The 576,716-nt window shown below is 43.4% G+C and overlaps 14 protein-coding genes across 36 annotated transcripts; 8 read left to right on the forward strand and 6 right to left on the reverse strand.

Moving 5' to 3' along the window:
* Window positions 1-108,802: 108,802 nt before the first annotated feature.
* Window positions 108,803-143,899, reverse strand: PDGFA (platelet derived growth factor subunit A). Of its 6 annotated transcripts, XR_009275436.1 has the most exons (8): window positions 143,074-143,894; window positions 141,827-141,923; window positions 134,473-134,577; window positions 132,246-132,433; window positions 125,549-125,675; window positions 123,850-123,932; window positions 122,743-122,856; window positions 119,406-122,636 (listed from the first exon to the last, which is right to left on the reverse strand). XR_009275436.1 is itself a non-coding variant. In XM_058815964.1 (7 exons), the coding sequence occupies exons 1-6, from the start codon at window positions 143,134-143,136 to the stop codon at window positions 117,606-117,608; spliced, it is 714 nt and encodes a 237-aa protein (XP_058671947.1). In that variant the 5' UTR covers window positions 143,137-143,899; the 3' UTR covers window positions 108,803-108,938; window positions 117,566-117,605. The 6 variants fall into 6 exon arrangements, 4 of the variants coding, with proteins under 4 accessions (XP_058671947.1, XP_058671946.1, XP_058671949.1 ...); XM_058815964.1 differs by lacking the exons at window positions 119,406-122,636; window positions 122,743-122,856; window positions 123,850-123,932 and adding exons at window positions 108,803-108,938; window positions 117,566-117,739 and having other exon boundaries at window positions 143,074-143,899; XM_058815963.1 differs by lacking the exons at window positions 119,406-122,636; window positions 122,743-122,856; window positions 123,850-123,932 and adding exons at window positions 109,772-111,981; window positions 117,566-117,739 and having other exon boundaries at window positions 143,074-143,898.
* A 23,366-nt stretch (window positions 143,900-167,265) lies between these two features.
* On the reverse strand, window positions 167,266-260,681 carry PRKAR1B (protein kinase cAMP-dependent type I regulatory subunit beta). 2 transcript variants are annotated; one of them, XM_058815732.1, is made up of 11 exons: window positions 260,489-260,681; window positions 258,885-259,089; window positions 249,441-249,611; window positions 245,553-245,644; window positions 208,253-208,314; window positions 207,474-207,520; window positions 199,047-199,205; window positions 190,263-190,323; window positions 186,723-186,844; window positions 170,195-170,276; window positions 167,266-169,777 (listed from the first exon to the last, which is right to left on the reverse strand). In XM_058815732.1, exons 2-11 carry the CDS (start codon window positions 259,059-259,061, stop codon window positions 169,605-169,607), a joined length of 1,146 nt encoding a protein of 381 aa, XP_058671715.1. In that variant the 5' UTR covers window positions 259,062-259,089; window positions 260,489-260,681; the 3' UTR covers window positions 167,266-169,604. The 2 variants fall into 2 exon arrangements, with proteins under 2 accessions (XP_058671715.1, XP_058671717.1); XM_058815734.1 differs by having other exon boundaries at window positions 258,885-259,068; window positions 260,489-260,661.
* A 2,102-nt stretch (window positions 260,682-262,783) lies between these two features.
* On the forward strand, window positions 262,784-289,618 carry DNAAF5 (dynein axonemal assembly factor 5). The gene is made up of 13 exons (XM_058816049.1): window positions 262,784-263,321; window positions 264,044-264,228; window positions 265,216-265,340; window positions 265,786-265,901; window positions 269,796-270,028; window positions 272,439-272,651; window positions 274,769-274,912; window positions 278,771-278,939; window positions 281,545-281,692; window positions 285,125-285,275; window positions 286,606-286,762; window positions 288,018-288,209; window positions 288,691-289,618. Exons 1-13 carry the CDS (start codon window positions 262,784-262,786, stop codon window positions 288,828-288,830), a joined length of 2,511 nt encoding a protein of 836 aa, XP_058672032.1. The 3' UTR covers window positions 288,831-289,618.
* Window positions 289,619-291,743: 2,125 nt separating this feature from the next.
* Window positions 291,744-324,706, forward strand: SUN1 (Sad1 and UNC84 domain containing 1). Of its 10 annotated transcripts, none has more exons than XM_058815990.1 (23): window positions 291,744-291,832; window positions 302,431-302,527; window positions 308,146-308,337; window positions 308,666-308,856; window positions 309,972-309,998; window positions 310,088-310,282; window positions 311,954-312,076; window positions 313,043-313,126; window positions 313,432-313,542; window positions 314,918-315,016; window positions 315,644-315,737; window positions 315,853-315,911; window positions 316,760-316,905; window positions 317,056-317,280; window positions 317,781-317,867; window positions 318,241-318,284; window positions 318,970-319,105; window positions 319,642-319,896; window positions 320,422-320,506; window positions 320,914-321,029; window positions 321,487-321,654; window positions 322,474-322,566; window positions 322,978-324,706. In XM_058815990.1, exons 2-23 carry the CDS (start codon window positions 302,451-302,453, stop codon window positions 323,089-323,091), a joined length of 2,721 nt encoding a protein of 906 aa, XP_058671973.1. In that variant the 5' UTR covers window positions 291,744-291,832; window positions 302,431-302,450; the 3' UTR covers window positions 323,092-324,706. The 10 variants fall into 10 exon arrangements, with proteins under 10 accessions (XP_058671973.1, XP_058671974.1, XP_058671980.1 ...); XM_058815991.1 differs by lacking the exon at window positions 291,744-291,832 and adding an exon at window positions 295,900-295,980; XM_058815989.1 differs by lacking the exon at window positions 291,744-291,832 and adding an exon at window positions 296,339-296,545.
* Window positions 324,707-325,308: 602 nt separating this feature from the next.
* Window positions 325,309-336,828, forward strand: GET4 (guided entry of tail-anchored proteins factor 4). 2 transcript variants are annotated; one of them, XM_058815797.1, is made up of 9 exons: window positions 325,309-325,476; window positions 329,434-329,512; window positions 329,920-330,001; window positions 330,277-330,426; window positions 332,040-332,178; window positions 333,938-334,078; window positions 334,163-334,238; window positions 334,397-334,469; window positions 335,518-336,828. In XM_058815797.1, the coding sequence occupies exons 1-9, from the start codon at window positions 325,319-325,321 to the stop codon at window positions 335,604-335,606; spliced, it is 987 nt and encodes a 328-aa protein (XP_058671780.1). In that variant the 5' UTR covers window positions 325,309-325,318; the 3' UTR covers window positions 335,607-336,828. The 2 variants fall into 2 exon arrangements, with proteins under 2 accessions (XP_058671780.1, XP_058671781.1); XM_058815798.1 differs by lacking the exon at window positions 325,309-325,476 and adding an exon at window positions 325,757-326,161.
* Window positions 336,829-338,242: 1,414 nt separating this feature from the next.
* ADAP1 (ArfGAP with dual PH domains 1) lies at window positions 338,243-387,846 on the reverse strand. The gene is made up of 11 exons (XM_058815944.1): window positions 387,615-387,846; window positions 377,499-377,629; window positions 375,788-375,879; window positions 367,015-367,097; window positions 345,832-345,944; window positions 344,849-344,995; window positions 341,877-341,960; window positions 340,958-341,020; window positions 340,511-340,582; window positions 339,878-340,106; window positions 338,243-339,506 (listed from the first exon to the last, which is right to left on the reverse strand). Exons 1-11 carry the CDS (start codon window positions 387,697-387,699, stop codon window positions 339,478-339,480), a joined length of 1,128 nt encoding a protein of 375 aa, XP_058671927.1. The 5' UTR covers window positions 387,700-387,846; the 3' UTR covers window positions 338,243-339,477.
* Window positions 387,847-398,860: 11,014 nt separating this feature from the next.
* LOC131565255 (cytochrome c oxidase assembly protein COX19) lies at window positions 398,861-403,129 on the reverse strand. Its single transcript, XM_058816052.1, has 3 exons — window positions 402,940-403,129; window positions 401,897-402,008; window positions 398,861-400,192 (listed from the first exon to the last, which is right to left on the reverse strand). Exons 1-3 carry the CDS (start codon window positions 403,019-403,021, stop codon window positions 400,105-400,107), a joined length of 282 nt encoding a protein of 93 aa, XP_058672035.1. The 5' UTR covers window positions 403,022-403,129; the 3' UTR covers window positions 398,861-400,104.
* Window positions 403,130-410,221: 7,092 nt separating this feature from the next.
* On the forward strand, window positions 410,222-416,828 carry LOC131565465 (cytochrome P450 2K4-like). Its single transcript, XM_058816358.1, has 9 exons — window positions 410,222-410,419; window positions 412,546-412,708; window positions 412,873-413,022; window positions 413,307-413,467; window positions 413,904-414,077; window positions 414,596-414,737; window positions 415,284-415,471; window positions 415,960-416,101; window positions 416,485-416,828. The coding sequence occupies exons 1-9, from the start codon at window positions 410,222-410,224 to the stop codon at window positions 416,670-416,672; spliced, it is 1,506 nt and encodes a 501-aa protein (XP_058672341.1). The 3' UTR covers window positions 416,673-416,828.
* A 3,869-nt stretch (window positions 416,829-420,697) lies between these two features.
* LOC131565134 (cytochrome P450 2W1-like) lies at window positions 420,698-429,111 on the forward strand. Its single transcript, XM_058815839.1, has 9 exons — window positions 420,698-420,895; window positions 422,617-422,779; window positions 424,583-424,732; window positions 424,815-424,972; window positions 425,400-425,573; window positions 426,381-426,522; window positions 426,900-427,084; window positions 427,550-427,691; window positions 428,297-429,111. The coding sequence occupies exons 1-9, from the start codon at window positions 420,698-420,700 to the stop codon at window positions 428,485-428,487; spliced, it is 1,503 nt and encodes a 500-aa protein (XP_058671822.1). The 3' UTR covers window positions 428,488-429,111.
* A 20,329-nt stretch (window positions 429,112-449,440) lies between these two features.
* C17H7orf50 (chromosome 17 C7orf50 homolog) lies at window positions 449,441-570,065 on the reverse strand. Its single transcript, XM_058815894.1, has 5 exons — window positions 570,016-570,065; window positions 568,657-568,809; window positions 474,707-474,906; window positions 455,223-455,304; window positions 449,441-450,887 (listed from the first exon to the last, which is right to left on the reverse strand). The coding sequence occupies exons 2-5, from the start codon at window positions 568,786-568,788 to the stop codon at window positions 450,705-450,707; spliced, it is 597 nt and encodes a 198-aa protein (XP_058671877.1). The 5' UTR covers window positions 568,789-568,809; window positions 570,016-570,065; the 3' UTR covers window positions 449,441-450,704.
* Window positions 481,138-529,760, forward strand: GPR146 (G protein-coupled receptor 146). 4 transcript variants are annotated; one of them, XM_058815888.1, is made up of 3 exons: window positions 481,138-481,653; window positions 503,006-503,047; window positions 525,064-529,760. In XM_058815888.1, the coding sequence occupies exon 3, from the start codon at window positions 525,108-525,110 to the stop codon at window positions 526,110-526,112; it is 1,005 nt and encodes a 334-aa protein (XP_058671871.1). In that variant the 5' UTR covers window positions 481,138-481,653; window positions 503,006-503,047; window positions 525,064-525,107; the 3' UTR covers window positions 526,113-529,760. The 4 variants fall into 4 exon arrangements, with proteins under 4 accessions (XP_058671871.1, XP_058671872.1, XP_058671874.1 ...); XM_058815889.1 differs by lacking the exons at window positions 481,138-481,653; window positions 503,006-503,047 and adding an exon at window positions 522,293-522,448; XM_058815891.1 differs by lacking the exons at window positions 481,138-481,653; window positions 503,006-503,047 and adding an exon at window positions 522,629-522,781.
* On the forward strand, window positions 537,922-547,111 carry LOC131565159 (uncharacterized). The gene is made up of 2 exons (XM_058815887.1): window positions 537,922-538,092; window positions 543,968-547,111. The coding sequence occupies exon 2, from the start codon at window positions 544,019-544,021 to the stop codon at window positions 545,030-545,032; it is 1,014 nt and encodes a 337-aa protein (XP_058671870.1). The 5' UTR covers window positions 537,922-538,092; window positions 543,968-544,018; the 3' UTR covers window positions 545,033-547,111.
* Window positions 554,188-555,261, forward strand: GPER1 (G protein-coupled estrogen receptor 1). The gene has a single exon (XM_058815886.1). It carries the CDS (start codon window positions 554,188-554,190, stop codon window positions 555,259-555,261), a length of 1,074 nt encoding a protein of 357 aa, XP_058671869.1.
* A 2,353-nt stretch (window positions 570,066-572,418) lies between the features above and the next one.
* On the reverse strand, window positions 572,419-575,630 carry ZFAND2A (zinc finger AN1-type containing 2A). Of its 4 annotated transcripts, XM_058816035.1 has the most exons (6): window positions 575,492-575,628; window positions 574,917-575,011; window positions 574,072-574,203; window positions 573,818-573,969; window positions 573,207-573,296; window positions 572,419-572,804 (listed from the first exon to the last, which is right to left on the reverse strand). In XM_058816035.1, exons 1-6 carry the CDS (start codon window positions 575,544-575,546, stop codon window positions 572,795-572,797), a joined length of 534 nt encoding a protein of 177 aa, XP_058672018.1. In that variant the 5' UTR covers window positions 575,547-575,628; the 3' UTR covers window positions 572,419-572,794. The 4 variants fall into 4 exon arrangements, with proteins under 4 accessions (XP_058672018.1, XP_058672017.1, XP_058672019.1 ...); XM_058816034.1 differs by lacking the exon at window positions 572,419-572,804 and having other exon boundaries at window positions 572,813-573,296; window positions 575,492-575,629; XM_058816036.1 differs by lacking the exon at window positions 572,419-572,804 and having other exon boundaries at window positions 573,197-573,426; window positions 575,492-575,630.
* Between the last annotated feature and the right edge of the window lie 1,086 nt (window positions 575,631-576,716).

Consider the following 576,716-nt stretch of genomic DNA (forward strand, 5'->3'; position numbering starts at 1 on the left):
TCATTAAAGAGAGAGGAAAAATGGGATCTGCAGCACTTACAGGTACAGATATTCATACTGCCCCCTCCAACCCTGAGCAGGGAAGGTGTTGTGGGGCTAACAGATCACTGGACTGAGTACAACAATATCTAATCTATGTAATCCTCTGCTCACACAGCTCTTAACAACCATCTCAGAGCTCACTTCTAGACCAGACCATTTTATAAATGGAAGTGTACCACAAGATGCCATTGCAGGTGTCTCAGTTGCTCTGAAAAAATGTCCACCAGGAGAGAAACAAGTGTAGCTCAGCATCTAAACAGCCCAGACACGCAGTAACAGCCAGAAAAATGCATAAAATTCCACTTGTAGCGGCTGCCAAAAAAATAAAATAAATAAAAGCAGGCTTACTTCACCCATTAAATCCATCAACCCCTGGGAGACCCATTAAGAAACCTACACTCAACACCCCAAGGGTCCCACTCCCCAGGACGCTATGCACTGTGGCCAGAGCTGCCCTGCCCAGGGAACACGCAGAGGTGTCTCCTCTTCCTCCCTCTGTGGGAACTGAGCCTCTTCCCCATGAATTTCTCTCTTTTCCCTTGCTGTACCCTGGCCAGACGTCCTGCAGGCTGCATCTTCTCCCCACACTTCATCAGAGGGGAGGTGGCCGTGCTGTGCCACCCCTCCCTGTGTGCTCACATCCAGAGCTGGAGCTGGGGCTGGAGGTGTCAGAGCTGGCGGGGAGCAGGGCTGGCAGCCTGCTCTGCTCTGCTTGGCTCACAGGAGAGAAAAGCTCCGTGGGTTTGGAGCCCTTTTACAGGAATCCTGCAGGCTGCAGCCCCCCAGGGACAGCAGTGTTAGAAGTACCTGGGAAATGAGACCCATGAGTGGGACGGCTGTAGGACTTGCTGTGAAAGCAATTTTCCACAGTTCTGGGATATTTTGGGGTGGGATAACCTTTAATGAGCTGATGCTGACACAGGAGGTGCCAGACACCCCTGCACCCAGGCATCCTTCACTATTCAAGGACAGTGTGGCCGCTCCAGCCCCAGGTGACACCACTTGGATTCCTCAAGCCTGTGCCATGCAGACATCTCCAGTTCCTGGAGAACACCTTCTCTGTGTGCACACAAACCCCTGTGTTCACCCAGATCCACACTGCAGGACACAGGTTGTGAGCCTGGCTCTTGATGTTTTCATTACACTCTGTATAAGAGTGGTGGATTCCTGGTTGCTATCATGTTTTCATTAGGTACCTAGAGATAAACGCATAAATCAAAGCAATGTTTCCCATGGTACAGGCAAATCAAACCAGCAATTATTTTCCCATTTCATTTTAAACCACTGAACTCCTGTTTTATCTCCAGATAATGATGAATGTGGTTCTGACACCAGAGATCCACATGCTCCTGCTCTATTTCTTCACCACGGAGCACAAATAAGTTCCTTGTTAATGTATGAACTGTCATGTAAGAAGCCACAATTATGCATGATTCACCCCTACAAGCTATGTAAATCTGTGGTGTGTGTATATGATAACAAATGAGTGTTACTTGATGGGAGAACACAGGTGCCAAGAGCTGGGACTGTGTGTGCTGCAGATGTCAGATATGGCATCGGTGTTAACACCTCCACTAACCCTCACCTTCAGGTAGACTCATTTCCAAAGGCTTATCAAGCATCCTCTATCACTGCAGCCTGTCAGAGCTCTGGCAGGGAGCCAGGGCAGATCCAAACCATGCAGGGTTGTTTGGTGGGGAGTTGGGAGGGCAGAGACAGCACGTGCCTCCTTCCAGAGACCAAATATTCCAGCACCTCACTGCTCCCAGGGTTATATGGCCAAAATCTGGCCCCGTGCCTGTTGTTGCCACAGCATCAAATGGTGGTGACAGCCAGAAAGGACTTGCACCAGTGGAGCAGCAGGTCCAGGAGCCTCGCTGGGGACAGCCAGGGCAGGGAAGGTTGGAAGCAGAGCCCATAAAGAGATCTCCAACCCAACATGCTGCCCCATGGAGCTCTGACAAAAATTTTGGGGTGCTGTTCCCCTGATGGAGGACATCTCTGTGGGTATCAGGTGAAGGCACATGGGAGAATGATTATTTTTTCTTAACAGCTCTTCCAGCATCCAAATAGGTCATTATAGCTCTTAGTGCTTTCCTCTACCCTTCTTCATTTTCAGCAGAAGCTATCATTAATGTCACCCTGGTTTTTTAAGATTTTCTAAGCCTTCTGATGCTGACATTCTTGTAGTGAACTTTCTCTCACACTTCCTGTAAATAACTCATTGTTTTGCATTCCTTTATGGAGGAGGAGAGAGTTGATGGACTGTTGGTTTGTCCAGTGTCATTGGAGAGGTGGCACTGTCACCCTCCAATCCACTGTCACTCTTGGAAAACTATGAATGTTAGAGTCAGAAAATAAACTTCCCTTTTTCTTCACCTTGAGAGCAGCAGTGTGAGCTTGTGCTCTTTCATGTCCTATAGTGACACACCAAAGTAGCCTTGGCCACTGATTGTGTTTTTGGCTAAGTAAACTGAGGGGTTGAAGTCTCCTCTATCCCCTTCCACCTCCTCCAGTCCTCAAGCTCCAGCCAAGTCCTCAGGCACATTTTCAGCATCACCCTGCAGCCCTGGGGGAAGTTAACAGGTTAATGCCTCGAGCAGCTTTTGCTCTCATGATGCCCCTCAAAGGCCACAGAGGTGAGTCTGAGTTATGGACAGAGCAAGAATACCAAATTATATGTTTCATTCCAGAGGATAAATATGCAAACCCACAAGTTTCAGGACACATCCTGACCACTTCAAAGTGAAATTAAAGGTTACAGTGGTGGAGACCTTCGTATCAGCACAATTTTTCACATTTCAGATCCTTGATGAAGCAACTATTAGAAAGAATGTTTTGTACTATTTGGCTGTGATTTATTAAAGTTATAAATTACAGTATAGAGTACCCTGTAATCAAGTGCTTGTGAACCTTGTATGCAGCACCTTGAAAATTAGCAAGTTGGTGGGTAACAGATGCGGTTTCTTTCTTTAGATAAAAAAGTAGATATTTGAAATAAAAACCTGAGCAGTCCAAGAGTCAGAGTGAAAAAAGCCACTTTTGCTCACAGGTTTAGCATTCTTCTTCATTCTGTTAGTTCTGGTATGGCATAATGCCTGTGGTGTTTTCTCAGCCACACACAAATCCAAGCCCCACAAAACTGGAATAATCTGTGTGTTTGGGGAGCACAGGGCTCCACCATCCACACGTGTCAGCAGGAGCAGGCAGAATGCCACCCAAACAGGGGAGATGTTCTGATACCTGCCCTTGATTCTCACCCACACAGAAGGAAAAAGAACATTTTTCCTGCTCCTTGCTACAATGCTTCATGCTGTGAGGGCTAAAAAGGAAATTAAAAAAAAAAAAAAAAAAAAAAAGAGAGAGAGAAAGAAAAAAGAATCACTGGTTTCTTTCCTTTGAAAAAGGAATCAAATTATTCTAATTGGTGATCCCTGTAGGGGAAGAAACCAGTGGGCAGCAGGAGTGAGGCAGTGATTAGGATGGGAGTGCAAACACAGAGTGAGGAACTGGGCATAGCTATGCCAGACACTTTGTGTCCATTGTAAGGTGCTGCTCACAGGAATTCTTCTGAAAATTTTGTCTGAAAATTACTTGAGTACATCCAGGTGGTACCTGACAAGACTGGTCCCTCATGTGTTCCTGTATTGTCAATCACCATGGCATGCAGACGCCATAACTTGCCTTAATTCATCTTTATCCTCTTTTTCTCCTTCCCTCCCTCTCACCCTGCATGACCAGGTGTGCAGGGCTGCTAAAGCTGCTCTCCCTCTGACAGTTCCTGGTGCCCTTCCTTGGCACTTGATTTACAGCTGAAAGATGAATATATATGGCCACGTTCACCAAAAGGAAGAGCAGATCTTTTGCCTTTTTTTTTTTTTTTGCAGGGAATCTCTTGTCAATCACATTCCATTCTTGTTCGTGTCCCTGAGGTGCAGTTTTGAGAGAGGGCAACACAATGTGCTTTGCTCCACACCCTGGGGAACAGCTTGTGCATCAGCTATCTCTCCATCTCTGCACTCACAGTGCCTCCTCTTACAGCTTCAGAGTTGCTCACAAATTCTTGAGGATGCTTCTCCCTGCAGAACAGTATTACCAGTTATTAACAGCTTCTCCCTGCAGCACATTATTGCAGTTATTAATAGTTATCAACAGCATCTTAGATTTACAGATTTGCAGCTAAGGCTCAAAAAATGAATGGAGTTTCGAGAGTCTCCAGATTTATACACTGCATTTTCTGGTTAACTTTTGAAAACACTGCAGGTCCAGGTCTTAATGGCCTGAGGTCACATTATGAGTGAGGAAGAGCCAAGATCTGAATAGCAACTTCTGAAAAATTTGGAGGAAAGGACAGTCAATCCTTCCATAAAATGTACATGAAATGTCCAACCAAATAGGCTGAGGAACCTCCAACTCTCCAGACTGCAGAAACAGAGCACTAAGGACCAGGTAAACCCTTCTTAAAGTGGCTTCAGAGAGTCCCTCTCATAATTAGCCCACATATTTGTTCTTCCACAGAATGTTCCCTAAATAATATCTGACTTTTCCAATGGTTTTGGATGACTTTAAAGGTTTTTAAGAAGACAAACAACTATCAGAAACACAGAGAACAATCAAACCAAATAGATCAGACAAAATGAGACCTGAAAGAGGTCTAAGGTCCTGATCTCCTTTCTAAGCTGATGAAGATGTTTTCTCTGTATTTATCATGGCAAGGTGGGAGCATGGTAGAAACCTTCCTGGGGTTAATGCTTCTTCCTTGCCTGTTTTTCCTCTCAAGCCTGGATTCATGTTTTTGTTTGGGGGCCTTCCTAAGCAGCTCTGGTTTTCATCTTAGCAGGTTTGCTAATAGAACAGGACGTTCCCCTGGATTTGTGATTTCAATGCAGGGTTTTCTTTAGAGGGTGAGGAATTTTTTATTAGAACCAGCCAGTCTAGAGAACTGAGCTGTACCTAAAAATAGAAGAGATGGCTTTTTTTAATGTCTTAAAAATAGAAGTGTGCAGAAAGGGTCATGTATAGCCTGATTTTTGCAAGACAGAGGTGCTCTGAATGGAAATATTAGATATCAGCCATCTAGCTGAGAAACGTCACATTTATAGTTCCATGATCTGCTTCTTGTGAAGCATGAAATTATAGAGTAAGCCTGTATGGCCTGAAAATTGAATGATACCATGCTGAAATAGACACAATTTTCCAGGGAAAAAATGAGACTTTTGGTTTTGTGAAGCATGAACACATCCAGCACTTCAAAGCTGGGAGGTGCAATGGGATGGATGAAGAGAAATCCTCCCATGTTGCCTGTCTGATTCTCCTGTTGGTGGAGCCTACCTTGGCCCTTGCTCCAAGCATTGTGGAAAGGTGGATTCCTTCCAGTTCTGCTGGAAAAAAAAATTACCAAAATCTCTATTTTTTCCCCTACAGAATCTCTCATGTCACCCACCACAGCTCATAGTGGGGAGAAAGGCACCCAGAGAAGGTTTCAAAGGCAATCAAATCTCACACTGACTTAAAGTCACATCCCCAGTTAAGCCCTGTCTTTTTGGGTGACCCACTGGGGTAAGAATCCTATAAAGACAGGTCAATTTTGTTTGCTGTGCCCTTCTTATCCTCACAGTTAAATCATGACCGTATTAATCTGCCTTTGAGATAGTCAAAACTGTTAAAGCAATTTATATAAAATGTTACCAATAACTGGAATTGGAATTTGGCATTTATATCTGTTAAAAGGGGAAAAAAACCTCAGCGTTGTAGACTATATGCCATTTGAAATCTGCAGCATTCCTAGATCTGTTAAATAGTAATGGGTTATTCCAGATGAAAAACAAAACTCCAACTTCGTTTTAAACAGGTATTTTCACCAACTGACTGCCCCACGAAGCCTCAAGGGGGATTTCACATGACATGGCTCAGACAGCACAAAACACTGTAATGTGCCACTCCGACTCATCTAACTGAAAAATTTTATATTTTATTTTATTTTATTTATTTTATTTTATTTTATTTTATTTTACTACTTATTTTATTTTTTTCCCCTTGAACATTCCAAATGGTTCACCAAGCTCTTGAGATACATTAACCATCACCTCCCCACCTCCACCACCACATAAATCCCACCCTGCAGAGCCAGCTGTGTCCCAGCAATGCCAGGTCAAGCATTCATGACATTTTACAAGTCATCATCACCATGTGTGTCAAATTCAGTCCTCAATTGCCTCCAGTTTAGACACATTCATATTTCCATCAAAGGGTCTGATATCCCTTGATTTGGTGGCTGGGGTCGTTAAGTTTTTATTGCCATGTAGAAGTTCAGTCCTTTCTAAAAAAGAAAGGAAAAGAAAATAAAGTGGCCAAAGGCAGCTTGGTGCCAGTGGTCAGTGGATCTCAGCTTGATGCTCAACCTCCTGGCCCACAAGGATTGAGATGCAGAGTAAGAGCTCCCTTCCAAGAGAGAGCAGCAAAGGAGCTTAGAAAACCACCCTGGGATTTAGAAAACAGGGAATGCCTTGTGTCTGGTTGGAGTCTTTTCCCTTGCAAGACTATTCCCTGTAGAGGTAAAAGGAGGGATGGGTGTACAAAAAAAGAAAATAGACTTGGGTTGAAAATGTAGCCAAATGCAGCAGGTTTTTCATATGTTCATCAGTTATTCAGAGTTATTCATCAGTTATTTTGACTAGGACCTCTGACTAGGGACTCTGAAGTGTAACTCAGCACAAATCCCAGGAGCTGGGCAGAACAGCTGTGGATGGATTTGCTGAAGCAGGAGGTCCCATCACTTGGGTTTCTATTCCCATAGCTAAATGTGAGTTGTTTTAGCAGTCATGCCAAAATGCTCATCTGAACAAGTGCTTGTTGTGTCCATGCTCTGTGGAGTTAAATCCTCTTGCTATTTTGAAGTTAAATGTAAGACTCATATTGACTTCCAGGTAAAAAATAGATTATTACACTCTTTATGCATAGATGTACCATATTTTTATAGCCTCATATATGGTCCGAAAAAAAGATGAGGTTTTAAATAACTTTAGATAGGTTTGGGAGTGGATTTAGTTGATGATGTTCCTTTTGAAATGGCAGTGGTGCACAGAACAGAAAAATAAAACTAAACTACTCTTTTATGAAGGAATGAAGGAAAGGGGCCACTGAATGAGCAGCAGGTTGTGAGTAGCAAGAAAGAAGCTCTGCAAGAGAGGAGATGGGAGCTCTGAGTCCTCTGATACAATGTGTTTGCCTCTGAAAACTTAAAAAAGGAAGGAGAAGCTTGCCCTGTGCCCTAAACAATCCCTTTGTGCCTACCACATGCATAATTGATTGTAAGCAAACCATCCATGCCCAACTCAAAGCTGCTTCACACACACGACCACATCAGAGGAGCTGCAGACCATGGGAAGACCAGAGCTGATTTAGTCATCAATTATGGATGGGAAACTTCCTCAGTATAAATAAACTTGCTGGTTCCCCACCGTGCACAGAAATCTCTGAATAAAATAATCGATTATTCAGAGGCAGAATTCTTGCAGTTTGTGTCAAGGACATATTTTCTGTTTGAGTGCATGAAGGCATGCGTGTGACCAGGAACACATTTGGTGAAACTCCCAAACCTCAACCAAGCTGAAACCAGACCTTAATCTACTGATAGACCCCTCTTTCTTGAGTGGCTCTAGTCCAGGAAAGCCCTTCCCTGGACTCAGTCTTTTGCCATATTTACAACCCTTCATGTTCCACTTAATCCCTTCAGGGCTCTTCATGAAGGACAAATCTGGAGTTCTTCCTTGAATGTAACTTTTCCACTCCTTTGTTCGACTTCAGGGCACATCCACACACATATGTGTGCACAAATATACAGCTTTGAAGGTGACCTATTTTCTATTTTCCAGCTGCAAAACACTGTCTCTATCAGAGGGTTTTGCCAGCTAGGGAAGGAAGTCTGTGAACCAGAGAGGTGCAGAGGGAACTGCTGTGTGTGCATTATTTAGAGGCTCAGCATGCCAGGCTCACAGGTGTTCAAACTACCCAGGAACCATTTGGCCCCCTGTTATGGAAAATATGATTTTAGAGATTGAAATCAGCCAGCAAGAAAAGGTGCTTAACCAACTAGCTACTGCAGGACAAAGCAAAACCTCAGGGTTTTCTTTGAGTTTCTTTTCATTGTTTTTGCTGTTTTTCTCCCCAGCACCTGCAATACTGTTTGCCTGACATCCTTGGGAACTACTAGCAGTGGAGGAATTTATTATCTAGAAAATTCCCAATGTGTATCTAGGAATTATTCAGAGTTGCAACGTTTCAGACAGAAAATAACTTGCAGGAGAGAAAAGGACTAAAAATCAGGTTCTGAGTGTCCATTTTGTATGGAGACACCATGTAAATAAAAAAATACAGAACATTTTATCTGCAGCTTTGCCAAGGCAGCCGCAGCCCAGTGTTGCAGGAGAAAACAGGCAGAAGGTCTTGTTCCTTTTCCATCTCCTGCTTGAAAACCATGGATCAGATTGCTGGGGTAGCAGCATCTGCTCAAAGTCTGTTTTCCCCCATTTTTCCATGCTGGACTGGGCACAGGGGGAGAGCAGAATTATTCTCCAGCAGAGACTGAAGCCCACAAGCATCAGTCCACAACAGGATCACACCTGCAGCTGGGTGGCCAGAGAACCTGCAAGCACAAAGCAGAATTTCTTTCCTAAATGTCTGGGACCTGTCTGACCTGCCTGGGAGGTACCAGGACTGCTCAAACCAAACACACTCTCTGCCTTCATCACTGCTTCCCAGCAGCTAAAAATAAAGAAATATCTCTCCTGAGTTAGATGTCAGAGCCACCATCCAAAGCTGCACCCAGCCACCTCTTCCTGCCCTTACAAGTCTGTTATTATCAAGCAGAAAGAGAAATATTATTGTAAATATCTTTCTGGTTATGCAGAGGCATCTAAAAAAATCTCTTCTCACTCTCTGTTCCTTCAGTTCCAAGACACTGCTAAATATACACCAGAAGTATGGGACGAAAGTGCATAAAATTGCCTCACTGATTGAATTCTAAATCCAATTTCTGAAGGATTTTGGGACCTGATTTATAATAAAATTTAAATGCCTGAAGTTGCAGTCAAGAAAATTCCCAAATATTCAGACATTGTCAAGCCTCAAAATCCACTGATTTAAAAAGACCTTCTCAATCACCTTGGAGAATTGTAAGTCTGTTTCTGCATTACTTAGACATTGGAAAATACAACCATATATTTTTGTCCACAGATCCCACTTTGCAAAAACCAACTTATTTTCTTTCCTCTAAATATATATTTATAAATACATATGCACACACTGTAGTTCTGCATTAATTGGTATTTGCAATGTAAGCATTGGCCTTTCCTTCCTTTTGCTCAGTGAAAGCAAACATGATCAGGGTCTGCCAGCTTTTAATGATGAAAATGCACCGTGTCTCTACAGCCTTAATGTCATTGAAAAGAACTTGAAGATAGGTTTACAACAAAAATAATTTTAAAAGGTTTTCATAACAAATTCGGGGGGGGGGGGGGGGAAAGCACTGTATTTAGCTTTTCTTTCCTTAGCATTTTTATTTTGTCTGAGGGGGAAAAGGAATAAACAAAGATGTTTTTAAATGACCTGTGAGGGGCAAAATAAATGCATAGAGATTTTATCCAGCACTTCTAAGGATCTTGGAAGTGCTACAACTACACTGTAGTTTCTTTGTTATAGCTCTGTATACATTTATACAAAAGAAAGATGAAAGGGGGGAGAGAGTGGCTGATATGGGTTGTGAGAAGTTGCTGGAATTAGATGGCAAGGGGTCAGATTACAGACAATGTAAGCTAAAATGCATCAAAGGATATGAAGCAAAGGACTAGATCAAAGTCTAAGAAGCCAAGTACAAGAATAAAGGAGTGATAATTGTAGGCAGGAGAGAAAGCACTGGAATAGAAATGTGATAATGGTGTGACCTCATGACTCCTTCTTTTTTCCCCCCCAAGCCACCATTTCCCTGCACAAGCACAAGGGCTGGAGAGGGCAGGAGTGTGTGTGCCAGGAGGGAGCAGCAAAGGGCGGGAGGGAGAGGAGTTCTGGGGCCGATAACCTCCCTGGGCTAAACGGAAAAATTCACTTTGTGCTTTGCAATAGGTTTTGCACAGGACCACAGGGCTGTTCAGGGAGCCTGGGAGGATGAAAAGCTGCAGTCGGATCCTGCTGTCCTGCAGACCAGCAGAACACAGCAGACACTTTTAAAAATCATCAATTGGGCCCTATTTTAGAGAAATTATTGGGTGCTGATTCCTCTGAGACCTCATGGGTGGGACAGCTGCCACCACCCAAAGAGTTCCTAAATTATGCTCACCTTCAACCATAGGTTGGTTCTGATGATGACTTTGCATTAGACACCCACTTTTCCAGGAAGCAAATGCATTTTATTGCCAAGGAGAAGCTTCCCTTTCACATCTAGTGAGGTCACTCACTCCTGCAGGGCACAGAGCACAACCCCTGTACATCCAAAGGAGCCTGGGGATTTCCCACCCTGGCTTCCTGGACTGACGATGCAGAATTTCCCCTGGCCTCACCATGCCCCAGTGACATCACCTGAGGTGACTGCACCAGCCAAGGCTGGGTTTGCTCTGTGATCCCTGACACAGGTGTTAATTTGGGACAGGGCAATGTCCCTCATCACCCCTCATGACCAGCCCACACGGATGTTTCCTGGTGGTTTTGAAGGCTGAGGCCAAGGCTGCACAGGGTGAAAGCTCTCCTCGTGAACTTTGCTGCCCTTTGCTCTGTGGCTGATCTTTGGGAATGGATGACAAATGGGGACAGTCATCACATGCAAGGCTCCTTCCACTGACCACAGGGCTGAGCTGGGGCCAAGATCCTCCCCTGCTCCAGCAGCTTTGGAAAATCAAACTGTTGATAGAGACAGAAAAATCAAACTGTTGATGCCAGAGAATAGCAGCTCCTCTCTTGCCTCCTCAGCAACACAGACACCTATTTCTGTTTTATCTGGAACACAAAGGAAGAACCACTACACCACTGTCTTTCCTCCCTCCAGCCTTTTTTTCCTTGCAGGCTGCCTTCCCTTCTCCAGTGAAGCTTCAGGACATCCATTCTCTCTTAAGTGGGTGAACAAATCAAAGTAAAGCACTTACTGCTGTCTCAGACATCCATTTGCTGCCCGAGGTGTATACATCATTTATCTCTTCACCTCCTTCCCTGCTCAGAGCCATTTGGTGATGTGTTTATTTATTTTTCAGATTTAGTGGTTGAGCTCCATCTCTGGACAATGTTATAAGGTGGAGGAATCAATCAGGGAGTCCTGAAATAGATTCTGAAGAAGCAGAAAATCTTCACGAAATTCAGTGTATATTAAAGCCTCTCCTTGCTAGGCCACAGGTGCATGCTCAAGTATTTCTTCCTCAAAAAATAAGCTATTGAAACATAAAAGTGGCAAAAAGGCAAACAGCACTCTCTCTGCCTCACTGCCCTATGTCTGTGCCAGTGCAGACCCTTTATCCCATCTTTGTGCACCTTTGCTTTGCTGACAAGTGCTCAGGTAACTCCAGCTCTTCACTGAAATATCTGCATCAGTCATATGGACATGCTTAGCCAGAATCACTCTGGAATCTGTTGAACTTTAGTTTGTACCTGAGTGAAAGGGCCTGACAGACCTTCCAGACAAACATCCACACACAAAAATCTTTGGCTGGACTCTTGGGACATTGAAGGCCATTGGTGTGTTGACTGACCTGAGTCAGAAATGTCCTTTCCTTCCCAAGTAATTTTATTTCTCTGTGTATTTCATTTCTTGCATTTTCAGCTTAAATAGAATACAAACACTGAGAGACACATCAATGAACTGTTTCTTTCCAGCTCAGATGCCCACCAATATTTCCAAAGTTTATAGGCCCTGGCACATTATCCCCAGGAACTGGGCTGGCAGAATTGCTGGAGGGAAAACTCAGGAACTTTGAGGACAAGAGAGGGGGTGGGAGAACAGATAGGAGTGTGATAGCTTGAGATGTGACATTTTTGTCACAAAGCACACGAGAAATTCACGGGAGAGTGGGAATTCTCAGTGCTGGATCGTCTCTGGCTCCCCCCAGGCTTTGCTGCTCAGGTGGGCAGCTGATGCTCCTGGACAGCAGGTCATGTTTGGAGCCTGGCTTTGCCATTGCTTGGCCCCAGCACACCTGTGGGGCAGCAGCAGCAGGTTTGTAGCCAGAGCTGCAGAGGCTGGAGCTGCTGAGTAGTGCTGTGGCTCACAGCCAAGCTGCCTTGCAGATCTGCTGATGCTGACACGGAGCAGAGGGATCTGTGGAGTGTGGCTATGTGCTGCTCTCTGCCCTCACTAAACCCTGCTGCCCTGTGCTGATAAAACAGCTCAGAAAACACTTCCAGGACCGATCATGGTTCAGCTGTGCCAGGCCTGGTACAACTGATGTGAGTCACGCAAGATAAAGAGAGTAAACATGTAGGAACTTTTGCCTTGAAACTTGCTTAATGCCATCAACTGCTCAAAATGACTACAGGAGCTGCAGCCACAAGGTCTAAAATGTCTTCTAAGCCTTGAAAGAGACACTGGCCACTGCTTTACCCACTCTTGGGTAGCCACATTGACATCATCAATACCCATATCTGCCCAAAAATCATCCCATTGGGACTGAACCAACTATGGCCCCACTCTGAAGCCTTGGGGCCATGCAAGACTCTGGAGGAAGCCACACAGGGTTTAGAAGGAAGTGTGACAATGATCTGGAAATTGTCATGCACATCAAGGAAGGACCAGTCAGCAGGAAGAACAGAGTAAAACCCATTTACATGATTTTTGATTTAGGTCAATTCACGACCTGTGAATTCTGACCCTTACAGTTGTACTGGAAACACAAAACTTTGTTCCCAATGATCATCATAAACCATTATTTTGATGCTGTGTATGTGACCCAAAGGGTGTAGAAGGATTAAGGAACAGTGGTTCAAAGATATTTAAAGAACTCTGAAGGTATGCACAAGAAGTTTGTCTGAAAGGCTCCATTTTATTGGGCAATAATTTGTTTTTAGACACCTGTAGAGGTCCTGCACCCAAAATTGATGTCATTCAGAGTCTTGTGGTTGTCTGCTCCGGAAAAGTAAAATAAACTTCCCTAAAACCAGTTCCTGTTTTTCTTTTCCATTTCCATTCTTCTTAGAGTTCTGCAAAACATGTGACTTTCATTGACTCATATCATGATGAAACAGCAAGTTCAGACACCCATTTCCCAGAGTACTGCCCATTTCACTCACTTGGCTTGGGTTTGACACCATGAATTACACTCCAAAATATCAATAGTTATCAATCCCTGACCCTAGGGGACAGCAGGGCACACAGGATGACCCAACAGCCTCTGTGCAGTCACCACCCTACACATGGCCAAGGAACTGTCACACAGAAACACTGACACTCCTCGTTACCCAAAAAGAGAAAGCAACAAAGCCCTAAGCGTGGGGTCAAGAGGACAAGGAAGCCTTATGGTTTTGACACTAGAGCCATGGGCTTTGCAAAGAAGCAGAAGGGAAAGGTTCCTCTGTTCCCTCAGCCAGGAAGTCCCCATTTGTTGTTGCATCCCACAGTTTTGACGTAAATCTGGAAATTTTCTACTCCTTTTTGCCCAGTTGTTTCCCACTGACACATCTGGTCATGTGTGATAAACCTCAAAGGGAGGAGGGCAGTCAGTAATGGGTGTTGGGTGGGCACAGGGGTGTGGAGCATTTGAAAGATCTTCCTAAAACAGTGGAAAGAGAAAGAACCTCATACATAAATCACATCACACATTGTCTCTTTAAAGGCTGGGCACAAGGAGCTCTGGCTTGCTCACCATTGGCTCTCTAAGCAAGAGTGTCTAAATTCATGAGAAATCACAGCCAAAGTCTTCAATAAAATCTCTGCTGTGAGAAAATTGCCAGGTAGTTATTGTCAATCCAGAAAGACAAATCAGACAGTGATGGGGAAAGTTTCCTTGACTGAATAGAGCTGGAAGGTCAAACAGCTCCTTAAATTTCTCCTTGTCAAAGTTGATCTTTTTTTCTGTGTATTTTCAGTTACTTAAGAAATTTTATAGTTTGATCTTGCTTCAATGTTTTTGTTAATTTGAATTTTTTGACCCTAGTTAGAAAGCAGAACCATGTCTACCTGGCTTTGACATTAGTGTACCACTTTCAGCATCAAGGCTCTTAAGGGCAGACCCCATACAGTTTCCTCCCAGGATATTGTCAGTCCCACACAGCTTTTGGGCAGCCCAGCAATAAATAATTTATCTAGCAAGATATCCTCAAAATACTCTAAGCTCCCTTAAAAAAAGGTATATTCTTCTACTGATAAAAATCAACAGAATTAGTCATCTCTCCTGCAATTCCATTGAGTTAAAGATAATTCAGAGGGATGGGGAAAATTGATAAAATCAGGAAAGAGTTGGAAGTTTTAATCTTATTGACCTTGGTTAAAGGATGCTACTGATCCCTTTAAAACTGGTGGGCTTTTTTTGATGTTTGGTGGGGTTTTTTTTTTGTTTTGGGGTTTTTTTGATTGTTTGTTTGATTGTTTGGGGGGGTTTTTTGTGGGTTTTTTGGTTTTTTGTTTGTTTGTTTGGGTTTTTTTAAATTTGGTTGGAGCAGTTTTAGTCCAGAAGAAAAATCTTCAGCCCACAGCTATTTCAGATTTTCTGCTGCAAGAGGAAAGGCAAGCCAGGAAGGGCATCTGCTGTGGGCACAGTCCTCCTGCAAAGGAGCTGGCAGGTGCTCCTGGGAAGTCTTTGGAGGAGAGATGTGAGCAAACTCCTGACAGCCCCAGACACCTTCCAGCAGTGCATTGGGGTCTGTGACCCAGAGTTTTATATTCTTCCTTTTTACACATTCTTCCTTTCTGTTGCATGGCCGTGGTGACACGTCCCCTCTTCCTGGAGACGCCTCTGCTTCCCACCACAGCTGTGCATTTATTACACACCCTGTGCCCTGCACAGCTTTCCAGTTACTGCTCTTGTTTTAGGGTCTTTTAGTGCTCTTGTTTTTGGGTCTCCTTCCCCCTCACTCACTCCCCTTTGCTCCTGAGCAACCCCTTCAGCTCAGAATCCCCTCCCAGTACAGACACCCCAAATGGGAACCCGCAATCACAAACTTTGCTGAATGATTCAAGGTGTTCTCCTCTCTCCCTTTATCTTCCAGTCCTGGGGGTTTCATTCCCTTGCACACTGATTTGCTGTCACACCCCACTCTCCCACCCCAGCTGTGATAATGGCTCACCCTGGTGACGCTGAATTTCAGACCTGAGCTCAGTCCAAGCTCACAATTTCTTCCATTTTGCAAAATGGTAGAAAGCACAAATCCCACAACGGCTTGTGACTGTGAGTTAGGTTCAACACAGCTGGCAGCTTCTCTCAGGCAGATCTGCAGCAGGACTGACCTCACTGAGTGAATGAATCACTTGTCCCCCAGGGGCAGGAATGTTTCTTCCAGGACAGGATTGAAGCTGCTTTCTTACAAAGGCACTATGAGTCCCAAGCAGGGAGTTGGAAGCTGCCTGAGCCACACACCTGTCTTGTAGATAGTTCCTAGGCCTGCCAGGCATTTACCATTCAAAAAATACACATTCTTCATCAACTTGAGCTGAACTTTGGTGAAGGGTGTAGGGGGGAGAAAGGAGAGGAAAGGAGGAGGGGAGGGACTCAAGGGGTTCAAGTGGAAGTTTTTGTTCAATCCTTGACAGAAATAAATAACCAAATCTGTCTGGTTTGGCTCCAGTGCATTTTTTAAATGTGCCAAGGCTAGAATTGTTATCCCATACCATTTTTCCAATGATTGGATTGAAAAATGATAATTGGTTTCTTGTTAAATGAGAGTATCACAGTAGCTTCAAGAGGAAGAAGTACCAGGAAGGGAGGAAAAAGTGACATGAACTGGTGTGATTTAATGGAGAGTCACCATCCTATCCCAAATTGTCCTGTGGGTGTCACAGAGGAGAACCTGTGTTTGCAATGGGACACAGGCCACCACCACCATCCCAAAAGGATTTGCCCACTCCATCAGACCAGGAGTACTCAGGGAGCAAACTGGGCATTTAGAACAAACAGCAAAGCAAACATGCATGAGACACAGTATATTCAATATATTGTCCTGTTAAAGGTCAAGGCTGCACCCCAAAGTGTGACACACTGCCCAGGCTGGCACTGGACACATCAGAGCAGACACATGGTGGGGCCCTTGGTCTGTGCTGATCACCACAATATCAGCAGGGTTAGGGCTGGGGGAGATGAAAGTCCAGGAGAGCTCAGTGCACCCCAAACTGCAGCAGGCTTTTAGCTGCAGACATATCAAGGAACTCTCCATGTATTTCCAGCTAGAAATGGGCTTCATTTAGCTATTTATGCCTTAATTATGCTGAATAAAGACATGAAGAAGCAGCACCTATTTCTGTGGCTATGGCTAAGAGATGCTGCATCCAAGACTAAAATATTTTTGCATGCCTGATCCATACCTCCCGTGTGCTAAGAAGCCTTTAAGCTCTTTTTTAGCTGATGAGACATGAGCAGGTGGTCCAATTGTGAACAAAATGTCAGAATCCCTTCCCAGGTACAAAACCCCACTTAGAGAGACAGTCAAGCTATGCTGATAAACGTCAACTAGCCCCAGGCACCACCAACCCCCAAATCTCTGCTTTCAGTGCTAACATTAACTCTAATTATGCTCATCCTAAATCTGCTTCCAGTCTGTTTTCATTACCTTCATTCACGTTGCTTTGCTATCACTTGTCCCTGCTTGCTGGCCTGATCTGTGATCAGATCTATTAGCAGAGCTGGTGCGGTGGGTTTGTGCTCCTCATCAGCCTGAATCTGGCATTTCTTGCTTTCCTTGACCTGCAGAGTGGCTGGTACACTGTGGGTGCAGATTTCTGACACTGAGCAGCTCCATGGCAGATTTTCAGGGTGTCCCCAAGAGCCTCTTCTTTCACTGGGGTCAGCAGCCAGGATCAGCTTTGGTGGGTCACAAGCTGCTCTTTACACCCCACAAAAAAGTGGCACTGTGACGGCGTTCACAGGGTCTTAGGATGAGGGAAGAGACGAAGATCTGACTCTATATTTAAGAAGGCTTGATTTATTATTTTATTATATATATTACATTAAAACAACACTAAAAGGATAGAAGAAAAGATTTCATCTCAGAAGGCTGGCTAAGCTAAGAATAGAAAGGAATGAATAACAAAGGTTTGTGGCTTGGACAGAGAGTCTGAGCCAGCTGGGCTGTGATTGACTATGAATTCTAAACATCTACATGAGACCAATCACAGACCCACCCGTTGCATGCCACAGCAGCAGATAACCATTTTTTACATTTTGTTCCTGAGGCCTCACAGCTTTTCAAGAGGAAAAAATCTTAAGGAAAAGATTTTCATGAAAAGATGTCTGCAAGAAGTGGGGTGGGTGTTGGACAAGGCATGGAAATAAAGGATTCTCTTGGACTTCCAGCAGCCCTGATGGCTTGCATGCATAAATACAGTTTGTTTTTCCAGGATGGTCCCTCTCCAACTGAGAACTAGGGAAAACACTGATGTGAGCATGCTGTGGAAGGAAACTTTCTGTACCATGGTCAGACACAAATGATGAGATAGCCTGGAGACAAGAGGGATCCAGGACGACCTTCTAGCCCCTTCCAGTGCCTGAAGGGGCTACAAAGGGGCTGGACAGGGACTTCAGACAAGGGTCTGGAGCCACAGGACAAGGGGGAATGGCTTTAAACTGACAGAGGGCAGGGTTAGGTTGGATATTAAGATTAAATTCTTCCCTGTGAGGGTGGGCAGCCCCTGGCACAGGCTGCCCAGAGCAGCTGTGGCTGCCCCTGGATCCCTGGAAGTGTTCAGGCCAGGTTGGATGGAGCTCTAAGCAGCCTGGTCTAGTGAAAGATGTCCCTGCCCACAGCAGGGTTTAGAATTAGATTAGTTCCAAGGCTACTTTCAAACCATTCTATGATTCTATGATTACAAAAGCCTTTTGCAATTTCCCTGTTTCTGTTGCTGTGTTCTAGAAGGCAGTGCTGTCTGCAGGTCACTTCAGGGAATGCTGCATCCCAAAGGCCTGGATTTTCAGATGCACTGAGCACTCAAGGCTCCAGCTGCTCTCAGTGGGATGTGTAGGTGCTCCGTGTTTCCGAAAACAGCATTTACAATTTATATCAACATTTTATATCTGCATGAATAAAATCCCTGAAGATTATCTCAGTGTTTCTGGAAGGGCTCCAGGCACTGACAGTTTCCCTTGTGCCCACTGAGTGTGGCAGGCTCAGCTCTGAAAACAGACAAAAGTCCAATGATAACCTTAGGATAAGTGAACTGTTCCCAGTGCAGCTGCCAAAAGGACACATCTCGATCAGAAAAATGTTATTTCTTCTTCAGGCAGTAGTTAAGGTTCTGCAAATTATTGTAATGAGTTGTGAGACCTTGACAGGAAGGTGCTATTGAACAGTAGATCATTGTGTCTGGGTGGATTTTATAGACATTTCTATAGTGCTCATGAAAAAGATAAGGAATATTATCTTTTGAGCACATTCTCAAATGTGTGTGTCATTTCTGTGTGCTTTCACACAGCTGGTAAAAGAACAGATTTTTAAAGGATACTCAGTGAGGTGTTACTATTCCATCATAACATACAAGTTTGTTCATAAAATTTTTAAGTAGAATATTTATTAAACCACAATTATTCTCAAGCATTTTTATATTCAGGAAGTTATTTTCTAGTGTTTACCATTTATTGTCATACTTTTAATGTTTTTGATCAACAAAACCAAGGATTAACCATCCGTCACAAGAGTTCCTTTTCTTCCATTATCAACTTTGATACTGTCACTTAAGTATGATATTACTATATCCATTCAGAAAAAAAGTCTACTACCCACAGTGATGGGCAATGAGACAGGCTTTCACCACATTCTTTGCTTTATAACTTCATTAGAATTACCAGCATCATTGAAAAAATAATATTTCAACTGACAAAGCGGAAAAGTAGAAAGTTCCTGAAAAATTAAAAAAGACTCAGTAAGTTCTTTCCTCTGCATTAATTAAATCAAGGCCCTCCTTGATCTGTGCTGCTGAAAGAAAAGGGAAAAGCATTGCAATTTGGGTTCCTTCAGAACAGTAATTCCTGACATTTCTAATGATGAGTGGAATAATTGCAGAACACCCTTTAGAACATGACGTGGTAAGATGTTCCTTATGGAAGTGTTTCCTGGAACAAACTGCCTCCTTTACAGCCAAGGACAGGAGACATGTGAGGAGCAGTAATTTGGAGAGGTGCACAACATAAGCAGTGGTTTTAATGCTTTAATGACCTACGGGCATGCCAAGGTTTCTCCTTCCGTGTCTGAACCCTCTACAGACTTTAATAACCTTTGGATGTTTGAGCAGCAGGTCAAGCAACTGCTGTATTTCTGTATTTTAACTATTTTTTCCGTGTGTTGTTGTTGTGGTGGTTTTGGTTTTGTTTTGTTTTTTTTTGTGGTCTGTATTGCCAATCCATCTAAATTTTGGAGTTTGGGGTATTTTTCAAACTTTTCTGTAGGAATAGGAGCATGTCCTTCATTACCGCCCAGTCAAGTCAATGCTTGTTTGGGATAAGGGAGGAAGCCTTTTAGGAGAAAGAAGTATTTTAAATTCCTGCCTTCCTCAGTCACTTTCTGAGCTTCAGACAAGCGTTCTGCTCCTGCTGGTTTACTGTTTCACACTTAGGCAAGAGGTGACTGAAGCAATAAGTCTCAGGCCCAACCCTGAATGGCTGCACATTGCCACTGATGTGTGGATTCCCCATTCTGTAAAGCTCAGCACTTCCCTGGGCTGGACCCTCAGAAAGCCAGTAAAGAGGAGTGTCATTTGGGCTTACCTTTGTGAGAGGATTACTCCCTTAATCAAATTACTTGCTCAGAAGAAAAATTAGCAGATGCTGCAGTGTTTCACCTTTGAAACACCAGTAAAAATTTCCTATGCTCCCTAAGAACAGATACGTGTGTGACAGTCCCTATTCAGGCTGTGTTTGCAGTTTGCATATTTCTGTGTAAATGTGTGTCTTACAATTAGCTTGAGGATGTGCTTACAGTTGCTTTTACAAGTCCTCATTCTTGACAGTTTTACGGATGTTTGCACTAAGTAGCTTTTAGTGGCATACTGGTGAAACTAGGCACCTTGTTTTCCTTTCTTAAAGGCCCTTGGTTCTAATACCTACAAAGACTAATCCATTTGCCTCAGCTAATCCAGTCTAAAAGTACTCCAGTGCACTTGAAAGGATGTCCTGTGAGCAAAACATCTCACCTTGAGAATGGGGAAAAACTTGTTTTGGAGGTTGTTTCCCTCTGAAGCAGCAACTCCAATTGGCTAATCTATTTAGCAAAATTAATGAGAGGGCCCATGGATTGAGTTTCATGGCAGACTAAAGCCCAGCTTTCTCAAAGAAAGGAATTCATTGTTGAACCTTTGATGGTCTAAAGGAAGAGAGATGCATTCATATGTTTTGGGTAACACCCTCATCATTACTAAGATAAAATAAAAAGGCTTTAAGGTTTCTTTCACCAATCACCCCACAAGTTGGCAATTATATAGGATTACTAGTATCCCATAGACCTGAGCTACCAACAGCTATTTTATTCACTTGTGTAATGCATTTATGGTAATAACAAAAGAGCCCTTCAGGCTATTTTGTGGTCCATACAGATTTTGAAGGAGGGGGAACTCTTATTTTTGTTTGTGTTTTGAGTGGGGGAGATGGGCAAAAAAGGGTTTTTTTCTGCCAAGAGATTAGTGTGAAAGAATGAAATGAAATGTTTCGGTCTTGTTCAGTTCTAGTCTAATCAAGCCTACTCTCAAATTAATGAGCTCTTACCAGGGGGAACATCCCTTGATGCTGGAAGGCAGCAGTAAAGCTATGCACTTCTATTTCGAAAAAATGTAAAGCAATATCCTTTTTGGCTTCAGATAAAACAGTGAAAGAAGCATTTTTCATCTTTTAAGGTTTGATTTAATGCTACTCTGACTTGCAGGGTTTGTGTTTATTGGAGGCATTTTTCTAGAGAGATGAACAAATTGCCAATAATTTGAGGGTTAGTATTCTGGTCTCTTTTGGCTCATGGTGAATGAAAAGTGCGGGACAAGGAAGTCTAGCAAGAGAAAGTAAATTGCATTTATTCTGTGAAAAGGTCTTCCTAAACCCTGTTCAGGTCATACCAATTCATCTTTAGTCCCATCTCTAAAAATGGGACTCCACTGCCCTGGGTAGTGGAGCCCCTCAGCTTTGCAGGGATATTTCTTCCACAAAGGGAGGAAACTTTCTTTAAAATGTATCATGCCTCAATGGCTCACAAGACCACAGCTGAGGGGCTCCTCCGGGGCTGGAATAAAGCACAGGCACAGGCCTGTCGTGCCTGAGGGCTGTAGATGCTGGAGCTGTGGAACAGCATCACACGGGAGCCCTCTGTGTGCCAACACATTCAGGTCACCTTGAGGCACTCCACGGTGCTTGCAGCAAAATCCCTGCGTTTTCTGCAATATCCACCTCCACAGCTCTGTACCTCCAAAATCCAAGGCTGGCAGCTCTCACACTTGCACAGTAGGAAATGCCCATTGGAGTCTCATGTCCAATTGTTTGCCCTTCTTTGTGCCCATTATGGAACTTTAACACTTGCTATTTTTCTCACTTTATCACAAAGTGGCTGGGGCTCACTGAACCCATGTGTGGTTTGTATTTTCTTGTAACCTTGTAATTTCAACTGTGTTTTCAAGCTTTATCTACTGTTCTCTATAACCAAGCATTGCACTGAACTAAGGTGTGTTCTTATATTCTGTGAGTTTCCTATTATATTGCTGCTCTAGTCTGACAATATTCCACAGCCATCAGTTAGTTTTCACAACAGCCCTGGGAGATAAGACCTAGAAGGATTAAGCCCAAACTTGTCATATTTTCTAATGTGAACCATGTAGGTGTTGATTAAATATCCTGTACTTTGATAGGACAAAAGTGGAAAAGTACAAATACAAACCTTTGTAGCTCCAAGTCTAGGTGAAATTGTTGTGGGGTGTTTTGGGGGGTTTTTTGGGTTTTTTGGTTTGGTTTTTTTTTTGACAGGCTGAATCATTCCATGTGTCAGGGTTGTTTAGTAAAGGAGAGATTTACCAAGATTAAGTAATATGGAAAGGTTCCTCTAAGCCATTTTTCTAGCATCACATTAGAGGTCCCTGCTACACTCCAGGACAAAGTCAATGATTCTGGTCAGTCAGGGATTAAGGTTCCTCAACCTCACCATCCTCTGTGCTACTCACCATGGTCCCTGCCCCATTTACTGTCTGTATTTCATCTCCCAGGACGTGTGAGGCAATGGTCTGGCTAACAGCAGCCTCCTTCAGCACAAACCATGATTCATTTCCTCAATACCATTCTCAAATAGTGCTAGAGGCCAAAATGCCAGACACTACAATTCAGTTCTTCTAATGCCTGCTAACAAAATACCCTTGGTTTTGTTTTGTTATCTTTTTTTAAGAAGAAAAATTTTAAAAACAGGGCTTCCCACTGGTGGAAAGGTACTGGGTTCCACCTACCCAACCAGTAAGACTGGACTTGGAGAGAAATGAGGTACATCTCTACCTTTGGAGCTAAGAGAGGAGCTGATATCAGAATATAAGCAGCATTTTCCTCTCTTGGCAAGTATCAGAATATAAGCAGCATTTTCATCTCCCTTAATGGGGGATGAGGAAAATGAGCTGTTGGTAGTCTGCAAGGTGACAGACACCAGTGGAAAAAATTCAGAGAGGGACATAATAGCACCTCAAAAGCCTATTAACCCACCCAATCCTTATCTTCTGCTGTTGCTGCTGTACTCCAGCCCATTTTTTTCTTCTCCTGGTTTCTCACCAGCATCTTCAGCAGTGAGAAAGACTGTTGGATGAGAGAAATATTCGCTGTTCCTTACCCTGTATTGAATGGTCCTGGTCAGCCTGAAGAGCAGTTCCAAATGATTGCTGAAGCCTTGTCTTCAGGAGAGTTTAACAGCTTGAGAAGGTACAGGCAGCAAAAGGTGTCTTTTGAAAAGCCATAACCTGGCCCCCAGGTGACATGGCCAGCTCATTTTCAAGCTCCTGCTCCAAAGAAAAACAGCACTGCAAGCTTATGGATGAAATAGCTGCAAAAAAAAAAACTGTTTTAAAGTTGTTCATATTAGTTTTTCATCATGTTTTAGGCCTTCAAAATAAAGGAGTTATTTTTGCTAGAACATTCCTCAAAATAGTCAGGCAGAGGAATACACCCAGCATGGAAAATTCCAGAAGAGACCATTACAAGGCCTAGTTACCAACTCCTTGTAATTTTGCCAAACATGAAGAGGAAGACACATGCTGCTGTAGAGATCTCTGCTGGTGTCAGCTCCACCAGGAGTTGATACTGTGGAGTGGTGCCACACTCCATGTAATTTCTGCCAATGCTCAGAAAACAGAACTTTTCTCAGTAAATGGCAATGGAACAGGCCACAGTTTTATTTTAAATAAGTGGTTTTGCACTTGTAATGAGCTGTGAAGATGGGGCTGAACAGGGAAATCTGTGTGACAGTCACAGAGGGTTATTTCCCAGAATGGATTGCCATGCTCCAGCAATCCTTGCTTCCTGCAGACCAAGGTCAACAAATAGTGCCTGAAAGCTCAAGGTGAACTGTCTCCATCGTGGGCGACAAAGCAGGGACTGATCACAGGCAAGGCATGCTGAGGAGAAGCAGATTTTAAGTTTATAAAACATAAACAGGAGTGGAGCAAGACAGACCCCGTGTCAGAAATGGCTGGGAGCAGGAATCAGTGCAGCCTGTATGCAGGCCAGCACAGAGGTGCAAACATCTGTGGGATGTGGCAAATCAAAATATCTTTCAGGTAAAAGCCTCACAAAATGCAGCAAGTGTTCTTTTCAAATAAAACCTTCCCTTATTTATCTACCTCAGCCACATAAGCTTTTAATTAGACCATAAGCATGGCTTCATAGGAAGCTCCCTGAAAGTGGAAATCTCCCAAGAAAGCCTTTCCAAAGTGAAAGCCATATCAAGTTGCTCTTGTTCACAGCATGCCCTTCTCTAGAGAAAGAAGCAAAATCAAGAGTTCAAAGCAGGTGACAAATACCAACACACCTGAAATGGATTAAGGTGGTATTATTATTATTATTATTATTATTATTATTATTATTATTATTATTATTATTATTATTATTATTATTACTACTGTGTCACTCAGCAGCCAAATGCATTTCAGCTTAGAGACTCCAAAGTCCAAGAGAGCAAATCCAGCTGGAAGTTCTGTCACATCTTTCTCCTTATCTACCTTCCCTTCACGTTCAGTGCTTGCTTTCACAACAGATGTGAATCATTCACACATAACAGTGCCACCCAGACCAGCAAACATCGCTGGCTCAGCTCACCCTGTGGCCTTTTTGTGAGTCTGTCTGTGACTCCACAGAGCTGGCAGTGACATGTGCACTGCCACCGCAGATCTGATTCTGATCAAATCTTCCAATGGTTCTGCAGATGAGAACTCCTAATATGGGGCTATCAGCAGACAAATTGCTAAAGCCTAACAATGCCACAAGAAGTGTAAACAATGGGAATCTGCTCCATTTAAGCAGTGCACAATGCTTGCGTTGTCTGCCCAAAAACAACAACTGGAAGGATCGGGTCTCAATTTTTAAGCGGGTCCGCTGCCAAAGCAGGATGGGAAAGCACACAAAAAAGGGAATGTTTTAATGCATCCACTGACACCACTTCAAACTGGAGCAGGATCACAGAAAACTCCAGTACTTGGAAAAATCAAACGCTTTGCCCTTGAAATTCTGCCTGTGAAGTAGTTTTGGGAAGGTGGGGAGGACCGGGAACAAACAGTAAACAGAAAAACAAGTCACCCTTCAGAGAGTGGGTTTGTTGGCACAGCCCAAGAAGGTGCAGTGTCCTCCTGGGCAGGTTGGCTTCCCCCAGCTGCCAGGGCTGAGAGGAGCAGAGAGGCCAGCAGTGCAGACTGGCAGTCCCATCCTCAGAGTCTTGCTGTTGGCTCTCTCCCACAGCTCTGATGCTTCCCTGGCTGTAGTGTTTTTCCTAGACCAAATGTGTAGACTTGTCCATTTTTTTTTATTTCTCTCTCTGTTAATCTCAAAACATGGGCAAAGAAAACTGGCTCACTCTCAGGTGAGAAGCTGTGAAGCTCCATCCTCTCTCAGCTTATTTAGGTGAGTTCTGGGCGCAGAAGAAGAGGACATGCATGGAAGGAACCTGTTGGAAGCTGCTGATTGCAGCTCCAAGGACTGAGAAAGGCAAATAACATCAAGTCACTCAGATGGCACCAGCAGAGGCTCCATTTGATGCAAGCTGGCCGTGATACTTGGACTTGTCTTTCACCACAGAGCCCTCATTTGTGAGCTGTCTTTCCCTGAAGTGTGGTTCTTTGCACGAAATGAGGGAAAAACTGAAGATTTAGAGATAACTCTTCCACACCTACCTACAGAGGAGAATTGGAGGCTGAGATACTTTTAAACCAGCTCCTTATTTGGCTCCAGGAGGAGGCTGCCTGTTTATTTACATTTAAGGAAGACTAATATCATTCCATAAGATCAGCACTCCAAAACAGAGAAAAATCCACAGTCACAGGACATGGAGCTTGAAGGACCTGTCAAGAGACAGAAGAGAAACATCTCAAGGCTTTTTTACAACTTTCTTATTTGGGTTTGGGTTTTTTGGTGTTTTTTTGGTGGTTTTTTGTTTGTTTTTTTTGTTGTTGTTGGTTGGGCGTGTTTTTGGTGGGTTTTTGTGGTTGTTGTTGTTGTTTGTTTGGTGGTTTCTTTGTTGATGTTGTTGTTGTTTGTTTGGTGTTTTTTTTGTTCTTGGTGTTGTTGGTTTTGTTTGGTTTTTTTCTTTATGACCAGGTGAAAGTCTTGTCCCATCAATCAGACACTGACCTGTATCTCCCATTTATTAATCCTTCCTGTTGTCGTGTTGTTTGTACAAACTCAGCTTTGAAACAAAGCACTGCATCTTCCTCTCAAAAGTCATTTGTCGTTTTTGGATGAAAATGTCCCAGTTTTGTTCCCTCCAAGAGATCATCCCCTCAGAGAAGACAAAAGCTGGTATCTCACACAGTGGCTGATGTTTATTTCTTCTTGCCAATGGAGGAACCATTGGGGATCCACAATTTTGTGCTCACACCAGTTTTCTGTAGATGGAAGAAATGTCCTCCAGATTTTCTCCTGCAGTGGATCTCTCCAAGAACATTGCTTTTGACAGAATTTGCTTGGGGATGTTTTGCTTGTGATCCACCATTCTTTACTCACTACACAGCACAGAGCAAATTCTTGCAAAGCAACACGAACAAAAACATTCTTAATTGTGGCTGAGAACCACAGGCTGTGACCGCAGGAGGAAATGTCGCACCTGCAATGAGTATTTTTACTTTTATAAAATTTAGAAAGCCTTATAGATTTATCTATCACCAGGGCAATTTCTTGCTGATTAACCACACACACAATTTTCATACGGCAGTCCTCAAGAGAAAACATGTTGAGGTCAAGAGAGGGAAATGGACTGGTGCATTCTCTGAAATTTCAGACACCAGACCTTGAACCTGGAAGAGGAAAGCTTTCCATAAAATACTAACTGAGGCATTTGAAACAAAACAAAGCAAGCAAAGTCAAAACCCAAAAGACAGCAGGAAAAAAAAATGTGTTTCTTGATGAATCAATGCATTGTTTTCTTTTTAGGGATCTTTTTCACGCTGATAATTTTGCTCAAGAACAAAAGGAAATAGTGAATTTCATTTCACAGAGATTCAGGGATTGCAGAAATTATATTATTGCCTTTCAGAGCAAAATCTGTTTTCTTTCACATGGAAAATTTTTGATTTGGCAGAAACTGAAAGTTGCATTTCCCCCATGGTTCTATAATTTAATATGTAATATAGTATCAATTTTTAGGAACAAATTACACAAGTTTAAAAGAAAATAATATATCTCACTTTTTTCAGTAATGGAGCTAATTTAGGATGTTTCAACATTATTGGAACCTTTTTCATCACTTTTTTTGAAATTAAAATTCCCCAAAAGCAACATGAGCTCACAAACTTCTCTTTTTATTATTATTTTAGCGCTACCATATTTTACTGATGGGGGAAAAAACCCTTTCCATCAAAGTTTTTTTCCAATAAACACTACTTCTGAGTCAAGTAGGAGCGTGTCTGAAAATCCCTCAGATGGAAGATTTATTATGTATCATTGAGGGGAAAAAAAAGCTTTTCAGGGCCAAATTCTGATACTAGCTGGTTTGTGCAAATATACACCAAGCTCCAGCCAGTGAAAATTTACTTTTTCCAGCCCTTTCAATTTACTTTGTGCTCCTAAAAGAGAAGGTACCCTGTGAAAGGGTCAGAAACATTGGTGTGTACACATGTGTACAAACACAGGCACTCTGCTGCTGCTCTTGGCACTCAAGAACAGCTTTCTTTAAAAAATAGATCACTTTAAAAATATATATCTTACATTTTTAATGCAATTTTATTGTCTTCCACTTCTTTAATTTTTTAAAACAACTTTTTTATTATTTTAGGAGAAATCACTTTACAATCTATGACCAGACATACCAACTAAATTTTGATATTAATTAGCAAGTCCCTGTTTGCCAAAAAATCAACGTATGCAGCTTGCCCATCACTCAGAGCTTATGTTTTAAAAAAAATACTCACTCTATAGAAACACAACAATTTTTGGGTTACAGAAGTGCACAAACAGCAAAAGGGGCAAGGAAGTAGTGGTAAAACCAGTGTGTTTCTCAAGTATGATCAATTATCCTCCCTACAATCGCTTGTATTTTTAGGAAGGTGGTAAATAGGAAGATGCCTGTGCTGCCTAGCTCCAGAAACCCACTCAGCCCAAAGGTTGTCTGAGACTGTCAGCCTGATAACATGGCTTTGCAGACAAAAACATTTTGATGTGTATCAAAATACTGCAAAAGGGTGAGTGCTCTGCCAAAATGAAAGCCAGCCCTGAGAGATGTGAGGCACAGCAAGCAGGGGTGATTCAGTCCATTCTTATAAACAAGATGCAGTGGAAAGAGGTTGCATGATTAACCCTCTGCCCTAAGAAACAGTATTTAATATGCCATCTATTTAAAATTAAACTGCTGTCAGAAGCAGTGTTTTTATTTCTCATTTCAATTCTGTTCAAAGCAAGTAAAGCTGTGTCTGCAGTGCTGCCCCAGGCAATGACATTTAACTGTTCCAAACCCAAACACGAGGGTTTGCAGCCTGATTTTACAGTGCTGTGGCATGGCCAAAGTTGTGTTGCTGTTTGAGTGACCTGATGAGAAACACCAGTGGGAGCAACCCAAACCCAACGCTCTCCTTTGGCCACCTGGATCCTGTTAATGCAGGCAGAAATCAAAGCAAACTTCACATGACAGAGGCTTGTCCAGGCTGGGACTGGGTCAGACCCAATCCTTGCAGCAAAGTAAAACTGAACTGTAAAAAGTTGTGGTGTTATTATTTGCTTTGTATTGGCACCCAGTATTGTAATAGGACATGAAATGAATGACAAGCAGAAGCTGTGATGTCTGAGGTAAAAAGAGGGTAGTTTATTTCTGACTCTAATATTTATAGATTTTTAAAAGTGATTATGGATTGGAGGATGAAATTGCTACTTCTCCAGCTACACTGGTCAAATTAACAGTCCATCAAATTTCTCTTCCTCTAGAAGGGAATGCAAAACAATCATTATTTCCATTAAAAGCGTGTGAGAAACTCCATTACAAAAACGTAAACATTAGAAGGCTTAGAAGAACTTAGAACGGGGTGACAACCTGGGGTCGTTTCACTGCAAAAATGGAGGAAGTCACAGTCCAGAAGAGTCAAACTTGTCTCCTTTCCTGTGCTTTGGTCCCCTCTGCACCTACACCCAAATCTCATGGACAAGTTTGGTCCTGAGCAAAGGCTTGGCTGGCACTTCAGATGTAATGTTGGCACTACCACAGAGGACAAACAGTTCCCCTGTTTTCACCCCACAGACTGGTGGCAAAGGCAAGGACAGGACTTTGGGTTCATCAGTTATTAGGGAATGGACCCCAGTGCCAGCAGGGTGAGCAATGTCCCCAGTTAGACAAACTGGAACTTTTCTGAAGAATTCTGAAGATGGTAAAATGTTAAAATAGCACCTGTCTGCTCAAAGGAAAGTTTTTAGTTCAAGGACCACGTGACAACTACACAATTTTTACTCTTCCTTAATCTATCCTAGACAGACTGCAACAAACACTTGTATGACTTAAATATTTCATTTAGAGTAGCAAATATTTATCCTTAGAAGTCCAGACTCAGCAGCACTGGATCATTGAAGTTACTCCTGTGTGTACTGGCAGTCTCCACCTACCCCAATGCTACCAGGTGTTTACTTCAGCTCTGACATGAAAAACCACCCTTCCATATTTACCTTCCTTTGTGGCCACCATGTGAGTGCAGAATGCCAAACAGTGTGATCCGTGTGGAGCTTGTGGCAGGGCTTGTGTTATGGTGACAGCTGTCCTAAAAGGACAGTTGTCCCATATTTTTTGTGGTAGGTAGAAGTATGCTTGGTTTTGTTTTTTGTATTCAAATAGAAAGAAATGGGGTTGATTTTGTATCAAAACATGGCAAAGCAAAAGGTAGGAGCGCCAGGTAAAACTACTGAAAAGTAAAGAAGTGTAAGTGTCCATTAACACATTATGTATCTTCATTGTTGGTGGAAAAGGCTAAGAATTATCTGAAGAAAACCCATTAAAAATCCATCTCCTGCTGTGGAATTCTGCTTTATGTTTTACTGGCTCCTATGAAGTCCTTATCACCAGAGTATAAACCATTTCATTTCTGAAGCATCATAAAATTGCTGCCATTGCATCCCTGGTAATTAAAGCCTGTTTAAGACCACAGAGTTTGTAAGCTGCATGAGAAAATTCCTAAAGCTGTTTTTTACAGGGCTCTGATTAGAAACTCTTTCCAGATAGGGGCAGATGAAATGTTCTAGAGAAAAAAAATCTCAAGGCAATCTTAATTCATGTAACATTGATTTACTGGGGAGCTCGCAGCTCAGAATAGGCTTTGATGGCAATATCTTATCTCCTTGGATCTGATAAACTCTGAGGACAGATGTATTGCTCCAATTAACATAAATATACACTGCAGATAGCAGGGAGGAAAATAACAAGTCTGAGAAAACAGGTCCTCCTTAATGCCACCTCCAGTACACTGTGCACTGCAGGGCCCAGGCTCCGTGCTAATTGTAGGACCAACAGGCAAGTTCCAAGGAAATAAATGTATCCTGGGAGGCCCCATGACATGTCTGAGCTCTTTCCAGAGGTGATTTTAACACTCTAATTAACATCTGTCACCAGTCTCTTCTCTCATCTCTTCTTGGGGAAGAAAACTCCACTGTGGCCTTGTGTTTGGTGAGGCATGGGGCAAACTGCAAGCATTAAGCTGGATTTCTGAATTTCTGGATTGGAGTGGTCTTGCTGTGTATTTACATGTTAAAGGTCCATGCATTTGGAGAAGAAACTGAAGATATCTGTAACTTCTTTACTGTGCAGGTGGCTGAGCACAGGGACAGTGCTCACAGAGGTTGTGGAGTCTCCTTCCCTGGGATATCCCAAAGGTATCTGGACACAGTCCTGAGCAGTGGGCTCTGGGGAATTCTGTCTGAGCAGGGAGGCTGCACTGGGTGACCCCAGTGGTCCTTGCACCCTGACCCACTCTGTGGTGAGGCTGCATTCCTGCACAGGCCCATGCCATCCTTCCAGGCCATCCTGAGGACAACTCACCCATGCCATCCTTCCAGGCCATCCTGAGGACAACTCACCCATGCCATCCTTCCAGGCCATCCTGAAGAGAACTCACCCATGCCATCCTTCCAGGCCATCCTGAAGAGAACTCACCCATGCCATCCTTCCAGGCCATTCCAAAGAGAACTCACCCATGCCATCCTTCCAGGCCATCCTGAGGGAAACTCACCCATGCCATCCTTCCAGGCCATCCTGAGGGAAACTCACCCATGCCATCCTTCCAGGCCATTCCAAAGAGAACTCACCCATGCCATCCTTCCAGGCCATCCTGAGGGAAACTCACCCATGCCATCCTTCCAGGCCATCCTGAAGAGAACTCACCCGTCCCATCCTTCCAGGCCATCCTGAGGAAAACTCACCCATGCCATCCTTCCAGGCCATCCTGAGGGTAACTCACCCTGCTCTGACAGAGCATGTGTCCCATGGTGTGGGAGTTGTCACTCTTGATTTTCATATATTGAGTATCCCAAGCACAGGGTAGTGGTCTAGGTCTTGGATTTGGGGGGAAAAGGAGGGAAAGGGGAGGTTGGGAGCTGCCCTGAGAGCAACAATCTGACCAAGGCAAATCAATAAAGGCCAGTCCAGTCTCTGCAAGCCTCCAGTAAAACACCACCTGAAAAACAATTGCTGATGTCTTCTCTAACACCAAAACCCTTTAAAAAGTCTTTTTAGAGCAGACAGCAATGGTCAGAAGATGCTTCTTGGAGCTGTCCCTCAAACACATGCAAAAACAATCAGGCCAGAAGTTGCTCTGTCCAGCTCATTTGACAACAATAACATGAGGATGAAGAGCAAAGCATTTCCAGGTGACTGGTCAAAGGTTGCCTATGCCATGCTGTGTCATGGGGCAGGACAAAGACAAGAGGTCCTGATTCTCACGTGTCTTTCTGTCACCTGGCAAAATGTGTGCTCTCTGTAAGGAAATGTGGGAGAAGGGGTGATGAAGAAACATGGTAATTCCATAAAATTATTCAGGTGCCTAGCTTGGCACTGGCCTATTCCCAGTCAAGAGTAGAGGGAGATTTAGTAAAGCTGATTGAAACCTGGAATTTCCCTTTGAAGCCAGGGATATTACAATCTTCTGATTATTTCTTTTTCATACCTTGCCGGAAGAAGAAAAAGAAAGGTTGAAATTTCCTATGAAACTGAAATCGTGAATGATTTTGCCCCGATAACATCAGAACATCCTCTTTGCAAAGATTTGTTTCAACGTGCCTGCAGTCCTCACAAAGTGACAATGCTTCATGTCTGTGGGATTGTTTAGAGCTTTACAGAAACAAATTCAACAGGAATCTTTTGTTTTCATCAAAATGATGGTTCTTGGTAAGTCCACCCCTAAAAAACCAGTCTGTTTCCTTTCTAAACATAACTTTCCTCCAGTGAGGAAGCACACTACTGGAAAATGTCCACAATCCCAAGTCCATTTCCAGCTAAGCCTGTGCAGAGAAGCCTTGCAAGCTCTCGCATGTTTGCAGGAGCCTCACCATGGACATGGCATGGCAGTTCCAAGTCGTTTAATCTTTTGTCTAAATATAAATAGATGAGTGAATATCAGTAATTTCCTCTGTCCCTCTGGCTGTAGGGAGTTTATCTGTGTGAGGGAAGGCTTTGGGATTAGGGCCAGTCATTGGGGCTCTCTCCAGGCTATCTGCTCAGGAAGGCTCATGAGCTGCTCGGAGATAACACCCTGCTCACTCTTGGCCTGATCAGCCGTGCTCCAAAGGGCATCCCACACCAAACCAAACTGATTTAAAGGAATAACAGCTCAGCTGCTCCCTGCCTGCTGCTGCTGGGGCAAAATGGGAGGTTTCCCATGAGGCTGAACTGACTGCAAGGGCCTTTTTCTTCCATTTGGCAGCTTGGGCCAAACTTCCATGTCTGCCATTCCCTGGTGATTTGGGACCTGCAGATGAGTAGAAAGCAGAGACCTGACTAATCCAGTAAAACTGGACGTTGTGGGTGGTTTCTTCAAGAGAGATCTCCTGTGCCAGTTTACAGGAGTTTTCACTCTTGTTGGCCATGGTCATTGCCCTTATCTTTTCCCATAAGCTTTATCAGTGTTTTCCTTTTCATCAGAAATGTCTTCTCTCTCTCCCTCTTGATCTGTGGCGTGTCACTTGCCTACCAAATATTCAGCAAAAAGGGGTGAGCATTCACCCTGATGAACTTGGATCCACATTTCTTCCCAGTCCCAACACTCTCCTCACATGACCCCAGTTTCTTCTTTCCCTGTCCAAGTGCTACAGCTAAAATAAACAACCCCATCAGAGGGGCTGGCTGACACAACCAGATAAAGACGACACAGCTCATAAGGGAAACTTGGAAGGGAAGCCCTAAAGATTGATTGCACTACACAGGGAACTAAACTTTATCAAAACAAAATGCACCCCTCCAAAAAAAAGGTTCTTATGGAATCCCATTACCCCATAAGGATTAAGACATGTGCTTAAGCTCGGCAGTTCCCTGGCTTGGTAATGTCATAATTTAAAAGTTCACTGAGTTACAGCTATTTGCAGTTGTTAGACTGAACCCTCCTTTCATCTCTGCAATCTCATTCAGTCCCTTAGCATTGTGGGGATGCAGACAAACCACTATAAATAACTGAGCCTTTGCATGTCAGGTGATACAAATACCAGCCACTTCAAACAATCTGACATTTCTTAGGGATTCTGACCAAACTGCAGTGGAAGACAGCTAATATCTTCCAGGATTTTCCATGATTAAGGTATATATATATAAATTTCTGGCTGTTTGTGTGCACTCCAAATGCTTTCTGGCTTGTTTAATCTGGCTGTGACACTTTGTTCTGTGGTTAAAAAATGAAAGTAATGTCCCAGTTAATGATTTTTGATGAAGCCCATTATTCTCACAGCTATTTTTAAACACCATGGAAGGCAAATCAATCTAACACACCTACAAGACTAATATTTTAATAAACTAATAGAGACAGTGGGCTAAAGCCATGGTATTTTTCCTCTGAATTCTTGTTTTTAAATGAAACCCTGTGAGGTTTCCTTGGCATTCCTTTGCACGAAGAAAGCAAAACCTAGAAAATAAATTGCTGTTGCTGTCACCTGAATTTTGTCTTTGGCTTTAAATGGGAAACAAAATAGCAAATGGCTTCATCTTCATAATTAGCAAAAGCTGACGAAGGATGTTCCTGCAGAAGGTATTAAATGATTATGAGATTTCCCCTTCTTCTACACACCTGTTAAATGGAATCTGATAATGTCTCCCTCTCATTAATATCTTATGAGAAAAGTCAGAGGGGATGCATCCTTGATCAAGAGATATCCATTTTATGCTTACTGCTTTAGTTCATTCTGGAACACAGACTGAATGATGCTTCTGTGAGAAACTGGAGACATTGAGCCCAGGTCCAGCCATTGTAGTCAGAAAAATACTGAGAAAAGGTAATAAAATATGGAAAATCATCTAGACTGTGGCTTGCTTCCTAGCTTTGCCAGAATTTGCACTGAAATTTCAAGAGGATCTTTTTATATCTGCCATCCCGCATTCATTTACACAGTACCTGAGTGCCTTACCGGGGCTGCCCCATTCAAGGAATCAGAGCAAAAATCTGTTTTCACCCACTGGGAGAAACTGAGAAAAAATTAGATTGTTCTCAGAGTAAGGCCCTATCCAACGGGAGCAAGAGTGGCTGTCTGTAGCTCACCAGATTTGTTTGGTTTCTTCAGCTACCTTGCAATCCCTCATGAGCATTGTGCATCTCAACTAGAGACATGCATTCGTTTCAAGACAAAAAAAATCCAAAATATAATCAGAGAGCAGAAATGTGTCTTGGTCGAAAATACGTTTTAGACTTTCACCATGTCTGTCACAGGGGGTTTGCTCTCCTCTTTATTTTGCCCTTTTGCAGATATAGACACATTTCCTGCTGCTATAGTGAGTGGAGAGACGCTCAAGAGCACAAATCCTCATTCTGCAGGATCAATATGTCTGGTCTGAGCCTGCAAGATGGATTTCCTATCATGTCCTTATATCAACTCTTAAGCTGCCCACAAGTAAGCAAAGCAGTGTGATGGCAGAAGAGTATTTGGTGATTTGCTGTTGCAGAGTAAGGCTGGAGCACATGAAATTATTATAAAATTATCAAGAGTCTCCAAAAGTGTATTGGCTTCAAAGAAGGAAATGCTGATAGGAAATTTGAAAAGCCTTTCACAAGTGTAAAAATGCAATAGGTGTGAAGGACATCAATGGGGAAAAGTGAGGAAGCACGCGAGGGACAGGAGATCAGCTGGAATACCTCCCCACCTCCCTGCATTGCTTTCCCTGCTCCTTTCCCCATCTTCCAGAGAAAACTCACAGAGAGCCTCAACTCACCCTGAGCTGAACAGCCCACAGCCAATGTGGACACTTATTTCTTATTTCTTAACCTAGCTCTTCCCACCAAGCTGCTCTTGCTCACAGCCTGTGCTGTGTTGAGGCTGTGCACTTACATTTGCCCTTTGCAGTGAAAAAATTGATATTTTCAGCTGCATTTCTCCTGCAGCTCTGGCAGGAGCTGTGGTGGAGAGCACAGAGCAGCCCCATGAGTGGCATCAGCAGGGCTCACTCTGTTAAAGGCAGCTGTTAGAAAAGGAGAGTTTCTGAATGTCAATTAAAATGCTTCAGTGATTTAAGTGGGCGACTTGCAAGCACTGCTCTGTAATGCTACACCCTCCATGTCCAGTTAACAGCTCTGCTCTCACAGAAGCCCCTAGTAGGTCAATTCATGCAACAGCATTGAGAGTGACCTTAAGGAGGGATCATTAAACCATCCTCCTCTCCTGGGATCTGAAACTCTATCTGCTCTCTGCAGGAGAGAGGGTGAGACGAGGCAGGGAGGGAAGGAGCCACTCTTTGACCACCCAGAAATGGCTTTGTTGGCCCTGATTTTTCCTGGTGCACAGCCTAAGGAGAAAAGTGAGAGGAGCCAAACAAAGCTGGCACTGTGGTACCTGCAGGGGGTATGATTTTCCCAGAGTCTGACAGCAGAACCAGAGGGATTTATTCCAGATGGAGCAGCAGAGTGGATAAGGACTGGGAGCAAGGGATGTTTGCACCACTGCTCCCCTGGCCCCAGCAGCAGCACCTGGCAGGGAAACACAGCCAAAGGCTGGGAGAGGATGTGCTGGGGCCAGCTGTGCCTGGGAGCTTGCAGCAAAGGAGGACTTTTGTCACTTGTCTCATCTCAGGCACGCTGCAAAGCTGAGCTGAAAGCCTTTAATGGTCCCTTGACTCCGAGCCTGCAGATACAGGGAGATAGAGAGCATAATAAACTTTCAAAATATGATCTAACTGCGTAACACATCAAATGTGTATCTTAAGTGTATCCAGAGGAGCTGAATGGAAACAAACACACCATTTCAAACCAGACCACACACAGCAAGATAGTGCACATGACTAATTTTGATGACTGATTTCATATAAATAATGCACCAAGATTAGTAGATGCACTGTAATATCTTTTCATTCCACTCCTTTAATTAACTTTTCATTGAGAATCCAATTGAAAGAGGCTAATAAAATGTTTGCTTTTTGCTCCTTAGATTAAAAATGCATCCTGTCCTTACCAGAAACAGGAAGAAATTGCATGAAATTTGGGGAAATGGCCTGCTTGACACCATTGAGAATAGTGCCAGTGTTATAGCTCTTAGCAGTGTGGCAAAGGAAGGCATAACAGGTGTAGATAAGGAGTGGGAAGAGTACAGTATTATGGTCTCTGCACATTGTAAATTGCTATGGGAACCAAACAGTTTTGTTCTAGATCAGTTTTGCCACCTACACAAAAGGGGAATAAGACACAGATAACCCACAGCTGAGTTCTGTTCTTCTGATGCCTGGCAATGTTTAAATGAACTCATGAAGAAAGTGTTGAGTAGTGAAAGACAAATGACCTTTTCCATCTGGGAAAGGTCTTAAAATCTTAAAGCTGCAATGCCTATGTTTATCAAAGGAGAAAGAAGGGAAAATGTAGGTGAGGGAGAGAGAAGCCAAATCCCTGCTGTCTGAATTCAAAGAGGATGGCAGGATTTAAAAGAGCTGGTGACCTTCAGGAAATTGATCCTGGTGTTGATGGATCACTATATGTAGGATGCAAACTAATAGGTCATCTGCTGCCTCTTCACATTGTAAGAGGTGAGATTTCCTACCCCTCCAAAGACAGAAACTTTAAATGGTTTTGGGTGAAGCAATTTTAACACTTATTACACCATCTCCAGGGGTTTTCAATCTATTTTGCAAATAAGGCAGGCAGGTAGGGCAGATAAATCCTCCCATCCTGTCATTACTGATGATAACGCTGATACAGAAGGATGTGACATGACTTGTCCCAAAAACCCTCTCTGAGAGAGACCCTCACTAATGGTGTCTCAGGTGTGTGATTTACCACCAACCACCTTTACCTTCTAACAAGTTTCATCAGCTTTCACACTGGAGCTCTGCAGAACCACAGATTTCACATGTTTCTTTAACACTAAGCCATCAATAAGTCCAGGTTTACTCAAAACACTGCCCAGGGTCTCTTTATAAGTCTATAAAACAGGGAGGACCAATTTGTGACCTTGGGCTGAGATTCAAGTTTTAAAGGAACAGTGAAACTGAGGCAGTTTTTTCATAACTTTTATTTTCATAGTCATATTCTACATTTGAATGTGCCTGAAGGGCTTGAGTGGAAGGGAACTTGCAGATTTCCAAAGCCTTTTTCTGTTTCAGCCCTGAACCCAATTTTTGACTCTTCTAAGTCTGGCAGCGTCTCCATGGAGCAATTGCAATATCCACATCTTGGATATTATTTGGATTGGACCTTCCAAGGCACATTAGCACCCAAAATCACATTTACAAGCTCCATCTGTGATGGGTACAGCCCCTCTGTCACGCCATGGTGTGGGACAGCAAAATCCTGCTACAACAGTGTCAAACCTGGGTAGAGGAAGTTAATAACAGCCAACAGGAAAAGAAAAAATAAATAATCAAAGGATTACCTGCTGCATGGAAAGCTTCCCAAGGTTCAGCATGACGTGGGAAAGAATTCATAATCCCAGATTTCGTTCAGACCATTTCTGGGAACAAAGGCACCTGTATTAAACTCAGTGGTGTTGATTTTGGCAAACCATGATCAAATAGAATAGGAAAGATTAGAAAAAGATGGCACAAATCTGATTGTCCCTGGGCATATAATCTTGGTGCTCCACACATTCTTTCTACCCTTCCCAAATACATCTTGGCATGACCCAGTACCTTTGGTTTTGCAGCACATCTCCTTTGACTGAATGGAATGACTAAGATGGCAACAGGGTGAGTATTAAAGTGAGAGAGAGCAGTCTAGCTGGAGCAAGCAGGCTTCACAGGGGCAGCCCTCCTACCTGCCAAGTCTCACCACAGTCTCCTGCCCCCTGGATCCTTCTGGAACCCACTCTGAGAAAAACTCAGTCAGACACTTTCTTAATTTTAAGCCAAAATCCAATGAGAAGACAAGCAGAGTTAATAGCACTCATTGAAATTAGAAGTTTTCCTGTATATGGGAAAAGCCCTTGGCTGGGTTTCTCTCAGCTGGAAGTGCACAGAGCTCTGAGCTCTCCGTCCATTTCACAGCAGCTGAGCACCTTCCCCAGCACCTCCTGCAAAAGGCAGCAAGGAAAGAAAGATGGGAAACAGAATAAACACTGGAATCATTCCATAAAATGCTATTAAGATAAGAATAGCTAGAGATAATGATAGCTAGTGAGGAGAAATGGGGGGTTGGCACAGGATCCTTCCACAGCAAGGCATGGAACAACTGGAGACCATTCCTGGAAATCAAACTGTGGCACCTCCACATGCCCCCAGGACCTAGAGCAGAAAAGAAAATCCTGCCAGCTCAAAGTGCCACTGAGTGCTGAGCTGTGGCACAGAGTGAAAAACAGCACAGAGTGAAAAACAGCATCCACTGTTTGGGACAAAAAGTGAGGAACAGCATGGCCATTGGAGGAATTTCTGGTAGACAGGGTGTAAAAAGCCAGGCCAGGCCATGGAGGTTAGTCATGTCCTTTTGTCAAAAGTGCCATCAGATCCTCAGTGGCTGGGAGCATTCAGGGTTTATGTCCAAGCCAGAAATGGATAACAATGCTAACAAGGAAACATCAGAGGTGAGTGTGATCATAAACAGGGAGGATATGCAAGATATCTTCCAGATAGAGGGGGGAAATGGAGCTCTGGGGACTGTCCAAAACAAACAGGAGTCACCATGAGTGGATGGGGGTCATTCCAGGCTACTGGTGAATGACATCAGAGCCAGTGCTGCCCTCCACGTGGATTCACAAAGTTTGCCTTCAACACTTGAATGTCAGTGGCAGAACAGCACAAAAATGCTGCACCCACAGAGAAAGCCAAGAAGGAAACTCAAGGAGGTAGAAGTTAGGAGTCCAATTTCACCTGAGGGAACAATTAAGAATTATTTATCCAGGATGAACTAATGGATCTTTATTTTTAGAGAAGGGCGTTGGGGAATTTTAAGAGTTTCCCGCTCTTAGCTTGTATTTAAATAATAAATAACTATTTGAGTTCTGGGGAATGTTCAAGACACCAATCCATGCAGTTGCAGGCAGGCCACAAGGAAGAGTTTTCAAAATCAAAATAGCAAGCAGCCTTCCTGGAGCCAGTTCAGATGTTCTGACATCTCTTCAGAAAACAGTCAGGTAAATAATTTCACCTATTGTTGTTAATGGGGTCTGTCCAGTTAAGTTTGGGGACATTTTTAATGGTACAGCATTGATCTGTAGTGCATCATTCAGCAAGAAAGTCTGCAACTGTGAAAAATAAATCCTACAAAAATGATCCTGATGGATTTTCAGCCATCGACAGACTGAAGAAGCCTGGTTATAAATGCACCTGTATTGAAGACTCCCTATGGCTGAAAGAAGGGTTGAAAATCAAATTTCATGCCTTTCATCTGCTTGAAACTACTAAGTAAAATGCAGACCCACAAAGCTAGCCCTAATTATTGACTTTAAAAACAACATGCACTTTGTATTGAGCACAGCCTCTAACTCAGCCTGTGAGCTATTTCTGGGGACTGTGTCTTGGCTCTGCTCTCCACACACAGAGCAGCAAAAGGTCAGTCATGAGTTAACATCAGAGCTGAAGGCAGTGAAGAGCCCTGCTAATCAGGCTTGCTCCTGACTCCTCAAAGAGCAGAGTGGGGCTGGATGTTAAAGCATTTGACTCTTTAAAAGCCTGGTAGCCAATTAGCTTCCCAAAGGCTGTGATGAGCTGGGCTCATTTGCTCTGCATGCCCACACTCCTGTGGGGGGTTTAACAAGCAGCAGGACCACCAAGAGCTGCCCAACAGGGCCCTCTGCACACTCAGCACTGAGGCATGTATCTAGCCCCTGGAGAGAAGAAGAGATATTTTTGGGGTGACTTCTAGAAAATATTTTTTGGGGTGACTCAGATCTTGGGGTGACTTCCTCAGAAAAAGCAATGTCATTTGCAATACTGCATGATTCCAGTCAGTTCCATAATTTTCCAAAGTTATCCTTGAATTCTCAGGAACGGTTCCAGAGCATCAATTCACTTTGCAGCATGAAAGGCTGGCCTTACGTTCTCTTCCAGAGCATCAAAGTCATAAATTCCTGGAAAACTCATGGTGATTCTTGTTGTCTCCATTGGAAAGGTGCTCACTGAAATCCAGACCTTGTCTGAAGATGTTCACACCTTTGTTTGACACATCCAGCTCATGTTTCTCTGCCTCACCACAGCATTCTTGGCCAGTACTGGAGTCCATCCTGACAGAACACTCCATTTCCATCTGTAACTCACAAACTGGCAGGGTGACTGATTTTCTTTTCAGATATCAAAGTAAGTTAAAAAAAAAAAAAATAAAATCTAGGTAGATAAATGCAGAGACACACTATCAGAGACTTCTATCCCTCAGTGTCCCTCAATCAATGCCAGCCTTGAAGATCAGCAGGGTTGATAGCACAGCCACCAAACCATGCAGTGAACACTCTTTATCTGAGAAATAACTGCACATACTTAGTCAGCTACTTGTGAAGGGCATTTATTGGGCTGGTACCAAAGCACTGAAACACTTAGCATATTCCTAACTCACAGTTGTCCCACAAGTGAAGTGTGTCCTTGGCAGGAAGCTGAATCTGAGCAGACTTAAACACTTGCTTAAGTATAAGCACATACGTAAGTGTCTCACTGAATTGTGGCTGTGCTGACATTTGTATTGCTAGCCCTGGTGTCAAGCAGAATCATTTATTAGTTCCTTCTCTCTCTCCCCATTTACCTTTTCTTTTGCACTGGTGCCTTCATAAAGAGAAGCTGTGCTTCATACCAAGTAGGCAAAACTAATCAGTCTATTTTAATAAAGAGAGAGATTAGGTGAGAAGGACAATGGTGAGTGTGAAACTGGAGGGAGATGTCAATGTGCTATTTTCAAAGCCCCTAAGTGTTGTATTTTAGCACTTGGCACCAGTGATTAAGCAAAAATGAGACATTAGGCGCAGCAGCTTTGAGTTAGAATTTTTGTTTAAAATTTCCAGTAAGTTAAACTTAATGGAAAGTCAGGGTTATTTATTTCATGCATTAAAAGGAATGTTTCCCCTTTTAAGCAGAAAAGCCAGAGATGAGGAATGTCACTCTTTTTTCTCAATATATACCAGTGATGCTGTTGTACTCTCAAAACTTCATATGCTTTTTATTCCTCTTGGTTGAGCTGCCACAATCCACCAAACACTTCAGCCCAGTGTCAGTTTGAGGGCTCCAGCTCCAGCCACAATTCATCAGGATCAGATGGCAGCCAGTCCCCAGTGCCCCTCCTGAGCCTGGACACTGCTCACCCATCATGGAGCAAAAACAATCATCTGAAGCTGCCCACCTGCTCCAGGGCCACTCCGTCAAACACGATATTCAGGAGGTGACACCTCCCTGTCATTCTGATTTTTTGGATGCTGGCACAGTGCTTTGAGTGAACATCTGTTGCTGCTACTCCGCTGTGGTCTCATTCAGAGTGTGCAGAAGCAAATATGAAAACATGTTTTGGTGCCTCCCTGCTGCCTGCCCCACCTGAGAGCCCTCTGCATTTCCTCTGTGCTGCTGAGCAGCTGTGCCCAAAGGACCTCCTGCCCTCCTCTCTCTGAAACATCAGTTTAATTCCCTTGGTCTCTGAATCCCCACCACCAGTGGCATTCCTCTGGATTTCTAGCTGTGCATATGGCCATTTCCATCCTTTCATATAAAAATCCCAAATCAAAGGAAAATTACATTATTTGCTTTGCAACTTATGGAAATGGTGAAGAAACAAGCAAACTAATTAATTAGTCTGGCTGTGGATCACAGAGAGAAGCTCTAAGGTTGGGTGTTCCAATGAATTGGAGTGTGCTGAGACACTCAGACTGGATAAGGGTCCTGATCAGTTAAAGCAAGGTATTTGAAGCAGTGAATTGCAGCCTTCTCTCCTCCCTGTTTTATCTGTGTGCCTCCTGCAAACCCTTCAGAGCCATGAACACTGTTTCATATTTCTAGCATTTTCTCATTATTCCAGTTTTGAGCTTTTGGTTGTTTTGTTGGTTTTTTTTTACTCTTCCTATCTTGTCCAAGTCCTGCAAGTAAAAAACTTTTCCTTTCTAAACAGCTTCAGTGGGCCTGAGTGACTTGAAAAGTGACACAGAAAGCTCCACCACTGTGTGAGGCTACTGTAAAAGAGAGGTGGGCAGGGTCAGGAAGGAGGGTTAGGCTGGGAAATGTAGGAAGGACAGTCTATTTGCGTTCTTGCTCACAGTGAACCTGTGGGAAGTTGCCAGGGTCAGTTCTCACTCTGGATCTCAGCCTTTTTTGACTGCAAATGTGAAAACTCAAACCAAAAGAGCAGTCCCCTTGGGTTTCACACTCAGATATGGTATCAGCCCCTCTCTTCCAGAGATGACAGCAATTAGAGGGCTGTGGCTGATTCTTTCTCCCAACAGCCTCCTGCTTTAATGAGCAGGTTCTCTGCAGCTGAGACGCAGCTGCCCCTCTGGACTGGTGACACTGAGGCTCATGCACAGAGCTCACACACACTGTCACTCTAAATGGTGACAGCAATACCATCACAGATACCTGCAGGATAGATCTTTCCTCAGTGTGACAGCTTCCAGGAGTTCAAAGCTGTGCAGGAGCAGAGCACACCAAGGCTCTGTGTGCTCACTAATCAGCGTTTCCATCTCTGTGTGATCATTTGCTAAATTGCCATCAACGTGGCACCACCAGCACTGAGGATGACACTCTTCTGTTTGGGTGCTGTAATCACACTGGATGCCTCTGAGCAGACTGCACAGCAAAGGGGCACTGGAGATTTTAAATATCTCAGTTTTCATCATCAAACATCAAGAGTTAGTTCCTGTTTCCTTCTCAGTCACCTCTCCTGACGCCACCAGGCTGTTGATGCAATGCTGAGTGATATGTGGCAGCATGTTGCTCTCAGTGGAGATTAATTATTTCTTTTTTAAGACTCCGACAACCCCCATCCCCTCTGGGTCTCTCAGTTGGTAAAGTAGCATGTCAAAAACTAATGGGAAGGTGTGAGACGTGACATGACTTTATGAGAAAATAAAATTAGGGACAAGGGAGATGGAATTTGAATTTTGACAACGAACTTTGTTTTTCTGTTTGTTTCTTCCCCTTAAGAATATGTTTCTATTTTTATAACTGAATTCATTGCTGTGATTCATTCTGCAATTACTACAGGAAATTGGGAGGGACTGCACCTGTGTTGGACCACGAGGGAGCCCAAAGAGTCTCTGGTTCCTCCCCACACTGACTAATCCCCTTTGTCTGCTGTGCACAAACACCAGTACCTGCCTGAAACCCCTTCAGCCCTCACATTTCCACTCACAGCTGTCTCCAGAGTGTCACAAGGAAAGATGATGGATGGGCAGACTTTTATTTCCATTAGAATGGAGCCAACTGAATATTTCCAACAGCTTTATTAAAAATACTCGTTCTTGCTTTGCTTAATCTTGAAAAATGTGACATGTTCCTGCAGCTGAGCTTGCATTTTGTCTGGGAAATGAATGCCTGAGGTGGAATGACTTTCTGGAGGAGCAGAACATGGAGCAATTTAGTGCCTTCCCTTCCCCAGGCAGAGAGGGTCCAGCTTGGGAGAGAGGAGCTGACAGCCCACAGCTGCCACCTCCCCAAGGGGCTGTGTTTGGTTTGGATTTTGGGAACCTGAGCCCTGAAACCCAGCAGCAAATGCAGCCAGGCTGATCACACTGGAGGTGTCTCTGCCATCTCAGCCTCTCTGCTCCACTCCCTGAGCATCCCCAGCTCTGAGCATTGCTCTCCCTCCTCAGGGTTTGTCACCCCTGCTGCTGGCCCATGGTTGGCATCAGAAGAGTTTTGGGTGCGTCCTCCAAAATTCTCCTGAAGTGTTTGGGTTCAATGGTATGGGGTGGCAAGGAGGGAAACAAATTAGAGGCACAGATTTGTCAGTTTGGGGTGAATAACTTCTTCATCATCATCACAGTGTCTGTGCAACCAAAACTCTGTCAAATATTTGAGTTTGTCCAAGGTTTTTCTTCTCTTGCATTGCTTTTCCTACTTCCCTCTTGTTTTCCCAGAAATAGAACAGGACATTTATTTTTATGGACAGCAGGATCTTATGGCTATTCCCCTGCGATGGAGTAATCTGAACACAATTATGTTCTGTTGACAAAAAGTGATAAAAGTGTATTGTGTCAACACTCTGAACTAACAGATTTGTCATCTGCTCTACTCCCAAATAATAGAAACAGAATTAGAAAATGCTCTGACAGACTCTACCTTTTTCTATGGTTAAATAAACGCCAGCTCTGTGCTTGGTTACTATACTCACAGTTCTCCCTCTTCCAGAAGAATCTGCCTGGCTGTGCTTTCAATTCAAGAGTAAATTTTGCTTTGATGGACTTCTTTTGGCAGCTTATTGCTCATATGCTCTGAAGTAATTTGACCTAAGTTCTCCATTTCATTTCAGTCTCACTACTCCCATTTCTATCCATGGCTTTGAAAAATCCAAGCTTTTTTTTCTGTACCTTTGTTTTTTCCCATAGAAAATGTATTTGACAATAGTACCTTCATTATATCCTCCCTACATCTGATTTCTTCTTGAGTTCATGGACAGAAATCTACCTGGAGTGTTGTTTTCCTGAGATAGGGACCCAACATTTATGGTCAGCCCTAAACACATGCAAATTTTCAGTGCAACGATGTGCACATCCCATAACACAAAAATCCATCCCCTGCTAGGTTTGAAGACAAGTCTGCACTTCCAGCTCTTGCTTAGTTGGATGACAATTACTCCTTAAAAGCTAAAAGAATAATGATGTCACTCAAGATAAATAGAAAAAGCTTTTTCATAGCCAAAAAAAAGAAGCAATTACCAAAATTTCTGTGAAACATTTTGTTTTCCAGCTGTGGCTCTTTCACTGTTAAACGCCATTGAATAGCATGTCCATTCAAAAGGGGCATGTGCAACATATATCAAGGCTTTCCAAAATTAGGAAACAGTAGCCACCAGGTGCAAGTGTGTAATGAGTCAAGCACGACAGCATTTGGGTGCTGAATTGTGCCTGTCCAAAAAGACCATGAGCACTGAGCTCCTCAGGTCAGGAGAGCTGATGGTGCCCTGAGGATGCTCTTAGCTCACACCACTGGTTCCTCCCAAGCTCATTCCCCCAGCTTTCAGGTTAAGCACTCTGTCAGGCTGCAACTCCCTAAAATCAGCTCTTTTAGGACCACCAACCCCAGAGCAATTGAAATTCTCCTCTAATGTGAGGAGCATTCTGGACAGTCCCTTCCTGAGCCCACCCAGCAGAGCCCCCTCTGCTCCCCAGCTCTGCTATACTCCAGCACAACCAGGAGCTTGTCCCCATGCAAACAGCATTTTTCACAGACTCTTCCTCTGGTCTGGTGCATTTGTTGTTTGAAGAGGAAAACGCAATCAGTTTTGACAGCAGAGTGAAATGAACTGAGTGTGTGCACATGAAGAGAGACTGTTTATTCCCCTGATCCAGCTCCTGCCAGTGGGATTTTTACTGTGGGGGTGGAATCAAGGCATTTACATCCAGAAATGAGAATAATTGTCTGGAATAGTGTTTTAGGGTATTTTGGCACCATATTCTGATACCCATAGCAACCTTAACAGAAAATTGAGCTGGACATTGCGATGGAAACATAACACCATCTACAGCTTAATTCACAACCCAAATTTCCCAGAAGAAGCCACAGCTCATTACCACACCTACAGAACCCCTCTTGAAAGAGAGCACAGATCTGACTCTTGTTCTTCCTCCTCCTCTCTCACTGACAGCCAGACTTGGTGCTCAACAAAAGGATGCTGCTGTGAGAAAACAGCTAAGGGGGAAAAAAAAGGTGTTAAAATTCTTTTCAGAATTGACTTAGAGCAGTAAATATCTTGAGTAACGAAAAAGTTTGGATAAAATGAAGAAATATCTCTGCAAAGATTTTTCCTTACCCACCAAGTTAATGATCTCTATGTCACTTAAGGCTTAGCAAATATATCTTATTTAATAATTAATATTTACCCTGTTTAATCAATAAGTGTCTTTTTATCCTAATGTTCTATACAAGATGCAGATACTTAATGTGATTTATTTTTACCAAAAACACTTGGTCCTAACTATAATAATTTTGTGCAGTTACCTTAGAGATTAATTTTTGGTACAATTTTTTGGTCAAGATTTTAACATTAATCCAAAGCATTTTAAAATCCAACACACTGGCTTGTAGAACTTGAGTTTTGCACTGGAGTAAACGAGGCCATTATTCACATGCTTAAAATTGGGCATTTGCTCAAGTGCTTTGCCTTTGGGATAAAGAGCCCATTTGGGACTCTTCAGTACTTAGCTCTGATAAAATCCATCAGTCTTGCTTAGATGATTAAAACAAAAGCATCTTTCTCAGAACTTCCAACAGATGTTTTCATAAATTTTAACATACTTCTTTTCCCTGTCTTGTTCATTTCCAGTACAAGTATTCCCTTAAAAGCTGCATGAGGAAATCTGTAAACTTAATGGAGGAAATTTATTTGGATAGAAAGACATCTAAGGAAGCAGAACAGCACTTGCAATGATCTCTGGCCAAACTCTGCACCCGTTAACTTTCTTTATGCCTTTCCCCACTGCCAGATGTGTCTGTGCAAATGAAATTTTCCAAAGTAACCATTGTCTTATCTGAATCCCACAAAATTCTTTCTGATAGACTCTGAGCAGGGTTTTTTAACAAACCAAGAGAGTGTGTAACTGTTTGCTCCATATGTCTGAAGTATATTCTTTCCTCCTCCCGCCCCATTTCATTCTGTCGACAACATGCATTTTGTCAAACCTCTTACTGCAAATCATTCACTCAATGAAACCAAAAGACATTTCGGCACATTTTTATCAACAGAATGTAATTTTGTGCAAATCATGCTGTCAACAGGAAGGAATGCCAAAAGAAAAGTGAAAGAACCCAAACCCATTTTGTCCACAAAAAATAAATTACAGTTTGCTTTTACTTTGTAGACAAAATGGAAATAGCAAAATTTCTCCATGTGGGGACAAAATTGAGATTGATCTCTTAATTTAGGAGACCAAATGATAATTGACAGAAAAATACCAACATCATGAAGGACAGCTGAGATGCTAAGTCAGAACAATTTTTCCAGCACTGGACACCTCTCACAGTTTATGTTGCATCAGTGAAACGCCACCTGAGATATTTCATCCACTGCAGCAAAATACTCAGTGATGGGCTCGAATACAAGGAGGCAATCTGAGCTGAAGGAAAAAAACACAGATGCTGTTCCATTTTGCAGCTGATGAATGGCTTGGTTTGCTCTGCAGGTGCATGTCCAACGCTGTGTGGTCACCAAGGCTCCTCACAGCTTTGTGCCATACCTGCAGCCACCTTCTATATTTCACCGTTGTGACGCTTTCCTCCCTTCTGTTGCTTTGAGTTTTGCTGCTTTTATTACAAAACCTGATCTTTCAGCCATTGTCTCTGCCCCTCAGGTCCCAGACTGCCTGGCAGGATGATGGTTGGCACCTCATGGCACAGCCTGGTGGGCACTAAAACTCTGCAGGACAAAGCAAAGTCTGGTCTCTCTGCCTTGCAATCCCTCTCCATCACAGCACTGGAACCAGTTTCTACCTCCCAACAACTAAAGGGCCTTTTTTTGCTTGTCCACACTGGATTCCTGCCTGGACCTCTGTTAATGGCCAGCAAAACCCAGCTAGGCAAAACGCCTGGCTTCTCTAAAGATGGAGTGAAAATTGGCATCTGGGAGAAGGAGGTTACAGGAGGACATTAAAACATTTGTGTTCCTACACCTACTCAGGTTTAATTCAAGGTGTGCTCAGCTGATTATGATTATAAGGTTGTTTTTTATATGGACAGGTCTTCAATTCTCTTTAATGCTTTGATACTATTTTTCTATGGACTAGAGTTATTGCTTAATATGGTAAAAAACCACAATAACCTTCCTGGGGTTTTTGGAGAATTTCACTGTGTTTTCAGATCACCTTATCCATTCCAGTTCTTCAGTGAATTGTTCAAATAAGGGCTTGGAGAACTGACAGTCCCAAAGAGTTTGTATGGGGCTGGAGGAGCAGAGACGCTGGCTGCTATCCAGCATTTCAGAAATCAGAATGAGAATTACCACATGCCATTTTGGTGCACACTGTGGGGGACCACAGATCATTTTCTCCATCAGTCCCCAGTCTTTACTGGGGAAAACGATGCTGCAGCCAAATTCCCCAAGCCCTGCTCATCCACTAGAGAGGGATGCAGGGAGAGAAGGTACGCATTGTGCAGCACGAAAAATGGAACTGCTTTGAGCCGCGGGCCAACGCACTGACACCGAGAGCTGGCAGCAAATATGTCAGAGGGATCACGAAGTTGGCATGGGAGGGTTTCAGCTAATACAAGAGATTATTTTCAGGGCCTCACAGCGTGCCAAGCACAACACAAAGCTGGCCTCAGAGAGAGAGCACTCCTGCTGGAGCCCTGGGAGGCGGCAGCGGAGCGGAGCAGGCGCTCGGGGACGAACCTGGCCCAGGGTTTTATCTGGGACAGCACTGGGGCTCAGCAGGGTACAGCTACTTCTTGGCTGTGTGTCACTGCTGTGTGTCCAAGGCAGTGTCTATTTGCAGTGCCTCTGGGATGGGTCACTTTCCTGAGCTTTCTTCTTCCCTTCACTCGGCGCTAAGAGACGGAGCCAGTGCATCCCTTCGGATGCTCAAGTGGATTTCAGATTTGAAAGCCATCATTTTTATCAACATCAAGGACATCTCCCTGTTTAATCCTTACCTGCCTTTCTACCCAAAGCAGCCCCAAAGGCAAGAAAGCATTCATTAAAGTCATAGTGTCACTTTAAAGGTGATAGATAGCTTCAGTGGGAAGAAGTATCCTGAGGAATGAAAAATTAATTTCATGCTATTTTTCTGTGCACTTCTCACGATATCTCCTTGACATTTTGGTTATGCTGACGGTGCTGCATATTGAAGGTAGGGTTCTTATCTCTGAGGAAGAGATATTTACTCAGTCTGGATGGACAGAAATTTTCCTTCTTTTAAAAGCTGTTATGTCAAACTTTTCTGGTATGAAATGGCCTCACCCTGATCAGTTCTGCTGGTGTGTGTTAGAGAGTTTTTGCATAAGCATGGGGAGCAGAAAGAGACTGAAAATTGTGCATCCTTCTTCCCCCAAGACTTTGTACTTTGGCACTCAGAATCAACCTCTTGCAATTAACCTGGTTTTAATTTGTATGTTGGCTTCAGCTTGCACAAATCCACATTGGACACATTGTCCCAGCCGTGTCCAACCAACCCCACCTTTCCAATAGAACTTTGAACAAAAGAGAGGAAATGAAGACCTGGGAATTTCCATGTTTTCATGGCTGATTTCTTGTTTGCATGTTACACAATTAACTCCCAAGGAAAGATGAAAATCTTACTTGAATGTGAAATGAGAGTACTCAGCTGCAGGACACCTGGAAATCAAATCAGTAATTACTAACACAGAGGTAGATTGTAAACTCCCTGCTGGAATTCACCCACATCTTCATTCAACAGCAACAATGAAGGGATGGCAGTGGGGATCAGAATCAAATATTTAGATCGCAACCTGTTGCTTGCTTATTACTCTGTCAAATGCAGCCCATCAGCATGCTTAATTCAGAGTGAAAAATCGAGCAGAAAACGGGAAAAAATAGGGAGAGGATTTGAGTGGCTCCACCATGGCTCAGCAGCAGCTACTGCAAAGGCCTTGTGCATATTGAAGGGAGTCCGAGCATCACCTGCAGTGGTTCCCCCTTTGTATCAGGAGACTACAGATGCGTGGTGGAGAACAAGCTCTGCTCAGTCTGCTGACCTCCCCACCCTTGGTGAGGGTCACCCTGGTCCCCCTGCTGTCCGTGGAGTCAAGGAGGTGCCTGCAACACTCCTGAGACAAACTTGGGCGTGGGATAAACACACAGAGCTGACCTGCTCCAGGTTAACCCACTACCAAAAGTTGTGAGTTCAAAAGGAGTGACAGAGCTGTGCAGAGGCATCCATGAGTACCCTGAGCATCACCCAGTGAACATTGGCTGCCACTCCTTCTGCCAAAAATGGTGATTTGTTTAGAAATGCTGAGCCCCTGCTAATAGAAACCCAAAAACTTGGTCATTTGTTTTAAAATGGCAAAAGCCGGCTCATGACAGTTTCTCACAGAAGGACAGAGCAGTTCCGATTGAAGGGACATCAGGAGATTTCTGGTCCAGCCTCCTGCTCAGAGCAGGAAAATCACTAAATTCAGCTCAGATTGCCCAAGGCTTTGTCCAGCCCAACACTCCAAATGCTCTCTGTGAAAATCCTGATATGGACAGGAGTTATGATGAATCATTATCTTTTTTATTTTGTAACTTTTTTGTTAGTTGGAATCTTCCCTCCTTCAATTTATCACCGTTATCGCTCATGCTCCCCCACTAACCTCTCTCTCACTTAGGGCTGATTTTCTTGCATATATATTTTAAGTGATAGAAGTTTTCAGTAAAGGGAGTCACTCAGTATGCCTCAGTAATTCTAAGTGCATTTCAGGGAAGCAAAAATACAACTTTCAGGCAGAGGTATTGGTTATGCAGCCAATTAATTTACAGTGGCATTATGGGGGAGTGTGGTCCCAGGAATCCAAAGAAATTCTCTGTGTTCTGCTCTATATCAAGAATATACAAACCCTTTAAATGTCTAACATTTAAAAATATATATAACTTCCAACATGCAAAAGTAGAAAATGTTCACAGGCTTTGATGCTGGCACTTCACATTGCCATGTTTGGGGGATTTTTGCCATAATAAAATCAGTTCTGCTAATCACTGTTCCCAATATGGAACTTTCTTCATTTGAGCTGCAGTTCAGAGGAAAAGAGCCCTTGGTTTAATTCCTGTCCCAAAATACCTGTGCCTGAATTCAGAGATGAACTTCACACCTTTTTGCTGAAAGGGGAGTTCAGTTCCCTCATGCTCACTGGATCCAGACCTGATGTCGCATCAGTCTTGGCAATCTGAAGAATAAAACAGTGACTTTCAACCCAAAAACCACCTGTATGTTAAATTATTTCTTAAAAAAACAAATCTGGAGCAGGTATCTGCAAGGCTATGGAAATCAGCAGAGCCTGGCCTCTCTGCTTCTCTGGAACAGCTGGCATTCCAGGAAAGATGCCAGCAGAGGACTCTGGGGTGATTCCTGCCAAGCTGAGTTTTTAATTTGAGTAGTTACACGACTGAATGCAATGTAAATCTTTACGGTTCAAAAAATGAGTAAAGAAAACTAAATTTTACCAAAATCCACAAGATTCAGATGGGGTGCTTTGGCTCCCACTTCCCCTTGCTTGAACATGTTCAAGCCAAGCTGCAGGGCAGCAGAAGCAAATTGAAAAGCGAGGTATTTTACCCTTAAGAGTATTAACAGGGACTGATAATGTTCCCACATCATTTGTGGCCAGTATAAAATCCTGGGACTCTGCTTTCCCAGGTGAGAAGTCCTGAGAAACTGGAGTGAGGGCTGTGGAAAGGGATGGGGCCTTCCAGCTCAGCAGCCACAATGGGTTATTCCTTAGAAAGACATTGACAACATGAATGTCAATGATGAAATGAAAGACATTTTGACAACAGGGACCCTGCCCAAGTTTCTCATCACCTCTGTTTCATGCTTTCCTCAGGGTCCTTTCACTCCGTGATGCTGATCCCTGCCAGTGCCCAGGATGGCTTGTGCCTGTTTGGGGTGTGCTCTGAGCTGCACATCTGCTTTCAGAGGATGGTGCCCACCTTTCCCTGCAGGAAGCACTGCCAGTTCTCCTCCAGGGCCAGCAGAATCCCAGGCACAGCTATTTTAATGAGCGGGAGTCAGGCTCTCCTCCAACCCAGGCTGTCTCCTCCAGGACTCCTCAAAGGCTCCCACTTTGCATCTGAATTGCACTGGCTTTTAATGCATCCAGCAGATTTACACCTGCTCGTGAAGCCAGCCAGGAACATTCTGAAAGTACCTGGCCTGTAATTTTGGCCACTCTGCCCGCTGTGCATTTCCCTGGTACATAGAATGAATTCATTCACTTCAGCTGTTTGGACACACACCTCTATTTTCCAAAACTGCCTGGTCTATTTTAGCACAGCTTTCAAGAACATCCCTGAGCACAGAGAGTCATTGAGAGCGCAGCACCTGACACCCAGCTGCATTGCTCCAAAACTGATTTGCAGCACGGGGATTTGTGGGAAAAGGGATTTGACATGCCTGCTCTTCCAGTATAAATGACAGTGCAAAGCTGGTCTGCTTTCTGGTTTGTTTGCCTCACACATTTTACATGGCACATGCCCCTGCAGGAATTGATTCAAGCACACCAACAATTACAGCATGGACAGAGATGTTGTGGCTTGCTGCCTTCAGCCAGGCTTTGGGGGAGCTCCAGGGATAACGGCGCCACACATTTGACATGTCTAGAAGTCATTTGGCCTCCAGGATGGATTTACCCAGGTGAAAAGTGGCCTCAGCCCCCTCTCCTCTCCCCAGCAGCCCAGAACTGCCCGCACACTCAGCTAGGTCAGGAACAATCCTTGTCCCAGGGGCACAGCATTAATTAATTTGCCTGGACAATGGCATTTTGGAGATGCTGCACTCTGTCTAATTGCCAGGGGCTGTAATAGGTCCCAAGTGCATCTTATTCACTACAAGAGCAATGCTGCACAGGCAAAACCATCTCTGAGCTCTCAGATTACTGCATTATTACTGTGGCAAAATCTTGTGTGATGGCAGGAGCCCTTAGAAAGCATCAGCTGGATCAGCCCTCAGATATCAAAGCTTTGCTCTGGTTGCTGCAATGTGCAAAGCTTTCTGCTGCAGCATCTCTGAGTTAACCTCTGCCTTACATTAAAGGTGGCAGCAGAAATGTCAAGGCCCTGATGGTGAAAGGGAATTTTTGATAAACTCATCACTGTGTGTCCAGAAATACTCCAAGCAGAATCCTGATGCTCAGGAACATCTGAGGATGGAGATGTGAGACAGATTCTTTCTGGGGCTGTTCCTCCAGCTCAGCCTGCATTATAATTTCAGAGACTGTCTGAAAGAGACTGGAGAGCACACACCCCGAGCAAAACTGAAATTCAGAAGATAAGAAAGAGGGGGATGCAGGTCAGTGTTCCTTTGAGGAGCAGGCAGAAAGGAGCAGGCACCACCTGCTGCAGCTGCTTTGAGACAAGGGCTTGTCTCTCCACACAAAAATCCATCTCTCAGATCTCTTGGAGCACCACTCTCACCTTTTCAGTGCTGCAGCCACCCAGCTCGCACTCTGTCCATGTCTCTGTGCAGAAAGGTACAAAACACAATAACCCCAAAAGCACAGTGGAAACTGCCAGGGCAAACCAGCAGGGAGTGTCTGCTGTAGGATGGGAAGGATGAAAATGTGGGGAAAAGGGAACTGCAGTGGCATATGGAGAGCTGTGACAGGGTGGGAAATGGGGCTTGGGGAAGGCTGCTCAAGTAGCAGAGGGTGGAAGGGTGTGCAGGGGGAGGTGTTTGGGACAGGCTGCTGAGAGGCAGAGCTGGGGGGCTGTAAGAGAAGGGCCATGGCAGGACCCACAGCAATGAAAAGTGTCACCTGAGCCCTTCTGCAGGAGCCAAGAACCAGAGCAAAGCCCAGAGCAGCACCTGAGCTTGCCTGGAGGTGGTGACACCCCTTCCATCAGTCAGGCTGATTTGCCACATACAGGCAATTCCCTGTGTGCTCCAAAGGGCTTTGGTGACACTGGTGACATTGTGCAGCCTGAGGGAGCTGTGCAGGTGTCCCTTCAGTCCTCACCCAAACGTGTCCCACTCCTCACAGCTGCCTTAGCTGGGCACCTGTGCTAAGCTCCCTTGGATGTCTGACATCCCTGGTCCCCACCCAACTCATCCCACTGCTCCTATGGAGAGCAAGCCATGGGGTTCTGTACAAAAGAAACCCCTAGAGAAGCAGAGGTGTGGGGCTGGAGTCTTAGATGCAATGTAGAGATACGAAATAAAAAAATAAAGCAAAGTCTGCAGTGCTGTCTCCATTCTTTCTGCCGTTCTCATTTCCTGTTGCTATGCCATTCCCCAGGCAAGCACAAAAGGAACAGCTTCCTCAGCCACAAAAAATGGGATTATTCAAAGAGCCCCTCTGTCTTCTCATATTTATTGTGATAGGCAGTGTTGGAAGTGTTTGACAACAACTCAATTATTCGCAATGAATAGAGGCAGGATAGGCAGGCAATTATCCACTTTACCCATGTGAGAGACACCCATATTCAAAATCCACATTCAGAGAGATTCACATCATTTCCAAAGCCTTTTGCATATTTTTAATTACCAGCTTCCATTTAGCCGGATGGTTATGACTCCAATCAGTGTTCTTTGGAAGGGCTGAGCACTTGGGCTGGAGCCAGGCTTGCTTTGTCTCCTTCACATCAGCACTCTAATGTGAGCATTTTGGGCTAGATTTTGAGAAGCAGCCTTCAGAATGCTGCGCATCAGTAGAAAGACATGATTAAAAATTTGAATCAAAGTGCAAGAAATGAGAAGCGTTTCCATAAATACAGATTTCAACAAGGTGAAAAGATTGTATCCAAAAAGATCAAATTATATGGAAAATTTCTATCAGATGAGATTTTCATGAATATTTAGATTTTTTTCAGAGCTTAATTTCTAATCCAATATTTTAATGTAAATGCTTTACTTAATATTTGGAATATTTCTCTTCATATTTTGATAAACCTGAACTTTTCTTTCTGAAGGAAATATTTCTATGGGTTTGATTATATTTACAGAGTGGGAGCATTTCACAACTACTGAAAATCTAGATTCTATCCCTTTGGAGTACACATATGTCATTCTGTATTATTTGCTCCCAAACATGATGGCAGCCAAAAAAAAAGGTGAAATACAGCCTAGGCCATGGGACTGTTCACTTTTAAGATTTGAAATTGGACTTTTGCATTCACTGTTGTGTGTCTTACCAGAGTATTCTGGCTAGAGGAATCCATATTTCCCTGAGTGAAGTTTTCCAAGCTTCACAGCCTCAGGATTATTCTTAACTCTTCAGCTGCTGGAAGCATGGAACTAGATAGGATTCACACTTCTTAAATCATTGAATTAAGCATCATTAAACTATTACTTAAGTGCCCTTGTACCTTCACTCATCATTTTTAAGGTACAACTTTTCAATGCCAGTGCCATTATTTGAATAGAGTTATTCCTGAGGAATAACAAGGATCTGTGGTATTTTTCACAGTTTTTTAAAGATTTTCCTGTACCCAGTTCAAACTCAGAGCACTTCCAAGTGCTCACAGACCCCAGAGCAGCCAGGCCTCCAGCACACAGGCTGGGGCCTGGATGCACCAATCCAGCTGGGAAGATTGGGATAAAGGAGAAAAAGGACCAAGAGCAAAGGCTTCCCATGGCTGCCTCTCCAGAATAAGATATGAGGTTCTACACAAACTGATCAATTCAGGGAACTCTCAGTTTCCATCCTCCTCCTCCTTTTCAATTTTATTTCATGCACCTTATCAATAGTCCTCAAAATGCTGACTGTGAGCTGGACAAAGAGTTCACCATGCCTGGACCTCACCAAGGTCCCAGAACAAGGACATGTCCCACATTCTTGTAGGATCCCCCATATTTCCCATCACCACCACTTGTCCAAGGTGCAAACCCCAATGCCTGGCTGGGCTGAGCTGCAGAAATTGGGAGCCTGGAGTAAAACTATGCAAGACAATGCCAGTAAATAAAAAATGAGCAGAACTGCTCCAAATTCTTCTTTTTCATTCCTACAGCAATATGTCCTTAAGGACACATCTGCTGTCAAATGTGACATTGCCTTGTCTGTGTGGCACCACGTTGTGATTTCCCTGTGTGTGCTTCAGGTTCTGCAGCACTGCAGCTCTTTAAGGCAACAGAGGCAAAGCTGCCTTGAGCCAACAAGCGTCAGATCAGCTCTTAAAAGTTTCAGGGCTGTGACTATTATTTAATTTTTATATTTTCCTTCTCGTTCTCCCAGAACATCAATAAGAAAACTTGTTCAGGAAAATCGGGGTCTGTATTTGCATATTTATGCAGTAACATTAAGGGGAAGGTTGGCTCATGTTTTACAGTGTGTTTGTTTTCATTGTGCAGATTTCATCTGCTCAGGGGGATCAGCTATTTGACCTATATTAATATTTAATGGTACAAATACTTAAAATAAAAGTCCAGGCACAGCCAAGGCTTTTGGCAACTCTGCTTTAAACAGCCACCCTTCGTTAAAATCTGGCTCTGCTTAAAAGGTTTTGATTTCTTGCAGGGATTGAAAAAAGGAGCAGCACTTTTGATGGCTGTTTCATGACTGTTGGAATATTTTCTTGCTTAATATTGTTGTACATCAAGTCTGCATTGTAAAGGACTTTTGTACAGTTCCTTATTTACTGACCAGAGGAGATCTGCAGAAAAATGAAAGAGAAAAATCTAAGCTGGAATAATAAAATCGATCATTGTATCAAAGCAATGTCTGTTTTTGCTTTGCAGTCAGGCTAGACCAGTTTTCAGCATGGGCACTTACTGACAATGCAATAAAATGTTGCTTCTCTCTTTCTTGTTTCCCCAAACTAGTATCTTCTTAAGATTTTCAGTAAAGACTGTAAAAAAAATATTATTCAATTCTGTCCTCTTCCAAAACAAGATTCTTCTGTGTTACCATAATCTCAACTTGAAGCAAAAAGCAATCTCTTCTGGCATGCCTGTAAAAAAAATTAACCTATGAAAAGGATAGGAGACTCCTGGTGTTATTATAAATTATCTGTATAGTACAGTCCAGACTATATTTTTTTGTGGGGTTTGTTTTTGGTTTTGTTTTGGTTTGGTTTTGGGGGTGGTATTTTGTTGTTTTGTTGTTTTTTTGTTTTGGTTTTTTTTGCTATAAAACAGCATAAAAGCAAGTGAATGGCTCACTCTGGATCAACCAGCTGCTTCTCAGTACCTCTCTCAGTAACCCAGCATATCTCAGCTTGCCTTTCCCTCCACGCACAGGGAAGAATATCCCTGTGTCTACCTTTCATGAACAAAATGCACACTTTTGCCTCAGGCTAGGGATGTGTCGAGAAGCAGAGGAAAAAACATAAACCAAGCCTCTCAAGAAAGAAAAATAATCTTTAGAAACACACTCAAAGTCTCTATATATAAAAATTCTGAAAGCTGACGACATAAAGAAAGGAAAAAAGCCAAACTCAGAGCAAATGTGCAATCAACTTGGATATGATGCAGTTAAAAAGCAGACAAAGGCTTTATACAAACTAATGAATTGATTTAAGGCTCCACTGGGTGATATACAATGACACATTATTTATGTAACCTGTAGTTTACTGTTCACATAATAATTTCCACCTCCCACCCTGTCAAATGGAAGAAACTTTTTCACCTTAAATCTTAGATGATGATGAGACCAAATAGCAGGAGAGGATGTATAAATGAAAGTAATTTAGTGAAGAAGGCTTGACTGACATGAAAACATAATAAAAGTTATGATAATGTTAGGGATATCAAAGTGAAAGCCAGGTGGGCAGACGAGAATAGGCAAGTTCCCAAGTCAATCTGAAAGGAGCTCTTCAACACTGGGGAAAATCCAGCCATTTATTTTCCAGCTTATCACTCCATGGGTCAAAAACTATGTATTAAATTTGGAGCACAAAGACCTGCCTTGTCTAACAATTGTACTTATTGTAGAGACGGGCAGGGAGGAGGGGGAAGATCTTCAAAAGCTCAACACATACTTTAGAGAAGATGATTTGGGGTTTTCTCTCTGAAAAGAAAACCAGTTGAATCTCACCTCTCCTGCTTTTCAGGAAGTTGTATATTTAAATGCCTTTTTCCAGTGTTTGTGGATATTTCTTGTTGGATTTCTAATATTTCTCAGTAGTCACAATCTCTGCTGAGGAAACAGCCTGGCTCCCTGAAAGTGTTCCACACATGGGACTGCTAGACCTGGATTGTCAGAATAACTGAAGACATGAAGCTCTGAAAATTATCTGAAGCTGTGAAAATTATCTCTGAAGTTATCAGTCTGCCTACCCAGCACTTGGAGAGGGCACAGCTTAGCCCAGCAGCCCGGTCTGTGTTCAGCTGCAGAGATGCAGTTTGGATAAGGCCCTTGCTGACAGTGAGTGACTAAAATCCAGCAGATCAGCTCCCAAAATCAGGATGCTGCCGGCCTGCAGAGGAGCCAGGCTCTCTGTATGAGTGATGGGTGCCAGGAGCAGAAGGCTGACAGGTTGGGGTGCCAGTGCTGTTCCCTGAGGATTCCCTCACAGCCCAACAAGAACTGAGCTCCACGGGGACCACCAGCAGCTGCCAACCCACGGAGATTTGGCTGCTGGCTTTGTAAAGCACTGACACACAGTTATACATAGAAGGGTCTTGCTCTTTCTCAGATGGGCTTGGCAGATGTTTAGGCATTTTTAAAATAATAACAGAAAATAAGCAAACAGTCCAAAAATCCTTGGGCACTTCAGTTGTTTGGAGGATTCTGCACTTCATTAACATTCCTTGTCCTTCCTGTTGGATTCATTGAGTGTTCTGTCTGGTTTCTGCCCTGCAGAAAGATAAAAAAACCCAGGCTGTGAAGAGGGGTGTTTGCTTGACTCTCTCTCCATTTTAAGTCTCTATCTCCCCAGACAAAAAACAGAAAACCCCGATGAAAATGAAATAAATAATGTCCCTGCTGAGAATTAAGTAAATAACAGCCCCAGTGATTAACTCCTCTCCTTGAAAGCACAGTCAGGTGCTCTGAGCACTGAACCAAGCCCTTCCATCTTATCCCTGCCAAGCTGGAAGCACAAAGGGGATTTATTTCATACTTAGGGAGGAAAAAATTGTTCAAGACATTGTTCTCTGGGACAGAAAGGGCACGGAGGTTTCTATTCTGAAGCTGCTATTTTTGGGAGCAGTCCAGTGAGTCAGAGGAGAGCCCCTCTGTGAGCTGACACAGAGGAAATCCCTGCTCTGAGTGCTGCTTCCGAGCTGCTCCAGCTCTGAGAACAATGTAGGAACCAGGGATGGATGGATGGATGGATGGATGGATGGATGGATGGATGGATGGATGAGGGATGGATGGATGGATGGATGGATGGATGGATGGATGGATGGATGGATGGATGGACGGATGGACGGATGGATGGACAGACGGACGGATGGATGGATGGATGGATGGATGGATGGATGGATGGATGGATGGATGGATAGATGGATGGATGGATGGATGAGGGATGGATGGATGGATGGATGGATGGATGGATGGATGGATGGACGGATGGATGGATGGATGGATGGATGGATGGATGGATGGATGGACAGACGGACGGATGGATGGATGGATGGATGGATGGATGGATGGATGGATGGATAGATGGATGGATGAGGGATGGATGGATGATGGATGGACGGATGGACAGTAGGGCAGTGCAGCTGATGGAGCAGCAAGGCACATGGCAGGACCAGAGGGGGCATCACCCTGTGAATCATCTGACACTGCCACCAAAGTGTAAATCCACCAGGTTTCCTTCCGGGTACCAGTAAGAAGGGGAAATATCATCATGACAGAGAGGTTTCACTTTCCAGCATCCACTTCCTCAAGAGGGTACTGGGTAGCTAAGGATAAGGCCAAGTTTGCCAACAGGTTGGCAGCATTCACAGTCTCTAGCTTTGGACATCTAATTTTGTCTCTCAGACTGAGCTCTGTAAGCAACCCTTTCTGAGGATGTCCATTTAGGTATTCTGAATTGCCCCCAAAAAATGCTATTACCTGATGAACAGACCTGTGACTATATTCACATTTATTTATACCAGCTTCTTCAGTCTTATTTTGAATATTTTCAATGCCTTCTGGCTCCTGGGCAATATTCTCTGTTGTGCTGATGAATGGGTCCATTTTCTCATTTGTTTATTCATTTTCAGCACCTCAACCAGCTGATCTTCATCTTGACTTAAGAAACACAAGCTCTGGGGACCAGACTGGTCTGTGGACCAGCAGGTTCTGACACCACTGGCTTCTCATCCACAGCTTAATGAGGCTGAGATCAATCAGTAATTCACAAACCTCTTTATGGGCTGAGAAAAAGAGCCACGGTACATAAACACCAGCAATTCCCCAGTCCCATGAAAGAAGGCACAAACACAACTCTTTCTGATGTTTCTGCTCTGTGTTTGTCAATACAAACTATCAGACCAATATCCATGGAAAGCAGAGGCAGCAAAAATAGAAGCGATTCATTTTCAGATGCAAATAAATATTTTTAGGGGAAAAAAACCCTCCAACATTATATATCCATCCAGCTCAGCTTGAATCCATAAAATCAAAATGACATTATGGGAATGTTGAGGGGAAATAGCACAAGGTAAAAAAGAGATACTTTGTTGAGGCTATTTAATTGAAAAGCAGGTTTCACCTGCATCCTTATAGCTAAAATGAGTTTATTCTTGCTTTTTCACCAACTGATGGAGCTCTTTACCGAGTAGTGCCTAGCAGGGATCAAGGTGATACTGCACCTCTTTAGAGAGGCAGCCCTCTCCAAGGATCTGTTAGTGTCATGACTTGCCAATGATGTATTGCTCTAAAAATGGTGTCTTCTACAAAAGAACAGGTCCCGGAGCAGATTTACCCCTAATTACAGGAAGGAAGGAACAGGAGAGGTATGCAGATACCAGCAGATTCATCTTGCCAAAATAGAAAGTGTGTTGCTGCAAGCTGGAGAATTTAAATGGTGATACTTTGGGAAGAGTCCCATGCTAAACAAATACCTCCTCTGCAATAATCAGGAATTAGGCTGGAAAAATGCAGATATCCGAAACCATAATGTATGTGGTTTTTTAGATAAGACATTTACTTCCAGCCAGAGAGAGACTCAAAATACCTTTTTACTTCATCTTCTAATATAGCACAGTGTCTCACATTGAATCCATGACTCAGTATCATACAATCACATCCTGGTTTTATTAGCTAATTAGTCCTAAGGAGCAACTAGAGAAGTCCCACTACCCTCTGGTACTTCTCAGGTTTCCTGCATTTGTCACCTGAAGATGATTATTTGCCATCCTGTGCTGCTGTTAATTCTCATTATTTTTTATACCAGACATTTGCATTAGGTTGCTAGGTCAGGTTAACAACCATGGTGTCCCCATGCAGTGATACACAAGGGTGCACAACTGAGAGGGGTTTATGCCTTTTCTCCATTTCACAGCATAAGATTTATAAAATGGTTGAAATCATTCTACATCCTTAGAAAAGACATTTAAATTAGTAGCAAGCCCAAGGGGAAAAAAAAATCAAAAACAAATAGCCTAAATCTCAGCTCCCACTCTAACCAGAGACCAAATGTACTGTACTGGTTCATTATTGTGTATCACATAACCAGCAGTACATTGTCTTTGAGAGCTGAGCATAGTAGGGATTAAGTTACTAAAATGCTCTTATCATAAAACAGATATTGCAGTCCTCAGGTTTCCTCTGTTAATCTGTTTGTTTTGCTGTACCTGGAGAATAAAAAATGTGGGAGTATGAAACATTTATCTGTTAATTAGCAATTATAAAACAGTAATGGAACTTGTGTGTTTTAAAATATGTAAGACAATGTTTGATTTTATGATTCGTGTGGAAATATCGTAAGGATTGAGGTATATTCTGTAAATAATTTAAAACAATAGAGGAAGAGATAGGTGTAACCAAATGAAAGAGACAAAAGTCTATGCCTTAAGTTACAACTTTTTAGCAAAGCTGGGTGTGTTTGTATGAGCACAAATGTCTGGGTGCCAACTTCAGCATTAGGACTTGCCTAATTCATTTAAACATATACAAATGAATATAGGGTATCGGGCTATGCCAGTTAATTGCACAATGAGTTGCATTCGTCAGCAGAATTTCCTTGCACTACCCTTTCCCTGCTCCACTGATAACAGATATTTTTGTTCTTTCTGTACATAGGGGAGTTGGAGAACATGAGGTGTCTCAGTGCTTATTTGATGGGGTGCAACCATTGTCATCATGGGGGGAAAATGCAGAATAAATCAGTGTACAGAGTGACTTTGACTGACACGTGGTGGGATCATACATCTGAAGTTTAACCTGGCAGAGTTTCTGTCCCTTCTGAGCCATAAACCCCTGTCAGCTTCACGCTGCAAAGCAACACCAGACAGAAATCCCCACGCTGAAAAATTTACACTGAGCCAGCAGGAAATTGAGCCATTTGCAAGTGTGCACGCCAGGGAGGGGCTGAAAGGAGAGGCCAAGTTGAGAGGAGGATTTCTGTGTCCTGATTCCATTGAGAGCAGGATTGCAGTGGTAGGGGAAAGGCAAGTCCTGTAAGCTTCCATCTGAGGCTGGAGCAGAAGGAGACAGGGCTGCAGAGGATAAAACAGCAACAGAAAATCCCTTTCTTGTTGAAGGGATATCCCCTGGCCTTTGCCATCAAGGTGCATCTGTGGTTTTATTTATTACTGTCAGGTGGTAGCTTATATCTGAGAATAGCCTTTAAGATTCTCTTCCCAAACACTCACAGAGCACGAGTAAATATGGAATAGAACTGTAGCAGGACATTTTCTGAATCTGAGGAGAGAAATGCCCAAGTGCAACTGGGCTTTTCAGCCTGGAAAAGAAAAAACTGGGGACACAAAGATGATTCAAGAGAGCCATGGGTGGCCTGGCCCTCCAAAGTGACCACAAACCCTCTTAACCTCACTCAGCCTGGCTCGCTTGGGCTTGCTGACACGGGCAGCTCTGAGGTTCTTGTTTTCTCTGTAATCTCATCTCTATTTGTTGTGAGATAGGACTCCTGCAATGCTTTCTTCCACATTGTCTCTATTCCATTTTTTGGGAGTTTATGAAGGGCCAAGGGCTTTGTGTCTAAGAAGGGTTCCAGTGAATTGCTTTGAATCACAGAAAAGCTCCCTCATGGAAGGCTGGGAAAGATGTCAGTGGTCTGTGAGAGGATGAGCTTACTCAAGAGCTTAAAGGGCATGGTGAAGATGCTGAGCTGGCACAAGCAGTGACCTTGGGAGGGAGCAGAGAGACTCTGAGGAAGTGAGGTGTCCATTATTTCTGAAGCTTCCTTCTTTGCTATTTCCTTCATTTCCAGATCCAGCTATCAGTGCACAGGGTAGCTTTGATGAATTTCCCTAGGGCATGGCCAGACACTCTCCTACAGAGAAACAGCAGGCTTTAATGGCAAGCCAGAATGAGCTGCCTTCCTTGCCATTGATGCCACCTGAGGATTGCAAACCCTGGGAGTAAGTCTAGAGGGATGCCAGCCAAAGCATCCTATTGTTTCAGAAAAATTGTGCCTGTCATTAAAGCATGGCAGGGCAGTGCTTCCATTATCTCCTGGAGATATTCCTCCCTTCCCATCACCACTTCCTTCCTATCACCACCCTCCCAAGTTCCTGCAGGAGCAGACACTCCTTATAACACCCACTGTGCTCTCAGGCTTGCTGCTATTTATATTAATCCCAATATTAATTGTCACTATTAACCTCAGGGGACTTGGGAGGGCAGTTCTCAAGCCAAAGCAATGCCAATTACATCTCCCTTCTGCAGAGAGCTTCATGTCCATCCATCAAGGGCAGCACAAAGAGAGAGACTTCAGGAGGTCAGATGTTGAAAAACCATGAAAAGCTCACATTTCCCTGGAGTGCTCTGAGTTCTATTCACCTCCTTACTCTGCACCTCCTCTCAACTGCCCTGTATCATGGCAACCAGCTAATGGGACTGTGCATTAATAAAAATAAGCTCTGCAACCAGAAATATTTTCCCTCATTTGTGACTCTCAACCTTGCAGATCTTTAGGCTGTTTTTTTTTTTTCTGTTCCTGCACCTTTTCTCTTGAGGCTCTACAGGGGTTCAGACCCAAGCAAGCTGGATACAATTTTCAAATAAAAATAGACAGCTTATTTCTCCAATGGAGTCAAACAGATGATTTTTATATTTTTTTTTTATAAATTGTATGTTTGGGGAAGTTCTTTGTATGCTGGATCTGAAGTCCGGATTCCCCATTTCATGAATCTTGTGTCCCAATGACATCCTAACTATTCTGAGTGTTTCACCTTGGAGTTTTTGAGGGGAAGTTTGTCTGCTTGCTCATTTGAGAGACCCACCAGGGCACATGGGACATCACTCCTACTTCACTGTCAACAAAACTGTGTGTTGCTAGAAACAAAACAAAAAGAGAGACTAAAAGAATAAAGTTAGTCTTGTGGAAGGAAGTTGCTAGTTAAGAACGTGGTTGTTGGAAACAGGTGTTAATCTTTACTGGCTTGGTCCCTGCAGGAGTCATACAGGGTGCCAAAATGTCCCTGAGCTCCTTGTAATGTCATTGCCAGCTGCACAGAGAGTGCAGTGACTTCTCCTCCCTTCCCTGCCCTGAGAGACACGGGAGAAATAAAGGGGGAATATTTTGGAAGCCCTGCCTTGGGAAGTGCTGGCTCTATCTGCATTGCCCACTGCACACAGGAACAGCAGAGGCTGCAGCTCAGCTCCAGATTAACCCCAGCACAAACTGCTAACACCAGTTCTAACCAAGGCAGGATTTTCTGAGACCTGACCACGTTACCCATGTCAAAGATGAGCCCTCTCCTTCCTCTGCTCTATCACACCCGTGGGCTCAGCAGTGCTGCCCCAGGGTCCTGCAATGCCCAGGGAAGTTCCTGCTGCTGGAGGAGTCTCAGAGAGCTGAAATGCACCCCAGGCAAAACAACCAAAGGCTCATGGAGCAATAGTGGGATTGGAGAGAGATTTCAAACAATGTCTCTGTATCGTGCACTGAGCTCATTGAATTGTACCATACAGAGGGAACCTCTGGCTCCATACCAGACACTTCCACTCTTTCTATGCAGCTATTAATAATAATGGCAAAAACTGCACTCCTTTCCCTGTTACCCTGCTGTACCAGCTGAGTCTGTTTTTTAGGCAGAATGACATCTCTCTATTCACAGTTACCTTGTGAACAGACCCAGAGTGCAGCTGTAGCTGTGACACGGCAGCTTGAGCATGCAGCACACACAGCTGTGACAGGTACAGCAGCCATGTGTTATCCTGCTTCTGGGCTTGGGCAATTAAACATCTGCTTTCCACAGGGAAATAATCTTTGTTGTGTAAGCCTGAGGGAGAAGAAGCTGGTTTGTTTCATTTTTTCACACTGAGCATTTACTCTTCATTAAGACAGATGACAGTTAAGGCAGCCCAGCATTGCCCAAGCCATTCCTTTCCACCAATAATGAGAGGGGGCAACTTTTGATCACTGCCCACTTTGATTGCCAAACCATCAACCTTTTTGCTTGTTCATTCAAAGAGCCTTTGGGGAGCTACCAGCTCACATGCAAGCTCCAAACACTCCCATGGTACAACTCACATCCCAGCTTCTTTGACCCACTTCTAATCATTACATTCAAATCATTATTTTTAGATTAAGCACTTTTGAAAAATAACCTCTGTGCGAGGCAGAAAAGCCAAGCTGAAGTCAGCTTGCAAATTCAAACCATCTCACACTGCAGCAATGTCCAAGAGAGAGGCCATAGAATCAAAGAACAGCTGAGGTTGGATGGCACCCCTGGGTACCAGCCAGTCCAATTTGAATGCCTGTGGACACCTTGACTAATGGATACCATAAATACAAATCTGCAAGGACAGAGCAGAGAGATATTGCCTGGAATCTTAACATTGCAATAGGATTTTAAAACTTAAATGTGATGTGCACTTAGCTACAGACTCCCAGAAAAAAACCAGAGTACTCTTTGTAATAATTTGTCCATACAGTAAATTTGGGTACCCACAGATGAGCCCCATCCAGCCAGGACAGAGGAATCAAGTGCACACAGATATTTATTCCCTGTTATTCATGTTTACTGCTGCAGCAAACCAAATGCAATTTCCCATGTGTTTACCCAACATGAACACAAATCTGGCCTCTGAACTTCCCTGTTCCATTTTGACCCTTTTTAAACTGCAGTGTCTGTCTCAGACAGGCTCCCCCACTCCCCCCATGTTTTCCACATTTCACACATTTAGCACATTTCCTCTTGCCATTTTCCCAGTTCAACCAAGTGTGTTTTCAAGCAGCTCACTGGTACACACGTGCATTTTACACGTTTTGAGGCTTCTGAGCCAAGTGACGAGAAGCAGCAGTTTGGCTCCCCCTGAGCCATCACAGAGGGCTGGAGCTGACCCAAGAGGGTGTGTGTGCATGTGTGAAATGGAGAGAGAGAGCACTAACCAGCTCAGGTTGCATCCAAGACAAAACAGTTACTCATTGCCAGAAGCCAGTGGCTTTGCCTGCTTGAGGAATTCCCATCTCTAACCTTTACAGATTAAAACAAAACCAAAACCCTGTTGCATTTAGCCAGCCCCAGATCATCCTCTCCTTTATCAAGCACAAACATCTCTAACAAGTCAGCTAGAGCATACAGGGAAATGCAGCATTCCCAGCTCTCAAACCTATCAGTTACAAGCCAAGAGCCAGTGGCTAAACAAATAGAGGAGTAATCTTTCAGAGGAATTGGCTTCCTATCTATTCTGAGAGTGCCTGCAAATCCAACAGTGATTTATTAACCTCTATTGAAGGACAGAGCTGTTAATAAAAGTTCACCTACAAATACCTCAGAAAATGTCAATATCCACAAATGACAATTTCCTGAGATTCCCATTTAGCCCAAATCAGCACAGCACAGTGCATAAGCAATTACTTCCATTCATATAATGTGCTTAAGTCCCATTGGTTTATTTTATTTAAGATAAAGACAGATCCAGACTAAAACAACAGCACTTCTCATGACCTAAGTTTTTAGATCTGGCAAATTCATACCGTTAAAATCATGCTCAATGTTACTGGATTAGGAGCAAATTCAAAAAGAAGAGGTCAAGAAGTATTAAACACAATTGCAAAGATCACTCACATATTATGGCTTATTTGCATTTGCATAAAAACCCAGGTTTGGGGTATTTTTCATGTCTACTGGCCTAAATTTGATGTAGTTCATATGAGAGCAGAATCTGGCTTCCTTTCAGGGAAAGTGGTAAGTGTATGATCTCTTAGGATTCAATATTCTGTGTGATTATGCTTTTGTGGAGAGCAGGATGTTGCATCAAAGGCCTTCTTCATTATTTTACAGACTTGTTTTTTCAGGCCTGAAACACTTTAATAGGGCTGAGGACGATAGAGCTGTTGTGGCAATTAAAAGAAAATAGATTACATTTTTAAGTAAGGTACCAAAGATCATACTGTTCATGCCTGCCAAAAATAGCAGCTTTGGATTTCTCATAAGAATTTCAGTACTGAAAGGAGGGAAAAAATGTCAGAGCAATCATTCCTCACTCTGGGAATCAGTGAAAAAGCTTAGTGGTCCAGACTGTGCAAGATCCACAGTCCAGATTCCCACCACTGTGTCCCTCCTGTGCTCATTTAGACATGTGCATAGAAGACATAAATTTCTATTGCAGCACAGAAATATTCCTGCTTTCCCAGTTTCCAAAAGTTTAAGTGACAAAAATTCCAAAAGGAGAGGGGAGAATCAGCCCCATAACAGTACTTGTTTAACTGGAACTCCTCAGATCTTTTGCTTTTTCCCAGGAAGAAATGATCACTGAGATTAGATTTTCTTGTTTTATTTCTCATAAATTCTATTCAGCAACACACTGAAAGTGTGCTGACAAAAAGGTTTTGTTAGACTTGTCCACAAGATTAAGAAAAAGGATCAAACTAGAAAAATTAATTGAAATTTTAAGAATTTGCTATCAAAAATTATTTCAGGTGTATAAAGGAGGTTTAATTAAGGATGAAGCTTTGGTAGAGATTTGTAGAGTTAAATTTTCTGGTTGTGACATACAGATCTACAAGTATTCTCATTGTGTTGTATTTGTTCCATATGAGAGCCTATTAGACTGTTAAATCTATTTTCAATAAAACACATGAAGCTTTAACTGTGCATACTTTAACAAATGTCTGTGCAATAATGACATGAACTCTATCCAATATTTGTGCTGTTTGCAGCATATTGGTAAATATCAGGCAGAATTTAAGTCATTTGTCCTAAAGAATCCCATAATTTAAGACACCTAAAGAATTCCAGGGCTTTGCAAGGCAGTACACGAAGTAACATGCAACTCCTGCTGTCATTATGGCTTATTTGAGGGGTTTAGGTAAAGGGGAAAAATGCCAAAAGCAAACTAACACTTCAGAGGCACAGTTAAGAAATGACATGCTTTATTGGGGGGTGGGGGGGAGTGTAACTTTTCCCTAGCTGATTTTATTATTTTTTTTTTCCCCAAATCTGAATAATTATGGCATTCCATTTCTTGCACAGCTTAATGCCTGGATGTACTGCCCAGACTGTGCTGCTCAAACACATTGTCAGGACACAAACTTTTCTTTCCTAGGGCACAGACTGAGTGATCCAATCCTCCACTGTTGAATTACCCTGCCTGTGTCTGGGGCAGGTCCCTGTGGAGAGCACACAGGAATCCTGCAGATCAGCCAGGAAGCACTCCAGCCCAGGAGAGACTTTCCCAATTCCCTTCTGAGGCACCAGTGCCAGCATAACGTTCTTGGCTTGGAAAAGTGTGAGCTTCTGATTAATTTTTATTTTTAAATGGACCACTGCAGGGTGGAAACCCCAAGACTTTCCACTCCAAGGGCTGCCATTATTATTAGTGACATTTAGCTGGGGAACACTGGCTATCACATAAGAGCAGCAGAGTTTCCTGGAGGTCAAAATGCTCAGATCCAAGATGAGGATGCTGTTGTGTTCTGTGGGGGTAACCAGCCAGAGATGTGGGGAGGTTCTCTGCCCAGGATGAGCAGGGTGGAGAGCATCCTCTCTAGATTTGGGATGCTGCTGCTGCTCCTGTTTGGAGCCTGCTTTGTTTAGAGCCTCCTGGTTTGGAGGACAAATGTGGGCAGTGAATACAAAGAGCAGAGGCACACAGACAGGAGGGAATGAGTGAAGGAAAGGGGAAAAGAGACTTAAAAGTTCTGGGAACTCCAATGACAGACTTTGCACACAGGGCATGTGTAGCACAGAAGCTGCCATGCAGCAAGGGCTCCTCCTCTGTCCCTGTGTCAGACAAATTTGGATTTGGCCCTTCTCAGCATGGCTGGAAAGCCTTGGCTTTGGTTCTGTGCCTGGTGGTAGCCCAGGGATTCACAGTCCTGCTGAAAGGTGAGCTGGTCAGCAGCCCCAGATGAAGGAATTGTCCACATCACTGCAAGCTTTAAAAGATATGTTATTCCTCAAAAAGTAACTCAGCAGAATAATGGCAATATTTTCAGAAATGTCTCTTTCTTCACACCAGAATTAGCTTCTTGTGCTCATGGTCAAGCAGACCACGCTAGGCAAAATTAGGCAATCAAGGCTTGAGCTACAATAAATTTCCCAAGGAAAATGGTATCAAAATGACAGAAGCCAGGTAGGGAGACACACACCATGTATTGGTTTGGGTTTGGATTTTTTTTTTTAAATTTCCTTTTATCTCATGAAATGGGGAAAAAATAAAAGCAGCAGACACCAATTCATCAGCATCATGAGCTTAATGGGCAGATATGGTCATAACATTTCCACCAGCTACTCCAGACCCTCAGCCTGGACCTCAAGGTGCAAACCTTGTTTACTGTGCAGCCAGGCTATTGCACACAGGGACATTTTAGTATGCAGCTGACAGCTCTCACTTGCACTTCACATTAGGAACAGGGCAGCTCTGCAGGCACATGAGCATTTCCAGCACTCCTGGGTTACTGTGTACGGAATGGCTCAAGTGTTCGTGCCACTGGCAGGCCTGGCAGAAACCCAATCTCACTCCTGACTATGTGGCAACCCCGAGTTTAATGATCAAAACTGAAACAAAAAGCCCAGATAACGTTAAAGTCACGTTTCAGCTCAATCTCTGTAACTTTGAACCACCAGGTCAAGGCTGAAGGTTTCCTGGGGAATTTTTCAGCAGGACAGCCACGTAGCTCACTTCAAAGCACACGGACTTCAACATCTCATCTTTGACAAGGGATCATTTAAAACCTGCCCAGTTGTTGTTGTTGCAGGGCAGAATTCAGGTCTGAGAGTGAAATAATCCATTAACTTTCCACCTTGCTGCTCCTTGGTGCTGCTGTGCTGGAGGCAGGGACCCAGAAATTCCCTCCCATCACCTTTTGGGGCCATCCCCAATTTTGGTTCTCATTAATTGCCTCTCAATAGAATGGAGGGCCCCCAACAGAGATCAGTGCCTGACACCACAGATAGGTACAGAGGGTGGGATTCCTCTCACCTCATTTCAGCTGCCTAAAGATTAGCTATCTAGTTTAAACTAGTCATCTAGTCTCCCTTAATAGTCCATGGAGAGAGGCACCTTTGTGGCAAAATTTGTCAAGGGTCCTAGCTGATGAATTTAATGTGTGTGTTTAGGCCTGAATTCAGCAAAGTACTTAAGCAAATGCTTATCTTTGAGCACATGAATGATGTGATCTCTGTTAAGTGGAGCACTTCAGCATGTCCTGGGTTTAAAGATTACCATGGGCCTAAGTGCTTTGGAGTTGGGCTTGACACATGAATCATGGCAGAGCACAAACCCAAAGCACAGAATTAAGCCTGGGAGAAAGAGGGATTTGGGGAAGGGAGGTGGGAGGGAGGACAATGCTCAAAGGAAAACAATGTTCAAGGGATGGCTGAAAATCCCAGGTGAATGAAGGAGACTGGGGGGATTAGGAACAATCCTGGTGGGTATCTCTGGTATCTGTGAAATTCCCAGGGCTCAAGGCAGGTGTTCTGCCCTCTGTGCTGCTGCCACTGAGCAAGGTGACATTAAGTGCAGTGGAAATGCAACAAAACCAATAAAAGGGAACAAGGATTAAATGCAGGTGCAATTAATTTATAAGGACATCGCCTCCACAGAAAGCCACCCAGGGCTTAGCACTATCAAACAAGAGGCTGAATATTTCCTAGGATATCCAGAGAGTGACAGAAATGATACCAAGAGGGAAAATTATGTGTGCTGACTCAGCACCCTTCTCTAGGTCTTGAGCCAATTTCTAATGGCTAGAAATAAAGGTGAAACACACAAGGAAATTATGAGGGAGCAGCCTCTGTTTGGGTCCCTCACATCACTCTGAAGCTTTTTCTACCAACCACTGTCAGATTCACACTGAGCTGATGTGAGCATCCATCCCTGTGGTTCTTCTTTTGAACCTTTGTAAGTAAAATATCCTATAACAGTTTCAGCACTTAAATAAATGCCCTGAATTTATTTCAATCTCCTGAAATTAATGGGTGCTGGTTGGAGCACAGTGCTGCATTAGGAAAGGTTGGCTTGATATGGTGAAATTAGGAAACACCCATGTCTATAATACACTCTGAACTATCTCATGCTTTCTAAATACTCTGTTCCACTTCATGCAGATTAAAGTGAGATCTTAACTATGTCCTGAACTAGAGAGCAAAAACATCAGCTCAGGGGGGGTCTGTATATTTATGTGTGGTCCAGGTTTCACATCTCTATCTGTACCCAAACATCTCCTGGATCTGTTGAGATGTCTCTCAGTTCTTTTTCTAATCTTGGCATCATTCTCCCTACAAATTTCTGACAGACAGATGTCATGCAGGTCCCATGGAAGAGACCAGGACAGAGGAGGCTGCAGACACCAAACCCCTTGTAGAGAAAAAAATACCAAAGAGGCAACAAGACAACAGGCACCCAAAGAAAATGCAGAAATTCAAATCCCACAGCAAAAAATCACCTTCAATGGCACTGTACAGCCCTAGAATCTTTGTGCAAGAATGGATTTTTTACCAGTTTGGTACCTTGCTTTTTAACCATGTCCTTTGCACAGAGCCCTGCCCTTGGAGACGTCTCTCTGTCCCTTGCAGGAAGGACAAGTGATGCAAACATCTGCCAGGTGACCCTGCCTGCAGCCCACATTGCAAAATGTCGCAACAGAAGCACAAGAAATTGCTGCTGCACTTCAAATCAGGTGTCACTGATGCCAGGGGCTGGGACAGCACAGAGGCTGGAGAAATCTGAACTCTGAGGAATAAATTCCCTTATTTTCCTACAGGAAATCTTTGTATGACAGAGTAATTTGCCCATGAGGCTCCAAGTGGGAAACAAGCCTGAAAAACATCAGCATCTGGGGATTTTAGTTGTCTTGGTCTAACTGGGAAAGCAGACAGGAAGACAAAGGTGATTTACTTTTTTCATGGAAAAAAAAGGACACCCAAGCAGAAAGTCACAGGAACCACCTTCCCAATAATTTTTTTTTTATCTTCTCATTATACATTCCTTTTCATTTCCTATGTGTGTGATAGTTACAGGAAGCTAATTGAAGATGTTTTATAGTGCATGTCAGGAAATATTAATATCACCTTTTAATTACCATGTAACACCCTGAGTGCTTTTACAGGATGTGTTGAGGGGGAGAGCTTTATAGATAAAATGAGTAATAGAGCACCTTTCAGTACCTAAGGCCTTTGCAGTGCTGAGCAGAAAATTAAATTCCAAAAACACCAATCAATATTTCTAATGCAAACACATTGCTTCTAACTATTCTGAATCGTCCCTCATCTCTTGGTATTTTGTTCTTTCTTAAATGGTCTCCCTGGAGACAAGTGATTGCATGAGGTTCAGGGCTTTTCCTTAAAATAGAAGAAATTGTAAGTTTTTAAGTCCTGGTGCCTATGAAGAATCACCTGAACAATATTTCTAACAACTCAGACGATGATTTTTCAAAACCCCATACTTTGCACCCTGTTTTTATTGTCTCCATTCTCCCAGCTCATCTCATGTATTCGCACACCTGCCAGATGAGATATGAATATTCATTGCAAATTACCAAAATGCAAAATAAAATAAGTGTTTGGGCATTAGACTGGCAGATTTGGAAGAGTATTTTGAGGGTTTTTTGAGTATATGAGGTTTTTTGAGCAGCCACACCCGCAGCACACAGGTCAACCCATGGTCACTGATTTCCAAGGACTTTTCAGCCACAGCTACCAAACTCCTTGGTGCTGACTGTGCCTTTAAACTTTATTCCTACTGCAGAAGGAATTGCCATTGATTGATTAAAATCTTGGATCAGGGGCCCAGGCTGACTGCACTGCCCCCGGGCAATGGCTGTGATATTGCCTGCCTCAGCTCCCCACAAAGAAATGTGTATTTATCTCTGTGAGGAGGGGAGAAAATCATTTTCCCCATTGATTTTCCCCAGTGATCAATCCACACAGATTTCCAATAATCAGAGGGTTTTCTCTGGTCCAGCAGCATGTTGTAAACTAAAGTTCATAATGTTGCAACAGCAATTGCTGGCAGATTTCTTCCTAATTTCTTGCCTAAGTGAAGTGCAGAGACCAATTTCCCATTTTACTGTTACCTTCAATAAAAATTAGCATTTAACTTGTCACAAGGAGCTATCTCTCATGCCAAGCATTGTCACAATGTTGAAAACTCTGCACTGGTATGTTTCTGTTAGCTTTTTTCCAGCAGCAGGGCAGTTCCCAGAAAAGGAGAGCCAAGATTCAATTCCTTCTAATTATTGACAGACCAAGCACATGTGCTTAACAAAAAGGCAGACACAGAAGTACAGCCCAGGGCCAAGTTTAATGGTCTGTTGGTGATAGTGAGCAACAAATGGACATTTGAGAGATCAGTGCAATGAATGAAAATGGCTTTTTAATTATGCATCAGCTGTAGAAGTTGTTTGCAGCCAAGCCACTTTTAAGAAGGGTGTTGGGAAGATCAAGACGAGAGCTTTTGTCCTGGGAGCTCTTGGGTTTGGTGAAACTGTCCTGCCACTAAGGCAAAGCCTTTTCTGGTGGTTACAGCTGAGGGGTTTGGCTCTGCTGCCACTGTCCCCTCCATGTGGATGAGCTTTTTGCTCCTCTCCTCCATGGCTGTGAGGAATGTTCCCTCCACAACTCCTGCTCAGGTGGCTGTGTTGACTTTGAGGAAGGTCACCTGGACATTCTCACTATGGCCCACAACATCAACTGCTGTCTTCAGGCACCCAAACCTGCCCCCCACATCACAGTGGGGACCACCCTGCAGTGCCAGAAGTGGCTATTTTAAATATCTGTGTTTTTAAATACGCACAAGATCTCCCGACAGTGCAATTAGCAGTGTGTGAGCGATGTGGGTGGGATCCACCTCACCCGATTTCAGCTTCTCAACACAAGAATGGGTGTCACCCATCTGGGCTTTCCCTGTCATCAGCAGAGAGAGGCGAGCACAGCCGGAGGGTGATTCATGCAGGTTGGATGGGTGAGCTGGCTCCGGGGAGCAGGGATAACTCCACAGGTTGAGATGGAGTCTAGACACCCACCTGCAGCCAGACAGCCAATTCTGAGACAGGAGAGGGAGGGCAAGCCCACCCCATGGACCTGCTGCTGTGCAGGCAGTGATCTCAGTGAGAGGTCCTTCAATTAGCAAGATTCATGAATGTTGACAAGCACAACTGTCTGAGGGAATTTTTTGGCTCCTTGATGTCTCAGAATTGCATCTCCTTGCATCCCATTCCCGTGCTCACTCCACAGCACTTGAACCAAATAAAACCAAGGGTAAGAAACATTTGAATTGGTGGGTACTGTGTTTCTGGATATTGCCTGACCACCTCAGAAGGCTGGGCTTGCTAAAATATGGACTTTGAAAACAATGATGGGTTGGTTGATAACAAGTTTCCTCCTTCATTTTCAACTCTTTCCTTTTTTACAATCCTCAATATCAAATGGTTCTGAAAGCATGATTTAATTTATCTTCAATGGGAAGATCAGGAATCAGAAATTGATCATATCCTGGGACCATTACTTTCTTTGACCTGACCAAACTGAATTCCCGACCTCAAGATTTGGTTCTTGTGAATAAACTGCAATGGAAACAACTGTGGTTGAACTAATGAGATAAAGATCACCCTCTCAGAGGGCTTTAAATCAAAGAGAATGACTTGGTTTCTGTACAAGTGGGGCTTCTTTGTATAAGCCCATTGACTTTTTGAGTGATTTTGAGGGATTCTGTAGGTTTCTGAAGGATTTTCTCATGCAAAAACCCCCCAAATCTCTGACAGCAAACTATTTAATCACTTTTCATCTGAAATGCTCAGTAAACCTCTATTTCAGGGGGGAAAATGCAGGGAAAAAACCCAAACCACCAATCAAACAGGTATAACTATATCTTCTAAATGAAGTGACACCTTGTGTAGACTTCTCCTCTCAACTTGTTTGAAAAATTTGTCAAAACTGTAAGGTTTTGAGAAGTGCTCAGGTTTGACTGACATCCACACCACTGAAAGAGTGGTAAAACTCCAACTGGCATTAAGAGGAACAGGAATAGCCAAACCTGAGTATTTCTGAAAATCCCACACCACTACTCTTACCAGTACTATCTGAAGGGAATGTGGCAGATGCTCACAATTCAAATTCACTTCAGATGTAGATCCCAAACTTAACATAATGAACTTGATTAATTCCAAGAAAATATAATTAGGACATGTTTATAGGCATTAAGCCGTTCTGATGAAAGAAATATTTTTCAGCCTTATGAAGAACAAGTCGTAACAGACTAGTGCAGGTTTAAAAATCTCGATATGATTAATGTATTGGATTGTACTTCTATCCGTAAGCAGAACAGTAAATTAATTCACTGATGAATAGTAAGAGGACAAAAATTACCCAAACATCTTGTACCTTCAAGTGCAGTAAAACTTAGCAGCCCTACAGCACTTGAAGCAGTTTTCCATTTAAGCCATGTTTAAATGTATATAACTTAAAAACGGAAGAGATCCCTTTAAGCTGAATTAATTATATTGATAGAACTATGTTTATAGCCTTCAGACCTCAAGGATGAAAATCCTATTTCTGTATTAGAAAATTATCTGGACTCTCCAGATGTTATTTTGCAAGTTTTAGCCTTACCTCTGATAGTCTTAAGAAACAGACAGGCTGCTTAAGGCATTCTTCCTTGAAATCAGAGACAGCACAGCAGCCCATCCAACACGGCAAGTGAAAAGCTCTGTAAAGTCATTCCTGGGGTTAAAGCATTGCTTTGCATCTGGCCATTCAAAGGAAGCAATGGGACTTAGGGGTTTTAAAGCTGGTGACTACAAAACCCAGCGAACGTCGCTTTCTGCAGTTGGCAGTGGGGAACAAAAGGAGAGCTACACTCCAACTGGCCCCAGGAATTCAGCACAGACTTTGACAGACTTTCAAGGGCTTAAAAGAGAGGAATGAGAAGGGAGAGCAGTTGGATGTGAGACATCCAAAGGACTTTCTGACCCGGAAGGATTTCTTTAAACTGGAATAACCATTCTGCGGTAGGCTTTGACAAATGTGCTTAAATAAACAAGATGGGTAAAAGGAGTTACACTTTATACCATTTTCTGGAGACAAAAGGACAGCCCAGCTGGAAGAAAGACTATCTGTTAGTTTGTCATGGCTGATTCCCTTCATCTCACAAAGTCTTTGGTAATTGGGTGGGATTAAGAAAAGTTCAGTACATTCCTGATTTTTGTATACCAGTGATAACGATGCTTATGATATACTCAGAAGCTCTCACCATTTTGCATGTTCAAAGCATTTTATAAACATCACTTAATTAATAGTTGCTAAACAGGGCTTTTTTCAGGTGCTTCTGATATGCCTTTTAAAGGTACATAAGTACTTAGATTGTATATAGATTATATACTTTGATACATTTGTTCATTTTAATCAAGCTTTTCCGTGTTTACATACATGATACAAGGTCACAAAACATGACTGCAAAGGTGCTGGAATGGAGAGGAACCACAGGGGCCCAAGGGGATACAGAGAGCTGGAATGAGATGAAGCTGGGAAGGAAAATTAGGCGGGTATCAGACAGTGTTTGCTACTGACTGAAAACTGGAGGACTCCTGAGCGTGCTGTATTTATGGCAGGAGATGTGTTGGCCAGAATGATGCATGAGAAAGAGCGAGGGAAGCAAGTGAATTTCAGACACACGTCCCAGAAATGCCATGGAAACATAAGTTCTAGTCCAAAGGACATCAAAGTCAATGGAAAGATTCTTACTGAATGCAGAGAGCTCTGGATCCCAGGTTTCCCAGGGGAAATTGTGAAGGTGTCATTTCTGGCTCACTTTAAAGTTAAAAAAAAAAAAAAAAAACCAAAAAAAAAGTGGAAGAGTAGTCTGCACTTAGAGGGGTCACAACCAGTGTCTGAATTCTGCTCTTGCACAGCCCAGTGATCCAGAGCTGGTCCATCTCAGCCTTCCTTCTTTATTTTTTCTATTTTCATTAAAACTGATAAATGCGCCAAAGTCCAACCAGAGCTACTAACATAGTAACAACCTAGTAACAGCTGATGAAATCAGTTATTTCCAAAAATTGGTCATAAAAGGCTATTACAGCAGACAGAGCAAATGGCCTGAGAACAATGAGGATTGCCTATAAGTGTAGTCCTTAAATAATGATACCAAGGCCACATCTGTCACAAAGAGGACAATTCTACTGCTGCCTTTTGTCTGCCTTTGTCTTCTGCATTTGCTTCACTGAACGAGAGAGAGAAGTTTACATGGTTGTGAGAAATGATTGGAAATGCCCAGGGGCTGTGGTCTTTACTCTAGATTTTAGTTCTTCCCATAACATATTTTTCAGAGATAGTGTGATTTAGGGAGGAGGCATAGTTGTGTCTCCAGTGCTTCCCCAGAGATTTTGACCTCTTCAGCTCCTGGATTCCACCCCTCTGACCACCATAAATATGAAGACTATCCACTGAATGTGGTGGTATATTCAGCCACACTCATTTACAAAGCTTTTTTCCACTCTGTTCCCAGTTTCCAGCATTCCCTCTGATCTTTTTCCTACACTGAAATATCTTCCTGGGGTTGTTTTTTTTTTTTCCTCCTGTCTGTCCAGCAATCCCCCAAAGTCTGCCCTCATACACTTACCACGGGAGCTCCAGTAGGACACTCAACCTGCTAAAATGCGTGGAATTTCTTGGTCCTACTAGTTAGAACATGATTTGGTCTTCATTCAAAGTGAAAGGCAAATATTTGTCTGGCAAGGTGACTCTGAGCATTTACTGCGTGTTACTTATCCAGTTGAGTCTTGGCAGCTCTCCCTACCTCGCACAGGCTGCCTCTCCTCCCTCTGGTTTTTCATGCTCAACTAAAGCTCCTCCTGACTCGCTCTGCTGCTGAGACAAGCAGGGCTAATTTCCATTCTCTCAGTGTGGGGTGGAACACTGCATTGCCACTCATGCCTTCCCCAAATATCAGCCCTTCCTCTACCAGCAAAAATAAATGTGTTAAAGACCACGGCTGGCCCAGGCAGGACAGCATGGAGCCCATATAAGTGCTTTGCTGGACAGACAAAACCAAGTCCTAAAATGGGATAAACTTTCATCTTGCTCTTCACGAGGGTAGAGCAGCCATTTCTCTCTGTGGGATCTCACATGAAGAAATTAGTTCTTGTGAACGTTTCACTCCCTCCAGCCTGGTGAAGGACACTTGCTGGCGTGTTTCCAACCATGCTAGAAGATTACTGAAGGCTCCTGGAGGGGAGCCAAGCCATGTCACATCCATGGGGCCCACTTTGCATTTTTGGCTTGTATGTGATTTTTGGTTTCAGCTGTAATGGATAAAGTTTTCAAGTATATGATTCATTGGTGCTGTGTCAAGCCTACAAATCTTTGTTTCTGAAATCTTTCCCTTGCTCTTTAAGTTATATGCCAGCCAAGGCTAGAAAGGCAGAATTGTCATTCAGAGGCTTGCATATGGCTCAAGTGAAAATTGCTTAGTAGGGGGTGATGTGACTTTATGATACCTATGCTGTCAGCTGAGGAGGGTTTTTTATAGTTAAATGTGATGACAACTGCACCCTATTTATACCAATGAACTTAGGCATATCAAAATAGTAACATCAAGAGGAATATCCTGGGCAAAGAAATTCCCACTGCTCAGTTTACGCTTCAGAATAAATATTTCTGTAGCTTACAATTGATCACTGGCTACAAACATTGCAGAAGTATTTTGTGGCTTTGACTCCACCCTGCAAACAAGAGGAGGTTTGGGGCTTGGCTCATTCAGGTTTATGGGACTAACAAGGCACATGAGGATATAGGTTGCCATCCCTACAACCAAACATCCACAGTACCACTGGACATTTCACTCTGTCTCCAGGGCAATTTGAGCAGCAAACAACCAGAAAGGGAAGAAAACTTGTAATTTTGTGGTTTGCATGGCTCTTACCATGATTTTTATTATTGTCATTACTATGAAGGGGGGTTCAGTGCCCTTGTCCTCCAAAATTTTGGAGTGCCCTTTCTAAGCCAGGACAAACCTGTTTTCCCCAGCTGAGTGCAGGGTGGAGGAGTGTAGCTGGAAGCCAGGCATCCCCTTTGTACCATGGAATTTTTGGGGGGTGTCTTTAGGCCACACTGAGAGGAGAAGCAGCATTCCCAGCTCTCAGCTTTCACCTTCCTCCCGAGAGGCTCCCGAGCAGCTGAGCACAGCAGAGCAGTGCAGGGGATTCAGACACAATTTATTTAATGGAGTGGGCAGGCTGGCAGCACCAGCACACTGCTGCCCATGCTCCCAGAGGAGTTATCCACTGCTCAGCCCACTTAGCTCCATGCTGTGGGAAGATTCACCTTCAGAGGGTAGGCTAGGCTTGCCTGCGCTGCTGAAACAAAATTCAAATTTTAATGGTCACATTTACTCTTTTGCACCCTGTGGTATGATTACCAGAATTCAGTCTGCTCCCAAATCCCCCTTCCCACCAGTTCCCACAGCTTTGGAACAGTTTAGAGGTCACTCTGCATTTTGCTCCATAGCTCTAATTACTACTCAGCACTATAATTGATACGTTAAAGCCTATTAAAGTATGGAGCTGAGCCACTGCTTTACAGTCAGTGCACTTGTAATGCCAAAAATCACTTACAGTTTGTTTCTGTGCTTCATTTCAGCTACTTTTAAATAAATGTCTCTCCCCAGGACCTGGACGATGCGAAAGGGATTTAGTCTCAGAGTGTGAAAGTTGCAGCCTGCAGCACCAGAAAAATAAAGCCTTCTTACAAAGCCATTCAAATGGATTTCCCTCACTGATTGCTTCAGCCAAAAGTAAATTATAAGCCAGACATTATCAAAGAAAATCACTGTAGCACATTCCAGTTCATTTCACTGTACAGCAAGGATTTGAATGCAGAGGTGCAGGCCCTGGGTCACATTTTCATATTTGCTAGGCAAACTCACACACCAGAGCAAACTTTATTTATACATGTATACTTTAACTATCACTTCTGTTATTTATTATGGCAGAGGATGCCTTCAGGACATTCTTGAGGGGATGAGCTGTCCGGCATGCATATAAAAATGAAGCAGCAAAATCAAGCACAATTAAACTTAGCAGAACTATTAAAAGCCTTAGACACCCAGCAGCCAGGCAGGGCTACTGCAGGACATTTCTAAAAGCTCATGAATAGAAGATAAGAGGGGAAGGGGCTGCCAAATGCCAAGGTGGAATGTGTGCTCTTGCATATAATTTCAAAAGAAACACTGGGAAACAGAGGGAAAGCAAGAGAGCTCAAACTGTGCCTTGTGTCAGGACAGCTTGTGTCAGAGCAAAGAATAACAAGGAGAAAATACAAGTGCTGAGATAAATATAGCCACAGTTTATTAGAGAACAGCATTCTCAAAATCTAGAAAACAGAGGGATTTCTCCAGGAAAATTCCACAAATACAGATGGATTTAAATAAACTCTACCTGTTTCAAGAGAATTAAATACTCTGCAGCTAAGACCATGCTGGGAAAACCGAGTCAAACTGAACTCTTTATAAGGCATTTTAAGAAACAGTTTGGCCAAAGTTTCAAAGGCATCTCAAAAGTCACTGGGCACTTCTATTCAGGCATAGAAATAGGCACACACTGGCTCACAGGGCTTGTTCCATCTGAGTCCTTTAAGGAGACATTACAGACATGGAAATTAATCCCATCCATGTGCCCCACAACAAGACTGCCAGATGCTGCAGGTAACACGTGGATTTGTCTTCCCAGCCTTCCCAAAGGACCCAGAGCTTCAGAGGAGCTCACCTTCCTGCCTTGTAACAGCATCTGCTTGGATTTCTCCAGTGCCACACTCAAGACAGACAGAGACAGAGGGGACAGATGGAAATTAATATCTAAAATCAGTGGGGGACTAAGGGGTCTGATACCTGTGACAGCAGGAGCCTGGACTTCTCAGCACTGTGTGCCTCAATCCCTGTAGCTCTGCAGCTCCCACAGGGTTCAGCACATGGGAATCTGCTGCATCTTTCAACCAGGACCTGGATTTGGCTGTCATGGAGGAGAACCTGGGAAGGGCAAAAGTTCTACATCAGCTGCACCTTGTAGAGCAGAGGGAACTGCCCCACTTGGAGCCAGCAGTGACATCAAGGTGGCAGCCACCAAGGAAAGACCATTTTCAGAAAGAGAAGGCATGTGAGGGATGTGTGGAGCCAGGGTGGTTGTGTCCTGTTTAGGGGGTCACTTGGGTGAGGACACAACAGCTGGACACCATCCTCCTCCATCCTCCTCCATCCTCCTCCATGCTCCTTCATCCTCTTCCATCCTCCTCCACACTCCTCCATGCTCCTCCATGCTCCTCCATGCTCCTCCATGCTCCTCCATCCTCCTCCATGCTCCTCCATGCTCCTCCATCCTCCTCCATGCTCCTCCATGCTCTTCCATCCTCGCTCCTTCATCCTCCTCCATCCTCCTCCATCCTCCTCCATGCTCCTTCATCCTCCTCCATCCTCCTCCATCCTCCTCCATCCTCCTCCATCCTCCTCATGCCCAGCCCTCAGCAGACTTCCCCCATTTACCACTTCTTTCCTCTGTCTTTGCAGCTGCAGTGTGAGACCCCATGCCTGGATTTAACCTGACAGGACATTCCCAGTGGCAAAATGATGCCCAAACGGTGTCTTCAGATCTGAGTCCATTCCAGATGTGATCATCTACAGCTGTGCTATATATCCAAACTCTGCATATCAGATTCACATCTCTGATAAGGAACCAGCAGCTTCTGCAGCTCCTGCCTTTGGCAGGAACCAGGACATTATGAGAGTTTGATTCTCACTAAATTCTCCCTACCCCTGGCACACCTGGGACAGGGTCTGGGTGCTCTCACAGCTCCTGAAAGAAGAGGATTTTATTCTGGATCCATGTGAAGGAGAGGTAGGGATGGTAGATCAGCTGGTGGGATGCAGCCCAGCTTTCTGAAGATGAATGTTAAAAGTGTTTGAATACTCAACTCTCAGCTCACTGGGAGGTGCCATCACAGCTCTGGGAGAGCCCTGGACTGACAAACTGCAGCAAGTGCCTCATCCATCACCCTGCTGCACGGGAGCTCTGAGCCACCCTCAGCCAAAGTCAATAAAGTGCCACAAAGATTCAGGATAAATTTAAGCTGGAACAGCAGTAATTGGGTCTGTCACCCTCTGGAGATGTAGGGAAAAAAACTCTCTGGCACTGCTCAAGGACCTTTAAGCTCCAGGGCAGAGTGGCCATGGAAAATCCTCGAGCTGGATGAGATTGTCCCAAGGAGCAGTAGCAGAGCCAGTGGGCAGGAGCTCCAAACAATCTGTTCCATTTGAGATAGAATAAGAGACTTTTCCATGATTACTTCCAAGCCGGACAAGAACAAGTCTTTTCCTGCCATCTGAAATACATCCTACTAGTGTAATACTGGTTTAAGGAAAGAAAGGGAAAAAAGAAACCTATTTAAAAATTACTGCAGTTAAGCCATGCCCACAGGAAACATAGTGGAAAACAAATTTTGTCATGTGAGCACTGGAGCATAGATGGGTCCTTTTAACCAAGAAGATGATTGTTGTGCTAAGCTGGCTCTCTTTGTGCTCCTCCAATGGGAGCAAAATGGATTGCAAAATTAGTAGTTAATAATAAAATGTCAAAGGGTGAAGGAAGTGCAGGTTCCCCCACATAGCTGGGTCCCTGTTTGGGAGTTTCCGAGCAGTTTTCCACATCCCTTTGCTATTCAGCCATGCTGCCAAAAGGGCCAATAAATGGAGCAGTCATAGTTGTGCTTTTTGCGCACAAAATTCATGCTATTCATGCCGGGCCCTCCACGTCAGACAGATGCAGCTCATTCATCTCATGAGGCCATCAGACAGAATCTGGGTGCTGAAGGCATCCTGCCCCCCTAATTTGGCTCAGGTCTTCCCCACCACGAGGGTCTCCCCACCCCACTGCTGGCCCTTGGAGCTGCTCACTGGCTGAATTTTGGGCTCCTTTCTTCCCATTAATGAAACAGAACCGCAATTGTCAAGGAAATGCTGGCAGTGATCTAATAGGTCATTCCTATCTTTAACTTCTATCATTCAAAATAGAAGGAAATAATTTTCCAATCCGTTTGAAAGTTCGCATTGTGAGCAAAATAAAGCAAAGTTCACCAACCTTTCGTTTGCTTTGTGAGTTTTTTTCCTCTTATGGGTATTTAAAGAAATCAGATGTGACAATTCTGGGTAATTAAATTCTTTAAGAAAGGTCAAAAAGCTCCCCAAAATAGAGAAATTATAATGTTTCCAAAAGGCTGTTAAATCATTTCCAGTAGATTTTGAAATAATAATAATTTTTTTTAAGCCCTCTGTTTCTCTGCCAAGTGCCACCAAACAAATCCATGTTAAAGCCAGAATCCTCTCATACAGACTAGTGCTGCACACTAGAAAGATAAGTTTCCTGATCTGAAAATTAATCTGAGTCATGTCTGTATTTTAGCATTTGTGAGGAGCACTTTTGTAATACTGCTAATTCCCTGATTAGTCTGACAGGAGTTTTTTTCCCCCAGATAAAGGGATTCTGTAACGCAGCAGACATTACCACATTGTCTTTGTGCTGTTGTAACTGCAGAGGGGAGGAATTGCAGGCTGGGATTTTCAAGGGCACATCAGGCATTTGGTTCCAGCTGCAACTCCACAGAACTGGGCACCTACCCCGGGCTGTAACCATCAGGCTCCAGCTCTCCAAAACGTCCAGCAGGGATTTCAGCCCCTTCTGGCACGGGTTCCTGAGCTAACCTCACCTCTTACGTTAATAATATCAAGATTTTCCTTCTCCAGCAGAGAGTGGGGCTGGATGAAGTTCAGCTCTGGCTTGCTAAAGCCTATTTTGAGAGCTCACATGAGACTCTCCTCCTAGAAGAACGAAGAGAGTCTTTTCAGCCTCTGGCTATTGTGCACATCACAGCAGGTGAAAGCATTGTCTACAGCTCCTTCCTTGTTTTCTGTGCAAACTTTCGCTGCATCATTTCTCTGGAGGGTTAAGGAGTGGTGAGGGGTGGGAGAAGGGAGGAGGACAAAAGGACTGACAGATGCTTTGGAAAAGTTTCAGTGTCGGCACCTCGAAACTTGATGTTCTTGTGTGTGTGAGCACCTCCATGAGAAATAGATAAAGCCTGCCTGAAGAACTCACTGGGAATGCAGTGAACCAGTGGCATGACTTTGCTTCATGCTGACTTCTTACAGTGTCAGTCCTGGAAAAATAAAATAAAATCAGAAATGTCTGGCCCTGAGTCAAAAGCAGTTCTGTCCTTAGGACCACATGGTCAAGTTTTGTCCTGGTCATCCAAGTGTGGCTGATATTATCAGAGAAAAACGAAGAATTAGAACAAAAGACACAGGCAGACCTATCCCCACACATGGGAAGGGTAAATCAGCTCTCAACCCAGCTGCCTGCAAACACTGATTATTGCTACAGCCTTCTGAAAGCTGACGGTCACCAAGGACGTTGAGCAACGTGGTGTGTCCTTTGCAACACAGCATCTCTGGGGCAAGGGCTGCATTCTGGGCTGCAACCATCTGAAGTCTGCTCGTTGCTCTTACCATTATCTACTCATTGCTCTCACTAGTAACTACTCACTGCTCTCACCATTACCCACTCACTGCTCTCACCATTATCTACTCACTGCTCTCACCATTATCTACTCACTGCTCTCCCTATTATCTACTCAGTGCTCTCACCTTTACCCACTCACTCCTCTCACCTTTACCTACTCACTGCTCTCACCGTTACCCACTCACTCCTCTCACCATTACCCACTCACTGCTCTCAACATTACCTGCTCACTGCTCTCACCTTTACCCACTCACTGCTCCCACTAGTACCTACTCACTTCTCTCACCATTACCACTCACTGCTCTCACCATTATCTACTCAATTCTCTCATCATTATCTACTCACTTCTCTCACCATTACCCACTCAGTGCTCCCACTAGTACCTACTCACTTCTCTCACCATTACCCACTCACTGCTCTCACCATTACCCACTCACTACTCTCACTAGTAACTACTCATGTCAGGGCAGCTCACAGGCACAAAAGGCAGGGACCCACAGCTCCTCACCCCAATAACAGTTCTGAATGACAAGTGGGACAGAGAGAATTTATCAGTGTCCTAATGAATTACCCTGCAATGGAAAACTGATACCTGCTCCCCACCTAGGCATTTTCCAAAGGTTCTTTTCCCAGCTCCCTCTAATCCCACTCAGGTTATCAGCAGCAAACCAGCTTGGCAGCACCTACAGCCACCCAGTAAACATGTGATGCAGTCACTGAAGCCAAAGTTTGTCTCTGAGTACCCTCCCACGAGGAATTCAGTTGTGGCAAATTGGTTTAGACCAACATCTGCATGGCCAAGATCAGCTCCTGCTGGCCCTGGGGAGGCCAAAGGGGACACACACTGCTGAGCAGTGACTCAGCAATAATTCCATCACAGATATTTATTAACTGCATGCTGGGCAGTGGCTGGTGATGTCAGGGGTGCTCACAGTGATTGTCACTATGGGCACAGCACAGCGCTGCTGCTCTTTGGTTTCCTGCTCCTCCACCTGCCTGTCCCAGGAGGTTTCTGGGTGTGATTTGTGCTCTCTGCCCCAGACATTGCAGGAGAACAATTGCAGAGGTTTCAGCATCTTTTTTCTTATTTTTTTTTTTTTCAAATGATGTGAGCTTTCCTACTGTGAGGGGATAATAAAAATACAGACAAGCTCTTACTTAGTAGGACACCTACAAATTCGCCCTCTGCCTAAGTATTTTTGGAAATATTATTGGCTCAGCAGGGAATTAGAAATGCATTGAAACATCCACAATACCTGATAGACAAATAGGCCACACAAACCCAGTTCAATTGGTTAATTTTGTCTTTTCATTAAACAAAAAGCTTATGTAATAATCCATTCTTTTCCTAATCCTATAAATATATATTTTTCTTGATATAACTTATTTTTAATGGGTCAAGAGGAATTTAGCCATGGATTTTAAATAAAGAACAATTAGACCTAAATACAACAAAGTCCTAGGAAATGTAGCAATATCTTGCTTTTAAAAAGTCAGTTTTATATAAAACAAAATTAAAAGGTTTGTGTCCAATCAGATTATCTCAGTACAAAAATGCAAAGAAGAAAAAAAATAAGAAAATATTTAAAAGGAAGTATCCCCTTGGGAAGACAAAACTGCAGTATATTAAAAGAGTAATAACAGGATTGGCGCAAAATAGGAAATTTTAAATATAGACCAGTGGTTCTCAGCCTCTTCTGTGCCATGATCCCATACTTCAAGGGGGAAAAATTTGGGACCTTATCTATGGAAAGATGGATGTTGCCTGTTCCTTAGGGATGGAGAACCACAGATCCCACACAGAGGATGAGGAACCAAAACCTCAAGGAAATTCAGAAGTAGTTCCAAACAGCCTTTTGGAGGATTTACCTAGGTAATTTCTTAATCATGAACAATAATCTATCACCCAATCTACAACTGTTGTTGCTAAAATACATTAATACCAGAAAATAGGCCCCTCAACCATTTGTGTATCTTGGGAAATTCTAATCTCAGATCTCAAGACCTATTTTCCAAAGAGGGCTGGAAATCAGGACTGCCTTGCTGAAAAGATGATCAGCAGCTGAGAGCAGCCCAAGCCTTTGTGGCTCAGGTTTCAAAGTCCATGAGAACCTGGCTGATGACTCGCTGTGCCTCTCCAAGGCACACAGCAGCTACAGCAATGGGGACCCTGCAGGCCAGTTTATCACCAAAGCAACCTCAGCAACCAAGATTTATCTCAGCAGCATCATCTCTCACTCCCTTGCCTTGGTCTCATCCTGGCCCCAGCAGCAGAGGCAGCTGTTGACCTGCACCCTCTGGGGAAATTTTTCCTTTTCCCCCTGTGGAGTTCAGTGAGCCATCCCACTTTTTCTCTTTCTTTTGGAAGAGGTGTTGGTGGTTTTAGCCAGACTGGGAACCAAATCCCTTGCTAGCAAGAGACCTTCTGCAAAGACTCTCCTTGTGAAGAAGAATCTTTGTGCGCCTGGCCATGCTGCAGGAAGTGAATGTGACTGTCTCCGTGTGAGGCTTCTCAGAAGTGTCCCAGCTTATCAATTGTGCATGGCACAGGAATGAGAACTTCAGTAAGAAAACAGAAAAGATCATCAAAATGTCAGGAAGCCCCCCCCCCCCCCCCCCCCACATGCACAGACAAGACAAAAAGGACTTTCATGCACACAATGATTTTTTTTCATCTCTGACTCAGATGGCCAAACACAGAGCAGAGTCTGGCCAGACTTGGGTGGGCTCTGTCTCCTCCCAAAGGGGGAAATGTTTGCTGAGGAACAGAATGATGTCTCTGTGTGGTGTTGGACTGAACCTGAATGGGGACAGCTGGAGAGAGATCAAACAACTTTCCAGGTAGTGCTGGTGAAACTCAGGGCTGCTTCTTTCTCCATAAACTGTTTCAGGCAGATAGCAGAGACCAGGTGTTCCTGTTCCTGGCATTTCTGCTCCCTCCTGCAGGCTGGGTATGCAGGAAGCACCCCCTGTACCCTGTCCAAATGAGGCCTGGGATGAGGCCTCACTACACCACTGCTGGGAAAGTCTTCCCAGGCTGCCCTGTGTTGCCAGGGGATGAAGATCTGGGCCCTGACTTCTAGGCTGCAAGCAGTCCTGGTATACCATGTGAGGGTCTTCCCCTCTCTGTCTTTTCTTCCTCACTCCACTGTTCCCCTGTGTCCAAGACATACCAGGATGAACAAGTTGGTGAAGGAGGCCTCTGGAGGTTCTGCCTGATCTTGGGTTTTACCTTCTGCTACCACAGAGGTGGTGACATCTCACACCACCTGGATATGACTCACCAAAGATGCCTGTGACCCTCCTGAACACAGTGAGGATTGATGAAAATAAGGCATTTCTGCCATCAACTTCTAAGCTACACTTCTCCCTGAGATGATGATATGGCTGACCAGGTTTCCTAATTTATGTCTCATCAGAATCAGAAGAGAAATCTAAGCAAATCCGAATAAATTATGGTCAGCACTCCTAGCTGGCCTGTGAACTGTTAATGATTTTCTGTTTTCTGTTACAGTCATTCATCCATGAGGTGCTTTTGTGGTGTTACAGTAGAGCCTCCCTGTTCTGTGCTGCTGCTGAGCGGCCTCTCCAGTGCATTTATATAATTCATATCAGTAAAATTTTCATGTGTGCTAATACATGAGACAGCCAGAGATAAGAAAGAAAGTTTGCTCAGTGGGAGGAAAAATACCATCAGCACCAGACTTAGCTGTTTCACTTAATAGCTTTCCTGGAGTATACCCATCTTGCCAATAGGAGATAGTGGCTCCAGTAAAGCCATCTCCTTCACACAACATATGGGACCACAGAGTGTGGGGAAGATGAATTCCTAGAGCTACCTTTTGAAATGTAATAGCCTGGCTCGCTCAGCCTGTTACCCATTTAACAGCAGAAGAATGAAATGCATCTCTGTGGATCTATTTCCACTGGGGTAAATGCTTTTTCTGCAGCTACCAGCTTAATCACATCATGCACGGGACTCTGCTCCCCACTGAGAGCTCCCAACCACCCCGTGGCTGATCTGTCACCAGAGCAAAAGCCCTGCAATCAGATGGTTGGGTGAAAAGCCACAGAATCACAGAATGGTTTGTGTTGGAAGGGACCTTAAAGCTCATCCCATCCCCTGCCATGGGCAGGGACACCTTCCACTAGACCAGGTTGCTCCAAGCCCCATCCAAACTGGCCTTGAACTCCTCCAGACATCCCCACCTCTTTGGGCAACCTGTGCCATGGCCTCACCACCCTCACAGGGGAGAACTTCTTCCTGACATCTAATCTACCCTCTCTCAGTTTAAAGCCATCACTCCTTGTACAGCCTTCTGGTTCCCACCTTCCCTTCTTTCCTGGAGAAATCTGGCCAAAACTGGGTGATGCCCCCCAAAGAAAAGCAGCAGCCACGGAGGCACAACTGGTTCTGGGCCCCTGCCCCCTGTCAGCTCTGAAACTCCAGGCTTTGCTCTCCTCACTCACAGTGACCCTGGATGTGGGGTCCCCTCTGTCCTGCTCCTTCCCCTCTGTTCAAGCCCCCCACCAACCAACCATCACTCTCCTCTCATGTGAGTTATTTCCCCCCCCTTTTCTGATCTCTTCCCTCTCTTTATCACTTTTCTCCCCCTTCATGCATTTCCTTCTCTCCTTTCCACTGTTATTTTTCCACCATTCTTCCCCCCTACCTCACCCCTAACATCCCCTTCCGAAATTCACCCCAAGGCACTTTGTCTCACTGGAACTCTTCTGGAGGAAAGAATGACTGGGCTCATAAAACCCAGCTAAATCTCTGCTTAGGCACATCTTTCCTCTTTCCCTTTCCTCTCTTCCCCGCACACTGCAGGCTGGGGGGGACAGAGAAATTATTTTCCTGCCTATCTGCTGGCACACACTGCACACTGTTGTTCTGCTGAGCTATGAACCTCCCCAGTGCTGTAGTAAAATCAAGTGGCTCAGGCAAGGGATACATGGATATATTTGCCTTGTTTCTTGGAAACCTGAAAGCCAAAAACCTGTTTAGTAGAAAATGGTTGGACATTTTTTGCACTGGGAGCCAGAGGAGGGAAGAACTTTCAGCCAAAAAAATATCAGTTTTCTACTTGAAAATGGAAATGTAACTACAGCAAATACTAATAAAATTGTTCAACTCACAGTACAGTTTCCATCTCAATGGAAGAATTTCCAGCAGTCTTAGCACAGTATTTTCTAAAACTTATCATGCATCATGCTTATTCTGTGAGAATTATTTATGAACAAAAAGAAAATCTTTTGTGGCTTTCTCTCGGTATGAAAGATTTTTTCAAGATTAGTCACCACTGTCAGTCTTCCTGATTAAAAATATTTATCAGAAATCAGTAAAAGATCAAAACATTAAATGTAAAGTCCTAATAGTTCATAAGATTTCCAGTAATGAATTCTTCCAGAATGTATGATTTTCACTAAGTAATAAAGCTTCATATAGTTGTTTTAAATTCTTTATATCCCACACTCAACCCCCCAAAATCTTGAGAAAATCTCATTTCACAGTTTCCCATAAAACCAGGTGCAAAACAGCTGCTTTGGGCATGGAGGGATTCCTGAAGCACTTCATTGGTATCAGTAGCCAGTGAAAAACCATGAAATTGCAGGGATTTTGATAGGTACATTCCCAATGCTCCAAGAAGGTGCCATGGAGGATAGTATGGCTGAGCATTTCCCACATTTGCAGGAAGGACATTCACACAGTCAAGTTTTCCAAGCTGGGTGGAATATTGCAGTAATGGCTTGGTTTGTCTCTGTTCCACTGTTGAAAACAGCCTCAGCTTGCTCTGCAGTGCTGATATGGGTCACTGACACCCCCAAAGCTCACTGAGAGCATCCACGGGGAAAGGAACTTCCCAGACTTCCTTAATGACCCTCACACCTCAAAGATAAATGGCTTTGGCCATTTTGTGAGGCTTTCCTGGGTGGCTGCTGCCTTCCCCACACACCTTCCCCAGAATAATTTGGTTTCTATGGCCATTAAGGCCATGGTAAGAGGGAGATTTTACCCATAACTCTGTCCAAAGCAAATTAAAAACAAAATCTCTCCATAATTCATCTTCTTCAGCATTACTTTGATTGATCCCTAGGTTTCTTTCTGCTCAGTACCTGCCTTACTATAAGCCTTGCTTTAAAATGGTTCTCTCCAGACAGGTTCTGTAGAGCTGTAATTTAATTTAGGTGATTCAGCCCTAGAAACATTTACCACCTATGTCCCATTCTTCCTCCACCAAACTGAGTTCTGCAGCTCCATAGGAATGTCATTTCAATGACCATGTTTTCATCCACCTGGAGAAGGAAAAGGGTGAGATCATGTAATGTAATAATGCCTGTAAAATTAAACCTAAACCACTGAGAAAGCAAAAGAAGCAGCTGCAGGTTCTAGTTGCTAGATGTTGGGGGTTTTGTTTTGGGGTTTGGTTTTTTATTAGAACTCCATTGAACTTCTCACTGTTCAGCATTGATTTAAAAATATGCTGTTCTTAAGTACAGGTTATGCATTTCACTCACTATGTATGGCATCTGAGAAAGACATAATGATATGTGCTTAAAAGAGTCAAAACAGTGAATCAAACATTGATACTGGAAGAATGACAGTTCTTTTTTCCACCTCTACTTTAAATGATTACTTTAAAGAAGAGCACTGTGCAAATTGCAACAGCTTCAGCAAGACTCACCTACTGGGACAGAGTCTGACTGCACTGCATTGTAAAGGATGTTTTCTAGGGCCAGGGGGTAGGTGGTCATTCTGGCTATAAGGCTGATACCAGTGATATTCCTACTGTGAAGAAAGTATTCAATTTTCATCATTTGCTTAAAAAAGTACCGTTTTGTTTTAACAAATGGGAACATAAATGAAGGATATTTCTGTGTGCTTCGCTTACATGAATATTTCCCAGTGTTTTTATTATTCTCCAAGGAATAATGTTTTCAATTTCCTTCTGAAATGTAAAATAAGACCTCTGGGCTTAAAGACTCCATAAACGATAGTTCTTACTTGCTTTCTATTTAATTAGCATGAAACAGATCATGTAATCACTCAGGGATAAATCCTGACCTCTCTGGAGAGAGAGGAGGGAAAAGAATAAAGGAATTTTCTTCTTTTGTCAGTAGCAAACAAACAAATGCATAAAATATATAAGAGTGAACTGGCATTTGCTGTTCTATTAAAAAGTCACACTCTGATCAGAGGGGCAGGCTGGCTGGTGACAGAACCGATCAGCAGCAGAAGAAGGCATTTCAAATGCTGCTCCACATGCTTTATGCCATTGCAAATCACAGAACCATTAAATGGTTTGGGTTGGAAGGGACCTGAAATGTCATCTAGTTCAGTCTTCCTGAAAGTAAACCAGCTTTCAAGTAAACCAGAGGCATTTCCTTTCCACTGTCTGCATCACCGGCATATTCCAGGACAGCTTTTGGTTAAGAGAAGTCCACAGATGGTGAAGAGCCATTATATAACTGTGTCCATAGGCAAGAGGAAACCTTGGCCTAGTGCTCTCAAAACTGTCACTATTTATTGATACTTCTCACATTTTTCCACTAAGAGACCTGCCTCTGGAAAAGCAAGCTGCAGGGCTAGCACAGCCCATAATTGGTTAGAGTCACAGAGCTGAGCCTTGGAGCTCGCAGGCTCTGGAGACCAGAGCACAGGGAATAAACCCAGGACCATTTTCCATCAGCAATTCTCACAGCCCAAAGTCCCCTCCTTTCCCAAGGAAATTCGATGGCAACAAGAGGATTTCTTCACAGCCTGGGTCAGCCCTGAGCAGGTGGGGTTGGAAAGCAGCTTTGAGGTGCTGCTGTGAGTTGAAGGGAATTCTTTAAATCCCATTATTTCCCTGCCTGGGTATCTTTTGCTTGATCCAGAGCTCTCTGGATACAGAACAGGTTTAGCACTGACCACAAATAGGAGGCTGCTCCTCAGCCCCTGCCTTTGCAAGAGCTGCATACTGTTTTTGGCCCGGGGATTTTGGATGTTACAACCCTGACCTGCCGTTCTCCTGACTCCAAATAGCTGTTTGTGCCTGTGAGGTGCAAGGCAGGTACAGAGCCAGCCCTGTCTGCTAGCAGGCTGCATTTATTTCTCCCTGGAAAGGTTTCCAGACTATAGATGCAGCAATAAACATCTGAAATGCCAGGAGAGATGGTCTACTAAATGCATGAGGCTAAGGACATAAATGAGTGGAATAAGCAGGTACTGGAGGAGCAAATTAGACACTTGGCTTCCTGTAGCTAATTTAAATGGGAAATGGGAGTTGTTCCAGGTATTCAGTAAACAGGCTTGCAAATTAGCTTCCCACAGTTTCCTTATGCTGCTGTACGTGTATAAAAAAACACGTACTGTGGTTCATTGCTTTAACTCACTTTGTTTCCCAAATCAGTGCATTCTCCCATTATTTTTATTTTTTAGAGTGAATGTTTTCATACCTGGTTTTGAGCAAATAGAGTAGGAGATAAGTAAGCACTGGGCTGTTAATAACCAGGTAGCCAGATTCCTTATTGGTGAAATGTTCCTTGAGCCTGGTGTTACCAGGGGATACAAAACTGCTTTTCAGTAGCTGCTATCTCCCTGTATGAGAGAGAGAGAGGCTCAGAACAGCTTCACATCCTCACCCCTTTTTCAATTCCTTATGAATTAACTGGAGGCCAGTTCAGGCTCCAGAGGAGAAGCACAGAGGGAAGGAAACTGCTTCCCAGAGCAAAATCAGCTCCTGCTCATGGGGAAAAAGGGGTCTGGAAGGACACCTATTATTTAATAAAGGAAAAAATCGTTTAAAACAATCAGTTCCTTCAAACTCCAATGTTAGCTCCAGATTAGCTTCAAACATTACCCCAAGATTAATCTATATGACAACAGATCTAACTGCCTGTACTTGCCATCACAATATCCCTTCCCTGGCTAAAGGCAGCAGTGAAGATGGTGTTACTGAGCTCATGACAGTCTCTGGCAAGTACCTACATGTCCCATGAGCTTCTACAAACAGTCCTTTCCTGTGTGCTCCCTACCCATACACAGGATGGAACACAAGAGTAGGGCAGCCCCTTCCTTTCAAACTGGTCAGAGACCATTATGCTTTAGGAATATAATGTCAAACTTCTGATTCCTGGCTGGTGAATCATCAGCAAAGGGGCCAGCAAAGCTCAGAGCAGAGCACAAGAACACCAGAACTACCCACAAACCATTTTCACTGGGAATATTCAGTTTGCTACATTGTCCATTTCATTTGAATGCTAAAGGCAAAAAAGAAATCAGCATTTCCACTTCTGCTCATTCCTTATATGGTGAAATGTTAGATAACTTGTGTTATTTATAACTTGCACATTTGGTATTTTTTCATAAAGGGGGGAGGAGGAGGACATAGTGGGCAAGAAAACTCTGGATCTTTTCCTGTCTGACTGAAGAGTTAAGAATTAAACTGTATCATAAGAGCAGTCAACTTTATGCCTATGCCATGTAGAGGGGGAAATTTTGACCTGGACAATCACAATTGATGTATTTTATAACTTTAAAAAGGGATCTACACACATACCACATACAGCATGGTAAAAAGTGATGGACATCAATCCTAAAGCTTAGAGCTGTAAGGTAGCCTTTAAATGTTTGTATTTCAAAACCTTTATACATCCCAACTCTGTAGCACTATAAAACAATAGGAAAAAGGTTTTGGACTTACAGAGATAGATGGCTCATATAAGCTCCTGGCTTCCCTCCTGCCACAGCTGAGGTGCATTTTCAGTCATGATGAGCTGCATAACACGGCTGTGCCACTGCTCATTCCCAGGTAAAGTGCTCTCCATCCCTCTTGTCACTGCCATCCAGCTGTGTTGTCTCATCTGCTCATTTTGTTTTTCAGCAGTGTTATTGTTCTGAAGGTAAATCCTGCCAAACCTCACTAAATGACTGTTCTCCCTCCATGGTGCTCATGCCATGTGCAGTGTGGAGCCTTCCCATTGCCCAGCCCAGGTTTCACAGACATCACTCACCAACCCTTCTTCCACACCCCAGGAGATTTATTTCAGACGTGAAGGGAAGGCCACACCATCACCCTGCCACTTACCCTGATCAGCATGTAGTGACATTTCTCTGCCATATTCATGAACCAGACCTCTTTTTAAAACTGTCAAACAGGCAATTTTATTTCACAGAAATCATTTTTGGACAAATGACCTTTACCTGAATCCGTGTGGCAGCTCTGTCAAGCATTCTGCAGGGCTACAGCACAGGACTCTGAAGCACATAATGCTGCCCAAAATGTCAGTTATTTTCTCCATAGTGGCATTTAACTTGGGGAAACCTCTTTGCATGCAGCAGTCTTTGTCCTAACTCTTCACTCAGCAACAGCAATGATATAAACAAGATCACAGGTTATTTCTAAACTGAGCCTAAAACAAAGGTTAGAATGGCATGACATATGTGAATTTAAGGGCAGCCATTAGCTGTGCTTGAAGATTGCTTGCAGATGCTGACTACTGATTTTTTTTTAAAGTTTTTTTGCCTTGCTCTGCCTCTCAAAATATTGTTTTCAATGTCCTCATTGTCTTATTAGCCTTCCCTTCCCCCTGGACCCAGCGACATGCAAAAGGAATGACGGTAGATGTTACTTTTTCCTGCTCCGTGGCAGAGAGGAGTGTAGGGTTTCAGAGATTGTAAACTATTTCTTCTGCACTGAGAGACTGACTGCATGGGTAGAGCCCATTAAATATAGCCATGCTGACAGTATTGCTTCAGAGAGTTCTGTGGGAAAAAATCTGTCTGCACTATGTTGGTACCTCCAGCCAGGCAGAGAGCTGTCTTGATAACTCATTCAGATAATGAATAAAATGTGGAATGAATTCCATGCAGGATCAGCACTCTGCTGATGTGAGAACCGGTTGCAAAACGTAGGACAGGATCCTCCTGTGGCTGTTGTTTTAAGCTTGGCAAATACCGTGGATTGTATATGCTAAAGTCAGGATATTATTAAAATAAACCTCTCAAAACTCCAGAGAGTTGAGATATGATGCGGCTTCCTTTGAGCTCAGGTCCCCTTATCACCCAGAAATGTTGTGTGTGAGTGCAATTTATATGAAGTTCTTTAAGACCAGGACAGCCTGTTATTTCTGCCATGTCCAGGAAAATCAGGGAAGGTATGTAACAGTAATAAATCAATTATTTCTTGTAAATTAGACAAAGATAGCATTGCTTAACAGCAGTTTTCCAGATGGCTGGGATGAAAGGTGGACTGGGCTGGAGGGGAAGGGAGGATTTCTAGATAATCAGAAAAAATGGGATATACTTTAGCAGTAGAACTGGAAAGATCCAGAGGGATGACACCTGTGTATAGAGATATCTGGCAGCTCGGGTTATGTCACTGCGTTGGCAGAGCAGGCTGAAACAAAGACTTTTTCTTGACATCATCAAGGGGGCAAAGCTTTTGTGGTGTTGAATTAGGAGTAACCAAGGGGAAAGGAAATGACAGATTTAAATAAATGTGGCGTGTTTGTACTCACCCAGTAACCTTCAAGTGACACAAGACACATTCCAGTTCTTCTAGAAGAGATCATTCCAATACTCTTCAGATGGGGATGTTGAAAGCAATAGTAATTACAGTTTTAAAAATTGTAATTTTTAAATTACAATTTTTAAATTAATTTAATTAATTTTTACCATTAATTTCAACTGCAAGGCTTTTATCACACCTAACCGCCAGAAGCTGTAAAGTGGTCAACTGAGCAAAGAATATGATCAAAGAAACTTGATGCTAATTAGCCAGAAATTGCCATTAACTCATTAATATGCATATCTTGAGATAATAAAATATAACATCTAGTAATATTAATATATTAACATTAATTATTTTAATATTAAGAGGCAAAACCCTGAAAGCTATTGAAGAATATCTACACGTTGGTCCCCAAAAGACAATCTTGATTGTCAGCAGAATGGGTGATTCCATGAATCCTTCAAGGAGAAGGATTCAAACCCCAAAAAAGTCCCTGACTACCCAGCTGGGGTGGCCAAGAGGGAGCCCAAGTAACTGAATCCAGCCTGTGAGGCTGCTCCCTGTGGCCCTGTGACAAGGCAAACCAAACAAATTAAAAGCATTTTTGCAGGTATTTGTCAGTGAGGAGCCAGAGGGTCTGGTGAGGCACTGCCCAGATGCTGGGCCCTCCTCTGAACATCTGGCTGGGAATAAGAGTGGCTCTGGAGTGTAGGAAAACTGATGTGATAAACCAAGTAATCCCTGCTAAGTCTGTGTAACAGACCAACATGTCTTCCCTGCTAGCTCTGAGAGGGAATTAGTCACTCAGAGGATTTGGGATGAACCTAAAGGAACAGCTTTGCACTTTGTGGGAAGCAAGAAACACTCAACATCATTTTGTGCCTACGCCTAAAATGCTGGTGAAGAAGTACATGTTTTACCAGAGGCGTTTTTCCCAGTGTCTCTCAAATTGCTGCCACTTTCACAGCACTCCTAAGACAATTCCTCAGCATAATTCCTTCCCCCATGGCTGAGTTTGCTCAGGCCTAATCACACTTGGGCAGCTGATGAGAGCACGTGGTGCAAAGGCTGTGGAGCTCGTGCTCTGAAAGAACAGGGCAAAGACAGACCTATGTCCCTCCTACCCTGTGCAGATTCTGGGCTGAACTTGAACCTATGGCAACATGGAATAGCCCCATGTTCTGCTATGAATTAGTTACAGACTCCTCACAGCTGCCCCTATGATGATGTGGAGATGAAAATCAGCCCAAGGCTCACACCAGGCACCAGGTCTCACTCTGTGTTTTGCATCAGTCCCACTGTCTTCATCAAAATGACTATTTTTCTCCTTCCAAAGACAGAAAACATCCACATCTGCTATATTTGGATGCTGGACATCTGAAAAAAGAATCACCCATGCAAACAGCCTGAATGAACCTGCTGAATGGCAAACCACTGCCAAAGAGTCTCAATGATTTCTCTAGCAGAGATGTTTTTGCTGGTTTTGCCTCTGAGAAAAATAGAAAAGGATGGGGGAAGAGCTGGTTTCTTTTCTCACATATGCACACATCATCAACAGCTTTGCTAAGGCAGGAAAATGATTTCTGGGTTGTTTTTCTTGTTCTTAAAACTTGTAAATTCAACAAAGTGTTTTGGCTGTTATTGCTGTTATTGTGAGGTAATAAATACAGAAACTCAGAGTACAGAAATTCCAGGGACAGAAGCATTTAACCCAGACACAATGAAACAGAAACATGAATCTCTTTGAGAATGAGGCAAGGGAAAACCAAAAAGCAAAGGAAGAGGATGAGGGTTTGTTCCAAGGTCTTCTTTGTAAGTGAAGAGGGTGGGTGGTTCAAGATAAAATCAGGAATTTGACTTCTCAGGACAGATGGATTTGAAAAAGAAAAAAAATACATCTACAGGCCAAACTAAAAATGGTTATCATGGTGAAGTTATGGGCTGTTTCAGGCTGCCAAGACAAATAGCTTGCATCCCAAAGCAGCAAAGGTTACATGCATGGAAAATGGAGCTATCCCTGAGGACTAACTAATATACTACAATTATTATTATAATTTTATCAAAGCGTTTTGACAAAACCAGGGCATGCTGAGCTACCTAGTCTGACTACATCTGCAAGAGTCTTCACAAGAGACATTCCAGCCTAAAATGTTTTCATCTTCTGATCTTCATATTCTAGCTAATATCAGCTAATGCTGTTTGAGATGTGAGGGCAGTGTCACTCCAGCAATTAACCAGAGCTGTTTGAGGTTACTGATGCACTGAAAATGCTTTGAATTTCAGTAAGTTGGAAGTTATTTCCTAATAGGCCTCATGCCACTGCTGTAGGAGACATACCCAAGGAAAATGTAATCACGTGTGGAATTTCAGCTAAGTGCAGGTATTGCAGAGGGAAAAAAGTATCCACACTTCTGACAAGGTTGTATCAATCTCCACTTATCTGCTGTTTTAGTAAAACTGCCAAGGTATGCTGAAAGGCACTGTGTCCAGCCTGGCACTTATTCTGATGCACTGATAATATACATTATTATGTAATTATTCTAGATTTATGCTTCTAATTGTATAAGAATATTGCTTCTTTTTGGAACAACCTTCATGCTTGAAAGACAGTGTAAATTCCCCCATGTCCCATATTTCTCCAAGTGTAGCCTAATGGTTAGAGGAAAGGACAGGACGCTGGGATCTCCCAGGCTTCTTTCCCAGCTGTGCAAACCATGAGGGTCACACAAATCAATGAAACTCTGCACTGAACTTTCCTGGGAACGCGATAAAATCCTTAATCTTCCCTATCCTGCAAGACATCAAGAACACCAGCCCAGCAAAGCCCTCCAGCAAATGCCTGGAGCTCTGTAGCCAAATCCAGAGCTTGTGGTAAGCAGAGCTCAGGGTGTGCTGCTGCTTCCAGAGCCAGGAATGAGTGGGGGGCGACCACATCCATCTATCCTCCAAAAGGATGTTTCAAACATTAAGTAACAGGATTCCTGGAGACTGGGCACAGGATGCAACAGAGGGAGATTATCATTTCTATCCCTATTCTTAATATCTATTAATGGAAATGGGTGATAGAGTATCTCTAGCTACACATATACAACATCTCTCTCATCCTGTCAAGGTAGAGCATTACCCTGTAAAAAAACAAAAACAAAACCTGGGGTTCAGGGTGGGGAAGGGGCAAAAGAAAAAGCTGTTTATAACACATAAAGCACAGTTTGGAAGTTTGTTCTCTAATTCTCCCTGGGAAGCCAGAACCTGCCTACAGGGTGTGTTAAGTTAGTTCCTCATTCTTTCATTGCTTTATTTTTTTATTTTTTTTAAAACTTCTTTTGAAATCACGGTGTGTGGAGCATACCTTGCCCCGGGGGAAGGTATTGCTGAGCCATTACTCACACTGTAAAAGGGTGCTAGCTCTCACTCCTCCCTTGCTTTGAGGCCCCTTTGGAGGTGAGGAAAGGGCTGCCTGGCCAAAGCACCAGAGCCCAGGGTTCAGCAGCCCTGGGGCACAGAGCAGGGGGGTTTGGGGGGCTCATCCATGGTGCCTGGCTCTGGGGAGCTCCAGCCTGGGGTCATGGTAGGCTCCAGGAGCACAGCCTGGAGGCCTGGTGTACCTCTTAAGGCTGGGTTTGGCTTAACAGCTGTCTTTGGGGGGAATATCTCCCTATGAAAGTCCAGTTTCTGTCTTCTGAATGAGTGGAGATTAGGAGGCAGTGGAAAAAGGGGGTGTTCTCTGAAATTTAAAGGTAAAATCCCTCACTCCCAGTTCCAGTGGACTCTGCCCCTTTTCTGTTTGCTTTTCCCTCTGCATGTGCTGGCAGTTGGCCCCAGCTGAGGCTCATGTGGGGTCACGTTGATGCCCAAGATCAGCAACTCTTGGAGCTTTCCCCTTCCCCTCAGCACAGCACACAGCCAGGGCTCCTCACAGGTGTCAGAAAAAAGGAGAAATTTCTCATGGTTTATAAACTTCTCTGACTTCATAGACCCCCATGAACCTGCAGCCTTCCAGCTCCCTACCACACTGCAACCCAAGCTACGTGAATGAGGAGAAAATCATCAATGTAGTTAGCAATGTACCATAAAATCCACTGATTAAATTACTGGATAAATATTTGAGTGGATCTAGCTGACAGGTATGTCATGCATGCAGTCTTAAAATAGGAAGGCAAAGGGAAATGAGGGAGAAATGAGCCAAGGAGCAGGAACAGGAATGTGATTTCTGGTAACACAGCTCATGTTCATCAGTGCCTTTTTGGCAATAGAGAGGATGTGTGTGGTGAAACTGAGAGCAAGGCACCATGTTAAAAGAAACTGAGAGAAATTGCAGCTATGAAGAAACAGAGCATTAAGCAGCAGCTCTCAGGGAATAAGGCTGGTGAATGAATTTATGAGGATTTACATCAGCTGAACCTGGCAGGTAGTTTTTAACATGCTTGCAAGAAACAGAGGCAGGTATTTCCAGCAAAATTTTGGGAAGCTGGGGCAAATGTGAGCTCAGTGGAGAGGACAATGCTCTCACCAGCCTCTGGTGGTGCTGGGCTGTGCCTCCACACTGGCTCCTCCACCTGCCATCCCCACCAGGGGCTGGCTGCTCCTCCTGCAGCCCCAGGATCTTGTGTTTAATATAAAAAGATGAAAGAAAGAGCTTGCCCTGTTGCACAAAGGCATCAGGGCAGTGTGTGGCGGCAAGCAGGGCCCTGCTGATGAGCTGTTGAGGCACACACAGCCCAACTCTGGGCAGCAGCCATCAGGGCAGGATTAGGCATCACCACATCCATCAGGTCAGGCCTGGGAAGGTCTCTAAGGACAGGCTGATCATACTTGTGCCGTTCCAAGTAAACAGTCTGCACAGGAATTACTTTAAAACACATTTAATCCATTTCTGACCGATTTTGCAAATGTTTCCCCTTTCCTCAATGCAGCATTGACTGGCCCTGCAGAGCCTTTGGCAGTGGCCTGGGTGGTGTGTGCAGTCACTCTGCTCCTTGATGTTACCTCATCAAAGAGCAGCTGAAAATGATATTTCCAGCCAGACGGTTCTTGAGAGTGGCCAGTGAACTCGCTCTGCCCTGTGCCCTCCAACTGGAGATTAGAGCAGCTTCCTGTATGCCAATTCAGTGATAAATTTAGGATTGCGACACGCTGACCAAAAAAAAAAAAAAAAAATCAGTAAAATCATGACAGGCTATTTTTGGATTCAAAAGAAATTCCTCTTGTTGGGTCTTTCTGAGCTCTCACCTCCACGTACAGCTGCAGAGGAGAAGGAAAACAGGATGCAGGTTTGCAGAGCTGGAGGAATAGAGCATAAATCAAAGGAGACAAGCTGGTCGCTGTGTGGTGCCTGGGTTGGACCCCAACCTTTGGGCAAGGTGAGCATTTGTCCTCACTGGGGACTCTCCCATGAACAGCTTTGCCCAGCTGCCTGAACGTTTATACTGGGCCATAGCCCCGTCTCACTTTTTCCTCCCACTGTGTCACCTCCTTCCCCTGTGCTGACAAGTGATTTAGACAGCCTGCCCTGCTGGCCCTGCATTTGAAATGTAAATCAAACATGGCACATAAAGCTGGGTTTCAAAGTTGACTATTAACTAGGGCGGAAGGGGTGGCGTAGCAAAAACAAACAGTTCCAAGTTCAAGTCTAAACCATGAGAGCAGGCTGCAAACCCTTCCTGCTCTCCCATCGCCAGCCAGCACGAGGCTGAGCACTCTCCTTGGGGCAGAACGTGCTTAGGGGCTGTCTGAGCTCCTATCCCATGTGCCTGGACTCCAAATCAAGTCTGACAAGTGACTTCAAAGGGAGGAGGATGCTGGGATGCTGGCATTGCACATCAATGTGCAGTGGTCACAGAATCACAGAATGTTTTGGGTCAAAAGGAACTTTTAAATGTTGCCTAGTGCAGATCCTGATGTCCTGGAAGCTTTTGACATTGAGCTCTGCAGTGGGCTGGTCCAATAGCTCACACCCCAGAACACTTCACAGGCCCTGCCTTGGAAAAGCTGGTGTTTGAAAGCAGCATCTCCTCAGCTTCCTCCAGGAGAGCTAATGGCCAGCTGTACCTCACAAGATGGGAGGTAATAAATACAGTACCCTGGAGGCACCTCTGCTGCCCCACTGCTTTCAAAACCAGTGGAAGTTTTGTTCCAAAACTATTGGAGGCCCAAAGCAAATCAGTGTGAACGTGGTTTTTAGCAAGTAGAGTGTACTTTTACCATTACAGAATGTAGTTTAATATTTATTTACTTGTCACCTCAAATAATTCTGGTGGGTGGGACCAGCAGCAGCACTTATTTTCTCTGAAAAGATTTGTACTATGACTTAGAAATTTGTCTCTGATAATTCTGTAGTGTCACCATTAAGGTCTAACTTGGAGCTCAGAGATATGAGTAACTGATAATGCAGAGAGGTGTGAGCAGTGCTGCTAAGTACACCCATCCTGGTACACAGCAGTTCCCTGGGCTTGGCCTGGTCAGCATCAAATCCTGCCTGGATAGGGAGTGAGATTTCTTTGCTCTCAAGGGCAACCTAGCAAGAAAGAAATCCTCACCTTTTTCTGAATGCAGAATTAAGGCAGTATTTTTAGTGCAAATTTTCTGCCACTGAGAGATGGTGAGAAGAGCAGCTGTGAGAAGTGCTGATCTCCAGCGAGCAGGGATGGTCCCAGTGATGCTGGGCACCAAGCTGGCTGAGCAGGGGACAGATTTGTGATAGATCCAGCCTTCAAACACCCTGCTCTGATAGATGGGTCACATCCCCTGGTAGACAGGATGGTGTCCTGGACTCCAGGGAGCACCTCTGCCTGTCAGATGCCTTGGGCACATCATTGCATCTTTCTGCCCTCAGTGATCCTATTGGTGGAATGACAACACTTAATTGCTATTGAAGACTCCTTTTGGGGAGGGAAGCAGTGCTGTGTGATGTTTCCCCATCTCAATCCTGCATTTCTGTCCCCAGGGCTGTGCTAGCACCTCTGTGTGCACAGGAGGCTGTTTCACCCCGGGGAGCAGCTCCACCCCAGGGCTCTCTGAAGGCAGAGAGCACCAAGGGCAGTTTCACACGAGCTGCTAACCAACATCCCCGTTAGTAACACTCCTTTGTTGATAGTTTGGACTGTTTTCAAACAGGCTTTGTCAGCTCCTCCAATATGGGAAAGCGTTGTCTGAAGCCATATAGGATTATAACTGTCCTAGCCTTCCTGTAAATAATGTGTCACTGCAGTGAAGGGAACTGCTCTGCTCCTCATTAGGCAGCATTGCAGAGCTCATTGAAGCCAATTTACCAGAGCAGCAGTGAGGATATCATCTCACCATCTCTATTTCCATTAAACAACTGGATCTAACTCTCTTTTATTTTTAGGCTAACCATGCTGAGCTTTCAAATTGCCTTGATGATAATGTAGCTTTTAACTGATTTGTCGTGGCTGCTTGTTTTGCGCATGAAAGTTGCTACTAGCTGATTAGGAAGAAAAAAAAAATCCACCATCGCTTCTTCTATTGCTCAGGAAATTGCAATCCCCAATCTGCAGCTTGAAAAGCATGTTGCCATGGAAATGATGCTTATGCTGTCGTAAATAAAAGTATTCCAGGGTCACCAGGGTCTGCAGCATAAACAGGGGCACAAACACTGCCTGGAAAAGTGCCAGAGTGCTTTAAACATATAGGAAGATAATTTTAATGGTATTTTGCTTTCACTGTTATCATCAGAAGGACTGATGAAGGTTAACACATAGCTGTGACCTTGGCACAAAAGCGAAGCAGAAAAAGTCTTGGCTCCTGGTATTAATAAGAGTAGAGAAAACTGTATCACAGCTCTCCTGGCCAGCGTTCCCCAGCTCAGTCAGAGCACTGTTCTTTTCCCACTGTATCTCTCATACATTCAGCAGGGAAATTTCATTGTATGTTCAGGGCACTTTGTTGGATTCATGAGCACAGGAAAACCAGTTGATCCTGTGAAATGCTGTGTCATGGACTACCTGCTGATGCAGTGAATATTCCCTGATTCTCTGGCTACATCCCACCTACAGCCCAGGAAAACATGGGAAATTGCTCTTTTCCTTGGAGGGGAGACACTTCTGAACAAGATGCCAGCTGAGGGAAGGAGCCCATGTGCCTTTCACTGCTCCTGAGCGAGGGCAGTGGGAAACAACTCCCTGCAGAGCATGGACACAGCTCTAAAGGAGAAATCCAGAGGCCAGCAACACAGAGGGTTTGGATGTGTTGGCTCTTGTGAGTGTTCATGAGGAAAGCAGGCAGTTACTGTTTCTGGTGGGTTCTTAACTGTTCAATGGATTGCTCAATGGCATTAAATGGGCCATACCCTGAAGCTGCCTTGGGCAGTATCAGATCAAGGATACACGCTTTTCTCTCTGTGTTTTTAATACCCACACAAGCATTTCCAGCACAGGCAGTCACTTTAAATAAAACTACAAGAGATTGCAAATGCCACAGCTTGCTTATTTACTTACTGTCTCTTAGTCTGCCCAAAATGTGGAAATAATGTTTCCAGAGATGCTCGAATTCATGTGCCTGTTGAGAATCCTGGCTTCTGTCCTGGATGATATTGCATATTCAAGGGATGATTCACTCACTCCTGAGAGGGAGGAAGGACTGTACCAGCTGTATCACCTCCCCGTGGCTGACTGACAGCCTGGTGATGTTTCCTCAAGGAAGCCTCATGCCTCCAGGTTAAGCCAGCAATTATGGAACAAACAAAAGAGAAGTGAAATGGAGAGATGAATCACTGAGAGACCAAACAAAAGAGAACTGGAAAGGTGATGCCAAAGCCAGAATCACAAAACAAAAACAAAGTCTTCATTTGTCTCAGCCCAAAATGTCTAGAGTGGATTCTGCATTTCTTTTTTGTGTAAATCAACAATGTTCTTTGCCATCTGCAAAGGGAGGATTTGGGAAGGACCAGCTCAGTTTTTAGGGCTTTCTCACCTCACCCCTGTGAGAGGCTGGTAAAACCTACAATCAGCAGCCCTCGGTTAAAACCAAGAGGACCCAACCCTAACACTCTTGACTGCTCCATAAACTGACTCAAAAGTCCAAGAAGTAGGTTTTCCCCTTTTGTACTCCAGTTTTTAAAAAAGCTTTTATCCCTGTTGGGACAGGAACTGTGTGGGATCTGGGGCTGATACCATGTGCATTACACACCTCAGCATGGATTTATCACAGCAGGGCTGGCCAGGGCTTTGAAGGCAGCTGACAGCTCCCAGCTGGCCAGGAACTCACTCGCGTGGCCTCTGCAGCTTCCTAATGGGAACAGGGTGGTAAACCTGGGCTCAAAGGTTGTCCAGAATGACTAAGAGAGGAAAAATCCCTCCTGCCACTCCTGTGCTAATCAAAGGGGTGTGGAGAAGAAGTTTCAATTCCTCACTGCCAAAGAGGAAAATAAGATAAATATATATGTGTATATATGTAGAAATTACACAGCCAATTCCTGTATTAAGGAAGAAGCCTTCGTGCCATTAAAATCAGTCTTGAAATAATCATGCTGGTGGTGTGGGGAAGCTGAGCCAGATAGCCCAAGCTCCCTTGAAATGTCTTTCAAACACATCTAATCTGTTTACTCCTGGGTTTTACTGCTGGCAGTACCTGGGACTTCGCCTCTGAGATTTCCTACAGTTTGTGATCCCAGCAGGTCAAAGTTCCCAAAGGTGGGGAGAAAAGGCAATCCCTTCCCTGCCTGTAGCAAAGGTATGTGCCTTGGGGCTACTAATTTAGGACCAATGAATCAGGAATAAGTCACATAAAACCCATCCAGCAGTGGTGTTTACAGAGCAGCTCCTCCAAGCAGACAAAGGCGTGTGCCAACAGGGAAAGTGCCCTGTAGTTTGTGTGGCTATTCCAACAGCTTTTGCAGAGATTGAGAACATGTTGCCAGGGAAGCAGGAGCCTGCACAGATAGAGGTGCCCTCCTGCTCTGTACAATGGGAAAATGGAGCTGCCCCTGCACTCCTCGCTTTTTGTTTTCATCTTTGCAGCTTAAAAATAGGCAGAAAAGGCAGTTCTTCCAGAGGCTGATTAATGGCCCTTCTGCACTAACTGCATTTTGCACATATTTAAAAATCTTGAGCTAGATAACTCTTTGACCTAAAATATAATAGGTTCCTTTTTTTTTCCCCCTGATAATGTCCAACATTTGTACATTTTCATACCTTATTTTTGAAGCAAGTCCTTCCTAACGTGAAGAACAAAGTGGCCAGGCTGTGGGTCTGGACGTGTGTGCCCCCCCTGCACCTGTGTGGCTGCTGGCTGCTCTGAGACATCACTAGCCCAGCTCTGGGGCTCACCAACACATCTCAGACCAGTGGGAGAGATGTCCCAGCCTGGCACCAAGAGGCCCAGGAAATGTGCCCAGCACAACTCCCATTCCCATGGGGCTGGAGTGATCAATGCCATGCCCTGCCTGTGAACCATTCCCCAAATTTTCTGTGTGTGTGATGTGAGACCAGGTTATATTAAGCCCATTGCTGAAAGGAGCAGGGACCATGGCTCCCATGGGCACATAGCAACTATGCTACAGAAAGAGTGAAAAATTCAGGGAACAAGTGGCACTGTAATCCATCTTACCTACCCGGAATAGATGTATCCATGTACTGATCTCTATAAACACACCCTTTTCTCCATATGGGTGGGTATATATTTATATGCACCAGCCTCAAAATACCAGTAAGTTTTTATTAGCCCCATTTGCAGATGGGGTGATGATGACAGACAAAGTGCTTTGATCCCTCTAGGCTGCTCCTCCTTGGGAGGGGAGAGCTGGAGCCTTCTCTCCCCAGGAGAGGTAACAGAGGGAGGTGAGTTCTCCCAAACCCCCAAGGAGCTCCTTGGTGTGGAGATCTTGCTCAGCTCTCACTTGGAATCGTGCTGGCAAATAAACATGAAAGTGAAATCAGCATTGTGAGATAGTTATGCAAGAGCGGGCGGATCCCAGGACTCAGCCATTGTTCCAAAAGTTTAATTAACATTATGAAAGCTGATTAAAGGAAAATCTTTAACCTCCAGGGAAATCCCATTTTCCCTCACTTCCCATACTGCTGTAATTTTCACAATGTAAGAAGGAAAGTGTTATTTCAAGGCATGATTCATATCAGCTACAACCTGATCTTTGCCACAGTCATGTCCTGCATCTTAAATAATCACCAGCAGTGACACCAGACGGGGACACTTCTGAGACAGCATTTTTCCCCCTTTATCCCATGACCTGAATTGCCATCATAATTTCTAGACTTTGTGTCATCCTGGCACGACGACAAGCGTTCACCCACGCTCCAGAAGTAAAAGTTGGTTTCACAAGGACAGTGATACCTACCCAGACACAGCATCTCAGATACAAAGTGCGAGTGACATGCCACAGTCCAGCGTGGTAACAGCAGGGGCTGTTTGCTTTGGTCACCACAGCAAATTCCTTTGAAGGCAGGAGTGTGGAGCACCATCCCCAGTGACTCCCACCTAACCTTGAGCCAACTACTTACCCTTGCTGCTCTTTTGGAATTGGGGGCAAAGGCAGTGTTACCTCTCAGGGCACTGCAAACTCATGAATATAACCAGGCACTGGAGATGTTTACGTGGAAATTGCTGTTGTAAATTAATGTTAGTGGAGAGATTTACTTTCAGCTGCAGTGGGTCTGTGAGCAAGCACAGCCCCCTGGTATTCAGCTGTATATGGATGGCACATTGCCTCTCTGCTCCTCCAGGACTATTTTAATTATATGGCATGGCCCATCAGAGTCCTAATCCCAGGATCTAATCCTGGAGGCAACAGACAGCTGCCTGTCTGCCCTGTGTGCTCAGAGAAGTGCCCTTGGGGCTGCAGTGAGGGTGATGCAGATGATGGGACAGCAAGACAAGCACTCACCCCACACACAGAGTAGGCACCAGCCCTGGTCACCCCCTGGCCAGGGCACCACCAGCTCCTTGACCTCTCTGACATGTGAGTGGCACTGGGCAGACTTCAGAGCCCTGGGTCCTCCCTTGGTTAACAAGAATCTGGGTGGATGCTGCATCTACAGACCTCCAAATCTAATTAAGAACGCACACGGCTCCAGTCCTTTCCGAGCATCAGGCTTATATAAATACATACACATATAAATACATGGTACAAATACAGCCTCTGGCAGCAGGAACAGTCTCGTACTCAGATCTTCAACAGCTCTTTCCATCTGTAGATCCTGCAGGTCAAAGACATGGCAGAGCTTCAGGAACCATTCTGAAAAGGGGAAAGATTATTTTTTCCCACTGTTGTCTGCATGTACGTGATGCAAAATCCATTTTAATTATGATACAACAGGGTCATCCTCACTACTCTGACTCTGAAGAACAGGCACCACTTTTGTGCACACAGAGACATTAGTAAAGCAGAAGCTCTATTTGTAGGATGAAATTTCTCCTTCAAAAAGCACTAGAAGTAAATCAAATTCACACCATGAATACCAAATGCATGAAATTCTGACTCAATAAAAGGCAGACAGCTGTATTTTCTGATAAAAATGTGCCTTTATTTTTTTAATATTTCTTTTCATTACCTGGATTCTGTGTTTGTCAGAGCAACAAAAACAAAACATAGTTCTCTTTGATACGCGGCAAATCTGAAAACAATCCTGCAAACAGCACAACACAAAAACTCCCACAAAAAGGGAAAGCTATAAAATTTGAGAGGCGACGAGGCTTTCAGAAGTGCCAGTTTCCCAGTGCAATGGCTGGAAGGGTGGCCTGGCCTGGCGGCAGTTCAATCATTTTGTAACGAAGGACAAATACTTTCAACATCCTGAGAAAGAGGGCGGGGGGACGGGGCCACGACTCCCTTGCTTTCCCTCCTCCTGCTATTCTTTCTCCTCCCTCCCCCCACCCCTTGGATTTTCAATAGCTCTTTAGTGTTTCCATCAAAGGCTTTTACCATTCATCCTCCCTTCTGGTGCCTGCCTTCCACCTGTCTATCCATCACAGCCCTAACCCAGGTCCCTTCCCCCCCCCCCCTTTTGCTATTTTTCACTCGGTGGGATTTGTTTATAAGCTTCTGTATTACCTAAACTGCAGGGGAAGAGGCTGCTGGGAGGAAAGTGAGAAAGCAGGATTAAGGAGGAATAATTCAGCTCCATTGCATTTCCATCTGAACGGTCATAAAATGTGCAAATCCTGTTCCTGGGAATTTCGTGTCAAAGGCCTTCCCTGCCACTGCCCTTCCCGTAGCCCTTCTCTCTTTCCCCCTCATGGAAAAACAAATGTTGGGAAGGATGACTGTGACTCCACAGACCCCAAAAGCCATGACGTGTGTGCCAGCAGGGAGGAGGCTCCTACCAGCACGTGGGCAGGGAGACACTCCAGATGTGGCCAGAAACTACAGACAGTGGGGTGGGAGGCTGCAGGGATTGAATCCAGCAGGACAACAGGAGTGAGCAGGGAAAGGCTGCTCAATATGACAGCTCCCAACACTCCCCAGCTAATTAATGAGCCTGGGTAAAACACAAAAATAACCTCCCAGGCTCGTTGGCTCTCTAAGTAAATCGTACAGAAATATGTGATTCAGACCCCAGCAGCTTGAAGAGTTTCTACTCTCTCATTTTTAGCTCATCGCCATCAAAAGGCACCAAAATAGGCACAGATCACATTTCCAGACCCCAGAGAGCCACCAGCAATCCACCTGTCTGCAAACTGGGAGACAGAAGAAGGGCCACTGCTCTGTACAGGTCAATGGAGATTTGTCACCGATTCAAGCAGAAGTCACTGTGACCCCTGGACTACCTGACCAAACACTCTCAGGCGAGCAAAATTTTAAATTTTAAATTTTTAATGTTAAAAAAGGAGGTGGCCCTTAATCTGTCCCCAACCCTTTTGAGCCCACAAACCTTTTCTTGGTGGAACTTCATGTCATATCTACTGGACCTGGCAACAGCTAGCAGCTATCTTCCACTTACAGACACATCCTGGAGATACTGCAGATCACCCAGCAGGTAGTACATGTCAAAATAAGTTCCTTTGATTGACAGTTATTTATTATTTTTAAATAAAATGAGAATAGATTGAATGGGTTGCTCAGCAGCAGCCCAGTTCTGTTTGGAAACTTCTTGGACAGTTTGACCATACATATGACAACACAAAATAAATTTCACTTGCTTGCAGTAGCAGTTGGCTATAAATTCAGTCCATCGATGATTTATAGCTCTAGCAGCAGTGGGATATATGAAATGAGAAGCCCTTTCATCCTTGAACTGCTCTGCAGTCTGGTAGAGATGATGAAAGCCATTGTTCCTAAGGCCAGAGGAGAGCAGGAGTTCATTCAGCTGTGGTAGGAGGAGGTGTGCAAATAGGGTCCAAAGGTGAGAGGAAGCCCAGAGACAGAGCAGCCCTTGGTTTCGAAGAGCAGCCAGAAAGAAATCCTTAATGATGCTCCAGCTTTGCAGGCTGGAGGGGAGCAGTATTTCCATCAACTAAATCATCTCAACTCTTTGGCTTCCCTGAGGGCACTGCACCACGACAGACTGGGATTGCTCAGCAGAGCCACTCTCAGATGTTTGTGTTCTTCCCACCCACCAGCAGCCCCGACCTGAGCGTGTCTTTGGCACAGCAGGTGGGATCCTTAATCCTGCCCAGGGCCAGCCCCAAGCAAAGATTAGCAGAAGAATCTGTTTTCATTAAAATCCAACCTTCCATCACCATCCTGCCTATGGTTCAGTTTAAAATGCACATGTCCAGCTCTTGTAGCAGCTCTGCTTCTGCAGGGAAAGGGCAGTTCAGCAACCTGCCTCTTCCCTGGCTAATGTCTCTCTTTCTTTTCATCAACAAGTAACTAAGACAGACACTCTGAGGAATGTTAAATGCACCTCTTCCTGGAGAATTTTGCCAGCAGGATCAATGGAATTGGGATTTTGCCTTTATTATGTTTCTTTTGACTGTGGAACTGGTCTGATTTTCCTCCCAGTGAATTTTTTTTTTTTTTAAACCCCACAAAACAACAAAACAGGAGAAGACATACAAATAAACACTAATACGTACAGGAAAAATACAAAACTTAGCACCATGCACTCCCCTCATTATTAGACAAAGGTTGGGAAGGGTTCACAAGTGTAAAACACCCATGTGAATTATGAGATTACTGCTCAGTTTTCTTTCAAGTCGTGGGCTGGAAACAGATGGTGGCTGTAGCATTTATGATGGCACAACATGTTACTGCAAGCCTAGCCATCTCTCTCTCTCTCTCTCCTCTCAAAAATGCAGCTGCAAGGAAAGTTGTGGAAAATCACATTAATAGTCTCTTCCACCACACAGTTTTCCAGCCCTTCATCCCTGGCCAGCACATGGACAGAGCCATCTTGTATGCCAGCAAGAATACTCTCCTAATCCCTGTCCTGAATAGTTACCACTGACTGGCTTATTTAACAGCTAGTTAAAATGTGAGGTTTGTTAGCATTGTAAAAAAGCCTCCAGAAAGCAGGTTCTTAAGGTCAGGGCAGATGCCATGTGATCCCAAGGGCTCCCTAAGGGAAACACTCAGAAAGAAGCCATCAGAGAGTCTTTTAGCTGTTTATTATTTAAACATTCAGTTCAGACCAAGCAGGTTGATTTATAAAGAAGCAGAAAGACAGATAAAACAATTGCTAAAGCATCTTTGTAACTCAGGAGTCCAAATCTCACTTCCAAGCAAGAGTAGAAACTTTTACAAGGGCAAAGGCCTCTGGATTTTCAGTCAGAGAGCCTTCCAGTGACCATAGGCTAAGAAGGATCTGGGGCCCTGAAGATACAAAGAGCAACTAAACCCATATTTAAATGTCTTGCCTGAAGACAAGAAAAAAATGTCCATGTACTTCAGTCCTGATGGAAATGCCTTGCTGCCTAAAATATGTTCATACTTGGGCTTAAACACTTGAGCTGAGCCTGGGGCACAAACCCTCCACTCTCAAGGCACCACAGAGGACTCTGCTGACACCAGAGAACTCTTCAAACAGTACAAAACTGTTAACCTGTGACTTCTGTGTGCTTTACAAATGTGAAGCAATCCTGTATCACATCTTTTCTGAGAGCATTAACTCTCTGGGATTCCAAAATTGGGATTTTAGAATTACTTCTTCACTTGAGTTAATTAAGACTCTGTCAAGTAATCATTTTTCCAGACAAGTGTCACTGGTGTATTGGAGTATCCATGCTGCTATTTTCACTTTTCTGGCCTCACTACCTGGTTGGGAACATCAGCACCAACTTCATGTGTTCATCCTTAGCCACTCCAGCGTGTTCCTGCCAAGCTTCCTGCACCCAGCTGCACACAGGGCAGCATTTCTGTCCTCTGGGGTGTAGAACAGGGCAACTGAAAGCAAGATAGACTTTTACCATTTCCTTTATCACTTTTCACAGCTAGACCAGGAAGTTGCCACAGAAATTCAATAGTGTACACACTTGAAACTCCAAATAGCCTTTTGCCAGAGATAGACTCTCTCCAGGTGATATGACCATACATATCCACTGCATATCTGTCATAACTGCAAAAGCCCTCAGACCTTTTCTCTAAGATAGAGAAGGTGCCATTTCATTTTTCTTTTGGAAACCTCCTCCTGCAGAATTCATTAGTATCCTATGCAACAATGTACTTCCTGTAAGTACTGAAATATAAAGTGTATTAGAAGTTTCCACTTCTGTTTTTATCTTTTCCTGATCTAGCCTGAAAATTCTTTTGAAGTTTCTCAAAGTGTTCTTCATATATGCTTGTTTTAGGAAATACCAGATCACTATTGGCAAACTTCTCCTTAATTAAGTGAGATAAAGGAATCAAGATTATATGATCTGCTTAATTCCCCACTTTTTTTAGGTCCCATTTTAGGATTTTCTTTTTCCCACTTGCCTTTGAAAAGAAACATTCTGAAGAAACTAAGGAAGGGGAAGGCCCAGAGAGGGCAAGCTTAGCTCTGGGCTCTCCAGTATACCTGAGCTTACTGGTAGAAAACCACGGAATAAAGCTCTCCCTCATTACTATGGAATGGTTTATTGAAAGGTTTCAGACCCTTCTGAAACTCACATCTCTCTGGACAATGCTTAAGACGAAAAGACTAAACTGCACTGTGTTAGCACAGTGTGCTCCTTCAGGCCTCAGCTCAGCAAGCTAACTCAGATCATGCCTAACTTTAAGCACAAGTAACTTCAAAGAAACATTTCACAGGCCTCAAGTTCAGCTCTGCACTGTCTCCCTTGATGAATCACAACTTAGGGTATGCAGGGAGCTAATGGGAAACATTTGCACTCCCTAACCCCAGCTGCAAGGTCCCAAAACCCTTTAGCTAAGCAGGCATGGCCCAACCACTCTGGATGAGCCAGAGGCTCATCACAACAAATGGGTACAAGCTAGTCAAGCTCTTCTGAAGCACTTCTACAAGAAACATATCCCAGAGCAACTAAACTTTGATTTAAAGGCAGTATTTGGGGCAATCAGTGAAGTACAGCAGCTGAGCATCAACCTGTCCGACTCCTGTGCGGCCTGTTGGAGAAACCACTCTGTGGGATAAATGTTTCTGTCACTTTTGCTGTGGAAACCCCTTGCAGTCAAGGGGAATTCAGATCTTGAGCAGGTTTCTGATGAGCTTCTTGGCTCCAAGGAGACCTCTGAGCAGAATGCTTTACAGTGGGTGAGTTTGGGCCAAGAAATGTCTGAGGGGTGAGCCCTCAGGCCTCACCCACACTGGAAGTGCTGGAGCATCTCTTCTCCCTCTCTCCCTCCTCCTCTGGCCCCACACAGACTCCACCAGCAGCTGAGCAGGGCCCAGAGGTGAAATCTGGCCTTTTGAAACTTCCCTGGTTTTCAGATTAAACCAGCACCACCTTTACACAGAAAATGCATGTAAAGCCAAAGTGCTAAGCAAAGGTGAAGCATGGCTGAAGTGAAGGGGCTCCGCATCTGAAATGTCTGAAAACCAAGGTTTGAGTGCTGTTGCCTGCACATGGAAGGCAGAAGTCACAATAACATCATTGGGTCAAATTAGTCTCTCTTCAGAACAAAGACAGAGATGTTCTGAAGCCAACAAGTGTTTCATGAAAGTTACGTAAAAATGAATTAAAAGTGGATGCCTAAGTCTCTTAGACTGATGAAAAAATTCCAGCTAGGGATATCCAGCAAGTCTGGAGGGGTCCTTCATACTTCATTGAGGTCTAAAAGTTTGAGTTCATCCCCAAAGGGAGCTAAGGCCACACAGCACTTTACCCACGGGCCCTCTGTGAACAGAGTCTTTCTTGTGGTCAGAGGGGCTATCTTGAATTTATGTCTTACTTCTCCCCTTGTAAGCAAACAAAACAATTTCTATGAGTAATTCTACCCACTAATTGCCAAGGAAAAGTCTGGTAAGAAATGCTCTGCATTTTTGACAGGTCAGAGGCTTCCCTAAACAAAGTTGCTGTTTTATGTTTTCTATCAGCACATGTTCACATCCGGGGTCCTCGCTGAATTCCAGCGTGGATGAGTCTCTGTGGGAAATTGCTTTTCCCTATTTTCTTTTTCTAACTGCTCCAGGAAATGAGTCTATTTTTACAACAACACTAAACAGCAAAATATGAAACCATTATCTGCTTCATGGCAAGAGTTTCGGGTCAGTTCTCAGGTAAGTGTCACCTCCAGAGAAGTCAATGGAGTTGTATCTGCTCCTGCAAGGCAGAGACCTGACCAATTATGTAATTGGTTGATCAGTTACCAGAGCACAGAGCTACCACAGGCCTAAGGAGTGTCTTGTTTTCATGCGTCTCAAAGTTCATCCAAGCCCTGATGCATTGATAAGTGAAGTATTCTAGTATTATGGTCTGTAAAGATGATAATTAACTGCTGAAAGATTTAAGCATGAGCCTTCTCTGCGAACACATACTTTGTCACTGAATGATCCTTATAAGTAGTAACTCTTCTGGATCCTTTTTTCACCTGCCAAATAAACCAGGGTGGGATTTTCAGAAGTGTTTAAAATGCTTTTCTCCTACTTATTTGTGATTGCTTTCAAGAATTAAGATGTTTTCAAAATCCCTGGGGATTTCAAGCCCTGTAGGCTCGACTGCATCTCTGTGTACTTCTGCTTTTTGCACACTTGATTTAACAGCTACTTTGAATTCAAAGCTGGACAGTAAACCCAGTTTCCTTCATTACCAAGATCAAAGATAGTACATAGAGGCCCAAACACCAAGTCTGATCTGAAGATGAGTGTGTAACACTTGTCACAAACTTGGCCTCCTTATTTACTGGTTTCAGGGACTACTGCAGCCTTCACATGTGAACTTCTTTTCTGTTGAAGCACTCAAGTGAGCCTTTTTTGTATATTTTATCTAAGAACTTGGGAGACATCTGGCATACACAAGTATCAGTCCAAACAGAAATTCTTGAGCTGCTCAAAACTCAAACCAATTCAGATTTGGTGGCCTGCTAGTAAGTCAAACAAATAAATTATCTGATTCCTCTCTACAGGAAGAAGTAACCCTGGAAAAATGTGAGATTAAATCTTCAAGTGGCAGAAATTCTATCACCAGGATGCTCCCAGAATTTCATCCATTGATGATGAGCTAGACTAAGAGTTAGCACTTTCTTACCTTCAGGCTGGGAAAGAGGTACTCATGACTTTCCACCTAATTGGAAAGCTCACCAAACGTCACTCGAGACCAGCATACAGAAAACAAACTTAGAGACAATATCTAAGGAAAACAGAACCTAACCTATGACTTGTTCTTTGATTTACAACTGTGATTGTGGGCCCCACCTCAGAGTCATATGCTGTGGCAATAGGCAGCAGTTCAACAAGAACCAGTCCTAACTTTTCACATGTTGCAGTGATTCTGAGCTACTTCAGCACATACTTTAGCCTGATGCAGCAAGTAATTAGAATGACTAAAAGGACAGGTGGCATGCCACAACTGAAAAAAAAGAGTGATCGAGCCTTTGGTCTTGTTTATTCTACCTTTCTAATTCTTTTTTTTTGAAACCAAGTTGCCAGATTTCACATGAAATTTGCTCTCAAAAATTTCTCAAAATTTGTCTGTTATCAGCACAACTTGTGAGTTTTCAAACTATATCCTGAGGTACCCAAACAGATCATCTGAAATGGGCTCACTGGCATTAGCAACTGCAGTCCTGAATCCACCCATGCTAAGAAAATATTTTCCCCAAAAATAACAAGTATGTAATTCAAAATGGCAACCTCCATGGGAGCAGGAGTGGCACATCCCAGCTGTTTTCCTAGTTGTATATACAAGTTTTGTTACTTCATCTTTGAGGTTGCTTACGAAATACTTCAACGCTCTGAGAGCACAAAGACCCCCAGCCCACAACTGGGATCCTGTGTCAGGAAGGCACACACTAATTAAAAAATAAAGCATCAACTCTGCTCCATTTGCCGGAGGTCAATGAGATGTTTGTCCAAACCTAGGAGCATGCTCAGGCACCAGTTTGAACATGAGCAAACACAGGCATCTCTTTAAGTGTTTTTCCATGTTAGGGCCTGGGAAAAAAATTCAGATTGAGCCCATGATAAAAACAGTTCCCCATGGAAAAGTTACCCACACCATAAAAGGAAGGAATGACACTGAACTGAAAGAGAATGAAAATTGTCTACTGAATTTTTGTAAATTCCCATAAAATCTAAGTCTTGTTCTATGTGCATAATTTTGACTGTAAGTCATGAAAGGCTGACTCCTAAGAGAAGCAGGAAATGACTGGCTCATGATAGGATAAAAGGCTGCATAATTGCATGGGCAGAAAGATGGATTTTCATCAATCATTACATTCTCTGACAATATGGCAGTGGCTTTTGATCACGTATCCAATGCACAGTAATTAGGCAAAATGACTTACCCTCAATCTTTTCAGTATTTAGCTCTAAGGGTGCAAGGATTCATTCTTGGAAAGGGAAGATGGTCGTGTGATTTAGGGCACTGGATGAGCACTCAGATCTGAGTCCTCTCCCTGGTTCTGCCACAGCCTTGCTGTATGACCTTGCACAGGCTTTTCTCCATGCCTCGGCCTCGCCTAAAATGGGATAACAATAGTTCTTTATTTCAGAGGACATAGGGATACAAACCAGCTCAAGGCTGTGCCACAGAGATGCTACAGCAAAGAGCAGCACAGAAAAGCTCAGACACGGAATAATGCCTTGCTAATAAAATGTGGGAACACAGACAGTAATTAAATTGAGTAATAAACACAAAACATAGGTTCATTTTTGAGGAATGCAACACTGATAGGCTTTGTACCTGGAATTAAAGGAAATTTAAATGGGATTCGTATGAGCTGACCTGACTCTGAGATCTGCTAGCAGCACAAACTGTGTATTAGAAACACCAAGGAAATAACTTCATTCAAAACCTCTACATGATGCCTGTTTTAGAGCAACCATGATTTCCAGCCCAAGTGAGGGTCAGATAACTACCCAGAACATTTTCAAAGCCATGAGAGGGGCCTACAAACATGATTTCCTTCGCTTTACAGTAAAATATGAGCATGCAAATCTGAGGTAGTTTTGAAACTTCAAAATAAAGTCTGAAACATTCAAATTAAAACATAAACGGGGCCGCTGATCCCAGTCAAAGTGTCAGATGTCTGGAACAGCCTCAATGCCAATATTCCAGCATCACACTGCTGCTGGAATTGGACAGCGCTTTAGCAAAGAGTCTTCAGTAGTATTTTTTCCAAATGCAAAGATGAATCTTTTTCTCTAAAGCATTTGCCTTTCATGTCAGGGGTCAGTTATGGGCCTGTGGGTCTGGGAGAGAGGATCTCAGGGCACATGCCCAGATAAACCAACTGATTTGGAGTCTACCAGATCAAAGGCTGGTATGTCAGGCAGGAGGAGAGAAAACAGACATGAGACACATCTTAGGAAGGGAAAATCATTTCCCTTCCTCAGACAGAAACAAGAGGGATGGAAAAGTCAGAGAATGGCTGGAAAACAGCCCACAGAAAGGCAATATGGACCTAAGGAGGACAGGCAAGTGGAATGTTGAAGCCCATTGGAAGATGCTGTTTCAAGTAAGAGCAAAAAGCCTAAAGCCAAAGTGCTGGAGCTACCTCGGAACCTGGGAGAGCAGCAACTGCCTGCAGTCACCATGCACTGCTTAACAAAGCAGATGCCAGGCAGGACAGAGGACAGGAGAAAAGGAAAGCAAACTGGCACACAGTCCCTGGTTTCACTCAACAAAATCAACTGAAGGACAGGTCTGGAAAGATGAAGCACTGAATTAAATGTAATGAACTGACTAAAGAATCAGTGACCATTCACCATATTGTAATGCTGAGATTGGGCTTGGACAGTCCTCTCTGAATGTCCTTTCTGATCTGGCAAGACCTCAGAAAAAGACATAATCAGACCAAGAAGTTTGGATCCCTGGACAGAGGAAATGAGTGCAGAACGTAAAACAGAAAAACATTTCATCCCCAAACTGCTGCCTACAATGTGGAAGGACAAAACCAACAAGGTGTTAAAGCATTGCACGGAAGTGCAACTTTTGACAACCACCACCCTTGGCTCCATTAAGCCCCCTACTCACCCCCCACCCCACAAATCACAGAGCTGTCCATCAGATATCTTGTGGCTCCAACTGCTCACACCTTTCCCTGCAACACTCCAAATGTAGCACATGAGAAGTCCAGAGGGAGTCCACCTCTAGCAGACAGCAGAAGAAGATATGACACGGCATTCACGAATGCACAGAGAACTGTTTAATTTACAGCCACAATGGTGAAACAAACCATTTCAGAGCTTGGACATTCAAAGTTAAGTCTGACACTCATTCTTATATTCACTTATTGTGCTTAAGTATTAGAGAACACAGGATTACATTAACCATACACAACAATCTGAGATCCCTGCGGGACCGAGGAGCGGAAGGGATGAGCAAGAATGAGGGACCAGCCCCTCAAGTGGTGTAAGCTGGTACAGCTCCATTGCAGGCAAGGGAGCCACGGTGATTTACACCAGCTGAGGATATGGCCCTTGAAATGTCCAACTTAACTTTGAATTAACGACTCCCGTGTCACAACCTTTAGTGTCACTGTTCCTTCTGGTTGTATCTGCCATTTGGAAGGAGGACTAATCCCACAACCCGCCACAGCCCCCAGGCTGGTGGGTGAGAGCTCAGCTGGACTACAGGAAGTGATGCTCGTGTCGTGACACTACTCCTCACAAGTTAACAGCCATGGACTGCATCCTCATCTGATGTAAATTAGCTTGGGGCCATCTGAAGTCAGAAACATTTGCCAATTTATAGTAGCTGAGAACATAGCCCTGAGAATTTTGTGTTTTCTGCTGCATGCTGTATGAACACTGTGCTTGACAACAAAGACTCATGTGCGTTTCATTCCTCGTAACAAAATTAACTCAAGACTACAAGTCTCAAACAAACGGCTATTGGAAAAGTCCCCATTCAGTCTTCACTCTCTCCTGGTGTGCTGAATTTGGCATAACACGTTTATTTGCTGGCACCAACAAAACCTCTTGGTTTGCTTTGTTTTCAAGGCTTTGCTACAAGGCCAGACTCCCTCGTGATGTAAATCAGAGCTCCAGGATACCCAGGGGAGTCACTCCCAAAGAGCTGGCCCACAAACCCAAACACAACCTTCTCATGCAAGTCTAACCACAGGACTCTTTCCAAGAGTTGTTTTGCAAACTATTCCACTTAAGTGACTTTGACATCCTTTCACACCTGCACAGTGTCTGAGTGGGTCACATAATGCTTTTCATCTACATGATTTTAATGGATATATGTTTGGCTTTTTTTCTTTCATTAGATATCTTTTAGACAAAAAAAAAAAAAATAAGGAACGGAGCAACATTATTGGCATCCCACTGAAACATAAATATATAAATTACATTTTATACACTTTTTTAAACGCAGACACATACATTCATGTGCATAACATCGTGAACAGTACACTTAGTGGAAAACAAGCACAGACAATCTTAGTTAAATGTATTTCCAGTTTTGGTGCTCAACAAATACACTGGGAAAATGATCACAAAATAGAACGGTGACTAACTCTATCTCTGCATTAGCATCTGAAGCCAATAATGCCTGTTAGCTAACATTGCTTTGTTTGGTTGAATTTGGACATAGCTACAGGAACAGGAGGGGAATGTTTGAACTATATTTAGAGAAATGGAAAGGTTAAAAATCTCTCTCTTTTGTTGTTTGAAGGTTCTGCAGTTCATTCACATTTGAATATATTTTTATTTGAGTGGAAACACTGTCTTCAAGACAAACTTTTTTGTTGTTCCAAACTAAGAAAACTCTTTCATCTCTTTGTAGATGTTTCACAAATAAAAGAATCCAGTAGTTCATTTTACATATCCAATGTAATAATCCAAATAAAACAAAGGGTACATAATCCAAACTACTGGGGTGGGGCAGTGATTTTGGCCAAGTGAGTAGCCATGTCATATCTGGCACAGCCCTAAATTTCCAAAGCAGTACAGAAGGATTTATCCATGTGGCTCCCACTGCAATCTGTGGGGAACTGAACATTTAATCCTTTGGCACTTTGAAAATAAAGGAGCTGGTGCCAGAGTATTTTATCTGCCCTGCTATAGTTAAAATAGGTTTTGATGTTATTTGGGCTATTCTACTACAAAAATATGACCACAAAATGCTTTTTTTTCTTTTTTTCTTCTTTTTTTTTTTTTTTTTTTGGTTCAAGAAAACATAGCAGGCTTTCTCAGGTATATAAAACTGTTAATTTTTAGATAAAAATACAAACTTCACCTTTACAAAAACACATATTTCTGTTGAATACACATAAAGCATAACATTTTACCAAAAATAAAGAATTTTAAGTTTTGTTCAAATATTTGCAGCAAGGTAGTTCCCATGCCACCATGACATTATACAATGCAGATACAAGAATTTGTACATTTCACACAGCTCCAACATGTGAAATAAAAGTATCTGTATACTGATAAGAATGACAATTGCTAACACAATATCACTAGTAGGCAACTGGCATGTCTTAAAGAAAAAAAAAGGATTTTTGCATGGATATCCTATGATTTGTTTACGCACATCTCTCTTTTTTTTCTCTTTTTATTTTTTTTCTTTTATGTAATGCTTTAAATTACGGGGGAGGTTGGGGAACATAAACCAAGAAACGTCTAGAAAATTATGCATAGGTATACCATTTTTATTTTAATACATCTCATTAGTTTGCATCCCACTAGGAGAAATACCATAATGTTTTGTGTTCTGCTTATTGTTATACCAGTCTTTTATATGTGTTATTGGCAAATGTAGTCCAAGAGATAATAAAAAGCTAGGCAAAGAGTAAAAAGAAAACTTAATAATCACTTTATGGTGTAAAAAAAAAATCCACTTAAGGCTCCCCAGAAGGTTTTTTTGTATAGACTTTTAAAACACCACCAAGCAAGGATGTATTGTTCTATAGTGTTTGCGTGGCATTTGATCATTTCATACATTCCTGCTTTTTTTGTGCCTGAAGTCCACCAGTGTCCATCCATCTTCATCAAGAACGCAGGCACATTTCTTGACGTAAAGCACCGTTGACTGCTCTGACAGAAATCCACTATTCACTTAGATTTGTGTCATGTTTTTTAGTTCTTTTGGTATCCTCCATTCATTCAACTGTCTTTTTTTCTTTTCTGTTTTTCTTTCTTTCACTTTTTTTTCTTTTTTGGACAGGGAAGCTTCCTATTGTTTCACAGAGTGCTACAATACTTGCTTTGATGTCACATTAAACAAATGTACATTGTCTCTTTGTTCTCATTAAGTGTTCTTTTGAGCCAGTTTTTTTCACACAGGAGAACAAATAAAGTATACAGTCAATAAGCACCATACATAGTAGGTTCAGGAATGTAACAAACCATGTACATCCATGTCCCAGAGAGAAGTTTTTTTTCTAGCTTATTTTCACCTTACATCTGCAGGAGAGAAAAAAGATACAATAACTCTATGATTAGAATCAAAGGTCCTGTCCTTGAAGTAGATGACTTAAAAAAAAACTGTTCTGCATGAAGCGTCACTAACCTGGGACAAGAAGTTCTAAATGCTGTTTTGATTGAGTTTACATGCTCACTTTTAAAGTTGAATTTTAGAAAATCTTTGCTTCTATCATACTACTCCCAATAAATACCTGTTAATCTGAAACAGGATATCAAGTTTAGCATTCTTTAGAAATTATACATATGTATAAATGAAAATTGCCACTGGGAGTTCATGTGCAAAAACAGGGGCTTGAAATTAAATTCACCATCATCCAGGCGTTAGGCACAGACACTGCAAAATCCAAATCATTCCCACTCCAAATACCAGAATCAATTGCAAGTGCTGCAGTTTACATACTTTCAAGTCATTAAGAAATGGAAATTACATATTTAATTTGGAATGTGTGTCGCCATCATCATACATTGCTAATATGTTGGCCAAAGGATTTCAGTCATTTTTGCATTGAGAGGGTGTTAGTTTCTCACTACACTGAAAACCTCATGAATTTTGATGACTGACTATCATCATCCTACTGAGACTGAACAGACCAAAAATAAAGATCTTAATTTTCTGGTGTAAGTAACACAGGACTCTGCAACACACACAAAAAAGGCATTTCTTAGCATCTTTCTGGTCAAGTAAGCAGATCATCAGACTGTGTCAGGTGCATGTGCAATCAACCCCAGTTCATGCCAGAACGTGGGTTTGATGGTCACACGAATAATATTTGCTGTATGTGCACTGAATGTTTCACAGCCAAGGACTGGGAACACAATGATTTGTAACCTGGAAATTCATTCATGCATTATCACGTGATGTTTTGACCTCAGAAATCAATAATAATGAAACACAAGCAGAGGCAATGGAACTTGAGATTTCAGAAGCTGAAGTATTAGCACCCTCCAATAAAAAAGAAATCAAAAAGGCAAGAAAAGGAAGTAGCTCAAGAATGCAAGATGCTGATGGTGATGTGGAGCTTAAAGGGAAAATACCAGCAGGTAGAATTATCAAAGCCAATCAAATCTAATCTCTTTGCAGCCTTGAGGTAGCAAGTGTCAAGATTTTGAACAGTGATTAAGTTGAAGTGATGATATTTGATTAAGTTTTCCAGTACTTGTGCTATTAGGGTGTTCAGCATATAGGTCCTACCTGAATATCAAATAGTTCCAGTAGGTTTTATGTTGGTTTTAACTTTTTTCGTTTCCGTTTTTTACCTGATTCCCTAGGCCTTCCTGTTAACATAAGGGCAGGGCTGGTGAAAAGCCCTAAGGTAATGCATTTCGTGTAACACTGAAGTCATAAATACTCAAACCGTTTACATTTCCAAGAAATCTCATTATCCTTTGCATTAAAGTAATAACTTTATAACGTCTGATTTGACATTGAGTTTACAAAGTAATTACACAAAAGTAAAGAAATAATAAACGAAGTTGGCATTGCCCACGTCATTCCCAGGATCCATCTATAATTGCTGTTACCATGCAGTACTCAACATTTGCCTTCAGTTCTGGAGTTGAGCTATTTTCAGCTCACCATCCACTTGCTGGGTGCAAGTTTTGCTCCTATCAGCAATTAAATCCTAGAAATATGCATTTTTCCATGACAATTCTGCCCCAGTTTTTACACATATCAAAACCAAAAATTTTGATCTTAAAATCATAGCTGCTTAGTCTATGGCAATTAAAGACAATGTGAAAAACTGAAATTGATCTAATGGAACTTTTTTTCCCAAATGGGAGACATAGAAAATGTCTCGAACCATACCCACATTTAAAAATAGCCACTTTATATGTGGTTTTGTCTAATAACTCCACCTGGTTTCAGCTAAACACTCAGCTCTGATGATAAATTGATGTCCAGTAAAATTGCTTTCATAGAAATTCTAACTCCTCTGCTCTGTACATAGCAACTAAAGTTTACATTTGCTTGGACCAGGTTTATGTCTCCCTGCTGGATGGAGCCAGTACAGAAAACCCTTCCTCACCCAGCCACCTACAAAACCTATCACCTTTGGGCAGCTTTCCTCCTATGTTTAGCTGCTCTTCACTGACTTTTTAATTTTGGGCTGGTTCTACTGCACCCTTAAATTCCCTGCAGAGGTGCAAAACAACCTTTTACAGCAACCTTCAACCAGTATCAGGAGAAAAGGAAATGTCTTTTCTACCATAGTGGGTTTCCTGAATAAGTGTGCTGAGCTCTGCATTGATTGCACTGTGGTAAGTAGATCAGAGCCAATGATTTTTAGATTAATTTAGAATGATTTTATGAAAGCCAGATTGGAAGTAATTTTTCCCCACAAATCTTTCCCTGTTGTAACTCAAGGGTTGTCTTGACAAGGCAAATTTAGGTTTAATGCCACAACTGACAAATTCTTGAGTATACATCTGTAAAGAAACAACAGGAATGAGCAATGTTGTTTCCAAACTAACTCCTTAGCCCTGAATCCTGAATTCATTCCCAAGTGCTTTACATTAATTTCATTCATATTTTCCCCAAGGTCAAGTAAATCTCAGTGTTATCCACAAAGTCTAAAGAAATTAGGCAACAGAGTTCATCCACGAGCTGCAACATGACAACCTTTAACTTAGTGAAGCAAGACCTGAACACTACTGGGCATTTGTATTTATTTAAAGGCCAACCTAATGAGAAGTGATACACATTAAATTTTAAATCCATGCTCCTTATACAGCACAAACTGGCCCTCATTTGGCATCTTCAACACAGAAAAGTAGCTGGGAACTTCTCTACTCAGTTCACTGTAAGCAACGTTTGTTTTACGTTCTTTACTAATATAAAAATGAGGTCCATATGAAATCAGCATTAATGCAAAAATAAAAGGAAAACATACCAGTTTCTTCTTCTCTATAATCTGAATTAGTATTTGATGATGTACAGGTGCATTCCATATGCTCTTCTAATCTCACCAGAACTTCTTTTAATTTTGGCTTTTTTCTAACATACTCCACTTTTGCCACCTATAAAATACGATGAGGTATGTACTGAGACACATCAACAAGGTTACAGTTCAGAACTGAAGACAGATAACTATATACCTCTATTTTTAATGTAGCCAAACCCATATAAAATATTAGCATACTAATCATCTTTTATCTTAATTGTGCATCGTGTAACTATTTATTGCACAGACTATTTGTTTATTCAAGTTCAGTAGTTTGAAACAATTTTCCCCCAAGAGATAAAACAATTTCCCATTCATTTTGGTTTGATGTTTTAAGCAACTCAGTTTCCACATGTATCACAATAAACTTCTATACAGATTGAAATCAGTGGTTTTTCTTGTAAACTGCCACTTTTAGCACAATCTTCTGTAGGTGTTGTTAAAGGCTGACAGTGAAGGCATTAAATTGCTTTGTAATACATTTTATTATTTACAAATTGGTGTCTCCAGAGTCCTCTGAATGTGAAGTGCTCAACCCTACATGACCAGGATCTGGACATCACCTTAAAAAGCAGTTTCATTCCTACTCACCCCCTGCAATAACCTGGGGCTTGTTCACAAGAGCTCTCAAGCACAGTTTTTAAGTCCAAGGAACTACCACTCCTGAACTGGGTCCAGCCTTTGGCTTTATTGTGGAAAGCTGGCAGACAGAATATTTCTCCCCAGTCCTTCCAAGTGTTCACAACTGCACTGTTCCACTTATGGCATCCTTAAATAAAAATGTCTGGAGGGCAAGTTGAGGTTGGAGGAAGGATCATGCTGGAGCAGCTCCGGCTACATGCAGATCTCTCATCTTAAGGAAACCAAGGCAGAACAGAAGGATGTTGGGGTGGGGGATTCTGAACATCCTGACTCACAGGTTGGCAGCCAGGAGAGGAGGAATGGCAGAGGGGGCAGAGCACTGATGTTCTGAGGTACTGAAATGGCTCATGGGATGCTGGGCACTGACTTGTGCTAAGTGTAGTGCGCATGATGGTCAGGGCCATGCAAGGGAATATGACCTGATGTGGGCAAGGAGAATACTAGAGACTTTGTAAGGGGTCCTGTGTTCAGCTCTCAACTGTGTTGGACGCTGCAGAATAGGTGCTGAGCATTTCCTTGCAATGGAAATCACTACAATTAAATCATGGCTTCTCAGACCTACCCATCTGACAATTGGGCACAGCAGTGTGGCTGTCCCAGCAAACAAGAAGACCACAAGTCACAGGGATGCTGTATAAATGAGGTGAGGGAGCAGAAGGACAGGGCAGGCTGGTTGTCTCTACAGAAGTTACATGACAAAGCCATAAAGGCTGGTCCATCCAAAAGCTGCAGTCACTACCAAATAAAGCATCCACAGTGACACTCCCAGCCATGACCTCCTTGTGTGTTTGGTGGGGATTCAATGCTCCAAATCAATCTTCACACTGCGAAAATCATTCCCCTGCCCTTTCAAAACTGGAACAACACTGTCACAAAATGAGAGTGGTGGCTGGAAAAACACATTCTATGGCCAGCTCCCAGAAAAACTCTTCTGGCTCTGGGGTCACAACTGTCAAGGGCCTCTGAATGCCAGTGAGAGAAGCTAGAGCGAAATCCTGGCCTTTCTAAAGCCAATAGGAGATCTAAGCTTTCACAGAGCAAGGAGTTCAGATCCATGTTTTAGTCACCACCCCTTGTGTCAACAGGATCTGGAGATGATTTTCATTTCATCCAGCAAACCAAAGTTACAGAGCCAGATGCAATAACTAAAGTACCCACATTAAAAGGTATATTCTGAAACTGTCAGCTCTCCATGTAAACAGATTAGGAGCTGGCCATGACATACCAGAACACTTTATCTGAAACACTAACTATGGGTTGAAACAGTTTCAAAATTTCCTATCAGAACCCAACTCCATCAAGCCTTTGAACACCATGATTGGAAAATGTATGGTACAACTGAGTCATCTGGTGTCAAAGGATGACTAATCCTTAAAATTTATGAAAACAAACAGTAATTAAGACACCTCCATCATCAGAGACAAAGAAAGGGACCCAGCAATCACAAAACAGCTCTCAGATCTGTCATGCTTATTACAGCTGTTAGAATAAACCAGTCTCATTGAAAATTACACACAACAAAAATAAACTGTAATCAAGCTTTTAAAAGTCTGTCCTTGTTTCGCCTGTTTTACAAACTGAAAGATATATGCAGTTCCTGTGGCTATTTGGTATTAAACAACAGTTAAAAAAACAGAAACTTTGTGGGGGATCATAATGAATTTATGCAGCAATTTGAAGCTGGCTTTTAGCGTTGTAGTTAAAATACAATCCAGCACACGTTCCACTGCCCTACTTCACGCTACACAAGTTAAAGGAATTTCATTTTGTAGATGTTGCAAATACTGGAAGTGAAGCAGCACAAACCAGATAAACTGCTGTGTCTGTGTCACCTGTTAACACCTGCTGCCACACACAGTGCTGATCTACAGCGATGAAGGCTGCAGGTCACATTTTCAGTGGGTATAAACAGGGCTAGCTGTGCCAACAGCATGGGATTTGGCCTTGTGTGCAAATTCAAAGTTTTTTTCTTCTTTGTATTTTTCTCCCTGGCATTCATATTGTAAAGTTGCTCAAGTGTATTACACAGAACTTTGAGTTGGTCAGTCCTCGACAAATCAACAAGCTCCTTTTACTTGTCTCTAATGTAACAAAAATAAAAATCCTCAAGCCCTCCAGATCCAGAAAATATCACTACATAAAAACTCTTTGAGAGCAAGACAGTGAAATAAGTGATTAGCTTCTCAAATAGTATATAATCAGTGACACCACACTTGCATCAGTGTAGATTCTAGATCTACATCCTGCAGTACAGTGTGGTGGCTAAGTAAAAACGAAAATACAATCTGATAAAAATATGCGGGCTAATGGAAACATCATGGGAACACTTTTTTTTACTGATTCTCCAGGAGAGATGAAATCAGGGATTAATAGCAGGGGGGGGAAAAAAGCAAGACTGTAAGTAGAAATGTCCAGAACACCTCCAGCATGAAGCTAAAATTTATCATGGGCAGGAGCTCGCAAAAGAAGTGTCAGCAGAGACAATTCCTCATAACAGCAGAACTCATGTGCTGATACTTAAATACTGGATGGAAACAAGCCCAAAAAGCAACTGAATGAGGATACTTCTTGGAATCATCTATTGCTTCCATATTAAAATAATTGTGTGCTGATACAATGGAGGGAAAGCCTGTCTGTGAGGAAGATGTGAGTCAAGAGAGACTAAAGGACTGGGAAGGCATCAGGAGCCTTCAGGGCCTGGCAAGTCAGTGCTGCAGGGACAGGAGGGCAGGAATGGCTCTGTGAGGTCCCTGTGTCCCTGAGCAGAGCAGCCAGACCCTGCCAGGCTGACAGGGCTTCCCATGCTCCAAGGGCACCTCGCTGCTTTTCCGCCTTCACCTCTGTCAGGGTTCCCTTTGTTTCTCCTTTTCCTAAACTGACCTTTGATACCTGGTCCTGCCTGCAATTGCAGTTAAGCCACAGCTCAATCCAAGTGCTGCTTATCCCAATGGCAGAAGAAAAAGGTTATTGAACCTGCAAATGTGACATACAGCCATTTCACCTGTACACCCCATGTGTTCTGCAAGGCCTTTTCAACCCTCTCTGAGGCTGGGTAGCTCTGCTGAACAGCTCATCCTGAACTACTAATTCAAAATTAGTAGTATAGGCAGGATTTGCTCCAGAATACTAATGATTTTCTGCTTCTCTGACCAAACTCACCAAGAACAACACCATGCTGAAAAAGCCTCTTGGGAAGACTCTTGTTCAGAACCCCCCAAATAAATTATAGTCTGGTACTTGGTAAGTACTGAACTCACTGGACAGAGGCAACAGGATCTGCAGATATTACTGAAATGCTTTTGAACACAGAGGAGAAAATCTCTCTGAAACAGACACCAACACCCCTAACCACCCCTAACTCCCCCATCCTTGTCAGCATTGCTCTATGAGGAGAGAAATGGAATCCTTTCCCTCCCATCAAAGAGCAGCTCCCATCCAGCCTCTCCATCCCAGTCTGAGTTCTGCAAGGCTGTGCATGTGCAGTTTGCTGAACAGAGATGTCTTTAGGACCAGAGCTCTCATGGGCTCACTGTCACCAGGCAGGGCAAACCCACCTTGCACTAATGAAACCCACCCTGTGAAAGGGAAACCTCACAAGAGCCATTTCAGGGAAGCTGATCCACCAAACTCCCTGGCTTGGAGCCTCCCCACAGCTTCAGTTCCACATAAATGGTATTTCACTGATGAGAGCTCAGTGAAGACGAAAAAAGGAAATCCCTGAACCCTCCAGCCTTTGAATCATGTCCCAGGAATGAAATGCCCCAACACAAGCACCTCCACTGCTCCTCCCACCCTGCCCCAGCTGTCTCTTAACCTTGACTACAGTGGCCCTCAGTGAGACAAAGAAAACACCCTTTGCTTTGGCCTGTTGGATGATGCAAACCCACTTGCTGACCTTTCTGGATGAACATTTTTCTAGTGTGAATGGGCCAGCTATGATCTCACTACCTTGTCAATGAGGAGGAAGCGGGGAAAGCCTTTTCAATGTTCCATCAAAAGAGAGCTTTTATGCAGTCTGACATCAGGGGAAAACACAAGCTGGCTTTCCAATGCACTGCAGCTGAGAAGGCTCTCCAAAACCGCTCCCACCTTTCCAGGGACCCTCGCTCTGAGCCAGCTACTTAATGGCATGAGCAGACATTCAGCTCTAAACTTAGGATTGGCAAAAGGCTCAGAAAACCATCAATTACATCAAAGCTACAAGGGGATCTGACTCTGGAGGGCATAAATATGGATTCTGTTCTAAGAGTTCTGGTGTTACAGTGGGGTCAGCCTACAACCTTTACAATGAACATCCTGTTCCTGCTTGACCTCTTGTCCTTTTTCCCCCTGCTACTTAATGACTGTTTGGAGCAGTCTTGGAGCTTGGAAAAAAAAATGTCCTCCAAAGCTGGCTGACGTATATTGATATTGCTGGTGGCAATATATTTACACAGCCACGAAAAGCAGCTGCTCAGCTGAGCCTACTTTTAGCTTGTGCCCTACTAAAATGAATGCAAATCTAAAAGCACTACAAGGGGCTGAGAGACTAAAATTCCTTCAACATGGTGGTGTGCTGGAGAAGCAGCCCCAGCAGTGCCATCCTGCAAAACTGCTGCCAGGAGTTTGAGTCTCTATCTCATCTGTCATCTGCCCCATCCCTCAGGGCCAGGAGAGAAGCACAATCTCACAATATTGTTCAATATCACACACAGGTACAAACAGCAAGTTCATCACACGTCTCAGCTCATTGCTGAGCACATCCAGCTGCTCTGTACATGTTTGCTGCTACACAAAATCAAGGGGAAGCTGCATCAAACCCAAAGGCAACAGCACTAAATATCACAGCCCTGAGGCACTTTGCTGTTTAGCTCCTATTCAGAGAGGTTTACAATTGTAGTTCTTCAATCTCCCCACTTTGTTCTCAGCCCTCAAGTAATTATTGACCCCAATTTTTATATAATTTTTAATTGTTTCTGCAAAGCGTATCCCACAAAGGCAAGGCAGCAAGCAAGTGTAAAGCATGATTATTTTTGGGAACACTGAGGGAATCTCATATGTTTCTCCAGCGTATTTGGATACAAAAACATTGCTCTCAGATGTTCAGAAACAGAAAAGAAAAAGAAATCCTGCCCAGACACGTCTGCATGTATGAAAAACAGTGTATGAAAAACAATGAAATGGCTTAGGTGCCTTATTTTTGTTTTAGGATGTACAGCACTAAGTGAACAGCACTTTTCTCAAGAAATCCATTGCAAGTGCAGCAATCAGTGTGTTGTGCTGAGCAATTTTACATTCAAGAATGTGGTGGGGTTTATTTTAATTCTGCTTTTAAGAAATTCAGGGCAACAACAACTCAGAGTCTTCACAATATGAATGCTAAGTGTAAGTCTAATCTCCTACACACAGATGTAGATCAACAGCACTTGTTTAAATACTGATAAAAATTAGAACACAGTGAAGCCAAATGAACATAAATATTTCACGTAATATTTACTGGAAAGTTGCAATAGGGATTTTGTCTAATGAGTAAATACAGCATGAAGCTGTTGAGTCTTCTATCCCTGGGGTAAGATAATTTGAAACACATTTTTTCAGATCAAAAGTGTTATGTTGTCAAATATAAAAGCCCAATTTAGGCTGCATAATATTTAATTAAGAAAACAGCATTCCATACTGTGATTTATTTATTTTTTTAAGTCCAATGCCCCTTGAGTCATTTTATCTTCTTAACTTTAAGATCTGTACTGCGCGAGATCATGGGAAAGGCACAATCAACTTTATTTTCATTGCCAAAAAAAAAAAAAAAAAACCAAGGAAAAAAGACAAAACCTAAAGGGAATCCTGTGAAAACCAAATCCAAACCCAAGATTTCCAAATGACCATGTAACTTGAAAAGGCCATAAGCGGAGAGGGGCGTTCTATGCAAGGATGGACAGCAGAGATTTGGGTCACACAGGCAGAGGGGTAAGGGGAGTTTCCAGGCTGCAGAGGAGCCAGGGAGGGCCCTGCAGCCCCTGCTCACCTTGACACTCCTGTGGTGTATCCGGGAGGGCTGGCACTTGACGCTGCTGGTGTTGCAGCAGCCGGTGCAGCGCTTCACCTCCACGCAGGGCGGCCATATCAGGAAGTTGGCCGAGGTGGGGTCGATCTGGCTCCGAGGTATCTCGTAGATCACCGTCCGCGTCTTGCACACCGCCGGGATGGCCTCCTCTGCGGGCACAGGAGAGTCAGAGCCCCAGGTGAGCGCCCATGGGGATGAGGTACACGTGGGGTCACTGCTCCCAGTCCCCACTGGTGACTGGTGAGCCAGCGCTGAGCGCTGTGTGCTCACAGCTGAGCTGTGCTCTTACCCTGGGGACAAGCCTGACTCGCTCCCAAAGCCCAGCCCTGCAATGAGGGTTTGCAGTGGCCTGGCTCCCGACACAGCTTGGAGCACATGCCATGAGATAAGGCAATCCTGGCTCTGGAAGTGACAGAAAGCCAGAAGCTCCTCCACATTCAATGACCCCCTAGTGCAGAGTGACTGTGACCCCTCAGAGTCACTGTGCAACAGCAGCTGTTGCTTTCCAGCACCTCTTCACACAAATACCATCACACCTAGCAAACACCAGCTCAGAAGTCAAACTGAGGATTATCTGTATCATACCCAATTTGCACAGCTGGGAAACAACCTGCACCAGCTTGAAACTTTCAAGACTTGGGTTTCCACTTCCAGAACTTTAACATCCCCACATCAGGGAGTCTGGTTTATCCACCATTCCAAAGGGCAACTACTATTTTTCCTGCAATCATCAAAGCTTTGTAGATGGTGGGTTTTATTTAATTTGTTATTTCTTGAATGATGCAAAACCACCAGAGCAGCATGATGGGAAAACCTGCAGCTAAACCAATATCCTGGAGGGCTCAGGTAAGGTGAGCTTGTTCAGGATTATAGAGAGTAGCTCTGTACTACTGTGTGATGTTGCCATGATCCAAACCATTTATCATCATCAACCTAGGAACTGTTTAAGAAGTCACACTGATATTTCAAAACAGTCCAGAAAAAAATAGCAATTTCAGGGACAAGTTGTTTGCTGATAAGTTCTCCAAAGACAGCTGGGATTTTTTTTTTTTTTTGCCTTACAGTGGAAGCTTGTGATAGCTTTGGGTTAGATGTGTCAGGGAACTGGAACACTGCCTGCACTTCTTCACTTAGTTCTTAAGTACAAGAAGCTCAGGCCTAGCCTGTGCCTGCAACATGGAAATCTAGGCTTAGCTTTGAAAGATGCATCTCAATAGACTAAACAGCGTGAAAATCCTTACACTCAGCCCCCAGTGCCATGAACTCAAGAAAATTAACAGATGCAATCCTGCAAGATAGCTGGCAACTCCCACAAGGTACTGAGCACACCCAGTTCCCAGTGCCTGTGGTGGGGAGGCACCCAGCACCTTGCAGGGTGAGGCGCCAACGTCGCCGGCTGCTCCAGCACCGCTGCTCTCCCCAGGCAGCCAAGGCGCTGCCAACTCACACTGCAAATCCCTGCTGACAGCAAGCTGGGCTGGCTCTGCCTGCCACCACAGCTCCAAGGACAAACACGCTGAATTACCCACCAGGGATAGCACCAGCGATGTTTTCCACAGGCCAGTGGAATGGTGGAACACTCACAGCTAATCAGATGAACAAGCACTGCACCTAAATCCTATTCTCATGCCCCTTTTTTAATTTATATTTGGGATTTTTTGCATCCTCATCACCATTAATAAGGATAAAATCCCCTGTAAACATGCCTGCTGCCCTACACAGTGATGGAAATCAATGCCCCAGCGTTTCCATCAATGGCTTTTAATTTTTGGGATAAACTGTATTTTTCTTGTGAATAAAGAGTCAAGCTGTTTCCTTTTGTGGAGCTTCTGTACTGAAAACTCTACCAACTGTTGATGTTTTTTAAAGCACACTGCTGTAGTTGTTCCCCACACTATGAATTATACATTGAATATCACAACATTTTCTAACCAAGGTCTAGCTTTCCAACATGCTGCAACAAGAAAGTGAATGTAAAGAATTTGTGCATGTCTGTCTCCTACGGACATCCTCCAGAAGACAGCTTCTCAGGCAATGGCTCGTTTTGTGCAAAAAGAAAAGCAGAAGCTAGAAATGGCCCTTTTTTCCCTTTGTGCATGTCACATTTTTCCAGTGAAATGTCCTGCTTGGCTGACCAAAGGCACCCCCTCTGCTTTCACTCCCAAAGTACAAATAGCTTGTTTCTTACCAATGCTTCTTTTTCTGCGAATGGGCACAGGACGGTTCTCTTGCACATGTTTAGCAGAATGAACACTGTAAGATCTCAAGTTTGTTTCTGAAACATCATCATATCCTAGAACAGGAAACAAAATGTTAAACCTCAGGTATGTTATGCGCACCAATGTCACTACAGTGCTGTTCCACAGGTACAAACCTGTGCTGTTCACAGGCACAAGACCAAATCCTGCTACAATCACTCTAATGTAACCCCTGTTAATGCAATTGCAAGGGCATAAGGCAGGGAGTAAAGACACAGACATTGAATATCATGTATAAGCATGCACAATTTAATTCCAATATCCATTTTACTGAAAGCCCCCAGAAAGAGTGCACACACTGTGGCACAGAACCATATCTAAAGTAAAACAGTTGCATTTTTATGTGAAAAGCATAATACAGCTTTTCTTACTGGAAAGGTGTAGAAATAGGAACAATATTCCTGCATGTGTAATGTTTCTTACAAACATTTTGAAGTTCTGGTATGAGGCAACAGTAGAAAATATGGTAGTAGACCCAACAGCAACAATGCTGCCTCTGTAAATTTTCTGTTGCTTGGTTTTTCAGGGCAGTACTAGGGCAGAATCAAAAGCAAAAAGTAACTAGCATGGGTTTCCTTTTAGCCTCTCTGTTGCAGAACAAATCCCCTGTGAAGTATCCTAACCTTTGGAGGGGCATCTGAAGCTACTGCAAACTCTGGGACTGCATCCAGGCTTGTCTTGTTCCCTAAATAAGCCTACCACATGGGTTAAAGGGCCATGAGAAAAAGCAAAGATGGAAAACTTGGCATTTCATTTATCATAAAAAACAACAAAATAACTGCTCCAACTATTTGGGTTTGTTAAGTGAAGCAGTTCAGGTCGTGTCCCATGCCGTGGGGTCTGAAAACCACAAGCACAGTCTGCAAATGGGGGATGAGGAAGAAGGAACCAAACAGAGAACTGCACACAGACCCCAGGACACCCAAACTAAGGGGTTTAGCACTCTGCTGCTTGGAGTGTCCTCTGGAACATCACTGCAGAGTTTCAAGGTTTCACTGCTGGCTCCTAAGAAAACTGTGACATGCTCTAAAAAAAAGCAAAAGGGTATTACACAGTACTCAATTACCCTCTCTGCAAGCTACCAACACCCTACACTCCCATCTTCTGCACTGTCACACTCCCTGCTTCCAGTTTGTTCTGTACACACAGCTGTCTGTCTCTGGAACGTGTTTTAATCTCAGCTTTATTAGTAACCCACATCATAAGGCTCTGCTCCACAAAACAACCAACTCCTTTTCTCCTCCCTCCAAGAAATTGTGCCCTAAGGAACATGCAGCTTGTGAAATCACCTGTACAGCCAGGTGAGGCAGGAAGACAGATGGATCTTCAGCACCTTAGAAAAAGTTCTGCATCCCAGGGTTTATCATTACTTCTTGGAAAATACTACTGTAAGTAGCTGAGAGAAAATAAAATCGGACGTCCAAGAGGTAGTGCCAAGATCACCCACTGGTTCTGCCTATTCTCCTTTATCAGCTGAACAGATCCTTGTATGAAATTAGTCATTAGTCTCAATTTATCCAAAGAAATTGGCTCCTAGTTCCTATCTATGGTACTTGTTTCCCCTAGATTTCAATGGGAAATTTTGGAACCTGACTAATTAGCTGGTACTGGGCCTTATTTGCAGTCCCAGTCCAGTAATGTAACACAGCAATGACTAAAGGGTATTATTTCTGCTTTTATTGCACCCCATACTCCAGAAAACTCATCAGTGGTATAAATAAAATGGCTTGCCAGAGATCCCACAGGAAGTTTGCAACTGAGCTGGGGAGCGGAGCCAGGTCTCCCACATCCCATTCCAATGGCACCAGGCCATCCACCTGATCCCAAATGGTGTTATGCAAAATGAGGATCCGTTCTGATGTGCCTCCAGCCCTCTTCTGTTTCCTAGCACTCAGCCACCCAACACCTTAATACTGACCTCCTTTTTGGCAGCTTCAAGTTGTCACAACCTCTCCCTCAATTTGAGGCAATGAAGTGATACTTGAAAGCAGCATGAATTCTGCTCAGCCTGAGATCCAAACTAGTCTGGGAGCAAGAAGCATGTCCGTGCACAAGCAAACAGTGTTTAAAAGGAGATTAAACACAAAAGTAATGCCTCTAATCCCAACTGCTTGGTGGGCACAGGCATCAGGCTGGAAAGGGAAGCTGGCAGGGCTGCCAGCACTACAGCAGGGCTGGGCCATGGCTCCTAATCCCACACTCAGCAGTGCTGGCACAGCTCCCTCCTAGCATGAAGGATCCTCCTTGAAAGAAGCTGGTAAGAACCAAAGGACTGGTATGATCAGCTAACCAGTGTGTTAAGTCATGTGCTTACACATAACTGCTCAACTCAGCTGCTATCAGCCTTTTTCCATCACATATTTTAAAGCAAAATGACACCTCAAAGGGTTGTGTTGCTTATAAGATGATTTCTAAGGTGATGAAGGCCTCTGGCCTATGCTGTACCTCACTGTCTCACTACATATCTTAAGCATGTACAGCAGTTCCTAAGTTCATGTCTCTCTGTGAGGGTTGCAAAAAGAAATCAACACAGCTAGCTCAGCAGAACAAGCTCCAGTCAAACCTCAATGTGTTATCTAACACAAATTGTATTATTATTTCTACCAACACATGATCCAAGTTTGGTTTAATAAACAGAATCATGGGGCATGGCTGGAGCCAGAAGACACTACAATGCTGAAGGCATTTAAGTGTCCCCCCTGATTCCCACAGGCATTTGGAAGGAATTCCATTTCCCAGTGGAGTCAATGGGAAAATCAATGCACTTCAAGCAATGTTTAAGTCAACAGGAGTCTTGCCCAAGCAGGAGTGAAAAATCACCAAGTCAGGTTTGAAACTCACACTTGGCTCTGAATGTGTGGCCAGAAGACTTCCTTTTCCTTTATTAAAACCATGATGCTACATTAAGGAAGAATGATACTTAATTTGTATCAGTCTTTCCCCCAATGTAATGAATTAGGTGCAGAGTAGCTCTTAGCAAAGGAAATGTGAGTTTATGGGTTAGCACCTCACAAAATGAGGCTTGGAGCAGAAAGCCTAGAAATGGGTGGTTCTTAGTTTAGAACTCAAACACTGCTCATCACCAAGTGAAGATGGAGGATGCTGCACAGAGCCAGATTAGTGCAGCTTTCTTTTAATGTTTTAATAATAAAAAAATGTTTTCATGGCAGCCGATCAAGAAATTTCTCTGTAATCTTTTATGTACTGACAACATATCAATGATGGGCATAAAAACTCTTGCAATTAGCCTTGGTCAATCCATTAGTGTAGCTGAAATTGTTCTTTTTTGTCAGATTGGCAATTTTCCACTGGGTCATGGAATATAAATCACAGAGTTCCTGTGACATTCTGCCAATACATGATTACTCTTTTTACTCAAGAAGCATGTGGAAAGCATCCTAAGTTTACTGCTATTTTCTATTTATCAATTTATACTTTTGAATTTCCATCTTCTTACCGAACTATTTTAAGTGAGTACAACCCCCAACATATCCAGTCTTAATGCAAACCCTTCTAGATTGCACTTTGATACAAAGTACAGATCCAAGATTTCTAGAACCAACAGCAGCCGTTTAGGAAATTCTTATAATCTCATTTTTTTCAGGAATTCAATGTAAGGTACAATAAGCTGAAATGGTCTGTCTCACAATCATTCCTAGAGCCAGAAAGCCCACGGCAACATCAGTTTGGTTTTTTGATCTTCTTTTTGGCTGATGCAAAATTTGCCCTTCTGACATCCAACTGCAGAGATAGATGTCTTTAAATTTTCAACTTTGATCTGTTAAAGGAAATATAAGTAGCAGCTCGCAAGATCCTGTTTTGTTTAGCTTGGTTTTGTTTTTTCCTTTACCTAGGTGTGATCAACCAGCTATAAGGAAGGAGGAATATTCCCTCATCTGTCTACAGGCCACACATGGAAGATGCCTCTCTCTCTCTCTCTCATGATGCGTAAGAGGTGCAAGAGAAGCCAACACACTGCACTGTACCATCCTTCATGGAGCACCACACCAAAACCCACCAAGTCAAGAGCTCATTTTCCAAAAGACTGAGCTCTGCAGCAACCCAACACTTTCTCCATGGAAGTATAGAGTTAATTTAGAACGTTTCTCCACTTAACAAAAGCTGCTCTGCTAGTTCTTAATCACAGGCCGTAAAATTCACATGGCCTAAGGTGACCCTGGTGGATGCCCTTAACCCGTGCAAAGAGAGAGGCACACTCAGCCCTGCCTCTCCCCAAGCAGGCAGATGACTTGGGGAAAAATCTGTTCCCAGCGGGAGGCAAGCATAATAGGTGATGAAATGAACTCTACCTCCCACAGGACAGATGGGAGAGGTGAAGCACGAGGAGGAAAAGCACGCTGCTGAGCCACAGAGAGCTGCACAAGCAGAGCAGAGGAAATGCCCCCGTTTGGGGGGTTTAGTCTGCTCGTAGTAAAACTGTACTCTGCACACTAGAGCTGCCTACTTCCTGGGACTGTGCATGCTTTCTCCTTTAAACGGGGTCAGACTCTGCTCTCCTTCATGCCAAGGCAATTCTGTCACTGCCTCTGGATCCCAATTGCAGCAAATTAATACAAGACCCTGTTTCCTGATAGGAATAGAGAATTTTCATGCTGCCTTTACCCTCTGAGTCGGACATGCAGAACTGGGCTCTCACAAACTGGCCTGGATTTTCTTTTTTGAATACAATGATAAGTTCCATGTTGGGTAGTGTTTTTCTTTAAGTAATATGCCAGATGGTCTGGGGGTGTGGTTTCTAATTTTATGAAGGGGGTTATCAGTCATCTCTGCGCTACAATATAGAGACCAAATCTGTCAGAATAGAAGAAAAACCTGCCCACTCTGACTTACAAAACTTACTTTTCCAATTAAAAATATATGTTTTGCATTGCAGGAGTGAAAATTACTGTTCTTCCTTCATTTTCCACAGATTCCGCCTTGTTACTCAGGAATATCAGACACTTTCTTCATGCATGCCTGATCCTGCAAACTCTTAGCCTACAAGATCATTCTTAATTCTCAAGTCCACCCACTGAGTTTAAACAGGGCTACTCACATGCAGAAGGACTGGCAATACCATGCACTAAAACGAGGGAGAGGATAGTCACTGGAGTGATTTTGTTCTAAGCCTCAGTTGAAACTGAGTACATGCTATAAAAGTGAAATATACCTACTGTACAAGCCCTCACTGAACTGGCTGTTCCCTAAAGGCAATTACAGCCCTAAGGAAATAAATTTCAGAAATATCACCTTACCAGGGACGACGAGAAAACATTTGATTTGCTAATTCAAGCTAATACTAAATATAGTAAACAGGCCTGATCCTGTTTACTGAGGAAAGCACAGCAATTTCAATACTCGATTAGTCACCCTGATAAGCCTTTAGTAAGAATTACTCACGACAGTAAAGTCTGCAGGACTGTGCCCAGGAAAAGCAACTGTGGGTAGTAAAGCAGGGTTACTCCATGAGAACCCAACCATGAGTAGCTCAGAGCACAGCTTAGCACACAGGCAAAAGCAGCACTCACATAAGCAAGAGCCGGGTGAAAGGCTGAATATTTTGGTTTTATTTTTTAATATTGTTTGAGTTCATGTCTTAAGGAATTACTGTTTCACAGTGAAATAGTAAAATATTTATGTCTCTTGTTTCTCTAATGGTCTCTAAACTGACAAATTGCAAGAAAACAGCAAAATGAAATGGGTAAACTTGTGGCTGACCTTCTCCATTTTTGGTCTTGCATCCTCCAGTTAATATTTGCCATGAGATAAATAATTATTTTCTGAAATAAATTTCTTTGCTACATCTACCCATTTATTCAGCTCCTGCCGTTGCCCCACTTGTCTGCCTGATTCACTTGCAACGGAGCCACGTGAACTTTTGCTCTCCTTCTAAGTGGTATTTAAAAATGAAGCATGTGCTTGTTACGCTGAGGTATTTGCAAAAATAACGTATTCTGGTAGCTACAGAACCCTGACTCAAAGGCAGGAGCAGTATGCACTATTTTAAAATGCTAGCACTCAGATCCAGCCCTTCTGCAACAGCAGCCAACTCCACCAAGTTCACTGGGAAAAAGATTTTAGCAGTAGTGCACTTGTCTGGTCCAAAACAGCCTTCAGTGAGGAAATATGAACTGCACACCCCTTCCCAGTTGTGAAAGTTTCTTTAATTTTGGTGATAAACAACTGTGATGAAGCACTGCTCTCCAAAAATAGTAAACCAATGCCAATCTGGTAATTACTAATTAGCCTCTATGGTAAAGTGTTGTGCAAGACAGAAATACTCCCATTTTCAGTGTAATGGGAAAATATTTGCTCTCTAATCACGTGAAAATTGAAAGCTATGACTGTAAAATACGTTCCTAGTGCATTCCTGCTCGTTAATAGAGCACTGCACAAAAAGCAGAGAGTTAAACTCTAGAAGGATCCCACAACTCTGAATGAAGGTGATTGAACCTGGCACAGACTTTACAAAAATACACAGCATATGGTTTAAAAGGAGATGGCCCAGTACCAATGCAAGCAAGAACTCATTCATTTTTCTCCATGCTTGTGCTTCAGCAAGATGCAGGCTTCCCCAGGGCACATCAAAGGTGCCGGGGTTTATTCTTGCTCTCTACTGAGAGAAGAAATCACCAGGAACAAAGTGCATCAAGTGAAACCAAATGATAAGGAACCCGGCAATACCATGCTTCTAGATCAGATTTACTGCTGCAACGATCAGTTAAACTGCACGTTCTCACTACACCCATTTGCATGCCTAATGATGCAGAAAATAACCCTGCACTATTTTATTTTGAAAAAAAGAGGAAAAAAGTGTATTTTTGAGGGTAAGCTTCATATGCAAGTTTCTGTTTAAAATCAGTGCGGACCGTTTTATTTTCCTTTTAATAAAGCCCAGCACTTGAAGAGACATTACTTCATTCATAAATATTGTTTCAAATATTTTAAATACCTCTAGGACAGTAGTTTAAAGATAACACAGCAACGCAAGACCAACAACAAACCTTACGGCAATTCTTCTCCGCTGCGAGACGGAGAGAGCTCTAAAAACACGGGGGGGGTCACAAGGTCCCTCTCCACCCTGAACCCCAGGAAGTTTCAATCCCCGATGGGCCCCTTGGCCGCCGCCTCGCTGTGACTCGCACCCGGGGCCGCCCGGCTCTCGGTGCGGTGCCCGCACGGGGGTCTCGGGCGAGGCGTGCGGGGAGCGCGGGGCGAGCGGGGCCTCCCCCCGGGGCGGCGGCGGCCGACGGCGCGGAAGGAAGGAGGACGGGACTAATTTACCTACGGAGTCAATCTCCAGGAGGCGCTGCAAGTCGCGGATGCTGTGGATCTCGCTGTGCGCCAGCCGCTCGATGAGCTCCTGCGGGATCTCGGCCTCCTTCAAAGACACACACACCGCGGGTCACCGCGCAGTCCCGCCCGCAGTGCCGGGCATCCGGCGCGCCGCGCCTCTGGGCTCGCTGGGGAGGGTGCGGGGTGTTTGCGAGACATGCGGGGATGAAGCAGGGGGAAAATCCACGCGCGCATCCCCCCACAGCGCTCCGCGGGGCGCCGGAGCGCTCCCGCCGCCCCCGCCTGCGCGCCCGCGGGGGCTGCGCGCCGCCCGCCCGACTGCGCCACGGCTCAGCGGGGCGGCAGCTCCGCACGGCCCCGCCTGGCAGCGTGTGCCCGGCAGCGCCGAGCGCCGAGCCCCGCCGGGCGGCTGGAGCACACCCCGGGCAGCCGCTGCCGGAGTTCGCCCGGGCGGGTGCCAAGTCCCCCGCGGGCGCGGGCTCCCCCGAGCCGGGCGGCAGGAGGAGGAGGAGGAGGAGAACCGCGTCCCACGGGGCGCCGCCATCCTACCAGCGCCCACGTCGCGGCTGCCGGTGCCAAGCAGACCGGGTCCCGGGAAAAGTTAGAGCCGCTGTGCAGCGCCGAGCACCGCGCTCGCCCCGGCCGGGACCACCTGTAGCAACCCCGGGACGCGGCTCCGCGCCCCCTCCGTCCCCTGCGGGCAGGCGGGCGGGAGAGCTCCCGACTGCTCCGGGGAAGATTCACAGAGCGGGGAGCGGCGTTTTGGGGCGCGGGGGATTCAGCCAAGTTCTGCCCGCGGCACTAGCGGTGCCCGCGGCCGCCGTGTGCAGCGCTGGGCGCCGCGGGGGCGGCCCGGCTCCGCGCACCCTCGGCTTCCGCACAGCCGCAGCCCGCTGGCACCCGCGGGGCGTGGATATTTTATCATATATTTATTATATATATATAATATATATTATATACATATTAATTCTTAAGGGCGGCCAGCAGCCCGGGCGCGGAATGCACGGTCATTCCCCTTCGCTTCTGCCATGCATGAAATGGCAACTTGCTGCCAGGCTCGGCCGCGCAGGGCTCGGGGCAGGGCAGCGCTCCCGGCGGGGCCGGGGCGCGGGGATGCCCGCGGAGCCCAGGTGGGCAGCCCGCTCCCTCCCCGCTGCCCTCCGCCGCGGATCGCCCCGACCCCCGGCTGCGCGGTGCCCCGGGGACCGGCAGCGCAGGAAGCCGCTCTCACCTACCTCGCAGAAGGTAAAGGACAGGTACCCAAAACCTATCAGCAAAACGCAAGCCCAGGTCCTCATCGCGGTCTAGTGCACTTTAGACACGGAGGGAAGGCAACGCTGATGGAGAGGGGCTGCAGGCCGGCTCCTGCCGCGCAGGAATTCAGTACCATCCCTCAGGGGAAAGGCAGCGGGGTGGCTCGGGGGTCCTCCGCATCCAGGGTAGGTCGGGGCTGCCCGGGGCGGCGGTGGCTTAATGACGGCGCGGCCGCTGTTTGTACGTTCCCCTCGCTACGGGAGCGTGGCTGCTCTCCCTTCTGCCGCTCTCGCTCGCTCCTCTTGGCTCTTAGGACTAGACCAGCCGGTACTTCTGCATATTTGCTTAGATCAGACCAAAGTGAAACCCAAGGAGTCGATCCGGAGCGCAGCCGAAACGCCCATCACCTGTCTGGGGCGGCTGCCCCCCTCGCGCGGGCGGCGCTGGGGCCGCCTCCCCCCGCCGCGGCCGCCGCTCCGCGCCGCGCCGGGACCGCGGGGCTGCGCTCTCCGCCGAGGGCCGGCCCCCCCCGCCGTGCCTGCCCTCCACACCCGGCCCCTCCGCGGAGAGGGGAAAAATCAAAAATCTTTATTGATAAGGAGAGAAATGTTTCTCTTGCCGAGAATGGTCCCGCTTCCCTCCCCGGCTGGGGCGAGGTCAAAAAATAATAATTAATTAGGAATAATAGCAGGGACAAATCGGAGCGGTATTGCAGGATCTCGCGGGCTGCCTTGGTGCAGTTCCTGCTCCACTTTGCACGGGAGAAAAAGACGGGAGGAGGAGGAGGAAGGAGGGGAAAAAAAAAATATATATATATGCAAGAAGGTTTAAATCCCAAGGGGATCGGAGACGAACTGCAACTCCAGGCAGAGGGAGGGTCGGGGCTCGCTCCGGAGCGGTGGCCGGTCTGGAGCGTGGCCCCGGCGAGGAGCAGCATATACCGCTCCCGCCCTGCCGTGCGCCGCCCCCGCCCCTCCTCCCGGGTACTCCCGGCACCAGACCCACCAACAACAAGTCGTGGGGGTGCCGGCAGCTGCGGCGCCTGCTCCGGGGCCAGGGGCTCTGCCCACTGAGAGGGGAAAACAAGGAGTCGGCGGCGGGCAGGGGTCGGGGGGAGCGGGGCAGCCCCTGCCGCCGGCCCTCTGCGGCACCGGGCGGAGGGGCGGGCGCTGCTGCGCAGCAGCCGCCGTGTAACCTGGCGGGCTCGGCCGTGTGCTTTGCCTTTACATAAGGCAGAGCGGATCGCCATGGCCACGGCGCGATCGTGTGTGCGTGTGTGTGTGTGCTTTCTTATCGTTGTTATTCTATTTTAGCGGGGGGGGCCTTGCCTTTTGCAGAAGGGGAGGGGCAGAGCGGCGGAGGGTTGTGGTGTGCGGCTTTTAACGTTGCTGTTGCGGCGCAGCCTTCATTGCGAAGGACAACACACACGCGCAGCCTTGAGGAATACAAAAGCACCCCCAAACTGCACGAGAGGCAGGGGGGGCGGTGCGGGCGGGGGGCAGCGGAGCCCTCCGCCCTGCGGCACCCGGCTGCGGCATGCGCGGGCGCGGGGCTCCCCGCCGCGGCCGCGGGCACGCCGCGCCCCGGGGCTCCGCCGCAGCCGGACCCAGCCTCCGCAACTGCCCGGGCACCCCGCAACTGCCCCGGATCCCCGCAACTGCTTCAGCACCCCGCAACTGCGCAACTCCCACAGCCCCCCGCAATTGCCCCAGACCCCCGCCCTGGATCCCCGCAACTGCCCCGGCCCCGCACTCCGAACCGATCCTCCGCAACCGCAGCCGGCCCGGGCCCCCCGCAGCTCGTCCCGAACCCCGCAGCCGGCCCGGGCCCCCCGCAGCCCGTCCCGAACCCCGCAGCCGGCCCCGAGCCGGCCCAGCTCGCGTTCCCTTCGCGTCCTCCCTCCTCGCCGCCCCGGAGAGAAATTGCCCCCGTTCCCCCGGCGCGGATTGGCACAAGGTGCCTGCTGCACCCTGACATCTCCCTGAACTCATTGTGATTTAAATAACAGCCCTTTCTCATCTAAACAAAGGTTCTTAATAGCAGATGCAAAGAATTCAGCTCATCTGAAAATCCAATAGCATTTAAGTGGATTAACTGCAATAACACAACTGAGGAGTGATACTATCCTTCATGGAAGACAATAGACTGTAAATGCACAGCCAGGGAGACTTATCCTTTCATCTCTGAATTTCCTTCAGCATTTCAAAAGCGAATGCTTTCTAGAAGCCCTGAAGGGGTTTGCACGCTACTGGCTTGGACATGCTTCTAGGAAACAACCTGTGCTTTAATGGGCACTTTGCAATTGCATAGAAGTTCCCACCAAAACAGAAGTGGCCTTTCAAGTACGTTTAATTCTCTCTCATGATGTCATGTAGGCTTACAGGGTGGTCTCCAGGACCACAAGGGGGGAAAAAAAAGGTGGGGGTTGAAAAGAGAGAGAAAAGGAAAAGAGATGTAAAAGATTTGGAAGCACTTTAAAAAGGAGAATGCTGCTGCTTTTTTTTTTTTAAGACAGAAAATGCTGAGCCAGTGTGGAGCCATTCTCAAATGCCTCCTGATATAAAAAAAATGACCCGAGTGCCACACTGCAGCAGAACTATCCATGCAGGGCAGGAGGAGGCAGAGCAGGGCAGGACACTCTGGTAGTGCCTTCACTTTCTTACATGCCAGAAGTAAAAAGCAATTACTTCAGTTAAGAAAAAAGTCTCATCTGCACAGTCTCATTTGCTGGGGTTAAAGAAGCAATTCTTATGGTCCGTGTTGTCATAGTAATAAAAAAAATAATTACTAAACAGTGAAATAGATTCTGACAGTACCGGCTGGCTGAGCATTTAGTCCTCTCCTTCCTTTCTTGGTTGGCTAGTGCATTTGGGATCAGAAGTGCTGTATATTTGTAGCTCTTGCTAGTGGTATTTCATTGCAAAAGCCAGCAGAGATAACTCTTGTTTTATCTTATGGTAAAAAAAAAAAAAAATCTATGCAGTTTTGATTTTTCTTATATTCCCCTTATTTTACAAGAGACATACTGCATCAGCATCTTTTTTTAATCTGTCATTGTGGAGCTCAGATAAGCATCTTTCCTCTGGGTCAAGTTACACTTGGAGTAGCTTTTAACATTAGACTGTTTATAGGGATCATTACAAATATTTGATAATAATGCAAAATATGTAAGATCCCAGAGGAGAGCAAAGACCAGGAAACATAAATAAAATTCACACAGATTCTGCAAACAACTTCATACTTAGGTTGTCTGTCTGGTTACAAAACACATTTTGTCCTTGTCTATTGTTTGATCTAAAATTGCATTTGTTGCCTCTAAGTCCCTACATACAGCTGTGTGAAAAACAAAACACCAGTGCATGTTTGCTTCAGCACGGCACCTTCCTGCACATCTATTGCACATGTGTGCACCAAACATGAAATACCACCTTTTATGTAATACCCACAAGCCACACATGAGGAAGGAGTGAAGCATGGCAGTTCCAGGTTTAAAAGGAAATCAGTACCAAGAACAGAGTCAGAAAATTAGATTTTACACTTTTTTATTTATCTGAGAGCAGCGAGCAAGATATTGCTTGTCTAATTTAAAGCACGCACTGTTAGAAGTCTCTCAAATGTCAGGAATTATAATAGAATTACACCATGACAGAGTGTTGAGAGGGAGGATTCCCAGGGTTTGCACAGAACTTGGCATGGGGGAAGGGATGCAGAAGCTGACACGAAATGAGACCACGTCAGTGTCACCAGAGCTGCTTTCTGAGGGTGGAGTCACTGAAGCCAGGGTGCCCCAAATCAGGCTTCCAGCACCCACTACAGAGCTCATTTAAATCTCTGCTGGCTCAGCTCTTAGGAACACAGGCCAGGCCATGCAACAGCACCAAGTGATGTTTCACAGATGCACACTGGGGCTGGGGGAAGGTCCCTGGGAGAGGTGCAGCCAGGAACGACCGGCAAGGTGGGCATGGTGGTGCTCAGAGGAGGCTGAAACCATGGACAGCACTGGGCTGGTTCTGAGATGGTACCTGAGGCGTCTATTTCAGAGCTCAGGCTGGAATGATGCTTGTTTGACCCTCCTGACAAGTCTTGAGGTTGCAAGAGGAATCATTTCATTGCAATGACATTCCTTGGGAAACCTGAGTTTTTTCAGATTTGATTTTAGTGGGGTTTTTGCCTCACAGATAATCCAGTTAAAATTAACAAAACAATGGGTTTGGGTAAGGGTTTTTGTTGGAAGAGTGGCCTGCTTTTATTGCAGTGTGTGTTTGGGGCTGGCCAAAGCTGCTCAGTGTGTTCTGCAGGGTACATCCTGCCACCACATCTGTCCTGGCTCTGGAAAGGAACCATAGGAAATACTCTCAGCAGTTTGGACCTGCACCATTCTGTCAGTGCCCCACGGTGTATAACACAGGATAAAAGTGCAGAACATAAAATCCAGAAAGCTGGACGGGAAGATCACCAACTTTGGGTGGTTCCTCTCTGGTTTTGAACATTTTTTTTTGGCCTGTAGCTTCAGAGGGGCATGTGGCCATGGTGGGGGGAGGTCATTTTCCTGCTCTGCAGCTCAGTTGCTGCCTGCCTGTGGAAAGGCATGAGGCTGGCGCAGGTGCAGGTGCAGTGCAGGCAAGGATTACAAATGCAGTAGGCACTGGTGGCAGACACACCATTCCCCTTCCTGAATCTCAGCCCATAAAGAGCAGCAAGGAAAGCTGCAAGGAGAACAAGCAAGGCTGTTATTATTCCAGCTAGTGCACCTACAAACATTATTTCCTTCTTTTCCAGCTCTTCCTTTTGGGTCCTTGCACTGGCTCAGTCCTTTTGGCTGAGTTTTGTTGTCTTTGTAACTTTTGTTGGTGCAGCTTTCCAGATGCTTTCACAGTTGATAATTTTCTGAAATAGTCATGAAATGCAAATCTGCTACAAGGTTTCAGCTAAGAGGAGTGATCAGGAGTGGTGTGGAAAGATGTTATGATGTCTCTGCCCCAAACACAGAGGGTGGCCGTGGCCAGCATCCACTTATGTGGGTTGACACTTAAACCTACAATATTTCTGGAAATATTTTGCTCTGCTATGAATGGGGCAGGGTCCCTGTTGAGCTGATCCTCCACCCAAAACTGCCCTTTTGACTTCAGTGGGGTAAGACCCAATTGTCTCTGGAGTCATTACTTGGTTTAATAGCCAAGACACAGTTAGTAATGCTCTTGCTAACGTGCTCCTCTCTCCCCCAGTGCCCAGCTGCTCCTTGCCCAGCAGCTTCAGCAGCACGGCTGAAAGTGAGGGACTGTTTGACCTTCCCTGCTGCCACAGCCACTGCTGAGTGACACACACTTCACCTTCAGGGCTGGAGCACGAACTGGCAGCCCTGCCAGCCTGGGTAGCAAGATACCATGTTTAGGCATTAAACTAGGCCACTTGCATACCAGCACTGGCCGCTATTTTAGTGGGTATATGAAGCTGATCCCTGCTCCCCACCCCTGTGGGACAAGGGAGCTGCTGTGAGTGAGGGATATCCTCTGCCTGGTGGATAAAGCTATTAAAAATGGACTGTGTTTTGTCAGGAGTATGTAGTTCATCCAGCTGAATGACTGTAAAAGTACCAGCCCAGCTTAAGGTATGCTGATACATGCTGTAAATGAGAGCACTGCACACAGGGCTCGGCCCCTGGGGTCCTGTGCGTGGTGTGCTCATGTCTCCTCAGCAATGGGGGTGTAAAGCTCTTCTCCTCTGACTCAAATCAACACCACTTGCAGTGATTCTGTGGAGACCATCCAGGATGTAACTCAGCCACGCTAAGTACCATAAAATTGTGATATTATTCTCCATTGTTTGTAGCTTGGAGGCCTGTAGAGGCCTAGCTTGGAGCAGTCAGTTTTATTAAGCTCCATCCAAACACAGTGAGATAGTTGTTCTTCCTGAAGAATTTGTGTTCTCAAAGTGTGAGCCGCCCCGTTTGTGTTCTTGTATCCATGCAACCTTGTTGCTCTTACATTACACATTTGTCCTGTGAGATTCCCTCCCTTACAATAAAAACTCACGAGAATCATACACACATTTTCAACTCCAAGCACTCCAGAGACTGCAGGATCCAGCAGTACCTAAAGGACACAGGGGATATGGAGGCTGCTGTAGTGGAATTGCTAGCTTTGAACTGCAAGTGTTTGTAATGGCTGTGAAGCTTCCTAATTGAATTTCTGACCCTTTTTGTCACAGAAACCTAGTTAATATAAGGGAAGAAGAGCAAGTAAAGGATTGGTGATTGGTTTGCTTTTTTTTTTTTTTTTTTTTTTAACAGAAACTCCAGTGTAGGATTTTTTTCATTTTTCTTTAAATTTTCTTAAACCTACAGCAGCCTGATCCTCACATGGTCTCAGTGACTGTACATCATTCAAGGATCATACCTGAAGTCACCAGCCCAGAGTAGTATCTTTACAGAAAGGCTTCATGGAGCCCATGCTGAGTCTCCAAACTCATCCTCCCTGACCATTTCCATCCTTTCAAGACACACTGGTATCCACAGACCCACTGATGGTGGTGGTCAGACCAGAGCAGGCAACCCATGTTGTGGCATCTGCTCCTCAGCAGAAATTCCCAGGGAATTCAGTGCTTTCCATCTCCTTATTCTCAACACTTTGTACTTAGGTGATTTCTTCCTGAGAGCTGATAAAGATCTTTCATAGCCATGAGGCACATCAGTAATCAGAAATGCAGGGAGGATGGAGAGAACCTGCCATGGGGCCATGGCCAATCTTCAGGTGAGAAGCTGGTAGCAACCATTCCTGAAGCCCTTTTCTCACCATCTTGGGACAAGTTTTATCATTGCTCTGCTAAATTTCAGATCCAGAAGACCTCTGAGAAGCACCTCTGGTCACATCATTTGGCTGTGTCACATGGAGATGTCTTAATGTGGTCTGTCACCTGCTAGCCACCATCACATGGTCCCTGTGAACATGTTCCTGATACACTGCTGGGCTAGAAAGGGACTATGCACCCACATTTACACCAGAGCTGGTGTAAATTGTTCTTGCAAGAAGTGAAGTACAAAACCATAGATTTGTAGAATCATTTAGCTTGGAAAATACCTCTAAGATCACCAAGTCCAACCATCTTCTCCATCCTATTGAACCTAGCATTTGTTTACCTTTCAGCAGTGGCTTGTGATGCCATTCCCATCAGTTGGGATACAGAACTCCCTCTTTCTTGGAAGTCAGTGAGGAGTACAGTGTTAAAGCTGAGAGCAGGCAATGGCCCTTTAAGCATTGTCTGTTTAACTGTAGCACGATCTCTCCTGCACTCCAGTGCTTTCCATAAACAGCAAGCCATCCTGGAAGGGGAGGGAGAGGATGATAAATAATCCTGTTATTCATGCGACTGCGTTCTTTCATGAAACTGAGAAAAGGCAAAATGAAGTGGCGACTGCGAGGCTGAGAATGAAACGTGAGGCAGTGGGTTGTGTTGCTGCATTTATTTGGGGCTGGAAGAAAATCTGGAAAGAGAAAGGTGAGCAGAAAAGCTTTAAAATGCCAAGAAGAAAGGCAAGAGACAGGACATAAAAGAGCAGCTTTCCCTGCATTTGTGTCTGGGCTCACTGCTGGGGCTGGCTGTGGTTCTGTCTGTCCAGCAGCAGCTCCCACAGAGTGGCTACCTTTGCCAGAGGTTTCCCTGTGTGTGCACCTTGTGAAAATTGGGAAGTGGGAGATGACAGAGCTCCAGTAAGAACAGCTGGGCAAGGAGAGATGCAAAAGTGAGCAAACCCTGGGAAAGAATCTCATAGAACAACGAGGAAGCAGAGAATAAACCTGTTTGCTGAGGGTCCTAGCAAATGAGCTATAATTATTTTTTGTGGGGCAGTTATGGTATTGCCTTCGTCACCCTTTGCATGTGTGCCAGAGGTGCCTCCCCAGTTTGTGCTGGAGGTGCCCACGCTGCAGCCGCTCCAGTTCTCCATCTGTGCTCTCTGTGCATCCCCTGGGCCCTGAGCTGGGACAGCTGAGGCACAGGCATCCCTCATCCCATCAGCCCTGCTCGTGGGCAGCCTCCCACCGAGAGCAGGGACACACAGCTGTGGGGAACGTCTTAAACCACTGCAGCTGTCTGCTCTCTGCATGTGAGCCACAGCCCTCCATCCCTGGGATGCTCCTGGAAGCAGCCAGGCCCTGTACCAGCCCCTTCTTTGGTTTGTAAGAGAAACTCCTCCTGGGACAGTGTGCCAGCCATTCTAACACTTCAGTAATGGCACACATCCACCTCAGCAGCATCAAGGCTTGGGATAACCCAGCCACATTGTTATAATCTTCCAAAAGTGCCTCTTCCCCTTGCATGGCATCAGTGCAATTCCTTCAGGGTTATAAAAGCTTAAGCCTTTGTAAACAAGGCAGCCCTGGGGCCTAGGTATTGTAGAGAGAGAATTCCTCTCCATGTCCTAAATATTTTGGATGGGAAAAAAAATAGGAGAAGAAAAAAAAGAACACTTAAGACGTCAGCTTCCCTTCTAATGTAAATGGGACCAGCTCCACCCAGCTTCAGCCTGGAGTCTCTAACACTGTCACAGTGCAAAGCTCCCAGTAAGGCAAATGGGAATTGCACATGATGTGATGGGAAAGCAGCAGATACCTCTGTAAATACTGCACCCTCACACGAGCCACAAGTATCTTTCCTGAGACACCCTGCCAAACTAGCAGGTGTTTTTTACATCAGGCCTTATATTAACACACTCCTACGTATGTCTGGCTGCATCTGCTGCATTAACGATCCCTCGGTGCATAATGGCTGGGTTAGTTTGTGAAGTTAAATACCACGGGCAAGAGCCCAGCCACAATGCATACAAACCTCAAACTGCTTCTGTTTCTATCACAGGAGTTACTGCTCTGCTTCTTTACTGTGACTTTTTCTTTCTTTTTCCTTTCACTGAGTTTTTCCCTTCTTCCTGCCCATCCTTTGCCCAGTTTGTGGTGTCCAGATTCCCTCCATGTCTTTATTTTCTCCATCTTTTGCTATGTCTTTCCTGTCTGATTTCAGTTTCTGCAGATGCCAGAGAGAATGAAAGCTGCAGCCAGCCAACCCCAACTACTGCAACACTCCAACAGCCCCAGAGTGGTCAGATACTCCTCCAGCCAGTGCATGTCTGGAGTCTGGGGGCAGTGCCATGGGGCTGCTGGGTGGGGATGCCACCATTTCAACTCTGGGTGCTTATAGTGGCTGCTGTGGAAGTGAAAAAGGCCAGCTCAGGCCTGCTCAACTTCTACTCTCAGTGCAGACAACAAGTCCAAAGCCACTGGGGAAAATCCATGCTTGTAGTGTAAAAGCCTGTTTTTACAGTAGCCAGTGGTAGGAGTCTTTGGGGATTAGTCTTGTGTTGTAATTATCAATGATTTTAAAATGCATTGTGGCCAGGCATAAAAGCTGCTCAGAAACATGGCAGGGCTGAATCTGAAGCCAGCTATCACAGACTTCTACAAAAACCCCCACCTGCCTTTGTAGAGCTGACACTAAAGTTAGGTTGAAATTTTCAAGGGCACCAAAGATGTGTGTGTATGTTTAACTTCCACTGAAATAGGAGTTTGGGGCATTACTTAATGAGAAGGATTTGACAAATACTCTTCTATCCTCCTTTGTTTAAAATTAAGATGCCAAATTCAAACATCCATGCCAGCGCGGTGTCTGTTTCCATTGCTCATGCTTTTAGTCGTGCAGTTGTTGTCATGGTCCTTCATGGAGGTCTCACCTTTGGTCCCAGGCTCTCTTGGCCCTAGGTTTAGCTTTTTGCAGTAGTTCCATGGTGTGTGCACACACACAAAGCACAACAGCTGGTGGATCTCTTATTCATGGCTTAATCACTTCCCTCCGGAGGTGTGCGGTGTGATGTGTGGTCTTGCTCAATCCTGGCTTCCTCAGGGATGGAGCAGGAGGGTCAAACACAGCCCAGATTCCCTAACCCAGCACTTAGGAACATGACTAACCCGGGGCATGGAGTATTCTCTCGACATCATTAGGCTGGACCTGCTTCTTTTCCTGGCTTGAGCAAACATTTAGCCCTTTGGAGTTTGTCTTACCACACCCTTCCCATCTCATGCTTATCTCTGTATCACACTTTGAGCTGCCCACTGGTTTTCCACACATCTCCTCTGACTTTCCGCAGGCCATCCATCTGATCTCATAACCACAGCTCCTCTGGTGGTTCACCACATGCCCCAATCCCGCCCTTTGTAAAGGCTGGCTGTATCACTGCTACTTTCCTATCCATCTGGAATTTCCCCTGAAGGCTCTGAGCCACCTACTCCATAAGTGTCATCAGACACCTTTTGCTGGGAGGGACTTTTATTTCTTTGTTTCATGGTTTCGTAATCCAAATTGGCTGTCGATTTAATTCAAAATGCCATCACACCAGAGCAGGGCCTCTGCATTTGAAGCAGTGGAGAAAAATAAAACACTGATAAGGAGCCAGATGGCTCAAGAGATTGGGAACCAGCAATGGAGTCAATAACCTTGACATCACTGCTCCAAAATGCAGCTCTGATCCACAGTGAAATTCCTGGGCTCAGTCCAATTTCTAGTGTATGTAGGGTCATACCAGAAAAACTTCCCTTATAAACACCCCCTGCTTTAGCTAGGAGGCCTGAAGAGATGTGTGAGGGTCCTTCAAACAGAGGAAATGTCACCTACTGCATATGGATGATGCAGTCCCTAGCAGTGCTTGCGCACCTTCTGCAGCCAGGGAAATTCATATTGCAGCATTGCCCACCTGGCCACTTTCCACAGGGAAGACATTTCCTTCTCTTCCAAATTACCTTTCAAGCCAGTTTTAAAATTGCGTCATGCCTAAGTCTCATGAAAACTGTAACTCTGCAGTCCCAGTGGTCTGACTGATCCCATGTGTACCTGGTGAGAGGCTCCTCAGAGGTGAAGGAATATTGTGTCAATAAAGAATAAAGTGTCAATAAAAGAATAAGAAGCAAGGAAGAATTTGTGTCTGGAGCATCCCTAAGATTAAAACAGTGTGAGAACAAAATCTGGCCATGCACACAGAAGCCAAAAGCCTTACTAAACTAAGCTACAGTTTCTTGCAGCACAGCCTTCCTTCCTGCTGCTGGTTATTTTCTAACCTCGCTGTGCAGGAATTGGAAAGAAGCAGGTGCCAGAGAAGAGGCGACTCTGAGATGGCACAAGGTCATTACACAGAGAGCAGAAGAGCAATCCAGCCTCCCAGGTTTCCTTCACTAAAGCCATAATAGTCTGATAGGGCATCAGACCCCTTAGTGGTAGTCTTCAACTGTATGTGAAGGCAACAGAGAAAACAACTGCTTTTCCCTGCAAGGCTTCCTGGTGTGGATGCTGTCTGTCCTCAGCCCATGTTCCCTCAGCTGCTCTCTCCCAGATTCCCCTTGCCCCCACTGGAAAGCTGCCCAGGAACTCCCTCCACAGCTTCAGGGCCAAGACCAAATCAGCTCAGTCAGGCTTGTTAGAATCATAGAGTCATTAAGGCTGGAAAATATCTCTAAGATCATCAAGTCTAACTACTAACCCAGCTAAGTGGTGTCCCCAGAGGCCACACCTACATGTCTTTTAAATCCCCCCAGGGACAGTGATTCCACCACTGCCCTGGGCAGCCTGTTCTAATGCTTAACAACCCTTTTGCTGAAGAAATGTATCCTAATATTCAATCTAAACCTCCCCTGGCAGAGCTTGAGGCCATTTCCTCTTGTCCTATTGCTTGTTGGAGAAAAGACTGACCCTCCTGGTACAAGCTCCTTTCAAGAAGTTGTATAGAGTGAGCAGGTCTCCACTGAGCCTCCTTTTCTCCAGCTCCCTCAGGTCTGTCAGACCCGTGCGCCAAAGGGACTCCTTGTTATGTGGGTTCCTGCCCTGCCTTGACACCCTGTGCAGGTTGTTCTCATTCTGTGGTCCTTGTTTTGGCTACCCAGGCATCCCCCAGTGCTCCTGGCTGTGAGATGCCAGTGCTGCTCTCTGCACCCCTGAGAGCTGGTCCCATCCCACACGTCCACAGCCCTGTGTCAGCCCCAGGGAGCTGCTTCGTACCATCCACAACTGTTTGGTTTATATTCGCGTATCGGGCCGTGACCCTGAACTGGCTTCTCCCTTTAAATTCCTTCCACATGGCTCTGCCCACACTGTCCACAAAGCCTCTGAAAGAAATGCAGCTTGGAAAAAAAAAAAATCTGAGAAGAAGAAAAACCCCTTCACAACAAAATGTCCTTCTCTCTCCGCAGCTCCGCTTGGGTGCGGTTTTCCCAACACTCCCCCACAACTGAGGCGCGGAGTCTGTTCAGCTCTGCTCCTGCCTGCACTGCAGGGACAGGGTCACCCCAGGCTGGGCACAAACACCCCCACTGCAGGGACAGGGTCACCCCAGGCTGGGCACAAACACCCCCACTGCAGGGACAGGGTCACCCCAGGCTGGGCACAAACACCCCCACTGCAGGGACAGGGACACCCCAGGCTTGACACAAACATCCACACTGCAGGGACAGGGACAGCCCAGGCTGGGCACAAACACCCCCACTGCAGGGACAGGGACAGCCCAGGCTGGGCACAAACACCCCCACTGCAGGGACAGGGACAGCCCAGACTGAGCACAAAGCACCCGCACACAGTCCCCATGCATAGGGGCTGGGCACCTTCCCGGGGTTGCCACATTGCTGTAAAATAGTGCTTTTATCCAGCTTTCCTCCCAAGAGCCTTGATGCCCTTTAGCCTCTGCTGTGCCCAGCCCTGGGGTTGTGCAGCAGGGCCAGGATCCTTCTCCCCTGGGTGAGCAGCCCATGAGAGCCCCTCTCCATTCTCTCCCCTCTATATAAACATATATATAGGACTGTCCCCATATAGTGGCAGCTCCACACATGTGCTGGTGGGCGGGTAGCTCTGCATTTGCCCTCATGATTTCATGCCAGAAACATTTGCAAGTTCAGCTCGCTGCTCGGTTTCCCCTCTCTCTCTCCTGCTCACTTTCAGGGTTACTCCCCAAGTCTGCAAAGGCATCCCACATTCCCCCCCCAGGCCCTGGGCTCCTGCCTGCCAGCATCCCTCCAGCTTCATCATTGCCTCATCCTGCCCCAGCCTCTTAAACATTTCCTTAAAGGATTTCAGTAAGATCAAAACACATTTTGCCATACGCACTGCTGTTATCAAGCCTTCCCTTTTTGCCTCTTTTCTCAGCAGCTATTTTGGGGATGATTAATAATTCACAGTGAGGCTTGGCACAGCAATGGTTAAAGGGACAAAGCTGAGCTGACGCAGGAGCCTTCTGGACAGAAGCAGTTTTATAAAGTCTTATAAGTGCTATTTTTTTCTTTAGGAAAGGAGTGGATTTTTTTTTTTTTTTAAGTTTTGTGAGAACAGGAATGTTTCTCTTTTAGCCAATTCCACATACTTTTTGTTATAGGAGAAGATGTGGTCTGAGGGTTTTAGCAGAGGCTAAAGCAGGGGAGAACTGGATCTATTTTGGTGGTGTATCAAGTGGATAGGAAATAATCGAAAATGCTGTGTTAAAAAATGAGTTTAGCCGCAGCTCCAGGCGAACCCTGTTCTGCAGAGAGCCCTCCCTCCCCTCACCTGCCCAGCACCCAGCAGACCTGGCGAATGTGCAGATTTGATCCATTTCCACCCTTTGGCCAAAAGACATTCCTTTAATCATGCCCTCCTGGGAGCTGAGGTTGTGAGTGTTTTTCTGTTGGTAAAACGAAGCACACTGGCTGCCAGAGGCTGTTCCAAGGCTGTTCAGGGGGTGTGGTGCATGGTGGACAGACAGGTCTCTCCCGGGGCTCCACTGGGATGCTCCCACACATCCTGGCTGATGGGCAGCCTGTGGCTTTGCTCAGGCTGAAGCACATCAAACATTCCTTTCTGGGTACGGTGGTGCAGCAGCCTCCTGACTTGTACCAACTATTTTTCCTTCCCCACCTGCTGCCTGGGCTGAAATCAGAGCTCAGACCCATCCCCTCTCATCCCAGCACCCTGGTTCCATCACACCCTGCTCAGTGGAAAGGTGATGGAGTTTTTCCAGGACCCCACATGACACACATCCCTTCTGAGGGCACTCACTGGTCCCATCGCTTCAGACACACCTCCAGGTCTGCCAACAGCCTCACCTGTAGTGATGGGTGGGATGTAAAATGGATTAAAAAGCAGAGGCCAGAACTTTTTCAAGTTAATCTCCTAATGCAAAAGGATCATATTTGGCAGCAACATAAGGCAAGCTCTCATCAGTTTATATTTCTGTTTTTCTTCCCTTTAACAATCTAATTTTGTACATCACTGTGTGGAATCCAGATACAGATAATCCTCCCCCAGTTAACACCACTGTGGCTGTGCCCTGTGGAAATCTGTATGCTGCCTGTGGGAGCTGGAGACATGGGGGTGCCGTGCTGGTCTAGAGACTGTCTGGAGGGGTTTCAGCAGGTAATAGATAGCTCAGGGCCACAAGAAGAGCTGCTGGAAACACTTTTCATGAGCATTTTTGGAGAAAGTGGTCTTTTGTGTTTGCATCTCACCTTACTCTTTGGTGCAGGGGACAGTTGGTAGCTGTTGAAAACTGAAATATTCTGATTGTCACAGAGGAGAAGCTCACAATTTTCCATTAAACACTTTCACACCAAATGTAAAATTTCTGACAAACTATTCAGCCAGAATGACCTTTTGTGCTGCAGAACAAACTGTGATGAACATTTTTTCTACCAGGTTTTTCTCCTGACATTATGAATCCTGATGGGGGATTAGCTAACACAGCTCGTTATCAGCACATGCAGCATCAGAGAGGACTTGGAGCTATGTGAGATCTCAAAAACAACCATCTGATGCCAATATGCAATTTGAGATGCTGCCTCAACCAAAAAGAAGATCCACGGGCTAAAGTTGGCGCTGATGTTAACCCCAGCTATGGGTGAAGTTGCCCCAAGGCTGAATTTGCCTCAAGAGAGTCAAGCTAGGGAGTGGATTAACTTCTAAGAAACTCTGAGTGAATGAATTAGCGGAATTACTGGGTAGGGTCAGCAATGAAATTATGAGTCTACAGCAGAGGAAACAGGATGCATTTCTAAAGGGCTAAGAATGGCCCCTTTGCTAGATTTATGGGGCTGAGGTGATGAGCCCAGGGTCAGATAATAACCTTTCAAACCACCAAGGCAGACCAAATATGCTTTGCAATGGCCCGCTTGCTTTTCAATGCATGTGTGTCATGTTTGGAAAACAAGGCCCCATCTGTCCAGGCTGAAACAGCAGCAACAAAATAACGCTGCTTGTTAGGGAAATGCCACCGCAGAAGAAGATAATTGAAACATTCAGGCTGGCAGTACAGGGGGATAAAGGCAATAAATCCTGAAAGCACGCTGCCTTATCTCGGGCGGGAGCTGCCGGCGCTGCTCCTTGGCCCGGATCCGCCAGGCTGGGGAGGCCTCGTCCGGGCCCGGTTATCCTAAGGGCCAGCCTTCGGCCAAGGCCACCAGCCCACCATAAAACGGGGATGCTGAATCTGACAGAAACCTGTCCCTCCTCGTACTGCAGCTGTTTTCCCTCCCTGACACATGGGGAAGCATCTGCAGTGGGTTGGGGTGTGTGAATTAACCCAGGCTGCAAAGCGGTACAAAGCTGTGTCAGGGGGGTTTGGGGTGGATATGAGGACAAAGTTCTTCACCGATTTGTGTCAGGGAGGTTTGGGGTGGATATGAGGAAAAGGTTCTTCATCCAGCTGTGTCAGGGAGATTTAGGGTAGATATGAGGAAAAGGTTCTTTCTTCACGTAGAGGGTGGTTGAACACTGGGACCTCCAGGGAAGTGGTCACAGCACCAAGCCTGACCAAGTTCAAGTGTTTGGAGAACATTCCTGGGAGTAGGGTGGAATTTTTGGGTTGTTTAGTGTGGGGTCAGGAGCTGGGCTCAGTGATCCCTGTGTGCCCATGATTTTGTGAAAACAGAGGTGGGGCTGGAAGGGACACACAGCCCCTTATGGAGCCACTCCAGGCTGTCCAGCACAGCCCTGGTGAGTGTTCAGCACCCCCAAAAGAGCTCAGTGAGCTGGAGCTGCTGCTCTGGTGCTCACAGCCTTCTAGGGCTTTCCTGATGCCTCCACTATTCACTGCTCCAGGGACTCTGAATTTATCTTAACATTACAGAGAGTAAGTGGGCAAGGAACCCCCATAATTCACCTACAGATCTGATATAACAATGATGCAAACTTTTCCTCTGGATTTGTGTACAGCTGAAACATGAGCAATAAAAGGGGAAAGCCTGCAAACAAAACTAGTATCCTCAAGTCTTCTGCTTATTACGTGGCAACAAAGGTATGTGATGCTGCAAAACTCTTGGCTTGTGGCCTCACCCTGCTCTCACACAAGTCCTGAAGAAGTTACACAAGTGCAACGGGAATCCATGAATTTTGATGAGGAGTATCTCTGCTTCTCACCATTCATGCCCCTGTGCCAGGAGGCAGCACAGAGATGTGCTTCAACTGCCCTGACTTTGTCCATTCAATTTTCCATGCTCCTAGAAAGTTTCCATGGTCTGCTGTTGTGGCACTGAGATTCTTCTGGGAGTGGTTTTTCAGCTGGCAGCCTGGGCAGCAGCAAGGCCCAGCCCCAGCCAGGCAAAGAGAGTCCATGATGGGACTTGGGCTCCAGGGAGCACATTTGGGCTTCAGGGCAGCTCCCCTTTGAGGTTTTTCAGAGCCCACCCTCTGCCCCTTTACTTGCTTGATGTTCTTCAGATGGAGACAGGATTTACAAATGCTTGACTGTAGGAAATAAATGTAAAGGAGAGTGGTATTTCTCCCCCTGCTTCTTTCCCCCATCTACTCAAGGTCTTGATCCTGCAAGTACTGCTGAGACAAAGCCACAGTCAGGGGGGAAATGATGTTTTCCAAGACCACTCCAAGGTGGGCAGCACAGAGCAATCAGTTCGGGTCTGTGTTGCTTTGTGCTTGACAAGCAGCAGCCAGAGAGTCTCCAGGGAGACCTGCTTTTCCTAAGGTGCCAGTACAACTCCTTACACGGAGCACAGCAGTTTGAGGTCCTGAGGCATCACTGTCAGACCCCAGCTTGCTATGGAAATGTTGCTCTGGGAAGAATTACCTCTCTCTGCAAAACACAAACCTTTCTTCTTTGCTGCAGTAATTTTTCTGCAATTATAACTTACACTGAGCAGCCCAAACTGCAGGCATTAACACAGCACAGGCTGCAGTCTCCCTTTACCTTCGGGTGGACAGCATGGATCAGACAGCACTCGAATGGTTTCAGCATGAATCACTCACTGCCTCTGTAACCAACATTCCCATAACCTAAATCTATCAAAAAGAACATAAACCACATCAGAAGCCAGTTCTCAGATACTCATTTGCTAAGACTTTGGAAACCTCTTATATTAAACAGATCATCTCTTTACAGGAGCCTGAAGCTGCCCTAATTATACAAAGGGTGGAAAGGGACAATCTTCCTTCTGGGAAGGCTGTTTAACTTCTTCTGGCTTCCTAAAAAGCTGTTGTCTTATAAACTGAGCATTCCTTCACTGGCCTGGTAGACACAACATTCCCCATGTCCCAACCAAGTGCTGTGCAAGGAGCAGCAGGACCTGAGCCAGTCAGCCTGAGCAGCCCCGGGCACAGCCCCACAGGGGCTGCTGCTGGCTGCCCCTGGAACGCCCCATTCAGAGCATGATGTGCTGCCAAGCACAGCTCTGCCTTGGCTTTTGCCTGGGGCTCTTCAGCGGTGGCCTCTGGCCTGGATTTTTTTGGAAGGAAGAGGTGCTCTGGGCAGCCCCCTCCTTCACACCAGCAGTCACTGTGATTGTAGGAACCTCACTGGGTGAGCAGCAGCTCTGCAGCATTGATCTGGTGGCTCTGAGGTTCTTCCACATGGCTGGAGACACAATGAGAACCCCAGATCTTCAGGAAGAGGAGCAGATTCATCACAAAGGCTGTGTGGTTTCTCAGCAGCCATCAGGGCCAGGTCCACCCACAGGAGAGTGATGTCTCAGGATGCAAACAACACCCCTCAAACCCCCTTTGCTTGCAAACCTTGTTCAGCTCTTTTCTGCAGCTGGAAAACAAACTGTGAGTAGCACTGAGGTGTCAGCTACTAACACCAAGTCACATCTTCTAGGAAGGACATTACTTCCATGTTATGATAAACCCAGGTGTTTTTATTTGGAACCAGTAGCTTTTGTTATTCTCCTCCTTCATCTGTCATCAACACTGTGCTCAGTTTCTGCTTGTGTACATGCCATTGTACATCTGACAGGCCTTAAATTCACAACTTGTGGGAGGCATATTTATTTCCTAAGGTTTTACATCACTGAAGGTAGCAAGCCACAAAATAAAACCATTGTTGCAAATATCATTTGAAGCTAATCTTCGTATAATCCACAGTAAATATTTATGTGCAATGCAATAGTGGATGGATTTGTTTACAGTTTGAAATTGTTAGAGAGGATTCCATATAGATTAGTCAGCTAATCTGCTGTAATCTGCTTAAAAAGCAACTGAAATGGGTTTTCTTTCACTGAATCATGTTAGCCCTGTCTGTGCAGTGACTTCAGATAGGGAAGGGATTCAGGCACAAAAGGGCATTTACCTTGTGGGTGCTCACAGCATTGCTCACATTGCAGAAGAGCCATAAATTTCCCCTCCTGCCTTAGAGAATGGGACAGCTGCCGTGACTGAATTTAAGCTGAGTGTCAGGCCCTTCTATCCCATTTCCTTGCTGCAGCTTTTGAACTCTATTGCCTGGGGATAAACTGATCTTTGATGAGGCACCTGCACGGTGTCTGCACAGAAGTCATCCTTTCTGAATTTATTCTGTTTTATTTCACTCTCTCCTAAGGAGATCTACAGGAGGTGCCTTTACTTAGCATGCTCCTGGGTTAATAAGGAAAGCATCCCATATCCTTTACTCCCAACTCACCTTTGTTCACAGGGGAGTTGCAGCTCAGGGTGGAAAAAGATTTTAGATACTCACTGTACTTCACAGAAGGTCTCTGGGTGATGTGGGCATCCATGGGACAGGTGTGTCTTCTCTGGGCTTTAAATGTCCAGGCTTGGACCTCTGATAGCCCAGTGAGTGAAGAGCAAAGCCTGGGCAGCAGAGAACTTCCTCCAACCAACCAAGAAACAAGCTTGTCTGGGACACTCAGCTAGCACATGGCAGAGAGGATGTGAATAGTGATGAAATCCCATTCTGTGGCTTTCAGCAATATTCAGAGGCTGGAGAATGTCTCCAAGACCTTGTTCCTGGTGTAGGGATGCTCACACAGAGGTGGCCTCATGGATACCAGGTGATGGCTGCAGCATGGGTGAGTCCTGAGCTCTCTGCATCCTGTCTCTCCAGGACACAGGCAGGAGCCAGGCAGGGAACAGCCCTGCTGGGAGAAAATGGGGCTGAAACAAGACACCCTGTGGGTATGAGGCCAATTTATTTCCCATTTACCCACCACACCTGGGACAAGCCAGGTGGAGGATGGGGTTACCTGGGGGGGTCCCTGCCCACCACTAGTTTTATATCCCATCTCCTGCCCCCTTGCACTGGGAAGGTTGGGCACCTTCTGCCTTCAACCAGGTTTGAGCAGCGGCTGCAGCCCAGCTCCACTTCTGGAGGCTGAGACCTGGAACATCCCCAGAGAAACCTGGGGAAGGCAAAACACACCTTGTGTCCCCCCCATAAACAGCAACACTGGCAGGTCTGTGGCTCCCAGTCTTGGAGGGGACCTGGCCCATCACCTGAGTGACCCTCTGGCAAACACATCAGCCTTTGGTGTGGGGGCAGTCACTTTTCTCCCCTTTCACACATCCCCAGTGCCGGTAGATCATTTCAGAGTGGGTGCCTCTGAATAATACATTCATCCACAGTCCTTCCCCCACCCCGTCCTCAGCAAGGCCTTCACGAGTTGAATACGGTGGCTCGGCTCCAGCACACACAGCTGCCATCACTGCTGCAATTCTTTTGCCTTGAGAAAAAGCATATACAATTTAATATGCTCCTGGCACAACAGCTTTTCTGTAGCAGAGGAGGCGGGTTTGTTTATGGCTATTTTGATAGGGCAGCTTTCATCTGGACACAGGTTCTGCTGCATCTCCCCGCCCACACAAGGGTGCCTTTGTTGGGCTGGTTCTCGTGTTCTTCTGCCCATTTTGGTACCTTCTCCTGCTCCCTACAAACCCAAGGTTTAAAAAGCCCTTCTTGCTGGTCATGTTATTCTTTAAAAGCTAGATCCTGGGCTAGGAGCCAGACATGCAAGGCAATGGGAGAGGGTGTGATGCTTTACTGGATATGTGTCAGGGATATGAACCATCCTGCCATCTCATGGAAATTTGGCCCATGGAGCAGAGTTCTTGGTGCTTGTGGTGGCCGTTAGCAGTGATTTACAGGCTTTCCAGGCTGGGGAGCAGCTCTGTTGCTTTCTCAGACACCTTCTGTCTCACCAACAGCCATATGAACCATGCTCAGGGGCACAACTCCTTCCTCCAGGCAGGGCCAACACAGAGCTTTTCCATCTCTGCAGGAGCTGACACTGAGAGATGCAGATTCCCTTCCGGCAGCAATTTCCAGAGTCACCCTTACGCAAGATCAACTGTGAACAGTGACACATCTCCCTGCTCCCATGGCACTCAGCTCCCCAGGCAGGGTGGGGTGTGCAGGAGATGTACCTGGGGCAGGGAAGTCTCAATCAAACAACCCAGAGTCTGCAAGCTCAGCCAACTCCTTCTATTTGGCGAGCAGCTTGAGCTGCCTCTAGTTGATGAGGAGAAACAATCTCTTGTGTTCTTCAGCTGCTGAGTCTGCTCCCTCTCACTACCACAGTGGAAATAAATGGTGGGAGGGTTTAGCCAGCACTAATTCATTGCCGCATTCAATCTGAAGCCGCTGTGACTTTGTGCTTGGCCCACAAACACAACAGAGAAAATGAAACCGGATAGAAAATACAACGGATCATCCGATCATCGTAAGCACATGGGAAAGAAACAGAGTCACTCTGTAGTGCACATGAATTCCACACATGTGGAGGAATGCAAAGCAGCTATTGTACCCCCACTTTGCAGATCCATTTCACTGTTTTCCCAGTTTATCTGGAAAATACATACTGCATGGTACTGTACGTCGTATTTCACTGCTATGCACCATGATGTCTTCTAATGGAACAATCGCCATGCTTGTAGTCTAAGGGCAATACAAAAGTGCTTTCAAATAATAACAATACATTTTCTGTATAAAGAGGATAGGGAGTAGCCATTTCCCAGAAAGGCTTGATTTCCCTGGAGCCAGCAGTATGAACATCCAGAGCGCCAGTAACAGCAGGCAGTGGTGAGAAATTCTCTACCTCATCATCAGTCTATACATCCTGTTTCCAACTGCCAGCTCTGGGAAGAGTGGAGGCTGTCAGCACCCACCAAGGGTAAGGTGAATGCACCCAGTGAGTCTTGGCAGCACAAGGCTCCATTTATCCCATCAGGGCTTGGGTGGGGGGCACTTTGTTGGCAAAACAGCTCTCTCAGCTTTGAACCAAAGCTGTGAGCAGAGGAGCAGCATTCTCACAGCCCAGCTCCCAGAGATCACACAGCAGCACAGCATCTGCCAATTCATTCAGCACCGCTGGCCCATGCAGCAACATGGCACGCCACTGTTACACGTTTGGAGGCAGTTTATACTGGAATAGGAGCACTCTTCTAGGGTAAAATGATGATTTTTTTCCTCCATAGGATCTCACGACTTTTTAAAGGGAACACTGGACACTTCAAATTGCTGAAGTACAGGAGCATGGGAAGTATGCTGCAGCTGGTCTGGGCTGTGGAGGCTGTCTGTGATACTTGTGCAGGGAATGACTTGAAAACAAGAATTAAAGCACAGCTGGGGAGGAGCTGACACACTCAGAAGGGAAAAGTTACCCTCGTACATCTGAGATAGGAGTCAGAGCAGCCTAAGGAGACACTCATGCTTTGCTTTCCTTGCCTAGGCAAAGTGCAGCCTCTTTTCTACAAACTCAATCCAGATTTTTAGACATCAGAAGAATCACTCTGGTATTGGAGCCTGATCAAGCACAAAAAACATCCTCAGCCTTCAGAAAAATACCAGATGGCTGCAGATGCCAGCTCCTTCGGCCAGGCAGTGCTTTGAGAGAAAAGGCCAGCTTGTTGTGGTGTGCTGCATCCCAGATACAACTCTGCAGAGCAGCAAAGAGCCACAGAGAAATCCCTGGAGGAGGAGGAGCATCCAAGCCAACGTATTCCCGTAACATCAGATTTTCAAGGCTGTACATATGCTCCCATCCAAATATGCTCTCTTCCTCTGGAGGGAAGAGGGACCTACAGAAGTGACTCTGGCTGGAAATGCTCTTATGAGTTTCTGAGCAGTCGTGTGCACTTTAAGCTCCAGTCAGAGTTGCCAAATCATTGGAAACAAGTTACAAAAACATGTCTGGCAATGTGAGAGGGAATAATTTGGTCTCCACATAGTGAACTGGTCTTTGGAATATCAACTATGAGACTTTAAGCTGGTTGGTTCTCAATCACCTACTCTTTAAGGAGGTCATCATGGTGTTGCTGCTGCACAGGATAATATTTTCTTTGTTCTACAGAAGTGAGAGCAAAGAATGGACACTTCTCTCATAGATAGCACAGTGAAAGGATTTTTGCACCATTTAAGACTTAAAACTTTATGTGGTGACTCCACTTCCAAAGACCACTGACTACAAGAAAAACAGCCCAGCAGCCAATAACCAGCTGGGGTTACTTGGTTCTCCAACAGCTCTTGTGTCCCACCAACACCTGAACAGGTAACATGGTGTCAACCTGTGGTTTCTTGATGATCAAGGAAGGATTCACAGGGTTCACAGTGACTCCATGACTTTGGCACCACTTTAGCACCACTTTAGTGCCACGAAGCAGTGGGAGTGCCTGAGCCAGCCAGAGTAATGTGATACACACACCAAAGCCTGGTCAGCCACATGGCCTTGTAAAAACCTGAGATGCAATTAGTTTCTATTGAAAAAAAAAAAAAAAAAAAGAAGAATTTTCTTTTGTTTCAGGAGTCCTGAAATGGCTGTGATACAATTAAAACCAACGAAAAAAGGAATGTCAATGAGGGTGAGATGTTCATTTCTGGGGAGCGTGGGCTGGTAATGTCTGTCTGGAAGGACCTCAGAGAGAGTGGTCACTTTTGATTACTGCATAATGTGAGTAATTCTCTGGAAAGACCAATCCTTCCCTCCTGAATCGTAGGAAATGGGGGAAAAATAACACACTCCAAAAACGGAAAGCTGCACAGCCCTTGGATGTCGGGAGCCACCCAAGATTTCTGTGCAGGGGCCACCACACAGAAGCTGCAAGGAGTGAGCCACTGGCCCTGCCCTCTGCTCTGGGGTGGCAGCTCTAGCTCTGGAGCCAAACTTGGACCATAACACACCTACTGAAGTGGCCACCCAGAGCTCTGGTAGGTGGGGTGACACTAACAGCACATGGAACACCTCATCACCCAGAAGCCATGCTCTCCAGTTCTAACCCATGTCTGCACCTTGATGCATGAGGTGCAGGTGGTTCCTTTGGAGGTTCTCAAACTCCAAAAGAAGTTTGTCCTCAGTGCAGTTCCTAGCCAGCCCATGGCATGAACACAAGCCATGGAAGCAGAGCAGTACATCCCTGGTGCCAAAAATGGGGCTGTGCTCCAGGACAGCCACGATTCTAAAAATCCATGTGTGTGTCCATAAGTTGAGAGAAAAAACTGGGACAGATCCCTGGTGTGGTTGTGACCATGGGCTTTGCCTGTGATACTGGGGGAAAGGAGCAGCAGTGGTATTTGAGAAGGAAAGAGCCTGTTTTTCCCCAGGTGTACCCCAGCCCAAACGACAGCCTCAGCATCAGTCCTGAGGGTTTCACAGCTGGCACCTGCACAACAACAGGAAGGCCCAAGAGACACATCGGACCCCTATTTCTTTATATAGACATATATGGTTACATTTAAACAGACGATTTTTTTCCTTCATGCTAATCCTCCACAAAACCAGTTTGGTTTCCATTACTATATATAGCACTGGGAATCTTGGTCTATTTTTTGTCCCTTTGCATCTGATTATTTTCAGTAGAGCTCAAAGTCTTGATGATATACAGATTTTAACTGGAACATGACATCTACTCACACAAACTTCCATTAGCAATAAACCCACAATGGCCACTTATAACGTAGAAGAATTTTATTCATACCATAATCCTGTCCCATCATCCACTGCAAATATTACAATTATCTTCAAAATGTCACTGAATATCATTTTGTTCCACTTAAAGCACAGGAATCCTGGTGTTAGACAGTTACATTTCTCTTGAGATTGCTTATAACAGAACCATAATTCAAATGTATTTTCCATGAGCTGTAAAGGTTTAAAGCAAAGAATCTGCAGTGTGTCTGTGTGCTCAAGTAACTTCTAAACAATGAGGCTAATACTTGGTATTTGACAAGAGATGTGTCCTGCATATTATGTGAAACACTCACAATTTTTTTACCAACACAACAGAAATGCAACAGGTAAAAGAACATACTTGAGTGACTGGTAACATTTAAAAAATATTTCTTTTAAAAATTGCACAAGAGAATACAAAAACAGTGCAGCAGATAACCAAATGCGTATACATTGACATATCTATATAGAATAGGTCTGCCTATATAAATGTACGTGATAAAAATTGCAAGGTTGGAAACTGTGAATGGTCATATTTAATAACACGTGCAAGAAGCATAACGTAACCATAATAAATAGCAACAACGAATATACACTAACAGGACCACTGAAATTATGCTAAAATAAATTAAGCACCTTTAAGTGATGAGAAGAGCATGAAGCTGAGAAGCTTTTTAGCTCTGTGAGAACCACTGCAGGCAGCTACTGGAATATTGGGCCCTTAGTGGGAGTCAACAGGAACGTGTCCAATTAGCATTTGTTAATTCCAAAGAAGAAAGCAATTGTGTGTCAGTAGGACTCATTTTAGCCATATAGCCAAGTTCAGCTACATCTCTACTTTCAAAAGGGAGACTGATGTCGTATTTCACTGCTTAACCTTTGGCATGTCAAAGGTACAGAAAGCTTGTATTTACTGAGAAGAATGTTATTGTAAAGAAGAAATGGAGTTTTTGGCCTAGCTGAAGGGCAGGCAGCGCTGTTTAGCATGGCTGAGATGCAGAGCTTTGCTGCTGCTGGCAACGACAAGTTTACCTGCAAAGGTAAAGCTTTGCACATCATAGTCCCAGTGATCCCATCCTTGAGGGCTGTGCAGATCCCCAGCCTTGAGAGATCTGCAAAAAGCTCCATTCAGGAGGAGCCCCATGAGTAGGCAGGGCAGCAATGACTGCCAGCAAGGCCATGAGGCCCCTGGAGAGACCTGGGCTCCAGGATCCTGGTGCTCTTTGTTACACAATACCTGTCTTTTGGAGGAGAAGCAGCATTTTGAAGCACTTATTTGGCTTTCAGAAAATTTTTAAAAAATCTAAAATTTAGTCATATACTAGAAGAAAGGCATTTGAATTTCATTAAGTGGACCTTATTAAAAACAAGCTGCTGTATTTTTCCCTGAAGTGCACCTGGCACCATCTCTTCAGCATTTTATGTAATGCTCAGAGAAGTGGCTGAGGACATTCTGCTGAGTTTTGAAGCCAACTTAATTCAGCAGAGAAGCCCCCACTGGACTCCTAAGGACTCTAATGTAAACCCCCATTTTTAAAAAGCTGAGGACAAGTAACTTAGGTCCTAAAGGCTCCATTTGAATTCTTACAAAACATTGTCCCTTGACCTCTTCACCCAGAAGACTGGAGCAGGCTGTTTGCCTGAGCATATCCTACAAAGCAGACCCAAAAGGGGTTGTGACATGGAGGAATATGGACCCTATATTTAAGCCACAAACAAAATCACTCAAAAGCTTTACTTTTCCCTGGCTTGCTGGAATGATCAAAAGCTTCCTCCAATCTTCCCCTTTAAATTGCATCTCATCAATGAGACTGCCACTTATTCCATGGGATTTTGGAACCCCCCAGTCTGTAACCAGTGAAAAGTCTTTTAGAAGTGACAGGCAGAGATATCAAGGAATCACAGACTGGTTTGGGTTGGAAGGGACCTGAAAGGCCACTGACTTCCAATCCCCTGCCAAGAGCAGGGACATCTTTCACATCACTTGATCAAAGAACCTTGACAAAAGGTAAGACCAGCTTTAAAGATAATAAAGAAAACAGAAATTCATAAGTATTTCAAATAGTTGAACCCACAGTTTTAACCAATATGAACCAACAATAAGTAAAAATCTTGTCTTCAAGCCATGAGCTCAAAAGAGCCCCAATCTTCCCCAAAGCTAGTCTTACCCAAATAGTTATCCTTCCATTTCCATGATACATGAGATTTGAGCTAACATCCACTAGGTGACATAAACAGAAAAAAAAACCACATAAAATGCACACTTCTTTTTTTTTTTCTTCATAAAGCTGTGGAGCTGCACAGAGCAAATTTTAAGTGCGCAAGGTCACATGAAGGCAGCTTTCCAGAGGAATCATTTAGACAGTGAGCGAAATGAAGCTGTTGTATCTCTGAATGTTTCTCTTGAGGATCTCGGAGCAGGGGCCGAGCACTCGCTCGAAGCGGGGCCGGTCCAGCTTCACACACTTGAGGGGTCCTCGTGCCACCACCGTGGCTGCCCGGGGCCGGTTGAGCAGCAAGGCTATCTCACCTGGAAACAGAGACAGCACACTGCCACACACCCTCCTCTCTTTCACAGCGTGCATATTCCACCATCCCGTTGCTCAGCTGGTAGAACATCTCCCTTTATGTATCTCTTGATAGACACTTTACATAATTCTGCTGACAGTACAAATGCATTACACATGCATAATGCATGTGTGTAAAATGCCTTTGAAAACAAATGCTTTCAGACTGTTTTGCTGATTCTGGATCTGTCTCCTGTCAGCTACACTGGTGTAAACCATGGAATGGATTCAGCTTCCCTGAAATCTCTGAGCATCGCTGAGAGCAGCGGCTGACCTGCCCATAACCCTTCGCATGTAAGAGTGGAACACTAATTAAGACAATAAGTACTTGACCCAGACGTGCCTGTCTTTCTGAACCATGCTCAGCTGAATTTTCTTACCAAAATAATCTGAGGGACCGAGTCTTCCAACTTCGACGTACTCCTCATTGTCAGACCTGCGCTGCAGGACAGAGGCTGTGCCCTGGGAAGAGAAGGGCAGGGAGTCAGCTGGCTTTGCTCAAACCTGTTCTCATTTAAAAAGTACCCAGGCCTGAGTATTTCCTTTTGCATATCACACTCCTTCCTGATATATGAATGAAAGGAATTAAAGGATTAAAAAAAAAAATCCATCAAACGATTTCTCTGTTATGAGTTGTTAGGATGCAGACATATTCCGCTCATAAAAAGAAGAGGAACAGGACAGAACCCAGGAATAAAGTACATCATGCTTTAATATAAATGTATGCTTTAATATAATTTTGAAATATGTTCTGTGTGAATGCAGAACCTTAGAGAGAGAGACACAGAAAAGATTTACATTAAAAGAAATAAAAAGGCAATTTTCCCAGTAATAATCCTGGGACACAATTTTGTGAGAGCAACTAGAGCTTATTCCTCACCTGACCTATTGCTGAAATGGGTGGCAAAAGACATTTTTAATGCTTGTTGTAACAAAGGGTGATTTTTTTTTTAGGGGCTTTGCCTGCTTGTGGCCTGTAGTGATCTGGACACCTGCGAGTCAGTCTCTGGAGAGATGGAATGTGCCTTGTCTCCACTACCCTTAATAACTGCTGTACCTGACACGTGCTAATACATGTCAAAACTCAGTTACAATCTATTTAAACCTTCAAAGAGTTTTACATGCAGAAATATTCTGACCTGGAGGAAATCTTAAATTATTGTGGCATAAAGCTTTTGTAGAGGAAGAGAGAAGGTATCTGCTTTTCTGGAAAAAAATTACAGCAACTAGTAGAATATCTTCTGAGTCCAAACCAAAGGAATAGGAAAAGGCCAAATGTTAACAGATTTTGATTTTAACTAAATAAAATAAACCTCCCTCCAGTGCAGAGTGTTCAGTGAACGTTCACTGGCTGCAAATATCCTGCAGCCTCCTTCCACCAAAAGAAACTTGTGCACCTCCAGTAGGTAAATTTTATTTCATCTGTCAAGTTTCAAAAAAAATTCCTTTTCCTTGATTTAACTAAATTGTTCCACCAACACTGCAGTTTCCCAAGATCTTCCAGTAAATCTGCAAGGGCATAAAAATGCAGAGATAGTGTGATGAGCGTTGCTATTCACACTTGCAGCAGCTTTCAGGGCAGACCCAAATTCACAAGCAGCATTCTCAGAAATACCCCACACAGGGAACGATGCCTGCATCCATCCCTCTCTTGCCAAACTTTGGATCAGGTGCAGCTCAGTAAATTGATGCTGTTCTCATGGCTTGTACAATGTAGATGGATTCAGCTTCAGAGTCACTTCCAGCCCTTGTCCTCCTCTCATCTCCATCTGCAGCCTGGCAAAAACTGAACCCCTTGACCCAAATAGCTGCCTGCAATCCATGTCTCCAGTTCCTTTCCCAAAACTCATCTTTTAAAAAATCTTTTATTACAGATGTTTTATTACATAAAACAAAAAGAAGTCCCTGAAGTAATCACAGTGACCACCCAGGTCAAATGAAGAAAGGACTCAATTCCCCACTGCTCACCTTCAGCACATTGCTATAAAGGTAATCACAGTATCAAGCAATATTGCTTTCATCTCCCTGAGTGTCAGCCTTTATTGTGGCTAATATTTTTCTGACAGGGTCCATGTGATATAGGACTCCAATAAGTCAGCCTTCTGAAGCAATTTCTTCCACTGTTCCACTACAGTCAGCCTTTTTAATCCAAGAAACACCATATCTGCTGGAGAAGGACAGATGTGTCTGGCCTCCACAATAAACACTTGGCTTGGCAGGATAAAGCAATGCATATTCCAGATCCATCTTTTTTCCACTCTTGTTTTAACAGTCACACAGGCTTTTCCCCTTGCCCAGTGAGAGCAGGTCTATCTCAGAGCAAAACAAGCTTCCTGAAGCCCTGACAGAGAGCACCCAGATGTCAGCTCTGATTACACTGCTTGGCCCCTGCTGCAGCAGCCACCAGCTCCACAAGTACATCCTGGAACATTGTCAGAGTGACCTTCAGGGGAAGGCTGCCCACCCCAGGAAACAAAGAAGATGTTTTTATAATTGCCTGTCTGTATCACCTTCACTTTGTGTCTCTTATCTCTGGAATCAGCACTATTCTGACTGTAGTAGAGGAGGAGTCCAGTTGTAGGCAAACAGTGGAAATGGGGCAAAAATAACACAGAAATAAAATAATAAAGAACAAAATAAAATATTACAGAATAAAATAAAGAACAAAATAAAATATTACAAAATAAAATAATGCAGAATAAAATATTACAGAATAAAATACTACAGAAGCAGTCCTTCATTACCCATATATCTGATAAAGTTTTCATGAATTCAGTTTTGACCCCTACCCTTGCCCTCATCCCAAGTTTTGTGGCTTTTTTTAACTTCATTTTACTTGTCACATACTTGTGATAGAGTTTTTGGGTGTTTTGTCCTTCTTGTGCTTTAGGATCTCCTACCTCCCACAAATGATAGGACTGAATAAATTCTCTGGGCCCTGTCCCAGGAGGTAAGGGCATTATCTAACAAGGGTTCAGGAGCTCATCACTGTCACTCCCAAATGCATTTTTGCTCTATGGGAAAGACTTCTCCTTAAATGACACACAAAACTTGGCAAGATGAATCTCTGAAACAAGCTGCATGATCCTAGATTTGCAGGATCAGGCTGCTTAGTGCTGCTCAACTTAAAATGCTGCCTGGTACACTGATACCCATTCAGCCTACACCACCAAGCAAACCCTACAGAGCACAAGCTCGAAGGCTGTCAGGAGGGTTAACACCATAAAATAAATCAGCCCTCTGTGATGATATTAAACTGAAGGCAGACAGGCATGTCTTTCTGCTAGCAGACACTTGGGAGTGAAATTATGGTCTTTGGGGGATCCAGGAATATTCCCTTTCAGTCACTGGGGAGTGCCTGTATTCCCAGAAACTGATAGCATTAACCTTCTCTCCTCTCCTCTGAGTAAATACAAGCCTCCAATTGCAAAAACAACAAGAGTGGGAGTTCCCAAAGCACTGTGCCATCAGCACCTCTCTGCCATCCTCACCCCACGCACCTGCCTGCTCCCTCTGGCACTGCTCCACAGCACTGCTGGGAGTGTTTATTCAACTCCTTCCAAATGCTTCAGCAGTTTGTTTTGCAAAAATTTATGCCTTAGATATGGCACCATGATTTAAGATATAAAAAATAAATTAAGGTTTATAATCCATGAGTTCCCATCGTCTCCAAAGTAATGAGATTTTGATAGATGTTTCACTTTTAAACTCTCAGATTCTACAGATAGATGAGGGAGACATTCTAGTGTGGCCCATCTGGATCAACACTGGGATTCCCAGGCTTATCCTGCAGGTACTTACAAACACTAATAGCTTCAGGAGCCCTGGTTTTATATTTAACCATGAATCCTGTAGCCAGCAGTTGGCCTAAAGAGCCTGGCTACAAAAGGCAAGTATGATTCATGGTGCTAAAAACTGAAATCCTGTATTTTTTTTCCTCTATTCCAGCTCAGTGGATCAGATGGGATCACTCCCAGGCAGCACTAGGCAAAATGTGTTCCCCCTGGGCTGGACAGGCAGTACAGGATGGGCTTCACCAGGGGCAGGGGGTGGGATGAGAAACTCCACTAATTTAGAAACTTTTTTGGTTTAAAAGTCAGTCATACTGATTGTTTGGTTTTGTTGGTCTAACCACCTATTTTAAAGATATAGCCATCAATAAAAAATATAGTGAGGCTCCATCTGGGATAAAGGATAATTATAAAAAAGAAGACATTATTAAAATTATAAGAAAATAACTTCAATTTTCATAATCAGAAAGTTACTACTTAATATCTCCAGTTTTATTTCATAATTTTTTTACTCACTGCTTTTGCTAAAAAAGCACATGCAACGTTTTTCCCCCATGGCCTCCAAATGTGCCATTTTTATCCTAGTTTTGAGCTTAGAAAGTTTTTCTAGCCTATTTTATTTTCCTCTGCACCACCCAGCACAAAGGGCAGTGCAGTGTATGGAGTGAGAGATGGAAAGGTCAGGCTGATCATCTGCAATTGCCATTACCTCCATCAACGGCAGCTCTGAACACACCTTTGCTCTTTCTCACTATGTTAACCCGCACACTCCATAATTCACACGTTCAAAAGATAAGTTTCCCCTCACTCCACAGCCACACAAATCCTCATTAATGTGTTGCTATTAAATCATTGCAGAGTTACTACAAAAGGAGAAGGAAGGGGCTGTGCTGTGGCACAACACGCTGCTGCTCCCATGGCGGAGCAGAGGCACTGGATGGAGGTGCAGTGGGTCTGAAATGAATGAAAAGATCTGTCAAACAGCATGATTCTGGGAGGATTTCATTTAATTGCAGGCAAGATGGAGTTTGTAGAAGTAATATATTTTATTAGATCAACAAGCAGAGCTAGAAAAAGGGATGAGAGCTCTCGGGCACATGTCTATCTTCAGGTTGCCTATTTCCCCAGGTAAATCTAAAAAAATCCACCATTCACCTGTCTACAAACACCGTCTGGGCCATGTTCTCATATTATAACAGCTACAACCATATTAAGTTGCATCTTATTCAATCATATCTGCTTCCTAGAGCATCTCCAAATCATTAACTTAAGGAGAGCCAAAAGCTCAAAATTTCCTGGAAATTCCTGGGAGCTGGAACATTCTATGTTTCTATGAAACAGTGATTGCCTGGTGAATCTGGGAGACCTGTCAGCCAATGCTTCACCCTCCACTTCAAAAAAGGATCATATAAATCAGTTCAGTTGTCTGATGTGAAACCTAAAGCAAATTTGGTCCAGTTTGGACAACTCTCCCTTCTTGGCTATCCCTCCTGATGAGCCAGTTTTGATGGTGGGAACAGGCTGCCAGAGCAGCCCCAGGTTTTCACTGACAGGAGAAGTGGTGGCAGTTTGCTTTGCTTATCTCAAGCAAGTCAGTTCTTTTCTGCTTCCATTAGAACTCACTATAAGTACAGCACAAGGCAATGCCCAAAGTAATGAGCTGCTGAGAGCTTTTGAGAACAAATGTGCAACATTTTACACATCCAGCTTTTTTAATTTGATTGTGATTTAGTACATTTGGAGTTGCACTGATTTCATGAGATTTTTAGGAAGCCAGCACATTGGGAATGGGGTTAGGATTATTAATGCAAGGTCAAAGGAGCTCTAAAGGCAATGTTAAAGTTACAAGCTCTGCACCCTGATACTCAGTTGGTCTCCTTAAGAGAGCAGTGCTGCCAAAATCACTTTTACACTGTCAGTGATCATCACCAAATTGTCAATACAACATTCATCTTATTGGCCATCATTCTCAACAGCACATCAAATTTTAGCAGAGATGGAAAGCACCTGTCACTGCCCAGCTGGCAGAGGTCCTGGACATCATCTCTGCAGCCACCACTGATATCAAACAACCTGCAGGCTGCTGTGTGTTTAATATCACACCTGCACCAAACTGCCCTACATGTGCCTGGAGTTTTCCCAGCTCTCTGCTATTCAGACATGTTTATATTAGTTTGGGACTATGGGTTTAGGAATAACACCCAGACCCGGCAGAGAGGAACAAAGCTGTCTAGAGCAGTCACCAAAATAGCCACAAACATTTAGGTACTTTTAAAGACGACAATCAATCATAAGCCAAGTGTAGCTTAAAACAGCAGAAAGAACTAAGCCACAGGGCATTTCCTAGGGATATACAGGAGGCCAGGGTTAAGGCCCAGACATGACTACACCCAGCCCATCATTAATCACCAGGAAATGCCTTTGTCTTGATCGTTCAGTATTTAAAATCATAGATGTCTGACACGGGAAGACCTTTTCAGTCGTTTTGTTCATCCTCCTACTGCATTACCTCAGACAATCTTTCCCTTCAGTGTTTCTTTGATGCAGCCTGCATTAAACCTGTGCTGTACCTTTGTATTCCTCTTGAGATAAAAGAAATGCTGTTATTAAATGGAAGAAGTCAAGATTCAGACAGAAAGAGACCAGTAAGCACAGTGACAAGCCAAAAGAAATTGTACAAGCTGCAATTTGCTTTGTGCATGGAGACCTCTGCAATACTCAGGTGAAATAAAATAAGTTTTGCACAAAGTAAAAAATGGGATTTCTTGTTTTGTTAAGCTTTTCCTGTTGAAAGACTTTACAGGAGCAAAACTTTAAGTTTTGTAGTATATATTGACTTTAGATTCTTGCCTTTGAGCCACAGCAGCCAAGCTACCATCAAGCTAGACCACACAGGTGTCCAGTAGAGGCATATCCACATGCTGGGGGACTCATGACTTCATCATCATCATCATCCCCCATCATCAGACAGAGGGACACCACAGCAGCTCTGCCACAGTAGTGCCACACTTCTTCAAACCACCAGTTGCCAATGGGACTGGGAAGCCTGAGAGCGAAGGGATGGTGACAGAGGAATAAGGATACCAGCTCTGAGACATGGGAGGAGCCCCTTGCCTGGGGTGTGATCCCCCTTGGCTAGTTGTCCTGGCTCCATGCCCACAAAGCTGGGAAGCCATTGCACCACAGCCCTTGGGGCTCCTCTGCATTTTTATCTTTATTCTGTTCTGGGATTTTGGTCGCGCCTTCCATTACACATTCAGTCACCTGTTGAAGGGGTGACAAGAAGCAGAGCTACTCAGTAAAGGTGGGCTCAGATGTTGGTTTTAATGAATCATCTCAGGGATACTTGGCCTTGACTAATCAGTAGCTTCTGTGGGAAAACAACTGAATTAATATTCATCCCAGTGCCAGATTTTTAAGACCGTCTGTGCCAAGCACTGTGGATTATTGGCAACAAGGCCCTGTTTTCCTCCCTCAGACATGTCAGTGTACAAAGCAATAAAAGTCACAAAGGGAAAAAAATGTTGCATTTTAGAGATTCTTTCTTTCTACAAAGCTAGCCATTATCTTGCCTCTCTCTGAAGCCAGGAAACGTCCACTGAGTCAACATAAAAGTGACTTTATAATGGGTTATTCATCAACTGTTCATATTTGTGACTGACCTGACAGGGCTCATCTCCTGCAAGCAGAGAGCTACCACCTACAGCCAGGGCAGGGGTGAATGTATGGGAGAGAAAACACGAAAACAGAGCTGAACCTCCCTCACCCTGCCCGCAGAATCCTTTCTGGTGAAAATCGTTTTTAGCTGTTAATGCTGTTTTACGGCCCAATTACTCCTACCACCATCTGCTTCTTTGTGAAAACATTCTGTAGATGCTGAAGTAACCAGACCAAGCAAAAGGCTGAGGCAGACATTGTCATTAAAGTCTCATAACTAATGCTGTGACCAGGGTTGGGAGAGCAGCTGTGGCCAGCAAGGGCAGCAGCTTCTGAGCAAGAAATAAAACTTGGAGTAAACTGGAGGAAGGAGAGAAGAGAGTTTATCACAGAGATCTGTAAAATCCCCCATGGAAAAATCTCTTTGAGTCCTTTCAGTTAGTGAATCTTGTGTGTTCAAAGGACCAAATTCTGAAATTCAGAAGAAAAAGCCTCACAAACTCAAAATTGGCTCATCCTGGAGCACACTGAGAAGTGTCTTGCATGCTCCAGAAAATCCACACTGCACAGCTAATGAAGGAGCCCTAAGGGCTATATTCTTGCAGCAAATCTGCAGTCAACTCAATGATATCTTTGCAGAGCAGGGACTAAGGAACATATTTAACATGATCCAGAGAAAGGGATGAACTCCAGCAGGGACTGGGAAGTTCTCCATTTCTCTTCCTCTAGGCTGAGCACCACCATATTTCAGGTCTTGTTTACACTGCAGTGTTTTTGCTTGAAGACAGAGAAGCTCCCAGCTCCTGACACAGCAGATGTCTTTAATGTCAGTTCAGATTTAAGATGCCTGGGGCCATAAAGTTCTTGTTCACCTTGACTAAGTGCTTTGAATCAGGGCTTGTGAGCTCAGGCTCCAGCGCCAAAGGAGCTTACAGGGATCCTGAAAACCTTGAGGGGTAAACATCCTGTGCTGCTCTCCTTACTCCAATGGAGAGGCTTTTCATCCCCTGTGAACCTCCAATGCTTTTGCAGACTGTAGGAAAACACTTCTGGACAGGATGAAGAGCACCAACCATACCCTAAAGTTGGTATTAGCTCAGGGAGAAGTCACAGGCTGCTTTGAATACAGAGAAAATCTTGCACTCTGATTTTTATGCAAATTCAAATGGGGCATGCATATATTAAGAATGAAACTGCCAATTACTAACTTTGGGGTTTCCTTCTCTGCCCACCAAATAATTTCCCTGATTTCCCTGATTTCCACATATCCCATAGTGGTACAGGGCCAGGGTGTGTCTGTCATTCCAGCATAAACTTCAGTTTTATGGGTTTACAAATCAGATGTTTTAAATTACAGCTGAATGAGACTGGAGACTCCTACACAAGTTGTCATGTCAAAAGTGAACCGGGGAAACATTCATACATTTTATTTTATGCTGGGTATAGCATGTGCAAAAAGAGGCTGGGAAAACGACTTTTAAGCCTTTGGGAGCAGTATGGCTGCACTGCATCCTCCTGGGAATTGTGCTTCAAGATGTAGATTTATCAATATCCCAAAGACAGAGTAACACAGCAGGTCCTGTGTGTACACAGGGGTGCTGGCATAAGCAATGTCCTCACTCCCAGTGTCCTGGAAGACCACCAGCACATCACTCCTCAGCTGCCATTTCAGCCCTCAGGGACTGCTGATAGCATCATTCCTGGGACAGCTTTCATGTTAGAGCTAAGGATCAGCAGTTCTAGGGCTACTTTCCAAAAGAAGACAAATCCTTTGAACTATGTAGCCAAAGACACTGCAAATATTCCTTTAGCCAGTAAACAATCTTGGATTCTTATTATTTGCCAGCCTTTGATTTATGAAAGAGACCTTTCTATAAAAACAAGGGAAGAAATCAACATGTTTCTGCCAATATAAAGTGCAAGGGACTTCCACAGAACCTGCAGTACAAAATAATACCCATCATTTTTGGGTGGTAAGGTTTAACCTAAAGGAATAAGGATGGCCCATTAATGATGGGGTGCTGTCCACAGCTCCCACTGTTTCTCTGCCTTAGACCTTACATCAACAAAATCATGAAGGTCCTTCAAGGTGCGTAATTCCCATCAATTGATTTTTCAGGAATGAAGAACTATCCCAATTTTTGTGCCCTCTGCTTTAGATCAGGCAACATGGAGGTTGGTTCACACAGCTCATCAGAAGATGTGGTGAGAATAAAAACCCTGTGACCTTCATGAGGTAAAGAGGAATGAGTTGGTTAAAAGCTTACATGTAATATAGACCATAACTATTAAAACCCTTAAAATTATTTAATTATAAAATTATTTATCTCATAGCATATGGAGGGGCCAAATCCAGGTGAAAACTCTTTTCCATCACAAACTATTGCCTGTGCACGTTGCTTTTACACTGTTTTCATTTCCATCAGACCTCTTTTCCAAAAGTAATCATTTTCTTAATATAAAAGCTATATGACATTAATGGTCTTAAGCATTAAGCAAGAGGACTTAATTCTGGTTGTGGACTCAAGATTGAGTCATGACTGGGTTTGACAGTATTTTTTAACTGTACATTTTTAAACTATTATATATTATTCTCCACTCTCCGGGTTCATAGCAACTCAAGGCATTTACATACAGTTGTCCTGGTTTCTGCCACAAATGAGGAACGAAATCTGCAAAGCTTTAAAATAGACTAGAAATAGTGGCTAATGTGAAATTTCACAAAGTTGTTAGGAAAATGCTCCCTCGTACATCACTTCTGAGGTTCTGCAGAATTCACCAGAGGTGACTGCACTGCAGTGGTTATTGGTGGGGCTGGAGAAAGGGTTGGAAGGAAAGGCCAAAAGCTGCAGTCACTGACAGGTCCTCCATGGCTGGGAAGAAGAAAGGGAGCAGCCATTTGCTTCCTATGAAACATTATCCCATGGATATGCAGCCTGACCCACTGCCCATGGAAGTTAAACTGAGTTTAACAAGAGCAGGACTTAGCTGACATTTAAGTCTCTTTGACTCAGCAAAACACTTCACCTCCATCCCTGTCAGCATGGGACCCAATCACACACCCAACTTTCCATCTTTGATGGCAGCTGGCCATTAAAAATGGATCCTGAGCACAGAGGAACTCTGTAGCAGGGCCAGTGGAAATGCTGCTGCCCCAGCACAACTGGGTGCTGTCAAGAAAATCGAGCGTCCCCTTCCTGTAAGAGCTCTGTGGGAAACAATGTCTGTGCAGTTAAAAATAAGCAGAGTACAGAGCCCTGGTGCCTGCTGGCTCTGTTTATTCAGGATATTTTGTTTATTGGGTACATTAGGAGTCGCTGCAGACTGCCTTTGACAAACATTTTCGGTATCAACAAAATCCTGGTAACACTAAGCAGTTCAGATTTGTAGCCTTTGAAACTCCTTTTCTAGACAACATTCATCTTCCTAATTAATAATTAATCGTACTGTGTTTTAAAGAGATTATCAGGTGTGATAGCAGAGTGTGCCTAAGGCAGTGACTTCATTATCCCTATGGAAGGAGTTTACTTTGTAGTTCCCCTGCCTGTCGCAGGGGTAGGTGCCAAAGGGGTCTCTCTTAGGTTAGAATGTCAAAGAGCAACGATTTAGGGCAGGAAACAATTGGGCTATTATTTTTCTTTTTTCTTTTTTTTTTTTCTTTTCCTTCTTAAGGAGCTTTTAAATCATAAATCTTCAGATGCTCGTTGTGTAATTTAAGACTCGAGTCGAGTTTTCCTACAGAAAGGCCCAATTCTGTGTAGGACCAGGTGCCCTTCCGAGGTTACCATGGCAGGAAGAGTTTACAAACACTGTTCCACCTACAGGCTTTGAACTGCATCTGTGCAGAGACGCTCCAGAGCGTGCCAGGAGTGTCAGCAGGGCTGGAAACACTGATTTCACCTACAGGACACTATCTCAAGTACACTCTCATCAAGAACTCACAGCGGATCCTGCCCAGACCGGAGCCAGTTTGTGGCCCTGACTTGAAATGTCAACAGCAGCACGGAAGGAACAGCCCCCACTGAGGGCTACTGGGCTGTTTCCAATGTGATCAGCCAAGGATAGTGCTGGAAAAATGATCATTACCAATTAATCTCAATCATTTATTTCAATAAGGCAGCCTTCTGCACTATCAGTGGGGTTTTTTCTTTTATTTGTCAATTCTGGTATTCCCATTGCCTGGTTTCAGTAGCGACAGGTATTTATGCCTTTTCCCATTAAACTTTTCCTCACCTTTAAGAAGTGTCATTAGGATTGTTCCCACTGATGGAGAAACAGGGAGGGCAATGTTCTGCCCAAAGACTGGACAGGTGACACTGAAAATCAGATGCCCTGACCATGCCCCTCCTCTCTAACCAGCAGGATAATAAGGAAGAATATAAATCCCAGATTTTTATAAGTGCTTTCCACAAAGGAATTGCAGAGGAGTACCCGCTGTAACTTACCACAAATTTGCAATTAAATATATTGGGTTTTAAAGCTAAAAACAAAAATCCAATGCCAAACTCCTTGATACCATGGGTCCATTTCTCCTTGAATTGTCTCCTGTGAATTATCTTCTATTTTTAGGTCTTTTATTTTTAGACTGCTGCATGCGATTGCTGGGCAGCTCAACCAGCTATTAATTGCAAATGTTTTACTTCTCATGCAGATTTATTTCCACGCTTTCTTTTTAAACCAACCTGTCCTGGGAGCAGATGACAGGCTGTACACTTAAAGGGCAGCCACAAGCTGTGCTCCTCAGGCTCACCCTGGCCCTGTCAGAACCCTTTTGCTGCTCTCTCCTCCTCCACCTCCACACGTTTGTGTGCCTGTGCACACATTTTTCTTGAACCATGTCAAACTTTATGAGTATCAGGGCCATATGGCAGCAGCTCAGCAAGCTCTGAGAGTGCAGCTGAGACTCAGAGAGTCCCTGGGCGCGGGGGGTGAGTCCCGTGACAGGCTGGGTGCGCCGGACACGGCGCTGGCTCGTGACAAGCCATGCCAGGGATGGGACAGGGCAGGGCTGGCAGCTGGAAACCCCAGCAGGCTGCAGGTCCCTTTGGTGATTTATGGAACGGTGGTTTTGGCAGCTGCCTCACAGACTTCGAGGTACTGTGCCACCCAGCCAAGCTGGAAGCTGAACTTGAGAGAGTGGTACATGATCAGAACCGCTACTTTTAATGCTATTGTCGCTACCTTTCCCAGTAACCTAGACAACAGCAAAAATCTCTTTTCTTTCCAGTTTCACAGCACTACTACACTGGTTTGAACTACTGTTTGAGCTGGAGTCAGAGGCAAAGCACAAGTTGGGAATAAAACCAGCCCCTGTTCAACTGGCGTTTCATTTAAAGGGGCTTTTAACTCCACAAAGCTCACATGCCTTTGCATCCACCACTTTAAAATGCTGGCTAAAAATATTTGCATTATCTGAAGTCAGATGAATAAATCCTCCCCACTGCTGGGTACACAGTGTGGCAGGGCACGACACAACTGCAAATTTATTTGTTAGAAACCGTACATCTGTTATGATTTACGCTTGCCAAAGTATAATTCTTTATGGCAACAATTGTTTCATGGTGCTTAAAGTTTTTCACCTCTGTGCCAGGAATCTCATATGGGATAATTCCATGACCTTGGAATCCAGCAGATACATTCCACATCTGTCTGGTCTGGGAAAGCCTGAGTTTGTTGTGTGAAAACCATAGTGGGAAAGTAAGACCTGGAAATATCTGAAAATACAGAAAATGCAGGGCTGCTTCTTTTTTTATGTTTTTATTTTTAATTACTAGTTTCAAGTGCAGTAAATCAATCTCACAGAAGTCGTTACTTTGCTTTTATAAGCAGACATTAACTTCTGATTCTATCTTCACATTAGGGAATCTGGTATAAACATCACAATAATTCTATCTCTGGGAAAAAAGACCCCACAATCTTTAAATATTAGAACTAAATCTTTTTGAAGGCTGCTTGATATTTAAACAGAAAAGAACCCAAACTACTGCAAGTAAACATCTTACTGGTGCCTGTGAAGATTTACGATGGCAGAAAAACTGTAGCTGTCCTGGAATCTCAGGGTATACACTTTTCTCATTAGATTTTTTAGCAAAAAATGAAGCATAAACAGCTTTGTGAGCAGTGAACTTAAAAAGTTCTGGTTTCCTGTGATTCTTCCCTGTGCACATTTTCTGTTATTATAATAATTTGGCTAAGCTCCTGCTGCAGCCTTGCTTTCCAAGAGGTACTGTAGCATTTCCATGCTCACAGCCTGCACCTCAAATAACCTGCACCCCAAATAAACTGTGCAACACTGGAGGTAGGAAGGTGGACAGAAAGCCATAACAAAAAGGTTATAGTAAGAAATGGAGAGAAAAGGTGAATGTGTTTTCTTGATAGAAGGGGGAGACTAACTCGACTTATCCACACTAACTAGGATGATATTCCTGGTTTAAAGCAGGAATTGCTCTTCTGATCATCACTGGGGCTATCTGTCTCCCTTTCCAAAGGTTTCAGTGGTTTCTCTTCAGTCTGCAAATCCTGAAGGTGCCAATCCACTCACAGGCTGTGTCCTTGGGCAGGACCAATGTCCTTACAATGCCCCAAAGGGATGGCACAGAGCAAGGCAGCAGGGCAGGCTAACCAGAAATTAATGACTAATTGATGAAGTTCAACAATTTTAAATCCATATGTGAGTCCTAGGTGCCTCGAGAAGCTTTTATGGTAGGATTCACAAGATTCCACTTGGAACCAGTATCTGGGATGCACCAAAGCTTTATAAAGTGATAATTGGTTTGTCTAAGGCATGATATGAATGATCATGGTTATGATAAATCATAGAATGGTTTGGGTTGGAAGGGACATTAAAGCTCATCTTGTTCCACCTTCTGCCATGGGCAGGGACACCTTCCAGCAGTTCAGCTTGCTCCAAACCCCATCCAACCTGGCCTTGAACACCTCCAGGGATGGGGCAGACTCAGTTTCTCTGGGCAACCTGCGCCAGGGCCTCACCACCCTCACAGGGGAGAATTTCTTCCTGATATCTAATCTAAAGCTGCTCCTTCTCTTTTGAAGCCATTCCCCTGTCCTGCCACTCCAGGCTCTGGCAAATATTCTCTCCATCTTTCCTGCAGGCTCCCTTCATGTGCTGGAAGGGCACAGTTGGGTTACCCTGGAGCCTTCTCCTCTGCAGGCTGAGCAATCCCAATCCTCTCTGCCTTTCCTCCCAGGACAGGGGCTCCATCCCTGTGATCATCTCAGGGAGGGGACCCCAGAGCTGGACACAGACAGCAGAGCAGAGCAGCAGCATCCCCTCCCCTGACTTTCTGCCACGCTGCTTTTGAAGCAGCCCAGGACACAACTGGGGCTGCATGGAATGTAAAATGAGTAAATAAAAAGGTAAATGAGTACCTTGTCCAAAAATCATGTGGCCAAGTTAGCTTTGTAGTACTGGACACGCTGTGCTCCAAAGGAGGCTGCATTTTAGTGATATATGAAATGGTTTTCTGCATACACAGCAGCCAAACAACTTGGCTGCATTTCTAGTGGTTTGGATTAGAAGACCACAAACATCAAAAAGCATATGAAAGAAGCTAATGGCTTTTCAACATATTGTGACAACAAACCAGCCAAAACTACTTTCAAGCAGGTTGTAGAATAATGTGTTCCTGGTGACTTCCAGCAATTTTTCCTACAGAAAAGCTTAAAATCAAAGATGTGAACTCCTGTAAAAATCATGTTTAAAATACGAAGCTTAAACTCTGTGTGAGAAGGCAGAAATACTGCTGCAGCACAAGAAATATTTGAAACTGGATGTTCATTCTTTAAAGTAAAAAATATAGGCAATTTCCAAAGTAAGAAACTAAGTCAGATTTGCAGTGAAGGGTGAGGTGAGCAGGTACTTTCTACAGAATGCAGTGTTAATGCTTTTCTACCCATTCAAGACTTAACAGCTGTTTCAGCAAGAGGGGGAAAATAAAGGCCCTTGGTAACTCTTAAGCAAGCTGCCAATTTTCCACATGGGATTCAATGGCTAAGAAAATTAAATTTTCCTAGTCTCCTGCTGCTGCAAGGAATAACAGCACATTCAGAAACACTAGGAGCAATAAAAACTCCGTATTTCTGAAAAACTTCTGTTTCCTAAATTTTTCTCATATACTAAACATCTTCTTAATGAAAAAGATTCCCTATCTAATATCTAGTCTCATTTATTCTAACATTGTTGTTTTGATGGGAGACTGCTTGTCAGATATTTAAAGTTCCTGAATTGTCTCCCTGTATGATAGACAGATGCAGTTACTTGCACTGACAATTTTGTGAGCATTGTAGAAAAACTATGTTCACAAATAAAATACATATTTCCAACACTCAAGAGGAAGGAAGGATGGAATTTTAAATGTCAGATATTGATTATCAACCAAATTCTGGCTGCTTTGTATAGAGGCACCTGTCCAAAAATCCACAGATAAAGAGCAAGCAAAGCAAAGCCTGGGCTGCATTCTGTGTGCATACAGCTGGATCCCAAGGCTGCACCATGACAGCTTCTGACCCCTCTGACCCAACTTCTCCCGCTCTGAGGGGTTCCAGTTCCCTCCCAGTTCCTGTGCCACCACTGGAACTCACTGCTGGTCATGTAACACCTGGCAGGTGTGTGCACTGGAGCTGTCACCACAGCCATATGCTGGTTATTTGGTTTATTTTATTATATTGGCTATTTCTGCTCTGTATATTTGCACAGGAACACTCACAATCCATAGACAATCATATCCTAATGCTCTCCTGTTATTCAGTCTGAGTGTCTCTAATTCCTCTTTATAGCTTGTTATATCACAGTGCCTTGGTGCTTGTGTGAGATAGCAGGGATCCAAATATTTATGTCAGAGAGGGGGGAAACCCTGCCAGCATCTGTTTGCAGAAGTGAGATGGTGGAACTGAAGTGTCAGATAATCTCCCCAAAAGATGTCAGCATTTCCAGCTGCCTGACAGATCTGTCTGCCTGTGTCAGAGTAAACAAAAAGATGGCTCAGCCATTAGGAATGAGTTTAAGGCAAAACAAAGAACAAATAATCCGTTTTCTGATCAGGTCTCCTGCTCCAGTTTTCAGATGTCCATTTGTGATATTCCCTGTAAGCCCCTTTGGGAACAATGATCAATGCACTCTGTGGCTGACCAGCCCTGCTGAAGTATCAGAAATTTGGAACTAGAAAAGTCTCCCACAGTAAACAAACCTTCAAACAGTAAAGGCACCAGACACACCTCAAAATTATTCTGCATTTTCAGTTTACTGGAAAGGAGATTGTCTCACTTAAGACAATTCCATGGAACTGGTCTCTGAATTCATTTGAATTTTGAGTAGGTCTCCTGGTTTAAGTGGAGTTAGATTTATGCTGAAGTAAGAGACTGAACTGAACCCAAATGTCTTTAATACAAAGCCTTGATCTTTACCAGGAAATGACAGAGCTTATCATGTTGCCAATCTTACCTCTGTAATAATGAAGAAGTCATCACCAGGCTCTCCCTGCACAACAATTTTTTCTCCATCTTCAAACTGGACAGGTTCCAGTGCATCAGCCACTGTCAGCCTCTCCCATTTGTCCAGGGACTCTAAAATATTGAAGATCATAAAGCTATATTATAAAAACACTCCAACTTTGGCTGAAGATTCATATCTAAACTGACAGCTCTGCCGTGCCTGGTTCTGTTATAAAAGAAACATTTCTTTCATCCAGGCACTTTGCACGAACCTTCAGTTGGGAAACATGAATGTATTTATTCATTGTGTCTTAGCCATCAGTAATCACCCAGATAGCAATCTGAAGAGTTGGACAGGGGAAGTTGGCTCTGGTTCCTCACTGCTGAGATCTGATCCGTGCTGCCCTGGCACTGCCAAGGCCTGGAGCAGCTGAGGAGCTGCCTGGAGATATGGGAGCACCTGAGATTCCCTCACCAGACGTCAGGACAAGTCCTGCAGTGTTTTCATTGAGCTGCTCCCATTTCTGGGGTGAGTGATCCATCTCAAGGATGGGTGATACCACCACAGCCAATGGCCAGACCCTGGTGGCACCAGCAGCAGGAGGCCAGAGGCATCCAGGTTTATGGATTTTGAAATGGCACCTCTTCTTCATTTGCCAGAAGGATGGCCTGCAAAATGTTTTCCTTTTCATTCCCCCGCTTAAAGGATAAATGTTATAAAACTTTTAAAAATTCTGTAATTAAAAATGATGGGTCTGGTTTAGGGTTAACAGAGCAAAAGCAGCCTGTGATAGGGGTCCTCACCACCCACCTGCACCTGTCCCAGATCCCCACCATGAAAAGGGACAGCCTGCACATTCAAATCTTAAATCCAGGGCTGCTCAGGGTTCCAGTGCCCTCCCCTGCCTTGGCTGAGGGATGGATTCCACCTGTCCTGCCCTCAGGGAGGAGGTGCCACCTGGGTCTCTCTCCAACACACATTTGCATGAGAATTCTAGAGAGTGAATTGTACTTGAACTTTTGTACTTTGATCAGATTTGACTGAAAAATTACAGGTTTAAGAGTTATTAAAAGCAACAGATAATACGATGATTTAACCTTCACTGCCTCAAAAAGCTGGGCTGAAATTGATGTCCCAGAGCTCTGCTGATTCCTACTTACTATGAATTATTGAACTAATGTATGTCAAGATACAGTTTCTGACACCAGGATTAGATGTGTGCCATTCCATCAGACTCTGGTTTCCCAATTTTTTTCCAAAATATTGCTTAGAAGGACTGTGTGAAGGTAAAAGGAAGTTCATTAGAGTTAAAATGCCTTTTGGCTGAGCTCAAAAGAACACCCTGAGCCTGGTAACAAAACCAGACCAAAGTGCTCAAAGCACCAAAGGTAATTTTGGGGCTGACTGACACAGCTTCATGTTTTTATGCCACTTTCTTGTTGCTGCTTGGGAAATTAATTGTTTCTAACATTTTCCCCACCTAAAGCACTTTCCTGGTGTGTTTGTGACCTTTGCTACAGAAGAACTAATGTCAAAGACCAAGCCCATATTGTCAATGCACCATTCAAAAACTGCTCTGTTTGATTAAAAATAAGCATAAAACTCTTTCATACAGACTAGAGAAGACTTTTTCTTTTCTTTTTTTTTTTTTTTAAGGAACTCAGTAAGTAACAATGAAAAGAAAGAGCCTCTTGAAACTTCTTCTTCAGTTGCCTTTATAAAAAATTCAAAGCTAATTGTAGCTCCAGTCACGAAGTGTCTCTCTTTTGTCTAAGGGAACTGTACCACTACCAATACATTGGTTAATAAATCTTGCAAACAGATCATTATATAGAATATTCTACAAGTTTTAGTTGCAGAGTTGAAGCATCAGATAAATTAGACTACATCAATGCCTAAATTGTACATATCAATTCAAGACTTTATATTTAATTAAACTCCAGAAGAAAAATTTAAAAGTATCATTTCTTTCATAAGCAACTACTAATAATCTAAAAAAATCCTTAGATTTAAAAAAAAAAAAAGTGACTCTTGCAATTATACAGCTAATTCCAGACACTGGACAGACCCTGGAAAAAAGAAACATAAGAAGCAGGTAGGGGTTTTTCCACCAGGAAATCACTGAGTTCTGACCACAGCAAGGGATAAAGTGAAGTTGACTTTTCAGTGCCGTTTTGAGATTTCTAAAATATCTTTCTGCTTTGCAGGTGTCATCCACTTTTTAGACATGTCAAAGGGATCCTTACACATTTCACCTAAATTTCCACGTTCCTGCAATGATGTGTTATTTTGTTCACTGCTTTTCTGTACTTAAAAAAAGTTCAAATCTTAAAGTTCTTCCTCTTTTTTTGAACCAAGATTCAAAAGCCACACTACAAATTAGGCTCTAATTACAATGCAAACCACAATGAAGGAATGTGTTTAAGGAAGCACATCTCTGAATAACCTTTCTACTCTGAAATTGTTTTGAGATGTCTCATTGTTGTAATTGCTCCTCATTAGTGCAGGTGCACAGATTCCTTTTTTTCTTTAAATATTCATTGTAATTTGGTATAATTTGTGCTCTTAATTTAGGAAGATTTAAATTAAGCATAAAAGAAGGATTTTAAATTATGAAAACTTCATTAATAAGCAAGAACATACTTGGCCTCACTTTAAGCATACAAATATAATTGAAAATCTCATGGATAGCACCTCTCAGAAGTTCAAGTATACTCTCACTGAGACACTCTCATATTTCAGGTACCTCGGTTTGAATGGTAGGTGAATATCATAAACAAAAAAAGAACTGGAAAAATTTTAAGCAGAAATAGAAATGCTTCAATTATATAGCAAATAAATCCTGAACTGTTTTTTTCCAAACAGTCCCAGCAAAAACATGATGTTTCTCCTACAGAATCAACAACTCATTGTACTGTCTAACACTGTCCTCCTTATTAGAGGCTTTTGTTCTCCTAATGGTGATTGATTGGTCAGGCATTATGGGTTTGTTGTTTTTCCTACTGAAGGCCATCAAGAACATGTCCAAATTTCGTGGCTATCACATTAATCAAAGGGAAACAAAATCCAAGGACAAGAAGCTAAACAGATGTTTTAAGAATGTGAGACAGGGCCTGTAAAATGCACAGAAGAAAAAAGATCAGTCCAGTTTGCTTTGTAAGGTTGGTTTGTTTCGTGCACACAAACACTGTATTCTTGCAGGAAAAAGCTTCTCACCTGCTCCCTGGGAGGATGTGACTGGACTTTATGACAAATTCATATCTCTGCACTGCTTTCTGCTCTATCCACATGATCTTTACTCAGCAGCAGCTACTGAAAGTACCAGTGTGTGCCTGCTCCACCTTTAGTGCTGCAAACACAGGGGCAGCGCACAGGAAAGAACGAGAAAAACAAAAAGGGCCCTTTACACTTTCACTCCTTCAGAAACAGCACAGTGTGAGACCTTCTGCCTGAGCACTGCTCCTTTCATTGTGCCATCAAAGATCAGAACTCATCCTGCCAACGCGAACAACAGAGAAACCAACAGCCAAGTTCCAGAGGGCAACTGACCCAAAATGGAGACCTTGCTCAGGAACTCTTCGTACATCTTCCGCTTCCTCAGAGTGCTGCCCTGTTATTACAGGAGAGAGAAAAAGGAGAAGAACATTACACACAAGTATTTTTGTGATTTCTTCCTACAGCTGCTCCTTCTTTTTTTTTCCCCCCTCCCTTTCCAAATCTTAAGCATAGCCAGTGTAAACAGCCTCAGGCAAACGTTTCCCCATAAAATGTCTGGGCAAGTTGCATTGCTGATAAGCAAAGACAGAAGGACTCAAATTCAATCCTGCTGTAATTTCACTGACTTCACTGGTGTTACTGGACACTGCAGATGAATTGTATCCATTCACAGGCATTCTTTTTAAAGCCTGAACTTCATCAATTAACTGTTTAGCTAATTCAACACATATATAGTTGCCAATGAGGCTCTTTGTAATTACAAAGTAGGATAAAACTTAAAATATGCCCCTTGTAGAGCCCATCCTTTTAGCTTAAAAACTCTTTATTGCCAAATGTTTATCTGTAAACCAGATTAGTGTTGTATCTACTGTACAACCTGTACAGTGTTGTGTCTATTGTTATGCTGAGCAATCCATTCATATTATTATTTTAACAAGATTTAAGCATTTGGGAGCAGACAATCCATCAATGTATGTGCAGCCACCAGCACAGTCATTCCCATTCTACTAAGATTTTGTTGTGTGATAAATTTCTAAGACACCTTCTCCTTACATGGTGTTTGATCAGCAAGACAGAAACCACAAGCAGCTGCTCCAGCATGCTTTTTTGAAGGTGATTCATGTTGGAATAATTATGATGAAATTTTACCAATAGAAAAACAAAAATAATGAATGCATCCTTATTTCCTTTTGCAGTGACATGAAAGTCTTGTAAAGAAATTCTTCCCAGTTACCAAAGAGGAACTCCAGGGCCTGCCTTGTCCAGTGCAGTTGGTTCCACACTGGTGATACCCCAAATCCCTCCTGCCTGGGCAGATTTCCTGGGGATGTCAAAGGCTGCCTGGTGCCTCCGACTCAAATCTACAAGGCACAACACAAGGATGATACATTGATCCCCTCAATAAAAGGAAAACAAAGATGCCATTTATTCATAGACTGGGCAGAGAGGATGGAAGCAAATGTCAGTGTCTGCCATAGAAAAAGTAATTTCTTTATTTCTCCTCCTCCTCTGAGTGACCACATGTGGATGCTGGGAATAGAGAAGGTGAAAGAAGAAACATTTTGCCCTCCGGTGTGAGAGCATTCAGAAGTGATTTGGGTATGAAAATGGGATTAGGTGATGTATTCAAGAATTAAATATCATCCCTATTCCTACAAATGTGGTGCAGGTGGGGCTGCAACAACTCCATCCCCAGAGCACCACGAATCCTTCCAGCAGCATCTCCAAAGTACCGCGAATCCTTCCAGCAGCATCAATGCGCTCCGGCTCCAACTAGGAGCCACCAGGTGCTCTCCCCTGGGGGCATCTCCCATTTGTGCCCCTGTCCTGGGGTAGCCCTGCCCCCAAAGAGCCCCAGCAGCAGCAGGAGCTGCCCCTGTTCCCAGGTGGATCAGCAGCAGCTCCCGAGGCTCCCCTGCGCAGCCCGGCCGTAACTCGGGGCTGGTGCTGACAGTTGTGCTCAGCGATAGCATCGCTCACCCTGCTCTGACCCCTCTGTCTGACTGACTTGGTGCTCAACCTCGGGGGGCCCCGGCAGCATTTGAAGTGCCAGGAAGAAAAAAAAAAAGTGGAGGACTTCAAACACAGGAGGCTCTGCGAGCCACGCCAGCTTCTGACAGCTCGCTGGGAGACAAAGAATGGAAAACTGGACACTGTGCAGTTGTTGCTTTCCTCCCTGCAATCGGGTGGAAATGAGAGCAGCAAAATTGACAGCTGTGGAAAACCAGATTGGTGGTTTAGTTTGATGGGCTGGGACACCCACGGACAGATGTGGAAAATGCTTTTTAAATGACTTGCGGACACAGATGAATTTTAAGAAGCAGTAATCAGCAGCCATAAATGATGCCTGACGACGGCTTTGAGTATTTAGAGATGCAGACAAGACCCAGGAAGGTGGGAATTGCAGCCATCCCACCTGGCCCAGGCAGAAAGAGCCCACCACTTCCTACAGGAACACAGGTGTGCTATGCCTTGGCTAAACTAAGCCAGGGCAGCAGTACAGAATCCACAGTGAAGACCTGTGCAAGAGCAAAACTGAAGTGGAAATAGTTAATTAAAGGTGCTGTTACCATTTTTTGTATTGCCATATTATCTAGAACCCCTCTTAATGCATAGCTACACTGCCTTAAATATCCCATCAGAATGATCCCACAGGGCTGAGGGAGAACATGGGAAGAACAAGTGACTGGGGCTTGGGGCTGCTGTTTGCCAGCACATGCACTGAACCCCAAGGTGACCCAGCTGATGGCTCCTGACTCATCCTGCAGGATGGCTCCATCCATCCCTCCCTCCCTCTCTCCTCAAGGACACAAACAGCAGCCCCTGGGGTGGTACAGCTTCACCTCAGGGTGCCCAGGCAGGCACAGGAGCTTCCTCTGCTTTTTCAGAGCATCTGAGGCTGGATCCAGGTTGGCACAACCAAATCCCAAATTCAGTTCCAGGTAGGAGAAGCCTGGCTCAACCTTATGCACATTGTCTTTATTTGAGTGTGTTTTCCTGCTGCAGCTCTCACAAGCAGAGTGAGGGGAAGGATTTGGAGAGATCAGTACTGTAGTGCAAGCTGAAAACAACCCAGCAGTGGAATTACAGCCAACCAACCATGTGTTTATTTCCTTTGGTATTAAGCATCTTTTCTCCCATGAAACAGAGAGAGAACACAGGATCATAGAATGGCTTGGGTTGGAAGAGACCTTAAAGATCATCTTTAGTTCCTTCCAACCTACTTTGGCCAGCCTGATATTCCTCTCTCATCCCCTCAAAAGCATAGCATCACCTCTGACTTCTGATGCCCTTTTTACACTTTTCTTTAGTTGCTTTACCCAAATTACTGAGGCCAGAGCTATGAACAGCATCACAATCTCCTCTCCTACCCTTCAGGTGCCCTCTGCAGAGTTGCCAACCTCTGCATTCCCTGGTACATGTGCTGGGTCTGTCCTCATGCAATATTTTCATGGAGCTCCCAGAAGCAGCAGCAATTAAGACAGTACCAACATTTACAGACTATGAGATGCTGAAAGTTCACCAGAGCAGGAAAATAACAAAAAAGGGATCTGGAGACATTAGAAATAGGGCTAAAAAATAATAGAATGTTCATCCATTCGGAAAATATACCTAATAAAAAAAATCCAAAGATGTTTGACATAGAGAAGACCTGCAAGTTGTAAAGCTGAAAGAGATTCAAGACAGGAGGTGAGACCTGCATCAGACTGCAACAAGAACACAGCCAAGGCTATTTTGGTCTGCACAGGCAAAGATATCATCCAGGAATGAAGTTTAGAGGCTCCATCTCCGTGGCTCAGATGTGACGGCGCCTGGTGTGCCACATTCTGTCTCGGTACCTCTCCTCCAGAAACGTGCTCCCAAATCCAACAGAGCCTGAAGAAATGCTGAAACACTCAGGGAGAGCTGATAAGGAAGGAGCAAAACAAATCCAGCCTGTATTTGTTGGCTCAGCACTGGGATCATAGGTATGTCATCCTCATAGCTAGCATGCACTGTGGCAGGGGCTTTAAGTAGACAGTGATAATTATCTACAGATATGTGACAGAAAGAGAGGGCAATTCAGTACAGCAGAACTTGACATAACTCAAAGTAATGGGAGAAAATCAAGGAAATCTAATTTAAGATCAATATCAAAAAAGTTTTCCAATGAAGGAATTATTCTCTTGCAGAAAAGTTTCCCAAGGGAAGTGGTAGAAATCTTACAGCTTAAGCCAGATAAAAACAATAGTAAATGTACATGAATAATTCTGCACTGGCAAGGTTCTTGATGGCATGTTTTAAAAAGTCTTTATTAATTCTGCTTTTTTCGATCCTATTAATAACTTATTTCAATAGTTGCTGCTTCTCCCTCTCCCCCTTCTCCTTTGTTCACTTTCTCCCTGGCTCTGAGCTGTCAGGCACAAGCTCATCTCCTCAAAGGCAGTGGCTCCCATTAACTACAAAGCCTTGTTAATATTCTAAGCTGCAGTGCTCCTCCCTGAGACAGGCCCAAGGAGAAACAAGATCTCTCTCATTCCTCAAATCCACACAGAAAAGGCCTCAAAGCTTTTTTTAGTACCATTTAATGTTGCAAGGCCTAGGCTTAGCTTAAGCAATACACAGGCTGGGGAAGATGAATACCCCAGAGACTGTAACAGGTCCTTGAGTTCCTATTCAGCATCTGTTTCATCTCATTTCCAGCTGCCCTTTCCCTGCTTTCTCCCATTTTTTCTTCTCATTCCTCCAGTCCAATCTTTCTTTCTTTGTGCCTTGTTTCCAATTCATTTTTTTCAGGTGGAGCTGATTGAGTCCTTCCTGGAAATCCCCACCTTCAGTAAGAAGCCAAACAAATGTCTACTGAGAGGCAAAGCACGACTCAAGTTTCAAAGAGAGAGTTATCCTGGCAGGAGGTGCCAGAATGGACTTCAGGACTGCACAGCCCCATTTAATCCCTGGTTAAGCTGTTCCTAAATGATGCTTTGGGTGTCCATTCCCGCTAATGAAAGAAAGAGCCCCTGTGCATTCTGGCCAAACAGCTCACACAGTCCTGGTGCTCTGTGCCACAGATGTCAGGTGGATTGCAGCCCTTGGAGTTGCTTTATGCTTTGGCCACCACACAACCTACATTTTATGGCAACCCAAAATCCCCCTGACTTTATTTTATCTCAGCTGAAAAAAAAAACCCTGCTTGTTAAAGAATTTATTCTTGGGTTCAAAGCTGTAAAAACACAGTAGAAGAAACCCAAACAGCATGAATAAAATGAAGTATAACATTAGGAACTGACTATCCTTGATTTGTCACAACTTACAAACCAATGTTATAACTCACTTTCTGTGAGCAGTTTGCCAAATAGGCCAAAGGTATTGAATCCCACACAGCTCCACTCTCAGAGCCAGGTACCTTGGGCCATGGAAACTAGAGGGTAGTTAAATTATCCTGGATCAAGTCCTCCTCAAGAAGAAATTGCAAGAAATTAATACTTCAGATTTTCTCAGTCTGGGAACTGAATTGTCTAGGGGATCAATCTGATGTTGGGATAGAGACATTTGCTTCTCTGGTATTTGTGGTATTTGCTATATTTAGAATACAAATATTGTACTACCCTGGGATGTTCCCCATTCCATGATGCTCTCGAATCCAAATTGCAAAGAAGAGGGCAGCAACTGAATTCCATGAGAAGCCCATGGCAGGAAAAAATCCTCTGCTCTCTCCCAGAAGAATGTAAGTAAATAAATGTTGAATATATCCACAAGTGTGTGTGTCTGTGCCCGTGTGCACACACACAGAGAACATATACATAAAAGAATTTGCAGCAGAGTGAAAAGTATGTAGCCCAGCAGAGATGATTCTATGAAATGAATGGAGCACACAGATGGACAGATAATTTGTGAGTGCACCACAGAGGGAATGTGTTGAAGTGGTTTTTTGTACCCCACCTAATACAATGAATTTCATGGTGTAATACTTTGTCAAGGACTGCAGTTTCACTGCACATTCTGACAAAAAGACCCATCCCAACATTTACAATCATTACAGCTGCTAAAACAAACTTGAATGTGGCCTTGAAGCCATCAGGGTACCTAAGCTGAGACAATGAAATATAAAGAAATGTATCTGTTTCAACAAACTTCCTCTGGGACGGGCTAAGTAATAAATGGATGACAAGTGTAACAAAAAGCCAGCAGGAACCTTCTGCATCAGGCTTTGTCCATCCATAAAAAGGAAACGCCAAACTGCAAACCTCCTGAGATGCATTTTATTCATATCATAAACCAGTCAGGTCAATGAGACACGTAAGTGGGGAAAATGGCACTAAGCAGAAATAAAACCAAGAAATTATTAAAAGCAAAGCAAAGGACAAAAATAGAGCCTGCAAGGAGAAAGGAAGTGGAGAGTCAAGTGTCTCATGACAGGATAAAATCTTTTTGGCAAGTGTGGATCTGAAGGCATGATTTGCAAATAAATATTTACAACTTGAATAAAATTTCAACACTTGACTGAGAAAACACGGGGCTGGTCATGGCAGGGAAGGAATGCAGACAAGAGAAATAACTATCTGGGGTTATGGAGGGGCTTTATCTGACTACAGCAAAAATCTTTGGCAGAAAAAGGTCACTTATTCCTTGGACAAAAGGATTTGAAACCAGAAAATAAGAAAAAAGAAACCCACTCACTCCCAAATTTTGAAACCATCTTAAATGATACACTTTGAAAGATACCCTAAGAATTACTACTCCTTATTTAAAGGCAGAAGTATTTATACATTCAAAACACCCAGTTAGAGGCTGAATGGCAGGAAAACATGTATTTGGGAGTTGAGAGGCAGCCACTATTACACTTGAACTAGAACAGCAAAAGCAGCCCCATAATGGTGGGGTCAGCTCCAGGTATGAGATGCAGCCACTGAAACATGATGTAATTAATTCTTAGGCTTGAGGAAATGTGCAGAGAGCCACTGCAACCTGCCCTCACACGACTGCACAAGGACAGGTGTCTCATTTCACCTACAGCAACAAAGTTATCCACCCTGCACTTACAAATAAATGGGAAGGTGACAGTATTCATTCAGTGTGGATGGGTAAATTGCATTCACCATGGGCTGCATTTAAAATTGGACATTTTCTACACCTGCAGAAAATCATTTACCAGGAAATATTTCCTATCTCAGCACTAATAATGCTGTCTGGGTATCTAACACAGTGCAGCAGAACATCAATTTTTAGTGGGCTCAACTGTGAAAAAAACACAAGAAGCAAGAGAGGGAGTGAAATATATCCATGTTAATCAAAAGGTCTCATTGACTGCAGAAACTGAGCTTGCTAGCTAAGGTACAGCAGGCAATGGTCCAGAGAACATGTAAATTAATTGGAAAAGCACTTAGCACTACTAGAATCAAACAGAAGTGCAACCATAATATTCAGCTTGTATGTACGACCCAACTAGCATTAAAAACACAGTCTTTTCCACTTGGGACTTTAAATCTTTTAGCAGAGTCCTGTCTCTGCATCAAATATTCATCTTCTGAAGTGTGCTATCAGGTGATAATGGACACATGACCAACCTTGACAGCTCACAGGGCTGGGTGGTTTTAGGTATCTCTAGTTGCATCAACACCAGCACTGAAATCACCTCCAGGCTGCAAAGCCTGTGAACCTGTCCCTTCAATTCCTTACACAAACTCACAGGCAGCTGCAGAAAGCTCTGCTTAAAGAGCCAAAGAATATGAGCCTTGTCCTGACATTTATTTCCCTCCTACATTCCTTCGCTTTTGAATTTTGGATTCTTCCTTGTAGCTTGCAGGTTCATCACACCAGTTACTCCAAACCTCTCCACTGCATCCTTGTAGGACATGGGACAAATAAGATGTGTGTGCCTCTCACATCTCTTCAGAAATTCTCCTGCTCTGAGTTTTAGAAGTAACTCTGCCTTCTTGCCTGCACTGGGAGCCTTTCAGAACTATTCATCCTGCTTACCCAAAAGAGAGAAGGCAAAGCACTTTTCATAATTATTCCTCAATTTTTCTTGGGACCATCAGGCTGAATATTTTGGGGTAGAATAAAGTTCCATCAGCTGTACTCTCCTACATGCCAGTGTGATGTTTGTTTATGTGACACTGAACTCAGCCCATGAAATAGGGAGTGAAAAGCAGCAGTGCTCATGCAGACACCCAACAGCCATCACACAGGGTAAACAAAGATCACTTTTACCCTGCTGCTTAAGAATTAATCATTTAAGGGTAAAAACTACTCAGTTGCTTTGCTGGCTTTTCTGTTTTCTGTAACACCCACTAGAAATACAGATGATCTCAAAATTGTTAGTCTGAGAGCACAGTGTCACTTCCTTCAGATCAGAATGGAACAATGCAGCTTTGAGAGACAAGTCCTATTGAGAAATAAGCTTTACACAGAGTAATGTCTGTTAATTATCAAAAAGAAAGGAATATTTTATAGAGAAGGAAGATATGCACATGGACATTGGAAACAAACTCATAAAAGAGTTATGACTTTGCTGAAGTTAATTATCTGTCAAAGTTTCCATTATAAACTCACCACAGAAGAACCAACAGCAAATCCATAAGCTAGCACACGCCCCAGGTGCCACAAAGGTCTGCAGAGCTCTGCTGCAGGGATGAGGGAGTTTGAAAGGAGCAGAGCAATGAATCATTAGCAGCTACAACGCCATGGTATGTGTGGCTGGGTGCTGGCTAACAAAGATGGCACAGTCCAAGCAAGCCTTTTTATTATTTTAGTGGAGCTGGATTTACTTTCTATCACCTGCCTTGAGGAATGTAATACAAGATCAGACAAGGACTTCACAGGCAAGGGGTGCTGCTGAGAGATATTTCCAGGCTCACGATAAGGAGAGGATTTGCATAGCTTTGGTGGGTAACAGAGGCCTCCTGAGGTTTTCATTCACAGAACAGTTATGCATAATGTTTCTCAATTGCATTTCTGACTCAGCTCCTTTCTGCTGAATCCTGTCCCCTTTTCTTTCAGCTCACTTCATTCAGCTACTCTGCGATTTCGCCATGTCCGCTCCCTTTCACATGGAAGCACCGGAGCACTCTGAACACAGAGCTGCAAAAGAAACTAGAAAATACCCACCCACAAGGAATCCCTTGCCCACGAGCTCACCATTAGGATGCGTCTGTAGCTGTCTCTGTCGATGCCCCAGAGCTTCAGGTCTGTCTTTGCCTTGACGGTGGCAGCGCGGGGGGTTCCGTAGATGAGCGCCAGCTCCCCGAAGCTGCCTCCTTCCCCAATGCTGGTCACCCACTCCCCGTTGACATAAACCTACCACAGCACAAGACAAAAGAATCAAAAGCAGAGCTGGAGTTCTCCTCCTCACTGCCTAAAAGGCTGTTAGCAATTTCCTTTCTAATTGTCAATGTTGGGGACACAGAAGGAAAACAAGAGCGCGACGCTTCCGACAGTTGGTCCCCAAAGAGGGGAACAACCTGCTCTGTGGACAGAATTTCAAGTTGTCTCACTTCAGTACAATGACTTTATTTACTCTCTGGGTTTTCAGCTCCCATGGTTAGCTGGCATCATGTTTTCCCCCTTGTGTTCAAGGCTCAGGCAGTCAGCAAGCAGAACTGTCACAACTTTGGCTTTTTATTAACACTGTCAGACTTGAAAGAAAGGAGGTTTGTTGATATGTGTAATGAGGATTACTGAAATGTGCCATGGCCATGAAATGAAAAACAGTCAAACCAAGGAAATATCTTTTGAAAAGGAACTTTTTTTTTCTTTTCTTCCCTAAGCCTAGTGCCTCCAAAACCCATTTAAATGTAACTATACAAATCTCCCTTAGTGAAGATGACCAAGGGCTTTGGACTTGAGAAGCTCCAAGCAGAATGACCCTTTAACATCAGCTCTAGAGAATTCAGGAAGCAGAATTTGACCCACATCCTATTTAGGTACTATATCCTCTTGGAACATGGTATGGATTGATACCACTATTGCTATATTTGTCCTGGATGATGTTTAATTTAAGAATTCCTGCACTTGAGTGCTATGTGACATCTTCCCTGGAGGAAGGGGACTCATGCAGGTGTTTTCTGCTGGGCAGCTTTTTCCTCACTATTTATTCATGAACAATGCTGCTCAAGAGCCAAAAGAGTGCATGCAAAGGCTGCTGTGGGCTGTGCGTTCTGCAGCTTGCTATAAACTACACAAAAACCCTTTCAATTCTGTCACTGTGCCTGTGAGTTTGGAGGGGAGGGCAGGAAAGGCTGGGTGCATTTACTTAAATGTACCCCAACCTGTTATAGATCAGTAACATCAGAAACCAACCAGTATTCATTTCATTTGCTTGGAAGTTCTGTGAAGAAAAATAATATGAAAAAAAGAGGCAGGTATTCTCATCTTAAGCAGAAAAGTTTTGCAGAGGCAAAGACCATAACCTGACACCAATTAGTGAGTAATAAACTCGCAGTTTTTAAAAAATGCATGAATTAGAGCTGTGCTCAAGCTGGGCATGAAAAAAGATGGTGACCAAAATAAATGAACTGGGGTCAAAACTCAACAACCTGTCAGTATTAATTTTAATTCCATCTTCGTTTCATGATGAAAAGGCATAATACAAAATACAGCTGGAATCAATCCCAATTTATCCTCACAATATTCAATTAAGATTTGCTCCAGCTCCCACTGAGGCCAGTGAAATGCTGGTTCAGTGGGAGATGGATGGGGCCACGAAGCAGTTCAGCTGATCAAGAGACCTCTTGGGCATCAGCTGAAAAGGAGCAGCTGAACTCCAGGCAATGTGGTGGCTCCTGGTGCTCCTGGAACATCAAGGGGCTTAAAAATAAAGGGTAAAAATAATCCCAAACAGGCAGGTGGTTGCAGACTGCCAAGAAAAAGCTGAAGCCACAAAAGCTAAAGCTTCATTTCATCACCATGACAGGATGAATGTCACCCAGGAGAATATCACACAAGAGAACAGCAACAGCCTTCCCTTTCAAACTTTCACACTCGCCGCAGAAAGAAAATCTCACAGAACATCGAATCTACTTTTGATTCTCCCCGTGATGAAAAAATGAAAGCAAAAAAAAGAAGTTTTAAAAAAGTCAGGCAAACCCAAGCAGTTTCCTGGTGAAATGAGAGGGTAATTCTGTGGTTTCTTTCTTTTTTTTTTGTGAGACAAGCAGGAGAAATGGATGAATAAAATGAGGATTCTGAAAGGCTTGTAACATAGTGAGAATGTATGAACATTTCTAAACTCTATTGGTTCATTGCAAAATTGCCCAGATGCATATTTGACTGTAGGGACACCCTCCTTCTGTGGGAACTTCACTGGATGGGGTCACTGGGTTTGCCACACTACAGTAATCCATGTGTTCTCAGTAAAAATCTCAGGGATGGTGGGGAAAATCTAAATTCCAATGGGTTTTGGATCACATCCTGAGTGCCAACTGACATGGTACCCTTGACTCTTTTTCAGCACACCAGAAATAGATGTGTATGTGTAGAGTACGTGCTCTTCTGAACAACACAGATTTTGTTGCTGCAGAAGGGTCTGAATTATAAGCAGGAAAATAAACTTATTCCAACACATATTTTTTAAGCAACATGGTGACATTTCTTGCTAAAGCAGTGTGCAGGATGTGACTTCAGCCCAGAGAGGGAAATTATAGTAAAACTCAAGACTGAGCAAGTGAAGGATGGACATTAAATGTTGCACAGTTTTTATTTAGAGAGGCTGCTATTGAACTGCTCTAAAACTCCTTTAATTTTGATGTCCTGCTTGACAAGACTGTACAAAACATGTTTGACATCTCGCCTTAAACTGTTTATGCAAATGGTCATTCCTCCACCCTGAGGGTGTCAGGTTTAAAGTGCTCTGAGGTGAAACAAAATCACCGATCTGACAGTCATTGGGCCCAGCACTCACTGCCCCAATAAAATGTCATTTCAAATATCAGTCTCTGAACAAGAAAACAGTTTGAGAATAAGTTGTTTTCTAGAAGCAAAACCATTTGACTTCATTCTCTGCAAAGGCCTAAGTCAACACTCAACTGTGTTTGTGATGAAGTTAAAGTGCATTGATGGCACACTACAAAGCCATCCTGGCCTTTAACAGAGTTCAGCTGCACTATAAATCCCTTTAAAATAGATTTTTTTTTTAAGGAGTGGAAAGGAAAGAAGTTCTGTTTGTAAGGTGTGGGAAGCAGAGCTATTTTAGGCTCAGAACAGCTTATGAAAGTCGATTTTATATGGCAGCAGCTCAGATGATCTCCCTATTTATCCTAAAAAAATGCTGGGCTGAGGTTTTGGCTAAGCCAGTTTTAGGCATTTGTGAACTCTCACCAAAGTGGTGAGTGCATAAATGAATTATTCCTAATTGTCACTTGACCTGCAAGTCACAGATCCATAACAGCTGGAACCTTCTTTCATGTAGCTGAAAAGTGGAAGTGCAGATGACCAAATATGACCAAGCCATCAGGGACCATCTACTTTTCACAGAGCAAAAGCACTTTATTTCTATACTATATTTCTACTTTGTTTCTATTGATTTCCATCATCTAATACGAACACTGCAGTTTCTGGGGGCTTGAGAATCACACAATTTGGTTCATTTCATTATATTTTTAGGAGGCAAATGGGCTGTGGTATCCCTGGGCACCAACTGTGGGAGAATTTGCAGAGTCATACAACGTTCAGTGCCACAGGAATTAATCTGGGCCTCCCTCACCTTCATGTTCTATCTCTGGAGATGCAGAAAAGGCCCTTGCCATGAGCATTTTACCTTGCAGGCAGGATAGGAACATCTACCTCTGAGCTTCACTGTAGTGAATTTAGCTTTCCTTTCATTTTGTATTGCTGATTTCAAGTTAACTTCTAGCATTTTTTAAATTTTTTTTTGTGCTGCCACTTTGTGATCTGTGTGCACAATCTAATTTGTTCCAGGCATGGTAATTCTTGTCTTAAATCCTCTCCCTTGTATCTGTTTGTAATAATTTGTGCTTTGTGTCTTGTCAAGCCTCACTATTTGTCCTCTAAAAATGAAGATGGGTTTTATTTATTCTTGGAAAAATGAACAAGCCTTAGACATGAAGGGTATTTTTATGTGGGTAGTTTTCTCAAAGAGAGTGTTTTATTTCTAAGTTTGAATTTGAACACATGAACTTGGAGATTGCCTTAAGAATCCTTAAAAGTTCAAGTTGAAAAACTCCAAACATGAAAATGTTCTGCTTCAAATTTCAAAAGGCAACCTCCCAATATTAGAAAAATCATTGATGATGAAAGAATTTAAACTAGAGGCAATCTATGGAATCTAACCATTAAATATGGCTAGTTTTAAAATCCAACAGTATTCTCACATAAAACACTGTGTAATTTTCATCTTTTTATACACAAATTAGACAGTTTGTATATACAAATAATGGGTCCAGGAAGATTTGATCTACAATCAAGAAATAATTTTATCTATTGTCCACAATATTCGTGTATAGCTTCACATAGAGATTTATACAGTAAATACAGAAATGAAAGAGCAAAACACTGAAAAGTTTTTTCATTTTGATTTTCACCAATAGTACAGCTTGACTGCTGTTGTCTTACAAGAAGAAAACCTGAGAAAGTTGCTGTGACATTAAATAGAATAGGAAGTTGCTGAGTCTAAAAAAAAAATACATCTGTTCGAAAAGGGCAGCCTATGGTTCTTTTTAAAGTAAAAAAATGTGAGGTTGTGAGATTAAAATAACAAACAGGAAGTCACTTTATACTTAGAAATATGGATTAGAGATTTTTGCAAGTCATATTTTAGCAGATACTTTCAACATCTTTACTGGAAACTATAATTTAAGTTCTGCCAGATCCTTTTTGGCGCTCGTTCCCACTTGTCTGAGCAGGAAAGCTTCCAGCAGACAAGTGACCTCTAAGACTTCAAAGTTTGTGCCACCATCTGCCTTGTACCCATCTGCAGGGACAGTCAGGAGATTAAATTCTCCTCAACCTTGATGTGCTAAGGAGGAAAACTGTGAAAATGCAATAATGCAGCTTTGGTGAAAGTGTACCTGGTTTGTAGGATACAGCAGAAGAGAGGAAACCCCAATGTTTTCCAAGCCGACCTCTTCCTCATTATAAAATCTTCTTTTACCCATGAAAATTTGTGCCCTTCCCTTGGCCCACAGAGGAAAATGTACAGATATTTTGTTCTGTGACAACAGGGCCTATTTATACTCTAAGAAAATGAAGGAGTTGAGAATGAAGCGCTATTCTATTAAAAAATATTTTATGATGCTTCTAATTTGACTCAGATTATTTTGTAAGGGAAAATTTTAGAAAGTTCTTGCTTAGTCTGTGAGGTGCCTGTGCCAAAACTCAAACAAAAATTACTTTTACATGCGGCAGCTTTTTAAACTCAAAACACCACACATTGATTTTGTTATTCTCACTTTGTTGGTGGTGTCTGTTTGGTTTTGGTTGCTTGGTTGATAGATTTTATTGGGGTTTTTTTTCCGTTTTGTCATGACTTTCTTCCATGGATAGGGATTTAATGATGACACCTGCAACCTCCTTTATGTCTGTGCAAGGAAAACCAGGGTGCCTATCAAACATAATGATTCCAGAGTATATTTCTCCTTGAATCCACCATTCCTGCCACTCCCAAGCAGATCAGGGAATGGCAGCAGAGACCCTCGCCAGGAGTTAAACCTCTGTGCACGTGCCAGCACCAGCTGAACCAGGCAGAAAATGGCTCGAGGCTCCGAGTCCCAGGGTCAATTGTCTCCACTCCAAGTCACTTTTCTTTCTTGGAGAAGCATGGAAGCACGCCAAAAAAGTCTCTGGCAAGGCTTAAATGAACAGCAGCTCTCTTACTCGTGGCCTGGGGTTTCCTCAGACAGCAAGGATTCCTGCAGTTCTGCCCAGAAAGTGGCAGAACTCTACTGGGGAGCACCAGTACAGGGTGATGGTGCCTGCCCAGGGGCTCTGGGAGATGCTGCCCTACACAGGAGCAGCTCATCCTGCCCTGGTGCTCTGGAACAGACTTTGCTCTCAGGGGGAAACTGGGATCACCTTCCTGCAGCCTCCCAGTTGAAACTGGGATCACCTCCCTGCAGCTTCCCAGTTGGAGCTGGGATCACCTCCCTGCAGCTTCCCAGCTGGAGCTGGGATCACCTCCTTGCAGCTTCCCCACTGAAACTGGGATTACCCACCTGCAGCTTCCCAGCTGGAGCTGGGATCTCCTCCCTGCAGCTTCCCAGCTGGAGCTGGGATTGATAGTAAAAGGTTTTAAAATCATAAAATTCGGGGAATTAGAAAGAAGCTAGGCTTAGTGGGGTCCTGGATAAATGTTAAAAATGGACCCTGAAAATGTTAGGCTTTGTGTTTGTCAGATCATGTGAAATTGCACCTGCGTTAAGGAGTATATGATCAATGATATGATTGTTGGATGTGATGATTGTTTAGTAATTAAATATAATTATTGTTTTATGGTAGGAAGAATCATGAGAAACTATGTTAGAAGTTTAAGGGGGGGTCACGAGGAGCCCATGCTTGAATGAAGTCTATGCATACAATAGAACAATATAAGTTTAATAGTTAACATGAAAGTTCTATAACGATAGAATATAAAAACATGTTCATCCCGAACCCATGTCAGAGTCAGATTTGGGTTTGTACCCCTGACACCCAGAGCTCTTCAATAAAAGCACCAGCATATAATCATTCTCATGATTATGTGTTTCTGAAGGCTAGCAGGATCCCCTCCCTGCAGCTTCCCAGGTAATGCAGGGAACTTCCAGCCTGTGGCTCCTGCCCTGCACAGCACCTTGCACTGGAATCCTGGGAGTGTTTTGGCTGAAGTTTTAGGAGAAGCTCAGGAAGGAGAAAGAACCAAGCTGAGCAGATGGGGAGCAGTGGGAAGGTGCATCAGGAGGCTCCTTGGGGAGGGCTGAGGTGGGGCAGCGTGAGAGATGGTCACAGAAGAGTTTGGCACAGATGGTCAGGGGCTGCACTGGTCTCTGGACAAGCACAGTCCAAATTACATATTTAGGTCTTGTTAGGAAGTATTTGTCCCACAGGTGGTGTCTGTACCTGTCTCTGGTAAATGTCAGGATGACATTGTGGTGGATATGTCCATTTTAATCTGTCCTAGCACCTATAGGCTGATTTCAGGGGAACAGGGAATGATAATGCTCATGAAATCAAAGTTGCAATCTACTCAGTGAAACCCTTCCTTGTCACTGTTCTTTAAGAGCACTATGTGCATATAGAATATTAACTCTTTTTGCAATATTAACTCTTTTGCAATTAATTGCAAGGCTTTTGCAAACTGTTATCTGATGCCATTCAGCCTCTCACTGTCCCTGAGCTGAACACTGAAGAAAGCTTTCCTAAAGATGTTGAGAGAGGACAAATGATTTTTAGAGAGGATTAATCTGTAACTCCAACATGAGCATTTGTGTGTTTGCGGGTCTGGTTCAAAGCCAGTGAACTCATTTAGCTCTCTATCGGTCCCAAGCCAATTATTTTAAAACTAAATTTTAACACTGTTCTATAAATATTGCCCTTTTATTTTCTGGCCCCGTGGATGTGGCAGTGTTTGCTGTTGAGAGGGCTGTCTGATAGGAACAGTGAGTCAGACGGATTTCCTGAGGAGCAACTTCCAGAGGCAGAGGCAGCTTGTGAGGTTTCTCAATTCCCAACAATACCAATTAGATGGTCTCCTGACACAAACAGAGTGCTAAAAGAAAATAACTTTCACTAAAATAACTCCGTGCCTCCTGCCTGGATTTAAAATAAATCACCTTCTTCTTTAAATATGCCAAACCAAACTCATGTGGGCATCGGAAGAGTAAAGTTGCTAATGAGAAAGTCTGTCCTACCCAGCTACTGTGGATACATGCTTGCAGCAAAACTGCAAAAGGGTGAGTTTCATACAGGAGAGAAATGATAGGAGGTGAATAATTTATGATTTGGAAGGCAGGTTCAGAAAGAAGCTTCTTTTCAAAGACTTGCTGATTAAACCACTGCATACTCCTGTAAACCTTTTGTGGTCTAACAGATCACTTTACACTTATAATAATCCTTGCTTTATTAATATGCTTCATTGTTCTTATATTTGGACCTAATTTTAAAAGCAAATTAAGGTTTCTAAGATGAAACTCACTGCCTGAGGCTGTATCTCAATTTCTGGAAAAAAAAAAAAAAACAAAACAAAACAAAAACAAACAACACATGAGCTAAGCTAACTGATTAAAGAAAATATTTTCATTATGAACCCTCAGGTGCATTCCAGCATGGTGGCCTACTCTGCCAAACACTGCACACCTCCAGGTGTGGTTAGGGCTCTGAAGATAATGTCATTTGTTTGGTTTTGATTTCCTGCTTGGAATGGACAAATAAGCTAGGATGTAACACATGCCAAATTTAAAACTATGAACAAATAACTTAGCACAACAAAAGCAAAGTAATGAAACCCATCCTGTGAAATCTAGTTCAAGAAGAAAGGAGACAGACCCACAGCACGTGGCTGGCTCAAGCCCTCTGCCAAAGCACACAATTTTATTCTGCAGCTTCAAAATAAATATTATACTGCAAGAGCATACTTACATCCACCTCGCCTTGGTCAATCACATAGAAGTTGTCTCCCTCATCACCTGGAAGCAAAATACAAAAGGTGATTGTTTCCTGAAGGACTGCCAAGCTATTCAATAACTTCCTGTCCCTGCATTTAATCCTGTACATATTTGCACAGGTTTGTACACCAGATTACTTAGAGAGAGATTAATTTTCTGAAACATCTTTGCTTATTTGCCTTCACAAAGCAAAGTATCGCTATGGTTTCTTGCTATTAATACCTTTCAATTGCATTAATTTATCTCTTTTGATTGATTCAATATTCATTCAGGATAAACACTCAAGAGGTTTTAATATAGCCTAAGGGTAATGAAGTCCTCCCTGACATGCTGCAGGCACGCAGGTAAGTTGCCAAGTGTGATAGCTCTGATACAGCACAATGAGGTGTTGAATATTCCCAACAACCATAAAAATATTTTTCCATCTCTAATTACTCTCAGCTTGCCTGTGCCACCCTTATGCATCCTGAGCTGGGGTTTACTTCCTGACTATCTTCAGTTAAGGAATGAACATTTAAATCTGCAGTGCTGTTTATCTACATTTAACTGTAGCACTTGGAAACCCTGGAGATCCACCAGAGTGGGGTTCTCTGCATGTGTAGCAAGAGACTTGCATCCATGAACTTATCATATAGCTGCACATCTGGAGGCCTTTGGAATATGGCTGATCTTCCCATTAAGCAAAGAGGGTGAAATCTCAAATGGAGAGATGTGAGCTAAAAGGCTATACAAACAAATGACAGGAAGAATTACCCTGTTGTATGACTGTTTCTCCTGCGATGTGTGTGACAGGGAACATGGCATCGAATATGTCACTGCAAAAAGAAAAGAAACACTTATTAATAAATCAGACCTATTTCTTATCTTGCCAGTAGACCTACCTTCACTGTTTATTTAGCCTTTGTTAACAGATTTTGCAGAAAAAGGAAAGGAAAACACTAGCTATAACTGGAAAATGAACCCCGGCTCAGCAAGAAATCAAAATAACTTGTTAGGCACAAGCTGTGGTTTAAAACTGAGACTGTGCCTTGGTGTGTGCTGTTTTGAAAGAGCTCCTGAATTAAAAGGAGAAAGGCACCTCTTAGAGCAGTGCACAAACTGGCCAGCCTGAGTTCTGTGTTGCCTAAGCAGAGAGATTTCAGATTTTCAGCTGTGATGGGTTTGTGGCCCAGCAGTGACTGCCAGATGCCCAAACGGGAGCTCTCCTCTTCTGAACATCTGGCCTTGCATTTACAAGCAAAACCTGTTCCACAGAGCAGAGCACATTTGGAAAGGTAGTTGGCTCTAAATTAATGCAGCATAAGAGCTGGCAGGAGATTGCACTCACAGTGCAGAAGGGGCCAAACTCTGAAAATCTCAGCGAGTTACTGGTGAGAAGGAATCCAAGCGATGCTGCAGAAAGAGGGAAGCTGCAGAAGAGCCTCGTGCTCATTAATCACAGCTGAATTACACACAATTACACACCTTTCCACGTCTTCAGCTCGCTGTCACATCGCCTTAAAAGGCCAGGCAGAGCAGTGGGGATGGGAACACACCCTGCACCAACACTTCGGGCAACATGCCCAAAGCCAGTCCTTTGTTTATTGAGGGAGACAGCAGGCTCTGTGGAGCCAGGGCTTCCTTTCCCCACATCAGATTTTGGGGAACTTATTTTCAGAAGCGTGAACCACACTGAGACGGGCGCTCCCCACCTCTCTTCCCCTTCCTATGCCTCAGCCTCAAGGGCTAAAGGAAATAGCTCCCCAACAAAAACAAAGGGCAGCAAGAGGGGATTGTTAACTGCTCTCTTCCCTGGTCTGGCCTAGAATGGCCCATCCAGGGACCACTGACGACAGTGGAGAGATGAAACACTTCAGTCTGGAGAGGAGAAAGGATCTCACACACACAGCTACACAAACAGGGAAGAAACCTAAGATCTTCACCAAAACAGGCAGAAGATCAGCCACCAAATCCATAAACCTATGCTACATTTCAATGCCTTATATGGGAAATGCATATTGTAAAATCCCATTATTAGCTTATTTCCTGTTCAGCTGTTCCAGACTTTATTCAGGCTCAGTTCTAGGAAATGTTTCACTCCTAAGTTCAAATTGCTCATGTCTTTCCTCTTCATCAACCTGAATGTTTTTGCTCAGGATCACAGCTCTGTGTCAGCACCATCCCAGCAGGAGAACTGGAGATTTCAAACCAGGCACCTCCTGCAGCACCTGCAAGGGATGCTCAGCCCATGGCCTATATACAACAAAATTATATATTTTACTCCTGTTGTTTTCATCAAGTCCAAGCACAAGAGACTTGAATCCTTGAACTTATCATATGGCTGCACACTTGGAGGCCTTTGGAATATGGTTAATCTTCCCATTAAGCAAAGAGGGTGAAATCTCAAATGGAGAGATGTGAATTAAAGGACCCTAGCAAACACACAGGAGGCCATGTTCTCTGCTGCTCACAATCATGCAGAGCCCATGGATTCCAGTCTCTGTGCTATTCCTACTCACATCCAGGAAACACCTCCACCATGGACACAAAGCCTGCTCTGAGGCATCCTGGAGAAACTTCCTCCTCACTTAATTCTGAGCACCACTGCAAACACGTACAACAGATTATTTTGAAGAGTCTATGGATCTTATTCTTAAATCTATTAAGCTCATTTTTGTGATCTTACTTAGGTTCAGCATTTCTCCACTTCAAGGGATTTCTCAGCTGGCAGGAACCATCTGCCTGGTACAGACAGATCCCTGGTCCCTGTGCCAATGCTCCAGCTGGAACTGGGAGCTGAGGATCCAGTGGGATGGAGAAACAGCCACACAGGTGGGTGCCAAGCTGGAACAGCCCCAGGGGACTTTGTGTCCATGAGGGGAGTCCAGTTGTTGTTCAGCAGCTCTGGGACTGGGAATTCAGTGTGGCAGAGGCTCCTTTGCCTGCCTCTGGTTTCACCTTGGCCGTGCTGGGGCTCCTCACTGAGCTCTGAGAATGGTTCTGCAGCCTGCAGAACATTTACTGAGGAAAAGGCACTCTGTGAGACAGAAAGTCTCCAATGTGATACAGCCAAAAATAGGTACAACACAGTGAATATCAATAACCAAACCAAAATGTGCTGTTTGAGCGAACTTGGAAACTTTTCCTTTTTTTTAATAGAAATACAGAGGAAATAATACCCGCAGTTTGACCCTTTCATCCTTGTGTTAATCCTCTATTTTATTTATAACTCAACAATTGACTGTACAAACAGTGCCCAATAAATTATGTATAGCACTGCACCCTTCTCCAAAATGTTCCACATTTTATTTCTACATAACCTTTTAATTTTATCAGGAAAAAAAACTTCTTTGAAACTCACAGACTAAAAGTTTCATCTAATAGTGTAATGCACCCAACGTCTATTAGCAGAAACAGCATATTTACCCCAATACTCTTTACTCCCAAAAATATGATGAGATGAAATCTTACTCTTAATTCAGTGAAGTCTTAATCTTATTAGGCCAAGACTTGGATTTTTGAATAGCCCTTTGAAGGACATGTCATCAAAAATTATTCTGAAGTACATATGAACACAGAGACATGCAAGGCACCCAAAGTTATGGTGGTGTTGATTTACAACTCCAAAGTAAATCCAGGGCATGTCTTTGATATAAATGTAAGCAATCAGCAATATCACAACTGTCACTGAAAACACACCACCATGTTCCTTTTCTGCTGGAGAATTGCTGCTCTTAATTGATATGGTTTGGCCAAGATCTCTCACAGTGATTAATGAGTTGAAGTGTTTCTGCTTTTGGATGCTCAATTTGAGATTCATTAAACACCCTCAGATCTCCAATGATATGGATCAGCAGGCAGCCCCAAAGTTTCTCAGCCAAGAACTGGGTCTTTCAGAATGGCACCAAAGAAAACCACCCTTCTGGAAATTATCACCTCCTAAAACACTAAATGCTTAAGATCCCTGTAGGAAATCTGGCTTTTGAATCAGTTCAGACTAAGTGTATAATGGGTTTAGAAATTTTTATTCCCTCTATCTTCAGTGTCTGAAATAAACACAAAAATGTCACAAGCATCAATATACCAAAATACTTCAAAAATTTGAAGTATTTGTTCCTGAACCAAGCCAAAATCTGAAACTGAAAAAAACCAGACCTATTTTCCATCCCCCCCAATAAAGGTCTGATGCTGGCATATTTAGTTCAAGCCATGTGTTCCTGGGCCTGTACTATGTAGAGAAAACAAGCTTTAAATACTGAATAAGTTGAGTAAGTGGTGCTTGCTAAAGGCATAAACAATACAGCCAAGGCCAAAAATATGGTCTGTTGTTTTTCCCTGTACCACACACTTGTTTATAAGACATCCAAAATCATTCTTTGACCATTACAGCAAAAAACAGCCTTTACAAACACAGTGCTGCAACCATCCCACCACCAATCAGAGACTGGAACTACAGCTCTGCTAAAGTAGGTGCATTTCTACTGTTTGAAGGTTTTTTAAAATAATTATGGCCAAACACATGCAAATACATTCCTAACAATCAATTATTTTCTTTTTCAAGCACAAGCAGGTTTTCTTCCAGCACAAACAGAAAGCCAGAAAATCAGTAGTTAAGTCTCCAAACGTTGAACTACCATGATTTCATCTTCTGTCTGAGCTGCAGCACCAAGAACACAGCAGCCTCTGTCTCCTGCCCCTGCACTGTTGACACTGACCGTGCTGGCAATGCTGTGTGCGCAACTGATATGGAAATGGTTTGATTTTCTGCCAGGATTTTTATGATTGTGCTGTAAATGAGAACCGCTCAGAGGGATTTCTTCATTTTGTTGACCACGTATCATTTGCCCTCTTTCCAGATGACTTATTCAGGTGGCAGATGAAGAAAATAGGGCACCAGTTCTGGTATCTGAGCTGTTGTTTTGTGAGGCTGCAACCAAGAGAGCTGTGCTGCACCCAGCACTTGGAGGGCCCTTTTTCACCCTCTCCACAGCCAAAGATTTTGACAGGCTTTGCAGTTTTTTCAAGCCTTCCCCACCTCCTCCCAGAAGATCTGTGTCTGGTTGCTCGTGGCTCTTGGGAGCCAAGCCTTTGTTCCAACCAGAAGGGATCAGGGGCAATTTTTTGTGCAGCTGCAGGTGGGACTGTATGCACCCAAATATCCATGCTTAGATCCAAAGGGAGACACTGGCAGGACATTTTTCCAGGGATATTTCTGCCCCTTGAATTCTTTGCAACCTTTTCGATGGTATCACTCAAAAACAAATCACAAGAGAAGATTGTGAGCAGCAGAGAACATACAGGGAGCAGTGAACTAATCCAGCAAAGTGAAACCAAGAAATGCGTTTAGACATGAAATCTCTATCTATTCAATCAAAAAATACCAGCTGTCTGCTTAGGGAATATCAAAATTTAGAAGGCTTTTTTTATAAAGGTCAAAGATATCAAAGGCTTGCAGCAAGTTTTAACACATAAAGTGTCTTCCATGAGTGTACATGGAATTGCAAACAACTGCAATCAGATCTGGAATCACAGGGGCTGATCCTCTGCTCTCTGGTATCTCTGATGACTCCTGGCCACCTGGCCAGGTTGAGCAAATTCCCTTCTGATGCCAAGAAGGCAAACTGCACTCAAACCAGTGAGACTGCACCTATTTAGATCAGAAAAGGATCTATCACAGTGATTGCAGAGTAAATATAATGAAACACTTTGCTGGTTTAATTCAGTAGCATTTTATGGACCCCATTTGCCAAGAAGTAAATGCCTGTGCTAGGAGGAAGCCAGTGGAGAAGGCAGGGCCAAGGGGTTCTCTTTCTCACGAGAAAAAGTGAGTGATAAAAATAAATCATCTCATCTGCTTTTACACCGAGGCCTCTTGGAGTTGACGTAGAATAGGAGATAGAAAAAAAAAATAAAAATGATGTGCACTGTGGGTAATATAGCACAGGCAATAGGCAACTGAGAAGAAGCTTGTTAAAACAAAACGAGAGAAAGATAATTCCAAGCACTTTCAGAACCAGACCATGGCAATGGCCAAAATAGGGAAACTATGTAAGACAATTTATCAGTTTCACAATCAGATTTCTTTCCAGCCCTTGCTGTGCTGAATGCATTGCAGGGAAGGAAAAATGGAAGAGACAAAATGTATACGTGTTAGGCAAAAATGGAAAATCCTCACTGTACCTGCAGGTTATAATTTGTCAAGAGTTCAATCAGAAAAATTTCATTGTGCAGGCAGCCTCAGAAAGCCTTCAGTGTTTGTGCTATGCAGTTTTTCCTTCTTTCCCTACGTCTTTAACAAAACAAAGCCAGCCCTGTGTTGTTGAGGACAGCTTTAAAAGATATGGAGCTGTTCTGGCATAATTCAACAAAAGACATGCAACATTTTCTCGGAATGAGGCTGCCCTAGAAGCACGATTCAAGTATTTTAAACCTTTCCTACTTACATACCTTTAAAGTTTAGTAAACACAGTTCATAGTAACCCCACCTCCCTTTAGCTGGAGCTTTGGGTACTATTTTAAGATTTCTAAACTGGGGGGGAGGATAGGAGGTGGGGCTGTATGGGGTCTTCTTATGTACTTCTGAGATTTTCATATGATTCATTTCCTGAAAAGACAACATCTTTCTAGCAATTGTTCTAACAACAGCTCCTCCTACTCTGTAAGGATGAAGAGCACAAAATTTAAACCAGACTGGCTTCAATAAACATCTGTACAGTGAGGGAATAAACACAGTACTTTACCACTGAATTAATTGCAAGGGTCTCTGCTATGTGTAAGTACAAGGTTCCAAATCCATACTCCTTCTTCCTAGGAATGCTGCAAGTCCTTGCTAATGTACAATACTGGAACCACCAGGAGTCATTACTATGATTTACTGACTACTGAGAATAAAAGCATTGCAACCAGGTAAAAGAAAAGAATTCCTTTTTAGAGGTATTTAAAATTAACAGCCCTGAGGTTACAATTGCTATAATCAAATATGTGGTGTGGCAGGCTTGTACCTAAGAAAGAGTCAGTACTGAAGCCTTAACAAAAACATTACCCATCTGCTTCTGTTAATTTCTTTTCCTGTTAGGGCAGCAACAAATTAATTATAGCAGCATCCAAAGTTATTAACAATTTAGAGTATTTAATTACTTCATTATAATGGCTGATGATTAGTTACTATTACAATTAAGACATGCATTGATTTTACCATAATGATCATAAAAATTGGACATGAGAGGACATTGTGAATGGTAGGTTAACACTAAAGTCCATGTCTAATTCCATAACATGCACTGAGTCACAGGTCTACATAACTAACAGACATATGAAACAGAAAGAAATAAAAATTTATCATCTTCTATTTCTGTGAAGTATTTCCATTTTTACTGTTTTATGAAGTCCCTTTATAGGTTCATTAATTATGACACCAAATGAACAGAGTACAGCTTTATGGGCAGAGCATCAATTCATTTTACAGGCCCTGCACATCTACGTGCCAATGGGTCACATCATCCTCCACATGTTAGCAGCAGCTTCCAGAGAGAGCTTCTGCAGGGATCTTCATCTGGAAAGCTCTCTGCCATGGACTACTGCAATGAGAGGTAAAAAAGGGGGACAAACAACATGGCTCAAGGACAGGCCCTGCTTTGGCCTCTTTTCCTCTTACCCACCCCTAGAATTATCACCTCATTGAGATCTCACTGCCAAGCCTTGCTTGTACCACACTTGTCCCAGAGGCAGGGCTTGGTGGGAATATAACTCAGGTCCCCTTCTTGCCATCAGCTCCCCCTAAGCTTTCCCAAAGCTGAGGGAAGACCCAGGGCTCCCTCAGCACCCCCAGGCCCATCCCCACCTGCCCAAGGAGCCCTGTGGCAGAGCAGCACTGGGGGCTGGGGCAGAGGAGGAGCCTTGCACTGTGTGGATGCTCAGCCCCATCCCAGCTGTGCCCAAAGCCAGGCTCAGGCACAGGGCAGCCATTTGGGCAGCCCCAGCTCCCCAGAGTCCTTCACAGTAGACCAGATCCATAGGTTTCAATAATCTGCACTTCAAGAGCAACTGCAGGCTGGGCTGTACCTCCAGGACTGCAGCCAGCAGCTGAAGGAATTGATTTTCTCCCTCTTGGACAGCCTGGAGTACCATTTTGGGTACCACTTTTGGGCTCCCCCACACCAGAAAGACACTGACAAACTGGAATACCATTTTGGGTACCAGTTTTGGGCTCCTCCACACCCAAAGACACTGAAAACTGGAGCAAATCCACAGAGGCCATCAAAATGGCCTGGAGCATGGAGCATGTCCAGGGCATGGAGCATAGAGCATATGAAGAGAAGGGGGAGAGCTGTGTTTGGTCTCTCTGACAACAGGACCAGGGAGATCTCACTGCTCTTAGGACAACAGGCACAAATGGGAACGGAGGAAATTACCACCTGATCAAGAGGGGGAAAAAAACCTCCCGATGAGGGTGGTCAGGGCCTGAAGAGGGGCCCAGGGAAGGGGATTGTTTCCAAGCCGGGCGAGGCCCTGGGTGAGAGCAGCCAGCTCCGAGCAGCCTGGCTGTGAGCAGGAGCAGGGAGCAGCAGCGATGTCTGTCTGTCTGTCTGTCTGTCTGTCCACCTGCCGGGAGCCGGGCCTGGCGCGGAGCTGCTCCCAGAGGGAGGGATGAGGTGGTCCCAGCTCCCAGCCCGGCCGCAGACACGGGGGAGGCAGGGCAGAGTGAGTCAGGGGCCAGCTGGAGCAAATCCCATGCATAATGCACGGAAAATATGCTCTCTGTGCACTGGAGGAGGAATATCTGCCCTTCTGCGTGAATAATTGCACAGAGGCCGGGTCCCAGCTTCCCATCACCAACAGCACTGCTCACCAACAAAGCCTGTGCATACCAGGAGGCCTGCAGGAGGAATTGGGCAACACAATTTTTCTCAGGAAAAAAAAACAGTTTGGTGAAACTGAATATTCCTGTCAAAAATGGCTGATGCCATTTTCCCATTTAAAATGCTTCAAAAGTTTAGAAACTGTCTAATTGTCCTACTGTGATAACTCCAGATCTACTTTTCACAATGAAATTACTTCAAAATAGCATTTCTTAGTGAAAAGCTAAAATCAAAAGAAGACATTGTTGATTTCAGTTGAATATAATCACATTTGTTCTCTTGTTTTCTGTGTGTGAGCATTCTCAAGATTTTCATCTTGGAACTAGGATTCAAAATGAGGGATGAATTTAAATGCCAAAAGGAAAACCAAAAAGCAAAAAAACAAAAGTCTAGAGGAGCTTGGGTCAATAAAATACACTTTATAGCTAATAAAATGTACAAGTATTTTTATATATATATATATGGAGGTATAAAGAAACACAAATACTAAACTGCACAGGCTTCTTTCTATTTTAGTAGGTACAGTGCAGTGCTTAGGAACTCTTTCCTTAGCCTGCAGGTACTGGATCTAATGCAAAGACAGAGACATTTATGGAGATTATACACTGTAAAAACACAGCACTGCTGCAAGCACACTCTGCTGAAAGTTTTATCTTGAGAAGTCCCCAAATGCGTCATTATTTGAAGCAGAAAAGGGCGCAGTAACAAATTCAAAGTTGTTATTTGTGTGCATGGGCATCATAGAAGTGACCCAGGGAAAGGCTCAGCACAACAACAAACCATGGACTTCAGACCAAATTCATGGTCTGGTGTCACTGAAATGAGATTGGAGTGTTTGAGCTGACTGAACACAAGAATGGACCTTTAAGTCTCACACAAGTTTATGGTTTTTCATTTTCCCCACAATTAATTACTTTCTCAAAATTCTGGAAAAGCAATGGATGATACCATGCTGAAAATATAAATATTTTTACTTAATACTTGAACAAATAAGTGTTTTAACTTAGTAACTGAAAAAAAATTGCTGCTGGTTGGACTGGAACACCCCACCACAAGAGTAACCATCACCCCCAAAACAAGGCTCTGTTGTTAATATGAAGCAAATTCCACCAGTGATAAAGGGCAACCACAACAAAGCCCCCATATCTGAACAATTTATTTCCTTCTGGTGCTTTTAAATCCCTTCACTCTTTAATTTCAAGCTCCCTCTTCTGGACTATCCCAATGAAGCTGGAGAGTCACTGTGCACTCCCATCCTGGCTCCAGCAGCCAGGTGACACAGCTGAGGAAGCCCTGGGCAGGTGGCACTGACAGAGGTGATCCCTGTGGCCAAATCATGGCTGCTACAGCTGAAGTGATCTGAAAATATAACAGAATATGCTGAGATTTCAAAGGCTGCCAGAGGGCTGCAATTGGAAATGCACTATTATGTGACCTCTTGGAGCAGATGATGGTGGAGATGTCCCTCAACACAGGTACATGGAAAATGTATCCCTGAGGATATCCCTGCATAGGGATATAGACATTATTCTCAATAAGAAACTGTAACAAATCCTATTTCACATGTACATAAGTAAATATGAACAAAATCATGCTATGCATATGACCTTACAGTTCACATTTTCCAGTGAAGAGGAACATAAGAGGAACATCTTCCCCCCCAACAGTAATAGCTTTTTTTGTTTTGCCTTTAATACTGAGGACATTAATGAAAATGAAGTTATATATACATTTGTGTATGTATATATATATACACACATATATATGTATATATATATATATATATTTATGTATGTATATATGTATATATATGCATTTACAGTTTTTTACATCCCTATGATTAGAAAATTGTTGCCAGAGAAAGTTTTATTCTAATAATTCACCCAATTTTTCTATTCAGAACATGGTTACACACAAACCACACAAACTGGCGTGGTTGTGGAACTTGGACATGAACATGATATCAATCTACTTACTTTTCTTCCCCCCCATTTTCTGAAGGAATCACTTTTAACAGTTTTCTATAAATATAGGAAAATTAAATTGTATTTGATAATTGCAATTGTTCCTTCAAATTATATACTTACTGCTCCTACACACTATTTTTATGACTATAGCTTGTGAGCCTTGAGTGTCACAAGACAGCACCTCTGCCTGGCAACTGTATCAGCACAAAAATAGATAAGAACTATCAGGTATTAGGCTAAAATCTTTCTGCTTCCACACCTGGTGGTCCTTGTCATTAACACAAAAATCAGAATACTGCAAGGATGCTAAAGATGTTAAAGAATAACACAATGCTAAAAAAGGATAAGGTGCTCAATATAAGTGCGGTGAGAGGGGGTTTGTTCATGCACAGTAATTTAGTTGGAATTAATCAGGAAATATATTAATAATAAAAATAAATAATAATAAATTGTAATAAATTATAAATAATAATATTATTAATAATAGTAGTAATAATAATAGTAATAATAATAAATTCCTTTGTAATTCTGATAATATCAATATATGGGGCCACTGGAACAGCTTGGGAGCAGTGAGAGAGCAAAGCCAAGCTCTGCATGTAGCTCTGAGTCCCTGAGTGGTGCCTGCTGCCAGTCAGGAACGTGTCCTGTAACTAATCACAGAGTGTTTGACACGTGTCTGCCCTGGCTGACAAGCTCAGAGCACTGGGCTGCAGCCATCTCCCACATCTTGCTTAATTAATTTCCATCCCTGTTGTGTGCTCCCACACCTGCAGATATCAAACAGCTGCCTAGAATAAAAACATTTTAACCTGTGTTAGCAGATAGGGTTCAATTTAGTTTATAATTGGATTGGTAAATGAAATCATTATAAAATAGCTGATAAAGGTTCTCGGGAATGAGTCAGAATGGTTTTTTGAAAGTGTGTAAATCTAGTGTTAAAGAGCTGATGAATAAAATTCACATCTAACGAAAAACCACATGTCCACAAGCACTTGCTTTTCTATTTGCATATCTATTATAGCTTACAGACATGTGCAAACTCATACACCCACACATTTTCCTTATGTTTTCCTGAAGTTCATCATTACTCCCCTTCATCTCTGATTCACAGCATTTCCGAGATAGAATCTTCTACAATAAAACGAACTGGAGATAAAATTTCCTCAGACAACAAATGCTTCTTTTGTAGGAGTTCTGAGTGAACTATAGCAATTAAGCAGTTCCATTTTTTACAGCTCCACTATAATTCAAAGAAGGAGAAAACAGAGGTTGATTAGATCAGACAAAACATGCATGTTTCCTTAAGTGGTCTGTGTTTGCAGGGCTCCAAAGGAAAAGGAGATTTTTAAGCATGAAAAGCTTAAATCTGTAGATGCACAAACACAGACCTAAGGGCACACTTTCCTCATACCTATGGAAATAAATTCAGACCTTACATTGCTTCATTCCATCTTTCTCAGTAATTTTCTTCCCAAGTCTTCACTAACCACTGCAATGTACATCAAAGACATCTTGAAGAGTCCCAGCAATATCCCTGGCAGCAACACCTGCTCCTTCCAGCCTCCCAGCACCCATTTCCCAGCAGTTCACGGTGCTTTTCAAACCTGCCCAGCAGACTCTGCACTCACCTCCTTATTCTGCACTCTGCCACAACCATCACAAAAATCACGAGTGCCCAGTGCTCAATTCTGCAATGTGCACAACCCTGCTTCCATCTCTCCACAGTGAGAGCAGATCTGGAAATCTCAGCCGTGCTGGGCTTTCATTAGCATAGCTGGGATGGGAGAGGGGGAAAAGCAATATATGGCTTCCTGCATATCTGCAGGACATTTTTTAAATGCCTGGTTGAAAGGGGACATGAAGAATTCGCTGGGCAGTCACTGGGTCAGAATTAACCCAAACCTTTGTGGTCGCTCTTAGCCCAAACCTTCAAACACCTTTCCTTACCTCTGCTAATTCCATGTTTGCTCTCATGCTGGTATAGTTTTGAAGCAATTTCTCAGCAGAAAGAATTCCATTTTATGGCATTAAATAAACCTAGCCTTGAAACAATTTGTGAAAAAATAAACCTGCAGGAGTACATTATCACACAACTCATGTTGCTTCCTCCCAACTAAACAACCCTCCCAGTTTACAGATTTCTGTTTAATTTGGCCTCTGGCATGACAGAAAGGATTTTTTTGCCCATTTACACAACTCTATGAATCAAAGGTTGACAACAGTGAGCAGCTCCTCAGTCTGAGGAGGCATGCACCCAACACAAGCCAAGTGCTGTACTTGCTCCATCAGCTCTCCTGCACACACATCCCCCCCAAAGACCTGATGGATCAGCAGCTCTAATTGCTCTGAATCTTGAATCCTGGCTCTGTTTGCTGCTCTGAACTGCTCCAAGCACCTTAAAATACTCTGAGAACTGATTTAGGTTAGGTTTAAAAAATAGTTTTAAAATAAATAGATTTTGCTGTTTAAGGAACATACCTCCGCTGGTTTAAATAGATTTTTTTAATGTAGGGCAAGCAGGCTTTATCTCTGTTGATAAGAAATTCCAATATACAATAAAGAAATGAAGCAGAAATTTCTATACTAAAGCCCACTTAAAAATAAATCCAATTAAAGGGAATAAATAGGACAAGAGAACAACTAATTCCTTGTCTTTGCTTCCCTTCAAGGAATATTCATATAAATCCCTGGTCTGACATTTATGCTGTTTCATGTGACAGGGATCAGAATTCTCCATAGCACAATGTTTTTAAACCATTTACTGCAGCAGCACCTTTATAACTAATAATAAAAACCTCTCCACATGCACAGAACATTTTCTATAGGCTCACAAAGGGTTTAACCCTGCAAGCTTTTATCTGTGTGAACAGTCAGCACTCTAAGTTGGAATAAAAGGAGTAATTTAATGAAAAGGGGGTGGCAGGATCAGGGATTGGGGGTGAGAATGTTCTGGGATGAGCATCTCTCTTATCTGTGCTGGTGAAGTGGTTTGTGATCACGAGCATTTTATGTGTGCTTTGTGGTGCAGTAACAATAATAACAAGGAAAATCTTGAGCTTGGTGCCTGAATTAAGTTAATGCCCTGGAGCCTTCAGAGTGCTTTATTTTAAAGAGAGGATTTCACAACTCAGGGGCCAAATCATTGCCTTCTCTACCTGTTCCTGTGGCCAGAGGAGGTGGGAAGAGGTCATAAACATTTAGACTCCACTTTGAATCTCACTTTTATGGGAAGGACATCAGGTGGGACCCAGCCACGCCTGAATGGCTCAAGGTAACATTTGTATGCAGTGTTCCTGCTCAAATATCCAGGCAAAAAAAGGTCAATGCCTGCATGTGCTGAGGGACACAGCCCAGAGAGATCCAGAGAGCAACACTCCTTTGGGACATTCAGTGTGAATCTAGACTGAGATGTTATCACAAATCAAATCAAATGCAATTAAAAAGGAAACATTTAATAAGGACACTGCAGAGAAATTTCACTCGTCGAGGGTCAAAAGAGAGGGGAGGTGGAAGGAGGCAAAAAGCACTTCTTAAATGGAGGAGATAAAGATGGTAGGAGATAAAAAGGTCAGACTAGGTGGTCTAAAGGTCCCTGTTAACCCCAAACTCAGTGACAGATACAGAAAAGCAAACACTTGATCTCAGAAAGATTTGCTCATGCAAAGAATGTCTTGAAAATCTCCCAGAAGAGAGGCAGCAATCAAAGCAATGCTTGGACCCTGGTAGTGGGTAAATATGTGATGAACCACACAGATATACAGGGATCATCCCTCCCCACTGGAAACAGCAACTTGCACTCACATTCCTGAGATTCTCCTCAAAAAACACTCTCTGCAACACCTCATCAGGAATATCAGACATTATTATAAAAATCTTACAGGAATAAGCAACTGATAAATAAACTGCTGATGTGCTATAGGATTGGTAACACTAGGTTGACTTTAAAAAATAGACTAATACATGCAAAGGTCACTAAAATATTTATATTAATGATGGAGCTGAACACTAAGCAGATATTGACTTCTGTTAAGGTGAACCTCAAGATTTATTGGCCTAAGAGGTAAACATTGACTGGGATAAATCCAAGGTCAATATTTACTACAAAGGACAATAAATCTTGGTGGCCCATGAAACATGAAATAAATACATATATATGTATATATACACATTCATAGACACAAGCATACCTACTGATATTTACACAAATGATCATCAATTTCATCTTTTACATCTTGTTCCCCTAATTATTCCAGAGAGAACCAATGAGCAATTATGAAACAGTGCTAAGAGGCATCTATTTGTGTACGTTTGCACTGGTGATATCTTGGGGTGACATTTCTGCTTCTCCAAGTGACTCCTTTGCCCACTGAGCCAGGTGAAAGAAAAGCCACAAAGGGAAATCAAATTAACTCTCCTATTTCCATCTTAGCCTGAGAACCCTTGCTTGTAACTCCAGAAGCAGAGCAGCAAAGCAGCCTGAATAATTGTCAAGCTCTGGATTTATCAGCCAGAAAGATTTCTGATGGAGCTGCTCTGAATTCAGTGTACCTGCAGCTAAGGTCAAGTTTCTTCCCACCCAGGACAAGCACAGGAGGGGAACACGTGGATATTCTGGAAGTGTTTTAACAAGAGGCACTTTTACTGGAGCTGTGGTCAATTTTGTGTAAGCTCAGAACAAAGATGTATCAATCAAATGGAGCAAAATAAATAAATAAGAGCATTGGATGACTTTCAGAGTTATAGGCTTTTTCCTTGAACTAGAAAAGCAAATAAATTTAACAGGGGTGCTGACAAAAGTAGACCTTCTTCCTCCAAACATTATACAAGATCTAAGCCAAAAGGAAACAGATGACTTTGTGTGTTTGTAGGAAGTGATTAGAGAAGATAGAACTTAATTTATTAAGATGGGAGATGGTGATTCTTTTGTTGACTTTTCAGGTCAAGTGTTAAAACCTCCTGCAAATAAGGCAGTAGACACACTACAACTGAGCCTTAGTGGGTCAGGGGATCAGGCTCTTTGATACTCGGGGTTTTTCTTGTTCTTTGAGCAATTGTTTTGGGAAGCCAAGTGAGAGAAATCTGCACTCCTTGCCTGGGCTTTCCTGGTGGCCCCTTCTCTGCCCATTGCACCAGTTTGGGCAGCTAGGGGCTGGTCTGGTCCAGCCTACACCTAAAGTGCCAATGCTGGGCACTGCCCAAAGCCAAGGGCTGACAGAGCAGGCTAAAAAGAATATAGAAAAAAAGGAAAAATAGGGTAAAATAATACATTAAAAAAAAAAAAAAAAAAAGGAAGAAAAGACAGAAGAAAGTGCTTGAAAATAAGTATTTCATTTATCTACCAGCCTGACAAGTCCCAGGCCGGAATGTGGTGCTGCACAGGCAATGCTGGCCACTGGGTTTGCAGGAAGGAAGGGCAATTAGAAGCTCTGGGCAGGAAAAGGCCTGTTAGCACTCTTACCTTTAACTTAATCTTTAATCTCCTCCTATGCCTCCAACTTGTCACCACAGGCATTAATCACCTTGCAGGTCTTATAGGCAGCTCAGGCTCATTTATATTATTTGTTTTAATGGGCTCTCTCATGCCATCAGTGCTGAGCAGTGAGTGGATGGTTCTGCCCTTATTTCCTGCTGGCTGCTTTGGTCCATCAAAGCCATGTGGTTTATTTTCCCACAGGTTTCCTAAGGCTACAGCACAGCCACAGGTTTCAGTGATCATATCACAGTTGACCTCTTAGAGACAGTCCTCCAGCATAACCCATGAAATATTATTGCTCTGAATATTTTAGAAGCCTCTGAACTCTCATTAATGTGAACACTTTGTATTTCACTGAATTTTATTAATGTTCTTAGTAATTCAAGGAATGGCAGAACGGCTGCACTCTTAAGAAGGATTTATTTGTTAGCTTGCAAAGAAAGGAAAAGCCATTTTCAACTATAGCAAAATTGGAACATGAAAAATAATAAACTGACAAGAAAAAGACAAAATGTCTTTGTACTCTGTCTTCTAAATCCAGATGAGATCTCAGGCTAAGTGTTCTCTCGACAGACAGAATCACTATATAAAACTTATAGCCAAGATTTTTAAAATTAGAAGCCAAAAATCCACATTTATGGGTTTTCAGAAGAACTGATAATTTCAGAATAGTCCTGTTCAGGAAAAATATGATGCCAAAATGGGCTCAATTAGTTAAGCACAACAGCTCTCTCCTTTGAGGAGAATCTGTGTCCAGAACAGGGAGATTTTGTTTCTTGCAAACTATTTACCCCTCTAAGGATGCTCTAAAAGGGGCTTTCAGTGAATGGTGATAGCAATTACAATATTCAGAATATTTACATTTAATGTCACTTTCCCTTTGAAGTAGTGCCAAAAAATTCCCTTAAAAATTGTGGTCTGAAAGCTACTGAGAAGATCCAACTAGGAATTCTTAATGTAATACCATATATATTTTATATGGTGAACTCATGTATATGCCAAAACATTTTATATGGTAATTATTTCACAGCATGCAAAATTGTGAGGAAATAACGAGGAAAGTTTCGGAGGAGATTTTAAGAGAAGTGGTGACTCAGTGACCTGCTGGGGGAAAAAATGGAAAAGCATAAACCGCTTTCAGTTTCATTTGTTTTAATTAGAAATAGAAATTTCTCAAAAATACTGTGTATTCCACTGGGACTTTGAGGGGAAGACAGCCTAGTTTTTAATTTTCATGCAATTGAAAATTAAATTTTTCAGACATTCCCACAATCTGAAATTCTCATTGTGAAAGGCTCAGGAAGGTATATTTTTCCTGATGTGAAATGAGGAGTGCAGCACAAATGTCTGACCTTTTTTTAATCAACTCAGAAAAGACTGCATTAAAAGGCACTTGGCTCCTCATCTTTGATGTCTGCACATTGATGTCACCTCAAGGTAACCTGGGCAGCTGTAGATTCACCATTAGTCCAACCTCGACCATGCAAGGTTTGAAAACAAATTTTTAAGTCAGGAATAATGAAAGTCAGAGAGGTAATTGGAAAATGAAATGAGGCACACTGGAATATCTGCTTTATTTGATAACTGATATTCTACAGCAAATCAATCAATCAATTCTTTAAGCAAGCAGGTTCAGTGCTAAGAGGCAAGCTGCTGGTTAAAATGGGAAAGTTGATTAGGAAGAAGAACCATAACGTGTTTAAGGCAATAATTTAAGGTAGATTAACAACAGTTGATATTGGAAGTGGAAGAACAAACCCAGAGGACATTTTATTAAGGATATTTCAAGGCCCAGTCCTGACCGGTGGAGATGCTGTGTTCAGATGGATTGCACAGAGGATGCTTTTGATGACTGAAGTAATAAAGTTAGAATGAAATTCAGTAATCTAACATGAAAGGCCATGCATGTTGGAGTTACAGCAACAATTTCTGCTTTAATCTGAATTCATTAAACCACTGGGTAGCTGCAAGCCACCCTTTTTAGCCCTGGCTGGGAAGAAGGCAAACTCACCCTACATCAGTTCAAAGTGGTGAGCAAGGAAGGGTTAATGCCATTGTAAAAAGCTCTTCTGTAAATTATCTCACTTCAATACTGGGCACAATTATCACCAACCATGTGCAAAAGAAATGGAGAAACAAGATGCATTTGATTCAAAAAAGATGCAGAAAAAGGTATTCTGGGGTGATATGGGTAATGAAGAGTCTATAATTTATAAAAGAAGAAAAGAGAATCAATCATTTACTGCAGTAAAATAAGTAAAGACCAGATATAATTTTAATTTATGAATACATAGCGATGAAAGGGAAGGGTTAGGCTGAACAAGAGTTGAAAAGGAGTTACTTTAACTGATGGGCAATGAGGCCATGAAAAATCAACACATATAAACATTTAGGCTGGAAGTGAGATGCTCTCTTGCCATGGGAGAAGTAATATGCAGCAGCTTTCCAGCAACTGCAGCCCAATAAACAGGAGAAAACAGAAACATCTCCATTTGGGTTATATGAGGGATCATATGACTGGGCTTTTATGCAGTTATCAGATGGCTGAACTCAGTGACTCAAGAGAACCCTTTCAGATTGCATTTCCAAGGACAAGCAGGAAGATGTTTCCTAGCAGGACAACGAAGAGTAAAACAAGTGCAGGATGACAGTCAGAGAAACCACACTGATTCCTGACTGAAGCCCATCCTTGTAACCCAGACAAAATAGCTGGGAACCTCATCAGACTCGTTCCTCCCGACTTTTTAAAGGATGAGAGGCAGTGCCAAACACTGCAAACAATAAGGTCTTGCCTTTATAAACAAGCTTTGGTATCAGTGGATATAAAGCAGAGCCTTGGCCATGTGCTGAGCATTCCTGCTGGACTGGCACCAGCGCTCTGCCCTGGCTCAGGGGAAGGTGACGGGGTCAGCAATGAGACATCTCCTGCTCCAAAAACACCCTCCCAACCCTGCCACTGGTGCCTTTCAGAAACCACCTCCTCCACAGCCTCAATCTGCCTTGTTTTGGAGGTTTTCAGGCATCCTCTAGTTCCAGTTAGAGCTGATGATCTGTCTCAGTGCGTGTGCTGAGGAGAATTAGGGACTCTGAGGAGCTGTGCGGAGTTCAGGCTCTTGGCACAGCCATGGGTAATGCTCTGTGTCCTGGTACATACTGGGAACAGATTGTCTGAGTCTGCTGCAAGAATTTCATTGTTAAAGATGTAGCCTGGGACTGCCTTTCCCCCAAACATCCTTCTTCAGCCTTTAATCTCTCTGCTAATAAATGTTATTTTTACACTGCTCTAGTCTTCTCCATATTTTGCACGTTCTCACCAGAGATACAGCCAGCCTTTATCCAGACAAACATGCTGGATAGACAGGGGATAATTGGAAAACATCAGTACCAGTGGGACAGCAAGAAAAAAACATGCCATCCCCAAATAATGCTATCACCCCCATAACTTCTGAATTTTCCCCCTAAAATTGGCACACCCAAGGTGGCACAGCCCAGCACCATGCTGGCTGAAATGCAGAACAAACCAGAGCCACTTGCCACAAAGTGTTTCCTCAGCTTCAGCTAATGGGATGATTAAACCAAAACAGAGCTGCAGATGAACACAGCAACTGGTGAAGGCACTGGGTGACCCAAGCGAGCCCAGAGGGAAGGCAGATGTTTGGGTACTGGAATGAGCAGTGTGAGATCATTAACACCCAGCTGAGGGATCACAAGAAAGGCAGAGGAAGTCTCTGAGCTCTCCTGTTTCTTCCTTTCACCAGCCTGAAAGCCGGACAGAAACACGGGCATGTGTGAGGGAGTGTGAGCTATTTTAACAAAAACATTTCATCCATCCCTAAATATGGTCACAAGATTTTAGATACTTGGCTTACTCTTAAACAGTAAGATTCTGAATTATCTCCAACTGTGTAGGCTGTAAAAGAAAATGCATAAACCAGCAATCCTGCAAACTCCCTAGAAACGTATTCCCTGCCAGTTTCTTCTCTGTAGCTGTTATATTAATCAGTGTCTTAAGGAATTAGAATGCCCTGTGATTATATCTCTTTCAAACCTAATGAGCACTGCTTTGCAATTAACTTCAACTCACTCTCCTTAATGTCATTATCTATCATCTAGAGCTTTGAAACACACCAGAGAAAAATGCCAGAATTATGGCTCCGTGTGTATGGGCTGCACTTTCCTTCCAGTGAGCAAACATCAGTATTTCAGTGGCATCTTGGTTACTCTCTAAAGATTTCTAACCCAAATGGAAAAAATGTGAAAAGATCAGCTGTTCTCAAAAATATTGCCAGAAAAACACATTCAGGGGATTTTGCCTGAATCAGAACTCAAATCATTTTCCAGAATCTGACCCTTAACAAAAACTCAAGACATCAGATTTCAGGCCTCAGTTTTGTATCTTACCAGATAATCACATACAAGTTCATCTTTCAAAGCAACTTAGATGCACAAGTGTGTGAGTGTGAATGTACACACAGCAAGTGTGACACTGGGGTGTAGTCAATGGATTTTATTTCTGCACTTGTAAATTTATATAGTCTCACAGAAACACCTCTCCCCATCTGCCATATGAAAGTGTTATATATATGGCATGAATGGTGTGAGGTATTATCAACATAAATTTGGAATAGTCAAGTTATTTATAAACAGGCTTTGCAGTATTGGATTTTAATTGACGAATGTTGATAAAAATGGAATTTATATTTCCTTTCAAGACTCACGGGCTATAATTTTTTTTTTTCTGAAATTGAACAGATGCCAGAAATAAATCAGAAATTGCAAAGTGGAAGAGAGCTGTGAGGCAATGCGCCGAGGGCCGGGAGGAGAAGAAAAGTGGAAAATTACCAGAATGTAAACCCAATGGATTTAAGAGAAAAAGGCAGAGTGGCATCACTGTGAACTCCATGGCAATAGAAATAGGGAGAGAATAAAAGTTGACCAGAAATTATGATCAGCATTGTGAGTCAGGAACTAAGAGTGTTGTCTGAGTTAAACCTCGAGTTTTCAATAAAAATAACTGCAATATCATACCAGCACCATGTTTCCAAGTGCAGTAGATGGATTTTTTTTCAAGCAAGACACAGACCAAACACGGGTGAGTCTTCTCTTATCTCTCATTCGCATTTCAGAAAAGAAAACTGTTATAAAGTTGCTTTAATATATGATTTTTAATTATGCTGATTTTTCATGCCTCTGTGACTGGAAAGCTGGGTCACTACCAAGAGGCTGAATCTGGGAGCAATGAACTAAAAAAAACCAAGAAAACTAGAAGGAAAGATGGAAATTTTCAAAAATAACTGTTAGGAAAATTTCTGGGTTTTAAGTCATATGCTTGCAATCTATGCAAGATTGCATTGATGCAATATTATACTCCTGCATTTTAAATCAATAAAAATAAGGAAAGAAAAAAGAAGACTCCAGCAAAGGGAAAACATTAATTCAATCACGTTAGAAAACTACTTGACTTTATGTGAAACTTCTAGTAACTGTGCAAGGCAGCCAAGTTTAAACAACTCCCAGAATTTGTAAAAACTAATTAGCAATTTTCTGATTTAGTTCCACAAAAGAGCCATCTAATAGCACAATTTAATTCTCTCCCACCAATATTTTCTGTTGTTTTGCTCCCTGTCGACAGCTCCTTTACTTTGGCCACCAATTTAATTCTGATTAATCCTCCTTCCTCCAGCAGCTCTCACTGACGTCCACAGAGCTCCTCCAGTTTATAAAACTTTGTTTGCAGAGATCAACTTTTGGGATCAAAAACTCACTTTGTAATTTTATTCATCAGCCACAATAGCAAGGGATATCCAAAAATCATTCAACATAGATAATGGTTGCTTATCCTTCTTAATAAAAAGCCCACAGCACAATAGGCAAAGAGCACCTTTAAGAGCCAACTAATATTAAACAAATATAATTCACAAAGCTTTCCATGGCTTGCTTTTTGCTGCCATTCATCCTTTCTGCTTCTCTGGTGCACAGAGTTTCTATCAAGCTGCAGATCAGATCCTATAGCTGGATTCTCCATTGCCCTGAGAGCTGACACAGTTAGATGTCATTGATAAATTGATATTAATTGATAGATGCCATTGATAAATATTGATTTAAAAGATCTGTAAGGATCTTTTGTTTCTGCCTAAATCTTCTCTCTGACCCATTAACTGTGGACTGACCATGAGCATCTGAGGGACAGCTCAAGCTCTACAGTGCTTGAAACCATTCAGACCTTAGAGAAGAAGTGCAGTGGCATCTGCACCAGCAATCAGAATTTATCTGGACCCCAACCAGCCAGGAGAGAGCCCACCCTGCAGTGAGCCCCAGAGTGATGCTGCCCCTGCATCCCTGCACCCCAGTGGTGCCCCGAGCCCTCCTCTGCTCCCAGCCTGGTGCCTCAGCACTGAACCTCGTGTTCTCTCACCCAAAGGGCTGCAAATTCTCTTCCTTACTTCACATTCCACACATTTCCACATGTGTAAAGGCAAAGCAGCTGTGCAGTATTTTTAGCTTAACCGGTTGAAAGGAAAAGCAAAGGAAGCTAAAATCAGAAGTATTATTCTGCACTGTGCAGCGTATTAATGACGCCTTTCCAACCTCATCAACATTCCCATCGAAACTAACATGTTAATTTATATTCTTCATATAGCACTAATTATGTGTACAGCAGCATGATAGCCTGCACGAGGAGATATCTCACTACAAGAGATGAAAACATAATGTTCTGATTCTGACCTCGTGATGGGATACATAATTAATTACTCCAAAGAACACTGATTATAATAGCACTGAAATCTGCTTCTGAGAGATGCTTTGAATATCATGGAACTACAAAAGATGCTAAGTAGTTTTATTTAGAGGTGGCGCCAGTGATGCAAAGATGCAAAGATGAAAAGGCACAGGAGTAAGGCAGTTCTGACTATAAAATCCTCCAGTATTGCAAGAAATACATGATTTCCACTTGCAAAGAGCTGTGAAGGAACACTACTCTGAACACTGCCACTGTTTTCCACCCTGCTCTCCTTCAGTTATACCTGTAACTGAAGTACTTCTTATCTAATCAAATGCACAGATATGTCAACAAAAGCATTAAGAAAATTGCACACATTATAAGCAAATTATACAGGAATTCTTTTCTATGAGGGTTTTGAGGCACTGGCACAGGTTTCCCCATCCCTGGAAGTGTCCAGGGCCAGGTTGGATGGAGCTTGGTGCAATCTAGGATAGAGGAAGGTGCCCTTGCCCATGGCAGAGGGTTGGAACAAAATTGTATTTAAGACTCCTTCCAACCTAAACCATTCTGTGATTCTATGATACACTTTTCATTTAGTAAGGACAAAAAAGGTTAAAAAAACCAATTTACCAATTTTTCCTACTAAAGAGCAGATTGAATTCCATGCAATGTCTTGTACATCCCCATTGTCTAGAAGTTCCAGCAATATTTAGCTAAAAGATGCAGTCCGCAGATGTGCATTAACTCCTTCAGCTCCAGTGGCGGCCACCCACTGCAGGTACAGCAGGAGAATTCTGTTCTCTGGGTACCTACAGGCCTTTATAAAAGGATTTGTGAACAGAAGAGAGTGTAAAAAGGATTTCTATGCCTTTCTGCTTTAGCTTAGACTTTCAGAGCACAAGGCAGCAATTTTTCAGCTGTGTTAGAGCCAGCTCAGAGGGCAGCAGGGATGCCCAGCTTTGAGCAGCTCCCACACTGCAGGGCTGTTCTGACACCAGATGGGCCTGGAAGTTGAATTTGCATCATCTGGGTTTTCCTCTTTTGCCAGCGCACAAACAGCCCTTCCTCTCTCACCTCCACAGAAAGATTTACATCCCCACAGCATTTGGGGGAGTTTTAACATAAATACCTATTTTGACAACTTTAAGCCTAGCCAGCTTGAGGATTCGGCCAAAGTGCTCTTAAGAAGTACTGCTGGGACATAATATATCATGGGGGGTTAGCTGAGACAAAGCTTTCATTAATAGCACACTTGAGAAATTCTGTAAGATGGGTGCAGATTTAAAATATCCCTTAGACTCCCCTATAATCTCACATGTGTAAATAACAGGAACAGCCACTGGGATTTTGAAGCAGTTCAGGGATTAAACCAGATCAGCTTCAAGAGCACAGAAGATTTCTCAGCCACAAAACTACACGGCTCCGAGGACCTTCCAAGTCAGTTGTAACACCCCGTAGGAGCCAACAGGTAGAAGAGACAAGATGCAGTAAGAAAAGGGTACAAGAGGCAACACTTTCCTTGTGATAGTCCATGCTTGCTTTATACAAATCCTTGACCTGCTTAAGTAGAGTTGTTTACACACTTCGTTTTCTCACTCACAATAAAAATTTCAGCTAATTTGTATACTTGTGGTAATCTCAATTTTAGCCTCCAGGGGTTAGGGTTGGGAAGCAGCATGTTTTTGCTGCTTCTATTTTCTTTGTTACTTCGTACCTCTCGTTTTTAATAACCTTGATCACAGTGACCCCAGGTGGCAGAGACAACCACGGCTGCTCTCAGAGGCTGAGCCAGACCTCCACATCTCATCCCGGCGCTGAGAAATCCTTGTGTCCCAGCCTAGAGTCCCCAGCATCCATCCAGGACAGCTCAGATGCTGCCTGGGACTGGAGAGGGCTCATTCCAAGCAGGTCAATACAAATCCCTGTGGGACAGAGCAACAAAGGTTTTCAACCCAGCACCTCCCCTCCTTGTTTATCCATGGAGCTCTCCCTAATAACTCTTTAATTTTTCTGGAGCCCAGCAGCACATATTTCTGTATCTGGACTAATTCAGGTTGCTGAGAGGCCCAGTGAGGGACCTGGCACAGTTTTGCCCCAACTCATAATTCTGTATCACCAGCTTGCTCTGCAGATGCACAAGGCTACTTATCAAAACGAGACACAGACCTAGATGTGACAAAAAACATTAAGTATTTTCCAAAACCTTGATTTTAATAGAACTTAGGCACCTTAATGCCTTTTTCCAAGCCTCATCCACCCCACCTTGCTGTTCTAATTGCCTCAAAAGCTCGCTGGTATTTCTTTTTACAGCTGCAGGAAGTTTGTATTTTGTGACCCATCATGTAAGACAGCAGAATTAAAAGCAATTCCAATGCAATATACAAAATTAACAGTGAGTAGACAACTCTAGGCTTTCCATCTTTAAAAATGTGTGTTATTTCCCAGCAGAAGGGATCAGTGAGTCTCAGCTCTGGTGAGAGCCACACCACAGCCAGAGCATGGCTAAGGCTTGGCTCAGAGCCTGTGCTCCAGAAGAGAAGAGTGTGCTTTAGAGTTGATGTAAACAAATTAATTTAAGCACAAAGGGAAACTTTTCAAGCTGCTCACCAGAAGAAAATCCAACTCACCAGAACAAAATGTCCAACACTGTTTATTGCACGGTCCTTGGATTTTGTATCAATTAGCCATCATGTACAATGCTAACTTTATTTTCACATGTGGGAATTTCAATCTGGAGCCAAACCAGCTCTGAGGGAAGGCAGGACAGGGCACACCAATGCCTTTCCCATGAGGTTGCTCACAGACTGCGGCTGAAGAGCCCCTAATGGCAATGGAGCTATCCTGCCATTGCCAGAGGGTGTCACTACGGCACTGGGACAAAGCAACCAAACAAATAAAACAGATAAACAAGAGATGTGGAGAAACCTTTCAGAAATAAGCTCTATGTAACCTTCACATGTTCATCAGCACACCCGTGGGCTTTCAGAACATGGATCTGGAGTCTGGATACAACATCACTCTGTATTTTCTTTTTTTTTTTTTTCTGTATCTCTGCTGCTCAAATCTGATTTTAACACTAAGCCTTTGAAGGAAGAAAGGAACTACCTAGGAGAATTGTTTGCAGAATCTCCATTGTTCCCACATAATCTTACCTTGTTTTCCATGAAAGCATCCTTTGAAAATGAACCTGTTCTAAAAGCACACAGTTCACAGAAACAATGACTGTATTTGTGAGGTAGATGTTTTCACAGCAAATTGCTGCAAAAGAAATCTAAATCTTCTCACACAATGACACATAGCTCAGGTAATTAAAAAGAGCCAAAGTGAGCATGTTCAAGTGATCTTGAGTGTTTGGTTAAAATCCTAAACCAGAAGAGGAAGGAAGCCAAGAAGCCAGAGAGCACAGTAAATGAAAACACTCAGAAGGCTGAGAAAAATAACCCTGCAGGACAAGGAAGATTCCAAGGTGCACCAAATTAGTACATTTATTGTCTTTGTAGTCTAGATGCCCATTCTAAATACTTATTACTAGGAAATGGCAGGAGACACATGGCCATGAGCCTGTATTAATGTGGTATTTGATGGCCAAGAAACCTGACAGATGCTGGAATGTCTGAGCAGCCCAACCAGGACGTGTGTGCAGGGGATCAGGACCTGCAGGGTGTTGGTGGCTGCTGCTCTGAATGTGGCTGTCAGTGGAGAGGGTGGGGTGACTGTGAAAAAGAGAGAATTAATCCCAGATTCCCTGCTGGAGCAACTGAGCAGCTTCATTTCAATCATATTTTGCTACCAGGGCAAAGTGACTGATGCTGCTGAGGACAGTTTTGATTAGGAAGGGCTGCTCCTGCAAAGTGTTCCAGAGCTCTTGTCAACCTGTCAAGGAATCAAACCTCGTGCTCTAATAATAGAACAATAATTTAATATTCTTGGAAATACCTTCTAGTCAAAGCACAGGATTTAATAAATAAGAGAAGAAATATGACACATTTCATAGCATTAAGGAACAGTAGGTAAACTTGGACGAAACAAGTTCACTATTCTAAACCAGGTTTCTAAAAGCAAAGGAAAATCTGCATGGATGTTGTAACCACATTGCAGAAAGCAGCTCCATGAGGAACATGGGTCAACTGCAGTGATTAAACTGTCAGGACTTGAAATCAGGGCACTGCTACAATATTTTAATATAGCAAATCCAGTCTATCATGGTGAAGGTTCAGTTGGCTGTTCTGGGAATTATTAGGATGTCAAGAGGCCAAAGTCTATTTCTGGATACTGAAAGTAATTCCCATTCACCTCATACAATAATGATGTGCCTCTGTTAGGGAAAAGAAGAGCAAGCAATCCAAAGGTAGCAGCAAAGTCTCCTTAAAAATCTTTTCAACAATGAATAACATAAGAAGAAATTAAATTCAGAATATATGTAAATCTGTTGGTTTGTTTCTCTTGTTTTTCCCTGACTTTCATGACAAACAGATCTCTCAGACTGTCAGACATGAAAAATACAGAGATGTGGAAAACAGAGCTGGAATTTGGCTTAATGACAGCAGACTTGGTCTTTCATTGCAAATGCAGAGAGGGATGGCAGGAGGTCTGGCCTTTATGTGGACCTTGCAGTAACTGTAAATATGTAACAGGCTATCAACTGTTGTCCTATTGATTAGAATGAAAGCTCTAGACTGAGCAGTTTATTCTGCTTACCTCAATTATCACATCTGGAAAATTATTCCTTTGTGTGTCAGCCTTTATTCTAGGACATTCACTCACATGAGCAAAGAACTTTCAGATCCTCTGGGGTCATGGTGCAAATCTACTTTTTTCACATAGTTATATCCACAAACAGAATGAATTAAGCTTGATCCTGCAAACAGTGATGATAATTGCCGATCTTTTAGTTATTCAGATGGTGCAGGACACATGGAGATAGGTTAGACGTGATCAGGAAGAGTTTTTGGAAGAAGCTTGGGAATACTTTTGGAAGTATTTCCCAAGCTGGGAAATACTGAAGAAAATGGCTTAGGAAGAAGCTTGAGGCAGTATGGCTGCTCAGTGCTGAGCACTGCACCCCTGCCCTGGGCAGCAGAGCTCCTCTGGGCCCCTCTCCCTGGGTGCCTCACCCTCTCCATCACCAACCAGAGGAGCTCATGTGCTGTGCACAGCTTCCCTGCCACCATCCAACACCAGCTACAGGATCTCTCCCAAATCAAACCCCATCCTTTGTAGCTGAGCTGGAACAATAGCCTAGCAAGAGTCCCAGTGTGTGCCTGTTTCAGACATCCCAAAACCAGCTGGGCTCCAAGTTGTGAGAGCTTGGCTTTCAGGAGGGCCGATGTCATACAAGTGTTTTGTTAGCAAGAGATGGCTGCTGACTCTTCTTTAAGTGAAATCAATTTTCATGTCATCACATTTTGCCATCTTTGAAAAAAAACAAAAAAACAAAAAAACAAAAAAACAAACCCTCACAATATTCTGGAGCACTTCAGAACATACTGTGAGGACCAGCACGAGCAGAGAGCCAAGTTTGATCTGAAGGTTTCAAGCAATGGAAAAATCTGCCACATCCCAAGCTAATTTAAATTATGGATCAGTTCCCTGATTGCTCTAAAAAGAGAAACTAAATTTTTCCAGTCTGAATGTGCCCAACTTCAGCCACCAGCTTTTGGATCTCACATGGATCTAACATGTGTCTTTTAAAGAGGTTGTTGCTATCACTTACCTTTCCCTCCCACATATGATAAATTCACCTTCATTCTGCTTCAATTAACTAAATACTGTCTCCACATACAAAACTGGGAAGATGCTGAGTGCCTAAAAATAGCATCTGATGCTGTTTTTTGGATATGCACTATTATATTTTCGTTTTAGTGCACCACACAGAGAAGCACATTATACTTTTCTAATGCAAATTTCAGCTGTCAACAAGCATGTCTTTGGAAGATTTATAAATCAGAACTTGAATAAATACAAAAAAGACAAACTCCCTACAAAGAAAGTGATAGTTTGGGGAATTTTGTTTTGTTTTTTAGTTTCTGAAAGCAAAAAGCAGATTGAAAACCCAATTTCTTTTTCTGCTTTAAAGAAAAAAAAAAGGAAAAAAGAGAGAAAAGGAATCTGGTGGTGCCCAAGGGTTAAAGTATCCCATTTCGGGCAGTCTGAACATCTGAATTTAGCAGCTGACAGTGCATGGTGTGTCAGTCCCTTACAGCTGTTCCAGTTGATTCAAAGACCATCTTTGTTTCTCCAAATCTTAGCAACTGTTGCTTTTTTCCGAAGACAATGATGGACCAGCTGTTACCTCACAAGACGCCATGTACTTCAGGTCAAAGTCTTTAGTAAGGAACTTGTAAAACAAGAACTAAATCATTGTTTGGGTTTGTCAGGGCTTTTTTTTTTTTTTTTTTCATTAAAAGAGAGTTAGCAGCCTAACAGTCAAATAACTTACACTTGGTATTCCCATTAAGTGCACCGGAATGACAGAGAAATTTCATCTGGTTGTTGAGTTGAATTCTCTCTTTCTATACAGAAGAAAAATCCCACTACTAAATCTTGCAGTATTATAGGATATTTTTTTTGTTCCTGCCTTCCCAAACACGGTGTTACTGAGCAGATGTCACCTCATCATGGAAACACACAGAATGCAAGGTGGGGATTTTCAAGAGAACCTTACAGGAGTTAAACATTCACTTCCCACTATATATCAATCAGTGGGAGTATCCAGTTCCTTTAAGCTCTTTGAAGACCCTCCTCTAAATGCATAACAAAGCAATGGAATCACAGAGCTGATCCTCCAGGAGCATCCCACCCCACTTGAAAGCTCTCAGAGCCCTGCAAGGCTGCAGAATCAGTCACCTCATGAAGTCAGCAGTAACTGGTGATGGGTTACCTGCAACCCTTCTGGGGGGGTGAAAGAAAGGAAGCAGCATTTTAAAGAGCTTTGGTTGAAATAAACCCTCGTTCATCCCAGCACAAAGACAAATCACTGCTTCCATCTGCTCTGATGCAAAGACAAAGACTTGCTGAGAAGAGTGGACGTTCTTTTATTTAACCTTTGTGTTTAATTCTGGAAAGCCTTAGCATTGAGCAATGTATTTGCAGAGCCACTGCCAGCTAATTGTTGTGTAAAGAAGCACACAAAGGCACAGTCATGTGTACTGCAGTGGTAGAAAAATTTTACAAGCCCTGTTAAATTCAAGCAGTAGTCATAATTTTTCTGTTTTATATATAGAGAGATAAGTTTAGACTCAAGATTGTTTCACGAGCATGCATGAATACTATTTGCCTCAGGCTATTTTTTCTAGATCTAAAAAGGATTTATGTAAATAACTTCTCTGCTTTAACTCTGTTTTTCAGAATGGGTGACATGCTGCCCATATGTAAACCAGTGCTTTATGCAGAATTAAAAATAACCCCCATTAGGCATGGCGCCGCCAGTATTTGTGATGAAGAATATAAACTGTCTAACAAAACACTGAGGGTGAATCACAACCCCTAAAAAGCTACAAACTGACACTATTTGTTTCTAGAGATAAAAATATCCATAAATACCAAATGTGTGTGCTTTTAGTTTTGTTTAAGAGAGCAGCTTACCTACCAGGCCAAATCCTGACATCACAAAAAGTACATTCTGCTGATGCTGTCAGGCTGTTGTAAGGGGATTGGTACCAAAGCAGATACAATCTCTGGGTGACTGCTGAGAGCACAACTTTGCATAACTAATTTAAAGTCTGCTGCCTGCAGACACCACAATGGTAATTAAAGACAATAATTCTTGGTCAAATTAGATGGATGTACTGGAAAATAAAGTCAGTGCTAAATTCACAGCTAATCCTTCAATGGAGAATTGGATCATTTATTTTCCAGACTGCTGGGCAACTCTACCTGGTTTCATTTCCATCTCTGCTGCCAGATGATTCTTGTCTCCAAAATCTGTAATTTTTTCTAGTTTAAGTAGTATTCCTCATTGGCAAGCTCCAATTCAGCAAAGACTGAGTGTGCTTCCATTTAAACACATGAATAGATCCTTTGACATCCACAGCCAGCCAATGGAACAACTCACAGTTAAACAGAACACTTTTAAACCCCATGAGGAATCAAGGCCATAAATAAGGTACAAAAGGCACAGAGAAAAGCTGGATTGCAAGGCAGTTTACCTGGAAAATCGCTTGGTGTCACCCAAAGAAGAAAAGCTTTGTTTAGCGTGCCTTGGTAAATCTGAGTTCCCTCTTTTTACAAGTAGAATTCACAGGACGGGCCAATCATCCAATACCACTGATGGTCAGGAAAAAATCTCCCATACAGTGAGGAGATTTGCACCAGTTTCTTCAGTACCAGACCTGTTACACATGCATAATATATCTTGAATATATATTCACACTTCCTCTGACCCCAAGCCACCACTGTCTGCTGAATCTCCTGAAGTTCCAGCACAGCTGGGGCGTTCACACCTTTACAAATCCTCATGGGATGTATCTGCACAACACTGGGATTATGCTGCATCTCCTCTCTCTTCTGCTACCCCCAAAAAAGAGGATGAAGGATCCCATCCAAGTCTGGTCACCAAAAAAATCCTAATGTAACTCAAGAAACCCATCTTATGGATCAGTAATGCCCTTCAGCCCCTGCTGCCATGCCTCACTGTGCAATTTCCCTCTCATCTCTTATTCTTTCTTTTCATCTCTCATCTTCCCAGTGGTTTAGCTCAAGGTCTTGGGTATTCTTGGCAAAGCTTACACACATCTATTTCCATCCTTAGCCTTGTCCAGTGACCAGAATGGAAATTGGGGTGCAGTTTTGCCAGCCGTTAGTTTGATTTGAGCCCCTGCTGCTGCTGCCAAGAGGGGAGATCCTGCCCTGCCCACTCCATCCCTCCCCTTGCCAAAGCATTCTGCAGCCAGGCACAGGGGGACAGGAAGGACCTGGTCTGGCTGAAAATAACCCTGCAGGGCAGGATCCCTTTTCAGAGAGCTGCTCTGGCCCACCTGGCCATGAGAGCAGCAGGAACATGCAACCAAGGTCTGGCACTCACTGCTACTTCATCCTTTGGTACCAGCTCAGAATTCAGCTTAAATATACCCTGAGTTTTCTGTCTAAGGTGGAATTTTTCTTGCACTGTTCTGCACACTGTAGGCATATATGAAGCACAGGCAGAAGCTAAATCTGTGTTTGTTTTTTGACAAAAGACTTAAGTTACAAATGCAAGGCAAACACAGGATGTGTAATGAATATGTCATGGCTGTGGCATCCTGTTTCTAAAATATCTTGCTCCTGAATGGTGCAGTCTTAGGTTTCCTCCACATGCATGAGGCTTTCCAGCTGGCCTGCAGCCAGTGCTTTAATAAAACATGGTATTATGCAGAAGTGAATAAAGCTGATGGCAATAATAATGTCCTTGAAATTCACTAATCACCAGAAGTTTCAAGAAGATTTCAGTATGAGATCAACAGGAGAACAACTAAAATTCATTTGTTAGCTATGGAAAGCCCCTTTTCTCGTGATAATTTATGCCTGGATTGAAAGAAACCCCAAGTCATTAGTGACCCAGATGAAAAGTGTGTTTTCCGAATTTGAAGACAATACCTTGCTGCAAAGGAGCTGCAAACACTTTAAAAAACTTTAAGATGTAAAATGATTGCAAATTGAAGAAATAGTCTGAGAAAATAAATATACTGAAAGTCAAGACACAACAGCTATGAATATTAAGGGCGGGGTGACCAACAGCATAAATCCATGGTAAAGATTCATGGCCAAAGTATCACATTTACAGGAAAGGAACCACTGATTGCACTGGTCTCATCCTAAATAGGACTCAAAAATATCCCATTGCTGTGAAAAATTTAAAGAAACAAGCAAGACATGGAGCAGCTAGGGAAAGGTGAGAACAACAAAAATGGTAGATAAGGTAAGGCTGAGGAACCTGGTCTGCAAAGGGCCAACATCCATCTTGGTCCCAACAAGCACAGGAATTAAAAATGCTCTTTATCCTCCCACCTTTGCCATGCAGGGAACACACAAAAGTAAACACAACACTGTGTACTGCTAAAATAAATACAGAGTCTTCAAGTTCATTTCTTGGTAGTTTTCTTGTGTCTTCAAAAGCGCTCAACATTTTAGTAAAAACATTAAATACTATTTTGTGCCTCTTGCTTTCAAAGCTGTTTCACACCATTATACTGTTCAAAGAAACCAATTTATTAATAATGCAAGTAATAAAATCCACCAAAATATTCTAAAAGCTGTTGCAAGCCTTACAGCTGCCTGCGCATTAGTAACAAATGCTTCCAAAAATTACATTAGCTAAACATTGATCCACTCTCTTCACTCCCTGATGAACAAGTTTGACACAGCATTTACACACAGATATGGTGAACATTTAACCTTTCCACTTCTTTATGTGGTCAGGAGGCCACTGAGCTTCTGCACAGGGACTGGCAGATGTGGCTCATGGCTCAGCAGGGCAGCCTGGCACTGGTGACAGCCTGGAAGCAGGAGTGACACTCCTGCTGCTCCCAGCCCTGCTCTGTAGCCATGATATGTTATGAAAAATCCTGAGAAGCTGACAGGCCTCAAAAACAAAATGTAAACAATGGTTATCTGCTGCTGTGGGATGCAACAGGTGCATCTGTGATTGGTCTCATTGGTTGTTTCTAATTAATGGCCAATCACAGTCCAGCTGGCTCGGACTCTGGTCAGTCACAAGATTTTATTATCATTCCATTCCACTTCTTTTCCTTTCAAGCCTTCTGATGAAATCCTTTCTTCAATTCTTTTAGTATAGTTTTTATATAATATATATTATATATATACATATATATATATATATATATATATATATATATATATATATCTCCTTTCTTCTATTCTTTTAGTATAGTTTTTATATAATATATATAATATATATAATATATATCATAAAATAATAAATCAGCCTTCTGAAACATGGAGCCAACATTCTCATTTCTTCCCTCATCCTGGGACCCTGTGGACACCACCACACTGCTCTCTCCCCTACTGGTTATTTCAGCTCTATTTCCTTCTCCTCCTTGGCAATCATTAGCCTTGGGTCCAGCCTCCATTCCCACAGCAGCTCACCCCTGAACTTCCCCACTGCCCCTGTGCAGTAGAGACACAACATCCTGTCAATGAAATGATGAAAAGTGACTTTTTTATTTTTATCCACAGCAGAAAAATGAATAATTTCTCTCTCTTGTTTCCCTTTACTACTCAACATCACGGCAGAGCCAAGTGGGTGTGCTGGTATTCCAGCATTACGTGATGAACAATGAAAAATCTTCACAGCCATGCTGCTGGGTTAGAAGAGATTAATCACGAGAGGTCAGAAAAAGGTCACTCAGGCTGGCCCCTTGTCACCAATTCTGACTTTATACACCATTTCACAACTAGGAGGATGTTGGAGGATGTTAATCTGCTGGATATCCAGGAGTGGGAGAGGAAACAGAGCGCTGCCAAGTTCTAGGTGTAATTCTATCTGTGCACAGACAGGAATCCTCAGAGGCTGCAGAGGCAGAGCAGTGGCACAGCACTGGCCTCACCAGCCTCCCCCACGTGCAAAACTGCCACACAGACTGGCCAAAGAAGGGGGGATGTTGGTGCAAACCCTGAATGATCCTCAGAGCGGGTCTGAAGCGTGAGATCGCCTCAGAGCCAGAAGGGAGAAGATCAGCAAGGAAATTCCCCCCCAAGACAAGCCATATTATATAAATTCAAATAAGAACAACAGCTCCTCACATCTAAAACCACATTCCCACTTCACGTAGGGGGCATTTTGCTACTGGCTTTGGGAGAACCAGGACCTCACTCCGGAGTTCAACCAAGTGCCATGAGAAAAGAGTGGAGTGCCAGGTCACTGCACAGAGCTGCACTGCTCCCTGCAATGTGAGCAGCTCTTGAACATCCTGGCAAAAGCCGCTGATAACTAGCTCTGCTGCTCTTGGTACTGTCGCAGTTACATTTCCCTTTCACTGCGCTTTTCAGTGTAATTTTACACCAGGGACTCTGTGTGTGTGTAGGACATGGATGGCAGCCCTGTCTGAAGCACGGCACAGGGAGAGATGTGCTCTAAAATAAGACTTGAACAAAAGTATTTCCAACACAAGTGCAAAAAGATACCTGTTTACCTTAACTGCAGCATGACTTCTCATGCAACCAACCCTTCATATGGGATATCTGACACAGAGATTGTATGCTACACTCTGCCTTTATAAATAAGGGTTTAAGTTTCACAGCTGCCAAGCAGCAAGTGCAACACAAGTCAGAGCAGGCTAACACAAATATCCTTTTGAAGAAAGAAAAAATGCAAGAGTCATCCATTGTAAATGAGAAATTGCTAGTCCATCCTTCCCCACCTAAACACCCCCTAGATTTTGGTCAAACATGAAATTAGATAAAACAATGATAATATCTTCAGTGTAGAAAGCACAAACACAAGCTAATAAACACCACCACTGCAGCACAGAAAATAAAATAACCTTACCCAGCTTTCCACTATTCCAAGAGCCCAAATGAAGTAATTTACCACTTACTTCCCTGAACTACATATTTGCATTAAGGAGATGCAGACTGGAAGTGATGGCAATGGTATGCTCTGACTTGCTGACTTCTCCACACTTGACAAATGCAACCAGACAAGGGCAAGAGCACGATGTCAGTTTATTCCTTCATTTCAATCTTGTCTGCAGAGCAGAATATGCACCCCTCTGTGGGCTCCTTTTATTTTTCCTGATGTCAGCAATAGCCTGCTGTGCTCATCACGAGGCTCAAAGGAGGCCTCTGGACACATCCCTGAGCATCGAAATGGTCTGAACCTGAGCATGCTCCAGTGCACAGCCCAGCAGCTCCTGAATCTTCTGACAGCAGAGGCAGAATACACCTGGCCAAGCCTAAGTTTGCAAAAGCAAAGACTCCACAATGCACCTGCAGCACACACAAGGGAGCCTGTCAGGTCTGTTCTCACTCCTACCACAAATCCATGACAGGACAGAGGAAAATGGGACACAGGGAACAGACAGGAGAGACCATGATCATGGTGTGCAATCAGCACAGTGTAAGAAAAAGCATTTGTCCTTCAGATTTTGTCTCTCACCCTATTTGGTAACAAATTACTGAAATATTCTTTTTTCCAGCCCTAAAACCTATCCTTCAGTGCCTGGCACATCAGCATGCTGACAGCATAATCAGGATTTACAGCAGTTCTGTACAGGGATTCTCCTCTGTGGGTGAAAAAGCTACAAGAAATGTGCAAACTTCATCCTCTTCTAATTACTCCAGAAATCTGCATGTTAACAGGATATCATTAAGATTGCAAAGTAATTAAACTGTGTCAACATCTGCAAGAGGGAGCAAAATTTGCACTCTTGGAATGTGCTTTGAGTGCATTTGAGCAGCCCCACTGAGGGACTGTGCTGCTGATGTTCTGCCAGAACTGAAACCACCCGTGTAGAGAAAGTTTTTGTCTTTTCTGACCATGGAAGCACAGAAAAGTGGGGTTGGTGAGGAGTTCCTGACTCAGTGAGCCTTATCTGCTGCCAGGCAGGGCTGATCTTGTCATTCCTGGCAGCCTAATCTGTCCTTAATGGCCTAAAGTGGTGGAGGCTCCACAACCGACCCAAGCAATCAGAGACCTCCTCTTGGATCTGGCTTGAATCTCTCCCACTGGAGAAAACAATTTTTAAAAATTATTTTCTTTACCCTCTGGCCCACAGAGCAGTTTATCACTCATATAGCATAATTCACATGCAACTATAAGCTATTATTGCATCCCTCTGCCCCAACTTTTATTCTGCAGGCCAAGCCATCCCATTGTCCCCTCAGAAGTGATGTTATCTAGGTCTGGATCATTCCCACCACTCCTCCATGAATTTCCTCCAACTGTTTTTCCTTGAAGTGCAGTGCCCAAACTGTGTTCCAGCTGAAATATTTCCAACACTGGGACATCTTGTATGTTCTGTTTAGTTACCCCAGAAAAACATTAGTATTTTCAAAAAAAAAGAGGGTTTACATTAGTGACAGTTATTCAGACCATGAGGCACAATAAGTTCCACATAGTTTTTCAAGGAACTACCAGAACTGTCTTATAGTCATAAAGGTGTTTTTCCTGCCTAAGGAATACTTCTCTGCACTTGGCTCAGTGTCAACCCATCCTGCTTTTACTAGAACATTCCTTCAAGCTGGCAGCATAATTCTGAATGCTACCCTTGTCTCCCAGTGTTTTAGCAGCCCTTCCCATCTTCATGTCAGCTAAAAATTCAACACTCATCACCTGTCCCACTGAGGCCACTAATGACAATAATGGTGAAAAGCAGAACAACCCTTTCAATGCACCTTTCTATTGGAATGATGGACCAGTGATACCTGCTATTTGTACAATTCCATCAGTTTTGCACAGTAGTTTCACTAAAGACAGACTTCTCTGTTTTTTTTAATGAATCCATCATAAACATTAATGTCAAAATCATTACTGGAAGTTGAGCTGTTTGGCCTCCTTTGTGCCTCCCCCAGCTGTACAGCTTGTTATCAGTTCTTGAAAGACATTTTCAAGCCTTTAAAAGTCACATTGGCTTTTACTGAACTCCTTGGTCTCCTTCAGGTGCTTATACATAATTTGTTTGCTCCAGTTTTTCCAAGAACAAAACAATTTACGGTCATTCCCTTTTATCTCTTTACAGACTTTATGTTTTTTCTTTCCCACTCATTCAGCACTTGACCTGTCTTGCCTGAGTTTCAGAAGTAATGACAAATGCTTCTGAGATTGCTTTAGCTAATTAAGTAATCTAGAATAAAGTTTATCAGGCCTATCTGTTCTGAAAGCATTAAATATGTCTGAATACACTCTAACCTGTTCTTGTCCTTTTTTACCTTGTGGTTTTACCCTCTGTCAGAATACCATGAGCATATTTGAGGGTGTGACTCAAATGCGTCAGTGAGAGCAGTTCTGGACCTTGAGATGAAATTTAATCTAATTTAATCTAATTTAATTTAATCTTTTTTGTCCTCACACCAAGCTGAGAATTCCCTTGAGTCATAAAGCCCCTCATACCTCCGTTCATTGTCATCAAGATGAGCAAAGAGCACGTTCTTGGAGATGGCCTTGGCCAGAGCAGTCATAGTTTTATAGTCCTTTGGAATAACCTGTAGAGAAAAGAATGACAGGTAATTACATGCCTGAATGTATCCACTCACAAATCATGAAATCTACAGAAAATTCCACTATTCCAGAAAATGGATGTGATTTGATTTCAGGCACTGAGACAGGATTAGGCTATAATATAAAGCCACTAAGAAAGTAATAAATTACAGTTTTGATAATGTGTGGATAAGAAATTTTGTTCTCAAAATGACACTCAGAAAGGCAATATAAGATCAGAGATGACTGAGGAGAAGCATATCCATAAAATACTGTAATTAGGAGATAGTGGCAGCTGTGTAATCTCCTTTCAACTATCTTGGACTGAGGAAAATGTATTTTATGTTCCTCTTCCTTCCAACCAATATCAGAAGCAACCTACTTTTAAAACTGTGAAAATAGCAACATTTCTTTAGGAAAAAGGTAAAAATGTGTTGAATACATCACATTTTTCAGTACTGCCTGTGGTATAAGGAACCAAGCTCCTGATAGGCCCACTTGAGTCAAAATTCTGTGCTTGGGTTCATGGCAAACAAGCAGAATTTCCATTTGAGAATGAAGAGGTCTTTATTTGTTAACTGGAGAGATGTCAAAAGTCCTGTTGTGCATGAATTTGCTTAAAATAAAAGTTGAAATTCGTGAGTATTTCCACTTTGGAAAGCTAGGCTTTCCATTTTTGGTAACCATTTAGGTAAGATACCAGTAGATAAAGTATCTCTCTATTTGCCAAGTATCTTCTCCTATCAGTCAGAGGCTCCAAAAGTAGGAGAGACACAAGAAATTTGTAACAAAATTATGACCTGTCAAAGATATCCATTGTCTTTGATAATGTGATTTTCCTTAATAGTTTAATTATAAAAGGACAGAATCAAGCATAGCAAAAGTTTTAAGTGTTAAATTAACCTTACTGCAATCTGAAAATCAGAATCTGTTTGTCAGTCTCAATTACTGCACAGTAAAGGTCTGATAAGGGGCATTTATCTCTCACATTTTCTTATGATAGAAGTAGTATATCTGTCTGTTGCAAGTTACTACCTGTGTTGATGTGCAGGTATTTTCCTTCTTTCATCCTGGAAAGGCAGGAAATACCCATCCAACCAAAAGAAGGACGCCTCAAAGGGTAAAACTGATGTAGAACCAGTTCCCACAAAGAATTATCAAGATTTACCTCACAGGTAAATGCTGCACTGTGAAAATCTAGAGTTAAACTGGCTTCAGACCTCTCTTGTATTGACTGCTGCAGGAATCAGATTACTCCAATTAAGTCCAGAGAAGTACACATGCACAAACTGCATGTTTGTATCAGAGTAAAATCTGACCTAATTATCTAAAAGTTTAAATTTCTCAATGTTAAATTCAGCCAGTATCTTATTCTTGGTTTTTACCCTATCAGAGGAACACTGGATTGAATTGCAGACCTGAACCCTTGCTCTATTAAGAATACACCAGCTCAGCTTACTGCTGATGAGCCAAAGGGGTAAATAATCAGATCACTGAGACACTCAACTCCAGCCTTTCTGTCTGATAATGAAATAGCACTGAGTAGCTTTCCTCAGTGTAAATTTGCAGCAGTGAAGGCCACAAGGCTTTGTGGGTTTGTTGGGGCATGTTCTGTTTAGTTTTCTCCAGAAAACACAGGAGAGGCTCTCTAGGAGTGACCAGGCATCTGACCAGAGTCAAATGCTGTAAGAATCACTTGGCCATTTCTTACCTCACTCTTCCAAATAATCACTGGATGTTCTCTTCAAGCTGATCACCCTCTTTAGAGCAAGATTCCTGTTCTCTTAGTTGCTAGCTGTGTTGTCAGATGTGTTGACAAATATTGCTTTCTCTGGTTCAAGGCTGAACTAACCCTCCACAGAGATCTTCCCCGGAATGAAGCCATGCCATGTGCTTGCTCAAATCACAGAGCTAAATCTCTTTTGATTTTCTCTCCAGGGACATAATTCATTTCACTGCCTCTAGCACTACTCATGCTATAGCTCACCCCTTCAAGGGATCCTTCAAACTGGCTTATAACCCAGATGTGCTTCCATCCAACACCTGAATTCAAGCCAGCAGTTCCTCCTGACTACTATCTAAAATTCCATCTGTTTGCAATAGTCTAACACAACCTTTGCCTTGCTTTTTACTCTCTTAAATTTGTTCCATAATTTGTCCTTTCAGTGTCTCCTTTTATTTCTGTGTTCTAGAAATCACACACCCATGGGTTTCACCATGGGATTCCTTTGCTTATGGCAGAAGACAAAGCACTGACACAAATCCTCCCAGTGCTAGTTCTGCATTCCTTCCAGCATCCGTACAAGAGACCATCCGCTAAATTATTATTATTATTTAGGATCAGTCAGTTCCTAGGAAATTGAAATCATAACAGGACTAGTCAAAGAACACAGAATATGATCTGTATTGCTGCTTCTGGTTCTTGCCTACTCATGCTACTGTCAGGGCTCACTGACATCACTGTTGAGAAATGAAGAAAACAAAGTTTAGTCCAGGTTCCATTACAAACATAAAAGAATTGCTCAGGGGGGTGGGAAGGGATGTTTCCTTTGATTTTCAGAAGAGTCAGATGGAACCCATAATAAGCAGAAACAAATAGGATCTCTTCATGGAAGTTTTTTAGGGGGATATTGCAAAATGCACAGAAAGAAAAGTGTTTTAAAGTGGCTTCTGAAGTATCACACAAGTTTTTTAACAGTGCAGGGCATTCATTAACAACTTGACCACAGTGCTGTTAAAATTTGCAAATTACACTTGCAAACATTATTTAACTGCCACAAGAGTACTTTTACACGCTTCTTTTTAGGATTAATGGCTCTCCTAATTTTTTTTTCCTTGGGAAAGAAATCCCCAGAGCATCCAGTGAACTTGTATCATAAGCAGATGACAAAAGCACATCTGACTGCAAAGGCAAAAAGCATTCTGCCAAAAAAACAGTGACTGACAAAATGCATTCCCATAAAGAAAAAGCTCTTTGAGTTAAAGCTACTCCAGGCGTGCACAAAAGCACATTAGCAGCATCTGTCAACCTTATGAAATACATTTTCAGCCTGGCTCCCTAAACAAACATGACATATGCTATTGTAATGTCTCTCTTTCAATAATCTTTGAAAACTTTAGCCAGTGTCAAAAAAAAAATGCAGAGTTATTAAGAGATATCAAAGATATAACATAGCTAGCTAGTTTTATGAAAAAAGGCAGTTAAAAAGAGGGAAGACCAAAACAGAGCTCCTAGTGGAGAAATTATCTAATTTGGGATTGGCATTTCTTCAAAGACAATGGTCACACAAAATCACCCAAGTATGGTCAAGAGACTTCCAAAATTCAGTGGGTTAAGTGGTACCTAATCAACAGGGGAAATACGTGCCTGAGTGGTCTAGGAAACCTAAATTACTTAGATTAAAGAAAACTTGAGGCAGATCTGACTTTTGGAAACAAAAAACAAAATGAACAGGAAATGCAGCAATGGAAAAGCTGTCCTGAATAATGAGATTTTCCGATCAAACTCAGACGATGCTGAAGCCAGTGACTATCAAGAAAATGGCTGCGAATTACTGACCCTGTTAGATAAGCAGCACATCTTAAAAAAGAAGGAACAGTGAATACTGAAATCTCATTGTTGGGGAAAATCCTCAGTCAAGGAGAGAGAAAAAGACCTTGAGTGTGAAGATGGTCAGGCTCTGCTTATGCCAGCGTGGGGACACCACCCTCCAGGCTGGCCCAGGAGTCCAAATCAGGGACAGAACACGAGTCACTGGATTGCCTTGCACATCTGGGAGGCAGCGGGAGGGTGCAGGGTACCTTTCTGACATAGGACACAGCATCCTCCTCCGTGTACACCTCTGCACTGACGCCGCCGCGCCGGCGCCGCGCCTTCACCACCGGGTTGGGCGGCGGCGGCGAAACCTCATCGTCGTGGGAATCCGACTGGGAGCTGGACTTCTGCCGGGCCAGGATCTGCTTGCATTCCTCCTGCAAGGAAAAAGGGACAGTGAAGCAGCTCTTACTCGTGGGTACAGTCGATTTGACCTTCTTTTATAGATATCAGCAGCCCGTTCATGTCTGTGTTTGGGTGACGGTCGGTTTGCACTGCTGAACGAAAATTACAGATTTAATGAGAATGGCATTAATGTGTGTACAGGCATTTCTCCTGTTCAACTCTTTCTTACACATCATGGCAACAAATGTAAATAAAGTGCAGGCATATCTTTGCATCTACTCCTGGTTGAGACAGCAAAACTTCCACTGCTTACTCTCCAACATCACAGTGTTATTTTCTCAGTTGGATTGTACACGTCATTGTCTCTAATACAAACAATTTGTCAAAAGTCACACATTGATAAATTAGATTGGTTTCTTCATCTTGCTCTGTTTTGGAAGCCTACTATCACCACAAACAACAAAGATGCTCCCTACTCCAGAATTTCTGCCATAAAACTGATTTATAATCAATGGGACTCTTTCCAAGCAAATGGGATCCAAGGTAGGCTCCAGAGGACTATGAGAGATGGTGGCTGGCCTAGCACCAGCTGGCCAATGGGGAGGTTATTCTCCAAATTTCATGCTTGTGGAACAGAGAATAAAATAGGAAGGGAATCCCTGAAGAGAGAGTAACAGGAGTAGAGAACAGTACAGAAAACCTTCAAGAAAGGAGGTCAGAGTTGCAAGACTGTCAATTCATACAGTGGATTTGACTTCCAAAGGACAGACACAAACCAGATTACCCACAATTACAGCATTTTCCCAGACCCCTATGTTCTATCCCTCAGCTTCCTCGGATCCAAGGGAAAGCAAAAAGGAGTAAAAATTCCCTTTGCATCATCCATGTCTGTCAGTCAGGAGCTGTCTGCTCAGACCCAGCCCTCCTCCTCAGCCCTGGCACTGCTCAGCCACAGCACACTCACTGCCTCTTGGGGCTGGCTCATCCCAATCTCCACTAAAGGCAGGGAAAACTGGAGATGGGGTGGACCATAAATTCTGTTCCCTGGTACAGGAACCAGAGGGCAGGAGCACTGCACTGCAAGGAGGCAAGCTGGCTGCTGCAGCAGTAGTTTCATGTGCTGCCACCTGCTCTGTGCAGGCAAACCCCAGAGCCTGGCAGCCCCAGAGCCATGCTGAGGGACGTGCACACTCCAGGGTTTTTCAGATAACTCAGCTCAGCAGCACTGCAGGCTCCCCAAAAAGAAAGCACAGCAATGCTGAGCTCCCTGCACGCACCATAAACCAACATTCCACCAGCAGGGACGAACTGCCAGGACCTGGCCTCTGTCCTACAGGAAATCTCCAGTGAGATTTTTCATTCAGAGCCAGGATGGGAGTGAGGAGGGAGGGAGATTCTGGGAGCACCAGCACGAGCGGCAGATCCCCAGCATCACCAGCTGGTCCCCCTGACAGAGGAAGTGAGTGATGCACAGCTCATCGGGTATGGATGGCACCAGGAAAGGGCAGCACAGAAAACTGGCACAGGCTCACAACTTTCGAGCTTGCAAGAAAAAGGGATGATTAATATATGTTTTGCCATTGATGTTTGCATCAAATGCATCATGCCACCTGTCTTTTCTGGTCTTATTCCAGTCAATTCCTGCACCACCACTGACACTGACCTCTCATTAACCTCTGACCAGTCTTTGATGCACTACTGTTACTTGAAATAAATAACTGAGCAGTATTTCCCATGCTGCATGACTCAAAGCAACAAGTCACACATTCTTGTTTTGAAGAAGGCATTAGTGAAATAGAGGGGACAAGCTCAGATATAAAATGTAGAGGGCTGGCTAAAGATCTGACTTTTCAAGACCTCGATCTGCCTCAAAAAGTGCCAAGTTCTTTCTGAGATCAATTGGGGTTTGAATTTAGCTTACAACCCCAAAACTCCCAGTGCTGTAACTGAAAAACCAGAATTTCAGATGTATTAAATCCTTACTGAAACTTTTTAATTTTACATTCAAATAGCAGGACTAGATATTTTAAAAAATTACTAAATTAGATTTGCCTATACTGTAAGAACTGCAAATCCTATTTCAGCATTCTCATCAACCTCTTCCTTACTCCTCTCTGTCTCTAGATTCCTAAACTACAATCAAGCAAAATATTTCAAGTACAAATGTGTGCTATATATTACAATTATATTTAATATCTAGTGTTTAAAAACAAAAGCTGTGACTGAAGAATTTCAAATAGCATTACTGACTGCCTATCTCCGATAGTGTTAATGGTCTCTGACTATAATAAATCAACACAACCAAATTCACCTTCTTCATGAGTTTAACTGAAAGGCAGTAAAGACCTTTCTGAAGAATAGCAGCTAAAATTTAACTAAAAGGTAAGTACAACAAGAGGGCAGTTGGGTAATTAATGGTGTGCAGCACTTACACAGTTCTTTTTATCCAGAGCATATTTACTCAGAGAGAAGAGTTGTAGTTTGCCACATTTGAATATAAAATACACTCTTCTCTCTTCAGTACACATTGCATAAAAGCCACTTCCAAGGAATTAATAAATAATATCTCCCCCACCCCAGCAGAGATTTATATACAAAAGGAAGCTCAGTGAGATAAAATTAATACTACAAAGCATGCTCTTAAACTCAAATACTTTTAGAAGCCAAGAAGATTTGAAAGGATTATAAAAGTGAGTTACTGTGTGATTCATTTTAAAAGGAAGTCTCTTCACTACAAACTCCTTCTGTACAAACAGCAGGCACTGGACTGGCTGGTTCTCCATAGCTGCAGGCTGGGAAGGATCCCCATTCCTGAACTACAGCCTGCCTTCTGCAAATAAAGCCTTTGCTCTGTCCTGGGCTGCGCTTTCAGAGAGATGTCTTCCACATATCCTGGGGTAAAGCTGCACAAATGCAGCCAATGTTTGGAAGGAGGAATGAGCTGTCTCGAGAGGAGTTCTCCAAACCCCAATCCTCAGATGCAGCTTGATGTGAATCCTTGTGCAGAACTCAGCTCCAAGTAAACACCTCATCATCTTTTGTTGTCATGACAACAAGTGATATCTCTCTCCCTCTCTCTCTCTTTGGATGGCACTGATAAGTCATAATCATACTGCCCAATTGTGTCCACCTCCAAATGAGAAAACACATGGAAGGCACAACAGCAAGGCAGCGGAACTGCCTTTGATCATTGCTTCAAATTGAAAGAACCAATAAATACAACTGCAGGAACCAATTTACCTTTTGAATGTCCACTTTCAACAAGAAGAGGCTGAGGTATAAACCACAGGAATTTAGCATATTGTCCTCAGCATCTCCCCCAGATAATGCTTCCATGAAGATTTAATGAGTTTAAGCATTGCAAGTGAAGCAGCCACAATGCTGAGGCAGTTTTTAGGTTTCCTTCCCTTCCTTTCAGACCACTGCTTAAGAGCACACACACCTCCTGACCTAGAAGCTTTCTTCCCTATCATCTGGAGCATTTCCAAACAGAAATTCCCTTCCTGTCCCAGTCTCTCCTTTCAGACTTTGTCATTACCTGAAAACCCAGATGAGCTGAAGGAAGGAAAGCACCAAATTACTGTGCAGCCTTACAACAACATCCCCAAAAGACTTAAAAGCAAGTCAGACATTTGATATCAAAGCTCAGCACCTCTGCTCTGCTTCCTACAATGTATACATTGCATTCAAAAACCACACCACCAAGTACACTCTAAATGGTTGGGGGTTTTTTCCCCCTCAAGCACATTCATAAACTTTTCTGCCTGACAGACCTGGATTGTTCACAGAAAATGTGCAGGAAGGTTCATGCACAGGTAACTAATCTCTCTCTGCACTGGAATTGACCCAGAGGAGATGCTCTGAGTGCAGGAGGGTTTCTGACACCCCTCACCACTCCTTGGGCTGATGATTTACAGCAACCAATAAAGGCCAAAGGCAAAGCACTTCATTTTGCTGAAGCATGGGACTGCCTGATGCCATCATTAAAAGCAGGAAAATCTGGGAGATCTTAATGTTCTTTCCAGTCTTATCTTTGCCAGGACAGACAATCTTTGTGATCAATTCAGCCTTGTTATTCTCACAATCCCAATTATTGTTCTACTGCCTTCCCCCTGCTCCATTTTACTTTTCTTCTACAGCACTTCTAAGAAATATGTTTAAATGCACTCCCTACCATCCTGCCAAGGTATTTACCCCCTCCATAGTTACCCTCCACTTTGATTACTATTCCTGCATCCTCCGTGGTCTCTCTCTGCATCTCTGCTCATTCCCAATTTCCAATCTAGGCAAAAATCTCCTGCCTAAAATCCACCTGCCCTGGTGACACTCCAGCTGCATGGCTGACCTTCCCCAGACCCCTCACTGCTATTGTTTCACCTTCTGCAGCTCATTCACACTTCTTGTCTTCCCCCCACCAGCGTCTTCAGCATCCCAACCCATCACCACCTCTTCCCCACTTTCTTTGCCTCACAGCAAAGTGAGAGGTTATGTTACAAAACACAGACCCTATTTTTGATACTTGAAAGCTTATATAATCAAAGAGAATCATGGCCAACACTTCTGATTCTTAAAATCCAGCCAAATAACAATGTATGCACACATAGCTTGTGTAAGAGGAGACAAGCCCACATAAAAGTGGATTAAGTAACCTGATGAATGTAAAACAGGGCAGCTTGAGATGTGAAACAAAGAAGTCTTCCAGGCAGAATTCCCTCCATGTTCACTGCATTCTGGTTTTGTCAGGTTTTGGCTATCAGAGTGGGAAAGCCACTCATACTTGTGGACACACAAAGGAAAGCTCATATGAGCATGGGTTTGCTTATAACTAATTTTATTTCTTATGGAAAAAACTTTTTTTTCTCTTTCTGCTCTTATTCCCTTCATCCTCCACCCTTCCCTTCATGGAGGAAATTTGCCCGGGGATGGCTTTAAAAATTCACCTTGTTTTCCTTTACCTCTCCCAAGAAAAGTGTCACCTCTCACAGCACTGCCTGGGGCTGGCTCTGGCAGTCCCAGAGGTGCCACCTGAGCTGCTTTTCCTCCAGCCAGTGCAAGTTCCTCTTGCCAGTGCTGATCCCAGGGGAGAGGCAGGACAGAGGCTGCCCCAGCCTGCTCAGCCACACGGCCAGGGCAGCTGCTGCTCCCACTGCTGTGCTTCTATCAGCACCTCAGGTACGTTCCTGCACGCTTTTCTGACCACCACGGAGATACCACCCAACTGCTTGGCAAACTTTGAACAACATTATTATTATTAGGCTTTCTAAAACTGCTTGTTTAATGCTTTTTTTCCTATGGTTTTTTTCTCTGTGTGATTTTGCTTCAAATCCGTAACCTCTCCCCAGTTTATCTGAAAGCAGTGAGTTATACTTTGCATAATTATAACCTGTACTGTTAAGAATTAGTTTCATCAGTTTAGACAGGTTCTGGTGGAAATTACTGATTGAAGGACTCTTTTTTGTGATAAAATACAAATACTGGGAGCGAATACTGCCACAGAAGAAGAGCCTGGTGCTCCAGCTTTGATGCCCGGGTACCTTTGGTTGTAAAAGTCCCCGTGGTAAGTAAATAAAGAATATTTTGCTAACAGAAATAAATATTTTTGCATTTTGTTTTATCGCTCGGGGCCGGTCCCGGCACGCCCGGGTGCAGTTCCGCCAGGCACCGCCAGGGGGCGCCACGCGGGCAGCGCTGTTGGCTCCAAATTTGGATTTTCCCAATTTTGCCGAAAATTCCCTTTCCTTCGCCACCGTGAGGATGCGGCATCAGCCTGCATCCCAAACAACCCTGCCGAGCCGCTGGCCGTGGTTTATTAGAGTAAAATATTGTTTCCTGCTCGTGCTGAGGGCGACAGAAGGGCCTGGAGAGAGCTCAGCTCCGGGAGGTACCAGCAAAGCCCAGCTCAGCCCTGCTCTAAAATACCCCACATTAAAATGGCTTCAGCAAAGCCATTTTAAACACATCCTGCGGTTTACTGCTGCTTCCTCTTCGGTGCCATTTTCTTCATTAGTTCTATTCTTCATTCGAATTCTTTGCTGTGGAACAGCTGAGCTTAGCCTGGCAAGACAACTCCACCTTTGATCACAGAATCATGGCACTAAACAGCCTGACACTATGAAATTTTTGCAGTCTCAGTATGGCTAAAAATACAAAGCATTGCCTGTCATTTCTCAGTAATTGACTTTTTCACATAAAGTAAGAACCAGAGATAAAATATGGGTTCCCTGTTTTTTTCTGCTATGCCTCCTTTAGTCCTCAAGTAAACAGGACTAAATTACAGCTGTTAAAATAATGCCACAGTTTCTTAGCTAACATCTATTCCCTCACTCCAAAAAAAACCAACTACAATCCCTAAGGGAAAGACTTTCCTCACTCCATCCACCAAGACCTACGCAGTCAGAGGGAAATGTAAAATAAATTGTTCAAAGGAAATATCACAGGTTTTAAAATCTAAAGTCTCTAAACTGTTTTCAACTATTTTTTGTGCTCAAGGGCATGTTGTAGATTTTTACAAAGTAACTGTTAATGTGATCAGAGTAGATGTCATCTTGAAGTCCATAGGGTCACAGCATATAAAAGTGACTTGCAAATTTTAGAATATAGAAACATAGGCTGATTCCCAGCAATTACTGGCAACTTAAGCGGGTCCTGCCAGTATTAAATGAACAGAAAAATGTGCATTAAAGTTTTCCCACAATTATTTTCAGAGTAATGGTTTTTGACATTGTACTTGATACAAATAAGGTGCAGTTGAAAGACTTTGGGGGAGTGTTCTTTGTAACACTGGCACTCCTTCAGAATCAAACATCAAACCTCAGTCTGCAGTACTTTATTCAGAATTATTTATTGATGTTCTCCCTTTACAGCCCTCTCAGGCCACGTCCATGCTGTGAATAAAGAGTGGCCCAGGCTCAGAGCAGAGCCCACATCCCCTGGGCATTACCTCACTGCTGGCTCTGCTCTCAGCGCTGCAAACAGCAATTCCTGCCACGACAAACCTGCTCCTGGTGTGGGACACCTGGGAGTGACACCTGGGGACACTGGGTGTGCTGGGGTCAGGGTTATTGCCTGATCCATTCTCATTTAGCAACAGGCTGAAGGAAATGGACCCAACTCTGATGTCACCAGAAGGTGAGAAGCATTTATGATCCTCTCTAATCTTGCATATCATAATAAATCTTGCTTTTCTGAGTTGATTTCATGAAATTGAGTTAAAAATTAGCAAAATTAAACATAATCTTCTATTTTTCTATTCACTTCTGTGGTAGCTCCAGTACATTGATGAAGCTCTTCTTGTTTTCCACAAGCTCATTTTTTAACCACTTGAAAAATATCCTACACTTCATCTCTGAACTTCCCACATGTGTTTTTGACAGATAAACTGTTCTTCTCCTGCTCTCTTCAGTGGAATGTGTTGTTTATCCTAATGAGTTTGGAAAATAGCCGCACAATACCACACTTAGGTGGAAAAATGCATGACTTTGTTTAGAAAATCATTATTAAACCCAAATATTTTCACTCCTCTCCCTCCACAGGACCAAATGAAAGGAGCTAATAGCAAATGTGCCACGTCAGTATTGCACATTTACAAAAATCTAATGAACAATTGCTAAATTCACAATTCCATTAGGATTCTTCAAACTACCTGTATATGACAAGTGTATAAAAACTGGATAAAACTTATTGAAAGATCTTTCTATCTTTAGAAGTCTTCCTTTCAACTGTTCTCACACAACCAGCTAAGTCAAAATATTATTCTACAGCAGAAAATCCTTCAGAGTACAGTTTATCCCAAGGAAGTCCTCAGAGATGTTTGGGCAACAAGGGAGTCAAACTGCTGTAGGAGCAAGAATTACAGTGCTGGAAACCTCCAGAAGGAGCCTAAATCCTGCAGGCTCAGCAGGCTCAGCCCCCAGGCTGCTCTGGAGAGGCAGTGCCAAGATTGTGTCCTCCCACAGCAAGCACAATATTCCCTGCAGTTGATGCCTTGATGTTTCTAAATCATCTTCCATTTTGAGACAAGTGATATCCATCAGCTCCTGTGCTGGCATCCTGATTGATGTCCTACACAATCCTGGCATCTGCTGCTCTTTGGGAAATAATGGAGATTACATGAGAGAAAATGGCATTTCTCAAGGATGCCCTCCTGTCTCAGGTGTGTGTGCTGTGTAAACACCAACAAATGATGATGACCAAACTCCCCCAGTACAGCTCCTCAAGAAATCCCTCCAGCAATGCAGCATATTCCATAATACCACAGCATATTTTAATGGGTTTTCTTCAAGAATGGTGTTTATCCTTCTTTTCAAGAAGCCCAAAATTCCACCTGTTATGATGGATAATAATTCACAACACAGCGATGAAATTCAACAATTTTGATTCTCTCAAAATAGGTCTTGGCTGTCAGAAGTTCAGAATATACAGAATTAAGAGACTGTTTCTTTTTCACAATAATCAAATACAATTACAAATCACCTTGTACTTTCTCTGATGTCCCAGGCTGCCACCAAAACGCAATGTTTGCATTTTTTAAAACTACACCAATTTGGCATATACTCACCTATATAAAAATTAATCTGAAAAGCAGAAAGTGAGATGCATTAAATGTTTTACATCACTGGTGATATATCAGCCTCGTGTATTATCCACTCCTGAAGGAAGAAACTACTGAGCCTTATCTCTCAAGCCTACAACAACACTTGCTCACACAATGTGCTCTTCCTGCAAAGACACCCCTGGGCTTTAAAAAGAATTTGTCTGGGAATGCTCTGAAATGTTTCCCCCTCTCTAGACTCTTTTTGAAGGCACTCACAGTAAGTGAGGTCTCCCTTAATGCATCCCCTGTCAGAGGATCCTGGGACAGGCACTACAGACAGGAGAGAGCAGTGAAATTCAATAGCAAAATGTTCAAGGATTTTGAGAATTTCTGCCTCCCTGATTTTGGTCAGTTTTAGGGGAAGGCCACCTGACACTGGAATAAACATCATCTTTTGCACCCACAGGCAGGTTCTTCCAAGAGATGAAAGCTCAGGGTACCATGCCTCACAAACCATTTGAGTCATTGTTAACAAATTCAATTTCCTGAGATATTATAATCTTGGTGTTATGCACAAAAATTTCTAAACTATAGCTAGTGTTATAGTAGTCATCCACAAATGAAGGGTTGGGGCTTTTTCTCTTAACAGTTTACATTTTCACAGTTGTGTGATCATTAAAAAAAAAAAGAAAAAAAAGTACCAAAACATTTGAAATCTTTAAACAATCATTTTCATTTTATAAATGGAAAAAGACACCTGAAAATCACTGACCTTTTCTAATTTTTCAAAGTGTTCTCTGAGGAACTTCATGGGTCGGTCTGGCTTTGCTATACAGAGGTTTACAATGCATTCTTTTAGAATCTGTTGGATGTTGTGTTTCTGAACATAGAGTTCACATCCCTTCAGGCTCTCGTCTTCTTCCACATTGCAGGAAGCAGCAGCAGCCATCTTCAGGCTTGTAAACAGAAAACACAACCTAGGTAAGAAAATGGTGCAAGAAAGAGATGAGAGACAGACCTCAAATCCTTTGTCAGAGAGATCTGAAGAGCAAAGACATTTTAATATTGCCTGTTGCCTATTGAAGACCTATTCAATTTTAACATTTTCATGTCCTGGGGTTGTACAGGGAAATGCTGAACTGTGTCATCTCTGTATCATCAACATCCCACCAAGTGCACAAACAGGATTTAAACTCATAGATTGTGATCAATTTTTGAAAAAAACCACACAAACCGGTGAAATTAACCTACGAGGGAAGGAGTTTCAAAAGCACTCTTAAATGACGGCATGATGCCTTGCTTTGCTGTCCCCGTGGGGACTCGCTCCTGTCACCAGAAGCCCAGCTTCCTGCTACAGAGATTTTCGGGCAATTTTAGCATCTCTCCCTTTCCCATTCACCGACCCTTGGCTGCCTTGGGAAAGCAGGGGGGGAGTAGGCAGAGCCCCCTGAAGTGAAGTGAATTCCCCAAGGAGAACTTTGGTGACCTGCGGGGAGAACAGCCCCAAACCCTCTTTATTTCCCCCAGCGGGGTTATGACCGCTCCGTTACGAGCCCAGAACGCCGGGACAGCTTTACCCCGGGGTTTGCGGGTGAGGGGGGCGGCTGGGGCTGTGCGGACAGTGCGGGGCTGTGGGTGCGGGGCAGTGCGGGCAGTGCGGGGCAGTGCGGGGCAGTATGGAGCTGTGCGGGCAGTGCGGGCAGTGCGGGGCAGTGCGGGGCAGTGCGGGCAGTGCGGGGCAATGCGGGGCAGTGCAGGCAGTGTGAGGCAGTGCGGGGCAGTACGGGCAGTGCGGGGCAGTGCGGGGCAATGCGGGGCAGTGCGGGGCAGTGCCGGGCAGTGCGGGGCAGTGCGGGGCAGTACGGGCAGTGCGGGGCAGTGCGGGCAGTGCGGGGCAGTGCGGGGCAGTACGGGCAGTGCGGGGCAGTGCGGGGCAGTGCGGGGCAGTACGGGCAGTGCGGGGCAGTGCAGGGCAGTGCGGGGCAGTACGGGCAGTGCGGGGCAGTGCGGGGCAGTGCGGGGCAGTACGGGCAGTGCGGGGCAGTGCGGGGCAGTGCGGGGCAGTGCGGGGCAATGCGGAGCTGTGCGGGGCAGTGCGGGGCAGTACGGGCAGTGCGGGGCAGTGCGGGGCAATGCGGAGCTGTGCGGGGCAGTGCGGGGCAGTGCAGGGCAGTGCGGGGCAGTACGGGCAGTGCGGGCAGTGCGGGGGAAGTGTCCCGGGCCCGGCCGGGCGGCACCGCATCCCCCGGGCCCGGCCGGGCGGATCTGCGGCCGCTGTCCCTGTCCCTGCCCCCTGCCCCTGTCCGTGTCCCTGTCCCTGCCCCCATCCCTGTCCCCGTCCCTGTCCCTGCCCCGCCGCACGGGCCCGGTAAATACCTGGTGGCCGGAGCCGGCTGAGCGGCGGCGCCTCCGGTGTCCTGGCCGGCGCTGGAGGCGGGGGCAGCGGCTCGCCCCCGCCGGTATCCGCAGTGCAGCCGCCGCCGCCTGCGCTGCTGCCCGCCCGCCCGGGGCCGCGGGGCGCCGCGGGGACCCTGCTGCCGCTGCCGCACAAAGGCTCCGGCTCCGCCGCCGCCGCTCGCCCGCAGGAAGTGCGGCCGCCGTCACTCCCCAGCGGGCGCGGCCTCCACCGCCGCCTCCGCCGAGAGGCGGCACGGAACCCTCCGCTCCGAACAGAGCGGCACGGAACCCCGCTCCGGGAGGCACCGAACCCTCCGCTCCGAACCGGGATGCACCGACCCCGCTGCTTCGAACAGCTCCGCACCGACCGCTCCGCTTCCGCCCGCACGGACCCCTCTGCTCCGATACGCTCCGGGCAGCTCCGACCCCTCCGCTTCGAAGCGCACCGCACGGACTCGCTCGGCACCGCACGGACCCGCAGGGTACGGCAGGACCTGGCCCGGCTGCCAGCCCGAGGACAGGCTAAGGAGAACCAGCCTGACCACCATGGACAATGGCCTGGCCGTTCAGAACAGGCCTGGCCACGAAGGACAGTCTGGATGTGTGCAGTGGCCACACCATGGCCATGAAGGATGGGCATGGCCATGAAGGACAGCAGCCTGGCTGTGACACATGGCCCGGCTTGGGCACAGACGACAGGCTGGCCATGGAACCTGTCCTGACTATCACGGGTGATGAGCTGGCCGTGCAGGACAGGCTGCCGAGCCAAGGCATGTGCTGCCAGCCCTGCTGAGCACCCACAGCCCGGGAAGGGCTGGGAAAGGCTGGGAAGGGCTGGAAAGGACTGAGAAGGGCTAAAAAGGGCTGAGAAGGGCAACTCACCAGCTCTGCCCAGGGGTTTTTAGAGCAAAGCCATCACAGGCAGCAGCACCTCTGTGGCAGGCCGTGAGGAGTGTGGTCCCAGCTGGCACTCAGCCATGGGCCAGCACAAGCTGCCAGGAATACTCCAGTGCACGCTTGTGTTCCTTCTGTTGCCAGGAAATTCACATCCACGGTTCCCATAGAATAAAGGGTGAAACAGGACTCCAAAGGATCACAGTCAAGCTAGGAGAAGCGCAAGAATGGAATAAACTCTGCTGGTAAACACAGGGCTATTTTAAAACAATTTGAATTAGTTCTGTGGTTTATTGCACTTTGGATTTGGTGTGATCACTCAAGAAAAGGACCCTGAAAATCTTTTGGTTTGGTGTCTGTTCCTTGGAGTCACCAGAGGAGAACACAAAACATGAGGTTGTGTAAAGTATCCATAAGTACAACATAAACACAAAGTACATACACATTAGCTAATACAAATAAACACTAAAAAGCATACAACGCTGTTACAGAAACTGACAGCTTCCTGCCCGTGCTGTTTGGTCCTCAGAGCAGGGACAGCGGGGAGGTGGCACATGTGAGTGCGGCCGGGCACGGAGCCCCCGGTGCATTCCCGTTCTCGCAGCCCTGGCACCACCCGCGGGCTGTCCCGGGCTGGCACCGCTCGATCCCCGGGACCCAGCAGCGGCTCCGTCCTGCCGGTACCGGCCCGGCTCCGGACCCGTGTGCCTGCCCGAGGGCCCGGGGAGCGCCCGCAGCGCTGTAACCCTGCCCTGGCCCTGTCCCCTCGCTCTCTCCTTGTCCCCCGCTCTGTTTGTTTTCCCCCGGCTCTATCCCTGTCACAGTCTCTGTCCCTCCACCCCGCTCTATCCTTGTTCCCCTCTCTGTCCTCGTTCCTGTCCTGTTCTCTGTCTCTGTCCCTATCCCTGTCTCTGTCCCCGTGTCTCTGTCCCTGTCCCGCTCTCTATCCCTGTCTCTATCCCAATCCCTGTCTCTATCCCTGTCCCCGTGTCCCTGTCCCTGTCCCGCTCTCCGTGCTGTCCCTGTCCCTATCCCTGTCCCCGTCCCTCTCCCCTTGTCCCTCTTCCTGTCCCCGTGTCCATGTCCCCCTCTCCGCATTGTCCCTATCCCTGTCCCTATCCCCGTGTCCCCCTATCCCTGTCCCTCTCTTGTGTCCCTGTCCCCGTGTCCCTGTCCCTCTGTCTGTCCCTCTCCCTCAGTCTCTCTCCCTCAGTCCCTGTCTCTCAGTCCCTGTCCCTCTGTCTGTCCCTGTCCCTCAGTCCCTGTCCCTCTCCCCGCGCTGTCCCGCGCACTGCCGGGCCCGGCCGTAAAGCAGCGCGCTCCCTCCGTCGCAAACGCCCCGCGCGTCCCTGGCGACGCGGCCGCCCCGGTGCCGGGATCATGGCGGCGGCGGCCGAGGCGGCGGCCGAGCTGTCTCAGGCTCTGTCCCGGCCCCTCAGCCTCCTCCAGCAGCCGGACTGCAGCCGGGCGGCGCGGCTGCGGGCTCTGGAGGACATCCGCACGCAGCTGCAGGGCCGGCCGGTGCCGGGCGCGGTGCTGCAGGAGGTGTTCGCGGCGCGGCTGCTGCGGCCGCTGTCGCGCTGCCTGGCGGGGGACGCGGCGGAGCGGTGCCGGGAGCTCGCCCTGCAGCTGCTCCGCCACGGGCTCAGCCAGGGCGAGCGGCCCTGCGAGGCGCTGCCCGTGCTGCTGCCGGCCCTGGCGCAGCGGCTGTGCCCGCCGCAGGGCGCGGAGCCCAGCGAGGAGCTGCGGCTCGGCCTGGTGCAGCTGCTGGGCCTGCTGCTGCAGCGCTGCGGCGCCTCCATGGCCCCCTACCTCGGCGACATCGCCCGCGTTCTCCAGGCCACCCTGCTCGACCACTACGCCGAGGTCAGGCGGGAGAGCTGCGCCTGTGCCGGGGCCTGCGCCAGGGCCATGCCAGGTGCGGCTGAGGGACGGGCAGCGCTGCGGGGATGTGATGGGGATGAGGAGGGCACGGGGATGCAGGCAAGAGAGAGAGGAGGGGTCGCACACACCCTCACAGGTGTGCTCTGCAGGGTTTCGATGGAGAAAAACTATGCCAGGAGTGCGGGCTGAGCTGTTAGGTGTGGTAGTAGCAGCAGGAGGGGCTTGGGGAGAGTTTGCAGGCAGCGTTCAGCTCTGATACTGTATAAAGTTATTGCTACATAAACACGGCAACATTAGTCAGGCTGCTGTTCATAGTGGTACAGAAATCGTGTTGCTCCAGGTCTGTCACCCACGTAGAGAAAGAAATAGAATTACAGAACAGCATTAAGCCCCCCCCCCCCCCCCCCCCAAATGCATATGTCCATCCAAAATCATCTCATACTGCTGGCCCCAACAACTGCTGGGTGTCATGGATATATCCATGCTACATACTGTAACCCACGTAGAGAAAGAAATAGAATTACAGAACAGCATTAAGCCCCTCCCCAAATGCATTAGTCCATCCAAAATCATCTTGCACTGCTGGCCCCAACAACTGTTGGGTGTCATGGATATGTCCATGCTACACAGAATCAGAGTGGTTTGGGTTTGAAGGGACCTTAAAGATCAGCTAGTTCCAGCCCTCTACCATGGACAGGGATCCTGCCCACAGTGGGAGCTCACATGGTTGATGTTTCTGTCTTTCTGCCCTAACAGAGCACTTCCATCTGCAATCAGAGTCTCTGATAAAACCCCTGATGCAGACAATCTCCCACCAACACTACAGAGTTCGTGTTGATGTGATTCAGGCTACTGGAGCAGTGATACAGTTTGGGAATGGAAAGTCTGTGGATGATGTCCTGTCTCATCTGGCCCAGAGGTTATTTGATGAGATTCCCAAGGTGTGCTTTTCTTCCTTCTTTTCTTGGCATTTATTTTAAATCTGTTTCAAACCCATCCCCATGGCGTGGGTTTCTTGGTGTTTCTCTCCCTGCTCAGCCCGTTTTCAGCTGTCTTGCATTCAGCTGAGATCTGTAAATACATCTATCATGGTTTAATCCCAGATGGAATTGAGGACCACACAGCCCCTTGGTCACCCCCAGCTCGTGTCACCTGTCCTGGCATTGCTGCCTCAGCTGTTTGTGCAGAGCTTGAGACACCCAAAATTCCTTGACTTAGGGTAAACTCTGCTTAGCAACAGGTAAACATCAGTGTGTTATCAGCATTGCTCTCACAATAAATCCAAAAAATAGCACCCTACCAGCTGCTGAGATGAGCTCTGTCCCAGCTGAAGGCAGGACAATGTCCCACCCAGCCTGTATCAGTTGTAATGTGTCCCAAACCAATGCTGGTGACTGCTGTCCAGTTCAGCAGGGTGGTGAGGATTTTGTTCTGTCTTTAATTCTCTGTCACATCTCTCTGGCTCTTTGTTCTCTGGCCTTTTCAGATGCTTAACAAACATGAAATGGGTCCCTTTATAAGATGCAACTGAAGCAGTAATTTTAAAATTAATCTTTCCTTAGTAGTGAACAGAGAAATTTTTCTTCTGGAGATGTGCTTGGAAAACCACAAATTCTAGAGAAATGTACATTTTTTAAATTCTCAGGAAGGAATTAACAATGAAAATTTCTGAGTTAGGTTTGTGTCTTGTCTTCCTCTCAGAGCTGTGCTTTTGTGCAGCACTAAGCCAGAGAGAAAAATGAGAATGTGATTCCTTGTGTGTTCCTCAAGATGCTTCCTGCAAATGAGGAAATGCTGGGTTCCTGTAATTTCTTCTGAGAGTATTGATGTGCTTCACCATGTCCTATATACAGAAAGCAAATATCGTTTTTATTATATTTCTGTTATTTTCCTGACACCTTTAACATAGTTTTTTTGTCTCCCTGCAGGTACGGCACGCTGTAACAGCTGTCATTGGAGAATGGTTGTTGCACCTACGAGACAGATACTCATATTTTCACAAGCTGATCCCTCTGTTACTTGGCAGCTTTACTGATGAAATTCCTGAAAATGCGTATGTGGAACATTTAGTCTTTCCCCTCACCCTTAAATAGATATCAGAGAAGTGTTCCTAAGCTCACAGATTTTGTCCTCTTGTTTGGAGGACAAAACCCCCATTTCTGTTTGTTAGTTAGTTAGTTTGTTTTTCCTTAGACTGAAAATATTAGCATTATCTTCAGTAACTTTTGTTATACTGTCCTTTCATGCTACATTCAATTAAATGTGAGAGAGGCAAAAACAGGGGTGGACAGAGACAGAGAATTATCCCTTGGGAGAAGAGGGCTCTGTCCACTGAGTACAAAAGAAATACAAACTCTCAACTTAATGTGCCTAGGTTAAGTGGCAGGAATGCTTCTCATCCTTCCAGCTGAATTCAAGTAGTCAGTTTTTTCAGAGGTCTCATTTTAAAGTGTTTTTCTTTGGGGCATTGTGGTATAAAACTCTTATTTTATTTCTAGGAAACTGGCTTGCACCTACTGGGAAAAGATAGGCTTGCAATGGGAGAAGGAGAATGAAGAAGATTTGAAGGATAAGATGGATTTTAGTGTTTCACCATCTCATTATCCCAAAGGAGGTAAATGTTGTGCTGAAAGTGGTTTTTGCTTTGTGAATAATCTCCAAGAGCTGCAGTGCAGTACTGACAGCAGAGCAGGATGTGTAATATTCATTACAATATGTAATATTAATGTAGAGAGGTAGCACGTATAAAATATATATAAAATTATTTAAATTATTAAATTTAAATTTTAAAAAGTGATTGTTCAGGACCTCATTCTTTTTTTTTTTTTTTTGTTAATCCAAAAATTCATTTTGGAGAAAGTAAATGAGGCTACCTATGCTGAAAAAAAGGTAAAGCAGTGGTGCAGAAACAGCAGTAAGTTCTACATCAACCAGCAGCCAGGTGCACAGGGGCACAGAAATGACTGGAAAGAAAGGCAGGAGAAAAGAAGCCATGAGCTAAGTCCTTGAGTAATGAGTGCAGGTCACAGCATTAATGATCCATATAATTGGTGCTGAAGAAAAATTTACAATGAAATTATTTCAGGCTTCTCTGTGAGACACAGGGATGCTACCTAAAATCTGCCAGTGCACATGAAGAATGTGGGAACAGAGTAATTTCCTTTATTATGCACAAAAGCCCCAAGATGTGCAGAATGGGTAGTTTACTTTTTAGTACCATATGATTTATAGGTGGCTTTCAAACACTGTGTTTGCAGTAGCTTGAAGCTTGTTTCCTGTCTTGGGTTCACAAAGTTAATGTTTAAAAATATGTATATGGGAGTTGGGGGAAGACAGAGTTTAACTGGCTCATTTATTGATTTCTATACTCATATTTAACTGAAGAAAAACTCTTCTGGTGTGAAAGAACAGGTTCATGCTTGACTTGTGCCTACATGACAATCACATCACAGAATACCCAGCAGCAAAATCCTTTTCATGACAGTGGGTTCCGGAGCTCTTTCTTCTTTGAATTACACTTCTTTTTTTTTTTTTTTTCTTTAAAGTTGTTTTACTCAGTAATGCTTCAATGAAAGGGGAAGCACTTCATAATGGTGACTGGTTTGACAGAACTGTTTAGCTTTGAAGGCAGGCAAGTTGATCTGTCATCCTTCCCAATCTTTTTTCTTTCCTCCTTATTTTCTGTATAATTTTACCTCAGGGGTTTGGAAATGCTAAAGAACTTCCACTAGTCATGGCAGAAACATATTTCTTCTCCTGGCAGTCAGAGAATCTTTTAACAGACACAAAGTGATGAAGTTGAGTGTCTAAGCTCCAGTCACTTATTTTGCAGTGACCATGATATAGTGAAGGTCATAAAAGGTTTAATTTCATTATCTTGGAACAGTGATTACCATTTGTACAGCTGATGGGGTTACCCTGGTTAGTTTTGTCAGGGTGTGTGTTGGGGTTTGTGTCTGTAAGCTGTTGTGGAGAGGCTTTTTAGAAAGTGACATCTACCAATTACTTCATAATTCAATGATATGTGATCTCCTAAATAATCTCCATACCACAATAAGTATGCTTCATGAATTTGGGCAACATTCCAGCTCCACATTAAATTGAATTTTCATGCATTTTTCTTGGTAGAATGATGCAGTTAAGGCTTGAATGTGACATATATGGGTATATTTATATATATGTGCACATACTAAAGAATATTTTAAAGAAATGGCCTGATAATTTTGGACTTGAGTCTCAAGTTAATGGTGACTTTTACGTATCATTTCTTGTTGTTTATCTTTACATCCAAGTTGTATGTCTTATTAATACAATATACAGGCTTGATGTGACAAATAGAAGAAAAGTCAGAGGAAAGGATGATTGGCTGCTTAATCCTACAGACACAGAACTTTATCAGGGACACTGATATACCTTATGTGGTGTCCTACCACAGCTTCTGTATGGATGATTGTTATTATCTGTGTCCTTTCTCTTTGCTCTCCATGAACATTTGGTTGGTTTGGTTTTTTGGGAGGGGAGTTTGTGTTGGGATATTTTAGTATTTTGTTGCCATTTCTTGTGACTTTCGTGGAATATTTTTTTCTCCAACTGTGAGTCTGTAGTACATTTTACTTAAGTAGCTTTGTCCAGCTGTCAGACTAATGGAGCTGCCCCAGGAGCCCTGCTTTGATCTCCCAGTGACAGATCCTGCAGGTCAGAGGGGAGCAGAGGGAGCCCTGGTGTCATCAGGCACTGCACAGCCTGCACTGAGCCCCAGCACTCATTGCCTCAGGATACAGGTGCAGACAGTTTATAGCAGGGAAGTCTTTGACAGGAGTAGCTACAGGGATAAATGCCTGCATTTGAACATCTGAAATGAAGGAATTGCTGATAAAGAATGGGCTAAATTCTTCAAACAAAATTCTGCCTCAGGTTCAATAGGATGCCAGTCTGTATTTGCTGTCTCAAGCTGATTTCTTTATTTGACCTTTTGCTACTCATTGTCAGCTTTCATAATCCAAAATGTTTCCTCCATTGACAAAAGAGGCAGCAATTCATGTCCTGATGCTTGAATTTTATTTTTTTCCCTAGTTAGGTATTTCAGAGGTATTTATAAGCCTTTTGTATCCTCAGACCATTTACTTTAGTCAGCTTTCCTTTTAGCATTTGTAGTTACACAGGCCAGTGCAGGAAAATATCCTGAGACAGCTCAGTCATTTTCTTCCTGAGCATTTACAGAACTCGGTTTCAGAAATAAAAAATGCACTCACACATTCAGTGTATTTTGACACCTCATAATGGATGATGTCTCTTTCCTAAAACAGCATGTGAACATTGTGAGTGGCAATTATGAAATCTTGCTTATCAAAGAACAACTTTTCAGATTTTGTTTGTATAAACATATACATTGTTAAGAAAAGAAAATAGACTGGAGGAAAAAATCTCTAAAAAAGTTTATTGCTGTTTTTTGGAAAGAGCTGTCACAGCTTTATCTGTAAAGTACAGAACAGGACATTTGTTAGATGCTTGTGATATTGGTCAAGTTGCTCTTCTGAATCTCAGTGATTTATAAATTAACTAATGAGTAAATTTGATGATTACCAAGGCAGTATAGTAGGCATTTGTTGGGAAAGGTAAGTTTGTTAATTATCCAGAAATCTGCATCATTTGTTGAGGCGGGGAATATATATTTGTTACTTTCCACAAAGTCATTACAAATTAAATTCAGTCTTAAGAAAAAAAATTATATCCCCCCTAAACTCGTGTATCATAATTTTAAATTTATTCTTCCATTTTTGAAACATTGAAGAGGCACTTTAGTGAGCTGCTTCTCCTGGAAAAGCCTTAGCAAGGAGATTATACAATAGCTGTGATTTTTAAAACACTATCAGTTTGTTGGCCTGATCTATTACACAGCACCTGTACAAGCCATAGCTCGTGCCCTTTCTGCCTTCAATTTGCCTGATACACTTTTAACCTTTTCCTTTAGAGGGCACAATTGACATTGTCTGTTTTACTGCAGCTTAGGTCTTCTGTACAGTTTGTGCCTTCTACCTTCTTTCCTCCTCCAAATTATATTGACCTCAGCATTTGCATGCAAAGGTCTTTATTCTCTTTATCTGTGTGTGTTTCAGTTTATTTTTCTTGGGATTTGTGTTGCTATCAAAATTAAAAGGGAATTATTAAGCTATGTTTTCCAAAGTGGGTAAAAACATGCATTCATTTCAATTCTCTTTCTCCTCCTTCTGTAAACATTTTAAAACATAAGTCTAAATCACCATCCAATAATAAATAGATAAGTATTCAAAGAACTGTGTGGAGTTTTGATTCTGCAATATTTAACTTTGCAATATATATTGCAAGGAAATGCAACTTGCACAGGTAAATTCCTCAGCAGCATTTGGAATATTTTGTTCTATGCTGAAGCAGACACCCAGAGCTCTTACCTTGCAGCTTTTAAACTTTTCTGAGATTGTTATGCATGGGATTTTCCTTTGATATTTCTTTTTGTTTTTGTTTTTTCTAGAGACTCGACCAGGACTGGGTTGTCGGGAACTTGTGTCAAGAAACCTCTACAAAATTCTCCCAGGTCTCTGTCATGATATCACAGACTGGCTTGGAAGCACAAGAATCAAAGCATCCCAGCTCCTGTACACATTACTGCTGCATGCAGAGGATCACACCACCCAACACATGGAGCTGCTGCTGAGAACTTTGTACCAAGCATGCTCAGATGAAGAAAGTGAAGTGGTTAAAAATGTAAGTTTGATCTATTAAAGTAGCTGTTGTACACTGAATAAAGGCTTTATAGAAGGTTGACTTTACCTTAGGTCACTGGGAATTGCCCATGACTGAAGGATCGGGCTCAGCTTTATATGGATGTTAAAAACATGTGCACATTATACATTCCTAATCTGTTAAAATAAATGTATTCCTCTGTTACTGGTATGAAAACCAACAGTAAAGTTATTTAAATACTGTTTAGTTTGTATGCCAACCCCATGAAGCATTGATAATAATCTCTCTGAAAATTATAAGCAATGGATTAAAGTGTAAATGCCTTGGGGCAACAAATTCAATGTAAAAAAATGTGCAGGTCATGCCCTTTCAAGTTAATTTCACTTACCTCTCCCGGCTCCATAATCCAACCATATATTGAGGAATGTTTATTCCATGTGATACCCATATTCAGTGTTTGAATCCTTGACTTAATGCTTGGAGAATGCAGGTTGAGGGGGGTTGTGAGGAATAATTAGTTTGATTTTTACTAAAAGTTGATTCTTTCAACACTTTGATCAACAAACCAGTAAAACAGATGCAGTTGAAGACATGAGATAATTTTAGCAAAAGAAAGACAGGTGGTACAAATGCTTTTACAATTTTAAGATAAAATCTTCTGTTCCTGTTTCTACTCAAGGAAGAGAACATATGTATAACAAAAATATATCTGTGTAACTTACTCTAAAGTTACAAGTTTTACTGCTTTGGGAAATTGGAAGAATGTGTTCTGCCTACTGGATGCAGATAGTCCAGCCCTAAATCAGGCTTTCTTTAGGTTCCTGCTCTCAGCTGGGCTGAAAGAAAACATAAAAAATTAGGACAATCAGGCCATGTAGCCCTGCTGTCCTGTCAAATTTCCTATCAAGTACTTATTGCTATAAATCTAAATTCAAAATATGTGTTCAAGCAGCACATAGCTATTCCTTGTCTTTTATTTGCCATACTTGTCTCTTTCTTGGAATTCCACCCCTGCTCTTCTCACAGGTGCTTCCAGGGATTTATTCCTGGTTGGGAGATGATTTCAGTATTTAATTGTACTTTTCCTTGTGTCAAACATAAGAGTCACCAAATTATGGTTTGGGATGCCTTTTATCTCTTAGTGATGCAGCTTCCCAGGGTACTGAGATAACCTCCTCTAGTTTGTCACTGTAGGAACCCATTGCAGAGCAGCCCCCAACTTGGAGAATGTCCATGTCTTTCTCCACTCTAGTAATACCAAATGAGACCCTTTCAATTTTTTGCCCTATTAAAGTGAGTAAATGGATCAGTACAAATGTATGAAATCATATTTTTTAACTATTTAACTGTATTGTCCAGTTTTCAGAGCATTAAGAGTCTTTTTCCTTCTCTGTGGGAAATATGGAGGAGAATAGAGTTCACATCTACACAGAGGGTGTTACAACTCCTTTGAGTCCTATCTTTGTGAAAAGAAACAGCTCTATATAGTGCAGATTTAAAGTGTGTAACTCATTACTGTGTGCTTCTATTGTGACTAAAAAACCAGCATTATTCAAGTATTAATTAGGTGAAAAAAAAAAAAAAAAGTCATAGTTAAATCACTAGACTATAAATAATAGAGAAAGCTTTCATCTTTGGGGAAATGACCCAACCATGAAATCTGTGAGACTGGAAGAAGTGTTCCTGTTGCACAGGTAGTGCTGCAGTAGTTGATTCTTTATTCATGCACATGATTGTAAACATTGGGCATCAGTCAGGCAGTAAGCCCTGGTGTTGGTGTGGTGGTATTTCATGTGGAATACAACATCCTGATACATCTGCAAGGCAGCAATGGGATCAAAGGGTGTCACTGTCACACTGTCATGGGGAATACACAGTAATTTAAACCTTTCAGTTAAAGAAATAAGATGGAAAGCAGTGGGCAGTTCCCCCATGGCATTGCTTCCACACTTAACCTGATCTGTAACGTCAGCTTCAAGGTATAGTACAATAACAAAAATTTCCTCCTTCCTTTATTTGTAGTTAGTTTTAAATCAGTTTTTAACAAACGGGGGTGATGCATTAAGGGCAAGCCTCAGAACAGCATTTGAGGAACAAAGTGCTAAACCACTAAATGTGCAACATCTGGTTACTCTAAATTGGAAACTTTATTACAGTGAAGTTGTACACTTTGTTTCTGTGCACTGCTTTCTCCTGGAAGTTTGTGTGATGTGGGGAAGGCTGCTTGCAATGCCTTATTATGTGCTTACTGAACATGTCAAGAAAATCTCTTCATGCATCTAATCATTACTGAGCGAGTGGAAAAGGCCTACAAGGCAACTGCTGAAGCATTTAAAGTAACAGCTGGAGTCATAAAAAGAAAAAGACCGTGATACCTTGAACAGTCTGTGTTTTCAGGAAAATCCTCAAGTTATTCCTGTTCTTTTTTCAGAGTGTGAAAGCAGCAGAACTGATTGGAACGTTTGTCAGCCCTAAGGTGTCTTTGAAATTAATCACCCCAGCCTTTGAGCAGACCCCCAAAGCCTCCTGTGTGATGGTTCTGGCTGCAGTGATTCGAGGCAGCCCAAGAGAAATCTTACAGCCTCATGTGGCCCAGCTTGGCAACACACTGGCACAGGCTGGAGTCTGTCAGAGGTCTGAGGAGGTAAGGGAAGCTGAAAAACACACAGCAGGATACATGAACAAACTACTTTTACACTTATTCTCCCTAAATGCTCCCATTCCTGTCCTTCCCTTGCACACCTGTCTCAGCATACAGTTGTGGACATGTGTCTGAGACAAAACAGGAGCTTCCCATCCTTCCTGGGCCATGTTGTGGTCTCCTGGGCAAAACTGCTGCTTTCAAAGACTTACCAACAGTCCATCCTCTCAGCAGATGTAGGTTCAGGTTTGAGAACAGCTCTAAAAGACTTTATATAGGGATAAGAAAATGAAGAGGCAAGGCAGGGAGAGAAGCAGTTGTTTAGTAAGTACTGTACTAACAAAGGACTGCCCTGGCTGGTCCTGAGGCACAGCTTAACCCATGGTTTGAAATTCTTTGTGTTCACAATCCAAACAAGATCATGCATTTCAATCCTCATCAGTAAAAATCACTGACAATTTTTTATAGTCTGTTATAATTGGTGTGTCAGGTTTCCCAAGACTCCCTCTTAATGTTATCTGATTTTTTTTTCCATTCTTACTTTGCATTTTAAAAGGCAGGTGCCAGCACTTTATGTGTATATTTAGGAGAATGTTTTGCAAACTTTTGGGCTTGGTTTCTTCTCTTTAAGTGAAAGTCTAGAAGGAAGACTTTTATCAATTAGAAATTTACTTCCAAGTGTATCCTTAGGTAATAGCTGAGCCCAAAGACCATTTTTATTTTAGCATTTGAAGAATATTCATCAATTGCTATATAAGGGCATGAGAGATTCTCTTGAACACGGAATTGGTATTTTTTAACCTGCAGGAATTTTTTTCCTTCCCATGTTCAAATGTAGAAATAGATCTGTTGGAGATGCACAAGAGGAATCCCTGTAGTTTTCCCCACAAATGAAATCCTGGCTTTCATTCCACCAGCAGTTTGTTAGACCTCTGCTGTTAAGATGACCAAAAAAGGGCCAATGCTGTGCCTTGAGGAGCTCTGACTTCATGTCAGATGTAGGCTTCCCTTAAAACAGTTATTCATGTGTGCAGACTGAATCTGGTCTAATTGTCTTTCTGAGCCAATGTAAGAAATACATTTCAAGTTCTTCCCTCATTAGGTTTCTTCTCTAATGGAATATGTACCAGTGATGCAGGAATTAACCTTAATCTCCATGAAGCCTGTGATGATTAGGAGCTCATATAAGTGGAAGCACTATAACCTGATTGTTCAAATAACAATTCCCTGAGGTATAGCTGCAAAATTGCTGTGAGGTTTAGGCTTACCACTTCCATTTGGCATTGGCTCCAGGAGTCAGATCCATCTGCAGCTGAAAGTTTGGCAGAATTGTTCCAGCCTTTAGTCTTGGAAAACAATCTCTCTCTATTTTAGCCAGCAAATGCTGCACAGACTCTGTTTAGCTAAGGATTGACCATGTCCATGAGATTAATAACACTTATGGCTAACCTATTCCTAGACTTGATTTATTTTTTGGGAGTAAATTTGTAACAATGGCCCCTTCTGTTCCCTGACAGCTTCATGGATATCTGATGCACTTTGTCATAGAAGTCATGGCAAACCAACTGACAACAGTATTGACTTGAACTGGTATCAGTTGGATCAAGATAACATGAGTGATATGGCATCAAATGAGATAAATTGGCTGAGATAAAAGCAAAGGCTCAGGGGTTTTTTTGTTTATGTATTTAGCTGTCATTGTTCATCCAAGACAGTCAAACATGGAATAATATTTCAAAGAGTTGTAACAAATATGTTATTAATTAACAAATTGCACTTGAGAAAGAGAAAGTACTATCAGCAAGCACTCCAAAATGCTTTGATGTTTTTATTCACCATTCACCAGTGGAACCATTGTGTGATTAAGAGCAGGGTCGTTTATTTTGTTAACAGGACAAGGTAAACACAAACAAACAGTGGGAGGAAGATTATATTGTATTCTCTAAAAAGTAGAATATAGGTAATTAGAAAAACTAACATGAAATTACCAATATGTTACCAATGTAAGGGATTATACAGTGCTCAGATTTAATTACTGTCATTTCCCATATCTCTCCTTTAAAGAAAACCTTATATTTGCTAAGAAAACGTAATAAACATGTGCTTTTATTAATAAATAGGTCTTTTATATGGAGCAGCTGCTTTATTGTGTACAAGCATTGATTGAAGTGTGCCAGGAAGACTGCAAAGAAATTAGCTTGCAGCTAATGAAAGTTTTGGTGACCATAATGGCAACACCATCTTCTCAGGACCTTAAAGAAAAGGTAAACTATGAGCTGGTTTAATATTTTGTTGTGTTCTTGTCTTTTCATTTTGATAAGACACTTTGTGGAAACAGAGCCATAATTATTTGTGGGGAGTATTTGTGGCTAGTCTGAGATTGTGCATCTCTGACAGTACAGACTGTACATGGTTAGTACCAGAATTAAATCTGGAGTTTGGGACAGCAGAGCCTGGAGAATTATGTTTCTTCATAACTTTGAATAAAAGCTCCTAGAGTTAAAATACATTCTGGTTCCAGAAAAGGAATTCAGTTTTATTTTGTGATCAGAAGCATCTAGCATGGGTCTGCAGCTGCAGTTACAACTATAATTTTCTGTTTCTGTGTGTTTAGGTTAAGTTTCAGAATAGATGGCTTGAGGTGCATTACTGGAGCATGGGAATCTTGGAGCTGGATGGGGGCAGCCATGGGCCTCATAGAGCACTTTTTTTGGGTGGGTGTTAACCACCTGTCCACAGTTAGGTAAAGTTTCAGAACAAGAAGTGTCCAAGATTTTATGTTTGCACTGGATCCTTGGGCCTTGGGCATGCTGGTGGTGCTGGTTGAACTGCTGATGTTTACCTCTTTGTGGATATAAATCACTGGGAATGTTTGGTTATATTCAGGAAAAAACCTGACATTTATTTTCTGACTGTTAAACAACAATTCACTTAGAGGTCAAGAGTACTACTGGCCTTAAAAATGTGATGTGATTTTTTCATCTTTAGCCAAATATCAGACTGATTTTACAGTAGTTGACCTTTTTACCTCCCCACAAGAAACAAAAGTTTGAATGTCACAGGAATGCTTTAAAATCAAGGACAGCTGTACATGCCCAGATAATAGATGAGCTTTTTGGCTCAGCATTATCTCACCCCCTTATTTTTCTCTTCCTCTTTCTTCCTGGAGCTAAATATCATATAAATCAGCGAGCCATCCTCATGCAGTACAATTATGACCTATCCCAGTTGTCTTTTTTCAAACACACACCTTAAGTGCAGTGGCTATTCTGCTTCCTTTGCTCTTGCTCCCAGGCATGGTGTTCCAAAGGCCTGTGCAGGATCAGTATTTATGGCCCCAGAGCTGACAGGCTGCCTCCAAGGAGAGCTCAGAGAGCTCTTCAGGAAGAAATAAAGTGGAACAAAGCTTGAAACAAGTACTGAAAAGACTTTGCAGGTCAAAGAGGGGTGGGATGATGATCTGTCTTATGGGAGTGGGATTTGGAGGTTTTGTTTGTTTGCTTGGGGGTTTTTTTAAACAAAATTCAGCCTTAGACAGATGGATCTGGAATGTTTTGTGGTATCTTGCCTGTTTATCCCTGCAGTGGTCTATAAAGTCAGCAATGTCCACTTAAAACCTTACAACTTCATACTCCTAAGAAGAAAGCAGTTTCATGGAGATAAATCCTGATTTTCATAAATGGAAAACTTAATCTCCTGAGATTATTAAAGGTTTAAGATGTTCCTGCAGTTCCAGATGATTTTTTAAGTTGACAGAACTTTGGATGAGAATCCTTTTTCTCATTAGCCTTTCTTTCAGCTAGACACATACAAAATCTGGCAGTGAGATTACATAATTGCAATATATCAAAATTGTCAAAAAGACAAATATGGCTTGAATTTTATTTTTTTTTCTCCAGTTACTGATTATTCCAAAACTTCAAAGTGAGTTTGGAGAAGGCAAGAAGTCCCTGTTAAAATAACTTAGGAACATGTAGAACAAAAGTATGACAGCTGCTGTATGAATATGAGTTTTTTTGTTCAGAAAAGAAATCTGTATTCAGACTCAAAAGATATTGAGTATAAACATAAATTATTCAAAAATTTGCATTATAAAACTTTAATTCAGGCTTTATTGTAAGAGGATAGAAGACCACTGAGACAGCGGAGACCACAACTGCTGTGACCTGGTGGTGAACACTCAGGTCTGGCCTGAATTTTGGCTTTGTGTCCTGAATTTTGGCTTTGTGGCCTGATTTTTGGCTTTGTGTCCATCGTGTTTGTGGTTGCTGGAGGCTGAGGGAATGGACCAAGAGCACGAGCTGAGCCCAGCAGAGGCACAAGGAGCAGGGTGGGCCACAGCCCCAAAGGGAGTGAAGCTGTATCAGTTGGTGGAGTCTGTTTTGAGCTTGTCAGGGATTTAACTGGTGACCTAAAAATAAGGTTTTGTTTCATTACCAGTGCCCTGTGCCATCCTGGCTCTTCTTTCAGCACACTGATTATTAGCAGGAAAATATTGTGTCATTAAACTTGTTGGCTTTCAAATAGAGGAAAGAAAAATCACCTTAATTTTTATTTAACTGTGAGACACTGCTTAATGAGAAAACATGCATCAGCCTGCTGGCATATTTAATTTATTCTCTCTTTTTTTGTTTTTAATTGCATTCTTGAAACCATAAAATTTACTTTACATCACATGTGAACAATGTATTATTTTGTAAATCCTGTTCAATGGAAAACAATCTTGTGTGTTATGTGTTTTGATGGGACTAAAAGTGAGGAATAGTTTCTGTCCTGACACATTCTGTTTAATGCTGCAATTAATTTACAAGTAACTTATATGTAAAATATTCATTTATCTGAGTTTTTTTGGCTGTCTGGCAGAATGCTTCCATAAGGAGAAATCTACTGTGCTTGAGGCAGGCAAACCTGCTTCAAGAGTAACCTTTGTCCTTAGCAAATCCTGATTTATTTATTTTCTTCTTCAAATTCTCATTTATTTTCTCCACATCTGGTACTTCCATAAAAACATCTTTGTCTGGCAAGTGATTAGTCTGGAAGAGTCGAAAGGTCCTAGACATGTTTGAGCTAACTTGTGTGGTTGAGTTCAGCTTAAAAATATTAAAAATATGAGTACAATTTGTAGTTCTACTGCAGCACTTGAAGTCAAATGATGTCACTGCCAGCACTGCACTCCATCTTCCCCTGCTGGAACTGGCCCTGCTGGCAGCACTTGCTATTCCTCAGTGAGGTTCCCAACAGGGCCCTGCTCCCCATTCCTGATTCACAGTCTACTGAAATCACCAAGGCTACAGCTCCTGCTTCCAGCATGCTTTTAATCTCCTCCTTGGAGAAGTTTTATACTTCTGGTAGGAGCCTTCAGGAACTGTAAAAGCAAATTTTCGTTTGCTTTGAAACACTTCTGCTGCAAGTGATTAGGAAGATCTACAGGCATCCTTGCCAAGCATGCTCATGTCTGGAATTCATTTAGTACTTCTTACATATTTCATTTGTACATGTTTTATTTGCATGTCTCATAGGATAGTCTTAGCTCTAAACATGAAGAAGGTATTTCTGATGTAACAGTGAGTTTTGGTACTTCTAGGCAACAGAAGTTGTGAATTTCAAAATGAGCTTGCCCAGCTACTACAAAGAGAGAAATCTTTCATTATTAAAACTGGGGGGCAGAAAGGGAAGAGGGGAAATTCCATATTTTCTCTTACCTGCAACAGCAATACTTTCTGGAAGCTACCATGGCTTGGGATTGTGAGAAATTTCCCCTGTCTTTATGTTTTAAAGCATTCTTAAATTAAGGAGAAAAATCACTACATCTTTAAAACCACTAAGAGCCTTTTTTATGATGTGGTTAGTTTTTGGATAGGTCTGCACATGGGTTAGAGACTCTCTCATTTTGCTGTTAGGTTCCTGTGTTCTTGATGATTTCATTTTGAAATCAGGACAAATGTTTCACTTCAAATAAAAGTTAATGGATGTAGTATAGACAGACATTAAATATCAGCCTTGATTGTTTAATAGAAGCTATGAAAATCTTCCCATGTCCCTTCTTTTCTTACAGAATGAGTTTTAAAAGTTTGGGGTTTTTTTAATGGTTTCAGTTAAATATTCTGTCTCTGTTCTAACAGGTGGAGAAAACAATGTCTTCCTTAGCTGCAGTGCAGCAATTGGAAAGTTTTCATGGTCTCTACAAGCAGCACATAATTCAGCTGCTGGAGTGGCTTGCAGTGTCCTGTGAAGGGTGGAGCTGCTATTCCCCTGAAGTGTTGCAGTTCGAGGTCATCACAACCCATTCAGGTATGACTTATTTAGTTCTAAAAAAGATCCAGTCAGGATCTCCACAGCCTGCAGACAGCTTGTGTTTTGTAATGAACAGTGTGACATTCAGAACCTTCACAAGAACATGATGGAAAATAAAAGAAATGTTGAAGCAGCTCATATTCCCAGAGATTCTGTGGCTGCAGGGAGAATGCTAAAAGCACTTAAGGAAAATGCACCTTCAGGTAAATTAAATAAGTGAGGATTAAGGGCAGACTAATTGATGTAGATTGTGTCCAAAACTCCATCTTTTTATCCCATCTATTCACAAGTCTTTCAGAGGACAAACAGTTCCTCACTGTGGCTGTCCAGCACGTGGCTGTGCAAGGTGAGTGACACACTCTGGTGTACATCTCACACTCCTTCAGTCCTGCACAGTGAGCACTCCTCTGCCACAGCCCCCAGCTGGCATCTGCAGCAAGGGACATGGGGACAGGCAGTGCTTTCCACCTGGACACCCATTTTAGGATTATTAAAATGAAAAGTCCTGGTTATTTGTTTGTTCCTTTTTGTTGGTTGTAAGGGAGATGGGAACAGTCACTTCATGAAGTATCACTGTGGCTACTGCACAGGTATATTTTAAAGGAATGTATTTTCTGCATTTAATCTTTGAATCTCAAAGAAAGCCTCCTTAAACCTATGTGAAACACCCTCTTGTTGGTTTGTGCAGCATAAGTACTTTTTTTGGTTTTCATCTGTGGAAAGAACAAAAAGTTACTTCAGTGTGAGATTTGAGAGGCCAACTCCTCTGTATATTTGTGCTCCCATTTCCATGACTGAGGGACTTCTAGACAGTTGTCTCTGTTTTCCTTAATGCTAAATAAATCATCAAATGTCTGGGCAAACATTTTGGCTTGCACCCAACACTGGTAATATGCTATTGTCTGTGTTTTCTGTCTGACACAGCAGCTCCTAGAGCTATTTTTTTTCTTTCTTTTCATTCCCACACATAATGTTGTTTTTAATCAATTTAATCAGCTTCACTTAATTCATATTTCGAGGTTTTTATGTTTTTCAGGAGCATATGCTTAAGCTGAATTTAGCAGTGTAGTTTATTTTGTTTATTTTCCATGTGTTGAATTTGCTGTTATCAGTTTGATATAGTAGTAGTATCTTGTGAATGTCTCAGAACTCACATGAAGCAATGTATCTTGAATAAATGCTGTGAAAATAAAGACCTATTTGTTGGCACAGACATTTAGCAAACTGCAGTTCAACACCCTGTATTGCTTCAGTCTAGACAGTGAAATTTGGGGTTTTTTCATTATTGTTTTAAACATTAAATTTCCAGATATTATTAAATGCTATTGAGCTTGTTTTGGAATCTTGAATACTTCAATCTGTCCATCCCGTGTGTGAGGAATATTCTTGTCATCATGAATACCAGTGTTGTGTCTCCTCTGGAAGGGTTTTCTGAGTTAGTGGAGTTGGATAGAATGTGGATCTTAAGGATGCAAAGCTGAAGAAGTTCCTAAAGGAAAGTAGTTTATTGCAAAAATAGAGCAAAAAGAGCATTCTACAGCAAAAAGTTTGCAGAATAAAGCATGCATACAGTCTTATGCAGTCTTCCTCCTTAAAAGCAGGCAGATGTTAGTCATTATCAAGGAGAAAGGCACAAATTTCCCTCAGTTGTGGGAAAAGAACTTCTTAAAATGTTGGGATAACAGCTTAGAGTTTTGTTTGTTTGTTTATTGTTTAAATTTTTCACAGGGTGTGAAAATATTGACAAACTAAAGAGTTAATTTAGAAGATATTTTTATTTCAAGTAGCTTCTAAAGTACATCATATTTTGGATTGTCTTATAAGCTGAAAATAAGCATTATTTAAAGGAAGAAGGAATGCTGCTGCAGTAATTGTATTATCCAAGTTTTGAAGCTGATCCTTTCAAACAGGCCCTTTCCTATGCCTCTGGGAGTCATGAACATTTCAAATGCTGCATGTGGAAAAACTTGAAAGAAGAAAGTGTAGCTAATGCTGCTGTGTCCAGAGGTGTGAGGGTCATGCCAGATCCATTGTAGTTTTTCATTAAGTTTAAGACAACCAAAGCTTTGTGCATAGTCTCAGACATTAATCCTCCAGCCAAAATGCCCTCAGGTACTGATGGTCCCAGCAACTCTGGGGTGTCATGGATAGATCCATTCCAGAGTCATGAAATGATGGAATGGTTTAGGCTGGAAGGAGCTTTAAAGACCAAGTTTCAACTCCCTGCCATGGGCAGGAGCACCTTCACTATCCCAGGATGCTCTGAGCTCCATCCAGCCTGGCTTTGGACACTTCCAGGGATGGGGCAGCCACAGCTCCTGTGGGTAAATGTGGTACAGCCATGCCAGGCTGACTAAATGAGACATGGGGAATGGATCTTCAGGCTGCCCTGGCCAAAACTGGGGTACCTGAGCCTGTGGGGAGTCAGCCTGGGGATTTGTGCACCACCAATATGGTGTCACATGGACCCCTCAACAGCTGAGTGGGAGGCTAAGGACTGTTCTAACACCACTTGTATTAGGAATTTTAATGCACTCACATATGAAACATCTAAATAGAACTTACTAGTATTCTGAAAAAAGCCTTTGTGTTTGTTTGCTAGGTGCTGTCATAGGTGAAGCTCTGGATGACTTTGTTCTGGTTCTGAGGACGTGTCTGCAGCCAAACAGGGATCCCCAGATGAGGTTAAAGCTCTTCACTGTTTTATCCCAGTTGTTGCAGAAAGCAAGTGAGACCATCAATTCTCAGGGGTAAGTGCAGCTCTGATTTCACACAGCTATTTGAAAACTCCAGTGGCACTAAGAAATAATGGCCTTGGGAGTTATTTAACCCCTATAACCATCTCCATGTGACTGTGGCTGGAAGAAGAAAGACTTTCCCACCATCTCCTACAGCCTGTTTTTCTTGCTGTAATTTTTAATAATGATTAGCAGGCTAGAATGCAGTAATTAAAAAAATATATATAAATAAATGGAAGTCTTGGCTTCCTCCACTGTAGTCTTCCTACCTGTGCCATTACTGGGAATTAAAAGGAATGCCATGCAGATCTGGATAGTTTTCAAAAAGAAAATGAAGAGTTGTGGTTGAAAATAATACTTTTTGAAAGCTAAAAGGGGGATTCTTAGGAAAAGAATTGGGGAGGGGGGATGTTACTTGTTTAAATACTGTAAAAACTGTAGTCAGTTACTTGTTCAAATAATCATGTAACTGAGTGATAGTTATAAGATTAATCTAGATATTCTACAATCCAGAAAAAAAGAAAAACACTTTGAAAACTGTTTGAAGTGTTCCAGGATCTGACTATTCGTTTTAAACCAGTTTGTATCATTTAACTGAGAATGCAAAGCCCTTGGAACCAAGAAACCCAACCCAGTGAGCTGCCAGCTTCATTAATATTCTCAGGAAAGGGAAATTATCAGTGTGCAAAAAACAGAAGAATGTTCCAAAGTAATCCAGTGAGTATGGCCACACAGCACCCCAGCTCTGCAGACAGCATGATGGAAGTTGTTTTGCTCAGGGCAGTGTGAGTGAATGGCCTTTTGTCAGGATGAGATACACCCAGGGAGGGTCACAGACCTGTTTGTATGAGGGATGGTCCAGCTCATAATGAGGCTCTGTGCTCTGACAGCAAAAGCAAAGCCACAAATTTTACCAGCAGGTTTATCTTCAAGACTCAAAAGCAGTGGAAGCAGCTAAATGCCTCTGAAGTTTTGATCCTGCTTACCATGGACACAGCAAATTTTTGCATGTAGGAGGTAACATGTGGAGTTTTTGTGTTTGAAACATTGTTTGCAAAACATTTCTGGAGGTTTTGTTTTGTAAATGCCAAATCAATTTTGTTTCAAATTATCTGGGTTTAGGATGTTACATTTTAAAAAACAAAACAACAAAAGCATACACAGAAAACCCCAAGACACAGCAATCCATAAACATATAAGGCAGTGTCATAAAAGCAGAAAAGGAACCAATGCCAAACAAAAATGTATAAAAATTAATTAACATGGAATGAAAGTTTAAGTATGCAAGTTCATAAAACCAATTTTAAAGGAAACCCAAGCTGTGCTTTGAAACATCTGCATAAGAGCAGGGTATTGGTGTCTCTGCAGATCACATTTTAGTGCTCTTGTATCCAGCTGAGAATGAAGTATCAACTCTAAATACAAACAGCACAGAGAGAGTATGTCCTTTCCTGGAAATTACTGACTTTTAGAATTAAGTTACACAGATTTACAGCAATAAGATCTGAAAATGGAAAGAGGGAGCATTTAATTGCATCAGCAACAGCAAAAATGAAATGTTAATGGTTATGAGAGATAGTGTTGGGGAGCAGTAGTAAATTCCAGTTGCACTCTCACATTCACTGCTGTCAGTAATTTGTTTAGCTCCTTGAAATGGTTCTCAGAGTTTGGATAGGGAGGCTTTTGGTTATTATGCTAAACACAGTTGTGTGGTCACCTAATTGTGTTTGAGCCTGACATGACTGAGTGAGATAATTGCCAGATATTGTTTTACTGATTCTGTTTCAAGGCACTAGAATAAACATTCTCACAAATAGCACAGCACCATGGTTAACATAATGCTGATGGAATTTACCTTTGTGTTTTGACAGATTGTTTTCTCACTGCAGTTTAACAGAAAGTTTTATTAAAAACAGAAGCAGCTACTGATCAGATAGCACAGACAGCACAGAGCTGCTTTTGCTTTGGAGCTGAAAGGAGATTTGGAATGATGTTGATCATTAGTTTTATTTTTTTCCAACAACTTTTTTAACAGGAAATTATTAATGCTTAAAAATCTGTTTAAACTACCACTTCTAAAGGGTTTTACAGATTTAGATGTGTCTAATGGGATGTCAGATTTCTTGTTATTCCTTAAGTGCCATCTGCTGACAAGAAGCAGCAGTGGATGGATCTCTGACTTCTTCAGAGCCCAAGGGCTCCCTTGCCAAGGGGAAGCAGCAGCCAGTTGGATCTATTTCCCCAATGCTGCAGGTGTTTGTCAGCACACAGCTGAGGCCTGGCAGTGCAGCTGCTGGTGCTTTAATAATACCTGGATAACAGGGACTACCTGCAGCATGGATTCTTTTTAAAGCACTCCCTGGTAATTGTTAGTTGTTAACATGGACCTGTTATGTTCCTCCTGTGTCTTGGCACATCACTAAAGGGGCCACTCATTCACCCTGGCAGTGTGGGACTCTCAGAAAAGTCAACAAGAGCTTGTTCCCTTTGTATCAAGCAGCAGGGTGGGGATGTGCTGTTGGGCTCTCAGGGGCTGCAATTTGAACAGAGCTCAGAGGGACAGTCGGGGAGGTTCAGTCTGTTTGTGCACTGCCAGCTGCTCTCTAAGGCACAGGCACAGTGGATAACCTGAGCCTCAGTTACCAGCCACAGCCAGCCACTAATGCAGCCAAACATTAATTAACTTGTGAGATCTGTATTTTTTTTCCTCTTGATTTGAGATTGAGCTGTAGCTAAACAAGTGTGAGGGAATCCTGCCTATTGTAATTGCTGACTCTCACAGCAATTTTTAGCATTATAACAACCCATTGAATGGAGGAGAAGGAAAAAGCATCAGCAAAAACATCACAGATTTATGTGTTTATAATAAAAAACCTTGCTATGGGGACTGGCACCATCAGAAAATCCGACAGACCTCTCATCTTTGGGGGAGACAAGTTTCTAAGCCAAGAGAGAGCTGAAATATTCTGTGTAGGCTCCCAGCTGTATCAGTGTCATCAACAGCATTCATACTTTTCACATTATAAATACTTTTGCCTGGCCAGTCTCAAAGGGCCTCACAGATATTAATGAATCCTCACAGCACTGCACAGGCTGTTATCTCCACTGCACAGAAGGGAAGGTGAGACACAGAGAAGGTAAGAAGTTTACCAAGATAACACTGAGTCATGGTCGTTGCCTGAAGTGGGAGAAAGTCTAGCCTCTCCTTTCTATGAATGTTAGGTAATTGTTTAAATATTATCTAGAAAAAATAAGTTGTGAAAAGCTTATAACATACATTACAATAACATTGCCTTAGAAGATGTTATTTATTTTTTTTACAAAGTCCCTTTTTTCCCCTTTTCTGCCTATGTTTCTATGTCAGAAAATTCTCTTTTACACCCTGTCAGTCTCTTTATCACTTTCTCAAGAACCTTTATTTTGCTTTCTTATTTTTGGCTTCAGGCTGTTCCCTAGCTACCTTGAGACTGTGATAAAAGACATCCTGGCTCCTAATCTGCAGTGGCATGCTGGAAGAACAGCAGCTGCCATCCGTGCTACAGCTGTATTGTGCCTTTGGGCTCTCATCCACTGTGAAATGCTTTCACCAAAAGAGGTAAATTCTCTCTTTCTCATCCTTTGAAATCTTAGGCAGGAAAACAAAATAAATGCAAAGGGGAAAAAAAGAATAAATCCTTAGGGTAAGTAATGTTTTCAGAAGGACATACAGTCTTCATAATAAAATTCATTAATTGGAATTGAATGTTAATGACTGAAACAATCACTAGTGGAGGGATGATGACATCCTAATAAGAAATCTGAAGCCAGCAAAATGCTGAGGTGTAAAACTGAGTAGCATCACATTCTGTAGATTTTTTTTTCTAACAGATCATCAATTCTGTAGTGCAAGGCACTGACCATTGTGAACACAACAATCTGGGTGTTGTTAACACAACAATCTGGGTGCTGGACATTCCTGGACCCACAGCAGAGCCTGTGCAGCAGCACTGGAGCCAGCCAGGATGAGCTGTGCTGTCACGTGGCAAAGACAAGTTGTCTGGTTGCCTTGGAGCCCACAGGTCCATTTAGAGAAAATAAAAAAACCATCTAAAGATTCTGAGAAAGGACAGGAGGACTTGTAAAGGAACATGAAGAATATGAATAGAGACTGGAGTGCTGGCACTTGAAGAGTTGTTACCCATCTCTAATAAAGGATTAATTGAATCTGGGGCTGTTTTTGAAGTTTCTTTGCTAACAAAATTAGCATTTGGAAATTATGCACTGGAAATATGTTAAATACAAGGTCATTTAAAAAAAAAATAAATTTAATTTAAATGTTATTAAATGTTCACAGTCTTTAGTGTCTTTATACCAGACCTTAATTGAACAAAGTGCTTAAACACACATAACTGGTTGAGTTCACATATACAAAAACGTTGATATCAGAAGCTGTTGTAGCTGAACATTTTTCTCTGTATCGGTGCCTTAATGCCCATTTCTCATTAATGGCTGATGTGAAACACTCGGCATTAATTCCAGTTCCGAGCCTGCCAGGCCCCCAGCCCGGCGCGTCCCGTTGGGCTCGGGGCGCCACCTGCTGCTCCCTGTGCGCAACGCTCGCTCCGAGCCGCCACTATTCGGCTTTTTGGTTTTGTTTTTTTTTTTAAGGAGAGTAAGTTTTAAAGCTTTTACAACCTTGAACATACATATGAGTTACATAAAACTCATCTGCTTGTATACTGAGTGATCATGAGCTGGGTGACTGACTGGTGGATTTTCATTTTCCAAGCTAATGTAGAGGCAAAATTAGAGCTCTGTAACCTCAGGGATTTTCAGGGTAATATTTATAGCAAATTTTTTAACTAAGCAAACAAGTATCTTCCACAACTAATGGTAAGTGCTGTAACACTAAGCATATTTTTTAATTATTTTCCTATTAACTGTAGATCTTAAGAGTGAAAGATGAGCTGATGCCCCAAATTATTGCTTCCATGGATGAAGACTCTAAAATTACTCGACTGATGGCCTGTCGTATTGTTGATGTTTTTCTGAAAGTCTGTGGGAGGCAATTCGATGCAGATAAATTTAAGAACACTTACACAGGTATGTGTAAAGCTTTAGTAGACTTGGGGTGAGAGCATTGTTGGTTTGTTTGTGTGTTTTAATCAAGATTGCAATGTTAACTTTTGCTTTTTTACCCAAATGCCACAGTTTGCTCGACTTTTAAGGGTTTGGCAGAACTGAGCAGTATTCCCAACGTCATTATCCATCAGACCACTAGGTGGAACTTCACTCAATACTTTGGTTTGTGCAGGGCTTGCCAGCAGCTCATCTGCATTGCTTCAGAGTTTGGACTATGTGAAATAATGTGCTAAGTATAGTGAGAGCAGAACAGTACTGCAGTGTATAAATGGAAGTCACATTGTTCTCCCTGCTGTGTGTGAGAGCCAAGAGCAAACCATTTCAGTGTACCATAAATAGACCTGAATAGGTAGTGGGTTGGGTTTTTATCTAAAAAAAAAAAGCAAAGAAGAAAACTCTAATCTAGAGTTTTGTATTGCCAATTAGAGCTAGGAGCTGTAATGCCTCTTAGGATGAAGTGCTAAACCATTATTCAGAAGTACAAACTATGCTTTGAGCCAGGTTTTATGTTCTTGTACAGACAAATAAATTTGGCTTTCCCTAACTCAGCGTCTTAGCAACTGATATTTTTTTCTTACATGGCACAGTAGAAATCTCACTACAAACATTTTTATTTTGGAGAAATACATGACCAGATAATTCTGAAAGTATATATGTCTTTGCATCTTGCATATTCATGTAGTCTGCCATGCAGTAATTCACTGAAACAGTAATATTTAACTTAATAATTTAATTAATATTATTTATTAATTAAATTGATATCAAATTAATAGAAATTATGTTCTTTATTAAACGTATAGATACTTAAATTCTGTAGTTCTGTAATGCATAAATAGACATCTATAGTCCTTTGTTAGAGGAAGTGCTAGATAATGTTCAATTAATTAAATACTTCTGTATATGCCTTTTATAAATGTTTGGACAATAACATCCAATATTTAATATAATATATTAAATATAATATCATTTATTATATAACATCCAATATTTAATATTATATAATAAATATAATAACATTTATTAATGTTTGGACAAATCATCCACTAACAATGAATGAGGAGCTTTTAGGAGCAGTGTATACATGTATTTATTATGCTCACAATAGAAAAATACATCAGAAATGTAACAATAATTTGAATGTTGACAGAAAACATTTGTTCTTTTCAAATGCCAAAGCCAAGTGCAGTGTTGCCAGAGCATTTTGGTTCCTTTTCAGAGGTGTTGAAGCGTCTGGACGATGCCTCGTGCGAGGTGCGCCTGGCAGCTGCTCACACCTTGGCTAATTGGTTTAAGTGCTTAAAGGACAGTGATGTGAAATCCTCAATGGAAAATCATGTTGAGTTTCTGTACCAAGAGCTCTTGGTACATCTTGATGACCCAGATGAAAATCTCCAAAAAGCAGTCCTAGGTAAGAATTTCAGCCATGTATATTTTTAACAATGTTTTTTAAATCATCATTTTGAGTGTTCATGAAGTAGCACCTACAGGTAGAGGATAACCCTGCCAGGCTGGAGCTTTCCTGTGGGTTTCAGTGGATGAGCTCTGACCTTTTACCTGTGTGCAGAATGAATGCTTTGCCCAGTGTTCCCCAGGGAGGCAGCAGGGCAGCTGAACCTCCAGAGACTTTAGAGATGGTAAACAGGATATGGAGCACTGCAGGGTGTCACCATATCCCAGCTGCAGGAGGGGCTCTCTGGAATTTATTAGTGTAGCAGCCTCTGTTGATGAACATAAATATCAAAATACAGACCTCAGCAAATGGGGGAGGGAGGAATTGTGTTGTCATCACTGCATCACTTGTAGAACAATTTCCTCGTTTGCTTTCAGGGAACTTGGGCAGAGAAACACAAACAGCTACTGATTTATAAAACATTATTTTTGTCTTACAGAAGTTTTAAAGGAAGGAAGCATTTTATATCCAGATCTGCTGGTGAGAGAAATTGAAGGGGTTGTACACAAGCATCAAACACCAGTCTATTGTAATCAGCTGCTACATCACATTCAGTCAGCCAAGGAATCAGCTTTATGAGTCACTGCTCAGATTCTGTGTAGGAAACTGATGTGAAATCTGTATGACTTGGATTATTTTTGTAATTTTGTTTGCTTAAGAAAGGCTGAGCTGGAAATACATTGTTTTTTCTTTGTAAATTCACTGTTGGTTCATTTGAAAGTGAAATTAGCACAATTCAATGTTCTCTGCAGTTTGAACAGTTCTTTGTATTTTGTAGCAATAAAACAATGTTTTAATTCACTTTGCATTGGTTTTTCAGATACAAGGTTTAAAGAAGGGATTTTTTTCAGGAATTTAATTTTTAGATTATTTGACAATGGAATAATTTAATGTCAGAGTTACTAATGTCATGCAGCAAGGATTCAGTCTTTCAAAAAGCATTTCACACTGGAAAAAATCACACTTCACAGTCAGGTATGTGGTGACCAGTTTTGTTAGGGAAAAAAAACAGCCAGACTTCTCTTTCATAATGCAGCAAAGAGTATAATGTTTTGAATATTCATATTTATGCTGATATAATAGGGAAATGGGTAGCACTAAAAGAATAGTTTTTATTTTTATTGTATTACATTTCATGAATGAGTAAAGCTGAATTTTTAAAGAAGGTTTATACATGGAAAAAATGTGCTGTTTTGTCATTTAGATTAACAGTATTTATATTTTTGTACTAAATATATGTCATTTGCAGTTTTTATGTTTACACCACTGTGCCTTGGAAAGCAAGCAACATTTGTTTGCATATTGTTTTGAAATTAAATTCTGTGACTTTAGGTTAAAGCTTGGTTTGTTTGGGGTTTTCTTCAGTAGCTTTGTAGTGTGTAAGTTTTGGTGTCATCTTCTATTTTCAGCTGTGTAATAAAAAAAGGGAGGTCCTGGATGTTGTGTACACCATTGTGGGGTAGAGTGCTGGGGTTTTTTTGCACACACAAATCATGGAAAATCAGGATTCTGATGTGGGTATTTTAAATTATCTGTATTACAGACAGAAAGTGCTCTTTGGCTTCTAATTCCCAAGTGCCTTGGCTTTGTGTCAAGTCTAAAAACAGACTCAGTGGGGGTTGTTCGTGCTCCTTATGCTGTAGGAAGTGCTCATGTTTGTTGTCCATCTGACCTAACTTTACCTTTTCAGGCCTGTGACATAGTTGTTAACCAAGCCATGATCTGTTTACAGCAATGTCTACTTGCCTTCCCAGAGAAACATTTGAGACAGATTACACACACAAGACAAGTTTTATTCCTAGCTTAAAGGCACAGTCAAACTTCTGGCCACTTCTCCACAAAACACTGGCTTGCTTTGAAAATTCTCCAAAAAGGGACAATAACACTAATGATGCAGAATAGTTGAGTTTCTTATGGATCCAAAAGCTATTGTGCATTCCTGTAGAATAGGACACTCATTTTAGTCCCTTTGTACTGTCTTTGAAGTTCAGCTTTCTTTTAATGAAAAGCTGAAGTACAGCTGTTCCTGTACTGAGCAGCATTTTAATTGACTAAAAGCTATTAACTATTTAATTCACTAAATGGAGGGACAGCTAAAATTCTTACACGGCAATATATATAGAAAATATAAATTTATATAATAAGGCAATGTGAGTGAAGTAAAGAATCCCTAGAAAGCATTAAATAGAGTGAAGAGGTGGAGTCTCCAGCTTTGGATATATTCAAAATCTGACTTAATGCAGCCCTGAGAGACCTGTTCTGCCTGAGCCTGTTGGGCAGGAATGGGACTACAAACAGCATCTCCAGAGGCCTCTTCCAGCCTGACTATTCTGTGGTTCCATGAAATTGTTTCCTTAGTCTAATCAATTATTAAAAAGCCAATTAAATTAGACTGGAAATAGACTGTGGTACCATAGACCTTGTTCTCAAAATAGCCTTTCAAAGCACTGCAAAGCAGCAGGTTCCTGCAATACAACCTAAAGTTTGACTTCAGCAGCAAGCACTCAGTTCTTATGGTAAAGTTCCCTTGAAAGTCCCCTAATTAAATCCTACTTAATGATACTACTACAGGCATGATATTTTTAGCTTTTTATGTTGACAAAATGTAGATTCTTTACCACTGATTAACAGCCTCATGATAGCTGCAGTACAAATGTTGGTCAAGTGCTTTTAATTACTCTTGTGATCTAAAGCAGAGATGTTTGCAAACCCAACTTCAAATGTGGGATGAGAGAAGAGAACATTCATGGTTGACATGGAATCTGGTCAAAGTTTTTCAAGATGTTCTAAAGCTGGCACACAAATAGTAAGAACTGAAGTATTCATCAACCTTGATATCTTCAGCAGGCTGGGAATAATTTTTTCCTCCATATGTTGAACATTTTGTTATCTTTCAGAGCAGTCCGTTGTGGAATGCCTCACAAAGAAAAATCTCCACATATCCAACAAACCAGCTTTTTCTTCAGAGCCAGGAGAGCTTGTTAAAATGAAAATTCTAATAGTCCTTCTAGAAACATGCTAAACATCAGCTTGATCTTGTTTGTGTGTGTGTGACAAACTGGGGATCTGCCACTACATCCTTTTATTAGGTCTTCTGGGTGTAGGACTTGACAATGTGCTAACCTTGCTTGTAATTTACTGTATTTCAACTTATATAACCCAAATTTCTTAAATCCCTTTACAAAAATTTACTGAGTCTCCTGTGAATGGTTTATGAGTCTGGATTTTAAAGTCATTTTCTTTGAGACTCAACTTTCATCTTCAATCTTTTACTGGACCAGTAGGAACGCAACTAAAATGTTTTAGGTTTTTTTTCCTAGATCAGCTCTTATATTTTCTAGATTTAATTAGTGCACATTACAGAATGTCACTGGCACTATATGCATTACGTCACTTTTAAGCTAAGGCAATTTTGGGGAGCAGAGCTGTTATCTCAAACTTTCAGGCACTTTAGATAAGCAGCCTTTAGCCCTGCCCTTCCTGTGACGAGCAGTTGGGCCTCTGTCTTCGTCCCTGTAAGCCAGAAGATCTGCTGTGCAGGATCCTGGGACTTGGATTCTCAGCAAAACAGAGGTTTTTAGGTAAGTGCATGCATTTGTCTAACTGAATATAGAATCTTCTATATATTTGTTAACTACCTTACATAGATTGAATTAATTAGACATTGAGAGGGCACTGACAAATGAGATAACCAAACTTTGAGACAGGGTCTACATCAGAGAGCATTTTAGGAGAGGCTGGTGGTTAGGTGTGTTCCAGATCCATCCACTTCTCCTCCATGTGAGTCCATCCAGGCAATGTGCAGATTTCCAGGAACTCTCTGGCAGATTGCAGACTCTCTGCAGGTGTCCAGCCCTGCAGGGTCATGTGAGCCCACAGGAAGGTGCCCTAATGCACCTCTCTGCTTGTGTCAGCAGCCTGCTCCCAGACACTGACCTCCAGCTCCAACTGCAAAGTTATTATAGGCTGTAATAACAGATCACAGCTCTAATCTAATCTCTACACAGAGAAATTTAGCTATTAAGGTATAATAAGTTAAAACCAATAGAAACCAGAAAGAATTAGTATAGTCCATAGTACTGTTTTACTACATAAGACTATGATAAAACTATCCAGTTATACTACAGTATAACCATAGCAGGTATTTATGTCATTATGGTAGAAGTTATTTATTTATTTATTTATTTATTATAAGTAAATTGTACTATAATAGTTCTATATAGAAAGGTAAGAGTTCTGATGGGCTACTGCACAGGCTTTATCTTGCTGGGGGAAGCCCCTTGTCTGCACCACACAAACACACCAGAGCACTGCCCCAGAAATAAAGGAACATCTTGGCTTTGGAAAGCCAACTGGTGGCTTGAGAGCAGTCAAGCCTCTGTTTCATCTGCAGAATCTGTGCTAGGATCCCTGCAAGGGAAGGTGAGCAACTGTTTGCTAGAAGAGTGGATCAGAGCTGGTCCTGCTGGATACATCATGGACTGCTCTGTCTCAGCCCTCCATGTGAATATCTAACCATGTTTTAAAAAGAGAGAAAGAAAAATAAATGAAAAAATCTTCATTATTAGGCGTCTGAAGGATCAACAAAAATTACAGTTAACAAGCTTGTGTCCATTTACTGGGATCAATCCCCCAGAGAAGCAGGAGCTGAGCTGAAGCAGCAGATGAGAGCTGTGAGGAGAGCGGCTGCTCTGCCTGCCTGCCTTGGGTGTAATCAGCTTTTCTTGTTAATGTCTGAAATCCCTGTAAGGCAGGACCACGGAGATCCAGGGACAAAACTGATCTGAAGTGCTCTGCACCCCCTTCACCTGATAACCCAACTGCTCTGGATGCAGCACCCACTGCCTTTGGCTGGGGGGTGTGGGGAAAAGGCCCCGCTGAGCTTAACCATAGAGGGATGCAGGTGGTGAGAAACCTTTTCTTTAATGAGCAGGAAATCAGATTTACAGATATCTCAGGTGATTTTCATACTACTGCATATATATGATGATCTGCCCAGCCAAGGTCACCAGTCCCATCCTGTGCAGCAGCATGCCATGCCCAGTACCACCAGTCAGAAACACCTGGCTGCACTGGTTTCTGCCACATTTGGCAGAATGAGGATTTGCCCCTTTTGATAGCAAGGAGCAGAATGTGGAGCACAAGAGATTTGCTGGGTGTGACTGCAGGAGAGCACTGGGAATGGGAATCATAGTGGGAAGGGAGAAATAATGTGGGAAAAAGGGAAGGGAAGGGAAGGGAAGGGAAGGGAAGGGAAGGGAAGGGAAGGGAAGGGAAGGGAAGGGAAGGGAAGGGAAGGGAAGGGAAGGGAAGGGAAGGGAAGGGAAGGGAAGGGAAGGGAAGGGAAGGGAAGGGAAGGGAAGGGAAGGGAAGGGAAGGGAAGGGAAGGGAAGGGAAGGGAAAACTAGAGAAATATCGTCCTTGGATTGGTTTGGCCCTGTATTGCAGTTTCCCCATACCTGGTGTCAGTTAGGAAAGCTCTTTTTCTCTAAATTCTTAACTGCCCTCTACAATGTTAAAAATTGAACATTTTTAATATGGTCTAATTTTCTTCTTACTGACCATTTTTCTCTATACACTTCAACTTAGCCAATTAAATTGTCAGCCCACTTTACATTCAGAATTTGTTTGAGGCTGAGAAATCTTGAAGTAATTTTTGTTTGCCTCAGAGCAGTTTCTTCTGAAATGTGGAAAAATTAACTCCCTGTACACAGCTTGTTTTAACAAAACCAGGACATCTGACCAAGTTTCCCTTAAATCCTGGAAACTTAAAACAAGTTCTATTGTCTCTTATAGCTGTGAAATGGAGGGAAAACTGAGCTTCAGCCATCATCCTCCATCCAGCCTTTTGGCCTGGTTGTGATGGAAAAACAACTGCTCAGGACAAGTCAGAGCAGCCTGGGAAGCTGGCAGTGCCCTGGGAGAATGACATGCCTTGTCCTGCCAGAGCTGAGTCCTGCCAGCCCTGCCTGGGCTCCAGGGAACAGGGTGGGAATCACCCCTCAGAGGGCCTGGCCTCACACCACCAAGGAATTTCAAGGAGATTTAAACTAAGAGGTGATTTTGCCCTGAGTATCTTAAGCTTTTAAATATTATCTACTCTTAAGACAGGAAAACAGGTGTGGAGCAAGTACAGAAAGAGAAGGAGTGGCCAGAAAACTGATTCTGCAAACCACTCATATATGCAGGGAGGAGGAGACTGGTGCAGGGCTGCACATCTGACCAAACCAGACACTGGCTTCCAAGTGTCACTGGGGTCAGCTCAGCTTTGGCTGCAGCGTCTTAAAACTGACACATAGCTGGAGCAAAGCACTTCTAAAAGAAACAGGAATTGCCCAAAATCAGTGCTACAATAATATCAGCTAATACCTTAAGTGAATGTGTTTATCTTGCATTTTCTGTTTCTTAGGGATTAGCTGCCTTCTCTCATTTTGTATCCAAACATTTGGATTATTTGATAATTACATATTTATTAGCCAGTCTTTCACAACAAGCTGAGTCATTTCTCTCACATACAAGTAAATAACAACTTATGGCCTGGTTAGCCTTTCCCAAGTGACAAATTCTTTATTCTATTCACTGACATTGCACCATCCCTGCCAGCTGGGCCCACAAGAGAACTGTGGAGACTGAAGGCTTAAAAAAAGTCACTCAGGCACAGGTTTACATGGAATGTATTTGCATACGTTCCCCGAGTGTTTGAACAATGGGGCTTGTTTCTTCTCTGCCAAGAACCAGCCCCATTCCTGGAAAAGTTCAAGGCCAGGCTGGACAGGGCTTGGAGGAACCTGGTGTAGTGGGAGGTGTCCCTGCTCAGTGCAGGGGAGTTGGAACTAGATAGGCTTAAAGGTCAGCTCCAAGCCGAAGCATTCTCTGATTTCTTTTCCGTGTGGCTGTCCGGAGGTATCTGTGGCCCGATGGTGACATTGGGTCGGGCACCACACGGAGCCGAGGCGCTTCAGTCCCACCGGGTGTGCTGTGCCAAAGTCTTAGCGGAGGAGGGAGACTCAAAGAGAAAGAAAATCCCAAAAAGGCCGGGTAGGAAGGAAACAGTGGAAACACTGGGAGGGAAAGTCAGTGAGTCAAGCAACAGAGTGAAAATCTGAGTTAACTCCTCGCCTCTCCACTGCTCGCTCCAGAAACTCCCACAGCTCCATTTTGCGGAGGGGGGAGGCGAGGCAGGAGGCGGCCAGGCAGGAGGCGGCCGTGGCGGGGGCAGCGCCCGAGCGGGGTCTGAGGAGGAGGAGGAGGAGGAGGCAGAGGCGGAGCGGAGCCCCGTGCCCGTGTGTGAGGGGCCCGAGGAGGAGGAGCCCCGTGCCCGTGTGTGAGGGGCCCGAGGAGGAGGAGCCCCGTGCCCGTGTGTGAGGGGCCCGAGGAGGAGGAGGAGCCCCGTGCCCGAGTGTGAGGGGCCCGAGGCGGAGCGGAGCCCCGTGCCCGTGTGTGAGGGGCCCGAGGAGGAGGAGCCCCGTGCCCGTGTGTGAGGGGCCCGAGGAGGAGGAGGAGCCCCGTGCCCGTGTGTGAGGGGCCCGAGGAGGAGGAGCCCCGTGCGCGTGTGTGAGGGGCCACGCGGGGCGGGCGCTGAGGGGGCGCTGCCGGCACGCGCCGCGCGGGCGGGGCGGGGGCTCCCGGCGGCCCCGGCAAAGCGGGCGGGGCCCGGGCAATCTCAGCTGCCGCCGCCGCTGCTGCCGCCGCCGCCGGCTCTGCCTTTCCCTCGCTGCACCGGCACCAGGTAACCCCCGCCGCGGCTCTCCTCGTCGCGCAGGGCCGGGCCGCGCTCCCCCGGCCGCCCCCGGAGCGCGGGGCTGAAGGCGGCGCGGCTCAGCCCGCCCCGGCCGTTTCCAACCGCCCCCCGCCCGCGCTCACCCGTCCCCCGCCCGCCCCCGCCCCGGCCCGCCCGCCGTCGCTTCCCGCCGGGCCGGGGCCGCGTGTGGCGGCCGCTCGCCCGCGTGGGAGCCCCCGGGGCGCGGTGTCTCGGGTGTGCGGCCTCCCCCGAGCGGGGGATCGGTGTCCCTGGCTCGGGCAGCGGCGCTGAGCAGGCAGCCGGCGTGAGGCGCCGCGGGCTGGAGTCGTGGGGCGGGCGCTGACCCCTGGGTAGCCCGGAGTTCTGTCGGTCGGCGCTGTTGGCTGGGAGGAGAGAGGAACATCAGCTACCACGGTCCCTCTGGGCCTGGCACCTGGAGGGTTTCCTTGTTAGAAGAAGCTCTAACCTGCAGCTTTCTGCCCTGATTGTGAAAGAGCTGATAAGTGCGCGGTGGTGCCGGCGCTCGCCGCTGCTGCCGAGCCTTGGTGCAAAGGTAACGTGCTGTGATGGGTGTCGTGCTCTGCTCTGGCTAGCACAGGTAGACAGACCTGCCCTCGCTGCCCCCCGGCTGTCACCTCAGGGCAGCTGCTTCTGTGAGGAAAGTGTAGTTTAACAGACGGGTTTACTGTGGAAGAGTTTGGCATCGCTCGCCGAGTGAGTGACTGCTCGTGTTTTTACATCAAAATGTGCTATTTTAGTGCTGTGCTCCTTTTGAGGTGACAGTGCTGAGTTCCTCATGCCATGTTCACGTTTGGCTGCCCTTCCATGACCGTAGGGGTAGAAGTGTCAGGAACACTGGAGACAGCACCTGTTTTCTGACAGTTCCAGTAAGTTTTAGATCTGCTGGGAAGAAAAAGTATCTGGTTTGCCTTATTTTGCGTTCCTTATTTTACGTTGCCTTATTTAACATTGTACTATGTTAAAATAAAATACATTTTATAAATATATTGTTTATAATATATTATAGGGAAGGAAAATATTAGCCAGCAAATTCCGGGTCTCTGCAGCATTTGCAGGCCCCCCCATCTCACCATCTGGTTTTCAGTTTAACATTACGCAAAAAGGAAGTCCAATATTTGCTAATTTTTTTTAATGTTTCTGTTTCATTTCTTTGCAACTGACTATTCCAGCCTAATGCTTCTGTTGACTTTCCCAGTGAATCTTAATGTCTAATTCTTGCTTTTGCATATGGGGGTGAATTACTAGTCGCTGATTTTCATAGCAATGTTGTGGAAGTGAGTTGCAGGCGAGCTGGACGGAGGGTTTTATTGGCACGCTTAGCAGGCTTTTTACATTGCTCTATTAGTAAATGTGGTGGCGTTTGGAGACCCTTAAATCTGCGGTGCTTGACTGCTTGTAATTCGGCGCTTATAAGGCGTGGACGTTTAGGCATTCAGGTGTCGCTTATAAAGAATAAGAGGTGGGGGTTTAATTTGATCGCAGATACCGGGGCTGTTTGATCGGGCAGGTGACGGGCGAGGTTAAATAAAACACGCCTTTTGTTGTGCGCCGGCGGGCTGGGGAGCGGAGCCGCAGGGGTTAAGGCGGCGGGGTTGGCCGGGCCGCCGCCTCCAGTGAATTCAAACTCGGCGAGTGACGGGGAGCGCGGGGGCCGGGCGGGCTTTGTTGGGGCCGGGAGCCATTTTGGGCTCGATGTCTCGGCGTGTGCCGCCCGCCGGGCAGCGCGCCCCGAGCCCGGCCCGGGCGGATGGCGGAGCGCGGCCGCAGGGCCCGGCCAGGCCCCGCTGCGAGCGGGCCGGGCTCTGAGCCGCTCTGCGGGGCCCGGCGTGTAAACAATGAACCGGCACGCTGCTGCTCTCACCGCGCCTGAATGCGGGGCTGGTTTCTGTCAGCCCTCCCTTTAAAAAGCGTTTCGAGAGGTACACAATGTGAACGTGCGGTGTTGTGATGAAACCTGGGTTTTGCGCCTGTGTTTGGGGATCTGTGCCGTAATGCTCAATGGTAACGTCTGGTGTCAAATATCGGTTTTGTTACTTGCGGGGTTTTTTTGTTTGTTTGCTCTTTTAAAGGAATAATAATGTTTTGTGAATGTGTGTTTTAATAAAATGTTGATTTAGCTTGGCGCTCTTTGCTCTTCAGCCTGTTTAAATCAGTAATTAACTTGCTATGATGAAACATCCTTTGTGGAGTATATATACTTTTGGTTCTTTAACTAAAACCAGTTATTTTATTGGTTATTCTGAATAATAGAATGAAATAACTGAAATTACAAGTAAAAGATGGGTTGCTCTCAGAAACTGATGGAGTTTGCATGTTCCAGTTTCATTGTTATTGATAGTTTGCCTAAATCTGTTTACATATGTGGCATCAAATGTGTTAAGTCATAGTGGCTTAAACTTACTTGGCTTTAAAATGTGAGGATAGTAAAGGTTCTATTTGAAGCAGTGCTACCAATATCTAAGACTTTATTGTATCATTTTTTTATCCCTTGTAACAAAAAATAATAAGACATGCTGTCTTGGCAGTGTTCTCATTGTCTAACAGACTTTGGTGAATATTTCTACTCTGCCAGGGTCCCTTTTGTGAAATGACAATTTACCACTTCCTTTGTTACAGAGGTTTTCATGAGGAACTGCCTGGACAGTATGCTGGTAAAAGTCTGTGTACCCCAAAAACCATCAGTGAGGGTTTGCTCTGTCCCTGTGAGGTGTTTGTAGTGCACGGTCAGGGTTTGGTGCTGCTCCCCCTGCCTTGTGATGCTTCTGTTCGAAAAGGCCTCTCCTGGAGCATTTCATCATCTTTCCTGGAAGCCAGGAGCCTGCTGCCATGGTGCTAGGACTTTGTTGAGGCTGCCTGATTGTGATAAGTGACTGTCAGATAAGCTTTTTTTGAATTAGTGGTGCAGCCTCGTGTCACTCAGAAGCTTCAAAGTCCTTAGGAGACAGCCAAAGGCCTTGTGTGCAGGTAAATTCTGCTGCACTGATTGCAGGAGTTCCTGACGGAGTCACAATCTGTCTTCTCCTGCCCTTCTGCTGTGCTGATTTATTGTAACACACATTCAGTTTAATTGCAAGGGAGAGATGGTGCTTAGGATGACTGTTGTGTCTGCTTCCCAAAAAAAGGCAAATAGTCCAGCTGTCCCCTCTGCAGGAACTTCGATGTTGGCTTGTAAGCTGAGGCATTCCAGTGGAACTGTGTGCTTCCCTGTAATTCACTGTCTTATCAAAGTGCTCTTATTACTGGGCTTTTATACAACTACAGGCTTGGTTCTTGCACTATACTTACCTTAGTATTAGAAGTAGATGTTTGTGGGCTTCTACAAAAGGGAAAAAGTCTTTTAGAGTTTGGGCCTGGTAATCTGCCTCAAAGCTTTTAGTCTGCATGAAACTGAGTCCAGACAGATCTGTGGTACTAAAGCAGAAAGGTGTTGGGCACCCAGAAGTGTTCAGACTGGAACTAAATACAGTGCTTACCTCTCAGGTTCTCTGCCAAGTTTTGTGATTGAAGATTTTCAAATATTTTATTAGCATGTCTCTTTCTGTTCCAGTTGTGTATGAAAGTTTATTAAATCAGAAGATTACACGTGTAAGGTGGAGTGCTGTTAAACACAAGTGAACAAATTAGAGTGAGTCAATGTCCTACACCCACCCTGTGTCTGTTTTGTAATACAGATGTAGAATATTTCTAAATAAATTGGGTTGATCATTTGTTTTGAAGAGGTGAATAACTAAGATTAAGCTGTTGAAGTAAAAGTCAGGCCTAAAAAAAATCCAGTTTCATAGTAAATTCTAGATGCCCAGTTTTGCAAATGGTGGTGGTCATCTCTGAAGATGACTTTCAAATTCTTAAGTCAGTTAAGCCTGTTTTGTTGCCATGAAAAATTGAGTAGAGATTTCTCCTCCTGAGTCAGAATTAATTTTAGAGCATCAGACAAGCAGTGAATCAAACCAAGGCCCTGAATCTTCCAGGAGTGATTTCTAAGTGTGGTGTTTAGATGGCAAACCTGATATCCTCACTGGGGAGCTGGGTGCTGTGAAACCCAGCTATTCATAGACCTACGCCTGAGTACCTTGGAGGCTTTGCAGTTTGCACTGCCTTTGTCAAGCACATCTTTTATCTATAATAACTTAATGATACAATTAAAACCTTATCAAATAAGAAATACTGTTTATGTTCTAGCATTTGGTTTATTCAGAAATCAAGTAGAGAGAGAACTGGTGGTGAAGGGGAAAAGAACAGGGCAGAAACTGAGCCAATGTGTTGTTTTTCAAACTCAGCCGTTGCCCTGCCCATATGGGCACTGCAGACAGGGAGGAGCTGGGGAGCTGCTCAAAGCTCACTGGCATAGCTGAGCTTTCTGTGTGGGAAAATATTGTTGGGTGTCAGAAGGATTAGCTACTGAGTTGCCAGTTAAAAAATAGTTTTTATGATGAAATGCGTGCTAAGCACGCGCATCAACTCCAGTGGAAACTGAACAAGGTTTTTCTACCTTGAGGGTTAAAAATCTTTATTGGCATGAACTATTCAAACAGATCAACCTTAATCATAGTTTTCAGCTTCAGTAGGCATATGTCTGAAAAACCTGTTTTGCTGTTTTTTAATACAAGTGCTCTCTGATATTATCAGCATCCCTCATCTTGAAATTCACAATATTTCCACTTCTGTTCCTGGCGAGCCATTGCTCTCTGGTCCCCATTTCCTATGTGCTAAATTGAGCTCCTGTTTGTTGATAAAGTAAGGCAGCAGTTGTTACATATTCCAACAGAATTTGCTGCTCATTCTAGCAAAAGAATGAGGCTGCTTTGCTAATACTTCCGCACTACTGATTTAAGCTTCCTGTAAGCAAACAATAAATTTATATACAAGTTAGTGAAAACATTCTGGCTCTGGGGCAAATGAAGTGAATGTAGAGCATCACTTAATGGAAATGTGTTTTCTAGAATATAAAAAAAAGTAAATAGCAGGAGACCTTATTTTTCTTTAACTCCACTTTGCATGGGAGGTGCTTGGATTCAGGAAGCTACAATGCTTAGGCCCTGAAGTTTTAATATTTTTAAGTCTTCAGTCATGGAAATACCCTCCTGCCTTACTGACCTCAGGATTTGGAGGCTACAGGTAGACTGACTAAGAGCATTTTAATGTTACATGTAGATTGCTTTTGAGCTGCTTTTGCCTGTACCTGCTTTTTGTCCCCATTTCTTATGCGTATGTAGCTGTACAAAATAAAAACTCATATTTCAGCATAGGAAAGTGCATCTCCAAAATGAGATGCTTGTTGATGTTATGATTATGAAAACTAGCTGGGGATATTTTTATCCTAGTTCAGATATGTCATCATAGATGTGTGGAATATCTTTCACTGCTGTTGAAACAGGAGCCATAGATAATCTGCAAGTAGCCAGGATTCTGCCTTGCTAACGATGCAAATCCAGAATAGCCAGATCCCTATTTGTTAACTACAAATCAGCTATATCCAAGAATCTTTTCTGCAAAATTAAAAATTTTATTTGACTAATGAAATTGAGGTGGGCTGAAGGGTTTTTGCCAATACTTTGAAAGTCAAAATTGTTCATAGTACCACAAGTAGTCACCCCTGCAGCTCTACAAGTTTGTTGATACGACAACATCAGTTTTTATTTTCTTCTGAAAGCTATAATACCTTTCAAAGACCCTATGGAAAGTTTTACAAATGTTACTTGGGTGGTTTTGATTTGTTAGTTTTGGCCTTGGGTTTGTTTTTTTGGAAGTGGATGGCACTCTGGAAAATGTGCCTAATTCCAACCTATGAGTCACTTTGCAGTTGGCTCTTTTGCTAGGGTGTGTATTCGGTGGTTTTAATGACAGGAATAAATTATGTGAGATGAAGGATACTCCCTCACTGCTTAGGGGATGGTATTCAAAAGTGCTGCAGTAAAATGATTTGACTATATGTAAAAACTTTCTCAAGTTTCATCTGCATTATCCACAGTTGGTGCACAGAGCAGCCTGTGCCTTGCTCAGAGGGCACTCAAAGCAAAACACATTTTGAGGAGATCTCTGAGCCATGGCTGCCTGGTTCTTTAGATTTTTACACTTAGCTTCTTAGGGGATACCAGCATAACATAGTTCCTGTGGAAGTGTTGTAATTTGGTTGTGATAAGAGTTTGGCTCATAACCGAGCCAGGGAACTTGGAAGCAGCTGAAAGTAGGGTATCACAAAGAAGGTCCCAGCCAGAAATACCCTGAGCTTCCTGCAGTAATGATAAGGGATACCTGGCACTAGCAGCAATACTACTCCACCACTGAGAGCTCCATGTTTCTGGTAATAGCTCTTTTATTCAATGCTTAATAATAACACAGGCTGAACAGTGCAAGGGCTCCTTGATTGACTTTATGCAACTTTAAGTCATTGCATTACTTTATTTTCACCTTTTACAGTATGATTTGAAACTGTCACCATGGACTTTTCACGTCTACACACGTACACCCCTCCCCAATGTCTGCCAGAGAACACTGGCTATACATATGCACTCAGGTGAGAACCCTTTTCTTCTTGTAGCCAAACTGTCTGTTCTCAATGTTGCTAACTGGAGACTTGAGCTTTCATGGTAAGTAGCTGACTTCTTTGAAGAAGTGGGCTTTTTCTAATCTGGTTTGAAATGCTGTGTCCTAACTGGAGGAAAGAAACGTGGAACTAACAGGACCATGACTAAGATAATGACTCAGTGTTTATTAGTTGCTATGAATAACTTGTGTCCGCCTAGTTACAACTCTGCTGGATTTCTATAAATGTAGAAGTCCTCCAAATTCATCCATGTTTTGTGTCTTGTAACTTTGGTGTGTGCTTTCTTTTGTACTTGGGACCACTTTCACTTTAAACCACTGATTTTTGCGCACTCATTGCCGCTAGTGTGGGACTTGGCTGGAAGGAAAATATTGATTACTTCTTTTAGCAAAGCTGCTTGTTGGGTGAATGTAAAATCTGAATATGCCTAATATCTAATCAACTTGCTTTTCCTTGTATTTTTTTTGTATCTTCTAATGATCTTGTTTTTTTCTTGTATCTTTGTTTTGCTTAAATCACTTCAGTTTTCTAGAAACTAACTGTAGTGTTTGGTAGTTTTTGTATTATATATTCAGAATAAGTGTTGTGATGCTATTTTGAGTTTTTTGCTATTAATGAAGCAGATTGTTGCTGTTCTAATCTATTGAGCTTTTCCTGCTGTTGAGATCTATACCTGCTTCAAAGTATATCAGTTATTGGTTTAGCTAATTTTAAGTTTTAAAAAATGATTGTTTGTTAGAATGCAGTATGAGATTTACTTTTCTATTCCCTCTGTACATCATTATTATGTGTTGTTATTAAAATCCATTATAGAGATAGGAGAATACTTGGCTACTTGCCAATAAAACAGAAGTTGGCAAAACTGTAGCATTAAGAGATTACTGAGTTAATTCTCTTCTTTTGTGTGCTCCAAAACAGTGCATTTACATTTTCTCTTGGGGATCATGGCTGCTTTTTTTTTTTTTTTTTTTTTTAGCTATAGCCTAATGTCAGTAGTGTTGCAAATGTAACATTTTAGTGTTGCAAATGTGACAATATTTTGTGTTGCATCAATTCAATTGCAATTTTGCCTGAAATTTATGAAAAACTATTGGTAAAATGTTGGTTATGTACAAGTGGGTTTTCTAATTTCAAGAAAAGCGTGCTGGGCAATGAAATGTGATCTACATGCCTTGTGTCCAGCAGCAGTTTCACTTCTGTATTAGTGAGTATAGTTACCTTTGTGTTGCAAATGTACCCTAGAGATTGGCTGAAATATTGTAGCCCCTGACAGTTAGACTCCTGTGGTGTTCTTGTGCAAAATTCTCAAGCAGTGAAACAGTGGGCAAGTAGAAAGGAAGGTGCAGAATGATAAATTGTATTGGACATCTGGAGGATATTTAATTATGACTTTGGGGTTTATTTAGGGGACAACTGAGTGTTTGTCTTGCTGCATAAATGAAGAATGCTTTGCAAAACTGAGAAGTTGTGCAGGGGTTATATGTCTTGAAACTTTCCAGCTTGCCATTTCACTGTGTTAAACTATTTCTATGGCATATCCATAGAAATGGATAGAGCTGGGTAAGATGAAGTTTCATAACAATTAAGGAAGGCCAGTATAGTTAAACTAGGTTGAAATTAATTAATTGCAATTCTTCCTTGTGTAGAAAAGAAGAATTGGCAAGCTCTTTCTTTAGAATTGTGTGAAGCCCCAAATGTTAAAATAATGGGAGCAAACTATCTGGCACACTGATGTGACAGTGCTTTCAGGGTGCCAAGACAATAAACCACAGTCTCTTGTGCAGACTCTTGCTGTGCCTCTGCTTGCTCTGTATGTGCAGAATGACATCTGTTATTGTAGCTCTTCCTCCTCTGGGTCAAACAATATTTGAAGATCTGAGGAAATTGCTAATCAGAAATATTTTCATGTTGAAATTTGTTCTTTCTTACCCCTCACCTGTGTTTGTTTTGCTTATATTCTAATCTGATTTATTCTGCCTTTGACAATTCAATTTTTACAGAATCTTTTCTTTAAAGAAATTGGCTTGGGATGTAGCCCTGCAGGAAGCAGTACAGTGAAGTTTGATACCACAAAGCTATTAATAGAGTTGGCTATGATTTATTAATAGAACTTATATTAATACTCACTGGAATCACTGTGTGTTCATAGCTATAGTGCTTCTACTTTGTGCTTCTACTCCTCCAGCCCAAATCAGAAAAGCATTTAACTGAGATACCTAAATAATCTTTATCCTCCTCCAAATGCAAGTCAAACTTGTGAATCTCACCCACCTGTCAACATGCAATTTACACCCCACTCTTATGACTGATCTTTCTTTTTAGTCACCATCATCCTTTGAATTGTGTTGTCAGTTTGGGTGGCTTTAACACTTCTCACAAATTTGGGTTAAATCAATAAGAATTTGGTTTGATTTTCTGTGTCAGAGCACTCAACTGGGATATAATTTTCTGCACAGTAATTGAATAAAATCTTTTGAGGTTTTTAAGTATGTTCTGAGTCTGACTGTAGAAATAACTAAACAATTCAAGGTAGTGTCCTTGGTCACTTAATGTAAGCATTGCCCCCTGGTTAGGAAGCCTGTGAATGTTTTAGTATTGCCTGTATGTCTGTCCATGTTAGGAGATGTCTGTTCAGTTGTAGTTCTCTGGGTGTATTGCATGTGCCTGTTATGCTGGATAGTCAAGAACATCACTGCCCATTTCATTCCAAGGAGTATTTATAAGTAAATGACACTTCAGGGCCTTCAGACAAGCTATAGGCATGCTAAAATTGGCAGGCCTCATTCTCATTCTGCTTACTTGAAAAATAACCTGTAGTCTAGACATTCTTACTCTGTAGAAGCTCATGTGAAGGAGTTATCAAGAAGCTGGAAATGTAAGATTAGATCCAGTCACCAGCTCTGCCAGCAGCCATGGGAGCTGTTTGCTGGGGAGGGAACCAGCCCTCCCTGTTAGCTGAGGTTGCCCAGGAGTGTGGGCTATTGCATCCCACCTTTAGGTGTTTCTTGGTTAGCTGCACATATTGCATAGCAGGGCATCAATGCACAGGTTCATTTCTGGCCCTTGAAAGAAAGGGCAGTGGTTTGTGTTTTTTTATTTACTGTAGTCTTTTCTGCGGAAGAAAAAAGGCTGCATTCCAAAGCATGGGAAGTGAGATGGCAAGTTAGGGGACTTCTAGGTACTGTCCTGCTGCCAGAGGACTGATAATGTGAAGAGAACTATTACCCTGCATAAGTGAGAGACAAGCCCCTTTTGTTAAAAAGATTCCATGATGATTTGTTAGGTTTTTTTAGATAGTAGAGCTCAACTTTTAACTATTTATTCAGCCCACATTGATATAAATGCTCATTGAGATACTTGGTAACAGCAAGTGTTCATAAACAGAAACAAATTGAGGCTGGTCACAGCTGTCAGCTTGTTCTGTGTACTTTGTGTTCTTGTGAATTGAGTGTCTGTAAAAAACGTGGGGTGAAGATGAGGAAAGGCAAATGCATAGTGGCAAATGTAAATAGCAAAACTGAGTTCTGAAACAACTGTTTAGGGAGGGACTCAATAGAAAACTCTTGTGGCTCTGACCCTTTCAGAATAACAGCAGGAGGAGCCACATTTAACCCATATTCTCTTCATATCTGTCAGAGTATGAGTAATTTATGTTTAGCATTTTTGAAAACTAACAATTAATCTCTTTAGTCTACAATTGGTTGAGTACATGAGAAAACATGTTATTTCTTCTCTCTCTTCCAGCCAAATGAAAGCAAGGATTAACAAGCCTAATGTATTTAGTGTATATGCAGGGTTTGTTAAGTTGTGCTGAGGCTCTTTCCTGCCTAGCACAGGGTTGCACTGCACGCGCCAGGGTTATCAGGGCAGAGCAGGGAGACCCAGCACACAGAACCAAAGCCCTGCCATCAAATCTCTCTACTCTGGGACATAGAAGCAGCTACTTTGGACAGACTCTGGTCTGATCTTTTGGGCTGAATGCCCAGCTGGTTTTGGAGCCATGAGATATTTCCCAGCAGTGTGTTGTCTGGGTTTTTTAACCAAAAGAAGTTGATATGCTCTGACAGCCCCATTTTACATACTTTTCTTTGTACTGAGGAGTAATAAAGAAACTGATTTCAAAAGCACCACCTTGTCAGAATTACATCATTACTGTAAGTGTCGTTTCAAGGCCTTCTGGTGCTAACTTAATTTTATGCTGAAGCAGTGCAATACTTACCATAATATTGCTTTGTGATGTTCTGAGATCTTTAATGATGGTGTGGGAAAACTATTTCCATTAAGTCATTTTTACACAAGTACATTTTATAGTAGCTATTTATATGCATTTTTAAAGGGAAAGCTTCCATTTCAAATACAGATTGCACGGCAGAATCTACTCATTCAGATCTAATTTGCTTGTTTGTTTTTGTTTGAGGAGAAAGAGCTGCTGTCATAAACAATCCTTTGCTTATCTCTTTTAAAAAATCAAACAAAGCCTCCAGGAGTACTGAAGGGCTGTTACATCTCTGTATATCCCTGTTACATCTCTATATCCCTGTGCCCAGGAAGGGACAGAGCCCTTATGAAAGCTGGCCCAGAGCACTCAGCATTTGGATGCTGTGGGTCACAGGGCTGAGCAGTTCTAGAACCTGACCTGTGTGCAGTGCCCTGTGCCAGCAGCCTCTGCTCACTTGCATAACTGAATGTTTCCTTTGCTTGGGAGTATGACAGTTCTGCTTTAGGCTGAACTTCTGCTTTGGTAAATGTATTTCTTACAGACTCCTCAGCTTAATCTGTTTGTGTTTGCCTTGTGTTGCTGCTTTGTCTTTGCTGTAAGTTTTCATGGTGGCTCTGAGAGAATCATGTGCTGAAATGTGGAGTTCCTGGGGTAATGACATGAAGGCTATCTATGTGTAAACTTGCCTCTGTGGAGAAAAACAAATTGAAGTCTCTAAATATTTTTTGTTAATTCTGAGTTTTAAGTATTTCTAATGGTTTTCATTAGGTTAGGAAATACTTTTAAACCACTTTTTTAAAAGCAAGTAATGGTTGTTAAACTGAAATAGCTGAAGTAGGGAAGTATTTAAGTATCTTGAAGGGAGGAAGTTCCTACTTGTTGAGAGGTGGAAATTCAGGGTAATGTGGCATATGGATCTTCAGTTTTCAAAACAAGGACTTCGCAAACAGAAAACTGACAAAAATAAACTTAGACTGAAAATTAATCTTTGCCTTGCAACTTGGAGTGTGTCATTTTTAATTTGCTTCTAGGCATGGTGAAGAAACTGTGTCATGAATGGCTTCTACTCTCAAATTGGTCCCAAAAGAATGAGTGCTTGCTCTGGCTAAATTTCATATGTGGTTTCCATGGTGGTTGTTTCTTTCTGTGATGTGTTTTCAGTTGTAGAACTGGTAATATGAATTGTCTCGGAGAACTTTGAATATCTACACATATCTGGATTATTTGGGTTATTTGGTATCTCTTGTGGGGGTTGTACCATAACCCCAAATAAACTACATTTAATGGAAACTTGGACTAGCTTGAAAAACCTGTTTGTTACCAGGTTGAAAATTCTCCCAGTAACTTCGCTGTTCTTATTTTACTGCAGTTCGAGTTATTCTTCATCTGCTTTGGATTTTGAGACTGAGAACAAAATAGATCCAGTGTTTGATTCACCCAGAATGTCACGGCGTAGTTTACGGTTGGCTGCTGGAGGATACAGTAAATCAGATGATGGACAGAGTGATTCCCTTCATGACAGCTCTTATGCTGGAAATATGTCCTTCAGGGATCAGTCTAAGTAAGCATTTTAGTCATCACTAGTAAATCCTGAGTCTTACTGTTGGAACACAATAATGCAGAAAGGTTACCTACAGGTCTTCTTTTTTGTTCTTGGTGTTTGCTGCCATACTCTGAAGTTTATGTTCAGTATGTGGTTTGCAATGACAATTTTTTACAAGGATCTTTGTCAAATTATAGGTGCTTGAAGGTGAGGACTTCCTTTTAAACCTTGTTTGCTCTGTTTAGTCACATCAGTGTTGAAATGACTGTTAATTCATTTATTAATAAAGTGAGAGAGTGACAGAAATGTGTCTTAGTGCTGTGTCTCACTTGCCTTTGTTTCCTAGGGTGGCAAAGCAGCACAGAAGTGTGAGCAAGCAGTCTGGCATTGGAAGACATGTGCCAAGGAAAAATCTGTCCAGCTCATCTATTTTTAGCCAGAGCAGTTTCAATAGCCATGCCAGTGACACATCAATGATATCCACTGTATTGGATGAGTCTCTGATTCGGGAACAGACAGAAGTTGATCATTTCTGGGGTAGGCAATAATTGCTATTGCTTGTATCAAACTGTGCAAACTGGTTTGGTTTGGTGTGTATAAATTTATGATCTTTGCATCACCTGTTGTTCATCCTGTCCCCAAACATGTGAACATTTGCACTTCATCTCTAGGGGTCTGCTTGCTAAGATGCCCACTGGAAATACATGGTCCAGTGTGTAAATTTGATTTACTGGCATGGTTAATGTCAAGACATTCACAGTCAAGTTACTGTGCCAGCAAACATAAACACTTCTATGATGCAATGCCATAATTATCTCCTGTCTCTGCTTTCTTCAAAATGTACACTGAGTTCTGTATTGAAAGAATGGTAAACATATAACTTGTTTTTGAAAAGTCAAAGGCAAAGCATTGTCTCAAAGCATTGTCTTACTTGTTTGTAGGCAGAAATGTGTTTCTTTTTAACATACCTCGAGATGAAAGTTTCAAATTAGTGGCATTTCAGAATTTCCCAAAAGGTTTTTTGTATGTGGCTGGCTGGTTTGGCTTTTTAACTATACCAAAATGTATTTTTACTGGAACCTTTTCTCTTCCATGAAGATAAAATATGGGAGTTGTCTATATAAAGTATTGTCTACGTGAAGCGTTGTGTACAACCAGGTCAGCAATTTGTTCTATCTCCCAATTCAGACTCTTTGTTTCCAGTTAGAATACTTGTGACCTTCCCAGAGTCCTAGTGGGAAGAATTGTGTCCATCTTGGTAGAACCCATTCTAAATTTTAGATAACCTGGATCTTAAAGCAGAATTTTAAATACAGTAGTATCAAAGTAGTTACCAAGCAGCAGAAACATTGTTAGCAGTAATTAGCTGCTTTAACTTCTTGTGGGAACCAAGTCAAGGTGCAGTTGGCATTCATGTTGCTCTGCCTGCCCCTTCTGTGATGGGATGATTTTCACAACTATTACCCTACTACAGTAAGGTTTGGATAGGTGTTTCTCTGATGGGCTGCAAAATGTTAAATGCTAACCATAAAGAGACTTTCTTTGAAGTCTTAAAATTAGTGGGACTTCTAACTTGAGTTTGTCAGATACTGTAATTCAATTCAGATCTTTCTTATATTTGGGACCAATTTCTTCTTTTTTTTTGTTTGCAGGCCTTGATGAAGAAGGTGACCCCAAAGGTAAGCACACTTTGCTTTTCCTTGCACACAGTTTGTGTGTGACAGGCCGGGTGCTGGCAGTGCTGCCATGGTGCTGTGCTGTGTTCCAGGCAGTGACACCACGCTGCTGCTGCAGGGCAACGGGGACATTGCAGCCCCGGAGCTGCAGCCCACGCTGAACGGCTACACGTGCAGTGACTGCAGCATGCTGTCAGAGAGGAAGGAGGTCCTCACTGCCTACTCAGCTTCCCATGTGCCATCCTCCAGGATCTACACGAGGGACAGGAGCCAGAAACATGCATCTAGTGAGTTACTTTCTCTTGTATTTCATTTCTACAGTATTATTTAAGCATCTATCTGACCCTCATGCACTTGCCAATAACCGAATTCTAGAGATCAGCTTTTATTTGAAATACCTTTTTCTGTATCAGTTGAAATTATATGTACTTGTCAGATTCTGATATATAATAATCTACTGATTTTCAGTGCTGCTGTAGCAATCAAACAGTTACAAAATCAAACAATTACAAAATTCAAATGCTTTGCCCTTAAGTTATAAAATTATTTGGCCAGCCAGCGCTGATTGTAAGTCTCCTAATCTGACATCAGATCTGTGTGGCTCTGCCTGTGAAATATTTGGTCGTGGTTTCTAAGATACAAACTTCCTGTGCTTTTTGGTTTACAATTTTTTATCCCTCATGTGATTTGAACTTTCAAGGTTGAGCAGAATTGTTACTTTGCAGTGCTTGTGTTATCAAGGGAGTCTCTGAAAGGGCTTTCTACTTTCTGCTTCCTTTTTTCCTCCTCTTTTAACCTTGGAGCTTTTTATAGTGTTTCTAAAAGCTAAACCTCAAATACATGAGAAAATTGAACTCCAGAGGGAAAAACTGATTCCAAATAGTCACTCTAGAGACTGCATTCCTAAAGCTTGAAAAACTGAGTCTATATAAGTGAGATTCTGCCTTTCCAAGACAATCTCCATTCAGTAGATTGTTTTCCTCATTGTTTTGCCCATGTCTGCCTGCCTCTTGCACCTGGAGTTTCCTGATTACTGGTAGTCCTCAGTTACCACACAGGATTTCTTTCCTTAATGACCTTGAATTAGAAAGGAGCCAGTTGTGGAGTTTTGTGGGTTTGTTAAGTCTTGAATGAAGTTTGTTTTCAGTACAAGAAAAAGGAATTAGTCTGTTTGAGCTATGTGATATGACTTCAAATACTTAAATATTTCTTTTTAGTTAGTGTGTAGCACAGGGTGGAGTTCTTTTGACTTGAACAGTCAACTACTTAAAGTGGCACTGCATGGAAACTCTTTCTGTACTTCTGAGTTTGCATTCACACGAGAGTTTTCCTCATCTTTGTACATTCCTCTGAACTTTAATCTAGGAGTTTGAGTCAAACTTTGGGGTTGTATGGGTGGGGAAAAGCACACAGTCATGGCAGGGTTTTGGGATGTGACAGAGCCCAGGACGGTGGCAGTGGTGGATTTTGGCTCTGGAGAAGGGTGTGTCTCTAGCACTTCAGGCAGACCTCTGTAGGAACTTCCTCTGATGTTACAACAGGGAAGATGGTGAGCAGTCCTCACTCCTTCAAATCCAGAATAACCCTGTAGTGTCTCTTTGGAACTGTGACCCCAAAATCAGGAGCAGCAGTTCACCTCACTGAGGAATCCTGAGTTCCATAAGCAAAGAATTCATTGCTCTTTAGAGGGCTGCACTCTCACTAAGCAAAGCTGTTCTTGCTGAAGTTCCACATTTTGCCTTGAAGTCATTATCCAGGGTGTGTAATTCTTACAAAAGCTTTCATGCAATATCAAATACACCCAGACTTTTCACACCACACTTTCTGAAGTGTCATACTCCTGGCTAAAGGCTTTCCCTGCTTTGCCCTCACTCTTACACAAGCTAATGGTGACCAGAGAACAGAAGTACATATTTCTATGGATGAATAATTTGTATTCACACTGTTTTTTTCAATAGGAGGAACATATTTCTACATGAGTAAGATTCTGCGATTGGTCAAAAATACTGCAACATCTTTTGCATCACTATTAGTGCAACTCTTTCAAATGGTTTTGCTGAAGCTGGGTTATGAATATAAAGGTACCTTTTCAGTTGTCTTCCTTGGTCTGCAGACAAAGACAGAGTGTGTGTATTGGGTTTTTTTTTCTTCTGGTCTTCATCTTTGGCACTATGGTGTTCTTCTTCTATGGTCTTTTGACTGGCTCCTGTCTTTCTCAGTTTTTATTTCACTTGTGCTACACTTTTCATACCTTTCCTGTTTTGAAAGTATCAAGATTCCCTTGTATGAGATCCACATGTTGATTTCATTAGGAAGTGGTAGAGAGTAATTTTTCAATCTAGAAACTTAAGTTGATTTTTTAAAACTGTGGTGTTAATATCAAATTCTAACTTTTCAATGTCTTTCATTCTCTCTTATCACCCTTAAACCTGCTGTGCACTTAAAGCTTGTTTAGATCTGTCTTGCAAAACTCAGACTGCTCTCATCACTCTGCACTACTTTAGAGCACATCTTGTTTTCCCTGAAAATATTCATTTCTTCTTTGGTGCTTTCTCTTCTATAATACCTGCTCTACAAGTGAAGTTAAATTGCCATAGGCAGAAGGGAACTGATTTTTGCATGTGAGTAGAACTTTGCTCTCCTCCTCTCTGCTCAGAGCCTTATAATTCCTAATGCTTTCTCTCTCTTTCTTGTCACAAGTTTGTTAAAATCAGCACAAATATGTAATGAATGGCTGACCCATTTGATGGAATGTTGGGAACAGGGACTTACTTGATGAGGGGTTGTTTGTTGGTTTTTTGTTTTTTTTACAAACTTTGCTCTCTGAAAAGAAGTAGAAGGATTTTTTTTGGAACTAAGAGGTCCCTTGATATTTAAAGAAGGAACAAGATTACACAGAGTAGGCTTCTTCCTCAATCATTTGCCAGGTTTCCTTAGAGTAATCTGACTTTAATAGTGAACCAAGCCAGTTTAGCTAAAATCTGTGTCTATGAAAGGCTTTGAATTTGATAATCAGAATCTGTGTGTGCTTTTTGGATGTGTTGCAGCTCACTCAGACTACTGTGGAAGTATGAATGTAAAGGAGTTCTACAGAGAAGATCATCACCTTGGTGTGAATGAGGAGTCAATATGTGAGTACAGAGATTGATGCAGTCTCAGTCCTGGGCTCTTGTTGCTGTAATAGTTGCAGCACACAGCCCCTGACACTGTGGGAGCTACAAAGTAAATGTTTGGTTTGCAACTTAAATGTGGGGGGATGGTGATCCCCTGGTGCACTGTAGTATTTCCTCTGAAAGTTTCCTTCCCTGACGTTTGCTTGGCAGTTTTTGGGTTGATAACTGATGATGTGAGATAGACTTGTTTAAGTCTATCTTGTAACAAATCTTGACTTCATCCTGGCTTCATCCCATTAATCAACTGTTACCACAACCAACAGGTGATGACTGTAAAGGGAAGAAACATCTTGAAATGTACACCACAGACCACATGCAGTCCTCATGGGCTAAAAGGGTAGCAAGGACCATTGGGCACACCTTTTCTTCTGCAGGTTGACTTGGATATTTTTGTTTGCTTTTATTTTGCATCGCAATCTCACAATGTTAATCACACGTTTTGTGTTTGGGCTTTTTTTCCTTTCTTCATCTATCAAAGTAGGGTAGAAATGTAAAGTGCCTAGACAACTAACTTCCTTAACACCTCTTCTGTCTGAATTCTTGCTCTGATTTTGGCTTTTGTACAAGCTTGGCAGGCTGCTTACCTGTTAGTGAAAACAAGGTGTAGGGTAATGTGCACCTTGTATGTTAGAAGGAACAAGTCAGATTAATTCATTGCACTTTGGGAGATCTGTATGCTTGCTAGGTTGAAAAGCTGACTTTAAATGAAAGTAAGGTATGAGATACTGGTATGCAGATTATTTGAATAAAGGGGTTTTAATATTTTATTTTTGTTCTAGTGATAGTCAATTTTTACAGGAATCTTATATAGGGATAGAATCTACCCTGTGAGATGAGTGTTCCCTAGCTTGAATGACATCAAGGATCTGTTGAATGCTCTTTATTCAGCAAAGGAAAATGATTTGAGACACTTCAGTCACCTAAATGATTTGCAAAACATTGGGTTGGTATATCTATAATCCCTCAGATTAACCCAGGCATATCTGCTAATCTAAGAATGTAGGTTTATTTTCTAAACATATATGGTGTAGTTTGTTCTGTAGAAAGATTGGTCCTAGTCTTGGACATAGTATTTGTTGGCCTCAGCAGGCTTTAAGTTACAGCATTTTATTTCAGTGCATTGGATGGGGAGATTGGTGGTAGTTTTGTTCTCTTAAGGAGATACAGAACTATCCTACTGAACACTCAGCTTAATGTCAATTTACTGCTTGCAGCTTTTAAGTGGGAATACTTTCTATTGTTTATCAATATTTCTTAGACATCACTGGAATTTTAAATTTTTAATTGTTCTCACTGCTGCACAGTAACCCAGATAATGAACTTGATGTATAATTTTGAACAAATAAGATGCTTTTAAAGTAATGATGTGCTTAAAGCTTGTTTTTGTGGTAGTACTCTTGCTATTCTCTCTGCTACACTTTGCATGGCATTGTTAGATAAACATGTTACAAAATGTAAGCTTTGATTTTGGAAAAGTAATATTCTAACTGCACAGGTGGTGTTCAGCCTGTTTATCTCTGTCCATGAGAATTCAGTTTCTAAACTCTCTTGGTTTTACTTGACCTCATATTTACTAGTGGCTTGCTTTGCTTTAGAGTAGTGAAGAACCAATTTGAGATTACTGAAAGGTACAGTTTAAAATTCTGCAGAACCTGTGATGGGCAGGGGCTGAGCCTGTTTCACTGTACTGAAGGGAAGCTGCAGCTCCTTTGTGTGTGTGACCACATGGAGTTCATTTGTTATAACCAGGTTACTTTGTGCTTCACGGGCTGCGAGCAGCGGGAGCCGCGGGCTGGCTCGTGTCGCAGAAGGTGTTGTCTCTACTTTGGCTGGCCATTCTCTCTCCAGGTTACTGTTCCAATCTCTGTGTGTGTGTGCATTGCCTGCTCCTTTTGAAAATCAGGGGACTGCAGGGGCTTACACTAATTCAGCTGTGCTTGTGCTGTAGCTTTTGTGTCTTGAGATGCATGTGCTGCTTTATTGACCAAAATGTGCTTAATGAGAGGGTGTGTTCCTGTTCACAGGCATTACAGGAGACTAACCAGAGGGAATGAGTGTGTGAATATGGGGTGTCAATAATGGGGTGTGTTTGGTTTGGCAGTCAATTGCTATATTGGTATTCCTCTTACCAAAAACTGCTGCTGCTAATCTGTGTGTTTCCTGGAGCATTCTGAGGCCTCCAGTGTGTGATAACTTGTGTTCAGACATTAATACTGAATTTTCAGTGAGGTAGCATTGCCATAACAAAAGAGCATTTAATCTCTTTGCATGGCTGTTGACCTTGTTGAGTAGCTGTTGTTACAATGCTGTCATACTTGTGGTATCTAGATGTCAGTAAGCTGCATGCATTGCCTTATTCATGTATTTCTCCACTCTGCAAAGCTTTGTTGGCCACAGCTGCATGTCCCTCTGCTTGGTTTCTTTGAACAAGTGCTGCAGTAATTACATTTCACACTCCCACCTTTTGTCTTCCAGGGAGGGCAGCTTCTGGAATGTTCAGGTTGCTTAGAACTGGGTGGTATCAACTTGTTACTCTGATGTCTTTGCTCAAGGTGTTTCTTGTAAGAAGGTGTGTATCCTTTGAAATAATTGTTTTGTGAGCAAGTTATTTACTCAGTTATAATATCAATCAATTAATCATGGTAAATGTGTTCGTTCTTGTAAACTGTGCTCTCTTTCTCTAGATGCCTTCCAAAGAACTACAGGTGGTTACTGTTTCTTATCCCACTCCTGTTTCTGCTAGGTATGTCAATTCTTCACTTTTAATCAAAATCAGTGTGTGTACTACAGCTGCTCCAAAATAGCATTTTGAATTGATTTATGAAGAAGATGCAGAACTGCAAAAGAGCAAGTTTGTTTGTGAACAGGGCAGTAATTCAGGCTTCCAGGGTACTACAAGTCAGCAATGTCTCCCCTTGACACAAAAGCAATATCCTTGATTTAATTGCATAGAGCTCTTTAGAAAGAGTGGCTGAATAAATAAATGCACTGAAGTCCTTTTTTCTTTATCTCCTTTCATAGGGGTAGCAATGAAAGAGTAGGCTGGGTACTGATTGCTTTGTCAGCCTCCATAGAAATGTGCTTAAGTTTTTACCAAGTCATCCAAAGTCTTTCCTTTGCTCTAGACCCTGCTTTAGTTGCTTAAGATACAGCTGACTTTAGAGTGGTTAGTAGACAGTGTTCAGCCAGCTGTCAACTGAAATGAAACAAATTGAAGTATTTACCAGAAGTGCTGGGCCATTTCTGAAAAGCAGTTTCATGTCTTTGTGAGTTTTAAAAACTTGCAGCTATTTTGTGGAGAAGATGAAGCTTCTTGGAAAATTACAGTGGAGATTCAAAGTCCTCTGTATAAGGGTGGACAAGGAAAGAATTTACCCTGTGTAGAAAATGCTGCTACTTCCCACTAAGATATTACCAAAATAAGTGTAATCTTGTGAAATGCTATTTTATTTCCATGGAAGTTTCTTCCAATTTTTATTAGCTCTTATGCAATGTGATATGTAGTAAATGAATCATGCAACATATTTTCCATGGAGATAAAGAGCAGCATTTATTTATGTATATTTATATAGCTTTTTGTTTCTGTTCTAGGTTGGTGGTTCTGGGGGCTTGATGGCTTCATTTCCTTATTACCTCCATTGAACTGGACAAGAATTGGCACAATACAGAGAACAGAAGATTCTGTTCATGTTCCTGAACCACAAGATGACTCTTTTCATTCTGTGCAATCTCCAAAGGTAAGGGAGAACAGTCTAGGGAAGAACTTGCATATCTTTAAAGTTCTCTTAACTCTCATGTCTTCAATATTTTGCAATAATTACTTGTTGCACAAGAGTAATGTAGATAAGTTGATTTTTATACATTAAAGCATTATCTTTATATTTTAGGATACCATAAATATCTTTGACTTTGGTCGTATAAGTGAGCTGGAAAAGCAAATGGCCTTCGTGTCTGACAGATGCCATGACCGAAACAAAGAATACAGCAAAGTGATGAGCCTGCTCCAGAATCTTCAAGATCAGGTTGCCACAATGAGTGACAGAAGTGAAACCTTGAATTTAATAAAAAACATTGTGAGTCAATATCTTAAAGATATGAAATTGGAGGAAAAGGTAAGACAGTCAGTTATTGATGTTTCCTTATACAGATTGTTCTGTTATATAAATGCAGATTGTGAGTGATTTGACTGGAGGATTCTTTTTCTGCTCTACAAACAACCAATAGGTAGTAAGGGCCAGGGAGTAGTTGTGGGCATTTGTTCCTCCTTTGTTATTGGTGACAAAGGATTAATTCCAGACAGGTGGCCTAAAGTAGAGACCTACATTGCTGAAAAGCTGCTGGATTTATCCTGTTTTTATACAGATAAAGAAGACTATAGGAAGGACTAGTGACAAAGCAGGGATTTTGTGATAAACTTCCCTGTATAGAACCCCTACTGCAGCTAAATCAGACTTCTATATTTATTACAGATTCTGTAATTTCTAACACTATCTGCAGGATAAATCATTTAAACGTTCACAGAATGGAATGAAAAGTGCACTTTGCAAAAAATATCAATTATGGTATTTGTACTCCAAAACAAATACACCCCCTTTTTCTTCTATTTTTTAAGACTGATTTCCTGGCTTTACACAAAGAGCATGAGTTGCGCATCCAGACGCTGGAAGAACTTCTTAGAAAACTCTCAGCTGAATCCAAGGTATTGGCAGTGAGCTTTGCTGACTTGTTCAAATTGTAACCTGTTGATAAAACATACTGATTATTTTAAAATTTGCTGTTCCAAACAGCAATTTCCTTTACTGTGGCTATTACAGTTTCCTAAGTCTCATAACTTGTTTGTATTTTGGTTCCCCTTTCTTGGAGAGGGTTATGTTCCAAAGTTGAAAAATTATTCCCTTGACCATTGAGGCAGGTTTGGACTGAAACCTTGTTATACAGAGGAACAAACATAATTGTGTTTGCAGTCCCATACAGGTGGTGCTAAAATTTCCTTTCATATAACATTCTTCATCCTCCTTTCTTTCACTTGAATTTCTTTGTATACGTTAAAATTTAACTTTTGTGTTTTTTAGGACATCCAGAAGGAGTTCGACCTGGCCAAATCAAAATCAGTGAGGTATAAGCACTTTTCAGATACATTTTGCTTTTTCACTCCTGATGCCAACTGACAGTGATCCTTATCTTGTGTCAGTTAACTGACCCTGCAGGGTTGTACTGTCAGCAAGAGCACTTCTGTCTTGTACTGGATTTCAACTGTGGTGTTTCTTGGTTTTCTGTTTATTTGCTGAATTGCCATTTAAATTAAAATTAAATGTAAAATGGCTTTAGAATGATAGTTGAGATCTTTTTCCATAGCATTCACTGGACACTGATCTATACTGGTCATGTATGAGTTGCTGTTTGTAACTCAGCACTGCCTCTGGAGTTACTCTGGTTTGAGTGAGGTAGCTTGAGACTCACTCTGACCAGTGGCAAACTCACACAAGGTTTGACTGGTTTGCCAGAACCCCTTAAATTCCCCCAAATCTGTAAATGTTTGAGTTATTAACTTGTCAGCCTGGTGATAATCTGAAGTCATCACTGCTGAATTTTTCCATTACTTCAAAATACTTTGCTTTGAATATATTAATTCTAAGGATGCCTTAAGTAACAGTGTGTTACAAGAGGAAGTTCACTGTGTGTGGTGAACAATTGGACTGGAAGAGCATTTTGTATTAGACAAGTATATTCTCACACCTTTGGAAGTTGATGGAATGATTCCAACTACTCTTTCCTAATAATTGACTCCTTGTTTTTGTCAGAGATGATGATCAATACAGTCTACTTATGTCCAAAATTAAAAAGCTAGAACTGGAGCTGGCTTCTATGAAATCAGAGCTGTTATCTGGGGAAAATGTGAAGACAAGTTGTGAGAAAATGGATGTCATTAATGAAAAAGTAGGTTCTGCAACTTCTCTGTCCCAGTAAAATTTGATATTAATTGGTTTTGTTCACTAATTTTCTTGAAATGCACTGCAATCAGTAACATGGGGGTAGTATTAATCTTAAAGAATGACAGTGTTGTATGTAGGGTTACTGTGAATTTTTCCATTAGTGCATAACATAAACTCCTAGGGAGGAGTTTATTCCTTGTTTTCTACAATGGCAGGGGTTTGCTTGGAAGCTGTGACATAGCAGCAGTTCTCTTCACAGTATTTGTTGATGTATTTTGCTAATCCATGGAAATATGGAAAAGAAACTAATGTAAAATCAAATTAAGTTTGTTATCTGAGAGTTATTTCTAAAAAATCCTGCCTAAGTTCTTTTGAAGCCTTTTAAAAGGTCTGATTGGAATGTAGCCAACAAAATACAATACAACAATACTGAGATGGGATTATCAACTTAAATAAAGACTTGTGATAAAGGCCTGTTGTATATTTATATATATATGTTTATAAAAACTAATAATTGTAATTATTAATGGCTTCCACTAGGTAGATGCCCAGGTCAAGGAATCTGTCAAGCTATTGCTTTTTGGTGATCAACAAGAAGACTTGCCTGAATCACTTCTCCAGTGGCTTACCTCCAATTTTGTGAGCAAAAGTGATCTACAGACTGTGCTGAGGGATCTTGAGTTGCAGATCCTCAGAAATATTACTCTCCATATGTCTGTAACAAACCAAAAAGTAACATCTGAAGTAGTTACAAATGCTGTGACTAATGCAGGGATTTCTGGAATCACAGAGGCGGTGAGTGAGCTTTAATGCCTCAAAAATTCAACTAAAACTGGAAAGAGTTCTTTCATGGGCATTTTGTGGAGCATGACTGTCAACATAAATGTTAATGATTTTAGGAGATGTCAGGAACATCAGCTGAAATGAGGAGAACTGCAGAAAATGCTTTATTGAGTGGATTCTTGCACCATTGATTGTTGCCTATTGTCAACATTTGTGGTTTTTTAAAGTGTGCTATCTTGAAAATTGAATTCCCAAGAAACAAGTACACCAAAGAAATGCAGCTCAGGGTCTTGGGAAGAAGGAATGCAGATTTTAAAAACAAAACAAACCAGCAGTCAAGATGCAGTATGAACTTGTATTTTAAGACAGACAACGTCCATTAAAAGTCACCTCTGTCTTGACAGAGGCTTTCAAGGACTTGTGATGAAGTGCAGCATCTCAAAGAGATGCTTGCACCTTCACAGATAGGTAAAGATCAATTATTTTATTGCTTGATCTATTAAAATATTTTTCTTCCATTCTGTTGTACGCCTCTAGCAAGCACAGATTATTGTAAATAATGCACTGAAACTCTACTCTCAAGACAAGACTGGGATGGTGGATTTTGCCTTGGAATCTGGAGGTAAATAGTAGAGGAAACACCATTTTACTACTCATGCTCTTAGTAGTATTTACTAGAAATATTACAATGAAGAGTAAAGCTTAGTAGGGCATTTTTGTGTGTTGCCTGATGATCAGATCATTGCAATCTGTGATGGTGTTTACAGGCCTGTACATCAGCCTAGGTGTGCATGGACATGGATAGAATAGTTCTCAATATATCTAAAACTGGATAGGAAAGAAATTAAAAACCTTTAACCTGTTCTTAAAATAGCATTGTATGTGATAGAAGCATTGCATCCACAGAAAGTTATTAGATCTTAACAATATCTTTATCTGGTATTCATTAAGCTTTATATAAATCTGTGTTAATTGCTCATTCCTTCTTGAAGACTTCTATTTCTGCTAACCTGATCTGTCTTTTTTGAGGTGGCAGCATTCTGAGTACTCGCTGTTCTGAAACCTATGAGACCAAGACAGCATTAATCAGCCTCTTTGGAATTCCTCTGTGGTACTACTCCCAGTCTCCCAGAGTGGTGATTCAGGTAATGAAAGGCCAAGGAAGCAAATGCAGCAATGTTATTTTGTGTGGAGTGGTTTGGGTGGCTCTTTGGGTGCTGGGTGTATCTCTGTAATGGGGCACGGGTACTTGGAGCTGTTTCTAAGAGTGGGATTCCTCTGGCAGGCTCTGGGCACAGCTTAAGTCCTAGTCTAGCAAAACTGAGAGTCACAGGAGGCTTGGGTGCTGCACTGGGGTTGGGAGGGTTCCTGCTGAGAACTCATCTCAGGCCAGGTCTTCAAAACACCCCTGGTAGCTCAGGTGGGTCTGCTGCCTTCCTGAGGAGTTCCACCAAGGAGATTCTTTCTGCACCTTACTGTTTAAGACTGTCTCTAAGAACTCAGAATTCATTACAACTCTTTATTGCAATAAACAAGAAAACACTGCAACATTGTTTTTGTTGTTGTGTCCCATGTTGTTCTCTCCACCTTCCTTGTGTGCAGCCGGACATGTACCCAGGGAACTGCTGGGCTTTCAAAGGATCCCAGGGCTACCTTGTGGTGAGACTTTCCATGAAGATCTATCCAACTGCCTTTACTTTGGAACACATACCAAAAACTCTTTCACCAACAGGAAATATCACCAGTGCTCCTAGGAATTTTGCAGTATATGTAAGTCTGTCTCTAATTTTGAGTTGATGTTTGAACACGGAATATTTGTGTTATGTACCTTGGAGGAGAGTAACTTGAGCAAGGACAGCTTAGATGATAAACTGTTTCACTCATTGCTCTTAAAAATTGCTTTTATTTGTGAGCTTTGAGATTATGAATAACAAGTGTTGCACCTAATTTTGGATGAGCTATTTACTCTTGCTCTATACAGTAGTAAACACTGATGGAGGGAGATGATATTTTTTTATTTGATCTAGTTTTTTCATACATTTTGTTTCATCCTCCTTCCCATTCTTCCTCTCTCCACCCACTATCCCTCCCATTTTGTCTCTGCAGCTTAACTGTGATGTGCCTTAAATAATTTTTTTAGTTCGTTTTCCCCAGCACCACAGTTGTGTAGGCAGGATTTCAGAACAGAACAGACCACAGGGTATATCAGAGAGCAGCTATGATATCTGGGAACTTTTTGTCATTTTTCAAAATGCTTAAACAGTCGCCTGTAAGCATCTGAATCTTGACTTCAGCCTTGATGTTCTCTCACTGTTTGTCCTGAACAGTTTATATTGTACACTGTGATAAGGGTTTAGCCATGAAAATTAAAGGGTTTGACCATGAAAACATGTAAACAGCACAGCTATTTACAGGGCAGGAAACTGGAATACACAGCTGTGCTTGGACTTTTAATTACATGGGAAACATTCTGATCCTGGCTTCATAGACCTTCAAGTGCTGTCTCTTGATACTCTGTGTAGGCATGCTTCTGGTTTGGATGTGATTGGAAATTTGATGGAAGCAAAAATCCTTCTGCTGTTGTTACAGGGTCTGGATGATGAATATCAAGAAGAAGGCAAGCTTCTAGGAGAGTATGTCTATGATCAAGATGGAGAACCACTGCAGATGTTTCCAGTGATGGTAAGTCTGAATTATAAGGTTTAAAGTGTCAGGAGAAAAGTACTTTTATTTTCTACACTTGTGTGCAATGAGCAGTGAAGGGAAAAGCCTTGTTCTCATGTGGGTACTGTGGAAGCTGAGGTTTGTGTCTCAAATCCATGGCCTGAATAGATGAGAGGGGAGGAAGGTTAGTTGCTATGTGGACACAGATGGGGGAAAGTTGCTAAACATGGGGAGAGTCTGTTCCATGCTGCTTCAGACTTTCAAATAATTTTAAGGCAAGGGAGGTTCTCAAAGGAACAGAAAATTCTCAAGGCATAGCTTAGGTCCCTGCAAGTACCAACAGTCATTAACAACTAAGAAAGCTTTGGTTGCAGATGTTTATCCCAGAACCCTGACACTGATGTGTGTGTTTGCTTTTTCCTTGTCCAGGAGAAAAATGAAGATGCATTCCAAATAGTGGAGCTGAGGATTTTCTCTAACTGGGGCCATGTGGAGTACACCTGCCTGTATCGGTTCAGAGTGCACGGGAAACCTGCCCAATAATCCACACTACAGCTGGGGGTGGCTGCTTTGTACATTTTGTTCCTAATCTGTATATACTGGGAAGCCTACAACACTGGAATCTGTAAAGGACGAGGATGCAAGATGCACACTGCAGAACTGTTGATCCTCTGATAAAGGCAGAAGACTGTCAGCAGAAATGTATAAACCCCAATTTTAATTTACTCTAAAGCTCAGCTTGTAATTGCCAGTTTGCTTCATATTTCTGTGTCCATGCTGAGAGAAATAATGCATGCAAACAGCTCTGGTTCATAAAGCCCAGCTGACAAACAGGTGACACACGTTTTATTACAAATGAATGTATAGGTTTTTTAAAAAGAATAAACCACACTTTCTGCAACTAGGAATCTGTTCTTTTTTAATCCAGGACTCAACTGCATACTTTTGCTAGCTTGGCACCATAAGCCAAAAACTGTGGTACATTTTGAACACTGACTGTGGCTAAAGGTGTCCTTCAGTTGACAGTTGGTTGTAACCTTTTTGGTGGATCCAAAAGGGCTTCTTTGCTACATGTTGAATATAATAAATACTACTGTCAGGGAAAGCTAACACAACCAAAACCAGTTTCAACACCAGCGACTGAGAATGCTTTACTGTAATTTGTGGCTGTGAATTGCTCTAAAAGTCAGGGATAACTTCAGTTACTTAAAGTTATTTTAAGGGTTTTTACCATGGCAACTTGGCCAGTTTGTTCTTTTTTTAGTGTCAATCCCACATCGACCTTGATGTACTGACTGATGGGCTCGGAGCTGATAAGCCTGCTGAATTGCTCAGTAAACACTGCTGTACAGCAGCTGCACTACCTTACTTTGTCCAAAGCGGGACAAGATTTCCTTAGACTGGTTGATTGTTATTCTCCTTTTGTACTGTGAGAATTCAGTGTGGAAAACAAGCCTGAAGCAATTCTCGCTGCGTCACAGTTACCAGAGGGACTCGAGCTCAGCGCTGCTGGTGCAAACACGGGCATTCCTGATCCTCCCCAAAGCCTTAGTCGGGTACCAGAGGAGTAGAGTTGCTCTTGGAAACAACATTTTCACATAGAACAAGGTGAAACTGCTTGTTGCCCCCCTTAGCCTTGCTGCTTTGAAGATCCTTTTTGGAAAAGATTCCTGAAATTCACTCGTTTGCAGAATTTTTATCTTGCTGTTCCTAGTGCGTTTTGTAGTTACACAGAACTGTTACACATGGACCTGCTGACTGGTTTTCTGAATTGAGTTATGTATGTTGCACAACAGTCCTCGAATGTTTGAAATACAAAGTCTCCATGTGAAGAACTGTTTTTCACTCGACCTAGAGACAGAACCTATGGCCTACGCAGAGGAGTAGATGACACATGTACAGGTGTTTTCATATTATAGGTTACATATTTAAAATTAGAATTATCCTGTATAAATTGAAATTAGGTAGCTGGGGGGGGAATATTTTGAATAACACTAACTTATTTTTAAAAAAGCAAGATAGGACTTGTGCAATGTATTTTTGTAAATGCTTTTCAAAATGTGTTATTCTTTGCTGCCTCCAAACTGACAAGATGCTATTGAGATGTTTAAATAAAGAGTTTTAATTTTTGAAAGTGCATGTAATACTTGAAACAAGAAATAAAGCCTCTTTTCTGTTTTTTTTTTTTTTTTTTTTTTTTTTTTTTTTTATCAGGTGCTTAAATAAGTGAGGAAAGAGTCGAATGCAATGTGATTCCAATGCTCGGAGCTGGGGCAGGGTTGGGGGATTTCACCGAGGTTTTTACAAGGGGTAGGGGCATAAAGCTGTGAGGGGCAGGACCAGGAGCAGCGTGTGGTTGGTGGGGCCTGGGGAAAAAGCACATTTTGGGTGGGTGCTGGATCCTTTCCAGCTGTGTGAGGGAGGGGAATTGCTTTAACTCCTGTGCCCTCAGCCTTGGCTGATCCCTGCGCCGCACCACTCCTCAGCCAGGCTGCTTGCCCGCGCTCCATCCGCCGTTCCTTGATTTTTATTAAGGTTATCCTGCGGTTTCCTGCGCTGTCGGTGCTCCAGGCCTGGCCGTGCCCGCCTCGAGTCCCGGGGTTCCCCTCACGCCGTTCTCAGCCGCCGTTACCGCTCGGGACGCCGCGCGCAGCCGCGCGGGCTGAGCCTCGCTGGCCGCCGTCCGAGCGGGCGGAAGCCGGGCAGCGGGGCGCCGGCGCTACGTGCGCATGCGCTTGGCTCCCGCCTCCCCTCCCCGTTCTCCGCGCTGATGGCGGCGGCGATCATGGCGGCGGAGCAGGAAGCCGCGAAAGGCGGCGGCGGCAGGAACCGCGGCGGCGTGCAGCGCGTGGAGGGCAAGCTGCGCGCCAGCGTCGAGAAGGGTGACTACTACGAGGCCCACCAGATGTACCGGACGCTGTTCTTCAGGTAGGGCCGCGCCGGGCCCGCCGCGCCGCCCCTCCCCCGCCCGGCCTTCCAGAGCCTTCCCACGCACTCTGCTCCGCTGACGCCCGCCGCGCCCACGGCCGCTCCGCATTGGCTGCGGCGCCTGTCCATCTCCGCGCCCCGCTCTCTGATTGGCTCGCGGGGGGGCGGGGTGGGGCGGGCGCGCGGCGCCGGCCCAAGCGGGGCCCGGGCCGGGCCGGGGAGCGGCGGCCCCAGGCTTGGCTTGGCTTGGCTCGGCTCGGCCCGGTTCGGCCGCGTCACCGCCCTCGGCCCCGGCGGCTCCGTCCGCGGCTCGGGCCGGCGGGGCAGCCGGGCAGCCGCTGCTTGCCGGCCTTTGGAGGCCAACCCCGGCCCGGTCTGCGCCCCGCCGGCCCGGGCACCGTCCGGTGAGGCGCCGGGGCTGTTGCGTCACGCTGCCCGCAGGTCACGGGCAGAGCGCAGTTTCGGTCCCCGTCCCCCAACGCCGCTCGGCGGCCCCGCGTTCCTGCCAGGCCGAGTGAGGCCCCCGGGTCAGCGGGATGGGCCGGAGGTGGCTCCCCGGGTGTCCCCCGGCGCTCCGGTCCGGGCTCGCCCCGTGCCCCGGGCCCGTCCTGGAGCCGAGCCCCGCACAGCTCTGCCCGCTCCGAGCGAGTGTCAGCGGCTGCCGGGAGGGTTCCTGGGTTTGGAGGTTGGTTGTTGCTCAGCAGGGACACGGGGTTACTTTGTTTCACGGCACGGTCACCCTGGAGCCGTGCTCGGAAAGGGGCTGCTCTCAGGGTGGCCGGAATCGCCTGCACCGAGCAGCTTTTTGGAATAAATTCCACTTGGTGTAGTGTTTGTGTACGTAACAGTGACTGAGTAGAGCAGGCCTTTTATTCAGAAGTGCTACTACTAACTCTTTTGTCATAAGGAGATTGTTTTTATTGCAAAGCATTTTTAGGCTTCATTTTTCAGGTCTGCTGCACCTTGCAGGGGTCACCCTTTCCTCATCAGACTTTAACATGGAGACCCTTGCCTGCAGGAGCACAGAAGAAGGTGTTTGTTCTAGGGGCTTCCTCAGCTGCCCCCAGCTTTGTTTACTTGTGATTCTTCTGGGAGAGGACAGAATGGAAATTGATTCACAGAATCAATTAGGTTGGAAAAGACCTCTGATGTCATCAGGCCCAACTTTTGGCTTTCATCACCTGTCAGCTGGACAGTGGCACTGAGTGCCACATCTGGCTCAGTCCCCTCAGCTCCCTCAGCTGTTGTCATCAGACTCAATCTCTTGATCCTTCCCCAGCTCCACTGCCCTTCTCTGGACACATTCCAGCCTCTCAGTGTTTTTCTTGAAGTGAGAGGTCCACTCTCCCTGTCCTGTGTCCCTTTTTCTCAGTCCTCATCTGTGTTAGGATGAGAACAGGCCTATAAGTAAGCACAGAAAAATAGAATTCGTGGAAGAAAGTGGGGAGGAAAGTCCTTGGTGCATAATCCTGCTCCCAGCATACATCAGCCAGCCTGCCCTGCCCTGCCCTGTGTCCCTGCACCATCACATTAAATCAGTTTGTTCTTCCATAACCCCTCTGATGGGATCAGCCAGGCACCATCCAGGCCTTAAGACTTAAATTGTATTTGAGAATAAATCTAAATTTAAGACAAAGCCTGGCCTATTTTATAGTAGGGATTATGTGATGTGGTGTCTGCAGTGGTGTGAGAAGTCTTGGCTCAGGAGGTCGCTTCTCCAATCTTCTGGCTGTATTAACTCACATACTGAAGCCTCCCTGAATTAATTTGGAATCAAAGATCCTGCCTTTTCCATTTTAAATACAAGTGAAAGGATGTGTTCAGTTAAATGAAAGGGTGACATTTGCATGGCTGGGTAGTCTTGTCAATCCTCTGTAAAATGTGATAAAAATCAGCATTTATATTTATAGACACATTAATGCTGATTGGGGTGACCTGAACTCTGGAACTGTGATTGGGTTAGCCAGTGCTTATTCCCTTTAAACATACAGGCCTGTAAAACATTTGTCTCATCTGTCAGAGGGTGAACTTGAAATCCTGACTCAGTTTCATGCACTGAGCTGTATTTTAGGGTGGAGGAGGGGAAGAAGTGGAGGAGGAAAGATTACCATAAGCCTGCCTCCTGCAGAGTTATTATCCCTCTGTGATCCACAGAGCAGGTGGGAAACTGCTGTTCCTGCCTAACCCTGAGCTCCCCCAGACACACCTGAACTGGTGCTGTTTGCTACTCCCCAGGCTGGCTGAGCTCTTCTCTCTTCATCATGTGGTAACTGGGTCACTCCCAAAGTGTAATATCCTTGTTCCATCCATTTCTATTTCCCTGATACTTGTAGGTCATTTTTCTGGTGTAAATAATGTGTTCCAGGATTTCTCTTGTTTTAAATACCATTTAGAGCAATGTCATCAATATTTATTTTTATTAAACAAGTTTTCTGATAAAAGTTCTTTGAAAAACCCCAGCTCTTTGTAAAATTGTCTTCAGCAGCTTTTAGTGTCATCTGTAATAATTCTCAGATTAGGAGCTTCCACATAGCATTGTGAATCTACTGGAAGTAGAACTTGTGGAATTGGATCCATGCTGAGTCCAGCTCCTAGAAGCAAACCTGGAAGGGAGCCCAACTATAAAAACATTGGAGCTGGGGATTCATTTGACTCACATTTACCATGGTGATTGAGTTGTTGAGAATTATTCCAAAACTACCATTGTGCCTTCCATTATTTCAGCTCTGTTTTGGGTAAAAGACCTTGGTGTTTCTCAGAGTTGATGAGCAGGATGGAAGGAGTGTTTCCTCTCTTGTTTGTTGTCTGTGTGATGTTACCAGTAGGGGACACGTGTGACTGGAATCTGGGGCACAGCACAAGAGGTTTGGGATGCTCTGGTTGTCCCTTTGGTTGGTGTGACCCCATGGCCACGCTGTCCTGCTGTCCCACCAACCCCAGAACCACCCTCTGACACCCCATGGGCCCTCTTGGGCTTTGGAGCAGCCTGAGGGGCCCTTCAGGGGCTGAGGGGCTGCCCTGAGCCCCAGGAACAGAAAGGGGTGACAGGGGCACAGCCCAGCCAGTGTGTCACAGGGGACAGAGCAAAGTGCAGGTGCCAGACCAGCAGGGTAGAGCTGACACCTCTGTGATATGAACAAATCAGCTACTGAGAGCACAGGCCTTTTGAGTAGCAGTTGAGAGAAATGGAGTTTGGAAACTCTGCCACGCCTAAACTGCTGTTATGGGAAATGCTGTGTTTATAAGCTGGGGATCTCCAAGAGCTGTAGTACTGGCAGTGATGATGTGCAAGAGGCTGCAGGCACAGCTCTGTGGTAAGAGGTCCTGAGGTAACCACTGGGAGCAAATTCTTTAATTCCTTATTTCTTCATTAACTCTTGAGTGAGAAAAGTGGAAGGTGTGTTTTGAAGCATTATATTTTGTTTCTTCTGAAGTGTTGCATGGTGAATCTTGCTGGCTGTGCTTGTCTTGCTCTCAAACCCATGAGGGATGAGCTCCTTTGGTTCACAGAGAGCCAGGACAGGCTGATGTCCCCTGGCAGAGTTGTTGTGGTCAGAGAGACTCAGAGAGACTTGGGCCAGTGGAAAGGTCAGCAAGCTCTCCTGGAGGTATTCCAGAAGTTGTTTCACTGGGATGGCTTTGGTAGAAGCTCAGAACATTTTGCTCAGTTGAAGTCTTGGGCTCATTCCCTTTTCTTGTTCCAGTCCCAAACATATTTGTAGCTCTCTCCATTTTCATTCTTATATTCTTTGTATTATTCCATCAGGTCTGGAACAGAAAATTGCAACTTGCAGTTCAAACTACGTCATTATTGAAACTAACCTGATTTCAAAACAAATCTCTTGTTGTCATTATTTTAAATTTTAGCCAACTTTTAATCCTTTAAATATAAGTAACTTTAAGCATACAAAACTAACTTGGTGGTAATTTTTATCATGGCTTTGCTATTTTTTTCAGGTATATGTCGCAAGGAAAACATGCAGAAGCAAGAGAACTAATGTATTCAGGGGCTTTACTGTTCTTCAGTCATAACCAGGTAAGTCACTGCTTTTGTGTGTGTGGCTTGAGGGCAGGGAATTGTTACTCCCAAGATTTTGAGAAATGAATGGTGAATTCCCCGTAGTAAATATTTGGGGTAATTGCTTTGTAATCTTTTGTTTTATCTCTTTGCTGAGCCTTTCTCCACGAAGAATGATTATGCCAAGCTGGAACATGCAGCAGTAGTGTTTGTGAGCATCCAAACAATGCCTGTGTTCTGCTTTCCTGGAGGCTTCCTTTTGATGCCATCAAATCACTATAATTTTTTTATCAGGAAGGCTGAGACTTGATACTGTGCCCTAGCTGTTGATAAAAGCATTAAACCTGCTGCTGCCAAAATTCTGCTTGATGTTTCTTTTTGTGTCCTGATACATTCATCACTGCCAGTATGTGTCTGTTTTGTAGCAAAACAGTGCTGCTGATCTGTCCATGCTGGTTCTGGAGTCTTTGGAGAAGTCGGATGCAAAAGTAGCAGAAGATCTTTTAGGTGAGCTGACCTCTGCTCTTGGTTTGGTGGCATTTAGTTGTGCTTTCCCTTCACAGTGATTTGTTAATGGTCTTGAAAGTTGCAATCCTTTTTGGATGCCTTCCCAACTCTGGGGGAAACTTTGCTATAGAATTGTGGGTTCCTGATGACTCTGTGGGCATGTTTGGAACCAACACTGCTGCCTGTCCTAAGGATGGATCTTAAAACTGCATTAGAAGCAGCAGATCATCTTATTTTTCTTAATGCTAAATATTATTTAATATTGTTTCTTCTAGAAAATTTGGCTAAATTGTTTAGTTTAATGGATCCAAATTCTCCTGAAAGAGTGGCTTTTGTATCCAGAGCACTAAAATGGTCCAGTGGGGGATCAGGAAAACTTGGACATCCAAAACTACACCAGTTACTAGCTATTACCCTGTGGAAAGGTAAGAAAAATCAACTGGCTTTTCTGTGTTTTCCTTTGAAAATGTTGAAAACAAGGTGTTATAAGAGATCTGCTTTGGGAATAATCTAAAGAAGCTGAGATGGAAATGATTGATTGATTGATTGATTGATTGAGTTCTGCTATTCGCTGATTTTTGCATTTATGTCTTTTTAATGTTACAAGAAAAAAAATGGGTCTATAGCTCTATAATAGTGCAAAATCCAAAACACAACTGCAGAGAGGCTCTCTGTAAAAGGCAGGTTGATAATTTAGACATTGAGGTAATTTGATTGTGTCATTAGGAGGAAAATTGCTGGGGAGCAAAGATGTTCTGTTGGCAAGTATTTTTGGTTTTTAATCCTGGATAAACATGACAAAGATTGAAAAACATCACCTGGCATCCAAAACAGTCTTTGGACTGTAATTAAGTACTTTTTGAGAAGTTGGCCAACAGGGTTATTTCAAAATGAATGCTGTTGCCTTTGATTTATGAGCCATTTTATCACTTGTGATGGGATGTAAGAAAAACACAAAATGCTCTAAATAATTATTATACTTGTGGATGATAGCCAGTATTTACAGTCTTGTGTTCAAAACATAGCAAAGGTGATTGAGAACAGTTGAATACATGCCATTTTTAATGTGGTTTCTCAGGGATAACTGTGCAAGATGATTGTTGATTTTACATTTTTCAGTAGCTGCCAATGATGACAGTGGTTTCATGTAACAACCCTGACCCAATAATGGTCAATCTGCAGCCTCTCCGTGTGCCATAGGCAATTCCCCAGCTGCTCTCCTGGGATTTGTGTTAGCCTGGTGGCTGCTGCCAGCCAGAAAGGGAGGATTCTTCTCACTGCATTCAAGTCAGAGGCTGCTACAATTAGGATAAGAAACAGTTGCATTCTGAAACTAAAAGTCCCCATTTTGTAGCTCACTGTTCTCTTGAAGAGCAAGATGCCTACATTTTCTTATTCTGTAGCTTTTGGAGTTTCATCACAAAAGGCTCAGGTTTTTAAAACAATGCTCTCAAATTCAAAATATTAGCAGTTATATCCAGTTTTGTCATTGCTGTGATTTTACACAATCCTTTGCTTCAGGTTCTAACAAATCTTTGCCATTTCTTACACCATTTTTCCTGCATAATTGCTGTTCTGTTCAGCATATGAAAGTGATTTTAGTTTTGGTAGCAAGAGTGGGCTAAGCTAAAAATAGGGAATAAAAAAAGGATGCTGAAGCTGCTGTTGGATTTCTTGGTGCACTTGGTCTAATATGAAATTTCTTGATTCCTGTCCCAGACATTGGTGATAGCACATGAAGTGTCAGCATTCACTTAGACAAAATGATACAACCCAAGTTCAAACTAGCAGTAGCTGTAATTGAGTAAACTGTATTTAATAGCAGTTGTTCAAATGTACTTAGAGTAAAATTTACTATCATCTCCCTTTATAAATTATCTGTAACTTACAGACTTTTTACCAGCTATCTTCTTTATATACCGCACCTGTAACTCTTGTTGTTTTACCAGCTAATAAACTACAAGCCTAATAAATTTATTTTTATGTTCAAGTTAACTGAACTGATCTCTTAAAAGCCTTTTCCTTTTTCTTTTTCTAGAGCAAAACTATAGTGAATCTCGGTATCACTTCTTGCACTCGACAGATGGTGAGGGCTGTGCAAACATGCTGGTGGAATACTCCTCGTCCCGCGGCTACCGCAGTGAGGTGGACATGTTTGTAGCTCAGGCAGTACTACAGTAGGTGTTCAACTCCTTCTGAAGCATTCTGCTGACATGACATTGTGTGTGGGACCAATCTAATTTAACCACACAGAAACTGTGAAACTGGCCAGAGCAATGGGAGAAAACTGTCTGAAAACCGATGTGTTAAATTTGTCAGACTGGGGAGAAAAAAAGTAAAATAATGTATTAAGATCAAGTCCTGAAATTATATTAATTGCCTGAACCCTGAAAGCACAATTCTTAGCTTTATTAACACCACTTTAGGTCTAGTTAGGGGTTATCTATATGTTCTTACAAATACTGGACTCAAGCAGGCCCTGTATTTAGCACAGAACTTGCTCTCACTCAGGTCCTAAGAGGCAGCTTGTCATGGTCAGCCTCGTCTGTGAGCTGCAGCTTGATAGTTCTTGCCTTGACAAAGTTGTTGCTGGCTCTCATTTTTGGCATTTATTTTGTAGGAGGTGGGAATGCAAGCTATTGTGTGCTTTTGCAGAGCTCATGTAGAATGAAGGTTGACAAAGCCAATTTTACAGTGTTCAATCAGCTGATGGCTTTCTTCAGGCAGGGAAGGCAGCTCATGGAGGAGTCTGAGGAGGAGGTGGAGACAGGACTGTGTGGCAGGGAGTCAGGGAAGAGAGTAGGTGTTGGGGGAGAGGGAGGAGGTGAGAGCAAGTTTGTCTCTCTTTTGGCAGCAGTGAGCTGTCATGTCAGATTTGTCCTGCTTTCCATAGCTGGTTGCTATAGATTGCTGTGATTTTGAGCAATAGCAAATCCTTTATGGAAATCCAATATGTGAAGGACTCAAACAATTTTATGGGAAGAAACTCTGTGGAGAAGTTAAAAGATTATTTTTTCAGTGTTTATACAGTACTTCTACTGCATCATTTACTGGTTTATATGTCAAATACTGTGTTAAATCCTCTTGCACGGTAGTTTATTCTCTAATGAAAATAATTGCAGTTCCTTGCTGTCAGTGAGGCAAAACAGCCCCAAGCCCTTGCACATGTGAGGGTACAGAATTAGAGGCCAGCCTGCCATCAAAAATGACATGGCTTGTAGCAGCCTTCCTAGTGCCTGCTGACAGCATTTGTCCCAGATAAAGGCCTGTCAGGCCAATGGGACTTGCAGGGATTGCCAGTTAAATTAACTGGACCTGAACAAGGATTTGATCTGTTTGAGGGATCGATCTGTTGGGGACAAATGGTTTGGGAGCTCAAAGTGCAGCTTTATTATGAGATTTTTAGGCATGTGTGTCAAGCTATTAGTGATCCTGATGCCACATTATGTTGAGGTGGAATAAAATGACAGAGTCAACAAATACTGACAGATACATACTAAAAGGAGATGTATTTGGGGATGAATGGGTCTTTAATTCAGTTTTTAACTCAGCATAGTAAATCCTGGACCAGTAGATGCAATATCAGTTTCATGTGAATTACAGAGTAGCCAGTCTTTCCACATTTTGCAAATTGATGCTCTCTTTTAGTAACTATCCTATACAATCTGCTTAGATCCTGGTTGAACTAATTCTATAAATATTTAATGTCTGTTTTCCCTCCCAACCTGCACAGTGTGTTCTAGTAGTGATTTTCCCCTTCCTCAGCTGATGGCCAAACCATCCCCAAAAATGTCCATCTCTAACAGTTTTGTTTTGCCATCAGTTCAAGCCTGACATGGCCTCTATACACAAGTGATTTTGGCTTCCCTTTTTCTGTGGTGAAACCATTTCTCTACCCTTTGTTTTTAACTTGCCCCATTCTCTTTCCTTTTTCAGATTTCTCTGCCTAAAAAATAAGACCAGCGCCTCAGTTGTTTTTACGACATATACACAGAAACATCCTTCGATAGAGAAGGGTCCACCCTTTGTGCAACCACTGCTAAACTTCATCTGGTTTCTCTTGTTGGCAGTTGATGGGTACAGTCTGATTTCTGTCATGTCCTTCTTGGTTTCCTTTTCAGTTGTTAACTGAAATTACATTTTTGGTTGTTTCCTTTCTAGAGGGAAACTAACAGTATTTACAGTATTGTGTGAACAGTATCAACCTTCACTGAAAAGAGACCCCATGTATAATGAGGTGAGTTACTCATAAACAGGATTTAACTCGCTCAAGGAGTGAAATAATGGCTGATTGTCTCCAGCTTTGTAGAGAAGAGCTGGTGATTTACTTGCTTGGGTGACTTCTGTCCATAGTAAATGAAATAATTGCCTTTTTTTCACCTTGTGTCCCTGCAGTACCTAGATAGAATAGGACAGCTTTTCTTCGGAGTTCCGCCCAAGCAGACCTCGTCCTACGGGGGATTGCTAGGTAAGCTCTGCTTGGAGCTACCTCCAGCCTTTGATCAGTGACCTGGATAAAACACCTGTGTTGGAAACACATAATCTGTTCTAAGCAATTTATAATTCTTTTCATAACCTGTAGGAACAGCCCCTGCTCTAGAAGACAAAATGAATGAGTTGCATGTGAAGGTGGTTTGGGGGAACTTGTAGACTTTTCATCATTGAGAAGGGGAGAAGCAGTAAAAAGACTCTTATGGTTAATTTCTGACATTATGGTATAGCTTCCTAATGTAAAGAAGCATCTTACTGGTTAAAGTTTAATTTCCTCAGAGTTCAGTGACTGATTTTTCTTAAATCAAGTATATGGAGCTTTGTAGAGATCTAATCAGTACTGATACAACATGAATGTGTCCAAAGAGGAAGTTCTGAAATTAATACTGCCCTTCAACAAGGACTGAAATGGAATAGAGAAATTCAGCCCTCATTTCCTGGCTCTTGAATGAAATTAGCATAAAATTAATGTTTTCCCTGAGAACTAAGCTTCTTTGTAAAGTGAATGGAAGCTTTATGTGCAAAAGTCAATTCACTGAGACCCAAAAACATGATGAAAAACATGAACATCATGTTTTTACCATCTGTAATTTGCTTTTCAGCAATTCAGGCATCTTTAAATTGATGCCTCTGAGTTTCAGACAATTTTTTTACGCCATGATGCAGACTGTAACTGCTTCTTGAAAGTTTCACTGCTGGAGGTGTGTTTTTCCTCTTTTAGTTGGGTTTTTCTCCCCTCTTAGGGCACAACTGTAGCACATAAATATGTGACTTTGGGTTTTTCAAGTGTATTCTTAGAGAAGGAACAGTATCAGTGTACAGCTAAGAGTATACAGCTTCCCAAATCAATATTCATAATGGAAACCAGTGTGGGATTACTAATGTCTTGGTGAGACTCTTCTACTTCAAAACTCTTGGGGTTTTTTTGTTACAGAAATCTGTACTGCAGCAGGATGGAAGATTAGTTGAAATTTTTTTGAGATGTAAAAAACTAGTGGTTTTGACTGTTCTGTATTTTATTCTAGGAAATCTTTTAAACAGTCTGATGGGAACTGGGGAAGATGATGACACAGAAGATGGTCAGGAAGACAGCAGTCCTATCGAGCTCGACTGAATGTTGTTGTCATTGGGTGCCGTGTAAATCTGATGATTCGATGACTCCAAAGACACTTTTGGAATTTGAATCCTGCAGTTGTTTCTTGGCTCCTAAAAGGGCTCCTCTGGTCTTTTAGAAATGGTTGCTGAAATGTTTATACTGTCGGTCTATATTATTTATGTAAAAAAAAAAAGAAAGAAACCAACAAAAAGTAGCCAAACGAACCAATATCGGAGCAGTTGTTAGTGGGTGTCCGATGCAGCGGCTGGGACTGATTAAACATAGTCTGCGGTTTCTGATGCAGTATTCCCTTTTGCACAGTCTTTAATAAAGCATAAACATGGGGCTTGTCCTTCACGGCCTACCCAACACCATCTGTGTTCTGAGAAAGCCTCCTTGCCCTCTGCCCTCTTCCAAGGAAGATCTCGAAAGGCAGGGGAGCAGTTGAATAATTGATTTGCGAGGCTGGTGCCAAAAGTACTGCGAGACGAGCCGAGCAGCATAATTTGAGATGCACATCCAAGAGACATTGATACAAGAACTTGCTTCCACTGCCATAAGTAACATGCACACCCTTCATACTGCCTGCCCCTCTCCCCAAGGCCAGGCTCTGGCTGAGCCCACGCGTGTGATTAGCCGATACTTCCTGAAAAGCACAAGGTTGAGTAGCTCTTGAGTAAAAACCCATCAGTGGAACGCAGGTAATTGGCTTCCAGCTGGATCTCTCTTGCCTAGGTATAAAAATTTGGCATCTAAAATACATCCTGTGGCTTGTGGCTGTACTTTGGAAGAGATTTTGCCAGTGTAAGTTCCCAGCTGTACGTGCAGGCAGCAGCGTTGCTGTGGGCAGGGTACGTGCTTGAACTGGGTGGCAAGAAAGGGATACTGCAGAGCTTCTGGTTCTTTATGATATATTTATTTTTCTTGGGTGATTGATTCATTTAACACTTTCTGTTAAAAAAAAGAATAAATCAATAAATAATGGAGTAACTTCACCCCCAGCAGTAGGCATAGCCATTCTCCATCTCCTCTGTAATGCAGCACAGTCTGGTACAGGGAACAGGTGAAAGGGTGGGGAAACGCTTTATTTTTTCACGATGAAAATAAAAAGGCTTAGATTAATAAACAGCAATCATGCATGGGGGAGGGATTAATATAAATTTATTGACTGTATGAAAAAAAAAAAGGCATTGACATGAAGACTTTGTGTTAATTGTGAAGTCTCAAATAAACACTTTATACCAGGATGTGCGATACTGCTGCTTTCTAAGAGTTTCCCAAGCAGAGCTTTACATTCCTTGCTATTTTTTTCACTCTGCATTTCACTGTGGCTCATCCAGCCCTCGGTGCTTCACTTCACCTCTGTGCAGTAAAGGTGTAATTCTCTTGGGGTATTGGAATATCTGGAGCAGATGGGGCTTGCATTGCTGTGCAGCAGGTTAAGGGAAGAGCTCCCTCTCCAGGTTGTTGTTGTAGACATTTAATAAATGATCTGAGATGCCAGCAGAGGATGAGAACCACAGCTTTCATTGCTTTTGGCTGCCAGGAATGTGCCTCTCAGGCAGTGTAAGGTGTCCAGCTCATGTCCCCTGCTGTGTCCTGTTATGTGACCCAGTGTGAGGTTTTTGCCTCAGCTCTGTCTGCAGCCTCCAGCAGCCCCCACTGTGAGCTCTGTGTGTGCCCTGACCCCAAAACCTCAGCCCTGACAGGAGGGCAGTGCTCCAGAGCTGGGGCACCAACAGGTGGATATACTAAATGTATATTCAATAATTACAACAGTATATACAGAACTTATGTGTGTGTGTGTATAAAATATATACCTAGGAATTTAAAATACATGTATACACACACACACATATAAACAGCTTTTTGTATAGATAATAATTACATACTTGTATTACATATCATTTATAATATTATTCTTAATTATACATGCACACAAAACAATTTTTATAGCTACCTATAAACAAAAAAGGAGCCCAGTGTGTCCTCTCCCTGCTTCAGCTGTGCCTGGGTTGGTAAGTATGTGTGAATGACAGTGTGTGGCTAACATACACTTATAAATACTTTAAATATAAGTTAAATATATAATTATAGTTAGGCATACACATGTGCATGCAGATATACACCTTACATTTATAAATATATTTATAAATTATGTATATAAAGCATGCACATGTGTATACAATATATAATCACATATTTTAGAAAACAAAGTATAAAAATGTCTATACATAAACAGGTGTGTGAAATACATTTAGCTTATATCTTTGTAAATTGAGTATGTCTGAGTGCTACATCTGTACATGAATGTGTGCATATGAACACCTCACACATACACACACATTTTATATATTACACCTATCCACTATGCAGTTGTCTGAATAGCCAACATAAAGTTTATTTCTCTATTCCCCAGAAACAGCTATCCTTTGTGTATGTGTGCACACATAAAGAACTATTACAGAGAAAATACACAGAATATGCACTATAACACACACACATACACAAATAATAGCTAAAACAATACACGTTGTGTTTTGAGGGTGTCCCACAGCCCTGGGGCCCTGCCAGCACTGGCACCTCCTTGTTTCCATTTGCTGCTTTTTAACCCCACCTCCCTGCCCTGCCCCAGCACCACACGGCCACGGCTCTGACATAATAATAATTTATTGGTTGGAATGACATTTAGTAGCACAGTTGTCTTACCAGTGACAGAACGAATGCACACAGCCGATGGGATGCTCTCAGATACACAACCACCCGAGGAAACGCGGCGGACAGGTCCGTGGCTGGGGCTGGGCCCCCAGGGCACGCTGGAAATCTCATTTTGGGCTAAAACTCCAGCACCTGGTGTGCAGGTCGCAGCCCACCCGCCCTAACTGCAGGAATTACAGTGCTCAACACCGCTGAAACGTCACTTCAAGCAGCTTTTTTTTTTTTTTTTGCCTTTTTTTTTGGGGGGGGGGGGGGGGGGGGCAGGAGAAGAAAAATCAACCAAAAAAATTGGATTATTGGGGGAAAAAGTGCAACCACCAAGTCCGGAGAAGGGATGTGCCTGCTGGGAGTGAGCTGGGACAGGCTTTGATGGTGCCCAGCAGCAAACCTGCAGATAAAGCTCAACACCCCAGCTTCATCCCAGGCTCCCCAAATGGGGCAAAGCCCCCAGACCATGGAACAGGGATGACCCAGGGAGCCAAACACAGGCCTGGCCCCCAAAGCTCTGCTCCCCCAGCATCACCTCATGGGTTGGTGTCTCCCTGGCAGCCCCCTCCTCCCTGCCCTTTGTTAACAGGCTGATGATGCCCATTTCCTCTATTTCTAAATCCTATTTGCCCCTCTCTGGGTACAGCACCACCTCCAGCCCCCAGGGGGATAATTAATTTATCATTTACCCCAGCACCATGGCAGGCTCAGCTGCATTCCACAGCACCTTTCCTGTGTTTCCAGGCTGCCTCCCATCCCACAGGGATGTCACCCTTGGGGACTTGCAGCCCCCTGGAAAGGGCTGGCAGCCATCTGGAAGTGTGGGGATGCTCAGCTCCAGCACCAGGGACCTGAGCATGGGGAAGAGTCCCAGCTGCCCCTGGGATGTGCCACCAACAGTCTCTGCCATCCTGGTGAAGCGGGTGTGGGGTGATGGGGTGGCAGGGCCACCTATCCCACCCCACAGAGCAGCCACAGAGCTGAAATTCAAGTTGGATCAGGATCTTCTCCGACGTTCCACCGCCGCCCTTCCGACATGATCACGTGAATGATGAGGGGAAAGGGAAGTATTATTATTGTTATTATTATTACTGTTATTATGAATTATTTTTAACATTTCAAATAAAACCACGTCGTGTTGTAAACAGAAGCTCACTCCTCAGGTCTGCCCAGCCAGTCCCAGCTAAGGTTTATGTTTGAAATGGGCTTCCACTGAAAGGAAAAAACAGAGAAAATAAAGTTAGAGCAAGGCAAGCACTGGCAGGTGGTGACAGTCTGGCACAAGCCCACCTTGACAGGAGTCCTTGCTGATGCTCCTTGGCTTTAGTTACCCCTATAACCACACAACAGCATGGACATCACACCAGAAGCAATGAAGAGGGAAGGATTTCATCCTCCTCCTCCTCCAGGGTGAGCCCCTCTCTGCCCAAACAGCCTTTGCATCCCCTGGGCAGTGAGGAGCTGCCTCACACAGAGCAGGAGGGAGCAACGCCCTGACCCCCGTCCCTCCAGCCACGCCACCCTCCAGCCCAGGGCACACTGCAGGGCACCCAGCCACGCCACCCTCCAGCCCAGGGACACACCTGCATATTCCTGAGGCAGCATTGGCCGGCTGATAACCTTCTGGAAGGTGTTGATCCACTCCAGCTGGTCGTCCTCTGTCTCGCAGGCGAAGAGGAATTTCCGATCCGGGGTGACGATGGTGATCCCGTGCTGCCAGTGGTTCCCCTGCGTGGATGGTGGGAGCCCTTCCAGCACCTTGTAGCTGTTCTCCTTGCTCCCAATAAAAACCTCCCCTCTAGCAAAGGCATCCTAGGAGACAGCAGAGCAGGGGTGAGGGTGAAGGGAGCTCTGCATGCCAGGCACCAGGACAGCTGCAGCCGCCACAAACCCATCAGCCAAACCCCAACAGCACCACCCACAGCTCTGCTCCTCACCCAGGGGCACCCACAATGCAGCACCAACACCAGGGAGCCAAGATCCAGATGCAGAATATCTGATGGAGAGGGCCTTTAAAGTGGTTTTGGTATTTACAGGGTTACTGCCCACCAGGCAGAGCCACCAAGCATTGACAGTGTTGCGCCCTCTTGGCTCTCCCACCAGCCTGCATTTTGCTGCAGATCATTACTGTAATTATTACTGCTATCACTTTTATTATTAGTAGTGGTAGTATTGCAGGCAATTCCCCCCAGGCAGCCCAGGCACCCTCATCTTACCAGGGGATCTTTGAAATACATGAGCCGTCGGTCATCCATGGTGAACCATCGCTTCTTGAAGCCCTCTGTTTGCTGGGGAGTCAGAAAATGCCAGATCACACACAAACAGCACAGCTTCTCTGTAACCATGCATGGCCCAGGAGTGTCAAAGCGCCTGGAGCAGCCTGATGGGCTGGGGGAGCTGGGAGCAGATCACTTCTGGGCCACCAGAGCCACCACAGCCAGGGGCCGGGCCAGCTCTACCAGAAAGGGACACTGGGTTTATGATCTAGATTTGGAATTTTTTTAATGTTTGCTCCCAGGTGAGGAAAGTGCATTAAACACATTCAGAGAGTTATGAATTTGCCTCTCTGGCAAAGGTTGGTTTGTCCCACCAGCAACCCCTTCTTGGGGCCATACAGAGCAAGACTCAAGTTTGGAGGGGCTGAAAAATGCTTCAGATCCTACCTTTGGCCCTGTTTTCTCCATGTATCCTTCCTTCAGGTAGTTTCTAGAAAGCTTTGGCACCAGCTGGAGCAAGCAAAGAGGACAGAAAAGAGCAGGGTCAGATGGAGGGGGTCACTGGGTGTACTGGGGGGTCACTGGAAGGAAAACCCACCCTGAGCTGCCCCAGCCCTGAGCCCGCCCCATAGCTCTGCCCCAGAGCTCCAGCCCTGCTCCTCCCCAGTGCTCAGAAGAGGAGGCTACAACACAAAACACCCTGGAGCAGCTGCCCAGCACAGCCAGCAGCCCCCAGGAGCATCCCCCACACTCCTCAGGGTGCAGGGACAGAGCCACCCTGCAGAACCACCACTGCACCCCTCCCAGATAATTGGCAGAAGGCAGGAAATGCAATTAGATTTCAAAATCTACAGCTGAGGAGGAGCAGGGAGTAATCAACAAGCACCAGCACAGTGATGCTACAGCCCAGGAGCAGCACACAGCCCTGGCTGGCAGCACATCAGAGCAGCCTCTGGAATCGCATTAGCTCAGGATAACACAATTAGCAGCTCCAGCCCCCGGAAAACACAGGCATTTATAAACCAGGCATTTATAAACCATTTATAAATCAGGCTGCACTGACCTGCAGAGAGCTCAGGGCACTGACATCCTTCTGCCCTAACCTTCCCTGCCTTCCAGCCTTTGTTTTGGCTTTTTATTACAGCCACAGCCTTTGAGCCAGGTGCTCAGGGCCCCTGCAGGGGTGGCAGTGCTGGAGCTGCTCCCACAGCCCCTCTCATCCCTCCACAACCATCTCACCAGCAATTACAGAACACTCCGAAGGATGGAGCACTCCCCAAGCCTTCCAGCTTGTTAACAGGATGCTAAAAATGAGCAAGAATGGGAAAAAATAGCCCCACCCAGCCAATGGTGCAGGAGCACTCACATCAGAGTCACTGGCTCCAGGGAATGCCACTTGCAGGTAATGGAAGCGTGCTGCCCGGATGGCGTTGAACCAATCCACAATTTCCTGTTAATGAGGGAAAAAGCAGAGTGAGGAGGGCAACCTGCACACAAAATAACCTGATCCTGCTGGGGTTTGTCTCTCCCATCACTCTGGCTCCAGTGACAGAGCTCAGTGTAGCAGGAATCCTAAAAAACACAGAACACAGCAAAAAGGTGAAGGATGTGGAACACCCAGCTGCTGTTCCAGATGTGCAGAGAGCTCTGCAGTTTCCAGTCAGCACCGAGGGAGGATTTAAACATCTCTGAACTGGCAAAACCAGCCCCAAAAGAGCATTTGAAACATTGAGCTGACCCTATAAACACAGCTGGGCTGGTGCAACCTGCCCACCCAGCCCTGTCCCCTCCAGCAGGACACCTGGGCAGCACCTGCATCCCACCCAAATTCCAGCTACAAACTTCAATGTTTTGATAAAAGAGTGGCTTAACATCTCTTTATCTTTGTATCCCAGTCTATCAGCTGCGCCTGTGAGTCCTTTAGGGACAGCCACAGTGATGCTGAAGTCCAAGAAGCTCTGGCACTTCTCCTTGTCCTTGGCAAAAAAAATCTCCCTCCACTTTTTTAACAACTAGGAATTATTACAATAATAATTGTTAATTATTACAATTAATAATTTAAACAGTTATTACAAAATAATTGTTCTATAATTTCATTATTTTTAAACTCATGTATTCATTTATCTCTGGTAAGACCCAACAGCTTGTGCTGTATGTCTCTGAAGGTTTTGCTGAGAAATGCCACATTAATTTGAAGTGTTCCACACTAAAAGGGAGCACTCAAACTGTGGTCTGAGACTGTGGGACAGGAAAGGTTTGCTGGAAGGGAATCAGGAGCTGCCCTGCCTGGGATCTGAGCACAGGGACAGGGATGCTGAGCTGCCTTGGTGTCATTAATGCATGTGAAGCCTCACACATCAGATCAGGGACATGCTCAATGAGCCAGACTTAATCCCAAAATAAACATTGCCCAGCGTCAGGTGAGGACGCTGTAGTGTAGGAAAGACCACATCAAAGGAGATGTTTGCTTTCTTTAAGAGTTAAATTTTTTTATGCTTTAGAAATTATCTGGGTAAGGAGGAAAAGCCCACATGAAATTTTAAAATCTCAGTTTTAAGGAGCTGAATTGAGGGTATCTCAAAAATGGTCTAAGGTGGCAAATAGCCATTCCAAAAATTAAAAATCTTTGCTTTGGTTTGTTAAGCTACTTCAAGTTGAGAGAAAAAAAAAGATCCCAAAACATAACAGGACATAGACAAACAGTGTTTTGGAAAACTCTGACCTACTTGTCTGAGGTTTTACTCACTTATCACTTGCTCTCCTACCCTAAGCAGCTAAGGACACCACAGATAGCATCACAGAGAGGATCACTGAGAATTCACTCCTGAAGTTCATGATGACCAAACCAGGCTGGAGCTAATGAACAATAAGCTGTGATGCTAAAATTCTGAAATCTTCTACAGCCACCAATTGGGTGGTTATACACATATTTATTTCTTTATTTACCTGTGGGTCTTCTCTGTGACCATGATGTGAGGTAGGGTTTCACCCTGCAGAAAAGCAGAAGCTGAAACCCTCACTGACTTCCAGCAGTGAATTGCTTTCTGGAATATTGATAATCCATTGATACAAAGAAGGTTTGACCAAATTCTTCCCTTTGAGGGTGGGGAGGCCCTGGCACAGGTTTTCCCAGAGCAGCTGAGGCTGCCCCATCCCTGGCAATGTCCAAGGCCAGGTTGGACGGGGCTTGGAACAACCTGGGATAGTGGAAGGTGTCACCCATGACAGGGTGAAATGAGATGAGCTTTAAGGTCCTTTCCAACCCAAACCATTCTGTGACTCTATGAAATGTAAGAAGGAGCCTAAATGAGGCTCCCCCACCTCAGAGCAGGGAGAGGCAGCACCTCTGGGGTCCAGGAGGACACTGGGGCTGCTGGGGGAGCACAAGAGGGAGCCAAGGGCAGCAGGAGAGCACAGGGGGGTCCCAGGGCAGCCTCCGGTCCCAAAGGGCAGCTGCTTACCCCAGCAGTTTACCCCAGGAGTTCACCTTCTTGTAGCCCTTGTGCAGCCAAGGAGACAGACCTAATTCAGGGGAGTTGGAAGGAATTGAGCACGGTCATGATCAGATTTTATCAGAGCACATCCTGGCCTGCGTGGGAGCAGAGGCAGCTCCTTCCAGCAGCCAAACCCAAACCCCAGAGCCCTGAGTGCAGCCCTCACAGCCTGGCTGTGCAAACCACCAAAGCCCAGCAAACCTCAGACTCTGACACAGCAGTGGGAGATGCAACTTTGCCACTGAAGAGCTGCTGCTCATTAGTCTGGCTCAAATTGCAGCAGGAGGTACCTGAGAGCAGCTCCAGTGACATGGGCTGGGCTCAAGAAGCACCTGCTGACCAGCACCTGGCATGGAGGGGAAGTTTGGGAGGATCACCTCAGACCCATGGACCATCTCCTTCGCACCTCCCTTCAGAGACACCTGAACAAGGGGATTTACTTCAATACAAACATGAATATCTGCATTTTATGAAGCATGAGACAGGCAGAACCACAACAGTTCCCTGCTTCTCCTACATTTCAGTTTGTTCCCCTTTTGCAAGTCTTTGGGCTGAGTCCCCTCATCTTCCAATGCTCCATCCACACTTTCTCCATCTCTGGGCACCAAGGAGCCTGCCTTGAAAAATCCTCTACTCCAAGCTGAGAGAAATCTCCAATTCCTCCCATTTGCATCTGTCTACTTAGAACAGTTTGCCACTCTCTGTGTTTGGAAGAACAGGACAAACACTCAAAGCTGGCTGTGCATCTTGTAGCCCTTCCACCCTCCAAGAGATCCCAGCTTGGCTGGAGCCTGGTGTGCCACAGGCTGGCTCCCAAACCTCCTCATTACCTCCAGGGCCTCACCTTGCCATCTTCATGATAGACAAAGATGTTCCTTGTGCTATTGTCCTTCAAGTAAGTGATCTGCAGCCCGTGTGGGTTCCCAATTTTGGCAGGCTGGAAAGTGGCGTTTAGGTGCTCGATCTTCATAATTGCTTTGGGTTCTTTTGCCTGGAAAACACAGCTGGGTGAGCAAACACCTGAGAAGTGGCTTTCAAACCAAAAAACAGTTCACTTGGTCAGAAAAAAAGGCCTATTTGAGGGCATTAGCTAAAAGCACCTGAATGCCAGCCCACAGAACTCCCTGGTGATGAGAGATCTGAGACTCTGCTTGGGTGTCAATGCCAGCCTGGAAAAATGCTCTGTCCTTCTGCAAAATCCAGCAGGGATACAAAGAGACAGCTAACTAACAGGACAGGGTGCTTTGTGACCCTCCAGCACCCACAAATAGTTCATCCTTGCCCCAAAAGATGGAGGATTACCCCCTTTGCCAACAACAGACCCGGCTGGGAAGCTCCATGTCCATGTCCCGCCCTGTCCCATCCTGTCAAGTGAGCCACTGGCTGCTGACTCTGCTTGACACTGGAATAGGAAACCAGGGAGCTTTCCCTCTGGATTGCATGCCATGCCATGCCATGCAAAGGAGGATTCAGATGGTGACACCTTCATCACAAGGTTGTCATCAATATGAAACCCACGTTCGTTGGATGATGCAGAGCCAGAGCTGAGAGAAACTCCTTTGCTGGTGGTTCAAGAAAAGCCCTATGGACTTCAAAGGGCAACAGAGCAGGAATGTGAGAATGGGCCTGGGGGACATCTCTCCATGACTGTGGTGGAGGAACAAGGGCAGACCCCACTAAAGGGAGGGTGAGCTGAGCCTGGTGCTCCTGTCCTGGAGCAGCTGGGGATCAGTGCTTATGGAAATTGTAAAATAAACTGGTGCCTTGGGAATTACATGCTCCAGGATGCTGCAATCCCATCTGCAGACAGCAACCCCAGGTACTCACATCGTTTTTGTTGAAGTACTTCAGAGCACCTTCCCTCTCTGATAACACGAATTTTCGGCTCAAGAATTGCCCATTGTCGCGTCCTCTCTTCCACAGAAATCCTTCTCTGTACCCTGCAGCAGAAAGGAGTCACTGAGATCCAGGGATAAAGTGCTGTACTTGAAAAGAAAATTGGGATAAAGAAAAGAACTGAGCCTTCAGAACTCAGCAACCCAAGTGTGGGGCTGCTGTGATGAGGAACAGCCCTTCTCCTCCGGACCTGCCCTTCTCCCTCTGCCCTCATTCTCTGCCAGCAGCTTCTGCTTCAGACATCTCCACTCTGACACCAAGGAGAGGCTCCCTGTGCATCACTGCAGCTCAGTGCTGGGGTGAGCCAAACACAGGGTTGGTGAAGGGTGCTGCAGGTATTTCTGATTGCACCTCCTCCCCTCAACAACACAGAATTTTTAGCATTAAGGGATGGAGAATAAAATTACTCTGTGTGTCACCAAAGATGATCTCAAATCACTGCTAACCCTGGCAGGTGGGCACCATCATGGTTGTATATGAAGAGAGGGAGGCCCAGAGAGGTTTGCTGAGCTGCCCAGGACAAGGCTGTGAGCCAGGATCAAAGTCAGCCTGGAAACCCAGCTCTCCCTGCCCTCTCACATTGGACATTTCACCATTTTGATGTTCTCTTTCCAACTTGTGTAAAAACACAGAACCCAAATTCACTTCAAGGAAGAATTACAAAAACCCAACACAACCAAGTGTTATTCCATTCTGTGGCTCACAGGTTGCTGCTTCTCCCAGCCCAATCCCTCCAGCTGCTCTGACAAAGCCAGCTGCTGATTTCAGTGTACTTTGGTACTGATTTTTGCTTGCTTCTTTTCTTTTTCTTTTTTCTTCCCTCCAGGGCTGCATCCTCAGGAGCTGCTCCTCTGCTCTGCCCAAACCTGCACCCCTGTCAGCAGCCATCAGTGCAAACCACCACGAGCAGCCCTTGCACCCAGCATGAACCCACACAGGCTCCCCGGGCAAGCTGTGTGTCAGCAAGATGAGTCCTCAAAGCCCTGATCCACAGGGCTGTGAAAGCAGCCAGAGAAGGTGCTGAGAAACAAAACAAAACCGCAGAGGCACAACAGGGAACAGATCTCACACTGGAGGGCATTGGAGACAGAAAATTGTCGCTACAGGACACCAAAAAACACAAGCTCACACCGCTGTTCTCAAGGTGAAGGAAAAGGGAAGTTTAATTTCTGACTCTAACATTTATAGTTTTCCAAGAGTGACAGTGGATTGGAGGGTGACAGAGCCACCTCTCCAATGACACTGGACAAACCAACAGTCCATCAACTCTCTCCTCTTCTATAAAGGAATGCAAAACAATGAGTTATTTACAGGAAGTGTGAGAGAAAGTTCACTACAAGAATGTCAGCATCAGAAGGCTTAGAAAATCTTAAAAAAACAGGGTGACATAAAATAAAGCCTATCTCCCTTGTCTGATGTGCTGCACTATCTCAGCAACAGCTTTGTATTTTAGAGGCACCTGGTGGGGAGACCTTGGCACAGGTTGCCCAGAGAAGCTGTGGCTGCTTCCCTGGAAGTGTCCAAGGCCAGGTTGGATGGGGCTTGGAACAACTTGGGATAGTGGAAGGTGCCCCTGCCAGGGTGAAATGAGATTTTCTTTAAGGTCTCTCCCAACCCAAACCATTCTGTGGGGGCTGCTCTGATTAGGTGGAAGCTGAAGCCCAGCAACACCCACTGGCTGCTGTGCTGGAGCACACAGCACCGTGTCACCAACATGTTTGCTCCTCTCCTGAGGCACAGAACGAGGGCTGCAGCCTCCTGCCACCACCCCATGGATCACCAGCACCCAACCACGAGTGCAGAAAGCACTGCTGGGCAGGACTGATAAAGAAACACCACTAACATTGCTAACATTGCTATCACTGCTTCTGTCACCTTTTCTGCATCACTTCTGCACCTGCCAAGGAGCAAAATCAACCACTTTGTTCTGCAGGCTGCTCTGGCACCAACCTGTGACTCCTTCAAGAGCCCCACCAAGTGTCAATCAGCCAGCAAATGGCACAGGACACAGGCACACAGCCCAGGTGGGCATTTCTCACCTGGTACGTGTCCTCCAAGGTAAACTGAGGAACTGCCACCTCCACACCCACCTCATTCCCACAGCTACAACTCTGGGCCAAGGAAAACACGGCACCAGGCTGAGAAGAAGACAGTGCATGGTCCTGTGCCAGCTGAGGTGGGCTGGGGGCTGCAGCTCCCTCAGGCACACAAAGCTGGCAGCACCCCCTGGGTACTCCAGTGTACCAGCCCTGCCCTGCCTGAGGGGCTGCAGAGGAAGCCAGGGAGAGGATTTTGTATAAAGAACATTGCTGTAGCCACCATCTCTCCATCTGACTTCCACCAGCATTGGGTTCAAGTTCCCCATTTTAAAGAAGAGGGACATTGCTACTTCCCCACCTCAGGAGGCTCTTACAGAGCTGAGTTAATGATGGGGGTTTGGTCTCTGAGAGTGTGGATTACAGGAAGCAACCAAAATTATTTGTTCAGTTTTACCCTTTGCTCTCAGAGAAGAAAAATCCCTCCGGCAAGGAGGACAACCAGATCCACTGGTTTGCAAAAACCAGCTTGCATGGACTTCTCCTTCTGTCATCCTAAGCAAGGCATTCAAAAGTGGGAATTAAAACCATGTCTGATATTTGGTTTCTTTGGCTCCTTATTCACAGTTTCACCTGAAAAGAGGCAACACAACTGCTTGTTTCCATGATGCTTCTAGGGCTGTGGTAACACCAGGTCTGATCCCAGGCTTTCAGAAGAAACCTGAATGTATCCAACACACACAAATGCAGCACTGTGTTGTTTCTTGCCTTCTTATCTCACTGCAAGACAAAGCATGGGGGGCTGAATAAAAGGAAAAAAAATGCACTTGTGCATGTAATCCAAGAGAATCACATTTTCCTGGAGTTCAGGCAGGGCATCTCCTCCTACAGAAGGCATTTTCCTTCCTCTCAGCAGTTGAAGTGCATTGACCCCGATTCAGAGCTTTGGAGAAGATTCAAATCCAGCTCCCTCCCTGTGCTGCTAAAATTGCAGGGTGTGCATGGCCACTCCTGTGAGTGCCAGAGCTCAGCACTCAGCCTCATTAGCACGGGGAGATGTTAATTAGGGCAGGGCAGGGGACAGGCACTCACTGGCCACGTGGGCCCACCTTTCCTGAGAGGTTGAGGAGCTGCATCATTATCTGGAGCAGCTGAGTGTGGAGTCCCTGACACCACCCATCACCCCTGGCCCCGTGTCACAGCCTCCTTTTTGAACAAAGAGTCTGAAGCACATTCCTGTGAAATAAACCCTGCTGCCCACAGTGAGAGGGCTGGATGGAGAAGGTGGCAAATTCTGTATTTTCCTTACAGACTGGACTTTGAACAGGGTTGCAAAAACAACTTGTTTAGCCATGCCAGTGTGAATGGTTTGACTGCTCTAGGCTGTAACATTTCTTCCTGCAGCACTCAGCCACCATCAAGGCAAGACATTTCAATCAATTCAACTTGCATACTCTGAGAATTTGCATTCCAATAAAAGTCATAAACCAAGGAATATGAAGTTTGCTCATGGAATGAAAACATCACTCTTTGCCCCAATCCCCCAGATGCAAGCAGGGTCCAGGTCCTCAAATCCCTCAGAGCTTGCACCCTGCTCCGCTGCACAGCACCAGCAGATTGCTCTTTTTGCCTGGTTTTTTTGCCTGTTTGAGGAGCTCAGAAGTTCCCTGCAATAATCCATCTCTGGATAATGCATTTCCTGCAGGTCCCACAGTGAGCAGTGCAGGCACAGCCATGCTGGAGGTGTCTCAGCATCCCCATGGCAGGAGGCACCTGATGCTGAGATGGAAATCCGTCCCCTCCTGAACTGCCAGGCCAGGAGCCACCAGGAGCTGCTGCTGCCCCTGCACAGTTCAGTTCTTTGGAAATTACAGCCTCAGCAAGCAGAAAATGAGGTCAGTGATGCTCCAGCCCCCAGGAGCCCTGAGAGGTCAGTGCTTGGTGCACCTAAGGCAGGGTGGGTGATGGCTGAGAAGGGAATGATCTCCCTTAAGACAACTTTTCCTCCCCATTTAGGACACCACATCCTCCTCACAGCTCATCCAGCCAGGCCAAAGAGCCCAGGAACCCCCAAGTGCAGCACCCTGACACCCACACCATTTCTTGTGCACACACGTGTTAGAGGGACAACATTCCCCAGCTCCCAATCAATCAGTCCTCTCCTAATGAGCACTTAGCATCCAAATTACCTTTCCAAAAGGCCATTTCACAGAGAAGGGTTTCATGTTGTCATCCAGTCTGCCTCTGCTGCCTTCCAGGAGCTCATAAAACAATTATTGTCCCACTGCATTGTCACTTCAGCTATGGATGCAAGCAGCTGATGAGATTGATTGCTTCCACAATACCCAATTAACCCACTCACTCTGCCAACGACTGACTTAATCAAAGGCAATTAGTGCTTGAATGGCTACAGCAGACAGAAAGCCAGGATTTAGTGGATGATTCAGATAACGTTGTGCAGACATCTCCTTGGCCTTCTGAGGGAAAACATCCTCACCAATGTTCAGCTCAGGGCTGGAAGGAGATGAAACCTCAGGTCAGTGGTGTGAGGTGGCACAGAAAGGGATTAGGAACACACACTTCTCTTTACTGATAAAAGGAGAACTTGCAGTGGCTGATGTTCCCTTTTTCCTACTTTTTCTGCTCATGCAGGGCCCAGAGCACCAAGCAGTTGACCAGGCCTCAGTGACCAACAGGTCCTGAAATGGTAACTTGGATCTGAAGTCAGATCCAAACAGCCAACACTGTTTTATAAAACCACCTTCAATACTGATTTCTTCCTCAGCAACTTCTCCCACAATGTAAAAAAAACCCACCCCAAAAGACTCATTTAGAGGCAGGACCACATCTCTGTGGAAAGGCAGGTGTCAGTGTCCTCAGGGACTTTCTCCTCCAGACAAATCACCCCAAACTGGCCCAGCAGAGACCAGACAAAGCCTCACCATGGGAAGTCAAGAACAACCCACGACACCTAAAGCAGAGCACAGAGATCATTTTAGATCATGTGAGGAACAACTCCAAGGCCGAAGCCAAGCATGGAAAACCAATTCTCCAGATGACTACAAGACGATATTATCACCTTGATTTTGCAATGTAAGGAGGTGCTCCCCAGCACCTGGGACCAGTGCGGAAAACGGAGCCAAATGCATCATCTCTGTGGAAGGATCATGGGGCTGAGCTCAATTACACATTGTGGTCCTGAGGCTGACAGAAAGGACAGGTCTGTGCCCCCACACAGGCATGGGGCATTGAAATGCAAGGTCCATCCCCGGGTTTCCAGCCCCACTTAATCGTGAGCACACTTGCACTGGTGGCTCACAGCTGAAAATCCAAACTGCTCCTCAGCAAAGCCCCAGTAATAAAGCTGAAATCCATTAAGCCTGTGATGTTTGCCACTATTTAAATCAGATTAAAATTGTACATGACACCACTAAGCCGAACAGTCAGAAAACACTCCTGTCAAGCCTGATGTTTCTCCATGTAATCCAGACCCCCCTTCTTTCAGTGGGCTGTCAGCTAAAAGGAGCCACAATAAGAGATCATGCACCTAATCCAGCTTCCTAAGCTGTTTTTAACTGGTCCCTTTAATCACATGTTAGATTCCCCACGGAGCAGCTCTCAGGTGACAAAGGCATCAGCACAGCCATTCATCCTCTGGGAGGGACCTCAGGTGGGATCACAGGGCTCTCAGGATCCCAGGTGGGATCACAGAGATCTCAGGAGGGATCACAGGGACCTCAGGATCCCAGGTGGGATCACAGAGATCTCAGGTGGGATCACAGGGATCTCAGGATTCCAGGTGGGATCACAAAGATCTCAGGAGGGATCACAGGGATCTCAGGTGGGATCACAGGGATCTCAGGATCCCAGGTGGGATCACTGGGATCTCAGGTGGGATCACAGGGATCTCAGGATCCCAGGTGGGATCACAGGGATCTCAGGAGGGATCACAGGGATCTCAGGATCCCAGGTGGGATCACCCTGCCCCTGGTGCCACTGAGTGCAGCAGGACCAGGACACACAGGAGCCTCTGCAGAGCTTGGGAAGCCATCAGAGCAATAAAAAAAGGGAAATCAGGGCAGCAGGGGGTGGCAGCCACTGGGCAAGCAACTGGAGGGTGAGGTGGTGCAAAGGACACTCATCATAGAGAAATTTGCTTTTGTGGAGTGATATTGATCTCCCAGTGAGCGCTCACCTCCTCCGAAAACCCTGCGTGGGAACAAGTATGAGGAGAAAACACAAATTATGCAATTCTCAAGTCTTCACCTGACTACTGCAGGCATATCAGGTTTAATTCAGAAGACAGCCACATCCTCCCTTTTATCAGTTTATCTTATAATTGACCATCGATACAGTACAACTTCCGTGCTAACCTAATTATTGAGCAAGTGTTTACATATTAAAGATAAGGCCACAGCTGCCTGCTGCAAGCACAATTTGATTGTATCTGCTGGGAGATGTTACAACCCCCTGCTACAGAAAATGTCTTTACTGGAAGCCTTGCACTTACACTGCTGAGAATTGAATGTGGAATCTAATTTTACTTGGAAATCAAATGCTTCCTCTTCCAGTGGCATCCCTGCAACACCCACCTGGGATCTGCTGCTGCTGCTTGGAGAAAGAAAATCCTGTTCCAGGTAAATAACCTTCAGGTTCTGCTCTTTTGAAGCCAGTCTTTCATAATAGAAGATGGGAGGCTCCCTGTGTGATGTTCAGCCCGTTTAGCAGCAGTGAGTGCACTCAAAGCCTGATACAGATGCAAAGCCAGGGTTAAAGGCAGGCATGTGGCACTAACTCACAATAATCCTGCAGCAGCTCACCTCAGGCGCTGAATCCTGAGAGCCAAACCACTCCCAAACCACAGGGCAAGGATTCTCCGTGGGTGAGACATAAACACTCCAAAAAATCCTCACTGCAGCCACTGAGTTTAGCTCAGATGTCCCCACAGCCTTCCCTCCCCATGGAGGAGCTCTGCCACCATCCCACACCACCATCCCCAGGGATGCCCACACAGAGCTGGTCCTGCCTCTGCAGGACAAGGGAGAGCCCACCTGCAGCCCCACATGCAGAAAGCCAAGAGGTGAGACTGAAAAAGGCAAAGGAACCCTGACACCAGCAGGGATCCACCAACCTGCGGCTGCTCAAACACCTCCAGAGCACCAGGAGCCACCCGCAGGTCTGCATTTCACACAGGCATCCTCAAACCACACCTAGGGGATCAGGCTAAAACAGCCTCTGAGCCTGAAGAGCTTTTGGTGGATCTGTTCCCCACACCAATAAACAAAAGCTCAGCTGCTCACGCAGATCAGTGCAAGCAAGGATGAGATGAATTTGAACCCCCAACAGAGCTGGAGAGGAGTCAGCAGAGAAGTTCACCACAGACTTTAGATGAGTTTAGGACTCTGTGTTCTGGGGCATCCTGGAATAAAGCATTCCCCCACACAGGAATAAAGCATTTCCATACAGTCACAAATCATGGAAAGCCATTATCACACCTGGCACTCCTCTTTCTCTGCTTTGAACAGAAATCCAAATGGCTTCGAGCAGATCTGCTGCAGTGCTGCTGTTGGCTCCTGAACGTCTTTTATTGAGTGTTCAATGCATTTACAGTGAAAACTTCATACAGGAAAGCAGAATTTTTTAATTTAGGACTCGTTTCTGCCCTGGCTGCTGGTGTTCAAGCTGTCCCAGAAATCAGCTGGTACACGATGCTCTGGCAGCTGTGCTATCAGGGATGGAGCATTTGGCAGCACAGCCACAACCTCCAGGTTGCGCAAGGACATTTGCATGCCTTGATTTTTCCAGAACTATCACCTCCCATTCCCTGGAGCAGCATAATCCCACTTAATGAACTCCTAGAATTATATAAATCAAAGCTAAATTCTGTCCCAATAAATCACCAACCAAAATTCCCACTGACTTAGCCAGGCTAAAATTTTCTTCCACCCTCTGCCATGCGTGAAAGCTTGAAATTCACTCCCTGCTGAGCAGCCTCGTTGTCTTTTAGGTATTTTGGGACATGCTGTTTGTTACTGCCGTGCCTGTGTCCCTCAGGGGCTGCCCTGGTTATCAGACTGGAGGTGGCTGCTGTGTCTGCACCTCAACAGCAGCAGCATTTGTAAAACCAGCCCCATTCAGCAGGGGAGGCACCTCCCTGCCCCATTTCAGTGTAAGAAGTGGGGTGTGGACAATTCCTCCACTGCTGCACCAGGGATTTCAAGGTGAAAACTCAGGTGAGTTCACTACAGGGGGAAATGCAGGTGGGTGTGGGCTGGTGTGGGCAAGGAAGAAGCATCAGCAAATGCTCTGGTTCAGAGCTGAGGCTGATCTAACTCAGCTGCATCTCTGGCAAACTCCAGAAAAGACATGACCTCACCCTGGAGAATGTTCTTTATCTGGTGAGAGGCAGAAACTGCCCAGCCCTGCCCAGGTCTCCAGAGTGAAACAGATCTTTCTGTAGCAGGAATTGAATTAAGCTACCATGAGTTGCCATGAAAACAGCCTTTCCCATGCTCTCTGTTATCCTATTGCTTCCTGGTCGCTCCCTTCTCATTAGTGGAAGAAAGATGCCCCAGCTTTTGGTCCTGTGTCATTACTCAGGGAATGTGAAATGTGCTCAGTGTAAAATCACTGGAGCACCAAGAAATACCCTCACAAAGCACAGAAAATACAAAGGGATGGTTCTCCTATTCTTTCCTTAAATGTTTATCATCCAAGACATGGAGAACAAAGCGTTGTACCTCCCTTCAGCTGCCTCCAGTTGGTATAGGTCCATTTATTGACTGCAAAAACTCAAGGTTACAGGAACAGGCAGCCTGAGCAATATCAAAACACACTAATTCAAGCTGGTTGACCTCAAACAGGGAAAGCTCAAGGACAGGAGTGAGCAATGATAATTATATTGGGGTGTTTCACACATTTATTGATCTCACAGTCTGTCCTCTCCAGCTGGACTGGCTCTCCTGGGAACCCCTCAGGGCATCCCCAGGGAGTACCAGAGCCCAGCCCGGAACAAGGGCAGCACATTCAGCCTGCAGGAGCTCAGAGCACCTCACCCACCAGAAACTGCTCTAGTTCAGCACATTCAACCAACCACAAATTCAATGCTTTTGATTTTAGCTGGTAAATGTAAATATTTCTGTTACAGAATGACACAAAACGAAACATTTCTTAGGTGTGCTTTTCTGAGAGGGGAAAAAAAAAAAAAACCCCTAACAAAAAAAAAATTTGCACAAAACAATTAGATGGAGAACAAAAAAAAAAAAAAACCACCAAAAAAACAACCTCCAACTATGCAAAATTTCATGGGGCAGCCCTTGTGCCTTTCAGCAAGGCTCACACCCACTCTGCTCTGCCTCCCCTGCCTCGAGCATCGCTGCTGCCCCTCTTGCACGAGAGCTGCTGCTCCTTGGCTAATTATGGAGGCTTGGATCAGAGCTGTGCTGAAGGCAGCCTGACAGAACCAGCTGTTAAAATCACAGCTGGATCCTAAACTAGCTGTGAGCATCCAGCTTCAGCTCACAGTGGTGCTCCCTCCTCCCAGGGCTGGCTGCTCCTCCTGCCCTAAGTTCAGACCCACAGGTTCTCACCTGCAATTTTTGGCTGCCTAAATGCTTTTCTGCTTTAGAGGAGCTGAAGACATCAGAGCTTTTCTCTTTGCTAGATGTTTTTCTTCCTACAGCAGCTATCTGTAAGATCCATCACCTCCCCATCACTTTGTCACTGCAATGTTCGTGGATTTCCTGGAAAGCATAACAGTAGTCGCTGGCCTCTTGCCATAGCTCAGAGAGACAGAAAAAAATAAAAATGCACCAAATTTAACTCTAAAAGACAAGCTTTTGCATGTGGAGCCCTCTCCTTTGCCTTTTGGTGGCGACTCTGTATCCTTATCAAGGGTGGGAAGCGGTGCAGCATCTTCCCCTGATTCCCACAGAGCCCCAGGAGGCGGCAGAGCTCCTTCAGAGGGGCTGCACCAGCTCTGAATCAGCACTGAAAGGCACTGAGAGGCACTGAGAGGCTCCTCCAGCTCCTGCTCATATGATGCCAGTGCTGTGGAAATGTCAGCACATCAGGAATGGGAGTGAGTCCCCGCCACAGCCCTGCTCCCCTTGCACGAGAAAATATAATGGTGAGACAAAAACCATGCTGTCATCTCCCCCTGCATCCTCCTCCTGAGTTCAGTTTGTTAAACAGCCCTTGGATGTGCCCTGTCTGCACTGCAGCAAAGCCCTCTTTGGCGTTTACACCATTTGTGTTGTGAATTTGCTGTCAGGGAGCAAGGCTGGGACCCACCCCAGGCAGGAGAGCCCTCCCCAAACCCACTGGGGATGCTGCAGTGGTGCTGCCAGCCTGGCTGGGCTTAGATCTGCTCCTGCTTTTTTGAGTGGATTTATTCAGATGGATCCATTTCCTTCCAAGGCAATTTGGTTCAATGTTTGTTCACTCACTGTGGGAGGTTTTGCTGTGCTCTGGGTGAGGCTGCAGAGAGCAGAAGTGCCCTGCAAAGAACTCTCCCCATCCACCTGCCATGGCAGCAGGGCCAGGGCACACCAGGGCAGAAGAAGAAGAAGAAATCATTTGTTTTAAAGCAATGACTGCAATTCCCTCAAACCCCCAAGGAGAGGATGGGGAGAGGTTTCTTGGACCAAGTCCTGACGTGGACCTGTGTAATGTTAAATGCATAAAGGATTACACTGGGACGACATGAAGAGGAGACTGAGCATCAGCACTGAGGTCCCACCTGCTTCAGCTGAACACACTGCTCTGCAAACCTTCCTCCTTCAACCATTTCAATCTTTCTCCTGAGCCTTTCATCCTAAACTCTTCCTCCCTATTAGACAAAAGGTTTTTGGAAAAAAAAAGAAAACCACAAACAAAAAAACCCAAAAAACCCAAAACCAAAACAAAACAAATTAGGCTTTAATTCCCCTTTTTTTGTACCCAAAATCCACAGCACAAGTGCCAAGGCATGGATGCCAGACTTCACAGAGCCTCACTGGGGTCCTGCCCTGCTCCTGGGGCTGCCAAGGTCACACCTGACACACCCCAGGTGCTGCACAGGTGAGGGGGGAGCAGGGGGGCTCAGACTGATCCAGAGGGGCTCAGACCCACCCAGAGGGGCTCAGACCCACCCAGGGAGGCTCCATCTCCCAGAGGGGCTGTGGGAAGGGGCAGCAGCTCCCCGGGCCTGGCTCCCAGCGTGACTCACATCCCAGCCAGGCTGATGTCAGGGTTGGAGAACAGAAGCTGCTCTGTGGCTGGGCAGCAGCAGAAGGAGGATTCTGTGCCAGGCAAGGTTGCTCCTTGGAGGGATGCTCGTGCTTTAACCCACTCCTGACAGCAGCACAGCAGCCTCCAGTGACCTTGGGCTGGCCTGGGAGAGCTGCAGGGTCTGCAATTCCCACCAGGCACTCACAGCCCTCTGATGGGAACCTCTGATCAGGGGCTGCTTTGGGGGGGCACCTGTACAGCACTCAGAGCAAAACAACAACCAAAATGCTCTTGAGCATCCTTGAAATGCTAAAATGTTCCTTTAAAAAGCCAACAGTGGAGGCTGCATCCTTTCTGGAGAGGGCCAGAGCCCTGCTGCCACTTAGGCTGACATCCTGCATCCCTCCCTGCCTGCTCCCCACTGCTCCCGTGACCACAAAGAGAAGCACCAGCAGAACCTGCCCAGCCCCAAGCTCACAGCAGGCTGCAGAACCCAGCCAAGAATCCAAATTCCCTGCTGCAATCCCTGCCTGGCTGTGATGCCAAATCACTGCATCCTCTGGGACACTGAGACTGGGCAGAGGTTGTGCCAGAGGTGCAGCATCCCTGTGCCCTGAGCTGCTCATTCAGCCCAAATCAGCCTGCCCAGAGCTCAGCCCACCTCCAGCTGCCCTGGGTGCCCCTGCCCAGCCCAGGAGCTGCCCCTGGTGCCAGCTGGGAGCAGGGAAATGCAGCCAGGCTTTGGGACCCTGCAGCTGGGGCAGCACTCAGGGCAGAGATTTGTGACAGGGTTTTGCTGAAATCCAGAGAGAGCCAGACATGGAGCTTTGGTTCAGCCAAATACTGGGATCAACTGCTGGGAATTTACTGGAAATGGATTTAACAGCAGGCAGCACTGATGCAATCCCAGCACACCAAGATGCACTGCAGGGAACGGGTGCCATGGTTCCCTACCACAAAACATCTACCCCTCCATGCCCACACCTCTGCTTTGCAAAAGCCAACATGAATTCTCCACAAAATACCAGATTTTTGCTGCTTTTTAACCACGCTGCTAGTAGTTTTTTATTTCCATCTCTAGGTCTATGAGGAATCTTCTTACAGGAATAGAGAGGCTAAGACAGCACAAAAAAGCATCCCACAGTGAGGGATGCTCCACAGATCCTGTGACAGTCACATCTTCCTGATGCCCTGAGCCACGAAAACAAGAGCTTCCCATCAGTGAGGGGCAGAGCAGAAAATGATGGAGCTCCTCTCAAAGCCCCGTTCTAATGCTTGAGCCTTTCAAGCATCAGAAGAGAATTTAATCCATTTTATAACTAGCATCAGATAACAGTGACATTAAAAAGCAGTCAGAGCCAAGCAGCAACTTCTTTTGGAGGTTATTAAGTAGAAATAAATTAACTTATTTCTCTAGATTGAAAATTCCTCTCTACAAACTAAGATCAAGGCCGGCTAAAGCTTTTGACAGCTGTGTGCCCATCAGCCACATCTGCATTGAGGTTAAATAGAGATTTACACTCACAGCAACTTCTGAAAAATTTCAGACCTTTGGATCAAGATGCAGCCAGTATTTTCAGAAGTTCAACTCACAAAATGTTAGAAGAGCCAATTATAATTAGGCTTTTTCTACATTTCTATATATGGTGTAAATCAGGAGGCAAGCCACTGGCATTAACAGGAAACATGCCAGCAAAAAAAGCAGAATGAGGGGAAAATAAACTCTTTATTTACATGATATTATTCACTTTACACACACCTAACACAGCCAGGGCTTTCAGGGCCATTTATAAATTCACAGCATTATGTGGCACTAAAGCTTTTACTGTGGTATTCAGAGTCCAACGTGAGCTGGTGTTTATACAGTGACATTTCAAACCTCAGTGCCCTCAGCAGAAATACCTCCAGGGCCAGGGCTCAGATTTGGGTACAGGAACATCAACATCAAACTGCTCTGCAGAGATTCCAGCACTGCCCCAAACACCAGGTTTGGGTACAGGAGCACAAACATCACAATCCCTGCAGGGATTCCACCATTGCTCTAAACTCTGGGTTTAGATACAGGGACACCAACATCACAACTGCTCTGCACGGATTCCAGCACCACTCCAAACTCTGGATTTGGGTACGGGAACACAAACATCACCATCCCTGCAGAGATTCCAGCACTGCCCCAAACTCTGGGTTTGGGTGCAGGAGCACAAACATCACAACCCCTGCAGATTCCAGCACCTGGTATGGGTTTGGGTACAGGAGCACAAACATCACAATCCCTCCAGAGATTCCAGCACTGCCCCAAACTCCAAGCAGACAGTGAGGATTAGAAACTGATTTTGTTTAGCAAAGCACTCGTGGCCCATTTACAAACTAAGCTGCCATTGCAACATCAGTGACACAGCTGGTGGAGCTGCTCCAGTCTTGGACATCTGGACACCCAGACGGACGCCCAGACACTCAGACACCCTGACACTGGCAGAGGCTGCCCTGGGCTGGTGCTGTAGCCCCAAACAAAGGGCAGGTGAAGCTGCAGCTTCTCTCCCACCCCAAAGGCTATTTTTAGCACAAGGAGATGATGTAAGCTCATAAGGAACTGGGGGAAGGGAGAAAAGGTTTAAGGAAAAGGAAAACCAAAGGATGCTGAGGAATTTCTGTGCCTTGTCAGGTCAGAGAGGAGGCACAGCCCTGCCCCACACCAGCACAGCATGGAAATGATGGAGGATTGCCTCACACACACCAACCCCAAACCAGGCAATGCCACCCAGCCCCTGGAGGGCACTGGGATGCTCCTGCACAGCCCAGGCACCCAGGCAGGTGGGTGACCTTGCTCTGCACCTCTGTGCTCCCCTACAGCACACGGTGCCTGCACAGAGCCCGGTGAGATGCTGCTGATAACCCTCACACGGCTGCTCTTATCTCGTGGTTTCTCTTGCCGCTCCTGTGAGCTGTTTCCTAAGGAACCAAGGCTTCTGTGAGCATTGCTCATCCATCTCTCCCCCTCTGCCTTCCCAGCATCTTGGATAATTTCAGCCAGATGTGGTTCCTGTAGTTGCTGAACACTCCTCTCTCTTTCTCACATATAAAGCAATGGGGTAATTTAAAAAATCATCCTCATCCCCAGAACCACCTTTATGGTGGGGCATTGCCTCATTCTGTGAGGGGCTGGCCTCTCCTGCTCTCACCTTTCCCCCAGCCATGCCCCCATCCTGCTCTGTGTTTGTGCAGGGCTCAGCTCAGCATCTCCCTGACCACACTCACCTGGGAGAAGCCAGCAGAGCTGCCCTGGAGCTGGTGGGAATATAAAGAGGAACATCAGCCAAGGATGTGGGCTGCACCAGGGGAAAAAACAACACTGAACTAAACCTTCCTGCTGGTCTGCATGAGAGAAGCTGAGATGGCAGCTGGCTGCCATCCTGACCACACACATGAGCTGGCTCAAACCCTCCCCAGTGCTAAAAGCAGCTCCTGGTTTAGCTGACAACCCCTCAGCAACAGGGGTTTGGTTTAACTCTCCTATTTAAGATGCAGGTCCAGTTGTCAGCAGATAAAGGATGCTACAGGAAGGACTTACAGCACTGCTCCCCACTTGCAAGGAGCTGGTTTCACACATCAGCTCTGTCTCACCCTTATCAGGTCATTCCCACAGGGCTGATGCTCTGACCATGGAGCAGGTCCAGTGGGATGGAGCAGTGTTCCACATAAAGACTTCCAGACAGCATAAACCAGCACAAGAAATAGGAAAAAAACCCCAACAACGCAACCCACCTTTGTCTCTCTTGTACCTCTCGTGGGAGCCCAAATCTGGGAACACTCTGCCACAACCCTCACACTGCTACAGGGCCCTGAATGGGGACTTTGTTATTTCTTTAAACCTTCTCACCAGCACCCTTTTCTCTCCTGGTCCTTCCCTGCAGCACAGGAGCTGCCCCAAGGCCAGGGCAGTGATTCCCTGGCACAGGTAAGGCTGTGCATGTGACAGCACCTGGGGAGAACACAAACACCCCTGTGGGGCAGCCACAGCTCCACCCCAGCCCTGTGCAGCACTAAAACCTGCACACTGCACAGGAGGTGCCCTGCTCCCCTGAGCCTGCAGCCCTCTCCACTCTCACCCTCTTCACCCCCAGATCAGGAGACCCTGCCTGTCCCCATCCATCCATCCATCCATCCATCCATCCATCCATCCATCCATCCATCCATCCATCCATCCATCCATCCATCCATCCATCCATTTCCATCCCTCCTCCCACCCCCACAGTGTCCCCACCCCTCCTGTCCCCAGCCCAGCTCCACCCTGGGTTTCCCTGCAGAGTTTATTTGTTTATTTGTTTGCAGAGCAAAGGGAGGGGATGGTTCTCCTGTGGCTTCACACCCTCCTGCAGCAGCAGCTCCTGACACACCCCGAGTGCTCAGGGCTCAGCAAAGGGCACCAGCAGCCCCCCCTCAGGCTGATGCTTCATTTCTTTGCTCAGTGCTTTGGGCTGTCTGATGTGCAGAAAACCCCGTGTCCTCTGAGGCTGCCATTAGCACTGGTTTGCTCCCCGGGTGCTGCTCAGCCCTGTAATTTCCTTCTGAGGTGGTGAAAAAGCCCAGAGCAGAGCTGGTGTGGCTCTGACACCCACAGCTCCTCACTAGCTGGAGGAAGTGGGGTAAGAGACAGCAGAGGATCAGCTCTGTCAGTTAAAATAATTGGATTTGAACTGCAACACTGCTCACTGTTTTGTCTGATGAGGCCCAAAATAAACTGCATTACATCACTGCAGGTCACACTGAGCTAATAAGGGTCTGTTCTCACACTGGGGAAGGACATTTTTGTGTCCCCTGTGTTTTCTCCAGTGCTTTGCAGTCAGAGCTCCTTCCAACTGTGTGAGTGCAGGGGAAAATTAATTCAAACTGCTGCCCAAATTATGCAAGAGCCTCATGGAATGGAAAGTGCACATTAACAGATTTTACTATTTTAGGGTGTTCTTTTATGTCTCATAATTTATTTTGCCATCATATTTGCAGACAAATAGGAAACAACACAGAAGCCAAGTAATCCTAAGGGTGCTGACAGAAGATGGAACAAGCAAATAGGCACCTCCAGAGAAATGCTGCCTGGATAAACCCCAGCTCACCTGAATGGTGACAACACGATCCAGCCCACAGCACTATAAATACAGGAATACAATCCAACAGAGCCTAAAGCCCCAACACTACTGGCTTTAATATGCCCCAAGTTTTGCCTATGTGTCCCAACTTCCCAGCAGCTCCAGTGGAAGCTCACAGGCCATCTCAGGTTGCAGTAGCTCCACATTATTTTACTCTGCAACCCAAGAGATCATCCCACCCATCTGTGGATCTACCAGTCAAATAATCCCAGTTCTCCAACTTCCACCCCAAAGGACAGGGTTTAAACCTTCACCTGGTGCAAATCTGGATTCCTAAAACACTTCCATGGGACCTGTGGCAATTTTTATCAGCTGAGGAGCCCCAGCTTCCCAAGAGCAATGAATGAAAGCAGTCAAAGTTCAAAGGGCAAACAATTCCCTTCTGTTCTCAGCCACGTTCCCATTCTCTCATCTGTAGCCTGAGATGCATCAGAGCAGCTGCACCTTGGCCAGTTTATCATCACAGTGCTCCAGCCCCACAAATACTGTTTCCTTTTGCTTCCTCCTCCTCTCCCTTGGTTAAAATAAATCCCTTTGATTAAGGGAAATCAGGAGCACCCAACTGAACTAACTTCCAGCAGATCCTCTGGAAAGCACTGCCATAACAGCCATCTATCAACAGCAGTGGAAAACAACCAAGCTTTTTAAAAGTGATCAAGACATTTTTAAAATTTATCAAACCCTGCAATTGCCTTGAGATACAGATCCAGACTTTGTTGGCAATTACAACTGGCCCCTGTTTCCAGGAGAATTCAGCACCCATGCCCCATTAAACTCCTTTAGGAGGGACAATTAGCTGAGGACTGACAGTAATTTTGCCAGTTCATTTACCAGAAGGGATAAAGCCAACCTGAACCACGTTAATGTGAGAATCTCAAGACTGGCATCATTCTGTGCTGTTGTACAAGAAATGTACTGCTAGAGAAAGGGATGTGGCCATGGTGTTAATTAGGATTGCTGGGGTGTAAATAATGTTTTGTTTCATGAAGTCTAGCCAGGGCAAACAAATTATTTAGCTCATACTACAGCTGAATGAAGAGCTCAAATGTATAAGAGGATGTCTCTGGGAATCAATAGTGGATCACTGAAACATTTAATCACAGTTTTACTGATCTCACTGCACCATCTGAGCTCTGCAGTCAATGGTGCTGATATTCTCATTAACAACAGAACCATCAGTCTGAGACACTAACGGGGCAGAGCAGCTGAAAGGGTGTGTGCTCCAAGGCTTCCTAGGGAGCCAGGAACTCTAAATCTCCCTTTTAGGAGTTTCCACTGTGATCTCCTGTCAGAACCCAGGACATCCCTCTGGCTGCCCTGGCCAGGGGCTCAGAGACCTTGGCACAGAGTCAAAGACACCTCAGGCTTTGATTTTAACCCATGGAAACAATTACCAGCTTTATATGAGGATTCAAGCCATGAGAGTTTAATGAGAATGATAGTTAGTTTGTCACAAGGTAGAAAAATAGAATTTTAGGGTTTTTAGAATGGGGGTTCAGAAGTCAAGATGGAGGGATTTGGGTGTGCCTTGTCATTCTTCTTTCTTCTTCTTGTCCTCCATCTTCTGGGTGCTGGTGGCACTTTTGGATTGGTTTAGACTAGAAACCCACTGTCTAACATAGGTGATAGGTATTGGAAAATTATTGTAAATAAAGTACACGTAGCTTTTAATATAAAAAGATAACACCACCCTGAGGGCAGTCAATGTGCCATGAACCAACCTGCTGGACAGAGCTCAGCAGGTCAGAAAAACAATGTTATAGATAACAGAGAATAAACAACCTTGAAAACCACAGCTGAGCAATCCTGACTCCTTCTTCGATCTCAGGGCTGGGAAAAAAGAGAATTTCTGACACCTTGGGGCCACCTTGACCACAGAAACCCTGAGAGTTTCCCACCGAGGGTGAGTGGCTGTGACTGCACATCCCCATAGGGGAGATCTCACTGGGGCCTGAACCAGCACCCAGGGATCCACAGCCAGGCTCCAGAGCTGCTTTCAGTGCTCAGCACTGCCCACACTGGGGATTTCTGCACATGAGAAGTGTCTTTGTTTCCCAGTTCTGATCCTGCTACCTGGCACCACTCTGCATCCCCCGAGGCAGAGGTTTCCCAGCAGTTTGGGAGAAATGCGAGACCCTTTGGGGCAGCTGCTGCCTTTGCATCCCACACTCCTGTGATTCATCCCCCCCTCCCCAGAAGCTGAATTTTGCTGCATGCCCCTCTGTGAGGATGCTTCCCTGCACTCCCTCAGCCCTGACCTGCACATCTGACACTCCTGTCCCCAGGCTCATTGCTCCTGAGTCTGGCAGCAGAAATGCTGTGAGAGCTCCTGCCTGGCATCTACAGGCTCCAGACAGTCTCTCCCCAAAGGATATTCTGAAAGACACTGAATTTCTGACCAGGGTACCATCAGGCTGCCTGGAAAAGGATGTTGCTTGAAACTATTCCAGTATAGCATTTTTCTTATTTTTTCATGCAATTATTGAACAAACATCAGAATGCAAAATAGCCCCTGGGACTGGAAAATGGAATTAAATCTTCCAGCGAACACGAGAAAATGGATACTGACATTTCTATTAGCAACAAAATGTTTCATGCTTAGAAACTGGTAACCTGACACTGCTCCAGGGAATTCAGGAGGGTGAGGAAAAATGGTTTGAGACAGCATTAGGAAGGAACAGAGATAGAGGAACACCCCAGTGAGACACAACTGGATGTGGGGTGGGCAGGAGGACACCCTGGTGTTGGTGGCACCGTGGTTTGCTCACAGACAGTTCAGGTCAGTGGAAAAGCATTTTTTGGCACAGGGTGAAGGACAGGGGGCAGCCACACCTGGGGCTGTGATGGTGCAGCAGAAGGGAGTGTTTGGTGCGTGCATCCCCAGCTTTGTTTTCTTCTAACATCAACCTGGTCCCCCTAAGGAGGAGCCACCTGGCCAAAGCTCCCCTTGGAATTTACTGTCAGGACAACCAACAAATGACATCCCAGGTCATTTGTGCGGCTCCTGTGCTGGGTTTTGGAGATAGTGCCAATCTCAGAGACACTTCACAAAGTAAAATCACTCACACACCACTTACACGATGCCCACCAGGCTGCTTCTCTTCCCCTCCTCCTCCCCAGAGCCCTGCTCACTGAAAATGGCTCACCCTCTTCTCCTCTATTCTGTATTTAATGGCTTTTGAACTTCAAAGAGAGGTGAGAAAACCCCATCACTTCAGCGTGCAGTTAAATATTATGCAGCCACATTACTGAAGAACACCTACAAAACACACTGCTAAAATAAACTCCCCTTTGAATTCTTCTTATAATATCTCTCAGAGAGCTCAGAACACACTGCCCTTCTTCCCACACAGCACTGAAGCACCTACTTCACTTTAACCAGGTACACACTCTTCTCACAGTCAAAAGGACTCATCATGTGCTTAAAATTATTCATTTTCCTCAAGCACTTGGTTGAATCCCAGCTTTTATATCCAGAAGTTGCACGACAGAAATTGGGAACATCATTCTTGGGTGGGTATTATACACACATTGGCAGATACACTCAAAAATTATCTAAGAAACCAAAGTATTTATTGCTAATAGAACACATCTGACTCCAGCAGACAGCTTTTAGAAAAATCTAAAATAAAAATGTACTCTCAATGAATATGGATACTCCCCACACACCGTGTGCCTCATGTACACAACACAGCAGAGCTGAAATGCTCAAAACATAAATTGAGAATATATGAGATCAGAATTTAATTGTGGTTTTCATAACAGCAAACTGCTGGAGCTACCTGCATATTATGAGTCTTGAAAAGCATCATGAAAAATAATATTTTAACCTTTAATCTGTAGCATGGTCTTTGCTAATAAAATTATCCCAGAGCCATCCAAGCACATAGCTGGTGTCAACTACTTAATATGCAGAATAAATTAAATGCCCCTTACATATAGCAAAGAAATACCCAGCGAATTTCATGCATTTAGTGCTGGTGCAGCCACACAACAAACACAGTGGAGCTCTGTGTCTCCTCCTCAAATCCTGCTCTTCTGCAAGAAAATCACCTAAGCCACTGCTCTGCTACCCCAGCCCCTGCAAGGCCACTGAAAGAGCTCTGAAATGAGCTCTGAAACAAACACAACACCTTTTATCTCCAGCTTTCAATCCAGCTTCACACCCCTGCTCCAGAAACAAACCCACTGGTGCTGGCCTGACCTGCTCCTGGGGAACAGCCCGTGGAAATCAACAGAAAGACTCTTGATAAGCGATTTCCATCAGGTATCCAAATTCCCAATATTCCAAATCAAGTGCAGGGAATGCCAGGAGGTGTCACCCTGGTTTTTGAAGTTTTTCTAAGCCTTCTGATGTTTACATTCTTGTAACGAATCTTCTCACACACTTTACATAAATAACTTATTGCTTTGCACTCTTTTCTGGAGGAGGAGAAATTTGATGGACTGTTGGTTTGTCCAGTGCCGTTGGAGAGGTGACACTTTTATAAATCTATAAATGTTGGAGTCAGAAATTTAAAAACTCTCTTTTACCTTGAAAAAGCAGCGAGTCCACATCGTGTTATTTCATGTCCTATAGTGACAAGGAGGGATCTTGTGCACAAGACCATACTTACTTCTGCTTAATGAGATATGGGCAATAATTAACATAAAGAACATATTAAACAGAGAGGAAGGTGCTAAAAATCAAAAAACTTGTCAGCCAAAAATGTGTCTCTCATTACCTGCAGAATAAGGCTCCTGCTTCTCACTGTGGATGAACTCTTTTCGTTCATATTTGGCTCTGATCCACTGCTCCCGCAGTAATCTGGAAAAAAAATACAGAGAAAAGGAAACATGGTCCAAGATGCACTAAGAAAGAAGTCAGAACTATTAATTCTTCAATGAAAGCACAAGTGTGATTTAAAAGTCTTCCAAAAATTGCATTGTACAGTCTGGAGTCAAGGGTTTCTTCTGCTTAGAGCTGGACAACAATAAATCATTTCCTTGTACATCCAATTTTATTGGAAACTTATTTCTTAAAAATGCACATATTTAGCAGAAGAGCCTGTCCCCACCCACCCAATCAGGCTCTGTAAAAAATCCCCTCAGTATATGAACCATTTTAGACCTAATTTTCTCAGGCCACCTACTTCAGTGAACAGGGTGAGTAAATGAAAAATCCCAACCACATACAAAAGGGAGATTATTGCCCTGAAGATATCAATACAGAAGCAGAAGGTGCTGAAAACCCATCTGGCCAAGCTCTTCCCAACTCACAGCCCATACTGCCGAGTTCAAGAAAGCAGTCTATGATGCATGGCAGCAAATATGATTAAAATGTCCTTTACTTTTAATCCTGAAATAATACAGATGATTTATACACCAAGACCTCATATTCCAAAAAGGAAAAAAATACCCCAAAGATTACAATTGGTTTTTTTGCTATTTTATTTCAGCAGGAGTGTTTGAACCAATGAAGTAACTTTGATCTGGAATATGCTGGAAGTTGCTTCAAACCATTTTTAACTGAACTTATTTCTTAATTGCCCTAGAACCCTAAATAGCCCAGATCACACTCAGAAATAAAGGCATGTGTTATCCCAGCTTCACAGCAGACATTTTGGAGCTGCCTACACTAAAGACAGCAAAAGATCCCCCAGCACTGAGTGTGTTTTGTAAAACCATCACATTTCAACACATCAACTTCTCTGCCAATGAAAACTATTCATATGCTTAATCACCTTTTCTTTTTTGCTGATTATGCAAACCAAATGGTGTCTTTTCAGCAGCCACATCCCAGAAATGCTCAAAGAACATAAACACACCAACATTGCTTATGAAAATTCATCTGCAGGTACAGCAAACACATTCAATAAATCTGCAAGACACCATCCAATGAGAACTGAGGCTGTGATTGGTTTCCTGGCAAAAAAGGAGGAAATAATTGCACAGATTTTGTTCCCTCGTTGTGTCAGCTCCTTGGTTGGGGACCAGCCTTCTCCCCAAGGTTTGGGGAGCACCACAGCTTTCCTGCCCCCAAAATCAGCTGTGAACTCCTGCTGTAATACAAACAAAAACTGATTTTGTTTGTACCAAATCTGCGTCTGCCCTTCTGCTGCTGTTTCCATGGCTGATCTTTGGCTGTCACACATCTGCAAGTTTGACTGTGAGCTCTGAACACCCATTTCTCATTTCATGCTGCCATCCTGCGCTCTGCTCTGGGTGCATCCCATCCTCAGGAGCTTTAGGGGCACTTTGTACAATCACAGAAAGCTTGGAAGGGACCTTAAAACCATCTAATTCCAACTCCCCTGCCATGGGGTAGCTCAAACCCCATCCAGCACCCAAGGAGGCTCTTCTGGGTCCAGCAGGATGCCTTTTCTGGATCTGACATCCACAAATATAGAAGCCTGATGACTCAAAAGGTGACACCCAAACACCTGCTCTATGATGCTGTCACTGATCAGCAGAGCTACCAAAACTTAATCACAAAACAAACACAAATACTTGAATTGACTATTCTTCTTGCAATTTTTCCTGGCCAGCTGCTGTGGACAGCTTGTTATCACTGAAGCCAAACTTGGACCTTTTCAGCGAGATGATGAGGGATGGAACTGGGAGGAAGAAAATTCACACCACCCTCAGCTCCAGCTGACGTCAGTGGCTTCAGCAGGAGCTGCAGCTGCTCTGAGCTCTGGAATTGTGAGAGTTCAGCCTTCCAGCATGGGGCTTTAAACACAGCAAAAATTGAGAATTCATGGGCAGCAGTGGGAAACACTCCTGCTGCAGGATGCAGGCTGTGCAGGAGATACCCTGCAGGCTCATCCCTGGAGATAAAAACTCCTGCTGCAGGGTGCAGGCTGTGCAGGGCCCATCCCTGGGGATAAACACTCCTGCTGCAGGGTGCAGCTGTGCAGGGCCCATCCCTGGGGATAAGCACTCCTGCTGCAGGGTGCAGCTGTGCAGGAGATACCCTGCAGGCTCATCCCTGGAGATAAACACTCCTGCTGCAGGGTGCAGCTGTGCAGGGCCCATCCCTGGAGATAAACACTCCTGCTGCAGGATGCAGGCTGTGCAGGGCCCATCCCTGGGGTTGCACACTCCTGCTGCAGGATGCAGCTGTGCAGCAGCCACCCACCCTGCAGGGCTCATCCCTGGGGGAGCAGCACTTCCCTGTCTGCCCAGAGCATTGCTGCAGTGGCCCCAGAGCTCTTGTGCAAGACCTGGTGCATCCCCGGGGCAGCCAGCAGGCACCACACCCCAAGGGGAGCCCTGAGAAGCTGCAAAATGTTCTCCCTCAACATCTGGCCCTGAGCAGGAGTGGCTGCAACTCCCTAATTTCCCAAAGCCCATGGGAATCCAGCTGTGCCACCTTCCCAGCAGCTTCCGGGCACTCCACACACACTCTTCCCCTTCCCTTATCATCACAACCCCAGGCTCTTTCAGCAATAACTTCCCAAAAGCCAGAACACACCACAGAGCAGCCCACAGCTTGGACAACTCAGTGCAAGGCCACCAGCTGCAGCTTCTGCTCCAGGGGTTATTTATAGAAAGCAGAACAACTTCAGTAAAAGAAACCAAAACAAAAACCCAGCTAGGACGGCGAGGAGTTCACCATCTCCCTCCACTGCAAGAGAGAAGCTGAGCAGGGATCTCACCACATTCACTCTCTTTTGGACTAGATGCAATCCTGCCATACAAAGCTGCTGGTGCTAAAACCCAGCTTCACCAGCACAGCTGTGATGAGTTCATACAGGAGCAGGAATGTGCCCTGGGATCTGCAGGAGCTGAGAGCAATTGCAGGGCAGAAGATCCTCAAACCATGCATGGATTGTATGAAAAGAGCCACCACTTTCAGGAGACTGCTGACCTCATCTTAATTTAAATATATCTTCAGAATATCCATTCTTCAGAATATATCTTCAGAAGAGCTTCAGAAATATCTGTTTTAATTGAAATGCACTTTTCCAGGCATGAATATGTGTGTGTGCAACCCAGGGCAGACACCACATAACCAACACAGGAGCCTCCATCCAAACCCATCTCTAACTCCAAAACGATTCTGTGACCAGAAATTACTGCAGTAACAGCCCCCTGGTATTTTACTGCATTTCTGGTGATGGGATAATGCAGCAAATCAGCAAATATATTATTTATGTCTGTTAAAAAAAAAATGTAAGTGCATCATTCCCAAACTGTGGAGATGCATCAGCTTTCAGGATCAACTCCAAAAGCTTTAACAGCCCACCTAAAGTCTGTCAGGCTGCTGGTTACAGGGAACTTGTCATTTTTTGGCAATTAGAACAGAAAATTCATTGTACTCATCAAAACCCCACCAACAAAACAAAACGCTAAGGAAACCCACAATTCAGAATAAGGGAAAACTCATCCCCCAGATGGGAAAGGACTGAGTTTGACTGAGGGGCAGCAGGTCCAGGGGCTGACAAAGCCCTGCCCACACCATTGCAGGCACTTGTTTGCTTTCCTGACCACCCACACGAGCACCAGGGCCCTGCCCAGGGCCAGCAAGGAAGGTTCCAGAAGGAGCCACTGGAGCAGCTTGATCTTGGTCCCACCTACTCAAAACCCACAGCAAAAAGCAGCAGAGGAAAAGCTGCTGAAGCAGTTTAATATCAAACTGTGGCTGCATGGCTGCAGTGTGCTGTGTGGAGGAGGTGCTGGCCAGCCAGATTCAGTCTCTCCAGTTTATTTTTTCCCCCAGAGTGATTTTTTCTCAGCTGGGCTGGCTGGTGCACTCCAGAGCACACCCACAGATGCTGCACATCGATGCTGTGGCTTTTCTGGAGACGCATGACAGACAAGAAACCCCAGCCAGAGGTGAAAGTGGCCCAAAAGACACCAAACACCCCCCACTACCCCTGCCCAACTGCATCCTTGTGAGGCACCATCAAAGAAGTGAATGTCAAACAGAAACACCATTTCCAGAAGCCAAATTTGCAGCTTCTGGAATTTGTCAGAGGATTTTCCAGCAAAATCCAGCATGCTTTCCACAGGCAGCCTGGTGGTGCAGCCACGCCAGCTTTCTGTCAAACAACTGCTCTAATGAAATTTTAAGTCAGAATCCAAATTCTTTGCTCAGGCTGCAAGGAGAGCCACTGCAGCAGAGACTAAAAGCCTGTCTAGCTTCACACTCCTTTCCTATCTACAAAGTTCTTGCTGTGAGGACTTGCTTTAAAGAGCTTTGTGGAGGGATGAGACAGCTGGGGGCTCCTTCAGCTCTCTGTGCACCAGCTCAGCTCTTGCAGAGCCTGAGCATTGATGTGCATCCCCTGCCAAGAGCAGCACCCCACAGCAAGGGGAGAGCACAAACACAGGGGTTTGGCTCTCAAGGCATAAAACCCCTGCATTGTGGGTTTGGAGAAGTTAAAACTGATTCTGAGCATGCAAAATCACAACATTCTCTGTTAAAATGCTAACTGGTTCTTTTTTTTGGTTGCATTGCTTTACATGCACTGTCCAGCACACCCCAACACTATTTTTCAGAATGGTTAAACACCAATTAAAACCATGTAGGAAGCAGCCTCTGTCAGTAGCACCTTAACCTTGTAGCAATTTCCTTTGGAAATTAAAGGAATCAATATGAATTAACAGGTTTACAAGCTAACAGCAAAGAGAAAATGAACAAGGAGAGTAAATCCCATGGCTGGTCAGGATTGAAGGACTGGGCAGATCTCAGCACTTGGGTGACTCGAAGAATTCCTGAGGCTGAGTGCCCAATTTGAGCCACCAAGGAGGCTCCACCATTGGGAATGAGCTGATGAGCAGCCACTCCCAGTGGCCACACTGCAGCACCTCAAATTTTACACCCAGGACATCACCCATGGCACTTCTGAAAGCTGTGGATGTAAAATCTGAAAACCCTAAAAAAAAAAATAAAAAAAATCTAAAAAAAACCCCAAACCCCAAAAACCTAAAAACCTAGTTATTAATAAAATAACTAGGAGCCTGAGCAAATCTCAATTTTACCCCTGTGGACATTATGCAATGAAGTTTTTATAGCTATAAAGTGTTTATTCTCTATGAAGCACTGGCAAAAGGAGGTGACAGAGGAAGGAGTGAGGAGTTTGCAGCCCAGGCATGGCAGAGGAGGGGCCCTGCTGACCTTCCCACACCACACCACGGTGATGGGCTTGGTAGCTCCTCCACCAAACGTACCAAACTTCAAATTATTAAAAAATAAATAAAAAATCCAGAGACCTCCCAGGCAATTTTCCCTCTGCACATCTCAAACAATAAAAAAAAGGCACTTGAGCAGTAACTGCTGTTCTGAGGATGAGGGCATGGATGGTGTGTGCCTCTCTCAGATGTCTCACAACCAGCACAGCCCATCCACCTCACCCTGCCCCATTTTCCTGTGCTCACAGCCAGGACACTGAGCTGCTCTGCATGAGGAGCAGATGCAGCTCCCACTGACCCAAGCACAGACAGGAGTACAGCAAAGCTCTGCAGCTCCTTCTCAATGCCACAGGATGAGGCTCTGCATGCCCAAATCAAGCAACAGAAAACCATGTATTGTAGCAAGGACAGGGATGTACTTCCAGCTCTGCAAAATCCCAGTAAGAGATTATCTCACTTTCTTCTATCAGTTTTCAGCCAATAAAACACTGAACAAAGCCTTTTTCCTTTGCCTTTACTCAAGAGTGAGTACCTGCAGCTGAGTGGTGAGTCAAAACTCAGCCATGTGCTTGCAATGTGCCTGCCCCACAAAAATCTGTTTCACAGCTCTCCATCTGCTGCTGTGGTGCACCAAGCTGGACCATGACCCCTTGTGACCATCCAGAGAGAGGTTTTGTGGTTTAAATTCCACACCCAAAGCTCTTTGGGCCAACCTTGTGGTGGTGTGGGAACATCCCAGAGTCTGGGACTCATCTCAGTGTCAGGGACTGCCCAGAGGAACAGGAGCTGCTCTGGTCACTGTCCCTGGGACATGGGTCAGTGCTGGCAGACAGAGATGAGAGGAAGGAAGGGGATTTTTTGTTTGTTTTGGGGATTTTTTAATTTGTTGGTTTTTTTTTTTTTTTTTTGGTGGGGTAATTTTTTCACCTATGAACTTTCCCTGGGCAATTCCAGAGCACCCCTCCAACTTCTCAAACCTGTGCCAAGTGTCATGCAGAACCAAGAGGCTACAATGGGGTTTTTGAAGGATACAGAGCAGGCAAACACCATGAATTTCCCAAAGAGCCAACCACAGCACTGCAGGCAAGAAGAAAAAAGGACAAGCTGGCACTGCAGCACTTCCTCCCCCCAAACTTCACAATTCCTCATGGAACCAAGGCAGAGGGATTCCAGAAACAGCATTATAAAATTAACAAGCTTCCAATGAACAAAGAGCTGCCCAGGCACTGCAGCTGCTGGAATGAGAAGCTCCAAAAGCTCTCAGTGCTGCAGAACATGGTTGGAATCACTGCCAGTGCTGGATGGAGGTGTCACCCATGGTGATGCTTCCCAGGGCTGCAGGCTGGGAACAGCTCATGCTCTTGCAGTGACTGGACTGCAGCGAGGCGGGGAAAAGCTAAATTTACATCCCTGGAGAAAGCAGCACTCCCCTGCACTTGTTCAGCATCATCCTGAGAGGAACAGAGAGCCCTGAGTTAGAGAAAGAGAAATACAACTGGGCACAGCATCCCTGAGACAGGTGTGGTGTGCCCACAGCGCTGGGCCTGCGGCAGTGTCAGGGCATTCTCTGCTCCTCTCAGGGGTCACATCCATCCCACTGCTGCCACGGCAGGGACCCAGCAGTGCTGGCCCAGAGAACCAGAGCACAGCTCCAGGCTGAGCACAGGAACCAGGCCATGCAGGCTGGGAATTGTCCCAGTGCAGAACAGGCACAGCAAGCTGGGACCAGAAAAGGGTCAGAAATTTGTGTTCCAGCTGCTCCCAGGAAGATTGGCCTTGCCTCCCAATGAATCAGTAAATAACCAAGAACAACAAATCCTTTTAATTCCCTGCTCCTCACAGGTTCCCAGCCCAGCATGATGCTGCTCCATCAGCCATGGACCCCAGTAAGGTCCCTGTGAGCTCACACAGCTCCAGAAGGGTCCCTGTGAGCTCACACAGCCCCATTGATGACCCTGTGAGTTCACACAGCCCCAGTAAGGTCCCTGTGAGCTCACACAGCCCCACTGATGTCCCTGTGAGCTCACACAGCCCCATTGATGTCCCTGTGAGCTCACACAGCCCCAGTAAGGTCCCTGTGAGCTCACACAGCTCCAGCAGGGTCCCTGTGAGCTCACCCAGCCCCAGTAAGGTCCCTGTGAGCTCACCCAGCCCCAGTGAGGTCCCTGTGAGCTCACACAGCTCCAGCAGGGTCCCTGTGAGCTCACAGAGCCCTGGCTGGAGCTGAGCCAGTGCCTGGCAGAGCTCCCCAGAGTGACACAGCTCTGCAGGACGGAGGGAGGGAACAGCAGAGCAGCAATGGGGCTGAGCTGCACTGGGCACAGCACCAGGCACAGACCCTGCTGCCAGCCCTCAGCAGCAGCAATGGGGATGCTCCTGCTCTGCAGGCTGCTCCAGCAGCTCCTGCTGCCTCTCCCTGTGCAAGGAGGGCCAGGTGTGATTGGGTACCTACATCTCAGGACACCCCAGGGACCTGCCCTGCTCTCTCCTCCAGCACGGGCTCTGCACCCCTCAGGCAGGGACGGGCCATGGAAAGAACCAGGACTCTGCTCCTGGGCGAGCTGAGCACCATCAGAGAGGAGCATCTGACTGGATGAACTGAGACTTGGGAGCAAACAAAATCAAAACCCTCCAGAATTGTATCTCCTGCCAATCTTGCTTCTCCAACCCCAACACGACAAGCACACACAAGTCCCAAAATGGCACAGCCAAACTGCTGGGGCTCTGGAGCTCTGAACATTGCATAAATGGATGCTGTTTTCTTGCCAGGCCAGGCAGCTCCACTCACACAAAACACCTTGGTACACAGCAGGGTTGGACCCTAAAAGCCAAATGCAGTCCATCCCCTTTACCCTGGATGGCAGAGCAGGTTCTGCTGCTCAGCTCCTTGCTCCCAGCTCACCAGGGAGGTTACTCCACACAGCCTTTCAGCTGCCTCCATGGAGGAGATTATTTGTATCTAGGTGGAAAAACACCCAACAGAAACCCCCATCCAGTATTTCTGCATTACAAATAACCCAGCATCTCACCCAGCAGATCAGCAAGTTCTGCCTTGCTGCAGAAGGGGGCTTTGAAAAGGCAGAGGAAATCAATGGGCAGAAATTGGCATCCTTGCAGCTCTAGAAACTTGGAAGAGCCTGGGGAACAGACAAACGATTGACTCCCCTGCACCATCTCACTGTACTTATTAAATAGGATCCCACACGTAGCATAAACTCTACCATATGTGTGCAGAAGGAAAAACATTTTCAGGGTTTTTAATAAATGAAACCTCAATTGTGGCAAAAAAAAAAAGTCTTATGCTAAAACTAAAGTATTACAGAGGCTGCAGCTGCACAAACAAATAAATGTTGTTTACCAGCAGAGGTATTTACTTACTGGCAGTCAAGATAGGTTGGTTTATAATAAAACGGTGGCATTTTAGATTCATATTTTGCTTTTGCTACATTGTTTCCATTCGAGGCCATAAACTGTAAAAAGAGAAAAAAACAGGAAGAATTAAGAAAATTTTAACAGTATTTTCTTTTATTTTCTTACTTCTACAAAGCAATAAAATTATTGGGATGGGGGACCTGTTCTCTTACTGAGAGGTGCACCCAGGACTGTGCACAGAAGGGTTGCTGCAAATAAATATTGGTTATTATTGCAAATAAATATTGGTTATTATTGTAAATAAATATTGGTTATTATTGCAAATAAATATTGGTTATTATTGCAAATAAATATTGGTTATTATTGCTAGGGGTCCTGCAGATTAAAATGATGCTGAGGACACGTCTCAGCCCCACCTGCATCATCCCACAGGAGCAGGAGGCAGCACACAGTGACATTTCCCCCCCAGGCTTGGGAATCAGATGGATCCCAGGAATCCAAATGGGGATTAGGTAACCAGGGGGAAAAACCTCCCAGTGGCTTTTAGTCTCCATGTGCTACAGCCCCAGCAGGGTGAAAACACATCCAGCCTCTGACAACACATCCAGCGCCTCAGATCACATCACTTGTGCCAAAAGGATGAGTTTGTTTTTGCAAAGTCATTGCAGCTACCTCAGGAAGGAGCTTGAAGTGATAGACAAATAAATAAATAAACAAACAAATAAATATATAAAAGTTCTATCTCCCTTGACAGCCCTCCTTTCCAATAAATCAATCTATAATGTTTCTATCTCCCCTGACAGCCCTCCTTTTCTTCTGATACACAAATGGTTGGTTGAGAACTCAGCAAAGAAAACTTCTTATTTCCTTATTCATACATTTTGTTTATTGAAATTCACTTTATAAGTGTAAAAAAACCCATTCTTTTTCCAGGCAGCCATGCTAAATACATTTTGTTTTGTGTCAAATGCCAGGTATACAAACACAACAAGCAACTAAGTTTTTTTTTTTTATTATTACTGTCATGGTTTTGAATTTCTCACATTTATATATTTAATCTATTCCCCCCAAAATACCAGGGGAGGAAAAATCCATGGAACACTAAGGCCTATTGTGATAAAACACACAATTGCATGAGGTGCAGCTTTCAGAAAAACCTCAACTCTACCCACAGAAGACAGAAATCAGTGACTGGTAGAGTCCATCGTGCCTTTGAAGACACCAGCAGTCAAAGCAGAAAGGTTTCCTGGGTGCCTTTAGCAGCACCACAGAAATCCAGGCCAGTGTGGGGCATAAATAGAGGGAATTTATACTGTGAGGGTTTGGTTTTCCAAGCTGTGAATTTAAGAGGAGCAAAGCCAGAGACAGCTGAGCTGGGCAGGGGTGGTGGACTAGGCAGGCAGGTCTAGTCTGTGAGAAACATTGAGAAGAAGAAAGGAACAAGAGAAGACAATTCATTGCAAGAAACAAGAGAAGACAACTCATTAAAAATTAGTATATTTTATATGCCATTTCACTGACATCTTTATAGGGGTGAGGAAATAATACGGGTGTTGTACTTCAGCCAGCACCAAACCTCGCTCCCACATTCACCACCTAGACCTGCTTTGTCACATCCCATTTCTTGCGGCATTTTTAGGAGGGGAAGAGCCCAGAGGCCTGGCAGGGAGCCTGGCAGAGCCCTGGCAGGGCAGGGCAGGGCAGGGGCAGCACGTACCTCCACCTGGGCATCGTCCCACTCGTCCAGGCGCACCGACTTCACCTTGCTGACCTGCGGGATGCTGCGGTGGATGCCCGAGCAGCTCAGGCAGATGAAGATGCCCAGGCTGTGGGATGCCCAGTCCGGGTCTGCAAGCAAGAAGGAAAGAGGGAATTGCACTTTACTGAGCTTTTGGATTCAGGGCAGCAGGAGGGAGGCAGAGACAGGGCATGGCAGGGGGGTCAGGAGCTCAGGGCATGGCAGAGTTCAGGAGTGATGCCCCTGAGTCTAAAGGCATCAGGTAAATAGACAAGGAAAATAAATGTTTCTATTGACAGGAATACAAATTAAACTAACAATTACCAGATTGCAATCCCCAATGCAGTTATTCCCCAAACCCCAATACACAGACAGCTGCATGTGGCCAAGACCTCCATAGATCACTCCATGCTCACAAGAAGAGAAGAGGGGAATATCCTTCTCTCATGAGGAAATTCCACTCAAAAACTGCATGGAACAAAGACTACATCAGCTCAGGGAAGCCGCTGTGCTGCTCCCTTTTTTATTTATTTATTTATTACATGTGCTCCACACAGAGACTTTCCTCCCACAGCTGCAGCTCCCACAGCAGCCCAGCCCTCCATGCCAGGAGGTTTCCAGCCCTTGCCTCACTGGAAAAATGCCACCAGTGGTAGCTCTGTACTTTCTCTGAGCAAAACCACGCAGTGTTTACAGCCCCGGGCTGACATCTCACACAAAGCACTGCAAACAGAGTCCCTTGCCTCCAAATTCCTCCCTGGAGCAGGGACACAGAGGGACAGGAGGAGGGCAGGGGCAGGGCACATCCAGCAGTGTCCCTGGCACTGCCTTGCCAATGCAGCCAATACAGGGATCTTTGTTTGAATCCAAGGCAAATGTCAGTGCCTGCAGCCCCAGCTGTGCCCCAGCAGCACGAGTTTCACTGCAGGTCACCCAGGCAGGCACCAAATCCTGCATCCTGCCCAGAGCCACAGGGCTGGCAGCCCCTCAGCCACCCCACGGCACCAGGCTGGCACGGGGTAAGGGCAGGTTTTCCCCTCTCCCAGCCCCTCACCATCCTTTTATCCCCCCCTGAACCCTCAGTGCCCACAGCACAGCAATCATTTATAAAAGGCAAGGGGATGTGCTTCCTCCTCCTTATCCATATTTAATGCTCTGGCTGGGTCAGTGCAGGGAGCAGGCTGGCATGGGGCAGCTCAGCTCTGAGGGGGAAACAAGGGCTGCCACCAGCCCTGCCCTGCCTCAGGGACAGCCACAGCTCTGCCCAGCCTGCAGGGACAGCCACCAGGGACAGCCACCAGCCCTGTGTGCAGGGACAGCCACCAGGGACAGCCACCAGCCCTGCGTGCAGGGACAGCCACCAGCTCCCCCAGCACACCCTGGGGAAGGGCAGTTCAGTCCCCCAGAGGTGGCTCTGCTCAGATGCAAACCCCAGTGCAGAATGGGGATTCTCATCAGACACAGCTGGGTGCCCACAAGGGAGAGGGGAGCAAATTCCCAGGCTGGCACAAGTCAGACACCAGTATGGGTTTTTTTCTGTTTCACAGGGTCCTATCCTCACCAGAGACCCCAGTGACTACAACTCAAGCCTGGCAAGCACAAAGCAGTCAGGTTGATCTAAGGGCCTGGTGCTGCCCACCCTGCTGCTCCCACGGCTTCACACCCCATCCCAGATCATGTCCCCTCTCATTCCAACCTCAAGGATTGTGCCCAGTTATTGGGCTGGCAGCAAGAATCAAGAGTTTTGCATGCTCAGGCACTTTCTGGGTCTATCTCATCATATTGTCCTCTCTCATCTCCAAACACGTTTGTAATCAAAGCCTGGGGCCCTCCAAATTTGCTGCCACAAAAACACCCCAAGGTTCAGCACTGCTGAGGGTCCCAAGGGAAGCAGCAGGCAGGAGGAGAGTTCAAAGACCTCAGGTACCAACTTAGCCCCATCCAAAAAATTGCTGGGTAGTGAGAACCCCCAGCACAAACTGATCTGCCAGGGCAAGCCTCTCTGAAACATCACCCTTACCACAATTTGAGATTTCTCGTGGCTCTTGTGTCGCAGACATCTTTTACGAAAAATCCTTTTTTTAGGATTTTTCCTCCTGAGAAGCTGAGAGGCCTCAAGAACAAAATGTAAACAATGGTTTTCTGCTGCTGTGGAATGCAACAGGTGGATCTTTGATTAGCCCATGTTGGATGTTTGTAATTAATGGCCAATCACAGTGAGTTGGCTTGGACAGAGAGCCAAGCCACAAACCTTTGTTATCATTCTTTCCTATTCTATTCTTAGCTAGCCTTCTGATCAAATCCTTTCTTCTATTCTTTTAGTATAGTTTTAATATAATATATATAATAAAATAATAAATCAGCCTTCTGAAACGTGGAGTCAGATCCTCGTCTCCTCCCCAGTCCAAGAACCCCTGTGACCACCGTCACACTCTTGCTCTCCCGGCTGAGGACATCCAACAGAGAGCAAGGCAGCCCAGACCTTCCCAGGCTGCAGCTGGAAGCCAACAGGAATTTCTCAGCATCCTCTGAACAACCCAGAGGGCTGCATGCAGAGCCCTGTGACCTCCCCGTGGCCCAGCCCTGCCACAGGGGGTGGAGGATTGCCCAGCTCCTGGGGGGCTCTGCCAAGGCTGCTTCCCCTCCTGCCCCACTGCCTGCCCTCGTGACGCCATTTCCAGAGAAACCAGGGAAATTCAGCCTCACCCACGCGACTGAGGGGCTGTGACACGCCCCAGGCAGGGCCAGCACTGCAGGGATGCTCCTGCAGAGCCCTTCTGGGGCTTTGGGGCTCTCAGGGGCCGCACTGCTCCCCAAACACATCACGGGCCCTCCCTCTGCTCTCCAGCACAAATTCTCAGCTCAGGGACAACACCAGAGATCCCCAGCCTTGGCTTATCACACACCCCAACCCTCCCAACGACTGCACCAGAGATAAGACAACATCTTATCAAACATGAAAATAAATTTTCTCACAAAACACTGAATTTTTGGGCTACACCGTTAGTTTAGTGAGCCACTGACCCCAGGCTGCATGGAAATGGATGCCTCCACAGACAGGTGAAATCCCCCTTGCTGCTGGACACTTCAACAGCTGGAACACCTTCTCCATGCTGGACATTACTGAGAGTTCAGTAATTTTATTATTCTGTCTGGATATGAGCCAAAAAAGTGCAATGAAATGGCAATATGTCATAATCTGGGCTTTTTGGGCATTGCTCAAAAAAGATTTTTTTTTTTCCTAAAGCCTTCAGAATTTTGAGCAAACAGCAGTGAAGCCTAATGAAAACTCTCCACATGCCCAAGTTCCACACAAATTACTTTATTCCATTATTTGAAGCCAAAAGGAATAAAAATGAACGAGGAACAATGGGAACATTAAAGCAAATACTCTGCTGTAAGTGCAGAAAGGCTCTGATCCTGAATTACCAACTCCAGCCCTAAAAGGCTTTCACTGCCCACTGTGTGGTAGAGATTCCTGGTAACTCATAAACAGATCATAATGCCTTTCAAAATTAAGACATGAGTCAGCTTCATTTTAAAAATTAAAGAAACAAACAAAGCTAAACTAAGCTCAGGAGAAGGGCACTGGGCTGGTATTTTCCCATCTCATTCATCTGAAAGCAAAGGCACAGCCAGAGATTAGAGAAGCACCCAAAACAAAACTAAACCACTTGGTGTGCTTTAAATTCAGCTAAATTCAGAAATTAACTTGTCCACCCAGCCCTTTTTACCACCACAAGCCTCAGGAAAAGCCAGCACAGTGAACCATGAACACTGCAGCTTGAACCCAGCACTCCTGAACTTAGGGAAAAATAAAAAAATGAAGGATAGGCACAGAAAATATTATGGAAGAAAAAACAACAAAAGACACTGGACAACTTATAGAAATCAAAGAGATTGGAAGCTGGATGGTAATGGATTTAAAAAAAAAATTAAAAATCAGTGCTTCCTGTATCCAGAATATAAACATGGGGTACCAGTTTGAAAATCCCTAGAGGCCATCAATCCAACATCCCACGAAGCAGAGCAGCAACAGGCTCAAAGCAGAGAAGGGCAAGAACTGAAAGAGCCCCAAAATTTGGATGCTCCTGCTCCACCTTTTGCCTTAAACCACATTTATCACTAGTTACAGCAGAATATGATGACCAAGGCCAACACGAGGCCAATGCACAGCAACACATCCTCAGCACACAAAGGATGCCCTGGTCCTGCTGCATCCCTGCCACTGCAGCTGGTCCTTGCTTGGGATGGAGATCCAGTGGATCTTCCTGAACCCTCTCCTGTTTGAGGTGGCAAAGAGACCTCTCCAGAAAAACAAAACCTCTTTTACCCTGCACTGGAAATGGGACTCATGGATACAGGGCAGAACCACAGGGATTTTGGTGCAATCCACACAAGCACAAAGCCTTTCCTGCCTGCTGCTCATTTCCTCCCTGCCCCAGCCAGAGAACCTCGTGTTCAGCACCAGAGCTCTGTGGCTCTTTACTCTGGGGAAAGATCAGGAGGCTGACAAACACACCCTGGTCATGCATGCTGAAAAATAACAATAAAAGAGTTAACACTGAAGTCAAACCACCTCCCACCAACTCTCCTCTCTAAGTAGGAAAATTTTTCAGTGGAGGCACTGAACTTGCCAAGGTCTTTTAATCCAGCTGGCAGGTCCCAGCAGCCCCCCCCCCCCCACTGTGTGCAGCCCACGATTGTGCTGCAGCCCAGGCACCAGGACTGGACAAAAAACACCATCACATGGAACCTCCTTTGTTCCAAAAAGCCCCTTTTTCCCCTGCAGAAAGTGGCACTGAGCTAAACACAACTACCGTGGGATTTTTAAAATTTTTCCCCCCTTCTTACTCTCTCTGCTTACAGCTGGGGAGAAGGGATGGCTGATTCCCAGGGACAAAAAAAAAAAGGGGGAAAAAGGGGGGGAAAAAAGGGGGGAAAAAGGGGGGAAAAAAGGGGGGAAAAAAGGGGGGAAAAAAGGGGGGGAAAGGGGGGAAAAAAGGGGGGGGAAGGGAAAAAAATGGAAAAAAGGGAAAAAAGGAAAATAAGGGAAAAAAGGGAAAAAAAAAGGAAAAAAAAAGGAAAAAAAAGGAAAAAAAAAGGGAAAAAAGGGAAAAAAAGGAAAAAAAAAAAAAAGGAAAAAAATTTCAGTTTTTAAGTGAGAGGACAATGGAGGTGCAGGAACAAGTTTCCACTTTGAGCTGGATGATGAAAATCCCGTTTCACACCATTGGAGCAGCAGAATCTGGAACAGCTTTCCAGTGGGAGGCAGTGGGGGCAAGGGAGGGAAGAGCTGCAGGCAGAGCCCACCAGCCCCCGAGGGGACGGGCAGCACCCGGGGCTCTGTCACCTTCCCCACCTGGGCTTTCAGGAGCAGCATGGAGGGAGGAGAGGCTGAGATCAATCAGTGCCCTCCTCAATCCTCAGCAAATCAAGCAGTGCTCAGGCGTTTCCCTGTAATCACCGCCCTCATCTCTGACATCCAGGGAGTGGAAAAGCTTCACCTGCTGTAGGACTGAGAAGGAAAAGGTGTTTCCCACCACCTCCGGCTTCCAGAGGCACTGTCACACCAGATCTGCTCGGCTGTGCAGCACCAAGCTCCAATTCCAGACTCCCCTCCATCTGCTCTTCCTCCATCCTTCACCCCCTCGGGGCCTCAGGCACAGAGGGCAGTGTCAGCCAGGATCCATGGCCCAGTAATCCATCCCAAATAAGAAAGATAAAATGATAACAAGCCACGTAAACTGCTGCTGGAGGGTTTAAACTGCAGGATTGCTTTGATGGGATTTCCATTTCTGTCTTCAGAGCCTCTCTGTCCTCCTACAATGTAAAATAATTCTCACTCCATGGAAACACGAGCCTAAGTCATAGAAAAATAAAGAGAGAAATACTCAAGGTCTTGTCATGCCCTGAGATAACCATCCGTCTTATGATGTGAGGAAAGATTGCCTGAGACAAAGAATCATTTAGAAAAAGGGAAAGGCTGAACTGCCACATCAGTCTTGAAGAAAAAAAGATTATTCTAATGCACAGAGAGCCATTACACACCAGCAATTCAGTAACAGTGCTCAGTTTGCCCTTAAGGCTGCATTTACCATGCTGTCTTCACTGAGAGAGCACAGCTTTAAACCCACAAAAAACACAACACCCAGGACACAGAAGTGTGTAATGACAGAGGACACAAAGCCCCATTTAATGACTTTATTAGGGGCTCCTACCCCAGAATTCAGTCCCCAAGATGTAACCAAGGCAGCCTCATTATGCATTACAGATCAATGACATTTTCTGCAACCGAAATATCTTTTATTCAAAACAGCCTTCCTTTGCAATTTAAGGTTTTATAAAAACGCAATTAATAAAAACCTAAAAAAAATTAATTCCAAACACAAAAAAAACCTGCCGGTAAAAATTGCAATCTCCCAGTTATTTTACACTCTGATTTTCACTTTCTACTTTAGCATCCTTTCTGCATTCCCAGCTGCCATGGCCAGACTGTTCTCTCCACCTCAGACATCCTTCAAAATCTGTTTGAAACCCCTGGTTTCACACAGGAGATTTTTTTTTTTTTGCCAGACATACACCCAGATCTGACCTTCCTGAGCACCACCTTCAATCCCCATTTGCACCCAGGTGCAAGTGGGCACATCCTTGAAGGAATCACACCTTGAACAGGGCAGCCTTACAGGGCTCGGCCACTTCACCAACCCTCAGCCAGGACTGAGTGGCAAATTCTGGCAAAGCAGCAGGCTGTGCCCAGATGTCCCCAAAGAGATGGGTTCATCCTGCAGGGATGGAGTTATTTACCCAGCCCAGGAGGAAATCCTCCCCTGATGCCCCATGTCTGTGCCTGGCTCTGCCTTTTGTGTGGTCACAGCTTAGCCCAGCCATGCCAGGCTGAGAGCACCAGGGCTTTGTGACAGGACACAGAACACCTGGGACGAGCTGTGGCTTCAGGGCTCTGGCTACTGAGCCTCTCCCAAATGCCAAAGCAGTAACAAAAGAAAATAACCCTCTTTGACAGCAGGGAAGGGAAAAAACAAACAAACTTTCACTGGCTGGCTGATTTCACGAACAAATATTTCCAAAAGAAAAAGAACACCCAGCTGGCTTCCAAATACACAAATTAAAGTGATTAACAAAATTTTCTTTCCCCTGTTACATTTCCAACCCATCCTATTCTTTGTCAGGAGCATCCCTGAGCTAAATGGCTCCCTCTTATCATGGATCCTGTACTAAGAGAGTATTCAGGGAAAGGCACTCACCCACCTGAGAAACAGCAACAACAAACCCTGATCCTGGGCATCCCCCAGCTGTAGCAGATCAGCCCTGTGGTGATACTCACATGTGGGAAAGCACAGCTCTGCCCTGCTTCCCTCATCTTCTGTTCATTCCACACCCTGCCCCTTCCTTCCTTCCTTCCTTCCTTCCTTCCTTCCTTCCTTCCTTCCTTCCTTCCTTCCTTCCTTCCTTCCTTCCTTCCTTCCTTCCTTCCTTCCTTCCTTCCTTCCTTCCTTCCTTCCTTCCTTCCTTCCTTCCTTCCTTCCTTCCTTCCTTCCTTCCTTCCTTCCTTCCTTCCTTCCTTCCTTCCTTCCTTCCTTCCTTCCTTCCTTCCTTCCTTCCTTCCTTCCTTCCTTCCTTCCTTCCTTCCTTCCTTCCTTCCTTCCTTCCTTCCTTCCTTCCTTCCTTCCTTCCTTCCTTCCTTCCTTCCTTCCTTCCTTCCTTCCTTCCTTCCTTCCTTCCTTCCTTCCTTCCTTCCTTCCTTCCTTCCTTCCTTCCTTCCTTCCTTCCTTCCTTCCTTCCTTCCTTCCTTCCTTCCTTCCTTCCTTCCTTCCTTCCTTCCTTCCTTCCTTCCTTCCTTCCTTCCTTCCTTCCTTCCTTCCTTCCTTCCTTCCTTCCTTCCTTCCTTCCTTCCTTCCTTCCTTCCTTCCTTCCTTCCTTCCTTCCTTCCTTCCTTCCTTCCTTCCTTCCTTCCTTCCTTCCTTCCTTCCTTCCTTCCTTCCTTCCTTCCTTCCTTCCTTCCTTCCTTCCTTCCTTCCTTCCTTCCTTCCTTCCTTCCTTCCTTCCTTCCTTCCTTCCTTCCTTCCTTCCTTCTTTTCCCTGCTTTGGTACTTTTCCAGTGTCAGCTGCCACCTTTATCCCTTTGTGCACCCCACTTCTCAGCAAAGACCATTCTTGCACCCCTTTCTGGATATTTATCCTGCCTCTGCTGCATTACCTCATCCCCAGAAGGAGCTGGCCTGCCACACCTGCCCAGCCTGAATAGCTGAATTCAGGCTGAATATTTCCTACACTACCTACAGATACAAGTTATAATCTCGTGTTAAGCAGCCCAGGGCATCTCAAGTTTCCTGTCCCTCCCAGGCAGAGGAGCACATTACAGCACCATGAATAGCTCTCCTCTGCCAAAGAACCCGAAGCAAAGCAGTCACTAAAGAAATTGGGTTGATGAACAGGGAGGTGGCCCTAAGGAAGCAAAGCCACGAGGGTTCAGAAGAGGCTGAGTGATATTAATATAGCACATCTTGACTTACAAAAGACACTGGCCCAAATTCTCCTCTCTGACTTTCACATTCACTAAGACATCTCTGTATGCAAATGTCACCAAAACCCAAGCATGGTTCTGTTGTTTTACAAACCGTTTTGATGCCTTTAACAACAACCTCCTTACCCTGATATGAGCTATTTTATTGACCTGCAGCTCCATCTCCACCCTGGTGATGCCGAGAAACTTCCCATTTTGCCCGGAGGCTTTATGTTCTACACCCACAGGGTGAGGGAGAATCACCCTGCTAATCTGAAAACGGCCCGGGTTTGCGAAGTTTTCTCCAGGAAGGAACAATTTAGGCAGACACCTCCTCGGGGAGCCCAGGCTGTGCTCAGCAAGGCTCCTCGGAGGTGGCTGGTACGGGCAGACAGCAGCAGATGGGTGGGAGCAGGCGGCGCTGCAAAGCCGCTCACGCTGTGCCCAAAGTTCTTTGTCCTTTCCAGCTGGGGACCGGAGGACACAACGCGTCTGAAAGTGAACTGCAGTGTCCTGGGATGCAGATCAGGGATGTAAAACCGCTGGGAATGGTTTGAGGTGGATAGCGGTATGCGATAGATCTTGACATCCTAAAGAAATCAATAGCTGGGAAAATAGGGCTCAGCTGAAGTGTTGGGTTTTTCTTTAACCTATAGAATGCCAGAGGCTGGGAAGGACATCCTTTTTATACCCCTCCTCAGAGCCATCCTGCTCAAGCTAATATAAATTTAGGTTATTCTGTATGGTGATTTTTTTTTCTTTTTAAAACCAGGAAAGTTACTTGCTCTGCAATTTTTCTAAGGTTGTTCTCAAAGACAGAACCCACCACCCCACGCAGACTCTGCTCAGCAACAGCACCACGGCCCGACCCTAAAAAATTCACCATCCAAAAGGCGAAGAAGACATTTCCAGCCCAGATTTTCTCCCCTCGGCACACGCAGACGCGTACAGCCATCGCACCCCGCTCCCTGCGCGGCGCAGGCACCCATCGATGGCAGCTGGGCAAAGGTTGCTGGGCAGGATGTCCGCAGCGCTGCCTCCGGTTGTCCCCGGGTGTTTGTTCGCTGCCAGGGCAGGAGCAGCCGAGGGGACGCGGGGGACACGGCGCAGACAGGGCAGAGCCCGCACCGCTCCCGGCCCCGGCAGCGCTGCATTCCGCGGGGACCCGCCGGGATGACATCAGCGCTCACGGCCGCCCGAGGAGCCGGGCTGGCCCGGGGGAACGGGGGAACCTCGGCCGGTGGGGCCGGAGCGCGGGGAGCGCAGCGCATCCCTCCAGCAGCCCCGGAGCATCCCCCGCGCTGCATCCCCCGCGTGGGGACGGGGTCGGGCACACCCTCGGCGGGGCTCCGGAGACGGCACAGCCCCGCGCCCCGTCGCTGCCGTGCCGAGCCGTGCTGTACCGCGCTGTGCGGCACCGTGCCATGCTATGCTGTGCTGTGCGGTACCGTGCCATGCTATGCTGTGCTGTGCGGTACCGTGCCATGCTATGCTGTGCTGGGCCGTACCGTGCGGTGCGGGCAGGTGCAGGTGCAGCCGCCGCCCGCGCCCCCCGCCTCCCCTGCCCTTACCCGGGGCGGCGCAGTCGGCGCACGCCGCGTTCCCCGGCCGCTGGAGCAGCTCCACCAGCGCCTTCCTGCTCCTCTCCTTCGCCATGGGGGCGGCTCGGCGGGGCTGCGCCGGCTCCGCGGCGCTACGGCAGCCTCATGGCGCGGGCGGGGGGCGCTGGCGAGGCGGGCGGCGCCCGGGCGGCTCCATCGGCCCCGCTCGCCCCGCGCACGCCGAGCGCGCCTCCGGCCGCCGGGACGCGCCGCGCCGGGGCGGTGCTGCCCTGCCCTGCCCGGCCCTGCCCGGCCCCGGTGCTGCCCTGCCCGCCCTGCCCTGCCCTGCCCTGCCCGCCGCTGCCGGAGCCGCCCGGGGCCGCCGGTTCCGCTCGCAGCGGGCGCTGCCGCCTCCCCGCGCCGCTCGCCCGCGACCTCCAGCGGCAGCGCCGCACCGGGGCGGCCCCGACCCCCGAGGGGTACCCGGCCTTCAGGGCATCCCGTCCTGCTGGCATTCAGGGGTGCCTGTCCTGGTTTAACTCCTGCCCGCGGACGGGATGCTGCCGTGCGGGTCTTCACCTGTGCGAGGTGGCAGCGACGCCAGCTTTCCCTGGCCAGGGCCTTGCCACACAGTCAGGTTCATGAGCAGCTCTTTTGGGATGCCCCTCTAACACCAGCAGATTTTGGCAGGTTCATGGGCAGCACGTTTAAGATGTCCCTCTAACACCAGCAGCTTTTGGGGGTGCTTGTGAAGGTCTCATCAGTAGCCCCACACACTCCAAAACTCTCCTCCTTCACTGCTGTCCTTGCACATCACCGCCTGCTTCCATGGCTGCGTCTGGGCAGGACTGTCCTCCAATGTATTCCCACGTTTTTCACACCTCCATGGTGTCAGGGGAGTATCAGGAGGGAAAACACCCCTGTGCCACCATGGCTGTCCATCTCATGCCATCTATGGGGCAAGGCTCCTTGTTCTGCCAGCCAAACACTAAACAGTCACTCAGGGGCAGGATGTGGGAGGCTTTTGGCCAAGGAAGGGCTCAGAGCTGTCTCCTTATCTAACCCCTGCTGAAACCTTCTCACGTATGGGTCACCTGTGATGCTGCAATGTCCTGTCTGTGGTTCGCAAGTCTCTGCTAACAAAAACAATCTTGGTTTTGCAAAGCAAGTCCCCATTTAAGTCATCCAACTCTGTTTCCTCCAAGAAAGAGCCCTCCTGCAAGCTCAGCCAGTGCCATTCATGCTGCCCATGAGATTCAGGGTGTGCACGAGCAGGAGGAGGCTGCCAGTAGCTCCTGGAAAACTTCCACAGCCAAACCACCATCTTGATCCTGCAAACATGAGGATGTGAGCAGGTTCCTGAGAACACTCTGTGGGAGCAAATAGCCCCTTAAATACAGGCAGAGTCATGGCTTGGTGCATTGACAATGCTCCCTTTGCCTGGAATACATTTTCCTAAATGACCTTTGCATTTGTGCTGCCAGAGAGGCGACTGCATCCAGGTTTATTTCTGTTTTAAACTGATGCTGGACTGTTCCTTGCTGACTCAACCCAGTGTCACACATCGTGCTGGGCTTGCTGGATTTACACACACAGCTTGATAAGGTCTGGAAACTCACTGCCATCCTAACCAGAGACACAATCCTCCTCACAGACCTTTTGTGGGGAAACTGAGCTGCTGCACCCAGACCCTCACTTTCCTTAGCCTCTAACACTTACCTGGAGCACTGAGTTCTCACAGCCTCAGAGGGAAACCAGCTCAGCTGAGCACCTTAACCCTCCACACCTGTGCTGTGCTCAAGCTTGACAGTGTAAATGCTACAGGATCAGAGCTTTCCCTAAGCCCATTTAGGCCAGGTTTTCACTTTGGCTTTTGCAGAAGAAGCATTTACTGAATGTTTCATGCAATAGCCAGGGTGCTGCACATCATCATGGACTCACTGTGGGCCAGGGTTGGAGCAGGGAGGGGTTTGGTTTGAAAGTCTCTGTTTAGCTTTCCATTAAGACTTATTGATTCTCTTAATTTTTTGTTCCCCTGGTTGCTAGGCAATTCTTGTCTCTCCTCCGAGTGCTGGAAGCCAGGGCTGCAGACAGAAATTTATATCTTGTAATAAAATCAAATAAAACAGAGCCTGCTGTCAATGATGAGAGGGGAGAGTTTCATAAAGGACAGGCAGAGCAGGGGAGCAGGGCCAGCAAGGGTCGATCAGCAGCATCCTCAGCATTTAAATCTCATCACAATTACTCCAAACTCCACATGGGGAAACAAACAGCCCCTGTGGGTGGAGGGAATGTGGAGAAAAGTTGGAACTAAATCAGCCAGGAATGAAGATAAACTTTTGTTCAATGGGAATCAAAGCCCTGAGCCAACCTCACACGTACAAATGTGTCTCTGTGAATTTACTCATGGCTTTTCCATGGCAGGCTGTTCCCTCCTCTGAGCTTTGCCCCACACTCTTCCTGTGGGTTGCACCTTTCAGGGAATGCCTAAAGGAATTTGCTCCTTATTGTAAAAGCAGGGTGACTTTGATGATAGGAGAAATTATGCATTTCACTCTATTGATATTAGAAGGCTAATTAATTGCTTTATTATACTATATTATTCTATATTATATTACATTTAAATTGAAATTGTACAAGTACTCAATTTAACTGTACAGAATTTCATGACTGTCCACTGACAGTCCCAACACACACATATGGATTCAATTGGTTAATGAATCAAAACACACTAGAATTTAATTACTTTTTTTTTTAGGTAAATAATTTTTACAATGTATTCTACTTGTTCTAAAACACAGGAGCAGTAAGTGAGATAAGAATTGCTTTTTCTTTCTCTGTGGTTCAGAGAATGTGAATCTCAGAAATAATTTTGGGAAGTTGTGCTCTGCTTTTCTCTGTGAATAGAAATGTGGCCACAGCTCCTATTTCTTGCAAGATCCCTGACCAAACTCTCTGGAGAAGGGTTGTTGCTGTCAATACATCTCCCTCATTCAGATGCTTCCTGTCTCTCCACTGCTAAGTGACTTGGAGGTCTGGCAGAAATTCACATCCATATGCATGTAAGTAGTTCCATATTTATGTGTAAGATGCGTTTGTTTGTAAACACGCACGCTTTTAACTCTGCCTTTTCCAAGTCACAAGGTTGTTGCCTTAGGAACGGACGGCATCAATGCCATCTCTGAGGTGCTAAGCACAGTGCCAGCAAGGGCAGCCATGGAAATGCCACATACTGAGGTCAGGCCAAAGAACACCCAGAAATTCCTAGAAACCTTTCCATCATCTCTGTGGGGATGCCCTGAAAATGCACAGACATGACTGCACCTTCTCCTTGCCCTTCCACACAGCTCCTCTCACCCTTTTGTTAACCTGCCTTTTGTTAGAAGGAGCTGTTCACTCTGGGGTTAGTAATTCCCCAGCCCTGAAATGGATAAATCAATGTCACCACCATGCAAGAGAAAGGGTGTTAAACACAAGCCTTGCTGTGACCCGGGAGCTCATTCCCAGCGCAAGGTGGGGAAGCATTACAGATTCCTGCGTGAACAGCAAACCTGAACAGAAATATCAATAATTCATGCCACAGCAACTGCATTCCAGCAAAGCTCTGGAGGAGCAGACGCCCGGCAGGATTCCATGGGCTTCCTCAGCAGCAAGGGGAGGCAGCTCTGGCTGCTGGGGGTTTGTGTGAGCGAGCTGCAGCGCTGGCACCCACACCTATGTCACACCAGCACCAGCTCATTTCCGTTGCAGTGTTGGTTTCCTGTTCAAAAGAAAAAGAGAAAAAGGAAGAAACCAATCCTAGAGGTTTTTCTTTTAAAAAAGGAAAGAGCTTTCTGGGTTATCCAGTTAAATTAAGAGTGGGTATAGCTGGGAGGGAGGAATATCACAGAGCAGGGCCGTTTAAAAACTCTTCAACCAAAAATCCAATATTGATGCCAACCTGCTCTTATTTTGAGCAAATTGCTGTATGGAGCCTGTGAGATTTTTTGGAAAAGCACACCCTCAGCATCTGTGTGGTTAGAATGTGTGCATTGAGTTGAAGAGGATAATACAGGAGAAAATGATGTTAAAGTGGAAAAAGAGCTGTGATGTCCTGTGTCTGCAGAGCTGCTCTGCACCTGCAGCAGCCCTCAAAGAAGACAAAGTGTTGTGCAGCCCTAAAAGTGTCTCACTGCAGAGTGATCTGCAGATCAGGGTTTCCTTCCATTTGCATAGCAGTTAATTCTATTGCAGTGTCACCAGTGTGAAAAAAGGGGAATCCTTTTCTCCCATGACTGAACAGTCATGCAGCTACCACCATGCAAACCAGACCACAGAGATCCTTTGTAGGGAAGCAGAACTGGGGACAATGAGGACAAGGGGGGAGGTTCAGACCAAAATCTCCTTTTTTAGATTTCTGCAACACCCCAGAGCTGATCACTGCTCTCTCACAGCCATGCTGCCACAAAACTTCTCCAACCAGCAGCCTGTCATGTGCTCAGGACACCCTTTCAGTTTCTTTTCCTCCTGCCTCTGGCCAGCAATGGGCTGGTTTGGGGTCAGTACATGGTTGCAGAGGCTGCTCAGACAGCGTGGCTGGGAGCCAGAATATGTCTGAGAGAGACAGAGAGGGTAATTGATGGCTTGAAGACGTTGGATATTTGTATGTCTGTTCCATGGCACCTGGGGAAATCTCAGTGTAAGAGAAACAGCTCCGCAACAGCCCTGCTGATGCACCAAACCCATTTCCTATGATGTAAAATATGACATGGAGGGGGCAGCTGAGGGAATTGGCTCCATGGCACCAGCTGGAGATATGCTGATTTCCATTGCACAATGACAGGCTCTTTTCTGTGCACAGAGGAGATGAAATTAGTCCAAGGAAGTCAAGAGTTCACCTATGTCTGTGGCAGATCACTGCTTTTAGCATTACTCCCGATTTACCCTCATTGAGAGACTGAGGCCTGTGGAATCTCTGTCTGGAGAAGCCAACCTGTGTGTGATGACACTCATACATCAGGGGCTCAGCTCCTCCAAAAGAAAGTCAAAGTGATTGTTCAGAGTGGGACATCATCAGTTCAGCCTGAGTCAGAGCCCCAGCAGGACAGGCTCGGTGTGCAAACAGCAGGGCAGCACTTATTGTGGAGATTGCTTTGCTCTATTCCAATAATTTAATCTCTTCCTGGCTCAAATGGCTCATCCTTCCAGGAACAGCTTGGAGACACCCAAGCAGGGACTGAGCTGCGTGATGTCACCTTGCAGGGTGGAGAATGAAGTGACCAAACCCACGTGCTGGGGCTGAAGGTGACATCCCAGCCACCTGCTGGGGCTGAAGGTGACATCCCACCCTCCCACCAGCTCTGGGACCAGGGGCTGCTCCACCAGGACACGGAGCACAGAGGGTGATGGTGCTACAGGCAGAACCACAGGACACAGGAGCAAGCCCAGCCCTTCACTTCTGGTCTGGAAGTCTCTGCAGCAGAGCCCAAGTTCCTCAAAAGAAAAAAAGAAAAACCATTTTAAAAGGCCATAGAAGAAGTGAGAAAACAGAACAGTTATTGTCCCCAGTGGTCATTCTCGTGTCACAGACTGCTGCTCCAGCTCAGGCAGCTGAGAGCACATCCCCTTCTGTAGCACTGCTCAGCTGAGATTTGAATAAAGCAGTAGATGGAAACAAAACTGTGGTTTTTCTCTAGAAAGAGATTAAAAACGACGGCCTAAGAGAACTGCCAAACAGCTGGAGATGGTAATTGAGCCTCCCCCCAATTAACTTTGTCCACAGAAAGTTGAGGGCCGTGTCCTAGCCTTCCTCTGGCTGCTGATGGGATTGTTTGGATGTCACTGTATGCCTCCTAAAAGCTCCCACAACGTCGAGATACAGAGCATGCTGCTCATTTATCTGTTTATTTCAGTATGCTTTGCCAAAGAAAAATCAGCAAAGAATTAATTAACGGCAATTATTTCTAGCAACAACAGAGCAGCCCCGCTCCAGAAGCCATGAAAACAACATCATGAGACCCCTGTGGCCAAAAGCCTTTCTAAACAGGTGCAAAAATAAACAGTTTTATAGCAGGGTATAAAAAGAGCCCAAGCCAGGCTGGGGAATGGCAGGAGAGCAGCCATTCAATGGCTGAGCTGGAGCAGTCACCCAGGTGACTTTTGTGAAGGAGCATTAATAAACAAACCAGAGCAGAAGCACCAACCTGAGTGAAAGAACCAGCAGGACCAGGTTATTGCTGCCACAGAGGGTTTAGTGCACCCATCACCCTGTGCTGTCAGTGCTGCTGAGGTGATTTACTGTCCCAGGCAGTGCAGCCCATTAGAGCTGTGATCTAAAGCACAGCCAGCTCCAGTTTCAGTGATAAACATCACCCCCCTGCCTATTACTTGCTAAAATAAGCTGAAATAAAGCCATCTCTGTGCTCAAATGAGTCCTCCTAGCTGGCACCAGCACACCTGCAAGTCTCCTGCCATGCCTGCTAAAAGGATGGAGGTAGATGTTCCAGACTCGCTCTCATTTTTCACCTACCTACCTGGTTCATTTTCAGCAGCCAGTGAGCTCAGCATCTCTGTTTGACCAGAACTTGCACCTCCTGCCAGCACAGCCCTGCAGTGACCCAGTTCTGTAACATCTCTGTGCTGCCCATGCCCAGCCTGAGCCTCTCCCCTCACACATGGGGAGAGATGCTCCCCTCCACCTGAATCCTGGCTGCTGGCAGTGCTCAGCCCCTCTTTTCCATCCAAACTGCAGCACAGTTTGGGGTTAGGGGAAACAAAACTAAACCCCACAGCCCAGCCACTGCAGCACCCCAGGGATGTGTGAGCACACAGAGTGGTCACTGCTCTGCTCTGCCACAGATCCTGCTCTGGGATTAGACATGGACACCCTACACCTCCACCTCTGGATCAGACAGACATTGGAAAGCACAGAGAAGATTTGTGCTGCCTTAGCAACCACTCTGAGCATGCACATGGGCAGGGGAGATGTGCCAAACCACAGCACAGCCCAGAGCCTGTGCTCTGTATGGGCTGGGTGAGGACAAGGCTAAAGACAACCTGCTTAACCCAGGGGTTGAAGGCAGCACAACTGAACTCTCACCCCCACACTAAAGAGCAAAAGCCAAGGGAGGCAACCTCAGCCCCCAGCAAGGAGCCAGCCTCATTACACCCCTGGGATTTCCTGCTTGGTGCTTGCTCATGGACCATGGAGACTCATTTATCAGAGGGGGTTTGTTCCTGCCAGGTTCAGCATCCTGAGTCACCAGCAGTTTTCTCAGCATTGATCTGATCTGCAGCTTCCCTGCAATCCTGAGTGGCAGGGGGAATATTTTTTCCCCATCTGGGTCTGCCTGCCCACAGCCTGACATCCTCGGTGGGGTGAAATTCCTTTCCACCCAGCCAGCCCTGCTGCCTGGGGCTGTCAGTGCAGCCCAGAGGAGAAGAGCCCTGGCTAGATTGGCAGCAGATGGCTGCAGCACACAGCATCTCATCACACCCTCAGGGCCATCCTGGTGTCCCAGATTCAGCAGTGCCATCATTCTCCTGCCTTGCCCACCAAGGAGAGGTACTTCCAAAGCCAGCTGAAAAGCAGAGCATGGTTTAATAGCAGAGAAATGTAAATTGAGAGACATTACAGGGCCTGACTCCCCTCCCATGCTGCTGCCTTCCCATGGGCTGCCCTGGCTCAGCAGCTCTGCAGGATCAGAACTGGGTGTGTGAGCAGGTTCCTGCTGAGCAGGGCTTGCTAGCAACAAATCTAGAAATCCTCCAGAAATCAGAGCTGTCATCTCCCCTAAGGTTACTGAAATAGGCAAAGGACTCAGCTGCCCAAAGGGGCTGCAAAAGCACTCCCACCACTTGCTTTTGAAAGCCATCAAGGTGAAGTGAAAAGCCTGGGTCGTTCTGTCTCCTTGCTTTCTTCATCCTCTGCTCTTTCTTTGCCAGCTGCTTTCCAGCACTGCCCCCATCTGAGTTTACCATCATTCTCAAGGGCCTGGGCACCAAACATCCACAATGCAAGGTGGCTTGTGGTGCTGCTCATTACAGGACCCGTGGCCACATGGACCCACCATCCCTCCCACAGCAGTGGGAACCTCACTCACCCTGTGTGGGAAGGGCTGTTTGTGCAGGATCCCTCTGTAGGTGGGAAATGTGGCACACCAAGGGCTGGACTGAGCCCACCAGATCTGACCAGCTGAGCTGTTTGACCTCCCAGAGAACGTGGCTTTGTTGGGCTCCATGGTAAGTGCCAGATTGTCATTCAGCCAAGCCCAGCAGGAGTCAGCAAGCATAGGACTGATGCACCTGCTAATGCAAATCCCAAAATCTCCTGGATAATGAGAGAGAGCACAAGCATCAGAACCTCGAGGGAGAGCCACAAAAACCTGTGCCTGTGTCGTCATCAGTTCCAGGAAACAAAAAATGGATCTAGGTCTATCAAGTCCCCTGCACACACTCATTGGACTTCTGGGTGACTTTCTAAGAGGCTCCTATTTTGAGCAGTGATCAATTATGCATTTCAAGCCATATGGCACCTTCATTCCAGAAGGAAGGCATTTTGTCTTGAAATCTGTAAGCTAGAAAATCTGCTGCATCCTGACAAAAATGCAACATTGCCAGTTACTCACAGAAGCAGATCATTAAGAAAAAGAAAATTTAAACAGGATAAGTTTAATCAGATGTTTAATCAAATTAATCCAGTTTTCATTGAAATACCCTTGAAAAGGATATATACCCTTGTATGTGCGCTTCCAGTCTTTTTTAAAATTCATCTGAGTCAGAGCTTTGATTTTTGTGAGTAACCTGATATAATATACAACATTCCCAATTTAGCAGAAGGATCTCTTCCAGTATGGATCTTCTCCAGGCACAAAAGCACTGAAGTCCTCTGGATAGATATGCTACCAGACATGACAGCAGTCCTGCACACTAGCAGAAGTATCATTCCCATCTCAGGAATTATGGATGAGAAATGTAGAAAAATACTGCTCTCCAGTGGAGCCAGAACATCTGAGGCACTTCTGAGAGCAGCAACAGGTGATGCTCCTGACATTTTTTATATGGCAGCAGGCTGTTCCTTCTCCCATAGCCTCCTACAACCCAGGTTTCATTCCAGAGGATCAGTAAAAGGGTGCTGCCTCTCAGTTCTCTGCTTGGAGACAACGAGGTGAAATTTAAGAGGTGTTTTAACTCGTTGCCCCTCACCTGGTTCAGCAAAGGCAGCAATGAGTAAAAGCTGTTTTGATTGCTGCCCCAAGGGAAAATAATCACCAGCAACACTGTGTTCTCCTAAGGAAAGCAAGCTGGTGAGCACTGACAAAGTGTAACACCCAGCCACAAGGAGCTCCTCGGGCCTGAAGCCAGCAGGACAGACTGGAGAATGCTCTGGGGAAGGAGCAAGGTGAAGGTCAGCAGGCACACCCAGTGCTCTGAGTGCTCACAGCCCCAAACATTCACCCCTCAGGTGCTGTGACCCCCCTGCTATGCCAGGTATGTCCTTGCAGGTGGCAGAGGCAGCAGCGATCCCTCCCCAGCACTGAGGCACAGCCTCACTGTGCTCCCACAAAGGACTTTGGACCGTGGCCCATTTCCAGAGCCAGCACAGGAGGCTCTCTTTGTGCAGACTTTGCAGTGAAAGCACACCCAGAGCTCTGGGAATGTTTATTAAACCCTTTCTTCCTGGTTCTGCAGGTCACTGTAGCTGTTTGGAGAGATACACCCGGAGCTCAAGGTTTCCCAGGAAGAGGTAAGGATGGTTAACTTGCAGCAATGTTCTCTCTGTAAATAACTGCTGGGATCAAGGTTAAGCTCTTTGTGCTTGAGTGGATTTTAATCGGAGCAAAGAATGTGTGGGCAAAGCTCTGCTGATGCAGAGCCCTCCAGGGATCCCTGGGACAGATCCCAAGCAGCTGGGTGCCTCATTAGGGTGTGAATGAGCCTTTGCTGCAGAAAAGCCACAGAAAAGACAATTGCACCTCCCTGGCTTATCGATTTCTGTTGCGATGGTAACAGCTCACAGGGATCCTCACTCCAACACAGGCACCACTCCTCCTGCTCCGGGCTATGCCCTGCACACCTGTGCAGTTACACCCAGGCTGGCGGGCTGTGCTCGGTCCCAGCTGATTCCCGATGCTCTGCCCGTCTCCAGGTCGCAGGAGCTGGCAGCAGGTGGAGCGTCACGGCACGGGCAGCACCTGGCAGGCTCCTCACAGCAAGATTGATGCACTCCCAGCAGCTCATCAGCTCCACCTAGAAATCAGTGCCCCTGACAAACTGCCTCCCCTGGAGCACACACACCTCAGAATACACATTTCCAGAATACACATTTTACAGAATATAGATTTTTCCCAATGTGGTGACAGGCTCCTGGAGAGGTTCCTCCTCAGCCTGGGCACAGGAAAGTTGGCTGTGAACCTACTGTTTCCATTTGGATTATACCCCACTGTCAGTTTAAAGGAATACAAACCTGGATACCACCAGCAATACTAAAATAGAGAGGTTTCAAGTGGAAAGATTTAACTAATGATTTGTATGTTGGCAGGAATTAATTGAAGAACATTCTGAGAACATCTCCCCAGATGACACCAGTGCTGCAGGGACTTGTCCCCTTGAGCAAGCTGGGAAAACTTAGACCCCAGGCCTGGCACTAATGGCTTTTTCCCCACCACTTCTCAGCTGCATCAGATCTCAGTGTCTGATGTCCCCCAGCAGCTCTGAGCTTCCCCTTAAGCTCCACTGAACGTGTCCTTTTCTGCAGCCAGTGCTCACAGCCAGGACAGAGGTGGCCCTGCCCATTCCCTGAATTTTCAGCTATCCACTCCCAGCTCCCCTGTCCTGGCACAAGGGGACAGCAGCTGACTCACTGCTGGGTGAGACATGGCCATGGACCTGCACAGGATGAGATCTCTGGGCTGCTGAAAGGTTTACTTTTCAAACCTCTCACCCCCACAGTCTTGTGAGGCTGGCAATCACTCAGCACCTCAAAAACCTTGTAACAACCCAGAGAACAGGGCTGGCATCGATGTTCCAAGGAAACACAGATGGAACTGGTGAAGGAACTGCTTGGCCAAAACAGCAGAGCAGAGCAACAGCCAAAAAATGAAACTACCACTGGTAACAGCCCAGATTATTCCCCCACCACTGGTGGCTTCTTTCAGACCTACCAGGAATTCACTTTGCCTTATAATATTCAGGGAGCACAGAAGCATGAAATTTGATTTCTTTCTCCTGAAGATGCTGGAGATTATTTTAATTCTAACTTGGTATCACTGAAAGAAAGCTCTTATTCAGTGGTTTAATATAATGTCTTTTAGTATCTGTTGCAGCAATACAATCTCTGCTTTCTTTCCTATAAATGTACTAATCTCACCAAAAGACATAATTTGAAGAGTAGAATGAAGTGGAATAAAAATATGCAGCAGCAGGCAAATGTCCTTTTCAAACAGGAACCTGCTCTGAGCTATGTGCACTCTGTTCCATCAGATTAGACAGAGCAACAATTCAAATCTCAGCCCCAGTGATCAGTATGGAGAGCAGAAAATGTCCTCTCACCCTTCCCTGGAATTTGGTATAAGCAGATGCACAGGAGAGAGGCAGAAGCAAAAGCAGACAGCAGGGGAGGTGAGATCTATCAGAGAGGGGACACAGATAAAGAGGGAAAAATTAGAGAACTGCCTTGGCAGAGAGAGCCAGGTACACAGAGAAATGAATCACTGGGTTAAAAACAAAACCAAAAGCAGCAGGGATAACAGGGCAGAACACACAGTGGGAAACACATCCAGAAGATTTACATTTATTGCCTGCTTGAAACACATTCCTAGGGGCTAACAGGCCAAATTATTTCTGCTTGAACTCAACATTAATTAAGAAAGACTTCAGCTGCATTAGAACATGCAGGAGAAATACCACTGTTCCCAGTTAAATGATGAAAAATTTAGGTGAATAAAAGCAGAATCACTCCCTGAATGGGGTCTGGAACTAGAAACACTCTCTGAACAATGATGAGAGATGAAATGACTGAAAAAAACACTGCCTCAAGTACCCCCACAGGACCCCAGAGTGTTCCACAGCAGGGTGAGACCACCCCAGGGATGGGGACTAATGCCAGTATTTAATAAAAATCGATTTTAAAGTACAACAGCTTTATTTCCACCTGGGAAGTACTGCAGTGAGCACATCAGTACTGCCCACAGAAGATTAATCAGTAGTTCAAGAGCTACACAATAAAGGATTGTTTGGTTTGGGTTTTTGTCCCCTTAAAACAAGACTTCACTGTTCTTACAGAGACAGGGAGAACACTTTGGCTGTAACTGATTTGCCTCTAGAGAAATTAAAACAAAGAAGTTAAGAAATACTTGAGCAAAGCAGACAAAGGCAGTACTTTTGTTCATTTAAAGAAAAATCTTATTTTAGGACAATTAAACTTTGGAAAAAAAGGTTCTTTCAGGAAACACTTCCTATTGCAATATGAACAAAATGTACAATATGTACTACATTCAGAGTTATGCTTTCCCTTCATGAGAGACAAAGTTGTCTGTCTTCATCACGGCTTCTTAGGTTTTTCTTCTGATTTCTCATTTATGAGGTCTTTAAATCCCAATTTTTCCAGTGGTTCATTAGCCATAAGTTGCCTAAGTAAAAAAGAAGAAAACAACAAAACACATTTTAGAGAACACAGCCTCTCTCTTGGTTAGACAACAGCAGCATTTTCTATTACATTATTTACTATTATTTACCCTAAACAGATCCAAGACATCTATACAGAGTGCCTGCTGTTTGACAAGACCTCAGAAAGTTCAGTTTAAGGAAAGCAGCACTCAGCAATTATTTTTCCTCCTTATAGTGGTTTTCCAATTAAATGTGTTTTTTCCCCCATTTTAGGTACTGAGTAAGAGTTTCTAAGAAAAAGACCTGACCCCTGGTTATTTTTAATTAACACATTGCATAAGAGCTTCCTAAAATTCTACCAATGCCATTTACACTTTGAAGTGAATCTGGTTTAGAACAGCCTTTGTGGTGCCACTAGACTTTGCTGTAGTGATTTTCACACTAGTTTTTGATTTGCAATGTACTTTGCCTAGATACAGAGAAATTTCTGCATTTTTCAAAGTTCCCTGACTCACCCTTGTACAGGAAGGATTGCAAAGCAATGCATGAATAGAAACATCCCTGGAAAACCAATCACCAACCCTTTCTTCACTTGAACTGACTACAAAAACTTTTAACTTACTTGCTTTAAACATATTTCTAAGAGGCTAACAGGCCAAATTATTTTCACTTGAACTCAGCATTAATTAAGACTCAATTGCATTAATACATGCAAGAAAGATACCACTGCTCTGATAATTGTTAAGTTACACATAACACTTGTAGGCATCTTGAACACAGTCAGCTCTTAATTGAGCAGGCCATGCAGAAGGTGACCAAAGTATGGGCTGCAAGTTAAAAGTTTAACTTGTAACCACAGCTGAAAACAAAAAATAAAGCTTCACACTGGCCACTGTGCAAGGTGGAAGCTGCCTGGGTCTTGAGTTGGGGTGTTGGCTGAGCAAGGAAGTAAATGATCAGTGATCATTTACTGTGATCAGTGATTTGTTGACAGATGAAGAGATGGTCTGACATGCCACTTTACAAAACAGAGCTGCCACTGACTTTCTTTTACTAGCACATGGGCATGGCTATGTGGTTATGAAGATTTTGAAGGATTATGTTGTATGAGTTTATCTGACCATTCTGTTTCTATTCGTAAACAGCTACAAAACCTAAGGGATTTAACTAACCAAATTACAATCTTGGCTAGACTGATGGTTGGAGTTTTGCACCTTGGCTAAAAGAACTCTGTAAAATAGGCTGGATTATTCTAATAGTAATAATTGTAGTTTTGCAGTAATAATTGTAATGTGTAGTTTTTGTAATAATTGTCATTGGAGAAGGAGATGTGACCTTCTCCAGATGAGCACACGGGAGTTACTGTGGTGTTTAAGTGCAGGCTCATTGACGAGTCCCCTAAGCTGTGCCCACAAACTCTGCTCACCCGAAGGTGGTTCTGCCTTGGACTGCTAGAAAGACAAAGATGTGAGCTGAGAGGAATGTTTTACCCCAGTGCTGTGCGGGATCCTCACCTGCAGACTGTAGTGTATACTTCAGTGTGCAAAAAATGACGAGTAAGACAGTGTATAATAATATCTTAGCTGATCGCCGCTATCCCTCTGCACTGGACAGCACGGAAAGCACAGGGCAGTAACACGGAGCATCTGTGTCCTTCACAGCCAAGCACCCTGCCTGCCCTCCCTGCCCTCCCTCCCTCCCTCCCCGCGGCCGTGCCGGGCACTCGCCGGTCCATGCGGCACTCCAGGTACGCCAGGGCGCTCTGCCGGCACGCCGCGCTCTCGTAGCCGCTCTGCCGGAGACACTCCATGAACCGCTCCTTGAAGGCGCTGCACTCCCCTGGAACACACACACAGCGGGGGTAACACAGACAGACAGACAGACAGACAGACACACTGCACTCCCCTGGAACACACACACAGCGGGGGTAACACAGACAGACAGACAGACAGACACAGCGAGGGTAATACACACACACATACACACACACACACACACACAGCGGGGGTAACACAGACAGACAGACAGACAGACACACTGCACTCCCCTGGAACACACACACAGCGGGGGTAACACAGACAGACAGACAGACAGACACAGCGAGGGTAATACACACACACATACACACACACACACACAGCGGGGGTAACACAGACAGACAGACAGACAGACAGACAGACACACTGCACTCCCCTGGAACACACACACAGCGGGGGTAACACAGACAGACAGACAGACAGACAGACAGACAGACACTGCACTCCCCTGGAACACACACAGACACTGTAACACGCACACACACACAGCGAGGGTAACACAGACAGACACACACACACACACACAGCGAGGGTAACACACACACACACACGCACAGAGCAAGGGTTGCGCCCCCCTGTAACATACGCACACACGCACGGCGAAGGCGCTGCACTCCCCTGTAACACACACAGAGCGAAGGTAACACACACAAACACACAGACACACTGCACTCCCCTGGAACACACACACAGACACACACAGTGCACTCCCGTGTTACACACACACACACACACAGTGCACTCCCGTGTTACACACACACACACACAGACACACACAGTGCACTCCCGTGTTACACACACACACACACACACACACAGTGCACTCCCGTGTTACACACACACACACACACACACACACACACACACACACACACACACAAAGAGCGAGGGCCGCGCTACCGCCACGCCCGGGGCCGGCGGGGCAGGCCCGGCGCTAGGCCGCGCTACCGCACCGAAGTGATCCAGCGGGAACGCGCCCTTGTCCGGCGGCCGCGGCGTGAAGCTCTTGCTGCTGAAGTTCATGGCTGTGGACATGTCGGTGCTGCCGGGGGTGGGGACGCGGCGGGCCCGGTCCCTGCGGCCACTCTCCGGTCACTCCCGGTCACTCGGCACTCCGCTCGTTCCCGCCGCCTGGGGGAGCTGCGCGCCGAGCGCATCGAGCGCGGTCACGTGATCGTCGCCGCCCGCAGCGGGCGGGACCGTGCCGCCCTGGACACGGCGTGGGCGTTGCTACGGAAACCGAAACGCTGTGTTTGTTGCCATGGAGACGGCGGCGGCCGCCATGTTGGGCCGGGCCCGGAGCGAGAGCGCCTCTGCCGTCCCTGCGGCCCGGGCTGCCACAGCCTCTGCGAAATGAACCGAAGGTCACGGAACCCCGTGCCACCGTCCTCATTCCCCTCTGAACGCTCCCAGTGCAACTCCCCTCTGAATGCAGCCCAGTTCTGGGCTGTCCTGTGCAGCGCTTTGGGGCCCCTGTGGGTCCCTCCCGGCTCAGGATGCTCTGGGATTCCCTGAGTCCGTCATTCGTTCCTGTGAATGGCTGCTGTGATGGTCGGGGGCTGCCGGCCTGTGGAGGGGCCCGGAAAAACGGCCTGTCCTTGGCATTTGTGCATTGGGACATGGAGGAGGAAAGAGCCAAACCTGGAGCCTGATGTCCCCAAATCCCTTCACGCAGGATCCAGCCTTGTCCAATCTTTCCCTTTCTGTGCAGGGCTGAGGCCAGGCTCCTTCCCTTCTGCCCCAAGAATAAATTGCTCACCTGTCACTGCCAAGCTCTGGGTCCTGACCCCAAAGCCCATTTTCTGGGCCCAGCTGAGGCTGGGGTGTGATCCCAGAGCCCTGGGGATGGCTCTGGCAGGAAGGCAGGATGAGCTTCCACAGAAACCCAGCAGGGGTTTGGATGGGCTGTCCCCATTCTGCTCAACTATCAGCCGCCCATGTGGTTCCTCATCTCTCATCAATCCTCCTGGTTTAATTCGTGCACAAACCCTAGGGACAGCACTGAGTTATTTTTATTTTATTCTGTTATTCCTACAAGCACGTGGGTTCACATTGTGTGGCATTAATGGTGGGGGACAGCAGTAAAACCAAGAGGGTGCTGGCAGAAGCTGGAGAAATTGTGAACTTCCAGATGCTCAAGATGTACAATAAAGAAAAAAAACCCTTTTGCCTGCAGGTTTGCAGCACAAACCGCAGATTCACAGTCTCCTTCTGAAAGGAGGATGAGAAATAGCTTTAATTATCTCACCAAGTGTTAACCGTGGATTACACTGACATTTTTTCTTCTTTGCCCATAGCTGCAATTGGTTTAAGACTGTATTTTATCTTTCTTAAGTTGATTTTCTTTTAATTAAATGACTGAGCTAAGCAGGAAGAATTCAAAGCTGGGAAAAAAAAGAAATGAAATAGCTTCAATTTTTAAGGACAGCCATTATGGAAATATTAACTGCAGCTCCATTTAAAGTGTCTTTTGTTTATGCTTTGATTGCTTTCTTATTACAGTATTGAAATTGTAAATGGAAAATTACACCATGTTCTATTACATAAGCAACTGGTTTGCACAGCTTGAAATATAAGGTTTTATTATTAGGTTTTCAGGGCTATGAACAATAGATGGGTTTTATTATACAGTAAATAGCACTTTTCCACTTGACTTCGTTATAACACTTAATGGTAAAAGGGAGATACTCCTCTTTCTTAAATAAATGCAGCAAACTGTCTCCCAGATTTCAGCCAGCTGAGCAGCAGGGAAGTAACTTTGGTTTTGTCTGAACACATTTAATTCATGTGCCAAGGCACTTGATTTTAGCAAACTGCCCAAATTACATTCCTTCCTTTCTGTCACAGTGGCCAACTTGCTGATTTCCCATGTGATGAAGGAAGAAGTCAAGGGGAAAAGATGTGCAGAGACCCCACAGTGGAATTATTCCCAGGCAGGCAGCACCAACCTTTCCAGCTCTGTTTAACACCTTTACCAAGGATCTGGGTGATGGCATCAGGGGCACCCTCAGTAAGGTTGTAGATGACTCCCAGTTGGGTGTCAGTGTGGATAGTAGGAAAATTCACTTCCCCAAGCATTGCCACAGGCTGCCCAGGGCACTGGTGGAGCCCCCATCCCTGGAGGCATTTAAAAGCCATGTAGATGTGGCACTTGGGGACATGATTTTAGTGGGGGAACAGTTGTGCTCAATGATCTTAAGGGTCTTTTCCAAACTAAATCATTCTATGGTTCTCTGCAAAGGCTACATCAACTTGGTATATTTTATTATATCCATTTTTTTTTAACCTATTTGTTAACTCAGGGTTTTTCTTTGGAGTCTTAAATGTTGTAGTTACTCAAATTCAGGTCAGGTATAGTAGCAGGTGTTTGGTTATGATTACTTAATGTTTTTATTGCAAATGCCAGTTGTACCTTCTAGAATTTCCTTTAAAGGTACAGGTTCTCATACAATCTAATACACATGCTTCAGCAACTCACGATAAATTTTTCCCAAGGAGATCAAATAAAATCCCCATTAGATAATCATTGTGAGGGAAAAAACTCATTTGTGGATTAAACCAACCAGTTCCAAAAGAACTCAACAAAAACAGAGCCACAAACAGCAGTGCCACAAACAGAGAATGAAATGTTTTTCACATATTATCTTTCAAAGGAGCAAGAGACTTTGACTGCATCAGGGAAATCTGAAATAGCTGCTTCAACAAAAGGGTGCTCATTGTACAAGAGATATTAGATAATTTGTGGTATTTCATAGTATCTCTAGCATGGAGTCCCGAGCCCTTGCCAAAAATTGAAATCCTTGAATTAGAAGATTTCCCAAACTAGGGAAAATCTTGGCTTTTTCCCTTTCAAGTTACACAGCTTGATACACTAAAAAAGAAATAAAAATCCTTTGCTTGAATCAGACCTTTCATCATTAATATGGACTGAAGTAACATTTAAAACTGTTCTTTTCCAGTGTTTCAGGTAGTGCTGAAAACTCACTCCACTGGTGGTTTTTATCCATCAGGTGGACAAACACCTCCTCAGAAGGAGTTATTCCACACTCACCATTGCTTTGTGGAAGCACCAAATTGAGTAACACTTCAGAGAAGAACCTTTATTCATTTTACAGGCAGGGAAACGTCCATGACTTCCATTATTTTCTCTCTCTCACCACGCTGCCTCTCCTAAGAGCCTGCTGACTCAAATTATCAGGTACTTAATTGGAAAATAATTTATTGACAAGCCATGAAAGGCTCGGAGTAAAGCACTAGGGGATTTCATAGCTTGACTTGGGATAGCTGTAGGAAATTAATGAGCTGAACAAGACCAAGCACATTCAGATGCTGGAATTTGTGCCCTTGAGACTGCTGTTCCCAGGCCAGGAGAGAACACACCTCAGAGAAACATCCTTCCAGGATCACTCATTGCTGCCTCACCTCCGCCAGCTCTTACATAAGGCTCTTGCTCCATCACTGCCACAGGCTGTTGTAAACCATTTTTCTCCCTTTCAATTCAGGTTCCTAGACAAGCAAAAATGCAGAATATTGCCAGAATAGTCTGGGGAATGGGGATTTCTGTTGTGGATGATTAATGAAATATTATTGTTTTGCACTTACAGGGAAATGGTAGTTTCATGCCAATAAGGTCAGGGCCTTAATATGTTATGTGCTCCATAAAGATGTACAGAGTGATAGCTCATTTTCTGTTATTACTGAGCCAAAGCCTCATCAGTTTAGAGAGGAATGTTGTAGAAATGGCAACAACTGCACTGAGAGGTGAAACAAACCTTCATCTTAAATTGCTCATTGCAATTCTGGTCCATCTAAATCCACATCTCCACCTGCACCAAGAGAGGGGCCCAAAAGGAAGATGTGGGACCCTGCTCCTGTAGAAACCAACTAATCACCCTTCATGATATGCCTCAAATTTCTCTTGGATTAACTCAATTTCTGCAATATGTTGTTGAGAGAGACAGAAGCCAGAGACCCAGAACAAAAAATCCTTGCAGCTGTGTTGAGGCATTTGATTTATCAGCTGTATTTTGAAAATCATCTCTTCATAACCCAACCTACCCAATACTCACCTCCCAGGTCAGGCTGCCTTGACTTGTTGGGGTAAATGGAAGACCATGGTTCTAGCTACAGTTGTAAGGGATTTTACTGTAAATATTTTTGTAGATATAAAATTATATTAAAAAGTACATTATCAGCACCAAAGCCAAGGATCTCCTATGTGTCTTCTCACTGGGTGAGACTCTTGAAGGAATGTCATCTATTCAGTCCAAGAAGGAGGCTTTTAAAAGCAACAAAGTTCTCAAGAATGGTAAATGCTTAACACAAGTGGGAAAGAAATACTCTAACCTTAGGCTCTGCACAGGGACAATGCACTAATCTCATGCACAGATTTTTTTATTTTCTCCCAATGACCAGACTCATCACATATAATCTTTCAACTCAGAACATGGGAAAAAAAAATCAACCCAGGAATCTCTTTTTTTTTAAAAAAATGCCATGAAATAAAGATTTTAAAAAATATTTTTTCAGGAGTCTTTCTTCCCAGAGTAGATTTGCAGCCCACACTGGTTTGACAGACAAATGAAAAGAAATTAAAGAATCATTTGTATAAAAATGAGCAAAGTGAACACTTGAGAACACTACCCTGTAGTGATCCTGTAGAAACACAGATTTGCAGGATGGGAAGAAGTGGGTGTAATCCAATAAAACAATGCAATAATGATGAAAAATTGAAAGAGGTCAGAGTCGGAAAGCTTTTGATTTCTTTTTGCACTGGCATTTGTCAAGGCAAGCAAAATCCATTAGCGAGGAGCAGCCTGAGTTTTAACACATCTGGGTCTTTAAAAATGTTAATGTTTAATAGGGTGTGCTCAGGCTTTAAATGTCCCTGATAACAATGCATGGGCTGATAGGCATCTCTGGGGGCTGTAAAGCAGTGGCAGAGCCTTGCAAGGCACACAGGCACTTGGTGCTCACTCTGCTGGTTTATGATGTTATCAGCAGTCATTGACTGAATTATGGCCTTAAAACAACCCTTTCCCTGCATTATCCTACAGTTACTGTAGCTCTGTTCACCTGTGTGCCATGAGGAGGTGATGTGACCTTCTCCAGATGAGTTACTGAGGTGTTTAAGGCAGGCTCATTGCCCAGGAGGAACTGATGAGTCCCCTGGGCTGTGCCCACAAACTCTGCTCACCTGAAGGGGTTCTGCCCTGGGCTGGTAGAAAGACAAAGATGAGAGCTGGGAGCAATGTTTTACCTCAGTGCTGTGCGGGATCCTCACCTGCAAGCCTGTGGCTGCAGGCTGTGCTCAGGATTGCACCCTGGGAGCTGAGGGATGCGAGAGCATCACATTGGTTCTATTTTAAAACTGCAAAGATTCCCTCCCTCTGGAGAGCTCATCCCTCCTTTCTCCATGGCTTCAGTCCAGCAGGCTGCAGGTCCAGGGGCTCACTGATTGAAAAAGGGCCTCACTCCATATTGTCACCACAGACTGAAGGCTTAGGGAAGGTGATTTTCCTTGCTCTGGCTCCAACAGAGCTCTGTGTAAACAGGAACAGATTTCCTCCTTTGGTACCCAACTGGCCCCATGCAGGGCTTTTTCCTCCCTCTTACTGCATATTATAAAGTCTTAGGAGTCTCAGCAATCACACCATTTGCTCAGAGAAGAATCTGGCAGAACAGGATATTCTTGGAAATGTCTGGGAGAGGAGGGTGCAGGCCAAGACCTCTCAGCTGTGCAGCAAATATTGAGATGGATGTGACCATCCATTGCCCTCCTTTCTTTGCCCACCCTGCCTGGTCCTCTTCTGCACAGGGAAGTTCCCCTTGTGAAAAACTCCTCTCCTGATAAACAAGCCTTGGAGAGCAGGCAGATCTGCAGGCAGCTTTTTCATGTCAATCTAGTTAGAGTTTATTGATTCCCCTTGCCCTCGGCTAATGTACTTTTATTATTATTAATAAATAATCATCATTTTGCCATCAGTGTAGCCTGCACCTGGGAGTCTTGGAGAATTCTAGCAAAAGAATTATTAAACTAAAGATTTCTAAAGGGTTCAACAGCAGCACAGCCCAGTAATCTGCCAGAATCTGCAACTGGGGAGTAAAATATCCCCGCTGGAAAATATGGGATAGAGCATCAAATCAGCTCCTTCCCCCAGAGCCACCATTTCTACAAGTGGCTTCCTGCTCTCGGTCATTTCTGCTTTGTTGTCATCCCCCAAGGATGCAGAGGGTGGGGGTGGCTCTTGGAGCTGTCACCTGGGCACGTGGGCTCTTGCTTGGGCTTGGGACATGACTCAGTCCCTGCAGGGCCAGGACTGCTGCCATGTGCTCCTCCTGCCTGGCACCTCCATCCTCTGCCTGGCCAGCTGCAGCCTGATCCTGGCTCCTCCCAGGTTAGCAGGATTCAGGATCTCTTTCCCAATCCAGGCAGGATTGCCTGCAGGGGACAGTTTCTCCTAGAGGATGACATGCAGCTGTTCATAAACAGAGGGAATCATCCCCAGCTGCTGAGGCAGGCTTGGCCATCCAGGCACACAGCTCTCTGGGCACTAAACTGCCAAACAGTGACTGACATTTTGGGATTGCTGGTAAGGGATTTTTGGGACAAAGTAACAATGTTAGCAATAAAAACCACTGATTTGCTCAAGGAGATGATTTTAGTGGGGTAGCAGGAAAGCAAAAAGAATCAGAGCTCTCACCTGTAAATAGATCTGCTCCTGTCAGCAATCCTGATTAACACATCTTCATCCCACCATTCCAGCTTGTCCATGGTCAGTCTTGTCCTCCCCAAGGGCTTGCTTACCCTGGGCTGTGAATTGTTGTGGGCTTTCCCACCTGTGCCCTGCTTCCTCCATTGCATCACCGGGGTCCAGATGAGTCCTGTGACCTGGCACAGGGACAGCATCCAGCATGGCTCCTGTCCTTGAGTTCTGACCCTGAAATCACATAGAGAACAACATGCTCATAACACAGATAGTCACTGGAAAACAAACACCTCGTCCCAGTGTTGTAGGTGAAATAAAAGCTCTGGATTATGATAATCCATGGTTCAGAATAAAAGAGGGTGTTTCATCTGGCAGGAAAATGGAGTACATCTGGTCTCAGTGGATGTAAACAAGTCTGCAGAGCCCTTTTCTCTGTGTAACCACTTCCCCAGAAGGTGTGTTCAGGCAATGACAGAAGGGCTATAAAGGGACCCCGAGATGCTCCTACCCTCAGCTGCCTCTGGACATGGCTGTGCAGAGTCTCCTGCAGTACCTGGGCTCCTGCTCGCTGCTCTGTTTGGCAGCAGGGCTCTTTGCTCTCCTGTACTTTCTCTCCAGCTCCAAGAAGTCCGTTTGCAATTTGCCCCCTGGGCCACGACCTCTTCCTGTGATCGGGAACCTGAACGTGGTGGACCTGAAAAAGCCGTTCCAGTCGCTGACAGAGGTAGGGGCTGAGCCAGCAGGCAGGGGGAAATGTGCAATTCCTGCAATGAGAAATGCAGCTGGGGAAATAGAGATGTGGTTCTGCTTGCTTTGTGTGGAGGGCAGCAATGAGATATGTGGCACACAGGCAGAACAACTTTATCTTCAGAGGTGCACACACACACACACTTGTATTTATATATATGAACATAAAACAAACACTCCTTTCTTTATACACACCCAAGTGTAGACCTCCCACCCCTCACAATCCACTCCAAATTGTTGGTATTTTGAGCCCTTCAATGGCTGCAGGTAAAAGACTTGTGTTGCCATCAAGAGAGGTCTCACTGCCACGAGACCTCTAGGAAGGATGGGTGGATGGAAGGGATGAAGCAAGGAAAGGCATCATCCCCAGAGAGACAATTTTTTTCCCAAAACTAATTACATCTCTGCAATGCACAGCAGAACTTTGCCTCCCCAGCCCTCCCCCTGCACACACTGCTCAGGATGGTTGAGGACTCAATGCATGGATTTTATGTGTCTAACTAATCAAATTACTTTTTCTTACACAGCTCCATGGATACTTAAATTTCTAAAAGAGAGAGAGAGGAAAAAAACCCACTTAAATATTAAAAAGCCAGGGGCAATGTTTGTTTGAGAAAGTGTCTGCTGTGTTCCCACAGGGACCTGGGGACAATTGAGTGGGAATGCAGATTTTATCTGGTTGCTGTAGAGACAGTTGAGGTGCTGTGAGGGACCTGTCACATGCCCTGTGTGTGTGCTGCTGGCTGGACACTATGGTGGGGGAAAGCGGGTCCCCAGAGAACTCCTTGAGCATCTGCAGTGGGAGGGCAGTGCAGACACTGCAATCCTCCTGTTAGCTGTGGAAGAAAGGGCATCCTGTGTTGTCAAAGCACAGAATTCCTACAGCAGGCACACAGTGCCCATCTGCCCTGATTTATGGGGCAGAGGGTTGTGTAGAGATCAGTTCTGATGGGCTTCTGGTCCTGAGCTCCTGGGTATGTTTGAGGATGTCAGTATGAAACTATTTATGAGCTATTTTTGGCAGTACTGGGGGATTTTATGATACAAATATCACGTGGCAGCACCAGACTAATTTCCCATAATCTACCAAGGAGCTTTATTTGGGCTTTCAGGCCTGCCATATCCAATACTTGTGCTGCTGAGCAAAACCAGAGGGGCTGCCAAGAAGCACTAATGCAAGGAGATGGCCAAAGGAAGGCTCAGAGCAGCTGTGATTCCCTGCCCCTGGCTCTGCCACTTGCTCTGTGAGCTGCCAGGGATGGAAGAACCAGTGCTAATGTTATCTCCCAAGCCGTCAAACCACTGCTTGATGAAAACAAATTCAATTTGTCTGGTGTAATAACAGGAGCTGCTTCTAATCTGAAATTCAATTTGTGGAATCTATCTAATGCATAGAAAATGGTAAGCCAGGCACATCAGAAACAAGAAGACATTTGGAGAGGATGGCTTGCAGTGTGTTCAAACGAAGCCTAAAATACCAAGTGAATGATTAGCTTGTCAAAGCTACCTTTCAGGGTAACAGATGATTCATTTTTAATTTGCTATAAATGCCTAACACTCCTGTGACATTATCTACCAGAATATGCTTCCTAGTCAGATTCAAGTTTCTGGTGGCCAGCAAATAATTCCATAATGACTGCAACACTACCCACCTTGCCATAATTAGAGACAAGTGCTGTCCTGAAAGAAAGAGTTATTGTCTGGCTTTGTTTCTGCAGGGTTTGTGGCTTCAGCCTCAAAGGTGTGTGCACGCCTGCTTGCCTCAGGTCACCAGCACTACAACAAACAGGCCTGCCTGCAGCAGCATTCTCTAGCCAGCCTCCCAAGGTGGTATTGCTGGTCTGCTACTGCAGAACACCACAGGAATGCAGTGGCACTCTACTGACTCCCCTGATTGGGGCAGTGATAGCAGACACCTTGTTGTGCAAACAGGGTGCAAGCAGAGATGCTGGCAATCGATAGCTGCTGCTCATTACAGCAGCACCTGGAGACATCAGGCAGGGCTGGGAGGCTCCTTTTGGTCTAGAAACCACCCTGAGTGGCCAGTACTAGTGTTTGAGTCCAGATCTGGTTTTGAATTAACATATTTATTCACCTTGACAGCTCTCTAAGATCTATGGCAGCGTCTTCACGGTGCATTTTGGACCCAGGAAGGTCGTGGTACTGGCTGGATATGAAACCATCAAGGATGCCCTTTTAAATCATGCTGAAGAGTTTGGAGAGAGGGCAGAAATACCCATATTTAGAAAAATGACACAAGGAAATGGTAACTGACCTTTTGCTTGGATAAGTTTTGTCTCTGCTCATTACATCCTCAGAGCAGAGAGCACTGTCCTCTTACAGATCAGTTTTTGTGATCTTAGGAGGCACCAGTGTGTAAGAAAATTTATGAACCACAGGTGCCATAAGGATGTTACACATTTATTTTAGGCATAGCATTCAGCCATGGAGAGATGTGGAAAACAATGAGAAGATTTACCTTGTCCACACTGAGAGACTTTGGAATGGGAAAGAGAACCCTTGAGACCCGAATCCTGGAGGAAGTAAATTCCCTTATCAAATATTTTGAATCCTATCATGGTGAGTGTCAAGTCTTTCATCCAGAGACAGAGAACAGGTCTAGCAGAACAATAAAGATTAATGAAAGTTTAACTCTGAGCAAATGGTATCTCGTGGTTAAAGTTCAGCATAAAGTGCATTAGGGTATTGAACCAAGGCCTTAAAACACTGAAACAAAATTCCCTGCTATGAATTCTGGGTGGGGAATGAGTTTTCTTTGGGAGCTCAGGACTACATTTCCATAGGAAACCAGATTGAAATGAGCATAGTCATTTTGTCATTTGTTTTCATTGCTTGAAATACAGGGAAACCATTTGATACAAAAATGATTCTCAACAATGCTGTATCCAATGTCATCTGCTCTATATTGTTTGGAGAGAGGTTTGAATATGATGATCCAGTATTTCTAACTTTGCTGAAGCTGATAAATCAAAATACTAAGCTGTTGGGCTCCCCTATGGTGCAGGTAAGAGCTTAATTTTACGGTTTTTGGGGAATATCCAGTTTCAGCATTTGTTCTTCTGGCCTCCCACATATTTCTTCTTGGGAACAAGAACATTATCAGCCAGTCAGCCTGTACAGAACACATCTGTGGTTCTGTATCTGCAATGCACAGATTCACAGGCTCCTGTACTTACTCAGTTAAACCTATTAGTAAAAGAAAAAAAAATCCAAAAGGAACAACTTTACCCTCTTTGAAGAGCAGAAGCACAGTCCCAAACCTGCCTCCTTGAATTACAGAAGGAACATTCTATTTCTGCAGGAATCCAGAGTTCCTTGGACTGTAGAAGGGGGGAATTATAGCCTCAAATGTCAGGGCATAGGACAAGGGACCAGCAGTGTGATTTGAGATACCAGTATGTGTTCAAAAATGCCAATTAACAGTAAAACTTGTCTTGCAGTTATATAACTTCTACCCATCCCTTGGATTTCTGTCTGGAGCTTCCAAGACTGTGCTACAAAACATCCTTGAATTGAATGCTTTTCTCCAGAAGCTCTTCCAGGAACACAAAGAGGAGCTTAATGAAAATGACTTAACAGGCTTTGTTGATGCCTTCCTGGTGAAGCAAAAACAGGTACTTTAAAGCTGAGTCCCAGTGCCTTTTTCTTCCCTTCCCTTAGCTCTGACTTAGGACAGGCCATCTGTCAGGGACTGGCAGTGAGTGGAAACCCAAGAAGTGCAGTGAGCAGAATATATCAAAGACTATATCACACACTGAGCTGTGCTGGATTTGCTCATGGCCCCACTGGAACTGTTGGTTAAAGGGATTTAGTTGTCAAGACATCCCATGAGAGGGAAATAAGTTCCCACTCAGCACACATAAGGAGGAGATCATCCCAAACCTTCCTGCAAGAATGGTACAGTGATAAATAAATTCCAATTCACTGGAATTTTTTCTAATATCTAGACTTGGGGATTACACATATGCTTGGGACCAGACGAATTCCACATAGCATAGGCCGTAATGCTAAAAGACTAAATATTCAGTTTTACAGCACATATAAAGTCACAGAAGGCTAAAATGCAGATAAAAATGGTGGCAACACAGTCACATATGGGTATCACTTGCTGTATTACCCCCATGTTTTGAAGGAGTCAAAGAAACCACACACTGCATTCAGCAATGGAAACCTGATGTTTTCAACCCTGGACCTCTTTGCTGCTGGGACTGAGACCACATCCACAACTGTGCGCTGGGGGCTGCTGCTGATGATGAAATACCCAGAAATTCAGAGTAAGGAGGACACATCTCTTGTACAATTTATTGTTGCATGCTTAAGTCTTTGGTTGTGGAAGGGAGTGGAACTCATTCAGTGCTGCCTAGAGTAATTATTCTCAGCGCTCTGAGAGAGACAGCAAGCGTTGACTTTACAAAGGAATTTTATTCAGCTGGATTGCAATAAACCAGCCCAGCCAAGTGGGAGAGGCTGAGGGGCAGCCTACAGACACAGTAAAGCTCCTGGTAATTCACCTGCAGGCTATGGGCTTACGTCACTCAAGGTCCCCTCAGGAGCTGATTCTGATCTGGTTTCTGTTGGAGGTTATGGGGTAACAAAGGTGTGTAATGAGAGTCAGGCATGAGATGGACTGTAGTGACTCCATTCAAGCTGCCTTAGCTCAACAACAAACCTGAAAGAACCCCACCATGCTCTGACTTACCCACTTCTGCCCTTCCCAGATATTTACAGCTTTCCCTTTTCCTCCTCTCTGCCAAACTGGTAGCCATTTCAGTTACAAGATGAGATTGTTATCAGCTTCTTAATCCTTTCCTCCCTCCAAGGAAAGATTCAGGAAGAAATGAACCATGTCATTGAACCAGGAGAGCTGCCTAAGTTGGAGGACAGGAAAAAAATGCCTTACACAGAAGCAGTAATACACGAAATACAAAGGTTTGCCAATATCGTCCCCATGGGTGTATCCCGATCGACTCCCAGAAATGTGAATTTCCGAGGCTACGTGATTCCTAAGGTGAGCTCTGAGGCTGCCAGCTTGTGCTGCACAGATTCCTCACAGCTTTCTTTAAAGTAGATGAAGAAACACATAAATAACTAAAGACACGGTGATGCATGGTTTAGTCTGTGCTGTGACCCTTTGTCTCAGATCCAGGATAATTACTGTAAACATACAATGGATTGTGGTCTGGTACAGTTGTTTGAATCATGATTAACCAGAGATTTAATTAAATCACACCGGTTTGAACCTTTTTATGTCAAATGTGGGACCTCTACCCCAGCACCTTTGTTGAAAGATCTGACTGTGTAAGAAAGGAATGTTTTGTGGTCCAAAAAATAAAACAGCAGTTACTGAAAACAGACAGAGCCACGATGGGGCAGAGAGACATTCCCCAGTTCTATCAGTCATGTCTTATTTGCCCCTTCACATTAAGAAAAAGAACACAGTCTGTCTCATGTAAGGGAGTGATCTCCTGTTCCATGAGTTTCTTTGATCCCTTTCAGGGTACTGAGATTATTCCACTGCTGACCTCTGCTCTGAATGACGAGTTACACTGGAAAACCCCGCATCAGTTCAACCCTTCCCATTTCCTTGATGCCAATGGGAACTTCATTAGGAGAGAAGCATTTATTCCATTCTCCATAGGTAAGAGGGGTGTGGGTACAAGGCTAATGGCAGTTCCCCCTGATTTCAGGAAAAAAAAGTATGAAAACCAGGGACACAGAACAGAGGGTAAAGGATTTCTGGTCATTTCTCCTATCCACCACTGCTGTAGGTAACCACCTCTTCTTTGACAGAGATGGGAGACATGGATTTACTCACAGTCACTGAACAATTTCATATTTCTAAAGACTTCTGTGTAGTTTGAGACCAAATCAGTAGCACTCTAATATACACAGAGAGAAGGAAGGGAAAATTTCCTACCTCAGCAGCCTGCTCTTCCAGACTATCTCCTGTTTAGAATGTCTCAGACATCAACACTAACAGTTACTGTGCTGACCATTAACTTCTCCCCTGGTTGTCTTCAGGGAGAAGGGCTTGCCTTGGTGAAGGACTGGCCAGGATGGAGCTGTTCCTCTTCTTTTCGGGCTTGCTCCGCAGATTTGTTTTCCAGCCTCCTCCAGGAGTGGAGAAGTCAGACCTGGATCTCACTGCTGATGTTGGCTTCACCTTGACTCCCATGCCTCACCTGGTCTGTGCTGTGCCCTGTGAATGATCAAACAACACAGCATTAGAGTAGTGAACACTTCAAGCTTTAAAGCAAATCTAGCTACAGTGGGGAAAAGCTGTCCCTGAGCTTTAGGGGAAGGAGACATCAGCGCTGTTACTTTATTTTCTCTCATTTGTGACATCCTTTCCAACAGCTCTTGCAATGTCTGTATAATGCAAACCCTTCAGACAGCTCTAAGTCCTGCTCTCAGAAAATGTGATTCATTCCTGGAACAGCACATCAGAGTTCCTGTTTTCAGGGCAGTTTGAAAGAGAGAAATGCCTTCAGACCTCCTCTGTAGATGTAACCCATCAGAGCTCTCCCCTGGCAGCCTCTATGGGGGATTTCTCAGCCCAAAGTCCAAGCCCTATAGCAAAGCTGATTATAAGTGGCCCAGCTGGAGACAAGAGACACTCAAAGGATCTGGAAATCTCCTCAGGATGGTTGTTCAGCTGAGCCTCAGACTGAGCTTCCATTGTGCCACACAACCTGCCTTATCTTTATTACAGAGTCCCAGACACAAGGGTGTGACACAGGCTGATGCCAAGACCCAGGCACGGGACAGTTATCAGAAAACATCTAAATGCTTTGGGAAATGGGTTCTTTCCACCTCACACAGGCACTTCATGCTGAACAGCCCATTTATGATGGGGCCAATTGAGCAGCTTTCTGCTTCTGCAGAAATGCCTAAGGCATTTCTACCACTCCCTCACCTCTCCTGGCTTCATGCTGGCTCTGGCACTTGTCCAATCCCTTATTAGGCCATCTTGGATCCCTAAGCTGGCAGAAAATGAGCAGCCATGGCAAGGGAAGAGTTTCTGAATCAGCTGAAGCGATACCAGCCTGCGGCAGGGCAGTGAGCTGGGGCTGGGCAGGGACTGCCACGCTCCAGCAGAGAGCTGGGAGAGGCTCAGCCCCTGCTCCCTGCTCTACCTGCACCTCGGGGGCTGTACTTGCTCTGCAGATCTTCTCTACCCTTCACAGAGAGAAAGGCTCCTTCAGGGGATGAATCAGCTGCCATGAGGTTGTCATTTCTCACCTCTGCACTGATTGCAGGGTGAACTATCATCCACAAACTCCTAATTCCAAACTTCAGTCTCAATTACCAGGGGTATTGTGATGAATAGGTCCATTTGACTGAAAATGGGGCATAAAACTGAAATTACTGTTGTTTAAAGCTGAGCTGTGTGCAAATGGAAGGAAAGAAAGGAGAAAGAATATGAAGGGATGACAAAGTACAGCGGCCTCTGGCCAAGATACTGACTCTCCTCACTAGCTTCAGTTCACACAACTAAAGGCAGCTCTCTCACAGTGATTCTGCACCTTCTACTTGTGCTGGTGTTGCCCTTGGTCAGGGCTGTACCACAGCCCCAGCTCAGGGAGTGCTCTGTGACAAGGAAGCCTCTGCTGCTGCGCTTGCCTGCGTTTGTTTTGCTGTTGCTCTGTTTGCAATCCAACTACTGCAAGCCTGACCTTATCACCTACTTAATCATTAAATATTTTGTTCTGTTGCTGTTGATCTGTCTGGTGTGACAGTATGCAGTTGATTTCAGGTCAAACTGATAAAGCTGGGCTGCACCACCTTCAATACCCCTGCACGAGAGAGGTGAACACAGGGATCTGTGGGCAGCCTGCAGCCAGGACATGTTCAGCAGCACAAAGAGTGACAATACTGACAGCCACAAACACCTCAAAGGAAATATTCCATGGATTCCATGGACTTCTAAAAAAAAAAATTCCATGGATTTCTAACTCCAGAAAATCCCAACTGCCGTGTGAGGCAGGACATGGCTCTGCAAGGCTCTCTGCTGTGGCCCCTTTCAGTGGTTTCTGTGTCTCCTGCCCTTGCTTACAAGGAACTCATCTCAATAAAAGCCAGCAGGAATTATCCAAGGCTGTACTGCTGGTCAAGAATGGGACTGGCAGGGGAGGTGCAGAGATTTTGGGGTGTTTAAGTTAAAGGATGCAGGGCTGGTGTTTTAGTGGCCCAGGCTGGCTGACTGGCAGTGCTGTGGTTGCCTTTGGGTGGCCAATACCCAACATTCCACATCCTCACCAGTACCACCAGTCACAAGCGGTGGCAGAATGAGGGATGGAGGACAACTGGGCCAGGAGCACCTTGAGGGGCCTGGCTGCCCCAGGAATGCACCCAGAGCAGTGTCAGTGCCTGGCAGGTGCTTTGTGCTCGGCTCTGTGTGCTCAGGCAGGGCAGCACGTAGCAGCTCGGCTCTGGAGTGAAACACAAAACACGTACCAGACACATCAGTGAGACAGGAATTTCTTGTCATCGCAAGACTTTTACTTCCCTTTGTCATTTTAATGCATTGCACTCAGAGCCTGCCTTGGAAAAAAAAACCACAATACACTCCCCTTGGCTTTTCAGAGATAATTTAAGTCTCTTTCTGAAAGGCCTTTTTATGAGTTCAGAGGCTCCCAGGGCAAGGTGAAATACCAGAGAGCAGCAGCAACACGTAACTTTTGCCCTGCAGAGTGCTGCTGGTCCAAGAAAACCCTGCAGGAAGAAACATTTTGCCCAGGCACAGAGCATGTGCCATTGCAGGTCCTCATGGCAGTGCCCACGTTGTGCATCCTGTGCCAGCCATGTTCCTTCCTGCCTGTCTTTACAGCCCCTCTGCCTCTTAGCTCATGGAGCAGGCAGGGCTGAGTCATCCTGGGCATGCTCTGGGGGAAAACGTTGCCTCCAGCCCATTTCTTGGAAGCTAATAAAAAAATAAATCTCAGAAATGTTGCGACACACTTGCTGCTCCTGCTTCTGGGTGGCTGTTGTGCTGCAACATCTCCTCACCACACAGGCAGCTCTGGTGAGTGCCCAGCAGTTGTTTGTTCCAGGACCCTGCTGACCATGCCCCACTCTGGATCAGATCCACTTCCTTCCCTGCCTGCTTTGCATTTACAAGGCTAAGGACCCATATTTGCTGAATAATGGCCTTTATATGATCTAACCTTTGGACAAATGTACCTTTAGCCTTGTGTTTCCTCATCATGTAAGACAGCTCTTTCTTCCCTGAGTGATCGTATTCCTTTGGCTGATTATGCCAAACTTCCTCCTGAAAACCACTGTGCAACAACTAGGTAACCTCAATTATTTTCTACAAGGCTTAAGCCTTGATAAGGATGCAAGCTCCAGGTGTTTAGTATCTTCAACTAAAAATCATTCCATTCTCCTGTCTTGTTCCCCTTCTGGAGCCTGCCAGGTCAGCTGGCTTCATTAATTTCGTTAACTTCTTCCCTCTATCCCCTAGAAGCTGCTCTCACAAAATGAAGTCCTCCCAGAAGTTTCAAATCTAATTTTGTCTTGCCATTGCACTCATGAATCCACTCATGATCACTTGATCCAAGCTAATTTTCTGTGGCTAGCTATTACATGTCTTCCACCTCAGACACAAAGTCTGAAATCACATCCCTCCCGGGCAGTTCAGAGCTGACTTTATGAAGGAGTTTATGGGCTACAACCCCCCAGGGATAGCTGGGCTTTACCATTATTAACAACCTTTGATCTCCACTTGACATCAAGACAGCCAAAGTCTCCTGTAAAACTACTGATATTTTTCTCTAGTAACATGGAGATCTCAAATCCTACCTAAGCCTGAATCTGGAGGTTCTAATAGGATTCCAAGAGCCTTTTTATTTCCCTGTGTCAGCAGAGTGCTTGGAGGGTCATAGTACTGCTAATGAAGGACCTTGAGGTCTCAGGGAGGAGGAGGTTATAGAGGAATGCCAAGCACCTTTTCCCATGTATATGTTCTTGCACACACATGCATGGGTTTGTAATTTGAAACTCTCTTTACTTCTGGACAGGCTTTGCAAACTGCTTAGACCACATTCTCTGAGGTGTTTAAAGAGGGTGGAGTATGCAGTATTTATTTAGGTACTCTACAAACCTTAATAAGAATTGAGTGCTTGTAGCAATTGCAGAGAGCAAACAGAGAGCCAGCTGGCAGAAACTGAACAGTGCCACTGCATTTTTATTGCTTCTAACCCCAAAAACCAGATTATTACTAAAAAAAAAAATGTCTTTTTTAATTTCATTTCTCTCTGATCCAGCATTAGTTTGTCTGCTGTGCGCAGCAGTATTATTAGCTGTAGTCTATTTTTCAACTGGCTATAAAAATTCAGCTTTTAAATTACCTCCTGGTCCAACTCCTCTTCCGATCATTGGTAACCTGCACTTGGTGGATCTTAGAAGGCAAGATAAATCACTAATGAAGGTAGGACAAAAAAACCCTAACCCAGACCCTCATAGATTTTTAAGTTGCCTGGGATGTATCAGTGAGAACTTTTTGTCTTTTTAAATTCAAACTAAATTGTAAAGGTGTGAAAATTGCTTTATGATATCTTTCTGGGCTTCTTCTAGTCAATGTCTGTGTTGGTGCAATGTAATTTAGGAGCAATCAACCATTAAAAAAAGACCTCTGGGTAATATGGGATTTCTTAATGTAATTGTGGTGATGTACATGAAGTCTATAATGCTCGTGGGATTTGAAATATTAATTTGACAGCTTGGACACCCAGAAATCTTTTAAAGCATTAGAATATAACTAACATAAATTAAATTGCTTCCATCCCCAATGCCCTGAAGATCTGGCAAGGGGAATTCCACAATGCAGTGACCCCAAAACTGCCGCGGAGAGGCCAAATCCAGAGTCTGCTCTGCAAAATCCCTTTCCCTCTAGATGAATGGGACATGCATTAAAGTCTAGATGGCAGTGCAAGGGAGAGATGGGAAAGCTGTGCTAAGGAACAGAGTGAATAACCTGTGAGCTCTTCCAATAACCTGTAATTAAGAAAACTTACCCCACTGTGTGCAGGACGAGGCTTCTCCTGGGGCTGCTGGGCATTCCCGCCGGAATGAGAGGATGGTTTCTTTGGGATGGTTCCTTCAGGATGGTTCCTTTGGGATGGTTCCTTCAGGATGGTTCCTTTGGGATGGTTCCTTCAGGATGGTTCCTTTGGGATGGTTCCTTCGGGGATGGTTCTTTTGGGATGGTTCCTTCGGGGATGGTTCTCTCGGGAATGGCTCCCTCGGGGCTGACCCATGCTGGGGTCACGGAGAGAGTGAGCAAACAGGCAGGGGGGTTCACAGCCAGGTGTCCACGGCTCCTGTGACACCCATGCTCAGCAAACACGGGCTGTGCTGCCACGGGGCGAGGCCCCAGCACCTGGAGCTGTTATGGGCAATGTCAGGGTTGGGGTCAGTTTACCCAGCAGGGCTGGGCAGACGCTGCTGCAGCCTCTGAACGGCGCTTTGGAATTACCTCCGCGTGCTTTTGTCCCTTACTGGGCTGTGCTTGGTATTGCCTGTGTTTGCCTTGGCTTTGGGATCTCTCCAGAGGGGTTATCCCTCTATCTCACCCCACGGAGAGCAAAGAATGGTGTTTGCACAAAGCAGCTGGCACCGACTGGGGTTTGTTGGATGGGCAGTGAAGGGTGCCCCCATTGTCCTGTGAAAGAGACACTGCTCCACTAGCAGCAGGATGCAGGAGTGCTTTAGTACATCAGGAGCATCAGACCACAGCTTTCTTCTGTGACAGCATCATTATTTGCACTGAACTATCTTCTCTTTTTTAGTCTTTCTCCAGTTTGCCAACTTTAGCTGCAATTTGAGGTCCAGTCTTTAGATTTTTTTTTGTTTTACATTTATTTTCTCCTTAACGGCAAAACCAGATTAGTGATGCACTGATGAGGGTGGGGGCTCCTTCATGGCAAGAAGTCTGAATTCCATACAGATGTCATCAGGGCATCTGTACAAAATGCCTCATGTTTGACCACGGTGAGCTCTGGCTCACAGGTGCCCTTCTGCAGGTGGTGGCTCTGCAGCCATTCCCTGCAGGATGCCAGGATGAAAAATGTCCTTTCAGACAGCACAAGGTGCTGCTCCGTGCACTCTCCCTCCCTTCCTGACCATCACAGCTCGCCTCTTTTTTTTCAGCTTGCAGAAAAATACGGCCCCATCTTCACCCTGCACTTTGGGTTCCAGAAAGTTGTGGTGCTGACCGGGTACGAAGTTGTGCGAGAGGCGCTTGTGAACTACACAGAGGAGTTTGTAGACAGACCATCCATCCCAATATTTGACCAAATTCAGAACAAAAACGGTACTAGAGCAATGAGGGGGGGGTGGGAGGACAACACTGTCGCTTAGTGCCCGTGATGATGATGATGATGAGGCACAGCCCAACTGTGCATCCCTGGAGCCCAGCTTTTAAACATCCCCTTCTGAAGCCAAGTGACAGCAAACATTTGGCTTTCCCCGCACGCAGTGGCTCCTGGCTTTCCATCATTTCTGCTGATGCACTTGCAGCCCGTCCATATCCAAAGAGTTTAGGGGTGGGAGGAGTGGGATTTTGGAGGCACTGTGGTAACTCCGGGGTTAATCTCTGGGCAATGTTGGTGTGAGCAGCTCGCTGTCACCACTGGTTTATGAACCCTCCTCACGTTTCCAGGAGACTTTGGACTACCTGGCTTGGCTGCTGGGAGCTGTCGGGTTTTTCCCTTTCTCCCACTGCCTTTGTCCTGTCAGTTCCCACACCTTTGCCTCCCCACAAAAGTTCTCAGGTTGTCCAGCCTGAAACAGCTTCAGAAGCAAGAGGCTGAGGCTGGAAATTCAGCCCTACAAACAATCCCATAGTTTTTCCACCCCTGACTATTTCAGAGGACTTCTTGCTTTGTCCATCCTCTGCTTCATGTAAGGCTTTAGCTGGGAGAACAAAAGGCAGCTTTAAATGTTGGTCACAGGCTGAAGCTGGGATTAGAATTAGAAATTAAATTACCCAGCCATAATATCAATAGATTAATTTATTACTACATAAATAAAAGGAATCAATGAGGGAAAAGGTATTTTTTGGAGCTGATTTACATGTAAAACATCCCTGTGGGAGAATATCAGTATTGCAGTGCAAATCCTTTTACATTTACCTTCTCAGCCCAAGTCTGAGGTACTTAGAGGTACCCAGAGATGGAAGCTATCATTGTTGTTAAGCAACAATGGTCACAAATTTTCCCATTAAACATTTTTTCTTCAGAAAGTGCCAATTTGTTGACTATGAAGATGGTCTCAGAAAAGGAATGATCCAGATGAAATTGCATAAATTAAAGAAAAATTAAATATTGAAGTTTAGAAATTTGCTCTGACATTTTCAGAGCAAAAAGTTTTGCTATTCAAATTAAAATTACACTGCTTTAAAACAGAAAAGCAAACCATATTTAAAAGCCTTACAGCCACGATGAAGATATGAAATCCATTCAGCTTTTCAACTGACCACAATCTGAGATAGTTTTTGGATTATTGACCCGACTTTTTCTTTACAGCACTCTGACAGGATGAAATACCCATCCCTGCTTGGAGGTGCTAGAGATCATCGTGGCATGAGCTCAGAAACCTCCACAAAAATGTCAGTATTTTCACCACTGCTGAAAATACAGCACTGCTGGGAATCTCCATAAAACACTTTAGGGTTGAGGAGACTGAATTATCCCATCCTACACAGTTAAATTACCTTTATGACTAAAATAGGATGAAGGGAAAAGCTTCAGACACACAAGGTGCTTGAGGCCCTAGAGTTGCAACCAGCAGGGTGACAAATGTCCCGTGACAAACTCAAACCAACGTCTCCCCCCAGCTCTACAGGCAACCCATACTGGTCTGAAAGCCACACCTGCCACTCAGGAGAGGACTGGGGTAACTGGGCTGGGAGGGAGCTTGCTTTTCTCAGTGAGGATGGAGCTGAGAGGATACAGGGATGAGGCACACAGAAAGGGGAGGCCTTCAGTCCCTAAATCCATGTGAAAACAGGCAGCAGAAACACCTGGGGAGCTCCCTGCTCACCCAGTGCCCTGTTTGGTTTGATGTGGGGGCTCCCCTGTGCCTGAGCCCAGCACATTTCTCACGGGCTGCCCAGGTCTGTTCTTCTCCATCGGGGAGCTGTGGAGGACAACGCGCAGGTTCACCGTGTCCAGCATGCGCAACCTCGGCATGGGCAAGCAAATGATAGAGGGCAGAATCTTTGAGGAGCTCCACTTCCTCATCGAGATGATCAAATCCTTCAAAGGTGAGCTGGGGACCATCCTGGGGCTCGGGTGTGTCACAGCTGCTCCACGTCTCACAGCTTTCCCACCCTGCTCCTGCTGCAGGGGAACCTTTCAGCCTGCCCTCCTTCAACTGCGCGCCCATCAACGTCACCTTCATCATGCTCTTTGGGGACAGGTTTGACTACAAGGACCCAACATTCCTCACTCTCCTAAGGCTCATAGATGAAATTATGATTCTTCTGGGATCACCAAATTTAAACGTAAGTAAACTGTCCTACACATAAACACTTTTTTACGTGAGCCAGCCGTAGGGTGTGGCTCACATAACTTTACCTCAGCAGTTTTCAGATGTTCAAAACCAGCCATTACACCTAAAACATGACAGTTCTCCACGTGCCACTTGGGTCACCAAAATCTGCTGCCACATTCCCCTTCTCCACTTTCCTTCTGACCCATCCTGCACATCTGTGTGGAGCTAAAATGAGATCTGAACCATGGTTACTTTAGCTTAGGAAAATCTGCCTGGGAAGTCCCTGGGATGCTGAGATATTGCTACTAAAGACAAAACCCAACTGATTCATTGGCCCTTAGGAAAAAAGCTGTTTCAGCATGCACCAAGGGGATTCTGTGTGATTCTGTGTGGTATTTCTGCAGGCCTAATGCTTCTCTTTTTAAATTTTTCATTAGTATTTCAATTTCTACCCGTTCCTTGGATTTCTTTTCAAAACCCACAAGATTATGCTCAAGAAAATCGAAGATGTGCGTGCCATTTTAAGGCAATACATGAAGGCCAGCAGGGAGGACATCAATGAGAACAGTGTGAGGAGCTATATTGATGCACTGATATTCAAGCAACAAGAGGTATTGGGCTGCTTAGCTCTGTTGGCTGTTTGCAATGTTTCCTTTGGATTTTCTAGGTGAAAGAGTTGCTGAGTCTTGATTTCAGTCATGTTGTGTAAATCTATTGAAATCCATGCTGTTACTCCAGTGGTACTTAAATCAGATGTGAGACTCTTACAATTGGTACATTTTTCTATCAAAATTAAGACACAAAAGCTACTCTCAGTCCACTCCTGAAATAGTAGCACTAATAATGTGAGATCAACCACTCACTTCTAATAGAAAATGCATGAATTCACATGAAAGCTGACTCTGCCTTTCTTTTTATGAAAACAAATCAATTAATCATTGATACTGTTGCTCCATCAAGATGAATGATCCCCTTAAATAACTTGAATGATAAATCATCAGTACAAGTCCTAAACCTGCCCTGCATCTTACTTAGCAGAGGCTCGGCAGTTTCACACATCAGTTGGTTTCATTCAACACAAAATATTTGGGCTCTGAGCTTTTTCTTCTTTCCAGCTGGATCCAGGCTGACCTTAGGCACTAAGAATTCTATTCAGCTATGTGGAGGAGGAGTTATCACAGTTCTAAAGCCCAGGCAGGAATGGCCTGAAAGGTGATTTTAAGCACCTCCGAACCTTCCATCTGTGGTGCTCCAACTCTGGTGGATGCTGTGCATTCAAAATCAGGTCTATTTTATCACCCAGTTCACAAACACAAGACCACAGCCAGCTGTGCTGTTGGTAATGCAGCATTTCCTGAGCTTGCTGAGTACTCAGAATTATGGTTTTATGACTTTTCTTACCTCTTGTGTTTTTCAAGGAGAAGCACAAGAAAGACAGCCTCTTCCATGATGACAACTTAATGGCATCCATACTTGACCTGGTCATGGCTGGAACAGAGACCATTGCCACCACGCTCCAGTGGTCCATCCTGCTGATGATGAAATACCCAGAGATTCAAAGTGAGCAGCTTTTACCTACTCCATCCATGGCAAGGTTGAAATGGGGAAGAAAGAGGCCTGGCCTCAGATCCACAGCATCTCTTTTGCCTGAGCAGCTGAGTCCTAGCTCTCTTCTGTGATAAACTGCTAATGTAACTAGGTGTTGATCAAAGCCACAATAAAATAGCCCTTTTGGCTTGCTGGGAGAGAGGATGGGTGGAGATCAGAGTATGATGTTGCAGAAAAAACCCACCCACACACCTGAATTAAACACAGAGCAGGGAAACCCACACTGCTGCTGTAAGAATCCTTTCTCTCTTCAAACTCTGGAAAAACCAAATCCAAGGAGGGAGTTGGCTTCCTTGCTAGGACACATCCCTTTTGTTTGTTCCTTCCAGAAAAGGTCCAGGAGGAGATTGGGAGAACAGTGAAGGCTGGAAGCTGGGCCACGTACGAGGACAGGAGGAGGATGCCCTACACCAACGCGGTGCTGCACGAGGTGCAGAGGTTCATCACCCTCCTGCCACACGTGCCCCGCTGCACGGCTGTTGACACCCACTTCAGGGGCTACTTCCTGCCCAAGGTAGGTACCTGCTGCCTCCCAGGAACACAAAACCCTCCCCAGATCCACCACTGCCACTGGAGAATGGTTTCTTAGAGGGAATTGCATGACAGAGTCCAAAACCACCTCCAGAAGGATTTTATACCAAGCCCAGAGTTGTCATAGGACTCAGTCCCCCTCATGCTCAGGACTTCCTCACTCCATGAGTAGCCCTGGTTTACCTCCTTGCTGCCATCTGCACAGTGAAGTATCTGCCAAAGAATTGCAGGGTCTTACCTTCCACTTGAGGTTTTCACAGCACCCTGTGGGGTTTGGCTTCAGTCCTTGGCACTAGTGGGAAAATCTCACCGATGTCTCTCTGCTGGATGATGGGATAAAACCCTCATGGTCTCCAGCAACCCCAGGTGGGGCAAATCTGGGACACCAAAGCCTGTGTGAGAAAATGAACCAAAACAATCTCTGTGCCTTTGTGTACTTTTCTTCCAGGGTATAATTGTAATCCCATCCCTCACCTCAGTGCTGCTGGATAAGACACAATGGGAGACACCACATCAGTTCAACCCCAACCACTTTCTCGATGCTGAAGGGAATTTTGTAAAGAAAGGAGCTTTCCTGCCTTTCTCCACAGGTAACTAAAGGGCTGACCTGCACAGAGCTGGGGCTGTGGCAGAGCCACTTTATTACAACACACATTAATGAGTCTTCATGCCTAAACACTGCCCCTAATTCAGTCAATAAGCAACCAGACAAGTGAATGGAATCAATTGTTCTGCATCTGGGCAAATGGCTGCTCTCAGAGCACAGCTCTCCCACTGCTAAATATAGCACACAGAAGGGCAGTAAAAAGAAGCACACTTTTATCTAAAAGTGGTATATGAGGATAAATTCCACAGGAAAGTGAGTTTCAAACTATTCCACTTTGGAAGGAGGTGGGATTCTTCTATCAGGCTGCTTTCCAAAAGAAAGGGTTAAAGATGCTGAAAGGGTTGGAAGAGCTAAGGAGAGGAGAGGGCACACCATAAATGTGCAATAACCCTGCAGGATGGCTGTAGCCTGTGACAAAAGAGACCAGACAGGAACCTTCAGCAGCACAGGCCCCTCTACTCCAAAATGCTTTAGTGCATTTCAAGGTTTCTCTCCTACTCCCATTGCAACATCTCAGATGCTAAATGTCCATGGCAAACATTCCGGTTGGATTCTCCCATGAGGTGAACTCTCTGCTTGCACCCGCAGGGCGGCGGAACTGCATCGGGGAAAGCCTGGCCAAGATGGAGCTCTTTGTCTTCTTTGTAGGGCTGCTCCAAACATTCACCTTCCGACCCCAGCCGGGAGTTTCAGAGTCTGACCTGGACCTCACCGTCCCCCAGACGACTTTCACATTGAGGCCTCAGCCCCAGGCAACCTGTGCTGTCCTGAGGGAATAACCACGGCCTTGTCCCAGAGCTTTGGGGTCCAAGACCTCAGATTGGCTCAAACTCGCCATTCCCCACCCTGCCCCAGCACCACATCCCCTTCCCACTGCCTCCATCCACCCCCTGCACTGCTCCATCCCCCCAGGGCTGCTCTTGGCTCCTGTGCCCTGGGGGAGATGCAGACACAGCCATGGTGCTGCCCATCACACCCCACTTCCCAAGATGTGCACGGAGCTGGTGAAGGGACCAAGCTGCTGCTCTGGCGCAGGGGATGCAGCCCATGAGCAGCAGGGGAACACTCAGGCTCCCAAAAGCTCACCATGTCACAGAAATCGGCCTGGAATCCTGAGGAAGAACAACCCACAGTTTGCTGAAACCTGCAGAGAGACACTGTGGGTCACAGGCTTGGGCCATCCATAGACACCTCCTGAGCTTTTCCACAGCTCACAGCAAAATCCTGCCAGGATTTCACCTGCCAGGCAGCCAAGCCAAACACCAAGAGTGAAAAAATTGATGGGTCCATGTGGTTTGAGGACTAAATCTGCCTGGGAACGGTGTCCTGGAAGATGCCCCAGAGGCTGCAAATCTGTTCAGAGAAGCAAGTGCTGCAACCAACCTCAACACTGCTCCCCAGTCGGAGCAAAACAGGAGCTGCACTCCTGAGTTTGCAATTTAAATCATGAGGCCACATGAGATTTGCACCAGCATCCGGTCATAAAGGGCTAATGACACAAAAATAAACTACACCCACTGCTAGTTTGACACATCTCTGTGCTTCCTGACCTTGTTAAACAGCAGCAAAGAGTGTTCCCTCTCTTCAGATACCCTGGTTAATGTTACCCTACACCAGCAGTCATTTGGTGTTTGGGATGGTCTGGCCTTTGGAACCAGCCATGCAATTCCTCTGCAAAGGCAGTCTAATTTCACAGTGCTTGTTTTGCACACACACATGCACAGTGAATGGGGATCTGCACAGTGAATGGGGATCAGGGATTAAAGCAGAGCTGGTTTTGGTTGGCTACCTTTCCTCTGTAGCTCAGCCTGGCTGTTGTCTCTATCTCACTCTTACATGCCATCATATTCCACAATCTTATTCCAGCTTAGGCAATTTCCCATCCATTTACCTGCTGTGACTTCCCACTCCTCCACATGCATTTTCTTATCATGTGCTTTATCATATTGTTTGTTTCCCCTTGATGGGAACCCAATAAAGTTTTAATCCCATGTCCTCATTACATTTCCTATGCCTGGCACCCAACTTTGCAGCACACAGAAATGCAAACACCATGAAAGGTTGGTGCTGAGCCCAGAGTGACAACAGATAAAATGTTGGATGTACCCCATGGATGAGAAGTTCTGCATATGCTCATCCTAGTAAACACCAGGTCAACAGCAGACCCTCCATACCTGCAGGGTGGTTTCACCAGGGCAAATTCCTCAGCTGTGGGCTGTGAGTCAGCCCTGGGGACAGCCTCAGTTCTTCACTTCTGTGCCTCTTGCTGCAGAGGCTGAATTAAAGGTTGCACCACAGCCTCCCTGCTGCTGGTGCTGCCCTCTGCTTGGTGCTTTGGATGGGAAGGCAAGGAGAGACAGGTAAAGCAACTGGGGAGCAAACCACATAGCAGCTCTGTGCAGGAAGCCTTGGTCTTGCTGAAATAAAATAATACTTTGGCTTCAGAAAAGCCAGGACTGTTCCTGTTTTAACCCCTCCAAAATAACATGGACTCAAAAGATAGATAAAGCAGCAGTATAGTGCTCCAGGGAACAACACTGAGCTGGGCTCAACTCTGCACAAATTCACTGGTGGAACCTCAGACCTGTCCCCTTGCCATGGGCTCTGGGGTTCTTGGCTTTGAAGCAGAGAGATGGATCCTTCCCTCCACAGCACAGCAGCCTCCAGAGCTGCAAACATCCAAGGAAAACAGGTTCCTTGGGTTCCTTTGAAAAATGTATCCTACTTGTGCCTGTGTCAGCAGATGGATAGGAGTGATCCCTCTCCAGCACACTGAATTACACAGCTGAATATATTTTCACAAAATAAAGTGCCTGTCTCCCATTTATTTGCTCAACCAGACGATGGCAGAACATTGATTATGACTCAGCTATCTATTTATCTAGCAGAAAACATTGCCTCTCAGAGCTGGAAATACCATTTCCACATTCCTCAGTGGCCCCCCTGTAGCTGCAAAACATTTTTGCGCCTTGCAGCTCTCACCTGGATTGAAGGCAAACACCTGGGGGCAGGACAGATGCCTTGATGTTTAGAGCCAGATCTGAACAACACAAACTCATTTTGTGGCTCATGGCACTGGCAGCTGTCCCCTGGCCTAGCCTGCCACCCCAGGGCTGTGTGATGCTGGCACCAGAGGGGCAAGGATCAGGGCAGGGATTGCAGCAACTCCTCCTGTCCCTCTCTGCACTGGCCAGAGCAATGAGCATGGCACAAAATCCAATTTCTGCTCTGTTTTTGCCACGAGATGGCACCACGATCCCTCTGAGCCACAGCCAGCCCTGCCCTGTGGTCCTTACTGGGCTAGAACGCCCTGCCAGCACAAATCCGGGCTGGGGAAGGAGTCAGGACTGAATCTGTAGGGTTTATGCCCCCCTCAGTCCAACTGCACTCACCTGCTGCAAGGCTGGGAGCAAAGACACCCATTTCCATTAACCTGGCAGAATCAGGGGTGTGCAGGGAATGGCTGGGCTTAAATTCATCTGGCATCTCCCTTTTTCCCTGTTTTATGTGGCAGCACAGGGGTGAGCAGGGGGTCCCTGCCCTTCCCCTTCCCTGTTTTAACCAGGAGTCCAGGGATGAGCAGGGGGATCCCCTCTCTTCCCTTTCCCTGTTTTATCTGACAGCACACAGGTGAGCAGGGGGATCCCTTCCCTTTCCCTGTTTTATCTGGCAGCCCAGGGGTGAGCAGGGGGATCCTTTCCTTTCCCTTCCCCGTTTTATCTGGCACACAGGGATGAGCAGGGGGTCCCTGCCCTTCCCCACAGCACCACCATGCTCTGCTGCAGCATGTGTGGATGTTGCAAGCTCCTGGCCTGCCCCCTCAGCATTCCTCCCCTTGGGCTGTGTCTGGCAGCCAAGTTCTTCCTCTGAAGAGCCAATTCCTGGGCTTGCACCTGCCAGTAAGACCCTTCATCAGTGCAGACACCCAGTTCACTGGAATTCCTGACTAATCTGTGACCTGGCCCTAACCCAGCAGGGTGGGGGAAACCCAGAGGTGCACTGGAGTGTTCCAAAACCACATGGATACAGCCCATGAGGACATGGCTTAGTGCTGAACACGGTGGTGGTCCTGGATTGATTAGAACTCATTATCTTGAAGGTCTTTTCCAACCTGATCAATCCTGTGATTAAGCTACAGCAGTTGTTGGCTGCTCCCCAGTGATGGAGCAGAGGAGAGACATGTGCCAGGCTCCCTTGGTGCCCAGCTGCTCTCCACTGCCCCCAGCAAGGCAGAGACAATGCCCTGGTATCCAGAGGGAGCACTACCCTGCAGGGAGGGAAGGGAACAAGGAGCAGAGCCCAGGGTATGGGCTGAGCCATGGGAAAAGGGAACTGTGCCCAGCCCTGAAGTCACACTGCCATGGGACTGGGCTCAGAGGAGATGAGGGAGGAGGGAACTGGCTCTCCCCCTCTCTTCATGATCTGCAGAAAGAAAACCCATATATATTAGGGGTAAACCTAATAGGGAAAACCCTATCTATCTATCTATCTATCTATCTATCTATCTATCTATCTATCTATCTATCTATCTATCTATCTATCTATATTCCCCTATAGGGAAAATCCATATAAGGGATATATGAAGGAAAAAAGCATAAAAAGACAGAACCAGGACAGGAAACCCAGGCTCCAGAGACATTACAGTGGGATGCAGGCAAGTGACAAGTTGCATCATATTGACATTTCAGTACAGAATTCCTTCAGTTTTCAGAAGAAATAGTTGCACACTTGAGATTTTGCTGCCCCAAAATGAACCAATTGCACTAATTAATCCATTTTCAACACCACATGGCATTTATCTGTCTAGGCAGTGGTTGTATGACCAGCTCAGGACTTCCAACCACTACCTGTGGATCCTGAGAAGGCAGAAATTTGATGAGAGGTGCAAAATACCTAAGTGGAGGAGCTGGAATTTGTCTGTGTGAGTGTGCCAGGCCCTTCTAGGAGCCACAGGAGAGCCATGAAGACTCAGGACACCCCTGACACATCAGCTCCACTGTCCTGCTCCTGCTGCTGGTGGGAAACACTTTCCCCGGTCACTGCCTGGCCCAAGAATGCGGATGCAAATACTTGGAGGGAAAGGGCAAACGCAGGCTGGTCCAGACTCCCACACAAGTGTTCCTGTTGTGAAATCCAGCACGTGGGAGCTGGTGAGGGCTCTGCACAAATGCCATAGGAATTTCCCATCTCTGTGACTCTGCTGCCTCTTGCCATGCCCATAGGGAGGGATGTGCCTGCCTGGGGAGAGTAGAAAAGTGACATTGACTCTCTTCACTCTCCAGCAAGGAATGGATGTAGCTGGCAGCTGATGACCAAATTTGTCTTGCTTTTCCTTCAGTAGGAAGTATTGAATGTACTAAAATAGGAGGATGATTACCTAACATTTAAGTATTTCCACAGGAACAGTCACAGAGTATGTTCATCAGACAATAATCTCATCAGCATCTCTGATAAAGCACCAGGAATCACCCTATGGTTAAAATACCTCTTGTTTGAATACCAAAGCATCAGTGTAGCTCATCAGGTTGTGCTCATTAATGCTCCCTTTCCTATTCTTGAGGCATTTCTTTATGATTACACCCACCTCTTATACCTTTTTCAGTATCATCTTGGCAGGTTTGAAGAGAAATCCAAGGAATGGGTAGAAATTAAACAACTAAAAAGAAAACAGGAAAAAAAATCACAAAAAAATTGAACTCATCCATTACTGTGTAAAACTCAAGTGTCTTGATGGAGGCATCATTTATGTGAGCAACCACATAATTGGAGTGACTTTTTTGGTAACTAAAAAAATTTAATGTATCAAAGGGCCTCCTCTTAGTTAATATCCTCTAAAGAAATGAATGGGGCCTATCAGACTTGTCTAGATAGAGCCTATGAACATGAATTTAAAAACACAATTAAGAGAAAGTGATAGTAAACTCATGAAACAATGAAATTACATTTTTAAAGAGGCAATAAAGCAAAAAGATAAAGCATTTCACAAAGAAAACTCCAAACGTTTAGTAAGCCAAAACACTTCTGTTTTGAATTTAGATCATTGATTTTATCTTTCACATGAATTACAAATCAATTACACTCAGCATTGTTAAATTTCACAGCACAATAAGCAGCTGCATTTTATGTGCAGGGAAGTTACTTACACCATTTCTCAATGTTATAGATAAACTGGCTCAGAATAAGATTCACAAAGCTCTTGCTAGCTGGCTAGAATTTTTGCTGATTTCTGCTAAACCTGAACCTAGAAAACCCCAAATACAGTTGCAATTGTCCCTAAGACAAGAGGTTAATTCTGGACATTCACACAGTATCCAGCAGAAAATAACTGGAGTGAACTTTTCTTTCTACATCCGCAAATAAAATCAGTTTTTCAGTAGTTTTATCACTGGTCTGTTTTTAAAGAAGGGAAACTCTGGATATGAAAAAAACCTGATTCCTCCTCTCTTCCACCTTAGTCTTGCTTGGCCTGAAAATCCTAGGAAATAAAGCATGCTGGTACTTTGTGGTTTATTCTGGCAGAAAATACTGACAAGAGCAAAGAAACAAACAGATTCCCCCCAGAAATCCCACATATATAAAATTATAAAATAATTATTGGCTCAAATTATAAAATAATGCCTCCTGCCCAGAATCTTTCTGGGCAAGGAGGCATTGTTTTAGGCAGTTGTGTGCTGTTCACACCAAAGCTCTGGGTTTGGCTTGCTTATGGCTCTGTCCCTGCAGCCTGACACAGTGAGAAGCTCAATGCATGGGATTTGTCTCAGGCTGACTTGTTTTTCCTTTAAAAAATGGACCCAGCTATTTCAGAGAGAGCAGATGCCACTGCTCCATCCTTGTGGTGTACAGGACAAGGGTTTTCACTGAACCACTTGTGGTTTGGAGGATAAACTGCAGGGGGACAGGAGGGGTGGCAGGGAGGCACCTCTGCTGACAGCTGGGAACTCCCTCCCACAGCTGGCTGAACCTGCAGCCAAAACAATGCTCAGTCAGGAGGGCACAGAGGTGTTTGGGTGAGAGCAGAAATTTCCCCTCCCAGGAGGGCTGAGCACAGCCAGGACCTTCCCCCAGTCACTGGGAAACAGCACAGGGGACCCTTCCTCACACTGGGCCTCCCTCTTAGCAACACATGAACCCCCTGACACACATGTTGTATGCATTATATACACATTAGGTCATCAAATCTTTCTCATTCAGCCTTGGATGATTCCCTTCATTGTTTTCCAATGTCTGCTCTTGGGCAATGTGTTCGTTTTTGACATGAAAAAAATCTGTTTACAGAACTAATTGTTTGAGGTACAAACAGCCTGTGCTACTGCACTCCTGCCAGTTCTTGCAGCCTTTATCATGAGTCATCGTGATCCATGCTCTGTCTGAACTCCCAGTAACTGCACAGGGGATTGCATAAGGACCTTAGCCTTTGCATTGTCAAAAATAATTTTCTTCCCTCTACACTGCAAAAATTAAAAAAAAGCGCCTTGAAATGTGATCCAAGAGGCACTAAAAGCAAAAAAACTGATATGAGAAACAAAAAGACACCCAGATATATTTCTCCTAAAAAAAAGAAGTCCCCCAAGCCCTACAAGAGTAGCCCTGACAATAAGGACAGAGCTCAAGGTTCAGCTCAAGCCTCTCACAAACCCTTGCAATTGTAACAACACATCTGAGAAGCAGCACAGCCAACACATCCTTATCTGTTCTACCTGTCCCATGTCCATGCTGGATGTGACAGAGCATGGAGCCAGCTGCTCTGAGTGCCCTTCCTGCCAGCCAGCACAACCTCTGGAAACCCCAAAAGGACAGGGAACACCGGGCTGTGCCTCTCTGCAACCTAGAGGAGAGAAAAATCAGAGCGTGGAGGTCACCAAGGGGGAGTGACAAGTCCTGCTGGGTGGGCAAGAGTGGCCTTGTGGCAGCACCTGACAGTGGAAAGACACAGCACTTTAGGAGAATTACCCTGATCTCATAATGTCCCCTAAGGAGGGAAAAAGCATTTGAGTCCCTTCACATCCCAAGGATGTTGCTCTGAGATGGTGTCAGCCTTCAGGGTGCTTTGGGACTGTTCCAAGGGGCAGCAAGGGTCACACCTGCACTGACACAGCACCCCACTAAAAGCTCATCTCTCTCCCCATCTCACGAGGGACCTGGGCAGAACCTGGGCTGACTGGAGGAAAGGACGTGACCTGAGCTTGCTGCAGCCCTCTGCACCAGCCAGGAGCACCCCAAACCCACGTGTGTCACAACAACAGCATCTGTGGTGAGAGCAGGAGCCTGTGAGTCTGGACATGCACATCCACGTCCCTGCCTGGACAAGGACCTGCCTGTGTGGCTTTGAGGAGCCAGGGCTGTGGCCCCAGCCAGCCCCAGGGTGTGTGTCAGGCTGCTGTGAATGAGCCCTTGTGCCTGGAGCCCCACTCTGGGGCTGCCTCAGCTCCTTCCCTTCCCCATCAGCATTTCTGGGAGGAATGCAGAGAAGAGGTAAAGCAGGGCACACTGCAACAATGGCATTGTCACACAACGTGGGAATTACCAAAAGCAAGGGGCAGGGAGATGTCACTCTGATACTAAAAATTTGTTTATGATTTCCAAAGAAAATGGAGAAGGAAGCAGTGGGACCACCTCTGCCAGCCCTCAGGTTACTCATTACCTGCTGGGTGAAGCAAATGAAAGAGGCAAAGGTGGGCAAAGATAACAGCTTCTGAGATGGCCTACAAAAGCATTGTCACCTCAGAAACACAGGTTAAAAATTAAAATGAAAATTAATGTTTATCTAGGAGTAAATGATCTCTCAAAAAGAAATCAAAACCTCCCCTGTCAGGGCAGGGTCATGTCACAAGTCACAAGAAAAATCACAGAAAAGGAAGCCCAGAAGAAAAGACTGAGAGCTCTCGGACTGAACCGCCCCCAGGGTTGCAGCTGGGAAGGAAAGTTTTTCCTTGGGCTGTGTAGAATTATTTGGGGATTGAACCCACCCAAATCAGACACTCTTGGACAAAGAGGATCAGAGAGCAGAAACTGAGGTCCCTCCCTGCACCTTGGGGCCAGCCAAGACCAGGTGGGGCTGGGGACATGGACAGAGCCTGAGACTGGCAGTTCTTCCACAGAAACCCAACATCAGGAGCAGGCAGAGCCTCCACCTGCACATCCCCATGTGCAGCACCCCAAACTGGCCAAAAGGACAGGCAGTTCTTCCACAGAAACCAACATCAGGAGCAGGCAGAGCCTCCACCTGCACATCCCCATGTGCTGCACCCCAAACTGGCCAAGAGGACAGGCAATTCTTCCACAGAAACCCAAAATCAGGAGCAGGCAGAGCCTCCACCTGCACATCCCCATGTGCTGCACCCCAAACTGGCCAAGAGCACGAGGCAGGTCCCAGCTGGGGTTTGACAGGTCACATCCTCAAAAGTGGCCTTTCCCTCGCCACTGCTGTCCCTAAGCAAGGCCAGGGGTGCTGGGGCTGTGTCCTGGGACACTTCTGGGAGCCTGGGGCTCTGGACAGGTCACTGGGAAGGAGCAGCAGCTCCGGTGTGGGTGGCCTCAGCAGCACTCTCTGCTCATGGCCACAGCTTGCAGGCGGCCACAGGAAAAAACTGAGCCCTCCTTCATTTATTTTTCTTGCAAGCTGTGTTTTAGATGTTCCCCTGAAGGGCCCTTTGAAGCAGCACAAGCTGCCCTGGACCCTTCTCCTCAGCTAATTAACACGTGCCGACAGCCGGGACCGCCTGGCGCAGCTGAGCATGGACAGCCCTGACCAAGCTCCGGCCCAAATCCACCCCCCAACCCACCCTCCAACTCCTCTGAGCCTTCCACAGCCAAAATGCTGCTGACCCCGAACCCAGCAGGCTCCTTTAAGCCATTAATCCATGTGCAAGCTTTGCCTTCCAGGCTGGAGCTGCCTATGGTGAACTCGGGTCATGGAGTGGAGCTTGGGGGAAGCAGCTCCCACTGGGTTTGGGAGGTTTTGGGTTTTCTGTCCAGAGCTGCAGGTCAGGCACTTGTCAAACGAAAGTTAAAGTGTTTAAATGGTGTTAAGTGTGATACCAGCTTCTCCAGCCCTGTGTAGATTGTCTTTAAAAAGCCCCATCCTCTCTCTGCATGGGCCCTGTGACACATTGCAGCAGCAGCACTGCACCCTTCACTTGAATGTGAAGTGCACTCCAGCTAAAGAAGTGCCATTATCCCTGGCCTAGAGAAGAAAAATCCAAATGGAAAAGAGAAAAGATTGGTTTACAGGCCACATGAGACTGACAGAAACATGATCAGAACCAGTCACCACTAACAGGTGCTCCAGAGGGGCGACACAGTAAATGTGCCTCCAGCAGGTAATGAAGTAACAAAATCTATCACAATTTGGGTACTTTATCACCCATGAAGCCCTTGAAACATGATTTGTAGTTGCAAAACTAGCCTGTGATTTTATACCTGTGGTCTCAGCACTGGTAATACTGAGAAATGAGCTCATCTCCACCTAAGAGCTGCTTTAAACAAACCCTGACTGCCCTGGAAGCATTTCAGGGATTTCCAAATTGTGAGGTTCACAAATGCTAATGGATCATGCACACCATCACCAGCCAAAGGGGCACAGTGCCCTTTTGGAGGCTACAGATTAATATTTAATCCAATCACTAATTTTAAGTTAAAATGTATCAGTATTATCTGTCCTGGTTAACAGCACAGACAGGCATCAGCCTGCAGTGAGTGAACGAGGCACTTGCTCCTTTCAAAGCAGGAGCACAGCTCCAGGCAGCTGCATTTCCCTCTTGACTGACTCTTCAGGAACCAGACACAAGACCCTCAGAGGTTTGCTCCATAAACCATTAGCCAGTAAAAGTCTAATTAGGTCAGAGACATATGGCCTGGACCAGTAAAAAATTCAGCATCGGTGACTACAGCGTTGTTAACCTCACAAAATGCGGAGGTATTTCAGAAGCTGCTGGGCTGAACATTGAAAACTGCATCATGTTCAATCTTCAGCAGGGAGACTTTGCTCTCTAAGCCAGCAGAAATGGCAAAAGGCAACAGTTTTGCTAATGAAAACTGCTTTTTTCTGCTACGATTTCAAGAGAGAGCATGAAGATGATACAGAACTAAAATATTCAAGGTTGAGCCCACCTGTACAGGTGAGCTGAACCCTTACCCCAGGCCTGTGAGCCTCAAGAAGACACTGCCACCTCCCCACCATGTCCCATTCTCTGGGGAGATGAGCAACCCTTGGTCCCACAACTCCTCAATCCAGGCTCTTTCTAACTCCAGAGAGAGGGGATGTCCTCAGCCTGCCATCCTGATTTATCTTCATCTCATCTCACTTATTTTGGGCTTCTGTGGAGTGGAAAGGGATTCAGAGGGTGCTGAGCTCTGGGATGAGATGCCTCAGGGAAGATGCATCAACTCCAGCAAGGCCAACTCTCATCCCTTTGACTTCAGCTGAGTTTCCCCAATGTTTATTTTAAGCTTGCCAGTAACAACAGCAGGAATTCAGGACTTGAATCAGTGGGATCAGTCCCTAACAGGCTCCAACACCACTCACTTTCCCTGTCAGGTGTCCCAGTGATGATGTGCTCCTTCTGGATTCCCAGTTCCTCTGGACAGAGCAGTGAGCCCCACGCTGCTGTCACTGTGGGGTCTGAACGAGTGCAGCCACATCTCCAGCCCTCCTCACACAAAGACATGCACATGAGGGACACAGGCAGAATTTAGCCCTAATTTGCATGTTCTGTCCCTGTAATAAGCTCTGGGAAGTATCTTTAAAAGGAGACTGCTTTCTAATTGCTTCTTAAAAAAGCCTTTAACGTGGACTCTTTGGCATGACTCAGGGGTGCATTTCTAAATCCAGTTTCTCCCATGAAGTTTACTCTGGCTGTTTGGTTGGGTTGCATCCATATGCTATTTTTATTGTTTTGTTCATCAAGCCTGTTTACAGCATGGAGGAACAATATGGGAACAGAAATAAAGCTGGGCCAAGCCCAAAGGAATGAGCCCAGTAATGGCATTGCCAGCATCTCTGTTGTGAAGAGCAGGAGGCCCTGCAGCTGTGCCATTCCTCAGTGAGACCCAATTCACTCCTCCCTTCTGGCTGTGCATTTCAAACCTCAGTTGTGTTTGATTTACCCATCATCTGCAGACTTAATAGCAAACAGTTAAAATGCCTGCATGTCCTTCTGCTGCCAGCTTTGGATCTGTGGTGCATCACAAGAGAGAATATTTTCTAGAATACAAAGGCTGAGGGACTGGCTGTCACAACAGTATCACTTTTGGCTTCCTTAAATACAGTAATCAAAGTATTTTGAACAGTAGCCTAGAGCTACTGAATACTTTTGTGCCTCAAAATAGACACAAGTCTCCTCCCACCTTCTGCCATGAGCTCTTTGGTCACTCTGAGGTTTTGGTGGTCCAGTCCAGTTCCCTTTGCAGCACCCAGTGAGCTCAGCCCAGACAGCTCCTGGTTCTTTGGTCCAAATGCTACCAGGTTATTCTGTGAAACAGAGTCAAAAGGACACAAATTATTCACAGTAAAGGTCTGAAAAAGGAAAGATTGTCTATGTTTGCATTTACATTTTTAATATAGTGTTGTCTAGAGGCCAGATTTGGGGAATGGAAACCAGGAGCCTGGTTTCTATTTTCAGCACAGCCACTGATTGCTCTGTGTTCCTGGCAAATCTTTTAATCTCTTTTCCTCTGTTTTACCCATCTGTAATAAAGGGATGATCAGACCTCCCCAGCTCTGCCTGGTGTGGCAGCATCTTCTGATGAAACACAGCAAGGACAATGCATTAATAATCATTCCATATCGAAGAGCCAAGAGGTCACAGGTATTTAAGTACAGTTTAGCTATTCAGTGCCCCTTTATGCATGCAGCAAGCCTTGATGTTAATAGAAGTTATATATTAAAATGGAATGGCAAAGTAGGCCCTTCAGGGCACAAAAATAACCATATCCAGAGCACCACTAAATAAATACAATATAAAGATGAAAATCAGTTCAAATACTGAACAAATTGGAAGGCAAGGAGACATTTAAGAGGAAAAACAAAGTCATGCAGCCCTAGTCCCAGCTGACATCTAACTGCCCTCAGCACAAAAACAGGCATGAAAAGGAGGGTCAGGCACCAAGAGGGGACCTACAAGTGGTCCCATAAGTGGTTCAATGTTCTCAGTCCATTTCTTTACCTCTCTGGCACCTTCCTGAGGAGATGTCAAGGAGGTGAGTCAAGGACTGAGCTCCTTAAATACTCATGTTTAATTGACCCTGTAGATTATGCCATCAGTCCATGCCTGCATCCTGCACATCTGTCCTTTCCTCCCACAGAACTAGCCTGGGGCTCTGGCACTCTGCCATCCTGCACTGCCAGGCACCAAACCCCCTCTGTGTGCTGCTCCACAAAGCCACTGGATCCCTTTTGGATCCCTGCAAAGGGGTCACAGTGGGATACAGCCACCCAGGACCTGCCAGGTCTTCTCTGCCTGCTTAATGCCAGCTGCTGCACCTCTGGCCAGATGTCTCACATTCCCTGTCCCCATCACTTTGTGAACATGAACAACCTCTGGCACCATTCTCAGACCAGGATGAGCAATTCCTATCATGAGCAACCTCTGCTCATTTCATCCACATCAGCAGCTGCACTGGCAGGTTTTGGGGAGGGTTTGAGGGATCTTGGTGATGAGCAAAGACCTCTCCAGTGGAGCACTGCAGCCAGAGCAGGGTGTGTCCTTAAAACCTCCAGCATCCTCTTGTCTACTCCTTCAGTCCAGTTAATGAAATAATTTCAAACCAATCAGTGTTGCACAAAGCTGTTCAGCAGGCAAGCTGCTTACTCCTTGCCCAGCCTCTTGGAAATAACGTGCATATGCTTGTGGGGCAGAGAGCAGCCTTTATTTGGAGAGATGCTTTAGGATCAGGACAGTCACTGCCAGCTCATCACATTTACTATTCAGGATTATTGGACCACAAGCGACCTTTCAGGTTCTTAAGACTTGGATTATGAAGGGCTTTATACACTAAGCCTAATGACTTGAATTACAGCCTTAGCATCCTGACAATCAGAAAGGGACTACAAGCATTCTACTTTCTTCTATCCACAAAACAGCTTGGGCCAGATTTTGAACCCATTTCAAGGTTATGTCAAGCTGGTGCCCATCAGAATGATCCAGTTGAGTTGCAAAAAAGGCAGGATGACCTAGGTAAAGGTCACGTCTGAGAGAAATGGCAGGATTTTCTAGATAAGCCAGCTGAGACATCTGTCTGTTTTCCTCTGAGACAACTATTTTATCATTTCCACATATTAAAAAATCACTCTGAAAAGCTGCAGCATGTTTTAATCCATGGGGCTGTGGCATCAGTGTGTGGTATTTTGTCATTTTCAAATCTCATTGACAAAAAGTTTTATGGGATCGATAATTACCCTCCTGTAACTGGTTGAACTGGAAATACCTTTCAGTCCTAAAAACAAAAAGAATTACAAGCATCAGCAACTTCTGTGGCACGTGTGCTGTTGTTGCCAATTCCAGTCAGCACACAGTTCCACATTGCGGTGGAATTGGTTTTCTGTATAAACATGAGTTTTAGACAATTTCTGTCTAAAACATGAGTTTTCTGTTCCCCATTACCTGCACTCAGGTGCCCTTTTCCAGGACCAGTGAGGAGCCCACCCAGCACCCTCTGCAGTGTTCCTCTGGACAATCCAAACCACCAGTGCCTTCAGCTGTAGAGAGAGTCAGAAGTTTAATTTGACCATTAAAGCAAATTTATGAGGGAGACAGGACCCACAGCAATGATGCAAATAAAGGCTGATTGATCCATTCTGCTGGCTGCAGTCCCGTTCCATTAGCAAGGAGTGGGACATTGCCACAAACAGAGCAGAAAAGCGAGGACGTGCTGTCTGCAGAAAGACAACATTGGTCACATTCCCCTCATTCTCTTGGAGCAGTACCCACCTGCAGTGTGGGGAACAGCACAAACCCAGGCTCACCTGCCACCCTTTCAGCTTCTGCTGGGACCCCTCAAGACAAAAGCCAAACAAAAATGAACTGAGATGCTCTGTCTGCTCTGTGTTAGCAGGGTGATTCAACAACAGTCACTGTTTTCTCATTAAACAATGTCAGAGATGTACCCTGAGCTCTCTGCGGTCACTTTTTTCCCCTCCCTTTGTCCAAAGACAGCTGCAATAATAAAACAAGGATTTAGAAAACAACGGGGGAACCCCTGGTTTTTTTCAGTGAGCCAATGAATATTTTCTAGGACTCAACCAATCTCTGGAGATAATTGTCAAGTTTGCTGTCGTTTTCCTGCCACATTCTGTGCTCTGTAGCTGGCTGCTCAAAAGAGAAGTAACACAATACATTGCAGAGAGCTGTTTCATGCCATATTGCTGCACAGGTGGTAATTTCTGAATGAGTTTTATCAGACTAGAAACCAGACAGCAATACCTGGCCTATTTTTAACTTATGCATTTCCTAACTTTGATGAGCTGCCTTCCTCCTCATCTTCTTTGCTAATTCAGCCAGCTGAACTTCTCCATCAGTTAAATTAAGTTGTAATCTACTCAGGAGCTTGCACAGGAAGGCAAGAAAGATTCTGGTACAATATTCATAATGCAACCATCTGCCCACTGCAGAATGTCCATCTCTGAGATTAAACACTATGTTAAAAGCACTGGAAATTCAAATTATATAAAGTGTTTTCTTCTTTTTGATCATAAAAATATCTGACAGTGGTCTGGGTTCTGATGTGTGTGTCCTCTACAAGGAATTAATAATTTCTAAGAGTAGCATCTCCCTGCCACTGTTCCTTCACCATGTTCACCCTTCCCACTGCTGAGGGGCTCATGAACGACCCTGTAATTTGGCCAGTGAGGGTTTGTTTCCATGAAGGGACAGCCTAGGGTGACCCTCCATGATCCTGCCTGGAAGCTGCTCCCAGGAGCCAGAGGAGGCACACACAGGCTGGATGCTGGAAAGCACCAACACATGTCACTGCCCAGACAAGAGGCAGAGCCTCCGAGCCTTACCTGGGCACTGAAACCCTTCTGTTTGCATGTTCCTTTTCACTCATCTCAGGCACTTCTACAAGTGCCTAAATAACTTCTACCACCTCTCTCAATTTCCACAAGACACCCAGTCTGGGGTGAGGTTCAGACTGGCCTCGTCTCCTCCAAACAAAAGCACATCCAGATGCAAGGTCTGCATTTATTTGGTGGGACACATCCCCAGGGAACAGCTGGGGGGACAGAAATCCAGAGCCATCCTAAAGGAATGTGGGGGATATTTTAAGGATAGTTCCATTCCTATAACTACAATATCAAGATCTTTCAATCCTCAATACTTCCTGCTATCCTCGCTGAAGTGCCAAGCCCCTGAAGGAACATTTTCACACAAAGACAGAAAGTGGAAGCACAGTTGGGTGCACAGGGGTGGTGTGGGTACAGCTGGGGACCTAAAAGGGAAGTGTGAGGACCATCTGCTGACAAATGCTCCTGCTACAGCAGGCACTGAAAGCTGCCAAGAATCTTTGGTAAGGGTTACAAGCAACAGCTGTACTGACCTGAGAGAGACCACAGCCAAGGAGAGGATGGTGCAGGCAGAACTGAGCAGTCAAACTGGAAATCAGCGTTGCCTTGACAGTCCTGCAAGCTGCCACTGGAACAGGAGATCGTGGCTTGGACACAGGCTGCAGGCTCATCACAGACAGAGTCTCCTGAGCATTACCAACACTTCAGGTTCATTCTGTAAGTGAAACCAAAGCAGGCACTTCCTTCATGGGGCTGGGAGGGACCTGCAGGCAGGTGAGGCTGATAGCACTGCTGGGGTGAGTCTGAAGAATGTCCACAGTTGCTCCATTATCCATTTCCTGCAAGAATCCAGAAGTGGTTCATGGACTGCAGCCCTCCAGAGGGTTCTGAGGCTGCTCTGGACACACAAATCCTCTGTATTTATATTGTAGTAACACCATCACCACAAAACAGGACCCAAAGTCCTTCCTGGCCCTGAGATGCCACCAGAGCAGTAAATGGGCTGAGGCTGCTGCTGAGCATGCTTAGGCACTGGAATTTCACCCAGATTTTTTCTGTTTAATGCCAGCTGCTTGTACACAGGGTCCTGCTTGCAATCAGCCCTGGTATTTTCAGCTGGCTTGGCCCTGAGCACTAACCACAAGACTTCAGAGAAGCTCCATCTTTATTCTTTCCAGCATATCACAGTGCCCCATTAAACAGGGACAAAAGATTTCCTTATGTAATAGGGATGCTATTTGTTATTTTTAACCTTCTGGCAGCCAGGATTTGTGCCAGGTGGCGTTCTGCCTTAACCAGGGAACTTCAGGAGGTTACATTCCTCACTGTCATCCCTGCCCTATGGCACAGTTGATGCCCATACATGGTTTCCTGGCTGCCTGTCCCTGTGCCTATCTGTGAGCATTTATTTGTGACAGCTCACAGAAATACCAGTCCTGTTTAACAAGGTAAATCAGCATGCTGATCAGTCCTTTCCAGGACCCTGCAAGAGCTTCTGCTTCTAATAAAGGGTCCTGTGAAGCCCATGTGAAACCCATAAAGTCTGTTTACACGTATCTATGCTACCAGAGAAACACCATCGCCGTAGCTGAAGTTTTCAATTTCTCAAGATAGCTTTAAAACAGTTTGTTTAGTCCAGTTAAGCCCATGGAAAGCAGACAAATAAAATGGTGGCAACTCCCAGCAGCTGAGGAGTGAGAGCAGGCAGCAAGGAGGGCACTGAGCCGTGGGCTGAGCATCCCGAGCAGCTGGGACCCCGGCGCTCACGCCACTGCTCGCCTGGCAAACTCCATCAGCAGCATCCCTGCGCCAGATTTGGGCAATTTCATGGAGCTTAAGCAAGCCTGGCTGGTACAAAGGATGCTGCCAAAGCCTGTTGTACCTCCAGACCAATACAGGGAAACACAGTGCCAAACATCCTTTGGGTCCAAAGGAGCTCCACAGCAAATGATGATTTTCACAGTGCCACGGCTGGTCTGGCTATCTGTAAGCAAGTAAGAATGACAGATCCCGTGTCCCATGCTCACAGTTTTATAAAATACACATGGGACCTTGGGGAGAATAGGTTTAAGTTGTCACAGATGTGATATTTCAATTAGCAGAAAATATTCATTAAAAATTCTGAATAACTAAAGTTAATAGGGAATGTAACTCCACCTTCATATGAACAGACGGGTATCTGGCAATTTTAACTATGTGCTCACATAATTTAGAGGTTTTTGCTTGTTTGCCTCTAATACAATCCCCCTTCATTCAGTCTCCAGGCTGGAGGCACAGAGAGGTAGAATTTTAATTCTTCTGGCCATTTATATACATGTGGCATTTCTTGACCTTTAAGGATTTGATTTTGAAACCTATTTAACTTTTTGACGTAGGTGTTTTTGTGGGTTTTGTTGGGGAATGCCAAAAATTTTCTGCATGTAAGGAAAAAAATCAGTAAGAGCAACTGTATGAGTGTTCTTCTGTTTGTACCCAGAGGGCCCTCCCTCTGTGTCTGCAACACCAGTTTCTTAGTAGCACAAGCTTCTTATTCAGCTTTGTTTTGACAAAGAAAGATAAACCACTGTTTTGCTTTGCCCTTCCCCCACCATTTACTAATTAGTTTTATTTAGTTTGCTATTCCACGCTCCTTGAAGGGAAAAAACCCACTTATTTTAAAATAATAATTATTTAAAACCACTTTAAGTTGTTGACTATGTAGGTTCTAATGAAGAATTTAAAATAGAACATAATTATAAATCACTGTGCAAATGAGCTTGTCCTGCACAGGCAAGGACATTTAATTGTGTCCTTGTATGACTGGAATCACTGCAAAGAACTAATATTCCTATTTGCAGGGACAGAAATAACAAGCACATTCAGCTGTACAGAAAGGAAGACATAAAAGGAAACCAAAGGCTAAACCAGAATAAGCCACTGGAAAGTTTTATGTCAACAAAAATGGATTTAAATTAAGTAACATCAATTCGGTATTTTGACTGTAAATGAATCAGAACATTAAAACATGTTTTAAAGGGAACATTTGTGATGAAACATCTATGACTAGTTCCTACACCAAAGGAACAGGAAAGTTCCTACTTATTTCTGTGCAGGATCAAAGCCCAACTGCAAAGTCACTTCTCTGGCTTTGGGACTGCTTTGCAGACCTACCTTTTGAAAATGGGAAGAGCAGCAGAGCTGCAAGGAAAACACCGAATAAATAACTTACCAGTTGCACACAAAGGAAAACACGCCTTGATGACATAATTAAGAAGTTCCATCCTACCATATATGCATGAAAGAGTAAAATTTAAATTACACAGACAATTTCCATTCTTATGTTTTCTAATTTTCTGAGTGCTTGATTTTGCAACTTAAATGTCTTTTATGATTGCTGGTTTTTTTGACACTGATTTGCAGAAATGGGAGTAGATTTTAATGTTTTTTACTTTGCCTTACTCAATGGCAAAATTTAGAAAAACCCACAAAACAAAACCAATACCCCCAAGCTCAAACCAAAGATGTGCATTTCTAAGCTATTTGAAATAATGGGATGAGTCAATAACCACCTTGCTTTAAAATGAAGAGAAACACAGCAGAGCAATTTTCCAGTGACAGGAAATAAGGAAATAAACTACACATTCAACAAGTCCACGATGCCCTTTCCAAATACAAACACAATTCATTTACACAGTAATTTTACAATGATGATAACAAATTAAAATTGTGGGCAGACAGTGGAGAACCAAATAGATACACAACCCATAGCAGGATCAGCCAAATTAAAGGGAAATTCTTCCACTGTCAAATTTTGAGTAATTAGTACTTCCATTAGAGGCACAGTTCCAGCTTTAAGCAATTCTAAGTAATTAGTGTTCCTTTATTTTGCCTGGAAGTCCTGACTTCAGCATTCTCTTAGGACATGCATTCTGCTAGCCAGAGCCACACAATGCAGATTAACTTGACTAGAAGGCGATTAGTGCAGGCAGATGAAGATGTAATTTGTCATTCTGTACACACTTCTACTTCTAGCCTGGGATGCAATTTTTATTAACACAGCAGATTGATTCAAACAGAGGCAAAGACACGATTTTGTTCTATCTGTGCCCATCTGATTGCTTAAGATACAAGCACAGAGATTTGAAAACTGTACATGACCAAGTGACAAAAAGGGAATAAAGTGCCAGATGACGTCTTCCCACACAGCTCCAACCAGCTACAGGAATTCAGGAACTGACTGCACACTTAATAATTTAAGATAAATAATTTAAAATGCACGATGGAGGAGATTTTTCTAGACTTACTCATCACATAATGTAAATCCAGGGATGAAAATGCCAGGCTGAGCAGGAAGCCGAGGCTGGTGTGGTGGATAGCACACGGACAAGGCAAAATTTGCTTGCTAGAGGCACTACAGCATTGGCAGTTTGTGGGATAAGCTCTCTGGGTCCTCACAATTTTGTCTTTTAAACAGATCTAGCAATACAGATCTCCCAAAAATGTGTGCTCTTGCATTTCCTGGCTGTTGAGAAGACGACTTGTTTGCCAAAACAAACGGCTGAAAATTCTTGAAGAAAAGGTGCCAAATAAAAGAATGAAATGCAATTAAAGTGTCCTTTCCTATTTGCACTACAACATCAAGTATTAGACAACTCTTAGAATATTTCATATTGAGCTCTGATATGCAAGACACAGCACCACCAAGCAGCAGTTTTACAAATCTTTTACCCAATTTCAAGAGCCCTCTGACCATTGCACAGTACCTACAGCAAAAGGCACGTGGCAGGAAGCGCCATGCTTTGCTTTCTCTGCCAAACACAACCACAGCAACAATTACCTTCAACTGTAGCTTCTGAATTTTCCATAACTGCAAGAAGAGGAGCCCCAGGACCATGACCTTCCCCCAGCAATCAGTGGGACTGAAGGGAAAGCTGGAATTGCAGCTGAGGAAGAGGAGAGCAGAGCAGGACCTATTCCCAGAGGTCTATTCTTGTGCTGGTGAGAGGATGTAACTGTTTTTGTTGTAAATACTACTGTTCACACGGCCTCCAGATTGACAGGCCTTGTGTGCTTTTAATATCATTTGATATAAAATGAAACATGACATTCTTGATCTACAAAGCTTCTCTTCTTACAGATTTGTCAGCATTTATACATGATCAAGACTAAGGTCCAAGAAAGGCAAATCTTGCCAAATATGCCAAAATCATAAAAGGCTCCCATATTTTTGCCCAGATCTTACCTTTATCATCTTTTTTACAATTATTTTTCAAAGTGCAGTTGCAAGGTGCTTGTGCTTTTAAGCTAGGAGGCATGTTGAGTGCACAATGAGGACTCACATTTTTGTGTGACAGAGAAATCAAGTGGGGATGTTCAAATGTCTTGAGGGAGAAAAAAAATTCTTCTCTGACATCTAACATGCAATGATAAACTCACAAAAAGATACTTTGGAAACTTCATTCCTGAAAAATTCCTATTTTCCCTCATGGAAAGAAACAAATATCAGCTTCTGCTTGGAGGGACAGCAGCTTTTCCCAGCTGCGTATTCTCACATGTAAAATATACGACCCAATGATCTTTATGAGTTCACTAAATGTCAGGATCACTTCTTTTTATTACAGATCCTTTTCACCAGGTTTCTCACTGGAAGATCAGTGCTATACAGCTCAGAAAGGCTTTGGCTCTCTCCTCTGCAGCCCTCATCCAGCTGTGCCCTGAGGCACTGTCAGCAGCTCAATGAAGAACCTGGACACTGCTGCTCAATTCTGCCCCTTCTTGTGCCAAACTCCATCCCAGTTATTCTTTTAGATGACGGCCTGCTGGTTTCTAGTCTTTTTTGGCTGAAAACATCCTTCTCAGTAAGTCAGAAAGCATAAGTTATTTGTTATTAGTAATACATTTCATACTTTCAAAGATTTGTACTAAGCCATGACAATGAAAGCTGTCAAATCCACTCAAATGCTTCTTATTGGAAATCAGGTCTGCATATCCACAGATCCTCCCCTCCTTCAACCAAAAATTAAAGCTGTAATTCCCCAAGACAGCCACTCTTCTACACCACCACACATTTCATACAGTTGTTATTAATAAAGTATGAACAATGTTTGCAGAAACATTAAAGAATCAGGTCAAGAACTCTGTCTGAATACCAGTGTTATTAAATAAGCCAATCATCCAACTTTGAGTAATTAATGTCCTTGGTTTTTACTTGAAAGCCTCACTTTCAGCATGTTCATAAGTGACAAATGTCCCATGCCAAAAGGAATGAACATGAATTAACTCTTTTGGATGCCAGTTGCAAGAGGAAGAGGAAAATGCAATATTGGCAGGCTGGATACAGCACAGCACTTCTGATTGTAGGCTAATTTTAGCTACAATGTGATGATTTCACCACATATAGTCAAGGATTTGATCTGTTCCCATCTGTGCATTATCTGAGTATCTAAATAATTGCCCTAATGCATTTGAAAACTTTAAAATATAAAAAGAAAACCAACAAAGCTGATGGCATCTCCAGATCACCGTGTGAAGTACTAATGAGCAATTATACAACCTGTGTTCAACAGACTGAAAATGATCTTTCCCAAATCCAAGTGACATCCTTCTGAAGCTGAAAGTGAGAGATTACAGCTGGCTGAGCATGCACTCTACTGTACACTCATTTTAAAAGCTGCCATTGTAAAAGACCCTCCAGGCTTTATGTTGGTTCCTTTGCTCTTCATATTAAGAGCTGCAATGTTCCTCATATTTAACAGTAATTAGAGGGGGAAATGGAGAAAAACTAATGAAAGGGAGAGAGGTTTATTCTTCTAAAGAGGTGCAATAAGATTAATAGCAAGACTATGGGCTACATAGTTATTTTTATTTCATCACCTCAAAACATGATAAATATTTTCAATCGGAAAAAATTACGAGTATAAAATTTAGCACTATCTTTACAAATCCTTTACAGCCTCTGTGTGTGACATGCTCTCCTTCCCTCCACCAGACAACAATTATGACACAGAAATACTCTCAGGACAGCAGTTGTAGAACTTGTCTGATGCGCTCACACTTCCCCAGCAGGTTTGGGTCTTCTCCATCAGAACCATCAAATTCCTTCATAAAAGCTTCAGCTTTCTGCACAGTTTTGTCTCGTGCATTGCCCTGAAGCCCTTGCAGATAATCCAGTAAAATGGTGAAATACTTGTCTGGAACCTTGGAAGAAAAAACAAAAGGAAGGAAAAACAGGTTTATTATCTCCCCTCTCAATATGCATTCACAATCACGTCACAGCATCACCTGAAAGACAATCAGGAGAATGGCACAGGCTTTGCTGTTTGCCAAGGTCCAACTGCAAGTGGAAATCCAAGTGGAAATGTTTCCTGCCAAGGTTCAAGCTGCCAGGAGGATGGATGGACTCTGGTGAGAGGACTGTCATGTGCTCAGATGGGCAAAGCATCTGAGAGGAAATGCTCAGCAGATGTGGAAACGCTGATCAGCAAATGCAAACACTGCCTGACAGGGAGCCCAAGGCTATGAGGGTTGGTGGAAGAAAAAACAAAACACATTAGCCAAACCCTCCTTTTGGAAACACACATGTAAATCTCACTAAATTCAGTGAGAACTGCATGCATATGTCTGAGGGAAGATTTTTGCTGGAATTCCCCTCACCCTTACCCAAAAACTGTTTGCTAAGATGAGATACCACCCACTATCGCACACTTTGACAGAATGCTTATACAAAGGACTAGAATGTAATTTGAAAAACAAACTCAAATTCAGACATATGGAAATAATTTTTAAATCATGCCGACTAAAACTGATAGGCTCTACCAACATGTCTAACATTAAAAGCACTTTAGTCATCTACAGTTGCATTATCCACATTTCACTCCCTTTCTAATTAACTAGTCAGAGATTAAGTTTTAGCTTATCTGGTACAACATACAATTTAAATTATCATTATATTAATCTTGACAATAATTTAGCAAGGACTTTGGAAGGATTTATTCAGTACTTCATACTGAAGTACTTTAAAAAGGAATATGTGAACAGACCTATGCTGATCTCAACTTCATGTTGTGTATCTGTGGAGCAGGTTTCAGCCAATAACAGGATATTTTTTGCTGTGAATCATGAGATGTTAAAATGATCTCACCCTGCAAATATGTTTCTCCATGTTTAACTTTACACATATAACTTGACATGAGTTAAGTTAAACACATACGTAAGTATTTAAAGGATTCGAGAGTAATTATTCGAGGGCGGTTTCGATTCTGCAAAGTATCAACATTTCAGAGAAGACAGAGCTTCAACAGACACTTAATTTACAACTTATTTCTCCATGGACATTTGGCAGCCGAACTTTGATCACTAAAACTTCTATCACTCCAAAAGAAGAGGAAGAAAGAATATTCCAACACTGCCTTCATCAATCAGGGGTATTACAAAGTAATAAATCAAAACTTAAGTCTGCATTCAGCCTCGTAACTTGTACACTATGGAAAACCTTCTAATTCTTCACACAAACACTCTTGCATTAAAGAAACAATTCAGCTACAAAAGAAATATTAATTTTACAATGACGAACACTGAAATGGATGATATATGAAGCGTTGTTATACTATACAAATCAAACACAGTGAAAAATATCTATATTTTTGAAAGTTTTCACTCACAATAAGCTGGTACTAATAACAGATGAACTCATTTAGACACAAACAATTCCAGTGTGACAGTGTTCCTTTAATGCAGTTATTCAATACTGAGCTTTTAATGTCAGTAACATTTCCACATTTCAAACCTTGGCTAAATTATCTCTGTAATTTACAACTCTTGTTCTCAGAGCTCATGGCATAGACATACCTGTGGAAGTACAGTTATTATTATATCATTTAAGCAAATGGCTTGAGGGAGCAATTGAAAGCCTGCTCTAAATTTAGAAATCCTAAGTGTGCAGACTTAACATGAGGCTGCCTGAAGCCTAGAAAACATTTAGCATTTGGCCCTAAGGGTGTCCTGGTGTTCAAAAAGTCTGATTTTTTTCCTTTAACATAACACAGCTCTGAGGTTTATTTCATCAGGAGCTCACAACACAGCACCCCGTGGGCAAGGTAAGATCATATTTCCTCCTGACTTACACAGACAGCAGAGCCATAGCAAGGACTGGAACACACAAAGAAAGTTAATGAAATCCAAATTTAAATTCTTCAAATACAGTAGTACAAAAGCAGTAATTTCAGGGGTCTTGGTGAGGTTTTCCAAGGAGGAACACAATCCTTCTTCCAAGGTCAGTTCAAGGCTGGTTTGAAATTGGAGATCAAGATCTCCCAGCATGGCTCTGGAAGTCAAAGCCAGGCTTATGGGATTTTGTTATTATTCTTTTGTTAAACTGTTTTGACCTTTTTCTTGTTTCTTTTTCTCTCTCACACACCAATCTTTCCTCTCTCCTAACTTCCTAATATACACTGGAGCTGATTAATATGGAAATAATCCCAAGTGAAATAATTCCTGTCTTTGGGAAAAGCAGGGAAACACTAGGAAAGAATACCAGGAAAAGAACAGTTCTGACTTTTAATTTATCCTCTGTATTTTCAGACCTGGAGACCTGCAGACACCCACATATTTTGCAAAGCAAACACAGATACCAGCAGAGAGAAGTTCAGCTCGTTGCTGCCAGGCTGCATTTTGGGTCACCTTCCAAGGAAACTTCAGCCACCCCACCACGCCCTGAAATCCAAAAGCTGAAGACTGATCTAGCAACTTCCTAAAATGCTGTGCCAGATGATAAAGACCAACAAATAACCTAGTGTTTATTTAATCCTGGGTGCTGGAGAAGTATGCACACCATAGGTACACAGGCCTGGCTTGGAAGCTGTCAGCCAGCCACCAGATGGATTTTAAAGGAGCTTAAAACACCATTTATCCAGCAAATTTTAAAACCTCAACTTATTTCTTAGAGAAAGAGGCCCATCAGTACAGGAAACTCGATTCAGGCCTTTGCATGGCTCTTCAGTAGGCATCCAAGTGACACCATGAGATCAAAGATGCGGCTTATGAAGGAAAGAAACTTCTGTCTCCTTTTGTACTTTAGTCATGCTTGGATTACCAACAGATTTCATTCTGTAATGGACAGGAAGTTGAATTTGGGTAAAAAAAATATTCAAAAGAAGCTGGGTGTGCCCTCCCTATGGTCCTGATGAAGAAAGAGACTTCATCATATGCTTAATTATAAGCACTTGAGCAGTTCTAGTAAATTCACTGAATCTGGATGCAGATGTTAAGCATTCTCTGAAGCTCATATTCAATGCTCCTCTGATTATTAAACTACAAAATATGTGAATTTAAATAAATCAGAGCACTTCCATCAGAATTTTAAGAAAAAGGAAGTTTCATTTCAGTGTTGAGAAATAAGGAGTTAAACTGTGTTTTGATACACAAAACAAATGCTACTTACAGTTCATTGTGTCCCAGCATATTTCAACACAAAACCAAAGTAAACAGGTAAAGAAGTAAAAACATCCTTCTGCCTGCCAAACAATTTCTAGGTAGCTTTGAAGAGCATACACTGATTTTGAAAGGCTGATAAAGACTTTAAAGAGAGAAACTTAAAAAAACAGAAGATAGAGCAAACAACCCAGAACCCAAAATCAAATTTGTATTCTGCAACCCATCTTGCTAAAGTATTTACACCATGTGAACATTTTGGCCTTCATGAAACTCTGTTGTTAATTATCTGGCTGTCTAAAAAGGTAACACCCAATGTCAGGTGATTGGCTTTAGAGCTGCTGACTAATTTGGGTCAGGATGATTGGTATGAGTAAATGTTCAAGTGTACACAAAAAAATCAGCAAAACTTAACTGAATGTCAACAAAATGAACCAACAAGTGAAACACTGTGCAAATGGGCAGAGGTTTGTTCTATTGCACAACAAAATTAATGACCTGACACCCTCATTTGATACCACAATGGTCAGATACTTATAGGAAATTCAATGTGTGTTGTTTCTTAAGTTATGAAATGAACAGATTTCAGTATGGATTCAAGCCTGGCTTCTGGTTATACTTTATGCTTTTCACAATCAACATCAGGTTTCACTTATATTTAAATGAGAGAGCTATTTTAACATCTTGGCAATATGGTTGTACATCTTCCATGGAGCCCAGAGATATCTGAAACAATATGAGAACTGTGGTTTGCAGTATTGGGTTCCACATGAGGAAATTCAAACTAAGGATATGACTCAAATTCTCAGCAAACTCCAGATTTAAATAAATCATGAATCTGCTCTCTTTATGCTTGCTATATATCAAGTATAAAAATCTAGCATGCACAGGACAATGATCACCAACAAAATAAAAAGATCAGCGACAAGCAATTAAAATGCTTCAGCATCTTGGTTAAAAACAAAGTAATTTGTAAGTTACTAAAAAATTATGAGACAAGTGCATGGCTAGTACTAGGAAGTTTTGGTTAATAAAGAATAGCTATAACTAATGTATAAGCCTGTATCATATTTGTTCTGAGAAAAAAACAGCATGAATACAGACCTTCTCTTTATCATACATGTGCAGGAGAAGCCATGTCTGTCTTGTCTTCTGAAACTTCCATTCTTCTGGGTTTTTAGACCAGCTGTAGAAAATTAGGGGGAAAAATTACTTAAATGGAATACTGTGATATCAAAACATTCTTTATTTAGAAAATATTCCCTACAAGGCTTCCAAGTGACTTTGTATGCATGACACACAGTGTCATGGCACTGTGGGACACAGATACTGGCACACATTTTGTACAGGGCCACCTGGCTTCTCTGCAAAAAATTATAGAAGATACTATAGCCAAGAAGGTTAGAAATTTTCTTTAGAAATCTCTGATTCCTTGAAGTTAAATATCCAATCCCACCCCCCAGCTTTGGCCAGGCCTTTATGACAGGTCACTGCCCTCATTTGACCAGGACAATGGAGCACCCCAAATCCTTACCCCTGCTGCAGGGCTAACTGAGAATTTGGGGAGGTGCAGGGGACAAGAATCAAGCTTGGGTTTCAGAAAGTTGCTGTTTTTATAAACAGAAATTTATATGAAATTAAGCAGCCTCTGAAGGACGGGAAGGAGAGACTTGTGCTACAATGGTCACCTCAGCAATGGCTGCAGCCCATCACAGATGGCTGCTCTAAACAGAAAAAATTCATCCTTCAGCAGCAAACGTTTTAAGGCTTGGGCTTGTCTAAATCATGACTTAAATATTTATATTTATAGGCTAAAAAAATGGGATTTTTATGTCTCTCTCTCTCTCATGAAGAATACTCAATACTGTTAAAAGTGAGAGGCTGAACAAATGATTAACATCTGCAAATGTTTGTTGGCTGTTTGGCAAACACATTTGCAATATACAAAATTTTAGCTGGGTTAAAATAGCACATCCATCTGCATATTGAACATGTTTTTAAAGCTGGTATATTTTGGTTTAGATAAAGGCATTTATTTCTATTAAAAATGAGCAAACCAGTAAATCTATCTATGAAATGAAGACTGCTTTCTAAAATAATGTGCTTGAAAATTAGTATTATGACATGTACAAAATCTGACAGCACACTAAAGTATCATTTGAAAAGAAAGAAAAAAAAATAAGGAGAAAACCCAGAAACTTTCACATTTATTTGATTTTTCTCTAAAGAAAAGTAGGTCTCCAGAGGGTAGCATGCAAGATGCCATTAATGTTCCAGCTTGTTTTACACAGCAATAGAGAGCACAGAAATCAGTTGAAAAGCCAGCTGGGTATGAGAATTAGTATTGTTTAAACACTGTCAAGTCCAATAAAGCAAAAGAGTCCTCATCTTTGGTGAATGCTGCACCAGCAAATACATTGTTCAGTCAATTCAATGAAAGAGAAAAAAAAAATGAGACCACAAATTTGTATAGAAAGGTTTCATGGAAGCCTCTGAAGAAAACCTAAAGAGAAATTATTGTCTTGATGTTCAAATTCAGAATAAAGAAAAAGAATCACAGCTCATTAGGGTTATCATCAGCTAAATATATCAAAATAGCTTATAACCAAAATATAAGGTAAAAATCAGACCATTAACAGTAAATCAGGAAGGACAGACAAAACCAATAACCACAATATATCATCCTTTATGTGCTTGAGCTAAGTTCTACAGATGAGCTGATTTAGAGGCTTCTTTTGGAATAATAATAACTTGGCAGAAGTTTTCAAAACAGATATTGCACAAAATCAGGAGGCCAAAAAGCTGACTGATACAAGTTATAGAATTAAATAAAAACTATTTTTATGGTGAAACCATCCCTCCTCCAATCAACCCCAGCCTAGAACCCAAAGTAATCGTAAAACAAAATCACACAACCCTTGGTGTCTTTGCAGCAAGGTGCCAGCTGGACAACAAATGACACCACATGAAGTGTGAAGAGCCAACAGAGAATGAAGTAAAAATGGCTTTTCTTGTGGGTGCAGCTTGTGGGGCCAACAGCAACCTGCTCATCTGTACCCACTGATTCTGTTTGCCAGGCAAACACAGCAGCTCCTGACAGAGAAACTGGGACTTCTGCAGGAAGTCCTTCAAAACAAACAAAATAAAGCAATGCCAGTGCTTTTTTAGGCTATTCTTTTATGAGGCTCATCCTCAAGATGAAGAAGGTAAGTTTAGAATTCTTTTCTACATAAATAAAGCCTGGAAACAGTTCACATTACAGTCTTTGCAAGGTGACAAGAACAAGCTGAGTGACAGATCTGTGACTGCATCCCAGGAAAACAGTTCCTCTCTAATGAAAACCTTTAACATGTTTGTATTTCTCTAAACTATTCTATGTATTTCAACATTTGTGATGATACCCATTGGTTGTACACACCTCAGAGCACTCTGAATCTTCTACTCTGCTAATTTTATGTTTCTATCACAGTATCACCTGAGTACTGTTGGCACTGAAACTTAAAAAATACAGCCTGATTTCACTTAATCTCCTATAAAACTATAGGATGTTAAAATATCTTTATTACCTAGTTTATAAACAACTGAGACCAACAAATGAGTGCACTATGAGGTTAATTGCTCTTATTAACCTATTACCAAAACCATATGCTCTCTTCTACAAGTTAAGGAGAGTTGTTGTACTCCTGCATCCAAGACTCCATATGGACTTTAACTCCTGTGAATTCTCTTGCAGAAACAAACAAAAGTTTTAGTTTGTCTTCCTGAAAGTTTCTGCTCTATATACACCACAGTAATTCATATAAACAACAAATACTTTAACATAATCAACTGCAGAAAGTACATTTGTGTCCATTATAGCACCAGAGCCTCACAAGGCATTTCTTTTGTTTTGTGATCTGCCCTATTAGAATTAAATGCTACATTATTAAAACAAGAAAAAATAGTATTTTCCTTAATAGCTATAGGTGTATTCCTATTTTCAGAAAATACTCCAAAGTTTTTGACTGGTACTCCATCCATAGTTGAATCAACAATGCCTGTTTCTTCTCCTTCAGGCAAATGGTCCTTCTCTTGACCCAAACTCCTATCAAACTGTGGGCAAAACACTCCTGATAATGGGTGCACAATCTCTAATGCAGATAACATGACGGCTGCTCCCCCAACAGTTATTAATATAAAACTTTTCCACTGATTGCTATGATTATGGCAGCTTTTTTCTACTCCTGTGACAGCTTTAAAATCTATGGAAAAGAATCACTCCATGACGAAGTGAGAGGAACACCTCCTGTTATTAGGATGACATCATTAGTACATTTTTAGAAATGCTCTACTTCTAAACTAGAAAACTTCAACCCTTGCAACACAAGAGAGATTTCATTTTGCTGTTTACATGCAGATAAGCTTCCTTGACATATTCAGCAGGAAAAAAGGCTTTTCCTTCGAGTGATCAAATATACAGAGCAAAACCAACCACATTACAGTTAAACCCCCTTTTTTTTACAGACAATTGCAACCTCTTTCACAGTTTGAATTAATTTGGTATCTTGTGGAATGATCTCTGTCAGGATCTAGTACAAACTATGGAATTGGTTGAAAAATATACATGTGTAAAACATGTATTATTCCAGGGTGCCTCGCACTAATTTTCAATATATTGTACAAACACTAATTGCCTTCTTTACACAGCTAATGCTTGAATCTTTCTCATGAGCTCCAGCTCATTGAAAAAGCACATTGGTTGACTTTAGTTAAAGAGAACTTAAATGTTTGTGTGAATGATCTTCCTAAATGGCTTTGAAATTGAATAGACAGAGGAAATGAATCAAATAAATCAAGCAGCTTAGGAAATTTTACATTTGGGCTTTTGTTTTTTTAACAGGAGAGTCTCATGTAGAAAAACTGCCCAAGATTCTCACTGGTCTATCTCATAAATGATTTTTAGTGTGTCTACAGTCGTCTCCCATAAATCTACTCCCAAAACATGGGAATTCAGGCAGTGCAAGGAGGCAAACAGAAGGCAACTGGAGTGTGCAGGGCAGAGCTCTCGCTGGGGTGTCCCGGGAGAAGGAGATGGGGAAGGCAAAGCAGGCAAATTGGTTCCAGAAACACAGTATGAAAAAAACATCATTGTTACAAATTGGATTCAGGAAGTCAACACAATGCATCTGCTGAGACTACTGGCCAGGACAAAACTCTACAGAGCTGTCACAACCAGCAAATAATCACTGAGTGCAGAAAAGCTCAGGGCTGAGAATCAACCATTTTACTGATTCCACTTGAAAAAATTATTGGGTGGGAGGAAAGTCTCCAGAAACCAGAAAGACAGACAGGGATGTGACTGCTGACACCTTCCAGAGCACACCAAAACACTGCTGTGTGCCAGATGCAAGGACACCTCACCTACATCCACTGCTCCAGATGAGTGCCCCTGGCAGTGCAGCCCACCCTGGATACACCTTTCAGCCTCAGTATCTATTCAAAGAAAAGCAGATTGCCATCAAATTTGGATTTCTCCAGCATAAAGAGCAGGTTTAACATCAGGAATTAACCTGAAAGTTTTCTCCAGCCCTGAGGAGCACTCAGAGCACAGACTCCTGCAGTTCTCCTGTGATTTATCCCATGTCTGACATCCCCAAGCTTCCCTCCAGGTCTGGCCCATTGCACCAAAGTCAGGGCTCCACTGAAAAGATCTATGGAAAACATTAAAAGCATCAACAACATTACATAGAAATAGTCACATTCTTCCTCTGGGTACTTTTCTGTTTTGATACACAGATTCACCACTCTGCAACCTGTCCTTAAGGATCACCTGTGCCCTTCCACCCCAAGGCACACAATTAAAGCTTGCAGGAATCAAGTTAGACCCTTTATTCTCCAAACTCTCTGCAAACAGCATCATTCCTGAGCTCACCACCCTACCCATAAAATGTGGACAACAGGTGTTTCCTCAATAAAGAACAACCATACTCCAAAAAATTCCCTTCAAGATATTTAAAGCCTTGCTGAAACCCTTGGCACTCAAGGGATGTGCTGGAATATTTCACAGTGCAATGCACACAATTGCAGCCTCTTTAAAAAACCCCATGCACTGGTGTTAAAGACCACTCACTGCCCTTATAAGGCCTGAATTTGGAAACTCTGAATGCTGTTATCAGGGCAGTCCAGAGGTGAGCCCAATGCACATATGGCCAACAGGTGAGCAGGGAATGCTGCACCTCAAAGAGGCTCCTTGGAACCCCTGGAACAGCACAGAGGGAGCAAAAATTGGCATAAGCTCAGTCTTGTGGGAGAAGAGCCATTTCATGGATGGAGGTTTTATATGGATATATAAAAATATATGGATGTGGATGGAAGTTTAACACATGCCCTTATAGAGCATATAGTGAAGTAGGAATAATAATTTTTTCTCCAGTTACAACACGTACAATTATTTAAAGGGAAATGTAAAAGCGTTTATTTTTATTGGGGGTATTCAGAGTTTCTTCTATTTCTCTCAGGGGTATTTAAAATGGATTTACTTTTACAAAGATGTTTTTTGAAAGTCTGGTGTTCCACACAAAACTGCATGCCCAGAAAGCTGCCTCATGGAGAACTTCATTGCTCAACCCAATGTAAGAAGAAATCTCAGTTCAAGAGTGTGTGATGCTGATTGCTCTCATTTGGAAAGAACAGCCAAAATTTAAATTCTAGATAGATTTTCTGAGACTGGACTGGAATGGCTGTAGTTAAAATCCTGGAAGCACAGACCTGTGGTAAGACCCAATATTAGGCATAAGAGACAACTACAGCCTTTAATTGTGTTTTTCTCATGTTATGGATGAATCTGTTTATGCCCCAACTCCAATCCCTAGAGAAAGTTAATATATTTATGCTGATATTCTCAAATCCAGTTTGGAATCTAACTAAATTATGACTCAGATAAAGGTTTTTCTTATTTTCCTGGAAGAAAGAAAAGACACTAATGGAGCTCGTTTGCCAAAAGAAAACTTTCTAAAATTGTCAACAGATTTTAGAATCAGTGCCACATTTTTGGTTGAAAATCCTGGCACCATTTTTCAATCTGTGGTTTAAAAACATTTTTTAATATATTCTTCCATCTGGTTCAGACACAGTATAATGACTATAGACTTGTGAAAAGGGAAGGGGAGGAAGCTCTTTTTAAATTGAGGAATCACACATGCAGGAAAAAATAAATGTGCTTTTAAGTGTCCCATTTTTGTCCTGATGTCCAGTATTAGGACAGATTGCATCTGTATAACCAACAGGTCATAGGATTTTCTTAGAAAGTATTTATAAAGTGAAAGGAAGGGACCTTTGTGCCATAAAGCCAAGTTTGATTAGATCTACATAAAATATTTATCAGAGATTATCTTTTACTGCATGTACTTTTATCACTTGCCATTATTTGCGAGGTTTTATATTATGTTTGCAACCTGCAGCTTCAGCCAAGCTCGAAATCCTCTTCCTCCCCCACCACAGGCCCTGTTCAAACGCAACATGAGACATTCCCTTGAAGAGCTTCAAGTATAAACAGATGAGACAGATGATTGGTGGGAAGAAAAGTTGACCCAGAAAATTGTAACAATTCCTCAAAACCATGCAGCAGGTCGTGAGGAGAGCTCCTGTCTCGTACATCTGGTACAAGTGAGGTGCCTCCCTGGGATTCAGCTTCTCACAGGCACCAACCCACCTGCAAATGCCAACAGCATTCAACCTTTGCAATTTCTTTAAAAATTATTTTCCTGATATAGTTATTTAGTTGCTGGTATCCACATTAGCCCACCTGCAGCAAAACTGCATTTTGATTTGAAAAAGAAATATATAGCAGTAATAACGTGTTGAGAACTTGCTGTTGTTTCCAGTAATAACAAAAAGGTCAGGCTTGAAAGCTACTATTGCTGTATTTCTAAGCTAAATGTGCTTTTTATTTTACATATATTCATAAAAAGAACACAAAGCAGGAGTTGAATTATCACAGAAGAAGAATAAAAAATAGAATTTTTGCTCTTCACAGCCAATCTGTTCTGTTCCTGCAAGGAATATACAACCAAGTGTTATCCCAAAGTCCCATCTCCTCTCCAGATGTCCATCTTTTCTTGCACTTAATTCTGGTCACACTGATTCCTGCACCAGAAATAAGGGAAAGGGAAAATGAAAACAACTGTTATGGCTCCCTCCCATGAAGAACATCCTGGGGGGTACGACCAGATAAAGAGGGCCCCACACTCTGTATGAAAATCATGTACGGAGCCAGCTGCACGTAAAATCCTTTCCAAAAGTTGGCACAAGTCCATTTATATAAATGCTTTCTGAAGATCAGATGAGCGATATGCTACCCGACCCAGAGAAAACAAATATGGTCAATTCTCTTCTCCCTTACTGTTACACCAAAAATGTCCGATTGTGGCACAGAATACTCCTGCAAAGGCACAGATTCAAAATGAGGAGCTCATTTTCATTGCTTTTAAAATTTTAAATCACCTTCTAAAACTTTAAATGTCCAAACAAACAACAAAACAAAAAAGTACACCATAAAAAAAAAAAAAAAACCACACCAAAAACCACACCAAAACCCACAAAAACCCATCCAAACTTTTGTGTTTTATGAATAAAACACAAGAAATGTATGAAAGTGTCATGGTTTTCCATATTGCAATGCTAAAAATAATGCTGTAAGAGAAAAAACTTGATGTGAAACTTCATCTGTGAAAGCTTTTAAAGAGGGATGAAGAAATGGCCACTTGGAGGAGGATTTGGATACTGAAATTGGCTGACTGGTTTTGCTCTGAACCAGCCAGCACATCCAAGAACCAATTCAGTGCTTATTACACTGAGCTGAAGGTTTGTGTTCCTGCTGTTTCAGGAAGCCCTGAGGCTGCAAAGTGACGCTGGCACCCTGGGAAGGTGCCTCACCCAGCTGGGCCTCTGAGCAGCAGCACTGCTGAAAATGGGCAGCCCTTCTGTACCCAGATGTCTTCAATTTGCCAGGTTGGGTGTTTCTGTGTGGTTTTTCTCTTTGCAAAAGCCTAAGGGATTTCCACAGCCAAGGGATTTCTGCTGATCCAAAGTCCAGAACAGCATTTCACTGTAACAATGCTCTGGTTCTAAGGAGATGCCAAATCCTGACCTGCATCACATCCCAGAACCAGGCACATCTCTCCTTGCTGCCTCAGCATCCAGCAGATCTAGTCCCAGCTGGCCTCTCCTCCCCACAAGATTCAAATCATCTTCCTGCACCTTTCCCAGTGGTATTTCCCCAGGTTTTTGAGGAACAGGAGCTGCTCAGAGGGTGGACCATGGTCACCTCTGGGGGGTGAAACCCTGCCCAGCAGTCTGGAGGTTGGCCAGGCAGGATGGGGGCCAGCAGCATCTGTGAACAGACACCACCAGTGTCCCCTCCTTGTCTGACAGCCCTGACAAAGAGCTGGCCTCAAATCAGTCCCATCCCTTGTGGTATCCAGGGACTCCTCATGCACCCTCCAGGAAAGGGGAAATTCCCCCCTCAAATGGAAGCTGAACCGTGAGCCTGTGCTGCAGGACTGGCCCTGTAACTCTTCTAAAGAGCTGGCTTGTTCTGATGGCAATGTGCTGTAGGTACAGAACTGTCAAACTGTCAAATATGGGATTGTCAAATTCCTACTGAGCTCCTTTACTGAAGTGAGTTCTATTAGGACAGCACTGAAGAACTGCTATTTATCAATTTGGATACCAGCCCTTGATGCACTGTTGCAGAAATTATATTTGCAGGATTTTTTTGTTCTAAATGAAACCCAAGTATTTTTATTGTTGGCTAGTTAGGCAAAGTTCATTTTTGCTACAGGAAAATGTAGCCCTCTTCAAATAACCCATCCCACAAGTGGCTCTTACAGTGCATCTGAAACGTACCACATTTGGAGTTATTCTGGACCAACAAGAATATATATATAGAAACCTTTGAAAAAAACCAAAACAAAAAGACATGTCAGCCATCCTTGTCATTTTTTACATCCTAGCCTGGACATCCCACAGCTGCATTCATCAGAAGTATAGCAGAGGTGGATGGAGTGCTGCAGACCCCATGGCCTCTGAATTTCTCAGGTTGTAACCTTACAGAACGACTTTTCTTTTTGCAGAAGAGCTCTACAAAGGGACAATATCAAGATCAACCTAGAAGTGTTCAGCACTTCACAGCCCACTCACATTTTTTTGATTTAGCTGAGATATTCAGCTATCTCTCACTGCATAATAAAATCTGCTGTCACACCAAGGTGTTCAGGGCAGTGTAAGATTCCCCCTTCTAATATCCTGTGATATGTGTTGCACTGCTAAGATTTCAAGTCATGTATTCTTAAAGAAATTGATCTGCAATTACTGCTTCCTGCAGATGGCTCTCATTCCAATTCAATTTCATTCATATAAAAGTAATTACTGATACCTTTTTAGGCATCATCTTACTAATAAATGTGTGAAGGAGGAGACAAGTTTTATTAAGGAACTAGTTTTATTATTTCAAAAATACTTCTTGTTATTCTAACTCTGGTTAGGAAGCCTTGACAGCTCCCTGGAGCTAATTGATTAATAATCATTGCCAACTGCATTTTAAATTTTAATTCTGGCTTTGGCTGACTAGTCTAAATGATTCCCTAGAGCTACGAAACTCCTCACCACTACTATGAGTATTTGGGCACTGGATGAATAGTTTGAATGTGTTTGAGGAAGTGAGTAGCAGTGTTAATTCTCCCAGATCTGAATTTTATGAGACAGAGAAAACATAAAAACTCCCTTCTGTGCCTCTGCCATGTCAAGAAGCTAATCTGAATGGAGGAAGATGGGTGAGCACAAAATGCCTTTTTTAAAAGCCAGAAGGAGGGTTAAGGATGGGATGCCTGGGCTTGGAGCCAGGAGTGAGGCAGGGAGTTGGGAGAGCCAGGGGAGAGCAGACTTCAGAAGCTGGGAGAAAAAGCTGTGCCTCACACTCCTGCAATGCAACCTCCCTGCAAATGAAATATTCCCAAAATAAACTAAATAACCCCTGCCATCTGCTTTTAGTTAAAAAATATCAAGAGGTAGTTTGCTGTAATACTTGTATGTGAAATGGATTATTTTAATTATTCTGGTTTTATTTGACCTGAACACTGCCAAATTCTCCCCAAAGACAAATGGAAAAGATCAAAGTGCTTGTGTGAGGTTTTGAGCACTTCAGTGAGGAGTGATGATGTCTCCTTACTGTCAGAATACAGTCCTGAAGCAGACTGGTCTGTTTTTAAAGACTTTTGAATCTCCCTTATATATCTCACAAGGTTTCTGAAAGTAATACAAAATGAAATAATATATTAAAGCTGCTTAACTATTCAATTAGATGCAATCTCTTTTGTATAATACTATGGAAAGATGAAAGCTGCATGTCAGCGATAAATATCTAATGGCTACATTTAATAAACTGTTAAGAAAATTCATTTATACTAAATTTTATTTTACTGGAAATGAGTTATTAAAAAAGGAGACATTAATTTTTCTTAACCAGGTTTGGAAATCAAGATGCTATTTTACAGCAAAGAGAATCAGACAAAGAAACTATAACTATTTTTACCTGAGTATTCATGGATTTAATACATGTACTCTAATTTTCCCCATCTAAGGAAGCACTTCACAGTTCAGCAGTTAAGTACTGCTAATACAACTAATAATTGTGGCAATATATATGTGAAAAATTGCAGAAGTTTTAACCATCCTTTTAATAAAACTATCAGTAAATAAAAGCAAAGATGAGATGCTGCTACAGAACAAAATCCATGCAAACTTCGCTTTCAAAAGAAGGAATTGAGAAAAACCCTGCAGGTCTGTTGGGAGCAGACATTGGTACCGGGCCAAAGAAAACAGAGCCTGTGCTCAGATGAGAAGAAAGTTAAGTCTACTTTCCCTCATCTCACTTCTCTGGAAGGAGACCTTTGGACAGTACAGGGACTTTGGTGAGTCACAAACTTCATCACTGTTTAATTTATCACCTGAAAAATGGGGTAACAGAACACTTTCTCAAAAGCTGTCATAACGAGAGTAAATAAATCAGTGTCAAAATACTTCTCATTTATTTATCAAAACACAGTTGTGATCTGCTATCAGGAAAGGTATAACGGAAAAGCAAATTATCATTACTATGGTGGGGAGAAGATTGAGACAGTATGTTTAAAAAAAACATATAAAAATCTCTTTAAAGATGGGGCTGAGCAGTCAGGTATTTTTCAGTTGATGCAGTAAATGACAGATGCCAGATGAAAGGAGTTGTGAATTCATGTTAATGATGTTATTAAATACACTATTTCCATATGAGAATGTTTGAACAAAATGCCCAAGTAAATATTTTGACAGCTTTGTTTCACACTGAAGAAATGGTGGAAGTGCAAAGAGACAGAAGGCTCCAAAGTAAATCACTCTGCAGCTTTTACTGAAATATGCTTTGAGAGGTGTACTTGTGACCTTCCATAAAATTAATTCAAAGATTTAAAAATACAAATAATTTGATTTAGAGCCATAAAGCAGGATTAGAGTTCCCTATTCCATTTTTTTCTTTTGTTAAATATAGTGACCATTTATGGTTATGGAAATCAGTAAAGAAATCTCTTTCCTCTGCATAACCTAAATGGGACAATGAGCAGATTCTGAAAGATGGAAGAGCTACTGACTCCAACTGAGGAAATTTTGCCAAGGGCCTGAGCTTCCCTTTCCTTCTCCACTCAAGCCACACATTAGTGCTTATCAAAGGGGTAAGAAAGCTACTTCAAACCATTCCCTATAGGAAGAACTTTATCCAGGATAATATTAATAGCTAAGCCATAAAAAGTTTGGTTCAGGGAAGGTTGTGTTAGTCCAGCTGCTTTTCCAAAGCTCAGCTGAATGAGTTGCATCATAAGCATTTACTAATTTGGCTGGAAAATCATGCAACCATTGATGTTTCTCAGAACCTATTTCTGAATGAGTTGAAAATTCCACAGAACTGCTTGCAAAATCTCAGAACTTCCAGGTATAAACTAAGCATAAAAGTCTTAGAACCTGACATCTCAGAATCTCCCAAAGACCTATTTTGTCTCTAGGAACCAGAGCTGCTTATTCAACAAGCTGGATATGGCAAAATACATTAAAAAATATCTGTAAGTACCTAGGATCTTCATAATTCAATCCACAACTGTGGAGAGGACTTGCTAGAGATTATGAGAATGAAATTATTTTACACAGGAATTCTGTCCATCTGGAGCATTTCCAGGATAGTATTACAGATACCCAGAATATATTGCTAAGGTCTGTTTTCTTCCCAGAAATTCTTGGTAAAAATAGCTAAGATTGGCTCTGAGCCACTTAAAAGGGGGGTTGTTGTTGATGTCCTTTCTTTTTGTTGCTGTTTTTAGACTGTTTAGTAAATGATATTATTTGTCAGCATTACCTTGAACTGACAAGTTTATCTTCAGCAGCAGCTCAAGAAGCCTCAGTGCTCACTCTGGCTTAGAAGTGTTGTCATTTATAAATCAGCAACATGCAGTGCCTCTCATCTGCAGAGAGCCACAGCTTCTTCATTCAGCCTCATCTGAGTGTTAACCTGGTTATTCAGTTTCCAGAGCCAAGTATTCCTGCACAAGCACTGTCTGCTGTTCAGCGCCAGTGCAGGCATCTCTTCACCATCTGCATTGCAAAATTGGATTTGAATGGAAGACCTTTCTTTTGGTGAGCACTCTTCACACAGAGTCTGGCTCACTCACTCTGGAGAGCTGTATTATTTATAAATGGAAAAAGACCAGAGATATAGATAAGGAACAGCAATCTGCATGATCTCACTAAATTAAGAGCAAAATATTCATGTGCTCTTGCAAAGCAGTGAAATTGTTGTATTAGAACCATAAAAAGCAGCTAACCCAGCAAGAAGTTAATAAGAGTTTAAAAGCAATTTCTGCACAATCTGACATCCTGTGGATGTCATGTGGGGGTTAGAAAAACACTGGCATGTCTCCAACACATATCTACATATCACTTGCCATCAAGACACAGAAAAGTGAATCCAGAAGTCAATGACTCTATCACAGGGAATGAAAATCATCGACTCAGGCTGCCACCAGACATCTTGATTAAACAGGCAGAAGCTGAATAGTGCTGTTACTGAGAGTGTAATGTGACAGTCACAGAATCCTAAATGCACAGTTTGAATAATCAGAGGATAATGAGAACACTGATACCTGGAAATGGGTATCAAAAAGCCAACTCTGAAACAGGAGTGCATCTGACTTGCTGCAGCAAGGCTGAAGAAGGATGAGAAACCCTGAAAAATGTGTTACAGCTATAGTGGTATATTCTAAATGCCACTATATTCTAAATGCCAACACTGTCATTTACACAAAACTCAATAATAGTTTGAGGGGAAAAAGAAAAATCTTTTCCTGTTCAGGAAATTCAATGTGAAATGTCTACGTTCTATGGCTCAAAGATGAATCCAATGCTGTTGCCCACAAAGCAAAGCCAGAGTGAGAACGAGCAGGGAGGAATCACAGACCCCCAGTCCCTTCGGGTGGAAGGCAGCTCCAGTAAAACCACATTTGTTTCCAGGTGTCACATTCCAGGAGGATCACAGGCACAGGAGTTCAAAGAACAACAACAGAGCACATCAGGGACTGGAAGGAGCAGCAGGAAAGGAAGGATCATGATGTGCTGCTTCACTGGAGGGGCAGTGAGACTGAGAAACCCACTCAGCCACCAGCAGGATGGAAACACCAGCATGGGAGAAATTATTTATGAACTGTGGGGCAACACTATGGTTTAAAAAACCTTGCTTAATAAAAGGTCCAACACAGCAGAACAATTCTTCTGCTTCATATACCCTACCAGCAAGCTTAGACTTCTGCAGAAGGTGATGTGCTTGAGCATGAGAACAGGATAGCTCTAAGCAGCACAAAATCTGTGGAGGGAATACACCCCCTCCACCTACCCCCACCAGAATAACTGCTGGCATACCCACACCCTAAAAATAGGAAAGGTGTGGGCATTGCACCAGAGAGCTTTGTAGAGCTTGTGAGTAATGTCAGGGCTGCTAGGGAACTGCAAACAAACTGAGGTGGCTTCATCAGATGAAGTTACACAAGGGAGTGTAGGATAATGACAAGGTAACTCACTCTCAGCAAGCTGAGACTCCTTTGCCACCAACAGAGACAGTGGCTGCCTTTAAAATGAGGGAGATATCATTTTCTCAACATCAAATGGAAAACTTGCAGCTTTACAGACACGCTGCTTTAGGTTGAGGAGAGGAATCACACTTAGAGGCAGGCCAGGCCCTGGTAAAAATTAGAAGTCAAGCAATATAGAAACTTGGAGAAGTGCTAAAAAAAATTCACTGATCTCTAGAGCATTAGGAAAAGTTCAAGTCTTTGAAATCAGATAGCAGCAAGTGCCTGCCCAAGTCCATATAAAACAGAACAACCCCAAATGCAAATTATCCTGTATCTGACTCTGGATTCATGAGGCTTCTTGCAGAACTAATGAATATGACAAAATGACTAAAAGCATGTAGGAATAGATTAATTACATCCATAGTTAATGCTTGCCCCAGAACCTTTAAAAAATAACCCTGGGATTATTAAAGCAAAACTATTCCCCTTCACTATGCCCCTAATCTTTGAGGAATTGCTGCTCTTTGAAGACACCTTAAAGCCCCAATTGTTAAGGGAATTCAGGAACACTGCTGTGTCTAATTACAACACTTTCTCTTAAGTTCACACACTATTTTTGTTACCAGCTAATTGAGATTCATTACTTGAGCAGTTCTCCAATATTTTATGTAATTCAAGATAAATGATGAGCTTAGATATATGCTGCACCTTGCAATCAGGAAGGAAACTTGATCTCAGTTTTGGAGAGCAGGGGAAAGAGAAATGCCATTAAATGCTAAAGTTAGTTGCCATTCAACCCAAGGAGTCAGTCTCTGGAAGGAATAAAAAAAGACCTGTGTATGTTTAGATTTTTAGTTTATCAGTTACTCTTTGTATCTGAAAGCTTAAGCTGTTGATGGTGAAACATCAACATCAGTGACAAGTTTGAAATTCATATCGATATAGACCAGCAGCAATGAAAATTATTTAAATTCAGAATCAAGTGTCAAAAGCCATCACTGACCCTGGCTGAAAAAGTAACCTGTGAGAAGTAAAACAACTTCAAAACATTATGAATCAACAAAGGAAACTAAATGTGACACAAGCCCACTCAAGGTGCTTTAAAACTAGAAACTGTTTTTAACATTAATGAGCATGGTTGTGTTTGTGCAGAAGCTCCTTCAATGGAATCACCTGCCCCAGGAGGGGTTGGATGAATGGGTCTGTGATTTCCTGAAGGGCCACCATCATCTGAGTTGTTTGGCCACAAATGTCAGATGTTGCTGCCACTTTACAGCCCTGCACCAGCATCTCCTGGCTCCTTCAAAAATCAGAAACTTCAGAGTGAACACTAATCCACCTCTTGATTCCCTTCTCAAGACAGCCTCTGCTCCAGAGGGAGTAAAGACTTGATATGCTTTCTACATTTTATTTCTATTTCTACATCTATATAATATATTACATGCATTAGAAAAATAGCAAACTATAAAAAAATGCTTCCAGCAACAGCTCTCAAATTTCTGTATTCTTTGAGAGGAAGAACAACATTTCAACTTTAAAATCTCCCAGGCTTGGCACTGTTTGTAATAAAGTTTGACTGAGGACCAGCATCTGTTTCCATTGTGCAAAGCCAGCAGATAAACAACTGCCCTGGGTTCTCCAGGGCTGTCAGCAGTGCTGCCACCACACTCAGCAAAAACCACCCTGGGACCTGCAGAGTCAGATGATTTCCTCACGCCATGGGAAATTCTGCCTGTCTCTCACTTTTCTGTTTCTGTAACATGCCCTTGGTTTGTATTATTCTAGAAGCATCTTTTTACTTTAAGGAAATCTCTGACATTCTTTGAATTTTGCCTGAATTCAAATTAGGCAATGAGAAAAATAAGATCTCTATAAAGAAAAGTGACAAATACTAACAGTATGGCATAAATAATTTTAAAAATAATTGTACTTCAGCACCTTGTTTTTCAAATTTTAGTACATGATAAACAGTACTGCAAGGCTTAGGTAATTCACAGCACACATGCAGATAATATTATCTATTATTTCTACTTCAGATGATGTGAATCTTGTAGTTTCACATTCCTTTAGTGAGGTTTTTTCAGATCTCTCTCTATTCCTTTGATGCGTGATGGAGAAATCCATAGGTGCAGATCCATATGGCAATGAACTTTCCAAGCCAAACACAAGAACAGCAGCTTCCAGGAGAGGGTGGCTTGCCAAGACAAACAAGTTCTGCCAACATTTTAACACCACAGAAGGTCAGTTAGGTTATAATTAAACCTAATTACCATTCTCTGGAATTGCAACATCTTTTCACTTGACGTTGCCTAATGCTCAGAAAAGGACGAATTTTTTTTCTAGATTTTCCAAGAATCACATTAAGCAGACAATGGAGTATTCCCTTTAAATCTGAATCATCACTTACCATCATAAAGGAACAAGGCATGTCATCATTAAAAGGAAGAGATTTGTGTACCTTATTTAGCCACTAATACTTCATCACTCCTGCTTTTCCCTATTCCTCTGAAGTAATTGGGGTTTTTTCCTTCTGTTCAGTACCACTCTGGGGTTTTTCCATTATTTCACTTTTTTTTTTTTTCTTCAGAGTTTTATAACTTTGTGGTTCAACTCCCTACTTTTAATCCTCTCTCTATCTTCAGATCTTCCTGTGTGCTCCCTGGGCTAGCTGAGGATCTGACAGCAGTAACTTTTCTCTGCCAGCTGCTGCCTTGGAAGAGAACTGTGCTGGGAACCACCTGAACTCATCTCACCAAGGAAAAGATGAGATAAAAATTGGTAAAGCAAAATCTTTTTTCTCTCCCTCTTTCACAGAGGCCAAGAGAAAGTGAGAGAAGGGGGAAAAAAAACAGGAGTAATTTGGCTGCTTTTCCTCCATCAGGAGTGTAAATCTGGTCATGCTCAGCCTGGTTTCACTCAAATGAGCAAGGAGCTGATCTGGGCTATCAAAGTCACCCAGCTCACAGGGGAGACCCTTCAGCTCCTCAGGTGTAGTAGCTGGGGGCTGCAGTTTGAGCTGGCATCAGCTGCTGCTGCATGTGGCCAGGCCTTGGTGAAAAATCCTCTCCCAGCTAGGATGGCCTTCCAATAAAATGATAATTTGATCCCTCTGGAGACTGGAAAGCATGAAGGACCATTTGTTTTTAGAATCAAATTACAAAGCTGGAGAACTGGAAGACCTGCCCAGCTTGTGGCACACTGTGCCAGCAGTGGGCACCCCAGCAGTGGGGGCAAAGGTTGGCAGTGCTGCCAAGGGGAGCCAGGGCCTTGGTGCAGCCCTTGGAATCCTGCTGCCCTGCTGCAGGGCTGCACTGCTGCAGGGCTGCTCTGCAAGCAGCAGGAAGCCAGGATGCAGTGAGCAGCCCTGCCCTGCACACTGTGTGCCCGATTCCTGCCATCAATGCTCTCTTCATTAACTCCCCTGGACTGACAGCACGAGGCACAGGTCTGTACAGCTGTGCTCTCCTGCTGCAAACAGTCCCTCAATAAATAAAAATGACAGTTCCAGTTATCATATGGTACACTGAGCTCCACCTGTGCTACAGGAGCTGCACATGCCATCAGGCAGCTCAGATGCCACTTCACTTACCCACACTTCTGCCATGGAAGGCTTTTATTGTGGGTGGGGCAAAACACAAACACACAGCACTCTTTTGTTTACTTCCAATTATATTAATTTCTTACATCTATAAGATTTACTTATCCTCCCACAGATTATTCATGCCTGTAGCCCTGCAAAAGCATGTAGACTGAAATCCTTCACCCACTCAATATGCTGGAGAGCTTGCAGTAGATTTCCAAAGCCTGGATTTTTGTCTCCCTTCCCCAGCTAGTCTATTACTTCTTGGATTCATTTAAATCCAGTTGTTTTTTTCCTTTTGCAGTCTTACTGGGTTGAAAAAAAGGTCTGAGGTGTAAGAGGACTCTTCTACTATAACTGTAAGCTGTTTTTCTATAATTAATAATGGTTCAAGATGGTCCAGGCACATTTGGGGCTAGAATGGTTATTATGGCTATGTTTGCCTGGTAATTCAGCATCTTATGACTACCCCTGTTAAGTCAACAAAATTCAAATTGTCTGTTGCTGAAATAATCCCTCACAACCTATTGCTGCACATACAACCCACAGACTCTGTATGATAAGACCAAATGACAGAGCTGGTTTTCTATTTCAGGCTAATTTGGTACAGGTTAAGTGAAACTCTAGAATCAAATTTGTTCAAATATTAGTTCAAATATAATTTCATATTCTCCCATGTAACAAGGCAAAAATCCATACAGATAACAGTGGAATGACAAGCAAAACCCTACAGCTTGTTCCTTTACTTTGCAAACCTGAAATGCATTATCTGGAGATCCACCATTTACCAGAGCACACATAGCAGAGAGCAGGCTGAGCAGAAGGTTCAAAGCTATCTGTCAATCCATTTGCAGTTCAAACCAGTGGTGAACTGCTCCAGCTGTTTTCCAGATCAAAAATATTATTGTCATTTTGCTATCTCTGCATGCTGAGGGTTATGTAACAAAAATGCACATGGTCCCTTTGCCTGGAATGCAATTAATTTCCTCCCTCCCCACTGCGAGTGGTAAGTAACAATTCAGACAGTCTGGATGCTTCAGTTTTGAGCACAGGCAGGGATGCAACGCTGGATTAATTCCATGTGGTAACCCACTATTTGTAACATGCCAGTCTTCTGGAGGTCTTACAGCCAGGGTATATTTTGTAGTTTGGAAAAAAAATAAACATTATCTTCCTGTTTGTACATGACCTCTTTACTGTCTGTGGGGTACCCTGAGTGCTTTACTGCAGTTCTTTAGTTTAAGCACAGACTTTGCTTTATGCTGGAATTTTAAGTCTTCTTATAAGTGTGCTAACTGGATAAAGGGATTGCTAAAAATCTGAAATCAGCCACTATACTTGCTGTACGCTTTGGTATGCAAAAATCAGTTATTGTACACTATTAACTTTAAAATAGTGGCAAAATCCCATCTTAATATACAAATATCCAAACATACTGCAGGTGGGTGAATTCAGACTCTGTAATGCTTAACCACTCCATGGAATTTGCTTATATAAAGAGAGCAACTGGAAGTCCTTTGCCTAGAACAGAACACTCAAGAAACAAAACTCATTTTCTCAACCCAATCTTTTTTGGAATGTGCCTTTCATCTCTGTAAATGCAGCTAAGCCCATGATATTTATATAACAATAAGATCTTCAGGACAGGAGCTGCCTTTCTATAAAATGTTTGCACCATACTTAACTCCTCTCTGCTGTTGCTGTAATAGAAACACAATGGGGTGATCAACTGTCCTCCAGGGTGTCAACTGAGATGAAACATTAACTTAGTGCTTGACTGCAGCAATTTCTTTTAATGTGTTATTGCTTGGTACAGCTTGCTCTGGGTTACTGGTTTACAGCTCACTTGTGTAGGCAGCACCTTGCAGAGGTTTTACTGTTCTTACCTGGTTAAATAGGCCAGAGCTCGCTCACATCCCGATGGCTTTTTGAGCTCCACCTTTTTTATGGGGATTCCAGCTTCTCTCATCAGCTGTTTCTCCTTCTTCTTGCGCTCTTTTTTTAATTTTCTTTCCAGTTTCCTCTTTTCCTCTGGAGTAAGTTCTTCCTCTTCCTCTGCAATAAGCTCTTCCTCTTCTTTTGTAGCCTGAAATAATTAACATTTAAATGAAGTGTTTACCTTTCTATAGGAAAGTGAACAAAACATGAATAAATGTAATTAAAGGGCACAGGTAATATTTAAAACCAGAAGGTTCAGGTTTCATATTTTTACTGGTCACCGTACTTCCATCACCTCTCTGCTGTGCCAAACTCCCAAAACTGCAAATGCTGCACTCAGGATCTGTCAAACTGCCCTATAAATGTTGATGCTGCTCTGAGTACCACAGGAAACTTCCACCTATGTATTAAACACCATTTCTAACACTTCTTGTGCTGTTTGCTCTCCCACACTCAATCCTGAGGAGGGATGTGATCAGCAGAGGCTGTTTCACAGTGGATGGAGGGTTTGGATGATTTTTCAGCACACACACATTTCAGTGGGAGCAGTAAGGTTTCCTGAGGATCCTCAGTTTGTGTTTGCTGCGTAACCACACACTTCCCTGGACTGAGAGAACCTCTGTCTGCCATGCAGAGGCTTCATCTCAATTATGCCAAGGGCAAAGATGTGACAACTCCCTCCTTCATGCAAGATCTCTTGGAGATCCTTCAGCAATCTTGAGGAAACATATGCACAATCTTCAATAGACATACACAGATACATATCTCACAAAGGTTGCTATTTCTTTAGGTTTGCAGACAGAACAGTTAATTATTCACATCTAAAACCATATTACCATAAATATATGCATCAGTATATCCCAAAAATAAATATTTTACATACACATGAAGAGCTTTAAATAGTTTATCTGATTATAAACATTGTGTTTATCCTGCAAAATCCAGTGTGAGATTATGTTGTGTAGAAATAAAATGCTGCTCCAAAGCAAGATGAGATTCATTCCAGGCATTCCCAGATGTCTGAGGGAGGTAATTGCCAGGTATGGTCCTCTGCTAGAGCCTGGGACACCCATGGAGGCCAACTGGGTGAGAAGGAAATGCTCTTCCTATTCTTCCTGCTGCCCCCTCATCTGGTCAAAGAATCTGTAACTGGAACCTGAATGCACGAGAAGATAACTGCTTTATGGCAAGAGTGGTTAAAACCACTTTATAAGTTCACAAATCCTTGGTGTTAAATTAATTTGTGTCAGTCAAGGGCTTTGAAACACAAATCCAGACACAGAGTTAATAATGTTATTCTTGCTGACATTCAACCAAAGAATGTTAAACAAAGCAATACCTGAATACAATCTTATTTGCCAAAGACTCCTGTTGGGGTTAAAACATTTGTTCAGTGTCAATTCACCTATCATCTAAGCTGACTCTGACTCATCTTTTCAACTTGGTGTTTTCACAGACTGAAGAAAGGTTAAGAAAGCAGAAATCAGAACTAATGGAAGTAGGACACTAAAGTGGAGTTGCTTTTTCTTGTTTAAAATACTTTTAAAGTACTTTTACGAAAAGGCCAGCATTTATTAAAACACATGCAAAAAGGCAACATATGTTGCATTAGTATAGAAGACATTTTATAGTTCATGCTGAGAACAAAATAATATTTAGGGCGAAGGTAGAATTGAATTGTTACACAGGAAACAACGTTTTCATTTGAAAAGCCACCCTGGTACTTACTAAAATAACAATCCAGCCACACAAAGCCCTAGAAAACACTGAGGGTGGTCATTTATAAAGTGTTTGTAAAAGATTACTACAGCAGCTGTCCAACAGACGACACACTACAGTTAATCTTCTTTTAAAAATAATGTAATGAATTTGTTTACTTTTCTATGAGCCATGAAGCTTTCAAATAAAGTGACTGTGGCACATCATTAGAGGCAGTCTGATAAAGAAGCCTCTGCTTCTTCATACTTACAGTAAATGCATATCTTGGTAACTTCCCTTCCCCCCTTCCCCACATTCCTCGCATTATCAAAAAGCTTTTTATCCTTCTCCCTGACCGCTCCATCAAAAACAAAACAAGTTGCTCCCTCTGTGTAGGTCCCAACGTAAATACCAAGCCCTAACAAAGTTTGTTTCCAGCATGGATGGGCTGTGGGCTGTGTGACACAAGAGCATTGTTCTCCTGCAGGGCTGTCCTGGCAGGAACGGGTTGGGATTTACAGCTGGAGGCACCTCCTGCTGCCCCACAGCATCAGCCAGGGAAAATGGATCCATCAGCCTGGGACTCCCAGCACAGGTACTGACAGAGGCCTCAAACAACTTGCCCAGTTCCAAATATACTTTTATCCATCCGTGTCAACTTGGTTAATTTAATAGGATGTGCCACAGTCTCTCCTAGACTGGTTTTTAATTTGAAAACCTGAGGTTTTATGCACTTCAGAAAATACCTACATTTGGTTCACTACATTTGGTATAGTCCCTACTGAAGCTGAGGGTGATCTTATCAGTGAGGGTAATTTAACAGCAATTTCTATTTAAAAAAACCTTCCCCCAAACCTGGCAATTTGAAAGAAAACAAAACCAAACCTTCCACTAGAATTTAAATCCTAGCTGTATTTATTATTTATTAATCTATTGATGCTCCTCTCCTTTCCTTAAATCAACAGCCTGAGATTTTAATTTTGTTTTCCCCAAACCATTAGTGCGACTGTTCATCTGGAAGATGTTTGTGACCCATTTGGATTAAGAGTTTTGGTGTTATGTCATTATTTAAACTAAAAAACCCAACCAACAGGACTTCATTGTTTTGAGGTCATAAATATTCCAGGTTGTCTCCTTCTATATTTATAAAGTGACATCACAATTTGTAGTGCTACAATTTAGCCTTAACTACAACATTGTAAAGTCCCCATTTGAGCATGTGAGACACTTGTTTATTGACATGATAAATTTAAACCACATGCACACAGAAAAACAGCACTTGCTTATTTGCAAAGCCTGCTGAGAGCTACCACACCACCTCGGGTTGTGGGCTCATTAGATCTCAACCTAAACAAGGTCAGGCCAGGTCAGCACACTTGAATGAATGACATTCAGAGGAGAGCCAGTGTTTTCTTGTGATTAAGGAGGTGGGAGTCTTCCACTTGTAAACCTTCCAGAAGGCCTGAAAAGGTGCTAAAAGGGATATTGCCACTGGATGCCATTTTTTGAGTGAAAGGCAGACCCCAAATCTTTCACACTTACGCTCATAAAAGCCCATGTCAGCTTTGCACAGGCACAGGGATATGAGCAAGCAAATTCCCAAAGTTTGTATCATACCATGTCCATCTGCTGGCAAAGTGCTGGGGGTGCCAACACACTGCCTTTCATCAATGCCAGTCTCCAACTTTCTGAACTGTGTGTAAATATAGCAATGTGCTCTAAATAGTCCAAGACATCTGACTCAAAATAGCTGCAGGCTTCAGCTGTATCACTTTTAGATACCAGTTGAAGTTTTCCATCATTCTTTGTAATCTGGAAATATTGCACAAATTTGAAACATTTTATAAATGATCCTTAGAAGTGAGCTTACAGTCATAAATGGGGAGCCAGCTCACACAGACAGGAAGAGTTTAATACTATAAAGCAGCCCTGCTAAGCAATACAGAACAGAGAAATACAACTAGAACTGTAAGAAAAACCAGCAAAAAGATGTACAGGTTCTCTTGAAGGTACCTGACTCTTTTTTTTTGCTGCAATGAGAGTGGCAGAACCAAATAAGTGTTGTTTCTGAGGGCAGTTTTTGTATCTGCATAAAAGCTTCTACTCCCAGGGGACTATGAACTGCAATAGCTGAGCAAGCAGCACCAAGAAGGGAATAACAGCACTAATAACAGCAAACTAATTGTGTTGTGCTTCCACAGAGCACTAAGTGCATTTTTATATTTGCTTCCAGTCCTTGATGGCCTCACACTTAAGTAGAACTGAAGATATCTCCCAAAGTCTTCTGCTCCTCCTCCTCAGTCCTTCAAAATTCCCACATTTGCACCCCTGGCTGTCCATAGCCAGCACAGAATAATGTTGGCAGAGTCAGAAACTCTGAGGAATTGCCACACTGAACAGAACCCCCATCTATGACATTCTGCCTTTGGGATTCGTCTCTGTAGGTCTGAACTTCCTGCCCGATCAGGGTTTTGGCTTTGCTGCCAAACCTATAGAAGGAACCACAAACCATTCCACAACACCAAATTCACTATTTATTAGAACCAGTGAATTCAGCTCCTCCAAAACCAATATCCTTTTATCCTTTTCTCCAGCACAGCACAAGAAGTCTGTACAACAACAAGGCAAGCAACAGCAGAAATTGAAAGAATTAAATAACAGTGACAAACATATAAAAAGGGCGTCAAATTTTTGAACTCCGGAGAGTTCAAAATGGAGGGGAAATGGATTATATGGCTTATTTCATAGTAGGAGCATTGTATCACCTTGTTTGTTCATGAAGCTCATGTTATTTCATAACTTTTAACATAGAGAACGTCAAAAGGGGCTTTGTTCACTGACCAAGAGCTACTGACACATCATGTAATGGCTTCTGCTTAGGAGCAGCCTTTTGCCCCCCAAATGCCCCGTGGACGACATCAGCATGCAAAACGTCCTGTTTCTGCCTCACACAATGCACATGAACCCAGATAAATAACTGGCCATCTGCCAGCCTAAAAACAAAAAGCGGAATCTATAAACACAGATCAAAACCCACAGAGAAGAAAGGCTGGCAGACCCTTAGACAAAAGGTTCATAAAAGAAAGATTGACAAATTATTTACTATCCAAGGCTGGCCAAAGGGTTGTGCTACAACTACAGCTAGAGAATTTGCATAAAACAGTTCAAGGCCATACTAAATTTAAATAATTATTTTCTACTATTTAGCATTCCATGAAAAGAAGAAGTATGACCAGAGAGGGCATTTGAAATTTCATTATTGTGCAGAAAGCGACTTTTAAATGAAAAGCAACATGCAGAAGTACTCTTTATACAATGTCTGTAGCACTTACAGAGGAAGACCTTTTATAAATTATATACTGCTCAAAGAAAAATACAACATTTTTGGTAAAAGCAAGGTGTTTGTAGAATCTCAACTCCTCACAAGAAAAACACTGGCAGTAATTTATATTAAATTGATTAGGAAAGCTTTCTGTAGATTCAACCCAGGCAGAGAAGCCTCAAACAAGTTCTGCAGGAAACCAGATTGAAGTAAGAACAGCCTTTTTATCTTTCTGTTCCAGGAAAGGATTCTTTTTGTGGTCATATAAATGTTGGGATTTTGTTTGTTTTTTTTAATAAAAAGCCTCCTTGTGTATACAGCTACAGTATCTCAGGAACACAAGAGATCAGGTAGCACCCTAAACTTGCAGCTGTAATTTAGAATAGATGCACCTTGATGAGCTTGAAACCTGGTTTAATTTACGACTGTGTGATCTTTGCATGTCTCAGATTTACAGCCAATTGTGAAGAGCATATAAAGTGTTATCATTAGCAACTGCTGAATAAGAAGAAATTGAACAATTTACTAAATTACATGAAAGCATTTACAGGCACACAGAATACACAACTTAAAGAATGCAGCTTGTTGAATTCCACTTTATAGACTGTTACTCCTATAAAGTACATACTCCTGCGCTCTGGCAGATTAAGTTCTGAGGCATAAATGAGGATCGTATTGTATTTCTCATTTTTCTCCACCAGTATCAGAGCCCTGAGTACAACAGAAATACTTGAGAACCACCACAACTGCAGACTCGGGGAATGCAGTTTTGCTTCATTTGCAGCTACAGTGCGGCCAGGAATTTTCACACATTTGCTGAAGGATTTTGCTTACTCCCTTACTCTTAATTAAACCGTGTTAAGCAATCAGGAGAACATACAACTGAAAAAAAAAAAAAAAGAAAAAAAAAGGAACCCCCTCGGAAATCATTTGTATCCACATCCCTGTGGCTTACACACAGCTCTTTTAACCCCTCCCCAGAAACGCAGAGGAATTTTAATAGCAGGAGCACGAGACTGTCGCAGCACTGGGCGCTTTCATTGCCACCAAAGTCGCCCCCTTTAGTGGTGCTGACAATTTCTTCTGAGGCTTAAAAAGGCTTTGGACTGTGAGAGGAGGTAGAAGCAGAGCAGAGGCTGTTTTGAAATCCTTGCTGGAGAATTAGAAAAAAAATAAATAAACCAACCCCAAACCACGAGCTCGATCTCCTCCAATGAAAGAGGTACCACAGGGTGTAGGCAGGTTGCCAGGCGAGCTCGGCAGCGTGACCGCACTGCATTGAGTTTCTTTAATGAAAGCCAGGAAAGAACACATTACACAGTGTTTCTTCTGAGAGCCAGCGAGCCTCCAGTGATTGAAATCAATAAAAACAGTCGGCAAGGGGCCCAGTGGGGGAAGAGAGAAATCTCCACTACAGCATTCAGTTTGCTTTCCACTTTCTCCCTCCCCCTCTAAAGTTAAACTCCGAAGATCACCATGACAAGCTCCTTCGCTTCCAGCGCTGGGAAGACGCTGGTGGGGATTTAAAGGAAGCGAGCGCTTTCCTTCGCCTCCCTGCCTTCGCTCTCCCCCCAGCGCGGAGGAAATGAAAGGCTTGTTCGGAATTTGAATCCCGCCTGGAAAAACTTCATTGGACAAGTGCATCGCTCTGCATTTCAGGAAAGGGATGGATTTTACGGTCAGAGAATGCTAAAAGGTGAGAGCGGGAAGCAAAGCAGGAATCCGATCCAGCCGGAGCCCACGAACAGGGTAGGATGCCCAAGCCGGCGGAGGGGACCTCTGGAGCTGCGGGACGGACTGCGAGCAAGTGCCTGAGATCATCCACATCCTGAGGCTCCTGGAACGCTGGGACACGTGACGGACACACCGACCCAGGTAAGCAGAACCTGCTCCTGACAATCCCCGTCCCGCGTCCGAAAGCGCAGAGACCCTTGTGCTCCAGCCTGCACAGTCTGCCCCACGTCCGCCCTCGTTAACCTCGGGCGACTTAACGCTAAGCTTGTCCCGTCTGAGAACCGTGTCAGGCCACTAATCCTCACTGAACTATAAACCGTGCACAAAAGCCCTTTGTTTACCCGTTTTGTGTTGAATTTGCGAGCTGACAAGGTAGGACAGGGCCATTGCTTAAGTGCAGCCCCCCCAGGAGCTGCCGCTCCACGCGGGCCCGCTCAGAGCAGGGGAGCACGGCTGACCCCGCACGCTGGAGCTGCCTGAGATCTGAGAGAGCGCCAGTAATGGATTTCTAATATGGTCCATATTTATCTATTTTATTTATGTATTTTAATCACCATAGCAGCCACATACAGAACATACTTGCACCGAGTTCCATGTGCTGTTCTGCACCGCGACTCGCAGCAGTGCATGCACGGGGGCTAGGCTGATTGTTTTGTCAAAAAGAACTTGGCAATTAGTTGTTAACACAGCCAAGGGGGATTTCTGGCACATTATTTAGGAACGACCCAGGTTTATGCAGCACGTGTGTATTTGCCGTTACCCTAATGTAAACAGGCTTTTTCCCCAATAAAAATGGGGAAGGCACAGATAACAACTGTAGATCACAACATTCTTCTCAAGTTTTTGGCCAACTTCAGATGATTTACGTAGACCTCAGTGAGACACAGAGAGTGAAATCAAAGGGTGCCTTCCGCAAGGCAAGCAAAACTAATGATAGCTCCATCTCTTCTCCAGCAGAGGCAGGAATTCACTGGGACAGATAATAAATAGGTGCCTGTGGAGCAAGAGCAACAGTGCTTGTCCCCCTCACGCTGGTCATCATGAGATGTTGACAGCAACACACATGCTCACTGCTGGAGAGGGACTGGATGCCTCCACTTCCACTTAAATGTTTCAGAACCTCTTTATCCACAGCCTGTAGGGCACAAAGTCTGAAGGTAGAGAGAAGAGACTCCAGCTCAGTACCAGCAGACAGAATGCAGGAATTTAGGACAGCAAGTGCAGATGTGCATCTGCAGGTGCAGTGTTGCTCTTTCCTTGGAAAACACACACTTTAAAGGGTCATTTTGTTATTTACATGTCACACAGAAACTGATGACTCACCCACTTAAAGAATGACCCGGAGAACACCACCATGACCAAAAAGTAAATGCCATAAGTTGAAGCATGAACTGTTCTAATAAAGCTACAAAAATAGCTGAGGCAGTATTTAAATAGTAAGAAGTTTCTAGACTAATTTATTAATCCAGTTTTAAACCTTTCACACAAAATGATCACAAAATTATAGGTGAAGGTGTAATTAAAGAACAATAATTTACAACAAAAAAGCAAAGTTATGATTCATAATAGAATAGGATCCTACGTGGAGTTCTGGGCATACCCACAGACCCACAGTTCATTTTGCAGAGTCAGTTCCCTGTTTTGCCTCCCCTGCACAGATCCTTTGCAGAAATGACAGCACCTTCATAGCTCAGGAATCACAGCAATCATTCCCACACCAATCAACAAGTCTGCTTTGCGCTGCTCTTGGAGCTAAATTTATCCTTATGCAGAGGAACTCATTAAAGTCTTTATTTAACACTTCAGTCAAGGAAAGCTTAGGTAGGACTTACACAACACATACTGCTTGTACTGACATCCTCCAGCTCAAGTGATATTCCTCCCCATTACTCCCTCAGCAAAAATAGAATTATTACCTTTAAAATGTGGGATATTTTTGTTCATAGTGATGCATTTTTCAGAAGCCAAGTGGCACGAGTGACCACTGTTAATGGAATATCTTCTTTTCAAACACACAACATAGAAAGAAATGTATTTTCTCTATCAGAAGTTGTGATCAAATACAGATATTCTAGCAGTCATACCAGGGTTTTTCAGGCCTGTCAATGTTGTTATAGCTGATTCTGTGCACAGTGACCTATCCTTCAGACTCTGCCTCTGGAAGAATCCCATGTTGCTTTGCTGAGTCGGGTACAAAAGAAAAGAACTATTGGGAACCAATTTCTCATGTTTCTACCAGTCTTGGAGGTCTCGTATCATCGGCAGTACTTTGTCCTCAATAATGAAACACATCTTCATCATAATCAGAGCTCCTAATAGCTCATGGCAATTGTCCTTACAGCAATGCGTGTTGGTAAAAGAGCTGTTTGAAAACAGTCCATAGGGTTTTGAAAGAGTCAGAAAACTAGATGGAAGTATTTTAAATGTGGAAGGACAAACACTTTGTTTTAACATCCCCCATTTAAGTCCTTATGCAGGAAAATATCTGGGATTATAAAAACAAGTTAAATGGCCATGCAAAAAATGCTGAAATTCAGCATTAAAGGTGCAAACACGAGAGTCTGTTGAACACCTGGACAGCCTGTGTTCTGTGAAACAATATTCATGCCTGCTCTGGGGGGAAAAGAGTGTTGCCATCCCTTTCAAATGAACATGACCTGACACTTCTTGAATATGGTAAAGCTTCAAGGTGTCTCCTTTCCTATTTATACCAGTGGTTCATGTTCACAGTGCTGGATTCACTCAGCTGAGTATATTTAGTTTGCTCAGCCTCAAATTGACAGCTTCTCTGTAATGTACCCATCCTGACTTAAAAATGGAACATAATTAACATACAGCTGGAGAAGGTACATTTTTGCTATTTATGGGAAAGATTAGTGAAGCTGAAGATTAAATATTAAGTAGAAAATAAATGGTTATTGATCCATAGGAAAGGTGGTTTTCCCTACAATTCAAACAGGAATCCTTGTATTTGACTTGGGAAGACATTTTTTTGTTAAAAACAAGGTCAACAAAACCCATTAAAAACTTCATACCTCCTTACTAACAAGCTGTCACTGTCTTCAGCTACAGAGTCAACAGGATGCATAGATACAGGGAATGAATGTCCTGGGACATACACACTACTCTCAAACCCTCCAGATTCTCTCAGACCTAACAGAACTTTTTTTCATCAATTTCTTAATAAAAACCAGCACCAGTTTTACTCAGTTATACCAAGATCTTCTTCAAAACCAAGCAAAATATTGCAGAATTTGTTTGATCCATACCTGCATTTATATACACTCAGCTGCACATGCACACGTAGGCAGGAACATGCAATTTTCAATTTGTGAGAACAAGACAAGACCCAAGACACTCAGGGAAATGGAGTGGGCAGGATTAATTTCTTTAGCAGAATGTGATCATTTCATGATTCAGTCACCCTAAAATAGACACCCACAGCAGCACTTGGAACATGAGCAGCCTCTCAACTGTCCTGCACCTTCATCCCGAGCATAAGGGATCAACAAGCTCAGCACAGGTCTTGCCTCTTGGTTTGCTTTAAAATCAGCTAAATTGTTTGGGAGACAGAGAACTGGACCCTCAGTCTGGCTGTGAAAAGAGAGACACCTTTCACCTTAAGCAAAATAAGGAAGAAATGTGATGGGCATTACTGATTTTTGCATTTGACTTCCTGCCTAGTGATAACCAGAGACGGATGACTGAGATTGTGACAATTAATTTGTGTGAAATGATCCTTTCTCTAAATATATATCAATTCCACTAGGAGACCTTTGAACACCTGCATGCAGAATTTGAAAATATTTAAAGAAACAAGTACTATAAAACTGTATTTCAGGCACAGTTCAGTTGCCACTGAACATCCTGCTTTAAGAAGTTCTTTCTCAAGGGCAATGGTAAAGGAGGAATGTTTTTAAGAGCTGGCATGAATTACACAATCAAACTTTCCTTCAGGTCTGCGTGCTGCTCTTCAAATCCCCATGAGCAAGTGAAAGTGGTACTTCACATGACTGGTAGGGAGAAAGAATTTGAATTTGTTTGTAAGTTTAAAATGGTCTCCTGAAAGTTCCTTAAGAAGATTCCATCCATAATTTTGAAAGTCTTTTAAAATAAAGTCTAACACGTTCGAAAATCCTATTTATTTAGCAATGCTATCCATGCTTTCTGTTCTTGCGAGCTCTCTGGTAACTATACATCTGTGAGAACAACTTTTAAGCTCTCCAAATTTATCACACAGCTGAAAATACTGAAATGACATCTGGTTTTTATAGCATCAGGTGTGCCTTCATTATGCGTTTGTGAGGCAGAGCAGAAAATTGAAAAACAATTATGATTTAAGAAGCTAAATTAAAACCTGTTGACTGTTTAGTAAAAATGCTCCATAAAACCTGTTTGTATTCCAGCAGACCCCACTGAAAAGCATCATTGTAAACGCAGCACAAAACAAGGTGTTGGTAGTGTTTGCTTATTTTGGAATTAAGGCATCTAGAAAATTATCCTAAAATCAAATTGTATTAATTTGCATTTCAATAATAAGTAGCTTAAGCATATTTATAAAAGAAGTAGAGAATCTACATGGACAGAATTTACAACTCATGATAGTTTTAAAGCCAGGCTTTACCTGCTGAACTTACATTTTACATCTTTGATAAACCAAGTATAAACACAACAGGAAGCAACAGCTGCCCACATAGTTTCAAAGTTAAGTACAAAACAGAATGGAAAACTACAGATGGCATAAGATGTGAAATACAAGAAAGCCTGGACTCGGCAACAGGAGGATTAAGTTTATCACATACCTGTTCTGTTATCACGTAATTTTGCAGGGATCAAAAGAAAGTTTTAAGATAGGAACAACAAGGAACTTCTTCATGGCACACAGGGCAGCACAGGACTGGAGATGGCCATTAGAGAACACAGATGGTCAAAGGTAAATGTTTGAGTTGTTGCTGAACCAAGAGTCAACATTTCCATAGTGCACAGGGATAATGGCTACAGTGGGATTAGACTGCAGAGCTTTGGAAGTGAAGTAGTTTATGAAGTAGTTTATCTCCTTTTAAAAAGGAGAGCAAAGGAAGAGAGAGAGAAACAGCAAATGGAAGGTCCATCTCAAGGGAAATCCTGATCTTCAAAACAAAATTGTAAAAAATTAAGTAGTCTGGAAAAAAGCCAAGATGTCATAATTCATTGTTGAATGGCAACAGAAAAGCTTTGTATTTCTTTTTGTATTTGCAAACAATAAAATATACTTCGAAACAGAAAAATTAAACTAAAATGAAAATATTCTGCCTTAATGAGAAACATTCCATTATTGTGAATGTGAAATGAGCAAGCAGATATGATACTTCTCTGTTGAAGACTGAAGTAAAAGTCAATATGTTTCCTAAAACATGTTAAGTAAAATTGCAGTCTCCAAAGGAGAAAAAAAAATTAGGTTTCACAAAGAAATTTCCTTATCTTTTCTTTTTTTTAAACTTTCTTTAAAAAATAATGCTTTCCCTTGCATTACTGGGAGCTAAAATTGTACTGGAAGGTCATAAGGTGCAAAATGGAGATAAGATCTCCTGCCAGGGATGCAGGAAGCATGGTTACTGAAATATGAAGTCAAGGACAACAGGGATCTCTGGAAAAATTAGGGAAGCCAGGAAAATCAGAACCTGTTTTTCTATTAAGATAGCAAAGACAAAACATTGAACTTCCTGCACAGATTCTTCCAGATTCACTGAGTGACCTCTTCAGTTATTTAAGGCTTTCATAAAATCTGTCATTGAACCTTAAAAACTTCTGACTCCAAAAATTCCAAAGCAGTTTTGAAGCACTGGCTTATCTCCCAATGTTCATGACCAACCAAGCATCCAGGAACAGTAAGTGGTGAAAATTCATGATAGATTCCTACTTTCAAGTTACAGAAAGTTGTCACAGCCGCATTTATATAACTTAAGTACTTCATTTCTTAAGTCTGCCATACCTTATGAACAATAGGAATAGAAAATCTGAAATAAATACAAAGAATGCATGAAACAGGGTCAGCAGCAAGGCCAGGAGAGATTGAGGTTGTGCAGAATGATGATAGACCTGGGCCCTACAGCTTCCACACAATGGAAAGCTGAGCTTAGCCACCAAAGGAATTCTGCAGCAGAGGAACAGTGAGCAAAGCTCCAAGTAGTAGGTAATAAAAATTTGCATAACATTTTTCAACTAGCTTGTAGTTATTTTAGGGCATCTGAGAGTTTAGAAAGGTACCACACCATGGTTTAACTACTGTAATTAACATAATTAACAGTTCTGGTCTATGCTTTCTAATGTTTAGGTGCATGATTCAATTCTAGTTGCAGTCAGGGTTTCTAAATTTCAAGTTTTTTAAAGCATCAGCAGAACATTCTATTACTGCATTGCTGGCTAGGTTTGGCCAAGGGTGAGATGTTGTGGTTAGCAATATCTGATTTGAGATGCAATTTCATAATTACTTCAAGGATTCCTGCTGTTCTAAAGAAGGCAGTGGGAATTATCTGAACAACCAGAAAAAGAACAACAGTGATATAAACTGAGAATTCAAACAGCACCCAAAATGGAGAGAAATGCATAAACTCTGCATACAGGAAGCCCTCACTGGCAAAATATATAGAATGTTCTTAAGCTGACAGTTTTATAACTCTAAATGGTTTCGCAAATGAAATCCAAACAAAAGAGCAGAGATGTACTCTAAATCACTCAGCAATTGCTAGTTAGAGAAACCAGCAACCACTAACTCCTGCAAACAAAAACAGTTGCCTTAGGAAAGCTTAATGAATGGGAAAGATGTCAGAGTTTTTGTTGTTCTTCTTTCAGCTTTATTTTTCTGTATTCCTGAATCTGTACACATAATGATTCAGTTCACCCTGACAAATACTGTATAACCAACTATCAATCACAGCAACTTTTTATATGTTGAGAGCAGTCAGATACCAAGTGATAAAGCGAGTTCAGGCAGAGGGCATATGTTAAGCAGCTGTGAGTCCTTTACTCTGTAACCTAAAAGCTTAATGTCATTACACAGAGCTCTGATTTCTTCCTTGCCTGCCTTACACTAGAATACCCACATTATATGGAATAGAGATTATTGACTTAATGGAAGAGATAGAGCCACATAGTGACTGCAGAGGAACAAACAATGTGCTTATAAATTAGATGGAGCTTATTCTGCTCACAGTGAAAGATTACACACCCAAGTGCTGCTGTTTAGGCTCTAAAGAAAGCTTTACACTTATTAATATAAATCTCAGGTAATAGTTTTAGGAACAATTTAAACCTGCAGAAGTCAGTACTGCTGCCAAAAGACACATTCCCCATCTCCCACCTCTTCCTTGGCACAAGTGCTTGCAGAGTTTTGTAAAGCCATGTGGGCAAAAATTACCTCTCTGCCCCCTCACAAAGGTTACTTTATTACCAAATCAGTTTGTTAATTTGATTCATTGTGAACATTTCTGCCAGCAAAAGGAGGAGGTGACAGAAAGGTGGAAGCAAGTGGAGGTGCAGCTTGTGGGATCCCATTTTTTGCACCCTCTGGCTGAAGACATCATTCCTTAAAATAAATGTGAAAGTGTAAAGTACGTAATATTGCTATGTGTATCCTACCTTTTACATACTGGGGCGATGAACTGCAGCTTGTCAACTCTCAAATTATCTCAGGTCATTTGGTATTTGTTGCTCTTTAGTAGCATCATGCATTGCTGTTTTGGGCTTTTAATTATTTCCCTCTAATTTCAAAATTATGGTAGAGGTCTAGTGAAGGCAGAAAGCATCATTTTGCTTCTAAGGGTCTGAACTCAGGTGTTTCATATTATTAAAAAAATGTAAGTTTGATTTCTTGCAGACTCAAGCAAGGAAATTTAAAAAATTACAACAGACAGCCAGTATAGCAATTAATAGATGTCTAACAGTATGCAGGACTCACATTTCCACAATGCTGAGAGCATTTGTATAAGAGGGAAGTTCCCCTCTGTTCTCCACCCTCTCAGATGAGCTGCTGGTTCAGTGAGTTTCTCCTCTGGCTGCTGGAGCTGTGACTCCAGACCTGCAGTGTTTCCCTGTCCAGCACAGACTCTGGTTACCTGCCCATCAGAAACTCTGAGGCACAGCCAGGGAACAAACAGGCAGCTCCCACTGGAGCTGTCAAGGTTTTGCAGCCATTTCAAGGCACAAATCCAGTGAGAAGATGCTGGTCTCCTTCCTGCAGTGTCAAACGAGCAGGAAAATCCCCTTCACTCACTGCCTACCCATCAGTGCTCAATAAAAACATCAGAAACAAGTCTTCTGTGGCAAAAATTCGTGGGTTTTCTTGCTCATTCTGGAGTGGGTAATGGTAGCAGTCAATCATTGAAATGCTCCAGCAGTTTAACAGATGATGACTGAGTTCAAAATGAAATTTCACTTGTGTCATTTAGCTAATAAAACAAATAAATGCTGCCATCTAATAATAACTCATACCCATAATTTCATTAAGATACCTAATATAATAAAGAAAACAGGTTATCTTCATATACTGTGCAAATAAAAACATATTGCAAGATGTGGTCAAGGCAGCTCAAGAACAGCAAATGTTGCCATCCCCTGTCCTTCCCTTTGCTGCTCCTCTTGGACTTGCATCACAACATTCAGTTCAGCAATGACTCAAAACAAGTGGCCTGTTAGGAATTAACCTCGAGGATCCTTTAGAAAAGCCTCACCATTCTGTAAACAGAACATCCAAAAATCACCCAAGTCTGTAAGCTCACAGTGGGCACACACTGTGATAGGAGACACTACCAGCAGAACAGAACAGAGCAATTGTAAGAATCAACTGAGATTTTGATATCTTACTGCCAAAACTTTATTTTGGTCTATTTAAAACTCTTTGTCATAGGTAGGACACAAAAATGTCTTTTACATGCCTGTGTGTCTCTGAGTCCACTCCTGTTATTAGCTAGTTAGTAGAAAATCTTACCCTAACAGTGTGAAAAAGGAGTTCGCAGCTTCTACTTCCAGAGCAGAAAGAAGAATGGTATCTAATACCAGTGATTCAAACACTGCCAGGATCTTAAAGCCCAGCCATTGAGTTAGAAGTTAATTGACATCTTAATTGAGAATTTCCACCTGGGAACTGTGTTTATTTAGTGTCAGGACAGACTGTTCTGCTTTCTGAACCCACACACATAGAAACGTGTTTATCTCCAATTCAAACTAATATTTATCCCAAATTCAAACTGATGTTCAACTATCAAGTTATGTTTCTGCCAAATATATGTATATACATATATATATGTACTTCAGCCCATCAGTGTATCCACAGAAGAAGTAAGAACTTAAATTTGACACAGTGGTGTGACTTCCTCTTAAGTAAAAAGATAAAATAAAAAGAGTGTGAACTTCCACAGTTTAGTTGTTTCATGACAAACTAAAAAAAAATTTAAAATTAACCATTATTTTCATGGAAAGGGTTTTTTATTTTGACCACAGTACTTAGGGTCATCAGTGCAGAACTAATGACACAGAGAATTGTTCAGGTACAAAATGTCTAATTCTTCAAACATTTGGTTAATTTGTTTTCTAAACCTAAAGCAATATTTGATCAGTTGAACAAATACTTGAAATGCATTTGGCTAGTTATCTATTTAGAAAGAGAACAAGTTTATTTAAAAGGGTTTCTTTTACCCTTTGGTCACCATAGAACAAAAGTTACATTGAGCTCACAGGATTTTAGGAATTTTTAGGGGTTTTTTTAATCTGATCTCAGATTAGACTTCCTCAGAGATTATTGCTGTCAGGACACCAGTGATAATGGGAAATGTTTTAGGAGTAGGAGTGCTTTAACAGGAAAAGACATACCTGGTGTAAGAACTGATATGGCAAAACACTCTTCCTTAACCACTTAAGTAAGCAGAGCTGGTTTAGGATGTCTGTGTCATTGAGGTAAAAGGAACACACATTTGACAGTAGGAGCACACATATGAAAATACAAATATACAAAAGTTTACTAAAGACAAAATCTAAAGAAGTGAAAAGTGCAGTCATATCAAGGTTTGTTTTCAGTTTAAAACTGGCACATGTTCAAAAGACTGGAGACACAGTTGTTGCTTGAAAATGGATAATTAGCCTGAAACACCTCCTAAGCTGTTCAGCCAATAAATTTACTAGAAATAAAAGGAGAAAAATATCTAATACAGCTCCTCTTACAAGCAACTGTCAAGAGGTTTTTAGGCATTTTTATCTCTTCAGAGAGTAGATCTACTGCCAAACTGCCTGTATATCTTTCCTTTTTAAATAAAAAACTACTTTAGATCCACATTGGGAGGTGTCAGAAACATAACCCATATAACAGAGCACACAGACCTCTAAAGGCTTCTGAAATCCTTCATCCCTAGTAAAAGCCTTGTATCTTTCATTACTTTCCTTTTAGCTTCTTAGATTAAGGTTTGTATTTGGATTTCAGTCAAATTAGGCTTAATGTTCCTGGTACTGTCACAATTTCAAGTATTTTTAATTTTTCTAATTCTGTCCCAAAACTTTTAGAATTTAGAATTTTTGTCTTCCTTGCAAAGTTCTGTGGTTGCAGTAGGACACCAACTGCAGGTCCTCTGAAATTCTGAAGTTACACTGAGGGAGATGCCATTTGTGAATTCTGCTTTAGCATATGTTCACTATATAAAGTTATTTAAGTGCTGTACAATAAATAACACAGCAACATAAGCTTTCAACACATTTTGAAGTAAAGTCATAAAAACAGTCTTGTTTTGGCCAAAGTGCAAAAATTTATTCGCAACAAATGTTGCAAATAGGAAGCCACAAAATCCACTACAAAGACAGACAATTCCATAGCATTTCTGTGGCTCTTTCTCCACAATGATAAATCAGAATTTTAAAAACTAGGCCATCTAATACCTGACCTGCTGGGTTATCACTGTCTTTTGTAGCCTTGTCCCCATGGCACGTGCTCAGCTGTAGATGACAGCCAGCAGCATGAGGGATAAGCCACAGCAGCACTTCTGGTTCTTCATTAACACAGAACCCAGGGTACAAAGGGCTCCACAGCAAGTGGAGAGGAAAATGGATTTATGGTATCAGTACAGGCAATGCATTTTAAAGAGCTGGAGAGACTCCACAGTAATTAAGAACTTCTTGGGATAATCACTCACAGAGTGTATCTGGCTTGTGGTGACTCCCAGGCAGGGATCTTGCAGAAGTGAGTAATTAGAACCTATTACAATAAGATTAGGATGTCTTTGCCTGAACAAGCATTGGATATAGCATCATCCTTCAGGAAGAATGATGGGTGAAGGTGTTAGCTGCACTCCCACCAGTTCTTCTGGAAACTCTTAGGTGGAGAGGTGTCTGACAAAGCTGTAAAATTCTTTCAGTGCTCATGGGGACACTCTGGGTTACACACATACGGCTTCTGCAGTTGGTTGGTTATTTAAGGACCACTGAGCAGGGCAGGTACCACTTTGGGTGGGAAGATCTCCAGGGTTAAGTGACAGGAACACTGCTCCTGGAGTGTTTGCTTGCCTGTGTCTGTCACTACAAGCAGCACTCGTTAGTTTTGGAGCACTGGGTGTCACCAACTGCCTGGTTTGAATTTTCTATGATACCTGGATTATTTCAGGAACTTCTAGTGTAAGATGCCAGCTGGATCACTGGCTTAGGCTTTGCTTTTTAGCCTACTGAAAAAAGTGACCTGCAGTCACATTCCCTTCTCCTCAGCCTTTGAGTGAGGTGAATTGAGGAGGGGGAAGGACTAAAAATAAATGGAAAGCTCATAATGCTAATTCAGTTTTGAATGCTCACAGAGCTCACATGGCTGACATGAAATCCCTCACAATTGTGAGTAATTAAGAACTGGAACTCAACAAATAAGAAGTGTTTGTAGGCAAAACCACAACTGGATCCTCCCTTGAAGCAAAACTGTCTGGTAAGGTCTGGACTTCCATATTTTCTCATGTTATTTTCTGAAGGCATCTCAGTTCAAATTGTTTCCTGATCAAAGATAACATATGGCACCAAAAAGAAATGAGTCTCTCCAGAGCTGCCAACTCACTGCACCTTCAGCACTGAATCACAGCAGAACCTTTAAACTGGAATGTTTCTGAAATGCCAAGTCTAATGCAGATACCAACACTAAACTTACTGTGCTGTGCCCAAAAACTGCAAGAAATTAAACAAAAGAATTCATAAGCTCTACAAAGAAGATCTGTGAAGGGTACCTTACCCTGGGAACAGTATTATCAAATTAAAGAAAGGAAACATTAGCCTTTTTCTACTTTAAGAAACAGGAGGAAACAAAAATCTTTGACTACAACTCTCTTTCTCAGCATCAGATTCATTATACCAAGTAATCACAAATCTGTCTATTTCTGGTTACTGAAAGACTTGTGGGCTAATATAGGGGGAGAAAATCACTAAAGAAGTCAGATTTCTTCCATACTGTTCTTACAATATGGATGACACAAATGTAATAATTTTAATTTCTTCATTTGGAATGGTATCTCTCATATAGTTTGTTCTTTCTGCTCTGATTCACCCCCATATAAAAACCTCCAAATTATAAAAATACATTAATATTTTAGCATTTTTGGATTTACTGCATTTTTCGTTGCTTTATCAGGCCTTAAATCCTAGGAATGCCCTTCTCTGCCTGAAAGAAGAAAATACCCTCTTATGTACCCATGCAAAAAGAACATTTGTATTCAATCCTTTTAGCTGCAAAATCAAATGCCCCTGATGGAACACAAAAAGGAATCAACATCAGACATACATTTGAAACACATTACACAAGTGATTAAAGAAAAAAGGAAGAAATCTAAAATAAACCTACTTGCATAACAGCCTGTGCACAACCCCTTGAGATTTTAGAGTGTGATAAATATGTTTCAGACTGTGCCACTAATGTGATGTTTTAATGGTGTGAGAATGATAAACAAAACTTCTTAGAGATAGATAATAAATGATAGAAGTCTGCTATACAATTCAAAGGCTCAAATAAACAAATCTGCATTGATCTTTTTCTGCCAAGAGTGGACATCTCACCAAACCTGGTGATGGATGCAAGAGAGTTGAAAATGTTGTCACTTTTTCTGGACAAGAAAGCAAAACCACAGAAACCAGCAGGAGAAGCAGCCAAGTTTAGGCACCACATTTGGCTACATATATTTATATCCTATAAATACACAGGCAGCATCTAAACAAGGATACAATTGTCATTCCCTTTGTAAGAAAATGATTAGTTGTACTATGCTAATAACATGCTCTGAAGTAGCGAGGAATCAGAATCGATTTTCATGAAGTAATACCAGAATGTGATTCCACACTTCAGTAATAATATTTTCTGCTATCAATGTGCAACAAAGATGTTTGCAGCCAAGGGATGGTCAATAGAGAGCCAGGGAATTATGCAGCATCTGGTCCAAGCCAGTTAGGAGTGAGGGCAGGGGAGGAGGACACGGACACGTTCTGAGCTACGATGGCTTACGCTGATAAGGGAACTGGCTGGAAGTACTCCTTGGATGAGCTCATTTCATACTGTGAGCATGATGCTATCACTGAAGTGCTTAAAATGAAAGCCAGCACACTGATTCCCGTTATTTTGCTTGATTCAGGGAAAAAAAAAATCTTTTACACTGAAAGAAATGAGTTTTCATTCTTATCACGAAGTGTGAGTTACACAATATATCATCACAGGAATTGCACGTCCCAAGAAAAAACTCTTGATTTCATTTAATTTAAAATGAGACAGAACTGGGTCAATTTGATATACCATCATGACTGCTTTGTTTATCAACAAAAACCATGTACTATTGCCCATAACTCAGTTTTAAGAGTATATTATCTCGCTGTTTTATAATCAAGATTGTTTTTACTACTGGAAATTATATAAGCTTGGACAAGGATAACATTCAACATTATCAACTGGAAGGCACCAGAGTTATGATTTCTAGGCACAAGTTGTAATTGGATTGGAAGGCAAAGTTCAAGAAAACAGTAATACTCTTGTGTATTAACAGAAGGCCTGTTCTGCTCTGTAGTGCTCTACCCAAGGCCATTTCCTTCCTTAATATTAAAATTCTAATCAGCCTTCATTTCATCTGCAAAAATTTATGACCTAGTCCATGTTCTGTGTATAGATTTAGAAACAAACAGACCTGGAATATGAGACCCAGCATGTTATAAATTCTCAATTCAACTATAAAAATCTGTACCAGCACAGGGGGAGAATGTTTAAAACACACTGAGTTCCCCACTGTGCCACACAGTGAATTATGGCTATGAACTCTGCAAATGTCTTAGTCTCTTAATACAGCTGTATTAATTCCAGATTTGATATTAAGATCCTAGATATCAAACCCTGAGGAAACTGGACTCACTGTAGAAGATATGGAAATGGAGAACTATAACCACAAGAAGAAATTCTTCACAAATTTACCTTCAACAGTGCTTTCCAAACTACAGGGCACTCGCTGCAAGCAATGTGCCTGTTTATTCTGAGTGGTTTGTAGGAGCTGCCAGAAAACCTGAGCATGTTCTCCTAAGCACTGCTGCTGTTTAAGTCAGTGCCTTTGGCAGGATCTGTGTTTGAGGATTTCCAGAATACTGGAAAGTAAGCTGCTGCTTCTAAACAGAGAAAATAGTTAGCTCACTCAAACCCTTAGCTGTTGGGTTTTTTTTTTTTGCTCTCAAGGAGACACCTCTGACTTGAGTATCATATCTCAAAATTAAGCCAACAGCAAAGACGAGGAAAAGGAAGTTTGGGAAACGGAACAAAAGAATGTTTACTCTGCAAGGTAAATCAGGGAAATGGCTAGAAGGGCAGAATTACAAACCTAAATGCTTGAGTCTCCAAACAAAACATTAAAACATGAAGCTCACTCTTCAAAAGAGCAGCAACAAACCCTGAGGATCACAAGTGTAAGGGTACGCATCGTCTTCATGCCTCGACATAGCTCCAGAGTCGGTATTTATGTCAAAACAAATGGGTGGGCCACTGAGAACTGTGATGTGGCAAATCAACCACACCACTTCCTCCTTGTTGCAAAATCCCATTCTTCTTTTCTGTCTCAACAATACATTCAGCCCACCTCCAGCTTCTCCCTGCTGGAGCACTACACCACTCACCATCCTCTGCTCAAACTCCCTTCCGCAATCCTTCCCCTCTGGGGGAAGGTGCACACCTCCCAGTCAGCAACCTCTGCTGCTGAGGACAGGCTGGAAGGCAGCTCTGTGTCGTTAGCTGAGAGATAACCATGTGCCATCAGGCAGGTACCAGCACAGGAGGCAATGCAGGCATCCCAGTGACTGGAGGTGGTCACATTTGGCTGGTGGCAGGAAAGTGCCCACGTTCAACGCGCCAGGAGAGCCAGGGGCAAACACATCCCCCATTTGGAGCTGCCTGGCCACACATGGTGCCATCGAGCTGTCAGCAGGTCACAGAAAGTGCTCTTCAGCCATCAGCTCTGCAGATCTGACAGAGATGTGTGAAATGTCAGCTCTCTGTGTGAATATAAATAAACTCAGGTCAGCCTTCAAGGCTGGGACATTGAAGTCTAATATGGGATGGGTTGAATCTTAGGGTGCATAAATAATTTTCAGTGACCATGTCAAAAAAAGGAAGGGATGGTGAAGTGCAAGAAACTGCTCCAGCTGGTCATGGAACCACTGCTAAGGAATTCAGCCAAGTCCCCAGGCCACAGCACTGCCTTCAGACACCAACACCAGCTTTTAAATCCAGAATGGCTCCACTGCCTTACACTAAAGTCAGAACCAGTTTGTTACAATACGCTGGGAGGGAGAGGAAATAGGAGGAAAAGAAACCTCACTCAGTCCATGCAGGTTGGCAGGAAGTGGAATTGCCCAAAATCCATCAACTGAAATTGCATGTTAATTGTAAGGTAATTTTCAGTATTTGAATACCATTTCCTCTGCACTTTTCCACTCCACAAGACAAACCTGACAATTAGAAGGAGCTCTGTGGGTGCCCTCACACTGATCCGCCTGCAGGTTACCAACACACAGGTGTTGATTTGCCAGACTTAGCATCCTGCAGATGCTGTTCCAGCAGGTGCTGCTGGGGCCACTTCTATTTCAGACTGCACAAGCAGTTCACTGACTGCCCAACAGCTCTAAACTACATTTGGGAAAGCATCCCAGCTCTCAAACTTTGTTTAGTCTCTCTGAGAATCTAAGAATAACTAAATAAGAAAATTTATAAAATATCACTACAAACAAGCAGTTGTAGAAAGTGGAAGTTAAGAATGTAATTAGATTATGACATTTATAAACTTAATCATAAAAATATAATTCTAAAAATTAGAGCCTGTAAATGAATCCTCATTTATGTAACAAGCAATAAAAAAATCTCATAGGACATATTAGCAATTGAGACTGACCTTCAGTGACTGGGTACATAAGCAAACCCTCTTGGGTGATTTTTCACTTCTGCTATGTCTCAGTCTCTTCAATAAAAGGTGGGTTTGCAGATGCTGGGGAATATTTGGGTTTTTTTGTATTTAATGGACTACAGCCATGGCAAAGACTGTTTCTCTTTTTCTTTCTTTTTTTTTTTTAATTTTACACATCTAAAGGTATCTTTAAAGATCAAGTATTTTTAGAAAGGATATGGCACAGCTTTTATTCTGCCTGCTTGTTGCATAAGATTTCTCTAATGCAACAAGTTACAAGGAAAGACACTAAACTCTGACATCAATATTACTGTTGTGGAGAGCAGACACACAGTAGTGAAGGCAGCATCTGCCACTTGGAAACCAGCTGAGTGACTTCAAACCTGGCACTTGTGCAAATCTGTGTGTACTATAATCTAACATAAAAATATTAATTGAGAAGCATATAAAGTTAGGCTTGTCAGCCTTAATATTTTATGGTGATTTGAGTAGGGCCAGAGAATAAGATAAGTATCTTTACAAATCCAGTTGGCTTTACTTCAAATGCAAAAGTTTCTAAGCTGCACAAGAACAGGAGCCCTTTAAAATCAAATTTTGGGTGCAAAGCCAACTGAGTACTGCTCATCATCTTGTACTCCAAATCCTGTCTGCAGCAACCGTTTTTGGTGAGCTCACTGTACTTCCCTGAAATACTGTACAACATACAATTATTTTTGCAAGAATCTGAGGGTTTTTTTGTATCAGAGCTACATTCATCTCAGGGACAATCTCTAATTATTGTATTTAAAACAAGTTCTGATTTTTTAGGTTTACACTGATGAAATATTTTCATTGGCACTGATAAGTTAAAGATTACTGGAGATTTCTTTGCAGCTTTTAATCAAGCTGGTCAGTATTCCGCATTTAACAGTGCAGATCAGCTTAATTCATTTAGCAGCTAAAACTTGGAGTGAACAATGAGTATTTTCAAAACAAATACATCAAGTTAAATTAAGCAGGGGCAGTTGTGGTTCATCTGAATCATATGGCTCCAGATTTCAAATCTAAGCTAAGGAAATAGAGGTTATGACATCCTGCAGCTGCAACAAGTCGTGTTCATAAAGCAACATTAAATCAAGACCACTTGGCCAGTTCAGGCAGTTGCTTGTGTGGAAGTGAATGATCCCATGGGAACATTAAAAAAAAAATAAAGGTTCTGGTGTCCTAGCCAAACCCCCCTTCCTTCACTTAATGCTACCAGGGACTAAGTTTCTTCAGAGCAAATGACCGTGGACGCTTGTTGCCAAGTAATTGCTACTGATTTATTTACATCCAATAACAGGGAACACCAATCAAACACTTGGCAAAATACCCGGGCAAGTAAATTAGAAATGGTCCTCCCATGCTACACAAATGCCAAGTGCCTGAGGCTGCTCCTGGGTACTCTGGTTTTCAGAAAGATCCTCTGGGTGATTTGATTGACCATAATGCCACACAAATGGCCACAGGGACACATCAGTGGCAGGGAGAAGCAGCTGGAGCTTTCTCGAGGCAGTGGTGTGGGTGCTGCAAGTTAGGGGCACAGCACTACACAGATAATCAAGTTTTCCTTCAGCAGGAAGGCTCAGGAAGGAAGAAAGGATTGGGTCTGGAAATATTATTTTCCAGTCTCCCATTTTGTAGCATTCATCCCTGGAAGTAAGGCCAGGTGTGATGGAGCTCTGAGCAACCTGGTCTGGTGTGTCCACAGCAGTGGGGATAAAGTAAAAGATCTTTAAGGTCTCTTAAAACCCAGGCAGCTCTGGGAGTCTATGATTTTAAGATCTGTTTATTGATACAATAAGTACTGATAAAATATCTGAGAGTTGGCATTTTCAATCAGAGCAGATGGAAAGACTTTTCCAAAATTTTGTGAGCAAGTACTGGTGGCTGAAGCATTTACTGCTCCCCTGAGCACCAGGGAAAAAAGTGCCTGTAGTTTTTCCCTTTTTTCTACTCTTTTTTTTCCCCTTTCTTTTTTTTAAGCAGGGAGGAAGCACAAAACAGTAGTACTGATTGAGACTTTCATGACACTATCTGGATGCCAGTGTCATGCTGTGTAAATATGTGGATCCATTAGACAATTGTTGGAAGCAGTGAATTCCAAATTTGATCTAGTGATAGGACTCCTGCTGTTTGGGAAAAAAAAATGGGGTTGCGAAACCACACAAGGAAAACACTTTAGACTTCTTAAGAAAAAAAAGAAAAGGCAAAGCACAGCGTCAACAAGGATGTCCTGGATGGCCTGCAGATCCTGACACACAGAAAAAAACACCTAAGCTCTTGGCTTTATAACTTTGTAAAACTTTGTCCAACTTGAAAGGATAAAAATATTTGCATAGAGAAAAATTCATGTCCACATGCAGAATACAAAATCTTTTCCTTGCTAAAGGACAATCTGCACCAGTGATTTGTATCTCCTTGCACATTTCTTGTGCAAGCTCCTGCTGGAACTGCAGCTGGAGCTCTCCAGAATTCCCAGTGATGCTGGCTGGGGAAGGGAGTGGTACTTAACTGCCTTCCTTTGCTTTGTGCTGGCAAAGCAGCACTTCTTGCATGTAGTACTTAATGGCCTAAAACACACGTTGAAATTAACTCCCTCATTAGCTACATGGCTGTTACTCCTTATCACTTTCATTTCTCTTAATTATAGCACTGCAAAATTTTATGTTCTGATTCAGAATTCTGCATGATTAATACAATACATTAATTATATTTCTTAGAATATAAAACACAGGCCTCATGAATAAAAGTATAATTACACATGACCTTTGAAATCATACTCCATTCTTTAAGCTATCTAGAAATAACTATGCTCACTCTGCCCATGCAACAATTTCATTTCAAACTGATTAACCAGCATTTTATTCCACTCAAGTTGACTACATTAAAACAAAAACCAGTTGAGTTCAGCTCCCAGCAAAACTGCAAACCCACTTTAAGGCTGTCCCTACAGAACTTGTTATTCATCTCCACAGACTTACAGATTTAAAGAGCCCTGTGTACAGCTCAGCATTCCCATTATGATTCATGTTGTGATTTAATCAATCCTGAAACATTATTTACTACATAAAAGAAATTGTACTCCAACAGCAAGGATCAGAAAGCAAAAGAATCAATGCAGGAGGGCTACTGAGGAAGGAAGGAGGAAAGCAGTGAGTCAGTCCCACGTTATCCTTGGGAGCTGCAGCAGGTCAGCAGTAGCAAAGCTGCTCTTTGGAGGCTGCTGGGTGATCACAGAGCCTTTCTGCAAGCCAGCCCTAGGAACTCCATGGGCACACAGCAGTGATCCCAGCACTGCACATTGCTGTGCGTATAAAGAAACCTGTGCAAGTGTGCCAGCTGAATTCAACAATTCCCATGTCTAACTCTAGTGATTCCCATGCCCACGTGGAGATGAGGCAACAGGACACAACTAAAGCTCTGGAGGCCTGCATTACTCAGGGGGAGCATCTCCTGCAGCCTGTCCTTACACAGCTGGAGCTCCCAGAGCTCCAGATGTGTCCCAGCTGTGTCCAGGTGGGACTTCAGCAGTGACAGGCACCAGGACAAGCTCTCCACAATCAGTTTCTGCTCTAAAGCATGGGGCAGCTGTCCCACTACTTGCCTGAATGTGACTTAAATTTGCATGGAAGTATGAACAGAACAGCTGCTCCTTCTTTGCCTGGATTTGTGTCTGATTTATTTTTGTTCTTGAGAAGTGAGGCCAGCCAGAGACTGTGATGAGCCAGCCACTACTGCAGGGTTTTACAGCCACCAGAGTTGGTGTTGGGCATTTCCACCTGTGTGGCACATCACAAAGTCATGTTAGCCATGGAAATCCCTTTCTCTTAGGACCAAGACCACATAAAAATAGTAACAGTTTGTCTTTCTATTTACTATTCTCCATCAAACTATGAAACTAAAATTGCAAGCAAAATACTGGTTGCACTGTTTGTTTTTCTTGGGCCCTTAAATGCCAACCACAAGATGTCAAACAGAGGGCAGAGAGAGGCCAAGGAGAGCAGGGGAGCTGGGGAGCCCTGACTGGAAAATGTGGTAGTAATAACCATAACTGGTGCTGATAGTAGACAAAAAATCATTTGATCAGAATGAGATCAAATCTTTTATAGACCAGCTCTGAATCTCTCAATAAAACTTTAATACAAGAAAGAATGAAGTGGCACAGACAGCTATCTTAAAACATTTTTCCCAGATTAAGTATTCTACTTACCTCAAAATTCAGTCATAATTAAGTACCATTGAACAAGTTAATCTTTATTTTTAGGGGAGAACTCAGCTACTCTTATTAAAGTTTGCCTTTCTCTACAAGTATTAGTGTTCAATCATTAATCTCAGCTCAAACCTCTTTAATTCCTTACATATGCTTGTTTGTTTTTTTTCCGTACTGCAATACATATGGAAATTAGTGTTTTATTTATTTCTTCTTCTCCTTTAGATAAGTTGGATCTTATCTAAAGATACACTGAAATGGTGGTTATAAATTTTGAGTGGACAGATATATTACACTCTTTATAATGCAATAAAATATAGTTCTCTATATTTTTTCCCCTTGGCATGCAAAGGAGCAAACACATACTCAGTAAAGTGAATTAATGTGACACTGCGTGCCAAACCCACCACTTCTAGCAGTAACAAACCAAAGTGACATTTATCGTGGTTTCCCATTACAGAACAAATATTTCATATTGGGACTGTTACATGTCAGTTTTAACCCACCAAGCATGACATTTTTAATGAGGAGAAGGAAGTTATGGGTATATTTTTAGATCAATGTGCAGCTTTTATCCAAGATCTTCAGTTCACCTCACAAGTGTAAATAAAACCATCAGCCCCACTGTGAGGCATTACAGCATCAAACACCATGAACAATTATGTTACAGCTTCTCTAATCACTGGATGAAAACACTGGGTACTGTAAATGCTACACAGAGATCGTATAGGGAGATGCAAGACACATAAATGAAAGTGATCTGTATTTACCAGATTTGATTAAATTTTATTTTCATTTCTTTCAATCACCTAGAAGTAACTGTTTCACCTTTTTTTTTCCCCTTTTCTCCTCCCAGTGGCTCCATCTCAGACTGATATTCTCCTGGGCTGCACCTCATGTAAGTAGAGCTGTAGCAATACAGTGTGATTATTACTGTGCATGCTTATTTCATCAATGTAAAACTGTGAAAATATTTACCAAAACTGGGACTTCTAGACCTGATACTTATTTCTGTAAAAAGGTACTGGATTACCAAGACTGAAGACATAGCTAAGATAAATGGTATTAACTCTCCGATTGTCCTTCTCAAAGATCACAAAGCTGCCACCTAAACAGTTTCATAAAGTTACATTCAATTTACTAAGTTTGTGAAATCTGGAAGTGTGGAAGTGTCCCATCATCCTTGATGCACTCCAGGGTTCTTTGCCGGGCAGGGAAACCTCTGGAGAAACAGCCTGGAAGCACATCAGAAGGTTTAATTGGGATTACTTCTGCAAACTGCTTCCCAAGGCATGTGAAGCAGGAATGGAGGCTGCAAAGCCTTCCTGGGAGAGCATCCTGAGGGTTTAACATGCCTTGGAAGCCCACAGCCCCTGGGAATGAGTGTCACTCACAAGGGCTGAGCAGGGAGAAAGGGAAAGGCAAAGCCAAAGCCAAGCCCTTGTTGGCTCAGCAGGGAAGATGCACCTTTAGGAAAGACTTCTAATCTAAACTTAATCTGTTTAGATTTAGAGGACAGACAGAAAACTTCATCTTGTCTTCTTCAAGAGGCCAATTAATTCCATTCATGTGAGCACTTATGGTGGAAACACCACCAAAACTCTCAGGGGGTATTTGCACACAACAAAAGAACATTCTTGGGTACAAGGGGTGGCACCTGTTCAGCACGGAGAGGAACAGGGGACTTGTACAGCCCAGTCTAATGAGCAAAGGATGAGAAGCTAGAAATTATTTAATGTTAATTCCAGCTCTGCCAGTACCAGCTGCTGTTCTGTCACCCTCAGCAGGTCACCTCATCTTTTTCATATTCTCCTATGTACAATAAACATTTTGGTGCCCAGTGCCCAACTCCCAGTTTAACATTCTAGTGAAATGCACTGCCTCCCTTTACTTTGATAAAGTACAGTCTGCATCAATAGTAATACTTCTTAAAAATATCTTTCCAACTGTTGTGAAACAGGAGCTGACTGTTTATGGAGTACTTATTTTTTATGTCAGTTTACTATAGGGCCTCTTTACCCACAGGCCTTTACAGCTGGAGGCCCCAAGGCATTTTTTGGGAGTGGAAACTTTTTGAGTTCAGCTCTTAACAAATTTCCAGCCTGCAGTATGTTTTTCATTAGTCTACATGGTGTTATAATAAATGATGCACTTCCTCTTTCATTTTATGATTTTTTCTTTAAACATACAACAATTTTTCTGTGTCTGTTTTTTATTACTTTCAATATACTCAACCACACTAATCTGAGATACTGTGTATAAGATCAGAAAGGATATACTGAATAAGATATCAGCTACAGCAAGACAAGCTTTTAAGTTTAAATTCTTCACTGAAGGCTAGTCATAAACCCATTACTTGCATGCAGCTCCGTGGGCAACCACTACTTTAGAAGCTATTGTTAAAAAAAAAAAATCTGTTACCCTAAAACCTAGACTTGGTGTAGAAGAGGCTCCTTCAGCATACTCACCTGCAAGATACGCAGCTACAAAAGTCTGATCCCACTGGCAGTTCTCCACTGCAGATCCCACAGTAGGTGTTTGTTTGCCTGCTTTAAATATATTTTTATATAGTTGATACATGCACATTTTAAGACAGCCTTCCTTCTATATTTTCCCTCTCTCTGTAATTTTCAATAAGAATGTATTCCTGGGGGCTGACAGCACCAGGAAATTCAGTCTATGCCAACAAGAAGAGATTCCAGTCAAACATCATCATGTCTGGCATACTGTGTTTCATTTACAAATCTTTGATTTTTAAATGAATGGCAGTTCAAAGTACACATGAAACACAGATACTTTCTGCTTATGTACATAGAGATTGTTAGAGATTAAACCACTTTTTAATTAAAGACTTAAGCAGGTGTCAGTTCATGGTACTCTCTGAATTTGGTTTAAGAAGATGTATGTTCCACAGTTACCCAGCAGCACATTAAATACAAGCAGAATCAAAGAGACTTTCCTAAACAAAGCCAAGAAAAGCTACTTTGTAAGAGAGTTTGAAGTTTGCTGCTACTGATCTGTCATTTATGGAATGTCACATACTTACTTGGGAAACATTTTAGAACACTTACAAAATAAACAAACCCCCAGCAAACAGCCCCGTGAGACAGAGCCCCGGGCCACACATGTTGTGCTCACTTCAGTGGCGTTTTGCTGTGCCTCTGTTTATGGATCTAACTACCCAGAGTTAATTTGCAGTATCAAGGCCTAAACCAGATAATTTCAGAGCATTCTGGACTCAAATAACAAGAGTTTAAACATGGAAATGGAACTACTTCCAAATAGTTTTTCTCTATGTCATGCTTCAGAGTGAGAGCAATATGAGTGGCACCCTGTTTCACCATTACTCAAAGATTCTTCATTTCTTTTTTTAAAAGAAAATCCAAAGATTAATTTAAAGCCATCTGATGAAAATACCTTAATATTTACCTTCATATTTTGTTGTAATATATAGTGAATTCAAGCGATTTCAAAAGTTATCCTGGATGCTATTCATTTCAGGATGTTAAATATTGGCTCTCAGAAATTTCCATTACACATTGTCTGACAATATTTGCTGCTCTGGAGTACATGAACTGACTTTTAATTCTCACAGAGGTAATGATAATAAAATTTGTAAAAGTTGGGCATAGTTGACATTTTAGAATTTCGTATTTATTGCAAGTCCCTCCTTTCCAGGTCTATAAAGTAAGTGTAAAAAATGGTTAGAACTGCCAAATGTATAAATTCTCTCAATCCTTTCATCAGTTACAGCTATTCTCAGGCTGGTCTCCTAATCACCCTTTAAAAATGAGGGCACCAGGACATCTTGGCAGCAGTGTTACAGCTGACACCTGAGGACAGTAAAGGAGCACACCTGTAATCCTGGGATTTTAGAACCAGTAAATCACAAGCTGAAGTCCCAAACCAGGAGCAGGCCATTCCAGAGCTGTGGGGGAGGCAGAGCCAGGATCCACCAGCTGCAGTCAGGGGGATGCAGGACAAGCAGGGCACAAAGATCAGAACAAAGGCTGCTGACCAGCCAGGGCTGTCATCTGCAGCAGTGAAATAGCAGCCTACATCCCAAATGCTGCTTTATGGCAGCCACAGCACGGCTGCAAAGGCAGAGTTTAAAGTGGCACAGGATGGTTAACATCAAAGCACAATTTCTGGAGTTTCAACTGATCCTAAAGGGAGGACTGGGCACTGTTGTAAAAACCAGCTTTCCCTTTTGCAGTTACCTTCCCCTACTTCTTTACTTTATTATAATATGGCATATAAAGAAATCTAAAAAATAAAAGATAGTAGAAACCAAGATTTGTTTGCTTCAGCAATAAGGTACAAATCTGGAGTAACCATGAAGGCTCAAATTATAAAATATCCGCCAGTGCAACACATGGCTCCTGAATTTTATCAAGCTGGCTGCAGGCAGTGTAAGGAATCTCCCTTTGCCAGGAAGGAAAAATGCCTAAATTCACATGAGATTCTTTTGTGCAGGCACAGGTTACAAAGTGGGGTTTTGTATGGCTGCTCCACCTCCAGCTTTATTTGCTGGGAGCTGGTTATGTAACTAACACAAAAGAAAATAACCATTTCTGGGTTGTTTTCCTTTGCAAGCCCTGGGCTGCCAGGAGGAACTCAGAGAATTCAAAAGCAGCTTCCCTTCTGTTGCTCTTTTGGGTGTTTCTCTTTGAAGTGGCACCCTGAGTGGCTGCTCATTCACCAGTTTTGTAGGTAGCCTTTAAAGAAATACTTTCCACCCTTCAAGCTTAAGTACAGAAACATACAATTAATTAAACCAAGTTAGTGGTGTTATTATTTCAGCCATTTATTTCTACTTGGTGTCAGACTCTTAAGACGAAAGGACTCTTTGTAGTAGGATTTCAGACACTCTGGGGAAAATTGTGAACTTTAAGACTGATCTGATCTGGTTCGTGCAACACACGAACAATCTAAGGAAATCATTTAGCTACTGCTTAAAGGAAAATTCATTCTAAAAACCAGAAACAGTCAAACTTTGCAGTGTTACTGTGCTCTATTTAACTGATGATTTAACCCTTTGTTTTGACATGCTGGTTTTTAATCACTTTTTCCCCATCAAAAGAATACTCAGCATAAAATATGGAATTTATGCAGAGTAGAGTTCCTGACTAGGAAATCTTTGGTAACAGATAAATGAACCACTAAGCTGCCAAATAGCTCTAATGCAACAAAAATTGCATCTATTGCTGCTTATAATTGTAGTGGACAAACACCACATTACTAGTTTCCAAATATTTTCCTGGTGTGAAATGTTTGTAAACCAATCTCTTTCACCGGTACCAAACTCCAGGAACACTCTCCAAGATGGTTTTAGTCCTTAAATTAAAAAAAAATAAATCTCACATTATGAAGAATTACTATGCAGAAAAGATCTCAGTGAATCCATCTTACCATAATGGCTCAGTCCCATTTCCACACACTGTGTATGTTGTTTATTTTCATTCTTTGAGCATGGGATTTTATAGACATAATTATCTCATTTTCTCATAGTACAAACAGTCCAATTTTCATTCATTAAGGTCAACATTTTCATTGTATTCTTCCTGTTTTTTTCTTCCCTTTAAAATCTGCTATGAACAATAAATACAATAGATTTATGCCATCAAAATATCTCTTGGGGTAGAGATTTATTCATAAATTGTTTTTTCACATGAGCATAGATCAAAAGTGGCAATGGTAAAATGAACAGCTAGAGGAAATTATGTTTTAACTCCTCAATCTTCAACCTCAACTTCAAAGATTTTTGTGCAGCAATTTTCTCCAAAATCTGGAAGGCTTCAAGAAGTAATGTGCAGTCAAGCAGATTTTAGAAGCTGGTAGCACTTCATGGTCAGCTGACTGTGAAATCCTACTCACTACCACAGTCTGGAGCTTGCAAACTCGGTGCTTTGCAACTTCTTTAAAGGGTCGAAGGTTGGGGAGACTGCAGCCAAGAATTTATTAAGGAGGACAGTAATACCCTGGACTTTTTCCTTTGCTTGTGCTTTCTCCTGCTTCTCCTGTGCTGCAAAGTGAGCTGTAGTGCCTTCAGCCTGTCCTGTGAGCTTCACAAAACACACCCAGAGGGTTAAAGCCCTTCCTCCCTTCCCACCACCTGAGGTCTACAGAGGAAAGAGCTGCTGCAAGGCTGGTAACAGGAAAAGGTCAGGAGCTGTGTATTATATCCTGTGTGTTTGGATTAGCCCACAATAGCTAAACAAACTGATCTGATGTCTACTGACATTTTCAAACAGTAGCTAATAAAATTAGCCAAAGTATGCAGAGACAAAAGATGCACACAGGCACACCAAAGAACACCTCTAATACACCCACACAAGCAGTGACCTAACAGAATTTCAGCAGTTTGGCCACACCAATCAGGGTCAGATATAAAGGAACTCAAGTTAAAAAACCTGCTGACTAGAAAAGACAGATACTCCTGACTTGCTTATTATTACCATTCCTATTGATATGCAGCTATCAGGTTTTGGGCACAGACCCATGTTTTTGAAACAGAATCATGGTCTTTTCTAAATAAAGTAAAAGGCATGCTACTGACATGAACCACAAGCTTGGAATACTTTGGGAAAGCTTCTATGAATTAGCAGGGTTAGCAGGTGTGAGGGATTTCCACTAAAAATCACATGAGGATCCTGGGTCATGTCAGCAGAGGAAGGAGCTGTAAAGGAGGAGATTCCCAACCCTGTAATGATGGAGCTGGCACAAGGAGGGTAACCCTGAGCTGCCTCAGCTGCTCAGAGCACTGCAGTGCCCCTCAGGACGAGCTTTCTTGTCCCACTGGACACCAAAAGGCGCCACTCGCTTTCTGGTGGCCCTCAGCAGGAAAAAGGCTGTGCCTAGCTACGAAACATCCAGCTTCCACAGGCAGTTTCACCAGAGCTCATCTGGAACGGCCCTCAGGGAGAGCTGGGTGAATTCCTCAAACCAGAGATGCTGGTTCTGAGGAATGAATGTATGATTAATGGGGTTGCAGCACTGGTACAGTTGTGGTCGCCTTTTTAAAACTTTCCATCAAAGTTCTTGCAACCTGAAATACTGTAGCAGATGAAAAACGAAAGGGACTCAAAGCTGTGCTCATATAAAAGGCAGTGCTAAAGCAACTAACCTAAAATGTGCAAATAAGTCTTGCTTACCTCAGCTGATTTGCACATTCACTTTCATTTTTTTATGTAATTACCAAAGCATTTTCAGACTTGTTATGACCAAATATGAACTTGCTGAATATTCAGACTAAGATGAAACAGAAATAAACAGTCTTGAATGAATCCCATTAATACTACACCTTGCTTTGCACTTGAAACAGTAATACTGAAAATGAGAAGGAATGTCAGTGGGGATTGGCTTCAGTCTGTGCAGTGAACCAGGAGATCTTTGCTCAGTCTCTCTATCATCAACCACCAACTGCCTGCATTCCTTTGAAGGTACCAGCTTAAGATAAAAGTATACTGAGGAATATTTGTGATAATCCTTTAAATGAATAACCACTCTTTATAGACACTCTGCACATGGGTATGAAGGGCTGAAACACACACACTAATTCACTAATATTATAGTGATGCTTCAATGAAACCACTTCAGCTCATAAAAATAATGCTCTGGCAACCACAGTCCTGAATAACTACTTTCACTTTAACCTTGTGATTTGTTTAATCCACCTGAATCACTGAAACTGTCTAAGTTACTGCACAGAGCAGTCCTGGAAGGTGAACTTTTAAAAGTCATTATAATGTTGAACAAAATTGCACAGAACTTTGTTTTGGTCTTATTTAGCTTCTGTAAGTAAAAACTACTACTAGAATTGTCTATCAGATGTAGCAGCATGTTAGGGACATCAGCACCTTAAACATATAATGACTTGAACATCTGAATCACGACAGATTATTCTGTAAAGAAAAACCTGCACTGTTCATATCCCATTTTCATATTACCAAGGTTACCTGTAATTATGAACTTCAGGGCTGTGCATTAACTTTATAGAAAAATCAGCCATGAGAGACATAATTGGGGCAAGGTGGACAGGGAACTGCCATATTTAATTCAGTGTATGAATCAACCCAAAAAATATTGAACAGTACACTGTATCTGAAAATTAATCTTGTGAGGAGGCCTCCAAGGTTTCTGTGATCCCTGCTGCTTAGTGGACACAAAGAAAAACTGCATTATGTTCTGTGTGTTTCATGCTCACACCAGACACCTGTCCAGCTGAACCTCTGCCACATGCACAGCAAAAATATCTGGCTTGTGCTTAAAGGGGTTTTAGGTCTGGGCTAATTTACCTGGCAGGTCACAGAAGAGGCTCCACCTTCACTGAGGTTTGTGCTTGCTGACTTTGCAGTGAGGCAGAGTTAAAAAATAAGTCACTAAAGTAAACCTCAACATTTCCCTCAGTCCCCTTGCAGCTGTGTGGCCAGGACCAAGTCTCAGCACAAAACCCCATCCATAGATTTGCCCACGGATTCTTCATTCATTTTAGGGTTAATCTCCTTTATGGCTGATAAATAGAAGCATATCTTAAACTTTACTGCTCTGGGGAGGCCAGAAAACTCAAGAAATACCTGAAAAAGTTCTGTAATTATGGATATTATTGAAATGTGCTTTATGGTCAAAGCACAGCAACTTTCTTTGTCCCACAGGTTCCCCAAGTAATTCCAGGTGATCAACTACCACTTGTGACTACAAGCTGTAGTTACACAGCATCATTGTGGCAGGGATTCTGTATCTCTACACTCCAGGAAACCTTGCAGAAAGTCTGCTGGACAAACCCAGCCAGGAAAATGGAAAAAGTATTAGGTTGTGGGCACTGCAGCCTGAAAGAAGTGATGGACTGGCAGGGCCTATGAGAGCAAGCAGTTGCCTCTATAAAACCAGGAGAGCAGCAGACTCGAAGGAGCCACATTATTACCCCCTGCTCTCCCTGGAGACCAAAGGAGTGCTATTCCATCTCCCAATCTCTGCATTTCTGTCCTGCAAAAAGCTGATATGCTAAAGTTTATGAGGGCTGAATTTCAAAAGGAAAGCACACTTCCCCTTCAATTCCATGCCCAACTGTCATTGGTATTATCAAATATAAATCAACAACGCAGCTTGGGTTTTCTTCTCTGTGTTTCAAAACACAAACCATACATAACGGCTTAACCAAATGAGTGATAAGTATGAAATATTACAAGCATAAAAAAAGGAAAAATCATAATCCTGGGCTGCCCCACACTGTCTCCTCAAAGAAATATTACTTCAGAGATTAAAGAAGTGCTTGTTTATTTAACAATTTGACCAATCTCCAACAATGGAAAATCTAATGGAAAATACTTACAGGGGACCTACTAGCAGAGCTATTGTGTGATAGACACTGTAAATAGAGACTTGGGGGGGGTTAACTTTAATATAAACAATAGAAGCTTAGCCAAAAGGAACAAAAAATAACTGAACTAAGCAAATACTTAGATCATGAATACCAACACTTAGAACGTTCTCAGGTGTTAACCTTAGAGCCCATCTCGGAGTCCTGTTGTGAAATTTAGCTTGTAAGAAACTGCAAAATTAAAAATAAGCAACTAATGGTATAGAACAACAAAATACATTTTTATTACATACACTAAAGAAGATCCACATGCTAACATGAAAGACAAGTTCATTCATTTTATGGGTCAACTCCTTTATGGTTAGTAAGTAAAATCATGTATTCAACTTTACTGCTTTGGGGAGGAAGGAAAACACATAAATTATTTCTTCACCACAGTTTAAAAAGGCAAATTATTTAAGGACTATTTGTATTCAAGCTAAATAGACAGAATCATGATGTTACAGGCTTTTTATTCAAATGCAAAGAATTTACATGTACCTACCACCTCATTAAAGTCAGATGATAGAGCAGCACCATTTTCCTTACATGATTCTTTTTCCCCCCAATTAAAATGTTTCTTCTGAATGCATAAAAGAATTCTGAGGTTTACAGTATTTTTTAAAGCTCACATTGGCTCTTTTTCAAGTCTAATGTTGGTTACTGTGTAAATCTCCAGAGGATGTTGCAGGGTTTTGGTAAACAGCATTGTGTTTCTGAGGTGGGGGGGATGAGACTCCCAGTACACACAGCTGTGATGAGCAGCTCTGAAGAAAATCACACCTCACTAACATAATATTTTTGTCAGCCTGGCTCATTCTGGCCATGACTCTGCTAATGTGCACAGAGTAGCTGCTCTGATGGTCAAATTCTTTTCCTGTACCAAAGCTCTCTGGGTTTGATGCAGCCGCTGTTTGTCTCCCGTTACGTAACAACACCAAGGGCTGAACTGTTCCCCGAACCGCAGCGTGTCCTTTCCAAAACCCTTTCCCAACCAGGGGCAGGGTACACAGCACCGTGCCCAGGGCAGGATCAGGCCCTGGTGTTGCCAGAGCTCCAATGAGAGCGTGTGGCTGCAGCTTAGGGGATTATGAGCACGTATGTGCAGGGCAGTCACATGTGCCCACAGTGCCCAGTGCCACGCCGGGGGCACCGCGGCCACAGCGGCTCCCAGGGCTTGCTCTGCCCCAGAAATGAGACACTGCACTCTCTGCTGAGCTCACTCACAAAAGGGACTGGCTTGATGGGAAAAATGCTTCTGCGACAGCAAGGCAGTGCCTCCCAGGTGAGATTTTATGCAGTTCTCCTTTTAGATTGCTTTCGGTTTTTAAGAGCCTAGAAAGAATTTACATAAATTCATCTAAGCCTTGCATCATGCTGTCATTAGAAAACAATGTTTGGGTTTTAGATAGCAGTTCTTTAGGGAAAACATCACTGTTTGAATTTGCCACACTCCCACTTTTATCTGGCTGGCCAAAACAAAGTTGTAGTTGCTTTTCTTGTGCGTATCAATTTTCATGCACATTAGGCTTGATTTCTCACTGTTTCTTTAGGCAATAACTATATGCTTTAATTCTTTTTATTTATTGCTCTGAGTATACAAGATCTTTATGTTTCTGTATATTAAATCCAGAAGTATTACAGAAGAGAAGTATAGCAGAGGAATTGATCAAAAGTTAATCCAATTAGTCTTTAAGAGAGAGAAAAAAAGTTCTCTGTGAAAGTGAGATCCTTATGAATCTTTTATTCATAGGATAGTAATGAACATGCAGCAAACCATACTGTGAAATATTACTGCAAAGCAGACAGACACAGCGGTAACTAATTAACTAATTAATCACAATTAAGTTGCATTTCCATTTATATTATAAAAGCAGGTAAGCCAAAGGCAAACTTCAAAGCACCAAAAATTTCCTGACTGCTTTCAGCAGACACTTTGAATAAGCAGAATGACTGCTGTCCTTTTAGCCTCCATAAGCATTTTTAACTACACTAATCACGGCGATTTTTGCAAATCTGTTTTCTACTGTATGTAGCACAACACCTACTCTCCCTTAGGGCTCTGTCAGCTGAACTTAACTTTGTTCTGACAGAAATGCTAAAGCAGCATAAAAGGCAGCACCCTATTTGTCATGCCAGCATCACATCTGGCACGGGTTTGATTGGCTCCATCATTTAAGTCTGAGCAGAATTCCATGGATTTCTACACAAGTCAGACTGATTCTGAAGTGATGCAACAAAGTTAATCAAATGTCTGGTCAAAGTGATTCATGTAAACATCAATGTTTGTGATTAGCACATCAGACTGATTAGTCTGAACTCCTGCATGCAGGATCTGAACATCAGATAAGAGGCTATCAGAATATTCTGCATATCTTCCACAACAGCCACAATAAGTAGAGCTCATTTAGGTGAAGACAGAGCAGCAGGCTCCAGTGGCCTCCCTACAAACTGTGCTTTACTGTTCTCAGCACCCAGTGCCTGTGTGGGGCTCTGTCAAAACAACCATTTATCAATCATTAGTAAGAAACTGGCTCTCTGACAAACTAATTACTCCTCAGGCTTCCACCCATTAGCACAGGAGGAAGCAGATTATACATTTATTTCTGTGGTGGGCTGACCTCAGCTGGGCACCAGGTACCCAGCAGAGCCACGCTCTCACTCCCCTCCACACCTGGACAGGGAGAGAAAATAGAACTCAAGGCTTTTGGGTTGAAAGAAGGAGGGGGAGAGATCACTCTCCCATTACCATCCTAAACAAAACAGACTCAACTTACAGAAAAATGAATTCATTAACAATCAAATTAAAGTAGAGTAATGAGAAATAAAACTTGCCACGCAAATCCAATATATCAGGGCTCCTGCAGTAACAAAGGTGCTACAGAAGTTATTTTTGCTTCCTGAAGCAGGCAAGACTTACTAAAAACAGCGTGTTACCTATGAAGGACACCAAGAAATCGCTACAAAAAGTCTGTTCAAATTTTTAGAGAGTTAATTGCTGTATGGCATGTGAATGGATACACTGCAGTTAGTAAGCACTAGTACTCATTTCCATGTCTTTAACGTGGCTCTAGTTCCAGGAATTTTTACAGTCCTAACCATGGCTTTCCAAAATACCATGGAATGGATGCAGTGTGGGCAGCAGATGGCTACTGGTAGCAGACTCCAGGTGTGACTTCACAGATGTTTTTGTAACAGGAGGCTTTAGGTTTAAAGAGTCCAGGTTTACAGAGGTCTCAGACTCCTTACACATTTCTTCCCACAAAATTACTTGGGGTTTTGGGTTTTTTGGGTTTTTTTTTGTTTTGTTTTTTTGGGGGTTTTTTTTTGGTTTTTTTTGTTTTGGTTTTTTTTTTTTTTTTTTTTGGTTTTTTTTTTTCCCTTGGAAACATTTGTCCAGCCTCATGTTGCCCTGGAGAAACAATACCCATTAAGAGTCCCTAAGGAAGCATCCCCAGCCACAGGTCTGTGGAAGGATGGCCAAGGACTCAAATGAAATCATCAAATACTTAAACCTGTCAAACTATTTGTCAGCATCCCAGAACAGAATGTGCTTAAGGGTTATTTTGAAGTTTGATATATACATACAACTGCAGTGGGGAGTCTTAGAGGAAATTGGGTTTATTGGTAGAACATTTTGATGACTAAGGGATAAAGGGTCCCAGTCACTGATAAGGTGGAGTGGGGAGTGGCACATGGCAAGCAATAAGTGGACAAATCAGAACTCATTCATGTCAGAAAGATGCCTCAAGCCCCTGGTAAATGAAAATTCTTATTCTAAATCTTGCCATCTAATAATAACCAAACTTAGATCAGCATTAATATTATACTAGACCCCCTGGAATGTAAATTTATAGTATTTTATTCACACATTATTAATGGAATAAGATGTAATCAGTAATTATGCAAGTTCATCCAGAAGGGAGCTAGAAAATGCTATTTCCTTCACCAAGCAGTGAAAATTAAAAGCCACAGGAGTGTCAGGAACAAGATGTCTCAGACTTGCCAGCAATTAACAGAAAGATATGTTTAACTCTAGCGGATGTGACAGATTTTGAAGTCATTTCAGCCTTAGTACAACTCTGAGGGCTGATTTTCCCCTTCAAACTCAAACTGGTCTTACAATTCTTCTATATGCTATCTGATAAGGAACTATGTCAGTATTTCTGCTTTTACTGGAAACCTGGTCCCTGTGGTCAGGGTCTGTTCCACAAGAGTTTCCTCCCCAGCCAACGTGATGCTCTGGTTGATTAAGTCACCGAGTCAGCTTTCACCAGTGTGTCTAATAGGAAACAGCATTATGTTATAGTTTCCAGGAAAAGTACCATCTGTGCCTCCTGCCAGGCTCTGCAACTGGCACCAAAAGACCTCTGGGGAATGTTTCTGTAGTGCCAAATTTCAGCAGAGCTCCCTGCCACAAGCCCTGAGCACGGGTGAAGCTGACAAACAGCGGGGGAAGATTAGAGCTGCAGTTTCCACCCTGCCAGCTCACTGGGCCAACTCATTTACACAGTAATTCCAGCACAGGCCGTGCACCTTTGACACTCTCTTCCTGGAATAAATTCAGTCAGCAAAGCCCAGAATTGCCATAATTTGCATGAATTTTGATTGGAGAGAATCTGCCTTCTTTACTGGAATAATGCTGATTTACATGAACCACAAGTACAAACGTTCCTTACCTGGAACCTGGGCAATTCCAAAATGCTGGAAATACAGAGGCCCAGGCACCTGCTATCTTTATCTTGTAAGGTGCAGATGACCTGTTTGCACTTATTACCTAAACAAATTTTACCATAAAACTGGTTTTTATATTATCTCAAATATTACAAAGTACTCTGCAGAAGTTTCTACAATATGATGATCTTTACATAAAAAACAGGAACAAGTAAGTTTCATGAATTTTTTCCCACAAACCAGTCTGAACTGACCTGTTGCTCTACAGTTTAAGTGGCGGTAGGTACTGGGGGCAAAACTCCTTATATTTAATCAGTGATGGGAAGTTATGAAAAATTTATTAAAGAAATCACCCACCGAGTCTATTAAGTTCCTTAAGTCAGAATAAATGAATGAAATAGTTTGGTTAAAAACTGTGGGACAAAGTCCCAGCTGCTCCCATCAACATCACAACAGTAAAGATGCCTTCTGAAGGTCTCTGTTAAATCCACTGAGTTGCAGTACTTAATACTAAAATAATCTGCAACTTACATTCAGTTTTAAACTGAAGGAAATTACTTGCTTGTGTGCAATTATTTTGGTTTCTCTGGCTCACGAATTACAAGCACACTGAAAATTCTTACAAAGGTTAAATTCTTTAGAAGTTTGTTTTCAGTGAAGCAGTTAAAAGAATTAATACATATACATAACAACTTTCAGTCATCTTGACACTAAATGCTATTTAAGGTTGCTGCTATGTAGTTTTAAAGTGGGATAGCTACATCAAAATCAGCTACAAAGTGCTGTGAAAACATGGAGCAGAACTGCAGCAGTGCTAACTGGCTGTTCAGCACTCTGAATGGCGCCATCTACTCTGCTGATGCTTAAAAGCTGTCACTTCTTGTATTCCAACTGGTCAACTTTATAAAGTCCAGAACTGGAAGCACCTTACGTAAGCTGATTTTCTAATACTGCATTCATTCTAATTATTCCTGTTATTTAATACGCCATAAGTTCCTGGAAGTGAATAGGAATACTAGGAAAATTACTCAGGTTTTGTTTTGCATATAGCTTAATCTTTTTTAAAAGCATTATCTAGTGGGTATTAGAGCATCTCCAAATCGTATCTCATGTCAGGATCCCTGGCAGCTGAGGCCTGTAGATAGATGAATACAGGTAATCACTGTGTAAATTCATTCTGCCTGATGGAATCCTCACCTGTAGAACTAACAAAAAGTAAGGTATTTCATTTTTTGCAGTGATGAAATCTTTAAGTATTAAAAGCTGCACTGTTCACTCTGTAGTGCATTCTTTCTCGCTGCACAGAAACATTAAAAAAGAAACAATATGTCATGTTTTCCATATAGAAGCTGTTACAGAATTCAGTGATAAAGCCAAGTCAGGAAGGGGTGGAGCAGCACCATCAGTGCCACTCATCCACGCTGGGACAGGGAGAACTTAACAAAACAAGGCTGAGTTTATGGAGTTAACCCGTGCAGAGCCTCCAGTGCAGCTGATCCCCAGCAGCTGCCAGGAGGGCACAGCCACTGCAACCCAGCTGCCACAGAGGCTGCACTGCAAAGAAATGAACAGCACAAAGTCTGGAGTGGCAGATGTGCCTGGCAGACAGCATCTGTATCTGAGCAAGGGACTCCTTCCACACAAATCTTTAGGGGCTGCAGTGCTGGGCTATCTCCTCTCCACAGAACTTCTGCCCCATGGTAGGTGGCTTTTACAACCATCCAGAGCACCACAACACTGCCACTCTCCAGCAGATCTAAAGGGCTCTTAAACACACCATTTAGCAGTTTTGATTATGGTTCCCAGAGTAGCTGATCTTTTTTATCTTCCTTTATTGGAGTAAATTATCTGTTCTCATAAGCTTTAAGCTGCTTAGAAATTGAGAGGGAGAAAGAGAAACAAAAGCAAATACAATTATTTATTTCTGATAGATACACACATTGTTCTGAGCAACCTTCTATGAACTCTAAAAACAGAAGAAAGTCCTGCAGTTCTAACCTATTAGAGAATATGCACATCCTAAAAAAATAGTTGCCATACCCGAAAATCCAATTTTCTTCTTCTTCCTAACAAAAAGCCCATCTGAACTCATTTCTTGATCCTTAGTGACCCGTAGCAGCAATTTGCAGAGTTACTTTTGACATGGCCTTATATGAACTCAGATTCCCAAAGAGCTGAACAATCTAAACACAAACCCAATGTGCAACTGACATTGCTAATAATTACATTAATAATTGTACATATTATTTATATATTTAATAATAACAATGATAAATAACAACAACAAAAGGTCAAAACAGGAGGGAAAAAACATCTATTTAGCAGGTTGCCAGGAGGCCAGGGCAGTAGGCAGATTATCATGGCACTAGTGGGATCTGAATTACCAGGTAGCTGCTATGCAAATGATTTACCACAAAGATAGTGCTTACAGAATGAGAGAATAAACAAATGAGACAGGGGTTGCCAACATCTGTGGAACAATAACAAAGGTCACCCATCCACAGGAAGGAGCTCTGAAGACAACATATATTCAGAATTTCTGGAAAAGCAGAGTGAGCAACATCTAAGGGGGACCAATGCAAAGTGCAAAGACCAATTTCAGGAACATGGGTATCTCTGTACTCATGCCTCGTACAACAGAAATGCATCCTTGCAGTTCTTGAGAATGTAATCTTTACTGCTGATCCAAAATACCAAAGAACAGCATGACATATCCCACAGAAAAGTCACAAAGTTGAAGTGAAAGCATGTCATGCTTGGAAGCCCTGTCATCATTTGGATGAGCTACTCTGTGTGTGTCATATGAGCAAATAATGATGGGAGGTGCAGTTAATTGTAAGGGAGTCATCAGAGAGAGATAAAGAGGAAAACATTGGCCCGGCAGATAGGAAACTAAATTAAGAAATCAGGAAACGTACATAAGAATTTATGCATGGAGAGAAAGAATGTAAAAGGAAAAACATTAGTCCAAAGGAAGGCAATTACCTATAGAGCTGGAAATGGGTTCACAGCACTCAAAATGTGCAGAATCAAGGAGGAAGCAAGAGTTGGGTTATGTAAGTGAAAAATCTTGGGTTTATTTTAATTATTAATTATTGCTATGCTGCTATTAAAGCAAGTTATATAGCAAAGGGAAAGGGTTTAGAAAACCAAAACCTGAGCCTAATGGAGGGTGAAATCAGCAGGACCAGAATGTTGGGTGACTACTCTTCCATGAGCTGACTGGCATGAGTGGCAAAGCCCTTGTTCCCTCTCTTTCAACTGATCTGCTCTTGCTTTTTAATTTATACTTTTTAAAATATCCAGCAAAGGCTTACTACATTCAATGCTACTCTGTATCAATTATCCTTGTTTGATCGTGCCTTCTTTCACCTTACACTGCACTGAATTAACCACATTATAAATGGAACCAGTATCAATTATGAACTTCCCCTGCCAAACTGGTCAATGGTTGCACCACAAAGACATAAATGACAAGGTTGGAAGGGGCCTGTTTTTCAGCCCAGCCCCCAGTATCAAGCAGGATTTTCTTCTCCACTCATGTTAAAAGCATTTTATCTGAGCTGTATTATTACATTATAAACAGCAGCAACTCAGCAACTTCATGAGAAAAGTATATTCCTACTTGCCTGCACTGCTGCATTTCCCCCCTCACATCTAACCTGAGCTATTTAGTCTTACTTTTCTGTATATCCAGCCTAGAAGTCATTTGCTAATCCCTATGGTATGTATATAAGCTAGTAAGCCTAAAGAAATGTCATGTTACCCAGACTGAGAGGGAACAGCAATGTGACACTTCACTCTGCAGCACTTGAGAATTCAATGTGCTCTCCTGGATGTACAACTAATTGTAGCTTTCTAATTTTCAAAAAAATTGGTCATCCATTATTTAAAGTTTTAAGAATTAATCCATAAGTAATATTCAGCATGTCCCTTTCAGAAAGCACCTTTCAAACCCTGATGAGGAGCTGACAATCTACTAAGCCATGGTTTATATATACATACAGCACTTCTGGCCATGATTCTTAGTTTGCTCAGTCTAGATCTGAAGGAAATCTGTGCTGCCCAGCAAAGCTCTGTGTAGGGCCCAGCCCTCCCCTAGGCAGCACAGGGTTTCAGTGTGTAGGAACTGAGATCCTGTGGGAACTCAAAGAGGACGTGACAAAGGTACAAGTGTTTGGCATGTTCAGAGACCTTGCTGGCAACAGCTTTATTAGCTATGTACTTTACTAGCTATTAGTTTATAATGATACCACAGCTTGTGAAAACACACTGAGAGATCAGAAAAAACAGGTAAGAGTACATCACACATAGATGATAATGGAGCAAGCAGACAAACCATGTGCTGTATAAACAAAAAAAATCTGCAGAGAAAAGAGACAGTGCTGCAGCTGGATGAAGGGTTGGTTTTTTTAAGTCAAATAAAACAATCCAAGCGTAGAATGGTCACGCTTCAAACTCTTACCCAACCTGCTCTGCAACTTAGTGCTGCATTATGAATGGAAATGTCTGAAAAAGCCTGACTGCAGCTATGGACTCTGTAAGACAACTGAGCAGAACTTCATTTTTTTCTCATTATTTAGAGTTCATTTTATGGCTCTTTTCTAAAATAATCTTTGCCACCAAGTGCTGTCAGCTTCTTGTGCTGTGTTGCAAGAAGTTTTTTCTTAAGTACTTCATGGACATTGTTATCTAAATAAAACCACCTTCAGCTTTAATGGAGTGTAAGGAAATTGGCTTTTGGCCAAGTATGAGCACTCTAAAAGTGCTTCTACATGAATACCTTTCCTACTTTGCTGTTCCCCTGGTGAATTTAGGATGATTAAAGTCCTTCTAAGTTCTGAAGCACCAAAAATGTGATGCCACAGTTTGTAACATGAAGTTATCCACGGCACACACAAAATTCTGTCTGTGGACTATCTATCAAACAGGAATGGGGGAATTTTCTGCTTTTGGGAGCTGCAATGGTTTTACAAAATTTGTAACGAACATTTACACACAAACTGTGGTCAGATTGAGTAACTCAAGACAAGCAGGATGACCATTTTTAGACTTCAGAGGATACTCAAGAGTTGGAAGGGACCCACAAAGGTCTAGTCTAGATAAATGGCCCATATGGAGATCAAACCCACAATGTTGGTGTTAGCATCATGCTCTAAACAACTGAGCTAATCTCAGCTTTAGTGTTTTTCCGGTATTTATTTCATATACAGCTGCTTATTTTTTCCAATAAGGGATACTACATTGGTGTTTATTTGCTATGGAATAAAGCTTCAGAATTTCTAAATATAAGCCAAATTATTTTTAAAAATGCAGCTCTCTGTTTGGGTTGGTGATATCAGTTGGAAACATACTTCAAAGGTAATCCGTTTTCATTAGTCTGAGGAGTTTCCATATAAACAACAGAACAACCACAGGAAAAAATTAATTACGGGATAAATTATCAATCTGCAGTTCAAAAGCTCTTTCAAGAAGTGATCCATTTTAAAGTTGTGTTAAATATAAGCATTCACATCTATTAACTGCAAGTGAAATGCAAATATCCTTGAGATTAATCAACTTTTTTTAAAAAAGGAAGCAGAATGGAACTCATAATACTGTCACAAAATGAGGGTTATGTTGTAACACCTTTTCACAAAACCAAAACAATCTCCAAATTCAAAGTAAACGCTCAGCAACTTTTCTTCCTACTTTATTTTAAAAGCTGGCTCATGTTTGCCAGTACCACAAGCACCTGTGCACTTTGTAGTACAGGAATTTTTAAATACTGATTGTTCAGGACATATGGGCTATGAAAATGAAACCTCAAAGCTACATATTCTCATCCCGAGTTAAAAATAAACCCACGCTCCTGAGTGAAGGCTGTTGACTGCACTTGCAGGGAATGGCACGGGCTGTGCAGCAGCCCTGCAGAACCCCAGCACCGATGATGACAAAACCATCACAAACCTGCACGCCCCATGGATTTTAAGCAGCAAATCCGAAACCCAGGGAGACTACAAAGCGAGCTGGATCCGACAGCTCCGAGCACAACCTCTCACTTCTTGAAACCGGCTGTAAACAGGGGAAGGGAGGGGCCAGGCGCCTGCCAAGCCAAGCAGAAACTTGTGAGGAACTTAGAGAGGCAAAACAAGTGCAGCGCCGGCAGCGGCTCCCAGCGCGGTGCCGGGCCAGCACCATGACCCCCGGCAGAGCCACGCCGGGGCCTGGCGGCCGGCTCGGTGCCTCGGGAGGCTGGCGGGGGGCAGCGGCACACGGCAATTAAAGGTGAGAGGCTGCGGGGCTGCGGGCGGGACGCGCGGTGCCGCTGCCCCGGCGGGCGGGCGGGGATCCAGCGCGATCCCGGGGTGAGAACGCAGGATCCGGGCAGCGCCGGGGCCGCCGCAGCCGGGCACTGTAAACAAGAGGCTGCTGCAGCCGGCACTTATGCAACATTAGGGACCTGGGGCTGCAACGCCGCCGGAGAGCCGGAGCGGGCTCCCCGCGCTCCGCACGGTGACCCCGGGGAGCGAGCCCGGCACGGCAGAGCCGCCCCGGCAGCGACAAAAGGCACGGCCGGGGCCGGAATGTGAGCGGGGCCTGCGCTGCACAGAGAACAGGGTCAGTGCCTTCGCTGGTAAGTCAGCATTCAGCACCGGGGACTGGGGCTTCAGCCGCAGAAATACCTCACCTGGGAGCTTGAAAGTCATCAAGAAGGTTTTCCGAGAAAATGTTTTAGTTTTGGGGTTTACTTTTGCTCATTTCAGACGTAAATGTTGTCACTTTCCTATGATTACTGTTTAACAGAATGAATGGCCTGCCATTTCTGTCATTAAAACAGAACTCTAGTGTTTAACCGCACTTGGAGGACATAAAGAAAGAATAAGGGTAATGACTAAAACCATTTGTGAAACCAGACATCCCTCTGCTCTGTAAAATACAAAGCCTGGTAGCAAACACTGTTGATCTTCTGAGACAATATACAGGCAAGTTATTCAGTGGCTGATGTAATTCTGTCTGGAGTAATCAAAGCTACATGCTTAAGGATAAACCTACATAATGGAATTACGTGATTGTACCCATGCCTGTGCTTAGTCACCTTTGCACTCAACAGAATGCATATATTTGCAATATCTAGTTCCAGTCTGCTGCTTGACTTGAATCTAGTCATAACAGTTCAATGAGATGTAGTTTTGGTTCCCTTCAACTGTGAAAAAAACAGCTTTTCTTTTTCTTTCTTAAAATCTTAAACCAACAGATGCTTCCTGAAAACAAACGGGGTCGTTATCGGTGCTCAAAAATAGAATGAGGATAGATAGACAACATAAAGATATGATCAGGTCCACTCAACACAACAGTATAGCTGAAGAACTAATGTGAGAAAATGAACCAAAAAAAGTCAAGTTTTCCCACAAAGGTGAAAACAACCTTTGAAAACAATAGAACTTCTGGTGCTGCCACAGAAGCCACTTCTCTGAGGAAATCCAACATGGGACAGTGGAATAAATATTTGCTTGCCCAGCTAAAATTACTGTATTTTTAGCCTGACTTTTGGCTCAGCTTATGTTATTTAGAAGAAAAATGCACGCAAAACAACTGCAATGGGAAATAACACACGGAAGTTGACACAATTTTGGGACAAGTTTTGTACTATGGCTGAAGAGTCAGAGGATTAGCACCAGGGAGATGCAGTCACGTACTGTATGCTCACAGACCCCACACAGTATAATTTAGCCATCTGGTTCATGGAGTATAGCATGTTGTCTAGTAGCATTCATTTTCATTGCACAATGTTTATTGTGGATTGATGAAATCTTGCTCTCCCTCTGGAAAGAATCCAGGTATGAGTGCTTACACTTTGCTATAGGTGCTGACGGAGGAGCGCACAGAACCGCGGCAGTGTGTGACAGGCAGAGTACGTGACACGGGTAATCACCTGCTGCGCCAGCTCTGCACTGCCCCTGAAATGCCATCACTAACAACCATGATTTTAAGGCTCTGCCTGTTTTGAGTTGCACTTCAGAGATTATTTCTCATTCCTGCATTTTGGAAAGCAGCTTTACACAATTGCTTTGAAGTTTACTCGGTTTCAGTTAAAATGCTATCTCTACTGACGATAAAGCAAAGATGGCTGGGCCACAACTGCTGATAGTAGCATACTTTTTAAAGAATTCGAGCTATTTTGAGAGGAAATGATAGCTGATTCTTGCCTTTTGGAAAGTCAGGCTGCCCTGATATTAAGTTCCCTGGACTACAGAGGTCCATTGTTTTTTTGAAACTAAATGGTTATAAGGTTAGGAGTCTGAATAGAAACTGACCTATTAAAAAAAAAAAAAAAAACAAAAAAAAACCACAACAAAACCAAACCCCCTTACACCTCATTTCCCAGTATCCTCTAGTCTTTGTCTGTTTTATCAGTGATCCAATACACATCCACCATACTGCCTTACATGTGCCTCCTAAGAAACTTTTAAGGTGAAGCTTATTTAAGATGTTAGGAGATCTCTATTTCTCACCTAAAGATCTGTGCTTCAGTTTATATCCTTCCACTCTTCAGTAGTTACCCTTATGTACTTTTAGCTATATACCAGGTACTGTTTGACAGTTTTCAAAAAATTGCATTAGTATTCATATATACATCAATACTTAATGATAGTTTACAATTTCCTTCTGTTGAATGTCCTGTATCAACTAATTTGCCACTAGTTTCATTTAAATCAAAACTGCAGAACATGTATTAGTCTAATGAAATTTTGAATAACAGTTTACTTTCTTCTAGACTAACAACATCAGTTATGTGATGCGTATAATCTTGAAGTCCACAAATGTTTTCTTCACAGTACTTTGCATTTCATTTCCAATGTAATATTTTAACAACACTTTCACTCTTTTTCTCTCTACAGAAAAGCTGGTAACCAGCAAAGAAGACACAAAAGCTAAAATCACTATGTGGAGCTGTGAAGCCTTAATCAACAGTACTGAGAACAGTGAGGACCAGCATCTCTGCCATGACTTCGACCTTGTGCTTTCCATCTTTTCCCTTCTCTACCTCATTATATGTTTCCCAATTGGCCTTTGTTACAATGGCCTGCTGGTCCTAGTTAACCTCTACAACAAAGCTACTATGACTATGCCAGATGTTTACTTTGTCAACATTGCCATTGCCGGCCTCATCATCAACACTCTGGCACCAATGTACCTGCTGGGTCTTGCCAATACAAAATGGGCCATCTGGAATTCCAACAATGAAGTTTATATCACCTTCCTTATTTTATTCAACGTCTCGTCGTTGGTTACCATGTACTCCACCACACTGCTCAGTCTGGACTACTACATCGAACGCGCCCTGCCCAGGACTTACATGTCCAGTGTGTACAACACCAAACACGTCTGTGGGTTCATCTGGGGCGGGGCCATGCTCACAAGCTTTTCATCTCTCCTGTTCTACGTCTGCAACCACGTGTCCACCAAGATAATCGAGTGTTCCAAGATGCAGAACCAGGAGGCAGCGGATGCCATCATGGTGTTCATCGGGTACGTCGTTCCCGCCATCGCCGTGCTCTACGCGCTGACGCTGATCCTGCGGATCCGCAAGGAGGCCACGCCGCTGGATCAGGACACTGGGCGCCTGGATCCCTCAGTGCACAGGCTGCTGATTGCCACCGTCTGCACACAGTTCACCCTCTGGACACCCTATTACGTTATCCTCTTGGTAAGCACGTTTACTAACCTACGAGGCAGAATTCCAGATGTAAATTCCATTCAGATATTACACTTTGCCACGATTCTGTCAAAATTCCTGGCTTTCTCCAGCAGCTTTGTCATGCCTCTGCTCTACAGATACATCAACAAAAACTTTCCCAACAAATTACGCCGTTTGCTTAAAAAGATACACTGTGGGAACCAGGGGTGTTCTCACGAGCGCACAGTGGTACAGCAGGTCATGACATAGGTGTGACAAACCCCCGGTGCTCTGAGACTGCAGCACTGGCTGCTCAGTGCTGGGACTGTGACGCTGCTGTGTTGGCACTCAGAGACGTGTGAGAGTCCCAACCAAGAGGCTGGAAGGAGCTTCCATTGCAGCTGAATGCAACAGTCTTAATTTTCCAGTAGTTGTTTGCTGAAGTGGTGTGAAAGGTTGCTCTGGCCTGTGTGCTGCGTTACCTGTGACATCAGATACCTTCAGTGCACTGAACTGCTGACAGAGGATAAACTCTGTTTTCATGGCTCTGATCTTCCTCTCTGAAGAAATCACTAAGCAGTTTATTGAAGTCTTGACTGAAGACATGGCACCTTGTATCTTGTATAGAAAAAGGTATTACCTTGTTTTCTGTACAAAGAAGTGATAGTGCTATCCTTGATGAAGTAAATAGAATTTTTCAATGAAGATTATATAGTTGATCTTTACTGAAGATCATATGACTCAATTATACATGTCCAAATAGTAAATGTTAATTATAAATTAAATTATTTAATTTCTTTCTCCATCACTGATTTCCCCCTCTAAAAGAAGCCTAATTTACTTTTTTCAGAAATTGTTTTCTCACACAAACTAACCTGTTTTAACATTTATGGTAAAGTGATATTTTTTTCTTTTAGCTCCAACAAATAACAAAAATGTGTTTTAATTTTCCAGTGCTTTTTTTGTATCCTAAAACATTTCAGGAATTCAGAAATATTTATTAACTAATTCTGACAGAACTCAGAGATGTTTGTTCCACATACTAAAATGAAGGACACAGTGGTTTACAAAGTTAAATCAGAATTTAACTAGCAAAGATTGTCTGGCTAAGTGTTATGGTCCACATATGTTCATGTAACAAGAGTAATTATCTTAAAAAATAAATATGTTTATGATTAACATTTTGTATTTTCAAGGGATATGTTTGCAACAAATAAATTAAACTCTCTTTAATCTAGGACATCACTGGAGGTTTGGAAACCATATAAAATTCCTCAATATAGGGATCCCAGTCAGCATCAGCTCTTTGCTGACCTCTCAAAAAAGCCTTCCATTGGGATTGTTGGATACAAAGTAAAGAATTTGACTGATTATACAAAATACATGAGAAACACAGACATGCTGCAGGAAGCACATAAACAACAAGTACAAAGCACTGACCCAAAATCTACCTGTTCTTGTGCTGCTGTTGCATTTATGACAGGGGGATAGGAGGGGGGTGCAAGTGGAGCTGATGTTCTCCCATTGGTGTGGGGCCCCAAGACATTTTTGTCACTTGATTCATGCTACAGTGTCATTTTATTGATTAATCTGTTACAGCACAACTCAAATTCCACATGACATCATTAAAAAATGTGACTTTTCAAGCTTCTGGTATAGAAAAAAACATGGAGCAAGAGCAGAACTGAACCCTTCCCATTGCTTAGAGCACAATCTTGTCTGGTAACTGGCCCTAGTCTGTCAGCAGAGACACATACTGGAGTTCTGTGAAAAGAACTTTCTGAGGAACAGACCTTTCAGATCTTTTTCCATCAAGCAATTTCTTCCTTTAGTCATCTTTGCTTATCTTCTTTATATACAATCATCTCTAAGTTATCAGCATCCTGGTGGAAGACTTTCCATTAACCTTTGCTTTTTTTAAGAGGTTTTCATATTTTATTGGATATTTTTAACCCTTAAAGCCTACAGAGTAAATAATCTATTTCTGTGGTGTTTTCAGTTTTAGCCTGTTGATGAAAACCACATTAAGAACTTAAGCTGTTCCTCATTGCTGTGTCCAACTCACTGATTTAGTGCTTCTCTGCTGACACACATGATACTGGCTGCTTTCTTGGGTTTGCCCACCTTGAGAGATTTTCTCTGAATTTCTACACATCTTGAGCACTCAAGCTCACTTCCACACAGAAGTGCTTAAGAACAAAATCTTTCCTTACAGCTGTCAAGCAAACAGACTCCTTCTTCCAATCTGAGGAAAATTAGGTTTCTTAATGCGCCACATGGAATCTCTCACGTAAAATCTGTTAAAGAAATTCTGTGCCATTATGCAGGAGGAGTTCCAGCAGGGAGGAACTGGCTTATCTGGTGTGAATAGAGGCTTTCAGAACTGGGACACTGCCAGAACAGTGCAGCTGAGCAGGCAACTTTAAGTGCAATTTCAACTTCCATGTTGCTTCCTTACTTCCATTTCCTCCTTCTCTTAAGACATCTGATTTCTGTCTCTAAAAGAATTGTTGCCTTTATTTCTGTTCCTTTCTCTCAGTGTTAAATTCTCAGTTTCAGGTCATAGCTCCTGTCTCATTTCTCTTTATCATTTTTCACTTCTCTGCACAATTTATTTAACTTTCATTTCTCTCCCATCCCTGCTTGCCTTGCACACCTGGTACCATTCAATGCTCGTGTTTACTTCATCACACTGACTCCTTTATGATAATCCAAATCTTATTCAGTGATTCAACATTACAAATTTATGTAGTAAAATGGAAGCTGCTATTGAAGAGATGTAGAAAGACAGATTTTTATGGAACTTACCCATGGGGCATCCGATCTAATTTTTTCCTAATCTTTTTTACTGCAACAGAGCTATGGATGTTTGTCTGTATCCTTGATAAACACTAAATGTGATGGCAATCATAGATACAAAAACTTGGATAATTTAATGAACAAGACTGCTATCCACTCAACCTCTTAGAAAAGTTAATTTGATTTATTAGTTGCCTCAAAGAAACTGTGCTGTGGATCTGCCTTGCTGCTGTTCTCCTAAGGGAATTCTGAACTTAATTGCAGCACCCTCATCTGGTATCTCTGAAAGAGCAGCATCCCAGAAAGAGAGAGCTTTGCAGTATTTATATAAAGAACAGCAGAGGAGCAAGTACAGTAAAATACTTAAGGAAATACAAGGTATCATAAATTAGGAAGAACTTTTATGGACAAACATTTAATACACAAAGTTCTTGAGAATGGAGCCTTTCCATTTCAAATACCTGAAGGTTGCTGGTGACTGTAAATAGGGGCTTATCTATTACACATTTAAATAGATATGAATAAAAATACTGTATATATGCAAGATAAAAATCAGCCTACTGATGTAAAAAGAATCTGCAAAGAGTTTATTAAATTATTTCTAAAAGTGTGTCATTTAAATGTAAACCTCTGAACAGGAAGGTGTACTGTATTCTTCTGTATGTATATAATGTGTACTAGAAAGTAAGCACTAGTTAAGTGCCATTATTAACAGTGTTATTTTCTCACAAAATTAAACTTAATATTTGAATTGATTTATGGCTTACAGCCCTCTTGCTGAACCGCTAATTAAGTCAAATCAATCAACTAACAAAAATGTCATGTTCTGCTTCTGAGTTATTAACACAGCTAGCTCAAGACAGGTTCTTATTGACCAACTTAGTAGACGTCCTAGTTTCAAAAGTTTACATTTCAGAATCAAATTTTGTTGTCTCTGAAGATTTAATTTCAGTTAATGAAAGAAGGTGATCAGCCACTAGAAAATTCCTGGTTCTATTACAATGAAGAGATGTGGACTCCAGTATCATGTCAAAATACTATAGAAATGGACTTTATGGAAAGCTTCATAAAGGAAGTATTGACTCATAATACATTCTCAATAAAAAGTGTTCAAGTGTACATGGTCAATAAAATGTGTGATTGTTTATTTGCTTTCTTGATCAAAACCTTTTGTAGACAAAGCTAAACCTATGTGGCTTCACTGAACCAAAACATAACAAATTGCATGACTTGGATGTCAAATTTCCAGGCCTTAATTTGCCATTATTAAAATCTCATTTTTCATCAGCATGAAGTTGGCTGGGAATGAAAGCTACAAGGCACACACCCTGCCTTTTTTCAGAATAAAGAATCCTGCAATTAATGAGGCAGAGTAACAGTGCACCTGGAGATCAATGCAAACATTGGCCACATCCTGACAACTTCCTTTCCTTTGTGCTGCCACAATCAGCTTCCTGCAGAAATTCTCCTGGTTCTCAGAACAACATAATAAAATAACCCACACCTTTGGCATCCCTAAGAAAACACAGCTTTTAAGAATCTAAGATATCTTGTAACACATTCATTGCAGTAACCACTGCACATAGCCAAAAGATTACTCCCCATGGATCAGTTCGTTTACCTTAAATATATGAAAATATTTTCTTGGCTGTGCTTTCAAAATTATTCATTATTCCCTTTCGGTGTTCTGTGAAGCGTAGGAAGACAGTAGTAACAGCAAATTCTATTTAAAATTATTATTGGTAAACTCTTTTAAAAAACCCTCAGTCCAAGGCACTTCTAAAAGTCTCAGTCAGAAATAAATGAAAATGGCAACTGTCAGAGTGGAAGTTGCAATATTTCACCATTTAATCAAAGCCTAGGCTCTGACAGGATGCCCTTACTTCCACACAGTGCTTTAAAGGGAGTTTTCTTTAAGAGGAGAGCCAGCATCTCTAAACAAGTACAGAGCAGTGATTTCTGACCCTTCATTCCACAGAGCTTTTGGACACAACCAACAAAAAGGCTGTTTTTAAGTTGGATTAGAAAAACCCCTCATACACAACACAGACTGAAGGATCTTCAGTAAGAACAGTTAGTTAACAAGCAGCAAGTTCACAAGCTCACAGGGTTTTGAAGAGTGAAAAACTACATAAATGCAAATAAAAAGGGCTGATCAGGTATAAGAAAGTCAAGATGTTTACACCAGTACAAACCAGGCTGACAACCTGAATCTGCCATTATCTGTCAATATAGAGACATTTTGGATCACCCACAAAAAATACTCACTCAACTACTATATAATAGGACAGTATTTTCCCAAGGTTGGGAAGAAAATATGACACTGCTACCACAAACCTAAGAAGGAAGTTTAAATTACATGTGCACGTTTTCTTTCCTTCTTTAAAATTAAGATTCAATTAAATTGTTTTTGTGCTGTGCATCAGCGATGCCCCATTTATCAATGCTTAATAAAAATGAAAGCAGCCCAGTGTCGGGGCTGGAGACCTCGTGAGCTTCACTGCAGCAGCACAGGACTGGTGAGACCCAAGAAAAGCAGAACCTGCCCAAGTGCCACTCTCAGTTCCACTGTTTGCTGAGGACTCAGAGAGGAATTGATTCTTGCCTAAGTTTCTGCAGCTGTGAAGTGCTCAACGCACTGATGAATCCTAAACATCTGCTCCTAAATTAATTTCTGTAGTCTCTTAATAAGCAAAAACTTGTGTATTTCTTGAGTATTTTGTGTATTACTTTTTCCAACTGAAAGCAATCTAGTGGTACAAACCCAGCTGTGCAGACTGCCATAGCAACAAATCTGAAGTGTGAAATGTTTACTCTGTTGAATTCCTTAAGTTTTCCATTATATATCAAAACACTTTGACATATGCTGACTACGTTCTTTTTCCATCAGGAGAGCAGAGGATCTATTATCTCCTTTGTCATCCCACTTTCTTCCCACCAAATCCTTCCCTCACCTTGAAATTCCATGTGATTTCCTTATATTCCTTCCTTCTAAAGAACTGGCACTTTTAATTACATCTGCAAGAATTGTCAAAAACATTCAGTCTGCAGCAGGCAGATTTTTCCTATTATTAGAAATCATGGCAGTAAAATATTTTAAAACACAGGATTCACATCAGAGTATCTATGAATTAATTATAAAAACATACTCTAAAAAACTTTATATCAAAAGTTCTTTAAAGCAAGATTAATAACCAGAAGTGAATCCTTTTTATCTGGTTTAAAAAGTACTTGCATACTTTTTCCCCTTTTCTTAAATGCATTATCCCAGAGGTGCTGCACTGGCACTGATGGGCTCAGTTTGGCCAGTGGCAGGTCCACCTTGGGCTGGATCTCTTGGACATGGAGAAGTTTCTGGCAGCTTCTCCCAGAAGCCACCCCTGTAGCCCCTCCCTGTCTCTGCTATCCAAACCTTGCCATGCAAACCCAGAGCAATTACTGATTACAAACTGAATTGAAAAGCCTAATTTAGCCTCCCCAAATTTTCAAATTTAAGCTAAAATTCATCTTTAAATCAGTAGAATTTCTGCACTGTTTCTTATCTCCAAAACCTTTAAAAGGTCATTCTGAAATGAATTCTGGAATTGGTTTATCAAAGCTGTTTTAGAAACTCCATCTGGTGGTCACTGGCAGAATGTTCTTGCAGCAGTTCCCAAAAGCAGTGAGATCAGTAAAATTAGTTAGATTTAAATTAATCTTCGGGGAGAAAAAAAATGAGTCTGGGTTTCTGGTTGAACACAGATCTGTACAGAGGGTCCTGCCTGCAGGCAGTGAGGGTATTGCTACAAGTATTCAGAGGAAACAACCTCAACTTGGACAACCAACTGCTGTTGAGAGGAAGAGGCAGGTAAGAGACAATTCTGTTGCAAGAAACAAATCTCAGCAATGGTTAATTTTGGTTTTGAACCTGATAGAAGGATATTTAACCAGGTTACTAGGTCTGACTATTCACAAAGAAGTAATATTTATTAAAAAGCACATGTTCCTTGTATTGCTTCATTAAACATCTGTTACTAGTCATTGTGGTTGACAAGATGCTCAAAGACCAAAGGAAGTGCCATTCCCATTCAGCTCCAGAGCATTGTAATTCTTTCTAATTAAGTATGGTTTCACTAGTTCACAATGAAATAGATTTCTAAATTAATTAACAGAGAACTCTGATATTTTTCAGGTCCAGCCTATGTGCTATTAAATAATCATTTTAGCATCTGCAGTGCTATGCAGAGATCAGCTCTCTTATTGGAACTTGCCATTAGAAAAAGCTTTTCCCCACCCTTTAGTAGAATATCATTTTGAAATACAGGCAATTTTTGAGCTCTTGTAGCTGAGTTACACAGATGATTTATCTGTATTGAGGAATTTATTTTGAGATTGATAGAAACATTACTGTATAGCAATAATAATAAAACGCTGTTTATAAAACAACTTGCATTACAAACAGTGCTCAAATAAGCCAATAATAAAACCACTAATAGTGAACCACAGGCAAGGAACCCTGAGATGAGAAGGCAGCAATTACACTAAGCATGGCTATTCTAGGAAAAAAGGAAGAAATGTTGATTTACAACCAGCCTCTGGGTGCAGATAATCATTAATAACCAGTGCTTATGGATAAACATCAGCAGCCTGGGCTTCTTAACCCCATCCAAGCAGAGAGAGTAAGACCATGAAATTTTACAAATTCACATGGCTCCATGTACCTTATAAATAAGCATAAGCATCTGAGTTCCATTTTAAAAACCACACTTAGAAAATCCCTTCCTAAACCAAACATGCAGGGACTATAATACAATAAAGCCATGTGAGGTTCTTGTGTTCTAAAATGAACCCATAAACAAGATTCCTTTAACTTTGTTCCAACTAGCAACTCTTGGTTCTCTGTACAACTTCCCTCATGTTTTGGGGTTTGGTGGGTTTGTGTTTTTTGGAGGAGGGGTGTCCTTTTTAATGTCATAGGCCTAATGTTCTACAATGTTTTACTCAAGGACACAAATATGCTTGCTGTCAAGTAAGACCAACCATATATAAAATAAACAGCAAGGCCTTTCACAAGAACAGTTTTACAGTGTGACTGGGAACTGTGCATCAGTGTAGCAAAAGCCTTAGAACAGATATTCCTCTCAAAATTTAGGGGGTTTTTCCCCCGCAAGAATTTTGAGATATTGCATTAATATGAGTGACTTTAGTGTCTTAAAATGCCACAAAGAAGAGCTCCCAATATTTAAGCTCAGATGAATGGAGTCAAAGCAATCTTTGACTAACACAGTGGCTTATATCCCACACTCAAGATATTTTTTTCCTAGACAACAACAATAGAAGAAAAACTAAGGTGGAAATATTTGACAGTTGATGAAAAACATCTTAGAAACAAAATTGCAGTGTATTGCCTGATTCAAAATTCCAGTAACAAAGCAACTGCTTTTCATCATAATACACTGGGGTATAGGCAATAGCAGTCATTTAATATTCCAAAACAATCCTATCATTCTAAAAAGGAATGGTTTTCTTAATAACATTATACCCAAAAGGCAAGGAAAGATACGTTAACTGAGAGAAGACGACAACAGTGTGGTCTGAAAATAAACTTTGGGCTCCTCATGCAGGATTAGCTCCCAAACAATAATCAGTACCCCAGAGAATCCAGTCCAGCCCTTGGCTGCTGCAGCCTCTGCCCTCCAGGATGGATCTGTGATCACCCTGGGGCTGTCTGATGCAGCACCAAGCAAACACGAGCTCCAATGCTCAACTGAGCATTGCAGCTCTTTGCTGAAGAGCTGATCAGGATTGTTCAGAAGGAAGATGAGCAAGACAGGATCACCATCTCCACAATACTACACAGAATGGATCTGCCTGAAACTGGAGAATAAAAAGACTGAAATCACCATGGCTGCAGCATCTCACAAGCTAGACACACTGAACAGTGTTTGTTAGACAAGTTTCTCTTGAGCCTTTACTTTAAATTAAGCCTACTGTCAGGGATGTGTGCTCAGCTAAACAGATCAGTAATATGGGTCAATTAAGAGAAATTATTGGCGTTAGGAAAAAAAAATTAATTTACATCTGCTTTCTTTATAGCAACATCTGTCACTCAGTACTGGAGATATTTATTTTGCCATATGAACAGCTGTGTTCAAAAATAAACCTGAGTTTTGCCCACCTCAGCACACTGTAGGTGCTTAGTGGCTGTACATGTTATCAGCCAATCCCTAAATACTGCCCCAGCATCTCACTAATATTTCACTTCTGTAACTTCACCTTTCCTGCTTCCATCCTATCCAGAATATCATTATCACACATCAACCTTTTCCTCTGACAGCAAGGAAATTAATACATGCTAAGAAACTTCACCAAAAAAATCATTAATCCATAAATCACTAATGAAAATAGTTATGACATCATGCATCATCCCAAACACAATCACGTAACCATTTGTGGAGCTTTGTGAAACCTTTATACCACTGAGCACTAGTCTGCTTGCCACTACTCTCACATGACTTGTATCCTGTGACCATTTAAGCAAATTAAACAAACTGGTTTATTGTTTTTTCTAAGGAAAGATGCAACTGGTCACACAACAGCAATATTTTACTTTTCTTTTACTAACATATTAATTGACAGTAACAGCACAGCAAGCTGCTGCTGAAACTCCACCTGGGAGCTCTTAACATACCTCAAAAATTCTTTTGTTTCTGCAGATGAGGCAGAATTGCAGCTATCGAGATGGGAATCAGCAAAGTCTAAACAGAATAAAGAATATATTTGGGAAACTTTTATTTTCTAACCTCTATTTCTCCTCTGGCTTTCAACTTATTCCATCACCTTGGAAGAATAAATTCCTCAGTAGCCAAGCTTCTCCACCTGTAAAATGTGATGTAAAATCTGATGCTTTCTGATGTGTGAGTCTCTCAAGCTGTTCACCATTCTGAAATTGTGTTGTGGTACGTGCATCCGATTCCAAGTAGGAAACATCTTCTTGCTCCCTAAATACCACTGAATAATGATGTTTAATACATGCTTCAGACCAAGTATGAACTAAAGCGTGTAAAGGTGAATGCATTTTAAAGATGGGAGCTTTGTCTCTGATTACTTTTTCAAGATGGGAGGTGTAAGAAATAGCTTCTCTCTTTTCCTTTTTCCGGTTCTATTTATACAATTTTGTCTTAGTGGATGAGTTCCCTTGGAGCTCTGCTTATCCAGCCCAGGCATTGTCAGAGCTGAGGTTACTGAGTAACAGGAAAAGTGGCCTCAGCTCTGCTGTGTCAGGGCTTATCTCTGCACGGGAGCTACTCCTTGCTCACCGACTGCTCATTAACTCACAGTCACTGAAACCTTTGTCAAGAGCGCTTTGAATACTCCTCACATTCATGCAATCATTGATTTGCCTCTCTTTTACTAATGAACACCAAGGGCACAGCCAGATATCCTTGTGTACACCCACCCAAGGCAAATTCAAGAAGATATAAACCCCCATCAGTTCACTCCTGGCCCTCAGCCAAAAAATAATTTTAGTTCCCCCCCACCCTGCCCCAGCAGAGCCCAGGGTTATCAATAATGGGCCTGTTCAAAGGACTTCAGTGGAAAGTACAGCAACAAAACCATGTTGAAACTGTTCAGCACTGCATCGAGTGCACAAGAGATCCGTTCTGCAAGCTAAAGAGTTAAGTTGATGACCAAAACCTTGCTGAAATTTTTCTGCAATTTCAAAAACAATCTTTTCACTATGCCTACATAGTTTGCTGTGCTCTCTGCACAGCCCTGAGTCCTAGAAAGAAAAAGGTGACACTTGTATTTGCATCTTTACTGAAAAACCAACAGAAAAAGAAAAGAATCACCTGATTTGCATGTAATGACAATGCATATTTTTTTCTTTACCATTCTTAACTATCAGAATTTAATGTCAACAGAATAAGCCTGGGTTAGGGTACAGCTCACAGGGAAATGTTACATACAAAACACCTGCACTACACTGCCACTTTGCCCAAGGTTTTCTGTAACAGTTTGGAGGAACTACTGTAAATAAAAGGGAAACAATAAACAACCTACCCAGTCTAACAAATATGATGGGTACACACTGCTACATATGATGATCAAAACCAAAGGCTCTGTGTGAATTACAGTATTCTGAATAAAGCCCATTGGAAATCACACTTCACAGGGTCCTGAACTACTGAAGAACTGCTCGAGAGGAGAGTTACCTCACAAAAAATGTGAACCTTCAACCTGAAAACTGAAATGTTTCTGAGCTATTGCTGCAACCCAACTTCTCAAGGAAGTACTTGGAGCAGTAGTGCTAACCTCCAGCTCAAAATGTAGACCAAGTGCTAAAATATCTTCCCCAGGTAATCCACAGCTCTGATTTTGAAATTCAGACTCATACACATTTGTCTCATTTCACTTGTTTGAAGTGTTTTGGCAGTTTCCATGTGTTTTTCAATGAGCCTTGTTAAAGTGCAACAAGTGGGAAGCCAAGAAAACAGAGTGCTGATGAACAGTCACAAACTACTCTCTCAACCCACAAAAGCCACTGCAGGTTACTGAAAGTTTACAACAGAAATGCCCTTCCCCATGAGCTGGTATAGGAAAACATGCAGCTACTCACACATCCCAGCCAGACAGGCTGCACTAAAAAAAAAAAAAACATGAGCCAACCCTTTCTTGCTTATTTATATCTGAGGTTTTAAGAACACTACTCAACACAGTCACTGACTGATGCTGATCCAGACCCAAAAAACATCCTTCATACTCCAAGTCTTGTCTTTTAACACCTCATGGTCATTGCAGAGCATCTGGAAAAATAATTTATTGCATGTATACAGTAACAAGAATATTCCAACAGCCAGAGCCCTTGGAAAAATAGAAATACACCTATTTTAAGCAGGGATCTTAATGGTTTGACATGCCCTGCTTTGTGTGGAGCTTTTGTTGTATTAAGCAAAGGGCGTGGTGTGGTATTTATTCCACAGGCTTTTCCTTTTCTAGACCTCTAGCACTTCACACAGCGCACGGGGAAAAAATGCAATTGCAAAGGCTGGCCAGTGAGCGTAGGATTACTTCATGAACAGGAAAAAAAAATCCACTGGATGGCCTCACATACTTAGAAATGGCAGGGACAAACACTACTTTTCTGTTCTAAAATATCTCATTGCCGAGGAGAATCTGAACTTTAAAGTCACATGATGATGAAACCATAGGTTTGCTAAACATGCAACGTGTATGGTTTGAATGACTTCAGCCAAGTTCCTGTTTCCCCTACAGAACTGCAGTTTTTAGTCAGCAAGCGCCTGGATTCTTCATCGTGATGTACAGCAGCTGAGAAGTTATCGTAATATACACACACTGCTTTCTACAGAAATAGAAAGGGCTATAAGCTCCAAACAATAATTGTGTTTCATCTGCCATTTCTCAGTGAAAGGCTCAGCCTGTTGTTTCTGGGGAACAGTTCCTTGAAAAGGTAAGTGCTTTATATTACTTTGAATATACAATGTTTTATTCAAAAGCCTCAAACAGAGAAGCAAAGGTTGTTAGCTTTAAATTTGAAGTTGTTAGTTTTCCCTTTTTTAGCAACATTTGAACTACACAAAGTAAAATCCTGTATCTGGGAGAGGTCCTACAAAAGCAGAAATGTATAATGAAGCTGAAATTTGTGATAAAACTGAGCATTAAGTAGAGAAAATGTGAAGACTGTTTTCCAGTAAGTACTTCACTCCCGTTGAACCAATGGGAAGTGGATGATGAAATACTGTTCAGTCGTGTGGACAAACGACTCCAACCACTGCCTAAAACCAGTCTTTTAAAGGATGGACACTGTCAGATGATCTTAACCCCACTACAGGCATTGTATAGGACAGGAAACAGTTTGGGAATTATGTTTAAGTCACTGTTAGCTCCTTTATATTCTAGAAAAGTAAAAACAAAAGCTTTCGGTTTCTCAGGAACTGCTACTTTTCCACAAGTTAAGGGTAGGATTTCTTAAGTCTTTACGACTTCAGATACTTGCCCAACGGTAGCAATTGAGCTCTTACAAGAAAGATGAATACAGTATTTCATATTTTAGTCTCATATACTGCAAGCTGCCCCCATCTTTTACCTTGGCAGACACAGTTGAGCAGAAAGGACATCTCCTCTCCCCACATCATGTGTTATCTGAAGTCACTGCAGGACATCCCTACCAACAGCAGAGTTTCACCAGCAATGTTATGTGTATTGCTTTATGACTGGAGGAATGAATATTTTCCTTCTAAAGGCTGGTGACAGAGTGCAGAAATACTGCCCTACCAAACCTTTTATAGAGGAAGAGTTCTGGCTGCCAGGGAGAAACTCCCCTGGTTTAGGAACTCTTCCTTCTAGACTTTAAATAAACACAAGCCTCCTTGAAACCTTCCCTTTTGCAAAAGTTAAACATTAAAGTGAGCATGGGCAACCTAAACCAAATGGAATCTTAGGGGCTAGGTCCCCTCAGCACTGAAAGTCCTTTCACAACTTGCTATTTTTAAACTGCTTTTTGAATACTGTGCTCACTGCGTTGGAAGTGAAGGGGAATGTATTCACTGTGCTTCAGAAAGTGAAAATCAAACATACTTGCTTTAACTGCTGAATTATAGGGAGGAAACAGGGATAAAAAGAAGGAAAACAAAAAGAAAAAGTGAGGCCACATGACATTAAGTAGGGATTTGTGACATGACTGATAGCAAAATAAAGTAAGAGGGACCTGAGATAAAGGGACAAAATACTGAAGCATGACAACACAAAGATAAACCAAGCAGCATATTGCAAATTTCCCTCAGTAACCAATCATAAACCAAACAGAAATAGACCTGGCTTCTACCATAGTTACTGTGACTAAATGAAAATAAAAAAGTCAGTTTATGTCACAGTATGTTGCAAGAGAAAAAAATAATAATTTGGGTCTTGAGGTGTTTGCACTGTAAGCAGACAGATTCCAGTAAAAGAGTTGAGGACTTGTCTGCTGTCGTCTCCCCCTCCACCCACACCACAGCAGAACATAAACATTACATGCATTTTGAAAAAAAAATGTCCCTGCAGTAAATCCAAGAACCAGACAAGAACTGAGGGAATACGAGATCTTCTCACAGCAAAGGAAAATGACATAATAAATTCCCTATATTTTTTTATGATAGAAACTCTAAGTATTTTGAAAAAAAAATGTGGCCAGCTGTATGAATATTCTGAAATAAAACCTCATGTGAGAAATAAGCCACCCTCTGCTGCTCCCATGGAACATATATTTTTATTATAAATTAAATTAAATTAGTACTACCAGTAGTCTGAAAAAAATTACAAACATTAATACTACTACAGCAGAAGTAGTGAGCTCCTTCATCCCTTCATCATTCATTGTTATTCCAAGCATGAACTTGATGCTCTGGGAATGTTTTAAAAGTGGAAAGATAATTTCTAAGAGCTGTTTTACATGATAGATGAGCACCTTATAGGAATCTCGAAAGCTACGCACAGTAATGTAAACAAACAAACAAAAACCCAGAGAGGTTGTGCCATCTGGGACCATTCCAATCCCATCAGTCGCAGAGGCTGCAGGGGAGTCAGGCTGTTCTAGTGGGGCCCAATTGGAAACCCTAATGCAGCCACTTCATGAGGTGGTGAACAATGCATCTTGGAAAGTGATATGTATCCTCAGATTTCACTGGAATCATTATGAAGAGACAAAACATTAAAAAGATAAAAAATCAGATTGTCAGGAAGTCAGAAATGTGCAGGGGACCCTTTCAGAGGGAATGTGGGTGTGATTCAGCTTGTAGGAAGAACTGGCCATGTCTGCTTGTCCCCCCTGCACAGGAGCCTTTCCTACCACAACCTGAGCTCCAAATTGCCATTTGCTCTTTTTAAAAGTGAGACACCAGAACCAAATATTAAAGAGTTCCTGACATTATCACTGTGATTCTTTTAAGCTTCTAGGAATAATTTCAGGGGGAAAGTTAATAACTACAGCATTGACTTTAATCTTATTTGCCAAACTGAAAATATTTCAGAATTGGCTACAAACTGCTAGGAGATATTTCTTCTTCTGTAATAAACATTTTATTGAATTCACAAAAAGATTTATGCTCAAACTGACTAGCCACAGCAAAGCTGCAAACAACTTGCTCTTTTGGTAAAATTTTGTTTGTGTGAGAATCCCAAGGTGATTGCCTTTAAAATAGCACAGCTAAAATTTTTTCCTTAGCTCAGTATTCTGATACTTACACTGATTATAATTATAAATATTTAGTTGCACTGTTATTTCCCCAAAGTGAGCATGTTAATTCTAGCCTAAAGAGATTCCTTTTGTTCAGTTTAAACCCTTCCTCAGACAAGGTAATTTAAAAGACATACACTTAGGTGAACATAATAATATTTAGATGGCGGGGAAGCATCAATGTTAATTATTTGACAATAATGTTGTTTCTGTGGTTGCAAATGAAACTGTCTCAGACACCCGTGCTGACACCAAATGAGAGCAAAACACATCCTTAGCCTCTGCTTAACACTGCTGGGCTGTGATAACACACCACAGTGTGCAAGCAGGTGGGTACAGGAAGAGAAACCAAGGTGCTGCACTTGCTTGCACAGTGAGCTGCACTTACTGGAATATGCTGCATTAAGCCTTACTTTGTTTCAAATGCCTAAAGAGTATTTAAATAAAATTAAAAATACATTGCTATGGTCATAATTGAACCTAGCATCAGTACCAAGGCCAGGTCCAGAGCACATTTATTCAAGTTTTGGTATCTTTTTCCCCCCCCAGTAATTTGACATTAAGGCCATAGGATTTCCTGTGAAACCCCAAACTATGGCCTTTGTTTCCTCTGCAATGATGTAACCAGAAAAGTTGAATGTTGCTAAATTATTCTGAGATTCTCTGCAAAGACAGTGAGCACACTTAGTTGGCCCATAGAAGTTGTTGAGAAGATAATGGAGATGTTCACAGTACCAAAACTGAATTCCTCCATTCAGCCCTGCAAAAAGCCTGATGGAATTTGCAGGTAACACTGTAGGCTCTGGTGGAACAGCTCTAAATGGAAATATTCCCAGACCTTGAATCTACAGTGTGGGATGATAACAGACTTTCTCAGATGCTCAATCCTTCACCAGATTAAGCTTCAAATCTCTCTCCTAACAAAAGATCAAAATTTGACATAGAGTTTTCTTCATCCTGGAGACTCTGCCAAGTATTTAAGAAGAAATGAACTGCAGAAGTTAAAATATCATACACAAAAATTTCTCATATCTAATAAACTATTTTTAAGCTTCAAAATTATATTGACTCTTAACTTGCTTCAGAGACTTCTGCCTGTCTTGCCCATCAGTTCTTTCCTACATGGTGCACCTGAGCTCAGAGGCTGGCACAGAGTCTGACCAGCCAACCTTGTCTCTGCAAGACCACCTGTAACACAAAACATCTTCCCTGGGTGTATCAGTGCTTCCTGCAGTGCAATCTCTCAGAAAATAACCTTTTTTACAAAGGAAGAAACTCTGTCTTTAAAAAGGAACAAAGAACACTGCTGAATCAAAACATAACTCCACGCTTTTCTATAAATGAAATTATAATTATATAAGATTACATACACATTTAATCAAAGCCACTTTGATAAGTCAACTTTTCTAATTAAAACCAGTATTAGAATTCCAATTTTGAGGAGAGATTAGAAACATCAGAAATGTGAAGTAGTGTCAGAGGTAACAACCATAAATTAACTGTCAAACAGTATTAAGACACTGATTTATCTATAATGAGCACTGCTTAAAAACATTAATGCATCTCTATGAATTTTTACCAATTTAACATTACTTTCATTTTAAGAGTTAACATCACTAGAATCCCCTTATGGAAAAGACATTATGTACAACTAAGCATGCAGTTTCTTGTCACTGTGACTTTTAGAAACTTCTGTAGGGAGAACTCCATAGTCTTGTTTTTGCCTGCTTGTTCTGACCAGCTTTAGGTAAAACAGAACACAATAAAAACACAAAACTCTAATACAAAGTTGGAATATTAGTGAATAAAAAAGATTCTTTCCCCAGAAAACATTCCACACAGTAAAAATGCCTATTTGTTTAACTTTCTCCAGTGCTGAGGAACATCTTTAATCAGACGTTCCAAATTAATTAGGAATAGTGGGTTCATTATCTCATGTTTAAATATATTTAATCTTTGCAACTAAAAAAGGTATGTTATTTTCTGTATCAATCAGTACAGGTGCACAGAATTTCCTCTTAGAAGTTGAGCTAATTATGCTTTTAGGTAGTCTGGAAAATGCATATATCCATATCCATTACAGTTTTTCACAAGTGCATACAATGTTCTCATAAAAGCTTTTTGGCTTAAAAGAAAAGGAGCCTCCAAACATTTATACAGTAACAAAATCATTGTATCAACATATCACAGAGTCATTACAGCTAACAGCCTAACCATATTGCTCTCAAAATTCCCTATTTCCAGGAATTTATAATGCAGCTGTAATAAATGATCCTTGCTAAAACTTTATCAACAGGTTTATAATGCACCAGTAATCGTTTTCTCAAAGTTCAGCATGCAGAAAAGCATTATTTTTTGCTGTTTTATGCAACAGCTACATCTAAGAAATGACAGTGTTATTAATGTATAAAGATGTTTTGGTATAAAAGCAGTTTGTTCATAACAGTTCTTAAACACTCTCATTAATTTTATACAGGCTCCCCAGCACAGACTGCAGCTATGAAAGGCTTTTTTTCAGAACAGAAAGGAAGCAAAACTAAAACAAAGAAAGGAATGTGGCTCATGCCTCATATTGTGATTATCTTTGCATTTTCCTCAGTATGTGGTGTGAGACTGCAGCTGGGTTCAAATGATACAAAATTCCCACCCTTGTGACAGCACAGTGGAGCTTTTTGTGTCTGGAGCTGCTGCCCACACACTGGATTGCCCTGCAAACCGCCTTGGCCTTTTTTGGCGAGATGGGGAGGAAAAACAGCTCCACCTAAACAGAGCCAGCTCCTTCCTCACCCTCTGAACAGCCAATATTCCATATATTCCACAGGCAACATCAGTGTGCTGGATCCTGGCTGTCCACAAAGCTGAGCTGTACCGAGTGAGGAAAAGCAGGGAGTGGTAAGAGCAGGAACCACATCAAAAATAAAAAGGCGGATTTCTCTGGTTAAAAATAATTTCAAGCTAACTTGGGTAATAACACAGGAGCGTAAAATCCACCAAGAAATTACTGCATTTATTCTGAACAAATGGTTCATACGCCTGACTGCACATAATATATTCAATGCAAAAATAGGCATTAAAGCTGTAATTTAAAACTTGTTTCACCTTCCTTTTCCAGTTCAGTTTCAAACACCGTTGAACAGAAAATAAGCACAGTGTGGAAAGCAGGATGACTTCTCAAAACATGACGTGGATCAGCTACCCAAGCAAGAGCCAGTCTTTCAATTCCCCAGAAGAAATTGAAGCTGTCATAACTTCTCAAAACATCATATCCAGAGTTATGCACTGTTACATTGCCTTTTTTGTACCCACTGGATTAATAGCTGGCATATGTATTTTGATCATTTTCATAAAGAATCATTTGCAGAACAACAGAGAAAGCTTGGACTTACTTCTTCTACACTTCACCATCAGCAATATCATAATGATTTTTTTCTCCTTTACTGTCATCAGTAGACCTGACTATTTAACAGCAACCCACCTTGCCTGTAGCGTACTGTCATTTTTTTTCAACTTTGGTTATTTCAATTCTCAGTATGTTTTAATTTTGACACTTCTCACACTATTACTGAAGAGATTTCCACCATCAACTGCTCTTTGCAAAGCCACCCAAAGACCCATCTTGTGTGTTGGGCTTGTACTCACATGCACCTTCTGTTTGTCCCTGACAGAGGCAGTGCTGGTTGGCACTGATGATTATCACCTGGAAGTGTACTGCCAGTTGGATCCATTATTTGCATGGCCTGCATATGAGATTGTTAAATTCATCTTTGGGTTTGGAATCCCATCATTGCTCCAGATCCTCTGTTTTATTGTTCTGTGGGCTAAAGAAGCACCAGAAGCTCCATCCTTGCAGCAGCACATGCGCACTTACCCCGCTGTGTACGCGATCAGCGCGACAACGTTCATCTGCCGCCTGTTCTATAACGTCATGATTCTCTTCAGGACAGCACTGAAACTGCACAGGAGCATTGGAACCACAAAGAACGAGCTTGTGATGAACATTGCAGAAATAGTGTTGTTCTGTGAGAGCTGTGCTAGTTTGGTAGTTATACTATTTTTTCATAAACCTTGCAAGGATGAAGTACTTAAAGTCATACACAGGTGCCGAAGGAAAACCCCTGCCAACAATCACCTTGAAATACCAGAAGCAGCCCTGACCCATCAAAGTGGCTCTCAGTAATATTAGCTCTTCAAAAAAAAAACTGTCAATGCACTTTGCTTTTTAGCTTGTGGGTTTTGGTTTGGTTTTTTACTTCTTCAAAAAAAGGGCAATTGTTCCTTCTTTAGAACCCAAACTTGGCCTATCTTACAGATAGCAGTACTGGAAGAAAAAAAGATGGTCAGTTCTAGTACTCACAGTGGAATCTGTAAGAAAACTTCCAGAGTCTGGGGCCGTTTGTTTTTTTTCCATATATACATGTATATTTAAATAATCTACTTCTCTGCAAGCCCTTGCTTCAAAGTCAGGTGGAAAGATGAGCACTGTTGCCATAGAACTGTGCTTCTGCAATATCAGTGCCCTAGCAGAGCTGCAAACAAAAATGTAGCAGGAAGCAACTTTGAACAAAGGTCAAAATCTGTAGTCAGAGCATTTTCTCAGGTGTGCTTCCTCCTTTGACTTCTTACCCTTCAAACTACTTATTTCTATAACACTGGTATATATAATTCTAGTGGCAGCAGCAGTGAAGTTTTTGTCTGAATTCTGTGCCAAAAAAAAAAGAAAGAAATCAAATTAACGGAAACACGGGTCCATAAAGGAAAGCTTTGGGTCCTTTGTGAGGCACTGAACTGGAAAGATCAATAGGATGGCTAATTAAAACTTTGTGCAAGAATGAAAGCTTTTTGTTAATGTACTCTCAGCTTCTACTTTGCATTTAGACTTACAGCAATGATTGATTTAAGCCATTCCTGATGAGTTCATTCAGAAGTACAGTCATTGGAAGAGCCACATTTTCAGTAATACACTAACTGAAAAACAGAGAAAAGCCAGCTCAGAACAGTAGAACTGAGGTGTATTTTTAAGAGGGCAAACAAAACCCAAGCCCCAGTTCCTAACTGGAATCCAGGCTCTGCTAAAGACAAGCATTGTACATTTAAATGACAGTTGATGGGTAAATGGTGCAAAAAGAGGAAAAAATCTGAATTAGAATAAAACAGTTGTGGTGCAGGAGTTTGGATGAAGCCCTGCAGGATCACTAGCTGATGCAGGCTGAGATGTAGATGCAAAGCTGTAAATGCTTGCTTTGAGCACACTATTACTGCCACCAAATCTGGCCAGGAGCCACCTTAGGCATTTGGCTTTGGCTTCATCTTCTGTTAAAAAAGCGGAGAGAACGGAAACAGGAAAAGCACAGAATTGTTACTAAAACTTGGATAATGACGTAGACTCAGATGGCAAAGTTACAAAAACACTGATGCTTAAATCTGTGCCTTTGTATGAAAACCAGGTGCTAATGGAACTGAGAGGGGTTTTTTGCAGTTGTAGCCTTTGAAAGATCTTCCTCATGGGGTCTTCCAGATTTGTGTGGGGAGCTGGTGTAAATCAGCATGGGCTGCCTAAGAGAGAACAGCAGGAACTGACTGATCAGGATGAACACCTTCCACAAGCCAACAGCCAAGTGCAGAAATGGAAGAATAATAGTCATGCAGAATATAGATCAATTATCTAGAGATACGGATCTAGTCTGGGACATCCAAATCCTGACAGGTATGGACCATGACTGTACCACATGCAAATAAAGGGCAATATGTAATCCCACTATGACTGTAAGGACCAACATTTCCACAAGCTGGTAAAATGTCTGCATTACATTGTGTCAGCCTGTTCAATTTTGTTCTGCTGCCAGCATGAACAGATGGATAATTAAAGAACTCTACATATAAACAGATCATTATAGAACATGGTCAGAAAGGAAGTAGGTAGATAAGAATCATCTCTTTGAGGAGCCAATTTCATACTTGTGAAAGGAATTCTCAGATGGCATCAGAGGTTCTGTTTTGCACCTGAGAAGAGGGAGATTAAACAACACAGACCAAAGATCAGCCTTGCAGAAAGATGTCTGAAGAGATGAGTTGTAGGAGCTGTACATCACTGAAAAAGCTGACAGACTGAGTGAAAGAATATGTCACAAGATGCAAGCTGTTTATCCCAGCTCAGAAAGTCAGAGGTTCAGCTGCACTGTGGATGAGAAGGATATTTTGTAGTATGGGAATTATGTGCAAATTATTCTACTTTACTTACAGCTTCCATATATTTTATATTTAAGGATAAAAGAATAAATATTGTGTTGTTTCTGAGTTACTTTGAAAGGTGCCTAAAAGAAAATTGAGTCAGTAAAAGCTGGCTGGGTCCTGGAAAGTGATGTGAGTGAATGCCAGTAACACACCTGTGAGGAGCCACGGGGTTGAGCAGGGCACACAGGTGCTTCATGATGCTCTCAGCAGGACACACAGCTAGAGCAGAGCCATACCCAAGTGTCACAGACAAAAAAACCTGTAGGGACCCACTGTCAGATGTAGGATCTGAGAGTGAGCACACCTTGGCTCACTCTCAGAATGAACAACTGTGTGTGAGTCTGTGAGCACTCCTGGGGAAAGCTCCTGGCTGCCATCTGTGAAATGTGAGTGTGTGTACTCTGATCTCCTCCCTGTCCACGCGGAACAAACCTGAGTGTTTTCTGCATGGCTGGTTATATTGCCATGAAGAAATCTCTCTGTACAGTGAAAAGACTTTGCAACTGAGTATGAGAAAACAAAGGTAAACATGAGGGAAGAGGTTGAAAAATGCAAAACTGTAACTCAAATAGTTCAGAGCATAAATTTCAGCAATACAGAAACGTTTTCACAGAATTATTCTTGATAAAGTCAGAGCTTACATTAAAGTTTAGGGTAATGAACATGTGGTCCTAAAGAAAATCTATTTGCATCAAGCTAGAATATGAAAGCAAACACCCCTATGTGCAACAGGGAAGGAACACAAGCAGTTTCCCAAAATCCTATTAATACAGTCTGATATGAGGGAGAAAAGAACAGCTTTAGCTAAGATTAAAAGTAATATTTTTAAAATAATTAATAATCAAAAGAATATTTTTCAGAACAAAATAAAATCTCCATGCTGAGATTTTTTCCTCTTATGCAAGCAGCAGTTTGGTTGAACCCTCACTTCTCCCAGGCTTCACCCAGTTGTGAACAGAATGTTCCAGAAGAAACACAGCATATATTTTTATAGGCAGGCTGTCAAAATTAACTGAAGGGATATACTGGAAAGTTCAAAGGAGAATATTTTACTTCTGTCTTGGTAATATTTGTATCTTTCCACGACTTTGGTCTTCATTTGAAAAAAAAAAAACACTGTTCAGTAGACAAAGAGAAATTATCAGGCTGCTGAAATTAAATCTTGAATTTCTGAGTTGGTAACATGTTTTGGAAAAGAACTCAGGACTCATCATTACTGAACCAGCTGGCTCAAACTTGATCTGATCCCATTGCAAACGACATTTGAGCTACAGACTGAATGTGCGCACTTGAATCACAACTCGAGCTGCTCCATCCCTACACAAATTTCTAAGCCTGCCCTTAGTTACATTCTAACATTAAACTTACAGACACTGAAAGGGCACCAGTATTATTTCTCTTGATTTTGAGGCAGCTGCAGAAAACTCAAGCAATTCCGCCAAAGTAAGTACTCTATATAATATGTCCACCATATATGTTGCACAACAGATAAATTCACTAATGGATAGAATGAAAGAATGCACTTCCCTTCCATGGTACAAAGTGTCCAGCAAAGGACTGCCACACGGCCACTAAAATAAAAACCATTGATGTTTTGCAAAAAACCTTTTAAAATAGCATTTGAATAGAGCCTGAAGTCCTATGATGGGGCTCTGAGCACTCTGGTTTAGTGGAAGATGTCCCTGCTCATGGCAGAGGGCTTGGATCTAGATGATCTTCAAGATCCTTTCCAACCCAAACCATCCCAGGATTCTGTGATCTTTCACTAGACAACATTTTGTGGCCCCATTTAGTGGAATTTTTAGATTATCCCTTAAGAGTTTTGCAATATATGCTTTAAGAAAAATAAAAAGGTTTTACCAGAATAGTTTGAATGGGTTTGAATGGGTGTAGTCCCTGCAAAAGGAAAAGGCTGAACTTTAAAAAATTATTTTTAGTAAGAAAAATGCATTCTCAGAATTACTGGCGACTGGAAAGTCTAAATACACAAAATACACTCCATCCAAGCTTTTCTGAAGGCACAGAGACAATAAATTCCAGCTCAAACTAAGTTTAATTATTTGCAAGAAAGATTATTTGCTACTGAGGCTGGACAGGATAAAGTATGAGGGTGCTCTAGAGCAGGGTAATGGATGCTGATTTCATTCAGTGGTTGAAAAAGGTGAGAGAGGATATGGACATCAGTCTACCTGGAAAACCTCATGAACCCCAACACCTGTATTTCCTCTAGAGATAGTTCCAGAAGAGATTCTCTTCTGGAGAATCACAGATATTATTTCTTTTGCAAATGATTTTATTACAGTGCAAGCATTCCAATACAATTTTAATTTCTGCTTCCTTCCCCTTCCATGCAATACAGTGCCTTACTTTCCAGCTTTCTATACCCTTGCCCTGATCTAATTTCTCCAGGACTCAACAGCTTCATACCCAAAACACTTCCACACTTCTGACAGAACCCAAGAGTCTCTTCCATCTCAGAGGGTTTATCCAGCTGGAGAGGCTGCCACAGAGTGCTGGCACAAGAGCTGGGATGCACCAGATCTCTCAATGCTGCTGTCTCCCATGCTCACACCTCCCACTTTCCTTCTCCTCAGCTGCCACCTTTAGCAGCACAGTAACAGGCACATATGTTGAAGTCTGCTAAATTACACAGAGGATCTTCTATTATACCCCAGATTCAGCCTCTTGGTGCACTTAAGTACATCACAACTGCACCAGTGCTTCTGAAAGGCTCTCTGGTGTTAGACATGTTTACTGAGACATTTACAGAGCTTTACACATTGACTGCTACCTAAAAACAAACCAGGAAAATTCTAAATGCTGGATTACTGAGCTCTGACATTATACAAGTGCTACTGCACCAGTTGCTTTCACAGATTTTCTCAGCAACAATCACAGGAAGGTAAGACAGGTGAAGCTTTAAGACTCAACACTGTCACAGCTGTGACCATGGATCATTAAGGCAGTCACGGTAAAGTCCTGGGGAATACTGACAGGGAAAAAGCAAAAGTACAATGTTCAGCAGCTGCTATATTTTCAAGTATTTTATGGAATATGGAAATTACAAACACTGAGATTAAGATAGATTAATCAATAATAATAATTTGACTGCATAAACAAGGGCCTTAAAATGCTGGGATCTGTTTTAGGAAACAGGATTCCGAGGATTCCACAATCATCTCACAAAATATTTAGAGAAATACAGAACTCATTGATTACAATATAATAATATACAAAATTACTATAATACTAAATATGACCTCTCGTGCTGCACAGTTCTTCACAGCACAGAAAACAGTACTTCATAGGTCGTTTGAATTTCCTCATAGCTCTGGAAGTACGGCAAAGTGACGTATTTCTCACCATGAATTCAAACAAGAAAATTATCATTCAGAATTATATATTTTAGTAGTAAATCAGCTGATCTTCACAGCTAGACAAAGCAAGGACAGACAGACCAGCTGATTATCAAATCCAAGCCCCCATAATAACAAACAACGGACACCCAGAAGTGAACATTACACATGAAGAAAAGTAAAAAATCCTTCAGGCCCTTGCAAGATCAGTGGCAGCTCTGAAGGACAGAACTAAGTACATCAAAACCACATGATCAACAATCAACAATAAAGACTCTTTTTAATCCTGTTCTTTTATGACAGCAAAAAATTAAGACCTTCAAAGCTGGTATCACAAGATTTTTCCAACATTTACAATATTCCAGTCCTACAGTGCAATCATATTTGTACACATCTCAAAGCAAAACACTTTAGGCTCTGTCCTCATCACCCTGTATTAAAACACTCCGTTCCACACACAGTGGAAATCTTCTGTTCAAAAAAACTTTACCAGCACCAATCTGCGCAAAGACTCTTTTGATCTAAATAATAACTGATTCAAAAACTATTTACCAAAAGCCATTATGCAAGAACATCTTTTAAAACTGCTTTAATAGCACTGCCAAAATCCTCTATTCCTAGGCACAGTTGTTGTTCCTATATTCCTAGGTGTTGCAGAAAAAGCAGCAAATAATGTATTTGCTTCAATGAAGGCAGAGGGCTTCTGCTTCCAAAGCCACTCACATAAAGAATCTCTGCTTCACTTTCCTGCAGAGAGATCCTTTGTAACCTAAAGATATTTGACCACTGTAATTGGTGCCATACATTCATTATAATCACATGTTAATTGCTTACTCCACACTTCTGAAACTGTCACACTGTCTTCCTGAAGTCCTAAATGCTGAGATCCCATTCATCTCATTCCAGCAGCAGCAGAATGCTGCAGCAAAGCCACTCACAGCACTGAACATTCAGGTGTCAGAGCAACATAACCACAGAAAGCAACTGTCACAAATAAAATATTGCTCTTTGATGAGGAAGCTTTGACTTTCTTCCCATTCTAAGACTTTACCACCAGTAGGTGGTGTTACTTGAAACGTCAAGTAGGTTTTTTTACCCCCCGCGGATGAAATGCAAAACTCCACCTGCAACACTGGTGGTTAATGCAAAACTGAGGCTCCTCATTCTCTGTAGGGTAAGCTTATTTCCTCCATGTGATTTTGAGCTGAGCAATTTTAAGAAGTAAGAGAATGACAACATATACCTGAAAATTTAAATACAAACAGACAAAATGGGATCAACTTGAAGGTAGGAAAACTGAAATTTATCTTCTCCATTTAGCAAATGACCCTTCTCAGATGCTTGATGCCTTCAATCCAATATTTCCCTTTAGATTGCCCAGAGGCTTTTAAAAAACAGCACAAATAACAGAAATAATTGCTTTATATCTACGTAAAACATGCTTCCTTGCAATCCGCAAATAAATCTCTTAATTATTGTTCAGCTGAGCTCTAGATTTGAACGGACTATAAAACTTAAAATAACACCAGAGGCAGAAAGGAGGGTGCAATTTGGCAAAATAAAACTGACAAATACAAGAGAAAGATGTTTGAGTAGTTGTAGCAGAAAAGAAACCAGCAGAAACAGGGTTAATTCTAGCCTTATAAGGCTGTTCAGCAGCACTTCAACTGCACACAAATTAGAGCAACCCTGGGAATCTATAAAGCTTGTTTTATTGCCAAGGACAAGCAGCAAGATCTGCATTTTGCTCTTGTAAACTCTCCTTTATTTAATAAGTTTTAAAGCAGAAGAAGACTTTTATATGATTTTTGTTTTTACTGCTGAATCATCAACAGGTGGCACCCACTGCAGCTCTGCACACCTAAAAGCAAGTTTTTTCCGAGAGGACACTGGAAGTTGGCACATCCATTACGTGTGCACCCAGCAAGGAGCAGCCTGCTGCTGTCTGCAGGAGAACCAGCTCGGGAGAAATGGAATTAAGGTAAAATAAAGTGTTTCACAGTACATAGTTACCTGTAATGCTTTTAATTGCTTGGCTTTTGGCAGCCTTTCAAGATGTAATTAAAATCTGACCACCTACGGACCTTTTAAAATCAATTGCTCAGGCTGTTAACTTATCATTTATTGTATTTAAATCTGCTTTACTGCCTTGTTCACAAATAAAAGGCTGTTACATAAAGACAACAGTTTATGTCTGACTTCACAGCTGCTTGAAACAAACACTGAACCTTCTAATGAGCATAATTTCATATGGATATTTTTGCATGAAGATTTACACGTCTAAAATGGTTCAAAACACAGCAACAGGTACTGGGAACTTATACCTGTTTCATTATTAAATACAAGCCCTGTATCTTTATTTAAGTATCTGTAGCTATTTCTGATTACTTGAATACATTGAAGCAAACTCAGAGCTGTATTTCTGACTAAAACTACTCTAACCCTCCTACTCCACCAGTGATATCCTCTTTCCTCCCCCAGATTGCACACTGGCAGGATTTAAGTCATCAAAATGTGGAAATATGCATGAATTTTACTAGCAAACAATTTAAAAATATATATTTTCATGTAAAAAAAAAGTCAATGGTTTGACAGTAAGATGCAGATTAAAGCAATTTAAAATATTTAAAACTTAGCACAAAATAACCTGGTTTGTAATTGCCTAGCTGTTTTATTTGTTTGGGGTGGTTTTTGTTTGGCTCTTTTATTAAATAAACTTCTAGAAATGCGTCAAGTGTATAACATTCAACATTTAGAAGTAAACAAATCTGATAACTGGTTATTTTCCATTACTACCCGGAAGTCAGTGAAAGTTAATAAATCACAACAGAAAACAAACCGAGTATAATAATGTTGGTGTAAATCAATATGCTGCTTGTATTACCTTCATTTCTAAAATCTGCCTTTCCCTCCCACTGAAAGCAGCAGGAACCAACTGCTTTTCATCTCTGTTGCCTTCTCAGCCACAGACTCTGCTATTTATTACTCTTACAAGCTGACAAAATAAATATCTATGTATGTAAATTTAAAAATACAGTTTTCCTATATTAGGTTAAAGTCACTCATTTGACTTCTCTGTATTTATTCGGTTTTTAATACTGAAACCCTGACGGGCACACACAATTTTAACAGACTTACCCTCATGATGGTATTTTGATCTAGAACAAATTTAAATTCTTTTAAGTGAGCCTTTGCATGTATATTAGAACATGATGTTTTCCACAACCTCGGCTGTGATTGAAGTTAGCAGAAGCTAATGGCACATGGAACAGTGCTGGAATATGAGATTAATCACTTTCCATTTGCAAATTGCAGGTCCAAGGATGTTCATTGATTATTAAAAGAAAACAAATGGAGCTAGAATCCCACTGCCTTCCAACTTGCATGAAGGAACACTGCTGCTGAAAAGCTTTTATTAAAGAGACCCAAGTACCACCATGGTAAAAAGATTCCTACATGATCTTAAGGCATACAGGAACTGCAAATTCTCTCATTTAAAATGTATATAGCATCCTGTAAAACCAATTAAGACATTCACTATCTGTAGTATTATTTTACAGTCAGTTTTAAATCTAATTAATCTGACTTTTGAAGCATTTTAATTTCCTGTACAAAAGTCTGTATTTTTTCAATTTCAACCAAAAATGCTTACTAAGAATTCAGTTGAAACCAACCAAAAATCTGATTGTTTTGGTCTTGCCATTAAACTGTGAGTACTAACATCTTTTCTGCAGATATTTTAACCATGGAAACTTATTCTGCCTCAGTATCACCTGTTATATGTAACAGCACTACTTTTAACCTGAATGGATCCCATTTGTGTAACGAAAGCATATCCTCTAGATTAGCTGATAAATCAGAACACCAACAATATGTTATTGGCCTTTTCTTATCATGCCTTTACACAATATTCCTTTTTCCTATCGGTTTTGTGGGAAACATTCTGATACTGGTTGTCAACATTAGCTTTCGGGAAAAAATGACAATCCCAGACCTTTACTTCATAAACCTGGCAGTGGCTGATCTCATTCTAGTGGCCGATTCTCTCATTGAGGTGTTTAATCTTGATGAAAAATATTACGATATCACCATCATCTGTACCTTTATGTCTTTGTTCCTTCAGATCAACATGTATAGCAGCATTTTCTTTCTGACATGGATGAGTTTTGACAGATACCTAGCCCTGGCCAAAGTAATGAGGTCCAACTTATTTCGCACTATGCAGCACGCTAGACTGAGCTGTGGGCTCATATGGATGGCATCCATTTCAGCAGCTCTAGTCCCATTTACAGCCGTGCACTTACAGCACACCGGAGAGGTCTATTTCTGTTTTGCAGATGTAAAAGAAATCCAGTGGCTAGAGATAACCCTGGGGTTTATTATCCCCTTTGTGATCATCGGTCTTTGTTACTCATTAATTGTTCGAGTCCTTATAAAAGCACACAAGCACAGGAGTCTCCGGCTGCGGCGACAGAAGGCTCTGCGCATGATTTTTGTTGTTGTCCTGGTTTTCTTTATCTGCTGGCTCCCTGAAAACGTCTTCATTAGCGTCCAACTTCTCCAGAGGAAAAGCGAGCCCGTCTCCTCAAACAGCCCATCCTTCAGGCATGATTATCCTTTAACAGGACATATTGTGAACCTAGCAGCTTTTTCTAATAGCTGCTTGAACCCCTTAATTTACAGCTTTCTGGGGGAAACCTTCAGAGACAAACTGCGACTGTACATTGAACAGAAAACAAAAATGTCAACATTGCATCGCTTCTGTCAGGCTGCCTTAACGTCTGTCATTCCTGACAGTAATGAGCAATCAGAAGTCTGATTTAGTGGCATTGTAAAGAACATATGACTGTGAAGTTGTGCAAATAGTGAACAAAATGCTTGCTACTAACAGAAAAAAAGTGCATTTGTGTGTGTGTATATATATATATTGTATCGCTCTACTGAGTATTGAAGGTTTATATTCAAAACGTTTTTATGACAAGACTTTAATGTAGAAGAATATGTTTTAGTCAGAGTTATATTTAATTATGAACAGGATTATTAAAAGCTGAGCACTGAAGAAGCTTTATTTTGTATTATACATATATGAATGACAATATAAGAGAAAATTTTATCAACTTAGGAAGACTCTAGATGTAATCTGATTATCAGAGATGATACTTTGCTGGTGTATATAAGGTACTTCCACTGAAATAATGAAGCTGCCGTAACAGTGAGGAAAAATCATTACAACATATTGATGTGGAGATGCAGAAAACATTGATTTTTTTTTCACCCAAACATGTTAAGATGAATTACTTTGCTTACAAGAAGTATGTGGTACTATCATCACTGTATTTTAGCATGTCTTCCATGATTAAGTTTTTGATCTTAATATAATCAAGCACAGTGATGAGTTTTTGTCTCCTAAATGTAATCTACTGTTTACATCAGTACTTGATCAAAACCAAAATCATCTGTAACTAGAGTGCTCATCTCAAAGATCTTCACAGAAGCAAAATGTAGTGCTTCATTCTGTCTTTTAAGGATTGACCCCAATGATTCTCTCTCAGAACAAACATAATTGGCCTTTTTGTCAAAAGTACGCCAACATCGTGTACATTCACACCTGCCTTCAGATTTGAGTGCACATTGCACAAAATCTCTTCACATTCCAGAACAAAATGCTGTGATTTTTAAGGAAGTGTCACTTTCTGCAAAAGATACTGTAGATATTGTGTAGATATTGCTTGTGAGAGTGACAGAAACCTCCATTTTTAGGAAGGAAGACCATATGTAATGGAGAGTGTGATTATCAGATTTGAACTTCAAGCACACCCATCCCACCTTCAGAAACCCAGCCTTTCAAAATCGTAAGATACATTTTAGATGCTTTGATCATTTGAAGATTAATTATACTAAGCAAACAAATGATAGCACCACTTACTGGAAAACAATAGTGTTTCTTTTCTTCTAGCAAATAATTGGGTTGTAAATCTGATTGATGTTTAGCACAGGTTACTCCTGGACTTGTTCAGAGGAAGCTATAAAGTTCCTAGAGATTAGTGTGCAAGATCATTAAAATATCACTTGCTGCATCTCTTAAGTGAACAAACTCATTTACTTCTGTGCTTATTGACTGAAGCACCAGAACTCAGCAGAATAAGATGTTCTATCCTATTTTCAAATGTCATATATTAATTAATTAGCACAGTAACAGATTTTAAAGGATTTTAAATGTAGACCTTTAAAACAATGACTAAAGCTAGTAAAGCAATAAAGAAAACAGTGAAAATGATGATTCCATTCATATTTCTCATGAAATATCTTGAGCTTCTTAGTGGAAGCTTTGGCCACAGAAGACTTGACCTATAAACAGAAAGGCCACAAGACGATGATGGCTGAATTTGAAACAGATAGCTGGATATTCCTGCAGCTCCAACAGGAGCAGCACTGTGCAGTCTGAGGCAACTGCAGATTATTTCCAAGTGATTGCTAATCACAGTCTAATGAAAAATGTGTTTAGTTCCATCCTCTCTGCACAACACCAAGCAAATCTCCTCTCAAGACAGATGCAAGCAGAGAACAAGTTGCTAAAATAGAGTAGGTTATCTCCCACCATTGTGCTGCATCACACACACCCTTTTTCCTCAGTACTTTTAGCCACAATTACTCAGGTCCTGTGGACTGCCAATAGACATTAATCACACCAGTAAAGATGGCTATTTCAGACAACACCCAGCTGAAGGAAGGGATAATTGTTTTGGCAATGCAATTCTGAGAAGACAGACACATCTTGAGCTTACAGATGTATTAGGTTTGTGCAATTGTGACACTTGTCATGAATAAAAAACTTATTTCGGGTGGCAGGAATACACTTTCCCAATTGCAGTTGATTATTTTGGTTTTTTAGGAATAAGATCCTTTCTCCTCTTGCCTCCTTCCAATACAAGTCTATGGTAGAAGCCTTTCTGCTACCCCTGCAGAACACAAATCAAGAAAGTCTTTGTGCAGAAGCTTATAATAATAAACAAACAGCAATAGCAAATGCCTGCTCATGCATCCTCCAAAGTAGTTTGTTTCTAAGTGATCTTATTCAGTAATATACAGTGAAATTTAGGCAAGACCAGATTACCATAGCATTAAGAAAACACCGTTTACTCAACCTGAAACAACCTATTGCATGTTTAAAACCAAATTACAAACCTCAAGTACCTGATGGGTTCCCTACTGCTGATATTTTGGAACAGGCTTATGAACTGTGCCTGAAATTACTAAATTTAAACATACTTCTTACTTTAAATGCAAAACACTCTCCCAGCTGAAAAAACTGCACACTTATTCCCAAAGCTTTTTTTTTTAAACAGTAACTCTGTACAAAGTAATATTTACAGAAATGTTATACAACTTCCATGTGTTTATGTACACAACATGCTTTCTGCAAGCCAGCATCTTCCAATAACTCGCTGATATGGCTTATCCATGCACCAAAAGGATCTCAGCTTGATGTGCCATAATTTTTAATTTCAAAGAACATAATCACCAGTAAATAAAACCTTTTCTAGAGTGTAGAGGAAAAAGGGAATAGGAGCAAGAATTTTTATACAATTCCTTCACTTTTTTACCTCTGGTCTCTCACAAATTGTTTCATTGCTAAGTTGAAGGAAAAGATTCCATATGCCTTTCTAAAACACTGGACTGATGACAACTGAGATTTAAAAACCTGTTTATCACAGTTGTTTACAATCTTTGCTGTAATACTCTACATAAAGTTTCCAGACATGAAAAGTCTAGTATTAGGAAAAGCTCACAGAAAAGAGGAGAGAGGGAATAATCAAAAAATCCCTGAAGCCATTAACTGGTTTTGAAAATAATACTTTAGCACAAGACTGCCTTGAATGCACAGGGTATAACTGAATATCTAGAAACAAAATAAATGCAAACAGCACAAACTAGCACCAGTCTGGACCTGATGCAACTGAAAGCTTCCCTTAGCTGTGTAAACAGATATGAGAAAAAAAGAATTATGTGAGACCTCTTTAACATGTTAAGGAGATGCTGTAACTTTGCATTCTTTTGACAGTTTTGGGAGATACACTAAATACCAACTGTGCGGACACAACATCCACCTCTTAAAAATTCAAAGTCTGTCAGTCTAAAGATAAAGCTTGATTCATTTATGAAGAGCATTACAGCATGGGAGGGCATGTGACAGAGAATTTGAATCAATGAGTCAGGCAATCCCAGATTCTGTGCAAGGCTTTGACATAAGATGGGCAGGATGCAACAAAAGTCACCTTTTCCTTCAAACATTGAAAAAAATTGAGCACAAAGTTTTACAAGAAAATGCCTGTAAAATTTCAGACTAAGTATCTGTGTTTCAAATAAAATTCACTGCCTGTACAGTGCAGGCTCTAATCTTTTTTCCAGCCATCAAGTTGTGTTAGAGTATTACTGAATTTTTTCCCGTGTAAGGATTTTGCTGTATTCTCTCAGCTGTTTATTAAGGCTGCAAAAGGGAAAAGGTTGTCTGGACAATTTTAAATGGTTAGGGTTGTCACATAAAAAATGTGTTAAAGAGTGGTTTACCGTAAGTAAAAGCATGTCAAGTTCAACCCTGATTATCATTAATTCCATTGGAACTTGTTTCTGCATAACTAAAAACAAGTGAGTGTATGAAGAAACAGGTTTGAATTTTAATAGCTACTTATGAAGGTGAAGCAATGAATTAATTTGATTTTGATTGAAAACAACGAAGATAAGGCTTGATTTGAATTTAAGGGACAGTATCTATCCTTCCCTTTCACCCTGAGTCCTACCTTTCCCATTCAGACCATCAGACAAACATTGAAAGTTTTCATCACAGAAGAGCATGGGGTCAAATTAATTGTTTATTTGTTCTTTTTTATGGTAAAACAGGAACAACATGTGATGGGGAGCAAGTCATTTTTAAGACATGCACACAGAGCACCTTTCCCCTATACCCTTAAGCTCTGCTGTCAGGGAGGTTGTGGTACATGCCCTGTGCTGTGTTTCAGAGACACCAGATATGAAAATCTGAACATAAATTATATTTATAATTTAGGTGTTGTTTCTTCAACAGTATTGTCCAAACTATTTATTCCACAGTGACTTTTATTACAATAAACTTTTAACCCTTGGGTTTGGGCTTCCATCACACAGCAGCATGACACAGGCAGGAGCTAAGAATAAACAGCTGCATATTGAGCCACCCAAGGTGCCAACACAGGAGCAATGCCCTCTGCAGACTGGGCAGGATCAGCTCTACTTTCAACTCCTTTTCTTACATGCTACTTCATTTCTTTTACAGAAGTCCACTAAATACCACTACCAAATATAAAGATGATTGTCTGAGTCTCACACAGTCACATGCACGCTTAGGATGGCTTTTGAAACTGTTCAACCTCCACAATAAAAACCATTTTTAAGTTTCCAACCTGTTTTCTCGCATTGTTCAAACAGTCTGCTACTGGTATATACAAGACATTTCAAAGTTCTAAATTAACCTACTGAGTTGTTCACCACCAAAAAGTAAAACCCTATCTTCTTAAAATAAATATTTAATGCAGCAGGGTGAGCCTTTCCAAAGCAGCAGCTTTGCTTACAAGTCCCAGTTCACTTGACCTGCGAGCAAAATCACTGAAGAGGTTTAAGACCTTTTCAAATTGCATTCAGTGTGTTTTCTGGAAGGACTTTAAAAAACCATAGGGAGAAAAAAAGACATAGCAGAGAAACAGGAAAATTATTAGGATATTGTTAAACTATCCTTAGAATTGGAGTTAAGGCGATTTTTACAGAAAGAGCTCAGTGGCAGAATTGCCTTATAGTGCTGGAGATAGATTTGTTTTCTGCCTCAGCAGCAGAAATATTTCCTTTCCCAGACATTCCCTCAATAGAAACAGTAATATAATGGCAAATAAGATTTTCTTCCTTTCATTCTCTCTCCATTCAGAACTACAAAAGAGAAATAGCCTGTACCTGACTACAGAAACCTTTTAACTCTTGTGCTGCAGAGTAAAGTGCACACAGCAAACTGAGAAGCAAAGCAAGGAAACAGCTCACTGAAACAACTGATAGTATTCCAAATATCCACCTGACAACTGAGTGTCGAGGTGGGAAGAAGACACAGACAGTGATGTGTAGGGGAACTTAATTTATAAACTTGCTTGGCTTCCAAAGTCAGAATAATTACTTCTGGTATTACAAGCTCATTCTCTAGTAGAGTGAGAAACATGACATGTTATTTTCTTATGCTAATTAAAGCTGCCTGCTGATGGGTGACACTGTTGGGTGTTGTGGGATCAGAAGCCCAGCCCTGCTGGCAGAGGTGCTGCTGGAACTGACACATAACCCAAATATCCATTGAGCATCCTCAGCCCAAAACAAGGAGTGCATGAGGACCCATGGAAAACTGACCCTGCTGATTTGTGCTCTTCTCGACTCTCACTGTGTGAGACTTTCTGGGTCTTGGCCAGAGATTTTATTCCAAAACCTATCTGACCAGGACAGTTGGCTGCTCCTATTCTAAGATCAAACTAGAACACGACTTAATCTAGACAAACGTAAAGAAGACAACCATAGTTTAAGCAAAGGATGGTAAGTTTTACAATTTAAATAACCCCTACTTCACGAGTTTATTAAAAGATGTCTTTGAAGTAAAAGCTTGAAAGCCACAGAACATGGGATTTTCATAATAAAATAGGGAAAACTTTCTATTCCAAAGGTAATTGGAAAAAATCAGCTAGTGAGGTGCATGAGAGCTCCTAAGTTCACAAAAAGCCCATGACCAATTTCAATGACCTCTGTATTACAGTTCAGTACAACAGTTCCGTAACCAATTAGTTATTTTTCAAGTGGGTAAGGATTAACAACTCCCCTTTAGGATTCAATCCACAATGGAAAGGTAGGATGGAATGACAGTACCTAAAAGCATGTATTTTCCACAGATACTTTAGATTTTCTCTTCTCTTTACATAACCACTCTGCTCCTTTTGAAGCAATGCATCTCTAAGCCCTCAGTACATTCTCTGAACAGCTTTGACATCTTTCAAACTCTGAGATGGTAGGAAAAGCTGTCTGCCCTTATGTAGATGCTATTTGCAATAGCCTGCTTTACAGATCCAAATTATTAAGATAATGCTGAGAAATTTAATAAAACATTGGTTGATGATCTTCTGTTTGATGTCCTACAGAACTCCTGTGGGATTCAATTAGAAATAGATAAATGCATTCAAAGACAGTCTGGTTTCCCTGTCAAATACCTTCATGCTTGTACCCTCAATATTTCAGGCAGGTTCTAAAAGTCAAAAGATTAATTTTCTGTTCTAATTATTTGTTGGATGTAACAGACAAGCATTTTCCAAGTATTTATTAATCTGTGTGGCTTTGATCTAATACCCAAGAGCCATTTTATCTATGCTGTAATTTATTAACATACATAAATATACACTGATTTTCCATGTGCTTCACAATACTGCATCTAAACACAGAAGGCATTTTGAATGAGAAAACATCTCATTTCTCATTCATACTACACAAGCAGCCATCACACCCCTTTTATCTGCACCAAAACATTGGGTTTTTTTAAATTTTTTAAATCTATTTCATCAACACACAAAAAGTCATATTTTATAAAAATCATTATGCCAGACTCCCACATTGTTTAAACAAGCAGCAGCATCTCATCAAGGACAGAGCAGATTTTTAGAATAAGCACAATTTAAATATCCAAATCTGTGCCATTTTATGTTTTTTGAGCCAATTAACATTAACAAAACAAAGAGCAATAAAGAGGAAGTAACAAACCCACAAGAATCAGGCCTGCATTAATACATTATGCTATACATACTTCCAAGTTTCAAGCCCTGTCAAGTATAATTGCCTTTGAATGCCCATTTCTCTGTTCTTTATCCTGTATCAGAATGCAGCAAACATCCTGTCAAGCTCACAAGTTAATTTCTTGCCAAGTGAATGCATTTTGCAAATTCAAACATGTTAACAGGACTTCTTTTTAACTAAAGCTACGTGTATTTTGAGGTTTTGTGCCAAGTTTTCTATATTCAACAATTTGGGCCTTTTCCAGCAATTTTCATTGATGATGCCTTTCTCTATGAGGAGCTAGAAGTCATCAATACAGAACCAGAATAAAATTATCATTGAAAAAGGGAAGAAAACAGTGTTCTCACTGGACTGGAGCTGGCTGACACGGTCAAGCAGATCTTCAACAACTGAACACTCAACAAATTCAACCCACACGTGGGATCCTGTCCTGAATTTCACTTTTGTTAAGATATTTGCAGTTAAGGCAGGAAAGCAAGGATTTATACTGGAAATCCAACAAGAGCCATCAAGGAAGGTCTCACCAGCAAGCAAAGAACGAGGGCTGAGAGGAAACAGCAAGTACGTGCTCCAAGCAGAGAAGGAAGAATTTCCCCTCTCAGCAGCAAAGAAGGGACAGATCTGTTTCACCACCAAACTCCCCATCAATTTAATACCCTGGCTTTATTAATAAAAGTAGGGCATTAACTTTGAATGGAGACAGATTAAGGCAAATACCCAGAATTAGCATGAAACTCTTGTTGGCTAATATGCAATGAAGAATGCACAATTCCTCCAAACACAAGTAAGAAATACACCACATATTGTTTATACCAAACACAGTTGGGGACGTGAGCCTTTCGCCTGGGAAAACCATCTTCAAAGTAGCAACTGTTTTCCCAGCTGTGAATACTCTTTCCTGGGAAATCTATTCGTATCATTACAAAAATAATTTTCAAAGGAATGTAAAATTATTCAGCCTAATCTATGCATATCCATATTTCAGACAATTCTGTACCTTCTTAGACATGTCTGTTTACAGAAGGCCTACTTTTCTCTATAAACACTACATGGGTGCCACAATTAAATTTACCCCCTTTTTTAAATAAATAAATGTATGGTTAATTTAATAAAATCATTGGAAGCAACTCTATCAATATTCAGATGAAGAAGTGCTAGCAGGAAACAAATGTTTCAGTCCCATAACCAGCTGCCCTCAAAGTTTGTTGTTTTGTGGTCAGTTGTTTTTTTTAAATTTTCCTAATTTGAGAAATATTGCATAGATAAGAAAGCAGATAAACCAAACAAGATGTCACAGATTAAGCCATAACTGCCACATGGATTTAGAGCTTTGTAATTATTTCCTATAACTCTCAGAAGGCCACCATACAGAGAGGCACTGAGAGCCAGTGGGCCAGCAAACTTGTCTCTTTGTGCAAGTAAAAAAACCCCAAACAAATAACCCAAAAATAAACATTCAACTGAAAGGTAGCCCAAAGCAAAGAGAAATAGGCCCAATATTTTAATTACAGACTGACAAAACCCAGCACAATAACATCCATCCTGACATTTAACTTGGCCACTTTGAGAAACAGCTCCCATTGCCCCTTGATCTCTGGGAAACTGCTTTCTGCTGATGTATCCTTCCATCAAGGCACAGGGGGAGATGGAGGGATGGGGGAAGATGAAAGATTATGTCATCTTCTCTTCATAACATGGACAAAACTCTATTTGCATATTAAGGATACTTCAAAATTGGTCCAAAAATCCAGTATGAGACGGGATTTTTATTTTAGGATATTATGCTAAATAAAATAAATTCTGAAAAGTTATTTCCTTTTTTTCTTTGACTATTTTAATATTTAAGATTTAATTTAAATATTAAAGATTTTTACATATTCCTTGAACAAAAATCAATAACCTCAGATAACACTAATGCTTACAACAGAGGATGAAGCAAGTACAGCAAAAGCAAAGAAGTGCAGGAAGAGTGGACAGTGGAATTGCAATGCAGTTTCCAAAATATACTTTTAATGTATATAAAATACAGTTAATATTGGTGGCCTGGTAATCAGAAGAAAATCCTGCAACATCACACTAAGTTGTTAACTTCATGGCATTTTTTTAGGATGGGAAAATATAAACCAAGTTATTTTGATGGCTACAAGATAAGCTTCCCTTTAATTAGAAAAATAAATTAGGGGAACAATAAAGGATTACTGAGTTTGTTTGCAAATCATCCACAACTCATTATTTCAAGAACAGGCTTTGGGATGAATTAGTGGGTTGTCAAACAAATAAATACACTGTCTGATGATAGCTTTACAGTATCTGCTGGATCAGTGTGCACCAATGTCTGGTTTGCATTCATTAAACATTCAAATTACTACCCCAGTTACCTGATTACAAGCAGAATTAGAGATCATATCAAAGTAGTATTCCCAGTTATTCCACCAAGCTCATACCCAAAATGTTTTTCTCCACAACTTAAACACAATTTTTCAGTGTTTTCCAACCAAACAGTGATTTTAAAGAATCTTTTTTTTTTTTGTGGTTTGCTTTGCAGCTTAAGTATTCTATATTACTCTTTATGATAACCTCCAGAAAGCCAAACAGAAAAACCCTTTCTTTACAAATTTTGCCTTTTTCCATTTAGTAAACAAATCTTACTGTTTGGGCACCTGCACACTTTGATGAAAGAAACATTATGAGCTACTTGTTTATTTGCCATTGTTTGTAGTATCTGTATGGAATCTCAGAAATTAAATTCCTTTCCCACTGATCTTGCCTTTATCTGAGGAAAATGTTGATTCCTCCTCCTCCAAGCACTTGCAATGCTGGAGATAACGAGGAAGTACAAGGAAACACCCACTGGCTGTATGAGCATTACCTAAAGTACCCTTCTGCCATGAACAAGGAGATTTGATTTATAAAGATCGATCTTCCCTTAGTCATCGTCATTTTCCCTGAAGTTACAACATTCACTAGACTAAATTGGGAAGGAACAGGAAATTAATATTGTTTTCTATGGATTACGAATTTTGAATCTTGCCTAATAGATGTTCTGTTCTGAAAGAATTCCCTACTGTTCTGCAGCAAGCCAGCAGCTCTGCCAACAGCACTGCAGCAACGAGAGCTGCCCGTAAGTGACAAATCCTTTGACACCACAGTGAGAACTCACTCTGGGCAGAACTCAAACAGCCCAGGGAAACAAAGCTGCCACTCGTTGTTCCCTACCTACACAGCTGCACCTGGCAGGACTGCTGCTCCAGAAAGCTTTGTGCCATTGGGGCAGATATAAGTCTGGAGAAATCCACAATCAGAAGCAAAACAGGGGTAATTGCAAAGAAACACTTCCAAGGGTTCTGTTATTTTAGGATGACACATTATCAATATTGCAATCTTCTTAAATTTTTTTCCAGAGAACTGAAACAAAACCAACTTTTCAAAAAAGATCCATCAGGCAGTCGTTACCTAAGAAGCCAATAGCCAACTTCAAACACCAGTCTAGATAGCACATTTTAAATCTCTTTACATCATACCCATGTTACAGGGTGAAAGGAACAACTTAAACACTCTGATAGAGGTCTGCTTAGATCCCATCTGGGGAATTAGCACTGTTCATTAACAGCACATTTCCATTTCATCAACATATAAGTATGTTAGCATATAAGATAACATTCATATAAGTATGTTAGCAAACTATAAATGTCATTATTAAAAATGTAAAACTTCTGTCTAGTGATTAAAAAAAAAAATCTGTTTAATATGTGTGATTGTTTCAAGTAGGTAAATAGAACAGTACCATTAGGAGAATCAGTCAGAAAAACCTGAAAGGCTGAATTAAGTTTTTAAACTTATTTAAACTCTAAAACTCAGCTCCACTGGAGATGTCTTATTTACAGCTGTGTGGTTCTAAGATCACTCACGAAAACATTCATATTGGGCTTGAATTGCTTATTGCTATTTAGTGTAAACAGAAGAAATTGGGTAGATGAAAATCAATAAAACATCAAGATTACTCTGAAAGGTCAAGCTGTTCCAAGGAAAAATGCCTTAGTCTAAGGCTGGTAAGAATTTTTGAAATAAATTTCTTGAAGGAATGATCAGTGTACACTGAAAACACACCTCAACTTGCCTCCAGCTCTATAACAAAATCAATTAGACATTTGTATTTTCCACTTTGGAGATGAAATTTGTTGTACTAGAATTGAAAAAAAAAAAAAAATGTAAATCACAGAAACATGACTTAATGATCCAGTAAACTTCTGTCCCACCAAAAACTCTGACTTCTTTCTGCCACACATGAGACTCCTTAGGAAAAACTGGAGCCCTCCCATCCTTAGTTTCAGAATGCCAGGAAGAGTTTCCTTTAATTCAGTTACTGCATTAAAAATCAATCACAGCTCATCAGAATGCAGGCACCATGAGTCAGAATTCCTGTAGATCTAGCAAAATTCCAGCTTATTTTAAAGTAACAGAAATCAAAGTAAGTAAAGGTGCAGAATAAACCTCCTCAGCAGTTGCCTAACTTTTGCTCCAAATTTCTTACTTGGAACCACTCACTGACTGAGCACAGCCCCAGAGCCTCTCCTGATCTTCCTGTTCCCACAGAGCAGTTTTACCTTGCTCTCTGTTACACTTCCCATGCTGACAAGATTTGATGACCAAAATCCATTTAAAGCAAAAATGCCAGTGTGCCTTAACCAAGCATTTCACACAAAGCTGGGAGTACTTACACTGAGGAACCACCAAACTGCCAAGCAATTAACTTTTTTAACCACTTCTGAAGTAAAATTGTTTAAGATCTGCTTCACATTTTTCATTCTCAACAGTTATTTCAAAACTAAAATTAAAAAAAAAAAAGAAGTGTTCTATTAACTTAGACTTTCCTCTATCAACAGTTACAGTTTATAAAGCTGATGCCAAGAAGTGGTTTGTCATGGACCTTTTATGGCATTCCCTAAAACTCACTATATACATGTTCAAGCCACCCACTGGCATCAACTTTTATGATTCCAAGAACTGTTGTGCTTAGTGGTGCTCCCTAACAGCATTAAGGATTCCTCTTTCCTTTACTCTTTGCTCTTTCTTTCACAGTCCTCAAAACTCATCTGGGTGTTCTGAGAACTGAACACTGGACATCAGATGGTCCAAAAAGGCCCCACTAGCCAGGGCTTGAAGCACACCTTGGCTGTTTGGCAGTTTTACATGAAATTATAGATTGGCACAGGCAATAAAATTCTCATTTTGACATTTCAATTTCACACTGTTTTGTCCTGGAAAATTATTTTCACTCATTTAGAACACAGCAAATCCACAGTCTATAATATAAAGGAAAAGAGAAACATTCTCTCTTGTGAAGCTATGAAGACAATATTTCCTATTTTTGCTTTGACAAAGATGTATTTTTTACTTGCTTAGGAACATTTCTGCTGAGTTCAAAACTATACAGACCTCTGAATAGCTTCTGCCAATAGAGTGGTTTTTTTCTATTAAGTTTCCCAAACTCTAAATTCAATACTTAGAGACACTTATGAATGCAAAGGATCTTCAAATATGTTCTTGCCAATGAGCTGAAATAAACAAAATAAGTACTAATTTTTATCTATATGAGCTCCATTGAGCTACACACACCATGATAAAGGAAGAAACAAGCAGCTTTCACATATATTTTATGGTAGGCCAGGAAACATAAGAGAATTAAGACCATGGCTTCTTGAGGTGATCTTCAAGAACTCCTGAGGAAAAAAACCTGCTTTCCCTCTCTACTTCTTGAATTGCTTTACAGTTCCTTGATCCTCATTCCACAGTAACCACTAAGAATATCAGAACTGAATTATCCTTGAAATATGCATGATTTCCACCACTTAAAAAACCAAACAAACTACAACAATAGAAAAACAACAACCCTCAATAAAACCCTTCCAATTCCAAGTTCTTACTTAAGTAACATACTGAGATTGCTAATTTTACTCCCATAAAATAATTCATAAAACATTCAGGAACACAAAGAGACTGCTGACACCTTCTGGCCACTTGACATTCTGTCCAAAAACCAGGAGAACTTCCAAGAAAACATCTTTCATGTTTTCCCAGGCACTCAGGATCACATGAAGGCTGAAGCTGCACCGAAATTGCCATATGACAGCTCCTCACTTGGTTCACCTTTCACCCACATCCATCCTCTGTTTTTCACAGAAAATCCAAAACAAACAGAGATCACCTCTCTGCCTGCTCTGATTGCACACAGATTTTACTTAATTTATCATTTCCTTTTAGCTTTCACTCTAGGAATACTGCATCCAAGGAATCGGTGCAACTGAATCCAACTCATGTTCAGAACAGAATCTACAGTAACAATAAAACCACTTTGTAATGAATTAAAGAGCCAAACCTGCAGCTTTTGCTTCTTCTTCTTCTTTGGTTTGGCTTCCAATTCCAGCTCATCCTTTTGGGCCACATCTTCCTTCAGCTTTTTTCTTTTTTCTGCCTTCTTTTCTTTTTTTTCCACAATCATTTTCGGCATCCTAAAATGCTGCTCTGTAACCTAAACCACCAAACTGCAGTTAGAACTTTTTTTAATATTAAATATCAGTCTCATATACAGACAGTTATACTATAATTACACTGGTATGGCAATTATTTGTGACTACTTAAATATGAAATGTATGTCTGCACTGAAATTGGATTAATTTTGGAGAATTTTTGTGTATTCTTTTAGGAGTACATTATAGTTAAGGTACTGTAAAACTCAAATGTCAATCCCCTGTAGGAATCTCCACACCTTTTGTCCTCTGAGGCCCTGTTGTGGAAAATGCCTCAATGATATTCCTGGTGGGAATTCCCCATAATTTAGGCTGTGCTTTGTGCAGGCTAGAACACACCAGAGTGAACTGTTTCATCAACTGCCTACCTCAGATAACACCCCATCATCTCAAAGTACATTCACATGACTGTTAATAATCTCATTAATATGCATATGTGTGCAAAATGTAAGGCTATTTGATTACTAAACAGTTTTGAACCGCTAGTTCTGGTTAAACTGCAAGTTTTTCTGTTTGCCTATAGGTTAATGGGGTAAAGCTATGCTCGAATAATTGTCTCACTAGCTTTATCTTTAATTTTAGACTGAAATGAGGGGGAACATGAAGAGGAGTTGCAGACAACACTCTGAAAACAGGTCTAGTTGTAACTCCAAACTTTTTCTTTGCCAGAGCGCCTGATTTAAGCGCTTTCCCCAGGTGTCCCAACACTGTCACTTTCAGCGCCACTTTTCAATGCCAATTTCAGCGTCAATTTCACCACACAGGCAAATATCGCTCAATCACAAACATTTACGTTGTAATATACACTGAAATACAAAACAACCCACACGCCCCACATCAATACAACAGAAGGTGCCAAAGGAGGGGTTCGGCACCGCCGGGATAGCGGAGCCAGGCCTGGCACGTGTGAGGCAGAGCCGTGCCCGGCCCGGGAGGGCACCCAGCCCACAGCCGGCCCTGCACAGGGCCCCGGCTCCGCTTCCCAATGCAAACCCCCCTCCTCATATCCCAACGCAAACCCCCTCACAACCCAACACACACCGGGCACGCCGCAGCCCCCTCAGCCACCGCCGCGCATGTGGCCAGCCCAGGCCAGACCGAGCCTCCCCGCCCCTCCCGCAGCTCCGTGCGGGCAGAGGGAACCCCGCAGAAGCCGCCGCCACCCCGAGAGGACCCGGGGCTGCGCCCCCCGCCCGTCCCACACGCACCTCACACAGCCGCCGCCCCGGCACATTCAACTGAGCCGCACGCTTGGCGCCGCCGCCCGCCCCCTGCCTTTCATTGGCTGCGCGAGGAGAATGGCGGCATGTGGTTGGCTGCCGATCTGTCAATCACCACGCTGGCCAATAGGAAGCAGCGCTCGGAATTAAAGTGCTCATCAGGAACACGTGTGCTGCGGAACGCTCCGCCGGCTCCTGGCGGCGCGGGTGACGTCATCTTCCCGCGCCGAGCTCCGCCTGTGGCCCCGCCCTTTGGCCTGGGAGAATCCCGGAATCGGGACCGAGCCGGGCCCGGCCGGGATCCGCCCGCATCGCGACAGGGACACAGCGGGGCCCGGCCGGGATCCGCCCGCATCGCGACAGGGACACAGCGGGGCCTGGCACGGATCGTCCCGTGTCCTGGCCGGGATCCGCCCGCATCCTGCTGGGACCCCTCAGGGCTTGGCAGGGACCCCCCCGCTGCGGGCACCCTGAGGTGTGGCTCTCTGGAGAACAGCTCCCATCCCGCAGATCCTAAAAGGTCCTGAAGTGTGAGACACCCCTGTCCCGATGGGGTCTCGTGGAATGCGTGGGAAGAGGCCAAGGGTGTGCTTTGACTGATGGAGAAAACACCTCCGAGGACGATTTCCAAGAAGCAAATTGGTTTCCATGTTTTCATTTTCTATAAATACCCCATGCACAAACTTTTCCAAGTCCCCTTGGTAATTTAAAGGCCAGAATTTTTACCACATACACACGCATAGATGACACATTATTTTTCAGGACAACCTGAGACAGGGCTGTTGTCTCCCTTTGCTTGGAGCCCAGCACCCCTGAGATGCTGGGTGTGGGAGCAGATTCTGCTGGCAAACACATCCCTGTACATTACAGGCACTGATGGGAAGGGACAACCTCTGCTTTTCCACCTCCTCCCCACAGCGAGGTGCCCTCCTGCCCCCAGCCATCCCTGCTGGGCTGGGACAGCCTGTCTCCCCTGGGCCGTGTCCTCACACCACGGTCAGAACCTGAATTCCCTTCCCAAAGCACCACTGGGGTGCATGGCATGGTTTGGGAATGCGTGCTGGTTAGAATTTATACTCAAAAAACATAAAATGTATATAAAATAAAGCAATGTGCTAGGGCTGAGTTAGGGTGTTGGTACATGGGATGATCAGAGGGTGGTGGTACCTAAAACTAAAGCTGTAATTTGAGCTTTTGCTCCAATGTTAGACTTCCTAAAATAGGTTGTGTTATTGCATATCCTATTGTGACATCCTGTGGTTGAACACAGTATTACAGATACTCAAATCACAATCTTGGCTGCAGGATTGCAAAAAATTAGATTATGTGGAGTGCTCAGTCTAACTCATATCTATTTTACATGTTCAGTTTGGTCAGCTAGCTGTGATCTTCTCCAGGATGAGAAATCACTGGGTCAAACATAACTATGGGATAGCACAGATACTTTTTCTGAAGAAATGAGATCTGTCTTTTCTTAGGAAAGGCCTGTGACTCAAGGTGTTGATTGTTTATGTGCTGTCCCTGTGAAGGGCCTAAATCCACATTTCCTCCTCAGGCAGCATTCCCAGCCCAAGGATTAAACTGTTCAAAAAGAGACACAACAATCTTTGCACACCTGCAGCACCCCCAAGGATGTACAAACCACATGCACTAACTGCTCTTATGCTCCCATCTCTTACAGTACCAGCAGAGATGGTTTTTCCCAGGTCAGGAGCTCAGCCCTACTCTGCTCAGTGCTTCTCCTCCCCTCCAGGGCATTGGAGGGGCTGCAGTTTCCCTCCAGGTAGCCCTAAGCCAACACTGCAGCCCAGAAGCCCCAGCAAGCAGAGGAATGGCTCCAATGACACATGAAATTGAGGTCCTGACACCATCAGAAAGCCCTGGCATTTTTCTCACAATTAGCTGGATGAGAGGTCTACTTAGATCCCATCTGGGGAATTAGCACTGTTCATTAACAGCACATTTCCATTTCATCAAGCTATAATATTTCAGGCCTCAAGCTAAGCAGCTGGATGCTCATGCAGTTTTAAAGAGCCAAGAGAGCTGATCAGGATAATAGATGGAGCATTATCTGCCACGACTTCACTTGTTTAAGCTTTTCAGGAAGACAGCAAGAGCAGCCTCCCTAAACAATGCTGTATTTTGGCTTTATTCTCATTACACAAGACACAGTTAATGCTACTTTCTCTGGCTTCCTTTTCTCCATGAAACCACAAAATACATTCCTGCAAATCTAGATTTCTAAGGGATAATAAATGATGAAGAATTCTACTGCACGTGCCTGTGTGAGCACCAGCCTTCAGACAGGACCTGAAAAAGGGACCTGTAAAAAAGATGGTTTGGCTTTATAAATAAAAGTCTTCCAATGACATTCAGAAACCAAGAGGAAGCTTCACATGGATGTTGTTTATCATAAAGAGCCAGAACACTTCCAAAAGGATTGAGACATATGACAGTGGCTTGTATTTCACATTTTCATTTTGGGAGATTCAGGCTTGGCACCACCTAAGCAAATCTAGCTGTATTTCATACCAACTGTAATCTTCTACCTACCACCATCACCTCACTTCCTACAGCAAATATTTTTCATAATATTAAAGTTATTATTTAAAATATAGGAACAAATAACATTGGCTTGGAAAGGGTAGCAGTTTATTGAATGCATACATAATTATGATACAAAAATAAGTTAATTGCATAGAAATTTATATAGAGAGAAAATATTAACTTCATTTGAAAGGTTTGATCCAGATGTGAAGAGCCTCTACTACCTGCACCTGTAAGAGATAAGAATGCACTGTAAGGGTTGCACAGCTGGAACTTTCAGTCACATGAGCTGCAACATGCCAGGGAAGGGCTTGGGCCATTTATTTGAATTCAGGTGCTGCTGTGCTTTCCTCACTCTGATGACACACCGTTTTCCCAGAACTTGGCCAAACCTCTCACTGGGCAGGTGGGAGAGCAGCCTGCAGATACAATTTGATGTCCCAATGCTTGTGTCTATGAGGGCACTTTAATCACTCCATTATAGAGGAGCAGGGATTTATTTCCCTGTGCTGTCAGAGCCCCCCACTGCACTCCCCACACCATTCACAGGTCAGCCACCAGCTCTAGAGCACTCAGAGGTGTGACAGTGGCACTGCCACAGCCTGGTTTCAGTTTGTCTTTTCTCCTGATACCTGTTGTGCTGACGATTCCCATTAGATGGCACTCCAATTGCTCCCGGGGACTTGAAGGTGGCATGAGAAGCTCTCATCAGAGCTGCATATCTACAAACAAACACAACCAGGCTCAGCACCTATGCACTCTGTGTTTTCACTCTTCCATCCAGTTTAATCATCTGCATCTGTCACACAAATCTCACAGTCCTACTGCACACAACAGTCAAGGTTTGTCTGCCTGCAAAAGACAGATTTTTTTATTAACATTAAGTTCAAACTTGGTTTGTCAGGGTATTGATTATTCTTGGTTACTTCAAGGTTCTGGACAGAGCTTTAGGTTCTAATATGTGTACCTAGACCCCAAAGGGTGCTTGAGTTGGCCAGTGCCTGTTCTCAATTAGGAGAGACTGACACAGGTAAGCTTGAAAATCCAGGAAAGCGTTTGACAAGCTTTTTCTCTTGGCTCAGAAATTAAGGCTGACACATCAGAAATTCAGCCTGAGACACAAGAGGAAATCATGGCTATTTCACGGACATGACCAGTAGTTTCCAGAACTCCCTGTCTGTCCAAGCTCCCCACCAAGCCCTGGGACCTCATCTGGAGCTGAAGTGCCCCAAGTGCAGCTCACCCTGCCTTGGAGATGGGCTGGCTGCTCCCTCTGCAGCCGTGGTCCAGAGGATGCCGATGTTTTATGCAGAAGCTGCTGCCACACTGGTCACAAAGCACCTTCATCATCTCTTTCCTTTTGCAGCCTGGCTTTGTGCATTTGTTTGTGAATATCTGAGTAAGAGAGGACAGGGAGTTGGCAAGGTTGGCTTTCTGTGAGCCATGACCAAGCTGAAGGCACAGGAAGGCAGCTCAGACTTCAGCAGCTTTTCTTACCTTCTGCTTTTGCTGTGCTGGGTTGTATTCGCAGTCCTTATCTATGTGGGCTCCAACCACAATATCTGGGATTTCTCCCCTCTGCACTGGGATAGGTGTGTTACAGAGGGGACACACTGGCACCTGCACATTCTGAGAACACACAGCACAGATCAGCATCACAGAATTAAAGAATTGTTTAGACTGAAATAGACCTTAAGATAATCAAGTCCAACCATTACAAATCTAACCCTATTTTCTGTTCTTCCCTATTTTCTTGTCTTACCCATAGATAATAGAAATATATTCCTAAATGTTTCATGTTCCCATTTGCTAATGCTTTTAAAGATACACTTCAAAACAGTAACTGCAAATCCCCATCCAAAGACCACACAGAAATGCTTTGCCAAACCAACTGTAGCAATGTATTTGGTAAGTTGACTTTAAAAATCCTTTTGGCTTTTCTGGAATTACAGCCTTTATATACTTCAAAGCCCAAGTACAGACCAGAGATCAAAGTTTGGACCCACTTGTTCTATTTATTTCTTTTGTAGTTTCATGTTTGTTGTTCTTCAGCTTACAGGACTTGGACCCCAGAAAATTTTAGACCACAACACATTACTTGAAATATATAGCACTCCTCTCTGGGAAGATGCACTGCAAGTGAAAAAAACTAGAATCTAGCAGGTGTGACCTCTGAAATGTCATTCTTTTATATATTAGAAATTCAGATGAATCTTTAAATTGCATCTTGAGGTTCTCCCATCCACTTTTATTGAAATCACAGGTGAAGTTTCAGAGCAGCCCTAATAAATGACTTAGCAAATCTGCAGGGTGAATTATGACTCATGTCATACAGAACTCACTTTCTTGTAGGCAGAGCTGCACTTGTGGTCATCGTAACGGATGTGATCTTTACAGAACACTTCCCCACATGCGTCACATTTCAGAGGAAGGAAATCTGGGAGAAGAACAAAAAAGAAAACATTTTTATGGAACAAAGCTAACAACTCTAAGAGTACTCACAAAAGACTACAGATAAATTCAAAAGCAGTTTTTGTCGAGCCACAATCCAATTATCTCTATAGAGATTAGATCATTCTTCACAAATACTAAAAGAGCAAGAGTGGTAAGTTTTCCTTTTTTATCTGCAGCATAAGACAAACACAAGCCATAAGCACCTGAGGAGCTCCCCGCAAGCAGAAACCTTAGTGAGCAACTAGTCAAGAGCTAAGAGCTGAAGTACAAATGCAAAACCCAGTATCAAAAATCACGTTATTCTTGAAAAGCCATTCCTTAACAATTTAACACGTACAGGATGAACAGCTGTCAGTCTTTCCCTAGCCCTGCCGAGGGGGTACCAGAGCAGCATTCCGGTACCCTCCGTGACGGGTCCGCCCGGGCAGGCGCTGCTCGGGGCTCGCTCCGAGCCCGCGCTTACCCAGCTGTTTGCAGGAGCGCTCGGAGCAGTGCTCGCCCAGCCACGGCAGCTCCATGGCGCACGGGGCCGGTGACAAAGAGCGGAGCCCGGGACGGGCGCGGCCGCCGCGGCTTTATCGGCTCGGGGCGCTGAGTCAGCGCAGCCACGTGCTGAGTCACGCTCCCGCCGCGCCCCGCCCCGTGACGTCACTGCGACACCAGCCAATGGCCTGCCCCGCTGCCCCGCCGCCCGCCGCGCATGCGCGGGCAACGGCCAATGGGAGGCCGGGGGGCGGCTGAGTCACGGTCGGGGGCGGGGCCTGGGGATGGGAATGGGAATAATGGGGCGGGAATGAATGAGAATGAGAATAAGAATAAGGATAAGAATAAGAATAAGAATAAGAATAAGAATAAGAATAAGAATAAGAATAAGAATAAGAATAAGAATAAGAATAAGAATAAGAATAAGAATAAGAATAAGAATAAGAATAAGAATGGAAATAGGCACTGGGGTGAGAAAATACTTGGGGCGACAGGGCAAGGGCAAAGAGTTGAGTTCAGGTGACAGGGGTTGGTAATGGAGACCAGAAACTTCCCCAGTTGGTCTCTGTTTGAAATGCTTGTCTCATTTGACAAGGCACCCTGAGATCAAGGTGTATTTTAGAAATATTGATCTCTGGAGGTGTGTGACAATGCTGGCTTTATACAGAGCAGAGGAGGACTGGTGACTTCATGACATTTGCTACAGGATTGAGAAATGACAAAGTGTTTTTCTGTCCCTGCTCTCCCTGGAAAACACCTGACTGTGCTATGGTGCATGACTCAGAACCACGAGGTTAAAGGGCAGCTCTGGGATTGCATCTGCTGAGTGCTGCACAGTCACTTTGTGCTGTTGAACTCCAGGAGGGGCATGTGCCACTGCTCCACCCTCCACGTCACCCACCTACGTGGCACTCATGTGACTCTTGTGACTGCTGTGGGTGCCACAGGCAGCCAACCCACTTGGAGCACTTCCCAACAGCACATTCCTGCTAGATTAAACCATACCATGTCATCAGCCAGACACTCTGCCCACTCTTCAATTAATGTTCTCTCCCAAACCCATAAAATTACCAAATTTGCTCACATAAACCCTTACTCCACAGAACAGCTGAGCTGACAGAGCATTACATTCTGCCACAGGTTTGTGAAGAGTAAACTCTGATTTCACCTCCTCCACTGTGGTGTTTGGGGTTTTTGGGACAGCT

This window comes from Ammospiza caudacuta, chromosome 17 (genome assembly GCF_027887145.1).
Source record: "Ammospiza caudacuta isolate bAmmCau1 chromosome 17, bAmmCau1.pri, whole genome shotgun sequence".
In the NCBI taxonomy this organism is placed as follows: domain Eukaryota; kingdom Metazoa; phylum Chordata; class Aves; order Passeriformes; family Passerellidae; genus Ammospiza; species Ammospiza caudacuta.

Excerpts from the sequence above, each read along its gene's own strand:
- PDGFA (XM_058815964.1), bottom strand. The coding sequence starts at position 143,136 with ATGAGGACCTGGGCTTGCGTTTTGCTGATAGGTTTTGGGTACCTGTCC. Across the intron at positions 125,676-132,245 it reads TACACCACAGGAGTGTCAAG|GTGGCAAAAGTGGAGTATGT; the intron begins GTGAGCAGGGGC and ends CGTATTTTATAG. Across the intron at positions 117,740-125,548 it reads TTATAGAGAAGAAGAAACTG|GCGAGGCCGAGGCATGGAGA; the intron begins GTATGTTTTCCT and ends ATCCCATTTTAG.
- PRKAR1B (XM_058815732.1), bottom strand. The coding sequence starts at position 259,061 with ATGGCTGCTGCTGCTTCCTGCAATGTGGAAGAAGACGAGAGCCTGAAG. Across the intron at positions 207,521-208,252 it reads AGAAACAGTCATACAACAGG|GTGATGAGGGAGACAACTTC; the intron begins GTAATTCTTCCT and ends TTTTGCTTCCAG. Across the intron at positions 190,324-199,046 it reads GCTACAGACGCATCCTAATG|GGCAGCACTCTGAGGAAGCG; the intron begins GTGAGCTCGTGG and ends CTGTAATAACAG.
- DNAAF5 (XM_058816049.1), top strand. The coding sequence starts at position 262,784 with ATGGCGGCGGCGGCCGAGGCGGCGGCCGAGCTGTCTCAGGCTCTGTCC. Across the intron at positions 263,322-264,043 it reads CTGCGCCAGGGCCATGCCAG|AGCACTTCCATCTGCAATCA; the intron begins GTGCGGCTGAGG and ends CTGCCCTAACAG. Across the intron at positions 272,652-274,768 it reads TCTGTCAGAGGTCTGAGGAG|GTCTTTTATATGGAGCAGCT; the intron begins GTAAGGGAAGCT and ends ATTAATAAATAG.
- SUN1 (XM_058815990.1), top strand. The coding sequence starts at position 302,451 with ATGGACTTTTCACGTCTACACACGTACACCCCTCCCCAATGTCTGCCA. Across the intron at positions 315,912-316,759 it reads CCCACTCCTGTTTCTGCTAG|GTTGGTGGTTCTGGGGGCTT; the intron begins GTATGTCAATTC and ends TTTCTGTTCTAG. Across the intron at positions 317,868-318,240 it reads AACTCTCAGCTGAATCCAAG|GACATCCAGAAGGAGTTCGA; the intron begins GTATTGGCAGTG and ends TGTGTTTTTTAG.
- GET4 (XM_058815797.1), top strand. The coding sequence starts at position 325,319 with ATGGCGGCGGCGATCATGGCGGCGGAGCAGGAAGCCGCGAAAGGCGGC. Across the intron at positions 329,513-329,919 it reads TGTTCTTCAGTCATAACCAG|CAAAACAGTGCTGCTGATCT; the intron begins GTAAGTCACTGC and ends TCTGTTTTGTAG. Across the intron at positions 332,179-333,937 it reads GTAGCTCAGGCAGTACTACA|ATTTCTCTGCCTAAAAAATA; the intron begins GTAGGTGTTCAA and ends TTCCTTTTTCAG.
- ADAP1 (XM_058815944.1), bottom strand. The coding sequence starts at position 387,699 with ATGGCGAAGGAGAGGAGCAGGAAGGCGCTGGTGGAGCTGCTCCAGCGG. Across the intron at positions 345,945-367,014 it reads GCAGGAGCCTTATTCTGCAG|GGTACAGAGAAGGATTTCTG; the intron begins GTAATGAGAGAC and ends TTTCTGCTGCAG. Across the intron at positions 340,107-340,510 it reads TGTATTTCAAAGATCCCCTG|GATGCCTTTGCTAGAGGGGA; the intron begins GTAAGATGAGGG and ends GCTGTCTCCTAG.
- LOC131565255 (XM_058816052.1), bottom strand. The coding sequence starts at position 403,021 with ATGTCCACAGCCATGAACTTCAGCAGCAAGAGCTTCACGCCGCGGCCG. Across the intron at positions 402,009-402,939 it reads GTTCCCGCTGGATCACTTCG|GGGAGTGCAGCGCCTTCAAG; the intron begins GTGCGGTAGCGC and ends TGTGTGTTCCAG. Across the intron at positions 400,193-401,896 it reads CTGGAGTGCCGCATGGACCG|GCAACTTATGGCTAATGAAC; the intron begins GCGAGTGCCCGG and ends TTTTTTACTTAG.
- LOC131565465 (XM_058816358.1), top strand. The coding sequence starts at position 410,222 with ATGGCTGTGCAGAGTCTCCTGCAGTACCTGGGCTCCTGCTCGCTGCTC. Across the intron at positions 415,472-415,959 it reads GAGGCTACGTGATTCCTAAG|GGTACTGAGATTATTCCACT; the intron begins GTGAGCTCTGAG and ends GATCCCTTTCAG. Across the intron at positions 416,102-416,484 it reads ATTTATTCCATTCTCCATAG|GGAGAAGGGCTTGCCTTGGT; the intron begins GTAAGAGGGGTG and ends GGTTGTCTTCAG.
- LOC131565134 (XM_058815839.1), top strand. The coding sequence starts at position 420,698 with ATGTCTTTTTTAATTTCATTTCTCTCTGATCCAGCATTAGTTTGTCTG. Across the intron at positions 425,574-426,380 it reads TGATATTCAAGCAACAAGAG|GAGAAGCACAAGAAAGACAG; the intron begins GTATTGGGCTGC and ends GTGTTTTTCAAG. Across the intron at positions 426,523-426,899 it reads GAAATACCCAGAGATTCAAA|AAAAGGTCCAGGAGGAGATT; the intron begins GTGAGCAGCTTT and ends TGTTCCTTCCAG.
- GPR146 (XM_058815888.1), top strand. The coding sequence starts at position 525,108 with ATGTGGAGCTGTGAAGCCTTAATCAACAGTACTGAGAACAGTGAGGAC.
- LOC131565159 (XM_058815887.1), top strand. The coding sequence starts at position 544,019 with ATGACTTCTCAAAACATGACGTGGATCAGCTACCCAAGCAAGAGCCAG.
- GPER1 (XM_058815886.1), top strand. The coding sequence starts at position 554,188 with ATGGAAACTTATTCTGCCTCAGTATCACCTGTTATATGTAACAGCACT.
- C17H7orf50 (XM_058815894.1), bottom strand. The coding sequence starts at position 568,788 with ATGCCGAAAATGATTGTGGAAAAAAAAGAAAAGAAGGCAGAAAAAAGA. Across the intron at positions 474,907-568,656 it reads AGAAGAAGCAAAAGCTGCAG|GCTACAAAAGAAGAGGAAGA; the intron begins GTTTGGCTCTTT and ends TAATTATTTCAG. Across the intron at positions 450,888-455,222 it reads ACATGTATGATAAAGAGAAG|GTTCCAGACAAGTATTTCAC; the intron begins GTCTGTATTCAT and ends TTTTCTTCCAAG.
- ZFAND2A (XM_058816034.1), bottom strand. The coding sequence starts at position 575,546 with ATGGAGCTGCCGTGGCTGGGCGAGCACTGCTCCGAGCGCTCCTGCAAA. Across the intron at positions 575,012-575,491 it reads GCGCTCCTGCAAACAGCTGG|ATTTCCTTCCTCTGAAATGT; the intron begins GTAAGCGCGGGC and ends TTCTTCTCCCAG. Across the intron at positions 574,204-574,916 it reads GCAGCTCTGCCTACAAGAAA|AATGTGCAGGTGCCAGTGTG; the intron begins GTGAGTTCTGTA and ends GTGTGTTCTCAG.